Raw genomic sequence first — 573,770 nt, 5'->3', positions numbered from 1 at the left:
ATCTTAAACGAAAATTGAAATGATTTCGAAACACTTCCATCACTTTGGCTCGCTGCCAAAAACCGTTTCGCTCAAGCGTTCAGTTCAACCGACAAGAGCTTCCACACTCCCATCAACTACTATTGTTTTTCAGTGGAACAAATTGTTGAAATTGCTCCGACTATTAAATGCATTTCAAATTCATGAATTTTGCAATGAGTTGAAAAGTGCCATTTCGGCAGCATTACTAGTAGCATCACACCGCACGTCGCTAAAGGTACACGTACGTACCGCTCAGCACCTTCCGTTCCGGATGCAAATTACAGTTCCAATTCGGTCACATTGGTGCTTTTCACTGCGTGACGACACGTGCACATCCCCTCGAAACCTGGGAGAAATGAGCTAATCAAATTACATTTTACGACCGTACACACACTGCCGGCAATATGCTTGGCAAAACTGTCAAACGACCAAACACACGATACTATTGCATCGTACCGCAAAGCACCAGGGAAGGGTAATTATTTCGTCAAATCGTCATAAACCACCATCGAGGTGATTGCTTTGGAAGAACTAAGGAGCATAGTTTATTGTGATGGTTATCGTTTAAATGGATGCCACGAATGGTTTTTTGAACTTTGCATATTGATCGTAAACAAATACTGACGATAAAGCATATCTCATCAATTTGTGATCATCAAGCGGTAACTGAGTCGACGACGACGTCATCGGACGTAGTAAAAAAGGATAAAGTAAGTTAATCTCGACGATAAGCTATTTAATCTCGACTTCGTAAGCTATTTATTTCATGAGTGAGTCAAATGTCGCCGCATGAGTGTATTGACACTTCACGAGTTATTTATCTCAAGAGTTATATAACTCTTCCTCTTTCACAAATTTTATAAACATCGAAACAATAAATAATCTTTTCTTTATTTGATTGATGAACCCCTCCACCCACTTACGGTATACAATTATTGTACCGATTGGTGATGCGGAATCATGAATCCAGTCCAGAGTGGAATCTTAAATCCACTGCGACTCCATCTTCAAGATTTGAAAAAGGTTTCTTCTAGGTTTTCCGCAGCTTTTATTGGTTTGGAAAGCTCCGTTGCCATCGACGACATTATTTAAACACAACAAGAGATAGTTTTCCATAATTTAGTAACGCTGTTTTTCGCTGTTCTGTATCACTTTGTTGACAGCAGCAGTATGTTTTTAATGCTTATTTTTAAGTGATTGAAATGATTGAAAGAGATTGACCCATCACTAGTACCGATGCATAACTCTTGAAAGAAGTCAGTTGAAAAATTTCCTCATTGCGAAGACTCATTCAATCGGAGTCAATTCAGTTTTATATCTTCTACACTTCCTAAAATAGATTAAAATAGAAAGCCTTAATCTATGCTACTCGTTTATCATAATTTTATTCCTTACATGATTTTAAGACAATTAAGGGTGTATTTATGATTTATTGATTTTCGAATGATGAACCTTGAAATCTGTATCATTAGTTTAAATTAACGATTGACGAAATAATTAACCAAGCTAGTTAAAGAGTAAACATAACTTCTCTCTTTCGCCCGATAACTAATCACCTTCCTTTCGCCGTCACCCAAAAACCGATTGGCACTAATCTTTAAATGCCACAAGTGAAACACCCTTCTACCCAAAAACAGTAATTGTCTAATGGAATACCACATAATCACAACCACCAAATCGTGGTTGCCGAAAGCTACTTTAAAGGAAAAAGAACCCAAACCACTACGATTCGCACCACCGTTGTTACCGCTCTACAATCGAACCGTCACCATCATCGCCGGGTTACGGCTTTGAGCTGATTAATTTTCTCGAACTCAATTACCTGTAACGAGTTTAAACATTTCCATCACACGGTAATCACATTTACGGTCTGGCGAATAGTGTCACACATATCATCGACATCCCGTGCAGGAAGGGCGTTCGCTTTCTGCGCTTCCTGCGTGTCCCCGAAAAAGGCATCGGATCGACGACACAACTACGAAACCCATCCTTACCCACCAACAATACAACACACGCTCGCTTTACGTCTTTGGTGAACAACGAAATTTTCCACCATCGCCTGCGGGTGACAAAACAAATCCTTCGACCCGGTTTTCATTATTCCATTAAAACTTTCGACAGCACTATCGTGTGGGTCCGTGGGTTTTGTGGTTTTCCGGGTTTCGGTTGCTGGGAGGTTTTGGAAAGTGGATGGAAGTATTGCAAACACAGACGTTAACGTGCCAATTTTTTTTGTTTGCACCAGCTAGCTCACGACGAAGACAAGATGCTTGGACAGGTTAGTCCCGATCTATAATTATATTAACGGTCATCGAATTTTGCAAGGGTGAAAAGAATCCCCAATAAGGGATAAGGAAACGGAAAAGGGTTCTATGAGACCATCACAATCAATTGACAATCAATACGAAACTTTATGGAAAATACAGTATTTATCCGGCCAGTTTAGTGCTATACTCCAGCCCTAAACTTCTTTCTAAAAACCCATCTTCGGTGGCTTCAAGCAATCTTGTCTAAGCAGACTTTAACGTCCAAAGCCCGCTAATCCTATAAATTAATGAGTTCACAAACAAAAATAGAGACACTTTTAATGGAAATTTCAAAGCAACATAATCTACCTACAAAAATGGAACGCTCACAACGATCTTCACACAGAGTCTCCCATTTAAAGCGTCCTCTTATCTATCACGTCGTGGCTCGCGTAAAGCCTTATCCCTTCAGCCTCGCTGCACAATTCTTCCAATCGGGTTTTGTGGTCCATTCTGAGAACGGGGGGAAAACACTTCGTAAAGCACTAGGCAGTTCGGGACAATGATCCCAAGCGATCCCACGTGGGCTTGATTTATTAGCATTCCGAGAAATCTTCAACTCGTTTGTACGAGTCGGACTCCGGTGCTGGATGAGAGCAAAGCCAAGTTTGTATTTCATCTTCTAGGTGAGACTCTGGAACGAACATTCGGTCTCGTTCGATTACAACGACCATACATAGAGGGATGTCCCAAAAGGCAGATCCGTTCTAAAAGATGCAATAAGTTTAAAAATGTAAAATTTCCCTTTTAAAACATACATTCTAAAACACAGATTGCATACTTTAAGGCAAATTTTACAACTTTCTTTAAAAACGCCTGATAGTATACAATTCGTGTTACAAATTTCACTTGATATGGCGCTGCTAGAAGCTTAATTACTTCTTTTCGGGAAATTCGGCCACCTGGGTGTAGGTACACTTTTCCCGTAGTTCAATCCTTTACCCTTTTTCTTTGCCGGTAAACTACACTTTCTGAAGCTGCTTTTGTTCAGGTGAGCGATTTAAAACGTTGTCCACCAGGAAGAAGCACCGTTCGGGATCATGTTGACATCGCCAGCATAATGCCATTGACCACATGACATTTAGCCCGGACGTTTTTTTTTTACTTTCCGTGTGCAACTTCCGTTTCAGGTCCCAGTGTTTGCTTGGCTCTCTGGCCAAAAAGGAAATATAATACTAGCATTCTCTTACCCATCCAGTGCCAAAATGAAATGGACGTGAGGTCTTTTACGTACGGAATTTGGTAGAAACGGTCTCTGTATCCCCGGCATCGGATCGGTTTTATTCTGCCGTTCTTTTATTATTTCGGTACCGAACGATTGTGCTGGTACAAGAAGTGGTACCATCCGTAAGTTTTTTTTTTTTGGCAGGGAGGGCTACAGTCCGTGTGGAACTTTTCCCGATTGACCATCAGGATGGTTTGTTGTGGGTACTGTTAGGGGTGAGTAGATGTGGTGGTTAAACACATAATGCAACATTCGTTCTACGCTGTCTTGCTGGCTACAATGAAGTTGCTTCTCGCAACCAGGTTAACCGGCTTTCGTGCACGCCAGTCGACATCGAGGGATTTTGACATTTTCCGGTCAAAAGCGGATTTGGCTCTTCGCATTCGATTATGAGACGTACCCGCTTTCGAACTTTTGTTGACGCACAGATATAGGTGTGCAGCTCAATCTAACCTTTTTTTGGTATTCTTTTTCTACTTGCTCAATCTTCTCAAAAAGGAAAACAAAACCACAGAAGAAAAAAAAACACCCCAACAGGATGATACAGGGATTAAAGTCGTAAGAAACTTCACCTGTCAGCTCCAGTTCGAAAGGTCACCGGGACGAACTGTATGCGTGTGTGTATGTGTTTATACTGCAAATCATTTACTATCAATCATTTTGCCGGTATACCGAAGCATCGGAAACATATTTGAAATGAAGCCGCCGTGTTCCTGACAGTGTTAAATAAAATGGGAAAACCGAACTCGTTAACTATCCCCAAGCCCATCAACTTCGACAGGTTCGCGCAAAATAAAAACAATAAAATGGACACCCTAGTTCCTATTAAATAAAAGCCACAAAACTACCACCGGCGGAAGAGTTCAACGTCAATATTGTCATTAATTTTGCACACACCGCTCCATTTCGCAGTTCATCTGTCCACAAATCGCGGTCCACGAAAACTTACAACCTCGCCAAGCGAACCAAGCGTTGTATTGGCGGCGATGGGGTGGAATCTGTCCGTTTGTTTACGTACAATCTCATCACGGAGTTCCCCCCGGAACCGGAACTAGCGGCCGGAACAACACAATCCTCTGTTGCGAATTTATTATCCTGCCAAACACGTGTGCTTCGTCATAAAATATTATACGGTGATAAACATTTTCTATTATCTCCTTTGTACCTTCTGCATCTCCTTCCTTCATGGACACCCGTATGCGTGCACAATTGCGTGCACCTGGCGAAATCGATCGGGTGTGAACTAAGCCATGAATACTGATTCATTTGCACTCTCACCGGCTTCAGCTGGGTAATGAAGTCGACAATAAGGGATCGTCGACGGGGATCGTTCCATTGCATGCGGTTGATCATCAAACATGTGTGTCAACATGTTGGGAATATGGTCCTGATGATATAGTTTTATGTGTGAACTCTACAGCCTGCCTTGTGTGTCCTGCCAGAGTGTGTGACACTATCATTAACGGTGCTGCAGAGAGAAAGCAAAAGAGGGCTGCTCCCGCTGTCGATACGAATTGAATGCATTTCATCGGAATGTATCTATGTCGACTTCCTGATCATTAGTGCACGCAGGGCACGTACGTAATTGCATTGGCACACTAACATGACACAACATTATACACCCACTCACCGCCCTTTGCCATTTGACATGCATTGCATAGTTTAGTTATTATTTACTGTGTACGTTCATTTGATGTGGTTGTGTAGGATAATCGTTCAAATATTTTTTTTTTTTTTTTGCTCGGTTAGAACGGCCTGGCCGTATCAAGACTTATTTTACCACGTAGCAGGATAGTCAGTCCATGCTACGGGGAGACGGTCCGGATGGGATTTGAACCCGGTCCCTGCCGTGTGGACGGGCGCCGTTTTTCACATGCACCACCGGGCCGCCCCTAATCGTTCAAATATTTCATATTTATTTATTTTTTTTCTGGAAATAATTTCTTCGTCAACAAAAGTTGTTGTTTATCGACGGGAAAAATAGTTTAATTTTTGGAAAAAAATACCCTCAAAATGTCTGAAGTAAGCACATCTGTTGGGATTCAATACACAATTCAACTGAGAGAAATCTTTGCAAGAGTACCATTACCCTCACACCAAAGAGCTTAACCGAAAGGGAACCGATCTACTAAAGAACAAAAATAGTTAACCAATAAAAATCGATTTTGTTGCTTTTTGGAAAACATAAAAACAGCATCTCTAGGTATACTTTACTCTTACAAGAAAACCCATTTATTTGAGCATTATCTTTTCGTTCCATTTGCTAACCACAATATGTTTGGTTTTTTATCCACACACACACACAAAAACCCACCAACTATGTCGACCACAATAGTACACCATATGTTATCCGGTCGAAAAGAAAACCGCCAGTCCAGTGCACCAGTTATAGCTACTATTTATGTTCTGATTAAGCACTGGCTAGCATCTTAATTTCTGCACGGTTGCAGCTGTAACTGCGATAAACGAAGCGACTCACCCGGCTTTATCGCCTTCGGTTTCGAGCATTTTATGCCTTTCTGATGCCTGTATTTGCGATCGTGAAGCGATCTACTCTCTAACATCAATGTCAACGCCATCATCACCATTACTCGCCATCGTCCTTTCACCCTCCCTCTAAACGATCCTGACTTTTCTTACACTCTGGTCGAAAGTAACTTTCGTTTTGTTTCAGGCAAAGTTGCTGCTGTGCCGCTTATCGAATGGAACATAAAAATTGGTGGGTAGGGCGGGAGGGTACCACATCGAATTTCTGCTTCAGATTTATGTTGCCCGATAAACGATGCCGATGTGGTGACGCACCATCGTAAGCGAGTTGAGTGACGTTTCAAATCCACACCCGCAAGGCCATGTCTTTGATGAATTTTGCCTCTAGCTATATACATTTACCCACCGTTTGGGTGTGGGGGAGCTTCTTCATGCAAGTATTCACAACAGACAGGGCAGTCACGCGTATGTGCAGATATGTTTTGGGATTTTATGCGAGCACACTCGAGTGCACGAGATAAAGCAAGTAAATCAAAGCGAGAGAAGAGAAAAAGGACGAAGGGAGGTTGGGTATAAAAATGGAGGAAAAAAAATCTCAACAGTCACAACGTTAGCATCAACCATCAACTTTGCACGGTGGTAACGCTACCGGTGACCTCTGGCAGAATCACTACTCTGTCGCTTTACGAGACAACATTTTGATTGAGCACACGAGAGCAAAAGCTCCTTCTAATCAGTCTGGTTTTGCACTCGATCTAACCATAATCCTTTATATGCTGCTTCGAATGTACAAAAAAAGGGCATCATGACATGACGTGTACACGATCGACAGCATATTTGAAAGTGGATTTAACATCACCATTTAATTCAAACAGATTAGTGTTTAAACCATCCTTTCTAACGATGGAAAGAAGCACTGGATAACACGAAATATCCGTAGTTATGAATATTAGGCATTTGCTATAGAGAGGGGGAAAAAACCATCATTCGATGGAGATGTATTTTTCAGTTTTCCCCGCGAAACTTTCTCGTGTAAATGCCACATGGTACACAGTTATAGTTATTTCCATTTCCGTTGAATTGCAAAAGAAGAGAGCACAAAAAAAACTGTACATCGTTTTGCAAACACATTTCCTTGCACATACCATGCTTATAGTGGATGCCGACAGCATTTTGACACTGCCAGTGCTACGGAGATGAACGCGACTCACACGGTACGACGTTTCGTAACGAGAATAGTGGGTCCATTATTTTCATGCGGAACCATGAAACGGTTCAATGTTTACAGCCAATTCTAGTGAACGAACCCAAGATACCCTGTGTTTTTTCCCCCGTGGGCTAAACTAACTGTTGCAATTTTGCGATAAAAAAATGCTAGCGCTTATTCAGTGGAAATTCACTATTCATATTCATATCAATGAAAATTCATGGAATTGATTTAAAAGATTATGAAACAATCATACTTTGACTGTTGGAAAAAAGTTTCTTTCCGTTCTTCGAAATAGTAAGACGCGTTGTACACGAAAATGGTTTGGTTCTTCTGTTTCATTGCAGTAAAAAGTTGTAAACCCTATGGAATGTTACACACAATTATAATGTTTAGTGTTTTGCTTTAAGTAATTTCATCAACACTCAATCAAAATGGCAAATGGCATTTGGTAATAAATTTTCCATTAGAACCATTTTTAAAAATAGTTAGACAAAATTTGTTACGAGCTCAGCATTGATTTTTAGCTCCCCTTGGGATACTATGGATAAATCCTTTCAAAAATCTAAAACCACACAAAACACTGTTCACTACCACTACCTCAAAGGATACTTTTTTTTTTTTTGGTTGCACCCCATTTTGCCCCGTTCCGAAACATTGGCACTTTTCTCGCATCCATTCCTGTTGCAATTCCAATCGAAACCCATTCCAAATTGAGTCGATTAGTATTCCAAATGAACATTTACCATTTTCCGTGAGTGGGCCTTTACCTTTGCTCTCTTTTTTCCCTTCTTTTTTCTTTCTTTCTCCATTCCATTCCGTCAATCGTTCAAAGCGCTACAAAACCCGTTAACCCCGAACGTTAGTTTTGCGCAGAACAGAAGGTCAGAATTGGTAAAATTTACTCCCTCTTCTCGGGTGGCCTGCTAAATGAACACATCTGCGATTGAAGTGAAATACTCGTCCTGGCAAAAGGTAAGGAGGAGGAAAACGTGGAGAAGGTGGGATAAAAGGAATGTGGAGGAAAGCTTCGACAGCGGTGAAAAAGATTGAACTTTGTATGTGCTTTTTTATTTGCAAAAACCCGGCTTGGAATAGTTGGGCTATGTAAATTAGAATCGCCCCGACGTAACGTACCGTAACGAGTTGCAGTTTTGAAATCCTTTATTGAATACATTTTCCATTTTCCCTCCAAAACCGTCTTCCTCCTACCCCCTTTTCGATCACATTCCTAGTCGCCTGCTCGATCGTTCGTTCGAGTTTGTGGAAATATTTGACACAAGATTTCATGCAAACGGGTGGAAAAAAAACCCACTTTAGCTCAACCTTAATTACAACCCATCGATTGTACAGGTGAAATAGGACATTTTGATTAGTAACATTGCAAACGGTTTAAAATTGGAGACCATTATCTGACTGGTGCAATCGGCTGTAACGATTATTTTAGCTGACACTTGTTCGCCAGTGGATCAATGTCTTTTGATTCCATCGTTGTACATTGCACTAAGCATACTTTAAAATATTGCGACAGAAATATTCTAGTTGTGCTACCTGAAGACGACATTGAAGCGTCTATTTCCTTACGAGTGTTAGGATGTCGATCAATAGATTGCATAACTTTAGGCGATCTGTATCAATGAGTTTTATAAATTGGTTCTTAAGGATAAGTACATTTTAGAAACATGTTCCTTTCAGTTTTTCCTCTAGAATTTCCTTTCTACAAACTTATGAAGGGTGTTCCACGTCGAGAATCGTGTTAAACGTTACTATGAAAGAGAAATGGAGCCAGCGTGGTAATTTCATTGGATTTACCGGTGAAATTCAAGGGCACGGAAACTGTACCTCATTGTCTCATCATCGATGACAATATCCATAAACAATAACCCCATTCAACGTTTGGGGCGACCCGGTGGTGCATGTGAAAAACGGCGCCCGTCCACACGGCAGGGACCGGGTTCAAATCCCATCCGGACCGTCTCCCCGTAGCATGGACTGACTATCCTGCTACGTGGTAAAATAAGTCTTGATACGGCCAGGCCGTTCTAACCGAGCAAAAAAAAAAAAAAAACCCATTCAACGTACTAAAATAAAAGGCACATTGAAAAATACTGAGCTGTTATGAATCAGGCACTGAGGAAGCTTTCCAAGGAATTAAAATCTGAGGAGGACATGAAGAAAATGTGAGTTGCTGTATTAAAGAGGTTGAAGCCATTTGTTGTACAAAACCTAATGAGGGAAGTTAGGGATAAGAAGCGAGCAGCTTTGATATTGAAATATACTAAAAGCTCACTACAAATTGTATTGTATAAATTGTATTGTATTGTCTGATAATTCGGAAAGAATTGGTTTACTAAAACAAATTTTTAAATATTTTTTCTACACCGTTTTTTTATATCAATAGATCAATTGTTATTCTTCGAATTTATCAAATGCAATATATTCCGAAACGTTTTGCTTGTTTTGCGATGTGTTGCTATAAAGTTGAAACCCGTCTGGCTGTACCATGATACCTCGCGTTGTTCAACTGATCCAAGCTCTTTTGTAACAATATAAAAAAAACACATTCAGCTGGTGAAAACAATTAGTTAAAAGGATTAAATGAATTTAAAAAAATACAAAGATGAGAATACAAAGTAAAAAGAAACGTATGCAGAAATATATGAAACACACAAATCCAATCAACTAAAGTGTAGTGGAACACATGAAGAGAAGCATATAGTTCATAAAGCCCATGAAGCAAATACAATGAAACAGACAATAAAATAAAACGTATTTTCACCTAATAATAAAGAATCATGTAAATTTTCAAGCATTCAAAACAATTGCAACCCGTCCGTATAATAATAACTCCACTTTTTCAACTCACTAGGCCACATTTTGCAACGGCATACCTTTTATCAGCCTATTTTCCACACCGTTATTTATTACAAAGCATGCCGTTGCAAAACTAATACAAATAGCTCATCATCATCACATCCTTTGCCACGTTCGTTTACCTTTCGTCCAAACGTAAGTCAGTTTTCAGCGCTCGCAATCCTATCCTTAGCCCTCCCCTTAGCATGGATCATAATTCATAGCGTTTTAGGCGTATTTCATAAATTAATCTACATCGTTTGTTATCTTTCCATCCAGATGCTTCTGGTGGCGGGACCGGTTCACACCATTTGTTGTCCGTCCGCAACCAACTCGGCTTTGACCACAGTTTCTGCCACTAGCACTAGAAGTGGCTGTGGTTATGGCAATCTACCCACGCTTGATGCGCTAACTCGCTGTGGCATAATGTTTCGTGTCGGGCAGGTTTAAAAATATACGCCAAATTAATAATAGCCAAACTGACTTTTATTTATGTGCTGTTTCATGAGCTTTTCAATTGTTTGAATACGTAATGCAATTAAAATGACTTGGCTAGATTTTCCGCGAACAGAAAAAAAAACATCAAAAACTTTAACCCTTATCTCGTGCATGCTGATTTAGCAGCTTCCAGCATCACTACTGCGGAGTGGTTTGATAATGTTTTGATTCGATTTTTACACTATGTAAATCACACATTCAAAATGTCCCTTTTCGTCGTATGTAAACCGCAAAACCCCTTTACGAGCAACAACAGCTTATAATTAAGTTTCTCTCATTTTCCCATTACTAGCAGCTATCGAAAGTATAACTTCTCGTCAACATACTACTGACTGTTGCCGCTCAACAAAACCACACTTCAATGTTTTCACAAACAGTTAATAACGTGTTACCGAACGTTGGAACGTTAGCGCACAGGTGAACACACAACCCCAGCTGATCATACCCGAGGACAGAAAGTTTCGTGCGAGTCAATCAGCAACAGTGCAAACAGTGGCGAAAACTTGCCTTAACATGGGTAAAGTTTGACGCGTTCGTATGAACAGCAAATTGTCACCCGAATAATTACCATATGCTCCTTCGTTACAGCACCGACCAGACTACTGCTGCCTTGCAGCACCCTTACCGGTGACGGGGGTGTCGTTACAGCAAATGGGAAGCTTTCGGCTGGCACGTTTGCACCGTGCTGCTAATACATGGCGGCGGTAGACGCCTCTGTATTGTGTCACCGGTTAAAAAGGTAACTTTTTGTATGATAAACTTTGCGAAAATAGTTATGCTTTCTATTGGGTACGGTTCGAGATGATTCGTGCTTGCTATGCGGTGCGGTGCAATATATGGAAAGCATACAGGTGCATATTGAACATTGAATATTTTATTGTGCGCAGAGGGTGATGATTGAAGTTTGATGGTGAATATTAGCAAGATACAAAAACAGTCGTGTTAATGTCGCCGGATGACATGCAGTAATGAAGTAATTTTGTCATACGGAATGCATACTTTTAGGCGTGCCTCACATAGCACTTAGAATATATGTATTTTGCTATTTTATCAAGCGGAAATTTCACACTGCTACAATTTCAAATATTTTTGATATCATTAAACAATGTTACGACTTTCGTAAATTACGCCAGGAATGTCATATTCAAATATATGTGAGTATTTAAAATAAATGTAAAGTGTAAAGCTGCAATATCTTTATGCTCTAGCACTACATTTTTTAAATTATTTAATGTGAAAGGAGAAAAAGGTTAAGGTAAGCAACTAAAGCATCTTTTACATTGATAACTTAAAAAATAACTAAATTCTGTAAATCGTTCATTTTCTCAATTCGCATTCGCATATTCAATCAAAAAGCTATCCTCTTTAATAACAGGCTTTTCTGTGAGAAACGAAATGGCTGCCAGCAATAATAATAAAATATTGCTTTCAAATTATATAACTTCTGGCGTTTTGTATTGTAGAGAGCAATTCGAAATGGGCGGCGTAATATATTTAAAATTTAATTTTTTTTTCTTAATATAAAGAAAATTTAAAATGTTTTCGGAATAAAAAAGAAACAGAAACAAATTAATTATCCTTCATACTATTACATAGAAAAAAATGATAACAGGCTTCACCTAAAGAAAACCAACAGCAACTCAACAATACACCATTGTTTCTATCATGTACGATGACAGCGAATGAAAAAAAAACTACATCCCAAAATCAAGTTTCACTTGTATCACATTCACCAAAAACGAATTGCATCAAATGCACAATGTAGCAACTCTTGTAGCCAGCATACGACACAGTTTTGCCGTGTACATCAAAACTCATTCAAACCCCTTTCTATGGTACAGCGTTTCCCATGTACCGGCCACAAAATGTCTCCCCCAAAAAAAATCCAAGATCGAAGCATAACGCCACAATATATTTATATACACACACACACACACACACGCCAATCAGGGCTGAATCACAGAGGGTACAAATTGATTTCCAATAGAACCACCATCAACAAACGGCAAAAGCCAAACGGGAAAGCGATACCCCCGAATTGATTCGTGAGCTCCAATGTTCGTGACGAACGTGAAGCTTTTTGGGCCGATTGTAGTTGATGCCCGGTGAAAAGTCCTTTCCGTCGGTTGCGCGGGAAAACATAGTAAAAAAAAATGCAACAATAGACGAACGTGCTGTGAATGCAAAAAAAAAACGATAACCAACCTTGCCCCAATTGGTGTTTGGAGAAACAACACATAAAATCCCTCCCCGCTCTGGTTTCGATTGTACAGTTTTTCCCTGCAACAGATGCCGATCTTCCCAATATCGTCTGATTTGTGGCAAATCCGGAAACATCGTACGTTTCGTTCGTTTGCTCGAAAAAGAAATTTAAATACTTTGTTTAACTAGTGGGAAAGTTTGTTACAATATCGAACCACCAGCCAAACTTTTACTGTAAGGCACAGAAAAAAATATTGACCATACTGCCTTCGTTCTCATTACGCCCGTTTGTGGTGCGCGCTTCAGTTTCGACTTTAATTTTCTCGAAACAGGTCAATTTTCGAGTCGCGTCGAACGAACAAAACAAAAAACGGACACGTCAACAAAATTCTCAACCTTCCTCGGATGAGCAGCTAATTAATGTGGCTGTCTTCACCATTACTGAGCAATTCAATCAATTCTCGAAGTTCGTTTAATTTCGCCTGTTTAAAATACGTGGTAAGAATAAATGATTGCACCTGAGAGTAAAATGGAAGCACGTAGAAAATTGAAGACTTTTGCTTTAAAAAATATGACTTACCTTGCCTAATTGTTTCTGATAAAAAAACAGACGGTCGGATGGAGTTAAATAAATGATGCTTTTTAACAATTCCACGTAAGTTAAATTCGAAATAAATGTTGATAGATATGAACTCGGAAAGCTATTATCTCTTCAGTAGGATTCAATCGTGCATAAAACATCATGGATGCTGGTGAAAACATGAAGATTATGCTGAACAGATACCCTAACATGAAAGCAAATGCCACATTCTAGTAAATAGAAAACAATTATAGAGAAATTCCACTTCGCTTCAGTTTTGTAAAAAAAGAGGTTTTTTCCCTCAAAACATCAGCTTTTTCCCTTGCAAGACAGGAAATAATATTTTCCTGTGGAATTACAATGGAACTACCGAACGTACCAAAATAATACCGATCACTGTCACAAACACGGTAGCAATCCACTTTGGAACTTGCATCCAAATTTCCTTCGCCTTTACGCAGACCGGACATGCTCAATTATTCAAACATCATCAGCAACCCGTAAAATCGTCGGAAATCTCCTTGCAAATGCGCTACCACACTCGCCGACTCGCCGAAACGCAAACAGTCAAGCTGATTAATTCATTTAACCCCAAACTGCCCGCACCTCCTCCTCCTCCTCCTCACACCGTACTGAAGTTGCCAAATTCATTTAAAACCCGTCGAGCCATTTCGATCCTGCTTTTACCGGGAACGGATCCGCCATGGAATGGTGCAACTTTACTCCCGTTACCTTGGCGAGATGCTGTACCCAGCCTTTTCGGTGGTAAGTAAAATTTGATTAGCCGAAATCGAAAGCAAAGCCAAAACGACACAAATTACCAAATCCCCACCGGAGTCCCCGGTCACGAAATTCAAATTCAAAGAAGGACTACGAACCCGGGGCAACGGATTATTCTCCGTCGGTACCGTTGAACGATAATGTCGTTGGGCCCCGTTTCGTTAGGGAGGAAGTTGGATGGAGTTTTGTTGCCTACCTGCACGTATCTGCAAATGGGTCCATTTATGTAAACTGGTTGAGATTTGAAACCGTATCGAGAATGTTTGGAAATTAATGTGTGCTTATCCGGTGGAAGAAATGAGTGGAAATGTTACGCAGTAAGCTTTTTAAAATTACACTATAATATAAGTTTCATTGGAAGACGGGTCCGGGAAGGGGTGGATGGCAATTTAATTTAATTTCTGGAATTCATTCATGCGTATATTTTTTATTGTATCTCATTTGTTTTATTTTTGCCGTAGTTCAAATGTCAGTCAATCTATCACTACCGATCAGAAATAATTTTACACGTTCAGAGAAATTTAATGTAGTTTAAACTCACGTTATTCTCCAAAATCTGAATCAAAGAATTAAATCTCTCCAATTATTTTGTAAAATACAAATTCATACGAAAACAGATAAAAATATTGTAAGGTTAATTTGTATGAATTGCATACTTTCAAGAGGTTATTGTTCTACAGTATGGCCAGGCCGTTCTACATGAATAAAAAAGAGGTATTTTATAGATAACGTATCAAACGTTCAAAAACAAATATTTAATTAAATGTTGACAATTCCAAGGACTATAAATATTTTAAAAAAATTAAAACATATGTTTTCCTTTTTTTTTTTGACACAATTCAACTTTCATCCGGCTCCAGTAGTTTGATAAATATTTATTTAGAAAACTATCATGATCAGCCGTAATTATAAATGCCGTTATTGCTTCAGTAGTTAATTAATTACTGGTTTATACTTTTTATCTATCTCCTCGTGCTGTATGTAATGAAATTAATGTTTTAAAACCCCTCGCACATTCACAGCCAGGCAATACTGATTTCATTTCTATTTAATGAATTTAATTTAAGAATTAAACCATGCATATTAATTCCTTTACACCACTGTTCATTTCAACAGTTCGTTCATATTAATAAAAACATCAACAGAAACTAATTAAATCTACTAATTGAAATTACAAATCTAAAAGCTTCCAATTTTGCACCCATATAAATGCTAGAATGCCTGTAATTCAATGTCCAAGCAACAGTGTTAAACTCATCTCACGCCGACAGTGGAGGATGGAGCCCTTTGGAGGCTCTCTCTAGGCGGAATAGCTATTGGGAGTGCTCCTATCAATACAAAACTACTGACCGAGAGAGGATAATTTACTTGAGCTTTTAGGCAAACTTTTGTTTTTGAGCCTAACACTATATTTTGCATCGCATTTGTATCCTCACAGATAGGATATCACTTTTTGTGCTCCAAAAAACAACGCTTGGAAATTTCGCCAGAGTAACCGGAAAACCAAGAGCTCTTTTTCACAACGTCCGATCGCTACTGATCACAATCTCTCCTTATCTCATGGGGCATTAGCTCGATCAGCTGGCAATGAACTTGTTAAAAAAGGGACCCCTTTCCAATACCGCAGATATTGGATGAGAAAGGATTTCTTCTGCTACCAACATTCATTCACATTTCCGTTTTTCGAGGCCCTCCTGACCGGACGGGCCACTGCACGTCGGCATGATCCGGATGGGCTTAGCATCATCATCATCCAATCACTTTCAGCAGTACATTGACGCATTAAGCAAATGAGTACGAAATTTACCCTTACCCGAAGGTGATTATTCCACAGAACAGAACACGGGGACAAATCCTGTTTTTAATCCCCTTAATCAGCTACCATTTCCAATCTCTGCTCATCTAGCGGGAGACTCGTAAAACATTTGTGTACCGTAAATTCGATGCATCGGGCCGGAAACTGCTCATTTATTTCGATTGTGGCTTCAATTTGCTACAACTTCCCCTAACACTCAAACCAGCCGTATCCACTACTAATTAACTCAAAATACTTATCACACCCGACCCGTGTTGGAAATTGTTTGACGAGAGTAATAATTAACATGTCCGGATGTGGTGCCACTTTTTTGTGTTTAATTTTTTTTCTGGAGTTTTTCCCCCTTCAACCGAATCCGATGACTGGCGCGTAATTTAAACTCGTGCGCAAAGTAACACTTTTCGGATGGCGGAAACCATGCAAATTTCTCCTACGAGTTTTTTCGAACTTTGTGCCGGATGTTCATCCAGCATCCAAAATTCCATCGGATATCGGACGCTTTACAACGACGTCATCGCTGCTGTGCAGAAGGATGAAAGCGCAACAAGACACCAAAACTGTCCACAACAAAAAACGCGAAAAAAAACTGGATGTACTATATGTGTAGCATCACTCTATTGCTGGACGAAGAGCACGGTCCACGGTGTCACTAGACCGTCGTCATAATTTCGCGTGCGTTAATTAATTTTCCTCGTTTACACTTCATTAAAAAATGGCTCAACGTACCGGGGGCCACGCGCCGTTGACCACGTATGCAAATTCGAAGCAATGCAAATAAAAGTCACACAAAAATGGTCGGCCACGCACGGTTTAATGTGGCGGCCGAAAAGCTGGACGTTCCGTCAAGCGAGCAAAGGGGCTTCCGGTTTGTTTGAACATCGATCTTGTCTGTCAGCGTTGCAAATGGATGTGTGTACTCTCTCGTATGTGACTAATGATATAAAACCATTCAACCTGAGGTTGAAATAATGGCACAAGCTTCGCAAGTATCTGTTTTTCCCTTCTCTCCTTATTTGATCCACATTCCATGCTTAATTTGAACAACGTATAGAGTGGGACAGAAACGAAACGAAACAGTAAGCACACTACCAAACATTGTACACATTCTCAATCATCGACAAACGGGAATGCAGTTATGGAAATGAGATCAGAAAAATGATTATTTATGAGGTAATTTGTTTGCTTTAATTGATCGCTTTATCTACTCCTTGTGACGGGATGTCGGAACTGCGAGAAATAAATTACACCCATCCTGGGCTGTCACATTACGTGTTCGTAACAACGCTTGGACCATTGAAAAAATAAAGCAACAGAAGCAACAAATTTTAAAATGAAAATTTTTAACTCTTTATTTTTAAATTAATATATATGTATATATATATTTTCTATTCATTTTTCCACTGTTTTCAATCCGACCAAAAAAACAAACAAACGATTTTTATACATCGTTTATTGTTGCCTTTTTTTACACATCTTTTTTTGTTAAGACTGACTGGTTAAAAAAAACAATCGAACTGTTTACGAATGCATGGTTTACAGGCTTCTCCTTTAAAAGTTCGCCACAAAGTATGCAATTTGCGCAGCATTCTTACTTTCTTACAGCTTTTTGGAACAACTCTTAGCATCGTTTTTTTATCGTAGTACAGCATGATTGCTATTTTTAAATTCCAAACAACGAAGATGTCTATCGAATCAACTGCCAACAAGGCTACAATTGCCGCACATACTACGGGCAGGACTGAGAAACACAAACATGCTTAAAGTGGAGCGAAACAAACAAAATCAAATACTGTAAATTCTGAATGTCGAAAAGACTTGTTAGTACCGACTTTATACGCTTTTAATATACATATCCCTTATACAATTCCTAAGATTATATACACGTACTTGACGGTGTAAGTTTAACGACTAGACTGTGTTTAATACGGTTTTTTATGCAACTAAATTCCATTTCATTTGTCTTCCTCGGCACCATATTGGTCAAACCATGGTTCATTTTTATCTCGTTTGGCAGTCCACTTGTTTTCTGCTTGTTGGTTGGATGTGTTTTGTAAAATTATTGCCTGCTGCATAAAAAAAAAACATCTGTCCCTCCGTTTGGTCGCATTTCCAATTCAATTCGGTTTGCATTGAATTAAACATGAAACTATTCGTTTGATGCATTGCAATAATAGCTTTGAACCGACACCGTTACCAAGCACACCTTTTTACTTGACTCGATGTTAAATTCTCAATTTGTTTTCGATCAATACATTTGTCTATGTTCAGTCCCACGGCTATAGCCAGTTCACTACGAGTAATTGGTTATACTGTTAAAGTTGCGGTTGATTACAATTTGTGTTGGTGCCCTTTTTTGTATCTAATAGTATTGACGCTCACGAATCTGATTATCCGACTTCGAAACGGTGCCTTCGATAACATGTGATTGCTAAAGTTTGCTTTGGGAGTAATATGTTTTGATATTTTTCTGCTTTTACCTTTACATCGGAATGCAAGTATGCAACTAAACAACTCTTTTGTGCACATTCGAATAGCTAGATAAGTAATCTTTAGTAATACTAATGTAATTGAGTAAAATTATATTATTCACATTTTTCCTGGAATGCTTCGTAATAGTTTTGCATTTGGTTTTTTAAATTAACGCAACATAAACTAAAGGTTAGTGTAATCTCATTAAAAATACATGACTTGTTTCGAATCAATTTAAGCTAACAGTATTTTAGTAAGATAAAAATATACAATACTCGGCAAATCGCAAGTATGCCAAATCTAGTTTTAGTACCACTGTTGCCGGTTATGATGTGCTGCCGTTACATTTAGCATAGACCCAAATAGACCGACAACAGTTGTGGGAGTGGCTGACGATTTAAAACACTATATTGCATATCTTTAGGCGTGCAAAGCCTTAACTCCCCACGATGGAGTCATATTGGAATGCACTAATATTGAGTTCACTCAACCTCTCCACACCAGAATCGTTCGAAGTAAAGGTAATTAAATAAATGCTAGCATTGCTGCCTTGTGCCACAACGATACCGACATTTTGTCTGCTGTTTTAGAACCATTTGCTTTTTTTGATTGATTAGAAAAATAAATCCCTACTTTACAAATCATCAGTTTATCACAGCCAATTTTATGGGTAACTCTACAGCGGACAACATCTGTACGTGATCAATTTTCTTTGCTTGCCTACAGCACCCTTGCTAATGGATATCGCGGTTAATATTAGAACCATTTGTTGCAATTCTTTGAAATTCCGTTTTCTTTCTCACTTCTATCAAACCAATCTAAAAATACGTCTGGGATGATGTCGTTGATTACAAGGGCCATATTTTAGCACATTAATTTTGTGAACCAACGCGTCCTGACAATGAATGACGAGCTCGAGCACAGAGAAGTATTGGTTTCGTCGACACTTATACCCACTACACCATGTAAGTTTTCACGTACTGCTAGGATTGGTTCGTGTCGCAAGCATTCGATCGTCGTCCCGAAATCGACGTAGAGGACGCTCCGGAACCGGGTGTAGCTGTAAGCATAGTACTACCCGATGATGAGCTGCGTCTATCTTTCGTCCCATGTACGGAAGAGCTTGTAGTAGCGCCACTGCCAACATAACCCGTCGGTGATTGTAGCGGTGAATCCACGTCGAGCACAATTTCCGGCGTGAAGCGCACCCGACTTTGGGAGGAAATTGAGGACGAATTGTCCTTTGCGCTCAGGTACGAACTATCATCGCTGGTGAGACTGTCGGGAGGGGTTGGATTGGTTGTGCTAGAAGTACCTCCATGTGTACCGTAACCATGCCCCGTACTGCCAGCTGCACCATACTTCGCTTGGGAGCTGGAAGGCGTTGTCTGCTGCTGATGCGTCGGATGAGAATGTGTGTACTTCTTCATGCTGGAGCGTAACTTCGTTTGGGGTCTTAAGTTGTTCGACAGCGTTCCACCACTATCACCATGATCCAACCCCAGCACCGTGTACGGACGCTCTTCCTGTTCGATACCGCTCATAAACTCACCGGACAGATGTCCACCATGGCTGCTTGGAGAGTAGTGTGCTTGCAGGCTCGACTGCCTTCGGAAGAAGTTCGGTACATTCTCGTACTGATGCATTCGACTCGTCGCTTGGAAGGCTACCGGAGGCTCATGAAGTTTGGATGTACTTGCCATCGACAAACGACCAGGCGTTGGAGTATCGTTACCGCCGCTTGATAGATACAGCTCACCAAACTTGTAAGTAGCATCGTCTAAAAGCTGTGTACTGATGTCATCTCCCTCCATGTGAAACCCTTGATTAACGTTACTACTGTGCATGGTACTGGAAATGTTCGAGTGTGTTCTACGATGACCCGTGGCACTGATGCCCATCGTTGGAACTCGAGTACCCGTGGCTCTCACACTTCCAGCATTCCCTGTGGATCCGTCGTACGCATAATCATGGTACGAGGCACTGTCATAATGGTGATCCTCATACACCGGTTCCCCACCGTACGATTTCGTTTCACGCTCGAACGCGAAATTAATCGCTGGACGATAAGGAAAGTAATGCGATCCTGTTCGTGGAGGATAAAGAATGCATAAAGCTTACCGCAACTTCACTGGAGTTAACATTGCTTACCAATGTAGCTACCCGTGGCAGCCCGATTATTTGTGTTAAAGATTGGATTATGCTGCATATACCCATCGTACTCGCCCGGAATGTAGAGACCGGCTCTACTTTCACGCTCTTCCGGCAGGTCTCCATAATCCATGAACGATGTGGCGCTAGACTTCCGACGAGGCGAAGGAGTCGGCGGTTGCGTACCGGCTCCCACACTAAAAGATGAGCTTGGTCCTGATGGGGTGTAGTTCGAACCGAGACCGCTCGTCGTTGACATTGTCGAAGGTAGATAATGTTGTGGTGAGTCGCTGTACTTCAACACACGCTCATCTTGCCGCGGGCTGGTCGATTGACTCGTTACCTTTCTATAAATATCAACAATACAGACAGCTTATATTACTAAATATATTCTCTTGGTACTTCGGGTACACTACTAACCGAGTCTGCTGTCTGACTGGTTCATGGAACGGTGTACTGTTTTGTGCATACAATCTGTCCTCTTGGGCTTGAGTCAGCTCCTCTTCGTACGCGTCCTGACTCAGCGCATTGTCCAAAGATTGTGCACTGGTTAGTGGTGGCATCGCCTCTAACCGATGCATACCTTCCAGATGCAGAGGATGAGAATCATGTACTGCCTGCAGTTGATGGTGATAAGGACTAGCGGGTTGTGAGTACGATTCGTACTGTTGTAACGGGCCAGGATGTAGCTTCGGATGTAACGGAGTAACGTTCGATACACGAACATCATACCCAGAAGCAACACCTGCCAACATTGAAGCCATGTTGTAAAGCACCAGCTCGATGATCGACGGTTTGGGCTTTCGTTGGCCCTCGGAAGCGTACAACGTTGGCATCGGAACGGTACTCGGCAGAGAACCGAATCGATTAAGACTAGAGCAGAGCGGCGTTACACTCAGTGTCGACATATCTGTACCGGGTCCGGCACCAAGGTTTGCCGTCGTAGCATACCACGCATCCTCGGTATCGTAATCTGCGTTTAAAATAAGGTGAGGTGTAGCACACCAAACGTTACTATACCGTGATACCCTAATACCCTAGTACCAAATGATGATAATGTCCGAAGACTTTAACGCTCCTTAACCCCGCTAACAACGATCAGACAACGAAGAATATTCTACAACAGGAATTACATGAAGAAATAATATGCTTCTTCCATCAGATTCAGCTTTATATCTAGTTCTAACCAAGCAGTAAGACTAATTTATGCAAAATATGACTTATATTACTTATCTGCAAACAAACACCAAGTAGTGCATAACGTAACCAAAATTTCCACTAATTACTAATTCATCAAATAAATTTCTTTCGAACAATTTCAGCAATACTATATATTTAATATTATTACAGTTACAGGAGCAATCAATCTAAATATGAAACAAATTATTCTAAAAGTATTGTCTAGAAACATTACAGTACTATTATTAGTATCCCAAAAATCCGAACTTTATTTACAGTTATTTAAAAAAAAGGAACAGTTTCACCAAACCCATCAAAATAGGTAAGCTAAGCTGCTAATTGAGAGAGAAAATGGAAGCTTTTCATTACTAACTAACTACCAGCATAAAAAAAGAAACACCAAGCAACGACAAAATAATTTCAAAACAATAAAAAAAAAACAAAAATAAACACTCAACGAGCAAAGAATAAAAAAACACAACCAAAAAACCATTCATTCATCGCTATGCATAAAACTTAGTTTTTATTTTTCCAAATAAAAATAATAATTATAATCATAAACTGTGATCATCTACAAATTGTGACACTTGCTTAAAAAGATTTTTTTTACGAAAATGACGCAATTTCGTTCATCGATAATAGACTACCATAGTACAATAAGACAATTTACTCCTAAAAATCCAGATACTTCAAGCTTACAATTTCATTGTATCACTTAAATGAAAACAGATAAAAATTAAAATCATTTTATTTTCCCTAACAAGGCAATGGTTTGTGTACGTATTGTGAGTATGAATGAGTGTATAAAGAGTGTCTTTATGAAAACAGCGATGATAGCGTTAATCGTCCTGTGTGGCTGCCTGCCGTTACTAGCAACCGTGACTATACAGAGCTCACGATTTCGATTAAGTTCTAGTTTTGTTTACATTCTAATGTACCTTTCAGTTTATTTATCTATCTTCTTACATTTTACCAATGGTTGCAATTATCGCGTTTGTCTTACACGTTAAGACACGTGCTTTAGTCGGGAAAAGCATGTTTTTTTTCGTTTCTCTGCCCATTTCAAATGTTTCCAACGATTTTGTGTATGAAAATTTTACACATGCCCACAATCGCATTAGCTATTTTGTCGCTACTGTTTTGTTTGCATTATAGTAAAAGCTTTTAACGAAGAAGAATGCTTGGCCCATCACCGGGAAGATTTTCCAGTTTTAAAGCTCTGTTAAACGACCAAGTTGTTTCGCTGTAACTCCATATAGCCCTTAATCCAATGCTTCAACCACCTCGTTTTCTGGTTAAAATTGATTAATGACAGTGACACGTTCTTAAAACTACAACAGGGTAAAATTGTTCGTTGTTGTGTCAGCAAACGGTACAGTTGACTTAACACCTTTCCCCTCGCGCAATTACGCCGCCAAAAAAGGTAAATGGATAGAGATGAAACTCTTCTCTTGGAGTTCATTTGTGTTATAGGAATGAATTTAGATTTTCGTATTAAATTTTATTGCACGCTTATACCATCTACGATTAGTATACGACAGCAGCATCCATCGAGAGCAAACCCTTCGAATCCTATTATATTACCGATGAATTAATAACACGCATTCACAATTCGTTTTGATGCTCCAACAGCTGTGTAGATTGCATTTAAATGAGTATCACAAGGACCAGTTATTAGTATAGAAAAAACATTGAACAGGTTTATCATAACGCACGGGATGACACAACATACAATGCCTATTTGTAATTGGCATAGATTTTCACTATTTTACATTCGTCAAAATAGCTTGATTGTGGAAAGCCCGATCCCATGTGCATTCTAAACTGTTTATCAAACGTTCTAAGTCCATTTAGTCTAGCAATTCAGACAGATCAAAGGGAATATCGGTAAGTCTGTTGCTAAATCTGACAAAACTAGTAAAACTACATACTTTGAGGCGAATGTAGCAAAAATAAGTAAAGAGACAAATTTGCATCTGAAAACGCCTAGAGTTATGCAATCAACGTACTTTCCATGCCCATAACCATCAGATGCAAACGACGTAAAAAGGCTTTATGAGATGGCATATCCGGGGTGGCAAATTTTTTTCTTTATGACACTTTGTCAGCGGTTTATTGGTCATTTTTTCATCATCAGCGGTCCATTGATATGTCAACAATATTCACGCAACCATTCAAATCGATCAGGCTAAAACTGAAATCATACAACACTAGTATAAAACCCTTTCTGTTGCAAGTCGAACTTAGTATAATGGATAAAATATCAATATTACATGTCAATAACTTTCGTCCGCTCCATCATATCGATCATGTTCATCAAAAAGAGATGAAAATGCAGTCCACGGTTTAAAATGTCCTCCCTAAAGGACGATCCCAAAGAGCATTCGGTAAAATATTAATCCTGAACAGGACTGAATATCCATCACACATGTTACAATTATTCTCCCTTAACTAGAGGTCACTCTTAAGCAATCGTTGTATACTTTGCTTAGCAGTTTCCTCTGCAGTAGGCAATCCTAATAGCGGTCTGCTTAGAGCTCAAACGCCTCGCACCACTACAGATCGTTAGGTTCGATTCCTATATCTGAGCCGAAATGCTGCATTGGCAGTAGTTTTCAACACCAAGAAACAAACAATCGTTCGTTTCATGCTCAGTTCTGCGAATCACTGGGACGACGGATCGTACCCAGATAGTTTTCGTTGCTCTGCACGATCAGATAGTTATCGGTGCGCCGAATCATGGCATATGGAGACTCATTCTCGACACCGCCCGTTTCGCCATCGATCAGCAGCAGCTGATCCTGTTCGGTTGTTGTGCTGCTGTTTACAGTTGTCGGTCGTCTCAGATAAATACTGTTTGTGTGGTGCACGAGCCGACGCGTCTTGTGAATCGCGTCGCTTCGATCCGTTGCGCCAGCTCTATTGCGCTTGAACGGTAGCAGATGACTTAATTTGAGTTTCTTCTTCGTACGACCAAGCTTCCGGCGGAAGCTTTCGTGTGAACGTCCCACATCGGTGGACGATTCTTCGCCCGAACCGTTAGAAAGTGGATTCGGGCATGGGGGCCACAACAGATTCGAACCTGCGATCGGTTCGTAGTCGGAACAGTGCACGTCCACATCGGATCGGAACGTAACGACCGAACTTTTGCGTGACGACGACATCTGCTCACCATGCGCATGAACAACTGAAGATCCTTCGTCACGCTCCGGATCACCCCTGTCAGTAGCATCGGCACCGACAATGCCCTCACTCCCACTCAGCTCTAAGTTACCGAACGATTCCTGCAGCTGTCCGACACTGCGGGTTTCGGCGGTGCTGACCGTGCTACTTCGACTCTCTCCCGCACTATCACCATCGGTAACGACGCCATTTGACTCCCGTGCACCGACCAGATAGTTTTCGCGCTTAAACTTGGATCGGTTCCAGTCCTGACCGGCCCAGTAGGACGTCAAATTGTCACTCGAACGCGAACCGGACATCCGGTAAGTGCTCATCGTGTCACACTGCGAACCGGCGGAGGAATGAGCATAGTCAAACTCATTCGGATCGCTTTCCTTACGCGAGAAAATGTTCTCTATGCTTTGTTGCAGCGTTTTATAGAACACGCGATCGTACTCTACCACGTCCTGCAGTGTACCCTTGGTGCCGTCGGACCGGCTGCGGCCGGACCAATCGTCACTGCCGTCATAGCTGGGAACTAGTACCGACGCCTCCGACTGAGCCCTACCATTATCCGTGTGAATATGATGGGGATGATGAGGATTACTATGTTGAAGATGATTACTTCTATTGCTACTACAGACACCGTTGTTGCTATCGACAGTACGGGGTACGGTGGTGTGGTAGTGTTGGAAGGTATTATGCATACGATTACGATTAATATTGCTATTATTATCATTACTAGAACAAGTAGTAGTAGTATTGGTACGGCTATAGTTACGGTTGGCTTCGATGGCGTTCAGCCCATCGTCGTGACTTTTACCTAGGATTTCGTGCCGCGACGAACTAGCGGACATCGCTGTTACTCGGGATTTGTCCAGATTCGGGGCACTCTTGCTGAACTGTTGCGGTCGGGCGCTCGGTCGCATCGTCGGCAAGTGGCTCCGCTCCCGCTGGTGCAGCGTCGATGGACCCCAGGTCTTACCCTTGATAGTATCGCCAGGAACTGCATCACGGTGTAGTGCAACGGTTGACAGTCATGCCATGATCAAACATTATTTCAAATGAGAATTTATTCGTCAGCAGCATTCGATTGGTACGCACCAAGCGAACAATGGTTAGGGTTAGTTGTTAGCATTGCACGCACATCGAACTAAAGCAATGTATCCATTCAATGGTTAGTAGAATTGCTCTTTGACGCAAAAAGCTGAAGGAGATAATGTTCCTTCAACTGCCATGAACACATCCGTAAGATACGGCGGATTAAGATCAAAATATTTTTTTTCAGAACAAGAACTTCTTGCATTAATTCACACGGTATGATGCATTTTTTTGCATTCAGCAAAAATGATTGATGTTATTTGAATTATTCGCGATCATTTTCAACTGCATTAACTTGAGACTGAAGACATTTTTTCTGGGATACAATAATCGCAGACAAAGATAAAAAAAAACAAATACTTTTCAAATACCTAATCTTATACACGCATCACACTTTTACCGCACATCAAGAAGGTAATCCGTATGCTAATCGGATAATCTTATCAACAATAATAGAAATCGACCAATGATTTCACATCGTATCTGCTGCTAACATAAACAAAAGGAATACTGATAAAAGCAACTAAAACTCGAAACGATACACACAAAAACGCACCTAAGACAAACTTAAGTAACGATAGTTTGCAAACTAAATCACGCATTTTGTATCAAACATGCAAATGAAGACGCGCTTGGCTACGGGGAAACGACACGCTTCCGTTATCGGTACAAGTCAATATTGTATTTTTATACACACGGCACAGCTGCTGTATATGTGTTGAAAAGAAATCAAAACTAAAGCGTATCTATGACGAAAGCGTCGTGAGTAGGCAAAAAACGGTGAATTAACCTAACTAATCTGGAACGCAAAGATAACAAACAAGATAGTTAAGAATCGAACTGGTGTGTATTTTTTGTTCATAGTTTCGTTCCATTCTTCTTTCAGCCAGAGTCAAAAAACGTTACTATTGGTTGAAACGATGTGAAAAAATAGCCCCATAAAGAGAGGGCTTATTAAATCGCGAGGAAAAAGCTTTGCAAGAAAATTGTAGTGGATATGAAAAAATAAATCTAAGAAAATCGTCGACTAGCAGTACATTTCTTGCCTTCTCTACGATTTCCAATTAATAGTATAGCAAACATACATACATTTAATGGGGCAGAGAAAGCAAGAATGTTTGCACTGCGGTTTTGTGAAAATAAAACAAATCTCGACAAGCTAAGGCAAAAGGAATGTTAGTTATTTGCAACGCAACATTATACATTTACTTACACACAATCGTCCGGAGCCGTGTCGCAGGAGATCCAGGTGGCGTATCTATGCGCTGGCGATTTTCATCACGTATGGCCGTATGCTGTATCGTGATAGTGTGACGAAAATCCGATGGCAACGAAATTTGTCCCGGCGCTTTTTTAATCAGCTAAAAATACAACGTCAACAAATGGGGAAACCGTTCATTATTTGTGTCCGCGACGTCCAACGTACGCAATATGAAGGCTTTACCTTGATTCTACTTTTGCTAAATTTCCCCTTGCGCTTCTTCGGGGTAGGAGTATTTTGATTGATAAGAATTTTTAGCTCGCGCCCTAACAGTTCGATTTCGCGGGCGTGCAACTCTTGCTCTCGTTTGGCTAAATTTTCTTCCTTACAGCGCTGCTCTTGCTGGACACGCGTCAGCTCTTCTTCCTTGCTGCGTAGTTCCTACGGGAAAAGTAATCAAATTTGAATTAGTACAAAACAGCAGAAAACTTCCCGGCAAAGCGTAGAATTCGAGCCGAGCAAAGAGTATTTGTAGAGAGGCATTCCATTAGAAAATGAGTAAATATTACACGAAATGTGGAGTTTTTTTTATCTACTAGAGGCAATAAATCAACGATAAATAAATCAATAAAGACGGGCAGACAAACTATGTACCAACACAAAATTTGAGCCTACTTATCTGCTTTGTTTGTATAGTATGCGCAAGCATAAACCGATATACCTATGTTAGCAGTGTAATAATGAGATTGTGACACACAGAAACATCGTTTACGTCAGTCTCTTTCACGAATCCTAAAAGTGTCGATCTTTCTTCAACAATGAAGCAACAGTTCACGCCGGTGAAGGGTAACACACAAATCCTTTGCATTTAGTTCAATCAAAAACACATAAACATAAACAAAGTATCAAACAAAACATAGTCATCTAGCCGAAGAAAAGCATCAAACGATCACTCGAAAAAAGCGTAAAACCATAATCATTGTGAGAGTCAACTATAAAAAAATATATACGCAGCAATGTCCGCAAAACGTCTTACCTCTTCGAAAGATTTAAATGCCTAAGCAGAAAGAAAGGCAGCAGAATGGAAGACATTAAATCAAAGTACAAGTAATACGCAATGATAGGAATCGAAAAGAAAAACGAAGAAAAGCGAAACGAGATTAGGTAAAATTAAAGATTCAATTACAGTATAGTCAATCAAATAGGGAAACTTCTAACAAAAAGTAATTCTCAAACTTAAACATACAACTTCGGCAATTGAATTATCAAACATACGTTGTAACATACTGATAAGAGAACCAATAAGGAGAATCGTAGATGAGTGAAACTAGCATTCTTACCTTTTCTTTTTTACGCAACTCTTGTAACACTTCCGCGATTTCCTTCTTCCAGCCATCTTGCATCGTATGGAATGATTCGTGGGGCGTTTGAGCAAAACCGGACCTTGCGATAATGTCAAGATCCTTTTCAATCTCCTTAAACGAAGGCCTCCGATGCGGATCGATTTCCCAGCAGGCTAAATGAGGTAAAAATACAAAACACATTACAACGATCGGCAAGTGAATTAAACGGAAACGAAGATACTGACATTTCATAAGTTTTCCCCAGGATTCTGGGCAGGTTTTTGGAATTGGTAAGGCGAGTGTATTTACCGCCACACCGTAGGCGACGGACAGCGAATCAAAGCCTTTGTAGGGAGTTTCCCCGGTGAGCAATTCCCACAGCAGCACGCCATAGCTCCACACGTCGGATGCTCTGTGAGAAGAGAAAACATAATCGGATGAGATGCAAGTCACAATGCCAACGCTCACTGTCACTTTACTTGGAGTATGTTCCCGATTTTATCACTTCCGGTGGCATCCAGGCAAATGTGCCTGCTGCAGACATTCGAGTAGTACGGTACGCTTCTCGGGCCAGCCCGAAATCCGTTATTTTGAGTGTTTTGTTGAGCAGATGGCCATGTTGAATCGATTCGCTAATAAGAACTGTAACAAAGAAATAACAACGTAACTAGCCGTTCGTTGGGCGAAGTGCGCATCCATTTGCTTACCATTGGAACTCTTCAAATCTCGATGAATGACGGAGATTGGAGCTTCGCAGTGCAAATACTTCATGCCGCGCGCAATCTGAATCGCCCAGTCCACCAGCACGTTGGGAGGAATTTTCCTTCCGGCCAGTATCTTGTTCAGCGAACCACCCCTCGCATACTCCATCACCAGGCAGAGTGTTTTCGGATCCAAACAAACACCCTTGAGGGACACTATGTTTGGGTGCTTTAACGACCAGAACAGCTTCGCCTCCTGCAGGACGTTCTGGCGGGCTACCTCGAACTCGTCTTCCTGCCGCGACGCTTTCACGGCGACCTCCTCCCCATTCAGAAAGGCACGATGAACCTTACTAAAGCCCCCAACACCAATCACCTCCTTCAGGTCCAACTCGTGGAATTGTATCTCGACGGGCTGAACCTTCAACACGGCCGGGTCTTCGTTTGTGACGAAGTTCGAGGGAAAGATTCCCACACGGTCCCCGATCTTGCCCGTCCACCAGCCTTCATCACCCGAGATGGAGCTGTCGGTGGACAGCACGTACACGATTTGACCTACCCGAAGCGACAACTCGTCGTCACCCTGCGCCTGGTAGTCGTAGCGGGCCGTCCACAGGGGCGACATGGTTACCCAGTCCTGTTGTTCCCGCTGGCTACTCGACTCAATCCCCGACCGTATCAACATTCTTTCGGCTCTATGCACATACTCCGCCACCGTTTTCAAAACAAAAGATTTTACATCGATCTCGTAGCGCCACTGCACAACGCTGTCGTGCCCCGAATATCACCACCGGTGGCCCTTACGCACTGTTGACGACACTGCACGCGTATTTGGTTCGTTTACCATGCAGAATGTATAAAATTTTTCATTTTACCCGAGAACAAATGCAACACTTGCAGACAATTTTCATGTTTTCAGCAACCATGTTTGACAGCGAAGCAGGGTTGCCAGAACGTACGATTTTTGTCAATCCGTGCCGATTCGATTGTTTTCGTATTTTCATTTTGCTCTCCCCGCGAAACATCGCTGTGGTCAAATAATAACACGAACTATCATTGCTGAAATACATGAAATTGGGTGGAAAAGCTACTTTCCCACAGTCATTGAACACTTCAATTTGTGGAGGATAAAAGCACTGGATAATAATAAACAGATTCCTGTTTACGTTCTCCGGCAGCACTGCTATGCTGCGGGCCGTCTGCTTATGTTGGTATCACGAACAACATGACATTTGGCACAACATAACACAGGGTGGCTCAACACATAAATGGTGAAATTTATGTTTTCTTTCCTCTCCAGCGCAACTTTTCATGTTGGTAATGAAATTGATTAAATCGTTGCGATTTAATGCTGTTCAGTTCTTGCTTCATTAAATTCCAACTCTAATAACCCACCACTATATTTTAGGGTGGATATGCTATGGCCCCAATCTGTGTTTGTGTATGTGGTTCATGCATACTTTCACACGTTGACAGGAGAACTTCCCAGCATCCAAGAATAGCAGCATCCCAGCGGTATCTCGCGTGTCCTGCAATGCAATGCCAAACAAGAGAACCATCCTGCGACGGCCGCTCTCGAGAGCTCCAAAGCACTGTGGAAAATCAACCAATATGGCTCTCTTTGGGGGCTGCACGGTCGAGGTATCATCACCCGTCCGCCGAGAGATTGTAGAGTATTGATCTGCTGAGCTTTCGGGCACAACATCCTTCGAGGTTGATAAGTTTTCTCGCGTTTGCCACCGTCGGGCGGAAAGGAAGTGTCGAAATAGATTTGGTCCCATCGGTTTTTTCTTTCAGTTCTGGTTTTTTGGTGAAGGTTAGCACAAATGTTCATACTATATTAAGGTTATAACGGTTAAACTACATCATTATACGCGGTATAGTGTGTATAAAGTTCACGCGATTCTAACAAGGTCAGCGGGGAGATCAAACTGGCATCAAACAGACTGGCAGCCACCAGACCCAGGCGATATCCGTTCCGTTTTGAAGTGATTCCTTACCAAACCCTTTAACGCGGAAACATCCCCTTTTGGATGAGTGGGAAAATGTTCGACATGGAACATTGTATCCCCTAAAAGGGGGTCCAGTATCCTTGCCCCTCTTCCGTTGTGTACGAATCGTGTGTTAACGTTAGGTGTTTCTCCATCTCGTATTAATTGCTAAGTTTAGAAGTAACTCGTTCAACTTCCACCTGAGAATCAATTAATACCAAGTGTGTCTCAGGAAGTGCGTCTACCATAGCCGTAGAAAATCGAAAGGAAAATCCCGCACAGCTTCCCATTTCCAACAAGTGCAAATCTTCATTCCAGCAAACAAAATCTTTCTCCTTCTGTGTATAGGTGCGTACAGGAGTGTGTTGGTGTTATCAGCAGTGTATGCGCGTGTGTGTGTGTATGTTCGTACGCGCTTAACCAGAGCGAGTGAGTGAAAATAGTACCGTGGAAAAGCTGAAAAGGGAGAAAAAAATATCCTATATCAGTGCAGTGGAAATGATTTGTTGATTTTGTGTTCCGCCTCATTTTCCGTCTTTTGCCAATGTTCGAATGCATTCCGGGAGATTGCATTTTACATCCATGTGAGAAAATCGATAAAGCATTCAAACCGACGAGCTGATACGGTGGCACATGCAAATCCCTTAACCAAGAATGCAACAAAGGACGACCACGCCAGCTGCTGGTCCACCGACCGCTTCATCCTCAGGAAAGGTAGGTGGTAAATACCGACGCAATTTTAACTGTACGTTCGTGATCTCACAAAGTTCACCCTTACTCCAGCCCGTAAGAAGAAATGGCTCACGTTTTACATCTGCTCGTAACTTACCTTTTCACGTTGTACACGCATAAACGCTGGTTGGCAATTCAACGCCATTCTCAACCTTTTATTTCCTTTCTTTTTTTTTTGGGGGGGTGGGCGGGAAACATCCAGCAAGTGGTAGAGCTCAATGGGTACGTGATAATTCTGGTCGAAAGTCGGGATGGCAAAATCAAACTTTACGGCAGCCCGGCCGACAAGGACAACCTGGAGGTGGCGGACGAGATATTGGACGTTAACGAGCGCAAGCTGGAAGATTCGCCCCGAGCGGAGGTTATCAAGCACATACACGAGGTAAGACCGGTGGTGGTGTCCTTCACATGTGGAGCATATCCACAGACCAGGAGGAGTACATTAATATTTCAAACTTCTACCCTTGCAGTGCATCCAGTCGTGCATGATAAAGCTGCGCGTCAAAAGGCGAAGTGATTCTCGTTTAGGTAAATTCTGATCTGGAAGAATTTATTTCTTACACGAAATATACTCAGTGTCGTATGGTGCTGCTGTGAAGAAGTTCCTTTGAAAGGAATCGAGCACGTTTCTGCATTTATTCATAAATTCAAATCTGCAGCTTACGCTAGCGTCTAACAGATGGCGCTCTAACTAAACGATCGTGGTCTTCGTTCAGTTTTCAATATTGCTTAAATTTAAATAGTTTTTTATTCTCTTATAAGCAATCATACATGCTACCGGTTTATTAATGTCTAAACTTTCATTCTTTTGCGTTCGTGGGAATGTAAAACATCATCCTGTTTTGGTATACATTTGTTTAAAAACAGTCAAATTTAGTATTACACATTTATACTAAAAATCCATACAAAAAAGTATGTTTCTTCACAACTCTGCACACACCGGAACCGTTCTACCTACCAGTTGAGATCGAACCACACGCAACAACACTATCAACAGTGGTGAAGCAAAAGAGACCAATATGAAAGGCACCGAGTGAAGAAGATAGATTGCGATGAAGCAGTATGTGGAGAAAAGGGGTTGACTCCACCTATACGCACATACGATTGGGGAGGCTTCCATACGTATGTACGTACGGCGAAAACGGGTTTTCGAGCATATCGCGCACCGTACTGGTGGTTGTGCGCCAACAACAGGTTTTCCACCACGCACACACGCGCCCGTGGATCCACACGATCACTGTTTGATCGTCATCCGCTGACCACCACCCCCCGGCCCGGTAGTATGGAAAAATGAACTAGCTTACACACTGTGTCCCGCGGGGGGGTTGGAAAAGGGAGGACACGGAATTGACCAACCTCCTTGCTGGTGGTGGTGGTGGGCTATTGGTAGAGTTCGGCACGGGGCAGCTAATGTTGCGACTCCACAAACATTTTCGAACGTCAAAATAGGCACAGAGCAAAGCGCAAACGGAAGGGGTGGTGCGGATTGGTACAGCAGCACTTGGTGGATGGCAGCGCGAGCGAGAGACAGAGCGAGAAAAGTGAGCTGAATGTAACACGGGGAACGCGAACGCGTAACCTCAGCGCACATACCGCTGCGCCAGTCCAGTCGCAACCGTAGTCGAATACCGTAGTGGACGACGTGTCGCCCTGTCGTAGTAAAGCGCCCCTTCGGCCATCCGGGGTAAAGGTCGCGCAAAAAGCCTTCCCGTGTTAACCTCGTCCAGGGTTTTTAACTAACGAAACTGATCCCGATCTCTACCAGTAAGCAACCGAATGTATCCTTTCCTTCCCTGATCGTGACCAAACGTGCTCAGAAACGTCCGTAATGTGTGATTCCTGTGTGTGGCAGTGTGGCGCTGTTATGAGGCAATTCTACCGTGCCATTTTAACGCGAAGTGTACAATCAACACGCAGTGCTACGTGCCTGTGCCTAATCCGGATGTTACGAATAGTTTAGCGTGCAATAGTTTGGTTGTTCTTTAGCAGAAATTCCCTGTGCAGCTAACAGCTCGCTGTAGAGCATGTTTGTCTCGATCATATGCCATTTTTATCACCTCAACATCTCCTCTGTGATAATTGTTCCAGTACACACAACTCCTATCAGAGTGAAACAGAAAAATAACGAGGGAAAGAGTGATCAAGCGCGAGAAAGAACAAACACCCCGTGCGATCTATTTGGGTCACCTGTTGGTTGACTTCCAACCGAGTGGCTCTAATCACTGAGAAAAGCAAGTCTCGAATACTAGTGACAGGCTATAAGTTCGTATGCAAATGCTTTCATTCCGGCTTAACTCATGAGTTTGACGTTGTCGAAAGTGTCGGACCAAACCACTGGGAGGTCTCAGCCAAACGAAAACGGCATTCTCCAGCAAGTGTAAACGCCACATCCATAAGCTGGAACTAGCAGTGAACCTCTAGCGGGAAATGGCCAGTTCGGGTTAGTCCGGCTAGCCATATCTTCTCGTAGTGATCTTGGAAGATCTTTTATGTCTATCCTATCCACCCCTTTCCGGTTGTTCGGTCTTTTACCTCTTACACACATCACCAACACTACGGGGTGAGATCTCGCACTCTCTCGCACCGTGTCGAGTCATCAATGTTGGGATCGATGTTGCTGTCTTCGTCGGTTTGCGGGTCAACTTGTAGTGCTTGCTGTAGTGTTGATGCTGCCATCATCTGTCCGTGCGGGAAGGAAAGAGCCAATCTTTTGCCCACCCAAGACAGAGAGGTGGCGAGATTGGGAGAGCCTCATCGATATTGGGGTCCGGTTGTATGGTGGCCAAAACGGGGTGGCTGTTTTGAAAAAGAAAAAAAAATTGTCGACGTCACATGTCGCTGTTAAAAACGGGGGGGCTAAGCTAGGGAAATGTGAAAATTCGTTCCACATATGGGAGAGTCGAATATGATTTGTCTACCACCAGTAGCATGTACCGACGATCACTGCTCGAATCGGAAGTCGTGCAGGAAGACTTCAACGATCCACAAAGCGGGGTATTGAGAAAAAAAAATCAGACAAGAAACGTTTGCACATACACAAAGTCGATGCGCATTCGCATCGCGGTGAGTCAGCAGGCAAAGAATGCTATTTTACGAAGCAGTGCAGATGTGTGGCACACATTTGCGACTCGTACTGGTAGGAATATCTTCTGCATGATTAATCCAAATCGCTTACTAGTGAGTGTGCAGTGTATCACGAGACCTCGGGCACTAACTAGTGCAGTGCATTTGCAAAACCGTTGCCGTTAGCATGCTGATATACGAAATCGTTCGATCGATCCTTGAGTTCCATTGAAAGTGTTTTTTTTTATCCTACTGTGCTTTTATGGTTAATTTTTTTTTAAATGCGTCTTCCAACTTCTTACAGAGCAGTGCAATTGCGAACGTGACGTGCCGTGAAACGTGTACAAAATTTATCATTACGTACCACATGAACCTCCCCCTCCATTCCAAGCAAAACAACAGCAACCCCCCAACAAAAAAAGGGTGGCTCAGTTTGAGTACCGATCAGTAGCACTTAATGTTTAACGACTGTGCGGTGCGCGGTGTGTACTTGTGCTTGTGTGTGTGTGCTTGCGGTTTTGTTATGATCATCAGCACGGGTTGCATGGAAAGTGAAAATGTTATGAAATAGATGAAATATTTTCAGCCACCCTCACCGTTTTCAATGCCGGTCTTGCAAGTTGTATGTTGAGAGCGCGCGTCTGCTCCAGTGGCATTTGTTTGTGTGTGTGTGCGTGCCCGTCCTAGTGTTTACGCTAGTGTGTCTACTAGTGAAAGGTGTCATTTAATTACGATCGTTCGATTTTATGCGTTTACCTTGCGCCCCGAAAAAGTGATGGCACCCGTGTAGTATCCGGCACTGGTCGATTAAATACAACCCCTACCGGTCTGGTTGCTACCTGTCTGATAGGTATGATAATTTAATCCCCCTCATTTTAACACCACTTTAGATGTATTAATTCGGAAAAAAGGAAGAAAAGGTTCTGCCTTTTTTTGGGAGAGGGGGGATTTTGAAGTTCGTGGATAATGATTACGTTAAGCTATTAACACAACTAACCACTCAATGTGTAGTGCGGTAGCTTTTACTTTTCGATTAACGATCACAATTGCTGTAAACGCTGATGAAGATACGAATCGCTTGATGCTTTAACGCATAACGATGTACTAACTTTGGAAGTACCTCACGAACTATTGAAACCACCAGCAACTCAATGCAACTCATCATCGCGCAACTTGCCTTAACCATCGTTCCACCAAGACTGTACAAATAGTTCGTTTTTGCAAAACTAACGCACAAACATTCAGGCACTACCTAACGCAAACTACACACTCTTGGGCTTATGGTTCTCGTGGCGACGTGGCTATAAACATGGCGGAAAAATTCGATTGCCAACATCCCAATCAGGCAAGATGTTAAACCCCTTTTCCCCGCTATTAATAGTACAAATTGTAGCGAAACAAGCTAAAAGGGACAACGTAAGAATGAGGTTAGATTGACCCGACCCCTGGTAAAGGATTGATCACAGAAATAGCCAAACGGTAAGGGATGGTTACTGTGGTGCGACGGATGATGGTTTAGTTGAACACAAATACGCCAAATAATCGATACAAACGATACGGTCACTGTCCCTCAGACGGTTAAGCCGATCGCCCAAAAAAAAATCACACACACACAAAATGTGACACCTTCTCTCTCGCCGGATGTCGTTAATTGGATTTCCCTACCACCCCCAAAAAACCATACACGTGGCAATCCGGTGACTACACCAAACAGAAACGAAATGCGTCGACCACGCGTATGCGTTTTACAGCTTGAGCTTAAGCTATAATCTGTGCCCCAAAAGCTTGTAAAGCAATACACAAACCCAATTGATGCTACACGATCGATAGTGCATTTTCCGCCGTTGTGGTAATGGGACCAGGGAAAATGGTAGGAAAGTTGGCTCGGAAGTGGATGTAATTTCTCGGCTTGTTTTACAACCGATGAACGGTTTACCTTGAAACATATAAATAAAATGTCCCCAATCAGGGCGACTTCGGGCTTGGGTAAGCGGGGATAGGGACAAACATTCATCAGCATTCGTAGCATCGGTTGAATGGACATATTACAAACCCACTGCACACACTACCCCTGTTGTACCTTCCCAATCTAGCGAGCTAGATAAAATGGCCACCAATGAGCCGTTGGGGTATTAAAATAGAACCGATCAGATGAGACGAGGAACAACCATCTGCTATTTGCCTTGTTGGGAACGCTTGAACGTTCCAATGTCCAGAACAAAGGCAAAAGCAGTCGAGTGGAATGTGTCACATATAAATCAGTTTCTCTCGACCCACATACACGAGAACGAACACGGTGGTGTCGCTTTGACATCACACGCAAAGAGGGGCGTCACGTATCATGTGTGCTAGATAACGGAGCGGCACCATACGACACTGATGATAAATACAGGGAAACCAAACCCGTGCACCTTCCGTGCATTCCGCACTATTCAGTCCCAAGATATATGATGGATTGACCAGTAGCAATATGTGTGTCTTTTGGTTTTGCCTCTTTCTACCTTTACCGACCGGTCAAACTCTAATGTCTAATGTGGCTAATAGCGGGTGAGCTGGGAAATGCCGTACAGGATGCGTTTGTCATCGCGGTCGAGCAGCAGGCCCGGGAGCGCCTCCAACGATTGTCCGCGCTCAAGCGGATTACACCGGTCGACATGTCACAGCTTTCGATCAAAGCAAGTATCCCATACCCTAGCCTCCGCCAGGCGGGGGGACAGCGTACACTGTTGTGCTCCGGTTGTAATCTGGTTGTCTTTTTGTGCTCTTGACTTCTTGTCGCAACTATTTCTCTCCCTTCCTCTCATGCAGCTCAATCAGCAAAGTCAAGCGAAAGGTGGCGCAACACAAGATTTAAGCTTCCTGAAGGAAGCTTCCCCAATCTACGTGACGTCCCTTTCAAGTAACAGTGTTACGGGTACCAACACCAGCACGACGGTGACGGCAGGTGTGAAGACTACTTTTACCGCTGGGGCCAACAACAACTTCAACAACAATACCATCAACAACAATAGCAGCAGTACGGGCGGTGTGCAGACGCAGCAGAATGCAACCAACAACAACAGCAACAACGGCACGAACCTCGTCAGCACTACCAACACTACCGGCAGTATCGCTAGGCAGCAACCGGGCATGCTGGTGAACGTCAGCACGGACGGTTCCGGTAGTGCCGGTGGATACGCGAACGTACGACAATCGCTCGGCCCAACGGGGACATCCACCGGTGGAGCGTTCAAGGGACCACAGCCTTCGATCGCACCCGATGGTCCGCAAATGGTGGGCCCGGGCCCGAACAACAATAACACTCTAGCACTTAGTGCGGCCACCGCGTCCGGGTCCGCTTACCACCTGCACCATAGTCTTGTAAATAACAACAACCTCACCAGCAATATTGGCAAGCCGCAGGGGCTTGACGCAACCGCCAACAGTTACTATAGTAATCTAACTAACACCTTCCTAGCGAACGGTCATGGTTCCAAGCGAGAGGTAAAAGGCCTAAGTACACACGCTCCATTTCCAGCCAACATCTTGATTTTCTTTAGCTACTGAGTACTAATGGGGAGGGAGAAAAAAAACTGGGATGGTAACAAGAAGGAGTAGTCCCGCTAGTAAAACTAACAAGCTAACTATACCTAAAATATATATACATACATTGAATGCCAGACTCATTTGACCTAATTTTTATCAAAATTGCAATTTTCTCTCCCAACGTATCAGCTGGCTACATTATCCGAGGGCGAACTCGAACCGCAGGACGAACCAGAGTACGAGTCGAGTGGTAACATATCGCGCGGTGGTACCGAAGTTCTGCTGGGAGATCAAAATCTTCGCCAGGAAAATCGGTAAGTTGCACTCTTGGGATCTGTTGTTTATCTGTTCCGGCTATATTTAGACGACTTCTTGGTTTGCTTGGTGTGATTGTTGCGCTACACCGTTATATCCTTATTGGTAGTGCTTTCAGTTGATTAACGTACTTTAGGGATTGGTCAAAATATTTTTAATGAACACTTTAGTTTTGAACCTTTTTTGTTTATTCGAACCTAGTTTATTGAACCAAATAAGAATTAATTGAAGGTAAATGTTGTGCAAACAATAGTGTTTAAATTTGTTTGTTTTCTCAATCTCCAATTGTCCAATGTTTCCAACGAACAAGAGTCTCAATATGAGCCAAAATATGCCAACAATTTGTTTTAAAATCTAAATAATGGACTTAACTATCCTAAAATAGAAATTCGATTATTTTTACACTACCCAAAAAATGTTCCATTTCTATTTGACGTCCATAAAAATTCCCCACTTATTAGTGTCAATTCCTATTTATACTGACAAACACATATTATTACGCCTAAAGAGTACAGCTCAAAATATCGCTTCTCCAGACAAATGCCATCTTAATTGTATGCATCAATCCTTGCAAACAATGCCCCTATAATCGTGAATTTTAATGCGAAATCCTTTTCCACGCCCGTCGTCATCCCATCAGCTCCTTGGGCTGAACCTTAACGATGTACTGAAGTTATTTGTATACTTCATTTCTCAGTCAGTCAGTTACGATTCCAATCCCTGCGGACCGTTGTGGGCTGTTGTCTTAAATGGAAATTTAGATGCGAACAACGCACGGCTATCGGCCTCGGTCGTTCCGTAGGCGTTTGCTGAAGATTCCATTGACCGACTTCCGACCCCTTCGGGAAGCCACCTTCGGTTTGTGTGAAGGATACAAAATGATTACTTCTTGCAGCATCCCAACATCCCGCGTGGAATTGACGTTGTATACATATTGTGGACCACGTCCAACAACAACGAAAAAAGATGCGTAAGGAGAGGGCAAGATGTACGAGGAAAACTATTTCCTTTCAATCGTCCTCCTTCGTTCTTTCTATTTCCGATCAACGACGTGTACGGGCCCCAACGGGTTATGTCCCAAATTAACTCACTCCATTGTGTCGATGCGGTAACCGCTGTGTGTGTGTGTCTGTTTGGGGTTTTTGGTGGATTATTTTGCGTGGGAATCGAATTCTTCTTGCATCCATGCCACGCTACGACGGAAGAGATGCCACGGCAGAAACACCCGTTGCCGGTAATTGTTTAGTCTGTAAAAGCAATGATCCACAACATCTTATTAAACGTCGTCCGGGCTCTTCGTCTTTCTCTCCCGGGGGGTGTGTAGAGTGTTGTGGGTTCGGGAAGAGACACGACACAACCCAAAAGGTGTCATTGGTTGCTTGAGGGAGTGTTGGAGAGGTTTGAAAGCAAGTCAACAACGGGCGAACCGGGAACGTACAAGGAAACAAACCTCTTCACTGAGGATGGATCACTTCACATACTTGACGTTGGTGCGGAACCGATTCATATGCGTTCGTCTCGAGTGCTCCTTCAGCCGGGCCCCGGGATCTCGAACACGTCATGATACAATCATCGGCATGCGGCTAGGTGCGGGCTAGGAGCAACTCGATCGTCAGCAGCCGACATTATTTGGATCGCACTCGGAGCGACGGTGCTCGGTTTGAGGCGCATCAATCATTTGCTGGGAAATAATCACTCACCTCTACTGTGTTGGGGGGGAGGATGCCATTTTTTCTCTCTTCTTCTTTACCCGTGCCTTTACCGAAGCACCAGCTCGACCGTAAAAAGCCGGCATCTTGGCGGAGTGACATTTTTAATGCGGTTCGCTTTTACGGGGAAACCATTCGCAAACAAATTCTCATCTAACCAAGCGTATCAAAGGCCTTTCCTGCTCCCCGGTTCCGTAATGTGTCCGGGAGTATGTGTGTATGTACACACGCCAAACTCGTACCATTCATGCGTTCGAAACGATGTTTGCCGTAGGTTATCTCTTATTCATATCGTCATTCCAGCGGTGGACTCGAGCGTCACTCGTTTGACGAATCTCACTACGGCACATACTACCTGTCGACTATTAATTCCGCTGCCATACCATGTCAGGCGACCCAATTTTGCAACCCGGACAAATTGAGTGGATGCATCACCTTTCCAGCACACCGAAAAAGGATGTATCCCAAAGAAACACACTTCGTTCACATACCATTGTGAACTCTTGCTTCGTGTGGTGGACATAGGTCGTAATTACTGTTCGGATGTTGAAAGAAACGTCCCCAAAAAAAGAAGAAACCTCAACAAACCTACACAGAATCTCGCAACTAACTGGTCACAAAACAGCATGTGTTTATTGCTGCCCGAAAACCCCATTAGACCCCAAGTAGACCTCATCTCAAGGTGGATTAGATGGCGATTTCTTTTCGGGTTCGCTCTGTCACACCGCACACCCCAACGTCCCGGCCGTCGTTTGTGATGGGTGTCGTTTGTTTGAATGTTTAATAGCCGCTGGAACAGATCCTAGGTGACTAAGGATAACGATAAGAGGCCTCACGAGTGAACCAGGTCGACCATGCAATGAGGATAAAATAAACATTATCCTTCCGTGCCTTTGAATCTAGGCAGCTAGTCACGGAATCCAGAGGATCCAGAATGGAATTGGGGTATCTAAATAGAAATACATTGCACGATCTCTCAGGAGACAGATAGCATAGTACAACGCATTGAATGAAATTGCAGGAGATGATTTCAGTACATAAAATATCTCTATTTCCACATATTTTTACGTCACTTATTGCACCAAAATCGTCACAATATGTTTTGTAACTTGACAATATATGATTCTTCCCCATCGGGACTCACAGCATCCTTCAGCTACCTTGACTTTAATAATAGTTGACTGCACATTTATAATTTCTCTTCGTCATGCCTATCTCTCTGTGGCCACCGTTGTGGCAAATATGTGAGTGTGTGTAAAAGTAAATCCATCATAACAGACGGTACCCGAGACCCGTGGTCCGTATACACAGGTGTGTGATGGTTGGGCATGGTTAGGCATGTTTGTGTGTGGGGCTTCCACGACCAAACGCCGGATGGCCGCTAAATGTGTGTGGCTAGAGATGGTAGCTAGATGAGCAAGAAAATTCGACCACGGACAAAGGGAGAATGGAAGAAAGTTGCCTTCTTTGCTTCCTTTTCACACACATACAAAGCTGACCAGGCTTGGCAAAGGTACAATTGTGTTACACGTAACGTACGTATGCTTCCGTTGGTGTTTGAATTTTTGAATTTGAAGGCTTGATTATAAGTAAACGATAGATGAAACTTAAGTAAATATACCATACGATGTTTACTTCAACTGTAAGTTCTCTTTATCCGTATTACCAGTGTACCTGTAAACTCCATTTAAAAGTCTAAAGATATCCACAACTCGCACAGGTGTTTATCATCTCGGACTGGAGGAACAAATAGCCAGGAATAAGCAAAAGAGTAATGAGGAAGTCAACAATTTTCTGTCCACCGGTCGTCTATCTTTAAGTTTCCTTTCCCAATTTGCATCACTTCCTGCTAAGAAAAAGTTCAACATTTGCACAAACAGACAAGAACCACAGGGCACAATTCTTACAACTATCAAATTATTAACGTTTTATACCCAATAAAACGACAAATTTTCTAACGAACACAGCAAGAACGTGTGTACCAAGTTTATGCCTCTAATATAACTTAGCGGATGATTTTACGGTCAGGTCACGGTGTTGCCGTCGTCTTCTGCATGGCTGTCTGTGCTTCCGATGAGGAAACGTCCCCCGAGTCCGGGGACCGTGGAAGGCTTCTCAACTTTGAAACGCACCCGTCATTTACCGGGCTCGCTCTATCCCAGTCACACTTGCACACTTGCCACATACCTGGTGCGGGTGTGAAGATGGCCAAGAAGATGGTTGGGCAGACGGTGCAGACAGGTGGACGGGCGGGGAAAAGCAGGCTCAGCAAACGCCCCGATTGCCCGTCGGAACACTGGAACACACACGCACACATCCAGCCACACAGACGTACGCTTTTTCTCGTCTTCTTCGTTTCGCATGCCTTCCGACCGAGCGGGTGTAGCGTTTCACCACGGCACCATGGCACTCATTCGTCGGCTTGGAACGAAAGTGAACGGTCGTCTGTGTGTATAACTGTAGGGAGAAAAGGCTCCGTATGCTAGGGTTAGTTTGATGAAGTTCGCGAACGTGTCTATGCATTCGAAGTCAGTTACTGGTCCCAACTTGCATCAACTCCATCGCCAGTGGTTCCCCTTTGCTTGTGACGAACGAACAGTGGTCAAGTGTCGCGAATCGTGCGAAACGATGGCGCGTGTTTGAAGTGGTGAAGTTTCGCTTTGCAAGTGAAGATTAGCTTCGGTCGGAGGACACTGTGTGTCTGCTAGGTAGTCGACCGTATGACAAGGGGTCATTGCACAACCGTGTGTGTTTCGCGCACCTTCGTCCATCGTGTCATTGGCGTCCACCGGTTGAAGATAGTGGCACCGTGCTAGAGTGTCCCGGTCGGTAATGTCCAGCAGCAACTAGCAAGTGAACAAGCTGCTGGACGCGGCACTATCCCAGACGCGCTTCCCATCTGACGTTCAAAGAGGACCAACTTAAAAGCGGGAAATAAATAAATAACCGCGAGTTGAAAGCCTGACGGTGTAATTACGAACCGCTGCAAATACCGGTAGTTGACCTGCTCCTTTTGCCCGTCGATTGGCAACCGGTTTGCAACACGGGTGCGGGCCTCCACAGCTCACCATATAGACGTGTGTAGCGGGCCACACATACGGTGGACGTTGGAATTTCGCTGCATTTCCGCTCCAGGTGTGCCTATCCCTGACCTGGGCACAACCGTGGAGAAACCGCAGCCAACGGTATTCGCGCGTTAGTTCCTGTGGCAACCAAACAGTGGACGGGTTGTTGGATCAATCAAATGCTGCTGCTGCCGTCGAGGGAAGGGTTCTCGATGCAAAATCGTAAACAAATCGTGTCCCCTACAAAACAAAAACATTAATTCGTACTCGATTCTCCCATTGCCCTTGGCTGTGACTGTGAACTAGTTTTAAATGCCATCCATCTTCCTATTGGTGTGCTGTTTAGGACTAGTGGCTTTGGCCGAGAACGACTGGAGAAAGTCTGCTGACTGGATGTGTGACCATCGTTCAAACGCAATTGGGGCTATTGATGAGATGAAGATCGGGTGACTTGGCGCGAAATTGGTCCATTTTTGTTTGACAGCCACGGTGAAAACGTTTGACATTGTGTGATCGTTTCCGTTCGAGTATATACTCTTAAGTGTGCGAAGGTGAATCCACTCACCGTACAAGATCGGAACGGATCGTCGTTCAATTGTTCGCTTTACGTTCGAGGTCTTCTGTTCGGAAAGAAATCAACCGCATGAAGCACGTCTCCGGTGTGATCAGTTCTTCCGCTACTACGGGCTACCACACACAGCCTTTAGTGAAACGGTCGCTCGGTTTGTGAATGTAAAAATTACCTTCTACACACCCTTGCGGGGGGCTTTGGTGAGCTGGAATTTTTAACCACAACCCTTCCTTTCTATCGGTCCCCTTTGAAATAGCCGTGTTTGTGTATATGTGTACGTGTGTCCATGTACGGCAAACCTAGGAATGCGTGAGGAAATTGGCCAACAAGAAGCAAATTGCACTAAACGGTCCGATTGGTAGGGGGTGGAAAAAAAGTGCAACGAATCGCAATCAAAACCTACCCGGACGAAGAAAGCGACCTGAAGTGAGTGCGTTTGTGTCTATTTGTGAGCTTGTGTCCGTACATGCAAAACGAATGTGCAATCATCATATTCGTGTTGCATATGCGATAAGTGCAACCGGAGACGACGGTTGTGGAAGAGTAGCAAAACAAAAATTATAATTATAACACAGCGAAGTGGTGAAACTGCACGCCGCATTTCAGTTGCCACTCGAAGATAGCAGAAGTGGAAGCAGATAAAAAAGACAAGTGAAACGAAAAAAGAAAGAGAGAACAGAAAAAAGCAAAATAGTCAAGCAGGCAAATTATCCTACATACAAACGCAGCAGGAACGGAATCGGAAAAGTGCATCCAGGCATCGCTTAATGCACGTCACTTGCGACGGTAACGACACAACACAACTACAGCACAGTGAGAAACGCATGCAAGTGTAACGCACACAAGTGTTTCAGCCTGCCGCATGTTCGACATCGTGTGACGTCTCTGCGAGCTTAGCCACAAGCAGCACAAAATGAGGATCCTCAAGCATTGGTAATTAACTGACGCTGTAGCGAATGAGTGATGCTACTTTTCACTCCAAATCACTTCCAAGACACACATCTAGCAAACAGTCTAATAGGCCGATCCTAACAAAGCGCCAAGATGACTTTATGATCATCGATCGATCCGTAAACGAGTTGAACCATTATCCCTTCCACTGGATGAAGCCCTTTACATCGTCGTACATACCTTGACAGCCATCTTGTGCCCTTTCTTCTTCATCTCCATTGTTATGGAGATGACTTGACTCGTATGAAGCGATCAAGGCTCCGAGGAGACTTTAGAATGCTACCGGTGCCTTGAAGCACAGAATTCTCCAGAGTGACTGCTTCTAGAGACGTACAGAAAGGTCTATGGAGCCACAATCACCCCGGATAAGCGTCGTAAATTAGCTTCTTAGGGTCTTCCAATTGTTGCTGGGTGTCTTTATTCTCCCCGTTCACCGGTCAGCGTATCGAGAAGGTGTCATCCACAGGAAAGGATTAAAACATTAGAAGAAAAGGGGAAAATATTCTAGGTTTATGTCGATCTACGGTTCTATGTAACTCTTTCTTTCCAAGAAGATACAGTTTGAAAAAAAAAACGAGAAATAGCGCTACAACGACAACATTCTTGAATTTGATAAAACTCAACGCATTAGGACGCCCATTTCTGGTTTCAAATCTACGTATTCTCTGCAGATATTAAACCATTAGACGTAACATACAAAGACCAAAGAGGTTGAAGAGCCAAATGCTAAAAAAGAAGTTTTGTATGGGTATCTTCTCTGTAATATTGACAACTGTAACAATCGTTCTCAGACGATCGCTACATACGAAGATCTTCGTTGCAGAAATAGAATGTTTCAGAACTTGTGTCTTAATTCTGCAGAAATCCCGATCTTCAATAGCTTATATAATTCGTAAAACTTTTAATCCCAAGATTTTAAATCTCAGGCCAGTTACATGCAATACACTGACCAGCCTTTGTACTCAGTCGCATCATACAAGAACACACCTTTCGTCATGCATTGCTAACAAAAAACCGAACGAAACTACGTCGTCCTTCATATCGGAATCCTACCGGGAATACCTTCGGTGCACTGTATGGAATGGAATGTCGAGGCACAGACACCGATCCTCTTAATGGGGGAGGTAAATATTATTCCCATGGGTTTTCGTCCCTTTTGTGTCTGCCAAAAAAAAAGGGGCGAATAGTACAGGTAACTCTATACGACTGCCATATTTGTTCCTTCAGCACTAGGATTAAAGATCCTGAAATCGGTAGAACAAACAAACACGCGCACAAGGGAAAGCATTCCGGTTGTTTTGAGTTTCCCGAGTCGACAAATCGATCATGTTGTGGAATTTTTTGTTGTTGTGAACAAAACCGGGGAAAGGAAGTTGCGCTCTCATACCACACAGTCCCAATTTCTTCTTACATCAGCGCAATGACGAGCGGTCTATGTATGCGTGTCGAATTGTGTTTTTTGTTGCCTTCGTATCCGTCCCCTCGAAGTCAACTGGGAGCGGTTTCCCGTGTCTCCGCTTTAAACTATCGTTGTCAGGTCTTCAAGAACTACAACAACAAAAACTGACTCACTGATTTAAGCCTATTACACGGGCACCACACAAACCTCGAGCGCCCATTATTGTCGATCGATTAATGATTGATCTCGGGACCGGAAGTACGTCCCAATCGTACCGCCCTCGAACGCACGCAAACACTTCGCTACGTTTGCCATTGTGGATATTACTCCCTCTCTTCTTACGTTTCTACCGCATCGAACGACACTCCTCATTGCGTGGTGACTTTTTCCCTCTAGCTGTTGGCAAGCTCCTCCAGTCAAACCCCGTCCTGCTGTTTGGCCGAATGAATGCAATCCACTCCCAGGGTCGGTTCATGGTGCCATGGACGATCGCGCGGATGAGCTCGTGTTCAAATTTCCGCGTGATCTCGCCACTTGAAAACGGATGACTGGAAAACACAAACGCTGCAACGATAGGAGGAAGTGTCCACGGTGCTGTTTCCCTCCATAACGCGAATGCGCGTGCTCTGCCACAGTTGCGCTTCCACCGATCGTCGCCATTTCTGGTTCGCATTCATCCGCGACCAAAACTCCACATCACGCATCATGATTGTGTTTGGTAAGGGGTGGAAATAAGGTTTCATTTTTTTTCTTTATATCTTGTTAATGTTTAACTTACTTCCGGTGCCCGGCGGGTGTGCACTCGACTTTTCATACGTACAGGGAGGGACCCAGTCAATTCTGACGGTGTCCACTAGTTACAACCTGCTCCAGTTAGCGAGACCTGCTGGCCATATTGGACAACCTGTCTCTGTGTGCTCCAAAATCTCGTCCATCGTTTCATTCACATGGGTGAAGGAAGTCGATAAATTATTTGTGAACCGTGAAATTAATTTCGTCCAACACCACCTCACTGCTCATCCATTCTCCGCACGGTGTGTGGCATTGGTATGGACTTCTTGGATGGCGCAAAGGCGCACAACGATCAACAATCGCAGATAACGCGCTACAATCATCAAAGTACATTCCGACCACTCGGACCAAACTGCCCACTGGATCTTAATCCTCCATCCGTTCCCCTTCCTTTCCACCGCCTCCCTTGGAGAACCCTCAAGATACCTTGCGGCATTCGCTACCGATCGTGCATGTCAAGCAGAACGGCAGACGATGAAGGTATTTCTTTATTATGGAAGACGTTCCGGAGCGAGTTGAATAACTTGAACACGATCTTCATTTTCTACCAGTTTGGGCCACAAAATTTGCAGCGACTCAACTGCATGATTACGGTAGAAAGAAAAAAGATTGCCTCCAAGTGACTATTACCGGGGGAATCTTAGTTTTGGGAAATTTTCGTCTCAACCTTTTGCTCAGAAAACCCACCGGCCATAAAACAATAAACAATCATAACACTGGCGAGATGTGTTCCCGTCCTTCTGGTAGCGGGTGGATCTTCCCACCGTGCAGAGAAAGATTAACAAACGAACGTTTGAAGTTCTAATGTCACTCTGGGATCTTTCCGCTACCAGATCGGTACGGGGATTGGGAAGAAACGAACACACTACATGTGCACCAGAGCGAGAAGGAATCCATGGACGGCCCTAAGGTCGAGAACGACATGGAGGAATAATTTAAGATTCCCACACCGTATCGTGCGGAACAGGTAACGCAGGAGACAGGTTCATTTCGTATTCCATGGGCTTTGCCACAGAAGGAGGCGCTCGCTCACTATACCTTTTCGCTCTTGGACGTACGTGTTTCCGTCCCGGGATCCGGACATGTGCGTGTGTTGGTGCGACTCCCTTTGTGTGTTGCACGGGGCCAGCTTACCCTTAGCGTAAGAACAGACAAGTTCTAAGTGCGTCTTGCGTCTGCTTTGCGCATCTATCCTCCCCTTTGTTAGCAGATCCTCTCTGGTGCGAGTAGATTGCCTCATTGACCAAGAATGCGGTTGTTATGTGGACTTGTACCGTGTGTTTTTTTCCCTTTTATGCTTCTTCCATCCCTCCGTAACTGTGCAAGTGTAGTGGAGTGAACAAATGTAGATCGAGCGGGAGCATATGATGGAACAGCATCGAGATAAAAAAAATGCTACAACATGCCGTTGAAGTTCCTTTTTCTTTTCGTTGACTCATAAAAAAACATATCGAAAATGGAAGGAGGAATGGAGTCATGCATACCTACAAAGACTACACACGGTTCTGTGCCGAAAGTAACAGAACTTTCATTCATCATTCGTACGATCGCATGATCATCCTTCCTATTTTTTTTCTCTGGTCATGTCTCCTGCTGTTGTTGTCCATTTTTTTTTACACACAGGAACTTGTGTAGATAAATATCCGTCTAACAAATGAATAAAGCTCTGTACATAGAATGTAGCTTCAAGGAATGTCTAAAAAAACGTCTTTATCGTTCTGAGAAGACATACAGGAGAAGTGCTTTTCCAATTTGGAGTTATTGTTATGTTTATGTGACTTCCAAAAATGTAGTCTGTAGACTTCCAAATGTGTGTAGTCCACACTAACTACGATCGTTCTGTATCTTTGACACAAAACTAACAAAAAACTGCCTTTTTCTGGCTCTTCCTGATCTCTTACAGGCCTCGCAGACGCAGTGGCTCCAGCATCGTGGTGCTGGGCGGTGATGACACCCTGAAGCCCTCCATACCTATTGATGACTATCAGGAGGACTTGGAAATGTACAATATGTTAGCGGCAAACCAGGACAATGGTATGTATCCAGTAATCACTCGTCGGAACAGCGAACGAAGGATCATCAATTCTAACGATTTGTTTTTTCTTCATTTTAGGACCACACCGGGAAATGGCTGTCGATGTACCTGAATCGTTCATAGCCAGAAACAAAACGCCTCCGCGCTATCCACCGCCACGCAGTACGACGGCGGTCACGGCTTCCGTAACACCTGCCACGCCCGCGTCCGCCCAGGTAAATCACGTTTCCAACGCAATGCCTCAGGTTGCGAAACACCACCACCAACAACAGCATCATCAACAGCAACATCATCACCACCACCACCATCATCATTCTCCACCTTCCCTGGGGCACCATCACCCGGCGAACGGTGGCGTGTCTCTCGAGCTGGAACCGCTCGATTCGTACAGTGATCGGCAGCTGTCCTCGCTGGACAGCAGCCAGGAGTACGTGAAGAAGGGCGGTTCCAGCAAGGGACCATCGTCGCTCGGTTCGGTAACGAGCGAGTTCGAACCGTCCCTCAACAATGGGTACGGTCCGCTACGAAAGCACACCACCAATGCCGGTGGTGATCTGCGCGACTCGCTCAGCACCAACCGCAGCACGTCGCCATCGTCGTCGGGTGATCTCGGACCGCCCGAGTACGATGTCGGGCCGCACCGGGAGCTGCCCGTCGACGTGCCGGACAGTTTTGTCGAGATCGTTAAGGGGCCACCGCGCTACCCGCCGCCCAAGCCCCTGATCATTAAAGACGCTATCAGAAAGAAAGAATCATGCTCATCCAGCGAATCCATTGATAAGCCCATACCGCAATCACAGTCGCCGGCGCGAAACGAGGTATAATTTTGTTTGTTTGTTTGTTGTTCCGTTTTCCACCATCCACTTCCTGCTAGATTTTTGGTTTCCCCCTTTTTTGCATTTACGAGTTAACTGTTGTTTATATTTATTTGCCACTAGTTTTCACGTAAACCGAACGTTATACACTCCCCACACAGATACACAAATTCACGCATGCACCTATCACGTTTCATATTCGATCACTCGATCTTATTCCACATCCAAAAGGTACAGTTTTGGACGTGGAGTTCGATATCACAGTTAACATTTAGATGCATCTTCATAGACACTTAGATTTGAGCCAACAAGTAATAATAGCTATAGCTTAAAGGAGTAGTTTAATAGTTAGAAATATGTATTGATTTGCTGTGAAGTATTGGAGTTTGTAGTAAACTTTTGATTTCTTATTATCTTTTAAAAAGTAGATTTTGAAATACTTTTGCAATAGCTTTACATTTTATTGTTTCCTCCAATTGGTACTCAATATTTAAACATATCCAAAACAGATAAGCTTCTTATTTTATTCCTTTTTCATTGATTAATTTATATGTTGTCCCACGTGTTTGCTCATTTTGCTTCAAAGTGTCTATTTTGTAATTTAATCACAATTAATTCAACAAAAAAAAAATATCGAAACACTCACAACACTATTACACCGCACAATGTCTTTTGTTTGTGTTTATGTCTTTGCCAAAAAGCAATCCTTCCAACTATCCTCGCAAAAGTTTCGCCCGGAACTCTTCAGAAGCGGATAATGCGATCTACATCATGAAATGTACTACTCTAAAGTGGAATCGCTCACTTACTTCTTCACCGCAAAAGAATCTGCGTAGATCGGTTTCATCATGAGAAAGGAATGTAGGAGATGTAAAGTAGTGAAATTTTTTTCCCCCTAATACGACTTTTGGTACAAAAAGTTCTTTCCAACTGTTCTGTCCCAACGGTGCAGTGTGATCGTGTACTTTTATTCTACCAGTTTTTAGTGTGGTGGCGCGTGCAGCACAATTATTTCAAATGTAGTGAAACATCTGATCATCACCCAAAAAAAAAATATCTTTGCACTAATGAGGGCTTAATCTTGATTTCAATTCATTCGTTTCTTCTCCCGTAGCTTAATGGTTCGACGAAACCGGTGCCACCGCCCCGGGATCATCTGCGGATAGAGAAGGACGGCCGGCTCACTAATCGCGCACCAGTACCAGCTCCACAAGTGCCAGATCGTAAGATTGTGCCGATCGCATCACAGCACCAGCATATCGGCCAGGTCCTGGAACCGACTCCGGATCAGTTAGATAGCATTAAGAAGTTCCAGGTGAGTGAAACCGTGCAGCAGAGGGAGAGAGAGAGAAATACTTTTTAGCACCACTTTTTTTTCATCTCACCGAACGTCGCCTACATTAGGGCGCGATCATTAGCATGGTGTCGTCAGTTAACAATAAAGCCATCACTCCCTTTTGGCTTTGTTTTTGAAACATAATCGAAAAATGGTCTATAGTGCCGTGCCCTACTAAACGCACCCCATATATCTCGGGGGTTAGAATTGACAAACAAAGTCGATCGCACGCACACCATCGCACAGGGTACGCACGCATATCCATTTACCTGATTCACCCTTTTCGGACAGGTGAAATTTGTTGTTTGGCGACCGGCAAATGGGGTGGGGGTGTAGATGCATCGTGCACCGGAACGATGCTGGTGTGCGTGACTTCTAGCATCGCGGCGTTCCCATGTCACCGATGCATACAATAAGCACCTGCATAATTCACCACCTTCCCTGTGTAAAATGAGAATGCAATCATCAAAACCCATTTCGGACCCAATGGGCGCCTGGGTCCCGCTTCCATTCACAAAACCATACGCAACTGGCAGACATAGCAAATGAAAAACACGCTGTTACATGTTTACATTGGAGTAATCGGAAGATTTAAGGTTCGTTGTTTCATCGCTTTTTTTTCGTTTAGTTCTTTTGTGATGGTTGCAGTTTTTTTTTTGTTACACCTTTCCAACTCTTCTCCCCATTTACAATGTTGTGTTTGAAATTGTTACTTTCATTATGTAGCAACAACACAACCTTTTTGCTTTTTTTTTGTTTTTGAAACATTGTTTTCTCTTTCAATTTTTTTTGTCGTATCTTTTGTCACAGGCACGCGTTTCCGGCATATTTTATTTTGTGTGTATTATTATTACATTACACTGTTACGGCAAAACAGCATCAACATCCCGGTGTGGTCGAAAGGGGATAAAATTAAAATTCAATTCCCCTTCCACCGCTGGGTGTTTGGTCAAATCCATTTTCGGGTCCACCGGGTTTCAGACGACACAATGCATCAAAACAAACCCCCGTAGGTTCATGTTTTTCATGTAGGGTTGTGTGCGTGTGGGAAGAGTTATGGTGTGGGGAAAACAAACGCACAGGCCAACCTTGCGTACGCGATGGAAATGCGCGACAGTATCATAACAACAGTGCTTGCGTAAAGACAAACGGTCACATGCGGGTACGCGGGAACTGGTTCGGTTTTGCGATAAATAAGAAGAAGAAGAAGAAGGAAAACAAATACACACACCAACACGCACATAACGCAAAAGCGATAGTCACGGAATGCGCAATCAATTTACGGTGGAAATGCGAGAAGCTCAAATCGGAAGCGAATTACCAGAAACGCTGAGTGCTCCAACCCTGTAAACCCGGGCGCGCCTCCTTCCATCAGATGATATCGGTGCCCCATCGCATGTTGTGTTTTACAGTTGGTCGATAAGAGATGGTGACTATAAAGTGTGTGTCTGTGGCTGATTCATGGTGGTTTGATTTTTATAAACGTTCCCACACAACGCTGACAAGTGGGAGGAGTTGGGAAGAATGTGATATCGGTTTACGATCGTAATCGGATTTTTAATTGTTTCCGATAAGCGCAAGAAAAGACTTCTAGAGCTTCAAGTGTGGTGTGGATGTGGTCGTTGTTTAAGGTCGCTATAGAGGTTGAGTTTGTCCAGCTCACGTCGCACCTGTCGTGGCAGAATTCTGGTGTACTCTAGAGTCATCCCGGAACTCTCGTTTTTTTTTCTTCTTAGTGTCTATAAGATTAAGTCGTTCAATTACACGCGCCACTGTGTCACGTCCACTATCGATCGTTTGAAAAAAAAGGGATAATTAAATTATCCACCGTGGCCACCTTGAAAGTGTTCCACCATCATCAGCTGGTATCTTCACAGCAACAACGGGTTCAGAATGTGATAAAAAGAAAACCTTTGCGCCAACAATGATTTGTAGTGCGGTGTACAAGAAATTTAAACGAAAAACGAGTCGAGACTTCGAGTGACAATTTGCGTACGATTCGTCGCGAGACTGTCGTTTGGCAGAAAGAAGTCACGACGGAAGGTGATGATGTAATTCTATTACCGGACACCGGTTTGTTGTTTCTATGATTCGCATTCGGCAGTCGGTTTTGCGTTAGTCCGGGTGCGAGAGTTGTTCGATGAAGACGAACCCGTACGGTGGTTGGTACGACGATCGTTCACATTTCGTCGCGTGTCAGTGTGTGGAAACATTTGTGTGACCTTCTTCTTTGGACTGGTTCTGGACACTTGGTAGACTTGGTTGGTTCTTTCACCCTTTTAGAACCCCCCGCGTCTAGCGTAGCCAGAGTCTGTTGCGTGCGTGTGTACTTTGAACGAATTTTGCAAACTGGCCTACAGTCGTCGGGATAATTGACTTTCTATTTCGACCACACTTTACCACGGTTCAATATGGCCGCCTGATCAGGTTGGATCCAAACACACGTTCCACCGCGAGCGCGTAGCGTCGCTGACGACAATCGGTTTTGCAACTTTCAAACCCACACACCGTCGTACCACCACCAGAGTTTGAACCGTCAAACCAGTTTGCTGGAGAAATTCCCCGATAAGGTCGCTCGTTCCCGAAACTATTCGCACCAGCGAATGGCTTCCTGTCCGCGTGCCGTGTTTCGATGCGTTGCGATATTTCAACCCCGAGCCGAGGACCGTTTTGTGTTTTGTGAGACGGTTTGTTGCGCACTATCTAACGCGAATGTGCAACGGTACAAGGTTGCTACACACGTTCTGACCTTGTCTCGGGCTAGTAGCTGCTCGTGAGCTTCGTACGCATTCGAAACGGTGGTGAACTCAGTGCTCTTTTTCAGACATCGCTAGTCTCCAGCCGATCGCGTAAAGCTCGATCGTGCTCGGTAGTGTGGTTTTAAGTGAAGTGAAACAACACGCTTGCATCTTTTTTCGATCGAAGATGATCGCCCGTGCTCATCAACAGTCCGGGGTCAAGGAAACGAATGGGGTTACCCTTGCGCCTGCTAGCACGATATACGCCCAAAGGCAGGCAAGTTTCATCCGCTACATTACGTGATGACTGTGTGATAATTGTGGACAACTCGAAGCCTTTCATTAAACGAACTCCTCCATTGCAAAAGACTAATCTTTTCTCACGTGTCTTTTTTATTCCAGGAGCAACTACGACGGCGAAGAGAGGACGAGGAACGGATAGCAGCACAGAATGACTTCCTGCGCAATAGTCTGCGTGGTTCGCAGCGGCTTCGTGCCCTGCAGGACAATCCGATCGAAAAACCACCGGTCGGTGTTGATAATGAAGCGTACGCAGATGACGAAGTGGTGGAGAAGATTATCGGTATGTCTTTGGCACAAAATGCCTCGCGCATCCAGGGACTCAACATTGAAACCATGTCTTTACCTTTACAGGGTATAGTGAGCTAGTGGCGGCATTGCAGCGACTGCAGGGACACCTGAACAAGCACGGTCTGGCGGCACTCGCTGGCAGAGTGACGGCAGCACAAAGTCTACTGCTTGGTCCCGGCATTGCCCGTGCACTGGCCGTCCGGACGGCTGTCCTGGAACGGAGGCGTCCCAAGGTACCCAACCCGATCTGCCCAAATGCTCAAGCGTTAGCTAAGGATGTAAGTAATTCGCCACGAGTTTTAGCTCTTAATCTTCGATTCTAATGGGAATTCTACATCTTCACTTCCCCAGTGCGTCGAATCCCTGGCACAATCCGGCTCGCCAACCGCAATAGAACTGTGTGATCTACTGTCCACGTACGAGATGGAGGGTTTACTGCTGGCACACGACAGAATCGCATCGACCACGGATCGTTCGCCGATTGCCTCGTACGGTGGTAGCCCGGTTACCGTCGCATTGCCATCGCTCAGCAACAACAACATCAACAATAACACCTTGACCAGTGCGGTGAAACCGGCCACTGTCATGCCATCAATTCCAAATAACGCTAGTTTAGTGAACAATAACAATAACAATATCGCTAAGGTAAGCTTCACTTCCTGTTGCCGTGCGAACCGAGTGTACAAACGTCCGCGTGCTTTTTTTTAATTTGCAGAGGGAACCAATGAGTGTGCCTCTCGGTGTGCTGCGTGACGGTAGCCAGGATCACATCAAAATCATCCAGATTGAAAAGTCGTCCGAACCGCTTGGTGCCACTATACGCAACGAGGGCGAAGCGGTCGTGATTGGACGTGTGGTGCGTGGCGGTGCCGCCGAAAAGTCTGGTCTCCTGCACGAAGGCGATGAAATTCTTGAGGTGAACGGTATCGAAATGCGTGGCAAATCGGTAAACGATGTGTGCGCTTTGCTCGGTTCGATGACCGGTACGCTTACGTTCCTGGTAGTGCCGGCCGGTGTGCCCCAGATCCTGCCCGGACTGGGGATGCGCGATCCACCGGTACTGCACGTACGGGCCCACTTCGATTACGATCCCGAGGATGATCTGTACATACCGTGCCGGGAGTTGGGCATTAGCTTCCAGAAAGGTGACGTACTGCACGTGATTTCCCGTGACGATCCCAACTGGTGGCAGGCGTACCGGGAAGGTGAAGAAGATCAAACGCTTGCCGGGTTGATACCGAGCCAATCGTTCCAGCATCAGCGCGAATCGATGAAGCTTGCCATCGCCGGTGAGGTGGGTTTGCGGACGCGCAAAGATATCAACGGTAAGGCGGGCGGTGGTTCAACGCTACTGTGCGCACGCAAGGGTCGCAAGAAGAAGAAGAAGGCAAGCAGTGAACATGGCTACCCATTGTACGCGACGGCAACAGCCGACGATCCTGATCCGGAGGAGATTCTAACGTACGAGGAGGTGGCACTGTACTATCCAAGAGCCTCCCATAAGCGACCGATCGTGTTAATCGGACCACCGAACATTGGGCGGCATGAGCTGCGGCAACGGCTAATGGCGGATTCGGAGCGATTTGCTGCTGCTATTCCTCGTAAGTTGATCCTCGCGGTGCATGTGTTCGCAAAAGGAACTATTGCTATTAATTAACATCTAAACTTCGCAGATACGTCACGAGCACAGCGGGAAGGAGAGGTACCGGGACAGGACTACCATTTCATCTCGCGACAACAGTTCGAATCGGACATTTTGGCCCGTAAGTTCGTCGAGCATGGTGAATATGAGAAGGCTTATTATGGTATGTATCTGTGGAGATCTCTTAACTAGTTCTTACGCATTCGGAGATGTAATTAATTCGCGAATTCTCATTTTAGGAACATCCCTCGAAGCTATCCGAGCCGTGGTTGCCAGTGGCAAAATATGTGTGCTAAATCTGCACCCCCAGAGCTTGAAGTTACTTCGTTCGTCCGATCTGAAACCGTACACCGTACTAGTGGCACCACCAAGTTTGGAAAAGTTGCGCCAAAAGCGGATACGAACTGGAGAACCTTACAAGGTCTGTATACGGAAATGTGAGTTTCAGACACTGGAGATCACTCTTTCTCTAATGCGCGTTTTTTTCGTATGTCCCTTTTCCGATGTAGGAAGAAGAATTAAAAGAGATCATAGCGACTGCACGCGACATGGAAGCCCGCTGGGGTCATCTGTTCGACATGATCATCATCAATAACGATACCGAGCGGGCTTATCATCAGCTGCTGGCAGAAATCAATTCACTGGAGCGGGAACCACAGTGGGTTCCGAGCAGTTGGCTGCACAACTAGTAACGTCCCGGTATCTGGACTACGTCTTTAGCTAGCTGGGCTAGCTGGCTGATGTTACGAGCAAGAACTTGTCCGTAAAGAACAACACTAGCGGACGGTGTGAAGTATTCTAAGCTAGAGAAGCACGCCGGAAAACGTTGAAAGTATTCGAAATTTAAGCAAAACGTTGAACAAAAGTGGAACAGACATCATAGGCCACCATATGTCGGTGTAGCCGGAGCGAAACACACCTAGATCTAGAGATGTGACCTATAACCACCCCCAACCCAGAAAAGAAAAAAACACTCAATAGATTCTTATACATAATGCATATAGATACATATACATGTATGGATAATACTATACTTTATCGAACTTGTTACGTTATTTTTTCACTGTGCGCTCGTAAATGCACATAAAAGCATACACTTACACAGGCACACATAAACGGTTCATATGCGAAGTTTTAAGCCCTTCGTTGGGACAAAAATACCCCGTTAACAATGTAGTACTACTTTTCATACTTTTGTTTTACTGTTTACCTAGGAACCAATTGTGTACGTGTACGTGGCAAATCGGAACAGGTCGGGGAAGTGAAAAAAAAACATAGAATCTACAATTGACCAGCAGCGTGGGGTTTTTTTTTGTGCGTGGTGGTTTGTTATACTTTAGTGATCTTTACTTATTTTTTCCTGCTTGGGACAGTATTTCCCCCGATCTTTCGTGGGTAATATGGCTGCCCTCCCCCTTTTTAATAGTAGTAATGTACGTTTTGTTTTAGAATAATGAATGTTTTATTTATCTAGAGTTTTATGTGGCAGTAGGTTATGCGTGCGGAGGAAGATGATCGAGCGCGAAATGTGTATGCGTATGTGTATGTGGCAGATATTGTGGTAGTCTTATGCGTTTAACGGAAGCGATAGGATATGTGCAGCAGGAATGCATTAAGAGCACGAGGAAACCCGAGTACACAATAAAAAAGCAATTTCTAAATGTCGTAACAATACTATCAGCGTAGTAGTGTGGTGGGAAATTGGGAATTAGAAAAAAACGGCCCCCCTTTTCCGATATAGTAGAAAACTCAAAAAAGAAAACCAATGTATTGTAGTTACGGAAATAAAAAAAAACAAAACCAACCCAACAGCAAAGGTACGTAGAGCATATTATATGGATGGAAAAGCTAAATGGTTTTGAGGGAAGTAATGCAAAAAAAAAAGAACAAACAAACAACCATACGGATAACTTAAATATAATCAGCAGCAAACAACCCGCCCACCCGCCCTTGGTGTCAGAGAAGTGGACGATTTAGGTACATGGATAGTGATTCAAAAAATTTACACGAAAACAAATCAAAATACTTATAAAGCTGCAGCCGCTGATGGGCTCGATTCCTAGGAACACTATTCAACGTGGGAACACCCTTCTTCTAGAGGCAGAACAAATAAATGCAATGAAAACGTGTGTAGTACCAAGCATAATGTGCATCTTAAGTAACTCTGTTTCAGCTTACTTTTCTGTGGCACCGATCGCCGGGAGGATCTGTCGGTTTTTGGAAAGAAGGAAACGCAGTGTGTCCATCCGGCAGTCCGACAAGAGGACATATAGCGTTTCAAAATTATAGGTTAGGCATTGAGATGAGTTTAACACATGATTCGTAACACATTCAGCTGGAGGGACTGTACGTGGGCAATGATTTACAAAAACAAAGAAGACAACCGTTTAAATGGTTCTTCCGCCCTAGCCTCCTGCAGCCATACAATTCGTCCAAGTCGAACACTTACAAGAATTGGTATCATAACACCAGAACCCTATTCGTCTTCTAGTGTGACCAGGTTGGATACACTTGTGTAACCATTGCGTCGCATCTCCAAACTGATCGTGATCGCATGTTTGGAGCACCGAGGAACCGTTTAAAAAGGGGGGATTTCTAACGGCGGCTACAGCTACTAAAGAAACCAAGATATCCCATACAAAATGTATTATGCGAACATACAAGTAAAGACTTACTAAACTAAAAACCAATGTATCTTAAGTATCATCAGTTCGTGGAACAGGAAGTAGACCAGAACATCTATTTTGAATGATAAGTATTTTTCTACGGTAGTGATCCAGTACTGGTGGCATTCGAAATTATGTTTGCCAAAGTGGTTTTACTTCATTTCCCACGTCTTTGCTATTTTGATAAGTAGTATTTTTTACAATACAATTCACATGCATCAGAAAGTTCGTACGAGATGGCCTGGTAGCTGTTCAGACAAATTGCATCCAATTCTACTCGTAGTTACGTACTGACGGATGATACTAGGTGAATAAACAACAAATCGTTTAAAAACAGCAATCTTTGTGGCGTTTACTAGTGTTATTTAACTATAGAAGGAAAAATGTTCATGCTAATTGTAAAATACAAAACCAACTTACTTTTTCGTCTAGCAGTGCAACCGCTTTGCTGATTTGGCCTGCAGTCGGCATTCCCGCAACACAGAGGACAGATCGTTTGTTGTTTAAGTAACTGAAGCAGTTTATTGCACATACACGGGGACTATTTCACGCTTTTTATTAGATTCAAGGCAATAAGCAATAATTGTGCGATTTCCACTGCTATCGGAGTGTATTCCTGAGTATCTTCATGAACCTGATCGTTCGATGTGTTCGTAAACTGCCAAACCGTTAATTTGCGGAGCGCAGTTTGATTGCTATCCAGATTCGTGCCCATACTGTTCATATAAATTTCACTTTCAAAGAGAATTAGAGCACCAACACAACGTATTAATCACAACTTCTAACTTGTCTGGTATGCGGGTAGATTATTTTCAATGTTTTGAAATAGAAAACAGAAACATCGTCGCCCAAATGACCCAAATTTATAAACGACTTCAAACGATCTGTCAACGTTGGCTGTCAGAATGACGTGTTGGAGTTGTTTGGCTGGCGTGCTGTCAAACGTGTCAACGCTCGAGGAAAAGAAGTGCGCCCCCTTCCAAACATCTGTAAACAAAGCAGTTTAGTGGAATACAAGTTAATTTTAACTAAAAAACCATTTCTAGTGCATAAATTGCAAACTTTTACAAAGGATTTTACGACTCCCCAATATGCCTCCAATAAAAACCGACGCAGATAGTGACGGGGATGGTGATTTGTCTGGGGCGGAATCGGAGCATTCTGGATCCAGCCAAGGACAGGACCATGATTCCAGTGCGGAGGAAGCGGACGAACCAGATTCGGACGATTCCTCCGAAATGTCCGAAGGCGAATGCGAACGGAGGCGTACCAATTGTCAGGATAATCTAAGTATGTAAACCACCATCAGACAGGGTTCGGGGTCGTTTGTACTACAGCCGCATCTCTTGTCTTTTGCAGCGAGCCTGGAAAAACAGTTTAGCATTCTGAAAGAACAATTGTACAAGGAGCGCATGGTTCAGGTCGACCATAAGCTGCAGCAAATTCGGGGTGGTCGGTTGCAGGACTACATTATACCTTTACAGCAACTGCAACACAATATGGACAGCCGTAAAGAGGTTGCAGAGGTTATGAAAAAATATCGTGTCAACAACATTAAGAACAAGTTCGAGTCGGAACTGCAAGCATGCTATCAACATTTTGAGGTAAGATAAAGACACTAACCATATCATGAATTATGAGATGTATTTATCAATAACCTTGTTTTCCATGCAGAGTGAACAAAATCTGGCCAATGATGTTATTTGCGACGAGCTGATGGAGAAGGTTCGTCGTTTGGAGGAGGATCGCCACAATGTGGACATCTCATGGGCGGATTGGGGTACCAACACACGAACGGCAAAGGTTAGAGGCCCGGGACGCAAGAAGGCCGTAACTGTGTCTGGACCGTACATTGTATACATGTTGCGCGAGGAGGAAATTCTCGAGGACTGGACATCGATTCGGAAAGCGCTGAAACGTTCGACCGCTGCCGCTACCTGATATTTAATACAGTAAGAATTTACTCAAGTGTATAGTTTACGCCATTCGTCGGATAGTACCGCTTCTGCCCCCCGTTTGGTTTCGAGTATCTCCCCTGTTGAGAAATCGCCAAGACTTACGTACGGATTTTGTGTGTAAATTCATTTCTAAATGCCGTTTCTTGTAACGACTTAATCTGAACCTATTCATAAGGCAAATATTAAACTTAAGATGCAAAATGGAACAAACGGACAGTTACTACTTTGAAACCACATCCCGAAACACTCTGACCAATCAAAATCGATTCATGCTCTCTAAGATGCATACTGTATTTAACATATGTACTAAATGCCCTTACATTCCTTTTTCTAGTAAGAACTTTTCAACGAAAGCTACATGATCGCCCTTTAGCTCAATCAGACCGCTCATTTCATTCACCCGCGTAATGATGGGACGGTCTAGCTGCTTTTCGATGAGATATCGCAATTCCGCCTCCAACTGCCAAATGTCACCCTCGACATGACGGATCGCTGTTATTCGACGCTGGCCACGGAACGCACGCCGTAAGTACACCGGTAGCATATGATTTTTCGTTCGCAGTACTACATACTTCAGCTCGGGTCGTGGATCAGCCGGTTTCCATCCCGATGGGTAGCTTTCCTTTGCTATTGGTTTTGGAACGGTCCGAGGAGCTAGTAATCGCTCGACATACTTCCATTCTGGTGGATTCCGTACTACTTCAACCTCGGGAAACTGCGCTACATCACCGACTGGTTCCGAGGACCGAAATGACGACCATCGCACGGAGGTAGGTGTTACATTCTACAAAGCAAAACGATACCATTGAAATGTTTTGGCCATCGACCGGAACTATTCCTTGCCTACCTGTAGTTGTTTTGGGAGATGGTTTATAGAATTTAGCGGTACAATTCGATTTATGCTTAATGTTTTGCTGTACAACATGCGAAGCGCCATGATTACGAAAACAAACTGTTTCTCGCCGCCACAGTATCGAACTGTCAAAGTGTTCTCGTGGGAAATTTTATTTTGACGTTTTTTTCAATCGCAGAATGACATTTATTCAAACAGTTCGTTAGGAATGGAGTGGGATAAATGAGTAACAATAAATTATAGGTGAGGGAGTTTTAAATTCTATACCACACTATCGAAATAGATAAATATCATGATACATTTTGTTTCACTAAATACGCTCAAATTGAACTTGTTGTTATATTCTCTTGAGAACAAATCATTTGCCCACCATAATAAGCGGGTTTTCTTCATTTTTGGGTGTGCGACCGTTGTTGGTTTACGTCTGGTATGCCTAACAGATGGCCATATATATCTGGAATTATCTACAGTCGATAATTGAGCTCTACGTCTAGTCGAGATTTGAACCCAGACCGGGCTCGATTGTTCTATCGACTCCACACCGTTCATTTGTTTTTATTTAACCACGTTTGTTCAACATAAGCATTTTCTTCTCCTAATTAGCTTTCACCCCCACTGGTGTAACTTGCACTCACCGAATGACTCGCCATTCTAACAAAGTCTCATAAATTAACAGGGAGTACAATATTTGCCAGTTAGCAATTTATCTTTCCAATAGATTTGACGCTAACCATCAGCACCATTGTCGGGTTGTCGTGGTTTCAATCTAATGCGGAACTTGGCAAGGAAACGAACAGCGCATTACTTTTTCTCCACCATTCGGCACGTTTTTCGCGGAAAGTTTGAGACGAAGTTTTCCACACCATCACACCGTAACCACCAACGATGATGGTCTTTTGCGCTTTCTTTGCATTGTGTCTTCATTCCTAAACAACTGGATTGTGTAGTGAAGATAAGCATTATGTACTGTCTGCACAAGATGTACCCAATAGGACAGCATGTGCTTGGAGCTTACGAGAAAAATAGCAGCAACAAAAATGGTCACATAAAACCAAGGAGCTTTTGTCCGTGAACAGCTAGAAGTGCATATCGAACAGATCTCCACCTTTTTTCCCTTTAACAAATAATATTTCCCAAAAGACAAAACTTTCCTTTCTGCACGGCCATTTCAAGGACACCGAATGGCCCAAAATATCTGTACATAATGTACGAGCCGGCAGCAAGCTCGCTCGGCTGGTTTTTTTCAAACTCTTGTCGAAACGGTTTCAGTACACGGCAACAAAACGAAACGAAAGCTTCGCTGCTGGTTCTATTTCCGAGGCCAACGAGGTGTATCGATTTTTATCGTAAATCGTCGTACGTTGCACACCAAACCTAAAGGGCCAGTCCTGACAGAAGACAGACAGCGGCCACCGTTTGCCCCGTTTCCCACCCGCTGGTTTGCCGGTGAACGTGCTGTCGTGAGGCAAATCCCTTTATGTATCAGTTATTTTATTATCTTCATCATTAATCAGTAAAAACGAGGATCGGTGACATGGAACCGTGGACGTGCTGGAGCTTCTAATGGAGCACAGCACATTAGGTGGAGTGTAATTGAAATCAATAGGCTTGCGTAGGCTGCGCAAACGTGGTCCATTCCTGACGCTCCAACTCTAATCAAATGTCGATTTCCGAGCGTCGGACGTCACTGGTTGCGAGAGACTGTGGTATATTGTGTTTTGTAGCTAGGCTTATCTAATTAAGACTCCCACGGTTTGTTTTCTTTCTGCGAGTTGATTGAACACCTTATCAGTAAATAGGACCGCTTTATAGTGGTTGTGTTGGAGCTGATGTTTCACTTGAACTGAGATCTATTTACGAGACACAATCTAAAAGTTCAAACAAGCAAATCGATAATGCTGACTAAGCACATCGATGAGAAATTCCATTCGATTGACGATGGCTATGGAGTGTGGTTGGAATTTAGACAAATTGTTAACATTTAACAATGCGTAATAATGGAACTATTTTATGCAAGAAATAATGATCTAGGGCTAGAGATGCTCATAATTAACACAAAGAGTTGAACAGGCGAGAAACCTGTAAGTTTTGTTAACGATGACAAAACTGGACATGAAAATGTAAGCCAATTTCATTCTAATTTATGTGCATCGAATATAATCTAAATTCCAACCGAGTTGATATTAGCATTCAAATCGAATCAAATTTAACCACCCAAATAAAAAAAAGGAGTCGCAATACAACGACGGTTGTGTACGTAATACACTTTTTTACGACTGCGTCACTCAATTGCGTTTTATGAACATACTTTTTCTTTCAACGGCGAAGGAAAACGCTCCATGATTCAGTAACTTGATCCGATATGTGGAGCTACAGCTAACCAAAATCACTGTGAAATCGATACACAGCAGTATCCAACTCTAAACCGCTCCATCAGCAGGGAAAATTGGCAAAAAAAAAAACAAAATAAAAGAAAAGCGATACACATCTGCTTTTTCCAGTAAAAAGTACTTTCCATGTGCCACTTGGCAATGGTGCTTTTTTACATCTTTATATGGGGGTTCTCTTTTTTGTCCATGGTGTACTAAATTACAGTGCATGACAATTTAAATAGTACTGAGCGATGGAACCGATAGCTTTTCGTTTAGTTTTTGTTTGCAAAATTCAAATTCGGTTGTTGAGATGAATCCTTAAAAAAGGGAATAAATACAGCATGATCTAGACATTCAATTCTCTTGTCTATACCTTTCTTACCAAAACGATACTTTTGAATGTGCTCAACGTAACTGAAATTAGTTCCAGTAGTGACCCCAAAAGATCAAGACACATGCGTATTCTTGCCTAACAAAGAATTTTTAAAGTTATTTTTGTCACCCACTTAAAGCAATCATTACCTACTTTCACAAATCTACTTAAAAGCTTGTTTAAATGTATTTAGGAACTGTTCCATCTTAGTGGGATTAAAAGTAGAATGACTTTTGAGCCTATTCTGTAGAGTCAAACACATTCTTATACGTAGTGCTTTAATGTAGTTTTATAATGAACGATCTCGTCTCGAGCTCAACATCTAAGAGACTTGTAAGTCACATAACTGCTATCCTGCCCAAGGTTTTGAAGAGAATTAATTTTAATGAATTGTTCAGAAGTTAGTCCTACCTAAGTTAGTAGTTCAGAAGAACTACTGTCTAAAGTTCGATTTAAAATCACTATTAAATAACTATTAAATAAATAAATAAATTAAATAAATTCACGAGGATTTTTCTTGCCTCTTATGGGTGTCGATCTTTCTTCGTAATGCGGTGGTAAATTTAAGATCTGAAATTATTCCATGGTACACGAGATCAAGTCCAGTATATTTTTATTGACGATCTCCTAGGTGTTGCATAGACATGATTAATTATTTGAACTAATACACACGCTTCATGTATTAAGGTATTTAAGAAAGCTTTTCATTCGTGTGTTACAAAGTTAGTAAAATTACAGCCGATTCCATTTTTACCAACTTATGCTTTCAAAGTGTCAAAGTGGTTATGGCAAAAAAAAAATCCATAACCTTATGTTTGTCATGCTTAAGGAATGATATTCGTGCCTAAAGCAATATTGTGTTTCTCTTTTTTTATTTCATCGACGGTCGTAAAGTGGAGTCCTTTGCCAGTAGTTCTACGTCACCCATAAAGACGCATCTGTCGCAAAGTTTTTAAAGTTTTTTATTCGATCTTCGCTTTCTTTATGGATTGACGAATGTAATACGGCAACGAATGGAAAGCACTACATATTGAATACGAATCTGGAGGTTGGAGAGACTAGCTTTTTAGTTTAACTCACGAAGAGTTAGATACAAAAGATTGCTTATCAAGTGGTACATAAATACCAGTTTGTACTAAGATTTTATTACATCAGTGAATTCAAGCTCAAAACAACATTTAATGAAATGTAATTGTAATATTAAAATTGCTTTCAAAAGTAATACGAAACAAAGATTATTACTCTTAACAAGACGACGCAACAAGGTCCTTTCCAATGGAACCAACGCGCATTCGTCTCTATCGGAACGAGTGGATAATTTATCTGTTGTTATCCCATCGAAACCGAACGCTGTCCTTTTCCCTTTATATTATTTGGAAAGTCTTCGACTCGCTTCCCTACTGCCCTCGCTGCGCAATATCCTTTAATTGCTTTCTTGTTGCTTCTATGTAGTAAATAAAGCCGATGCGTCCCGGTACGCACACGGGTTGTGCTTGGGGGAAAATCCCTTCAGGCGATATGCCAACGCCAATGCTTCTCTACCGGGAAAAAGGGATTCTACTCCTGCACAGCTTCAAACTGCGTCATTTGTAGCCCCTTTTTTGGCCAAAAGTAAAGCGTAAAACATAAACCTATTCGCTTATGTAAAGTGAATCGCAGCGCAGTACTGTACATAGGCTAGATCCACGCTAGACGGGACGAATGATTTTCTCGCACCCTTTTTTCACCGGGACAAACGCATCCACAGCTTGAAACGGGGTGTGTGGGTGGGTGGGTTTTGCAAGATCCCCTCATAATGTTTTGGGATAAATTTTATGCTAGGGTGTCATCGGGCGTCTGAACGCACAAACGCACACCTCACTCTTATGTCTCGATACGCTTTCGAATTGTGCCTTTCTGCCAACTGTCGGCCGAAGGAACGGTGGCGTTGAAAATGGGTAGAATTTGTGCCTCGTTCTCAAAGCATTGCACTCAAAGCATAGCCGGTACTGGAAGATGATTGTGTTTGGCCGATTTGAACATTTTCAAATATGAAAGTGTTCACATTTATGAGAATGCTTTCTCTCGTATGGCTTTGGTTTGAAGAGTTGCGGAAGCAGTTTCCACTTGAAATGTATAATGCAGCTTGTACATAAAGGGATGAATAAATTAAATTCATTATTTTTTCCCTTATTTTCACGCTTGTTTAATTTTAACCAACATATCACTCATGGTTTTAGACGAATTAATTAATGGTTTGTTGGGTCGTACTGCAGGATAATTAAATGCAAGAAAACCTCAACACCTTCTCTTGAAAGCTCTTCAAACAACAATTAAAACTATTCCATTGGTTTTCTTGCGTGAAAGTTTTGGGTCTTCGGTAATCGTTTATCTTTATCACCGAAAGAACCGCTATCGTTTAGTGGTTTAGCAAGCCATAAGGAAAATGTCTCCTTGTAAAAGAAACCCTCTGTGTAATGATTTTTGTGTTAATTTGATTTAAACATATTATTTTAACCTTCATCGATAGGGATAACATCGAAAAAAATATTCAAACACTAAACCCTACATAATTGTTAGTATTATTCCTGAAAGTGTTAATAATATTTTAATTTCAATTATCTCAAATGAGAGTTATTTTAAATATGAGATTGAAAAAAAACAAAAGGATTAATAATACTGTATTAAGACAACTTTTGAAATAAATATCCATTGAAAAAATGGGGGCGGCCCGGTGGAGTATGTGATGAACAGAGCCGGTCCACACGGCAGGACCCGGGATCAAATCCCATCCGGACCGTCCCCCCGTAGCAAGGACTGACTATCCTGACTATAAAACAAGTTTTTATAGGGCCAGGCCGTTCTAACCGAGCAAAAAAAAATGAAAATGTGAACAATGTGATTGAGAAAATAGAAAAAAAAATAAAAAATTGAAGCCTTGTGAGTCTCATATGTGGTACTTCTTAAAAAGTTGAGATTACTTAGAAAAGGGAAAGGAGTATTGAAAAGTTCGAGGAAACACAGGGCTAATACATCATATACTGCATGATCACAAGATCGATGCATTGAAATGCTTATGTTTCAAGGATATTTCAAGGATATCTAAGATATTACCAGTAGAACCCTTGGAGTATCGCTTTTCAGTGGCAGATATACTATTACGTCAACTGCTTTAGATTTTATTTTTTGGATAGGTACGTCAGTTTTAAACTCAAATCGGGCATGATATTGTTTCGTGCATTACAAAATACACGATTTAATCAATCCAAAAAACTCCCTAATCAAAAAGTACAGCAAATTTCAAGTCTTAAATAATTTTATTTGTTCCTTTATTGCTTTGAAATATTGGAACTTTGTTCGACTGTAAAATAGTTGCTTTTATATTATGCCAGAACTTGAGCTGTTTTTACTTGATTCGCTGTAATTTGTTAATAAATACTATTTTCAATGTTCCAGCTCACGAACATCATCAGACATAAAAAAAGAACCCCAGTAAAAAAGTATTCTACATTGTTGTGAATATTTTTTACCTTTTTGTACATATTTTCTAAACCGTAAGGTGCGTATGTTTCTCAAAATAATAACATAGACGATAGTAATCCGTAAATCTGCGCTTTGTTTTCCACTTGAACATCCTTTCGTACACCCCAACTCAATGAATTTCAACATTTCCCTTTCGTTTTCGCTTTACACCGTCAATATTATTGCTTTCGACCATTCAACTCCTTTTTCCTTCCTTCCCAAAAACATACTCACGAAAAAGTTTCTTCTCCAGCAATACTGCTTTCGATTAGATTCCTCCACATAAGTCGAAAGCATACGATAGACTTTGTGCGGGGTAGGTTTAATATGATTTTTGATGAATCAAGAAATCATCTTCAGCGATTGGGAAAGTTTTCCTGAGTGTATGTTTGAGTTTCTTTTTATTCTTCTTACCGATAAGCATCATTACTGAGCTCATCCTCAACATAGCGGATGCTTAAAACTGGCCTTGTGTCTCCCTTAAGATTCGATCTGAATTTCGATCGTCAGAAGTGATATGAAAGCAGCAGGAACCAAAAACCCTGACGAAACAAAACGACAACATTTACTTTTCTCGACGGTTTTGATCGGATCACTTGAAAAAGGTAAACACACGAGCCGGTGCCTAGACTTTCGGAAGCTGGAAAGCAATATGCACAGCATGAAAGCATCGAAAGGGAGGACATAGACCAGTAACAGATAGCGCACGCGGAACGACCATCTCAAACGATAGGGATCCAATGGGGAGGGGAGATTTCGGAAGTTTTGGAACTCTCTTTTCCACGCAATAATACGAACTGCAAACATTGATTGCCGACTTATCAGAGGACTGTTTATTTTTGTTCAGGTTTGCCGTTGTCGCAGCTTCCCCGCAGTGGAGAGTTTTGAATGTATTTTTTTCTTGCTGTTGTCACTGAAAACAATCTGCTCCAGTGTGGAAGGAATTGGTCTAGCAAGGGCAAAAAACTTCAAAAGAATCTGCTTGTAGATAATCAAGCAAATAGAAATTAGAGACGAAAAACCAACATGGAAGAGAAGTGGCCCAATTGAAATCACAATCGATTTATATCTTTTTCATTGTAAACTGATATTATTTTGTTAAGGATGTTTCGAAAAGCTTTGGCAGCAAATTGAAATGGTTTGTTAATTTTTAGACAAAAAAATGCAACCGATATTGGTGTGTTCTTTAAATTATAATTTATTGCTATAACGGTGAAGAGAGTCACTCAAGGAAGCCTTTATGTCTGTGTTTCAAATCCCATCGGGACCGTCCCCTCGTAGCAAGGGCTGACTATCCTTCTCCTTCTACATGGTAAAAGTAAGTCTAGTAAGCCAGAAATGGGTTGCATGACCTTAGAGGTCATTAAACCAAGAAGAAGAAGATTCGAAATATCTTCGAAAAAACAAGGCGATTCCGTGATTTCCAAAGATCGTGGATCGAATCATATCCAGATATTACAACTCAGCAAGGACCAATATGAGATCAAATTTGTTTAATCAGGAACTTGAGAGAGAACTGTTCAAACATAAAAAAACACTTTTAAAAGAATATGCAATTGACACTACGCTTATACACTTTTTGAATTTTAGAGCATAATTTATTTCCAAAAAGAATTTCTACTCAAAAATTCCAAATGCCTTTTTGTTCACTTACGTCTGTATGACAATGATTACGATCACAGTAATAAAATAGTTAAAAACACCTTCGATCAATGTCAACCGGCAAACTATCTTACCTTAGTCCAACTTACTTTGAACTCACGGTTCCAAATTCAACAATCTTACGCAGTAAAAGTGAAGACCGAAACAAAAAACATTTACCATTCAAACGATTTCTGTAGCTTCGCAACGTACATAAACACCCACAACCATGTATCCAATAAGTCACCCATGTATCATTTCACTTTACCAACGGATTCCTTTCCCAGGTGCTTTCACTTTCAACAGCCAAACAAACAAAAAATAGACCTCCACCATGGTGGAGACACGAAATACCTTTGATACAAAAAAAAACCTTCGCGCAATTTAAATTTATTGCCCCGTCGAGTATAAATTTACTCCCTCCGGACAACGGAACAAAGTCAAGCGGATCTAAAAAAAAACTCATCCACATACCCCTACGTGCTGGAAAAAAAATTGGTAGAGGAAAGCGATGGAGAGTAAAATGTCTGCCAGAGTTTGTGTACATTCTATTAGCTCGCTCAAGTGTGTCTGTTGGAAGCAAAAACCCGCAAGTGGTACGTGATGTAGAAGATGTGTAGTAGAACATACTGCAGTGTTCCTCAGTTAGGTTGTAATATGTTATCTCTTGATCTTAATTTAAGTATGAATCAAAAATTGTGTAAAGAACTTGAGCATTTTTAATTTATTTAAAAAGAAAATTAAAACTTATTACTTTTCTGCCAAAGTTTGTAAAATCTACACGTGGCAAGACATGTTCAGTTCCTGTTGTTTCCTAGTTTACGACTGATTTTATCAAATAATCCTACAAAATGGAAAGTTTGTTATAATAATCTTTCAAAATTCATACACAAAAAGTAGATAAAAGCATCAATATCAAATTGATGATCTTCAACGAAAACTTACGAACCTCTGAACTAAACTTGACAAAAATAGTAAAAATAAAGAGACCAATCTCATTCGCCAAAGAGAATAAAAAACATCAAAAGACACTTTTGAGAACAGGTAGAATGGAGGTAAAAGGTTTACAAAATATATGCTACAAGATGCGAACTACATGCTTCTGGTGAGCTTTCTTCACCAAAAAATATCCACCACCATGCCGGAACGGTGATCAACTTGGAACAATCCCAAAGAAAGTGAACCGGCAAAGCTTTTGTACACTTTAGCACAAACGTTCCAAAAAGCATGTTTATCAATGTACCCTGATCCCGATACCGTGCCAAGGACATTCACGAGATATGGCCGGGGGTTTTTTTTAGTCACCCTAGCATCAACGGACAACTCTTCCTGCCCTTGAACAGGTAAACAGGTCTGTTATGGAATGGCAAGAGCACAAAACCAAATCCTTGCAATTACGCCAACAGCACGCCACCGTTTTGCCACGGGATGGAGAAGATCCTTTGGACACGGTTTTGCATCGGCATGGTTGGATGGCATCATAAAATATTCTCTCCGCTATTCACTTTGGCACACCACCGATGGTGAAGCAAATGGCGCTCACGTTGAGGATCGGCCGAGTATTTCTGAGGGTTGGTTGATTTATCGCCACGGTTCTGTACCTCGGAAGCGACTGTTGGGATTCTCTATTGTCCAACAAAAAAAATTCTTCGTTGATGTACATCATATCACACAACGCGTGGGAGAGAGTGAGAGAGACAGAGGTGGTAAAAGTTCAACCTGACCAGCACGGCCCTGTTGTTTGCGTGGCTGGCTGTGGGTGAAGTTTTGCACATAATTCAGATGACTTCTGTGAACCTGTAATGGTAACGATGACAATATGTTAATTTCTCGGCAAACTTCCGGTTGATACGCATCTAGATGTGGAACCGCTCACGGGTGAGCAATGGCATCCAAGCGGTAGAATTCGGTGGAAGGTTTCACGTGGCCATAGAGCTGTTTGCATGGGGCTGATGTGGTTGATTTGACTCGTGATATTTCTTTTATTTTTTTTTTATTTTTTTTATTTGTCGCCCTACAGATCGCTCTGAAAGCGCCTGATGCAAATTGTTGGGAAGCTTCGATGAGTTATGTCTTTAGTTGAGACCACAATTAGGAGCCAATCGGCTTTTTGGGGGAGGCAGTGGTTCTTGAATGTAAATAAGAAGTAGAACTGGTGGGTAACAAGATTTAATTTTTATTACAACATTCTCTGTTTAATAATTAAGAAAAAATGGCTTTGTTTAATAATTATGACAATATTTCTTTTTTTCGTTTAATATTTTCTACAGTAAAAAGTAAATTTATTTCTCATCAAGGTTTGGTTTTTGTTTGTTAATGCATGCAAATTGCAATTTTGATCATTTTTAAATTGATGGATTCCAATGCGCTCTAAGCACAACACGAAAGGCTCGTTCTCTACTTTCTAATAAATACCTATCGCTAGCTGGGCTTCACATAACCATATAAAAGAGATGTGCCAAATGCCCAAAAGTCGTGCTCTAGTAAAAACACTAGCCCTAATTAGCATTTTCACTTCTGGCAAACTTCTGACTGACGATCGGTACACCGGTCAGTGAGTGCTGGATGGAATGCAAATTGTGCCATTAAAATTCTACCAGCGCCACGAATACTATCTGATTTTCCTTCATCTATTCAGCGCCTTCTGCCTTCTGGATAGCTAGAAGAGCAACAAATTAACTGGATTACTGTTGTTGACACAATGGCAGTATGTTGAAAGTTATGTCGTGCTTTAAACTAACAGAAACATCTGGCCGATCGCGGGTTGAACGGTGTAAGTGAAATGTTGGTACGAATGTTTCATGTCAGCCGTTTGGGGAATAATAATCTGTTGGGTTTTGAAATCATGCAATGTTTTTTTATTGGCCAGTAGCATATGAAAATGAGTCACGAAGAATATTGATTATTATTTAGAATTCGCTGATGGATATTATTTTGCAGATGGATTGGTTCTAAGCCTTTTAAATTTGGATCACCGTATGTACCAGAAACAGCATAATGCGCTTTTGTAACAAATAAATGATCCCCTCCCGGTCAGCAGTTTACAAATCAGTAATCTCCGGCGTATTTGTTTCAAAAATGTCATCAACCTTCCACAGCCTCGTGCATCGTCGTAGAGTTTTTGAGCTATCCGATTGATGTCAATTAGGTCCTTCAAATGTGGTTTCCGCCAGAAAATACTTTTGAAATAAGTACATCATCCGGTCACTCCTTTCAAAATTGGCCCCCTAGATGGTCATAGTGGGCCAATGCAAAATAATGCTCTCTAATTTTAGTTTGTCGACATCTTTAGTATTGGGGCCCTAACTATCATTCCGCTTAGGGTTTCCGAGAACCTTGATCCGGCACTGGTTGTGATAGGTTAACATTCGTACGTGTATTGTCCTATTTTTGTCCCGTTCTCTTGAACCTATAATAAATAATTACACCTTGAATGAAAATATAATTCTACATAACTTTAGGGAATTTAGGGAAGAGTTAAAATGATAGATATAACAAGAGTGTCTTAACCATCTAAAGCAGGATAAAAAACAATCATTATGGGTGAAGAGGGTATGACCACTGCTAAGGGCATCCCCGTGATCTCGTGATAAAGGGAGCCGGAAGGGACATAAAAAATGGATTAGAGAAGAGAACAGAAGCGTCAACAGAGGCCGTAATAAGCCTATCAATGAAATATACTTAACTCAAGTGACGACGATAACTGGAATGTTATCGATGTTTGGAATTGGAAAGCTGGAAAACCGTAGAAGAAAATCCCAAGCCCCTTTCGTTGCAGGGCTTCTAGACAAGTCCCACCAGGATCATCCCCCTGGAACAAGCATGATCTTAGAGGTCGTTGAGCCAAGAAGAAGAAACAGATTTCCAAAAATATCTTTACATGGGAGATAGAAAGTTCCAGGACCCGACCATTTTTAAGGCGAGGTTTCAAAACTATGCGATATGATGCAAATATCGGCTTTGTCACGCGAATCCAACGACGCGAATCCATCGACGCGAATCCAACGACGGCATTTTTAATCAACCAATTTCGTTCTTCAGAGAGCGATTACATTATCGCTATTTAGGCTTAATTTATTTAACATTTCTTGTTAAGATAATGGGTTTACAAATAATTACATAAACAGACTAAAGTAGTGCATGGATTAAATTTACTTTATTTTATTTGTTCGTGAGGATGATCTAGTTATTATTTTTATATTCTTGTACTAACATAAGAAACTTCAAAGACTTAATTATGCTTTCGTTAGATAGCTATTTCAGCTGATGCTATCAATTAAATAAACGGTTGTTCAAAATTTTCTATTCAACCGTTTTTAATTTAATTGAAATTGCTCCCCTTTTTCTGAACATAATTTCCACGATTTTCCCCCTTCATTGCCTCACCATCCCCTATCCGTAGACTTATTCATTCTGTGGGGAAAGCACTTGAAAAAATATGTCTCCTAACACCAGTCACGTTTGTAGCCGATGGCACCATTAAAAACAATCAATTCGAACGATATGCTTCTCCCGATTGTAACAAAGAATGTGAAGACGTTTCGAAAAACTCAAAAGCAGAACGATTTAAAAATGTCTTTTACTTCACTACACGCAGCGGAAAAAAAACCGAAGCTAAAGAATTTGTTTTGGTATAGATTTGCAGCGCTGCTTAAGCCTCTAGGTTTGCGGCAGTGGGGCCATAAAGCTGGTCCCGCCATCGGTCGGAAATGTCATCTAGCAAATGGAAATTGAAAAGCGAATCACACTGCCGGGCCGTAGCTCGGGCGAGTGCAAGCAGCATAAAAATGTAAATAAATTTTGACGGAACCATCCCCAAACCGGCCGGGGCAAGGTGTAGTGGCAGGTATTGGAGGCAACCATTTGCCAGCTACCGGCGAACCTAATGGTCAGCGAGAAAAGCTGGAAAGGTTCGTGAATTTCGGATGTCGGAAGATGGAGCAAAAAAGGAAATAAAAACAAGAAACCTACCCCAAAGCAACGAACAGTACGAGAAAAACGAGATAATATTATGCAAATTGCGTAGAATTGTCGGCTGAATGGAAGTCCATGCCAAAAAAAACCGGAGGAACCCTTAGCGCCTCGAGGGGTAAACAGGTTGAGTTGGGTCTGGAAAAGCGTCTTTGCATCCGTCGCGTAAGACGTTCAAGGACACACAGAAGAATGAAAAAAAACTTTAAGAAGAAATTTAAATCCAGCTATCTCACAGCGAACCAGCCCGTGTCCTTGGCCATGTCTGATGGTGTCAAAATCGAGTACGCTGTCCTGCGTCCCTACTCACTAGGAAGATGGAATTGGCGAGAAGTTGAGTTTTTATATCGGATCTTTTCTCCTGTTTGGGTTTGGGTCATTTTTTACTATACTTTTCCTTCTACACCGAATGGTCCAGAACGAGTACGAGACGGCATCACGAAATCTGGTAGCGACAGATAAAGCAAACCAAATCTTAATTGCTCATCTGGTACAGTAATTATAATTTTTTCCCAAAACTCTACCGCCACACTTGAAGGGCTATGGGTGCGATGAGAAGTAGAAAAAAAAACATTTTTAAGCTCAAGTGGCGTCAAGCTGATGATCGGCGGAAATTAGCGGTGACAGTGACAGCACCCAAGACCGATAACTGGCCGTAACAAATGGCAATCAAATGAAGCGAATGGCCGAAATGGTGATTACAACGATAGACTTGTTGTGGTACTTTTATTTTTAAATCGATTGTGTTTGCGGTTTTATTATTAATTGCATCTGTTTACATATAAGAACAGGAAATATATAATACATAGGGATGTTTTTCTTGTTTGATTTTACGTCCTTTGATGCATCATTAGATCACGAAATTCATCAAATTATTACTGAGGTATTGATTGTATCGGTGCTTTGTGATTGGAATCCTAGCATCATTTGCCCCATATACAAGAAGGTGGATAAGCTATAGGGCCATAATAGCATTAACGTCCATGTTGCAAACGCGACATATTATCATAGAACGAGCTTATGAGAACTTTAAGCAATCATAAGCAAGATAAAGCAGGCGCGATGCGTATAACATAAATAAACTAGGGAATGTGTTCAAGATAAACATATGAATTGCCAAGTTCAACGTAAGCTATTTACGTTCAGGCGATCATGCTCGCGCACCGGCGAGTCACAATCAAAGAATCGAACGGTGTAAAACGCTGAGGATGCATTACTAGTGGATCAACGCAACACACCCAAACAGGTGTTTAATGCTATCGTACGGAAATGATTCCATCTCGTTCTAATTCTTTCATCTTACTTTTACTTTTAAAAGTCAGCATCCATTGTTAGTATGTAAGCAGGAAAAAAAACTAATAAGCGCTCTCTTGCAATCAAAACCTCAAACGGGCGAGTTCGAAGCTCAACAAACCGTCTTATGTGCTGGCTAATCAGATATCCACGAAAGTCCACAGCTAGATACTTATTTTGGATAATCCAGAAAAAAAAGGCTAGTTGTCCTGATTCGAGTAATTCTGACAATCGCCGTTTTTCCGCAAGAGAAGTTTTCGATAATTAAAGTCCGTTTCGCGACGCTATACATACGCGACATACATAAGAGCTTCGAGTTTGACTATTATTCACGTAGTCAACTCAACGACGGCGGACCCCATAGTCCGACTTTGTTCCCGTCAACAACAGTCTACTCGCTAATACTACAAGATCGAAATCACCCACTGATCAAATCTTCAGCCGAAGCTAGCCAGTCTACTCTTTAACCTAGCGCTAGAGAAGGCCAATCTCCTCTCAGAGGGAATCTTCTATAAATCAATCCAGATTCTAGCACACTACCATACGTTGATCATATAGGCATCATTGGTGGCTCATCATCATTCTAGGCTCTGTTATTTGCCAGACACCTACCAAAGGTTCGAGAAGGCGGGAGAAATCCTCAGGTTGAAGATTCTTCTCCTTATGGCACTACGACCTCAAGAGATCTTGGCCTATCATTTCTGACTTTCCTTGACTTTAATTATCCGTGAAACGTAGGTACGGCCCGGATGGGAATAGATACCCTGTCCTGTCGTGTATAGACCAGCGCCGCTACTATATCTACTACGGGGCCATCGTCACCTTTCGGGTCTTGTTAACAAATCCTGACTTACGTCAAGGTACTGACTGACAAGGTTGATGTACAGACACGTAAAGTTCTTTACGTCGATCGTCGTCCACAAGGGCAGAAGAGGCGTATGCATAAACTGAAATGGAGCGATGGCGTTGATGCTTTCGCCAGAAAGGCCAGGATAATGATCGCGAGCGGATTAGCGGATTCCTGCAGTATGCAAAGACCGCGAAGCGATTGTTTTACGTATTGGTTGTTTATTGTACTTATTTTATCACATATTATAATTTATCCGATGCTAGTAAAATCCATTTCAGATTAGATTATATCTTTCACAACCTGCTTCTTACACAGAACTGCTGATTTGTCAGAAGAGGACGCCAACGAGATTAAAGTTTAATGAGCGAGTGCCGAGCGAGTTTAATGAGCCTTTTTATTGTTACAAAACTTGAAAAGAATGAATAATAATCTTCGAAAGCTCAACAATAATTACGACCATTTAGAGAACTTAGGATGAAAAATCACTTTGACTGGGAGATATTTCTTTCTCCTAAACGCGAAAAGTTACCTTATCCCGAGAGTATAATGGACAATATAGTTAGTTTAGACAAATCCAAGCAAATAAAACATATACGAAAATACCTACAAATACAGGAACCACAAAATATTTTAATTAACATGAATACCTTCTTCTTTTGTGGTCAAGCGGTTACGGATGGTAGTGACGAAGGTAGTGCGATACGGATAGGAATTGATACAAGTATCGGTCCTGTAAGACCGGCGACGCTACCAACTAATTCACCAACGGGCCACTCCAATAGGAATAAATATATTTAGATAAAAATGATAAATATGTGTACATATAAGATATAGAAATATCGCAAAAACACAATTGAGTTTGCCTCTAAGCACACATTTAAAAGTTTGTTTGTTTTATCACTTTCTACTCACCACTTGTGGGCTTTGTTAGCATTAGAAAGATCCCATCAAGAATGGTCTTAGTAACAAATTCATTTCAACCGCCGTAAGCCCACGTGTAAGCCACCGACCGCTCATTAAAAATGCAGCCTGTTTTCGGATCAACAGCTGCATAATTGTTTTGTCGGATCGCCCACTTGCTTGCCTCAGAACCGTTTTTCTACCCCACCGGTTGGGAAAGCTTTTTCACTGAACTTTTCGCCACCTCGCAAAAGCCAATGTACTTTAATAAATAGCTGGTTGATTATCTGCCTAATGGAGCTCGTTTTATTTCGCTCGAAACGGAGAGAGCAAAGAACTATTCGCATTCAATTTCAATACAATCGCCAAACTGGAGCAGTTGTTTCACTGCTGACTTTCCAACAGCCCCGACCAGCTTGGCGGGGTGAATTGACTGACAGCAGCTTGGCAGAATGGTTTGGTACGAATTTTGCCCATCGAAATGGCACCGTCAGCTGTCGCAACTTTGATGCTCGTGGTCAATTTGGGCTGAAAGCGGAGCTCCCCGGATGCTGACAAAACGACGATTGACTTCAATTGACCAAGACAAATGGATGGAATTTCGCCACCAAGTTGCCTCACGTTTCACCCGTTGGCCGGGAGGAGGGTGAAGTGTTTTATGGTGCTTTATTGTTGGAGATGAATTTTATGATTCGATCAGTTTTGGAAGAAGCTGTTGCTACTAGCTTCATTATGGACGATTGGTAGTCGTTTTCATTTCCCTTCGGAAACTGAAGCTGATTGTGGTGATATTGATTTTATTACGCGGCGAATGATATCCATGAACAATAAGTGTGTAAGTGAAGTGTCGGTAGCTTCAACTTTCACATCAGGAAATAAAAAAAGTCAATTATATATTTTAATTCAAACGATTATATTACGATTGTTGTGTTTCTTTCAACTCAGTAAATCATCAGTTATCGAGAGATCTATAAGGTGAACTTGATCTAACAAATGTTGTTTTTTTGTCGCCATTCTACTGGTTCCAGAGCTTTTCTTACAGTTAGTTCAGTCGTATTTCATGACGATCATCAAAATATAATATACGTACTACTGTGACGATCTTCAGTCCTAGCTGAAGCATAGTCAGGTGATAGAAAAAGTCATTAATAATATATCATAAAAGTAAGCTTTGTAACGTACTTACTTACTAAAACATTTTAGAAATTAAATCTCTTTATTATTCCTTTGGTTTCATCCTATCACAATAAACTAAATATTACCTAAGCTCTAAAGCACCCAAGAGACTTGTAACTAATTTCCAAACCGAACTAGGATTAATACGCTACCGACATTCATCACACTTTAAGACAATTTGCTATGCTTTTCCAGTAATCTTTCATCACCAAAGCATTCTTCCCGAGAGGTCCCAATCCATTGTAATCGTTTTCACCCCCAAAAAGGCAAACAGTTTTGCGTTTAGGTTTATTTACATAGTGGATTAGCTAAAGATATGAATATTCGAACCTTCCCGCCTGCCTGGAACTGTTCCGTCTCCATAAGCATCCCACATTCAATCGATTCCACATGTTGCATTTCATAATTCAAAGACAAATAGCTTTTTTGGGTTTTGCTCTTTGGCCAAACAACTTTGGCAAAATGTGAAGAGGATTGGAAGGTAACATTCAATATTGAAATTATGAGCTCATACTCGCGAACATGCCGAAAACATTGACGTTCGCTTGATGATGGTTTCTAGCAGCGCGTATGCGAAGATACGCACCCTTCGGTTAGTGAAATTGCTTCTTCTAGCTACACGGGTGCGAAAGTAGTTGAGTAGAATGTCTTATAAAGCTGTACCTAATCCATGTTCTAACACATGCTTCACACTTGCCCGCGTTGATCCGTTGGAAAATGCCAGCAGCATCGACGGAACTACCTCAATAAAAGTTTCCGGCTGGAGTTTATTTTACATCACTAGACCTTCGCGTTCCGTTCGCGTTATAGAAATGTGTGCCTTCACTGCTAACGTAGCCTGATAACTTCACCGACGGTCGTTAGACAGGTTCTCTTTCCATCTTAACATTGCCGGATAAGATGGATAGCTTCAATTATGTTACAATCCCGTACGACTCCACGGTTTCAAGTTCGCCAAATTCTCGTGACATGCCTTGAATACGTAATGTTGCCAAATTTTTGAACCCTCCAATTTCGCGCAATTCAGGGGGGTATTGGTGGGTGCTTTTGTATCTTCGAAAATCATTTATCCATTGCGTCATTGCTCATGCTGATGCATACGCGAACAAGGATGGAGACGCATTCTGATCTAGAAGATGGTAGCATCTAACAAACGAAATTAGCAGGAGAACTGTAGGTATTATTATCCAAATGTAGTTTTAGATGAAGAAATTATTTGAAAAGAAATTAAAGGGATTCAAGTAAATAAATTTCTTGATCTAATTCGTCAGGATATTCTAACATACCACGAAGTAAAAAAAGGTAGAGAATTTGGACCTATTGGCTGACATACGCCTCCTAATGATGATTGAGACAGTTCTTTACTATATTTTTTGGGCAAGGGTTTCACCCTATAGAACTGTTATAAAATCTCATCTGGAACGTTCCCTGTAGCAAGAACTAACTATCCAGCTGTGTGGAAAATCAAAAGGAGACTACCAGAAATAATTCGCAAATTCTTCGAGGTCGTTACGCCAAAAAGATATTGAGACAGATTGTAGTTAAGTTGCAAATTCGGGGTTTGCTGTGTACTCTTTTTTTGTTTCCCACAACAACTTTCATCTCCTTCTTCTTCTTCTTATTCTTCTTCTTCTTCTTCTTGGCGTTGCGTCCTCTGAGGCCATGCCGGCCATTTCTGGATTACGCGACTTATTTTAGCACGTAGCTGGATAGTCAATCGTTGCTACGGGGTTAAGGTCCAGATTAGATTTGATCCCCGATCCAGCCATGTGGACCAATTTTCATCTAAAGAGTCCGAAAATCATGAAGATATTGCACACAATATTTAGTTACCCTTGGTTGGAAACATTTTCGAATCGAAATGTCCAAACTTTAGACCAATGCATTTCCCAAAAACGAAAATCCATGATTCATTCCATAGCATAAATATTCAATGTTTCATGCATCAATACACTAAGATTATTGTAATGTTTATATGAAAAAAGACTTCAGTCAAAATTGGGTGAAAATCTTTCACATTCTTATCCGTAAAACGCATATAATTCCTCTCTCTTACGTCTCATTTGTCATGAAAATGAACTTAACATCTTGTAAAGAAATCCAGACTAACATTGTTTACAATTAATAACATATTTATAACAATGAGTTTTTTAGGCTTTCAATCTGCTTGCAAATCTTCTTGTAGAAGAATAAATTTAATAAAAAAAAATATGTAACAGCAAACAAACTCCGTAAATTAACCCCTTGTTTAGTGTCTTTTCCATATCCAATGAAGCTGTTCTTTCCTACTGACACTAACTGCTTTCGTTCGTCGCCATACATTCACTTTACGTAGGCAGCAGAATTTGTGCAATGTCCCCTACTTCCTCTCTTTCTCTCTTTGAACCCTATGAAAGTCCATAAACCTCCACAATGGAAAGAATGTGCAACATACTTGTCTGCCTTCAAAACAGTACCAGTAAGGAAGCTTAAGCAACGAACTACTTGCCTTTTTTTTGTTGCTCCGTTCACACTTTTCCTCCTTCATCGTACGAGACAGCACACAAACACAATTACCGCAATGCAGGAAAATACAGAAGGGAAAACACACTCACCCATTACGCACGTACACACCGTTAGGTGTCATTCCTTTGGTGGCATAAACGTCGAAGAGAGTTTCTTTTTTTCTTTCTAGCCTCTCGGTTCTTACTTTCTTAAGCCCACCGTAAATTTCCTTCCAAAGGAACCGAGTACGAGAGATAGTAAGGACGGGGGTCCTCTTTTTTTTGGGGGTTCATTCCTCTTTGGTCGTACTATTCGCTTCCTCCAGTTCCTACCTCATTTTTGGGTGTAATTTAAATTAATTTAATTAACTGTTATAAATATTTCAGCATACAGCCATTTGTGCACGTGCCTGCTCAACTCGGCTCGGTACACCGAAACTGGCCGCGTTCTACACTCGATGGGAGGGACAATCATCATCAAGGTGGTAGCATCAAAATCACAATACTCATTCCCCCGCCACGATCTGCACGGGTGGGAAAGGAAAGGGAACAAATATTTACCCAAACATTCGCCACATTCGCATATCTTTCCGGGTGACTCCTGTACGCGATTGTGTACATCTTTGCCGCTCGATTTGAAGTTTGGCAACAGCGTTTCCGGTCCCGGGGTTGGTCTGTGGTTCGCGTTTCAAGCCTTCCCACTCCTCCTTACAGCGATACTTTCATCAGATCGGTGTAGCCAGTTTAACCAAGCCGAGATTAAGTAATGAAAAGTTAATTTAAATAAAGCGACTAATTAGGAACAATCGTTACCGGTGGTTCAATAGGGAGCCAAGGAAAACGCAAAGGGCCACATCACCAACCAGGTACGTCTGCACTCTTATTGCCGTGAAAAAACCACGTGTAAATTTCCTAACTTTGTGAAGCACGTTTCTTTTTTTTTGTGTTCCACTGCTGTCCCCAGCTTCAAGAACACCCGCTGAAGGTTAAGCCATCTTTAAGACACCGTTAGAAGATGAAGGTGCGTTATCTGCACTGATCGCCAAGTTGTGCCAAATTGTGTTTGGAGAAGCTGGTGAAATAATCATTAAAATTTCAGAACATGATGAAATCAGCAATGCTTCTCATTTTCCGCCCGGTTTGGGTGACGCGACGTGACGATTTTAAGTCCGTACCATTCATTTCATCACCCAACAGATGCTCACTGGGTTGGGCACTACAGATGGCCATAAAAACTGCCGACTCGGCTCGCATCGCTGTCACCGGTGTTTGATGAATGGGTTTGAATATTATTAGCATCTTTTACGATTGCTTCTGTCAGATCTTTGTTTCCGGTGTCTCTTTTTAGATGTGCGATTTTTTGGCACAACCATCGTTTGTGAAAAACTTCCCTAATGATAGTGTGTAAGTTTCACCGAATCATACTCTAGAAGAAAAATGTTTTCCTTCCGGCATGTATGATTTGTTTAACGAACATCATAGGAAGTTAATTTTTCCTAGACATTGTTTACTTTTTATTTTGTGCTTATGCAAACCAACGTCTGAAGTTGAAGTTTGTCACAAGCAAATAATTAAATTTTCTTTGTGGTTTTTTGTGTGAAGATTTTTTATTAAAACAAAAACTGTTTATATTAAGTTTGAGGAGTTAAGCTGCACTTGTCAACTCAATTTGGTACACCAACTGGTTGTTCTGCAGCATTTCAAAGGACCCAGCTTCTTAGTTATTGTTTATGCTGTCTTCTGTTAGGGCTAGAATCTTTAAAAAAAAGGACTAAACAATGCACTAACGTTATTTCCAATCTCCAATTTACTATACGACAATTTCGATTCACCAAAAATTTTTGGAAAATTTTAACTTCTCTTGTAAACTTCTAAATTCTTTGTTCGCCGTCAGGCTTCCAGGGTGCTTGTTATGTTCTTATAAGATCGCCGTAGTACTCTTTATGACAGCAACGGTCCCATTAACTCAATGATACGTTACCGGCCCTTGAGATTATTTAATACAAATACAAGGACTGATGTCTCTTCCTCTTCTACGTAGGAAGTATCCGATCTAAATCTATTCAGATTTCATTCGAAGGGCTCGGTGGTGAACATGACAAACGGCGCCGGTTCCACACGACAGAACCGGGAATCAAATCTCATCCGGGCCGAACCCCGGTACGCAGGACTGACCATCCAACTGCGTGTAAATAAAAGCCAAGAAAAGCCAGAAATGGCCGGCAAGACGTTCGTCGTTAAATCACCCAATAAAAGCACATCTCTAGATGGCACTCGGCGGTTATAGCGTTAAATAAGTATGCAAATAGTTTACTTTCATATGTTTTATACAATGTTATCTTAATTTACTTAAAGAGGTCTGCCTAATGGAGCCCTTCCAACGATAATCAAAATGTTTTAAAAATGGCAAACACCAGAATGATAAATGTTTGCAATCATTGCAACTGACTGCAATAATCATGTATTTAAAAAAATAATACAAAATAATCCTACCTCTAGACGTGGATTTACAAAAATGTTAGCGTAATATTTTACCTTCTATAATAGCCAACCGTTACCCTACTGTCTCTCACATCAGCTCTACGCGAGTTTCCAAATGGTGCCAACAATTTGACCTTACCGGCCGTAACCTTGCTTATGCATAGATCATACAACCTGCCAGCAACCTATTTAACGTCCCATTGGAGACAGAAAAATATTCCACATCCAACAACAGCTGCTAGGTCGAAAGATAGTACCACGATGGTCGATCGTTCTCCTGTCGCTGGCTTATCCCGAGAAAACATATTCAACCGGAACAATGGCGGTACGGCAAACATGCATATTATTTTCGCTCATCTCATTCGTTCTGTGGAACATTTGGGTGGACAAGAAAAAAAAGAGAATAAAATAGAATATATGTCGCCTAGTTCGCATAGGCCGTAAGGGAAGTAAACGTAAAACCCTGATAAAGACGAAAGCCGACTGGAAGGTGAGCTACAGACGAAGAGAATATTATTTTTTCCACTTACCATATCCCATCACATGTGGATCGTATGCAAATGTAAGCTTATCCGAAGGAAAGGCCTCATAAAATTTCATCTTTTCGAGCATTCCAAACCGGTACGCGTCCTGCCAGCTACTTTCTCCGAAAATAATGTCACGGATGACCACCGGCGGCCACCATTTTCTTTGGCAGATCCTTTTGCTCGCTCACCTTCTACATGCAACTAAAGCGATGTAATAGCTTCGTTTTGTTTTGTGTCCAAAGTTAAATAAAGTTATCATAAACCCACATAAATTATCTCCGCTTGGTTGACTTTCAAATTCATTCGCCACTTGTTACGACTCACCCAGGCTGGATGAGGGTTAACTTTTCACACCCCAAGCTAGCCACTGGTTTTCGGACACGGTCATCGGTGGCCATCTAAGGTTTTTTTTTTGCTCTACCTCCCGTTTTCCACAACACCCCCCGATTCAATCGGGCTTGATTTGGGTGCCCAGTACGCAAACACTCCGGTTCTGATTTATAAGCGTCGGTCTCCGGGTGGCTTCGTGTAGCACAAAAAAAAGGTGTCGGATTGGCGATGTAATGGGCATCCTTGGGTAAGCCAAACATGGTCACTGTAATGGTCACATTATACGTGATTTGCGTGGATGAAATCTTCGGATGGTAGGAGACACACACGGTACACCTTCCCGGACCGGAGAACGTACGGTAAAGTCAACTCTATTTGTCTAGGACCGGGACATGTGCTGGACGTGAGTTTTTAGTATCCACCTGTCTTGGTTATCTCGATGACCCATGATTGTTCCGTTCGAGATGGACGGCTTGGGTCGTCGGTAAGTCCCGGGACTTCTTTAACCTTTGGAGCTGGAGCTGAAGCGTAGCGAAACGGTTGGATAAATCGCGCCCAAGCGATGACCCTTTGGATTTGCTCGTTAAACACTCACAGGTTCCGGTTGCGTTTTGTGTAGGTTGCGTGATCGGAAATTGATTTCGACGAAATGATTTCCTTGTGTGCTGAAACAGCTTCAAGATCAATTTATGTGCAAAGCGAATCCCGAATCGAAATCCGTTGTACATATGCTTGAAGTGAAGTTAACGTTCCAAGAAATACATTTCTACTATTTACAATTGTTAATCATTTCTTAAAGAAAATTCTTCGTTAAATTTCGGTTATAAACAGTAAATAGTAGTCAAACAAATCATCTAATTTACCGCATCAGCTTCGAAAGCTATCTCCCCTAAAATAGAGTCATTCGAAACGAAACTCCCGGCGTCCAGCTTCCAGGGCCGGAAGTATCGAGTCAACGTAAAAATTATCCCCAATCCCATCGTCAACCCTTTTTTTCGCTAACCCTGTCTCGGTTGGCCCGGAAGCACGAAAAAGGGCTGCTGCGTATCCAGCAGCACTTTTAATTGAGTTTTCCCGGGCAAGGTCAGGAAATTTTAATTATTTGCTTCGTTTGCCGGTGTCGATCTCTCGTGCTTGCGTACTCTCCCGTCTGTCTTCCCTGTGCTGCAAGATCTTTCACCGGAAACGGGAAGTGAATTAACTCGAAAGACACGGCTTGGCCAGTGTCGGAAACAGGTGGTGTAGGTGACACTGGAGCTGAAGTTTTCAAATTGTTTTTATTTGCCACTTCTTCGTTTTCTTACTCGTTTCTTTTTGGAAGGAAAATGTGGCAGTATTGACCGTCGGGATGTGTTCGGTCCGTTCCATATTCGAGAACCTGTTGAAACTTTTTTTTATCTTTCGCACAGTGAAGGTGAACGGCAAGATACTGGTGAAGATTCTTTTAATTAGAGTTTTCATCTATTTCTTGGCTAGCAACGATGCTTCGAGATGTCTATTTTGTTGGATGGGAAAAAAAGTCAACGAAGATTAAAAATCTCTAATAGATCACGTGCCATCACGGCTGACGTGGCATGATAGGGACGCAAATTGCTAAACCAAAACTTCATTAGTGGTGCATTCCGATCATGTAGCATCGTTTGTGCTTAATGGAAACAATTTAACATTTTCTAAGATCTTGTGTTTTGCAACGATACATTTTACGCATTCTTGACAGCGTTTGTGCTATACTTCGCACGTTTTAGCTTGAAGCTGCTATACTTCGAACGTTAACTCCATACTCTTACTTAATACATTCTTGTTGAAGAATAGAACGTTTGTATGTACTAACATACATCGACCATAAAGCGGCCTTCGACAGCATATCACCTGATATACTTTTGAAGAAATTTCAAAAGATTCCCCTTCCGAACTCTATCGTGAAGTGGCTGCATTCATACCTCTTTGATCGAATACAGCAAGTAAAGCACAGGGTATGCTTATTCAGCATCAGGTTCTCTGGCACCTTTGCAGTCCCTCAGGACTCCAGGAGACTAGCCATCGCGACGATACGGCGCAAATACACTCCTGGAAATAAATATAAGGACATCCTTTATCACACGAGTTACTGAACGACTATAGCACCAATTTATCTTTTCAAAATTTCTACCGAAAGCAGGCGTAAGAGAAACCTTTCAGTTCAAAACTTGAGTGTTTAATTAATTTCGTTTAAAAAATATAGCTAATTGCATTTCACTCCCTACGGAAATAACTCTAAGGATATGTATCGAATTATAGAACGAATACATAAGTGTTTGTATGATTTAAGATTGTTGATTTGAGGACAATAGTTCCCCAAAGCCGATCAAAATACCTGTGCATTGTAAGTGGTGCTTTAAACATTTTGTCATATTTTTAGCAGTCCTATTGTGCACAGACAATTTGACATCATTGTACGTTAATTACTAACTGCGCCAGCGAAAAAAGGTCAGACAAATACTTTCGGAGATATCTATCGCAGTATAGTCACTCCTGCGTACGGAGGTTTGGTACGGATGGGATTTGATACACGGTCCTGTCATGTAGAGCACGGAGTCAATTCCATCTCTATAGAGACAGACCACAGGGTCTTTGATATCATATCGCTGCATGGTTCAAACAATAAGGGTTGGAGAATCATAAAACGAAGAATTTCGCAGAGTTGTGTGATATCTGGTATAGTATGTGATCGACCCCATTTGGTAGCCGAATGAAAGAAGATTTTAGTCAAAAAAAATTCTTTGATTTTTTCCAACAAAACAGTTTCATCTTTTTTAAAAATAATTTCTCCATGACTGAAAGAAATCGATCATCCAATGGGGAAAAAATCCTTTTAACATAAATACAATTTGGAGATTGCGTACACCCCGTAGTTACGTGGCGATGCCCTGTAACCAGGCCGATTAACTTCTTCTTTTGTGGCACTACAACCCCAAGAGGTCTTGGCCTGCCATTACTGGCTTTCCTTTACTTTATTTACCCGAAGCAGGATAATCAGCCCTGGGTACGGTCCGGATGGGATTTGTGGACCGGGTCTGTCGTGTAGAGACCGGGGCCGCTACGACCTCTAATTTCCTAGAGGCAATTAACTAGTATAATTAAAATACTTTAATAAATGAAGCTCATTTCCTTTACAAATAGCAATGACCGTCCGCTTAGGCTCCAAAATCGCTTATAGCCTAAAGCCTTTATTCGAATACATCTTTGTCACTACCTCAAATCAACAGCGACACATCATCCCATGTATCCGAATACAGATGAAGCCATCTGTACTATCAAGGATTGTGTTTAAAACCTTCTTACTACCAATATGTTTAACACATCAGACCTTAACCAATTATCGGGAAAATGATTAAAAAAAGCTAAACCATCGTAATCTTCAAAGGAATCACTACCAAATCAAATAATTTCATTCGTTTGCTACACACTCCTTAACGAAACAAAACCCAACCTAGCGGGTTGCTCACGAATTTTACACCACCGCGAGTAACTACCCCTCGGACGGTCACCGATAGGGGAGCTAATACAACGGCACCAAACCGCGCAAATAAAGCAAGTCCAAAATCCTGTTTCCCCGAAGCAGCGAACATCAGCAACAGCAGCATACAACCATGCCACCCCACATCATAACGTGTCTTCTCGTGGCAGCTTCTCGGTTTTCTCTGTTCACCACTTGGCCGCTCGCCTCTGCGTGTGTGTGTGTGCGCGACCATCAATATGCACTGTCGCTGTGTTTGTGGCGAGCTTGTGCTCCGTGCTTACTGCGCAATTTGTTCTTCTTTGTGCAATGCTTGCAAATCTTGACGCGTTCACTGTTGCAGCCAGCTGCATTCGCTTTGGCACCTCTTCTGACGAGTACGCGGGGTGTAGAATGTGAAGCACAAGATCGCGTTCTTTTTTCTCGACCGACACAGCCGATCTGCAGGGATGTACAAAGCCGGCAATGAATGAGCACAATGTGGATGGTTTTCGCTTTTTTTCCACCTTGCACTGTACGGTCTGCATGGGGATGGTATAAAGGTTTGTGATGTGCATTTTGTACAATTGTTTGGTCACGCGAGACCGAGGATTCACCGGCGCAAATCTTTGCTGTGGTGGCAATCAGAAAATTTCCGTGATTCATACTGTTCACTCTTCACGATGGGATTGAGGTTTATATGACTAATAGTGGTTTGGATCTCTAATCGATGGTAATTGATTTCAAATGATCAAAGGATGAATTAAGACTTTTTTTAAACATTTTTCAGAGCTTTAAAATTTTATTCGATGATCTTTCTCATAGATTTGATACTAATTAGTGAGGACATAGGTTTGTTAAACCTTTTTCAAATCATAACAGTGATATATGACGTCATAAAGAAAGGTCCAAAGGATCAATTATCTCAAAAATACCCGACCGATCACAGCTACAATATTCAAAGCAAAAAGGCATATGAGATCATCATGAATTTCAACGGAATTCAATAATACATTGTAACCCTCAACATCGATTTCATATCGATGTTTTTGTGGCCATTATCAAAAAAATCAAAAAATCGAATAATTTTATTTTTGATTAAAATTTTATCATAACAATCACATAAAAATATATTCTTCTTCTACAATATTGTCCTTCCAAAAGTTTTTACACTATTTAAACTAAACTATTTAAACAACAATACAAAAAGTATAAACATATAAAAAATATAATGAAAAATAAAATAATTAAATGTTTAAATTACATATTTAAAGAGAAAAAACCGCCTACTAAACCAAGAATTGTTAAAATATAAAAAATAATATAACATTTAGGGACCGCACGGTGGTGTATGTGATAAACGGCGCCGGCCCACACGGCAGGACTGGGGATCAAATCCCACCCGGACCGTCTCCCCGTAGCATGGACTGACTATCTTGCTACGTGGTAAAATTTATCTTGATGTGGCCAGAGCGATCTTAAGAAGTAAAAAAAAAGAAAATATATAATATTTAGTTTATATAAAAAAAACATTACTGTAAACAGAAAAAAGCTTCAAATTAATATTAAAAAGTATAATAATAAAATCTTATAGACTTAAACAAAACAGACATGATTGAAAAGATTGAAAAGCCGTAGAAACGAAAGCGAAAATAAATAAATTAGCAATTATCCTAGATATTTTAGTAACGATTTATAACTATCGAATAAATAGTGTAGTTCAGGAATGACCAAATTTTGCTTCCAAAACGCTGGACTTTCGAGAGTTAATTCAAATAAAACATAATTAAGAAATGTCGTAAGTATTATTGTCCTTAATTTCCTCACCGTTACGTATTGAGATTTACATATTTTGAAGTAAATTTTTGCTTTTTCTATATATTCTAAAGCCCATTATACTAGTTAAGCATCATCGTTATCAAATGCTAAATCGTAATCAGCCTTAGGCTGATTAGGCAGCCGGAAATTCTCCAACATACAACATGCCGACAGTCACATTATTTCCGTAGGAGCACATTAGCTTCGAGCAGATTGTAGTAGCATAATTTATCATCCACACGTTTACAATGCGCTTTACGAAGATGCACCACACTCCGGCACAATCACACACACACGCACGGTGCACCCCTAAAGAAGCGATCGTGAATGCAGTGCCGTTTTGGAACGTCCGTTCGAAGAAAATCGAACGTAAAGGGAGCTTCCAATACATAGCGGACCTTTGCCCGGCCATAAGAGAGAGCTCCAGGAAGTGGAAGATGATCGTACGATGAGCGACAACACTGTGATAAATAGCTCGTGTACAAGGGTCGAACCTATGGAAATGCCAAGCGCATAACGTTGAGGGCTGGCTGGAGGGCTGCGAGAGTGCACGAGCATGTATCTGTATGTGTGTCTGTATGACGATTGAACATAAGGGATCTATCGCATCTAACACGAGCCAGCGGTTAAGAAGAGCGCGAAGGAATAGAGACAAGAAACGGTCGTCGTTGTAAGACGGTTTGCGAAGAGCGCACAGAAGGAGAACGACCAGAAGAATGAAGGAAAATGTCGAAGAACAAGTTTCCAGCTTTAAGGGCATCTTTCAACCCCCTTGTGAAAAGGCACACAGCATAGATGGCCCTTTCCGAACGCTGGTCGGATGAAGCAAGGTTTTGACATTTTCTTTACATCTTTAGAAATGTCGCACAGCAAAACTATCTCCATGTGGATTACAGTTACTCCTAAAACTAATTACAAAATAATACTACACTCAACATAAACTGCACACGTGAAAGAACGTGTGATGTTTGCAAAAACAAAACAAAAACGATAAAAAAAACTAAAACCTTTGGAAAGCCTTCCGTGTGACGCGATCACGATATGATCCCGTGACAAGGGCGTTTGTTTGTGAGCACCGTTTTTGGACGGTGGTTTCTTCGTCAGTAGTAAATTGCTTATCTGTATGTATAAAAGCGCGTTTCCGTCCTCTCCTATCATTCCCCTAAACCCATACATCGCTGCATGCGTCTTCCGCTGTCACTAGATTTTAAAGCCTATCATTCCGTCGATCTCGCTCCCTTTCGGATCTGTGGCTGTTTGGTGCGCTCTATCTTGCTCCCACATTTGCCGTTCGCTTACATTCCTACGCACCGTTTCCGCTGCTGCTCTGGAGGGTGGTGAATATTATGATCTTATTTATAACCTTTTTTTTGCTTACCCATCACCGATTGTCGTCTCGTTTGCAATCATGCAAAACAGCGACACTTGTTAAATGATTCCTACATGTGATTTTTGTACTGATTACGGTACATGTTTTAAAGCTGTAAAAGGGGAGAGTGAAGAAGGGATGAATTAGTAGCATTTTCACAAAATATAACATACGCTTCCTGTAGTAGTTATTGCCATATCAAACGCACGCATTACGATCGTTTGACGTTTGCAAAAAAAATTGGCTAACGCTCGTCCCTCGATCGCGTGGAGGACATTTTTCAATGAAACAAACGACTGATCGCAGGATTTTTTTTTGTAATTCTCTATATATGATCATCTTGTAATGGTAATGGTTCAGTTTGTTTCTATAAGGTACGGTCGGAAACGCTCCCTGTACCGCTTTTCCATTTCCTTTTTACCTGATCATGCCGTCGGTAGTACAAGCGAACACAAATTTTCCTTACCCGTTACCGCGGGAGTAAGCGTGAAAATTAACGACGATACCGATGGAGCTTGGAATGAAGGCGATAAAGAAAACAGACAAGAACCGGATCGGTCGTTGGTGTGCGTGTGCATACAAACGTACACCAACCCCTATGCGTTGGCCTGCGTTGTTACACAGTTTTGCGAAGCGAAACGATCGGCGTGAGCATGATCGTGAGATGTTGATAATCATTTCTACACCACTACCATTTATACAACCGAATTCCGTGCGTTTGTTAAGTGTTTTTATTGTGCTATGTATTACAAAATAATATGATTGAAATTTAATGCAAATGCAGCTTTTTATTATATCTTTCTCTGTTTTGTTTTTTGTAAAGAGATCATCTTAAGTAACAACTACAAAAAAGCAATTTCAAGCAACGAAAAAATATTGTTTTTTCTTTCCTTTACTTTAGCTATCAACAAAAATAGCTCGCCCTCGTGTCTTCGGAAAGACGCTGAGGACGCCTCGATGGTAACAACAAAAAAAAAACGGCGATATGCGGTGGCAAACTGATGACGCTTAGCCTGCTGCCCGGTTTTGGTTTTTGCCAGCGACTAGCTTCACTACATAAGCGCAGCAACGCCAAACGACCAAAACAACAACGACGGCAGGCGGCAGCACCGTATCTGTTCGCCTTATGTACAACACAACAGTTCAGCGCGCACACACACCGCCCCCCGGTCCGCTTCCGCTCGGCCTACAACCCTTCCGAGCCGTACGGTACGAACCACACTCCGGTATGCGGTGCTTATATACTTTCCACCCTTGTTTCGCAGTGCCTCTGCCTCTGCCGCTGAACGGTCCCATAAGCAACGGGGGCAAACGCTATTCGAACGCTGACGTTGAAGCTGACGTTTTGTTTCGGGTTTGGCTATACATAGGAGCCGCTGGTGTTGCACGCGTTGCTCTCGGTCGCCACGTTTCGCTCGCTCGCTTGCTCGAACGCGCGTTCTTTGCGTCTTTTCCTTGCGTCTACCCTCTGCGCTGTGTTTCCGTTTACGTGCGCCGTACCCCGCACCGTGCCACCGCCGCCCGGTGGTTCCGTTTCGATTGACCCTGACGCGCCCGTTCGCTTTTGCTGGGTTGCTTGTACGACGGTGTGTCTCGCTGGATTTTTATACAACGCAGCTCTTATAGACCGGGTACACGGTGTGTGAGCAAATTATAATACAAGCATGTTTTATTTTACTCAAAAAAAACACAACTCACCCATTCCGTCTCCATTTCGTGGCATGAGTTGACAGTTTTAAAGAGCAGGGGCAAATTCGTACTGGACACATTCGCATTGGGAGAAGATTTAAGACTTTCGACTGGTATGACGAATATTATTTCGGCACATGATTTTACAATGATTCATTTTTCTTTGACTCTATCCGCTTTGAATTGACAAGAAAATTTCAATTTCTAATAAAAAACCTTATTGGAAATTACTTCCAAGAAAGTATTTTCCGATTGTAGGAAAAATTTTAAAATCCACAAATTTTAAAAGAGGAACTCTACATCATCCCTCCAAACGAAACCCCTTTCTGAGTTGCAAAACGCCGGAGGGATGCATTTTTATTTTCCATCACCGATTTTTTTTTGCAAATCAATGCCTTCACAAAATGTGCAATACAAATAAATGCCTTGCATATCCTACAAATGGGATCGAACCCCTCCGATGTGGATGTATGGGTGCGCATTTTTCCTTACATTTTGCGCCCTATTTCTTAGGTAGGTTTGCCATTTTTGATGGATTTTTTTTGTAGTTGTTATATTGTTTGTTCTTTCATTTGTTCTTGTTTGTTTGGTTGAGCTATACTTTCTTTTACCTGCGTCCTATTTCCTGCGTCCTCTCTCTCTCGGAAATAGTCTCTCTCTTGTTGTTTTGTTTCAACGTTGTATTCTGTTGGTTTTCAATTGTATATTCTACCACACAATGCTTCTCTATACATACGAACTATTGTGTAGAATGTGTGTGAATTATTTCAGTTGAAAACACATTAATTCATAATTGTATTTAAATGTTTCCTAGTAAAAACGAATAGACTTTTGTTGAAGCTCTAACACAAAAACTGTGACCATTATATCATCCCTTCTGATGGCTTGCTGAATGGAACACAACCACTATCGTAAGCATGTAGATTTGAAAGGCGAAGAAGGAACTAAACTCCGCTGTAGTAGCCCTACTTCTATTTCGACAGCACCGGTATCATGGCACGAAGGCATTGAAGAAGTAGGGTGAAACAGCATGAAAGAAGCCGAATTCGTGTGGTTTATTGATTAGGGGTGGCAACAAAAACGGTTGGCAACAGCGCCAACCACTTACGGAGTACAGCTTTCGAAAGTTCCAATAGTTTTGCTTGAAGGTGCCACGATGAAGCTCTCAAACTTGTATCGTTACCGACCAAGATGATACAAAATTCGAAGAAATGTTTTCCCATTGCGTAAACATTTCAAATGAAATGCATTCATCGATTTTATACGCTCGTGGGAATGGAACATATACATATTAATGTAATTAGAAACAAGCTGTACAATTATTCAAACACAAACGACGTCCACTGTCAAAGCAAATGAAAACACTTTGACTAGAGCAAATTATGCTCCCTGTCAACGGAAATAAAAATACCTTGTGTGCATCGGACAAAAAACGAAACTACTGCAACCACGAACGTTGTGACGGATTTCCGTCTCCATGTTTGAGCCGTTGTACATAACAATAATGCCAACAATGTGCCTAACGCTTTTCCAGCTCGATTCGGGTTTCCACGTGAAGGTCGGGTGCTTTTTCCCGTACCGGAGAGCGAGAGACCCAACCACTTCCCTTCTCGAAGCTTACCGTTTTGGCGGCCATTCTTCCCTAACGCAGGCCTAGTCTAACGATCAATAACGGGTCCCTCTAAGCTCGACACGGCACTTCTCTCCATCCTATTCCAAAACCCCAGACCCTTCTGCCAATGGTTCTACCAGCGGTAAATACCAGCCGGTGGAAAACTTCCTCCTGCTTGCTTCTCACTATCACACCTCCCAAACCACCGTTTGACATATTGCCGAGCTCATTGTGATAGTAGAAAAGTGGAACATCAAAATGGGACAAGCTTTGGCCGGTTCTTTGCGTCTTTAGTCGCTTCGGGTCGTTTGATAGAGACCATGCTGTAGGGAGAGAGAAAAAATATACAAAAAACCTTCTAAAAAGTAGAACATACAGGCTTCATGAAGTTGGGGATATATAATTTATGTATAAGTAGCCACATAATGCAAAGAAAACTTGCCACTGAAAAAAAAATTGGAAGAACATCACACGTTGTGCTTTTTTTAAATGGTTAGCTTCAAACAATTTTTCATATTTTTGTAAGAGCTTTCAAAGGCATGTATTAATACATAGGATTATGATTTGACCTACCGAGAAAGTGATTCACAGTACATGATAATTTTTTTCTCAAGGTAGTAGTTTATTGTAAAGTATGCTGATTTGAATTTTACCACAACACTGTGATCGGTTAATGTTTAATGGTTAATTAACTGATATTTGAATTACTAAGGACTTACTTATCAGGTCTTGGCCTGCTGCAGGAGTCATCTAAACTGCTCACGGCCGAGTGCTACTACCTCCCAAACGATTCTACGATTTTCTGGCGAGCTCGTCAACGCCATCACTCCATCTTTTTCTTGAGCATATTACCTCTGTTCATGTGGACAACCTAAAAGGACTTTAGGAGCTAGGTGTCGAATGACATGACCAGTACACCAGAACCTGAAGAGTCCTATTCTCAGTAGAGTGATAGTGAGTTCATCGTACAACTCATAAAGCTTATCATTATAGCGGCGCCTCCATTGTCCTTCCACATATACGAGGCTAAAAATCGTTCTGAGCATCTTCCCATCGAAAGAGGCTAAGAGAGTTTCATCAATATTTTACTAAGTTCATGTCTCAGAGGCCGATTGTGAGTACTGGAGTATAGCTTCTATATAATTCCAGCCATACCGATCGTTGATGTCTGAATTAATACGTCTAACATCTCTTTTATGTTTGGTGAAGTTTTGTGTAGTCGAGATTTGAACATGAATTGGGCAAATCTAGGAAGTGTATTCAAATCTTATTTGGCCGATCAAATACCCAAAGTACCTGCTCATGGATCCTTAGTTTTTATTCTTTTTAAGTGGAATGGCGTTTTTGTTCCCATGATCCTCAACTTGTATATTGCATCTTCTATCATGGATCCTTTGTCCATCATCGGTTCATTTTTCGGTCGTTACATTTGATGATTGTTGTTGTTGAATTATTTTTTATGAGGCTTTTAATTTGCCTCTCGTTATTGTTATATGATTCTAAAGCAGTATTTAAATTCATAAAGTAAAAATAAATTAAATTGGACTATAAGGATTGATTTCCTTAAACAAATTAATAGCTATTCAATATCCTTGTCGTTGTAATGTGTGTCGTTGTGTAAAAATATCATCGATTTGTTCTTCAACCCCGTTTTTCCTTCTTTCATTTGTATACCCCATAGCTAAAATATGACCACACAACTAAATTAGGGGGAACTCTTTTTTCAGGCGATGTGTGTGAGTTACTTAAATGTCCCTAATTCTCAACCGCGCAATAATTCCTTGATCGTTGTGATTCAGTAGATCTGTGAAAGGTGCTGTCATTTATTTTACCTTTTTGAAATGTCAAATCAACGTTATGTGGCTGATACGACGTGTCTCAAGATGTTAAAATAGCTCTGATGTGACGCCCGCATTTTTAATTGCGATTCGAAAGGCGTTGCTTGGGTTTTTTCGCCATGGCTGATACAAGTTAACTGATAACGTTGTCTAAATTTCTCGGTGCGTAATAGGATAAAAAAAAGAAAAGAAGACAAAAGAAAACACAGTGCTAAATGAATCACAAACTGGCAAGAAACTCGTTTAAAAAATCTCAAAAAAGTCATTTTGTTACAATGAATATCGAATATGATTTGTATCAGCTTTATGGCAGAAGTGCTACACATACATAATCACTATGTTCTAGCTAGTTCTTTGACTCAGAAAAGAAAGAGAGAGATTACACACAGAAGTTTCGAATATTATCATGAAGCTGTGAGCTCAGTTCTAGGTAGTGCGCGAGGATCTTTGAATATTTACCATTAAACAATTACAGGTTGCAACGCTTTCTGGTACATTCGAGTATTAAGGGGTTTTCTCTGTAGATAAAATAATAAAAAATGCTCATTTGAAAATGGCTATGTTGGATGGTTAGCGAACGAAATTTTTATATTAAACCATTAACTTGCTATTAACATATAAAAAAGACCTATAACGAAAACGAAGACATAAAAATATTTTTGTTCTACAATATTTATCTCTATCAGTCATGCAGTCAGCCACATCTCAGTCTTGTTCGCACAGTATCAACGCATTCACATGGTTCAAATTAAAATATGCAATGACATTTTAATAGTCATATTAATGAAGTATATTAAAAACTTTTATTAGCAAACATTTATGACTGCCGTTAGTCATGTCATCATACTTGCCAAGGTCTTGCAAGTAAAAGCTTCATTCAAACGTAATGCAATAAAAACGTGTACACTCCAACGCGTGATATCCTCCTTCCGGGGGTTCCATTTTAAGCATCTTCGCCGTACATTTGCCACGCATTCGGAAGTGATATTCCACAGTCTAATGAACAAAAACATTTAAACGATTTTCCACTACGAAAAACGCATAACACACATAGAGACGAGGTTTGTTTCCGGCTCCTTTCAGGGCACATTTTGTACGTGCAATTATCCGATGTGTCGGCACATGTGTCAGGTGCAGATATGGTCGAATTTTCACCCCCCCCCCGAAAATCCCTACAGGTACATTTACCATTGGTAAAGTTTTCTTATTAAAGCTTCTATTTCCGCTTAATATTGATGAGCGAGAGTACGGGGATGCGTCTTATGTGGCGTACCTCATTCCAAACTGTCGAACTTTATGGCCACAAAGGGGAAAAGACGAGTTCCGCACTCTTGTCGTACCAGTTTAGTAACCAAGACCAAAGAAACGACTGTGAACAGTTCTGCACAAGAAAGACGAGATGGGGTTGGGCTGATAGTCGAATCTCCAAAGTTTGGTTTGGAGTGGATTTTCCATGCTCACCGCAAGTTCTTGTTGCATAGGCATTCTTCCAACTTGCCCAAGGTTATGTTTCCCGACTACGTAAACTACCTCAAGCGAATCGTCTTTGGGAGAGGAAAATCTCGAGTTCCATTATTTCAGTCGCAGTGTCTGTGCGTACCGTGGTCGAGAAACAATGCACGAAACGTTCACAGATTAGGGGAACCATTCTCGACACTGCTTCAATATTTCCAACGATACATGCGTCTGGATGTCTCAACATTATCCTGTATCTTCTTACTCGAGCGAGTGTTGAGCTGTCGTCGATTTGGAAGCTGCCCTTGAACCTGGTGCTTCCCTTTTTTCTAGATGGAGCTACCGCCTCCACGACAAAGTACTTCGACCCTGCAACATGTCAGAGAAGCGAAACGAACCACTGGAACGTGTTGCGCATCGATGGTACCAGCCGTAACCGTCGTTAACAAAAATATTTTCTGCACCAATTCGCACCCTCAGCTTGCACTGATTTCCGATTTCCGATTAATGTAGAATTCATTAATTTTACTCGCATTGTCGGCTTTTCCATCGTCTTCAGAGGGCGTTTCTTTTCTTTCAAACCAAGACAACCGAAACGGTGACATCGTAACGATAATCGATAAGACCAGCAATTGTAGAAATGGGTGGTGAGGGGGTGCGTGTGTTGGGTGGTAGGAAAAACGGAAGATAAAAACCGGAAACATTTGAACGGGCTTTTCTATCGAGAGCATCAAGGTAAAAACAGTGGATTAAATGTGTTAATTATGGACATTAAATAATTTTCTTTCAAGAGTCCGGAATATTTCCGGATAGTTTATATGCATAATTCAATATTCTTAATCCACATTATGCATCTTGTGTTTATATGGATTTTTATGGAATTACCATATTTTAAAATATAATAGACTGAACTGAAAAAATGCCCAAAAGCAATACTTGTCTTGCTCACTATGCCTCACCGTCTGCGATCAAGCTTCAACAGGGACAAAAACCAAACTGTCGTCTTTAATCCCGTCTCCACCTTCAAATACTCGTACAAGAACAAGAGAAGATTCAAAACGAAGTAGACAACAAAAAAATCCTACCACGATCCTGTACTTGAAACCACCTTTCGTAGAACAAAACCACCAGCACAGACACGGCTTTGGATGAGGAAACGAATAGACAACATCTCGCTTCTCCGCAAGGAAGGAAGGAAGAACACACAGAGAAAAAATAGATTCGACAACCGGGACTTATTGATTTTTATTGATCTGCCAGAAAATCCCCTCCGATTGCGTTCTGCGACATTAATTTCGATTATTGAATTTTCTTGTCGTACACTTTGAGACGAATTTCTCTGTTCGTACCATGGAGCAAAAAGGGGGGCTGATGTGGGATAAAATGAAGCTTTTCCTTCGCTTGCCATAGCATCCAATAATTAGTCGTAGTCATTTGAGTTTTACAACTTGACCGTTCCAGCGTGGGATGCTTCTTGCTTTTGAGGGAGGAGTGAGAACTTCATTGAAGAATTACTCCTTGTCCACGGAGCATGGATAATTTGAACTCGTTTAATCGGCAGGATCGGTGGCATCGGCAGATGATCGATGGCACGTACGTGAGTAACGATCGTGGGATGGTAAGGTAAATGGCCTCCTCGCTCTAACGGGTGGTGGAAGGAAATCGTAAAGACAGCGGATGTCGCCGGTTGTGAAATAATTAATTATTGCTGTACTTCCGGTTGTCATAATTGCATTATTCAGCAAAAATTGAACGTACTTTTATACCCATTTCTTGGAGTCAGGAGATAGGGATGGACATTTGGTTTATAATATTTCTATGAAAAAGGTTGGCATCAGTTTAAGATTAGAAGCATACAAGAGGGTGAGGTATACATACGATTACGAAACTTACGAAAAATGTATTCTTTTTTGTCGTTCATGATCATGACCACATGATCACAGACGACGAAGTATAGATCATATGCAGGAATATTAACTGTAAGCATTGCTGATTTCGGAACGACATTTTAAGACGAATTATTAAAAAATTGTTATGCTAAGAATTTGGAGGAACCAACATAAATTTATGTGCTGTGAAAAGTTTCACTTGCAAAAAGTAGCAAACCGATTTGATTCCGGAAAAAACACACATAAAGCAATATTATCTAGATGACCGAGAAGAGGTGACGTGGTGGAAAATACGGGGAATGTGTCTAACAAATGAAATGAGGTGCGTAGTACACGCAGCAAGAGATCTTAGCAACTAACTGCAGTATGGTACCTAGCGATCACTAAGGAAAGAGAGATAAGAAGGGAAGCAAAGGGAGCATAAAAATGTAATTAACTATAGTAACAACGGTGCATTAATATGATCGAACAAAAGAGAAGCAGAGAGAGAGAGAGGAATGGTTGCGACGAGTCTTAAGAGTTCTAAGGGCAAGCAACTGGCACCTAGACTCATAATAAGGCAAAATTAAATAAGATCCACAAAGCACTCTGCAAACAGCGAACCTGGTAAATGATCTCTGAACTCGCTCGATGCACCCGATGTGGAACTGGGCCAAGTAGGAGACACGGTTACTGACCAACACTACAGCTAAGACTTGATTGAACAGAACAAGGCTTTCAAATGCATCGAATTGAATAAGAATATAGAAGAATAGAACACGATTCTACACGAAAACGATCTATAGAAACACGATTGGCCGGGACATGTTCTAGTAGATATGAATAGAACAGCGAAGTACGGGAATGAATAAACGAAGACATCACACATCCTGGGACATATGATGCCGGAATAACTAGGCACACTTAGAGGAAAACCGATCGAGAACAATATTGATAAAATGAGGATAAACTTCTGTACATATAGAATATCCTCTTCATAAAACTCTCACAATGTAACATTATTTTTATAAGATTTGTGGAACAATTTTTTAGATAAAGAATTTAAGACTCTCATAGAACTTTTTTTATTGAGATAAAACTATTATCTTAAGCCACATTGTTAGTTCAATGAAACCGATCGACCATTGGGTTTGTGTTCAAATTTCAATGCAGTTGAATAACATTTTTTCAATGAAACAAGAGAACAAGCGGAAGATCAAAATCCACAGAAAAAAATCCACCTACCGGATAAGAATCTACACAGGTCAAGGAAGCAAAGCATTGAGCTAAAAAAATAAATAAAATAAGAACACTCGCCATAGCCACCCAAAGAAAACGGAAAAGATTTATTGCTCTCGAAACGGGATTGTGTTTGAGCTGGCAATATTTATGTTTGCCCCAAAACTCGATGCTCGCTCGAATTGGCTTTCTAATACGATTTTTGTACTCGTTTTTTTTCTTCTGTTTCATTCACAATTACTAACAGCAGCGTATACATTCCTGTGCGGATCGTTCGCTCTTTATCGTGATCCTTTTTCGACACTATCTTTGGTACTTTATTTTAGCTGGCTGGCTTTTCGTTTTAGTCTTTGCCTTCGTTGTGCCTTTATATCGCTGATTGATATTTTATTACTATCGATTAATCACAGCTTTAACATAAGGTAGGAAGCTGTTAGGGTGGTTAGTGTCTCAGCATCACTTTTTTTTTGTTTGTCCCTTTGCTTGTCATTTGGTTCAGACGATGGCGTCGTGTATGTGAGTGTGGTATATGTAGTACCTGTCAATGGCAACAATCGAACATGTCCACTACCATTCGGACATTTACTTGTTTATTTGGCATACGGTTGTTTGTCGATGAATTAGTACCTGTCAGTGTAAATGGTCATGTACTTGAGTGGACTCTCTTGAATTGAACATCCAGACTGTTGACCTTCGGTACTTTATATTAACCACAGAATGATCTTATAAATTGAGGTTGTTTAATATCTGTCCTCTGCACCTACCATCATCCAGAAGGAAACATTTGTAATCTAAATGTACCTGTGCTTAAAACAATAAAATCTAATGTAAGAATATATCACAGGTCCAATCAAACCACTCCCAGCATGTTATCATGTTGGGCTGAGCAAACACATTACAGCACTCCGAAAGCGAAATGGGGAACACTTGGGGACAAAAAGCAATGAATGTAATCGATTTTTTACATGTAACTTCTTCACCCAAGCACATGTTTCTTCAGGGCTTGTTTTGATAAATGTGATATATTTATTTGTGTCCAGTGTGAGCGGCAAAGAAAAGCACACCGAACACAAGCATCCGGTCCGTATCGGATCAACCGTATCCGGATCTCTTGGAATACTCATTCGTACCGATTTTGGGTGGGATTCAATCGAGAAGAGATTGCTCGAAAAAAGGTTAAGCTTCTAACAAAAAAAAGGTAGAAAAGGTGTTTTGGAGTGCAGATGGAAACATAGCTACTACATTAAGCGTACCGATATATCCTACCGGTCCGCATTTTGTTACGGGACGCTTCGATGTTCCATTCTTGCTCCTCTGGTAAGGGAAGCATTATGTTATGATGGGAGGGAGAAAAAGGGGTTTTTTGCGGATATAAATCGGTGGATATATTTTTATTATTTTAAGACCCACTCTTCATCCGACACATTTCCGACAGGCCCATTACATACAATCACATCACCCCCGTCTTTAGTGGCCTGAGGAGTGAAAACACAAAGTGGAAATGGAGAAACAAAATACCACCCAAGTCATCTCGCTGATCAACCGTGGGCCACCAAAGTTTCAAACTCATACGTTGCTCCACTGTTGAATCGGTAGACCGAATTTTTATGCGACCAGAATGGTACCATACATCCTGTATTGTGTCGTATGAACGACTACCGTTGTACGGTGGAAGAAATCCTTCAGCGACATGTGATTAGGAAACCCTTCATATGGTGCATTGTCGCACCATTGGACATGTCTGGCGAGGACACACAGACTACGAATATGGCAACAAAATGGGCGAAAGAAGTGGCTGCCTTCGTTTACTATTACACTTGACCAGCTGTGAAGCAATGCCGCGTTAGGGTGGGAAGCGGGGAGTGATTTTATTTGACCGCGACGTTTCGATGGAGACGCATGGTGGTGCACACATTCGATGGAGTTTGAACGAAAAGTATAATAACGATTGCGATAAATTTGGATTCTTTTTAGGTATTTGAGTGATTTTAATATTATATATAAGAAAACTTATTTAAAATCACTATAAAAGTTACCATTAATTAATAATCACAATAAGCATCAACGGTAGAATAATACAAATGGCAGAACAACGGTAGAATTATGCAAATGCATACAAAGACAGAACATAAAATGATTAAATTAATGTTTGATATTTACCTGAAACGTTGGGAATGATTTTTATTTATTTGATTTGTATAATATTTAATACAATACATTATTTTTCTAAAATGAATTTAAAATTGAATTGTATATTCGATTAATAATGGAAAAATTAGGAAAACTTCATTATATATTTATGACTTGTTATAGTTATGTAACTTTGCTCCTGGTTGATGATATGAAATGATAAAGAATATTTTGATAACAATGTATTTAATTTAGCTTTGCTTAACACAATTAATAATAATAATTGTAAGTAAAAAAAGTTCATGAGTTTTATATTTATCTAGATCAAGCCTAAAAGTGTTGTAATCAATTTAAATATATATGAGGCGGCCATTTTATGTCTATTGGGTGGTGTACAACAGGACCTGATATCAAATCCCACCCGGACCGTCCCCCCGTAGCAAGGACTGACTTTCCTGCTACGTTGTAAAATAAGTCTTGATACGGCCAGGCCGTTCTTAAGAAGCAAATAAATAAAAATTAAATAAATTTGATATATACTGTCAAATAAAATGTCAAATAAATAATCTTTTAATTATACAAAATATTTTTTCCTGCACTCATTACGACAGTTCATTATCTGTTTATTATTGATTATAATCTGACCAGTTTCACTAATTACCTATCACAAAAACTAAAATCCAACTGTATCGATAAGAAATAAATCATTCTTTTATATAGGTAGTCCTGGTTCAAATACACATAATTAGTCCAATCTGTAGGTTCAGGCAGCTTCGTTTAATGATTCCAAATTTGATGGAAAACTTTATCTTGCGTACGGAAGTAATGGCTAGTTGAGTCAGTCATTGGAACGAAGCCAAGTGTTCAGTTAATTACTTGATGAAATGTTACTAATTTCTCCCCTTCATGACTACAGTCTAAGGGAAAAACTTTTAGAAAATGCTACTAGTCGAGAAATTTTGATGTTGTTTTCCATTTCATAACTATGGAAGAAATTATCTAAAACCATCAATAATATGTATCGTAAATATGTCGATCATACATATTCGCACTATCATTACGCTCATCGAATACGATTCGCATCATCGCCCGAAAACCCACGCTAATGTAAAAAGTTTCAATCGTTTTTTTCAATTAATTTTTCACGTGATAACGACCCACTGCATCCATGGGTAAAAACCGGAAAGTTGCCCATTCTCTTAAAGGGGCGTTGAGTTGTAAATGAGATGCCTTTCGGCGGTGAGCTGCTCGTTAAAAGCTTCATTAGCTTCCGCTCTGCCGAAAGCTTTGGCAAAATGGATCGGGGAAAGATAAAGGGAGAGAAATATTGAACACAAACCAGCCGACCCGTGGCGACAAACGATGAGTGTAAAGTAAAGTCCTTGAACAAATCTTCAACCTGTCAGCCAGAACGATACTCGGAAGTGAAGGCCTCGTACTAGGCACCGCGAGTCGTAAAACTCGATTAAATTAACCTACGGCAAAATAAAGTTCCAAAAATGGGGGGGCTCAGCACCCATGCTTCCGTCACACTAGAAGAGGGGGTAGAAGTCGTCCAGTCGGAAATATCCTGCCGTTGAAACGGCGCCCGATCTCCTCCGCAGCTTGCACAACGGCAGATTGGAAATTACAATTAACAATTACGATTAATTGCAAAAGTTTTCGCGCTTCGCCCAGCATGTCCCAGCCGAAATAAATTCCCGTAAAAACAGCATAACAAATGCAACAGAAGGAAAGGCGAACAAGTAAAAATCCACTTTCTTTATCCGCTTCGAACCACTGTTCCATAAGGTTAGGAAAGCTAAAGAATCGTTCTTGCCAGACAAAAGAAATTACGGGTGTTGTAAAAAAGCAGCTTCTGGAAAGTGTATATTTTTAAAATTAATGTCCTACCGGTTTAGCACTTCATTTCCTTGAGTTTTCTTGCCCATTTTTAAAATGCAAAAGCAACGTAATCGGCAACAAAAAAACCACTGCTCCCGCTGCATTTTGTTTGAATTTCTTTCCTATTATTCTTTTCATGTTTTTACATTTTTATTTTTCTTCCAGCGTGTCGCAACTACTGGTGGACAATTTTTTGGGGAAGTTTTAAGCGAGACCTTCAATAATTGTTCCAAAAATCATTCAAACAGGCAACAATTATGATTTATGTGCCGTCCAGCGGTGCTAATATGCACGGGATAAGGTTTCTTCGCTAGCGGTGCTGGGGATGAAAATATAAGTAATCACTGTTTAATTTTTAAAAAGGAAAAGAAACAGTCTTACAGAAAAAAAGTTTCATGACTAATTACTAGCTACAGATAACAATAAATTATGACACATTTTTTGAAAGAAAAGGGGCAATGAACGAAGTACTTTGCTGTGATTAACGTTCTCGGAATTTGTGAACGTCTCATCGATTCGTTGACGTACAAAGTTATCATTAGTTATCTTTTAATTTTTGTTTTTTCTCAGTGTTATCTTAAGGGAAGATTATTTGACTAAGAGACGAGATTTCACACTACTATCAGTTACGATAACATCAAATACTGTAACCCCCCGTGACGAGTACATTTCCATGATCACAAAAACTTCTAGGAATCGATAAATATTTTAATTGATCTGCTAGATTTAATTCACACAATGTTAAACGCCTAATTATTGACAGCTTCCAACACATTTCTGCCTTTTCGTGATAAATGCCATAAGTTACTAATACATCTCCCGGTCCCGGTGATCGTCTATATTCTGTTGATGTTGAGATGTTGGTATCCTTTTACCATCCCTTCAGTACGGTTGTCATTTTGTACCATTTGTCTCACCACAAAACGGTCGGTTAGACCGTGTGGAAAATGGTTGTGTAATTGGTAGTTTGTAGCAGAGTAGTAAAAACGTGTCAAATTAATGTCTGCTTTGGTAGCGGATCCCAACCCAACACGGTCCCAGCTAGAGCTTCCTCTCTGCTGACGACATTTGGGATACAGAGATATTCTAACGTAGATCACTAACGTTTTCATCTCCGTATGTTAGCATACGGTTGAAAGAAAAATATGCCCAACGCATGCCATTTCCGACCCTCTACGTGTGTGTGTGTGATTCGTGACCGTCACTGATGGGGCCACTTCTCGTCCACGAAATATAGTTACCGTGCGGTGGACACCAAACCTCGGAGGAACACGGGGTTGCAAGCGGATACAGAGGACAGCGGTGTTAAAACCGACGTGACGTGCGTTTGATTCGCGTACGCTCTTAACATAGCACGCGCGGTCTCTGGTCGCAGGTTGGTGGTGTTTGTGCCGTACTTCATTTAGAACGGACATTCGTGTGTGCGGTAGTACAGTTTTGCGGGGTTCGCGCTCTCGCTCTCGTGTTGACGGTTTCTTGAAGCTGCCTACCGGGGTTATCGAGCTTACGTGGCACTTAACTCAACCACAACTGCGTGAGTATTTTTACAACAGTTTTTACAGCAACAAAACATCATCGCAAGGTTAATGCAAAAGGGGTTTTTCTTTACAATTTTGTATTTAGAGAAAGGATAGGGTGAACTGTTTCGACTAAAAATGAGATTAGAATGTAGACATACATGGAAGAAGAAAAAAATACACTTAAATCTGCAGGTTGGGCATGTTTGTGTGTGTAGGAATTTGCGACTCAACAATTATTGATATTTTTAGAATCGAAAGGTACTTTCACTAAATTAATGTCTCTGAATTGCCTTTATGTATTAGTCGCAACGTGGTGGTGCCTGGTACCAACAAAGGTCACATTTATGTTCTGCTCTGAATGATCGAATTGTTACAAAGTTTTCATTTTTATCAACAAATATCGATTTCACATTTATCCTTGAGCTCGCTGTGTCTCATTTTCGGCCCTTTTTTCTCTCTCTCTCACACACACGCGCACGCTAATATATGCCCTATACATCAATCTGTTTACGAACCATAACCGCATATAATAATATCGGACCATGGGTGAAATTGAACCCCTTTTGAACCATTCTATGGCTGCACGGTTATTTGTTAACCGCTTGCTTGTGCTTGTAGTTGTACTGTAATAGTACGTTCGAATGTACTAATTTCGTTTAAGTAGCTTAACAAGTTTGTGCTTCCCGTGTGTTACATTCCACAACTATCATTGCACGCGGTAATCGGAGCTTGCACCGAAACTCCGATACGTACCGATTTGTGCACAAATACACCACCGGCAGTGTGCGGTGGTACTGGACGCACCTAAATGACGGCCACGATCGGAAATGATAAGAAAGAACTTGCTCCCAGTGGCAACACCGCACAAGTGCTGTGCTGATGGGTAGAATAAGGGCGTACGTGCAGTGGACGAGCGTCACTCGCTCGGGAAATGGAGACGATGATAACGAACAGGCATCTACGTTGACAAGGTTTATTTTAACTCGCTGATGATTAAATCTTCATAAAAAAGCTTTGTTGAGTTTATTAGTTTTGTAAACTACTGTGAATAAACCCACAATTCGTGGAGCAAATACTTTCTGAGTTTATGGGATATAATAATTATTATGCTTTAATTATGAATGTTAGTTAGGTTTAATCTAGGTTTCATCATAATACGGTCCTTGTTTGCATCCTTCGTAAGGTCATGACACATTTGAAGCAATGCTAAATATTAGAATAAAAAAGAAGGATATACATTTTCTTTTTTGTGGTACCATTTCTGGCTTTCCTGTCCTTGTATATTACCATATCCATGTAAGCATACCTAAGTATTTGGAGTAGTCTTGTAAGGACCTATTGCATAGCAATGGGACCAACTTTTGGATGCTGCAGCATTCTTAGGCACTGCAAGCATCTCGTACTTCCACCAACTAATAATAGAACACCATTTAAAAAAATTTAACTTTTTTAGTAAATTTATGGTTGTATAACTAAGTAATGGTGTGATATGCTAAAACCATCGGCAATATCGGGTGAAACAATTGTCTATAGGTTTACTAACAATTTTCACTCAAGAATTTAACCCTGATAGATACGATACGAATTTACCCCAAAAAAATACGAACATTAATATTAAGACTATGTAAAATATTCGTGTGTTGCTATAGATGGTAATAGAGATTTAAGCTAGATTTTGGAACACTTGTTACTTTTAAGAGCTTTACAGTTAATCAATTTAATTAATAATCATCCATGTTTAAAGTAATTTTTAATAACTACCCATTATATAAAATATGATAAAAGGCAAAGGTCTATAGCAAGCGTATGCTGAGTGATAATGAGTGATGATCATACAGATAAACATATAAAAACATAGCTAATATATTTCAATAGTGAAACTATAATAGACAAAAAATTGTATTCCCGTTGTTCAAGAAAAGAAAAACCTTCATAGGTAAACTTTTCAAGCAGCAAAAATGTTAGAAGTTAATACCATTTACGGTTCGAATTAATGATGTTTCATATTTACTCATTTATTGAATATCTCAGTCTGCACTTTGTCTCCTTTTTTAAATCGAACTATTATAATTGGAATGAATTATATTGTATTTAATCTATTCTGATTAAGATTTTATATAATCACTGACAACCTTTAATTGAACGAATCTCGAACGATGATAGAATCCTTCCAATATTTAAATATCGTTTCTTCACTAGTGAAAGGCGTTTACATTCATACATTGATCGCCTTTTCTTTCTTAAGACCACAAGACAGGACTGCGTCAACTAGCCGCAAATTAAACATGAAATTATTATAATTTTTCATAATTTATTCCAAAATTCTTTCGTCACGCGGCTTAACAAAGTAATATCTTAACCTACATTTACAAACCTAACCTTAATTATACTATGATATGAAAATTCTAACCAATTATGGCGGTTTAATCTTGGTCCACATGTGCCTTGTTTCGAAACCCTTCTAACAAGAGGCCTATCCAGATGATATTAATTCGAAGGTGGAATCATAAATCGTGCGTCAGACTACCCGTTTGTAACTTAAATTACAACATTTATGTAATTCTCATAACATCTTAGAAACATTAAGTATTAATATTCATGTTTATTTGTTTAAACATAATCGTACTTCATCTTGAAATCATACTTCATCACCGGAAAATTGAGGATATTGATTAAAAATACTTGTAATTCCTACAACTCCGAATCCATTTGCAGACCAATAACTGTAGAGAGCAGAGAAAAAACCAAATTAAAAATATGCTAGAAACTACCCTCCATAAACCTGTTTTTTATCCATTTTAAATGTAAATTTCATAACGAAGGCAGTGAACTATACTAATGACTAACCACATGATATCGTTGTGCCATGTGTATAATCTCACATCAACGAGCCTGGTATGGTTGGGAGTTAATTTATACTTTTCCTATGACGACCAGCAACAAAAGTTCCTCAAATCCTCGACACCTAAGGTCGGCGCTTTTGTTTCCCAAAATTAGTCTAAATCCGATTACAGCTAAAAACTTTATCCTGCTGTTTCCGGCTTGTGAGTATAGTGAAGTTTGATCTTCATCCAAAAAGGGATGGTAATATGCTGCAAATTTTGTCCTATGTATTGTTTTATTTGACTAAAGTTTTGTGTATTATCGGATATTTCTTTATTGTCTTAATATAAGGCATATTTGACTAAATCCTTTTAGTAATGTATTTATACCTATATATATTTTACTGAATCCAGATTGTAGTTATTGAAGCTTAAAACAAATCAAATTTCTTCTCTGCTCTCCATCGCTTAAAGCCTCCGCAGCAAAAACTTCAAACAGCAGAACGTTCCACCGTTCCGTTTCTAGCAAATGCTGTTGGCGAGGGCGTAGAGTAGGTGTCTTGTTTATTGTATTATTGTTCTCCATGCCTTTCTACCATAGCCCAGCAACAGCTATGTTACAAGATTGAGTAGGAACACAAAACATAAAACAGGTTTTTCTATCGCGTTTGCTGAAATGCGCACAAACACCTTCTACTAAAGCATAGCACTTCCCAAATGGGGTCATTTTATTCGCCTCCAAGTAGCATATTTTTAGTGATTATTGCTGAAGGAAAGAGGAAGGCTAGTAAATGAGGTGATGCAATTGTCGTTGCTTTTGGTTGTAGCCAAATCCCAAAAACGATGGGTTAGCATGGGTTGCAACGCGAAAATAATTTCGAAAGTCTGTGGCGCAGTAGCGCAGAGGTCAGCGAAAGTCACCAGCCTCGATGCTCTCGGCGAGCGAGCGAGATCATGCATGCGTGCGGTGGACAGGAGAGTGAGCAATAATTGCAGCAAAGAGTGTTTGCTATGTACTAGAAAGAGCATAAGCAAGATCGTTTACTGAACGTGGCTTTGATGTTACGTGTACCTATGGAGAATGCATATCGATCATCCTTTGCTTGTTTTTTTTCTTCTTCTTTCGATTGATGCTGTAGATTAATATTTTAATTAGTGACAAATTTTAAAACATCTTGAAAATCGATGGGATCGTTTTAATATGTTGTTGTTTCTGAAGGGAATTTTAGGGACTGTGAATTTGAGCTACACGAGCCGCTTGTTTGATAGTATTTGTAAAATTATCATATCAACAATAATGTACCAATTTTAAGTGTTAACGCAGCTGAGCTATGGCATTGTGTTCAGTTTTTCAGTCCAATAGATTGTGGGTTATGGGTTCAAATCTAAGTTTCCAAACAATATTCTGAACTCACCGCTGACTAATCACGCTACATAACTAACACTAGTTTATTAAGTCACGCCTCAATTACCAATAAAACAAAAGGAATTTATTGTATTTTACAACTGTTTCGTTTTGTTCAAATGGATTAGTCCTTTGCTCCTTTCTTTTAATTGTTACTGAATCGAAAACAATTTATGATAAGATTTTTTTATGTTGACAAATTTCTTTATTATTTTATAACATTTCCCAGTCGTTAAAAAAAAAGAATTTCAGCTGTTTGGTAGCACAGTAGAAATCCCAAAATGTGAATCGGTCTTAAAATTAAAACTTTCTTCAATCTTTCACATGCTTTAGAACCAACTACATGCATAAATTTTCTTACCATACTTTATTTTTTATGTTTAATGATTGATATGGCTTAAATGATATAAGTGCTAAAAATTGAATTATTAGCATTGAAAATTGAATGTACTGTTTTTTTAATTGGGTTTTATATTATTTACGAAGCGCCAATTAACTCACTTTAAGCCATAAGTTAAACAGGAAAAAATTGTAAATTTTTATCTTTTTTAATTTTTAATGTAAAGGCCAATTAACATTTAATGAAACTGCATATAAAACAAACAATATTACATTGCCCATTATTAGACTTAAAAGGACTAAAGATAGTACACTTCCTGAATTATGTATTATAGTATAGTATAAATGCTAATATATCAGCTTTATATAAATGTTGGTTGTATGCCTATGTAAAAGTATTATAGAAAGAGATGTTGTTAACAAAATGAAATTTAGCAAAACCCCATTTCCCCGTTCGAAAAAGGATTCGCCAAATTCAACGCAACCATCGAAAAGCCGGCAAAAGGAAAACGTTCGTATTTTCGGGTGCAAATTTTGCTGTCCGCTTCGTGCAGTTGTGGCGGTGGTGGCAGCCTTCGACAGCTGGATCGGCGGCACCATACCAAAAAAAAAACAACCCTACGAAAGGGTCACAACGCATACATGCACAAAAGGAAGCTCACCGTACGTACGCGTGTGCCCGTGTAGTTGTGCAGGGCTGTGGTGCGTTTGGTGCGCTGTGTTGCGAAAGGTTCAGGATGGAAATGGCGCCGGGGAAGCTTGGTGTGGTTGTGTATGCGGCAGGAATTTGATTTTCACCGGGCGCGCGCTGGATTGGGTTTTTTGGAAAACAAGGAAAGGTTTTGTTCGGGTTGGGGTGGATGGTCGTTGTCAGTAAGGGTAAGATGCTTCAGGCTTTTTTTTATTGTTTTTGTGTTGATTTTTTGCTAAAGCCATAATATTGCAAGAGCGCAAAAGAACAAAAAAGTTACAGCGGCCAACGTACGAGTACGGTGTTTTTTTTCCGCGCACGAGTGTATGCGTGCGGAAGCAACAACCGGTCGCGTTGTGTCTGGCAGTGTGTGCGTGTGTATGTTTGTGTGTGTGCTTGCGTGCTCTCGGGATTTTCCTGATGCTGTTGCTGAGCGGAGCGAAAACAGAATCGCACAGTGCCCGCATGTACGGTAGTGTGTGTGTGTACATTCACCGATGATCCACCGAATGCACGAGAGCACGAAGGGCGGTGAGAAAGAGCGTGCGAGAGCGAGCGAGAAAATTGCACGCGAGAGCATCATATGTTGGCGAACGTGAGAGACTGCACACGCACGTCAACACAAACAGAACGATTACTCGGAAAACAGCTTTGGCGTAGTGTTGACGCTTTCGGATACGCGCCTGCCAAAAACTCCGGAGCGAGTGTGTTTTGCTGCATCAAAGGTGCTCCATCATCAGCGTGTACGAAGCAACAAATCTCACCCCATACCATCATCCCCCACCCCCCATTGCTGTGAGCGCACGCACGCTGGTGGAGCGCGCGCTCGGATGCACGGCAAAAGCAACCAGTAGACCACGGCCAAATGGATACGCGACTGTCACCTACGTTTTGAGCCGGTGCCTATGTGTAACCGCGTAAGTTTGTGTGCGCGTGTGTGCGTGTGTGTGCGTTTGTGCACACATCAGTGAAGGAGGTGCTTAGTGCGTGTTCTGAAGCCTCCGATATCGCCATTCCTGGTGAAACCGGTCACGAATTTGTACAAAGCCTTCACGATGGAGCTCTATAGTTCTATAGAGATCGTGCGTGCGTGAGCAAATTGTTCAGGGTGAAGGGAGGTTTTTTTTGGGGCAGATGGAGGGAGTGAAAAGAAATTCCCTTTTTTTAACAGTTGCTTTGATTGTTTTTTTTTTTGCTGTTAATGTACAAATACACAGGGAAGTATGTAGGTAAAGGGAAGCTCGCTCGTTCGCTACCCACACGGTTACTTCGATTGGTGGTGTGGAGTCTTGCAGCGATCGCTACGTCACAGTGAAGTGCGTTGTTGTTGGCACCGTTTGGCATTTATCTGCTTTCCGATTTTACAGCGAAAGTAAGCAAAAGGCTCCGAACCAAGTGCAGCACAGCCACGGCACAATCGTGCAATCGTGCGTGAAGAACAACGATGGGGCCACACAGTGAATGTGCAGTTGGCTGCTCCATCATTTTCATACGCCGGGCAAAAAGGGAAAATTGCATCGCAAGGTGTTGTTTACGCAGTGTGCGTGTAGCGTCAAAAGTCAACCAAAACACACTGCCAGCCGAATGTCCTTACTGTGCTGATTGTTGAGGAGCTAGGTTTTTCGGCTGGTTGGGGAAAATTCGTACCATTTCCCCCACTGCACACGGTTCGGGAATGGTTCGGCTTTGCCGCAAGTGTTCGTGCTGGTCGTGTTTTCGCCTCGAGTTTTCGCTCGCAGGCTACGGTCGGTTCCGTTTCCTGTTCCGAGTGACAGCTTTTTCGCCCTCTATTCTGTCGTGTTGTGTGTGTGTTTTTTTTTGTTACCTACCCTTGTGCCATCTCTTTTTCGCGCACGCGTTCTAGTATGTGTAGCGATATTGGTCGCGTTGTGAGTGATTACTAAGAGTGTTTTAAGTATAGTGCCAAACGATTAGTAAAATATATCGAGGATTACTTGTGGGCGTAAAAATATTTTATTATTTACTAAAAAAAGTGTATATATTGCTGCAAAAGCAATAATATTAAAATAAATAATACTATAAAAAGTGTAATTTTATTGCATATCCGTTTACTACTTTTCTAACGTGCACTGTTTGCACCGTCACGAGAAAGAGAAAGTGCGAGAAGAAGTGAAACAGTTCGCAACACAGCAATCGAAACGAAAGGGAGCGGGAGCGGGAGAGAGTGAGTGAGAGAACCTTTCGTAGTATATACGAACGAGTGTCGTGTTGTACATAGCACAAGCTGATGGTGCGGATCGTGGAATTTTGTATTGTGCCGGGTCAAGTGTGTTTTGCGGTGAAACGTAATGGTGGATCAGTGAAAACGAAGGCCGGGCCTATGTACTGGAATCATCATCGTACCATCGTTATACATAAAGCATAATTTTGTTTCTATTTTATTCACAGGATTTTACAGCAAATCAACGTTCTAATGTTAAAGGAATTCTCTAAATCAAAATCCAAACCGTAAGAGTAAAAGACATTTAGTGTAAGTGTAAAGAGGAAAAGTGTTTATAAAAACGAATTAGCAGTATCCATATAAAGTTGATTTGGTTTAACAAAATTGAAAACGTCTGTTCTATAAACACTGGAAGGATTAACTAGTTGGGTGCTTCCCAAATGGTGGCTAAGAAAAGCTCTTTAGCTTGCTATGACAACAACATTCGGGGAATACAAACCCCCAAGGATTACACACAAAGTGACAAAATATAGTACTTTGTAAGACTGGTCATTGCTGGTAAGTTATTTGACAACTTTATTCTTTAACACAAGAACTACTGCGCTAGTCATTTTGACTTTGAATTACATTTATTTTTGAGGTTTAAAATTTTTTCCGTAAATATATTCACGCTTTAATCTGAAATTAAAAACTATAACAGCTTTAAAAAATTTTGTATAAAGTATTCACCACTAAAAAATCCCTTAGAACGCATGATAGTACTTGGGTTAATTAATGGTTTTATGTTTCTTATTTTACATATTTTATTCCTTTCCTCTTCCTTGTCATCCATTAAACAATTTGCACATATGAATGAATTAGTATCCCTTTCTTGGAGACTACTTTTCTGTCCCTTTATTTCTAATTTACTATTTCCCGTTTTCCGATCCTCCGTGTTGATAGTAGTTCGACATTTTATAGTTTCTATTATTTACCTGTAAATGTTTCATGCCACACTCAACACGCACGTGCCGGTTGCATAGATTTCTCCTAATGTCGCTTTTCAAACACAACGGCAAACGAAACCAAGAAACCACCCCGGTACCGTGTGCTTGCGCTAGTGTGTAAGTGAATACTAAAAACAAAAAAAAGAAGGTAACTGCAACTGTTGTGTGTTTCGGTACCTTATTTATTTGCCATCCATCTGTATGCGTTCCGTCCGCTTTGCTACATTCGCCGGGTTTGGGAACCACAGTTGGTTTAATACATAAGTGTGGAGCGTTTTTTCTTTCTTTCTATTTCGTTTTGATAAACCATTTCAGTGGCACGATCCAAGGCTACGGGTAGTTGGTTTCGATACTTGACTTTGGTGGGTTTTTAAGCACGTACGATATATATACACTATACAGTAGGTTAGTGTCTAACGCCGTACCGCGATGAAGAAAGATAACGATGATGACGGTAGCGATTGGAGCTTTCAAAGGTGAACTTTCGTGGTGTGGAGTTTATATGAAAGCTTTTTTTTAGATTTTGATATTATACAACTGATATCTTTTACATTAGCTTATAATAAACTTGTTCTTTCTGGAGTATTTTTTGGGGTAATTAAAAGCATATAAATTGGTCCTTTTTATACTCGTCCTTAATTCTTTCCTTTCATGATATTTTCATCAAAAAAGATTCCCTACCCATGTTGCGGATGCACCACTATTGGCATAAGTAATCAGATTTACCGAGCAACTGTTGTTTACCGCCAATTAGTAATGTAAATACGATCCTGTCCGGGCTCCTCATCTGTCGACGAAGCGACGAAGCTAAAAGCACCACATCGTTACATAGGGAACTTCTCGAAAAAGGGAAAAAAAAATTCAGAGAAAAATCTCCTAAAACCTGTGTTGTTAATTTGTTCATTTCGGGGGCAAATGTGAAACACGGTCCAAAATCGATATCTTGAGGCCATGGAAAAACAAAACTGCCAGAAAAATGTGGAAGAGTGGTTCTGCAGTGAGTGTGTGTTTTCCACACATACACACACACGGACCAGTTTTTGCCATGTCAACCGGCTCATGAACATGTTTTGGGAGGAAAAACATTTTTCCCCTTCTTTCGGGGTTTTTGTTGTTGTTGTTGTTATTGTTTGCTGGCTTGAGCCTCAATGGCATCAGACAAACATAATTAAAATGTTGCTTTTGTTTTAAAATTTTAACCACAAAAAATGAGCATTAAGTTTATTACAAACTCCCTATGGGCGTTCGTATCATTCACTCTTTTTCGGGGATTTAGTTTGTTGATGGAACCAGGTTTAGAGGGAGCAAAAAGGCTGCTATTTTAGCAGGAGAAGCTTATTTGCTGTCGGATATTTGCTTCTGAAACGTTTTAAATGGAAGAGTTAAGTGTAACCCAAAAAATGCACCCCATCATCATCGTTGGAAAATGCTTTTGTGCGTCTCCATCGCGTTATGCTGTAGACAAACTGTTATCACTACAAAAAAGTGGCATAATATATTCATACAATGAATTGAGGAATGTTTCTCCTAAAATTGCGCTTTTTGCGACAATACTTTTCTTGTTTTCTTTCACTTTTATTCTTTTAAATGGTTCGCATTCTCTCTCTCTATCTATCTCTCTCTCTCTCTCTTTCTCTCTCTCTCTATCTTGTTGGTTAAATGACCCTTAATGTCATGCCGGCTATATCTATAAGACTTTATTTATTTGTTTTATTTGATTTAATTGTACCACGTAGTCGGATAGCCAGTCTTTGCTACAGGGAGACGGTCCATATGGGATTTGATACCCGGTCCTGCCGTGTGGACGGGTTTATCACATACACCACCGAGCCGCGCCCCCATTATGTTTTGTAAATTATGTGCAACATATATCCATTGTATTTATATATTTAAGCGTTATATAAACGTGGATTGGGAATAATCAGCTTTAGTCAGGTTTGCTTTCCTCATAAATTGATAATTTAAATAAATTTACTTACATTTCAAACATATACATGTCTGCCTAAAGAATTTGGCATCACTTTCGTTAAGTAAAGAACAGACTGATCGCGTTAAGTAAACACAGTACGTTTACAGTGTTGAGTTGAACTCCCGTCAGCCCTGCTAACTTTGACAACTCCAATAGTAGCCAATAGAAAACCATAAAAAAATCAGTAAACTACTCTTAATGAAAGTCTTAACATATTTTAAACTCCTTTTGTTCTAAACGGACATTATTTAAGTCAGCTACGTAGGAGTTTGCTTCTGCTCCCCTTTCGAATGTTCGTTTATGGAGGCGCAAAACCCAGGGACAAGTTATGCGCTTTATACTCATCCTCTAACGTTTGAGGCAAACCGATCGATGATTCCACCCCTGGTGAAATTGGTTCGAGAGTTCTAACGTCAGCCCCCGTGGATTAAGCGGTAACCGATGGTAGTACATAAATTTTAAATTATCGACACCTGTTGGGGATGTGTTGTCTTCCGCTGTGTGGTATCCCACGCACGCGAATCCTGTCCGCAAATGAGGCGAAGAATTTCCACAACTCTCTGGTTCGCGTGTGTCGTTCGGTGAGGAGCGTTCGGCGCGTATTTCTTCAAGACGATTGGTGCTGAATTGTAACTGAATCAAACAGGAAGGCAACGATGTGGTTTGAGCTAAATGAGTTTTTAAACAACTTCTCGGGTTGGATTATGGATGGATGTTTCACATTGCTATTTGAATGAGATTTCATTTGGCAAATCGGATAATGGGGTCCAATGTTTGTAGTGGGAGAGATAATGCGCATTCAATTAACACTGTGGAAGGAAGCTTAAAGAAACTTAATTTAAGAAAAGCGTTTGCAATTCAATTGATAATCTTGTAACAATGAAGATTTAAGACAAACAATAGAATATTAGTTATTTACTAAAGTAAAGATTAGTTATTTAATTACATTTTATTACATTTATATACATTCCATTTAAAAGTAATGTTCCTTAAAAACAACCAGAAACAAGCAATGTTTCATCCCTCAGATTGAAAACCGGTAAAATGCCTCATCTGTGCTTGTGCCTGCGCTTTCGTTCGTTATCATTTTAACAATTTAAGCACATCCAATATTTCATATTTCACCAATCATTAATCATTTCAATCACCGAAACAAGGCTGCGTACGTACCTGTTTTCCGGGCATGGGAAAAATGGAAGGTGATTATGCAGCAGAACGCTTCGATAAGAGAAAGCTTTCGATCCTCCTAACCGGGACGTCATGATTTTCCATCAGGCACTACTGAACGTGCCTTTCGGGGCCGTTTTTCCTAACGGTCGCGCTACAATCACTTCTTCGATGCTCAACAAGCTTTTCCTTGCTGTGTAGAAAAAAAAAACACAGGTTGAAAGGTATTCCCTGATCCTTTCTCCTCTGTGATTCACCTGCCCAACGTCAATCAGTTCAAAGATGATTAATGCTTCTTTACTCCTGCCATCATGTTTTCCATCGATGGAGCTCTGGAAGTGCGCAAAACTGGAGAGAAAAAAAAGCATTAAAAAAATGGAAAACCAATGATCCTTTCTCTGCAAAACGAACGGCTACGTATCGGCACGTAACGCCTGAACAAACAACCAAAGCCCGGTATTACAAGGAGCACAATTTAGCTTAAAACAAAAGGTTAGTCATATGGCAGGAGTCGTACACTAGAGAGGATTATTTCGTTATGTTTTTTTTAAAGAAACATTAATTTAGAATGATTGATACCGATGCTTCTCGTTGTGAAGGATTTCAAACGAAAAGATACTTTTGGGAATGAGTTTCTTTTAAAATTACATTCCATTCTTTGGAATAACCTTCGCAAATACATGAAGGATTAATGGAAATGCGTGTCGGGTTTCTGTTAAAAAATAAGATTCAAAAGGAAGTTATCGAATTCAACATTCGCTTTCAGTTTCACTTCATCTTCAAAAGCAGGAAAAAACCCCTTTTTCCAACTAGCGATTGAAAGTGAAAGCGAGTGCGTTAAATAGGATTACTTTTTCCTCGAGCCAGTTCCGCTTTTATTCTAGCTCTCGATTCTTTAAACATCGGATCAGTGAGGAAGCTGGAAAGTGGACTCCCAGACGGATACCCTTTGGAAGTAAAACAAAAGATAAAAACCTCTGGCAAAGAGCGAACATTCTCGTCGCGCAGTCTGAACAGATAGAAACAAAATTTTCCCGCCTGATGATGGTAGGAACCGAACGAAAGTAAGCGTCTTTCGAGTCCTTCGCAGGACATTTTCACAGGACGTGAGCGAAGTTGTTTGCCTAGCTTAGCTCTGGCGTAACGCTGAAGGCACGTTTTTAGCCGCAGAAACTCGGCAAAGGACTCTTCGTCTTCGAATGCAGTATCGTTTGCCCGCTTTCTAGTGTAGACGTTCGAACGATTTCAGTGCTCGGCAAATTCCTTCCCTTTTTTGGTGGATATACGGGGTGAAAGAGTTTTGTTTACACTTTTAACTATGGATGGCTCCTTAATCTTTCTTGCGAAGCTTTGAAATCCCGTTTTGGTAAAGGTGAAGTTTTACACTATTTTCCTTTTTTTACGTACGTCGTGCCTTTTCTTCTGCGCTTTGCGTTTATCGAGTGATGCTAAATAAAGGTGCAACTTTAATATTTTCCTCAAAATCGCTAAGAGTTTTGTATGGATTTTAGATATTAGCAGCTATAGTGTAATTTATCTTTTAAATTACCAGATAATTTATTGTTGTTAATTGCGTCCTATTTATTATTTCATATTTTTATGTCGTTTCAGTTTTTTTTTTGTTTGCTTTCATGTTTCCTATTCTTCGTTGCACTATTGTCTTCTTTCTCCGTTATCTCCTAATTAACTATTTAATCCTAAAAACTTTTAGTTTTTGTATAATATTCTTTTTTTATAACTTATTTTTATTCATAGTATTTATTTATTTGCTATTTGTTATCTATACATTTTTCTCACGAATTCTTTCCTAATTCATTGCCTTCAGTTATAGCTTGAGTCAAATTAGATTTAAGCTCCTACTAATGGAGTCTATGATACCTTTCCTTTTCTTTTCTTTTTTGTTCAAATGTTTGACAGATACCTTCTTAAAAATTGACCTTCCTTACTTATCATAGACTTTAATACAAAATTGGTTTGAGAATGTTTTAAAATAGTAAATTCGAATAAAGTTTTCTGTTATTATTCAGTTTTATTTTTCACTTTTATTCAATATTCAATTATCTTTTATATTCATCACATCGTTAAGAACCATTAAAATTCCGTTTTTCCATCATAGGACAGGAACACCCTACATATTGTGCTTGCCGTTGATGACGGTCATCAGCTTTTTCTTGTTTCTTTTTGTGTTTCCTAGCAGGGACTAACTTTGTTTGGTCCACCATTTCGTCTTCTGCTATTTTTTTTGTTATGTCTCCTGCATTTTGGGTAGGGTGTTTCGACTAAATCGACCATGAATTACCTGTTTATTTTCCATCTTTATTAAAAAGTTTCCAGTCCTCCAGGCGCGTAAAGAACGACCGTACCAAGGGGTGTATTGTCCCAAATCATCTTATCCTCCGTAACGCACACCGATGCTAATGGGCCAGCTTCCGTGGTATTTTAATTTTTTTTTTATTTTGGGAGCCTTTTTGTTGCAGAGGAAAAAAAAATTTCCTCCTTCGGTTGGGGTAGTACCTGTTGAATTAACAAATTGAAAAATGTTATCAAATATTTGCCCAAAACCCACAGTAGCACACCAGTCCTGCTTTCTTTGCATTATTGGAAGTGGGTGTGGGTGGCACATTAAAAAAAAGAAACCCACGAATCGAATTATGGGCTTATCGAGCACATTTTAGGATGTGAGCGTTGCCTCGATTGGGTGTGAAAACGACTCTCGAGCGGAAGAATAAAGCTACACCAAGGAAAAGCGAAAAACAGTGGAAAAACTTTCCCGCGCGTAGAACAATCAACTGGCCGCGATCGAACGAAACCGATGGAAATCAATCAATTTAATGGCATTCGAAACATTTACTCTCGCGTCTTGAATGTTATCGATGCTGCTTCGTGGAAGCAAAAAAAGTCCCTCACTCACATAAGTTGCGTGAAGCCGAAGGGATATACGCAACGGAAAAGGGCCGTGAATGGGGCACCCGTATGGGAGGGGTTGGGTGGAGTCTGTTGGTTTTCCGGCTTTAGAGCGAATGTTTTCTTCTGCTCAATTTCTCTTCCACCGACATGTCTTGAGATAATGGGATCCTTTGCATTGGTTGGAATGTGTTGGAGTTTTTTTATTTACGCCAACATTCAAGTTCATTGTTTTCTTTCTCTTGTGCTTTTGGTTTAGGACATGCTTTAAAAGGGGGGCCAAGAGAACATCCCGGACACACCGGAAAAGTCAACGAAACGGAACAGATAAAGTATCCCCACCGTTTGACTTTTCCGTGGGGGGTTTTTTTTATTTTACACTGCGTCACTTCCTTGATCACTTTTTCTTTGGAAAACATTGCTGGTGGATGGTTATAAGAGATGTAAATTGCGTGAGAAGAATTTGCCATCTTTCTACACGGTGAATGACAGGGCGACCACCACCAACTCTGGTCGTTCCTTATTACTATTCCACCCCTAGTAGGTACAAAAGAACAAAACAGGAAAAAATACTCCGAAAAAAAATTCTGCTCCTCCATCCATCCGTTATTGACGGAGCGGAGTTATTCACGATCACGATGTTGTTGATTTTATTTATTTAACAATCTATTTCAATTTATTCGAATTTTGGCTCCTTCTTTTTTCACTTCCTTTTCTCCCTTTACTCACTCGATCACACTTTTCTTCTTCCGTACAACGTGTCGAATGGTATCGTTGAAAGGTTTACTTCTGTGGTGATTTTCTTTCAGAAGTGTTTATTTGCTCGTGTGGAAGGAAGCGAGGGCTGTGTCATAAATTTGCGTAGCCCCACGGTTGTACGCACTAATCGAAAACAAAAAAGCGTATGCTAAAGTATGCGTGCAAGATTTGCCACCCTTTGTCTCATGCTCGATGCTCGAATTGTGAGTGAAGTAATGGATATTGGAAGAAGGTCGATGATAAGAGCAGATGGTTGTGGTTTTTTTTGTACGGTTACGGTTCGAGGAATTTTGAATTGTCGTGTTTGAAACATTATCTTTGACGAGTACACACGTTCCTAATTGCCTCAAAGTGATAGTGTTGAGTTAGGTGATGGAAAATCGAATCTTTCTACTAACGTATATAATGTTTTTCCAATTTATTTATGTTTTGTCTAAACGTTTGCGTTCTTAAATATTAAATAAAATATTGAAAATTCGCGTCAAGTGAATTTTTAAAGTCATTTTTCGCTGGCTTTTGACAATTCTATTGTGAAAAATAAATGTATTTGGTTCTCGTTTTGATAAAGCTCGGTGAGTTGTAGAATGTTTTTACCACTCTACAAATAAGACTCGCCATGCTCCATAATAGGCTGGTCATGACATTAGAATGTCACCAGACGACCCAACCCGTACAATTTCTGTGAGGCTGCCCAGACAGACTTAAGCACGGAGAAGGCATTTAAGGCTCAAATTTATATGAATAATTATTGGAGGCGTTTCGAGGGCAAACCTTGATTAACGATTGGCAGAGGATGGCGCTGAAGCGTAAACGACTAAAAGGATTCCTTCAGCTTGATAAGACTTTCTTCTTCTGCTCATGGTCTGCTTATGGTCGAGCATGATAAGACCTTAAAGGAACAGGACATGTCCCGATGTCTCGTCCGTCACCAAACATGCTGGGCACCTCGGTGACTTGGGGTGATGAGATCTATTTAGATAGCTCCTGAAGTAGCCATGAATGGATAGGAATTGCGTTACAAAGAAGTTTACTTCTCCGTGCTTCCTTCCTACCTATGTTGCAATGTGTCCAGTGTGTCGCATTCACTCTGGTACGAACATCCCCCGTAACTGCTGGTCGAAAACATTCATTTTCTTCCACCAGCATTAGGCATATTGGCATCATGCCGGATATCACAGATAGTCCTGGAGCCACGGATCACTCGTATGAGCAGCAGTCTGTGCGTTCGTATCATCATGATCTGGTTGGACTTTAAACTCAAAACATGAGCCCAGACCGGTGCGCCGTATCTCAACTGTGATGTAGAGACATTGGACTGGACCCGTCTTGTACTGCTGCTCGACCCACCAATGTTGGGCATACTTGATGCCAGTTTGTTCGCAGTGTTTGGTGCCTTGCTACATGCGTACTTAAGGTGTTCCACAAACTTCAACCGATCATCGATGATAACGCCCAGATACTTCAGATACCGAACAGACCTTAGGGTTTCTGTGCCTATAATGATCTCTGCTTTCTGGACCTCCTTGTGGCTCCTGTTGAGTATAAACTCAGTTTTAGCGTGTGCTATTTCCAGCTTTACTCCTCGCATCCATACTTCCTCCTGACAGATCCACCTGAACGCTTCTGTTGCTGGGTGTCATTCTCTTAACGTAACCAACCCAACACGGCTAAGTAAAGCAAATGACATTTTCAGAGACTTCTTCATTGTCCTTTGTATTTGAAGTATTGAACTTGAAGTATTTCGCCTGTTTTTGAAAGTTTTTGAATCAAATAGCAGAGACAAAAAGGTATTAAAACTTGCTATTACTGAATTTTATTTACAATTGCTCATGATTTCTTCACATAAATCGTAAAACAGATCCTCTCACCGGTAGCTGATGAAAAGCTTTAAAAATTATGGAAAAGATTCTCCATTCTCACAACTCCTTGTTTAATTATGTACAAAGTATCAATTCCCAAAAATATATCCCAAACAGTTGACACCCAAAAACGACACTGCAGACAGTCGTCACCTTGATGGCAAGAAAGGAACTCTATTGGCAAAACCTTAACTACCGCACATACCTCGGTCGATCGTAAACCACCACCATCACCACCGCACATATAATCACGAAACATTCCTAACCACCGTGCACGTGCAAGAAGCATCCTTCGCTTTTCCCATGTTCGGCAAGGGTCTGATAAAAAGGCGTAAAATACATTTTATCTCCGACAGCATCAGAGCGATGGAGAGGTGTGTCGTCTACATCATCCTGTCCTTTAATCCTTTTCTCCCTTCCGGCAACATTGGGACGCGAAACCGTACCGCCGTGCGTATATGTGGGATCGATCGTTTCCGTTTCTCGGCTGGGAAACTGTCGCGCCCGGATTCCGTTCCGTCCCGGAATAGGGCGGGGGTTACTCAAGGTCGTGCGGAAAAACGGAAAGTTCAAACCGACGCACCGATAGCATCGTCATTCGCACACTCACTCCACCTTTCATTTATCCGAAGCGAAAGTGGCGACAAAAACCCTTTCTAGCTCTTGCTAAATTTCCATGATAAAGCTTTTGCAAAAGGATTCGAATGCCCGGACAGACGTGTTAGGGAGGGCTTACGTGGAGGCACAACATTCGCTCGGCACCGTGGGTAATTTCATTCCTTCACATAAGCTCCATCATAATGGGAAGAGTTTGAGGCACTATAGTGCTAAGTAAAATCACATTACATTACGCTGCTTTTGGTATGGTGTGGGTGATGGGGGCATTGTCGTAGCAGAAATGGGGTTGTGGTACCAAATTCCATCGTTAATGGTAATGACCCGATAAAGAGCTCTGTACACACACACACACCCACCCGCCGGTAAACGCTGCAGTGAAGCCACCATACCGGAAAGCAGTTATGGTTTAGCGCTTACTATTGATTGAATTCTCGAGAGCTGCTAACTTTTTGGGCAAAAGTTTTCGGAAAATGGGGGAAAACTCATCATCAGCTTCTTCTTAGTTCTAATTCCCCATGGTCCCATGGTGTTGCATACGAAAGAAAGTATATCTAATCCAACCAAAACTGCTCACAAATGAGGGCTTTTCCCGGGGTTTTGTTTTCTTTTGGCCAGCTCCAGCTGGAAGTAGGAAGAAAGGGCGCTTATTTATGAGCAATTTGAATTGCTCTACAGTCGATTGTATGTTCCGAAGGATTGCAGTGCTATTTCGCTTACAGTAAAATTCGTTGTCACCGTTGGATGTTTAGGTAGAATTTTAATGTTTGAGGAGCTTAGAAATAGAATCATAGCTCCCAGGCCGAGGTCCATTCCGACCTTTAGCAACACGATAGATACAGCAACAGCGCAACATCCGCCCCGATGTCTTTAGGGCAGAAACTATCAAAAGGATCGCTTCCGAATGAGAGCAACCCATAACAGGTTGTCCAATTGTGTGCGTGCGTTGCCTTTGAACAGGAGTGTGACGTTCATAAATCATTACCCATTCCAAGGCACAATGAAAATGTCCACCGAGATGCGATCTCCTCTAACACCCCGGAGACCTTCTGGTCGAATATTGTCGCCAACATGGAACGGCCAAAAAGGGTGTCTATTGTGTGGTCACACTGCAAACCAGTCAAAAGAGCGACAATCAAGCGATAGAAAATGGTGGTTTGGTTTGCTTCAAATTTGACCATGAATTTGTTGCTTACCGAAACTCTCAGTTCCAATGAAATTTGGTCCTTTTTGAACCATGGATTCATGTACAGAAACGAAAAGTTTCTCGCCATGCGGTTGGTAATAATCATAAAACTAATTTCTCGACTCTTTTGTCTCGACTCCTGGGGATGAAAAAGAAAGTGAATATCTCACTCCAGCATCCCCACCAAATGTAAGGATTGAAAAAAGGGGGAAATATATCACCCATGGTTTTGGTATTTTTGTTTTATAAATTACAACTTTTGAAGTGCACCATGTGATTGCGAAACCCGTGATGGGTAGAAAGAAGAAGCAAAACAAAAAACTTGTTCATGAATATATGTGCACATTTTGAGGAAAAATCGTCTAGCGAAGGAGAACACTCGCAAAAAAAGGAAAGGAAAACACGTTTGAGGCGAGATGTTTTAAGTTAAAAAAATATGTTCTTTTCGTATTTTTGAAATTCGGATACGATTCGTTGAGAACCAATTTTTTTTTACTTTCCTCATTTTCCATTCGCGTTGCAAATGTGATGGAACGAATACATGCAAACGCACCATGTTGTAACTTTGAACTAGTTATATATTTGTTAGAGACGTAAGGCAATCAAATAACGGAATGTAACCATCCGTACTTTTGCCTAAAGGTACGTTGTTTGAAATGGAAAAAAGTTCACCAACTTGTGACGTTTCGTTTGAAGGCGAATTGAATGTCCTTACGAAAGCCCAGGAACAACGAAAAGCTCACAGGAAAGTCATAAATCAAACTCGTATTTTTGGCATGTTTGTATTTACGCATGTTTGCCACGGTATCGTTCTGTGTATATTTGCCATTTTTGACACTTTTGAGCAGTCGTCTCGTGATTGTTTTTATTTTATCTTTAATTTTTTTAAGCTTATGTAAAGGAAAAGTTTAGTTCAAGGTTATATATAGATGAATTATAAATTTCAATATTTAGTATTAATTTATTGTAATATGCATTAAGTTTTACCTTATTTAAAAAAACAATAATTGATTTGCGATGTGTAAAACTAAAATCCCATCCGGACCGTCCCCCCCGTAGCAAGGAGTGACTATCCGGCTACGTGGTAAAAATAAGTCTAGTAAGCCAGAAATGGCCGGCGTGACCTGTAAGGTCGTTAAAGCCAAGAAGAATAAAAATAAAATCATTTTCCATATATATAAAATATATTTGCAGTATTATATTTGTAAACTGTATGTTAAATAAGTTTTTTTACTTTAAAAATTAAGAGCGTATATTTCAATAATTGAACAAAAAATTTAAACTTTCTTGTTTTTGCATTTAATTAGGGCTTTGTCCTTCCTGAAAATAAAAGGAAATCAGTGTATAGTTAGGAAGGATGGTCCAGACTTTTAGTGTCCTGTTTCCAGTTTTGCAATATTTTCCTGACAAGGAAGCTGGGCGTTGATTAAAAAATTTTACAATCCATCACCTGGACATACATGTCCGGGTCAGCTTTTTGAATCCTTTTTGTTCCCTAACACACGAAAATCGATCGTCTTTGGGGCCAGTTTTTCCGGCTGTAAAGATGCCGGCAAGTGAAAGTCATTTTGTGGGCATGGACATTCATGCCTGATAGAACGTCAAAACACCGTACTACGGCATATCGTCATGTTACGCATAGCGTTTGATAAAAAAGGGGTTGAATTGTGATCGGTGTGAGGAAATCGAAAGGACAAAGCCGACCGACCAGTTACCCCGGCACGGGCACAACACAAAACATGATGCGAATCGTTCGTGTCCCCGACCTTGACCCTCTCGAGTGTGTTGCGGCTCCACTCGGAAACAACAACCTGCGTCTGGTCTGGTGTGAACGAAGGGCATCCTTTCCACTTGTGTCTCGGTGTTGTGATTTCCTCCCGTGCGTTTGGGATGCGACCGATACACGAACGGATACGACACGAAGCTGAAAGTGAGAGCGACAGCGGTTGGCGCGCGCATGTCTCTAGCGATGAGTTTACGATCCTTTGGTGCGTTTTCGTCCTTCGTCACCCACCTAGGTTTTGCAACCCGTTGCCATAGGAAAAAAACCCCAGGACCTTTACGTTCCCCTTGCCAATCGTACGCGGAGGAAACATGTATCCAAGACACGGGAAGGTGATGCATATCCTGGAGCGATTGTTGTGAGCGATTATGTACAACGTACCAATTTAAAAAAGGGGGAAAACAGTTTGGGGAAACAGTGCTCCTAGGTTCGGTTGCTTTGACGGTTGGTGGCAACCCTACGAAACTTAATCAAGTTCGCTCATCATTCTTTGAAGTGTGTGGTTTTAATAAAGTGATGCCTTTCGGGGTATAAAGGTATAAAGTTTGTTGGCAGTGTTTTATGCAAACGAAGGTTTAATTTGTTGTTCAAGCGAGTATATAATTTGATGTAATAATCGGTAAGAAGGATTGTGAAATATTTAAATAAAGAGTAAATAATAAAACTTAATCACTTGAAGCCCTTGATATTTTGAATATAATTGCAAGGCTTTGCTATTGATGTAAACAGTATTTATGTCAATTAAAGCACATAGTATCAAAATTTAAAATATATTTATCTCTGTATCAAAAAGCAAAAATTGGACAATCTCTGAATATATTGTTGATTAGGAATCACTTCATTTTTTTGTACAATTTTTTGTGATATTATTTTCTAATTATGTTTTAAAATTGAATACATTTCATTTAGCATTTCATATGCTTCATTTTGCTTTAAAAAAGTGACGTTGATTTTTATTGCCTTCTTACGCACCAAAAAATACTAACACATATGAAAAGAAAACCTTTTTGATGTTGTAAATTTGATAAAGCACCATACGCTGCTACAATTCATCTTCATTTGATGGCAATTTGATCCCAGAAGAATTGCTACAATCCAATCCAATTCATACTAAAACCCCACGCTAACTACATCCAACAATTGTGCTGCGATTTGTTGGCTGAAGGGAACTCATTCCAACCTGGCTACAAACCTTCCCTATTTTCCGGCGCAAGTGCAATCACAAATGTTTTCGTTTTTGGTGCAATTTATCTTCCCATGTGTACGATGTCCCAGCACCACAAATATGCCGGACGTGCGGGGGGTTGGTGTCACATCTGGTTTGCTGCCACAAAATGGTTTCCCCATTTTCACGTTGTGGAAACATCTCATCTGTATCATGGAATCGATTTTTTTTTTTGCTTTGCCTGGGGTAAGAATAATAAAAAAGCTTTCCCTTTTTTTGTTGTTGCAAACTTACCATTACGATGGTAAAAGTTTTTGGAGACATCTGTGGGTGCTTGTTTCGTATTAGTCGAAAAAACCAAATGAAAAGGACATCAATAAAAAACGGCATCATTTTGCCTTTTTGGTGTCTCTATAACAACAACAACCATGATGCGATCTTTATTTGCAGTCGTACAAAACATCCTTTATCCGTTATCTTAATTGATTCCATCTGGAATTGGAGCTTTCGCATACGGGGTAGAAAGAAGAGAAAAAAACCATTCCAACGGATAAAGTTATCCGTTTTTTTGGAGCGGCATGAAGTGATCCCTTGTTTTTAAATATGAAGTGTGTACAAGCGAATGTGTGAAAACCATACACGCTTTCCATCGTTAACACCCAATGCAAATATGGACTTTTCCGTACCCTGCCGCAAAAGTCAAGCTTTTGGGAAAACAAAGCAAATCTCCCGCCAACGTTACTCCCTTAAATCGTTTGTTCTACGTTAATTTGGAGCCGGTGTTGGAAAATGAGATTTTTAACAAAATAAAACCTTTAAAATAAACCTACAAAAGAGTAGAGGAAAGGGATGAGTATTATATATTTAGGAAAAATAATAGCAGCAACCAGTTTAATGCTACGTACTACTGCCATATACACGCATACGCTGGAGAAGGAAAAGGAGAGAAGCCATTCAAACATATTTGCACGCCGGCATTTCTGGCTGGCCACGAGCAATTTCTCCAATTTTATAAGGACACGAAGGGTGTCTGTGCGTCCTTTAAATGGGCGGGTAAAGCAAACCATTAAACCGTGCACACTTTTTCGCTTAAAGAAGCCATCTTTCAAGCGAAACATTTAACCACACAACGTTGAGTATTTGGTAGAGTAGGTAGAAAATAGCAGAGATAGCAAATTGACCAATTCCTCCCTGATGGACACATGCACACATGCAAAAGCAGTAGATGGATGGTTAGTGTTTAATTTGCACCCCGTTGTTTACCCTTTGGTTTGAACACACGGGACACAGGAATTCTCGGACGCACGCTCATTAACCGTAAAACGCGTTTGGTTAATTTGAAAGCAATGAAATTCAAATTTTTGGACACACGACCACGAAAAGGCGCATAACATTAGCTCTGGGCAAAGGCAAACAAAATTACAAAACGGAAGAGAGAAGAAGGAATCAAGACCAGCTTTTCATCCCTTTTTTCCTCTTGATGTTGCGATAAACAAATGTCTGCAAAAAAAATTAAACGTTGGTGGCAGTCTATGGTTACAATTTCCCCGCCTTTATTCTGGAGTTTTCTCTGAGCAATGAATATCTAGAATCTCTGGAAGTTTTTAATAAACGACAATAGTGTGTTCCCGACTTTGCACAGCGATTGCACTTTTCAATGCTTTGCTGTGAAAAAGAGAATCGGTATGGGAGGAACAGTATGGCAAATTTTAAAACATTGTTCTCAGTTACCACTTCCGGATGCCTGTGAGGGTTGGCCGGACTGGTCCTGAGGGAGCAACTCGCAAAAACCCCAACGCAAACAGACTAATATTTACCGAGTCTTTGGCTGCTATCTGGTAGCATCGTATCTGCACTGTATTTCCCACTGTTTACAGTACTGCTGGACAGGAAATCTTTGTTGTTGCTTCAGTTTCAAGGATTTTAAGGTATATTAGTATCATCGATGGTCAATTTGGTTAAAGAAAAACCATCTTCCGTAGCTGTTCCGTACGAAAAGAACATTCGTGTTTGGGATAAAACTCTTCTCCACAATATTCTACTGCCTGATGTTTCCGGAAGTTTCGATACTTCCGGTGGTTGGGTGTTTGGGTGGTTGGGTGTTTAAGGTTTCAGCTTTTCCTCCTAGTTACGGTGAGGTTTGCCTTTTTCTATGTTAAACAAACATTTCGTTGAAACATTGTCTTCCTTCCAAACTGATTCTTATGTTGATTTTTTGCTGACAGTGGACAATGGACACACAGTGGACAAACTTTTCCAAGCAAAGATGTCGACTATGTCTGCCTTTTCTAATCCTTCTCAATGTGTGTGTGTTGAACATTTGCCATTTCAACGTTTTATCCCTTCCGTTTGAAGAACTCTTGCGATGTGCAGTTTTGAACCTAAATTGGCTCGATGTGATCGTGTGTTTTTGTGTATTGCTGGTTGTAAGGGAAATTGCTACTTCCGCTCTAATCGTTCGTTTTACACGCGTATGAGGATGGGAAGGAGAAACCATAATGGTTCGTTTGAAAAAGTTGCTTATTTAGGTTGAATTAAAGATTCATTTTGTTGACCAAACCGAGTGAAAATAAATTTAAATTATTATTACCAATATTATTTCCTATGTTGGTGAATATGAATAACACTTAATGGGAAAAATAAAATATAGTAAATACAACAGACAATGTTTCATGAAAACTGTATCATCCAGCTAATAATTCTACATACAAATTAAGGCTCATTTTTTAAAATAATCTTTAACAAATGCAGTAAATAATGTAAAGAAGCTTTAACATTTTTTTAAACAAATTTAGCTAATTAAATTTCTTATTTTTCCTTTAAAACAAAACAATATTTTATTATTCAAATGTATTAAGAGATGTTTCTTGTTTGTCCCTTTTTGTGAACATTCTTTTTTCGAGGCAATATTTTGCCTCAAATCGGCAGTATATTTTAAAAGCTTTCACAAAAGGCTGCTTCTGGTTAGTGCCGCAATTGAACGTGTTTGACGTGCTTTTTCGCACTCCCCCTATATTAAAACCGTTTGTAAGTGTTTGTGCGAGTTCGGAAGCAAAAGAAGAAGGGTACCAGTAGCAAGTTTTTGGTGGCGAGAAGTGTAAAACACAGCAAAAATACACACACTTAGTAAAATGGTTGAAAAGATTATGCTACAAATTTTATTGTTTTTTTTTCGATAAGCGAGAATATAAATTTCGTTTTGTGTTGCAAACAGATTCCTTGCCTTTATGAGGTGTTTGCCTCGCAATGTTGTGATTAATAGTTCCCTCCCTCAGGGGGTGGGGGAGCCCTGAATGTATGCTTAACCCTCTTTCGTACATTGCTTAAAGTTGAAAGCACCAGGCGGCAGCATACATGGCGCGAGACGCCATTCCGCTGAGCGAACACACAAGGGAAGCACCCGAGAGTGAGCAGATTTTTTAAAACATAAAGCATGCGCAACGCATCAGTGTGAGTAAGGTACGCAGGCGAAGAAACATATGCGGAACACAGCCGGAACCAGCAGCCCAGCACCCGTGGTAAAAGCAAAGAATTTGGTTGATAAGCGTACTTTCAGCGTAGCTCGAAAGACCCTGCCAAACGTGTATGGGTGTGTGTGTGTGTGTATGGGCAATGTGTCGCTTTGCTGGTAGTTGTGAATCCCTGTCCGGCACGTCGCGAAAGAGGAAAATTCGGCGAGCTGATGGAACCGCATGAAAAACCAGCTTGGAAAAGCGCCCTCATACCGCTAAGGAATGGAACCGAGTTTGCGGTATGTAAAGAGGCGAGAGAAAGAGAACAATCAGAGAGAGATACATTTTTTAGAGAGCAAAAAGTAAGAAAAACGCCTTGATACGCTGCAAAATGTTGGTAAAAGTAGAAGATCAGAACAAAGGGAGATCGTGAAGCGGATTCGGATTCGCAGCATATAGTACGAGACGAAGAAAATTCACAGCATTAACGTGTTGGTGGTGGTGATGAGACTGTACAGTAGTGTGCGTGCTATCGTTTTATGCTCCGCCACAGTGCACGTAGAAGGAAGATGGGAAGAAGAAATTACCAAGAACAGATGGGAAAAAGCTATATTTTGTACCGTGTGGATCTGGGCGCGTCAGGCTTTGTATGCGTGAGATCGCAAGTAGAGCCGAGTGGAAGAGAGCACTCGTGTCGTGTGAGAGAACGAAAAATGCCATACATAAGTAAGCTGCGCCGGAACGAGGCAGCGAAAATAAAAAAAAAACATCGGCGTATTGACAGTTTTTCTGTGACACTGACAGCACGCGCGGGAAAGAAAGAGCAGACAATATATTTTCTCAATGTTAAGCTTCATCTCATTTGGTGGCTTTTTGCGAAGTGTGCGTGAGAGTGGGTGTGTGCTCGTGTGTGTGTGTGTGCGCACACGGTTGCTGTCGGACACGGCAGGGCGGTGTAGCAGAGAGTGAAGAGCACAGCGAGAGAGAGAAGCTGTTGCTGTACGCGCACGGGCTGCTGTGCTGGGATAGAAGAGCAGGTTCAATTCTCAGTCAATAGCAAACGCTCGTCCGCACCGCTAGTGTGAGCGCGCACGCGGTGATATGCGCGCGTGTGTGTTTGTGTGCATGTATGTGCGATTCGCGTTTTATGTTTTTATCTTCGCTACGCCACCGGTCAGCACCACCACCTACCCCCTTCCGATGGTACGCACAGAATCACTGGCAGGCGAGATTATTGTGTGAGGCCCTTCGTCGTGATTCGTGGTGTATGGTGTGTGCGTATACAGTGAGAAAAAGGCAGCGCAGCAAAGTGACAGCATCGGGCACGGTGAGAAGTTTTGAAGTTTGTGCTATCCTTAATCGTCCCTTTTGCGCACCCTTTAGATTGTATTTTTTTTTTGCGCGAATTAGTGAAATGGTCGAAAAGTTTGTTGCGTTTGTGAAACTTTTTCGGGACTGGGTTCGCGTTGTTGTTATTGTTGTTGTTGCCCTTGGGATTGATTCGATTGAATGCGAATAAGCCCATCGCGCCGGGGTTATAAACGCAAATGCGCACTCCATCATCATCATCGTCATCGTACATCGATTACGTTATCCTGCGAGACACAGTAGGGTTGGAGTTTACGAGCGCAAAACTATTGCTTATTAGATTTAGCCTGAAGGCATGCTTATTTTATTGGCCAATTTCATGCCAGAACGACTTATTCGTGGAATATTATTTTTTGTGTTCCACCTTTTACCCTTACTTCAGAATTAATAGCAGCAACAGTACGTGCTAGATATGAAATGTTTTTGCCCTTTGCAGATCAATTTTCGCGATCGCTCATTAGTGTGTATGCGTGTGTTTGTGTGTTGATTTCGTGGCTGCGCATCATTAATGTGTGCGTACGCGTAAACGGGGCGCAAGTACTACGCGTGAAGAAGAGCTTAATCGCAAATCATAGTTTTGTCACCTTGATTATTATGCTTTTGGGAGCCTGTGGACGAATAAACCGAAAAGGTAGAAGGAAAAATTGACTTGTTCGGCATCGCATCGTTCGAAGAGATTTCTTTTAGCCCGAATTTTAAGGGTTAATGTTTAATGTTACTTTTATGCTCGTGAAGCTTTTTGCAGAATTTTAGCTTTGCAGTGCCAACTCGATACAAAAAAAAACAATGTGTACAGAGGAACGGTTGGGATGCGTTTGTGCTAAAAAGCTTTTAGCTTTCTTTAAACATGTTCGTGTTTATGGTTTTTCACTTTGTTCGCTCAAGGAAAATGCAACGAGCGCCAACTTTTTTCCCCCCATTAAACACCCCTATCGGCGTCCGCCATCGACGAAGAACACGATCGTCAGTCGATCATCTTTGTGTGTGTGTGTGTGCTTTTCTTTTTAACTGGCTTAAGCGTACAGCGCAAGAAGTGTGTATAGTGTACAACATTGAGGGAAAAGCACTCAACCACCGAGTGCAGCTTTTCACCTGACTCAAATCCAAGCATTGGTGAGAGAGAATTAGAAACTTTCCTTCGTTCCTTCGCGCATTTGTGATTTATCATTCAATGCACTAATTATTCATTTAATTTCAATTACATTAGGGGGAAAAAGGAAACAAATACGATCATGTTAAATATTAATTAATATTAATATTAATTATTTACATGGATATTTTACATTTATATTAATAAAGTTTTTATTGGCATTTTACTCATCTTCTGTTTGGTATTTGTACTTTGTATTTTCAGGTAAAGCCCGTTTGGTTCCAGACGCCCCCGAGGTGCAACGCCTCTAATCCCCGCTTGCGGCGGGAATTGAACTAACCCCGCCACCCGGCACCGTCAATGGTGTGGCGCGTGTGGGGCCGGTCTCAGAACAACGGTATGGCATCCCGCGAGAAGAAGGCACGCTCGGTGACCGCAGACTCTCCCACACCTTCCCTTGGCAGTGCAAACAGTGGCAGCAACAGTAACATCAGTGCCCTTGCCACTACACCTAGCACCACAAACGCAGCAGTGCCTGGTAGAAGCGATTCCGCACCCACGACTCCTACGTCCACACGCAAAGGTGCGTCCGGAGCGGGAAATGTAAATCCTTCCAGTGCCGTCAGCAGTGACAACGTTAGCGGCAGTGGAAGCAGCAGCACATCCACCTCGAACACACGTGGTTCTTTGAGTCGATTGAAATCCAAACAACAGTTGCTGCAGCAGAACTTAGGCGACGAAACAACAGCAGACGATTCTGCGACGGGTGTCGCTGCCGGTGGGGCTGATTCCATCGTAACCACACCCTCCCGTACGACACGTGGTGGTGGTGGTGTGTCGCGTGAAGATTCCGCCGGTCGAGATTCACCGGCAGCATTCAACACGAAGGAAAAAGATGAACCGACACTATCGGTGAGTAGTGCGTCTAAGGACGTATCTAAATCGCCCGCGATCGGTGCTCGTCGTGCTACGGCCACATCTAAACCAGCAGCATCTGTTACTTCCGCGACTGATAAGCGCAAGAATCTTGTGGTAAACCTGAAACGAACAACCCTACTCAAGCGCAAGGGTAAAAAGATCATCGGGAAGCCAATGTTGGGCAGGAAGGCGGTTGCACGCCGGCAACTGGTGGTGGCAGCGAAATCAACCGGTACACGCGGTGCAGCTGCCATGGTTGTCAAAAAGGAAACCAACTCACCGACGAGTTCCACGGCCAAAGAGAAAGAGGAAGAAATGCCCAGCACGCCCAGCTTACGCAACGGAAAGCCACGCAATTCGGACAGTCCGGTGGCAAAGCGCAAGTCAACGGCAGTGCTGAAGCAGCAGGACAGTAGCAAATCGCTCGACAGTCTGACCGGTTCGATCAAGCTGGAACGAAGACGGTCCAGGTCGGTCTCGAAATGTTCGGACCTGACAGAGGACGGCGAACCGACCGGGGCAGACATTAAGCGGGAGCTTTTCGACAATGAATCGCGCAGCAAAATGTTAGACAAGATGGCTGAAGCGTTCAATGAGCGAAAAGCCGGTGGTGGTGGTGGTGGTTCATCACCAATTGTTGCCGGTTCGAAAGATGACAAAATGTCCGGTGGAACGTTACGGCGCAGTATGCGCCAACGGAAGAGTACTGCACGCGATAAGGAAGACTTTTTGTCACCCCGTGGAAAGGCGGGCAGTTCGTTGGATATTAAAATCGAACCGGCCGAATCGCTGGAATCGTTGTCCGCGGATGGAGAGTCGGAAGCTACTGTGACCGCTTCGGTGGCCGCTCCACTGACGATTGATACGACCGAGACGGAAGTTGCGATCGGTGCTGAACCGCTGCACAGTGATGGAACGGCCAGCAGTTTGGGTGGTGGAAGTGGTAGCAGTGTCAGTGCGTCCGGTGTTGGTACCGGTGGTGAGGAAGAGCTACCCGTGGGCAAGGATCCTTCGCTCAGTCCGGGTGAATTGGTGAGCGAGGGTGTGTCGGAGCAGAGCGTAAAGGAGTGCTACAGTGAGCCGGCCTTCCTGGAGAACAATTTGGGTATCGAGAAGGATCCAAAGTTGGGCGAAATCGTACAGGAACGCTTCCGGTGCGACAAGGTTAGTGACGATGTGGACACAAACGCTGATGAAGCGAAGAATGCTACGGGAATGGGCGCTACCGCTAGTGATAATGGTGATGGTGTTATGAAGATCGACGATCATGATGATTTCGTGTTTGAGGATACTGAATCCACTAGCAAAGAACAGGAAGTGATGGCGACCAATATGGTCAAACTGGTTGTAGAGGATGAGGAAATGGAAGCAGAAGAGCAAGATAAAGTAGACGGTCAGGTGATACGTAAAAACGATCAAGAAAATGAAGATCAGAAGCAAAAGGACATGGGTAAAAGTGATGCGCGTGTGGACGAACCGATGGAGAAGGAAAGTGTTGTGGTATCGGGTGATTTAGATCAGGTTACTAAGAACAGTGAACCAGAAAAAATGGACATTACCGAGCAGGAGGACGAGGTGGTAGAATGTGCAAAAGAATTGGATGATCTGGAAGAAATAACAGAGGTGACACAAAAGCAAGAAGATGTGCTGATAATTCTAGATGAAGCAACGGATACTATTGAAGATCCGCAGAAAAATGTCCAAACTCCCATCAAAGAATTGGTGGTAGAGGAAATAGGTGATGAAGATCGCGATCAAGCTTCCGCAGTTGCTCCCGATGCTGTTGACACATCTGGCAGTAACAAACAAATGGAAAAAGAAATAACTGAAAGCTCGCCCATTCCCGCTACAACTGTGTCGTGCAAAACGAATGGTGAAAGCAACGGCATTACTACCCCTGCTGGTAGTGGTCAATCGCGAGATCAATCAACACCCAATCAACAAACATCGCGAGCGGGACAGCAAAAACCGGCCGCGATCAGTGCGACAACTCCCAAAACAACAACGCCCGCTAGTGGCAAAGAGACAAAGCCGAAGGCACGCACTACGAAAGAGAAAACCAAGGAGGACGAAAAGACACGGGAGGAAAAGCTGCGACAGGAGAAGCTCCGGGTGGAGGAGAAGGTGCGCGAAGAGAAGCAACGTGCGGAGCGGCTCGAAGCCGAGAAGAGACTGAAGGTGGAACTGATGCAGCAAAAGCTGGCTGAAAATGGGCTTGATGTGGAAGCATCGCCGGCACCAACAACACTCAAGACTGGTACCGGCACTAAGAGTGGTGGCAGCAGTCCGGCAGCCGATAAAGAAACCCTGAAGACTGAACAAACGGCCGCCGCCACAATGACGACGGCACTCGGGGGATTAAATCTGCCCGCAATCACAATCGCCATCACGAAGAGGGACAGCAGTTCGGCGGACGAGAAAGAATCAACCACCAATGCACGGACGGCGGCATCGCAAAAGCCAAAATCCGAGCTAGAGATAGTGCCGATCAAGGGGGACGGATCGACATCGGCAACCGGTACACTACCGGCTGTGGGTCTTCTGTCGAAGGAGGAAAAACCAGCGAAGGAAGGTGGTGCCGCAGCTCCCTCGCTTGCCGATACGGCCGAGTCACGGTTGCGGATCATCTCGAAGAGCGAGAATGCGGCCGCCGCTGTTTCGGTGATGGAGCGCAAGGATAGCAACAAGTCACCGATCGCTACTACGTCCGCTTTGAGCATAATCAAAATTGAAACTAGCAATGGGTCACCGGTAACGGTCGGCAGTGGTTCTTCACCTTCTCCGCAACCACTGGCGACCGCAACCAGCAAAAAGGATGCTGCGGAGGAACGGAAAACGATCCTGCTGGACGAATCCGATGACGCGGCAAAACGAAAAGAATCCCACCTGAAGCACCTTGGGCTACTGACTATTCAGGCTGCATCCGAGGAAAAGCAACGCCGTGCCGAACAGAAGCCAACGACTTCGATGACCGATTCCTCACTACAGGACGGTGGTGCGACTGGAGGTGGATCCACCGGAACGGGAAGCGGTGCCGAAGGATGGTTGTCGTCCGGTACTAACCAATCCAGCACGGGTAGTGGCCGTTCTAGCGGTGGCAATAAATCATCCCGCAGCTCCAAGGACGAATACACCGTGTCGATGAAGACGGTCGTGAAAGGCAACGGTGGAGGTGGAGCACGCGGTGAGAAGCGTAAGCAGCAACGAATGCCGCTCAAGATGACGTTCCAGAAGGGTAAGGGTAAGGGTGCGTCCGGTAGCAGCGGAATAATGGGTCGTGACTCGTCGAATGGTTCCGGCACGTCTAGCAATGGTAGCGGGTACGCTACCGATACGGGCAACAACGGTGACAACACGTTCTATACGGCGCACATCAACGAGGTGAGCAAACATTCCTGAACTGGACCAAAAACGAGTATAAACGTAGAACAATCCCATCCTTTTTCGGTAGTGGTTTCTTGGGATAAAATGGTTAGGATTAGCGTTAATGGATGCCCATTTCTTCTACGAAAATGTCTTACCTTTGAAGAAACGAAGCGAAGATTTTGATGATTCTGGTGCGAATCTTCAGCGAAAGGCGTTGTTCCCTCGGAGCAACGAATCGATAACATCAAGCATTGTACACCTTGACATGCTTTCTAATCCTCCCCCATCGTTTTGCTTATTTTGGTTGCTTAAAGACAGGGACATACCTGTTGCGCTTATCCTACGCTTTGTGTTATTCGTTACGTAAAATTGATTTTTTTCTTTTCTCTCCCTCCCGAACCCACAGCTGGACCATCACTCGTCCAACTCATCCGATGGACATTCGCACCGTGAATCGGGTGCTGGCGGTGGTAGAAAGGCACACAGCCGTTCTCACACTACCGGTAAGTATCATCACTACGATTAGCAGGGCGTGTTAACATCTTTTTGGGGAGCTCACATTGAGCTCTTTTAGATGGTTTGTTAGGGTAGAATTTAATGATATCAGTTCTTTCAACATTCAACGAACGAGACAATTGATTCTTTTTTATTTTCGTAAACTATTCAAGTCTATTTAATATGTTTTATTGTTTTATTGTAAATGTAGATGTAAATGTAATGGCGGTAAAAGTGTTTGATAAGCCCTTTTAATACGTTCGAATCGATTTCCATTCGTTTTTCACACACATAGGAAAACTAAAATGTTTTTCAATACTAATAAATATCTCTCTTGTGCACTATGTTTTGTTACAAAAGGTTTAAAAGAACCAAATGCTCCGTTACTTTTTCTACGGAAACTCAAAACACAGATAAAGTCCCCTTGCACAATCCCACTAGGACATCGTGTGGTCAAATGTTTGGATAGGATTTGTCATTTATGCAACTACACTCACACCTACACTCAATCTGCATCAACAAGTCAGTCTTGTTCGGGGACGATAGAGAGAGAAAAAGAAAGGGAACCTTCTACAGAGTGTTCGTGTCTTGTTAGTTGAAATCACAATGGGACACACCCGGACTAGAGATCCATCGGATTAGAGCTTAAGTAGTAACGATGATGGGTGTTAGTGTGCTAGATTCTGCCACTATTCACCCTTCTAAAGCATTTAAGATCCTTGCCTAAATGCTTATTTATGAATGAAAGAGTATTAATTGAATGTTTTTTCACTGTAGATAATTTCTTCAGCTAAAAGGTGTGTGGAGGTCAATCATAAAAGAAAACTTTTTTTAATTTGTGATGAAAAGATATTACGTCTAATTAGACAAAAGACGGGATTGTGGGATTTTCATTTGCAACAGCATTAGAAGACTCTGAAAAAAGCGTATTAAATTTTGTCTCTTCGAAATGGAGGCGCATGGTGGTTCACCCGTGAGCAACAATTAAATGATAGTTTGGTTTGATATTGTGAAGAATTAACATTGAAATTCAAATTTCTTTATAATTGCATGCAATTTGTTTTTATAAAATGGAACGTTAAAAATAGATTAAAAAAATCATTAATAAACTTTAAATAGATATGGATCAAACACGTTTCAAATCACGTTGTATTGTAATCGTATAATCTTTAACTCCTGTATCATGCTAGTCTTTAAAACTAATTTCCCTTTAGAACGCTCATAAACTCCTAACGATATGGCTTTATTGAACAATCTGAAGCATGTCAATTAATTGCCCGTTTTTGCGCGAAGGCAGTGGATGGATGATGGGTTTTAACATTTTAAATTGACAATTGTTTAACTCCGGCTTTCAATTGGCTTACACGCGTAAAGAAGGACTATCAGCACACTCTCTTTTCCTCGCGAACAATCGCGAACGGTATGGATAGCGATAATAATTAAAATTGTTGTCATAAAACGATGACTCTCGTCGGGAATGTTGTAATGTAATTAAACCGTTGTTTTAGACTGCAGGCGAGGCACAAGACGGCAAACGTCGAAGAATCTGCCCTAAAAAAGATTGACAAACAAAAACGTACAACGAAAAAGGAGAGATAAAAAAAAACGAATGAAGCTATGGTCGCTAATTCCCATTTGCCAAGTGTGCGTTCAAGGGCAATGAAGAAGGGATATTGCTTTTTTACTTCTAAAGCGGCAAACCAGACGGTTTGGGGGGGTGATATCGAGAAGCTTTGACTGTTTGTATTATGATGAGCATTGATGATGGGCAGGCGAATGAAGGGGAGACCCGGTAACGTTTGCCAGCGATGTCGATGAAAGAAGAAGCGATTGGAAGATGTGGCCCGGAAAAGATGCTTCGTCCTGAGACAACAATCATCATTCGTTCCGCAAACCAAAAAACGGACGGACAAAGGGAGGGTGAGAATTTGTCGTCTGGTGTGTATCTCCACCCCCCAGGAGAGGTTTAAGTGTCGTTTGTTTTAGTGGGAAAATCGAAACGTGCTACTAACTCCGCCAGGTTCGTTGCAAAACAATCTTTTTTGGGGGAGGGAGAAAACAGACTGCGAAGTCGACATTGTTGATCGGATTTGTAAATCATCTCCCTTCAATGGAAAGGAAATTACTGCGAGGATCCTTGTTTTTTTCTTTCTTTGTTCAGTGTGCTATCGAAGCGCTTTGTTTCCTATCAAAATATTGAATTTATCGGATATTAAAAGCACTGACCTTTTCATTCGATTTCTGATCACCGCGCGCTCTGTCTCTCTTTCATCCAACGAGGTTCGCACTGCCTGATTGACGAGGGTAGATGGAGACGTATTTAAACATTTCACTAACAATGGTAAAATCTCGTAAAAGCAAGAAGCTGCCGGAAACGTTGCACCAACGGAAAGACGCCTGGAATTAATTTCTGCTCCAAAGGGAGGTAAATTCTAATGAGGGCAACGGTTTGCCATTTCGTTCATCGGGGGTTGTCCGTTCAAAGTAAATGTTGACGAAACGAAGGTGAGGGTCTTTTGGTTGAGAGTCGTTGCTGTAAGTGCGAATTTATGTATATTACTGAACCAAACTGCCGGTTTGTTGATTATTCTTGTAATGCTGCCTGACGACACCCTTGTCAACGTTTGATATTCCAATCCGGAAGGGAAACTGTGCGTGAAGGATATTTTTTTTATTTAGAAAATATAATTAGCTTCCTTCCTTTGGCCTTATTTGAATTGTTTTAATAGATTATTATTGTTCGAAATATGTGTTACATTTGTTTAACATTTTCCCCTTTTTTGTATCTCTTCTCTCAGACGGTGTGAACCTGACAGAAACGGTCGGTGAAACGGTGTCCTCGAAGGAAGTGATTCAGAAATCATTGGTCATCCCGGAGAAAGCGTCCTCCTTCAATGTGCACCCGGAGCGACTGTGCTGGGACCAGTGTTCCTACTGTGGTGGCAAGTTTGGTTTGTATGACACACCTTGCCACGTTGCCGCCATAAAGTGTACTGAGCGCCAGCAGAGAATTCTTCTCGGTAAGTAGTAGTAAATGTGTAAAAGTTTCATTTCTTTACATCATACGCTTTATGTCCGGCTACAGCTACCTTGCCGAAGATCACGCTTGACAGCTGCCTGTGTGATGCCTGCTACCGTCATGTCGATCGTAAAGCAAACTGTCCACCGCAGAAGAAGAAATCGACCACCGTATCACAGACGAGCAGCGGTACGGCCACCGGTGGTGCGCCCAACACCACCAGCCTGCCCACCAAATCGACCGTATCCCCGTTGGTACTTAAGGTGACAACTAACAAGGACGGTTCGGCAAGCATTGCCACCGAACAGCCGGCAACGCTGGACGATGGGTCGGCAGCGATGGGTGGAAAGGAGCGTGAAATCTGTGCCGTGCGGCAGTGTGCGTCACACGGCATACAATCGTTACGCCGCAAGTGGATGGTGAAGATGAAGCGCAAAATTAGCAAACAGTTGGACATCAATTTTGAGCAGGCGGCAAAGGCAACGACGGAACACATTCACATCTGTAGCAAGCACTACGAGCAGATTAGCCACCTGATGATCTGCGCCATGTGTACCAAACCGCTACAGCGAAACCATGTGTACCATTTGTTCAATGTAAGTATGAGTACAGAACACGCTTTGGTATCCTTTTCTCTCGTCAATAGAACACCGGAAATAAATGACTATAAATTTTGAGCCAACCGTGCAAGTCGTGAATGGTTCGGTTTGGGCGAATTGTAGACACTCGTCTCGACGTATTCGCAAAGAAAGCGGTGTGGTAACGCACCAGAAACCCCAACCGATGGCATCTCCCGTAGTGAAGTTGTCAGATTTAAGTTGTGCGAAGAATTTGTGGCATATAGAAAGGGGACACCCGGGACAACTTCGCAACGGAGAGGTGTCTTGCCAATATGCGGTTGGCGCGTTACGAAACAAGAACACACCGTAAACCATCATTATTGATGGCACCAAACCCATGTGCACCTTTTGCGCAATGAGTAGAACCATTCCCCCAAAGCGGAACATTCTTAAAACTCCCAAATTCTTCTTTGTGATATCTTATCCATTGTTCCTCCATTATTGTTCTCTTTCGCCGACAGAATGTGGTACAATTGGAACGCTTAATCCAGGAGCAGGGCATTTCAATGAGGCTGAGCAGTTCGGAGCTGGTCGTGTGTAAATTATGTAGATATTATGCTAATTTATTGATTAAGCCCCCGGATGCGAAAACAAAACGGGCCCAATTCGTGAAGGACTACAATCGAAGGTAAGTGTGCGGAATAAAAAGGGGGGAAATGGTACGACCGGTCATTAGCTTGTCGTTTCCGTTCAGGGGAAACGTGTTGTGTCGGTATGTGATGTGACTTGACACACTACTTTACACTACTAGTTGATCGTTGCCCTGGGAAACAGCATCCATGGGAGGGGATGGGAAGTGGGTGTATTTTTGTTTCAAACTCGAACCAAGTAGTTGGGAACGAGAAACGAATGCATCTTAGTAAGTTGTTCCGTTGCTCCGGACGACAAATGAACGACCGGGCGTCTCCATTGTGAGACGTTGCTTCTTTGTTGGTTGTGACAACTAGCAACACGCATTGTAACCAACTTCCTATAACTAATTTGTTTCCTTCTTCCTTGTGGGGGGCATTATCTTTAAAGATTGTACAACTATCGTCAGCGGATGGCGGAAGAGCAGGACGCGGAGGGACGAGGTGTTGAGCAGACGGTCGTTCCTTCACCCCGACAACGCCCATCCGTCCCAATGACGGACATAGTAATTTCGGACGGTGATGAAGAAGAGGACGAGGTGGAGGAAGACGAAGTGGAAGAGTGTCCCGCACCAACGCAGCAGCAACATCATCCAGAGGCACGGTACCAAACGTTTGGCAATCTGTTTTCCATCGGTGACAGTTCCGTTTCGCTAAGGCGGCGCGTAAGTAACAACCGCAAATCACCCGATGTAACCATCGTCGAGAACAATGTTGCAACGCAGATGGGTGAGCTGGATGAAATCAGTATCATACCGGCATCGAAATCACTGGCCGCCTTGAACCAACAGCAGCAACAACAATCGCAGGACGATAACATCGATATGACGAAAGTGCTCAAATCAAATCCAAACATTTCAATGCGCGAACTGTTCCCGGGCGAAGAGGAGCTCGGCGTACACGTGAACATTCCATTGAGTTCATCGTCCGTGCGTACACCGGAGGGTTGGACGAAGGTAACTTCCACCATACAGTACGATGATAGTACGCGCGCCCTGTGGGAAGAGTTGCAAAAACCGTACGGTAATCAGTCGAGCTTTTTGCGCCATTTGATCCTGTTGGAAAAATATTTCCGCAATGGTGATTTGGTGCTGTCGCCACAGGCGAAAAATAATGCCACTACCTACTCGGAAGCGGTACAGAATCGATTGCGCTCGTACGATAATATTCCGTCGTCTGTTCCGACGTCACCGCCAGCCTTAACCGCTTTGGCATCGGTCACGCCGAATGCAGCCGCCGATAAGACGAGCAAAATTTTCCAACAGTTTAGCAACGCTACCATTACCATTGTACCGGCAAGCAAGGTTCGTCCTAAGCCGGGTACGTCCTCTGCTCTCTCGGGTGGTTCAACTGCTGGCAATGTTCCGGACATTACGCCTGTATCACCACCGGCACCCGTTAGCTTGCTCAAATCGAACAATCTACATCTTACGAACAGCAGCAACGAACAGGGAACGAAAGCCAATCTCAAGCGGAAGCTATCGAACGAAAGTGGAAGATCTTCCGGTGGTAACGTTTCGTTCGGTGTTAGTATGGCATCCACCTCGCTCAGCAACAGTGGTTCGAGTGTGTCGAAGGTGGTAAAACTGGATGAAGTAGTACCCAAAGTATCTCTCTCATCCCCGCCCGAGCTTATCAGCATCAACTGTAAGCCGAGTGTAACCATCACCAGCATTCCGCCGGGACAGCCTGTATCTCAGGCACCATCACCAGCACCAACCACTCAGAAGCAGTTGTCGTTGTTGAACCAATCGCATCCATCGCTGCTGCAAACGGGTCCTATGCTTACGGCAAAGAAATCTCCTCCAGGTGTTGCTAGTACCAGCACCACCACCACCGCGTCAACTGGCGCCACATCCAACGCGACCGGTAATGCGACGCGAGAAATCATCCAGATGCCCGAACAGCTGACGGAAGCGGAACGCCGCGAATCGTCAACGCGTCCGTGGCGGCCCACCTTGCTACCGATCTCGCCCGGTGTGTCGGAAAGTTTAAAAACTGGCCCACTCTACCAAACAGCGGACGGTCGTTTGCTGCCAAAGTTGGTACAGGTCATGTCGGGCGGCAAACCATATCACATCTCAATCGAAGACTATAACCGCATGTGCATACTGCGACGGGAAAAGCTGCTCCAGCAGCAACACAACATGATACAGACAGCGAACAAACGTCAATCGCAACTGCCCCAGCCGAAGCAACCAGTCAACACCGTACCTCCGCCAGCACTGCGTTTAACAAACGCATCGCTGGAAAATTCTTTACTCAACAGCACTGTGGCCACAACCTCGGGCACCAGTGGCAATAGTGGTGGTGTTGGTGCGAAGGTAGTACAATTCCCCAACCAGCTTCTGGAACAGAACTCACTCATACCGATTTTTGGCGGTGGTGGAGGAACGGGCAAAATTGGGCCGGGCAATGGAAATGTACAGAAAACAAACAACAGCAGCCTCACGGTAACCATGACGCCAACGGTCAACAACAATAATCTTGCCAAGGGTACGACGGTCATCCCACCGGCAATGAAACCACTCTCCCTGCCCAACAGTACCACCGTATTCCCGATGATGTCCGCCAACACAATTTCCCTTCCACCTCTGTTTACGAGCACCGCTTCATCCACGCTATTTGCCGGTGTTGGCGGTCTGACAACCCAAACATCCTCATCGTCCATCAACAGCCGGCCTTCAACGGCGACGACATCCCTTGTGCTTTCGCAACCCAGCGCAGCCGCCGCCGCTGCAGCCGCAGCTGCCCATCTTAGCATGAGCAACTGCAACGTGACAGCGTTGAACCCGCTGGATCAGCTGCTCAAGGGTGGCAATCTGGTGACGCAGGCCCAACTGCAGGAATATGTCGCTGCCGCAACGGCAGCGAACGGGGGCTTGTTAGGTGCATCCTCACCGATGGACAATTCGCCAGACAAATTACTCTCAAAGATACCAAAATCGCTCACTGTGATACCGCAGCAGAAACAAAATCGAACAATGTCACGCGTTTCCTCGCATGAGGAACAAAACAGTGCCTAAATATGAAACAAATTAATGAGATGGGATCGTGTCTAACAGTAAGCAGTCAAACAAACAAACAAAACACACTGTAACAAACACAACCAATTTAGAAAACAAAAGCTTAATCACGAGTATATACACACACACATGAGGATCAGATGAAATTTATAAATTAAATCACATTAATATTTTAGAACGTTTGTAGCGAGGCCGGGAAATGATAGTGGATTACAAAACACACATTAAACACAACGCCTAACATAAAGTGGTTCGGTAGAACAGGAAAATTAGCGACCTCTGTAGCAACTCTATTACCTTGCAAACTGCCTAAACTTTGCCCAGAACTGAGGCAATGACCATGCACGCAAATATCTTGATTAACCCCGAGCGATATATCAACCGAATCTATGAAGCGATTGTAGAATTATTGAGGTAAATCGGCACGTTTAACAATCCTAGAGATTCGTTTAGAAGAGGACCATATTTGCACTGCACCGCATCGCTTAATGAATGATGTTTTTTTTTAAATCCATACTCCTCTAGTCATTAATGCCTTTTCTTCATACAGTTTCAATTTTCCTATCCGCTTAATCGCCTAACTTTCCGTTGGGTTATCATAATTGTGTGAGAGTGCGGCTGGTTCCATTTCCTATTAACAAGTTCGCTGTAAAGAAGTGTGCGTAAAAGTATGCGCGGCCTTTCACAGTAAATACGCTAGATAACATATCTTGAGATGAAGAAGAAGAAAACACTTATCCTTATCAATTAGGCATGTCAATAGATCACCACACCGGGAGAAAGAGGGATATAGAAAGCGGGTAATCGTGGTAGAAGTGATGGCAGTTGAACACTTGAACTTATTTTCTTTCACTGTTTGGCAGTTTTTGTTTTTCACCTCAGTTTCATGACATGAACACATGATTTGATATATGTACGGTTAAGACCTGTTTTCGCCATAAGATAAAGTATTTTCTAAAGGACTGAAATACTCTTTATCGCGGTCCCTATTGATTATGTCAGAACAGTTCGTCTGCACGAACTTATCTCTGTTAGATGATTGCATCTCCAATTTAACAATTTTTGATAGTTTTTTACTACGGAAAAGCATATAACAGGCTTATCCCATAGCACAAGAACTTGGTATTGAGTTGTATAAACTGTAATTTTAAATTATCGTTCTTGCCGACCTTTCTTCAAGAAACGTTATATTGCTATATAGTATGTGCTTCCTGTTGCAAAATCATTTTGCCAGACACAAACAAATAACAGAAAATATGTACAAGTGAAGATTCTGTCTAGACAAAGCTACAATTTAAAGCTTTCACATTGCCCTAATAGAAATGCCACAAGAAATTTGCAGACAACTACCCAGACTGAGATGTGGCTTGAATTCGTGTATACTTGCTTCTTAGCTTTGTTACCCTTTTCTTACTCATCCTTTATTTCTTCACAAGTCATATGTTGCCAGATATTAGAAGAAAAATGAGATAACAATCCATTATCTACAATTGATATCATTTGATCATCAATTTACTCCGATCATCAGCAAAACCCGGTTAATTAATTCCGTTCAACAACCAACAACTCGTCATAATGGCTTTTTCATCCAAATTGACACATGCTTACGTACCCCGGCTATCGATAGGACAACTCGCTAGCAATAACATTCCAATAGCAACACAGCAAATTGCGTTGTTGTGAGAATAACAGTTTAATCTTACCCCATTTGAATCAAGCACGTCTTTCTTAATACCTTGCGCGAAAGAAGGGATTTACATGCGGAGAGTTTTGTGAGTAAGGTGTGTACACATAATTTAATTTATTACTGTTTAGTGCAGGAGAGAATTGTGTACAGAATAAGGGTAAAAGAAAAAAAAAAACACACACATTGAAGACATTTGTAAAAAAGCAAAATATTTTTCTCACCTTCCACACACCACACGAGCCGAACGAGTGCAGTAAGCGTTAATGGATTGATTTGTATTATTACCACCGTAATCACATATAACTACCGAGTTTAAGTTTTGATAATACAGCGTAGAATTTATTGCTCACTTCTACTACACTGCCACTGTTGTCTAAACGTGCGCGGGATAGTAGTGAAGTTACACGGATTTGGTATAAAAGTTTGTTAGCGCAAAATTAAACATAACGTTTAGTTAGCGTAAGAATTTGAAAATAGTAAAATATGAACTCTATTTAGGCTTGTTTTTTGATCATTTTTTGAACACACACACACACACACACACACACACACACACACACACACGAAATCGAACAATCATCGTACGCGTATACGTGTAATTGGTCATACAATTGTTTGTATCATAGTTTCAACTCTAAGTTATCGGCCTTTAGTTCGTGTATGTGATCGCATACGAATAGTGCAGTATAGTGCAGAAAATATGCGAATAAAGATGAATAAAACATGCCCCGTACAGTTGCAGTATATCGCATGTAATGTTCAAAAAGTCATCGCGTGTTTTCTTTTTTTTTTAAAGTACGGCATTAAATTATGTACTGTGCGCATACATTAATAACCGTTTAATTTCATGCTTATTGTACGATCTCTTCCATAAATTTAGCAGCAGTAGCAGCAGAGAGAGAAAGAGAGTGTTTGTGCGTTTGCTATCGTTTTGTATTGTGTTAGTTACTGGAGTTAGGTCAAAAACACAAAAAACAATGAACCTAGAGTACACAAACTTTTGATTACATACTCACTTTATCGCTAGTGGACTGAACCCTCTCCCCTACCCTGCTCCTCCCTCCCAGACGCTAGAGGAAATGCAAATTATGCCAACTAAACGATTCCCCGTTTTTGTTGGATGTTGAACCAAACGGTACGTGGTTCGTACACATCGAACATTAGGCCTGGCAAAACTTACACAAACCACATTCTTAGCCATTAAGCAGCTTCCGATATAATGTTATACGCGAATGGGACAAAGTGTCCGAAGCCTAAGGAGCACATCCCTCAAGAGATTTGGTGTTTGTGTGTGCGCGATAAGACGGAAAAAAAACGGGACGCAAAGAATGCATATTTTTTACGAAAAGTTCTATCCATATATACATACATACATATATATCTATACATATACACAAAATGCTGAACTATAGCGTGTAGGAAAGAAGAAAAAAAAATCGCATACTTAGGAAGTATATTGCAAAAGAAAATGGTGGACGAAAGATGATTGAAATCCTAATGCATTCGCTCTACAGGTGCAGTGATTGGCGTGCATAAAAGGCATGAATTAGAATAAATAATTAACACAAGCAACAGTGCGAGTCATCAGTGCGCAAACACTTAGCACTATTCTGAAGCAAAATAAAGTTACACTAAGAAAAAGTACAAAAACAAAAACCGTACCTTATGTGTCGTTGTCTTTTTTTTATATCACATCATCCTCTAAATATTGTCGCTGTTTGGTTTTTATTCATAAAGTTTAATCTGATTAGTCGCTTATTATTACTTCTGCGCTGCCTCGGTAGCGCTCTCTTTCACTTTTCTTCCACTTGGTGTGGGATTTTATTGGAACGATTTATTTAAATGAACTCGCAACACTTTTCGCGAGTGGCCGTAGGTATTTGAGCAGCAGTCAGCGTCAGGAAGCGTTGTGGTACCATTTGTGGTGCTTGAAAAGTTTTTACTACCACACTTGGCATCCTTTTTTGGTAACATCTGGACCGAAGATACGGAGGTCGTTCTGTGTCGAAAGGAAATTGTGGACTTAAGATTGTGTGCTTGGGCAGGAAACATCTTCGAGGATGGGGAAAGATTAGAGCTCGTCAAATGATCGTTAGTATAGAGTTTATAGTCAATTGAGACATTTAGACAATATTATGTATGATGGGAGAGTACTGCCATCATGTTTTGGATCAATTTTAACAGCAGAATAATCAGACTTTATGCACGTTTTTATTGATGGATTCTTAATGAATATTGGAAAATATGTGTAAGAGTCATGCAATAACTGCGGTGGAGTTCTTTAACCTCAAAAGATACTATGATTGGAATTAATAGGACCAAAGTTCCTATGCTTGATTACTTGCCTAATCAGATAGCAATAATTCTAATAACTTATAACAGTCAACGCTCCATTGAAGTGTGTCTATCTGTTCTAGAGTTTTAGTACTTACGCGAAAAACTCGTTAGGCGTTTGGTTTTTCCCTTCCAATTTACACACCGAAACAGTACTCATACAAAGTGCATACAATTTCCGTGATGGTCAGTAACCGAAAATGTTCATAAGTTGTTAGAGGGATGAGTCTCCCATCTGTTTCACTTTTTCAATCTGTGAGGCACGTTGGTGATACGATAGAGGAAACCATTTCCTGGGACTTCCCTTATTACACCACCATATTGGGCTTGCTATTCATTGGCCACAAGGTTTTCCGAGATCGTCAACTTAGGTCAACTATTCCCTAACGTCACAAACTCATTAACGTTTGGTTCTTTACAATAAGAAAAGAGCACTTAAATTAAAATCAAAGTTTATCCCATGTTTCGACTTCGCCACCTAGCACAAAAAAGAGTTCCTGGATGTTCTACGAAATTTTACTTGTTAAAAGATTTATTGTCGTTACTGTTGCGCTTATTGAATCTTTTGAAAAGAGTCATTCACGTGAATCTTCAGTCAAAATCCATTCAAATCATGGGCCGAATCTCAAAATATTGATCAATTTTCGTAAATTCAAATGAATCCACAAAGATTAATGAATCCCAAATGATTTGCTGCTTATAAATTGAGGTTTGTGCGAAGGGTTGACCGCAGGAGTGGGGGAGGGGGTGGTGTACTTATTCCAAAACTGAGGACCAACAGGGGGAGGGACAACCACATAAATCATTGGGCTTTCCCGAAACTCTAAGGATTCATTGAATGACTCAGAGTCATTCATTCAGTTAAAAGATTTGTTCAGATTCATGAATCTAAATCTGATTCACCCAACACTAATTGTCGTTGCTTTTGGATTTGGCATTCGGCACGATGGAGTTGATAGTATATGGTGGGCATTTCAGAGTAGATCTTTATACAAGGAGAAAATGTTGATCATTCGTGAGATGCACACAGGCACAGAGGTCTCACGCGGTCGCGATTGCAGTATGACACCAGACGATACTTTTATGTCTAGGATATCCACTAAAATTCAGCCATGAGGACAGGACATGTTATGTGATATACTTATGTTAGGGCTAATTGAATTTTCAAGTTTAGTTTTCTCAATCTTCAATAGTACTTGTTCGGGCTTTTATTCTGAGAGATATACAAGTCTCCAAAACAAATACCCAAATCTAAACTCCAAAAAAGAAAGTAATTTAATGGTCAATTGAATAATTTTATTTGAAACACTGCGCAATCACAGTGATACAGCATTATACAAATATGAATTTATTTATTCGTGTGTTTCACCAACCTCACTTTCGAGTAATTGGTTTCGTCAAGTTGTAAAATTGTTTTATTCCTCTCTTATCCGGTGTGCAGTGTGAGTTTTTTTTAATGAATTTTTCGAGTGCTTAAACGATACTTTCCACAATGAATACGAAGCTGAGCATTAAAAATTAGCTATATACTCTTAAAAAATGGAGGCTAAATAGTGGTGTTTAGCTTAGCGATAATATTGACTGGAAGATTGGCTCCAGAGAGAGGACGATGTGGACGATGGAAGTTGCTGCTGTTGCTGTTGCTGTGGTGAAGACGTCTGATGTCCGTAGGGTGAGTAACCGGTGCGGGAAAGATGCTGTTGGGCAGCGGATTGCTGTGGAGCACCGATCGGCATGTGCAGGTGTTGCTGGTTGCTGCTGGAATGGCTGGTCGTGTACGAACCGGAGCTTCCATAACCGTAATAACCCTCGCCCAGATCTGTTTGGCGCATCATTCCGGTCCGTGGTGAATTAAGCTGTTCGCTGGAGTTTTTACGCTGCGCAGCTCCGCCGCTGGCATTCACCTTTTCCGACAGCATTTTGCTCATTGGCGACAGTTCCATCGGTTGAACCGGTACGGTTTGGTGGGTGGGTGGTATAACCAGCGGTTGCATCGATGACTGAGCGTTTGATATCGGGGGTGGCGGGGCAGGATTTGTTACGTGTCGGTGGTTAATGTGTGCCTGCAAGTCGCGCTGGGACAGGTAGGTACGCCGGCAGCCTGTATTTCCGTACCGTGTACCACCGTGCGTACACATGAAAACGGTGCCCAGACGGGTCTGTTCCACCCGGACCACTTTTTCCTTGCACCGGGGACATGCCTTCAAAGTATCGGAGCGAGCACATTGGAGACAGAATACATGTTTGCATGGTATCATCCGACCGTAGATTAGGATCGGATTGTCACACTGATCGCAGCAGTAGATCATCGGATTAAGCACTTTCTCACCGATCAGGTTGACCTTGTGGTTCCAGTTCAGGCGCACCATTGGTTCGGGCGGACCACGACTGATGGTGGTGAAAGTGGGCGCTTCCAGTTGTGAAATATCCGCTTCCATATCGATGATGAGTGGGGCACTGGTTGGTGCCGGAAGAATGCTTGTAGCCGGTAGTGGTTCGGGATCAAGTTCAGCCGCTACCGGGGGAACCGATGCTTGTGGTGCAACCGGTACCGAGTCCTTTACAGGTTCCTGCTCGACGCTGCGCCGTTTGCCGGAAGTGGGTACTGCTGTAGACGCTGGCTGCTTTTCCGACTGTGCGTTGTTTTCCTTTTCCGGTTCAGGAGAGGCGACCTCTTCCTCCTCGTCGGAAGAAATCACGCGGGTCGCTTTCTTTCCACGGCCACGACCACGACCGCGTCCACGTCCTCGGGTACCTCCACGTCCACGTCCGCGTCCCCGACCCGACCGCTTCGTTCCTCCATCATCCGAATCCATGGTGCTGCGGTGCAGTTAACACTGTAGTACCTGAAATTGTTCAAATTAGTTCGATTTCGAAAAGAACATAATACTTCATTACGTTTACCTAGAAGCAATTTAACTGTTGGCAACTTTTTCGCCCTTAAAATCGTCGTAAAAACTATCACCGCCAACACTGTTTACATGTTTACAACATAAGAATAAACAGATGGCGACGTAGCTGTCAACTCAAGGAATGAGGCGCTGGTCTATCAAGGAACAGATGGAGCTATTATTTTATGCTAATAACAAGAATTTAAAACGAAACAATGCTCTAAATTTGCTCTGATATGGCTGTTTACCTTGTTTGTATGATAAAGTAAAGAGAATTACACATTTTAAATAGTTCTTTGAAGATAAACATCATAAAGTAAATCGAGAAAATCGAATCCTCAACAGATGTTTCAAAACCATTAACAGTAGAGGATCTGTCAAAGTGAGCAGAACCAAAAGGTAAACAAAACAAATGGTGTTCTTTTTATTTTGAACAATATAAGCTAGCAAGTCGTGCTGCAAATTGTGTAGCAGCTTCGCCGTTTAGGGACTGTAAGTGGAACAAGTTAACTTACCCACTTGTGCGATCGTTAACATCTTCGCGTAGAAGCAAATTCTGCCCCAAAGTGAAGTTAGCTAATGTAACATTCCAAATCCCTTTCGCTTTTGTTGCAGATCCATTTACTATGTTTATAAATTTAGTTAGAGGAAGTGAAAGTAAACTCCATTCGCGTGCATTTCGTTCGCTTCACTTCCTCTCTACCAAAAATGGGTTCGAAAGGACGGCCAAAAACACGTTGCAAAGTGTTAGAAAACGATCGTGCATCGCCAGTAGCCGGTGTGGTGCTGAAAGATTTCGTAATCAACAGCTGATAGCCGGCAATCGGTGGCTAAGAACATCATGCTGCCTTAATGCAAGCAGTGGCAAAATAGACGCCGACAAAAATGTGACCTCGGAGCAGGTGGATGAGACAGTTACGAAACAATCGAAGCCGAAACTGCAATCGTCTGATGTGAAGCGGCTGCTGGGGTTTGCGAAATCCGAGCAATGGAACATAACAGGTTGATAAATGTGAACGCATTGTTGATAACTACGAAACACAAAGTTGATTACCTGCTTTATGTTTTCCTTCCCGTTCCAGGTGGCATTGGATGTTTGATAATTTCGTCCGCAATCACCATGTCGGTCCCGTTCGGGTTAGGCAAAATCCTTGACATCATCTACGCCAGCTCAGCTGAAACCGGCATGGCAAAGGAAAAGCTGGACCAGTTCTGTTTACTTCTCGGTGGCATCTTTCTGCTGGGTGGACTTGCGAATTTTGGCCGCGTATATCTGTTCAGCAATGCTTGTACGTAACTGTACGAATGTTTTATGTTAGTTCAGTTCTTACCTCAAGCGTCCGCTTACTTGCAGCTCTTCGAATAACGAAAAACATCCGTGCCAAGGTGTACAGTTCCATGCTGAATCAGGAGGCCGGTTGGTTCGATCGGAAAGGCACGGGTGAGCTGGTGAATCGGCTTTCCTCCGACACGTACCTGGTAGGCAACTCGCTCAGCATGAACCTTTCCGATGGGTTGCGATCGTCGGCAATGATTTTGGCCGGAACCGGAATGATGATTTACACCTCACCCCATCTTGCACTGGTGGGAATGTGTATCGTGCCTTGCGTTGCTGGTGGAGCGGTTGTTTACGGACGATATGTGCGTAACATTACTCGCGAGCTGATGGACAAGTACGCGGACATTATGAAGATTGGCGAGGAGCGTTTGGGCAATGTAAAAACGGTGAAAGTGTTCTGCAAGGAACGGTTCGAGAAGCAGCTATTTTCCGAACAACTGCTCGATGCTCTTAATATCGGATACCGGGAGACGAAAGCGCGGGCAACGTTTTATGGAATGGTAAGGAACTTATACTTGTAATGACTTTTTTATATTAACTAAAAGTGTGATTCTTTTTCTAATCTCACCAGACGGGTCTTTCGGGAAACATTATCATCTTATCGGTACTTTACTACGGTGGCACGATGGTAAACAATTCGGAAATGACGATAGGAGCATTAACGTCCTTTATACTGTACGCCGGCTACACTGCCATCTCGATAGGAGGGTTAAGCAATTTCTACACCGAACTTAATAAGGGTGTTGGTTCGGCAACCAGACTGTGGGAAATTATTGACCGGAAGTACACCATTCCGATTGAAGGTACGAAAGGTGGCTGGAGTTTGTAATGTAATGTAATGTGTAATTCGTTATTGTTAACGTTTTGTACTCGATAGGAGGGATAGAAGTAATTAAACCACCAGAAGGCCAGATTCAGTTCCGGGATGTAGTTTTCCATTATCCATCCCGACCGGATGCAGCCATCCTGAACGGCGTAAACTTGACAATCGAACCGGGCACTTCAACAGCCGTTGTAGGACGCAGTGGTTCTGGCAAATCTACCATCGCTTCGTTAATGTTAAGGTGAGTGTAATCTTTTCATTTTCCAATCAAAAACTGGTTATGTTTTTTTTTCAAATCCGATGCAATCGCATCCTCTTAATTGTACATTCGGTTTTTAGTAGAAAAATGCTTTTTGATCCTACCAAAAATATAACAGTAGATTGTACTCATACAAATCCTTATTTGAGGAGTAAATTCTTTTATATGTTCTTTGATTGTAAAGAGTAAACGTCACTAAACGCTTAGCAATTGTCGCGTTTGTAAACGCAATTCAGAAAAATTTTGCGAAACTCCATATAAAAAAAATTGCGAAAAGTCGTTATACGTTTTTATTTATACCAATTTATTTTTTAAAGTACGTACGTGTTGTATATAATTATTGTGAATGTAAATACTAGTTTTAAATCAGAAGAATGGCTGTTAATTGGAAAAATAATCTCATCTCGTGGACATTTCCCAAACAAAATTCTGTAAATTTGCCAATCTCCTAAGCCTAAGCTTTTTTTGGGAAATTTAGCAAAATTTATAAAGTGATGTATTTTAATGCGATTTTGTTGAAACAAGATTCTTTTCACTCAAATAATGCTTTAAATAAAAAAAAATAAAAAAAAATTAAAAAATTACTAAAATTTTTAAAAATTTCTAAGGCTATAGGCTTATCTTTTTTTTGGGAAATTAAACAAAATTTTAAAAATTGATTTATTTTAATGCGAATTGGTTGAAAATAAGTTTCTTTTCACTCAAATAATACTTTAAAAGAAAAAAGAAATTGGGAAATTAAGCAAAATTTTATAAATTGACTTATTTTAATGCGAAATGGTCGAAAATAAGTTTCTTTTCACTCAAAAAATGCTTTAAATAAAGAAAACAATAAACAATTATGAAAAAATAAAAAAATTCTAAAAATATGAAAATTTCATAAGGCTATATATATCCTTGCCTTTTTTTGAGTAATTTTGCCAAATTTTATAAATTGATTTATTTTAATGCTAATTGATTGAAATAAATTTCTTTTCACTCAAATTATGCTTTAAATAAAAAAAAAGAATAAAAAACTATGAAAAATAAAAAAAATATAAAAATTTGAAAATTTCCTAAAGCTATTATGTTCGTGCACTTTAGATGTTTCCGATACAGCTGCATGGTCATGACATCTTGTAGGGTCTTGATTTAACTTCTTGCTACAAGAAACAATTTATCATTTCTTCGTTATTTAAGACGTTCGTTGCTTGCAGTGTTGAAATCCTTAGTTTCTCTGGTCTCACCATGATATCTCGTAAGGTCCTAATTTAAGTTCTTGCTACAAGAAACCTTACAGGGTTTTTCTATTCAGTTTAGACTAGCCGCACACTTTTTCCTACGCACTTGATCATTAGCAAGTAGCATGTTTGTTTGCCTACCTGCGTTAAAAATCAAGTGCGCAGAGCAGGAAAAAGTGTGCGGCTAGTCTAAACTGAATAGAAAAACCCTGTATATCATTTCTTCGTTATTTAAGACGTTCGTTGTTTGCCGTGTTGAAATCTCTCGTTTGCCATTGCTCCCGGTGTCAGCAAATAGTGTTCCCATCTTGTCCGTAACTTGCCAGCAAACTTGTTAAAACATATTAAGAGTGCATCGCCATTAGTTATTTCAAAATTTGTATATAATTTTTTTTATTTTTCCACATTTTCCTTTAGGCTTTATGATCCGCAACAAGGATCAGTACGGTTAGATGGCACCGATCTGCGAGACTTGAACTCATCCTCACTACGTCGTCATATCGGTGCAGTTAATCAGGTAAATTCCACTCTCTCTCACTTCCCATCGCAACAAACGAACTAATAGATTAAACGTTTCTTTCTTGCCTCTTCAAAGGAACCGGTACTATTCAGTGGCAGCATTCGGGAAAACATTCTGTACGGTTTGAATATGGGAGAAAAAATATCCGAAAGTAGCTTTCAGCGTGTCGTGCGGGAAGCGCACGTAGACGAGTTTGTACGAAACTTCCCCGACGGTCTCAATACGCTCGTTGGACAACGGGGTGTCATGTTAAGCGGTGGTCAGAAGCAACGTGTAGCCATCGCACGTGCAATCATTCGGGTGAGTAGTGAGCAGTGAATGAACTTCTCTCGCTCACGATACATTTATTCCACTTATAATCCGCGTTGCAAACTCTTTCAAATAGAACCCAAAAATACTCATTCTCGATGAGGCAACTAGCGCACTGGATGCGGTATCGGAAGAATTGATACAGAACGCGCTGGAAAAGCTTACCAAAAACCGTACCGTACTAACGATCGCACATCGGCTCAGCACGATCCGCAATGCGACCAACATTGCTGTGCTGCAGGACGGTCAAATCGTGGAGCATGGCAATTACGCGGAACTGATCGCTACCGATGGAGGCGTGTTTAGGGAACTGGTACAAAGACAAACGTTTAGCTCCACTGCCGTTAGTTAGTAGGACACTTCTTTTTTTTCTTCCCATCGAATCGATAACGATATCGTTTACGATTAGATTGTTTATTTGCTACCTTTTTTGTTGTTGTTATTGTCTCTTTTTTTACACATTCTTTTCCAATGCACGCGTTGGTACGATGAAAGCGGGAGGGGGTCGGTTTTTTTGTTTATTATTTATTTACTTTGATTTTGTTCTATTTTTCACACAGTGTTTATAGGTATTTTCTGCTCATCATGTATTGAATCGTTAGATTATGCGAATAGTAACCCTGCTCCCACCTATCGTATCTATCGTGTGTCGGAAAACAAATGACACTATTAGTTAAATGGGGAAAGGTGAAAATGGAATAGTTAAAAAATTAAATTATAAAATTTAGTTTGAATACTCTCGCCATTACTGTCTTTGTCATCGTGCACGGCTACAGTCCTGCAAGAAAAGAGTTACATTCGACAAAACAAAAATTCTTTACAGGCAAACTTCATCGCGTTCATTTGGTAAGAATTTGCAAAGTTTTAGTATATTTTATATTGTAAAAAAACGGTCTCTTTCTTAAGGATACGCCTTCCTGTTTCAAGTGTACTTTTTTGCTTTGTGCTCTACCGTGCTCGAAGAAGTTTGCAGGAAACGATACGCTAAACACAATCTAAAACAACGTTTTAACGTCCTAAAACAAAAACATACATCACACACAGAAACCATGTGGCTTCATCGGTAAATGCCACCACACCTTAGTTACCCTATCAATCTAAACAGTCTGTGGAGAAAATAGTTGATAAATGATCTTCAACGATACACACCTCCTTACGGACGTCCCCCACCCTCGGGGGGTCATCCTCCTTCGAGCTAGATGGTATGAGATTTGTTTTTAAAAAGAAATAGTGGTCTGCCCTCCTTACTTGGTCGGGTAATATCGGGTCGCTTCATCATTCCCACACATTTCCTATGAGCAGTGCTCCAGTTTGAGCTGCCGCCGCAAGATCTTGCCAGATGCGTTCTTCGGAATACTGTCCAGGAAGGTGACACCTCCCTCGAGCCGCTTGTACACGGCCACTTTTTCTGCGATAAACTCCTTGAGTGCGTCTTCCGTTACCCGCGCGCCCGGTTTTGCCACGATAAATGCACGCGGTACTTCTCCGGCGACAGGATGCGGCATTCCGACAACCGCCGCATCGGCCACGGATTCGTGCGATCGCAACAGCTCCTCCAGCTCAGCCGGTGGCACCTGGAAGCCCTTCACCTTGATCAGTTCCTTCAACCGGTCGGTGATGTAGAACTGCAGATTGTCATCGTAGTGAGCAATATCACCCGTGCGCAACCAACCACCCTCGACGATCATTTCGTCCGTTGCCTTGCGATTGTTGTGGTAACCCTTCATCACTTGCGGACCACGCACCAGCAGCTCACCGGACAGGTTCGGTCCGAGCGCAGTGTTGGTGGGATCGTTCAAATCGACAATCTTTGCCTGGGTGCGTGGACACGGTGAGCCGACCGAGGCGTAGTTACGTGAACCAAGCGCACCCATCAACACAACCGGAGCAGTCTCGGTTAATCCGTAGCCCTGAATGAACTCTGCATTCGGTGCCCGTGCGGTAAAGCGTTCCGCATCTGGCGTTCCCATCGGTGCGGCTCCGGAGAACACATTCCGGATGGATTTCGTATGCTGTGGCTTAACGCCTTCATGGTGTCCGAGGAATATGACTGTGGAAAAAGGAAAACAATTTCACAGGTTATAAAAAGGCACAAAGCGAGCGGATATTTTCAGTCACACTCACTTATCGGTGGTACGAGATGCAATACCGTGCCCTTGTGTTCGGCAAGAGCATTAAGGAACGTGTCTGGTTTGAAGTTGGGCAAGGTTACCAGCTTGCAGCCCTGCTGCAGCTTCGAGATCATCGTCACCGTCAAGCCGTAGATGTGGAAGAACGGAAGCACACATGGCAGCACATCCTGGAAGGTGTCAGTGGTTGGCAGCACGACCGTACCAGTGCCAGCCTTCGCGCCAAGCATTTCACTGTTAGATACGACGTTAAGATGCGTCAACTCGACCCCTTTCGGTAGACCGGTAGTACCGGAGGAATACGGCAGGAAGACGATATCGTCCGCCGTGCGATCATGCTGGCGAAGCTCACTGTAGTGAATACCTGTTAGGATGACAAATTGCACGGTTAGACGTCTGGCACGGAAAGAAAACGGTATCTTACCTTTGGGATTAGCGAGCTCGTTAAAATCAATGGCACCGGCAGGCAGACTCTCATCGTTAGTGCATCGGATGCAGACGATCGGTATGTCACGCTTTGCCTGCTCTGCTGCCTCTTTTAATACTGCATAGTTGGAAGCCAGCCCGATCAGTATCTTTGCATCACTGTCCAGCAGCTGTCGGGAAATTTCCTCTGCAAGCAGCACAAGAACAAACGCCCAGTGGACATTGTACAAGGAGATTAGCAATCGGTTGTAAGGAACTGATCGATTGTTGACGACAGATGAATGTTATCTCTTTTCACGCATGTGGCAGCCTAAGAAACGCTGGCATATCACCGGCTGAATCACTAAACATTGAACTTCCCCACCCCAAAAAAAAAGAGGGAAAGGCCCTTATCGCGGGCAATTGGTATAATTTACAACTCATGTATGATTGCCCACAAGATCCTGGGAAACTGGACCAAATCGGAAAGCAATCGATACTGGTTCGTTGGCTCCATTTGGTTGGTTTGTAAACGCACATAAAATAGCGATAAGCAATGACTGGCCTATTTTCTGCACGATTGTGACAAGAAGGAAGTGATCCGTTCTGTTCGGAAAGCCTCCCCCACGCTTGATAAGCGAACAACATTCAATTAATGATCGATAACGCCGCAACAGTGGCGTACACACCGTGACTAATTGGCGCCTCGTTGTGTGAAAAATGGTTGGAGATGCTGCGATACGATTAAGGCTACAACCACACCGTTTTTGGGGGGTATGACAGTAGTAATCCTACGCGCTGCATGTGATTGATAAAGCCTAAGGTCCCCAGTCAATGGTACGGTACACGTCGAGCCTCATCGACACCGGTGTGACAACTCAGCTTGCCTCAGTACATCGTGTTCTACTTCTTGCTACTACGGTACAGATGAAGCTTTATCATTGAAGGATGGTTGTTTGGGCATACCTGCGGTGTAGATCGGATTTATGGTCGTTACCACCAAACCGGCCTCGATAGCACCGAACGTGACGAGCGGAAACTCTGGAATGTTGGGTAGACAAATGGCAAGCGTATTGCCGAATGTGAGATTCAGCTTTCGCTGCAATCGAATCGCAAGGGCCGCACAATGATCGCGCAGTGTGCCATAGGTGTAGCTACGTCCGGTTATGCCGCAAACCTGTGAATGAAGCATTGGGCACAGTAGAGTGTTAGCAATAATGTTTAAGGATCATGTCGAAGATAGATGAAGCGCTCTTGTTCGCTGATAAGTGCGCCAAACAAACGATTGCTTACGCAAAACTAGCTGTTTGGATGTAGAAATCAAGTCAATGGGTCAAGTGTTCTAGTCGTCAGTAGAAAAGTTTTGGAACCTCTCTGGAACATCACCAGATTGTTCTGACCAAAGAGAATCACTCTTACTGAATGATGCCGAATTCGCAATCAAAACTCCCCGATTGAGGGCCATTCATTTAACCTACTCGTTGGCATTTGGCGGGTTATTCCGGTTCGTACCGGAATGGTACTTCACTGATAACACGCTCGTTGTGCGTTGCGAATCCCCGCCGCACCGAAAAAAAGCAATCTCTTCTTCTGTCTCATGTCATATTTTGGACGAATTTGTGCGCTATCAAAAAGTATAAATTACTGCAGATAATGTTTCTCCACTGCTGGTGTGTGTCTGGCAGACAGCTTGCACTTTAGTCCCCTGTTTGCTGTCGCTTAACTATATTATGTATGAAGAAGAAACAACATCCCGAGTACAATCTGATAGCGCGTACACTTCTCGCGTTCGCATCATCTTCCCGCGCTCGGGTCAGACAAACTGATGAACCATTGGACACCCCGAGGGATGCAAATAAATTATCTCATAAAACAATTGGCTAACGACTTGACAGCTTCACCATCCCCGTCCGTGGGTGAGCCGGATCGTACTTTGAACCTGCTTTGATCAGGAATGGTGTACGGATGGTGTACGGATCGATGTGTTTTGCTTACCACGGCTTGCTTGTTGGTCCACTGGCTGAATCGATCCCACAAGTAATGGTCCAAGGTAACGTGCGGTACCGGAATGTTGTTGCCGTACAGTGAGTTCTGCTCGAACCCATTCTCCGGCGGGAAGATCGTATCCTCGAGATATTTCACCTGACGCTTGGTGCTCAGTAGCCGAACGCATTGCTGACTCCAGTAGCGCTGGTGTCGGCCAATCGAAGCCGTCACCCCAGGACACAGTCCAACTTGCGCCAAACGAATCAATGGTCCACCACGCATCATTTTGCCAGATGAGATATTTTGTCAGGTACTTCAGCAGATGAGATACTGTTCCAACCGGTGATGATCGAGCGTGTACACTCTTCCTTTTTTTTTGTACAACTATTTACGCTCACTTTTGTCAGATAAGAAGCTGATACGTTCGGTATCAAAAAGTTGCCAACTCACAGTACAAATGCGGGTCCAACGCGGGTTGTATCTCTTTTACGATATGACAGGACTGATGGCTTTGTTTCTCAAAACTGGAAGAACATTCGGTGGTAATTCTTGCCCGGACTCGCTGTGCCCTCTTGTTGTCTGATATGTGTGTTAAATATTGCGCTGCAGAAGATATGGGAAACATAAAAGAAAAATTAGAAAAATTATCGTTTAACTTTGCCACAAAATGGCGACCGAAAACGGAGCTTAAAGACAGTATTGTTTTCAACCTTATTAAGATACATTTTTAACCACACGGAACCAGTACACTCGACGAAACGAAACCAAGCAACATTTTAATCATTTAAAGCACGTAAATGCGTACGTTTGGTGTCCGTGCAAGTTTTTTTTCTGTCGCTTTGCTACGTTTTTGAATGCTGTTGCGTGTGTCACGTGTTGCTTTTGGCCACGTTTCAATGCATGAAACCTTCCAAAACAGTAGGAGAAAAATCGAATACACATTCAACCGATTTAAAGAGCATATTCAACCGTACGCTTAAGGGCTACGGGATTTCCCAGCGGGTCAGATAGAATGCTCTCCCGAAGCTAAATTTAGCCACCTCGGTGTGTTTACAAACAAACAGCTTCAATTATTCAAAATGGGAAAGTCACCACCCCGAAGCTGTGGCGCGAGACAAAAGGCGTACCAGAAAGGATGTGGCAAACAAAATCGTGTCTCTAGGAAAATGAGGTCAAGAAAAGGGATCTCGTTCGTAGGAGCGAGCAGGTTTAAGGTGCAGCCAGAAAGGACGATGATGTAGGACAGCTTCTTTTGACATATTTCTTAAACAGTTCGTACTAAATCGCATGCAACACCTTGTGGCTTATGTGGGCCCCCGTTCATCCGATCCGTACTACGCGCGGGCGGAATGTTTACTGAAAATGTTTACCCTAACCTTGGACCAGAGGTTCGTTGTTTTCTCTTCCAGCTAATATGCTCCTCAGGCGTTCAATTTTGGTTGACGTGGCGCGAAAACAACGTTCGTTGCTTGCCTATCATCCTGCAGTCTTGACAGTTTCAAGGGATGTATAGTTGGAGCACTCGGAAAAATATTGGGAAGGGTATGTGAAATGAATATTTGAATTTTTAAAACAACTGTTCTGGCACACCTCCACCCGAAAGGATTACACCGATTGTGGACATACTAGCCAATCTCATTTACGCTGATGATGTTTACCGGCACTTCATGGACTTCATGGTCATTTGGGGAAGGTTCTCTTTCTCCTTTTGATCGTGTACAGGGGATGGCTTGGGGCCGCGGGAGGGAGTTTTTTCTGTTTCATTCTCCCCCTTATATGGAAGGTTTCCCTCTGCAAGGTAAACAAACGTCCAGTTGGTTGTGGAATTCTATTACTCGTTTGCTGCCCAACTCGCTTTTGTTTTCGTTTTGTGAAGCAAAAGCTTTCCTAAATTATGACAGCCCAAAGCCACCGGAAATAAAAGCGCCAACGTTATCAATCTTCAACGCTCGCTTTCCATGCTTTCCACGTTCATTTCTAACAGTAAAAATTTAGTCGTCAAACAGAAGGAGGGAATACCTCTCAAAACCTTTTCAACCTTTGCCCTACAATCACAGCATCTCATTATCAAAGCTGTCAAGCGGCCACTACTTGCTCGAGAGTCCAACTCAAGTTAAAATGAAAAAAAAAGTGTCCACAGACAAGTACACTTGAAGTCGTGTTTGAAGTCTTCTTCAATCGACGACAAGACCACGGTAAAAGCACACATACCGAACGCAACAGGGTAATGACAATGATAAGACTCCACAAAGCCCGCAGACTCCCAGAAAAAGGATGAACGATCGCGATGGCGAAGAGTAACAAGAAAATACTTTAATTACCCTACATCCAATTACCGGGAAGCAGAATGGCGTTTCTGTTTGTTTGAGCTTGTTCTTTAAGCTTTGATGGTTTTTTTTTGCGCGAGCGCGCCTTTCCCTCGCACTAGAAGAATGTATCTTTTCGAACGTTTTTCTTCTGCACGTTAGGGGAGATTTTCTCATCATAAATTACAATAAAACGTGAGTGTCTGAAATGCAAAAAAAAGAGTGCTGATGGCACGTGCTTAATCGAGCGCGAACGGGAATAGTTTTCGATGAAATGGACACACTGTTGAAGAAGGGCCTCCCATTTGTGTGGTAATGAGCGCGATGAGATGTGCCCTGCATGCCATGCGATGTAAATACACGTCCGTTTGCTTTACTACACCTCTTCAAGGGTTGTATTCTCTCTATGGTATAAGGCAGCATCATTTTCTTCTCATTCTAAGTGTGTGTGTGTTCAGTTAGCTGTACCTTAGAATACTTTAAATGGTAGTGCAACTAGTGTGTAAGTGTGTTCTGAACAAAAATAGTGATGGGGAATTACACATTCTTTGTTGATTCATTGTGGACAGTAACAATTATTTTGTCTCATAAAAAACGCTCCTTCAATGGGTAGGAATTATGAGAATTGGTGATCGCTCAACCGAGAACTTATTGTTGAAGATTCATTTGATATATTGTAAATTAATTTACGAGGCCACGCAACCCGCTGTTCTTATATTGCTCTCGTCTTTAAGATTATTTCTAACATTTAGTTAGTAAAGGTAAAGACGTATTCCAGTGCTGATACTTGGAGTTATTCAAGTCATAGAGAATTATTCAACAGAGAGAAGGTTCTTCAAGGCATCAAACATATTTTGTGCCGATAACGATCAAAAGAAAGCCATGCATATACCAAACTATTTTGAATAATGTTGATCGAATTCATATCTTTCAATGAGTTCAATATCTTGTACACTCGAAATGAAATGTTCAAGAACGATCAATAGAATTACACCACCATCACACGCCATCCTCCAGTTCCAAGTGCAAAGTCCGATTGATCCAATAAAACACTGCCCACACCCACCAGCGTACGCCACTGGCAGTGACGGCGGCATCACCTTAAACATGGAGGAACACTATCAGTTTCTTATCGGACCCCGATCGTCTACGGGCGGTGTATAGGCCTATACGACTTCGCAATCAAATTAGATAAGGCTGTGAAGACGTATTGTTTCCACAAAAGGGAATTCGTTAAGTCCCCGAAGAAGTCGCTAATTTGACCAATGTTCCAAAAAAGACTCCTATGTAGAGTGTTCTGGAAGAAGTTTTGAAAAAAACTCAGTTCAGCTGACGGAAGTAGTTTAGCGATTAGCTGTGGTTATCATCTCAAAAAGCAATATTTGCGACCAACATTCTTATCACCGGCGAATGGAAATTGTTTTGCGTAGGGTAAATCAACACTAGGAAGAGTTCCTAAGGAAATTGGATTAGTTTGAAATGATTCTTACTGATCGTTTAACTACTTCTCGTAGTGTAGTTTACACCTAATTGGGTATATACCGGCATGTTGCCATCTACGCATCGCTTGAAATAAACAACATCAGCATGTTAGGAATGGGAAGAAATCCCGCTTCGTACGCGGTCCGTGTTATTAACCCTCTCGATCATTCTCTTTCATTCACCGGTTAGATTTGACACAGATTCGCGCGTGTGCCACGCACACAAACGCAAGCCGATTGACGCTTCCACATATCTTTTGAAAAAAATAAAATATGATTTTTTACCGGTTACAACCGGCTCTTGAAATGGGAAACCGCTCTGTAGCGTGTGGAGTTGACATAAAAACTTGAAAAGAAGGGGAAGCTGTACAGCCAACCTACCCAGTGTGTTGATCTGCGATGATCAAAGTCCAACGATTTTGTTTCTCTTTATGCATTTTTTTCCTTCCGCACGCAACCATTGACGGTGGTTGACGGTTATTTTCGGTTTGTTTTTTAAGTTTTTCATGTTCATCGCATGCAGTGGAAGCAACTGACTGATCATTCTGCTGATCATTCTGAACAGCAAACAGAATGCTTCATAAAAAAATGTTTTTCTTGGATTGATCTTTAACGTCGTTGGAAGGAATGTACGTTTAGTTGATGTAGTGTATTATTATTGTAAGGTAGTAAAGCGACGTAGTTTAGCACAACTCACTCGATAATTGCAATGCTAGACAAGCGCGGACAGACCTGTCCATTGTACAAGCAGCTCGTTCCGATTGGATGAGTTTTGACAGGGGATATGAAAAAAACTGGTTCCACTCGATTATGTGCAGCTTAACTTCCGTGTACAGATCGTCCTTCGCTTCCACGTTTCTTTGCTACAAAATGTCAACTAGGTAATATATTGCAGGATCCCCACACAAATGCATACTTTAGGAATGGAAATTGATAATTTATTGAAAGCAAGGAACGATCATTCTATCAAAAATAATACTGCACCCAAGGGTTAAATGTTATCGGGGGTGGCCTTCAAACGGCCTTTTGCCAGCGCTTTGCGATCAGATGAAACGTCATCATTGCCGGCGTGCAATTCACCGAACACGACGCCAGGCCATAAGTAATGTGAACAAGAGCACAGAACATACACTTTCGTTTCGTTCTGGTCGGCATTGGAAAGGAAAGCGAAACTCGTGCACAGTGAAATTTATTGGCCTTGTGACGACCTCAACACGGGATGTGTGCTAATTTTAGCCGGCCTATCAAGCGTTGATACTTGTATGCGGCACATACGCCTTCCCTGTCTGCACTGCAGAATCACCCGGAACGGAACCGTCTGCTCTGCCCTGTACAACAAAAAAGCATCTTCTCTCACGGCCGGTACTACGAAGAAGGGGTAGCGCAATTCAATGAACTCCGCGTGCGAAGCAGCCGATATGTGCAAGCGAGATGCGTTTGCTATCAGATTGGTGTAGGTCACGAATGTGCAAATGGGGATATCGACAAGCCAATCTTCGCAAAGCACCCAAACACAGGATGGGCATGTGGCGCAGCAGGAAAATCCAGCAGCGAGACACAACACACGGCCAAAAATCCGGTTACCCCAGATACACGATCACACATCACACTAGCTGTTGCGTACCTTATGCTTAAAACGATCACTTTACGTCCAGTGTACGAATGTCTGGAACCAACAAGGAACTGTCCTGAAGGTATCCTGTAGTAAGTGCACTTTTATATCACTAGAACTGGAAACAATAAAAACAGCTAAACCAAACCACGAAGCGCCGACAACTTAGTCCGACGATTGATCACTTGGGAAGTTTGTTGCGAATTGACGCGCTCTACAGCAGCGGCACGGTGTAAATATAATGTGTGGCCTGTTTGCTAAAGTGGCCGATACACGGGCGCAATGTTTGCACGCTGTTGTTTCGTTCAGCTTCACGGCATTGTTACGTTTCGATGTAAAATTTAGGTAAATTTTTATCGAAGATTGGACCGCCCGGTGGGTTATGTGGTAACGTCAACGATCATACACGACAGGATCGGGTGTCGAACCCCATCCAGTTCGTTCCCCAGACGCAGGACTGACTATCCTATAAAGGGTAAGTAAAATCAAGGAATGGTAGCAGTATCGGCCAAGACCTCTCTCGATGTTGTAGTAATACAAAATAGCCAGGAAAAAAAAATTACTCCGTGTGTAAAGATTTGAAAGTATGTTTGTTGATGTTCATTTGGAAAGAAATCAGAATCATCTCATTTTGTAGCAAAAGCACTCAAAGCTCAAAGTCATGAGAATTGTGAAGGAAGATTTTTTTTAAAACAACACTAATCGTCGTTAACATTTTGTTTGGCTAAAGTCTGAAACACGACCCCCCCCCCCCCCCACTCACGGGCACTCATTTGAGTGACTTTTTTTCGTGCAGGGTGGTTCGAAATCGGTTGCGTGTTTTTTAATTATGTTTCGAGACACAGACACCTGAGGGGGCTAAAGTCTGAAACACGACCCCCCCACTCACGGGCACTCATTTGAGTGACTTTTTTTCGTGCAGGGTGGTTCGAAATCGGTGCGTGTTTTTTTAATTATGTTTCGAGACACAGACACCTGAGGGCATGGCCGTCGAAGAAGAAAATGTAGCAATTGGTGCCATCTATCGACCACAGGTCAAAGATTGGCGATCCGTTGGAGCTTTCGCGAATAGCTCCGGCCACAGACATGGTAGCGATTAGTGGTGCATGGACGAAATCTAGCCACAAGTGCCATCTAGCCATGGCCAGAAGAAAGTTTGGCGATATCTTGGATACCGGCGGAGCTATGGGGCAAAGTTGGGCCAAAAATGAGGAAAATTTTACGGTTTCACAAACAGCGTATGGAACTTGGTTCCTCGATGAATAAATCACTTTTCACTATGCGAAAACCTCCTTACAATTTAATAGTAATTGTAAAAAAAATCAAATTCAGGCCACATTGCATAGTCTCCGAACCACCCTGTACGAAAAATTGACACGCAGATGAGTGACCGTGAGTGGGGGGGGGGGTCGTGTTTCAGACTTTAGCCTTTTGTTTTTGTTATTCATTTTTGTTATTCTGATGAAACTTACTTTTACGGGCAGCCCTAAAGGTGGTGCGTGTGATAAACGGCGCCCGACCACACGTCAGGACCGGGTTCAAATCCCATCCAGACCGTCCCCCCCGTAGCAAGGACTGAGTATCCGGCTACGTGGTAAAATAAATCTTGATACGGCCAGGCCGTTCTAACCGAGCAAAAAAACGAAAAGAAACTTACTTTTACAAAATCCATGTTGCTATCGTTTGCGAGCATCTGAATATGCGCTAAAGGGCTCTCTTGTGCTATGATCTTGCGTGCTCTCTTGATTACACCGATCGTCTGATGTAAGCTTAGCGCGAGTCAGAGGCTGCGCCAATAATTAAGAGCCACAAATACACGCACCTGTACCTACGAACATAATGTCTGGAACAACACATTTTCATTTGCATATTGTCTGAGCGTGATGCTTATGTTGTGCTGTATCTGTATTATACAAATATTTTATTGTAGAAAGTAAGTTTTATCAAGTTAAACACTTAATATTGCTTCAAATTTGGTCCAAATATGTAAGTTTATGAATGTGCGCAGACTCTTAGTGTGAATCTAGCTTATCTGCCGGCAACTGCACTTTTGGACAATTTACTTTGTTGAAGTCACATAAGAAAAAAGGAAATGATTGGTAAATTTATACAATTACAAATTGAAACACTATATACCATGTTGCGTTAAAATTTGTTTCACTTTTTAATTTATATAATATTCCTAATATTCAATACTACATAATGTTCATGACCTGTGCCAATTCCTATGCACATCACTGTATCAATCGCACACCTCCGTGAACGTGCATAACATTGCCTACATTTAGGGGTAAAACTTGTTGATAGAAATACACATCCGCATTGATTTTATGCTATTCCTTTTGAGTACATTCCTTCATACTTTCAGTTTTAAATCCATTTTCCCACGATGGGTCTAATTTTCACACAAAACATACACACGAGTTACCATTCCATTCTACGCCGTAACAGAACCTTCTATGCTCACCTTAATGATGCTAAAAAGCAACCCAAAAACCGGCACAACTCTATTCCTTGCAACGCAAACAAAATCCGACAACTTCACACGTTAAACTGTACTATTTGCAACAAACTGTATCAACCAATGGGCGCAGATAAAAAATATGTTTACATGCAACGCGAAGTGTGGCAAAAACCTTTCGTTCGTGACGCTTCTGTTGACAAACAGCGTGTTGGCAGTGTTTCTGTTCTGTTCGAAAGGAAAGGTACTTGACAATGGGTCCGGGTTTCCTTTTCTAACCTTTCCTCCAACGGAGGCACTACCGATGGCCAGGCTGGAAAGGAACACGTCGTTCGTCGCTGGAGAAAACGGACATGCGTATTGGGCGTCCTCGTGTAGTGTTTGCGTGCCGTGCGTCTCGAAGTGGTCGTGAGCAGGTAATAAGAAGCTTTACAACACCGACTGACACCGTTACATTGAGATTGCTAACAGCGATCATATTACTACAATTGATTATTGTTTTTTTTTGTCGCTCTGTTTGTGCGTAAGGACTCCATACGTGCTGTCTATTGTTGATTTTGTCAAAGTTCTTGTGTTGCAACGGTGTAACGATATACTGTTTTTAAATACATTACAAAGAATTTAAATATTTACAAAACACACACGCACGTTAGCAGGAGTTTCGTATCGTAAAAGGAATACATTTCTGTTATGCATTGGCAAACACAAGGAATAGAAGGTTGCAAAAACAAAGCAAAAAAAGAATTCTTTAAATGATTGATGACGCCTGGTAGAGTAGGTATTAACGGTTCTAATCACTTCATTTGTTTATCTTAAAACCAAAATTATCACTCAGATTATCAGATTACAGCTAAAATAACAATGTTTGTCTGAAAAGTCTCACTTTTCATTAGAGTTGTTTTTAATGTCCTCACAAAGAGTCGTTCAAATCATGCGTCCAATGCACAGATTGTGTTTTTGTCCATTTTTCTTGATGACGCACCTATATTATTCACATTTTAGAAAAATCATAGTTCAGTAAGAAATGCTCAGTTTTTAGAAAATATAGTTTCCGTTACAATTGTGTTTACTTTTACTTTACATAAAAATTAAACAAAGTAATATTGACTAAATATGAAGCCTATGACGGCATTTTGTGATGCATTTTGCATACTTTGAAAAATCCCATTTTTAAATACGCCTAAAAGTATGCAATTTGAAACTTTTTGAGTCAGCTAATGATTAACAATGGTAACAAGCTGATCTTACGGAATCACCCTATGTTGCATGGCACAACAGTAACGTAAGGGAAAAGACTTTTCACATCCGTGGAAATGAAAAGTTCCTATAACGTGGCATAGAATAAAAAAATTAAGAACATCGTACACAAACACACACAGAGAGCTTTCAACATGCGATACACTAAAGCCGAAACGCACTAACCCGCGTGTGCGCTTGCCCAGAGTGGATGCTCCGAAGGATGCGATAGCATTTGCGAAACGAAAGCGTGAGAGAGATAGTGAGAGACAGAGAGAAGGAGAAAGCAGGAAAAAACACTCACTAATCACCCCGTATCGGGAAGGACACAGTTCGGGCTGGTGGAGAGTCCCGCAGGATGTGGGTTCGGCATTCTGAAACGACCAAAACGGGGTTCGCGTTGTGCAGTCCCGAACGGAAGTCAGTCTACGTTGAGGGCGCAGTGAAGCTGGGTGCGAGAGAAAACTCTACCCCGTTCCGTTTTGGGGTTTTTGCTCGAACCGACTATAAGGTACACGAGGCGAGTGGCTGGTGGTATAACGGATAGTAGCAGCAGTGTGTGCTACAGTGAGTGCGTTTGTGTCCCGAAACCGAAAGTAGAAAAGCGCAAGGCATCTGGCAGAACCAGATTGTGCGGTTGATTGTGTCGTGTCCATCGTCTGCGATGCTGAAGACATAATCACATCCGGCGGAAGAAACATCGGGCCCTAATTAAAGCTGGTTTCAGTGCAGTGTCGTGCATGTGAAGATTGTTCATAATATTACCCTTAAAGCAAAAAAGGTAAAGGGAAATGTTTCGATTGTGTGTTGTGGTGGTGCGCTTTGTCTAGCAGTTGCTTTTGCTTGTGTTGGGTGGTGTCCTAGCTCCTGGTCAGCTACCGATATGCCACGGCAAAGAATGCCGAGAATGCCTTCGAAGGGCTTCTTTAACCTCTAACCTAGTTGCCGACGTGTCACAGTGAGCCAGAACGGTCATTTTGGGGGGTTGGCGAATGTGTGTCCACACGTCTGTGTCTGTGTGTTTAAAGCCACGTCTTGGGCCAAGTACTGCAAAGGAAACGTTAGCGGGTGGGTGTGTGTCCTTTGTGTGTTTCGGTCGCCTTCCGTCGCACTTGCAGTGGCAGGAAATAAGGAGGCGAAAGAAAAAAACTTTCGCTACGCGGTTTTTGCCAGACACACAGACACAATATCGGTTCGATCCTGACAGGCGGCGGTCAAGTTCCCTGGACGGGAATTTACAACCGCGAAGGCCGTGTATCAACGTGTGTGTGAGTGTGTATGTTTGTGTATTTGTCGCAAGTAAGTTCTGAAGGCAGGCAGAACGGCAATGACACCGTACCATACTAACCGCCCCAGAACCGGGTGAAACCCACCACCCTCCACTCCGGAACGAGTGTAACGATGATAAATGAAAGCAACAATGTGTGTGCGTGTACTAAGTGGCTATCGGGTGCGACTAAGCAGTGCGGTAGTGTTAGTGAGACCAAGCGCGTATACTAGCAAGTTACGCCACCGAAGTCATAGTGTACCGTACCGTGTGTCAGAGGCAAATCGTACCACCGGCGGATCTTTGGTTACATTCCAGTTACGTGTGGTATGCTGGCGGCTCAAGATGATGAGTGTCAAGTTCCCGTCTTTAGACGTTTTGCTGGTATTAAGTGGACCAGTCGGCCAGAAGACAAAAGAAGTGGCTTTCAAAAAAAAAACACTCACAGGCAACGCAATGTGATGACGAGTGGTGCCTGGAGTGTTTTCCAAGCCCCACCAGAAGCGCAAGATGGTGTGCCAATCTTCGCGAACGACCAAACATTTGCCTACCGAAATTACGATTTCTCTTTGTTCTTTGCCCCTATGTGAAAGCTGTCCCCGCTGACTACGGCAAGGCGTGAGTGAGTGCGTGAATGGTGAGAAGTGTGTGTGTGCCTTGTGCCTTCTCATTACGGCTCAAGGTGATTAGAGTCGGGTTGCCCGTGTGTTACCACCGGATTGCGTGGTGTGCTAGCGTGAAGGAAATGAATGCCTCGCGCAAGAATAGAGTTTCGTGATAAGGTCCTTAAAACAGAAGCAGGTCGAAAGGAACTGCACGGAGTAGTGGCTTTTTTTTTTGGTTCTGAAAGCTCCTTTTTGCTTCGTGTGTCTGCGTGATGATGACTTCCTTTCCGTTGCCGTCCCATCGAGTGCGTGTGCTGTGGTTAGGCTGTGTGCGTTCGCTCGTTAGAGTGTGTACGAGCGAAATAAGGCAGATAATCAGATTATAAGCAGCCTGAACGGTCTGAATCTTAATGCGGTTATAAAACGACGGGTACACGTTCACGGACAAAATGGCTGTACGTTGAAGGTGCTGGTTTTCTCTTCGGAACTTCACTGCTGAGTGGTTATTCCCACCAGCTACCCGGAGGAAACTCACCACCATGTACGATGGACGACGTTCACAGCTTTCCAACGCTGATTTTAAGATGGTTCTTAAATCGTTCGATGCACTATCGAGGGAAACGTGAAGAACTGTGGCCGTGTGCCGTTTACTGCAGCTTTAAACTTTCTTCATCTTTCTTTCTTTTTTCGTTGCTTCGTTCCATTTCGAGCGCCCTGAAAGCGCATTTACAAATGCCGTGCTTCCGACGTGCACAACAATATATCAAACACCCCCCGGGAAAGTGCTTTTATTTGTGAGCTTCCCACGTGTGTGTGTGTGTATATGTATATGGTTGAGATTTTATGGGCACGTCTTTATGTGTCGGCTACCCGAAAAGCGGATGAAAGTTATTGAGCTTTATTCTTGCTCGGTGGCACACTGAAACTGTCGTCCAAAAACGGCGCCCAACTCTACACCACCGTTTTTGGGCATGTGTGAACAAGTGCAGAACTAACACGCCGGACTCTGGTTTGGGACTGCAGAGAAGAAATCATTCGCTATGACAAAATTAAACTTTCATTCACCCTCCACTGTGACACGATCATACGGCGGTGTCTATCAATTATGAACCCACACGGTTGGTACGGTATCAGGCACCTTCGTACACCTCCGTCTCGTGAGATTTCATGTGTGCGAACGTTCATTTATTCGTTGTATAAAGTTCGTTTTTTGGGTCAAACGAAGTTGTATATTGGGTTGGGGAGAGTTTTTTTTATTTCGATAGGGAGGTCACAATCCCATTCACTAAGGTCTAGCGTTAGAACTGCAAAAAGGGGTCGTAGCACATTCTACAGCCATAGTACAGCGGAGGCATTCACATTCGCTGTTGGGTCTTTGGGCGACTAGCTGCATTCGCTTTTCATTGCAGTTACTAAATTTTGAATGGGTCATAATGGTTTTGATTGCCTTTGTGGATTAGTTTGCAGTCATTGCTTCATTTTTTCCCCACTAACTAACCAACTACAAGAAGTCACAAAGTAAACTCAGTCGATTTGGGTTTTGGGCTAGTACCCCTTGAAAAGCTGTCTTTAGTGAGGGTATTCCAATACACAACGGTTTCGTTCGGTTGCACCTGTCCACCAGTTATGTAAAGGGATGTGGTAGGTTTAGCAAACAAAACGCAAATTACGCTGCTCGTACGTAATCTTGTTTATAATTTATGAGTTTCATGGATGAGCAAAGCTCGTACGAGTCTGGAGCTAAAATGGAATAATATTAAAGATGAGCGTAAAAATTCACATTACGCTAGAATTTAAATTTTGTACTTTAAAGAAAATAATCGAAGGTCTTGAATATGCTGTGGTGGTTGAAGATTTTGAGGATTGGAGTCATTTTATGCGAATCATCCGAAAGCTACGATACCCGTTTCATGATCAGATTAAATGAAAAGTTATTAAACAAGCGTATATGGACGATATTGTTTGTATCAAGTCATTTCGCACGTTTCGTTTGGCAGATTGCATACCTCTAGGCGAGTTTTGTTTTATATAGTTCCACCGGAGTGACTGAATATGGTAACGGATCCTGTTTGACACGACAGAATCGATACAAAATCCCATCCAGACAACTATCCTCCCGCTAAAAGAACTCACTGTCTACGTAGAAGAAAATAACATGCCAGAAATGGCCCCTTAGCTCTTATAGGACGTTACACCAAAAAGAAAAGTTATACTACATTTTGTTACTTTTAAAATATGGACAACCCAACAACACACAAAAATGGCTAAATGGTTAATTTAGGGAAAATCTAGCTGGATACCGGTTAAAGGATTAATATTCAAAACAAAACCCCTGCAGGTATGCAATTTGTATTACTTCAGATTGTTGTTTGTTATAATTAAACTGAAATGCCTCAAGCTAAACAATTTGCATCACAAAATCATCTCGTCCGGTGGGACTGTTTATTTCATTCGCTTAAGGAAGTCCTTTGCAAGAATGCCAATCAAGCGATGATCGGAAACAAATTGATTCCATTCACTAGCTCAATAAATCCTCATCATTTACTATCACGAGAAGATCCAAAACATATTTGATTTGTTGGTTACCGCATCATTGGTGGGAATGACGATAAATCATCCAATAAACGAAATCTTCACAATGTACACGTGAACCACACGTTTCTTGCCTTTGCTGCCTCTTGCCAGTTGTCGTCCGACCATCGCCCACAGAATTGACCGTTGGGAAACAAAAAAGGGCAAACGACCACTGATCCCGGTTCAACATAATAGTTGTAATTACCGAAAACCATCCAAATCCAAGGCTGCCGTGGGCAAGCAGAATGATACCGGTCACGGCCCACGCTGTTTCTGGCTCTGGCTTAGCCGGGATAGTGCAGTCCGTTAAGTACATTACACTCTTGGCCTAAAGCTTACACACAGGTCGTTACAGGGTTGCTGGTATCCTTCCCATGGCGCGTGTGTCTGTGACATGGCAGGAACGGTAGGAAAGTAGCCTGTCCAGCTAAGGTTGCTACCTGGCGGGTGAATGTATGATGCTGGCACTGTTCGTACTCAGCCGACAGCATCAGCCATACCATGTCTTCGGTTTTTTTGGGGCGTTTCGTTTCTCCTCTCTGCTACACGCCCAGGGAATATAGAGAGTGCCCATTTTCCCTTCACGAGAAAACGTATTTTATGTAGCTCATTTTTCTATTATTCTTTGGCAGCTTGAAGTGGGCCGAAAATTATTTCGATCCCCCGTCAAACACATTCAACCACCTCGGGAAAGCGGTCAACATTTCTTTTGCCCTGTTGCAAAGTAGCTGGAAATGGGCACATAAAAAGAAAAGTACACATTTTGCGGCCACTGGTCTGGAATTCGTACCGTTGCGTTTTCCATTTGTTTTAGTGATGGGTTTTTTCTGAGAAAACGAACGAAAGCATAAGCATTGTACGATGTTTTTTAAAGCCCTTCCAAGTATTTTCCACCAAGGTGAGAAAGGAAAAAAAATCACAGTTTCTTCCCTACCGAAAAGAACTCGGAAAGGGAAGAAATGAAGACAAGCAGACACAAGTTTCTTGAAGCGCATTACTATAATTTGTCCTATCGGTCGGTGAACATCATGATACAAATATAATTACACACAATCAATCATGATGCCGGTTGTGTGCGGTCGTTCGGAAGGAATTATTTTCCCGCCATGTTCCAATTTGTTTCGCCGCTGCACTGTAGTGTGCGATTACGGGATACACGCGCGTACGTGGCACGGTCCATTGTGCGACCAAAGTATCCCCGTACTCCATCGACTACCGAAAGGACGTAGATCCGGTTACGCCTGGAATGTTTACCGGTCCTCTTCAAAGGCAACTAGCGAAACTGTGTAGTGAAAACAAATGGCAAAACAGAATGAAAAACCAACCCAAAAAAAAAATATATTAAGAAACCAGCACCCAACAGACAAAGCATAAACCCCCACTGGCTTAAGATACGTGTACGGGTGGTTTGAAACACTGGTGGAAAACTGGCCACGGTTGGGACGGTTTGGAGATGGAAGCAAGCGATACCCAAAGGGACCGGAGCACTCGAACTAATTTACAAGATACGAAAAAAGTTAAGTAATCTTATTTATTGCCATCCCTTGCAAACCACACGACACAATAACGTAGCGGGGGTTGGGGAAGGAAAATGGGAAACGTAGAGAAGGGACAGGGCGGGTTGTATCACGGTTCGAGTAAATTGCGCCGGACAAAGTCGAGGTCGGCTGGTGCAACTTTCGCCAACATAGAAATACGGGGGCGACAGCCTTGAACCAGCCACCGAAGCTTGAAGACACAAAATGCTGACGTAAACGAGCGATCAGTCTGTCGCCTTTTGCCGCCGACATAGAACATCAACCACCCAAACGGGCGTTTGAGATGCAAGAGATGGGAAATGAAAAAAGCGAAAAGAACGTACAGAAAGAACACGGAAGCAACGATAAAGCATACGATAATGAGACATACGGTGGGCAGATAGCGAGCTAAAGGATTAAAGCACTTCGATGCCTTCAATGGTACACCCGGAAGTGACCGGGAAGCTTCCCGGGAGCGTTGGCGATGGAAAGGGTAAACTAGTTACCGGATAAAAGTCAAGCGCAACGATTCGAGGATTCGAGCAAATAAATCAAGTAAGTGTCACAAAAAGGCCACCCCGTTAGAGATGAGCCGGAAACCGGGGCTGGGTGTAGCGTTTCCGGTGTACGAACTATATGGCACAAATAGACGATTGCTTTGGCCTGGCGGGCACGAACTTGTGCGCTTGTTTGATTGGCCCGTACCGTATCTGTGCTGGTTGTACTGTAGAAAATGGATTATGTGAGAAAATGCATCGACATTGAACGTGTAACATTGGATGGAGCTTGAGGGACATAAATTTAAAATAATGTCCTTAACCTACAGCGTACCGGCCGAGATGGGCACACCGTGGGTGTAGATTTATCGACGCGGTGCGCTAATTAAACGTGTTAAAAAAGAAATAATCTACTGTCGTAGGTTTTGCAGTGGATGGTTTAATCATAAAATAGTGTAGTTTCTACAGATGCAGGCAAACATTAGTAATGAGCTTTTAAAAAACAGTGTAGGAAGGATAAAATAGTAATTTAGTGTTACGTTTTGCATAACTTTAGGGGTTGTTTTTCATGCAGCTTGTCGTAGCGTCAGAATGTACATTGTTTAAATGCAGGCTATGGCTTTATACGATTTTCGTTACAACATTGTTAGTAACCTGAAGTCTTTTTTTTTGTTTGAAACCCACACCTTCATCACTCATAATTTTAAGCACAATCTTCTTCTTTTAAAAACAAAAACAACTTCTCACCGAACGCAGTTCATGTTAACCGCCAGTACACCACCTTGGTGGTAGATTGTTGCACATTACTCTCCACCGTGTTACTCTCGTACCTGAAGTGGTAACAGCCATTATGTGGCAGCTATTAATGTCCATTTTCATAAAACACACGCCGACGCCAGCGGTGCGCCTCAAACGTGTTTGCGGACGATGGCCAGCGATGCACTTTTCAACCCGAAGCTTATGGCACGGTTGGCTCGATGCCAGCTGCCATCTGCCACCGAACCGTGCATATGTGGCGAATCGGCACGATGACCGACCAAGGTATATATGATCGCGTTGTGATGGTATGGTGGAACGAATGGGAAGAGAGGGGAAATGGAGACGCAGGGGACGAGTATCTGGTGCGGTCATTAATTGTAGAAACGTCACACAGTTCGGTAGTCGGTGGGACTGGCTGCTTCTGTTGCTTTTAGCAACCTTTTAGCAGCTCTTCATTATATGACAGCGTGATAAATGTATCGAGCTAATACAAATGATTCAGCTTCCGATTGTCAAAATCTCAAAATGTCAATGTAGGAATAGGGGGAAAAAAACATGATTAAGTATTAGATTGTATGCTGGGCTGGATGCTGGATACAGGTTGAGTTATATAGCCATTTATAAAATCGCCTTAAAGTATATAATGCGCAACTCAAATTTACTTTCATAAAGCCGGTTAGAAACGTAGTGGTATAAAACTAGTAAGTGCATACTACTGAGCGCTCTAAATTTAGACAATTAAAGTAATTTATTATCTAAAAGATAATTAGACTGTTAGAATAGCATTTTGGTTTGAGCATTTTTTTATCAATTTCCAGAATACTCTCAACGAACTTAAATAGCTTTAATTAACACAAAAAAGTTGGCACAGTACATCTTGGCAGGCAAGTTGCAAATTTATTAGCAAACAATAAATCATTTACAAAGTTTTCTTTTAATTACTGCGAATGTAAACTCCGTTTAACAAACCTTTACAAGGCAAACCGACGTTAATTGATGTTTGTTCTCAAGTTTTCGCTACGACCCATGGTCGACCCTCAGGCAGTCTTTCCAATTAAAGCTGATCGATCGGAAACGTTCTTGGTTCCTTTTTCTTACCTTTTTGATAAAAAAAACTGCAAACAGTTGGTTCGAACTGTGTCTATAAATTTGAAACCCCAATTTGTTTTCGCTTGACTATCTTAGATGAGCCTGGAATAACAAATGGCCGTACCGGGGCCTATAAGATCCTTGTATCATACGCTCTCTCTCTCTCTCTCGTTCCTAGCGTTCTGATGAGCATGATTAAATGATTTCTCGTTTACCATTGGCTGCAAACGTACAGTAAAGGTTTTGAGTAGAAAACTTTGTTACTAGATATAACTGTCCGAGGGTCCTCGAACGTGGTTAATTCATTAATAAGCGTTTTTTGTCGACTCTTGCACACCCCCTCCCGATAAATGTTTCTCCAGATGATCGTGCGTCAAGGACATAAATAGGTGGCGTGCGTGATGCTCGACAAACAAGAAAAGAGGCTTGCGTGCAAAATTCCAATCCTGCAAAACTCGCTTGTCGATACGGATCTTACGGCCGGAACATTTCCGAGGAGCTCCACAGCGCCTGGTAATCGATAAGCATCAACGCAAAAGTTCCCCCTGGTGTTGATGGCTAGAAGTGCTTTCGTCGGAACGTCGCCCCATACCTTGACCTTTTCGAAACTGAGAAACACATAGGAGCTCGTCATGCTGCTGCAGGTCACAAACTCGGAAGGAAGGAATCAAGGCAAAGGGTAAACCTTAAATGAATAGAAGACGGGGGAGGAAGAAGTAGCAGAAAACTTTTAACCTCGAACAAGGGGGTGGTTAGAAATGAGTCTTGAGACCCAAGCGCACCTCTTTCGGGTCCGTGATCATGTTCGGTAGTATAGACACACCACACGAAACAGTTTCGAAACGAAATTCCCAATGACGTCAGTCACGTTGTTTCCCAAAACGCTTTGGTTTCCATTTGGGTTTGCTGCTTCTTCTTACTTGTAGCCAAGGATACACATCTTTCTCAATGTAGTGTTATGTTGTGTGAAGAAACAAGAGAGCAAAAAAAACCCGGCATCTCACAATAAAAGCATACAACCAAGTTCGGTCACCTTAAAGTAAAAAAAAGGCAAATAAAATGACGGCAAAAACGAAACGGCGAAAGTTTCACAGCGCGCGTTTGTTTTGTCATGAATTTAGCTCTGCCGTACCTCGCCCTATCATCCTTACGTTGTGCCACTTCCACGAAGGGGGTTTTCAGAAAAATGAGTTGTTTTTGCATGCAACACGCTTGTACCGTTCGCGACGCGTTATCAAAAAGAAAAGTTTGACAAACGTGTTTTCGTGGTTCTTTTGCTTAATCATTTGTACAAGGGTTTTTTTGTATGTGTACCCAGCGGAGTATGATTGTAGTATTTGTGGCATATCGGGCTGTACAAAAGTTTGGTCCCAAAGGACGACCTTTTCAAACGCGTGAAATAAGATGTTAACAAAATTTTAACAAGGTTGTTACGTTATACTTGTGGTTGCGTGTGATTTAAAGTGTTTTGTGCTGCAAATTGCGTACTTTGCAGCTTTTTTAACCAACATCACCAAAAACAGCGCCAAAATGTATGCAATTTGAATGACAAAATGATTATTTGAATTATAAAGAAAACATTTTGGCATCCGTTTTACAATGTTGCCACCTGGGGTTTTGCAAAATAAGAAAAAAAACGCATTTCGATTCTTTTTAATGCGAGCGTACGTTTCGAATGTGTGACTTTCTTTACATGGCCCACAGCATAAGCTCCATGCTATGGGGGTAAAAAAAACCCTCATTTGAGTTCCCATTTTTATGGTCATTACTTCACCCGATTTCGTGTGCGTGTGTGTGTGAGTTACGAAATGTAATTGAAATTTATTTCCCTTTTACTCTCGTTCCACCACCCGTTGGACTACTGCCCCGCTTGCCGTGGATGTTCTGTTTCCTGATTAACCCAAAAAAAAGGAACAACAGCCTGTCGCTGACTTTTATAATGTTCTTCTGTTCGAGACGAACTAGAAGAGACATTAGAAATGTGCGTGTCGGGTTGTCGTTGGTTCGCTGAACGGTAAAACTGACAGCTAACCCGATGATGATGGTGTTTTCTGTTGGCCTGTAGCTGACTGGGTAGGTTTTTTTTTTCGTTGTTGTCTATTTTCATTCGAAACGAACTTTTGGCCTTTGTGTTGTGTTTTGTTTTACACGACACAAAATTCCACAAAACCCTTACCATTCGTCGTGTCGTGTCGATCAGACCTGTACTGGAGAAGAATTAGTGGGTAAAGAAAAATGAATCGTAGAATGGGTTGCTTCCAAACCAATTTCGGTTTGTTTCGCAACGGTTCCCTTTAGCCGGTGGCAGACAGAATAAAAATGACAATGTCACCACGATCCATAATAAAATGGCTTCCAGTGTTGTGTGCGTTGCCGGTATCTTCTAACCCGGAGTCGTGCGAGAGTTTTGAGTGGAAAAAGTCAAGAGTGCACATATACACACGCCCACACGCGCTAAGAAAACACGAACAAACAAAGCTGTATCTCTTGCTGTGTGCTGAGCAGGCAGCTTTGGCCACATCTCCTGCACTTCTCGATCACCGTCAGCGCCACGGGTTTGGTGCCACGGAAAACCTACTGCGATGAATGACGTGAGTTTGCTTTGACCAATTCCACTCATCCACACACAACCTCCCGAAATAAAGACAAGTAGAAAAAAACAGATGGTATAATAAAAAGCACACAGTCAGGCGATGACGCTCACACGACACGAAGACGCTGATGAAACCCTTAAGCATAAGAAGGGAAAAAATCCACAACAAATTTATATGCGAAATGTTATCATTTTAGATCGGTTTTTTGTCATCGAGACAGGGAAACACTTCCGGCTGTGTTTGTGTGTGTGTTTTTTTATTTTCTTCTGTCTGAAAGATGAGCCCGCTGAGAGCTTACCTCACGCAAGTGTGCGTGCGCATAGCAATAAAAAATAGTAGTGCCATTACAAAAAACGGTTATTAGTAACAGCAAAACTCTTATTAGCTAACGGGCGCACCGAATAAAGGTAATGGTAGATAATATCCGTAAGGACACCGGCACACCAGAAACCAGAAACTTGCCAGAAAACTCATTTATGCCACGATTACATTTCCATTGCAACTAGACGGCTTTACAGCTGAGAACCGTGGTAGAAATTTTTTTTAGCAAAAACAAAACCAAAAAGTGATTAAACATGTTTGCGGTGTAATAATCGTGTGCAACATTAACTAAATTGCATGATATGTTAAATGAAAAATTCTATAGTCACGCGCCAAATAAGCTAAACCCGCCCAAGGTGCTATGGATGCGGGACGCTTTTCTCCATTATGGCTAACCTGAGGGTGGACGGGTGGAATATAGATAAATTTGCACAGGAAATTGACTTTAGCAAACGGCTTCCTGGACGTGTATGTGGAGTGCGTTGTTTTTTCTGTTGCAAATGTCTTCAAGCTTAGTTACACCGTGCAATTGTGTGAGCGACCAGGCGTCTCCATCGCGGTACCAAACACGAGGTACGGTACATAAAGGCATTTTCTTGAAAATATGAATGTTACCGTTGCACCATCTGGTACACAGCGAGAAGCAGATCATGGTTCTGGAGCGTAGAATCGATGTGTGTGTGTGGGTGTGGTGTGGTGTTAACATTAATTTCCTGATGCCGAGTAACGATAAATCCTTGCGGTGGTGATGCGACCACTGTATCTTACCCGCCACTGAAACTGTTCCCGGGCGATTTCATTTTACAGCCGAAGCTGTTACTTAAAGAAACCCATTCCGATGGGCATCCTAAGAACGAGAAGCTGGAAATTTGCCGTGATGGAAGGGAACAAAACAGCGAGAGAGTGAATTATTTATTCATTTATTATTTCGCGCCGACCAAAGAATCACGATCGGAACAAGAGAGAGAGAGAAAAAAAACACATCCTTCACCCGAAGAAGTTTTTAGCTTTCGGGGCAAAATAATGCGATATGAAAATGGATTGGTTTGGTGTCGTAAAAAGTGTGCTCGTGGTTCGTGGATGAGTGAAATTAATTACCGCACCCGGCAACGAACGATTGCGGCCAAGAAGCGGATGCACTCCAACGCTCCCTTTTTCACGACAGACATCGGTCGTTTTTATTACAAGATTACACTTTTCGGGGTGAGCAGTGCGTCCGGTGGGTATCGTTCGAAATTGGATTATGAATGATGGTAAAAGGGTGGTTTTAGGTTTTTTGGTAACCCGCACGACGGTTGGATGGTGGATTAAGAGATGGGAAAGCGCCAAGAAAGCGACACACCATCCATTGCGAAAGCGTGTAATGAATATAAAATGAGCTGCTTTGCTAATGCTTTCGAGGACACATTACGTTCGGTCATTGATCATATCACCGATGAACGACTAAATGACGACCCTTTCGTTCTCGGTGAAGAAAAAGAGATTTTTTTGTTTTTGGGTGTATTCTATAAATATCCAACCGTCTAGCAGTCAATCCCCAAAGGAGGAATTTAACTCTTCACCTAAGAAAGGGTTCCAAAATGAGGACTGTTTAAAGCCGTATAAAGGTGATAATTTGCTACCGGAAAGTGTCGTTATCCATCAAACGTAATAAACCAAAGCGATGGTTGTTACCACGATCAAATTGAGCGCTGATCACAATGCAATCTCATCTTGTTTATGGCATCGGGCTCTTTTCGGGGAAGTCGGTCAACCGTACACCGGCATTCTGCCTTCATTAGGGACAATGTATTGACCGTAATGTAGAGGAAGAAAAAAGAAAACCCTTGCTCCTTTTGTGTTGTGTTTTGGTGTACGGTTCCTTTCACATTCGGGTCCGACCAATAACACTTCCCTTTAATGTCGCACTGTTCGATTATGCACGCGGAACGAAACAAAAGGTCAACGTTTCTGCCTGTCATGCTCCCGGTCGATGGTTATTCTAGAGGAAAGGGATGAAGATAATGGAAGAGGATGAAGAGAGGGGGTGGGGGGTGTTCCGGTTCGATTTTGTAACCCATCTAAACCCCATTCCGAAGCACAATCAAGATAATCTGAATATCGATTTTAAGCCCCGCCATCCACTCACGAATAGTGAAGATTCGATCCGATGTGTGAGACGGTTTTTGTTTTCATTCTGTCACATGACTTTTATCGCATCGAATTGTTTTCAGCTCATCTTCTTTTCTTGATATTTTTTCTTTTATTTTGAAGTATTCTGCTCTTGCTTTTTTTTCTTATCCGTGCGGCTCACTAACAGCGCCACACACATTTGCTGCCGCCACAGCGCACAGGAAAGAGGGAGCGCACAAATTGATGGAGAATGAAATCATCCTATGATGCGACGCCCGATGACGACGCTGACTGAGAACGCATGACTATTTCATGCCGTACGAATGAACGGTTCGCACTTTTGGACGGGGGTGGGGGCGAGTCAGATTGAATGCAGACGCCCCTGCCGTAGGAAACATTCCGAACTGTGTACCGCCGTGGCGCCATTGTTGAACGTGAAAGATTTCCTGGATTTATCATTGGTAAATAGCCGGAAACCCGATTCTCGATCGTTGTCCGCCAGCCGGATAGTAAAGGGTGGAAATAGGACTAGGGGATGGGGTGAGGGTAGGAAGAAGGGTTAAGGAACAGGGAATCTATCATTATGTGCTCCGTGCATCTGATGGACCGACTGGCGACACCGACCCGGCGACAACGGTGGCGTCAAACGATTACCATGCGGTATAGAGTGTGTCGTGTCTCCGTAAGCTGGCAATTAATTTTGCAATTATAGCAAACTCTCATCGTCCTTGCGCACAGGCAAAGCTTAGTAGTGGCTGCACCGTGGGATGCCTTCCCGGCTAGCCGGAATCGGCAGGAAATCGGTTCGTTTGATTGGAAGTGATCGAATTGTGGTAGGTTTTGGTCGTGTGCGCTTTTCATCGCATCCCAATCTGGATGCATTGCAATACGAGCGGCACTTAAGAAGGGGATTAACATGTTTATCAATCCTTCGTACATCGGTGATTAATTCACTGATCTGACAATTAAGAATTCATGCGTATGTTCTCTGGTGCTCTGTTCTGGTGGAAGTTTTAATAGTTGTTCGGTTTTAATGTGCTTTTAAGCATTTTAATATTTAAATAAAATATTCATTAATATCAGTAAATTAATGTTATAAGTAGTTTAAGAATAAAAGCAATATATAAATCAAAACAGCATGCGCTCTACCATGGGATTTACCATGAATTAAGTGTGTATTTACCTCGGCTTCATCTACTTAATCTCTCAATCGCTTAATCTTCGTGTACAGCATTATTTACTACGGCTTCAAAAGAGGAAACTATACAAAACTTTTAACAACTTTATTCCATTTCTACACATTACGTGACACCTTGCCTTAAAGGCAACATTTGCGTTGCTCGCTTTAGTTTTCCGCAAGCTTAACTCAATCATGCTCCTTCAGGTACATCTCTTTCTATCAACCGAAGTATATATATTTAGATCAGCAACCAGCACCATGCGCTTTGAATAGCCCCACAGTACGGTGTACGCTTGGAGTACTGGTTTATAAATAACGTAACCCCTCTATTTATATCGCATCCTTTGCTGTACGGGAAGCGGGATCCATAACAACAGGGCAAGGATTCACTCATTCCGACCGCTTGATGATCTCATATATACCCTTGTTACACACAGACACTAGCGTGCTTGGTTGGTTTGATGAATAGAGGCGTGGATTTTATGCTCACGCTTGCACACTACCGGCGGGAGCATCTTGCAATGAGGGCCCTCCCGTTTGGGCTGAATAATTCAAAACGGTCGAAATTCTCGTTTTCTTTTTTTCGCCTTCCTTCCTCCCCCGTTTTACGATGAAACATTAGAATCAGTTCCAACACTTACTTCATTTCGAGGCTTACCATGAGCTTTAATGATAGTTGGGAAGCCGCGTGCCACACAGGAAAGGTGGCCATTAAGAGCTAGAAAGCTATCCTTATATTTTCTTCCTCTTTTTTCCAGGTTGGGAGGGAAATTATGAAACGGGAACATGGGATAAGGCAGCTTGGGCAATCTATTCAGGAGCAGTAAAACTTCAATTAAAGTGTATGTGCTGCCAGGTTTGGTGGTGCTAGTTAGTTTCACTCTCATTCGGTGCTATTGCTGTTCCAGAAGGAACCCCAACAGAGCATTTATGTGTATCCTCCCAACGTCCCTGGCACCCATCCACCACCGCGAGCGAGCAGCGTTCTTCAGGTGAAGGAGCAGAAATTTGCATAAATAAGCCTCAAGGAAAAATTTATGGCACACTGGGATGGATTTATGGATGCCTAGTGGTGTTTGTGGGGCTGTTAGAGGACGAAACACCAAAACAAAACCAACCAAAAAAAAAAAAGGTTATACACTCGCTTCCCGCGTGTAGGTATGCTTCTTAATAGCGAGCCACCAGGCGCAAAAGGGATTGCCCTGGTAAGTATTTGATTTTCAAATGACCGTGAGTTTACCCGCGGTAAGGTCGCCGCGTTACGGCTTTGGTCACGGGGCCAGGTCACGCGGAAGCCAGCAATGATTGTCCTTTTTTGTTGTGCGAGTGTGTGTGTGTGTTTGTATGTTGGCCTTAGTACACTCCTCCACACATGCGGCGCGGTGACCTCAATCAATCACATATGCGCCATATTAACGGTTTGCATGAGTCGGCCGAAGGTTGTTGGTTGGCCACCCCCCCACGGGGTAGGTTAGTGTGTCGCTACTGTATGATGTTGTCGAGGCGATAATTCCCGGAAGGTTCAATGGAACGACCTTCTCCATATGGGGAACGTTAGGGATTTTACAACTAAACTTTTGTGAAAAAGTGAACATACATAGAGTGTACGGTCGCACACAATGAATGTCAACGAGATTGCTGTTCCTTTTTCTGCTGAATGACACGGTGAATGTAAATTCAAATGAAGGACCTTCTAATTAGATGTCCGTTCCAGAAAAGCGTTCTGTACGGTGGAGCACCATTGAAAGCGTTCTCTGATTATTCAATGTTACAAAGTCTTTTACATACTGAAAGGAAGGCTTTGATGAATTGCTATTGGGTTAATAAAGGTGGTGTTTCAAAATGGTACCAAGGATCTAGGACTGGACGTGTACGAAACGAAGGTGAAAGTTGTTCTGCAACATTTTCGGAAGCATTTAATACTAGCCTTTTTAACGACACTAAAACTGAATAATTATTATTTCAAATAGCAATTTTAATTTTGTGTCTTTGGTTTATATAACAGAAAATTATGCAAAAAATGTTTTTAATATCAAAAGTCAATTCTAACAATTGTTAAAAAGCTATATTGCATACTTTTAGGCGTGAGATTGGAAATATGACTGATCGTGTGTTATGGCGCGAATATCGAATTAATGTGCTAAAGGACTAAATAATGATCCTTATATGTTAAATAACAATAAATAAATAGCTAATTATTGTGCTTACATAAAACGCATTAACCGTTTCTTTACAGTACCCTTAGTATTGCATACTTTCAGGCGTTGCGAATCTAAACTACAATGAATTATCATCGCATTTCCTTTTTTTCCATCTATAGGACAAAAAGCAATTCATATTAATAAGAGCAAAAAAAAAACAATATTTTCCCCTTTCACAGGAAAAATAGCTTTCAATGTATGAAATGAGATACAAAAACGAATTAACTACCAAGTGGTACGATTGGAGCTAAGATAGTGATGTAGTGCTTATGGTGCAAGTGTGTCCCTATCGCATTCCCCACAGTGAACGTGTTGCAGTGTTCATCGCGTGCATCCTGATTCCGATCGCATCGCCTCCCCTACCTTCAGCTCCATTACCCAGGCAGTGGATATCGATCAGTGAATGTAAATTCGATGCAAAAGTGCACCATACATCGTGCAGATATAAATTCAAGTGTGTAAGAAAAACCAGAGTGCCATGTGAGTGTGATTCTGTCTGTGTGACGGTGTTTGCGGAAGGTATGATTGCGGAATAATTGCACTACCGAAGGTGGGGCAGTCCGAACATGTACGCGTGGGTGAACGTCCTGTTCAGCAGCACCGCAAGTCTACCCGACATCGGTGGTGCCACCGAACCGACCAGATCGCGGAGTGTTCTCGGTGGATACGCGTGAGGCATATATGTGCTGTATATATGGGTGTATGTGCGTGTATGTGCTTTGAAGGAAAATTAAAATATAAGCAGAATTAACGGGCAGTGAAAAACGAAAGGAAACAAAAAAAAACGAACAACAAAATCCTTCAGGCTATTGCAATCGGCGAGTCAGTAAGGGTGAAGCAGTTCCTTTCAACAACGAAGTGTTTGATTGTGCTCAGCAGTGGTGGTGGTGGTGGAGACGACGGCAAGCTTCCTAAGTGGCGGGTGGCTGGTTGGGGGCTAGCTGTTTGGGGCAGTATGCTCATCCGCGGTTGGCCGTGGTGTGGGCACTGTTGATAAGAATCGATCGAAGTGAATCGAGTGCTCATCGTGTGCGATACGGTGTAACGGCAACATAGACACGCTGGCAACACTGCACCCCCGCTGACCGACGTCCCCCTGCCACGATGCCCGGTGGACGGCGGGGGCTCGTTGCTCCCCAGAACACGTTTCTGGAAAACATTATCCGGCGTTCGAACTCGCAGCGTAAGTACCGAGTGTAGCACGGCATTTGATTGTACACTTTTCCCACGGATTTTCCACCACCACAACCGCTGTAATGATATTCAGGGAAGGAAGGACGATTTTCCGCTTACTCTCTTGCTCTGTCCCCTCGTCACTACGTAACTAAAGAGCAGCGTTTCAATGAAAGCAGCAGCGGTAGCAACATTGGTCAATATGCTCGTCCTAAATAAATGGCCACACTCTGTGTTTGCGCGTGGAAAGGGAATCCCGATGGACACATAGAAAAAGAGAGAGAAAGGGAGAGAGTAGTGTTGAAGGCCACACAATGAAGAAAGGGTGAACGAACGAAGGTGTTGAGGGGAGGGAAGGGTGGAGGGAGTGAAATTCAACACACCGTACTCCATGGTTTTGTGGCCACCCGGACTGGCGACGAAAGCAACGCTTTTATGGCAGCTACTCTTTGCCTTTCGTCAGCTTTTCTTGACACCCATGGGTGAGGAAAAATCAAATCATTCGTCCACCAACCAACCCCAACCAACGGTAGTGGGACGAAGAAACACCCGAAATAATGGCCAAGTGGTGTGAAGCTGTACACTTTTTTCCGATAGTAAAGCGCATCGTTCGATTTCGAGCTTTCTTCGGTGCAGGGGAATTTCTGTTTTCTGTTCCACGTGTTTGTTTCTGTGTGTTGGTTGGTATGTTTGTTTAGGTGACGGATTGCCGTTAAGAAGCTGGTAGTAGGATTTCCTGCTGAGTTGGAACAAATGTTATGCCAACTCACACAAACATACACACACACACATGCCACACCAAAGCGGGGCGGGGGAAAAGTGTTGAAATTGGAGTAAAATTTTTGTGGAACATGATGCTCTAAAACTTATCGCTACTGTTGGTCGTAGGACATAGCTGTGAATTGTATAAATATTAAGACGAAGGAGTTGTTAGATTAAATTTTACATACTGTCTAATGGAATTCTTTTATTGTCCTGTCGATGGTCCTTTGCATTTGATAGCAAAACTAAGCAACAATTAATATTAAGCAATATTATTATTAATTCATATTAGCAAGAAGCTTGCACAATGTTTCCATACAAAATGCGCTAGCAAATTACAAACAGCAAATTACTTTCAGTCGTAACCGTAAGAGTCATTTTTAACGATGTTTTTGTTCTTTTTCTTGAAGACATGTCTTCAATGTCTTTGAAATGTACCATTAAAATATAGACTTATGTGTTTTGTCATAATTGTATTATGTTGGAGTCACTTGAAGAGCTTTTTATTCAATTAGAATATTTACTGCCAAAAAATACTGCCCGAATAAAATTTACTGCATACATTCAACCGTAACAAATTTAACAGTCAAGTCAACAGTCTCCTGTCTTCTTTGGAAACATTTACTCTTTATAGGATAGAAAATAAATCAAACTTTTTCATTACTAAACCTATGTATTGATTCATGTTTATTGTTTATATGGCGCATTATCACATACACAACTCTGCTCTCGACCGAATGCGATGAAATATTAATAATTGCAAGGAGCTTGTTAATATCGATGTCATTTATTATTGAAATTTTAAGCATCCAATCCAAACATTACAATTTTGCACTTAAAAATGAATAAACAGCTTCCATTAGTACCATCCACTAGCAACCAGAGCAGTTGTTATTACTATCAAAACGAACGGAAAGCAATTCTAAACCAGATGCTCTGGAATTCATACTGCCTGACAGGATGATAATTTCCCCGTTTGGAAAGCGGCTCATCACGGCACCAACGGGGGCGCGGTGGGCAATTCAACATTTTATGAACAATAGCTTTTCTGGAGGAGAAAGTCTGTTCTGTTTTTCGAATTGACTGTGGGTGTTGGATGTTTTTTTTTGTTGTATTATCCTTGTTCCGTACGGTTTTTGAAGCATTCCATCATCATTACAAATATCGAGCGTAGCACACTCCTGTTTTGCAGGGAGCTTTCGACGAGAGCAACGCTTCCAGCGTTGAAGTGGACGATCCCATCGGTTGAAGGATGCTTGTGTTGAATGTTTTTGCATAAATCAATCAACGTGAAGAATGTGTTCGCCTCGGTTCGGTACGGTTGATTTGGTATGCGGTGGGCAGTAGTGATAAGGAATTTGCAAACAATCAACTGACGAGGGCTCTTTACTGTGCCGTTGTTAGAGCTTGACAGCTGGAGCTTTATTAAATAAATGCAATGAAAATATGAGATCGTGAAGCGTTTTTGTGGAATGCGGGCGATGGAGGGAGTCCAATTGTTAAAAGAATGTTCTCGGGCTCGTGTAGCAAACTACAAGCAACTAAATAGTATAAAGATATACCATTAAAATTGTATCTCTAGAAAAGATAGATTCATGAAATTAACAAGATGTAATTACTACGGTGATTGCATACATTTAGGAGTTCCATCATTCATTCAGGTGCTCAATAGTTTGCTTAGTGTGAAATTTTTTAATCTATATAGTTTGTAGGCATTGTTAAAACATTCTGAGTTCCAGATGTTTGAGGTCCTTGATGAGTTCGTCCAAAAATACCAAGATAGTTCCCCATCATCTTGCTGGTTCTGATGTTACTGATCTCTGCGTTTGGTCCAATATCCTTTATTATTTTCTTTGTCTGTACTACTATCAACCACTTTGCTCTCCTAAGGCGTAACTCTCTTATTCCGAAACGGCATAGCTAAGTAAGATTCTGAAGTTAATTACAGTAAATCAGTTTAGCACATCTTGTCTATCTTCAATCTCTTACTCGGCACGTGTTTGTTTGTAACGTTGCAAAACTTTATCCAGAACATTCAAACCTAATCTAAACTGTTCCCACTATTTGCTTTCTTTTCAGCGGATAGCTCCTTTCTGTTGGCTAACGCTCAAATAGTTGATTTCCCCATCGTGTACTGCAATGAGGCCTTCTGTAAAATTAGCGGCTATAATCGTGCTGAAGTTATGCAAAAGTCATGCAGGTAAGACAACTCAGCTCAGCTGTGACCTGAGTCACAATGGGCCAAAGCACCATCGCAAAAGTTGAATGGCAGCGAGAAAGAAAGAAAGAGTGAAACATAGGAAGAACTAACGCAACATCCTTAAAATACCTGGCTAATGCCTAATACTTTCAGTAGTGTGTTCTATGCACTTTCCTCTTTCTCTCGTGTCCATTACTCTTGTGAGGTATTACACGGCTGCACCGTGTTCGTCCGATGTTTTGCCGGGCAACGGCTAAGTTACTCACGGACCGGAATCCGATTTACCACATATCTCATTCGCTGGGTTTCCGTTTGTATTATCACATTAGGTGCGGCTTCATGTACGGCGAGCTGACGGAGAAGGAGACGGTGGCCCGGGTGGAATACGCGCTGGAACACCAGCAGCACGACCAGTTCGAGGTGCTACTCTACAAGAAAAACAGTACGTATCAGCCTAACTCCGCTCTCCTATGCATTCCACGGCATCAATGGATCTTTGGCCGCAAGTACTGTGGCCCGCGACAATAGCCAAACATAGCCGCAGAGCTTAACTCTTGATCCAATTAAGTTCGGTTTTGATCGATATGCGCTGGAGTATTTGCGATGATTAATGAAGGCACCTCCTGCGTTCCATGGCTGTGCGGCTGGTTCGATGGGTTCAGGTGCGCCATCAACCTGCTGTGTCATGGTCGATGACTATTTAAAAAAAAACGCCTTCGAGGAACCCCGAATGTTCGAGTGCGTTTCCACCCAGAATCGATCGGTGTTTGGACGCCCGTTGTTCGCAATCTTGCCGTAGGAAATTGAATGCCGGCGTGCTGAGAGACGCGTGTCATTACCACCATTAGGCGTCAACGTCTAATGACCATTTTCGTCCTGCCACATGGTGTTGCGCCGTAGGGCAAGTTGGTAGGATCCGGCTATACTAATGCTCTTTACGTTTTTCGGTACTTCCGCATCACAGAAACACCACTATGGCTCCTGCTCCAGGTTGCTCCCATTCGCAACGAACGGGATTTGGTTGTGCTATTTTTGCTGACGTTTCGGGACATTACCGCCCTCAAGCAACCGATCGACAGCGAGGACACGAAAGGTGGTAAGTATTTACAACGTTCGGTGGGTAATGGGAAGCGAGGTTGAAGGGAAAGAAACCCAAAATGAAAGGGTAAAGGACGATTTGCTCCTCATTGGAACATTCGCCAATTCTGAGAACTTCTTTGAAATACGGAAAAATGAAAGAAAACACAAAACCATCATCCAAACAACATCATCCATCATGTGAAGCTCTCACGGCAATGTTGGAATGGATTGCAAGATTAGATAATGTATGTCTCCCGAACGGCGACGAAGCATCCCACAAGATGAGACAAAAAGCTGATAAAGTTTTTTTTTATTCTTCAAAATTTGCTCTACTTGCACACCAATTGTCAACTCGTTCGTGATAATGGTCACGATTCTTTTCGTGCACTGGCAGACATGACATTATCAGAAGGAAAGCATGAACAAATTATCATCGTTTCTAATTGGAGCAAAATTGATCAGTGGACGTACGAGAAAGGGGCCAATTCGTACTATTGTATACTTTGTGTTTTCTTTTATGTTTCATTAGGTTTTAATTGATCTTGTGTTGGAAAAAAAAACATTTCTTCCCTCTTTGTTACTTCCACTTATTTTTAATGGAACAAGCGCTGTTCGTAACTACTTTTACTTTTTACAAAAAAAAACAACTTTTCTCTTCCTGTGCTTCGCTTCGGTTATTCTATTCGATACTTTCTCTCTTTCTTCCTTTTCTTTGTACGCAAAAGCAGTTCTTGGTAAGTGTTGGATTTTTGGTTCGGCCCACATTTTTTGCCTTCTACCTTTCTACTTTGTTTTTCACTGTTTTGAGAGTTGATTATAATGTTCTCTCTTTTTTAAATATTTTTTTTTATTTACTGCTTGCTTAATCGCGCTATCTTTACTAAGATTGCTTTAGTATTGTGAAACAGTTTACATTGTGTTTACTGCCTTTCTCTTTCTCTTAGTATGTTCTTTTTTTATACCGCACTTACTACGCTGTGGAATAGTTTGTATAGAACTTTACAGCATTTCATGCTTTTTCCATACCACCACCAGCGAGCTTTAAATTCAATTTCAAAACAAACAACTATTTTCACACAACCCTGTAATTAAGTTTACAGCTGACGAACTACAAAAGTTTTCAATAATTTTAAGCAAAAACCCTTCCGGTTTTAATGCCTAAATAAAAAGCGTAACCTGACAAGGGAAAACAGCGATGTAAACCGGTAAAATCCCGCATCCCACAGGAATTGTAGGAAGTGAAATTTTTCCTGCCGTCACATTAAACATGGCATTAAATTAGCTCGGGCGAATAAATTAATTCCCGTCAACTGAGCGTCGTACCGAGCTACGCGCTTGACATTTGCACGGCACGATGTCGAACTGTTGGCAAAACTTTGCAAATAGGAAATTGGAGCTGAACCGTTTGGAACCATTCCGTACCGTACAGCTTCCGGGTGACTTTCTTCGGGTGGGTTTTTTGGTTAACTTTTGCCGGTAGAAAACTTACGCTTACATTACCGGGTGTTCACCGGGTGGTATTGATTGTTTGCCGGAACGGACCAAGAAGCTACACCGGTGGAGAAAAGGGTAAAGCTAAAACGTCATGCTTGACGAACGAACACCGGCTAAGAGGGTTGTGTTGAAAGAGACTTAGCAGCGATTAACTTAGTGTTAGCAAGATAAGTTTTAAACAATCGATGCGTTTAATTTTTGTTTTGCTACTTGCATATTGTGGACTTACATCGCTTGAAACATCTTTACTATCGTCGTTATGACGTGAGTTTCTTAATTACGCCGCTAAGAAAACATTCTCGAAACACACTAATTGTAGTAGAAGGTCTCTCTTTCTTTTTGTCATAAAGACAAGTAAGGTCATGCCGGCCATTTCCAGCTCATCAGACTTATTTGTACCATGAAACTGGATAGTCAGTCTTTCCAATAGGGGCGCTATTCGGTTGGGATTTGATACCAGGTTTTGCCCTGTAAAACCATCGCTAGATGACATACCTTGCACTTTACTGATTCTTGAAACATTTATTAGATGACCCATTCGTTAATAATTATTGCAACTATTACCATCCCAATAAATGAGGCAATTTGTTACTACACCAAAACGCCGGCAAGTATGCAATTGGCATGTTAAAATATCCCTTTTCCTATCCTGGGTTGAAACTTTCCTTCCGTTGAAAGAAATGGCAACACACCATTGACAATAAATAAATCGTCCCGAGTACTACAGTAACAAACTACTCGACCGACTCAAAAACAAAGCACACAAAACTTTGACTTATGCGCGTTTCGATGCCATTTTGAGAAGTTCCTTGCTCACCATAGAAGTAGGACCGAAACGCAAAAAAAAACATACACTCATAAACAATGTTATTTTCGTTGACTGTCAGTTTGTGAAGACGAAGAAAAATACGTTCTACCACTTCCATTCTTGTACGGTTTTGAGGAAAACGAAGGTTCCCATTTTTAGCACCACTAAAACGGAAATTGTGTAAGCTCGACGTTAAACGCTCGTGCTTTCGCTTTCACGTTTTGAGTGGCATTATTGTTTTTGGGTCGTACACAAAACGATCCGATTGTTGCACTGATCCGTGTAGGGCAGCAACAAGTTTCCGAACGAGGGGTAGCCGATCAAGCCAACTGTCAAGAAGTAACCGCGTGCGCGTATTGGCAATAAGTCAATATTTGATGGGTAGCCCCATTGTATATTGGTTCCCCACTGTGTTGATGATGTGTTTTGCTGCTTTAAAAAAACCTCCTCTGTGGGAGACTCGTGTGAGAATGGCACGTTGGGACTGATGTAGAATTGGTGTTGAATATGATTCTCGTTTCCATCACAGTGCAGACGCTTGCAGTTGCATGTACGAGGAAATTCCAGTTTGTGGAATGTGCAGCAACAAAATAAATCAGATTGTTTTGGCTGGCAGCTGACCAATTTATGCAACCGTGGGGTACGTTTTGTGTTCGCTTGCAATAAATAAACCGCGGATCCTTTGTGTAGCTTGTGAAAGGTGTACAGAAACCAAATCATCGAATAAATTCCGTCAAAAATGATTTGCAAACGCGATGAATAACTTTGTAAATGTAGACAAAACAAACATCTACATTAAGGAATGGGTAATTTTGTGATGCATTTTGCATCAATTTAGGCGTTTTCTCAGGCAACAACTAACGGTGTGGCTTATGCTATTCAGTTCCTATAACAAAACGCCTAACATTATGCAATGTAGATACAAAAGTTGTTTTTTTGAAACATATTATCCAAACCCCTACCAGCTGGGAACTATTTTCTTCCAACCATTTGTTGCATAATGTGCGCGATTGTGCAAACTAACGTAGCGTACAAATGAAAAGAGTACATTAAAAATGGATGAACAGTCGATTGGAATTCGTTCACACACAGTACAGATACACTGTTGCATTCGAACAACGTGACGTTTGTCAGGATTGCATAAGGAATTTCCCATCTACGCCATCATCAAAAGGAATTGGGCACAATTTTGAAGTGAGTTCCAACCAATGGAAATGGAACGGGGTGTTTTTTGTTGTTGTATCCTTTCCCTCCTTTTGGACCATATCCGAATGATTGGGTGGAAATGGAAATGATGCAACATGCTTCACCCTGAACCGCACACACACACAGACAAACCCCTTCAACACAAATAGCGTCGATGAAGAATCGAACCGCTAAAGCAAGGAGAGAAAAATCGTTAAGACCTTTCTTTCACCCGGAAGCTTGATTTCTTTGTTAATCAAATTTGAATAAGCAATTCTTGATTTTCAGCGCTCAGCGCTCGGTTCAACCGTTTGCACAGTGGAGCCAGTTTAGCTTGATGCTTGGAATTGCCATGATCAACAGGAAATTGTAACCTATCCAAATGTTCCCAACCCACCCTCTCCACTACTAAGGAGGGTTGTGAAGGTGTGGAGGTGATGAGGCGGAAGCAAAAAAGAAAAAAAAAACGTCCCCCCTGATTGTTGATGGCATAATAGCGGGCAACAAAATGGGTGGTGAATGGTGATTTGGGCTTTCGATGCTTGTGAAAAGTGCCAATGGAAAAGGTACCAATCATTCTTTCCGTTTCTGTTTTTGTGTGTGTGTGTGTGTGTGTGTGTCATACTTACTTGTTTGCTCCTTTTTGTTAGTGTGAATTGACAACGATTCTGCAAACAAAACGTCAAACCGAACGTCAAACGGTGAAACATCTTCAACCGGCCACAAGCGGCCCGTACGGAAGTGTGATAGTTTGGTAAAGGAAACCATTCATTCACTCGAACTTGAATCGTATAAATGGAACGTTATGGAATTATTGAAAGGTTGCGAACCCTGAACCTTTTTGTCCGCTGTTTTGAGGCGCACACCCCTAATAACAGGGCACATCTTTGGTACGAAACGCTTATGACAGACCCTAGAGGTCTTGAAGCAACGAAAAAAAGGGGGTGGGAGTGGATGGGGCAAGGGTGTGAAGGGAAGAATCACACCCGGAACGAGGTTACGATTGCTTGTTTCCGAGTGGCAGAAGTGAGTAAACCGAGTGACCAACCAAGCACGGCGAGGAAAACTAACCCCCTCCAATCACCCTTTTGCTTTAACGCGTTTAACCCTTTTATTTCTAGTGGAAAGCTTCTTTTTTTTGGCAACCATTTTGCTGTATTTTCGTTTGTCCGTGAATTCGAAACCATTTCTACCAGGGTCCTTGCGTGTGTGTACCGCTTAATGTGTGCTCGCGTACATTTTTAATGGAAGTGAAGATGATGAGCTTTCACCGTATGACCTTTCACATTTACCTACCGCTTTATGTTTATAGCGAAGTGGAAAACATTCTCCCCAGACCGGTGAGATGTTTGAATCAGGAACGATAATGTTTGAATACAATTACAGGATTATAAGATTATCTCTAAATGCGCAACATCATCGGACCAATGGAAGAGGCGAAATGGGTTTCTTTGAAATTTCTCGAATCGAACGAGTGGGGAGGGGGCGGGCAGGGGTACCATTAATACACATGAAGAACGATGGCTTCTTCGTGCCGCATTTGCCTTTTCTTTGGCCGATGGGTTTTCCTCCACACCCTCAACCCGGCACGTAGCGGTTTTAACGTTGGTGATTGAATTCAAATGAATTTTGATTTTCCACACGTAAACTGAAGACGGGAGTGGTTCCCTGGAACCACACACACACCGGATCTGGGTTTGCGGGTGATGAATAAACATAACGTCGTATAAACATTCGGAAAAGAGATAAACCCAAGCAGAAGATAACAAAAATAACACGTTAAAAGCAAGTCTTATATGTTTATCTTAAAGGATCCCGTATCGGCAAATCGTATCCCAATTCCATTTCATACGCGAAAAACAAAAACCCATTAATCTTATGCTCTTTTAATGATTTGTTGTTTTGGCTTTGCCAACATCGCAAACACTTACCGCACTTCTTCAGCATACAGTAATGGTTTTTGCTGGTCCGCTATTGATTTATGCGCTTGACATAAATTGTACAGTAAAATATCAATTTCACATCCGTGTGAACCGTTCCTTCACAATTGTGTGTTATTTATTACCTCGCAAGTCTTGTTTCAGATGAGATTTTACTGAACTGTAATGTATTTTGATTTTTTCTCTGTATCTCTTTTCGCTCCATACTGTCCATATGCTTCATTTACTCTCAGTAACGAATAGTATCATAAATTTATGGCCTTTACAATCACAATTAAGCTCATTATTGTATATTGGAAGTTCATTCGCTTTTTCCACCTACGGCTTTAAATTATTGCGTGATTTCAAACGCATTCCTACACTGCTATTCATTTTATGGAAACCGAAAGAAGACATCTGCCAAAAAGCACTCACTTTACACTGTTAAACATAAATGTTAACTTGTGCTTATTGGTTGAATAAAGGTAATTTGTTTATCAGATTGCATACTTTCGGGCGTTTCTCCACACATTTACATTTCGCTTGTAAAGAAACACAAAAAAAAACAATTTAAATCACACATTTGTAAGAGCTTTTTAAACAAAATTTGCTTCAGTATCAGGGCCAACATGCTGTAGAAATTTAATATAGAAATCCATCAAAGTTATAGGTCGCTTGTTGCATTTTACCCGTACTGAATTTTGCTTAGGTTTAAGATTCAGCTAATGTTTTGTTCACATTAACAAATGCTAAGCTGCTGAAGTATACTATCATTATTAAATAATGTTTTCCCTATGTCTTCTTCCGCTTAAAACACACACACACACATTCACCGTACAGGACTTTCCAAGTTCGCAAAGTTGGCTCGCTCCGTGACCAGAAGCCGTCAATTCAGTGCACACTTGCCTACGCTAAAGGATCCTACTAAGCAATCAAATCTAGCTCATGTAAGTACCTCCACTGTACGTGTACGTCACTAAAGCACAGGTTGAAGGTGAGATTCCCAGCTGTACGTTTGCTGTCGTCACGCGTTGTCGTCATCGCCATCCATCTAATTTCATATTAAAAGGCGTAGAAAAGGTCCCACGGAAATACTAAACTTTCATACGGTTAGCGGTGCGTACCAGCACCCCCCTTTGCTGGAATGATGGGTATAGCTTTGGAAAAATAAGCACCTCTCCCCGCCCGCACCAAGCTGACCGGATGTGCAGCACTACAGTTTTCGGGGTGCGGGGCAGCACCGATATGCCGACATTATTTATTCAGATGTTTGTTATCAGGGGCGCTTGGTTTATATTACAATTTTAATTTTAAATCATCCATTCCCTTTCCATTCGTGTTTGTTCGGTTCTTAGCGGGTAAGGTTGATTTGAAAGTTTGCAGGAAAAACAAAGCCACAACACTAAGGATCAGACGCCCTTGATAACGGGGGGTTTTTTTTGTAAGTTTTTTGTTGACTGTATCTGGTCAAGCGGTGTTGATGAAGAAGTTTCCATGCCCCACGGCGCACCCCTACTCAACCGTTCTCGAATCGAACTTTTCTCTAATCATCGTTGGTTTTTGGTTGTTTTTTTTTGGTTTGTTTTCTTGTTTGTTTTTATCTTTGCTTTCTACCACTATCGCAGATGATGTCATTAAGTGCCGATGTTATGCCACAGTATCGCCAGGAAGCGCCAAAAACGCCGCCGCATATACTACTGCATTATTGTGCATTCAAAGCAATCTGGGATTGGGTGATATTGTGTTTAACATTTTATACTGCAATTATGGTAAGTACTTACAACGGTAAGAAGATAGCTAGGATAGTAGAAAAATATAGCAAAAAAATAGTATTATTCACCAAGTACAAATTTAACTAAATGTCAAAACTCCAATAAATGTTCCTATTTGCGAACTAATGTCGAAATACATCAACTACATCAAGACCCTTATCACTTTAGAATAAACTGTTGAATACTTGACCGAAGTACAGGTGTCCTGGGAATTGAATACAGAGATCGTAATACATACATCCCTCACTGACAGGTACCATACAACGTAGCCTTCAAGAACAAGACGTCGGAGGATGTTTCACTGTTGGTAGTTGACTCGATAGTAGACGTAATATTTTTCATAGACATCGGTACGTATCATCGTCAGCTGACACACACCCATACCCACCTGTTAATGGCTTACTTCACTTTGGGTTTTTAGTGCTTAACTTTCACACGACGTTCGTCGGTCCGGGCGGTGAGGTCGTTAGTGACCCGAAGGTGATCCGCATGAACTACCTGAAGTCGTGGTTTATCATCGATCTGCTCAGCTGTCTCCCGTACGACGTGTTCAATGCGTTCGACCACGATGAAGATGTAAATTGACAGATTCCCATCTTTGCGGAATGACAATTCGACCCGTCACTGTGCATCGCTAGGTATCTCACACACGTTTCTTTTTCTCCCCAACCTGTCTTTCGCACCTCTACGTTCGCAGGGCATCGGATCGTTGTTCAGTGCGCTGAAGGTGGTGCGTCTGTTGCGGCTCGGACGAGTCGTGCGGAAGCTTGATCGATATCTGGAGTATGGTGCGGCCATGTTGATACTGTTGCTGTGCTTCTACATGCTGGTGGCCCACTGGCTGGCCTGCATCTGGTACTCGATTGGGCGTAGTGATGCTGACAATGGGGTAAGCGAGGGTAACAACGAAATGGAAAACAATTAACCCATCAACCGGCACCACCTGTGGCAATTCTCAGCTCCATTACCTTGGCAAAACCACTCCCAAAGCAGTACGCGACCACCGTGTGTGTGTGGGGCGGAAATTAGAAAATTAAAAATACTCCATCCTTCCTACCCGAACAACCACAAAACGGTTGTAGTTTTGCAATTGCATACCGACGGTTTCCGTCTGGTACGGGGTCTTCCTTTCATATGCACCCATGTACAACAATGGTGCAACGATGCATGGGAAAATCAAATCCCACACAAAAGCGGGGGCACAGGCCAATGTTCCGGGGGGCTCGTTCACTACCATTCGATCGCTAACATTTTACACATATTTGAACATGTAAAGCTAAATGCTCTCCCTCTCTCTCTCGCCTTCTTCCCGCAACAGGTACAGTACAGCTGGCTCTGGAAGCTGGCCAACGTTACCCAGAACCCGTACTCCTACATCTGGTCGAACGAGTCCAATGCACCGGAGCTGGTGAATGGTCCGTCGAGAAAAACGATGTATGTTACGGCGTTGTACTTCACCATGACATGTATGACATCGGTAAGCAAATTAAACTATTGATCCATCCAAAACCCGTGCTGTGCTGGGACATCCTACTGTCTGTCTATCAAAGCGTGCAAAACGGTCGGTTGTGAAGCCCGCATCCAGGAGGATAGGTTCTTGGGGAACGCATTACAGTGCTCCCACGATGCTTCCAACGTACATCATCACCTCGGTTGCACGGTTCCACAGAGCTGCGAGATAACCCTGGCCGTTGAGTGCCGTCGGTTTTGTATGCCAAATTGAATCGTGCACTCCCTCGGGCATATACGGGCCTCCTGTCATCTCATCGTCCACTGCGTCATTGTGTGTATTCTGGATCGGGTGGAAGTTTAACCAATTTGGTTTGCCTTCAGTCGGGCTGGGTTTTTTTACACCATTCTTGCGACGAGATCCTGTGTTCTATTTTCAGCAAACCGACGATGACTGTCCCGTGTGAAGAGTGGACACGAGTGGGCGATTAGTGGGCGCCACCAGGATCTAAAGTGTATGATTGACATCAGCAAGCGATAGGCTTAGGACATCGGACTATTGCTGCATGAATGACTCCGATAATATAATTCTAACTCGTGAACTTTTCTCTTCTCTTTTCCTATTCTTTATCTCCCGCTCACTCGCCTTGTCTCCCATCCTGACCGCTTTTAATGGCCGTTGGCTATCGATTACTGTCCAAAATTTGCCAAACATTCTACCGAACCTTGCATCACACACGCACTCCTTCTACCCTTACCCACCCAGGTCGGATTCGGAAACGTTGCTGCCGAGACGGACAACGAGAAGGTATTCACTATCTGCATGATGATAATTGCAGGTGCAGTGTTCTACGTTCCGTTGCCACGTCCTGTTGTTTGATTACTGTTTTCACCGTTTTGTCGTATGCCAAGGCCCACCATCGCCCATGTTATCTGTTGTTTATCCGAAGCTCAACTCGTTCGAGCTTTTTTTTTATGTGTGTGTGCGATTGTGTCCAGCGATGCTGCACAGCTTCTCCACAGTGTGGCTTGTCCCTGCGTAGATTATCTTTTAGTTATTTGTACCAAAAACACATAGGATTTCGCTTTTCCATTGGATTTGCTCTAAAACACAGCAAAAAAGTAGCCGACCGCTAACTACAAAAAAAAAACAGAAAATCTACTTCTACATAATTCCCACTACCTTTCCAGTTCTTTCACACCTTCAGCTTACCCTATGTCCTATGTTGGAGTCGGCTTACTTTCTGCTTTACTCGCGCTAAGCTAACGTTTTATCTACTGTAAAGCTCTTTTCGCCTCTGGTGTGAGCGTTGTATCGCTACGTGTTTCTGCAGTATTTTCATTTGCTTTTTTCGGTTTCATGTTCTTTTTTTTTAGTTTTCGTTATCTGTTCTATGTTATACGCTGAAGCAAGCGTTTTTTAATTTAATCTTCTTGCAATATAAACACTTGTTTTAAGTGTACTTTAAATCTTCCAAGCTTTTTCATATCTGTCATAAGCCAAAAAGAATAAGCCTACCAAAAACAAATCGTTTTAATGTTTATTTAGTTTTATGTTTTGTATTGCTTTCATTTTTATCGTTTCAATCATATGTGGTAATTTTCACTAGTTTTGTGTTTTTTCTTCACTTTCTTAAAAGTTTTAAAGCTTTATGTTTTCGGTTTTATAATTCACCTTTCGTTTAGTTCTCTACATCTATTTTTGTTATAGGTTCTTAAACTATTCTTATTTTGTTTTAATTTACAAAACTAGTCCTAGTTTCTATTCTTTACTTGTTAAATTTATCGTTAAGTAACTTCAACTTTCTTCATCTACTTCTTTGTTTCACCGTTAATACTCTAAAATTTTAAACTAGTTTTTTTTCATTTCGTGTTTTTCTAGTTCATTTTCTAAAATAAACTCTTTATGTTTCTTGTTTCACAAAATGACATTTTAAAGTGCTGTTTTAGTTTCTTTAAAATAAAACTTTATTCGATTGGCAGAGCAAAAGCAATATACCCTCACCGGTGCGCGTGAACTATTTTTTCTCACCACGTGTGTGTGTGTGTGCGTTCGCGCTGTGCGTGTCAAGTGCAAGTGTATCCATGTTAGCACACAGCCCGCTGCACATCGCATTAGCTTTAACTAGATAAAACAGGGAAAACCGAACCTTTAGTTTTTGCTAGAAATAACACACCTCTCTACTAACCATCAGCACACCACCGAATCATAAATTAAATGTACCAGCAACAGTCGTTCTGTTTCGTGCTCCCGTCACCTTTTGTGCGCCTTGTGACCTTTAAACTACGTGTCACGTGCACGCGTGTGTGTTTCTGTGTTTGCCAGAAAGCTTTCCTCTCGTTTTCTTATTTTATCTCCTGTACAACATAAAATTCTTTTTTATTCCACCCTCCCCGCGCGCTATCCATTGGGGAGGAAAAGATTTATTATGTTCATCTGGTCTTCCGCTGTGGCATTTAAAAGTTTCCATCTACCATGCGAAACCAATCCCGTATACGGAGTGTTCGAAATTTCAGGAACTTCCCCTTCATCACACAAGCCACATTCACTCCATCTCGCTGAAGACAATTTGTTGCCACAGTATATAATTTTAAAGGTTTTTAGTTTGTATTGGTGTGCGTGTGTATGTATATATACCCTCCCACGTCCGTTCGACGTTTCAACGGTCGATCCTTTCTCATACTGATTTTGGTCTCTTTTTTACCGTCACCGTGTGTGGCATACCCATTGCAATCCCCTTTTTCCAACCACCCCCTAACCCCATTCCAATGCACACAAAAAATAAAACCAATAGCTCTTCTGTACGCGACCATTTTCGGTCACGTTACCACCATCATCCAGCAAATGACATCGGCCACCGCAAAGTACCACGATATGCTGAACAACGTGCGGGAGTTCATGAAGCTGCACGAGGTACCGAAGGCCCTGAGCGAACGCGTTATGGACTATGTTGTATCAACATGGGCCATGACCAAAGGGCTGGACACGGACAAGGTAAGCAATTCTGGGGAATGGGGATGCTGCAAACGGATTGGGCTGACCCGATGATGGCCGGTTTTTGGTGGGTTTGCCGAGAAGCAGGGTGGGTGCATTTTCGATGAAAACCCATTACGTACGGGTTGGAAGACCCTTTTCGAGAAGGGGCCTTGGAATGGTTTTTGTCAACTTAACGGAACGTTACATCAGTACGAGTTTACCATCGAGTTATTAATCCCTTGCGAAGGCCAGCCGACAGTGTTCCCTCCGGTGATAGGATTTTATATTTATATGTCCGCTGCATGCAGTGTGTGTGTCCCATTACAAATTAAGTGTAAGGCATAATAAAAATGGTTTCTCGAAATATTATACCTGTTTGATAAGCGGAATGTACCCAGGTGACAAATCGTCAGCAAAGTCATAATAAGATTTAGATGAATTACATTATTTACAGTCCGGTTGAGTCTGCTGCATCTTATTCGCTTGTTTTCCCATTTATCTTACATTGTTATGCCTGAAAGTATGCTATACAATTGTTATGATAGCTTTTTAGAAAAAACGAAACGCAAAAAGTTATTTTCAATAGATTGCATACATTTAGGTGTTGCAAACTGATTATTGTAAACACATGTTCATGAAATCAACGTAAAGAAGAATGGATTTTCATTTTAAAGCCACCTGAATGGAGTACACACCTCAGGGCGGGAAAAGTCATTCAAAGATGTATAACATTTTCTCTGTACTAAATTACATTGATTTGGCCAACATTCGCCACACACTTCTTTACCCAGCACTGATCAAACAATGCTCCGGGCAAGTTTTCATCTCAAATTTCCACATTTCAAATTTGTTTATAAGCCAAACATTTTCGGTTGGTCGGCAGCAGCCTTCAGCTAACTCACCAACAATAGAAATAAAATATGCAACTCTGGTCGTACTCCAAACGTCCGACGTTACAATTGCCCTCCGGAGGTGGAGGAAGTACGCAAATATGCGCAACCCCACCGGCAGCAGCAACATCATCAACACCATCATCGCCGCATCGTTTCGGGGGATAAAATAAAGTTTGCTTCAGTATATAACCGTGGCCACTGATTTATGCAATGTTTGCTTATATTTCCTCCCATGTGATCACACGTACAAACCGTTGCACTGTACGGCGGCGGTTTTAGGTTCTAAACTATTGCCCAAAGGACATGAAGGCCGATATCTGCGTCCATCTGAACCGGAAGGTATTTAACGAGCATCCGGCATTTCGATTAGCATCCGATGGATGCCTCCGGGCCCTGGCGATGCACTTCTGCATGTCACACTCTGCGCCGGGTGAGTAGCAATGGCAGGATCGATCTGGACCACCTATTCGGTCGGATTGATTTTCATTTCCATCGTTTATTTCCTTTTCCGGGCGTATCTTCGCTCGCGTCAAACCCCATCGAGTGGTTGGTACGAAAATATGTAGATAAATAATACGATTGTGGTTTATATTATGCTTGGTGGTGTTTCTATTGCTTGCGCCTCTTCCATCACACGGTGGCTGCACAGGGGATCTGCTCTATCATACGGGCGAAAGCATCGACAGTCTGTGCTTTATCGTGACGGGCAGCCTGGAGGTGATACAGGACGACGAGGTGGTCGCCATACTGGGCAAGGGCGACGTGTTCGGCGACTCGTTCTGGAAGGATTCGGCTGTGGGGCAAAGTGCAGCTAATGTACGGGCGTTAACTTACTGTGATTTACATGCGATAAAACGAGACAAGCTGCTCGAAGTATTAGATTTTTATCAGGCTTTTGCTAATAGTTTTGCGAGGAATCTAGTTTTAACGTACAACCTAAGACATCGATTAATCTTTAGGTAAGTTGAACTAGCTGTTTACCTCGGTACTTCCAATCCAAATGCGGCCGGAACACCACAATACAATTCCTTCTTCATCTAAACAACCACAACAGGAAAGTAGCGGACGTTCGGCGTGAGAAAGAGCTAGCGGAGCGACGGAAGAACGAACCACAACTGGGCTCTAGTCAAGATCACCTGGTAAGAAAAATATTTTCAAAATTTAGACGAGCTCAGCAAAATGCACAAGGAACCAAGGACCAAACTGGTTCCGTTCAAAGCGACGTTGAGAAGGGCGACACAGATACAGACAAAGGAAAGGTGAATATTTTACACTAAAAACTCACTTTAAAAAAAAACGGTAAAAAAAGCTCCCAAAAACTTTACAACACTAAAAGCTCGTTTATCCTTAAGCGGAATAATTTAAACCTTTTGCAACCAAACATTCCATACTGAGGTGCATTTCTTGTGTACGGCACACTAAACACACACACACATCTTTTTATGGTGGTTTTTTGTTAGGCCGTGTAATCGTCGTGGTTTTGCTTGTGGCTGTCGTTTTCCACGTGGTAGTGATTAATCTTTCAATGGATGTAGCAAAACCTAATATACGTTATTTACATTGATTATCATGTTTCCATTTTAGTATCGATGTGTTTACCAAAAGTTCAGTTTGCTCCAAAAAGTGACAAGCAAGCTGTCAAAAGCGGCTTAATAGTCATATCTTATGCTTGTTAGTGTATAACTTTAGGCGTTTAAGCCGTGTGATGTAACTCTTGTCACTTTTAGCGCAGTTGTTTGCATTGAAATTTTATTTTAGGATGTTTCGGTGTTTAAGTAGATTGACTATGTTTAGTGCACTATTATTTTCTTGTTGTGAAAATCTTCTGTTGTTACCTTTAAGAACTGCTAAATGAATCATTAATCGGTGTTAGACGTATCCATAGGTTTAGATATACGAACTTTGATACTTTAACCTATATAACACACAACAGCTAACGTAAACAAATCGTAAAGAATGCTCAAACATGGCTATCACACAGAACACAACACACTACAAGCTTTAGTAACTGTATGGACTATCATTGACTGTGGTTTGCACGACTGCACGTGCTTCCTTGCCTGATGCATCTGATACGCGTGTGCAGATTAACTTCTTCGCTAAAACCCACAACGAAGAATAACATTTCAAATTCTCCGAAGCACAAACAGTTTTTCACTACCATTCCCTAGTGCATACTAAGTACAACCATACTACCATAGGTGTTGTGTACATTGTTCTAGCTGTTGCGCCTTATATCACAGTTGCGAATGTAGGCACCTTTACAGTCTCCGTATCCCTTGCCTTTCCTACCTGGTGACAACTGTCACGAGAACATTACAACAGCTACCTCGTGTACCTACTTGCAGTTGCCGGCCAAGCTGACGTTGACGGAGGACACGCGGGCTCTTACAACTGCTGTGCCGTCACCTTCACCATCACCCTCACCGTCGTCCGGACCACCGTCAGCCAAAGGTCCGCGTGCCAGCAAGTGGGGCCGGCTGTTGGGCAGCTCCAGTGTCGATTCGGCCAGCGACACCAGCACAAAGGTAGCCGTGTCTAGAAGTTTAAGTGCACGCGAAAGCTTACGTGAAAGTGCACAAGGTAGAGCGAGCTCGAGCTCGAGTAGTAATGGCGGTCAAGGCAACAAGGTAGCTCGTTTCGCGTGTGTCCTATGTGTTTGTGGGTGTTTGTGGGTATTGCATGCATGCACATAAACAACTCGCACTCGCAGTTCCTCACGCCTTATTCAATTTCTGGCGACAGATATGTAACGTGGTATTCTCTTCGCGCCGGCTCTTTCACAGATATTTCCCAAGACGCCAAAACTATCACCCGGACCGGGAGCAACGCTGGCACGGCAGGATACGATTGATGAGGGTGGTGAAGCGGACCATACGCCAGCTGCACGACCACCCGATCGACCCGTGGTGCACATGGAGCGTGAGGTGAAGGCTCCATCGCTGGAGCGACAACCGACGGAGCGGGACCGGCTGCTGGATACGGCCACAACGGAACGCGTCCGGGAACGGGAACGGGAGCGGGAACGGGAACGCGAACGCGAGCGGGAACGGGAACGCGAGCGGGAGCGACAGATGGAGCGCAATCTGTCCCTGGAGCGCGAGCGTCAGATCGAGATGGCACAGTCCCGATCGACGACCTCCGACACGTACGATACAGGGCTACGGGAGCAGCCGTCCACGCTCGCCCAGCGGGATCTCATTGCGACGGTCCTGGACATGAAGGTCGACGTGCGCCTGGAGATGCAGCGAATGGCACAGCGGATGAGTCGCATCGAGGAGCTGCTGAACGATCTGCTAAACCGCATCCAGATCGACTCGTCCGGCCAAAGCTCACCGGGCGATATGCCATCGGTAGTGGCGGCGCCCGGTCCCAGCACGTCCGGCGCAATCGTACCGACCGCGGCACCCAACCCGGGTGCCGGCCCGGGCGCACTAGGCCTTAGTCCGGCGACCGCCGCAGCGATCGGTCCCGGTGGTAACGGGCTTGGGCCGATCCTGTTACGCAAGCGGCGCTCCAAAAGCCGCAAGGCACCGGCTCCACCTAAACAGAGCCCGGAGCAGACCTGCCTGCTCGACAGTGAGCTCCCGTCTACTTCGGCTACGCGCAAGCGCGAGTTCCTCTAGCCCCGGATACTGCTGCGCCACCAGGCGGACTATCTGCCCGAGCAGTAGCACGCTCCATCCGGCGCTCCTGCACGCCGTGCGCTTCCTCTGCCTTTAGCACCGGCAATTCTGTCACGCGCGAAACGTTGATCTGAGTGATTGAGCGAAAGTGATCTACGTAGTAGCTACGCAACAATCAGAGTGGATCAGTATTTTCTCCCTTTTCTCCTTCGCATCCGTAGTTAGTACATTTACTTTCCCCGCTAGAGCGACACGAGAGCAATGGAGCTGTAGACGATGCGTCTTAGTTCACGACATTGTAAGCGCTATCAGCACAGACCGCACAGCGACAATCGAAGTACGAATCACACAGATGCCCATCTCTTCCTCCCTTGACAAATTTCCACCCCTCACACGTACTCGCCGTAAAGGACCGCTTGCCTTCTTTGCCACATTTCGTTCGGTAGTTTTCGGTCTCTTCGGTCCTTCGGTAGAATTGCCAAACGTGTACACATATCTATATTGTAGGATTGAGTTGAACGTTGAAAGTGGATTTGATGCAACTAGGTTTATGCTCACGATCGATGACGGCGTGCATAGGTACACGAGTAATTTCCTTCCTAGAAGTGCAAGCAAGAAAAGTACAGCAATGGTAGCAGTAGCAAGCAGAAGTAGTGCAAGCTAGTAGAAAGGCGAAGAAATGAAGGAATGTGTCTAAGTAGTTGGGTTTTGACAAGAGGGTAGCAATTGTAGAGTTTGTAGACTGTTGAGTGGATTACTTAATTGAAGAGAAGGCGATGGAGAAGGTAACTACTATTATCTATACACTCGCACCGACTTTTATCGGCTAGAATTTTTGATACACCATTTCTCTAGTTCCGTTTTCCTTTCGATGCCTTTCTTTTTTCCTGCCCTTTTTCTAACTATTTTTCACTTGTAAAATAATGCTGGTACGAATCAGATCTGCTCTTAAGGCGTGCAGCGTGAAGGATAGTTTCACTTGCCGCGCGTATCCACACACGCAGGACAGGAAATCGCAGAACCACCTGCCTATCTTTACTTAACAGAATGGCAATCATAGAATGAATGGAAGTGAAAAGGTACGATAAGGTAGCGCATATATATGCCCAGCGATGCCATTAGGTTTAGTGACACGAGTGACTTTTTACGGAACGGGTTAGCCGCAAGTTCTTTGAGCATCTGTATCTCAACTCACCTCTGCTGCAGCACGCACGCTGTTTACCTATGGTTTCCAAAGTCGACGTCCCTTGTCCGACGACCGTTTCGGTAGTAATTTCTATTGCCTATCACTACACTGTCGACTGTAGTATCGTTTTGCACCAGGACCCAACTAACCTTTGCGGATATGTGTCTCTGCGGGCAAAACTGTGGCATATTCGACCAGTGTCACACAAAGTCAAAATGGGCAAAGCTGGAAGACTGTTAATTTTACAAACGAAAGCACTTACCGTAACTACAACATGCTTTACCGATGGAGGCAAATGCACGCAGAAGCATCACCTCTGTCTACTTTATACAACTAACTAGCGAATGCGTCATGGCTAAAGTGTCATCTTTGTCATTTGTATCGTAGTAGATCACCGAATATAACGTCAGCGAAATGGTCACAGAAAAATCGGGGAATGGTCACCAAACCGGTGTAGACATATGGCTAGCAAGCAAACACGGTACCTTTTTTGGGGGGGAGCGACTTTATTGCAATCATTTTTATTAGATGCACACCTTTTCAATGCAACCAACGAAAAAAAACGTTGTAGGATGAAACACTCTCGACACATCGACACATCGGCCCATGTGATCGTATGTTTGTTACAAGCGTAGTCTATGTAATGTGTAAAGAAAGAACATGGTTTGAACAATCGTTAGCAAATGAAAACATTTAAAAAAATCACAGACACACTCCCAGACAAACAAATATTTACAGTTACGAGAGTGGAATTGATAGAGTTATTTCAGTTACGTATGGATGAAATTACAAAACGTGCGTTAGAACGTCATTATCATGTAGAGCTATCGAAGATATTAGACTGTTTGTGAAGCGATCGCACGCTGTGCAAAATATTTCTTTTAATTTTAATTTTAATTGTTCTGATGCTTCAAGCTAAAGATGCTCGAAGGTGTATAATTAATAATGTAGAGAATTAAGGAAAAATTTTACTTTCTTTCACTGTTATGATGCCGTAGAATGATTCATAGGAAACAAATTTTCTTGCATTTCTCATCGTGGAATGATTCATTTTTCATCCACCTTGAAGAAACGATAGTCAAACGCTATATTTAATCCTCTCTAGGCCCGTACTACTAGTAGCGACTGCAAAACGATTGGCTCGTGAATGATTGTGATGAAAATCTATTATTTCGGAACCGTTAGATAACTGCTCGTTTATTTCACTTAATCCTAAGAAGCTTTCGTCTTGTTATCGATAGTATAAGCATTATGCAAAAGAATTGTTTATGTAAAAACTAACGATGTCAAACAACGCACGACATGAGGAAGGTTTTGTCGTGCAGATTGCATACCGACAGGTGAATTCGATATCAGCACTTCTTTAAGGTTTTTTTTTTGCCATAAGATAAAATTGTTCTTTTTGTGAGTGCTTTTTTCGATTGTTTCATTTTCGAATATGTGGCCGAATTGTGGCAGCTTTATTGTGATTTCAAATCGAGCAGCTCCCAAAAACTTTACAAACCATTTCGTAATTCCATTTGCCTATTGACAGGCGTTTTTTTGCAGTGTAGTTTTTTTTTGCGATTTTCGCCTTGTGTCCATGGGCCCTTAAAGCGCAAGTCAATGCATTGCGTATATCATACTGCTTGCTAGCATAATCCATTACCTTTCGTTACTGCAGTAACAGTGTAGACACACCGTATTGATTGGTGCATTAAGACAAGGTGCATACCCGGTTGCATACAGCGTGTGGGCCGAGTACCAGTTAGTTTAAATATTGTACTAAAATACAACCAGCAACATTAGCATCATAAGAGGAAACACACTCCCTGTATAAATAGCAAAAAATTATAGAATCAAGAAATGCGAAAGAACAACATAACAATAAGCAACGCTAAGGCGGCAAATGTACTATAAAGGAGCGCGATTCCACTCAACTGGACGAATTTTATTATTCTCATTCACAAACACACACACACAGTAATCGCCTTATATAGCAAACGGAAGAGCAAATCCATACCAACAATTCGCATCGCATTGTAAAAAAAGGAACTCATTTAGTTATCGCACAGCAAAGGATGCTCTTTGCTTATGTTCTTACATTAACACACAATCACACACACACATATACATATATACCCATACAGACTCAACCTGCAGACCAACTTTTATAAAGCGATGTTGGGAGTAAGCTTAGGAAACAAAATGGGGCAAAACAACCATGCTTGGTAAGCGTATAATAAATCAAAACGATAATACTGTAGAACTGTAGCAATTTCAATACACGCCTTCTAAAACATGCATTAAACACAGACACGAACGTGCGCGCACGGTCGTGGCATTCTATTACAATAATGGCGCGAATGTAAACACGGGAGATAAAAAAAAACTATTCTTGTTGACGGGTAACTATACTTGAACGATGTTGATTGGGAAAGAAGCTATAAAATATCCTCTCTGTCCACTAGACCCCTGTTGTACACATACATACAAACGTTCCCAACTGGACGTCCTTTTTCCAACCATTTTCCACATGGAGTAGAAAGCAGCTGCTTGTGCTTGATGATATATACATATATACACTCATATTTATATACATACACGGTCACAAAACACATACAAAAAGGTAATGAAACTCTTATTAAAAAAAAAAAAACAAACAAACAAACAGAAGATATATCGCAATTATGCAACATACAAGACAAAACGAACAAATGAACAATGTTATGACGTAAATCGTACGCTCAATGCTCATAACCATAATCCGTCAAACAAACAAACAAAAAAAAAAAAGGAAAACTCGAACGAAAATGAAAAGACAGGCTAGGGCGCTATTGAAACAAATTAAAGAGTATTAAAAAATGGTAAAGAGGTATCATATAAAACAAAATAACAACAAAACATTCATCTTCTGAAACTGACAAATATACCGTGTAGTTAGAATGATAAAGTTGTTAAATGCATGAGAAAATGTGCGCATAAAAAAAACAGACAGAAACAGTTCGGCGAAACATAGCAAACCGAACAAACACATTGAATAAATCATAACGCAATAGTTGTTTGGTAAGAAAATTTCATTTGAAATCTTTAAGTTCGTTTAAATGTTTCCTCTGATATTGACGGGTTTTTTAGAGAAAAAATTTTCCCCCCACCCAAAAAACTTAATTCACGCAAACACAAGTAGTAAGCGCATTTCATCTTCAGCGTACATTTAAGTCATGCAGCAGTAGTGCAGGTTGTTGCGTTTTGTGTGAGTGGAGTAGTAGAATAATTCACCGGTTTAGTAGGGTTTTTGACATCCGTTTAATAGGTCTTTAGTCCACTTCTTGCACCGCGTCAGCTTGCACCGGTCAGATTGAATTCTTTCTTTCATTGCGCTTGCATTTGGTGCTGAGGATAAATTATATTAAGTAAAAGTATCATAACAAAAAACAAAAAAGTTCACACTGTGTTTCGTCGCTAGTGGTTGAGAGAAACGAAAAAGTAAGCACCGGGTTTACCGTGACGAACTGAGGAACTATGCTAATTTTCCGGATTAATCACACTGTGAACGATAGTAAAGAGAATACATTCCTTATTAAACTCCATTCGGAAATTAGCAGAAAGGCATTTAGGGTGACAAGAGGAAATGAGCGAAGTAAACAACTTGCTAACACTATTTGTAAATAGTTGCCGCATCGAAGAGATGAAACAACCGAACAGTAAACGATAATTGCTATAAACAAATGCACAACCCGATCATTTTATTTTGACAATCATTAATCTACGGGCACGGCATGGAGTAACCAGGGTGAGTACCTGTTTTGAGTAAGATTAAAATTAAATTACATCTTAAATACCTACCGTACAATCCTTCATCTACATCAGCTCAATGAATGAAACGCGATTGGCAATACCACACAAGTTCCGGCCGATCGCTACCTTCACGTATCCGCGATCACCGAACCGTGGTCCCCAGGAGTTTTTAACGATGTAGTACGGTACGGTTGCATTAAGCTCATAGCCCACGATCGCTACCGCGTGGTTAAGCAGCTCATAATCCGAATCGCAATGGTACTGTATTACGCCACCGAGATAATACTTCCACGAGATGGCATTTACCGCGGCTACGATCGGTCCCTTCGTTGCGAGATGACGCAACATAACATGTTCTTCGTTTTCAAAGCTGCAAGGCAAAAAGTGGAACCGTGAGTGATGATTTTGTTTAAAAACAGTTGCTAAAAAATTACTAAAATCTACTTCTTTTTTGGGAAAGTAAACGCAGGTCTTGACCTGTCACATTTATGGCTTTCCTTGTCTTTACTTACCGTATAACAACTATCTATCATATTTTTTTGGTAAATCTACCATCATCTCTTTCGTAATTATGTATTTTGGTGTCTAAAGGTTGGCAATCTTTAACTTTATCGTGGGCCAAACGGTCAAGAATGTTCCGTTTCACAAGGATTTTGAGTTAACCCAAGGAGACTTCAATGAATGGAAAGTTACGAAAAATCATATTCGCTTTACCAGATACTTATGCGGTAATCCGTATTATCCTTTATCTATTATCGCCTATGAAGTAGCATTCGTATCACTAAATTAAACACACTGACCGGTTAGATCCAATTGATTGGTTGAGCTTTGCTGGTTGGTATAGATCCTGCGTCGGTTGTAGAAAATATCAGAAGAATGGATTCAATTTCAATATCTAATAACCAATTCCGAGCGTTTCAAAAGAAAGGGATAGAGTACATTTATACAACATGATTCTGAATAGACTCCTAACAAAAAGATCTAGCTTACTTTTCTGATGCCAAGAGGCAATAAAAATGACCCTGATTACGCTTCCTGGCTTTCATGATTGCTTTTTTTATAAACTCCTTGTTACTTACCCTTGACAGGAGAATCGTTTCACTAAGGTCGCATTCGCAGCGGTATCATCGCGTCGTAATCCATCTACGATGGGCTTCTCTCCCGTACAGTTTCCATCCTGATCAACCATGTTGCGCTCGAGACATGATTCGGCCGCCCCAATCCGATAGCTCTCTTCTGCCAACCATTCCAACAACCGGCAGGTGTCTCCACCATCGCAACCATTATTCCCGTTCGCTGCGCACCGTACAACACGCTCATGGCACAGCTCGATCAGTTTGCGATCGTTTCGCTTGATCGTGGCTAGTGCCGCTATCGTGTCGACGACGCTGATCGCCCAGCAAGCTCCACAGCTTCCCTGGTTCTTGACCGTTGAAATGACTCCCTTTTCACGCCTGTGAACATTCACAACGACAACAACGAAAAACACATCAACAAATATGTTAAATCGACACATCAATGCTTCCTGTATACACAAAAACACACACGCACACACATACCAATCAACCGTTCGTGGTAGATTGTTCGGTATCAGAAGCTCACGACGTGCCCGGGAGAATATGATGTCGTTCTTCATCTCCGCACTGTGCGACTCAATCACATACTTCTGGTACGCTCTCGGTATGCTACCCGCACCGGTTGGTTCGTCCGGAAACAAATCGGCTAGCTGGCGGGCAATAAACTCACGATCAGTTAAATCGGCATATTGCGTAATGCCGTAGATCGCCGTATCATTCGCTTCCCGGCTCCACTCATTCAGCTGCTTAATTTTACTCAACGATGTACGAAAGATTTGAAACCGGTACGCGTACTCGCGCACATCACTCCGATAAGGTTTGTCGTACAGCCGAACAAAGACGTCAAACTTGCGCCGCGATTCGATCACCGCACTCGGTTTCGTGTTGAACGGGATCATCAGGAAGCAGAGCGTTACGATCAGTATGATCATGAGCATCTCGATCACTTCCGTCATTTTCTGGCAGTGGTTACGCGGCCGAACAGGAACTGTCTACGATCGCACTTGTACATACACTGAGCGTCGTCTTACAGCACGGCACGACCGATTCCGATCGATTGCCCGTTATCAGTGACACGACCACGCGTGACCCCGAGCTCGTTGTGTTTTCGCAAAAAAGAAGAGATTCGGTCCGTTGTCTTAAGACACTGCTACTACTTCGCACCATGTAGTAATGTTCGGTTTAGCGGTAGTTATTAGCATTGATTGGAAATGAAACGGAACGAAAATTTGGCGATGCTTTTCACCGAACCAGATTGGACGTAAACTGTTGACATGAAAATCGGATTTGATGATTATTATTCAACCCGAAAGCCAAAGGTTAGGGATGTGCTGAAACAAAATTCTAGTTTAAAACTCTGTACTGGACTGTAAGTCTGATACGAGACCTCTCAGTGAGTTTTTCTTTCTTCTTGATTAAATCATTTTTCACTAATGCGTCCCCCTGCTGTAATACGGTGGTAGGCTTATCAAGCTTTGTTATTTTTATTCCATGTTTGGAACATTCATTGATAATCTTTTTGCGTTTAAAATCCATTATTTCACATTCTTCTATCAGCTATACAGGCATGGCTCCGTACCCAAATGTTTCGTTCGGTCGTAAAATGTTACCTGCGTTGATTCGGTTGTGCTTATCATTAGTTTTTATTAGTTGTATTTTGATCTACACAAATAAACTCTCTCGCCAAATGGGGGTAATGAAAACGGAGGGAAGTGAATGTATATTTGCGTTTCTACTTGCATATGTCATTGCGCCTTACTTCTCTTTACACTTGATATTATCTTATCTGTGCGAAAATAGGATCCAGCTCCTGAATAGCTTATCATCTGGTGTATGGTTTGCTAAACTTCAGGTGCAATTAACTCTCCGCAATGAGATTACCACATGGTGAAATGGAGGGACGTTTTTGTTTGGATACATTCGTTCGCATAAGCTGCTGAGAGTGATCTCAGCTCGTTTCGGGGTGATTGTTGAGGAGAGGCGTCCTACGGAGGGTGCAGATTAGTGCATTGAACCGTTTCGAGTTGCAACGTGTGCCGGTGATCCCCAGGCCAGATTGAGTGCCTTCTGCATTTCGCCTGTCAATGGTGGTATCGATTGGCGTGGGATCAAGAATGTAGATAGATTAAACAGATCGAGAAACACTTTGTAACGATCACTGAAAAAGAAAACAAAATGATATATGATCAACTGTGATTGGACCCAACCTTCCAATAGTACCCGGATTTGGATGCTTCAATTACCTCAAGGTCGAACGTAGGTACTGATATCCGGAGGAACCACCGGTTCCGAGTTGCTGTGAGCCAATCATACGTTGCACCATAATCACATGATTGTCTGGTAAAATATTTGGATAGTTTTAACACAGATTCACTTGAAAAAGCACCAATCAATTTAATACTTACATCGCCACTTGGTGATCAGTGAATCGATGTCCATCAGCAACATTAGCAGCTGATGCGGCTGGCTGAAGCGCGGCTCATCACGGTAGAATGTAATCATAATAGCGCCCTGAAGTGCTTTATGGGTAAAGCGACGTTCACCTCGGGCCACCAGTGCATCGTGCACTTGTGCGTCAAAGATCGACTTGTACACCTCCCGACGTTTTCCAATGTCCATCAACCGGTACTCACGCACATGTTCGTGTTCTTCCGACTGTAAAAGAAAAAACCAATTGCCAAGTTACGCCAACGTAACGTCGCCATTCGAGAGGCACATCGCTAACTCACCATAGCACTTGCTTCCTGCTCAGTAAGCAACTGTTCGACACTCTCCTGGAATTTCCCCCAGAAGTTGAACCCATCCTGCTCGAGCCCTGGCGTTCGTTCGAGCCACTTTTGCACCAAATCGGCCAACGATGGTTCCGTTTCCGTCGTAGCAATTCGCACAATCGCACCCGGATCGCTGGCAAAGACTTCCGTGTACTTTTGGTTGTACTTTACGCGGTGCTCCGACTTTACACCGAGTTTGTTCTCTAGCAGACGGAACTGTAAGCTCTGGAAACCGGAAGCCGGCGACAGGTAGTCACGAAAGTCCATGAAGTCTAGCGGTGTCATCGTTTCGAGAATTGGAACTTGGTCGACGAGCAGCTTGAATGGTGATGAAGATAGATTAGTTTTTTGTTAAGATTTCGTGTCTATTTAAGTCATAATTGTAGTGTAAAGTCCAAACGTGATTAGAGAAGAGCTAATCTGCCACGAACCGGATTTTTTTTTCAAGTTTATGTTTATGTTTAGTCTAATTATACGTAACAACAAAAAAAGACAGACATTGCCAACTTTGTAGTCCACTATCTAAATCCTTGCGATGAGTCTTACTGAACTTAATCATTGTCGGCAATAGCCCATGCTTCAAAGTACAATTATTTCGCTTTATTCTTTGCAAGAAAAAAAGCCTAACCTCACTTCTACATTCTTCATTATCGCTTGCCGCAAGTTGGATCGGCATCCGGCGTATTACGCGTTATTCGAGGAACCGCATAAAAACACTACGGCAGCGTGCCAACACTCACATGGCTTCCTGACGATCACAACCGAAAGACCGCACAAGACACACCGTTGACCGTTGCAAATTAACTCCCAGTCAAGGGGCAGTGCAAACGGGGAAAAAAGGGGACCACCAGACAACAGCAGCATAAGCATAAAGCCACGTCAGAGAACCGAAGAAGTCATCGTATCATAACAAAACGGAACGTACGAACCCAAAACCCCAAACCTCGGACATGATTTCTTTTTCCGGACTGTTTCTGTCGCTGGTTGACCGATGTTGGACGGGTAATGTTTCGCTTGCGCCACGGTAGCATAATGTTGCCCAACTTGAAACAGTACAAAACAAACAAGCAAACCCCCGGGAGAAATCGTACAAGTGCTACCGAAGGTACTACGGTTCGGTTTGTATGCGATCCATCTTGGCTGGCGTTGCGCAAATTCGCACTTTGGCATAAAAACAAATGCTCATGATCGTACGCGGGAAGGTACGATTAGGTGTTGTCGATGTTCTGCCGCTTTGGTTAACACTAATCACTAGTCGGCGTTGTGTTTTGATGACTAGGGTTGTCCTTTTTTTGATCATTGGTTCAACTCCCTTGTATCTTGGCTTAAGCTGTAACAAGTCTCGAGTCTCGCTCGCACTTCTATTTCATGTTAATGGTTCAAGTTTTCCGGCAAAGGGATATCAATTTCATTGAGTGCATGATATATTTTTTTCTCGATAAAAGGCTTCATCGGCTCATTGGTTCGTTTGAATGGAAAACTTTCACAATAAATGTTGTAGCTTGTTTTATATCAAAAATCCTTATATAAATGTAGTAATGTCTCACTAACTCATTTATCTAACACTTAAGATACGCTTCCTCCGTCCGATGGCTTGTAAGGCTAAAGTATTTACAACTTTCTTTGTTCATGCAACAATGCTTACCTTCAGGATCATTACAATCCGATTGAGACGCTTCAGAATTTCCAAGGTGCGTGACTCCTCGATGTGCTCCGTACTAAAAAGATCCCGTATCGAATCCAGCTCGAAGATGATCTGCTTAAACCACAGCTCGTATGCTTCAATTGTACACAGATAAGACCAATCACCATGTAATCCTTACTTTTTGGGGCACATCCTCTTTCCCTTCTTACCTTGATGCGTCACTATAAATAGATGCTCATCGTGCACCGGTTTCTTGCCTTCGACGGACAACATACGCTGTGCGCTTAGTACCTTGTCCAGCATTAGGTACTCCCCGTAGAGCATACCTGCCTCCGAACCAAGATGATGTCCGCCCTGCACCGAATCCCTGCATATGTAGTCCGTAAAGCAAAAAAAAATAACAGAAAGCAACAAAACAAAGCTATTAACAACTTCTCGTTCGATCGTATCACGGTGAAGATTGAGACGCATTTTAAAAACGCGAATGCATGTGGCAATTCTAAGCATTTCTTCAGGTCGCATAAGGTCGCATTCGACAAACACACGTCTCTAATCGCAACACATCTCGTTTTATGGCCGATTCACTCGGAGACGGTACGGTGCTGTGATTATTATTGCACATTCAGGCGTAACTTACACAAAACCACTTCTCATTGGGCAGCTCATTGTGATGCTTGTTTTGCTAACACCTTTCACGTCACTAACGTTCGAAATCTGTCGTGATCACTTGCTGCTGCTGGTTCTTTCTCGAACCGTTCCGTTCGATAGTTCGAAGTCAACTAAAATGGTGCATGGTCGTGCTATACACGGTTAACTTGCTCGCTACGACCGCATGGCGCATCGTGTAAGAATGGAAGGTGATAAGGATTCGTCGAGGATTCTCGTCAATGGTGACGTCATCGTGAAACGAGCAGGGGACGCCTCGTCGTTCGTAATCGTAACGTGACCGATCGTACGCTCACTATGATAGGGATCTGCGTGTGCGAGATATGAGAACGTCGAGTGAAGCGAAACATATCCAACAACTCTCTACCCTGTATAATCACGTGTGGACACGATACTGCTATGGTGGCATGATAAATCTGCCCACCTTACGGGTGGTCTTGGGCTTATACTATAGCGGTGAACAAACGAGAAAATCACATACAGATAAGACCCTTTAACTCTGTAAATTATCATTAAATTCGCACGTAAATTTCAGTGATATGTACAAGCACACTTAAACGTACTTAGGGTATGTTAAGTGCAATGATTGAGCAAGCCGCTTAATATTAAATTTCGTTTCGTTGAGAATTATCGGAAATTTGCACTTAACGCATCCAAAACATGCGGCCCGCTTTATCGACCCGTAATTGAAAAGTGTTTGCGATGTCATTTCGAGTAGATAATTTTTTTTGGTCGGTATAGTCAAACCAGTACAAATGATTGCACTGTTTTTAACGACTACTTTGCGATGAGCATCATTATTCGAGGGGAAAGAAACGTATTTCAATAAATTCGCATTAAAATTCATCAATTTATAAATTTTGCAACATTTCCCCAAAAAAAGCTAAGGCTATGGCCATAGGAGATTGGCAAATTTATAGAATTTTTTTTTTATTATTTTTTTTATTTAAAGCATTATTTGAGTAAAAAGAAACGTATTTCAACAAATTTGCATTAAAATACATAAATTTATAAATTTTGCTATATTACTCAAAAAAAGCTAAGCTTATAGTCTTAGGAAATTTTCAAATTTTCAGAATATTTTTAATTTTTTTTAAATTTTTGATTCTTTTTTTATTTAAAGCATTATTTAAGTGAAATGAAACTTATTTTCAACCATTTCGCATTAAAATAAATAAATTTATAAAATTTTGCTAAATTTCCCAAAAAAAAAATCTGAGGCTATAGCCTTAGGAAATTTTCAAATTTTTAGAATTTTTTTATTTTTTTTATTCGTTATTCTTTTTTATTGAAAGGATTATTTAAGTGAAAAGAAACTCATTTCAAGCAACTCGCATTAAAATAAATTAATTTATAAAATTTTGCAAAATTACTCAAAAAAAGCCTCTGCTTGGGCTCCGTTACGTATGAAATGTTCTGCCGTCTTTCGGGGCCCCTCCAAGCAACGGGGCCATAGGCGGCCGCCTACTCCATCCAGCGTTAGATCCGCTACTGGCGGCCCGGAAGAAGCCAATGAAAATCATGCTGTTCTTCGATGACACTTTTGAGTCTACAAAGTAAGTCATTTTAGACTGGTTGATAATTAAGCATTTATAAATAACTTTTTCGGAGCTCAAGAAAGGTTTTCAACTTTCAATTTCGGGCTGTCCTTGACTTATTCACCCGTAGCAGGATAGTCATTCCTGCCGTGTAAAGACCGGCTTCATCTTTGAATCAAATACTGAAACCATAATGACAGTTTAAATTATTATTAATTTAGTTCATATTAATAACAAAATTATATTTTGTATCTAACGCAATGTATTTATTGAGGTTTGTTTGCTTTTGTACATTTTATTAACTTTATTCACTTTGTACTATATTATTTTATTAGTTAGACTACTTTTTATGCGGTCGAAAAAATGGTCTTAGTTAGTCATCGCAAAGTTTATTACTGTTGGTTATATTGGTTATTGATTACTATACAATCAGACAGTACCATACCTCAGAGAGAGAGAGAGAGAGTCATCAGAGCCATACACAATTTCTGAACAACGATGGATGATTCGGAGCTTAGATTGGAGTAATAGCGTGTCACAATCAAACACACTTCCGGAACATGAACTGCTCGTTGCTTTATGTTGTACTGATAAAACTGCACTGAAAATCTCACTATTTTCCACAAAGGCAGAACGGAGTTGTTACATTTACGTGCTATAGATCAAATATGCACCTCTTGCGTAACAATACAATAACAAAGAATTGATACGATGATTACCTACAGTAATACACACAACATGGCTTGGGAGATGAAACAACCCTCGTGACCATTTACAGCAGGTGTTACCGTTTCGATGGTGATTAGTTTTCAATTTAAAACAAACCTTATTAAATTTTCATTCATTTTAGTAGACAATTGGGCTGGCATTTGTGGTGGAGGGTATTGGGAAAATCTTATAAAATGAATAAGATTTTAAGGACACCTTTTGAGTGTTTTCTTGTCTTGCAGTAGAAGAACTTCTTTTCAACAACGCCCGATGGCTCGTTTGGTTCTGCACGAAGTGCGCTACGTGTTGATGGCGATGGTTTACATCTCGCGGTGTTTAGTAGAAAAGATACAAAATTCTATGGTCGATAAATTCATCTACTGGGTACTTACCCTTATTCCGATCGCCATGCTGTGTATTCCACAGGTAAATCCGTGGCTTCCGTAAACGCCGGAGGGTATGCAATTTGGATTGCATGTAGCACAGCATGCAGGGGCGAGCAACCTGTTTCGGAGTTTTGTTGCATTCGTTTTAGTATAGTTATAAAAAATTAATTAAAACTATATTTGTTAAGTGAATTTTCTTCAACGTTACAGTTTTCATATTTGCTCGTAGATACGAAAGATCTGGTTGAATTCGTCACAGTACTGGTGCCGTTTACGGAAATTGTGCTCACGAACTTGAAAATGGCTATTTGCAATATGAAAAGAGAAAAAATTATCAACCTCATCAATGAAATGCAGGTGGAATGGAACGAATGTAAGCTAGCAGTAGCTATTTTCCATTCTCGTTGCTTACCTTTGTAATCTCGTTGTAGATCAAAAGTCGGAACATCTTGAAATTCAGCGTTTGATTACATCCACAGCTAGAAAGACGCGCATTTTTGTCATCATCTACACGACTGCATTCGTGGTTATTGTACTGGAGTATGCATCAATGCCATTGTTTAAGTACACTTTTCTGAACGTATTTATGAAAAACCATTCCAACTATACCGTCACGATACCATACAAATCGAGGTAAGGTATTAAGAATGTTTAAAATCACACTTTTTTACATATGTTAACTTCATTACGCTTTTTTTTTATAAAGATTCTTTTACAGCACGGAAAGTACCACAAACTTCTCGCTGACCTATTTCTTCATAATGATCGCAGTCTACATTCTGGCGCTAACGCTCAGCGGTTTCGACAGTTTATTTGCAACACTTGCCATGCACATAACGACAATGTTTAAATTTATGAAAATACAAATCGATCAACTGGAACTGGATCTGCGTGCTGGGACGAACTCTACCGAGATGCACGCCAAGTTGAAGGGAATTATATTGAAGCACAAAACGAACCTTTCGTAAGTTCCGTTGTACTCAAAAGGAAAGGGAATGAAATTGTCTTTATATTCGTTCGTTCTTTATTCATTGTTTTAGTCTAATTGACCAGCTAGAGGATTGCTTCAGCTTCTATTTGATGGTGCAATTTCTAACCAGCTCGATCGTCGTTTGTGTTGTGCTGTACGAGCTAACGATTGTAAGTCCTTGATCGATTTCTGCACTTAGGAAACATAGTTAAATCGTGCAGTATACATTTTTACAGGTTTTCGGATGGAATGAAGATACTGTTAAAACGCTTACCTATTTACCCGGTGCTATACTGCAGCTGTATCTGTTCTGTTGGTACTCACAGAACATCACAGAAGAGGCAAGCATGGTATCCGACCATATTTACAACATTCCCTGGTATTTGAGCGATCGTGCACTGCAAAAAACGATCCTCACATTCATGGTTAAGGCACAGAAGCCTACGGGTGTAACGGCGTCCAAGTTTTACATGGTTACGTTACAAAGCTTTCAGCGGGTAAGTAAAGGATGATGCTATAGTACAAAAATTAAAGATTTATTCAAAAAAATTTTTTTTCAGATTACTAGCACCTCCTATTCCTACTTTACGTTACTTCAAACGATCAATCAGCAGTAGTTGTAGTAAAAAAAGAACAATAAGAAAACCATTTCACTCCCAAAAGTATGCAATCTGTAGTCAGTTTAGCATTATTTTCCTTTTTTCTAAGAATAAACTTTTGATTCACGACCTATGCTCTGGTCTAAAAATAAATCATTTGCATACCTACAGGATACCCACGATGCACAAAGACTCTTTTTTACCAAGTTGTTCTTATCGCTATATCATAATTTAATTAAGACACTTAGACCTAGCAATTAATACAAAATGCAACTAAAATATACATTTTTCATATTTTACATTTTGCGTTTATTTTGATATTGGTATATATAAATGTTTATCCCCTTCCCCAATCGAAGGGAAGGTAATGCTTTTACCGACCATTTTAAAAACGACTGCCGCAGACATGTTCGCCCATGCGCAGTGCGTGTGCAGAAGAGATGAACGCACGCCAATGACAAACGAAACGCCAATCAATACGCTATTGACATTAGCCCGAAAGGTAGAGGAAGGTTATCCTTAAAACAGTAGCCCGTGTAGCAGTAGCAACCATTTTCGCACCAAAACAAAGCGTCCTCCTTTTAGTGGGTGGGTGTTAGTGCACACAATTAGTATTAGACCGCATCGTAGTAACCGACACCGAAACAAAACAAGACAACGAAACCATGGCAGAAGGAACGTACGAATATGAGTGTATGCGGGCGGAACTTCTTGGGCTGGCCCATCCCAGTCGGGAAGAGTTTGAGGAAAAGATGAAGCTCAGACGGGAGACGGAAGTAGAGGAGCAGCTCACCGAGCAGTTGAAGGTAAGTCGTTCGGAATATTTCTTCTTTTACTGTGAGTACACCGCAAACCATTCCAGGAGGTGGACTTGCAAGAGGAGTCCGTGCAGGGCACTTCCGGGAAGATGGACGAGCTGAACAGCATTCTAACTGCGACGCAGCAAAAAATCAACAAGTTTAAAGTGGCATGCGGTAGTTTGACCAGCCTGCTCAAACTTCGTCCATCGACACCGAGCAACGAGCCGGCGGGTGGATCCGAAGGAAAGTCCATCAACGATGCACTTGACACGCTGGACACGATGAAGGATCTGAATGCTGCATCCGATGTGACAGTGACAAAAGCGGCAGCACAAGACCTCGGCATGAAAGTGACGTCCCAGATGGACAAGCTTGACTCACTGCTGTACAAAGCCGACAATGCGACGTACTCCATGAAGCATCAGACGGATCAGATGAAGAAGATTGCCAAGTAAGAACCCCGGTTCTAGCGTGTGCGCGATGGAACCATACAAACACCAACCGCTCGAATAATCTTTTCGGCTGGCAACGAACCGGAGCTGGAAGTGGACGCTTCCGCTCCTTCACGATACAGTACGCTTACAAATACGAAACAAACATGTGTGCAAATGTTATCAAAAAAAAAAAAAACTATCAAAACTATTCTATTGCGCCCCGTGTACATCGATACGCTCCGTTGGCAATCTTAGGTTAGGAACTCCTCGACGACTTGCGGGGAACGTACCTTCACTATACAATCGCTAGCTGCTTAGGTACTTTTGAGCTCTTGTTACGAGTAGGCCACTTTGTTCTTCCCGTTTTCTTCATTTTGCCCTCTATCCAACAGTTCCTACAAAAAAAAACTTCGAAAGGAATTGCCTCTTTATGCTTCAAAACGTTCGATGTTAGTTAAGTAAGGTGCGTTAGATGTTATACACTATGGAAAACATTTTCACGGCTAAAGCTTTCTGCTTTCTTTGCACTTTCTGCTCAAAACGGTCGATCTTCCACAAATTCAAAATTGTTAGCAAAAAACCACAGAATCACACACACAAACAAACAAATCATTGTCTTTACTCAAAACTGCTTAGATGCGATTAGCGCTGCCGGATTTGGCCATTTTTGCCGTGCGTCTTTGCCGGAACCGATTGTGATATATTATAGTTTGTACGTGTTATGTGTACATGTTCGATGTATTTTTAGTTCGATCATACGCCTCAAATGTGACAGCGCAAAACCAGATGCTTCCAGGTGGTGCGAGTTGTGCGAACCGTTTCCTGTTATCCTTCTATCTATCTGGCTTCGGATGGTGCGAACCGCGATCGCGGTAGAAGCGAACAATAGGGTTTACCGTTGGCGGGCAGGGAGATCTTAGTAAGCGTAAGAAATGTTAACCACCAGCAATAACAATATATGAACCTTACAATAATTTAACTGTGTATTAGAAATGATAAATAAAGGAAGGTACAATTATTCACGTATTGAAACTGAATCGCCAGAAGTGTATGTTCTATAGAAGACTATGAACGTTATCTGCTATTGGTGAAGATCATCAAGGATCGCCATCAAGGAATCATCAAGGAAGATCATCAAGGAGGAAGTTTCTGTGTTTCTTCCGTTCATTATATTGATCCATACAATTAGTGTTGGGTCAAGTAGCTCTTTTGCAAGAGCGGAGCGCACCGCTCTCGCTCTCTAAAGTGTGCGGTGCGCTTGTGGTAGCTCCTCATGGAGCGCTGCACACAGGAGCGATTCCTACGATACAGCTACCTCTTTTTCGCGTGGGCTGTGCGGGAGCACGCGCAATAAGATGAGCGAAGCGATTGAGGTACCTCTTTCGCTCTTGACCCAACACTACATACAATTCTCCCATTCAAATAGTAGAATGGTAATACGCGACTCAGCAACAACTTCGATCTGTGTTCAAATCTCATTTCGATTATATCTCTCGATTATATCGATTACGCCTTATGTCTGGCGATACCTGGCGGAAGACTTGAGCGAACTTTCAACTGGGACACAATACCTATTTTTTGGCTTGTAGATCTGTTCTCTAGTATATTGAAGATTTGGTCTAATTTTGGAACTGATGTGGTTGATCATATAACAATTCCTCAACAAAAGCTCCTCACCATTACCAAATGCCAGAAAACGGTTCCAACTGTGCCCAGGCAGCAAAATAAAGGAAGAAAAGAACAGGTCACAATTTCGAGTAATAGCATTCCTACTTTATTCGTCACCGTTTAAATTGCCGTCCTTGTTCACCATATACATACATACACATCTCCAATCTACAAAACGGCACAGTACACTAGAAATCATTCTTAATGTCGACAAACTTAATGAAAAAAAAACGACAACACCAAAATCCATACACTTCCGTCGCGGCCACGGTGCGTTGTGAAACATCGAATTTCGATAGAAGTTGGCCCCATTCGATAAGATAGTGTGACGGACCTGATGCGGGTTTGCCTCTGCAATTGCACACCAGAACACCGTGCTGACCGTGATTCACAACCGACTCCGTCCGACCGCTCGACGTCACTACATTACTGCCACCTCACATGTGTGGTCCACCGCCTCCACCTCTTTCACCTCCGCCACCACCGTACCAAACATTCTGATGATCCTTGCCGGCACGAATGTTTTGCAGGTGGCGTAATTCCTTCACTTTCGCATTCCGAAGATACCACAGATATATGCACACGATGACAGCTATCGCAAACAGCACGATAAAGATGATCCCGGTTACCATCCAGGCCGTTTCCGCATCGGTTCCGGCGAATGTACTAGCATCACTATTACGCTCCTGTGTGGTGTCTACGGCTTGGATAATGTTTCCATCGATGAGTGTGGGCAGCACTAGAGCTACGATCGCACACGCGCGTACCACAAGTTGATCAATTGGGTTGTGTTCCATCATTTGGTACCGTTACACTTGAACGACTCGACGAGCGAGTAGTGGATGACTCGCTGTGTCTTACTGACTGACTGTACCCGAACGGATAGAGGCCGAAAAAATGCGGCCAACGATACGACGTACGAACGCAAGGTAAGGATCACCGATTAATCCTTGCCTGGCTACATAGATGCAGCTGATAAGGTGATAAGGTAAGATAAGCCGGTCTACGGTTCTACCCTTACCGGTAGAATGTCAACGATTCCGGCTGTGGCGGTATTTTCGTGAGACCGTACTACACACATCACCTCATTATCGACACCTCATCCTCACGCTATCGGTGTACGCACTGCCGGGGACCAGGGGACCTGAAATCTGTGATGCCGGTACTGTACGATAAGGGGACAACGTGTTATCAGCCGTACGAAGGAAACATCGCGCATCGCATATCAGTCCGGTGTTGAGATTTCATTCCCACCAATCACTGATATGGTCAGGTATGGCGGTGATTGAAAGGTGAAGGAGACATCTTTTGTTTGGAGATGTGATTAATTTCGTTTCTTGACTAAATTGATTGAATGATTGATGAGTTGCAGGGGGTGGGTTCTGTGATTTGAAGACGTTGGTGTAAATTAGTAAAATGTCTGCAGTGCTACAAACAAAATTGGCCGTTAAATAGTTCATGAAGATATCATGACTTAGGTTTATAACCTTAATAAAGGGCCCGATAGTGACAGTAAACACTACCCTTAACCTATTTGTTGTTGCAAATTGTCACTCGAGTATCATATTAGCGGCTAATCCTAATGGATCTTCACCAAAACATTATCGTAGAATGGTACCGATGCTCTTGAAACACTATCAACGGGCTAAAGTACAGTTGTTATCTAACTGATGTCATTGATGCATTCAATACATTCCATGATGGCTTCAAAATACTTGCATGGATTAATTCTGTACAACGATTCTGTACAGCTTTAAAACACTTGTGCAATGGATCATTCAATCATAAACTGTCTACTATTGATGGCAGATAATTCAGTACTCTCGAGCATACTGTAGCTGTCCAGTAGAACACTGACCGAGTGATCGTCGGCGAAATCGTTTTGCTCTTGCCTGCCTGAAGCAACGTAAGCAATAAATCGCGTAAAACTATCAATCAAAGCACTAAACATCGAGTGGTGACAGTGAGCCGTACTCTCGATGGCCGATTTATAAAGACATCACTAGAAGCACATTCGCCGGATGGATTGTGTACCGCGCCGTACATCTTGATTGACATCTGGCAAAGACATATCACCACGGAAGGCTGTAGCTCGGCCAATAGCTTGTAGTGGCGCCAGCTAATTTTAAAACGAAGTGTGAAACCAAACAGGTCGGTTTTGTGGAAGTATGCTGCTCAAAGCGTTTATATCCGTATGGTGTGTGGTTGTGTTTTTGAGATGTGTTGTTAGTGTGTTGGATGATCCTGACGATTCTACCTCCTGTACGCAGATAGACTTCGACGAGGCAACACTCTCATCGCTGCAAAAGTGTGAATATGTGCAGGAGTTTATCGTGAAGCGTTACAATGAGTCGAATCACTTTAATCCGTATCGTCCGGAAGCTGTACACTACCTGTCGCACCGTTGGCAAGGCCTATCGTGTGGTGAAACGGTGAATACTTACTCGTTTAACGAAGAAACGGAGCTACGTATGGCGTACAATCTGGTGTTTGATAGTGGTGCTATGCTCGAGGTGCGTGTGTTCGACGAAGATCGATTGGATTCGGACAACAAACCGACACTGGTGGAGATTTGGCATAGGGTTACCACCACGGAAGGTTGGGGATTGTTTCGCGAGAAGCTCAACAAAACGGTGAAGAAAGCGAGGGTAATATGAAATTGAAGAACAACCTATAATGGCTTCCAGAACCATAAATCGTGTGGGTTACGATCTTTTTTATCCCTCCCTAGATTCAAATTGAAGCCAATATCAACGCGGGAAGTGATTTGGCGATAGAGTACTTGACCATATTTAACTACGAGGTGGAAACAGATGAGTGTAGCAATATTGATGAATTTTCCACGACTGTTCCTGTACCGTCATCTACCGAACCAGCAACAACCTCCACAACAACGATTGCTACGGAAACAACCACTCAACAACCTGTCACAACAACCCCGCTCGAGACAACGGTGACGACAACGGAAACATTTTCGTCTACTTCGTTATCAACCGTTGATACCGAAGCAACAGTTACTACTGAAATAGCATCAGAACAAACGACCGTAATGACTACCACCACTATCGCTAGCAGCACAACCGAACAATTAACAACGACCACCACCAATGCACCTCGGGATGACACTTCAATTCAAACGACCTCCAGCACATTACAACAATCGACCATCACGGAGACGGATAGCTCACAGTCGACAATGATCTTCACCACTACTGAAAAGGCTTCATTGATCGCCGATACACTAAGCACAAAGCAGTGGCTTTGGATGACATTGACAGCAGTGTTTGCAATACTGTTCCTGTTGGCGACCAGTGTTGCCATCTATCTGTGCCTTATAAACCGATACTTGGAGCGGATCACTGCTCATCTACTAGATGAAACCGATCGCTATCCATATAAGAAAACGTGATCACTGTTAAGCGTATCAGATGTATATACACGTGTTTTGATCTGATCTGAGTTTGGTTTTAAGCTAAGGAAGGAATAAAGAAAATTGTGTGTTTTAGTGTACTTAGATGTCATTCAACTATTATGTAACACTGGAAGACGGGAGGGGCTTACTGTCAGCGTTACGTTTTGTTACACAGAAGGCGAAGGTAGCATCTGCCAGAGATGAAAGCATATCCATTTCGTGGGTTATATTGTGATTTTATTTCTTAAAAACTTGTTGTATTTAGAACCTCAGCAATGTACATCGTCCACCGTGCTCGGTGGCTAAAGATATGCTTCCAACCATAAACACTATAAGGCACATTGAAAAGCAAAAAAAACGCATATAATAATCTACGTAACGTCTACATCTACGTGCGGGAGAGTATTTGTTGTTTGGGCTTCTATGCTTCGCTTGGGAACCTACGGTCTATCCTACTGACTCAGCTTCCGTCTTGCGTCTTTAGTACGGGTTAACTGCGGCTAACCCGACACGACCGCTGCTACGTGATACTGGCGGTGGTCGTGGCTCTGCATAACTGTGGCGATAACCCTTCACAAGGTTGGTCAAACTCTTTGCCGGCATCATTCGGCGTCCGGCGTGTCCAGAATCGCGATCCAATCCCGGGTAACGCTCTTCTGGCGATAGTTCCCGATAACCTCCCGGGCCCATTGATCCATTAACACCCGACCCGTTCAAGCTTCCGTTCGAACGTGGATGGCCCCTTGGGGGTAGTTGTTCCTCTTCCGAACTCCAACCATTGCTTTCGTGCGAACTGACGGCCGCTGGCTCAAGGGAGCCACGGCGTGGCGCAGGCACATGTTCCACCGTTCGCTTACTGTGCAGCAGCCGCTCGCGTTCCAAACGTTCCTGCTCGAGCCGTTCCTGTTCGTGACGTTCGCGTTCCATCTGCTGGAACTTTTCCTTCGCTGTCTGGAACCGATCCTTCGGTGAGATACGATGCATGGTGGATTCGGGCGAGCTGGTTCGTATCTCGACGGATTTCTTACGCGGTTCCGGTTTCCACGTGTCCGCCTGTGGCTGTGGTGGTGGTGGAGGTTGCGCATGCTTCGATTCTTCCCGATGATAACGCCGTCCGGCTGATGGCTCAACATCACCGTAACCGCCAGACATCTCCTGTCGCCAGCGTTCCTCGTACTTGTCTGCCATCTTGTAACTGCTACGCTTCGGAGTTTCCTCGTGACCGCCGAAGCGTCTTTCCTCGCGATATCCTTCCTCTTCCGGTCCGGACCGATACATCGGCCGTCTATCAACGCTATCGTGTGTATCCTCGGCATGACCGTACCTCATCCGATCGGTCTTGTGTGTCGGTGGTGAACGATGATATCCTTCGCGTTCTACCTTGAAATCCTGTCGCTCACCAAAGTGATCCTGAGCTGCATACTTTCCACGTCCCGACACCATTGGTGGAATACGTTCCGGGGAGTATTCGCGATAATCAGCACGATCTGCGTGCGTCACCTGAACCGGTCCCCGACGATCGTACTCCTTGCCGCGGTATTTATTGCTGCCATCGGTAGCTACCTCCCGATATTTCTGCCGATCGGTCAGATTATCGCGATAACGGTCACGCTCGTACTCCTCCTCAAAGTAACGTCTCGGGTCTGGCTGTGGTTTGCCATACTCAAACTCAACCTCTCCACGATGTTCTACCACTCGCTCATCGGTCCCAGCGTATCGGCCACCTCTTCGGCCACCGTCACGCTCATCAACGTACTTGTCCTCGATGGTGATTTTCTTCTTGCGCTCTTCCAACCCATACCCGTCCGCTGGTTTGTACGCGTTCCGGTAGCGTGGCGTATGGTTGGTGATGATCGGTTTCACCTCTTCCTCGCGCGAGTTAACCGATCCCTGCAGGCTGCGATCCTCCTCGCGGCTCGACGAACGCTGATGCCGTACACGGGTTGGTTCGTCACGTACATTCGGGTACAGGTACGTTGTCGGTGGCGGAGCATCACGGTACTTGCTCATGCGTGTCACCGGCTGATCGTCCAGATAGCGCTCCACCGGTCGGCCACCGGAATGGCGATTGGAATTACCATTCAGGGTCGGTTCTTGGTCATTCACCCATTCGTCCTCTGTTTGCGAAAGGAAAACAAAAACGCATAACGTCAGCAGGGAAGGAAAAAAATGGACAAACATATTCTTTCTTAACTATCTTCAACGGATTGGAAGCGAATGCCAAAAGGGCTCAAAAATATATTAGCAACAGCTGGATTGTAACTCCATTTTAGTTTCACGATCATACCATTTTAAATACACCGGTTTTCGTCCCCATCACCAAAGTTAATGAATTCCAAGCTTTGCGTGTACTTTGGCTGGTGATCGCTTGAGAAAACCATCTGCTAGTGGCGTTTTAATGCGATCAGTCTTTCGGTCTCATGCCTCCGCATAAGGAAAGATCGAATCACATCTGGACAAGCATCCAGCAATATCACCAGATTATCCGGCACACGTGTTGAACATAAATGTTAGATCATTAAGCAATGAAAGCGATCATTGTTTTTATCAATCGCACGTCCTTTTTTATACTTCAAACTAATAGTATTCGGTGAGATTACATTCCCAGATCCAGCATTTATAACTTGCTTATCGCCCTGCATCGATGTGCCATTGTACTTTTTATTGTACCACTAATCTCAGCTGCTGGGCAGATAAAAATTGCATCATTAGAAAGTATCTGCGAGCGGTGCATCTAACGAAAAAAAAAACCCATCATCCACTTCCAGCCAGGAATCGGCTAAACGGTTTGACACAAGGCGACCAGCTGACTCCGGCTGCCTTCCCGCTTGGCAACCTTGTCCCGCCTAATGGAAAGTAAACAAATTGATGTTGCACATCTCTCGCTCTCCCAAAAAAGAAAAACAAAAACCTTCGTACGCGCACGCCAATCCCGGCGACCGTGGGTAGTGAAAGTTCAAGCGACGTTAATCGCATGCTCACTCGCGCCGGTTTAACTTGTTTGGTCTGTATGCATATGTGATGCGTCCGGGACGGTGAAGATGCTACACCGAAGAAAGGTTTGGCAAGCCCGAGCGAATAAAAAATAATAGTAAAACAAGGAACAGCCACAACAACACAACAAAAAAAACCACATCGCTTTTCCATTTCTAATTAATTAACCCCGTGAGAAAGTGGCTTAACACGTTCGCTGCCACTAGCTTGATGTGCCTTCTTGCGTGTAATTCGCGCAATTACTCACGTTGCACCTGTGTGCAAACCCTTCCGCGCATAAATCAAACCACAAGTTTGCGCGCAAGTGCGAATGAACCCATCAACCCGACCCAGGGTTACTTACCGCTTGAGCTTTGCGGCTCGTGTCGTTCCGGGCTCGGGGCCAGATCCGACCCGATGCCGGAAGATCCACGGGATGATACGCCATGCTTTTGATTAACGCCCGTCGATGGTGTGATGGAGCCGGTCAGGCAACCGTTGCGGAACCTTCAATCAATGCAGAGGAGACGAACCGTTAGAGAACGTTGACAAAGGATTTAAAATGAAATGACTGAGCTACATACCGTCGTGCTGCTGCATCACTAGAACTGTGGACGGCTTCCTTCTTGTGGTCTGGTTCTTTTGTAGGCAGCAGCAATGGCACACCGCCACTTAGCTTCTCCCGCAGTTCGGCCGCCAGCGAATCGTACAGCTTCGACTGACTGATCAATGGCGAAACCGGACCAGACGTCGGTGAATGCTGCTGTTCCTCGGAACACTCCGACTCCCGGGTACTGGCCGTGCCCGTATCACTACCGTGCGACGAGTCCGGAAAGCGACGCGGTGATTCGAACCTGCGCGGCATCCTTTTGCGGCCACCGTCCATGATCGGAATTGCACCCGGGCCACCCGGTTGACCACCGTTGACACCGCACGGAGCACCGGTTAGCTGTGCCGCCAAACCGAGCCTGAAAGTGAAATGAGAATATTGTATTCGTTTTTTTTTCTCTCTCTCCTGTTTTTTGTTACATTCCATCGATACATGAAGGTGATTTGGTTGAGGACCGTCCTTTTTAGCGAACGGCGTCATTAACGTGAAATCCACTAGAGATTTTTTTTTCTTCTTCTTCCTCCGCCATATTGTTTGGATGCTTGTTTATTAAGCCTCGGGCAGTACTTAAACACCACAATGGGTTCGTCCCCGTGAGTTAAAACTTTTCGGGAGACAAAAATGTGAAAGTAAACAGCCGGTTGAGCTCGATCAAGTGTCAAAAACCGTACAATCGATGCTCCTCCAGTGCTGCTTACCATCTGCCAGCCCACCCCTGGTTTAATGAACAAGGTGGGAAACCTGTCAGAAACCCGGCCGCATATGTGAAATTTCACCATTCCGCCGGATATTTGGCGGGATGATTAATATTTTTCGCCCTGTTTGAGGGTGCGCTCTTTAGATAAGTACCGCCAGCACTCGAGACCGTTTGTGGACGGACGTGCCGTGCCGATGGGGATGCTGGCTGATGGCAGATTGGTTGGTCACGGTAATAAATTGATGAAGCTCATTCGATACGGAGACCAGCGGTGGAAGCACCATGGTTGACACCCGATGGGGTGTATGAAAACCATTCAATCGTAAGCTCGTAAGCTCTGGCCCGTGAGTCCGTGTACCATTCCTGCTGCTTTGACATATGGAATCGCCGGAATCGAAAGCTTGCGGACGAGCTGACTCACGGGTTCAATTTAGCAAACGAAGACACTTGTTTTTTTTTCTCCTCCTCATCGCGAGCGTGCGCGCGTTCGCACTCGTACGAAACAGTTCGTTACGGTACCATGGGAGATGGGGCAAGCGTATCAATACCGATGACATCTAGGCCAGCAGACAACATGGCGATGGTTTTCAATTTCCTAACCCGGCGCGCTAAGATTGAGAAACTATCCACAGCGCTTAAAACCAGCAGCAGCAGCAGCACCTGTTCTGCGTGTGTTCGATCGCGGTCGATCATCGCAGTCGCAACATAAATGTCCCGTCGTTCGACCTGATCCTCAAGCAGCCCGGTACCTGTTGACCTAAAAATCAGGCAACGCAACGCTGCGTGCCACCACTACCGGTGGCCAAGTTTTCAAACGCGTGCGATCGCTGGTGATCGCAGCAAGACAGATTCACTTTCCTTTCGATCTTATTATTTTTCTGTGCTTGCACCGGTTCGCCCGTTTTTGCACTCGCTGGGAAAAAGTTGAGCTGGTGCAACGGTCTGCAATAAATATGAAACTATATCGCAAAAAGAAAAGAACAACACAGGGATGTGGCGGAAATGGGACTAACTTTCCGTAAAGGAGGTACATTTACTCCCCCAGGTGGGGCGAGTTAAAAAAAAAGGAAAAGAAAAAGAAACAAGAACGAGTGAGAGTAGCAAAACACAGCAACAGCAACAACAAAAACAGTAATGAAAATGGAAAGTGATAGTTGATCAGGTTAGCGCTGAGCAAAAGCGCATTTACTTTTAATGCTGCTCCGCTGGAATGTTGCGATCGCATCTTGGTTTTTCGTTTTATTTCTTTTCTTTTACTTTCATAGCAACTGAATGGCCAGTGGGCAAATGTGATTGATAAAATCTTTCGTCAATGAATCGCGGCCACGGAATGTATGCTCGGAGTGATCGTGATCGGTGTAAGAGCGTGCAGCAAAAAAAAACCAAAACCCGCAAACGATTGCGGTCGTTATGTGTTTGTGCACAAGGACATTGCTGCTAAAACTATGCGGCCTACCGTCGTGCGTTCTGAAATATTTCGTTATGCAATTATTTATGGAGCACGCGGCGGTTCCGATGTCGGTCCGGCTGTCATTTTGTGACTGCGGGTCGCGTCAAACCGATTGAAATTCGTCCCATAATGGATACGCACATTCCATCCACGCACAGCACAGTTTCGATGCAATCGACCATCGAACAACAAAAAAAAAGGTGAGCCAACGGTTTGTGACCGAGTGTCCAATCAATGTGGCTCAATCGGATTAAGTGGGCTGTAAATATGTGGTTTAACAAGAGCGAAAAACGAGAGAGAGAGAAAAAAAACTAATTCTTAATAAAAAACCACCTCTAATTGCGACCCGAAAAGGAAAGACTTCAACGGGGAGTAAGACGACGAACGGATGAAATGAAAAATCTCCTTTCCTGTGTAACCGTCCTAGACAGTGTGGTCCGTTTTGCGTTACACGTAAACGCACGATCGCTTTAATACTGTCTATCACAATTCAAACGGCACGATGCAATCACATCCGTGTGCTGTTTGCTGCATGCGAAGAGAAGACTTTTATTGTACCGTCAATAAAGCGGCAGCGGGTGAACTTTCGATCGTGCCCAAACGCGGGTTCCATCTGCGAATTCGCAAGTATGTAGCTGATAGTTTGATTTACATTTTTATTTTTCCTCACCGCATTCCTTCCGCCCAACCTTACCGATATGTCCATTCGAGCGATTTGCAAAATGAAAAAAAAAACGTGAAAGAAAGTGAAACCCGGCTGAACTTTGTGCCGCCAGTGTGGATGGTGAAGTACGGTTAAGTTTAGCAGCAGTTGTTTGGCAACAGCTTTTGGAGGATTGATCCCAAACGCACACACATTACACGCACGTACGTTTTGTGGCACTGTTTGGCTGCGTGTGTGTGTGGAGGAGATACAGAGGAAACCAAATAAATTTCCGATTTAAGCAACGTTTAATTACGCGAGCCTTCACTTGGAATGAAAAGGAAGAGAAAGTGCCCCGGGGAATGATAGCAAATAGAAACAATTTTCACCATGAAATCGATACGATAATATTTAGCGAGCTTAATTTTTCATTTGCTGACCGGGTGCGCTGTGAAGCGGTGTGTAGAAATGTTGAATTTGTTAACAAATTCCATATATGCTAATGGAACACCGTCTACATTAACCCCTATCGAAAAGTGGAAAGTTTTTTTTTCGCGCTCCCATTTCTTTCCAGTAATCTTTCTTATAATTATTTCTCCAAATGTATTCTACAAAGTTCACACTGAAGTTATCGGGCATAAATCTTCATTACAGCGTGTTCCTTTCTTGATTCGGCATCGAACGCCATCCAAAACTGTCAAATCCCCTAGCCGTCGTGCGCCGTTCGCACGTGAAACAATCCCTCAAACAAACACTTTTCGGTGCAGGAAAGGCAATCCATTCACTTTAAAATCACATAACCAAAATCGCACCATAAACGTACCCAACGCTTTTGGGTAAAGGGAAAGAATAAGAGTTAAATCGCGGCTCACGATTTCCGATTTCCGAACGAACCCTTCCAAAAACCTTCCACATATGTTAGCGGTGAACAGAGTTTACATAGGAGGATCGTGCCATTGATCACGTGCTGGATCCGTCTGGCTATGATCGAGCGTGTTGTTATACAACCGCACCGAACAGTCAATTATTTCGTGAGGTTACGCCCTCTCAAAATGGTCCCATGAACTTGATGAGGGACTTCTATTTCAAACAAATGCCTAAAGTTCGTGCCTTGTAGCGAGCATTTTGTTTTTTTCCCCGCGAGAACAATACAAAGAGTCTTTTGATTTTGAACAAAACAATACCCAAAACTGTCGTGTTCTAACACACAGAGGTGCTGTTCTATTCTGACTTACAGCCCTATGCCCGGTGTGATTTGGTGGAGAGAATGCACTTTTCATTATTGGTAGGTATGTGGTATCACTTACACGAGCGCATCGCACTGTAACTGACCTCAATTGATGCAAAAAGGATTGGACACAATAGCAAGAGGACGTGCTATGACCATGCAGCTTCTTGCAGTGGCTAAAGTTGAGAAGGTTGAGAGTTCACAAAAACAAGAGCAGCAACGGTTTCTCAATCCATTGCACCACCTCCCCCTTCACAATAACGTAATTACAATCGCTGGGTCAGAAAACAGTAACAGACCCCGTCCTGCGGTGGAAGGCGCTTTGCGCTGAGAATGTGGTTGGAAAATTGTGTGTGCAGATAGGAAAGAAGTTAGGGAAAATGCAAGAAACATGAACACGAAACCCCTTTCGCAGTGCAGCATTTAATTCATCACCCGTTCGTTAAGGTTTTTCCACCGCGCCTAAAAGGTTTTTTTGGGGAGGACGTGAATTAAATGATTGCGTTTCTTTATCACCAGATAGAGGAGGTGAGTGACAGATATCATCGCTTCTATAATAATTCAATAATAATAATCTACCGCCTCGCTTGCGGTGGTTATTTTGTAATGAGATCATCTCGAGATACTTAATTCGGAGAAAAAGAGGAGAGAGAAAAAAAGCACACAAGCGACGAACCCCGATGTAGTGCAGCAAACCATTGTGAAGTTGTCGTTGCGGATGCTCATCATTTACACGCCCGTAGCATTTTTGACCAAGATTTTGCCCCCCAAAAAAAAACAGAGAAGAGTTTTATACAACGTTTTTCTTTAAAGTTTCCCTCGCTTTTGTAATTGGTTTTGAAGGCAATGCTGCTGTACCGTCCAAATCATCAGCCTGGGAAACTGGTGCAACTGCTTTAATTTGATCAAGATATGCTAATCATTTGGCACAGATAAGTATAGGGTCCTTTATGGAAGAAAACCCCCATTAGCTCTTGTCGGGTGCCGTTATTTCACATTTATACATTATCTTGTACGTCATTTGGGAAGCTAGTTTAGTTGATTGGTTTGAGAGGTAATAAGCGCCCTGTTTGGTCAATAGATTTTGCTACAAAACAATCGCCATTGCTTAACTGATAAGTTCGTGGCAGTCGGTCTTATTGTGACGGGTAATTTTTACTCCAAAAACACCCTCATAACCAAATCGTTGTGTTTTGATTGAAAATTAATTCGATTCTGCTTAATTCTGTCCCTAGTGCTACATATGAGGGGGGTTTTTTGCCAACGACGAAATCCATCTTCTCCATTATTGTTCCATTACAGTGATGATAAAAATGCGGTTAAAGAGATGTTGTAATGTACCTCTTAGTACATTGTTGTCAACCATTAGTGACTTTTGATTAATTTAATTGGAATTGCACCAATATTTTATACCGTGCAAGCTGTTAGAACGTTTTTCAGTAACGTTACAGCCATGAAGTAGTGCAGTAGCTGTTGATCGCAATAAAAGTTAGTGAGCAAGCATGAATTCCAAGTGGATAATTTTTGCATTTGTTTCTCTATCTTTGGTAAGTGTGTAATATATTCATATTGACAAATACATCCACACTGCCATTACAACTGCCATTCGACTTTAAACAATAGAGTTTAACATCGTACGGATTACCGGAAACTGAGGATGGGATAACGCCAAATTCAACCGATACGAAGCAATGGAGAGTATTTCAAATCAAAACTACGGCTAGTAGCGTAAGTAAGACTGGGACAACTACTACAAGAAAAATGGTATGTATCATGTTTGCATTTCACACCTTTCTGTGAGATTTTCATTGCTGCACTAATGACTCTAAATGTTCTTCTTACAAATCAACTGTAAGACTACTACTACAAAGCGTCCTCCCACCGGTACCACAAAGCGTTCTGGACAGGTATTTATGAAGTTGTTATATAATGGTTGTAGAACTTAAATCAATTCATTTCATACAAAACAGCTTATTGCCGGTTCTAGCACTAAAACACCTACAACTATCAAGCGTTCTGGACAGGTATATTAGCTATTCTATTGATCTTAACTGTTTCGAAGTTGGAAGTTCGAAACTTGATGAAATATTTTCTTTGTATATAAATTCCTTTGAAAAGCAAGCATTAGGTTCCGCTGGAAGAACATCGACGACAACGAAACGTTCAAGTACATTGGTAATTTTCATTAACATTTAAATTTTGTTTAAAGATCATTTTCAACATTAAGCTGATTACTGAATTGATTTTCTTAACAGAAAAATTCCAGCGGTCCAAATGGTAAATCATCGACGACGACAACCAAATCTATGCAGGTATGAAGTTTAAATTCTCGTGAGTCATATTTGTAAATAAATAATTTTAATTGCTATTCTTCGGTTTCGCAGCCACGCACTGTAAGTACGAATTGGTTCAGGATGATAGGATCAACACATTTCTACTTATGTTCAAATTTAATTGTCCCCTAATAGCTACCACCAGTGACAGCTCCATCAGGATACAAGGTGAGCCTTTTAGGTTTTTCCTTGCTATATTATTTATCTATGTTTTCATCCTCAGACATCTATGACGACAACAAAAGCGCGTGGCGTTCCAGAGGTACGTAATAATGTTGGGCAAGTTACATCTTAAAAATCCTGTTTGCTAACAGTGTTTCATGCTTTATAGAAAATAAAACAAGGAACTACGGTAAGTAAACGTTTTATGGTTTTCCTGGTCACACTCATAATATTGGCTAATGAACCTTAGACCCGCCGTGTATCAACGACCACAGCACGTATTGCCGTACACTCGACTTATCCGGTTCTTCTTCGCTCGGTATGGAGAAATAGTATTTCATGTATACAACATTCTAACATATAATTGTATTAAACCATGTATCCAATTGCAGCGACCACCTATCGCAGCGCTTATGTCATCGAATAATTTTTTTTACGGAACGCTACTGGCGGAACGAATGTTTTCCCCGTTCGGCATGTATCCGTCAAACACAGAGGCTAGTTCAAATAGTACAACGGACTCTAGCAACATGACCACCACCATGGATCCTGTAAGTTCTACCACAACCGTAACAGCGCTGACAACGATGCCAACGCTGAACAACACGACCACCAGCAATGATACCGTGGAGTACGAAGAACACGAGGAAGTATTGCCAACTCCGGCAGAATATGACTATCTGAACGAAAGTGACACTACCACACCTGCGGTAAGTGTACCGGTCACAGAGACCACGCATAATGTAACTTCGTCCATTGGTCCGAACATGATTCGGAAGCGTCGTAAAAAAGTCACATCGACCACCACACCAAACCCAAATCCGGGTGTGGTACGTATACGACTTCGAAGGAAAAAAACTACCATCGCTCCTGTCACCGATGTAACTACTGTAGACTGATTATATCGACGATAAAAACGCATGGGCAATTATGTTTTGGTATGGAACAAAAAAACCACACGATAATAAAATTAACCATGCAAATGAGGGGTAACAAGTGATCGTGCAGAAAGATTGGCCTTGTAACGCGAAGGACAAACTATGACCAAAAAGGTCCTTTTATTATTGATGACCATTAAATTAAAATAATGATATTCACGGTCAATTACCGCAGGTAAGCCATGCAAAATCACACTATCATGTATGGTGTCGATGTAATCTCATAGATGGCGCTGTAGTGATTTAACTCTCGTCAAACAAGATTCGTTCTTCCGGGGTGAAACATCATTTTTCGGGTGTACAATTCGCATTCACATTAAGGAAATTTTGCTTACGTCATTCGTGCAACATTTCTGCAAATCCATTTCAATCGTATATCAGTCACTTCAGATCGATCTACACCATGTGTTACGTACGACCGATACCCTCAAAAGGATTATTCCTATGGAGCAAGAATGGGCCCATGGTTAGCGTTGATTAGTTACGATTATGAACGAATCCCACCCAAGAATAGCCGTCCTCAATACCTCAATCCCGGGATCGGTTCAAGATCGATAAACGGTATTACGTAACTGGTGTCCCACTGTCAACAGAAGCCACCATCCGGAGCCATCCTCTCCTTGTAAAGCCAACGTCCGTCGGCAGCCATTCGATGCGCCCGTCTATTATGCAACAGTTGTCACCATCCGAAAACCTGCCGATCGGTGGTAAATGACGGACATTTTTCTAGATAAACTTGTCGCACCGGCAAATGTGTACTATCGATGCCCTATCGTCCGTAGCTGGATGATGTAACAACAGTCGGTCTGACCGACTTGGGCTCAGGCATCTTCTGCCCCATAGTCCACATAGTCGATCGATTAAAGGCGTAAGGGAGGGAAGAAAAGACCATTATTGCATTTGTCGCGTACTAACAGTGCTGTCACGAAAGTGTTGTCACCCTAAATCGGTCACATTCCTGGCTGGGTTGGGCTAGTACACACCAAGTGATTTGCGAAACTACGCGCCACCGTACCCGTTTAGTGAAAGTCGTCGGCCCCAGGGAACGGCCGACGTCGTTGGGAAACTGCTAATGGACTGTTTTACGGACACAGTCGGGCCCACTCCGGATCGGTAATTAGACAAAACTTCATCCAAAAACGGTAATTGCTGCACGTAAGAGTAGCAACAGATCACCAACAGATGCGTACCCCGGCAAAGCATCAAACGCCAAACGAACCACTCAACAGGTGGCAGTTAAAGTTGAAGACGAAAAAAAAACTCGACCCACCCGTACCCTACTCTGAGGCTTACAGAGGCTTGGCCGTTTATACGGACACACGCACCGTGTGGCTATATAATAGAGACGCTCGTCCCGCCGGTACAAGCATCGGAAAGACGTGCATAATGCAAACGCATGTAAAGCTTTGATCGGTTACTACCAATTGCATCGCAATTTCATAATCGTCCCCAAGCTTTACGGCCATTTTTGGGCGATCCATATCCATAAGACCGTAGCAAATGGTTCTCCGACTCAACGCCACATTTCTTTTCCACGTCGTGCGAGCTCACCAAAAACTCTGGCCCGGCACTCCCAAGCTGAGTGAAAGAAGCAATTCGCGATAGAAAAAGGGGGGAAAAATGAAACAAAAGCACACAGAAAATTAATCACAAATGGCCGTAAACGTCCAAAAAGGTTGGTTTCGCTGGAGCACTTCAGTAAAACGCGGTCAGAAATTGAACCTGCGTATCTTTCTAACTCGCGCCTTTAACTCCATCTCTGTTTCTCTGTCGTTCGTTCGAATTATAGCCCATTTCTAGATCTTGCAATTTCTCTAATTTTTGCACCACCCACCCTGCCCAAAACCTTCACCGAACCAGGCGTTTGAAGCGTGCGAACAACGTGCCGGCCACGGGGATTTTGATTGAAGCGTACACGCGGGCACTATCAACGATTAGCGTCCGACACTAATCCATACGTTTCACCGCTTTTAATTACACGTGAGATAATTTTTGCACCTGCCCTGCTGTGTGTCGCACTTTCTTTCGGTGAGGTGTGTGTGTGTGTGTGGATGCTGTTTTCTTTTAGTTTTCATTTTATATTTTCCACCCCAAAAAGTCGCTGTGGTTCGACACTGTGGGAAGCTTTTAGTTTAGCCTTTTCAGTTTCGACGCGTACCTGACGTGACGATATTTTACACCGGTATACGCACCATGTTTTTTTCTTCGTCTTTTCTTTTGGATTTGTCCAATTATTTGCGTCTTTTTTTTCGCATAAAACCACTTGCCGGGTGTTAGTGCGATGCTAATAGTGTTCCCGGCGCCGCTAGTGTAAGGACAGGGTTATGCAATCGTCGTTGCCGCTTAGCGTGGATTACGACTGTCTAGTGGTTTGGTAATTATACATTTTTCGGGAGCATTTGCGCTTTTTGGAGCAAACTGGCTAATTTCCAACGGCTATCAAACAGTGGCGAAATGTGGAACGATATACTCGTAACAAAGTTGCAATTTTTGCCACTGTTAGAACATACGCTTCAAGGGGCATATTTGTTGCATTGTTTTAAGCATTCGATCGTTTATGATGAAATGATTCTAGTGCGGGAAATTAATCCATCAGCAAGACAAGGTGTGAAGTGTATCGAGAGAAGCGTTTAGTGTTAATTTCCTAAACCGTTAGCTCACACTCGAACACCGATATTGAACCTATTATTATGAGGTAATATTTAAATTCCATGCCTTTCGAACATCTGCTTGAACTGGAGTTCCCTTAAGAACAATGAATCCGTTGGGATCGATGAGGAATTCAAGCTGACATGTAATAAGCATTTTACCTTTTACAAAGTACAAAACGGGGTTTTAAGTGCAATATGAATCGATTTAAGAGTATAAAAAAACACAAGTGATAACCCAATTCTTTAGCATTGGATAAATGTACCGGTTTTCGGAGTTGAAACTCATCTTGTGAGGCTGAATGTACATCACACATTGCACAATCGCGGTACGGCCATTGAAACCGGACACCAAACCCCCGATCTTCATGCCCGACGTACTGATCGAATCTGGATCAACTTTAAATAGCGATCAGTTCGTCCTCTAACGGCACTTTGGTCGGACATTCGTTACGCACGTCAGCCCAATAATACTGTTACTCCATGGTTTCCAGTGTTTTTCGCCTCTCAACAACAAATCAATCGCATTAGTACCGCGAGAGAGTGAGAAAATAGAAGAAAAAAAAACCCAAAACCAAATATTTTCAATCAAGGTATTAAACCAAGAAAGGAAAAACCATTTCCCCACCCTTTATAGTTGGGGATGAGATCGCTACCAAATCATTCCCTATGGTGCTCTTCTTCAATACCTTCTCGAATTTCCTTTTTTTTTCCTCTTTATTTATTTCGTACGTAAATGCAGAGTGTACAGAGCCGACTAGCGACAAACGACTTCAAGACTCCACACAGACTTACCGTGCTTCCAGTTCGGTGAATCGTTTCTGGTTTTCCGGTCTGTTGATCAGCACCTGCAGCTGATCGTGCAGGGCCTGTGCGGTAAGCTCCGAATCACATCGGTACGCATGAACGTGCAGCGGACATTTGGTGGCCGGATTGTACAGCAGCAACGTACAGGCAACAATGTCTTCCGTCTGCACCGAGCAAGTGATGGCTCCATGGGGTATAAAGTGTTTCGCCGAACCCTGGACGGAATGGACAATAAAGAAATCGCGTCAGTTAGAATCGCTGTGGTCACACTGTCATCGAGCTACCCTACCTGTACAATCTTCAATCCTTTGTGTGAAACCTGCAGCGTAACCTTCAGCGGTTCCTGTTCTTTTGATTTTTCCACCATGCGCGGTATCATCGGTAGTAGGCTGCGGGTGCCTCTCAGTGCCTTCGCTTCCTGGGCACCCAGGAACCAAACGTAATAGGACGCTTTCTGTACATCCTTGCGCAATCGGAGCGCCATCCTGTCTAGGTGGTAGGTGAAGTATGTCCTAGCTACGGGTGTGAAACGTCTAGCGCGTACCAATGATTTGCTTTACATTATCTGCGTACAATCTGTCAAAGAAAGAGAAGAAAAAGCACATTCGCGTAATTAGTTTCTGTGACGTAAACAATCTTAAAGTGTTTTGTTTTTGTTTTAGAAAGGGGTTTTAGGAGAAAATATGGTAAAAAAAGGTAATTATTGCACCAAAACCAGCACAACAAAAACTAGTCTACTTTCTGTTTCTAGATCAAATTAGTTTCAACGGGGTTTTTCTCAGCTATCTGGCTAAGCCATCCTAATTTATAAGGTATTGGTTATCTGTGTCAGTATGTCTCATTCTACCTGCCGTTTGCTTTTTTGTTGGCATATCTGACATAGTTTACTGATCACCATTGAACCAATTAAGATTTGGTGAATGAAGAGGTTGTTGTTTTAGTTTGTTTAGTACTTCGCTTCAATTGCAAAACGATGCGCTTTATGTTGAGCAAAAATGGTTTAATATTAGGTTTAAATTATCAGTTAAGGAATTTTGAATTTACTTCAAAGCATCTGATAAGTAATCTAAAAATCCACTTTGACGTAAATAGCCTACGGATGAACTACATTGCACTTAATGCGTTTATACTATGATGTTGAAAGTACTTAGCAATACATTATAAGTAAAGCTTTTTGTTTTGTTTAAGATCATTTATTCGAGCCTTGTTTAATGCTTATTAAAGACGTTCCACACATAACTACTCCACGATCTTTCGAAATCTTTCTGCATTACCCAGTACGATACACATCTACACCCACTTAACTAAAAACGAAAATCAACTACACCCCCTAATGAGGCCACAATCAGTTCAATCTTGCTAGTTAGCTATGTGCAGTACTGAATGCACACAGGCTTGCACCCTTTTGCATTCACAGCTCAATCGTCACACGATCACACGGGCGACCGAAAACAATTAGGTAAACCAGGTCCAGGTCACGCACCAAATCACTTCTCGTCACGGTTCCGGCAATTGTTTCCCGATCTTACCATCGCGCAAAAAAGGGAGCGCCATCCGCCAAGTGGCGCTTACAGACCTATCTAAATTTTGTCTTTGGTGAATTAAAACACTCCTTGGAGGGATCGTTTTTTCTTTCCTTCTGTAATTCACCAACTCGACAGCGGTTTGAAGGAATGGGAAGCAATAAAAAAGTCGACTGTGACCTTTATTACCCACCAGTACGGTGGCGAATTGTTCTCGCAGAACCGTGCCCATCGTGAAGTTCTTGTATTTCCCTGACAGCCTCAAGCCTGCCAACGATGTATGGAAGGTAATTTCCGCTACTCTAAAACCATGGGAGCACTTTGCTCTACAATGCGAAGAATTCGTTCCCAACCGTGTCCGATTCTTGTCGCGTGAATGTTCCGTATTTCTATTGTATCTTTCCAGCAGACCGACTTCTAAATCCCCATCCCTTACCACAGAAACATGCAGACTTCTACACACGAAACGTGAAGGCAAGTTGTTGGGGAGCAAAGAAAAAAAAAGCATTGCTCCACTCATTTGGTCGCAGCATCGGCCTAGCACGAGCCCCTGGACTGCCTTGAGTTTTGATCTTGATTTTTAGTCTCCTTCGCTTCTAATGATCGCTCCTTCTCGCGTCTCCATTCCAGCTGTGCACTTAGTACACTCACCCTCACCCACTTATCCACCCCGTTGCAAATGGCATCCAACTACGGTTTGAAGATCGCCACACCGGGCGCTTATTTCTTCGGCTGTGCACTTAATTACAGATATCAATCGGTGCAAAAAGAAAAATGCTCGGGATCACCGCGAAACGCAACAACAGCTTTCCTCATTGCTTTAATGCTGGCGGGCAACAAATCTAGCCACATAAATCTCATGCTCCAGTCCACAACCCGAGTGCAGCGGCACCGGGTTTTTGTTTTGTTTGTGTGACCACTGCCAAGAGTGCATAGATTTTCTTTATTGTTACGTTTTTTTAATCTTTCACTGGCATCGTATTGGAGGGAAGCAATCAGCAGAGCAACCGAACTCCCGGAACGCGGGTTCGGTCGCCCTCGCTTCACATTGGCACATGTGGAGGTGGATCACGCGGCCAACCTCTAAGTGGGAGGAAATGAATGTTGAGGAAAAATTATTGAAATATCTCATGATCACCTCTACCCGTCTATTAGACGCTGGTGGGCAATAATAGCCCACATACATACATGTACACACACACACACACACAAATGTATATAGGCACTCTCATAATAGCCGAAGGTATGCAAAGCATGAGAGAACGACAGTGAACCAGAGCGGGGTCAGAGGGTGGGCGCTTAACGGTGGAGCAAAAGTGTATGCTGCAATCGCTGCTCATATGTCAGATCGTGTGCACACGCGAAGCGCATTGTTCGTCAATCTACACATTTTTTCCATTGTAATGAACATTATTAAATACAACAAAAAAAAGATCCGTTCAAATGAATGCTTTACCAAAAAGGGTTATGATTGGAAAATCTGAAAAACTATCAAACGTACGGACGAAGGTAAAACATTAATGTGTTTCGTTGTTGATCTTTAAAATCGCCTTTATGCCCAGCTTCACACTTCACTTGGTCAGTTATTATTTTCGTGCTCGTGTACCGTGAAGGCCGTGGGAGCCTCAAATTGAACGCCAATCGAATCGAATTTGTGTCTCAAAATTCTCCTTCTGGGTTTGCTTGGTACGGCTTGGTCGGCCAACGATCAAGCTTCCAATTTTAAATCCAGCAGAATGGTTGCCTGTTATATTTTATTTTCTTTAAACATCATGATTAACATTCTCGGGGCGTTCGCTGTTTGAAATATGACTTATTCCGTATACGATTGGATGAGCTTGGGAATTGATGTAGGCTGCAGTATTCAAGTTGCAGGGGTTGATGTCAAATTCTGAGCTAATGCAGTCCACTGAAAGGGAGACTAATTTCCCTAAATAATTTGAAGGTTTCACAAATTAAACTACTACATCAATACTTTTCTTTTTAAATGCCTATCAAAATGATTTCTACGTTCGTTTTAGGAGTTTCGAATATTTCAACATCGAATCTACCTCTTCACCTAAAAGCATTTTCCCTCTTCAAATCCTCTCGCCGCAGTTCGAATCGAAACACTTGAATACCGCGAAACATCTCCCAAAATTGCCAGATTAATTCACTTTAATAACATAACAAAACGCAACCTTCGGATTGTTTCGCGAAAGGGTCCCAAGAATGTCCTCCCTCTCACCCCATCCAAAACGCTCCTCAAAAAACCGATTAAAACAACGCGGCTAAACGCCATCCACCCATTTATGGTTCATTTACCAGCAGCGATCGCGCTCAAACGTACGGCTCCATGCAGCCACGGACACACTCTCCCCCTGTCTCGAGAGGGAACCCCCACCTCCATTTACGTCCATTTTCCACCCAAGGTCTGTTCGCATTCTGTACCGCAAATCTTGCCGCTCGTTGCCGAGATCTACTCCAATCATCCGGCAAATTGCATACGCCAAACGCAGCGTGTATTCTGCATCGGTGGAATTCCGAAAACCGAAAAACCCTTCTGGCAATGAAATTATGTGCTCCCTTTCGCTGCCATCGTTACCACGCGTACGCACGAAACAGAAGAGTGGACGGTTTATGTGAGCGATAAAGAGAGGCTCTTACGCTACCTTGGCTACCTTCGGGGTTTTGCGGTGAAATAGCATTGTATTTTGCCACATTTGAGCTTCCAATAGAAAATGCTTTACAAATGGAGTTTACGTCCCTTTTTTTTAATGTGGACTGGTAGTAGTGATGGTGATGCTGCTATCGTTTTATTCCAAAACCAAAAACCACCATCACGTCATCGTGCGCTGCACGATGGTAATGATCATGATGGTGCTGATCGTTCTCACGATTTCAAACACTTTTCGCGAGTGGTAAACCCTCGGCCAGAATGGGATAGCATTATCACGCTTCGCCCGTTTCGTGTGTTAAAGAAAAGTATTTCTAACAAACACAACAAAGAAAACACCGCCACCAGGAACAAGAAGCGTAGACAATCCATAAAGGCCACCACGGGTACGCGCGCCATACAAAAAGAGCTGAAAAAAAAGCAACCAAGCGACGAACTCGACGAACTTTTTTCCGAACCTCCATCGGTGCTGGTGAAACACATCGAATCAATTCGTGCTGTCCACTTCCCATGCCACCGCATACCGAATCGACCGGAGCGTGTCACGTGAAGGCAATTTCAATAATCACATAAACCTTAATGAATGCTCACGGGATGGGGAATCATGCGCGTACTCGGAAGCTCGGACGCTCGGAATCGAAAACGTCATTATCAAACGGTGCAAATGTTTGTAGCAATCGTCAAACCTAGGGTTATTATATTTCATTTCAGCCAACACAAAACGATCAGCGGCTCGTGCACGAATTGTTTTTTGATGATCGCTTTACAGGCGCAAACAACGCAAAAGGTTGCCACCGCTAGAGCACGACACGTGATAGAGACATTACGTACGGTTGGGTCACTTATCACAAGTGTGCTAATTGTTGATCCAAACAACGGGTGGAACACCGCATAAAAACTTGCCTCGTTGATGGTCGAACAATGAAAAATATAACACACACAAAAAACATCTCCAAAATCGTGCGTGTACGTGAGAATATTTGTTTGGCTAAATGTTAGCGAGTCGTGTGGTTTCTCGGACTGAATGAAGTTTGTTTTATCGTCAACTTAAGTTTGTCTTGAATTTGGTTGTTTTTTGAGCTTTTCAGATAAATCATGTTTTGTGGCATGTATTTAGTAAGTCATAACCTGATTATCATTGAGTTATATTTTAGAGACACTGTCTCTCAAGATCTTCGATTTGATCTCCGTTCGGTTGAAACGGTCCAGGCCGGCCAAGCAATACCGTCGATAATATATGACTGATCTTTGAGGTTAAATTAAGATTGAATCATGCCTTTCAAGCGCATAAATGGGTTTTCTGGGCTGTGGGAAATTAAAGTTTCAGATAGTTAGTTTTTACACATGACATGATTAGCAATACAAGCTGTAGAGCATCAAGGCTAGAAGTGAACAGACCGTTCTGTGCCAATATTATAAAGAGAACAGTCCATAAAAATATAACTCGGGAAGATTTCGAGGAAAAGTAATCTGTTCTATAACTAAACACTGCATTATACAGTTGATGCACGAATGCTTAAATAAAGTAGATAAAGTAAAGCCTTTTGCAAACCTGATCTCATCTGCTGAACGGCTTTTTTGCACTTCTTCAGCTTGCATCAATATCAATCAAACGAACATCTTATAATGGCTTTCACCATTCAGCCCTCAACCTGTTGTACAAAGTGTGTAACAAAACCAAAGTTTTCGTTAGCTAAAAATAATCAACCAACTCTAAACAGCAAAACAAACGATCGTACTAATCATTGTATCCAAACACTCGAAAGTCATCGTTCACCCAAAAATTGAAATGGAATCCTTGAAATTTCCATTGCCCAACACCGAACGACCTTCCAACGCTGTGTGGGTTGCATGCTGTGGTGTGAAAATTTCATTCCACCGGTCCACACGATCTCTTGTGTTTCCTCCCTACATACCCTTTTGTTTGGTACGAAATAAAATCAATGCCCGGGCATCGGATGTGAGTATCGGATCGGAAAAGAAAATCTCATTAACCAACCGCGAAATAAATAAAACCTAATCAAATCCGCATCCGCACCTGGTGGTCTCCCGGGATCTGGCTCCGTTTTAGAGCGAGATGTAACACAATCTTTCAGCAAAAACAAACAAAAACTCCCGATCTGGTTTGTGCTCTTTTTTTTCTAATGTTTTCAATCAACAACCAAATAGGTTACTCGTCCAAGTGTGCATTCCGGCCCGTGGACCGAAAAATGAAGGGACGCTTATGTTTGATTGGGTCAACGATTCGAAGATGCCTCTGTTTCTCTTTACATTGTTGTTGGGTGGAAATAGGTATCTGGGGAGTATATAGAAGGGTGGTCGAAAGGGGGATGAAACACCAGAACCAACTTGAAACTTCCGTTAGCGGTTAGTTCGAGGTGGAAATTGGGGCTTTCCCAAAGTGGAAACAAACAAATCTCACAAACCAACGACGGAAGACCAGATAGAGAGAAGGAGAAAGAGAGAGAGAGAGAGAGAGAGAGAGAGAGAGAGAGAGTACGGTTTGGGAAAAAAGGGGTTCGTTGTAAGTGTGGGAAGGAAAGTGGCTGTTTCTATGTGAAACGGCGACACACATTCCATTCCCTTTGCATCGGTGCTTTATGACAACGGAGTGTTGTAAAAATACATTTGCTGACAAAACCTACGAAGTTCGATCCAACCCGATCGGCGGTGATGCTCGATAAGCTGTAAGTCAAAACCGTAATTAGCAATCTCGTATGTCCGGTGACCTTTAGCGATGGTTTGCCATTGCTAAAGCGCTTGCCTGACGCTCATCACGATCAACGATCAAGAGGGAGGCGATCGTTTGGAAGGTTTCTACGAATAAAATACGTTGAGTAAACGGCTTCGCTGCACTATCGATTCGGTGCCGATGATGACACTCGTCTTCGAGCGCTTAACACTACACGCGTTCCTTCGAGGTTAGGTAGGCCAAACGGGGTCAATCGTGGCTCAACGACCTACCCGCGGGTAGCTTGTGGGCGAGTGGCAAAATGAGAAAAAAACGAAAGTACAAGTAAAGTCCGAAGATGACACCATCTCAACCCGCTGTCGGTCGGAGATCTTGCAACAGTCGGTAGGGTCCGGTCGGTAAGTGGAATGTTTCGTGAAGCATGAAAACCATCGTCCCCATGCTCAGCCACCTGAAACCTCCACACTCATCACCCGTCAAAAGGCGATCTTCAATTGCGAGGGCCAGATTCTGAGCATCTTGAGCAATGGATCCGGCTCGCGGTGCAACAGCGTGGCTTTGGTCAGCACGGCGCGAAATGAAACCTGTCCTGTCTCAGGTGTATCGGGGCCGGTGTGCAAGTGCAAGTGAAGATCCAATTTGAGGAAATGATAATGATGATGGTTGACGTTGATGGGCCCGAAAGGTGTGTCTGCGTCTGTGCGTTCCCTCGCATTCGCATTCAACCACCATCACCCCTATTTATGCGGGGTGTTATTTGTGGGCTACGCTTGTGGCAGCTCGATTCTTTGCTTCGCATTCGCTCCCGGAGTTTTCCATAAAAGGGGGGGGACGAATAAAGGGCTGGAAAACGTGGCACCGTATCGGAGAATGAAAGTTGACAAGGTACGAACGAAATCAGGTGAAGCGAACTTCCACACTGCTTGGCCCGTTCCACACCAGAGCGCACACAGACACAGGCAAAAGGAAGGAGTGTGAAGCTTTTCGGGCAAAAGAGTCAACCGGCAGGAGAAAGTCCCAACCGCGGCAAACTGAGGGCGGGCAGTTTGGGATGTGGCGGAATGACCGGGAATGAAGGCCAGAAGCAGAAGCGTCGCCATTGGTTTGCTTCCGCAGCAGCCGGCAATATCCGCAAACGTTCCAACGTTCCAAACTTTCATCGACTCTCACTCCCGCGGCTACTCAACTGTTCGAGTGATCGAGTGATCGAGTGTTTTATTGACCGGAACCTGCGAGAAACCACCACCCGCCAAAACCCCATCCCCGTTCCAGGGCTTCTGGTTATCTTGTTTTTCTTTCGCACTTTTCTTCTTCTTCGTGCTTCGAGCGGACCTGAATGTCACATTGAAATTGTGTCGTCGTTTCTTCTCCAAGCCCAACCGACCAAGATAGCGCACACAACCATCAAGCACACCGTCATTATCATTGTGACATTGGAATTCCGTGCGAATGAATGTCAGCGGTGGCGTGTCTCGGGGTGTCTCCGGTGTCCAATGTCGATCCCGCTGCCGGACACGAACCGAACTGATCCGTATGCATATTTAATTCCCCCCTGCGAGGGGGAACTCTTTCGCTGTTCGTTTCCTACTCGACTCGTTCCCTGATCGTACTGCTAATGGTCTTTTCTTTTCTTTTTTTTTTCATCATCAACCATGACCTTTTTGGCGAAAATTATTCATCAGTTAATGTGTACGATGGTACCTTAACACATTAACAGCGGTTGGGAAGTAGACGTTAAAATGCAGCGAAAACAACAACAATAACGTATCATAATTTATTACTATTTGAGTTTGATAGAGAATCTGCTGGAGCTTGTTTACTGCACCAGCTCGAAAGGCTCATCGTTCTTTTATTAACTGCGTGTTCGGTTGTTTTTGCCTTTCGTGTCACCAGCGCCACAAAGCGAAGGTACACGAAAGCAAATCAAAGTGATCGTACAGCCTTTTCGAGTCGAAAGGTTCAAGTCGATCCGGTGGTGACTAATTACAAATTATGTTGAAACCCCTCGGCACAAGCAAAAAGGGCGTGAAGGTCCAGACATTTGGGTGCTTTCGCTCGCGCCCCGTACAAAGAGATTTGCCGGACTGGTCGAAATGAAAGAAACGAACCATGCTGAAGGTGCAAAACATAACAAACAGCAATAAAAAAAAAACAAATCATGTTTCGCGAATATAAAAACGCAACAGGCCCGACCCGATATACCTGTCGAGCTGTTTGGACAAGTTGTAGTTGTCGAACCAGTACTTCCAGTTTCCGCATGCGAAGTGCGTCGCTTTTTTTTTGCCTTTTGCTATTTGGTGTTGCTTCTGGTTTGGTGCGCTGGTGGTTAGGTACCACAAACGCTTGGCCCACAGCCTTTTGTGTTCGCTGCGTGAACCGGCGATGAAAGTGGACGCTGTTGTATGTTGTATTTTGCGATTGAAACACATTTTTTCTTTTCATTTTTTTGTTTGTTTGACGTCGATCATCAATAGTCGTACCAAATCGTTCGGTACGTGTTTCGTTCAATCAACTAACTACATCGGATCACTTCCTTCCCGGGGGCATCATACTGGGGACACACACACACACACACACGTACACAAACAAAGGCACATAAAATAGGTAACAAGCTGCCCCACACAAGCATCCGACATCGCACGGTCGGAAGGATGATCGTCCGTCAGGCCGGTTTTCGTACGTTCTTCGGCCCGGTTATGGAAACTCGTACTCCGGGAAAGAAAGCAAAACGTGCAGCTAGACCACCAACCCGTACTGCCCGTCAGCCCACGGTCAGCCCAACCGGAAAAACTTTGGCATGTTGCGGAAACCCACCCAAGCAAACAGGCGCGGCGAAAGAGAAAACCAAGCACAAACATACAACAAACCCAAAAAGAGCGGTGCAAAAAGTAAACACAAAAAAAAGGCCACGAACAAATGGAAAAATGATACGGAATACGAAAAGATTGTATTGAAAGTGAAAAAAAAAGAGAAACGATGCGAGTAAAAGTAATCGAAGTTGGGAAAACACGAGTGAAGAAAGCACTACAAACGCGAGGATCGCGAGTGATCGCGTGGATGACAGTGTACGGTCGTTCGGTCAAGCGGAATCGTAATGATGGTGGGTCACATAAACGCACACATACTTATTCGACGCGGTAGCACGGTACGGTGCTGGTGTGCCATAAAACGAATGAACCCGTAGTGCTGTGGAAACGAACTACCGCCCAGCTTAGTGAAGACCGAGACCATAAAGCAATAATAGTGCAATCTTCTTGTGCGGTGCGCTATTGCAAAAAAACAAAAACACAGAAGAAGCAAACGAAGGAAAACAAAACCAACCTTTCTGTGTAGGAAAACGTAAAACACATTAGCTTCCTTCAATTGGTAGCCCGAACATCTGGGCCGTAGCAGATGCGGTGGCAAAGTCGTTACAACTCAACACCGTGCGGAAAGTGTGACCTAAGGGAAAGAAAATCACATTCACCTAGCTGTAAAAGCGCAAGGAAAAACATGACTACTGTACAGAGGGAAGGAGAGAAGGGGGTGGAAGACGAAAAAAAAGAACGAAAACACACACTTTACAACACCTTATCTACACCGCCTATGTATGTGATGTGTATTGTTAAACCCATTTTCCCACCCATTTCCCAGGAAGGGGAAAATTTTCAACAACCACAACAGAAAAGCCCCCGCGCAACAAAAGCAAGGTTCAACCCGTAACGAGGTGTGTTGTCGCTTTTATTGGCACACTCTAAGCGAGCTTTTTCTTCTATCACGTTTTCTTCTACCCCGCTCTCGGGTGGTAAAAATTGCGCTATATCTTTTTCCAAACCACTGTCCCATCCCTGCATACGGTGGAGGGGAAAGGGAGGGTGTCCAATGGTACGTAGCGTAATGGGTTAATTTTATTTTATCATCCTGTGAAAGAAGGCCGGAAAAATTAGGTAAATCCAACCAGCAAACGGCCGACCGGAGGCGTGGAAAATTAAACCGGCGACAAGGTGCATCGCATCTGGGTGAGTGGGTGGTGGGTGATTAATTGTAAAAAAAAAAGAAATTTTCCTAAATTTATTACAAAAACCTTACTATTTGTGAGCAATCCAACACCAAACAGTTAAACCGAGAAGAAACCGTTTGTCGCTGAACGTCGCGTTGAAGTCTTTTGATGCTGAAGTCGATATGTGACGAAGTGGGCCACCGGGAACATTGGGATCGTTTTTAATTGACTTCCCAACTGTGACAGTTTTTGGATGAGATTTGCACATCGAGCGGATCGTTTTGCCAGTCGATCGTAAAATTGAGGCCACCGGAAGGTACCGTACCCAGCGTTATGACGAGACAGCCAGCGACGACGAACCATTAAGTGCGGTTTCTTTTGACACAAAACCGTTGTCTCCATAGAAGGAATGGAAGAGGGAGCGGATGATTAGAAAACTAGAGCGATGAGTACCCGCCTTTATGTACGTTTCCTCTTCATTGGTTCTGTTTGCCGGAAGTACAACTCTTTCTACAAACATTTCTATTTTAATGTGATTTATGACAATCTATTTTTTTTCTTATTTTCTTCTTCGTTATTCGATACATTTTCCAAACCGGATATTACTCATTTGGAACTTTTTGGTACAATTCCATTAGGCGATCACTATTATTCCCATCACTCACCCCCGGGGGGTGACGCAGATCTGTTGGAGAAATCTGTCACCAAATTCGTTCACACTTTCACGCTAAAATGCGCTGATCAACAGTGTGCGAAATCGGCACAATGTACCCAAAGGGGCCAACCCCAAACTAAAACGGGGGTGCCGAGGGGATGATCGAAATTGGCTGATCGACATCGCACAAAGTGACAATTATTTACTCAACAGCTTTTCACTAGGGTGGAAATTGCAGGAAAAAACAACTCCGTCTTACCTTAAAGTTACCATCAAAACGAGCGACCTCCTTTTTTTTGTTGTGTGAATGACTTAGGAACACAATACACCACAAAACCCTCGCTTCGTTGCTGTTTTGTTAGTTGTTTTTGTGTTCGGAAGTGAGTGCCAAAAAAAAAGAACGTTACCCAAACATGTGTTGCTGATCTTTCGTGAAGATTTCAGCAAACAATATCTTCTGGCGGTGTGCAAAACCGGGAATGTGTTTATTCTTTGAAGCTTGTTTTTTGCTTAAATTATATCCATACACACACACCCAGAGAGGGATCGTATGCAAGTGCGCAAAATACATTTTATTGCCCTTATTAGCACCTTCTTTCCCATTTGCTTTCGGAGTTCGTAATTCGAAATACCGTTGCAATTGCGTAGTTTAAGGCAGTTCTATTCTTTAAAAAAAACACCTCTCCAGTATGACAGGCATCGCATTCGAACCTTTCCCGGCAAATTACTGTTAGGGTGTAGATCTCTGTCGATATTTCTTTTTATTTCTTTCCAGCCCTTCTACATTTATTTCCCCCCCCTCCCCCCTTAACGCTCACTAATGATGGCGCAGTTGTGCAGTAATAAATGAACTCATCTGGCCTTATTCAAAACACACACAAACAGAAGAACTTTTGATGGACTGACGGCCAAACACAAAACACTGGGCACAATAAGCGAAGGAGAAAAAAATAACCACATTTGAGTTGAGAAAAGGTTCTATTCTTCTTTAATGATCCAGCAGCCGTTCAGCCAGCCAAATTCCTGGCTGAAAGTTCGCTTGCCAAAACTTGATTGCTCTTTCGTAGAGTGGGGAATGGATGGAAGTAGAAAAACAAAACATCACCACCACCACACACCATTGCAAACACAATGGTGAGGCAACTTATGAATGATTTATAAACTTTCGTTCTTTCTTCGTCTTGGTTGAGTTGAGTTTGCCTTAATTGGCAACTCAAACACATACACACACGAGCGATGGCTTAGCTAATCATACCCGACAACGTGGATGGATTTGAGAAGCAATGAGCAACCATTTTCCCCAGTATACCTTCTTCATGCTTTCCTCTTCGGTTTGGACCAACCGAAAGCTAACGACCGAGTTACCAGTGTTTAACTAAGAACACCGTTCAAGACTTTGTTTAATCAAGACAAGCGTTGCTGCAACGTTCTGGTGATGATGATGATGATGATGATGGTCCAAACATCGGGGCGTTGATGTCATAAGCGATGTGTATCCGGCATTTGTCGTGCTGACGATCAAATAAAATGTGTACATACATATGTATTAACGGCTCTGCCCAACCCACTTCGGGGTGCTTCTGCTAGTGCGGCGCGAAAGGTGGACATGGTTGCCTTGAAACGAAACGAAAACTTTACGTACAATTACGCCATAAATCAAATCAGCATACGCTTCGTTTGATTTCATTCTTCGGCTGGCAACAAACCATAACAACAGTGTGATACAATCGGTGGAAGAAAACAAAAACCAAACCTCACCAGACACCGAACCTACACCTGAAACCGTGTATGGAAAATCGTTTTACGCGTTGTTCGAAATATGTAACAACAAACGAACGAATAGTAAGCGAACCATGCTAATAATCCGCATCGATTCCGTACCGTTTCCGAGTCCAATCGCGCTGTTACATAACTTGCAGATCAGCCCAACACATGTTCTAGGCTTAAGTTAATTGATTTTGGTTGTACCTACTTTTTTTTCACCTTCACCAATTTGCCTTCCTATTCACATTTTTCTCATTTCCACTGGCTACGAAACTGGTGCGATTCATCCCGTTGTGCCGGGCACATCGATCAAGAGATCAAGCGCCACAGCTCTACATACACGTTTCGAAGGTGATCGCGGGGTCGTGCGGTGATCAAGACAAGGGATACGTCAGAGGAAGGGAACGTCCGAAGAGCAATTCTTGCACTCATCATTCTCATCTTTATCCACCCGTGCCGACCATCCAAAGTTCCGGGTTTTCGTTTCTTCCTTATTCCCTTTTTTCCCTCGCCTGACCGATCGTTGAAGTCTTTCGTTTCACACTCGCAAAGCGTGCAAAGGGTTAGCCTTTCTTTGTCGCACGCAGAACGCACATTCCAACCGACCGTGGTGTGGTCGAATTACGGCAACGGATCAAGCTGACATCACGACGTTATTCTTCAGCAGGGAAAAGAACAACGCAAAGCAAGCAAACGAAAGACAGTGCATGAAACACTGAAGAATGAGTTGGGCCGTACAAAAACGAACAAAAATAGTAAAGGAATGCGAAGAGCACAGGACAGGAAGAATTGTGTAAGATCAATTAAAGAGCAATCTAACGATTTATCCTCACAGAGGGTTTTTTAAGGGTGGGTGACTCGTAATCACACACACACACACATACACAAAAGCACTCTTTTTTATGTCTCTTCTCTTCTAAGGAAGTGCAAAGCGACAGGGGCTGAAGAAAACAGAAAATCGGTCCGGACGCCCGATTTCCTTAGCAACCCTTCCCAGTTAGGCTCGGTCGATGGGGAGAAAGCAAACCGTGTTTCGAAAATGGGCCGGGTTCATGCAATAATAACAGCGGTGTGGTCACAAAACTGGGTCTTTCTGGGTGACGACTAAACAAACGCTTTACAGTTACGAGACTACAGAGGAACGACGCTGGATGAAACTGGCTGTTAGGGGAATGTTAAGGGATAGGTACCGGGCAAGACAAGTGTGCCCCGGCCAGGGCAGCACACTGTTGGAACCGGAAAAAATGCCTGCTGGATATGAAGTCGGGGCCATCGACACCGTCCGGGTTTGATGGGGGTTTTTTTCGTAAAAGATCTTACCTAGGGCAAGCTAGCTGCTTAAAATTCCTCGATCGTTCGTTCTCTGTCGTTCGGGTTGTTGTTTGAAATCTCCCCGCTGTAGCTGCTGCGCCGTCGATCCGTCGAAGCTTCTTCTGTACGGGTAGCTTAAAATTCCGATCGCGACCACAGTGACGAACCTTCTTGGCTCACGGATCCCAGTCACGGCACCAAAGGATGGAAGGTAGAATGTCACAGCAAATGGCGCTTTCTGGCACGATTTAGAAACTATTGCTTTTGTTTGTGATTGTGTGTGTGTGTGTACCCGTGAGAGGAGGGGCAATTGGGGTGTTGTTAGCACTACACACGCCTTCACAAAACACCTCCCTATACTTCTAGGGGGAAGTGGGAAGAGATGAATTCTAACCTTCCTTCCTTCTCGTTACGATGTTGATTGCACACGATCTCCACGAACGACGAATGATTAGCGCGAAATGATGCAAAAATAAAACGCCAAACACAAACAATCAAACATCAAGCACATGCACTGCCGGAACGCGACTTGTGGTAAAATTCCAACCAAAATAATAACAACTCGGAGAAGAAACAAAAAAAACACAAACTCACTTCGGTACACAAAACACGCGCAACAACTCTTCAGCTGCGGGGGCTGGGCAATTGCACAATTCTTAAAACACCCCTTTTACCCCCTTTGCGGCCAAAGATGTCAACCGTTTGCGGGGAGCGGTTGACTTAAAACCCCGGGAATAGCACGGACCGGAGGTTGGTTTGGGAAGGAGTTGATAAAAGCGAACCGCCTGTTTTTGCTGTCTCCCGTGTTGATGTCCGCGATGCACTTGGCGCAACACGAGCAAAATTCTGCACTATGCAAATCCACCACTCATGTAAAAACAGGCACACAAACAGGGGTGCACACTTAACATACACACTGGCACAATAAACACCACCCTTTAGACAAGAATCCCGCTACGGACAAGGTGATGCGGTTTTGAATGCAGTTGCATATGCACATTCACCGTAATTCTTGCATACACACACACACACTCTATCGCTCTCTTTTTTCTCTTTCTCCCGTTGCCGATGCAACACCGAATGCACTTTATGTTTTGAGGTTGAATCTTTCGCGCACATACACACCTTCTGTTTGACCAATTTTTTCACTTCTCGGCGGGTGGCGGGTTTGCTCTTTAAAACTGTTTTATTCCCTTCACTTCTGGAGGTTCATTCAAACTGTTGCACAAAACCCGCTCAAAACACGCCACACGGTTGTACAAGGGTGAAGTGGAAACACTTTTGGACTTGGTGCTTGGATGAAACTTCGCTCGAACGCTCGAAACCTCGACACACTACCACACTGGTCGACGTTCGCTTGGAGTCTGGTGTCCGTAGTGTCTTGCTGACGGCGGTGGCGGCAACAGATCTTGGGAACGGCCTCGACGGCTGGCATTTTTTTTCCCTCCAAACTCTAGCGATCCGCGCTGGGGGATGAAACCGCATCTTGCCTTCTCTCTTTCGCGTACGATCATTGCCACCGTACAGTTGCTGACCTTACGATCGCTCTTTCTCAACACTCGGGCGCTCTCTCTCCCTCTCTCTGTTGCTCATTTTAAATGACTGTTGAGGATAAGCTCGTGTAGTATGCGTGACCGCATCTTAAGACATGTTTTATGACTCCGGTTGATGGCTCCGGGTGTTCGGGCGCTTTCGATGCTGACACATTCCACTGGGGAAGAGGGAGAAACAGGTTTACTGTGCTTTTGCTTCCCAACCCGGCACATTTCACGTATTCGAGCAGTATCACGCCGAAAAGGTATGGCAGCTTTAAGGCAGCCTGTTCGCTGCTTAAGAGCAGCAAGTGAAGAACTGCCGTTTTACTGCGACGATGAATGATTTGAGGTGATTGTTTTAAATGAAGAATATAGTAATACGATCATTTATGATGAAATCTGTGTAATTATATAGTTGTTTGTACAAATAGCTAATTTTATCGAAATTTGTATCGAACTTCTCTTGTTGCTCTTGCTTTATGAACTTCGAGAAGAGTTGTTGTATCTGTTCAATTCGGTAGAGTTTCACGAAAATCTTCATATATGCTAATTACATTGTTTAAGGAACTGGCATTTCTAGCTGCACTGTAATTATATGTCTCGCGATCGCATTGTGCTTAAAAGCACGAATGAAAGCTCACTGAATGAATTTCGCTTCATGCAGTATGTTCAACCGAATGCAACCGAACCGTGGCGGGCGGTTATGCAAGCGGACAAGCACCTGTCTCCCTTCCCATACTACATTTGCCTATTTCACAAAATCCAAACGTTCGTGTTTGCACGGTGTTTGCATGCCGAACCAGATGGAAGGAGAGCCGAACCGTCGTCATCGTCAGAAGTTTAGCCATCGTACGAGACGCTGAAGGCCTTTGGAAAGGTTCCCCACTGATCAGTTCCGAGACGCAACGCTTGCTCAACGGACTTGAGCGTCTATCCTTGATCTGCACAACTAGACACCTGCCAAGTGGCAGTAGAAGTTGTTTCACCACCTGCAAACATGTTCCGATCGTCGCTCGTGGTAAGTTTAGAGGAAGTGATCAATCTGTTCCGAATGCTGTGTGTTTGTGTGTGATATTCATCTGAACCCGTACACTATCGTGGTTTGTTAGGTTCTGGTGATAGTGCTGGCCGCAGATTTCTGCAATGCTGCCCGCCGTGATGCAGGAGCCCGCCTAAAGCCACAGATCGTAGTAGTGGAGGAGTATGAGGAGCATTTGACGACTCTGCCACCACCACCGAAACCGTACGCTTTCACTTACTCGGCCGGACGATCACCAGGACACGTCGACCGTACCCACAGTGAGGTGTCGGATGGAAGTGGCGTAGTGCGCGGTTCCTTCTCGTACGTCGATCCAAGAAATCAGGTTCGCACCGTCGAGTATACGGCCGATTCGCACGGGTTCTATCCGGTGCTGAGTCATCTTCCCAAAACCCCTCAACAGACGGAAGCGGTCGAACTGGCGCAACAAAAACATTATGCACTGTACGCCAAGATTGCGCAAGAGCATGCCAATGCGCACAGCGGACTGACGGTGGTGCGTGTAACCGGTTGCGCTTTTCCGAGAGCCCCACATTCAATCCTTTCCCTTTTGTTTGTGTTTGTTTTTGTTGCAGGAACCGAAACTGCCCAAGGACACGGTTGCCGTGGCGAAAGCGAAAGATCGCCATCTGTCACTGTACGAGAAGATTGCCCAGGAGCATGCACGCATCGCAGCGGAACAGGAAGCGCAACGGTTGGCCTTTGAAGCTACCTCGGTGAAATATGAGGAGGAGTGAGCGTGTAATACGAAGCACAGGAACACTTCCCAAACAGCTGATAATGAAACTAATCCTAAATCACTAAATTTCCCGCAATCGAAAGCGAACAAAATTCAAATGTAAATGTGATGATTCATCAATAAATCAATAAATTATAAGCAATCAATCGAAGTCGATCGAAATCGATCGTTGCCAGAGGAGATGAAACTGGTTTTGTTGGCAGTTGTTGTTGACTATCCGTTACCATTGCGTCATCAGATTTGTTTGCGAAAATATCAAACTACGCTGTTAGATATTTAATACGAACTTCAATAAAAATCCATGCTTCGAAGGTCGTCGCCTGTAAATGATCCAAACAACGGGTAGTTATAATGACATTTAGCTCACTATTGTTAGTGCTAATGGGAGAACATTTTACGTACAAATGGGTTTCGTTGCTACTCAAAGATTTGCATTCTAAAAGTGATGTTTAGTTCTATCAGAGACATTCATAATGTTGTTCCGTTTCGTAGTGGCTCTTATGGTATGTCTCCTCGATCGTCGATCGTAAGGTAAATCGAAACTGTTTTGAAGGTAATGTTGATTTCTTCCCACAGCTTCTCGACGTGTCCTTCGGACAGTATGAATATCCAAACTACGAGGAAAAAGCATCGGAGAACATACCGGACACTTATCCCAATCCAGATGTTGCTACCAACCCAGCACCCAACCCGGAACCACAATATCCCGACTACAGCTATGTAGAAACGGTCGTAACTACTACTACAACTACTACTACCACGCGGGCTCCAAGAACAAAACGACCCCAGGTGTTTCCTCCAACACCGACCATACGCCAAACGAGACGTCCAGTGAATAGAATAGTGCATTGGTACATTCTAAACGGTCAACTGTATCCAATTCGTACCGCCATCAGGCGCCGCTATCGAACAGGATCGCAGACTAATTGGGTACCACCGTACTATCGGAACGTGATGACGGGCTCACGTTCGACACAATCGAATGCACCCGAATGGGGACTAACGCAGCGTATCGGATACTGGTGGTAGATCTACGATCTTCTAACAATTTCCTAATGCTTACAATAGAGACGAAATAAACCATTTTCTCTCCAACATTCGGATTGTCCAGGAACTTCTAGTCCGGATATTGGTGATGCTACTTCACACACGCACACATGATTGAGTGTCCTTTATTATCCCAGCAGATAGTTTAGCAACGTCGAAGTTGCGCATACATTGCACGCGTTAGTGTTGCCGGTAGTCGGCGGCGGATTGAGACTCGACCCGTACCACGTCTGAAAGACGTTGTTGGCCCCACGTACGTCCGACGAAGGCATGTCATAATACGAAACAGTGTCCGTATATCCGTCAGGATCACTGTAATCATCGTATCCATAACCGTCCTCCTCGTAATAGTACTGCGGATCTGTTTCGTAGTAATCTAACTCACGGTTTGAATTACCGCCGGGTCGCAATGTCACGGTGGCCGGATTCCTCTTTCGTGCCGTGACCGTTTCCTCGACGCGCACAACTACCCTGGGGCGTGTTTGCGATAAGCCGGAGATGGATTCCGGATATAGACGATTCAGCATTGACGCAAGCCCGGTAAGGTAATTCAGGTCGGGCCCATTTCCTGCCTGGTTGAAGCCAGCGTTGGAAGGTACCTGGGTGGCGATGGCATTCGCGTACGGTGGCATATTGTACCAACGGCATGCCATACCGGTGGCAGCATTCTGCGTGTCCCGGTAGAGATTAAAAATGGGTAAAAAGGCATTCCCTTGTGCTGAGATCTGGGCAGCAGGGAGTTGGGAATAGTAATAGTATTTATTCAAATATTAATATATGTACACCACTCATACATTACCAGCAGTATTAGAAGTACGGTAGCACGTCCAAAGATCATCCTTATCGCTTCACCAAACAATTGACTATAAACTCGAACATCAAGAGACTTCGTAACTTACTAACAGGACGTGAAATTGAGGTGATAATCGGTTTAAATTAATCATTCAACAATTTATTGGACATTAACGTGTTAATCCATCATTAACCTTCAACGCTAGCAAAAGAATTCTTGCTAAAAAATCCCCGCTATTTAACTTGTCTACCAATGAAGCCTTTCATTAATTAAATTCATATTAATCTGACTCAGTATGAACATTTGGCAGACAAAAAAAACTTTAAATTGTTTATTAAGTAGTTGTCTAGCCAAAACAAAATTATAAAATAAACACCGTTCCTTAGTTTGTTAGTAAAACTATAACATATTAACATACTTCATGTGGCGTATAATGGTTTTATAATAAACTTGTTTACAGCATTGTAACGAGTTCGAGCTAACCTTTAAAAAGGCACAACAACCTTTTGAACTGTCCGTTCTGTTGTATGATTTCAAGATGGATGAAATCCGAGCAGCCTACTTAGTCGTGTTGCTAGTGTCCGTTTCATTCGGTGTACAAAACGTGCTCGCGGAAGAATCTGAATATGAATACTACTACGAAGAAGGTACTTTAAGTGATGGAGGTTTAGTAAGTTTCATTGGTGGTGATTTAAATATAAACGTGTTTTTCTTTGTTTTTGTTATCCGATTTTACTACAGTAAACGCTACTCAAAAAACGGTGGATTCTTCGTCGACCACAGTCGAGACGACTACTGTAACTTTAATACCGCAAGTAGAAACAACTTCGATAATACCGAGGCCATCCTTTTTGGAATTACCGCGTACCGAAGTACCGGTAGACACCGAAGTAGCGTATACGGACAATTCAAGTGAATTTACTTCGGTTATTAATGTAGAGGATTCTACGGATGATATTATGAGGCGTAATCAATGGGCTACTACATCAGTAGGTGAAAATAAACCCATAGCTACAACTGATGTACGACGAACTGATCACACATTAACACAAATGAATGGTACTCGTCCAACTAAGTACACTTCCATTTTCTACAAAAGTACCGCCAAGCGTAAGTACATCACAGCTGCACACCTTCGAATCGATGGTAACATTTTGTTTTACAGCAAAACCCAATAAGCAACCGGAAATAGTACTTAACATCTACACTGGCATGTATGGAATGCATTCGCGGGGAAAAAACCGACCCAGCGGAAACCTGGGTGGGCGCAATAATAATTTCTGGCCACGTGCTCAACCTGCTATGCAGGGATGGTATGGTATGTACGGGATGTACAATCGTAGACCGATGCAATCCTTCATGCCCAGACAGAACCCACCTGTATACCGGGGCCGTGGACCACAGAATGATTATGATGATGGATATAGTAATTCCTTCACCTATCACACGGCAACGAAACCACGGCGAAACAAACAGCAAAACCGTGGCACAGCAATTGACGAACAGGCAAGCCAGGCGCTATTCAATTTTCTCCTGCAAGCACTCGGACAGTATACGGGTTCTTCTTCCGCTCGTTCACAACCGCAAGGACAGCAAGGATCTCGCAGAAGACAGTGAGAGATAAAAACAATTATATTGTAAACACTGAACGATTTGTAACCCTACAATATAAATCAAGTGAAATGTTTCAAACCACGTGGCCAATTGCGTAAACGATATATTATGTTACGTTACGATTTGTGTTCAGCTCTTCAACAATGTGTTTAAATTCTTTTTTTTATTTAAAGCATTATTTGAATGAAAAGAAACGAATTTCAACAAATTTGCATTAAAATAAGCAATTTATAAATTTTGCTTAATTTCCCAAAAAACAAGCTAAAGCCTTAGGAAATTATCAAACTTTCAGATTTTCTTAATTTTTTTCGTTTTTTAATTCTTTTTTCATTTAAAGCATTATTCGAGTGAAAAGAAACATATTATTAACCAATTCGCATTAAAATAAATCAATTTTTAAAATTTTGCTTAATTTCCCAAAAAAGCTAAGGCTATACACATATAGCCTTAGGAAATTTTCAAATTTTTAAAATGGTTTTTATTACTTATTCTTTTTTCATCTATATCACATTTATAAATTTTGCTACATTGCTTTAAAAATGAGGAAAATTTTACATTTTCTCAAACAGGGTAAGGAACTTGGTTCCTCGAATAACTTCTGGCACACACATCTGAGGGCATGGCCGTCCAAGAAGAAAATGAGGAAGATTTTACATTTTCTCAAACAGGGTAAGGAACTTGGTTCCTCGCATAACTTCTGGCACAGACATCTAAGGGCATAGCTGTCCAAGAAGAAAATGTAGCCATTGGTGCCATCTATCGACCACAGGTTAAAGATTGGCGATCCGTTGGATACCGACCGAGTTATAGGCAAAATTTTGCGCAAAAATGAGGAAAGTTTGACATTTTCTCAAACAGGGTAAGGAACTTGGTTCCTCGAATAACTTCTGGCACAGAGATCTGAGGGCATGGCCGTCCAAGAGGAAAATGTAGCCATTGGTGCCATCTATCGACCACAGGTTAAAGATTGGCGACCCGTAGGATACCGACCGAGTTATAGGCAAAACTTGGCGCAAAAATGAACCTTATGAAATTTTCAAATTTTTATAATTTTTTAATTTTTTTATAATTTTTCATTCTTTTTTTTGTTTAAAACAGTATTTGAGTGAAAAAAAACTTCTTGCAACCAATTGGCATTCAAATAAATCAATTTAATTTTTTTGCTAAATTTCCCGAAAAAACGTAAGGGGTTAGCCTTATAAAATTTTCGAATTGTAAAATTTTTGTAAATTTTTTTCTGATTTTTTATACTTTATTTAACTTAAAGCATTATTTGAGTGAAAAGAAACTTATTGCAACAAATTCGCATTAAAATATATCACATTTATAAATTTTGCTACATTGCTTCAAAATGAGGAAAATTTTACATTTTCTCAAACAGGGTGTGGAACTTGGTTCCTCGAATAACTTCTGGCACAGACATCTGAGGGCATGGCTGTCGAAGAAGAAAATGTAGCCATTGGTGCCATCTATCGACCACAGGTTAAAGATTGGCGATCCGTTGAAAACCGACCGAGTTATAGGCAAAACTTGGTTCAAAAATGAGGAAAATTTTACATTTTCTCAAACAGGACAAGGAACTTGGTTCCTCCAATAACTTCTGGCACAGACATCTGAGGGCATGGCCGTCCAAGAAGAAAATGTAGCCATTGGTGCCATCTATCGACCACAGGTTAAAGATTGGCAATCCGTTGGATACCGTCCGAGTTATAGGCAAAACTTGGTGCAAAAATAAGCCTTATGAAATTTTAAAATTTTTATAATTTTTTAATCTATATATATAAAATTCTCGTGTCGCGGTGTTAGTGTGCAAACTCTTCTTAAACGGTTGAACCGATTTGTATGAAATTTTCGCTGAAATTTTATTTAATAAAACGTAAAATGAGTGATAAGTATATAAAAAGCAAGTGTGTGAATAATTGAAAAATGCTGTTTAGGGATTTTCGGCTCGGTGGTACATGTGGAATCGGCGCCTTACACGGAAGTTTATTAGTATTAAATCCCGAAAGTATTAAATCCCAATCGTCAAGGAAAACCAGAAATACCTCCTGAAGTGCCAAAAAAAGAGTAGAAGTGCCACAACAGAAGCAGAAGAAATTGCTTTGATTGGGAATATCTTGAGGATTGATAATGGCAATAATTTAAGAATTTTTTATTAATCAACGATGTCTAATCGCCACTCTAATAATACCACACGAATCAAGATTGAACACTCAAAATGTTTGCTTTAATTACAAAAGGCATGTTTAAGGGCAAAGCTAGGTTTGACGGGTAAGCTAGTCAATTTATAAAATTTTATTTAATTTCCCAAAAATAAAAGCTAAGGCCTTAGGAAATTTTCAAATTTGAGATTTTTTTTATTCTTTATTCTTTTTTTTTGTTTAAAGCATTGTTTGAGTGAAAAGGATCTTGTTGAGGCGCCGGGGTTGCCTCAAGAGGGGGAGGAGGAATTTGGTTTCCCTTTGGAGCAGGAAGAGAAACACCTTTTCTAACTTTAAACTAGGAACTTTATTTTCACCTTATTGACCGTTTGCCGGGTCGGATTGGAACTGTTACAGGGTCGGTTTGAACTCTTGCCGGTTCGTTGTGAACTGTAACCGATTCGATTTGGAACTGATCTGTAGCCGGTTCGATATGGAACTCATACCGGTTTGATTGGAACTGATCGTTACGAGGATCTAATCGCCCTTTTATAGTTGCCAAAATGTTTATTTAGATCCTTCCAGAAAGATTTAGAAAGATCTATCCATCCAGAAGATAAATCCAGAAAACTCTGGATTTAAAAAGGTTGGCGCATCATTGCGCGCGCGATGATTACTTTGCGTACTAATCATCGGTCAGGGTTCATCCTGCGTTCGGGTCAGAGTTCATCCTGCGTTCGGGTCGGGGTTCATCCTGCGTTCGGGATTGTTCGTGCGCGTCGGTGGTGTGACTATGCAGTAGGTGTGGTTTCTAAAGCCTTCACACACACTCTCGCGCCCGGTGTCTCGTGTGTTGAGTGTGTTGGTGTGTTGGTGTCGAACAGATCTTATTTCGTGTTTTTTGGGCAAATTCTCTTATTTTATACCCTCAATAGCTAAAATATTGCATTGTATTGGCATGATCAGTCTTGGATACCTTATGGTCTTGAAGCGGCTAATTAACATCTATTTGTACAATCATGCCATCATCCGTAGCAGATCTGCCACGTTGATGTTATTAGCCAATGTTCTGCTATCCAGCTCGCACATAAAATATTTGATTTCGATCGAACTAATCGCCAGGCCAGTCAATTTTTGTGATCTCGCATATCAATCAAGATTGATAAACTGGATTCTACGATATATCTCGTCATACTGTAATCAACAATCAATTACGTGTTATAATAGAAAAAATAACAAATTACGAAATTTAATAAGGAAGACGATAGAACAGCAGCTTTGCTTTTTTTATTTAGGTAGAACGGCATGGGATTAACAGCAGCTATGCTTAATTTCGAACAAAATTACAAACAGCAAAACACGCGACGCAGCATCACACCGTCCTGCCATAATACGACAGTACTGAACCTGCTATAGTAGACGTACGTTTCAGTTGACAGCTAACGCCATAAACACCGCATCAGCTAGAGCGGGAAGGCGTGCAAAGTGCGAGCGGGCCAGAGTATTCGCAGTGGCAGGAAAAAGAAGAAATCCTCTCAACAGATCGCTACGACCGTGTGTTTTGTCGTCTGTTGTCCGTCGATTAAAGCACGCAGTTGGTTCTCAGTGAAACGAAGCATGGCGGCACGATTGATAAAGAAAATTGTAAGGAAAACCCATGTGACATACTGTACTCAAGTGTGAACCTATCCGACCTTCTCCGTCCCTACACCTTTACCCGTTGCGGGGGTTTTTATTGCTGTTACTGCTGCTGTTGCAAAACTGCTGCCGGTTCTATCGTCGTCATCGTGCTGTGGAAACCTTTCCACCCTCTCGTGTGTGAAAAACAGTGTGCGACGAGAGACAAGTATCCCCTCTCATACTCACCCTTCGCGAGGCAGGCGAAAAAAACGGTTGCGCAAAGAACCCCAACAAGCTTGCCCCGTAATGCGAGGGGGGACAATAATAGCAAAATCTTTCGAAAACATGTTCTGTTTCTGGCAACTGGAATTCTAACGCATTACTCACATAAAACAACACACACGTCCTCGTTTTTGTTGTGCTTTTTTAGTTGGATGGCGAATTTGGAACGCTGCTGGCGAAATTTTCCACCCAACTGAAGGACAATTGGGTCAAGATTTACATAACCTCCTCCACTTCATCCACGGCAAATACTAAGCGAACCGAACCAATAGTTCAAGTAAATAACTATGTTTACCGCAATTACTAATTTACCAGGGGGTGGGTGGGAAGGGACTCCACACATACACGCACATTTTCCTGTATCCGGTGTGCTTCATCCGGGATTAGATGCCGCCGTATTTCCGGTATTCCGAATGGGGTTAGAGAAGCAAACGGAAAGGATAATTACTGGTTCTGTAATGATCTTCGGTAAAGTGAAGGCCACTAGTGTACTAGTAGTAGTAGTAGTAGTAGTAACAGCAGCCCAACTAAATCTTCATAAAACCAGTTTTATCCGCGATCCGCCTTATAAGCGTTACGTAACGGAATACTTTACGTTGACAAAATTTTCTTCTACCGTTGTATTTTTTTCGTTTCATTCATCGTTCACCGCACTAGACGGTCGCTCCGTTCGGTGCGCGTTCGTTTGCATCTGGCTCGCGCAAAGTGACACTGATTCCCGGCGATGGAATTGGGCCCGAAATTTCCGCCGCCGTGCAGAAAATCTTTTCCGTTGCAAATGTACCAATTGAGTGGGAAACGGTCGACGTTACACCGGTGCGGGTAAGTAAACGTGTGACCAAACACAGGAATCTAATCGGCCTACACGCGTTATTAAGCTCGTATTTATTTCGGTATTTCGTAGAATCCCGATGGCAAGTTTGGCATTCCTCAGGGTGCTATCGATTCGGTGAACCGCAACAAGGTTGGCCTGAAGGGACCGCTGATGACGCCGGTCGGAAAGGGACATCGGTCGCTTAATCTGGCCCTGCGCAAAGAGTTCAACCTGTACGCGAACGTGCGTCCGTGCCGAAGCCTCGAGGGTTACAAGACGCTGTACGACAACGTGGACGTGGTGACGATCCGTGAGAACACCGAGGGTGAGTACTCCGGCATTGAGCACGAGATTGTGGATGGTGTGGTGCAGAGTATTAAGCTCATCACGGAGGAAGCCTCGAACCGTGTGGCGGAGTATGCATTCAAATATGCCAAAGATAACAACCGCAAGAAGGTGACGGTCGTACACAAGGCGAACATTATGCGTATGTCGGACGGTTTGTTCCTGCGTTGCTGTCGCGATATGGCCCAGAAGTATCCGGAGATTAAGTTCGAGGAACGGTACCTTGACACCGTCTGTCTGAACATGGTGCAGGATCCGAGAAAGTACGATGTGTTGGTAAGTGAATCTCAGTGTCGTAATCGTAATGAAAATCATTTTCAAACAATCTAACGTTTTCCTCCGTGTATCCTCCTTAATGGCTGCCAGGTAATGCCCAACCTGTACGGTGATATTCTGTCTGATATGTGTGCCGGTCTGGTCGGTGGTCTCGGTCTCACCCCGTCCGGCAACATGGGTCTGAACGGTGCGCTGTTCGAATCGGTTCACGGTACCGCACCGGATATTGCTGGTAAGGATCTGGCCAACCCCACTGCCCTGCTACTGTCGGCGGTCATGATGCTGCGACACATGGAATTGAACCAGCACGCGGACAAGATCCAGGGCGCCTGCTTCGAGACGATTAAGGAAGCAAAATGGCTAACCGGTGATCTGGGCGGTAAGGCCAAATGTTCCGAGTACACCAACGCCATCTGTGACAGAATCAAGTAAAAGGAGCGTCCCCGTGGTATGTTGGGCGAGAAGTGGGAAGGTTTTACGTGCAAGACAACGGCGACAAACTCCATTTCCTGCCATCGCCTAACCGTAAGCATGCTACTGGTAGCACGCACCCTTTATAAAACGCCATAATGGAAGTGACCGAAAGAGTAATAGTGGCTGTTTCTAGTGAATTACGATGCAAGGGCAGAACGAGAAGGAAAAGCACTAACTAGCGAACTATTTATTTGTAATTTTAAAAAGCAAACAAAATCCTACACAACCACCCATCGGTCCCGACGCACAGACGTGAGCGTTAGCGTGCGGTTCTTTCCCAGCGACAACCAAACAAAACATAAACCGACATTGGCTTCTTAAGATGGGAACCAGTATTAGGATGCATAACTAACCATCAAACGTCCAAAGACCGACGAAGTATCGAACATTGTAACGACATCCGAGCCTCCCTCAAAGAAAAACTGGAACGCATACACAACCTCACCACCATCCGCCTTGTTTTCCCAGCTCCTTTCGTTTTGCGCCAACAGACAATAATCAGTGCAGCGTGGCCAATCGTCCTCTGCCGATGCGCTAGGAACGAACGGTGTTGGAAAAGGATAGCAACGATGCAGTGTAGAGATGGAGTTTTCGTTTAACGTTTTTTTTTCTCTGTTAATTAGTCATTAGCCAGGCGAAATAGTGTTTAGTAGATGGATGGAACTAGGAAAAACTGAATGGCGCAAATCAAAGATCTACCGCCCCATGCGAATGATTGAATGCATTACAACTAAAGCCTCCCCGGAAGGGACTCAAAGCCATGTTAGTCAAAACACAAAGCCACCAATAGGAAAGAGAAAACGCCTGTCGACGGGATGTAGGATGCAGGAAAAGAAAACAACCGAACTTCACCAAAAATGGAAATAAAATTGTCTCAAAATTCGTTGATTCAAACAAACCCCTTTTAAGGTCGATCTAATTGAAGGAAAGAACCGTTCATCAGTGAAAGCTGCAGAGAACCGATCATCAGTAGCGTACCTTTTTTTTTGTTCTTTTTATTATCCGTAGCATGTTATATAGGTTGGTTCTAAATAATCAAATATGTGTATATATTTTTCGATTCATATTAAAATGCGTCCGTGAAGAAGAACAGTTTAAGCAGCACGCGTCATCTTCCGCTGACGATTCTCCCTTTAACTCTCGTTTTCTGCAACCCCCTGAACGGAGGTGGAGCTTAATGCTTTATCGAACAATTTATCATGTATGGAACACAATTTATCAGCAGGAATACAATGGGTACTAAAATTCGAGTATTAAAGTAAACAAATCATGGGGATATTGAGGATCCTTGAACAACCAAAAACATAAAGGATTGTACCGATCCGAATGCTCCACACTTCAAGATTAATGGCTACTTACTATGCAAGCGTTAATCTGGCGCATGCTGAGCTGAGCTCTCCGCTTCTGAGCGTGGTAAGTAGCAGTGAATCTTGCCGTAAAAAAAAAACATTAAATTTTGTAAATTTACTTCGTTGTCTAGCAAACATAGCGAATAAAAACACAGAGAGCACATTACACCATCGCGCTAATCGTCACCCGCTGCTTCCACAGGAATGTGACGCAGCAGATATCAAAGGGTTGGCAAAATGTTATGTATAAAATAGTTTTTTTTGGTTTCAATTGTATGCGAATGAGATTTGTCTGCATTTGTCCTACCACTGCACCACATATACCGTGTCTTACACTTCTCGGACTTTTCTCACGGCTTCATTAATCGATTATTTATGTACGCGGCGGCGTTCGCCTTCCGTTTACCATGCTTTTCTACCTTAAAGTTAAACTTCTGGTTTGATTTAGCGTTGTCTCTAGATCTATCCCTGGATTGTTATTAATGTTCTTACTCATTAATCTACGCAAACAATTAAAAAAACTCATTACGACAAAAGGAAAGAAAGAACGAACACGATTGTGCGCGAAAGATTTGTCTTTTCATTTTGTTTTACACCGATTGGCGTTAGGTCGGGTGTTTTAAGCCTTTCGCTAAGACTGTATAGCGAGATATTTTCTGTTTTAAATTTGGAAAGCAAAATGGAACAAGGGACATCAACCAAGACTCGCAGCACAATCGTCAGTCGCTTGTCACTAGAACAAACATATTCGCTTGTTATTTTGCGTAACGCTTTTATGCGTAGGCCTAGGTTGGAATCTTCAAATCTTGGTGTATTAAAATGACCGTTTCGCACAGCACAATGCAGCATCCGACGAGATTATTAAAAAAATAGAATAAAAAAAGGATAGTTACGTGAATCACTATTATCTACTACTCTTACACGCACAGCAACTGACGAAATTAATCTTGTATAAAACCCTTTTCGACGAGACTAGTTTGTAAATGGATACCAGTTCACAGTGTTACTTTACTTCAACCGTGCAGCAAGCACCGGTCACGGAATATTGAAGAAGGAAAACATCATCACGTTCTAATGCAAAATTATGCGCAATTCTTTCTACGTTCCGTACATGTTAAACTGGTTGCTATTTTTATGGATCATTAATTAACGTTTCGTTTACCTACAGGCGTAAGTTGCTTCTGTTTTGCTGGTTGGTATCTTGTGTAGTGTTTATATAAATGTTGATTTAAATCGCACCCGATTACACCTTGTTGCACTAATGTGAGGAAGAAAAAATCAGTCGTTCCGAAAGGAGGGAGGGCTTTTTTTCTTCTTGGTTGATAGATTAAATAAGGAGCCTAAAATCAAAAAAGGAATTGATTCCGAACGAAGGTCGGTAATTTGTTTTACATGAGTCATTTTACCATTACTGGGGTTCTATCACTAAACAGAATATTTCATAGCGAATATCTGGTTGCAGAGCTTAGCGATCACATAATGAACTTTTTCCACTCAATGATGCAAAACTCGCTAATCAACTATACCGCTGATTACCATTTTTTTTAGATTGTTCAAATAGATCCCAAAGGTAGTGTGGGAAGATTTCAGACAGATTACATACCAATATGATGGTAGTAACATTTCACAACAGATGTTACAATGAGTGGATCGAAATCCCTGTACCATTGAACAGACAACCTTCTGTTGCTGCTTGCTGTTTCAGTCGTCTTTAAGCCTAAAGTCAAATTCTCCTGAGTATACGGTAATCAATTCACTTACATTGGGACACATAGACGTGCGTGTACAAGAGAAAGAGAGACAGACAAAAAAGCACATTCTAACACACCTCAGGTCTTTACATCTGCCGGGACACCAAGGCAAAAGGTAATGGGTGATAGTAGCATATAGCGGGAAAAATGTTTGCCTCAGAAGATATAGAAATTGTGCGAATTTACCAAAACTATCCTTCATCGGTTCGGTTGTTCCATTCTAACGCCTGCATTCCACAAAGGTACAAAACAACCTCTCTTCCGACGAGACTAACAAAACCCTGCATCCATTTCACAGATGACGGATGCATTGGCAGAAAGACTGACTCGTTGCTTGTTGGGGCATGTTTCGTGTGTTCAGGGCTGAACTGATTAGCTGATCATTTCGCGATACTTCAGCTTGTGTTTCGAGAGCATCTCCGTCACGGTGACGAGCTTCTTCAGTGCGTTGTTTGTCTTGCTCATAGCTTGCAGCTCCGGCAGATACGACACACAGATGTGGTGCAGTGTGGCGAGCTCACGGCCTAAAAGTACAACGAAAAAACAATTAAATAAAAGAATCTTTTCGTCTTTTCGTCGACACAACGTGGTACTGGACTTACCTGCATCGGAGCTGGACAGGGTGCAGGAATTGTTTTGTTCCTGCATGCAACCGGGAGGTGGATTAGGATCCGTAACGGATGACAGCTGGTCGAGAAATACAATCATGCGTTCCTTATTCTTTAAGATGAACGGATTAACCACTTCCATGTACGGTTCCTGGAGAAAAGTAACGAAACAGTTGTTAGAAAATATCATTTCCCAAAACACATTATTTTAAAAAAGTGTTCTCACTTTGCCACCGAATTCAACGAGATTAGCCAGATTTTGTAAACATTTCGCGACCATGATCAGCGACCTGGTCGCCATTTGGTGTGGCGTTTCATTGACTAGACCGAATTGACGAGGATTGAGCAGGGCGGGACAGAGCAGCCGCAAAAAGATGAATCCGGACACGACGCGCGTTCGCACCAGACGTTCGTTCGGTGAGGGCCACTTGGCCACGACCGCTTTCTGCAAACAGTTGCAGATGTACCGTACCGTCCGGGGGCACGCGTCCGGCGAGGTGAAGATCGACTGTGTCACCTGATCGAGAATCATTAGCAAAAATTCCGCATTCGAGCACGCATCATCGTTGACGTCCATCTTCGTTGGATTCAGTTCGGCCGACTGTTTGCTGTCCAGTATCCGCTGCACCGTATCGGATACGGCCGACTGTAGGAAGAGCGTACATTCGGCACGCATGTACAGATCCATCAGTGTCGTTGCTAGCGATGCCCCACGGAACAGGGTGGAGGTTTCATTTTCGCGTGCCACCTCCGCCTGGCAAAGGATTCGCAGCAGCTCCGTTTCACGCTTTTCGTGCCGGAACACCTTCAACAGTGACGTGGCAAGCGGGATGCGATCGTTGTGACATATCTCCGATAGAGCGCGGACTGCGTTCAGTTCCGATTCGACAAGCAGTTGCTGCAGCGGACTGTATTCCTCGCACGGCATGACAAGATCGTCCAGGTAGCGTATACGCAACCGAATCGAACCCCACTCACCCATCGGTGTCATGCCGTTGAGCGGGAACCATTCCTCCGTTTCCTGCCCATTCTTGAGACTGCACAGATCGACGGTCAGTTCTGCCACTTCCGAATCCTTGCCACGTTTGCCACGACTGAGCACGGTTATTGTAACCGTAACTACATCGGGCGGAACATCGCTGAAGGGAGCAAAAAAATTGGAATACATTTTTAATTCATGCCCTCTGCACACATCCAGTGCAAACACTTACTCCAGGACGAATTCCTCTTCCCATACGGGATCGGGTGCTGTCTTAACACGCGTCTTGCCCACTTTCACCTGGTTGAGCGAGACAACACAGTACGGGTGTGGTACCAGCTTAAACGGCAAACGATGCGCTTCCAGAATCTGTAGATTCAGACAGCGAAGTTCGCGCAGCCGCGGAACCTTTGATTGTGCCTTGCTTAGCTGCGACACGCAGTGCGATTTCAGTGCCGATATCCACTCAACGTAGCACTCCTGATTGTTGGCACAGAGATAGGTGATGGTAGCGAGACACGGAAGCGCCCGTTCCACTATCTGGAAGCAGTGTTGTCGCTCCCAAAATGATTCATGGCACTGCGGAACGACAAAATAAATTATAAGTTTCATAGGACTTCGACGGTCACTTTATTTTTGCTTACCTGATACAAATAAGCGCACGAAAGATCGATCAAACCCTTCGGCTTTGTTTTCTTCGGATTGTCGTAGAAGCACAGGTGCGTTTCGGAACCCTCCACAAGCAGGGCGAAGAACAGCTGCTTCCATTTGGCCGTTTTGTCCGATTTCTTCAACAAATAGCCATGATGCTTGATGCCCTTGGTCTTTTTCAGCATGTTCTGATCGCGACACTCGCGCAACGTTGCATAAATCTTTTCCGCCGCGCTGGCCAAATTTGTCGGAGGATGGTACTCCGGTTGGCTGCCATTAATGACCGGGTGCATCAGCGTGTGCCCCTCTACGATTTGCTCCTTCCGGTACCGATTAATTACCGCATCGAGACACTCGAACGTACGACCACCCATCAGGTACCGTACACCTTTCTTCTCGATACGGAACCGCTGGATCTGATTGTTGATGTGAAAGAAGAGCGAGTAATCACCCGGTGAATTATCGCTCGGACGCACCAGAAAGCTACCCGGTCCGGCCTTCACCAACATATCGACTGCCTCGTTCTTGGTGCACGTTGGGTGGAACCATGGAAACACGGTATTTGGATCGATGGCGGGATCAAGATCCTCTACCAGCTCGCGAAAGATCATACCCTGTTCGCCGGTTCTGTGTGCCGTCACCCACAACCACCCGTCACCCATGTCGTTGTGCACGAAGAAGATATCACCCTTCTGGAACGTCAGCTCATCCGTATCGGGCATCTTGGTGTACGGCAGGATGGCCACAACGCGCTTCTTATCGTTGACTGGTTCCGGCGGTGGTACGGGCTGCACGAGCCGTTCCCGTTTGAGCAAATCGCTACACGAGGTGTAGTAACCGACTAGATCACTAAGCGAGAAAAACTGCCGACCACCGATGTAAAAGTCACCGCACACTGCCGTAATGCGGAAATGATTGATACCGGTGCGTCCGAGGTAGCTCAGCACGTACGATCCCGGTTTGCGGTCACTTTCGCGAACTACGTTTGTGCGTTAGGAAGAAACACGACCGAAAAAGAATTATTGATCTCGAGCACTTCGATATACTGTTGCTAAACGAGCTTACCCAAATAACTGCCCAGTTTGGTGGTCGATTTCAGTCGCTGCTCAGCACTGTATCGATCGAGTCGCCCATGATACCATTCACTCTCCGGTGGAGCAGTAATGGCCGGACGGTCGAATGCACCTGTGCAACCCAACGAAACGCAAAAAAAAGAATCAAGATTGGGAGAAAAAACAGCAAATACCGAAAAAAGAAAGTTAACTGAGCGCTAATCATGCTTCACATACCGTTCAGCGTTGCTGGACCATCGAACTCGTCCTGATCCAGTTCCTGGGCAATATCGGCCAGATCAATGCCACCACCGTCTTCTGAACCAGTGGACGGTGAACCGAGCTTATCACGATGGAAACCACCACCGAGCGCTCCACCGCTACTACTTAACCGCATCATGTCACCCATGCTTTTTCGTTGTGCGTATTCAACGTTGTTTACTCCCTCTGTTCTCACGCTGTTTCCCTTCTGCTCCTTTCTGCTTCAATCAAACTTTCAGTACACAAATTCGTACGCAATCGTTTTCTCACACGTTTCCTTTGTTTGCACCGCCTCAGCAAGCGCAACGGAACGCAGCAACAGTAGCAGCTAGTGCATTACACTGGTGCACAGCACACGATGACGATTTTGCAACGGCACTGCAACTGGAAAGAAAAGAAGAGCAACAAACCACATAGAAATAGGATAAAGAAGGTGCAGGTCTGCGGTACTAAAACATAGTCGGCAGGAGATCGTTTTGATGCGTGTCGCCCTTTTTCGCGGAACAAACTGCTCCGCAGGGGGTGTGTACCAGTGTGGGCAAGAGTAGAAAGAGGCAAGGCAAAACAAAATACAAAGCATATTTGGAAAGGCTACTATAGCTAGCCCCTTGGGTAATGCACACGCACGTCGCGACACACATGTGAAAAACACATAAGTTCTTCTTGCCTCGGTGCTGTATTGGGCAAATGGAAATGGATATGTTTTTCCCCCTCCGCACACCTGCCCATGATTTCTTCCGCATCGACTGCGTGCTGATAAAAGGAAAAGAATGGACAGCCGCTGTTGTATTTGATAATATTTCAATCACTCACAGTCACTACTCCCATCCAAAAGGACGACCGATTAGCAGCGACACTCTACGCTAACACTACGGCATGCTATACCATTGTATGCGAACGGTACGGCGATACGGTTTTCACACCAGTTTTCCACGATTTCAGTCACTTTTTCGGCCAATTTTCACTATGATTAACTCAACTTTTCCTCCCGTGCGATAGTGATGATTAATCCATCGAGGAGAGCGAGAAATTGAACACAAGAAAAGAAGAAAAAACCTTTCATCTCGGGAGAAAATCTGCTGCGCTCTCTTTCTCTCGCGATTGTTTACATGCGTGTTGATGGTATCCGGTTGATTACTTTACCAGACGATTGCAAAAATCAAGTGGATAAACAGCTGGAAAATTATTTCCAATTTCTTTTGCATTAGTTTGCATTTTCCTAATCTGATATTAGGAGTTATCCATGCAGTATCAGTGATAGTTATTACGCCAAAATCCAAACGGAAAGTGATAGATAAATAATCTGCGCTATTCACAGAGAGCTCCATTTGTGCCGTATTCGGTTCAGTTTTAAATTCATATTGGTTCGCGGTTGAAAACAAAATATAACATTCTTTCTTGTCCTTGCCGTTTCAAAACCGACCGGTCGAGTTACTCTTCTTATCACACACCAACTGAAGCAGAACAATACTTTCAAATTATCAACACATCTAATTTATTACACTCAAAATAGCGCTACTAAGCTAATGTATGTTATGTACAGGACAAAGTGGTTTAACTCAAACTAGATTTTACAAATTTAAAATAACAGTCCCCACAAGAAGGGGATTTTAGCACAGCGAAGCAAGCCGCAGTACGCCGTACTATTTCGTACTATGTTCTTCATTTACATGCTGAAAGATTCACCACACCCGCACGTACCCTTAATGTTGGGATTATTAAATACAAATTCCGATGAGAGCTCCGTTTCGACATAATCCATCTCCGTGCCTAAAACGAAAAATGATGCAATAGTAAATTTGCTCGTATCACACAAATGTTGCATCGACTACCTAAAAGAGATAATTGTGCTTTCTTGTCGATAAGCACTTTCACACCATCCTGTATGACTTCTTCATCCATTTTGTCTGAAAGTAAATAAACGTTGGAAAAATTAGTACGACTACCGTTCACTCGCGGGAAATGTCATGCATCGCAGCATGACTATCATATGCGGTTTGTTTTGGTTTTATGTAATCAACACCAAATGCGGGCAATGGTGATTTCGCACATAAAACACACTACGAACCTTTTGTTGAAGCGTAATCCAGCGTGTAGGACAATCCATTACATCCTCGTTGTCGTACACCAACCTTTAGGCCAATCTAAAAGCGGAAAAATAAAACAAAACTTACTGCACAGCACGATAAAGGGATCTTTGTTTGTTTTACTTACGAATTCATTTTTGCCTTCTAACAATTGCTTTATCCTGTTCACTGCTGCCGGTGTCTGTTCCATTTTGAAGAAAAATAATATAATTTACAATGAAACACTAGGCCTGATGTGTCCAAACCAGATAAAATGGATCGATAAAACTTACCAGAGATAGTGCTGCTCTCATAGGAAGCAGCTTCCGATGCTTTACAGCACGTACTGTGGCTGTTGCCACTATTTTTGATGCCATTTGCTACAGAAATTTACTGTGGTTGTCACGAAAGAACGTTTTCCCTACAAGAATTGAGATGCAATTGGGATGTTATTCGTGTTTTGAACACAATTTCACAACTATTTTCCTCCCTACCGCACGTACACACCACGATTTTGAAATATCGAATGCAACTTTTTGACAATCGCTTTTGACAGCTGATTCTTGTTTATTATTTTTGTTGCGCAAATTGTGTGCGTTTTTTCACGGTTTTGCATCAATCTTTTTAAATAAAATTTCCCTTTCAAATTCTTATCTATAGCATAAGACTGGAATCCTTTCAAAACGTGTAATGCCAGAGGATATTATTGGGAAAGCCTTCGAAATTTCCATTGATAATTTTGAAAATCTGTTGTTTGCCTCCTTCAAAAAGAGAGACAGCTAAACAATAACAAAGCGCCTCTCACTCTTTCTCTCTCGCTCACAAAACGAGCGATCTGTCATTCTGCGAAGAGCGAGATTGTTTTGCTAACCCCGAGAATCATCCGAACCGTATATAAAAGGCAACAAGATGTTCATTGATGCTTGATTTTCATCTGAGGACGATCTATTCCCGTCGCAAAAACGCGGTGCAAACAGTTTCACGGTGCTCGTGCGTGAATCCGCGAACAATAGCGCGAGAAAATCAGTGTTTTTTCCGACTTCACCCACCCGATCGCCGATATGGGACAGGATGATGAGGATACCGCCTTCAGCGAGAAGATTATCAACGAGATCGATGCCGTTTTCATGCGCGATCCGGATTTGTAAGTATTCCGCTATCCCGGGTGTCCTCATTGACCCGTGAATTCCGTAGTTCTTTTCGGTAGGCGAAAAGAACAACGCCAACCTGGCTGGGAAGAGCATCCGCGATGCGAGAAGAGATCGTGCCTTTCGTTGCAAGATGATTACGGAAAGTGGAGCATCGCTGTAGCCGTACATGATCAACGGCATTGATCGCGTGCAAGAGGTCAAATAAATTAAGCGAAGAATTAAAAGAAAGGAACGCAGTTGGTTCGAGCGATATTTGCGCGTGATTTCGAATGCTTTCCGGGACACTGGCAGCTTTTCCACTATTTGAAAGCACTCCAACGAGATCGTGGTGTGTCCTTGCAGAGTTTGGGTTTGGATTTTTCCCCCCAACCAAAGTTCCCCATCGTTTATCGCACGAAAGGTGTCTTGGCCTTGAAAGGCCACAAAACAAAAGCACAAAGAGCGAGTACAGTGCTGATAGGTGGTTCTGCAAAACGATCTGTTTGCGCGCTCGTGGTACAACAGCACGATTGTCGCACGGGCGTACATTTGATTGAAAGTAATTCCGCATAATTGGTGGCAGCAATTTATTTTGATTAAGATGAAACTCCAGCCCCTTTCGGGGCTCGTAGCCATGTGCCCTGTTCGTAAATAACTCTCCCTTTCATTTCCATCGCGTATTGTAATGTATTGCTCTTTTCCATTTTTTTCTTGCTATCTTTGTAGAGTTGGATTTGAAATCATACCGATGCCACTGAATCAAAACAAGTCCCCGGTAATCCATGTGGAGCATAACCTCGGATTGCAATCGTGGTGCATCGAGTGTGTGTACACCTATGCGCATCGTTTGATTTTGCAATACCGTAACGAGTGGCTGTCATCGAATGCACTTCCGGTTGGCTGCGGGTCAGTCGCTTGGAATGTGTCGGACAAGGGCAAACTCAGTGGTGGAGGAGCAAGTGGTCTGGGGCCCGCTAATAATGCTAGTAATGGTGCAAATGTTCCGATCATTAAGTACCTAAATTGTGCAATACTGATCAACCCGGATGTGGCCACTTTTTGGAATTTGCGACGGCAGCTGTTTGCAAAGAATCGCTTGGACATCGCAAAAGAATTCCATTTCTCAACCCTCGTTCTTAGCAAAAAACCCAAATCGAATGAAGCTTTCGCATACAGACGATGGTTGTACCTGTTTCAAAGTGAGTAACCGTGGCCACCAGCATGTGGAAAATAGCATCCACCAATGTGACGCACGTAGGCTAATTGTCACACATCTTCTCTTCTTTCAGGTTCCGATGCCATCGATTGGGCGTTCGAGATAAGCTTGTGTGAAAAATGTGCGGACAAGAGCAATACCAACTATCACGCCTGGTGCCACCGGCAGTGGGTGCTCATGAAAGCGCCCAATCTCCTCAAGTACGAGGTGTACAAGACGGAAAAGTTTATTCGCAAACACATCCACGACTACAGCTGCTACAACCATCGGCAGTTTGTGCTGACGCAGATGTTCGAAATGTGCTACTACGATGAGGAAGACGACGGTTCCGAAGACATTGCGGAACAACCAACCGGGGACGGTTTACCGGCTGGACGTAGTCGCAAGTATAATGCTCTCTGCGCACTGATCGAAACTCTCACCGGTGGCACGGCACCGTCACCCACCGACGATATCACGGTGAACAATCTCCTTCGCTACCTGCTACCTGCCATTACCAAAGAGCACGAACTGAATCAGCTCCGTGTGCGAACCTTCCTGTACTGTTTGAATCTGGCCGCACACGATCTGCGTCTGTGCAGCGAGCTGAGCACCCTGTACAGTGTTTCCCAAGCGCTCGAAAACCATCGTAAGTTTATGGTTAAGTTTCTCATCGACCGGCTACGGGTTGGGTCCGGCTGGCTTTTAAACACATCGGCCGCCATCTACGCCAACCCGGGCGGATGCCAACAACCACTGTCGAAAGTAACGCGGCTCGATGCAGATGCGAGCGAGTTTCTGCAAGCGCTGAAAGCGAACGAACTCCGCCGAACACACGATGATCCCCGGCACGGCCAATGGTGCAAATTGTTTCTCGGTATCACACCGGAGCAATAAGCGGGTTTTCCGCTGCTGCTGTTGCTGGTGGGAACCGTGCAAGGAAAGCAAATCGAATTCGCTTCGTTCTTGTTCCTAGTCAGTGCTGCTTTTTTCCGCTATCATAAAACCGAGCCTGCTGATACCCTCATATCCATGCCGGTTCTTCGTTATCCTTGCCCTCCTCAATTGCATATGTATGTATGTGTGATAACGATGTTAAGTTTTCGATGAGAGTTTATGAGGATTTGTTTTAATTTCTACTGCAAAAGAAGACAACGTTCTTGTTAAAATCCCTTTTGCCCAATCAAAACTTTGAACTGTTGGACAGTTTTTTGCAGCGCGCTGAGTTGTCGTCGCTTCACCCTTCATCCACGTTTATCGACGCTGCTCATACGCACAAGGCTCGATTTCGTCAAACCGTAGTGAATTTTACCACCTTAACAATCAATAAATCAAATGATTTTTCAAGTATAACAAATTAATGTTTTTTTTTTTATTTTAGTTTTTTTAATTCATGTTTTTCCCTTGTTTTAAAACTGTGCAATAAAACAACTTGCCTAACCGCTACGTAAGCTCTCTCATTCCACATGTTCTCTTTCGTCCGTCCGCTCTCTCGCTCTCAAAAACAAAATGTGCAACAGTGTTTGCGCGTGTGTGCGTGTTGCACAAGAGATCAAGCAGTTTTTCCGAGGTATCGCACGTACATCGGATGTTGTCTGTCAAAGTTTCTGTTGTGACAGAGTGTAAAATCGAAAATTTTCAATGAAAATATGTACCCCCATGTGTGTGTCCATCCGCCGGTAACGTGCCAAAGTCCTTTCTGGCCGCTGACGTAAGGACGTAAAAGGGGGTCGGGACCATTTCCGTTTTGAGTGTGAAAATAGAAAAAGCAACAAACAGCACATACAGCCGTCCGTGCCCCCCGTGGTAGATGTCTCTGTTCGGATGGGGAGAGGGTGAAGTTTGGTGTACGGAAAACAGGGTGTAGGTTTGCAATCGCCGCGGTTGATTTGCCGATTTGCATAGAAAAGTGCTGCAGTAAGTATTTATCGCTTTGCGAAAAGGACGCCGTAAATAAAAGTGACGCGAACGTGGCACACAGTGGTGGATGGGGTTTAGTAACTTTCCTTCGCGAAGGGAGACGTGTTTAGTGTTTGTGATGTTTTTCTTTTATCATTTTCTTACGCGTAGATTCGCGTTACCATGGTAACTGCAACTGTAATTACTAATGAAAAGTTTGTGAAAATAGGGTTGGTTTTTCATAGCCGCACTAGTAGTGCGTAGTATTGAGCACATTCCTCCTCCCAAAAACCAAAAATTGTTTGTTTTTGCAACCTTCAGTAAAGCTGTTGTTTACGCGTACACTGTTACCAGCAAAAACACTCACTCACACCAGCACAGTTAGTGGGGTGAGTTGGGCGAGGAGGTATCCCAAGCAAAAAGTTTCGACTTGTCAAGAGCAAATGACAGAACGTCTCCCTCTAAAAAATATTCCGTGCCTGCTCGCACTGACACTGAGCAAAAGTCGGTCAGAAAGCTCGAGTCGTGTCTGATGATTTTTCTCTTGCCGTTCGCTTCTCTTGCGTTATGCCCTCTTGCTCGTACTCACGCTCGTTCTACCGTCGATACAAAAGTGTACAATCCGCGCGGTTGTCAGACTGCTCCAAACACCAACAACACCAACAAATGCATTGGTTTACAACAACAAATCGAAGCTATCCGAGTTGTTCGCGGGATCGTATACAGAATCGCTGATGAATCGCTGTACATTTGTTTTCCTAATTTTAATCATTATTATTAACATAATTATTAGTTCATATTATGAGAGGCGAATGCACCAAGACATCATACAAAAATAAAACAACAGCTCATGCTCATGTGTCCAAGCTGTTGCTGTTTTCTACCACGATTTTGTTATGAGCTGATAGACGTTTTGGGCGATGGAATCCGATTTGATTATAGGACCGTGAAATAAAGAACCACCAAAGTACTAGTTCGTCATATGCTCACACTGCAGAATTATCCCAACATTTGTATCATGCGTATACGTCGTATCATATGCATGGAAGCATATGCATGGTGATCCCAATGATTCAAACGATATTTTATCTTAAGGAATGTATGCATGACTTGTCGTTCAGACCCATCGTCAAATGATCAACGGATGAAATAATGCGCAAACTATGTGTGACAAGACGTTCTGACGAACGTTGTGGAATAATAGTCATAATAGACTGAATAATAAAAATAAAACAACTTTGGAATTGATTGTTAATTGTAATAATAACACACAGCTATGATGTGTTAACGTAGCTATGTTTATGTTTCATAGCATATTTTTGAACACGTTACAGCTTTCTTCGTGTTGTGAAAGATAAATAGCTGTATCAGTTTAATATGTCTAATAATTCTATTTGCATTTCTCTTAATACAAATCGATTGCGTGGCTGGTGTTCCACGAAGCATTCTTCTAATGCTTGTCTTTGCCGGCAAGAGTTGCTGATCACAACATTTCATTTGCCATCGATCCTTTCATTCAATTGCTCATTGCATTGGATTGCATTGCACCAGCTAAGCCCGTGAGCCAAACTGTTTCTGTAGGATGCGACCGTAGCGACACTTCCTGGAAAACTAATATTAAGTGCAAAACATATCACAACACAGTTGAACGTATCATGGAACACATGGAACACTCTCTAGCGTTCTCTTCTTACCAGCAATCGATGCCGTTCGAAAGATGCTCAGGCACTTTAAATAAAAGGCGCGTGTAGAAATTGAAACGCAATGAAACATTTAACAGTGCACTGTACATGAATGTACTTCGCGACATCTGTAATGATCCTATTCGGTATCAAGCAAGAGCCAAGAATATGTACGATTGATAATGTTCTGGTATGGCTTTGCATATTAGATGTCACGAAAGCCTACGAAAAAAGGAATGTTTATTTTAACAACAAACCCATACATAATTCAACAAATATCATTGTAAAATCCTCAAAATAAAGCTACGTAAAAACGGTCCGTGTGCGAGGATCACCATTCTATGTTGAAAAATAAAAACACTCGTACAAAATACACCAACCTAAAAATCATTATTGCTCAGATCAGTGCACAACATTTTGATGCATCGCGCACGAACCATCACCAACAATAGAACCATAACAGAACAGCTGATAGTATTTCGTTCGAGGCACTGCACGTAGAACAAAACCTGGTCCGTATCAATCCTTTTGGCGCCAAATTGTTGGTACCATCGGTTCGCGGACGCTTGAAACACCACGGTAAATTGCCTCCAAATGTAAGTCTGGGATCGATTCCCGATATTTCCTACCATTATTACTATCTTTGCAGAAAACACACATGGGCGAGCTGGCAATATCACTCCAGTATATGACTATCATACTTACCCTTGCGCACATCGCGCGAGGATACCCTAACCATGAAATAATAGTACGGTCTAAATCCTATACCACTAGTCAAAACGAAACAAACCGACAAGCCACAGGCAGAACGAACGAACGAACGCGATGCAAGACACACCAGCGCAGAACAGAACTCGCGAATCGAACAAATACTAGAATTAGCAGGAGCAAGCAAGAGAAAAAAAAGACGGTCGATCGCCACACATAAAAAAAATAATGTGGCAACGGCTGTGACAAGCTTTTTTGCTTTAATTTTGAAATTGAGCTTTTTGCTAGACATCCGCACGATGACAGCAAAAATCCTGCAGTCCTCCTGCTGTTTGTACGAGACTGACTGATTGTCGGAACAAATAGCGGAAAACGTTTCGGTATACGAAACATAGGTCGAAATTTATGCCGAAGTTCATTCAAAACGTCCGATTGGGTATGTTGTCTGTCAACGCAAAGAAAATCGACCGCTATAACATGAGCTGTGTAGAGTTAACCCTTAAAGCGAATGATTACATCATAGCAGTGCGCTATGGGTGTGAAAGAGATGATAGCGGGCAGGGAAAAACAACCCCAATTATAGTCCTTGAGCTGCCTTGCATAAATCGTTCGATTCTGTAACAACAACAAAAAACATCATTTAGTTCCTCTTGGGCATACGGTTGCAAAAAGGTTGTTTTCGATTATGGTTCGATTTACGACTTTATTTTCCAACCAGAGAAGCACACACAAATTTTGCACATTCACACAACTACACACATAACCGCGTACACATTCCGTAGCAAATGTTGGATAGAAGAACGAATGGCACACATGCGTGTTGTGGTACGCCGGTAAGGAAAAAATACATTTCCACCGTTCGACAATATATCCTTTTCCCGAAACCGAGAGAAGAACCGAGTTTTTGGGGTGGAAAATCGCTTACTTAAAGAGAGAGAGAGAGAGAGAGAGAGAGAGAAGGAAAGAGAGCGAACAGGATGATCATGAAACCATTTGCCAGTCCAGGATACGACGGTGCTGTGGATGGGTGCTAGTGGATAAAATTCACAGTCTTCCACCTGCATTTCTGGAGGTGTGTTGTAGGTAGCGCGCTTTGGTGAAGAACACATTTTCCAGCGTCGGTGTAAATCAGTCGTGGGTCCCCGGGTACAACCCCACAAGTCCTTGAAAGTTGACGAAACACCTTCACAGAGTGTCAAACCATTGCAGACAAAAGAGATCCAACGTTTGTGGGGTTTTGGTTGCAAACTGAGCCATTACCACCATCACTGTTACGGATGAGAACCGGGTCCAAGGGCCCCCTTCCGCCACACTCTGCAAAGCGTTGTCAATCGTTCGATGGTAGTGTGATCGATAACCTGTGCGGATACTAAGTGCTGCCATGCCATGTGTACCAGCTGCATTACAAACGTTACAATGAACTGTCCGGCACCACCCGTCCGTAGTTTGCCCGTGCGAAGGCGGAACATTACCGGGCATTGAGGCGTGGTGGTGTGGTAGGCGATCGTTTTAGCCGGAACGAGTCGCTAGTGGCATTGGGGTCGGTAGTAGTGGCCAGCAGTAGTGATGTGATTGCCGGATGCGAGACCGGTTCTTCGGATCCTTTACGTTTTCTTTTCCTGCTGACTCGGAATATACCAACGGTTCGGGGGAAAAATGCTGCGGAAAAATCGTAGCCTGGCCGATCTGAAGGGGTATGTGTGTGTGTGTCCGTGTGTCTATATGAGCGTCTGTGCCTGCTTCTTCTTTCTTTTTTTTCCTCCTCTTCATCTACTGCTTCTCAGTTTATCACCATGCCTTCAAATCATCTCTCAAAATGGGCTACACAGGCTCTTACAGCTTCACTGGAGAATTTTGCTCCTGCTGCTCACAGAGCACCAGGACCATGGTTGTCATCCTGACAGTTGCCAGTGTTCTCCGTAGTAGCCCTCCCCCACCTTCCCCCATTAGTTTGCCCTTCACCTCTGGCCCCATTCCCTCTCCGATATGGCTTTAAGCATAATGTTCATATTTTGTTACATAATTGGAGTACACATTTATTTCATTGATTTTCCACACCTGCCACAACCCACCCCCACGAATTGGCCCCCAAAAGAGATTGTCGGGTTATTTTATGAAGCACAAACCCGTACGCATTAAAAGCTCTCCCCCACACCTCTTGAATGTAGGCAATCCAATGTTTCGACGCTTGATTTGATAATCTTTTTTTGGATTCTGGTGAGTATTTCCATTATTCCCTAGTACCGCGAAGTGTACATGCACGCCCACCCCTATCAAATCCTGGTTTTCCTTGCGTTATTTGGCGTCTAGTGTGAAGCTGATGTGTCAAAATCTGGTGCCGATTATGCTGACACACGCGAGAGAAGCATCACTTCCCAATGTTTCGCTGAGCCGTACAAGAGAGGATGCAATAACACTTTCCAATGTTAATAACGCCTGTCTGACTCCTAAACAAACCAATAAATGGCGATGTTGAAAAAAAAAATCACTCCGAACTCCATCACGTTACATTCAAAATTCGTGTTATAGTAGGAAAAAATATTTTTAAGTTTTTCGGATAAAAACATCCCAAAAGATTATTAAGGCATGATAACCTTCCAAACCCTTCCACCTACATCATTAGATAGTCACGATCGCACATTCACATACACAGCGACCATATAACCCATGCGAAGTTCCTTCGAAGGGTAGATTTTAGTGCTAGAAACTGCAACAACAAAAACACCCCCAGAACACACTACTCCACCGTCCTGAGAAAACAGAAGTGGAGAAGTGGAGGTTGGCTTACCCCTTTTACCGTTTTCACTCCCCTCCCACTGCTCGTTCCAGATCGCCCCGCAAGGGCTTAGCGAAAACGTTCCATGCCAAGGGCGGAATTGTTGCAGCCGAATGTGCTCGCCTGGACATTGAAGGGTAAGTTGCTGCCCACTGCCTTTCTGCCAATTTCTTTCTTGATGTTTTTTGTCGAAAGAGGGGGGGAAGAAAAACCCTCCCCGTTTTAGTAACGAATCGCTTGTTGCCAAAGAACACAAGAACTGCATGTTTGTACTGCCGAATAATTGTGTAACAAAGTCCAAAACAAAAAACCTGTTTTCTTTTCCATTATCTTGTCGTGCGCTGTTATAGAATAGAAAGTATCGAGCTAGGAGCTATTTTATTATGCAAATACTTTTAAAAAAACATCTCATCTGACACACAACACACAGACGACACGCGCACACACACAAACAACGAAATGTGTGGTAGTTGTGTATAAATGTTTTTTTGCATGAACTGATAATGTACATCTTAAGCTGCAAATCGAACACATTGATTATATTTCTTCTCTGCAAATTCTTCATCTGCACACACACATCTGTCTCTCATCCAGCGGTCCATTCATCTTGTCGTATTGTTTATCCAATTTCCTTCTTTGATTTTTCTTTTACTTCTCATCGAATAAGTTTTCTTTTAGCACTTTTAATATTTAACATTTATTTCACATATTTCACTCAACGAAACGATCAATACAAAAAAGGGGAGGAACATTGGAACGAGAAATATAAAAACAAAAATACTGTCAAGTGATGTCGTACTCGAACAGTCGAATTATGAAGTTTTGTAGTCGAACAATCTGTAAAACTCCTGTAAAAGGTTTGATTATTGATGAGAACTTCTATATCTATTAATTTTATGGGAAGAATGCAACTTTTCAATGAAAAAAAGGTATAAAATCACCAATTAAAACCAAAACCTCAAGATAAGCTTATTAAGCCAATATACAGCCAATGCAAAGCTTAATAGCAAAAGCACAAAAAGAAAAAAATCTTCAACCATTTGTTTTCACTGACAGATAAACAGATCGAAGAAGGCACAGAAGTGATTTTAAATTCCGTGTCAATAATACTGCAATCGTCCCTGCAGGTGACCTTCGGCCTGCAATTTGAACGTTAGCCAAAAACTACAAACGCCTTTAAAAGCAAAAAAGAATCCAAATCCCGCATTTTGATGGTGTACTTGTGTTTCTCGTTGCGGATCATGAATATTGAATTCTCTAACTTTCGTGCCCAAAAAGGTAAAAAAACAACAACATGGAAATCTCTTCTGCCTCACCGATGGGGTCCACACCAGAGCTGATTCTGAAGCAATAATCCTTTTACCTTTTCCTACATACATTGTATATTCGCAATCTCGTTTTGGAAAATAATCACTCGCTAAGGGTCTGAGATTTTTATTGATTCTAAAAATACGAGGAAAAAGAAACAAATTGATCAACCTGTTGACCAAGTGGGCTGAAACACACCATGTGTGTTACCCACTGCTCCATTGATAAGATAGGCGGATTGTGCGTTTTTTTTTCACTTTATAACTACGGAACAGGTGTTTCTGGAGCACTTTTTTTTATTGCCTCCTGATGGTAACGAACCAAATGGTCACGTCTAAGCGAATCGAACGTCAAAGTGTGTGGTTTTTTTTTATTTGCAGATCAAAACACCTGCACCTAATTTATTACGATTGACGACACACGTTGCGTGGGCAGTCTGTGCAGTTCATTTCACGCATCCTGACACGAATTTCCTGGCCGGTTGCGTACACAAATCAAGTAAAAGCTGAAGATTAAATTTCGTGCGTTTATTTCCCCGTTTAAAAAAAATCGTGATCAAGTGTTTGTTGATCTTCTCCACTTGTGGTAATGAGCGGAATAATTAACAGCGACACTGTGCGAGTATTTTTGTGCGAAAGAAAGCCAGTTATGCGCCCGTGTGTGACAACCTTCACCCGGCACTTTGGCCCCGATCAGCAAAACCCGGAGCCCGACATTTTAATCACAATGTGTGTGACATTTGTGCGAGGAGTCGTAAGACTCTTTTCGCTTGTTTTCGGCGACACAATGGAAGTGATGCTGGCAGCCATTATGCAGCGACAGGAGGGTTTGTTAATGAAGGGTGTTTCTTCTTTAAGATCCAAGCAACCTACATTAGCAAAATGGCGCTGTCGGTTCAGTGAACAAGTGCAAATGTAGTAGGTGCCGCGTGCTGTTTGCGACGATAATTAGCAAAGCTTAAATAACGATGATTATTAATCGGCTGTATCGCTTATCTTGCACAACTTGCTATCGGTTGGGTGGATCGGTTCGGGGTCGGTTGTTTTGAGGGTAGGTAGCAATGATTGCCCTGCCATTGCAAGCAGACAAACACCATCAAAACTACACGGTACTGAAACACGGTCTGGAAAGGCACTTTTTACGTGGGGGGTAGTTGAAAGGGCGGTTGTTTTGGGGGGTTGCTATTTGTTAAGCATTAGACGCATGTGTACGCGTACACTGGATGTTGTTACACATACCTTCTCACTACCGGTTGCTTTTGTTTGGTTGCGTGAGAAAGAGAGTAAAGAAAGAGAGCACTATTTTTCAACAAACAAGGGGGTGATTTACTCTCTTCCTGTCAGTGCGAATGTGCGAAACTTTCAAAGAGATTAACCCTCACAGAAGAAAGAAGGGGTAAGTTTAAAAAGAGGATGTTTTTGTTTTTTGGTTGTTTTTGTTTGGTACAAACATAAATGGACATTAAACAAATTCTCTTCGAAAAAGATTATTTACACATGATCGTTTTCGGTAAGTTGCACAACTTTTTCCCGTTTTCTATTTAATTGAAGTCTCATAATCCAAAGAAAGCACCTCAACATAAAACTGCGAACGATCAGCTCATTCTCTCGCTCTCTCTCTCTCTCACTCTCTTCCAATCCGGTCTCAACCGCAACGCACACTACGATGTGTGATCCAACAAAACCTTTATCCCCCAAAGCGGAGTCTCCCGACCCAACCAACCAACCCAATCTTTTCGTTCAAGCGGCGTAAGTAACGTACGTGGCCAATCTGCACAAAACCACCAGAACCACCAGTGTTGAGGGCAGGCAAATTACAGTTTGGTAAATATTTACAACTCGTACTTCACATCGCCCGACGAGGGGTTGAAATGAAGAATACAAGAAGCACATCCGTCTTCGCTGGCGCGCGCTTACATACGAACAGGCAACCAAAAAAAAAAAATCCCCAATCGGACACTGACGTGAATCCATTCCTCGGATCCAACAAGCGCCACCAAAGTGTGTGGCAAATTTTTCCTTGCCTTTATTCACGCATTGATCGTCGCAGTTGTTGGAGGGTTTTTCGCAAGTTGCTCACCAATCTTTGTGAGCTTGTAGCGAGGAAAAAGTCATTCTCTCGCGTGATCGCGTTTTTCCCGATTAGATCTTTGGCACAGAACGCACAGAAAGGGTTCGCGTGGTGCAGTGTTCAGGTATTCAGCATCCCGTATTTCTCTCCACGGAGCACGGAATGATCGCTAATAAAGTGTCACGTGTATTTGTGTATGTGTGTGTGCGTGTAAAGAGTGGATCATTGTTTTACCAGCATATGATCGTGAACGCGGATCACTCTTGCGATGGATTAGCGCTTGACAAGTACACCTTCAACCTTAACGGAGTGGTGCCACAAACGTTCAAGTGGATGGTTTTGGTTTCTTGTGTGGAATAATTTGTGTGTGCTAAAACGGTGCGAAAGTTTCATCCAGTGCGTGTTGTCGTTTGCAAAACCGGTGCTCGGGACAGTGTTGATTAGTTAGTTGAATCGGCGCTCCTTTTTCATTTTGCCACAGCTTAAAACACTTGCCCAACAAACGAGGCTGATTTTTATCAACTCTCACTAATGAATGGGGGTACACCTTGTATCGAGGGTTGGAGAAATGGGAAGCTTCGCAAGTGACGCAATTGCGACGAATTGCTAATTAACACGCACACGCTGCGCTGTTTTAATATGTCGCGCAGGTTTGCTTCAAACAGTGCTTTGTGCTGTTGTGTTTTCATTTTTCCGCATGTGTTGTCGGTGTGTTTTGTGGTCAAAAAATGCGCTCCTATAAATATGGTTCCGGTAGGTTTGCAAAAAAAAAGAAAAAGAAAACGCAAAGGAAAAATGATGTTTATCGACTTCGTTTGTGTGCGTTTTTTTTTTGCAAATCTAATCTTTTTGAACGCAACGCCTCGGTGTCAGAGCATTAAACATCACATCGGAATCGCAAAAACAGAAAGAAAAACGTGCCTTATTTTTAGCATTGCCGTTGTAGTGCCCATCAGGCAGCACAGTTCAGGCATGCCTTACGGTGAAGCAAAGAAGCGAAAGAGTGGAAGAACATACAAACATTAATATCATTTTCATGCGCAACGTGTTGGACGTGGAGGCTTGGACGACGTGGTGATTTTTGGGGTGGAATACGTTAATGTGGAGCAGCATCCCCCAACCACTGCGCGAGAGAGAGAGGGTGTGAGGGTGTAGTTTGCAGTTTCCACACACACGCACGCACACACGCACACCACGTTCGAAAAAGAGGAGTTTTTTTTGCGTTATTCGATGTACAGAGAAAGTGGTTAAGAAATGAGCCTCCCGTACGCGAAGATGGTGGAGAAATGAAGTAGCTGTGCCATTTTTATGTCGCTCCGGATGCTGTTTGTGAATCGTCATTCAGGTCGTGCTGGTCTCCGTGGAAAGTGTGCATGGTTGAACGTGCATGGTTGGGGCTTGTGGCACCGTAAGCTTATTCAACGTGACAATTTTTGTGCAGTGTTGTGCTTCTTTACAGTGCCTATAGCCGTGTTTCGAAATACATTTCTAGTGGCTATCTTAGGAGTTTTTTTTTTGTATTGCTATAGCTTATCAGATCTCTTCAAGTATCTCTTGTGATTTTTATCACCTTTTTTTGGGCGATTAACTCAGTAACTTTCTGATGACGTTACTAGCTTGTTAGAATTCGATTAAGAATAGGTTAGTTTAGGAAAGGTTTCATATCTTCAACACACAAGTGGTTGCTTGTGCCTAGCCTGCAACTGTTTTAAACAGACACAATGACTTCAGTGATGAATACGAAATATAAGTGAACAAGTGTGGATACAAGTGTTTTGTTAAGCTTGACAAATAAAACAACGTTTTTTACAAAAAAAGGTCTAAAAAAGTAATTGCATACGGATACAGGCATCGCAAGCTAAAACAAAGACGAAATTCTATGGAAAGTTGAAAACACACTTGCGTTGAAGTTATTGCAGGCTCTAGAACAAGTGCAATATAGAAGCTAAATTACGTTGACACGATATTTTGGCAAGCTGATCAAAGATGTTTATTCATCAGCATCTTTCGCCACGTTGTACAGGAGAATAGTCAAATCTTCATGGTACAGACTGTTGAAAAAGGCTTTTGAGAAGTTTTATATTTCCAGAGTTCCTATTCCCGAATGTTCGTCAGTTAAGATAACCATTATTTCGGGGCTCCAAAGTACTCACTTAAGGCTATTCCTTGAGAGCTGGGCTGAGAACTTACCCTGACATTTCTCTGGCTTTCCTAGACTTTAAATATCCGCAGCGAAATAGTTTGTCAGTCCTATGAACAGTAGTGATGGGTAAATCTTCAATTTTCCTGGAGTCGGAGTAATACGGCTCCGAGACATGCCGGAGGTGGGTTTATTTAACTCAGACAATAACCGAACTTGAATCCGCAGTTTATATCGGGGATTATTCCGGAGTATTCCAGTACCAACTCCGGAGTAATTCGGAGTCAATTCCGGAGTTATTACTCCGGAGTTACTCCGGATTAATCACGAGTAATTGCTCCGGAGTATTCTCCGGTTTTCATACGTCGGAGTTGGAGTGGATTCATGAATTCATGATTCGTGGATTCATGAATCCACTCCGAAGTTCCCACCACTAATGTACAGAGATACGGTTTCGATGGGATTTCATACCCGTTCCAGTCGTGTAGTACTGGTGTCGTTACCAAATACACCTCCATAGCCGTGTTGCTAATACATGCTAAATCTATTAGGATCATTATAATTTTTCACTGTAACGATCGTACAGCAATTAATCACAGCAGTCGCAAAATGCCGTCTGGTTTGATTTACTGACCAGATCCGCATCATTAGTCCAGCGTTGTGGATGATAATTATGAAAGACATTTTATTTCCCCACCTTAAATAAAGAGGAGCAAAAAATAGCATCCTACCAGCGTTGGGATTACCGCCTTGGAAACTCCAATGATACACACACACACACACACTTACACCCTTTGTCCACTGCCTTGGGTAATAGGGTTTGCGGTGCTGCTGTTATGACTCCATGTCATATATCTATAATTGTTGTAACTCCATTTAATTGCTAGACAACCGTCCGCCCAAAGGCTTGTTTTGTGTGCTGACGCTTGATACAGGTTTTAGCCTCCCCCAAAAGGTGCAAGTCGTACCAAAAACCGGATGCAACAATCATCCGTATCAGCGTATACAGCGTATGTGTGCTTGATTGGCAACCATCGTCGTGTGCGGATGTGTATTGGGTTAGCGTATGACCATTTTCTTGTGCACGAAAGAAACAAACAGAGTAAAAAGGGTGATAAAAAGTCCGCAATGATTAAAACAAGCAACATGCCCTTACCGGCATAAGCCGCGGTTAATTCACATTCACTAACACACGGAACTAGCTGGTGTTGGTGGTAGTACGCAACACGATCAGCTGACAAGCAAACTGACGTGTATCCGATTTTCCCAATTAGCGAACGACTAACAGCAGCAAGCGCAGCAGAACCGTGCGTTATCAACGATCACCGTTGTGGATACGAGATTGGGTTGGAGGAAAAGTTTCGCTTGTTTATATACTTGAAGAAAAAAATGCATGTGATACAGAGTAGTTGATGAAGAATTCAAACGATTTAATTACGGTAATATATTACGTGGAAAATATTTGTCTGGCATTTATGCTTCAGGTTGAATCATAATAGTTTAAACACGTAATTTTGATGGATTGATTGAACTTAAAATCAAATCCAGTACAATATTTGAGTTACGAACTATTTGAGTACGATCTAACGTTAAGTACACTTTTGATATTATTACATCAATGATTCACCCGCAAATTCTTTTTAATTGCAATAGAATTTCTTTCGTGAATCATTTCTATTGAATATCTACCGAAAACAACACGTCCTGCTGTGTGATATTTAAGGTTGTGATATTTAAGGCGTTGTATACATTAATAGCTGCTAAAAGAACGCAAACATTATGATCGTCACTAGCGATCATTCCTCTTCGCTTGATGCGTGTAATTTATCGTCGTAACAACACTCGTCCCGTCTGCAAATACCAATAAATGACGTAGATCTGCGTCATTTTCGTTGGTACGGCCAAAACTTAATGTCTCAGTTTACGTTGGATTAATTTCGTGTAGCTTTAGTTTAGTATGCCTGCTGTCTCCCGCCCGAAACGTTCCGTGTGCTGAAGCGCTGAAATGGTTTTAATGAACTGAACTGAATGCAACTAGAAAGGTGTTGTGTGGTAAAGTGTTGAATGCGCGCGCGCGCACGTGTTTGTGTGTTTGGTTTAAGAATCTGCGAACTGAAACATCCCAATGCCGGCCGCTGCGGCGATGGTTTCGATGTCGAGCGAACCGTCATACTACGACGGACCGAAAAAAAGTTCCGGCAAATTTCTGACCCACTTTGCGCGCCGATTGCGCATCGGCAAAGGTTCGAAATCGAAACCGTCCGCCAGTGTGAACGGACTGATAGAGATGGACTCGGAGGAGGATCGACACGGTGGCGATACGGAAGAGATTGTGATACTGCGCCATGCACCGGACGAGATACTGACCGGTGGTAGTTCCGGTGCCGAATCGTCCACGATGGTGTTGGTGGTACCGGCTGCGGCCGTTGTGACAGCACCATCCTTCAAGCGGGGCCACTCGTTCCGCCAGAGCCTGAGCTATCTGCTCAAGCGCAACCGGCCAAAGCTGACGGAACGGTCCTGCACCAGTGATAGCGACGTGGTACACGAACTGGACGAAGATACGGCCAATGTACGCACGTCCAAACGGCCCGTGCTGGATGCCTTCCTGCCGGAGCAAATACCCGCCAAACGACACAGCACCGGTGACATCTTTAACGAGGATCTGGACGCTAATATACGTGCCCAGGGGTTAGCTGCGACCGGTGGACGGCATCGGCGCGTACATTCGGATACTACCAGTTACGGACATACGGACAAGACGAGTTCCAAGGCTGGACAACACAAGTGAGTGCTTCAATGCTTATCTTTCTACCGATGTGCTTCTTCCCCATAACCCGCTTTTCGTGTACGTCCCCGCCGGCGGTGTCCCACGAGAACTGTCTGTTTCACTTGTGCCCTTCGAGGCAGGATTGTAGTTATGTGATGACCTTTGTTGTTTAGTTTTTTTGCATAATACCCTTTTGCAGTTGTCACCGAGAGGCAATTGAACGAAGGAGCAATGTTTCACTTAAACCTACTTAGTGACGCTCGGAAGCAGCCTCTTTACCAGTGATTTGACAATCGTGAGGTAGCGAAGCGAAAGACAGTCGGTGGCAATGGGTCTTTCCGCTCGTAACGCCCACCATATTGGTGGCGATTGACAGAGTCGCCAGCAGCCGTCTGGCATGTGGCGTTCCAGTTCCAAATGGCGAATCTTTCGTGTTCCGTTGCCTGTCGCATTCTAACCCACTAACTGTTCTCTACCCAGCACCGCCTTTATCGCTTTGACCTTTACCTTTAGATCTTGCGGATGCCAGCGTCATCAATCTTGTTGTACACTGCGAATATAAACGAAGTTCTCACTTGTGACGTGCGGCCACGACTTGCCGAGTTCCGTGTTCATTGGACGCCCTTTTATAACATTATTAGAATAGAGCTAATGAAAGCTTTATTTATTCCATTTCGAAACACTTTCATTCACAACATTGTCATTAATCATTTAACCTTTTTTTTAGTTTAATCTTTATATTGTGCGTAGATTACAACGTAAAACTCGTGTATATATTAGTAGTTGTTTGAATGTTTTTGATATTTCACATTTTTTCACATAAGTAGTGTAGTGTAGAAGTAACTAATTAGAGCATAAAAAATTAACCAATAACTTGGGGAGCAATTAATTAATATGGAAACCTTTCTACCTCACACAAAGTGAAATGGAAATGAGATCAACAACTGTGAGCTACGAGGGCCTAGGTAGCGATTCTTGCGAGGGAGTGCTTATAAAAATAGACTTCTAATGGATTAGACGGGTGGGAGAGTTATCGAGAGCATAACGAGTATGCTTAAGGGCAAGCATACGAAACCGGGACCTAGGTTGGTCGTCGTACCTATGCCACACCTCATCCTCGCCGCAAAAAAACATAATGGATGAATAAGCAAAAGAACTTCGTTGCCCACTTTCCAGGTCAAGGTCAGCCGGGTACGGTCGGTAGGTGATTGATATTGGATTTTTTGTTTGATCTCTCCCTGCTTCTTTGCCGTACGCCCACATTTAGGGGGATTTGGTGAGTGTGTGTATGTTGATGTTTTTTTACTCGAAATATGTTTCACTTTTTACATTCCCAATGGCGGTGTTTTTGGTTCATTACCACAGGAGGCAAACTTTAACCTTTCGTATCTCGAAACAATAGCGTCCTCAGGGTTATAGATGAAAAAAGATTCTGAAGTATGGTATGAACATTAAAAAATTTATTCCAATGAAGCTTGAAGTTAATGAGTTTCGAATCATTTTTGAAACTTTGAAAGGAGTTACCTTTAGGTAGTAATATTCCGATATTTTTCCCAATCACGAGTCTCATATGGCAGGCAATTTTACAACTGTCATATCTTAGTTTGAACGATCTACTAAGCTATTGGGATATTTAAAACGATCAGTACAACAACTGTATTACTTTCTTGACGGTTCGTTAAGAGTTAAAAAAGCAATTTCGCACCTGTAAACCAGTTCTAAAGAAACGTGTTCACGCTTTGTTCCATTTCGGGACAGGTGCATACGTCATCTGTATTCAACTCTCTTGTTCTCTTCTTTACGTTCAGCCACCGTTAAGCAACGAAGCACCGAAATGTCGGAAAGGGCAAAGCATATGTACGCGCTTATATGTGTTACAGGCGCGATTGTTCCGGCCATTCGCACTTCCATCGGTTTTCCTTTCTTGGTTCCACTTCAGTGCCAACGGTTTCAACCTTCCCCCCCAGTAACGTACCGAGATAGTGGCCCATTACAATCTACCAAAAAGTGATGATCGTTTTCTGTTACTTTTTCCAACCGTTAGCAAGCAAGCAGGTCTTCTAACGGATGTTTCTATACTCGCAACGACAGAACACATTGGAATAATTCAATTTTAGTAGCCAAAACAAAAACAAAACAAAATGGTAAAAGAAAACACGGAACAAGCTGACAAGATCGTCATCGAATCAACTCGACGCGAAGAAGAATTGATAACGGCAGTAAATTATATTTTTAATCTCAGTAAACGTTAAGAGCAAAAAAATGCTGTTTTGCAAAATGAAGAAAAAAAAATCGTCTGCCACTGTCCGACATCTGGTAACGAGGTCAAATGTGTAAAAAAGTCGTTGTCCTGTGCGTGTTTGCGATGAAGTCGAGCAATCGAGAAAAGATCGTGCTAACGGATGAACGTGGTCCAGCCGGACGATTGCTTTCTAGATCGGGGGCAAAAACGCGTTTTGTGTTTCGCCTGGGGAACGAAAAAATGCCAAATTTCCGGCTGTGCACAAATATTGGCATAGCTCTTTTCATCGTCATTTCAATGGTGTTGAAAACAAAAATCGATTAACAAACCATCATGCGAAGTTCCCCTTTTCACCGTGCCGTTATTCCGTTAATAGCCTTTTTAACGTCTCTTTTCCACCTAATTTGGCGATTTTTTGGTTTTGTGTTTGTGTGGAGTTCGCTTCGAGCAACACTGACTGAACGCAGAAAACGCAGGTGTTTGGATGATTTTTAATGTTTATTTCCGTTTAAATGCTTTAGTTGAATTATATTGCTTTAAAGCAATCAATAAATGTACTAATGAGATTACACTTTAATTTGCGGGGAAATTGATAAGGCTGACACGTGTTAATGGCTTTATCATTAACAATCCAAAATAAACTAATTTTAAAGGCAGCAAAATTAAAAGCTGAATTGACAGTGATCTGTTCCCATTTTGTATACACTAAGAGGGGCGTTTGTATACTACCACATCCATCGATCGTACGACGATCCTCCCGTACGATCCACCCTGTGCATGATGAAGGGTGCTGTTGTCCGTTAAAGTCGTTAGTTTTTTTTGTCATTTCGCGAACATATTTTCCTCGCAACCTATCAAACATACCACGATCTGTACGAGAGGTCGGCGTGTGAATGTATGTGTAGTTCATCCATCCCGATCGGAATTAAACTTTTATTTACCTTTTCACACACCACAACCGACGGAAGGAACATGGTGCAAAGGGTGGAAAACCCACTTGTGCTGACTTCATTGATGTAGGTTTTTCTTTTTTGTTCAACCCTCTACCCCTACATCTGTCCCCTTGTCATGTGCTGAGAGAGAGACACACACACACAAAATATAGGGATGAAACCCGAGCAATGAGTATGAGCATGTGTGCGGGAAGAGACAATGGGAAAGCGCAGATAATGAGAGAAAACGCACAGAAGAATGCGCGAAAGCACACGGCCAGAACGGTACTACTACCATGGCTGTTGTGCTGGTGCACGGTATAACCGTGCACAACTACTATTATCACTACCCTATACTGCTACATTACCCATTGTCCATTGCCACTAGCCGGGTAGGTTAGGCACGCCGGAAAGATCGCGGACCGCCATTGTTAAGCGTACCGTCCGGCCGGTCGTTTGCATTCGCTTTCCGGTTCTCGTACAGATTACGCGCACGTTTTGACGACGGTTTTTGGTGTTGATTGATGTTGGTTTCCGTAACCGGTTAAAGTTAGTGTTTAATTTTGAGGAAGAAACAAGCAAAGTTCCGCGATAAAGGAACCACGATAAATCAGATTACTGATGACATTTTCGTGATATTGAGCGATGCTAAATATTGAGTAGTGACTTTTGACACATAGTGTGTTACGGTGTTCGATCCTAATATCATTTTAATATTATTGAGCGTATCAGTCGTATGCGTAAAAGCAATCAAAATGCGAAAAAAAAACAATACACAGTCAGCAAATTTCCATAAAAATAAAGTGCTATTCTTAAATTCGGATCAGATGAGAGAATACCTGAGTTGCGAATTGAAAATGTGCAGTGAAGTGATGGGAAAAGTGTCTTAAAACTTTTTTTTTCGGGGCAATACAATCAGAGCAAATGCAAATCGAAAGTAGATAGAGGGTGAAGGCTAAAGATGGTTACATCTCTGATCCCAGAAATGCATTGTGCAATCGTGACATAACCCTCCATCGATGTATTGTGGGAACTCTGATAAGCGTTTCCATATTCCTCATTCCCCATCGTGGAAATTGAATGTTATGCTACTGAGCTCTAGCACCTCATCATCATCCTGTTACGTTAGCTCAATATCAATATTTTAAACTTGATTTTTGTGTTATTTTTCTGACATACAACTGACAGTTAAGTACACGAAAACAAAAAAAAACACACACACAACCTCTGCAAAATTTGCACACGTGCAAATACGCCAATACGGCCTTGGTGTAAGCTGTTTTAAAAACATTTTGATTGAAAACACCAAACCAATAACTCTGGTTGGGCATTTTCCATCGTACGAAGCGATGGTGTTGAACAAACGATGTGGTTCCTGCTTCCTATTCAGCACGATTATTGAATGGTGGAGTAGAGTTTTTAGTTTGCCTTATGTTTTTTTTTTTGTTGTTCGCTCCACCATCTCACCATCATCGGTCGGTACCATCGATTTCATAATACGCCATGGTTGGATGGTCGCCATGTTGCTGCAATGTGCATCCAATGTTTACGGAGGTTTGCACAAATGCGTTTGCCTATCGCAAGTTTTCGGCCCGTACCCGGGTTTTGCAGGAAACAGGGTAAAATGATGAACGACAAGTGTCGATTGAAACGCCGGCTTGTGTCGGCCGGTGGCCGGTCATCGGCACCAACTAGTCGCCAGCATGGCGTCAATACCACAGTGATGACGATTAAATGTAAAGCAAGCGAAAAAAAACAACCAATAGCCCAACACACGGAAAAGGTCCCATTTGTTGGTGGTTCAACGCAAAATATATGTACACCGAGCCACTGAGTGGAGGTCGATAATGGGAAGGAGGTTATCACAAAACCAGGCATCTTTATACCGCTGTTTCATACACTCTTTGAAGTCTACGATGGTGCGTATTTGTTTCGGAAATGAAGCTGGGAAGGAACCAAATTGCAAAGCCCTTCCGTCCTAAACAGTAGAATATTGCCACGTTGAGGTTGTGCCATGTTGATATGGTAACAGTGGCACGCTCTCAGAAGATAAATTCTCCAGATAACAGAGTTTGTTTCTTTACGATGGCAGATCGTTCTAATGAAGAGGTGACCTATTTATCTTTAATTACACATCCGATGCAAGGTCGTGAACTAGAATGTTGAATCTTCCAAATAAACTGCAACGTTGGACCATAGGTCTGGGAAGCTATCTGTATCATTCCCGAGACCGTAAGCAGGTCCACCGTGCGCCATCATCCCAGACTGATAAGAAACGGAAATTGCTCTTGTTCTATCGCCCAACAGCCATCAACAGCGTGTGGTGGCTAGTGAGTGTACGCCTCTGCATGCAAACACGTCGATATAATGATATCAACGCTGGTACAGCAGGTCACAGGCGTTCGGGTTTTTGGCCATAAAACACCTTGACACCTGGCACTTTTGTGCTTATCACAAACCCATCTGTTGACGATCGCTGCATGAGCGTTATTCTTACGTAAATCCGGCAGGAGGCATTGTTTGCTTCTGTTCTGTGCAGTTTCTACCACACAGTTGGTGAGCTGGTTGTTTGACGGAGGACAATGTGACAATGTTTTGACATGCATGACAGATAGTAGGGGTCGTTACGACGTCTGTGTCAATAGTAGTATATTCCACTACGTGTTGAATTATAATATTGCCGCTGTAGCATTAGAACAACTTCAACTAGGTACCTTTCTTTTTTTTGGTTTGTAAAAGTTCTTCCTTTCGCGGTTTCGATCCTTGATAGCCAAAGAAAGCCGAACGGTTTGATGGAAACAGGTTGGGTGCTTAATTATTCAACGTAAGCGTTTCATAATTCATGGTACCTGCCATTTCGGTGGTTGTACCACTTGGAAAGGCGTGGGAACAGTTGCCGTTTGGGTTTGGAGCTGTTCAAGAGCATCAGGAATCGTCGGCGCGGGGAGAAAACCGACAAAAACAAAACAGTTAAACAGTCCCCTTGGGACACCATTCTGTACAACATTTTCACCGTTTGACACTAGGAATTGGTCGAAATAGCAAACATCAACAAGTAACCAACATAGGACCGAGCCATAACGGTCGCGGTATCGTGCTATCGGGACATTCCGAATCTTGTTGTAGTGGAACGTGAACAAATCGTAAATATTCCGCTTGCTACTCTTCATTTGACCGGTTTTAGATTCTTGGCGGGTTGTAGATGAGCGAAAAATATGTGTATGTGGAACCGAAACCGGATGATCGATCGTTAGTGTATTCAGTGTTTTTCGCTTATCGTCGATAGTAGTAACCGTTGACGGTGTTTTTTTTTTGGTGTAGGAAACGACAACTCACCCAAGGGAGGTGTTCAAGAAGCAAGCGAACGGACATACACTGGGCCATGTAAAACGTTGGTTTGAATGGTGATGTTGAGTGGCTAGTGGAAAACACCTAAAAACACGCTACAGCTCTTTGCAACAGATTGTGTTGTGTGTCTGTTGCCCAGAGTGTGTTTGATCAAAGCCGGGATCATGTTGTGTTTTGTGCAAGGTATCGCTAGTATGAATCACGGCGGTAATAGCAGCAACTCTTCGATGGTACGCAGCAACAGTAAACTCGGTTCGTCCGAGGCATCGTCCACGTCATCGGCATCTTCTTCGTCGCCGGCTGGAAAGCGTTTGTACAAAGCACGCCGCATTATGCTCCGCAAGTCCAGGTACCGAGATGACATGATATATGTGGCATTCATACAGAAGCCGTTCTATTTAGTTATATTGTGGGAAACGAAATGTATAAATTTGGATTATTCTTTAGCTCATCAGAAAAAAAAACCTCCAATTATGCTATATGCCGGCGCATTAACTCCTCGGGGCCATTGAGAAGTTAACATGACAGATATCGGTACAAGGTGTTATGGTGCAAAAATAGTAACGCTCAAGGAGTTCAAATTTCGTCATCAAAAAAGATAATTAACGACCCTCACTCTCCTTCTCTCTCTTTGACTAAAGTACTACGTACCATGACTCGATTGGCGAGGGTTTTTGCTGGCTCCCTCCATTTTGCACTGGCTTCTGTCACCTGTGACACACACACGGGAGGGCAGCTGCTAGACCGGCGTGCTCTAGTTTCACCAATATACACGTGGCAGATCGGGCCCAGTAAGAAGGATAGCATGGGTGGGTTATAATCCTATTACACGGCCTGTATTTGATGCTTCCGACGCTGGTCCGACGTAGCAGCTCGTGCATGGAGCTATTTTTAAGAATGTAGTATCCACCACCTTGACGATGCGTAATGCTCATGGTGTACCTCATTTGGTACGCTGGTCTATCGATTATACTCTTCCCATTCCTGAGGTACCTAGCCCTGTTTGGTAACTCACACCGATATCGGACAGTTCATTGTCGCGTCCCGTTTTGCTAATGTCGGTCTAGGTTATACTTTACGAAACCATCTTCCTACGGTTACGATGTGCGTTAATATGCGCAAAGGAAGAGGAAGAGTTGGGCCACTCAAAAGTTATATATTCGATGTAGTTCGTGTAGCAAACGGGTAACGCCACATGTTATGGAAGGGACGTTTTGCATGCATACATCATCCTTTACCCGTATAGTAATTAGCTTGTGCTTGATTGTTTATGTGTTCTAGTTGTACGTTATACAATATGTACATGTTTTCTTTCTCTTTTTGTAATACATATCAGTTTTGCATAAACTATCGCACCATTTTGACACAGAGTTTCGTTTTTGTTTTCTCTTTTTTCCCCCGCACAGATCCGCCAACAGCGTTGGACTGGGGACGCGTCCACTACCACTGTCCTCCACGATAGAACCTCTCAGCAGTGTGGAAACCCCCGGTGGACAACCGGAGGGTGCGGCCCACCTGAATGTACTCTCACGCAGCCCTAGTCATTCGACAGCGAAGAGCGATCCTAAGTAAGTAACGGTTGCATACCTTCAGGGGTGTTAATTTAGTATGCGTGGCTTAAGTAAATTGGGTAGTATTAGAGCAGGGATGACTCACTGGCCGAATTTCTCCCAAGTAACAAACGGTTTCCAAGTGTTATCTGTTTGATTTAAGGTGTGAATCATTCAATGCGATAAACGCATGTTTGTAACGCACCAATCGACTTATGACTAATGGCGTACGATAATACTGCGCACGAGTCATAAACTGTATGGTACGGGTATCTTTCTGTATGCAGAACTGTTAAATGAAATTTAATAAAACTATTTAATTATTATTGATAATGTATCTCGTCAAATTTCCCTTCCTGTCCAATCTTGAAACCTGGTGGCGAGTAATAGCGTGTCTAAACCCCGAGTCGTCGCTTATCAGTCATTGGTGTCACCTGTGTGCTTCACCAACTCGCCAGGTGTGCAACCCGCAAGACACACCTTTTCTATCTCGTTTCATTACGTATCAACGTATGCAAAAAAAAAGCACACAAAGGTTCTCTCTATCTCTCGAGCAGCAGGAAGAAAGGATTACGAGGATGTCTCACGTAAAACCAGCAACCGGAAAACATGCTTCGCGATTGGTTGGTTGCAAATTTCCACGTTCCACGTGAGCAATAACCTGATAGCTTATCGCTATTTTTCCTTTCGCCCTGTATAATCCCAACGAAGGCACGAGACCTGTTCATGACGGCCAGGTGTGGACTGTTTTCACAAAATGCTGCAGCTTCTGATCGTATCAAAACACTCCCCAATATAGTGTATCGATAGGAAGAAGGAAGGTGGGACATTGCGTTTGTTTTTATCTCAAAATAAAGGCAGGTGATGTGCCGCTAACGCGCGCAGGGTTTGTTACGTTTGCACCGCAATTAAGCCGGGTATGCCCATCTTGGGTACAAACCACCGGTGTGCTGTCCTTATCGCGCAGAAAAGAAGGTGTTGTGGCCGTCCGCGTATCGTTGGCGAATAGAAATAAAATACTTCCGCACGCAGCAGTGGGTCAGTTCGGGAATAGAAACGCAAGGAAAAATGTGATGATTTAGCAAATATGAACCGATCGCATATGATTTCTATTTTTCGTTTTGAGCAATGCCACAAAACTGTCGACTAATGGCCGAAAAAATAGGGGGTTGGATAGGGATTTGGTTTTATTGCGCTTACACCCATCATATCGTCCCGGGTTTACGATGGGGCGAAAAAAAAACAAAATTCTACTTCGATTATTGGTACTATAGGTCGGAGGATGAACTAACCATCTACACATACGCACACCCGCTTTCGTTCCTGCACCGCAGAGGATGCGATGCGATAGTGGCATCGTATTGATAAGATAATCCTTATCAAAAAGCGAGAGGGAAAGATGCGTACTATGGTTGGGCTGCCGGGTGCCGTTGTTTTTTTTTGTGGATTGCGATAGGAATCGAACTTTCTTAGCTAGACTTCTAGCGCTCAAACTGCAAGATGACAGTTCAGTTCTCAAGTGGCATCAGGATCAGTCGGTAGCGTCGCGTGTTTGGCTCAAACAGAAATTGCCACAATCGCACGGTTTCATTCAACTCGTGATCGTGTGACGTGTGAAAGCGATCAGGCTATATCCTATTTACAGCCACCGCCATTGTTTCGCATCCGTAAATGCAAAGTTGTGCCGCAGCGTTTAGAAATAGTGGTTGGTTATTGTTTATAAACAGTGCGATCTGTCATTGTGCAGACGTGTGATCGTGTGTGTGTTTGCTATTGTTTTTAATCGCAGCAGCACGAGAGTAGACAAAAATGCTCTATGCGCATCGTGTGATCGTTTTCTGAAATTAAACATGCCCCGAGCAAGATATCTACCGAGCAGACCGACAATGGCCTTTAGTTATGTGGTTGGCCGTGCCCCACCACCATCACTGACCGTGTTTGCGTGATATTTAGGGCCGGCATTATGCGCTCACAAATCGATTGCCGAGACCGCGCGGACTTAATTGACACCGAAGTGCGTACTCAGCCGACGGTGTCGAGACACCAAGAAGTGCATGTTGAACAATTGCCGCCAGCATGAATTCAAGTTTAATGCGTTGACGAACGGCAAAACGGTATCATTTTTCCCCTAGTTTTATCTTGATGTGTGCTCGCGTGTGTTCCTATGTGTATGTGGAGCTAGTTTTCGGTGGTTATCAGTGAAATAAGTTAAACATTTGTCAGCTTGTTAACAAAATCAAGCCCTTTATAAAACATTCTTCCGATTGCAATACTTTTTCCTCCCGAGCAGTCCAACAGCAGGAAGTGGCACGGGCACGTTTCACACCGCACAAAACGTCAAGACGAGATGAAATACTTCTTTTCCTTCGTTTGCTCGTGCGTTGCCTTCTTTGGTTTTTGTGTGCCATGTTTGTTGTTGTTTGGTTGCTCCAATTCTGAACCGATGACGACGGGGCCTTCGTTGAAGGCACACACTTGTTGTTGATTGAAATCGCTTCCAACCGACACACACGTTTTGGTACGAGAGCGCATCACGACGATTAGACGCCGACGAGAAATTGACATTTCTTTCATCGCAGTGAATGGAAAATTGACTTGGCCGCGAAAAGGTTTCGTTTGTTGATTTTGTTATCGTGGTGTTGCAGCTACTGCCGGCATTGCACTTGCGTCTGGAACCGCTAGTGGATATTAATCGTTTGAAGTGTGTGCATTTGTGTTGCTGAACGTGTGTCGTTTATCGTCGTGCTGTTGGGTGCAATGCAATGATAAGCTGTAAACTGTGATCTCGAGCGTTTTGATACAGATCAAAAGGAGCTTAGAAGAGATAGAATTTTCCATATTGAAGTGTGGATATTGAGTGTGGAGTGGTGAAACATACAGAGCATTGAACGTGTTGTACAGGGATCGTTGTCAGAGTACGGATTCTTAACTCTGTTCCAAGATGCCTTTAACTCCAGCCTTTTCGACACCGAACATCGCTACCAATGATGATTCGGAAGGGTCCGGTGTTCGGTTGCGCAAGCACAGCGCACTCTATCGGTAGGTTACAAGTTACAATTAAGAACAATCGAACTATGACAAGTTAAATATTTCTTTTGATATATTTGTGTACAACAAATACTTGTTTTTTAATGATCACGATACCATTCTATCGTTGATCATTATCAAATACCACAATTTCGCCAGGGGTTAGATAAGAAAGGCGCGAAGAAGTAGTAATCTCTACTGCAATTGCGGATCTGTAGTATACTGCACTAGTATTGACTTAATAAAGTGGGATAATTCTGCCGGTGTCGGTATCTACATGACAGGATCTGGTATCAAGTCCAATAAGGACCGTACTCCATTTACGCAGAACTGACTATCTTCCTGCGGCTAATTAAAAATCAAGGAATGCCAGAAATTGTAGCTCAAAATCTTGTGGTTTTTGTGTCACAAAAGAAGAAGAATTCTGCGAATAACCTGAACGAGTTCACTCAAGAGACACCTTGTCATTTTTTTGAATCAGGATTTGAACTCAATCATCAACCAATACTGCTATTGGCTCAAGAGAGTCAGCCGTCCTTCAGGTCCTTTTAGACTTCAGATTTCAGGAAGGTCCTTTCAGACTCCAAATGTTGGTAGTGTGTAACAAAGCGGATTCTAGTGCCACAGTACTGCCCCTCCCATGAAGTAATATCGCGAGGCCATTCCGTGGGAGGGTACAAAGAGGCCAAGGAGTCTTTTTTTTACTGAGTGGGAATCTTTTGAAGATTTCAAACTCCTTGTAAAAAAAGACTCCATTTCTGGTGTCTGAAGGATAAATAGTTGGAACAATGTATAAATATTTTTAAATTAAAGCTACATTAATATTGCAATAGAAGCATGAAGTGTCAGTTACATTCATGCCCGGATATGATGAACATCACTGAAACAATGAATCCATTAGCCCATTAACAATTAAATTCGAATCACCTAGTTCGTGTTGGGCGCCAAATGCAACGTTTCTTTTATTGTAACATTCGTGAAGCAAAGGAGACCATCCACGTCCGGGGTAATAAAATGGTGCATAAACAATAGCGTTAATAGCGCGGGCGAGACATCATCAATCATGTGAATCATGTCGAAATCATCGTAGAAGAAGAAGGTGTGTCGCTTTCATTTATCCGCAAAGTTTCGGTGATTAGGTTAAACATCCATCTCCTTAAACACGGTAAGCTTCTATTAAACGCTAAACGCTGCATGTTTATTTGCTTTAGTTTCCCCTTTTTGCTTTTACTGTTTTACACCTGACGAAGACATTCTTTTTTGTTGGGTGGTTAAACTCAGACTAACCATCGTAAAAACCAAAAAGAAATCTTTATGCTCATCTGTGATGTCATAGCTTTAAAGCTGTCGATTGCACCCCGATTCTTTATCATTTGGAACGTCGAAACGTTCGCCATAATCGGCTTATTGGATCATTGTGGAGTGCGTATATTACTGTGCCGTACACTCGGAATTGAATGTAATGATACTTTTGCGTAAATTGTTCCCAAGTCAAACCAAATCTCGAGAGGGTAACTTAAGTGGAATTGAGAAGATGTTTTTTTTTCTAAAAAAAAAATATAGTTACAGACTTATTTTTAATGCATGGACAAATCAACCTATGTAACCTTGAAATAGAAAAAAAAACATACATATTTTAATGAAAAACAAAACCTCACCTAAATTTGTTTCGTGTGAGCTTAAAAAATTAATTAAGTTCAATTTGTGGTCAGACACGCGATAATCCGCAAAAGAGGTAGAATTTTTTCAATTCGCACCCGGTCACGATGTTGGGGCATTCGGGGGGAACACCTTTATCAGTTAGTTTATATTTTAGCAGGAATGTTAATACCACACTAATGCTGATAGTGGATATCAGTGGATAAGCGAAGTTGAGAAGATGAAGTTTTCATTTTTTTTTTTTTGATAAGCAGTATATAGAAGGTACGCTTGTAATTACTGTTGTATAATCGATTCGGGCATACGTTTCACTAACGTAGTTATGCGATTATTAAGGTTGTAAAATGTTTCGAGGAAAAATTAATGCATGCTCCCCCCGTTTGCAGCTCTTTAGCAGTTGCTTAAACAAACGATAAATAAAAACCGCCTCCGACGCGTTAAAAGTGGACCAATTTGACCATTAAATCTGTTATGGTTTCACTAGAACTTGTTATGCACGCAAAGTGAAGGAAAATGGTCATAGCTGGTAACTAGTAAACCAGCGGGAAAATAGACGTCCAACCCCGGCACCCCTGCAGCTACTAATCAGATGCAAATGGAATGTAAATTGAATTAGTACATCTTGTTACGATGTTGTATCTTGACACCTTTCGCAGGAACACACACGTGTGGCACTATGCCGTCCGCACCGTGTGTCCGGTATCGAATAGAAACAGCTGTTCTTGATTGGCATTCCCAATCGGTCTGATGATGATGATGATGATGCTACTGCAGGCCGTATGCATCCTTTCTCATCGATAAATAATGGACGGTGCATGGTCTGGATGGTCTGTTCCGCATCGATTGTAATATTATTCGCTCGTTGATCTTGACCTTCGTCGCGTGTGCGGTGTCGGAAGTCAATAAGGGCGTACATATCGGTACAATGCAATCCCTCCAAGGTCGTTAGATAGGGTGAGGGTGATTGGAAAGCGGGAAAGGAAGAGAATGAATGCATTTTACTGTTTCTAATTGGTGTTTTTGTTGTGTTTTTTTCCTCCTATTAACAGATCGCTCAAATCGCTATCACCGTCGGCACGGTCGTCCACGATACGCAGCTCTAGTCCACATCCACTGAAATCGTTCAGCAGCACGCGGGACACCGTCGACAAGCCGGAAAAGCACCACAAGAAGAAGGAGGGTGGTATATCATGGGAGCAGAAAAAGTTTGCCCAACATTTCGCACAGGTGCCGGACGATGAGGTCGTGCTGGATTGTAAGTTTGTGAGCCATTACTTCTTGATCCACGTGAAAAGATCGATCGCTAAGTATCATTGCTTGTTACAGATTTTTCCTGCGCTCTTGTTGGCGACATCCTCCTGCAGGGTTATCTTTACATTACGCAGAACTATTTCGCCTTCTACTCGAACGTGTTTGGCTATGTAACGAAGGTAAACATCGTACCGATGATGGGCAACACTGATATGAAGCAAAATGATAAAATAAATCTCCTTAATCTTCTCAGCTACTCATCCCGACCGTTTCCGTGCTGGACATATCGCGTGAGAAGACGGCCTACATGTTCCCGAATGCGGTCGGTGTGAAGACACGCGACGATCGGCACGTGTTCGGAAGCTTTCTAAGCCGGGAAGCCGCCTACTATCTGATGTGCAGCGTGTGGGAAAGGGCAACAACGCCAATGAGCGACTCGTTGGGCAGTATCCAGCATAGCCGGCTGGCACCGTTGCACGCGGAAGGTTCGGAAGGTTCGTTGGATGAGGACAGCAGTTGCTACGATGGTAACGAAAGTTCGTTCCACGGGAAGGACGAAATGCCCGATCTGCTCGACTCGGGAGACTCTCACGAGAAGCAGTTGAATATGACCGAAGGTGGCGGTACGAACCATTCGTCCGATGGTGAGTTTGTTTGAATGTGTTTAATGGTTTGAGACATTTTAATTCTTCATCATCGCTCCTTTTCGCAGATTCCACCGTGCTGCAAAAACAGAAGAAACTTAAAAAGGAACTGCTGCTCAAATCGCCCGCAATCGTGAAAAGTCCGGCCATTCTCAAGGTGGCGGTTGCGGCCGGTGCACTGGAAGGGTTGAAGGGTGATAAAACGATACCGATGCTGGCGGGTGGTTTGATCGGTGATGGGATGGGCGGTGGTGGTACTGCCCGTGGTGTTTACGGTGACGGTGCCGGCCGTAGCAAACTGTCCCTTATTAAGCAAAAGCTCCGGCACATCCTTCCCTCCGATTTTGGTATTATACACATAGGATTAATATTGGCTGTCCTGCTGGCTCTGTTTTCCTGCTTTCTGGCGTACAAGATTCACGCTTTACAGGCCCGTCTAGCCGCGCCACCCATTCGATTGGTAAGCTTGGATTGTTTTTCTGCCCCCCCCCCCCCCCACGTGTAAGATCTGCTCATCTAGAAAGATGCTTCTCTATATTTTCAGGGTGACGATACTGACTTTTATCTCGATGTACTCCGGTGGCAGAAGCGATTGCACAGCAAGAGCAAGGAGGAAGCTCAGATCGTACTAAACTCGAACCTGGAGCAGATCATTAAGGTGCGCAAAAGTTTGGAAACGCTCTCACTGTTGATCCAGGACTCGGCGACGGAAGGTAGCGGAGCGGACGAACATGGGTTACTGGGCGCAATGATTGCGGACGGTGCCAGCAGCGTGCTCGAAGACAGTGGTAGTTTAAATCAACAGTACTTCCACGAGGACGCTACATAGCAAGCTTTATGAGTAGGGTAGGCGGATAACGTTCGGCATGAATGCTCCCGATAGCAGACAGCACATGGAACCTTACGTGTAAGAAACCCATCAATGAGAGAATAGAGAGAGACAGAGACAGCAACAGACAAACGTGGATCGGGGAGATAAGTTGCCGGCAACGAGGAAGAAAAGACCACAAGTCTTTGGGAAATGTTAGGTGTTTTGGTGGGAAGATATGAAATGCGTCGCTGTGGGCGCATGTGTGATTTTGTACCTTTAGCAGAACGTGTTTCGTTGTTGATCTTTAATTTATTATTAACTTTTTTTTCGTGACGTTTAGTTTGATAACTAATTTAATAGAAACAAAATAGATACAACCTAGTGAGAAGCGCACTAGCTGAGGTGAGAAAGTGTAGTGCGGGGCGGTATAGTTCACTCAGAAGATGCATTTAACGCAGCAGGGTTTTGCTGAGATGATAAGCCACGGTATCTACGAGTGATTTGTATTTGTTTTAATAGTTAAAAATCCGTAAAACTAGTTCGATTATGATGATGATGATGATGATGATGATGTGTGTATGTCATCGTTTGTTGGTCGTTGACCATCAAAAGTAGTAGCTTTTTTATATACAGTACATATGCGGGTTGCGGGACAACACTCTACAGAACAGAAATGCCAAAAAACCGCCACCGCCACGATCATGCTTTTCTTCCCCGTTTTTTCCACCCCCCGAAAGGACACCAACTGTGTGGGCCGCCGCTTGAAGTTAGTTCCTTCAAACAGGCAAACTAATAGCAATATAATAGAACGGTTAAAGCAAACATTCACCGAACGAGGGCCGATATGATGGAAGATGTAAGGGAAACATTGTCAAGTCAAGTAGTATCCATATTAGCCTACAGGAATAGAACTAAAAACAACAATAACCTCCCAACCGCGACGAAAAGCGTGCGGAAAACAAATTCTTGTTTCGTTTGCTTTTGCTACCCATCTTAAAAAGGAAGATAAACCCGCCCGCCGCCTAACGGAACCGTTTTTTTAGGGGCCCGCTAATGTATTTTTGTACGCGACTAAGCGCAATCAGCGTGTGCACGGTTCCGCTTGCCTTTCGGTTCTTTCTTTTAGTTTTGTTTTTGAAACCATTTATCTCGATATAGCAGTTTGCTGACAAAATAAAAAAGAAAACCGCGTCGATTAGATTTACATACAAAAACGGTAGAACAAACGTAAATGTAGAAAGTGTAGGCGAAAGTTTAACGAAACGTTTGCTCAACAAATGAAGGGTAGCAACAGGATGAATAGCGGTTTTTTGGAGAGAGTTTACAACCATTTTGCTTGCGAATGTTTTGTGTTTCTCTCGTACCCTACTTACGCTTCATTGTGTTGTAAATAATTCGGTTTTCTTTTTATTGACTGTCTCCGATCATGTAATTCGTCATCTATTGGTGCCATAGCTTATCGTTTGGTTTTCCTCATTAGCTCAATTGGATGAACGAAATGGAAGGATGCGAGGATGTGTAGCGCGTGTAGGGTTTTTAAATTAATAACACTAGACAAAACAAAAAAACTTTCAGTTTCGAGCGATCTTTCGGGGTCCCTTCACTGTCTGCAATAAATTAGGTACATTGTGGTGTGATCTTACGTGCGGAAACGTCCTCGTACGTGTATGAATGTGCAATCGAATTGCATTTCTGTGGACATTACTATCGCAAACAGGCAGGCATATGCAGCAGTAGAAGCAGAGCTTCATATCAATTATCGCAAAATGGTCACGACACGGTGGGAACTCGTCAAAACACAAGCACATGGCGCACAATAATATTTCGAATGGGAACAGGGTACTAGCTGCTCGGCTAGACGAGTCGTTGCGTTCTATCAGTAAGACCAAAACGGGACATGGGCTAAGCCCGCTATAGCGAGATAGGAGAGGTAAAGCAAGTGAAGAGACTTAAGGCCTGGGAAGTGATCAATTAAGCAAAACAAAATGGATTGGGAAGTTAAGAAAGATGAACCGTACTAGAAAACAAATGTCTGTGATATGTATGCAAACGTACATGAAGGAATGGAAAAGGGGAAACCTGAACGGAACGGAAGAGAGGGGCCACTTCTATTCTGCAAGGAATTAACAACAATGGCAGTGACAACAGTGAGGCGACTAGGAAAGAACATAAGCAATGTAGCAAAGGAAATGGGCGCAAATCACAGAACAAACGAACGACAGTGCAAAGGAACACCGCCAACAGTTTATGTTTCAACTAAATCGGGTTTTTTTCTGTTTTTGTATTCCCTGCCCCCTCATATTGCTATCCCCACGCTTATTCCCTTGCTTTTGGAGACTTTGTTGGTTAGAGGTGTTAAGAGAGCAAGAAAACATACAGGTGGTGTTAGAGAACACCAACGTTCGTTTTTGACTTATTTCGATTTTATTTTTGTTGACGGTATGTTACGATGTAGAAATTAAAGACATACGAAAGCAAATAAAACCGTATCTTGAACTATGAAAAGCACATCAACATGTAGCTGCTTTGATGGAGAGTAAATGGAAAGAAATTTGTCCCTGTTCTATTGAAGGAGTACAGCTTGGATTTTTGGGAGTTTGACGTGGTAATTGCAGTATCCGAAATATTACAATCTAGCAATTTGATCCCACGATGATCATTGCATCTTTCTCGAAGACTGACAAGATCCACTTGTCTATCGACGAGACTCTAAACTTTGCTGTATGTCTAGACGCAACCTAGGACGTCAAGCATGTGATGTTTCTAAAATTTTTCCTCTTCGGAAATTATTGCCAAAAGAAGTAACTCATCTCAGAAAATTTTTCCATATCGTTTGTAGAAACTGGTCCAGATCATGCGAATATAAAATCTCAAAGCTTTCCTCCCGTCTCTAGGGCAGTGGCAGGCTGCTTGGAGGCCCTTAGCAGAATGGATGTTGAGACCACAAAACTAAAGAAGGTAACAAGATCGACAAACTTCAATGAGGACGGTTTTTTTTTTGCATCCACTTCACTGTGCCCGAGCCGTCCGGGGTTAACTTATGGAAGAACTGACCGAGAGGCATTCTCAAATTCTTTCATTTTCGGGCGGCCCCTATCCGCCACTGGCAAATCGAGTCTCAATAGTCGTTAATTATATTATTTGTTTGTTAAATTAATGATCACTTAAGTGTATCGGTTATGAAACACTTTGGTCATACCGCTCATCACCATCACAAAACCGTTTTAACCGGTGTCTAATTATTAAACAAATGCAGGTTCCAATTGCATTAATGCCGCTTGTCACTAATCATCTGTGTGTGTGTTCCCCACGTAAAACCCGCATTTTTACACAGTGTTAACGAGAAATGAAGTTCCGATAAAGTTTTCCCGATTGCAACATTTCTGGAAGCAACTTAAGTAGTCGCAAGTAAATCCCATTGCCTGACGGGAAAAAAATTGCATCAATGGCCGATGTTTCATTTCCACTTCCAACAAGATATGCTTATCATAACGAGTAGTAGTGTAGTCACTCGGTTTGTGAATATTATAATTACAAAACGAAGGTCCCACTTTCGCCAGCATTCAAGTCTACCGTTTGTTGTCGCAGAGTTAGATAAGGGTTGAAATAAAAAAAATAAAACACAATGCGTACCTTTGTATATGTGCATCCTCCAACAGCCTCGCGAGTGGTAGTGGCCAGATAAAAGCAGACGACCGAACACAGCAGCACAGCATCTCGCTGCAGGCATCTCACGAGTTTTCACCTACCTTTTTTTTGTTGTTTTGCTAAAGAGCTCATCCAATCTCACCACTCTGCACGGCGGTGACAAAAGACAATTTCACTCGCGGCAACGTTGGTCAGTTTCTCTTTTGGCGTTCCGCGTGTCCATCGAAGGAAGAACACGTTCGGGAGTAATTTCACTTTCGTTTGAATTCACTGTGCGACGATGACTGATCGTGTGTTGACGGTTGCGTGTTGTTTACTGCCGGTGTTGCTGAGTGTGCTTGGCGTTCTGCCCAGTTTGGGAACTGCACTTTCAAGAACAGGATCTTCCGAAGTTACTGAGGATATTTACAAACACGATTGGGAACCTTCGTCTGCTGTGGAATTACGAGCCGTGTTACGCTGTAAGTTCGTTGAATTGTGAAATATTCACTTTCTGGCAAAACTGTCTTCACTGAGGCAAAGATTAAAACAGGTTTTGTGGCATGACTAATACACTCACTACACTTTGCGTCTCCATCCGATAGCACTGGCCAAAACGAAGGAAAACGACGATATTCATGCGGAAGGCAAGCAGCTTCCTTCCTTCTCAGCGGCTCCATTCGGTTCTGCCAATCCATGCAAATGTCTCCACGGAATCTGTAGCTGCTGTTTAGGTAAGAACGAATATCATCCAGTGCCCTATATTTCACTTTTCACTGCTCCACGCATTTTCCTCTCACAGGTGTTTTCAGCATGAATGGGTGTGCTAATCTAACCTACATTCCGGAGGACTTTGCCTTTGAGTTTCGCATGATTTTCAACAATCGCGTACTGACGAAGAATCGCATCAGCGGCAAGAACCCGAAACCGATCTGCGTACATCCGCCCCGGTTTGACTTCATCGAAGTGTGTGCTAACTTCTACGATGTTTACTTTGTCGGACGCAACATGCACGTGTGCATGGAGATGAACGGTAACTTTGAGGGTTATGAGCTGTTTTCTAGGTAAAGCCATTCTTAAGGAAAGGATCCGGGGAGGATATGCGGATTTGATACGAAGTCTTTTTTTTTTGTTTCGCAGATCGTTCAATTGCTTGCGGATAGGTGACAAGGGTGTGAAAGTGATGAAGCCAGGTGAAACGGTCGGAGGATCGATCAATCCATCGCTTGAGGCAGAGATCGATGCCGGTGACGATATTGAAGATTACGATGAAGCTGTCGTATGAACTGTTGTTTCGTTTGAAAAATAAATTTTCGTTAAAGCATAAGATGCTCGTTTTGTTGTTAAATTACAAAAAAAGCATTTAAAAGTGATTTATATTTAGCCGCCGAAACTTGTTTATCCGGCGCAGAGCTCTTGCAAAAATCTTGCACCCAGTAGGCCGCCAGCGCTGTCAATGCAATGACAGCTGTTCGGTGTAAATGTAAACAAACGTTCAAATAAACATCAACACGCTACCAACAAATACCGGCTCGCACCTATTGCTTATACAACGCGATACGATGAGTATTTTTCTCGGCAGTTTTAGGTCACACTGTGAAAGGATATTAAGTACAAAAAGTTTACAGCTATGTTCGGCAACGTTTGGCAAACTGCACTACACTACCAAAGTTAAATGTGAGCTCGATTCGACCACCGAAAAGGAAATCATCGAGCATGGATTAAAGCCACGCAAACATCGTGGACGGATCAAATGTAACAACACGGCTGTAGTGCCGGAAATACATGATGCGATCGTCAAGTGTGTTAAAGACTATCCCGTCAAGAGTCTCATTGCGGACGGACAACGTTTGAACAATTGTGTTCGATCGCGCAAATGGTACCCGATCGATACAACAACCAACCGCGGCACGAACAGAACCAGCGACCGGATGCCTTCCAGTGCCCGTCGACAGAGTTCAACCGTGTTTGACATGCACGACGAGTACAGCTGTCTTACACAGTTGATCGGACGCGCGGATGCTGAATATGCCGTACTGAAGCGCATCTTTACCGAAATCAAACAACGCGATCCTGAACTGAAGCCTCGAAGCTTTCTCGACTTTGGCGCAGGTGTCGGAACCGGTACGTGGGCTGTGACAGATTTCTGGCGGGAACACCTGTTTGAGATTCTTTCGGTGGATAAATCGCGCCATATGAACGATCTTGCTGAGCTGGTGTTGCGCCAGGGCGATCCCAACAAAGCAACGATGGTGCGGAATGTGTTCTACAGACAGTTTCTACCGGCCAACCCGGAACGGAAATATGATATTGTGTTGAGTTCATTCGCGCTCTTTGATCAACCATCCCGCCGGCGACTGTATGAACTAGCGGACCAGCTGTACAATACGTTCGATAAGTATTTGATTTTGGTCGAGCAAGGTTCGAACGCGGGCTTCCAGCTGTTGGAAGGTATTCGTAACCACATTCGTCGCAATCATGATACGGACGAGAAACATCTATTTGCGCCGGTAAATCGTTGGATGAAGATTCAACTCGTTGTTCCATTCCACTTGAATACAACTTCCCATTTTGCTTCCAGTGTCCCCACTCGATGTCCTGCCCACGTATAATGAAAGACGACGGTACGCCCTGCAACTTCGAGGCCACCTACACGCGCAGTTTTCCATCCTCCGATGGACATCAGTATGGGAGCATACTTTACTCATACCTGGTATATCGAAAAGGTCCCCCGGATAGTGCTCAAGCGTTTCCACGTCTGGTACGACCGACGGCTGTTCGTTCGAAGCATTGCGTCTGTCACGTATGTGCCTCGGATGGCAAGTTGCGTGACGTTGCTTTTACGACGTCGAAACATGGCCAGTAAGTGTTGGGAAGCATAGAGTTTATGGTGAGTTTTCACGGTTCTCATATTCTGTTTGTATCTTCGTAGAATTGTGCACCGATGTGCCAAGGCTAGTCGATGGGGTGATCTACTCCCGATGCAGATCCAGTGGCTGAATAACACCGAAGACGACAAACCAGATGAAGAGACCTGAATCGCCCTGCTTTGCAGTAGAAATGTGAATAGGACATAAATAAAAAAAAAGTCATTTATAATCGAACAAATTCATATGTTGACTGTTGGATGGATTGAAATTTAGCAAAACAGTCGTGAGCATTTAAAATCCACTATCAAGATCAAGGATGTAGCTAATGGGTAGTCCCCATAAGAGGTATCGAAATCGAAATGGTCTCTATAACAGAAGCATTTAAATAGCTCCCTTGTATTGATCTTCCATGAACCTAAATAGAAAATGTCTATTATCGCGATAAGTTTCTAACAACGAAGCTTTAAAGCCTTGGTCTTGTGCTCAGCTCTACAGAGAGACCCAAGTTACTTGCACTTCCCGGACACAACCACTCTGAATCCACATTCTTTCAAACGATTACGGAAAAGAAAGTCGATTCCCGCGTCGTGCATTTTTGTGTAGATTGATTTGTTTGTTTATTATATCTTTCAAACAACTTGCGCGCGCGCGTGTATGATGTATGTAAGTGTGTACAGTGTTATTAATCAATTTCTAATATTCTGTATTAACGCGCTCATTTATATGCTTTCGCAAGCAGGTTGTAATCGTTTGCTCAAATGTATTCAAACTCCAGGTCACAAGTCGTACGCACACTGCAACTGCGGCCAATATGTCATAACTTAACCTGGTATGTATGTATGTATGTTGTGTGCCTTTCAATAGTAACACCCATCGTTTGCTTACCTACATATGACTTAAAAGGAAACGCTGTATGCAGATCTTCCTCCCTAAGTTCGGTACCATCGGCGCACCAGGACTGCACGGCGGGTGCGAACCACCGTTGGCAGCCAGATGCATCAGACACCGGAGACAAACAAACGGGTAGGGGGCCTGCTGCAACAGCAGTATGTTGATACCCTTGTTGCCCAAAAACTATTAACTTAACCACTGGAGCGAGAGACGCGAGACGTTGTACGCTATCGAGAATGGACTGCGGCGGACCCTTTCTCGTTCGTGTCTTTTCGTGTTAAAACACCCTTCTTTCCTACAACTCCCACCTAATATGCGCACTAAAATTCGAGACCATCGCTCTCTGCAGCGTAACTAAACCGATACAAACCAAGGGAAGGAATCGTAAAATAGGAATACTTATCCGATATAGCTGATAATCGAGATGATGTTTCTTCAATAATGTACAAGCCTGCTTTGATTATCCTGTGGTTCTACACCAACAACACGTGTTGCACACTACTCTCTCTGTCTCTCTCTTGGCAAACACTGTTTATCTCTGCTACTGTGATTTTTTTGTTTTGTTTTCATACTTTATCTATCTTTACATGCGTATCTAAAATGGTGATCCTCTACTCCTTTTGTGGAGGTGGATGATCGCGTCTGGTTTTTTTTGTTGTTGTTTTGCTAGTCCTACCGTAAACCCTACATTCCTAACAATACGGGGTGTGTATGTGCATTTGAATTAGATACGCTTGACGGAGAGCAGTACAAACGGACCAGCCGGGCCAGTTGACTAACGTAGAAGGCGCGCCTATGTGAGGGTGAAATAAAATATCGAGCTTACTAGGTAGATGTGGATACGTACTCAACATAATTCAATATATAGTGGAGGTTTCATTATCACCTCGCATCACAACATAATATGCAATACACAAACAAACATTAAAAACCCACCGCCGAGTGCATACATACACATATAGATGGCAAACACAAATTTGTTTCATAATGACGGTTGTTTTTGTTTTAAGATCTGAGGGTAAGGCGCGTAAGATCTGCTTCATGTTCGTGCCCGTTCCTAAAAAAAAAACACCTTCGTGTTTTCTATTTTGCACAGCCTCAAAAGCGAAACTTTCCTTGCGATAAAACTCCCCTGCTTAGCGCCTCATCGGAGGCAGATAGGCCGAGTAGGATGAGTACATGGAGTTCTGTTGCGCACGTTGTATGGCGCTCGGATCCTGATACTGGGACTGCATGTTCATCACACCCATCTGTACCGGGCCGAGTTGGGCTGAATTTTGGATGAAACCAGCGGCCGGATTGCCAATGTAGCCACCGGTTCCCGGTGACTGGCCGGCCGTCGTCATCCGGTACCCGTTCAGCGAACCGTACGGCGACATCAGATTGGTGCTGATCGCCACATTCGGGCTAACGCTGTTCGAACGATTGGCCGCTGCTGCCATGTGCTGGATTTGGGCGGACGATGCGGCCGCCGCATTGCGCCGGGCAGCACCGGCAACGGCCGCTGCTGCGACGGCATTTTGTGCGATCGTCGGCATGTTCATGTTGCCCGTATAGTATTTGTGATAGTTGATCGTGGACATTTGTGCCGAATGGATCGACACCGGTGGGGTGGATATGTTTCGGACAACGTTTTGTGCCGCCACCATATGTCCACCGGCACCACCGCCGGCTGCTGGATTGGCATTGCTGGCACCGGTCGCTCCACTCCCACCCGGCGGTCCACCATGGGGATGGGGGGCGTGATGAGCGGATGGTGGTGGCGTGACGGGAGAGTTACAGATGTCCACATTCGTCGTTAGTTGCTGCAGCTTGGAGAGGCAAGATATTTGCGGACCTTGCTGCTGGAGCTGCTGGCCGGTCCCACCGGGCGGACCACCTTGGCAGGACTGTGGTTCGAGCTGTGGGGTCGGTGTTGGTGTTGGCGTTGGTGCGGGTGTTGGCGCCTGCGGGATCGGTGTGTGGGAGCCGGGGTGTGTAACGCCACCGGACTGTTGCTGTTGCTGCACGTAAAAGTTGTTGGCCGACGAGACGGCACACGACGAAACGGGCGATGCACCGAGACGCTGCTGCGGACTATGCAAGCTGGCCGGTGTGTGGTTGTTGGACATTCGGTGCTGGATCACGCTACCGTACGACGTTGGTGATTGCGGATAGGGTGGCGCTTGACCGGTCAGTGCCAGCTGAGCGCCCAGGTAACCGCTGCTGGCCGCAGCCTGATGCATGTTCTGACCGTGTGCCTGATGGTTCAGCGACTGTCCCGTGATTGTACCGTACGTTTGGTGCATCTGCTGCTGAAGCGCTAGCTGTTGCTGATGTTGTTGCTGTTGCTGCTGCTGCTGATTCAAGGAAGCTGCCTGCATTGCTGCCTGTTGCTGTTGCTGCTGCTGCTGTTGGTGTTGCTGCTGCTGTTGATGATGGCCGGGGCTTACGATCGGTTGTATCACATTGCTAACCATGGGTGGTGTGGTGCGACTCTGGTGTCGTGCCTGTTGTGCGCCCGGTGTCGGCGTATTGCGACTTACTTTCGGTGTGGACGCTCGTTGTGACCGACCCGCTGTACCACTGTTTCCACCATGCCCTATCTGCTGCTGCTGAGCGAGATGTTGCTGCGATGGATGTTGCTGCTTACCGCGACTGCTGCCTCCGTTTCCGGAGCCACCTCCACTAGCGCCACCACTACCGCCACTATTGTTGGCTATTATTGTCATCTGCTGCGGTGGATGCTGCGGACTCGTTTCCGGCACGTGCGTATGCATCGCCATGTGCATTTGTGACTGATGCTGCTGCAGCTGCTGCTGCTGCTGATGCACGGAACAGTCCGAATATGGTCCTCCGATTGTGCCACCGTGCTGTGATACTACGCTGGGCGGTCGGATTGCATCGGCTGAGTTCTGGGAGGTAACATCGCTCGCTATACTAGCCGGCGATTCCAATCCCAGCTGACTTACGTCTATCTCGCACTGACCGTACTGGTGCAAACTCTGCACCGAGTTCGACGTCGTCGATTCTGGCGTGTACACACCGATGGAATGTTCACCGCCCGCACCCGGTGTACCCTGCTGCTTCAGGTCGGGCTGTGCACCGGCCGTTGCCCCACCATCACCATGCAGATCGGTTTCGCCCGGGAAACCGCCCGGCTTCTGTCCCGTAGCATTACCCATCAGGTGCATCGTTTGCTGCTGTACCGAAGCGTGACACGATGCGGCCGGATCGGTCACGGTGGGTGAAGACTTTGCTGCACCGGCAACCATGCACGAGGAATCGTTAAGCTTCGCGTCATTTTTGCCCTTCGGGATCGATTTGTGCTGCTGTTGCGCGTGCTGTGAATGTTGTTGCTGCTGTTGATGTTGGTGTTGCTGATGGTGCTGCTGTTGATGTTGATGATGTTGATGCTGCTGTTGATGTTGCTGCTGCTGCTGTTGCTGTTGTTGGTGATGTTGTTGAGCAAGTTGATGCGGATGCTGTACGATCTGTGCTGAGGACAGATGATGATATTGGTTCGCTTTCGCACACAGCAATCCCGTGTCGTACTGTGACGGGCACAGTTGCTGTTGTTGCTGCTGATGCTGTTGTTGCTGTTGCTGCTGTTGCGAGGAATGTTGCGCTAGATGATGAACGTCCGCAGCGTTGTTACCCTTAAACTTGCTACCATCATCGGTTGCAGCAGCGTTCGAGTTGGATTTAGAAGATGATTTCCCATGTTTCGTTCCGCCCGAGGACGATGATGAGGTCGACTCAAGCGTACTGCCGCTGCCGGAATTGGTGCCCTTGCGGTCCGACTTGACGTTATTCCGTTCCTTCGGCTGGTAGGCAGGCGTTGATGGTGCTTGCGCAACTTGTTGATACTGTTGCTCCTGGTGCTGGAACGAAGGATATAGGTTGGAGGGAAAGCTTCCGTACGCCATGGTGGTGGCTAGATCGAGATGGAACTTGTTCGGTGACTTTTGACTGCTCGTGTCCAGATGCGTAAGATTGTAGCTCTGGTAGTAAGGATCCAGCGGCCAGTACTGGGAAGTAGCGTAACTCGGTAGCTGATTAATACCGGGAAACTGGGACGTCATCTTGTTTAAGTCGATAGTCGTCTTCGGATCATGCATCGAATGCTTGGACGGATGTTTGTCCGTTCGGCACGACGATGCATTGTTCATTCCCATCAGTGTGCTGCTACCACTGGCACTCGTCGGTCCCATCCCAGGACCGGCAGACATCATCATACTTCCGCCGTGAACATTTCCTGTCACTCCAACGGACGGTGCCGAGCTGGCAGGTATGTTGTTTGCTGCTAGACCAGCAGAACCCATGCCACCGACACCCTGCATTGAAGATCCAGCAACTCCCGCACCGTCCATCAACAAGGGCGACATGTTCGATGATGATTTCGCGCTCATGTGATAATGCTGTTGGGCCGATTGCTGCTGCTGATGGTGCTGCTGTTGATGCGGATGTTGATGAGGATTCTGCTGATGTTGTGGCGGATGTTGCTGCGTGTGCTGCTGCGGATGCTGCTGCTGATGCTGTTGTGGCTGCTGTTGATGTAGCGGATGACTGTCCGGCTGCACTACTTTGCAGTGATTACTGATTGCGGTGTTGCTGTTAGCACCTGGATTACTATTACTGCCGTACGTCGCTACCGCATTTTGCTTCATCGCTTCCTTACGTGCACTTGCTTCCGCGCGCTTGGAAGCTGCGGTTACGGGTGCAACGGTGTTCATCGTTGTACTCGCGGACGATGAAGGATGCTCTCCCTTAGTGCCACTCGTACCCGACGAAGAACTGGTAGACGAGCTGGAACCGGAACGTTTTCCGACCTGCGGCAGTTGTTCGCTTGCAGAGGACGACGATGAGTTACTACGGCTCGTCTTACCTCCAATCTGGCCACCTTCTTCCGGTATGCTTACTGGAGCAGCTACGATATTAGTGTTGATAGCAGACGAACTACTTCCAGCAGTGTATTTATCTTTCGCTCGTTTTGATTCCACCTTCGATTCCGGCCCGTATCCTACCACCGCATTTGCATCTGTTGTACTTCGCTTTCCACCATCCGCTAATGATTGGTGCAGCTGTGTGGCAGAAGCGCTTGTTACAACTGCCGTTGCACAGGAAGTAGCCGTGCTGACGACGTAACTGTCAGAACCCTTGCTGACGCTGCCGCTGTGCGAGGATACCATTTTAAACGATTCGTTTTTTACACCCTTTGACGAGGCTGTGGACACAGACGCTACCGTTGAAGAGATTGCAGCATTAGGGGGTGATTTTGTTGGTGATTTTTCCTTCTTAACATCTGCACCAGAAACACATGCTGCGTCCTGTGCCATCGTTGTTCCGGCTAAGGAAACAGGTACATTTGCACTGCTGCCAATCGCGGCCTGTGCCACGTTAGCTATCTTCGCATTGGTCACCTCATCCGTCTGCTTAATAACAGACTGATCCGATTTTTCGTTTCCAATTGCCAATGGTTTCGTTGCTTGCTGTTGGGATGTGTCACTCGAGTTGTCCATCGTTTTCATGAACTTTTTCTTGTGCATTGCCAGCTCATGCATCGTCGGTGCAGCAGTGCTGCTGCTAGTGGTATTATTCCCTGCCGGTACGATTGCCGATGTTTGTTGAATTATTCCCGAATCATTACTACCACCACCGGTAACGTCTTTGCCGTTGCTCTCCTTAACAGTACCACCAGACGTACTGCAATCTTCCCTTGGCCGGATAACTTCGGTTGTTTTTGTAGCGTCTGTAGCCGAATCTTCCTTCGCTTTACTTTCACCCGTGCTAGAGATACTGTCCACAATTACTTTCGGGCGATTACGGAGCGGTTCCGTGTGCTGTTGCTGTTGACTGTGATGATGTTTATCGTAGTTTTCATTTATCTTCAACACGCTGGCCGTATTGTTAGCACTACTTCCAGCACGATCTACGGATGATCGGTTTGTACTGTTGTCGGCATCGTTTGTAACCTTTTGCTTGGGGGAACACTGAGCACCATTCGACTGACCATCCACTATCGTTGTCGTGCCCGTCCCGACGGTCTTCTTCTCAGGAGTTACACACGGTCCGGAAGCGTTACCACCATCACCACCACCACCACCACCGGAACCTTGGCTGCCGACTATCTTCGACGGCTCAACGGTATCCGACACTCCCGACTGCGTCGGCGTTGCATCATTTGTTGTGAGACAGTTTTTTGATTCGGTTATCACAGAGATTTTCTCGTTGATCTCTACTCCATTCACTAGCGGTGCCTCGCTTATAACGCTACTGCTTTGTGACGTTACCTTTGAAGTATCATTTTTCCCCTGGTCAGGAGATGCTTTCGGGGCGGTTCGTACGTAAGGCTCTTTATTTGCCACCGATCGGTTGGTATCCTTTTTCTCCGGTGTAACTGGTGCGGATGAAGGTGCCTGCAGAATGACTCCTTCCTTCTGTTCAGCCTTAATGGTGACATTTTCCTTACTCTGCTGTATGGCACCGGCTGCCAATCCGGTCGGTCTACTAATCACGCTGCTACCTTCCACAGATACTCGGTTCGTCTGTGGACTGGATTCTACCTTCACCGTATTCTCTTTGGAACTGGAAGCAGCCACTGCATTTGCAGCTTCCGCAGGTTGTGTCGAACTGTTTGGGCTTGTACTGGTGCTTGTACTTTCTGACGCTTTTGGCAAAGCTACCGTACTTTCTTGTGCGGTTTGTTGAGTGCTGCTATCATTGTTGGCTGGCTTCGTGTACGATGATATCGCGGACGTAGTCGTAGTTGTTCTATTGGGAACAACCTCCGTATTTTCGTCCTTCACACGTCGCTCGTTTATTGTCTTACTCTTTGAACCTTCAATTTTCGATGCCTTTCCGTTCGGGCTTAACGAATGATCGCGTGGTGCAGCACGTGGTGACACTTTCGGTAGCGTTGTACCATTGTTTACGGTGGTCGCAGCAAGCGATGTGGTTTTAGTGGGAGATTTCTTCGAAATGGTTGGTGCTATTGTTGCTGGTGCACTACGAGTTTCCTCCTCCATTTCATCGTCTGCTTCACCCGATGAATAATCCTCACTTGCATCCGCTACGGGTACGATCATCTTCTTGCCTTGCCGTTTCTTATGGCTACGCCCAGCGCCTGATGTAGGGGAAGTTTTATGGCGTAACTTATTACCGTTCGCACTGTTGGCATTAACGCTTGCTGCAGTTGCTTCCTTCTTCGTGGGAGAAGCCGCAACGGACGATGAGGACGATGAGCAAGGTAACGCATAGGGCGCTGCTTCAGGAACTGTGTGATGTTGTTTTTGCCTCACCGTTCCGGCGGTTGAGGAGCTTCGAAATGGTTTCGTTTTCTCTACAGCCGGTTGCTGTATCGTTTCGGTCTGTTCTTCGCTTTCGATTGTGTTAGCCGGACTACTGGCTAAGCGTTTGGAGTTTCGCATTCCGGTACCGCCCGCCCGTTTGGCAATCCCAGCGACTACCGGTGACGATACTTGTTCAGGCTCGTCGATCAGCGGCGTGTCTCTAGCATTCGAAACGTTGCTGTTGCGACCGAACACACCACCATTTACTGTATCTCCATCGCGTGCCGGCTGTTTGATGGATTTCGTTCTTGATTCACTCACAGGTCTTGATCGTTCCGAATCAACTTCCTGCTCGGAATCGGAAAGCCTTATATTTAAACGCTTTCTTCGTAAACCACTAACCCTGCCCGATATGGGCGAGGCGTCCTTCACCAGATTGCTGTAAGCGGGCGTTTTTTCCTCTACGGTCTCTTCCGAATCCAACCTACGTCGCTTGCGTAACCTTTCGAACGTGTTGACACTTCCCGTTTTGATAGCCTCTTTCTCCTGCACTGCCCGACCTCTTTTTCGTCCAGCAATCCCGGTAGTCATGTTGCGTGAAGTAAGGGCAGCGACCACAGTTTCATCTTCATCCGTGTTTTCTTCCAGTTTCAGTGCATGCGATCTGTTACGGGTACCGCCTGTAACTACGTCGCTAGTGACACGCGGAGTAACAGTGTCCGAAGCCACTGGTGAGAGCTCTCTTCCACGCTTTTTTCTTCTACCAGATTCTCCCTTTCGATGTGGCAGCTGTTGCGAGGCTGCACTATCACCCCTCAGCGTAACATTTCGTGATGCTTTGTTTTGCTCCTTCTCGTGGTCCGATTCTTCTTCCAGTTTTGGACTGACGGTACTAATGCGGCTAGCGGCAGGCTCAGTATCAGCGGTCGTTTCGATCACATCCATTGGAATGTTACTACCATCAAGCTCGGAAAATGATGCCGTACTAGACAGAAACAGTGGCGTCCATCGAAGACATTCCTTCTCAATGGCAAGGCGTGCCCTGGAACGTACCATGCGCTCGTGCTGCTTATCTACCTGCCGCCAATCGATGCATATGAGTGGCTGGTACACTTTAAAGCCACCACCGCGATCGATCTTGCGGTACTTGATGAAGGATAACAGCTGCAGTGCAAGCACAATATCCGGTATAACCATGCCAGTTTCCTGTGAGATTTGCTGTATCGAGAAGGGTACCCGTGATCGGGAACTGGCACCATCGGTCTCCTCCGAACGACACCGGTATGCATGCAGATAGTTCAGCACGGTCGATTTCCAGTACGCGTAATAGGACACCCGGCCAAGATCGGAAAGCGGTTTTTCCGGCGTACCCGGTTGACCTTCTTCGCGGCTGAGCAGGTAACTGAAATCGATCAGAAACCGACCGTACCCTTGGCGCTGGTACTGTGGCATCGTCATAATGCATGACACGTTGTACTTCTGCTGACAGTGCTTTTCCTTCGAGAAATACCCCACCAAGTGGTAGCCCTTGCGATCGTACCGCGTCAGCACGTAAAACAGAAACGGTTCCACGTCATAGTAGAGTGTTTTGTGGTCCAGGAACAGTTTCGCCAGCAGGCACAGATTCTGACAGTAGATTTTGTTCGCATTTCCATCCACCTCGAACACGGACACACCATCGTGGCGATAGATCTCCGTACCGGGCGGATTGCGCCAGGAACATTTGTCCTGATGCCGTTGCAGTACCGCCTTACTCTTGGTGTACTTTAGGCAGAACTCACACAAAAACAGCTTCGGCAGTCTAGCGAAAGGAAGGAACACACGAAACACCTTAGTAAATGTCATTCAATCGTATTGCCATATCGTTTTGCCTTACCTGGCATATTCCTGCGGGAAGGGACTTGAATACCACGTTTCGATTTCATACTTCCCAAATTCTATCGCTGCCGGACAACGATCCTGCGCTGCCATCAGTTTCGATGGCGATTGCTGGAGAATACTTTTCGCGGTCTGGTGATTGGGACGATCGGGTGAGAAATGCCGACCACGTTCACTGTTGTTATTGTTATATTTGCTAGCTGTCTTCGATACACCCACGACAATCTTGGTCGACTGCTCGCGAACGTGCTTGTACAGTTCGGCGTCCTGCTGGGTCACGCCTTCTGGGAGGGTTTGTTTTTCTACGAGACAAATATAATTCATTATTACACCTCAAAACAATGCAGTTTTTCACGGCAGCTGCTTACCTATAGCATCTTCATTGGTTGAATCGTATGGATTTTTGTAAGGTACTGGTAGACTGATAACTTCTGTACTCCCCTTTGGATCTTTTTCGCCAGTGAGTAATCTGTTGAAGGGAAAGAACGATTTAATTGAACATATCTTTCAAAATACTAGATGATTTCAGTTATGCACACCTTTTTCGCTTCTTTTCACCCGTTAGTGGTCGCATTATGCTGGACTTTCTATCACTGTCCCTGGATTGATTTAAGCAATCAGAGCACCTAAAAGATAAATAAACACATCTAGTACAATGTTCTCGATCGCACTTAAAGCAACAATTACCTCCAAGCGGTTTTGCATTTCTTTATCTCCGACAGTGGCGGATTAAGACAGGAAAGGTGAAAATGTTTCTTACAACTCCAACAGTCCAGCAAACAAACACCTTTCACACCGTCCTCGTCGTCGTCCTGATTTGCGCAGGCATCGCACACCTTGCACTCTTCACAGTGCCAAATGTTGCCCTTTTCCAGCAAGCGCGACAGCGTCACCGTTCTGCTGCTGTGCCCATTTCCGGTTGCACAGCTGTCGTGCAGCCCTGCTCCACAACTGCTACAGCTGGTAAGTGCTTCACACTCCTCGTCGGACGCGTTACCGTCCGCCTCCTGGCATACCACACAAATGCTACCGTCGGAGGAGCGCTAAGAGAAGGGAAGAAAAACAAAACATTAAACCAATGTCGTGTGTCTGCAGGTGAGCACGGTCCGAGCCTTTTAGCACTTACATCTAAATGCTTGCTGCCACGCTTTTTGGGCGAGGTCGATTTGCGTTTGGTGATGGGTTTGAACACTGGACCCGGTTTGAACAGCCGACCTTCCTGCATTATCGTGTCCTCGCCGAGGGCGATCCGGATCGCGTTGCGGATGACACTCTTGTAGTCAGTGTCGGTCGCTATGCGAAGGTTGTTCGTCTGCTGTACATAGTTTTCGATCGATTTCTGTGACGACCCATCGAACTCGCCCAGATCACGGACCGCTTTCGCCACCAACCGGGACAGGTTGCTGTCGTTCGTAACTTCGATGACGCGCCGCTGCGTGGAGGTGGGCGCTTTGTACGAATGTAAGCCCTTGTTGTACACCTTCAGCACCGAACCGGCCTCGACTGCTTCCTCTAGCTTTTCCGCCACAATGTCCTCGTGGAACTTGTGATGACTGCCGATGGCCTGGCAGATGCGCTGTATGCTAGGACGCTGCTTCTGGAACCGGATGCGCCGTATCGCCTCCAGGATCCACTCTTTCCACACTTGCGGACTCACGTCATTGGGATTTTCACGCATTTTCTTCGTTTGTTATTACTGCACACGATGCGGCGGTGATAAAGTATGTGAAGATAACAACAACAACAACAAAATTACTTTAGCTATTTGCGCCGAAATAACGCCAGCAAAGCAGGTGCATCTAAAGAATTAATGAATCATTGTAAACATTGCCCCTAAGAACGTATACACACGCACGCACACATTCACATATATACACACACACATATGTACACTTTCGTTCGCTGCAATGACACACGCACACATGGACACACTCTTGAAAGGTGTCTTCGTCGAAAAGCAATCCCAAAAATCTAAATCGTAAAAATATAATGTTTGGCAAAAACAGCAAAAGGGAAGCGCTAACCCTAAACCGGCAGCACCAGACGGGAAGTGCAAAGAATCACCAACACCACCGTGCCCAAAAACCCGTCGTCGCTGATCGGTCGTCTCGCTGTACACACGCGAATTTTTGCCTTTACCATCGCGCAAAAACGCGCACGGCCAATTACCGCCGCTCGCAAAAATAGATTCTCACCGTGGACGGGCAGGATGACGATGATGACGATGATGATGATTATTACCGATGGCACAGCAGCACCATAGGGGCAGCATAAACACGTATTAAACCGTGACCACCGATCTTCTCGCACGGTTAGTATGCTAATCCTTCTGCCGATCGGACACACACTTTCCGGAATTTGCAGCACCGCACGGCGGCCATTTTGATTGTCTTTCTTTAAAAACAAATTGTTTTAATTACACTTTTTTACCGTCCCATGTCCCACTGGTTCCGACTTGGATGAAATTTTTGGACATATTACGGAACACAACACACTAACCTTTTCCAGCTTCAACGCTATCGCACGGGAGCGTACGCGTGTGCGTGTGCGTAATGCCACACACACCGTACAACAGCGCAGCAAGCAAAGCAACACTAGCCACTGCTCTCTTCTGGCGTATTTACGCGCTTGGACCAGAGACGCAGCGGAAGCGCTTGTAAGCAAGTTCCGCTCCGGCCCCTTCGCTACGTTGCTTTGCAAAATATATACCTTCTGCACGTACAGGATTAGCCACAAATCTTCACACTCGGAACAGAACGCATCCAGAAGAACGGCGTTTGCGTTGTCACATCACTTGGTAACCGGGTCAGGGGTGCACTCTTGAATATTTATATACATGTTCATCACTTTCTCGCGCCCATTCTGGCTGGCTTTTTTCAACCGTACGAGGGAGAGGGAAGAAGGTGCGAAAGGATTCCGACGGATTTTGATGCGAAAAAAATGGCCAGATGACGCGGTTCGATTTCCGTTTCCGATGGCAAGCAGCGTTGCGTTCTTGTTTCTTCTCTGTTCACTAGCGCGCGATGCGTCACTGCCTCTACCCGCTTGGGGCAACTTTCAAAATCCTTGATAAAATGGCCAATTTCTTCTCTCGTTTGCACAAAGTAAAATGAAAATAGGGTGCGTGCTGCATACTCTGACTTCGAAGAACTTCAGCTGCCAGGCTGGTCGGTTTATAGCTGGTGGTTGAACGTTTCATCCCTGGTTGGTAGCAGCAGCGGAAAAACGTTGTGAAAGATAAATTTAAACTCACCGTGCTTGATTTCCATCACTTGCATGCGTTGTACTGAAATCATTTTGCAACGTTTTCCTCCAATTTGTTAACATTCCAAACGACAAAGCTTAATAAATTGATTGTACAGCTAATTTATCCCGTGAAATGGCCCAAAACCATCGAAAACGTACCCAAACCCATCTCACGTTCCTGTAGCGTAAAAATCGTTTTTTAAATGATAAATATGCTCTTCATTCACCTGATACACGCTGCTGCTTTATTGTTGCTATTGTGTTTGCAGATTTTATCGTGAAAATTCACCACAATCGTTCAACTTCAAAACCACCCAAAATAATGCGCACTCGTAGCCACTGCAAGCATCTCTCAACTTACCAGTATACTCGTACTTTTTGACATTACCGCACTTGAAATGGGCTGTCAAACATGGATAATAAACGGGTTTGTTGGTGTGGAAAGTTTGTTTTGTCTGTTGATTTGCTAACGCTGCTCAAGTGTCGTAAGTGTTTTTGGGTAATTATAAATGAACAATTTCTCCCAGGTGGTGAATATTAAACAGTTTAGGTGCGACCAGTCGATAGAAAGTGTGAACCGAGCCATTTCGACCGTTGCGTAGCGTATGTACGGGCTAAAGGCATGCTTATCTGGTTGCGTATGACGTCAGTTCTAAAAATACAACAGTTTCGACATCAAGCGGATGGCATGCTCGCTGTACGCTGGATGGATAGCTTCACTCAACGGCTTAGCACAGCGTAGGGACATTGCATGATTCCGAAGACATGAGCGTGAATCGGTGGATCAAACGTTTCTGGCTGGAAGTGTGTGCGTTTGTGCTGTAAACTCTGTGAATCGATTTCGTTTCGATTGTTGTTAAAATAGTACGCGACAATGCTCAGTGGGAAAGTCGTCCACTAGTCTGGCGGGAGTGTAGAGCGATTAGTGTTTTTTTTTTGTTTTTGTGCAACAACAGTTCATGTGTGTTCCTCCTACCCTTGCTCATCCTTGAACTGCGGCGACATCGTTGGAGCTTACCGCGCCACCCATCCCATCTCCTGTGCTAGCACCCACAACAACGAAACAGCATTTTGGTGTTGTTTGATATCGATTTTTCCGCTAGTACTGTTGCTGGTTAACCTTACACCACCTGGACAAGGTTAAAAGGGTGATGCACAGTTGTTTGAAAAGTACGTAACGTCGTCGAGAAGTCGCCTTTTGGCCATATGTTGCATGCTAAGCGCCCCACTGCTCCCAAAGACCCGCTGACAGCGACGCACTCAGATTTATGTTTGTGCGGTGCGACAAAGGGAACAAAAAAAGTTCAATTCTATCTTGTAAATGAAAGGTTTGGCCTTCTGCGTCCACAGACAACCAGTGGACTGGAAAGTTGTGCCTTTCACGTTAATCGGTGTAAAAGTGGCGCGCAAAATACAAAACTGAAAGATAATACGCACTACAGCAAGGTAAGGCAGCGCAGTAGAATAGAAGTCAACGGTTTCTCAAGCGCGCGTAAGACTCTGCCGGATAATCTCGTAATGATCTAATGCTGTACGATGACGCGGTCCGCTGACGAAGCCTCTCCTCTCCGAAGCGATGGTGATCAATCGTCTGGTCGTTGTTGAGGTGACTCGAGGCGATTGTTCCTTGCCGCTTACTCCAACGGCGAAACTGCTGCCGAACGAGCGCACCGTCGGATCGTGTTATGGCACGTTCTCTACGGATGAGTCAGACCGTTCCCGCGGTGACTGCTAAATGCCGTTTCACGAATATTTTGAATTTAATCAACCGATTCCATCATGCACGATCATACACAGCGTCTGTTCGTTGCCGTGTGTGAACGGGATCGAACATTTATGTTTGCTTTTTTTCACCGTTGAAACGCATCGCATACCCGTCACCTGCGTAATGTTTCTCTCTTTTTCTCTCGGTCGCTAACACGCGATCGTACCTCGCGCATACACACACTCATGTTCACCCACGCCCGCGGTTGTTGTTTACGCGACCTCCAGTGAATCACTTCCGGGCAGCGTGCGCAGCCAGACGCAATCAGCGACGAAGCAGGAAACCGAAACAAATAGCCTGAGTGGTTATTTGGGGGCGCGATGATCCGCAAACGAATAGGGGCAAATGATTTATTGGCATGGGCCCGTACGGTTTCTTCTACTACTGGATCAGCATCAACATGTTTTTTTTTCTCCCTCTCTTGCCTTATCGTTTTTGCAGCAATCTCCACGGTCATGATGCGCCCCAGCACGCTGGATATAAAAACAAGCTATCACGATGGATGCTACACGTTCATGAGGTGAGGATTTAACTTCAACCGACCAATTGTTTGAGAACTGCCCTGTAACAAGGCGGAAAGAAAGTGTGACGAAGTACAGACTGATTTACGACCGTTAATCCTACCGATAAGACTGATTACCCTACGCGACTCGTTGCTTATTATTATAGGCACACTTTGTAAATAATTTAACCGAAATGGAAAGATACGGAGAAAAGCGAAAGCGAAACACGTTGCAGTCCGAATTGTGATTTATCTTTTATCCTTATTTATTTATTTATTTATTTATTCATTTATTTCAACCTCAGGGACACTTACAGATGCTGGAAGACACGGATGGAATCGGCAGAAAGTTCCTACATCATTGAGCTGTTTGCCGATCTGCAGCAGTCCCTGTCGAGAAAGCAAGGTAAACACATTACTCGAATAACGGTCATGATCAGTAACGATCAGGATAATAACTAAAATGTTTGCTGGGAAATAGCGGGATTTATATCATCAGTTATGTTTTCTAGGTGAATTTGAATAGTTTAATTCAAAAAGTTTACAATTTTAAATACATGCAGACATTTCTAAATTATCGTTAGTCAAATGCTGCATTTCACATGCATAGTACTTGGTGTTGCAAAGTGTTGCCTAAGGCTTTTGAATAAATTTTGGTAACTAAATTTGAATGTTGTTATCTCTAAATTCATTTTGTGACCATCTGATCTGAGAGATCCGATTATGCTGATAAAAATGTATCTTATGGCTACTCTAATGAATCGTCGACATTGACATTCTGCCCTATAAAACCCTGTATTGCTACTTATCCTTTCCCGCTGTGCACCATCCAATCATCTTCTATTTATGTCCGTTAATATACTGATCGTACAACGTACGTATTGCAGCTTCAAATCCATGCATTACGATCGGTGGATCATTTGCCTTTTTGCGTTTGTTTGTCTGTTTTTTTTCCTTCTTCTTCTCAATATCGTTTTAATCCACATTCCTTTGCCACCCACGTAATTTCTTAAATTAAAAGAACTCTTTCTTTATCTCGTTTCATCCTCAATGCAAATAAACCGCCGTTCTCTGCGGCTTCAGTTCGCGATATTGTGTTTACTATGAAGAATGTCACACGAGCTCCCGCCATGACAACGCGTGCAAACAGCTTGAAAGCGGCCACCACAACACTATCGCCAACATCACAACCGCAAACTCACCAGCAGCAGCAACAAAATCACTCACCATCCATGCCACAGTGCCGGACATCTAATCAGGAACGACCACCGGTTGGCGAACAGTTAACATTCGGTGAATTTACTGCGATAGCATCCTGTACGAAATGTTTTGGGTAGTTGGCCTCCTTTTTTGCACCACTGGACACTGTTTGGTCCACCAAGGCTAGAACAGCATCTACTAACTAGTTTTACTTTCCTTCTCGAATCGAATTCCATCCCATATCCTGCACCGCACGAATGCGAATTGCTTTCTAGCCGACAGTCGTCGTTTCATGCAATGCGGGCGCGCAACGGAGAGGAGCTGGGCAGCGTGTTGGCGAATCACGGTTCGGCAAAGGAAACGGAACCATCGGCTGGTCCGGAAGTGTTTCTCGGTGGTTCATGCAATCCGACTACCTGGCGAGCGGACGTCGCCATTCCGGCACTCGACAGGCTAGGCATTTCGTTTTATAATCCAGTACGTATTATTAGCAACTCAGCTGGGGAGCGGTTTGTAAATGTTTTTTTTATTCATGCTCCAATCTATCTTCCAGCAAGTATCCCACTGGACACCAGATCTGATCGAACTTGAGCACCGCGCCAAGGAAAAGGCGAAGGTACTATTTTTCGTGCTCGACTCGCAGACCCGCTCCACTGCTGGAGCAATCGAGGTGGCACATATAGCTGGGCAGAACTCGAAATATTTATTGCTTGTGCTACTGCCGTACTCCAGCAGACAGAAAATTCTCAATGAAACCCTATCGGAAGAGTAAGTGGTTGATGCGCAGTGGGAACGGCGATTTTATTTTTTCCTGATGTAATGCTAATAAAATACCTCTTTTTCGTCCTCCAGCGAGTATATGGATCTCATGAGTAATCAACTTATACTAAGGCAACTAGTGCTGCGCCGTGGCCTGCCAGTTTTGGACAGTATTCCCACGGCGTTGGAGCAGATCAAGGAAGTGCTACTTGGCAACTGTTGCCCACAACCACCAGTGAATCTAGCATCGCGATTAATGTATGTATAATGCTTACCTACTGTACATTGTATTGTACATTTCCTTTGTGTCAGCTTAATCTAAAAACCTTTCATTGGCTTCAGCTCTCTGCGACGAACGTTTGAGCGAGTTGCGGCGGATATAACGGAAGCGGCCCGAATTAATCTGAAGCAGTGTCAGCAAGCACTTTGCAGTTTAGGTTATCCGGAAAATGTGAGCACCATGGGCAACATTCAAAACATTCTGCTTTGTTACGAAGAGGTGGCGGGGCTCGACGTGCAAACGGAGCTCATAAGACGGGGCGATACCGAACATGTACTTATCAGCTTCGAGGAGTTTTGTATCATTGACGCTTGCGTCTCGATATTGATGCTGGATTTCTATGAACATAACTGCACGTCACCAATCAAAGGCACTAACCTTCAGCAACCTCCAGTGTATCTAACGGATCTGCAAGGTACAGCATTCTCGATTAGGAATTTATCAACATTCGGCAATAGTAATGTTTGTTTCACTTTTTCGTACACTAGCATGGAACCATACAAATCCGGAACTATCACCGTTCGAGAATGGCTCCTCCAAGAGCCCTCGGACATTTGTCTTGCCGAGAAATGGTGAGGAAACAGTGGCTACACCCAATGGAACAACCGATCCGAGGGTGGCTGGACCACTGAGCAGTAGAAGTAGTAGTGGCAGTGAAATCTGCCGTACCCTATCCGTCGATGCTGACCCAGGCGAGGGACCGAAGCTGTCACCCTTGTTTACCGGTGGTTGCCTCCCGGCAGCGATCGACGAACCACGTGCATTTACTTTTGATGGCGATCCCTTCGACGATGACGAACCGCTACTGGGGCGGATTGAAGCCCGGGACGTCTATCTCGGGGGAAGCTGTTGGATGAAGACAAGCTGGCGGCAAAGGTGGGCCTTCCCGATGCTGAAGCGTCACAATCTCAGCTACTACGTGTCGGCCCTACACGAAGGGTTTTGTTGCGGCAAGACGGAACCGGCGCCTGGCGGCGATGCGAGCGGTTTGCAGCAGTTTGACCCGCAAAGCACCCTGCGCTATGATGCCGCCATGCTTGATGCTTGCCGTATCGTCATATTTGCAATTACAAATGAAACACGATCTTTAGCACCCATGACAATGGCCGCGCACTACATCGGTCTAGGTTACAACGTTGTGCTGTGCGTGCAAATGCTATCCTCGAACGAAACTTCATCGAACGGCCACAAACCAATAGTGAGTAGTGCCGGAATTGGGGGAAAAGCCAACAGTGGTTCAATTTACGTACTTTTATTCACCCCTTTACAGCTATCCTCCTCCGCCATCAAAGACTATAACCGCGGGCGGGCCTATTTGATTGATCTGGCCAAACGGCACGGCATTCCAGTGTACGAGGGCTTGGAGGAAACGTTCGACAGCGTTATCAACCGGTTAAGAAACTGTACTGTAAGATACTCAACCTAGCAACATCAAACCCGTACCCGCTTTATTGTGATTTAGCGTTTATTTTATTGCCCTTTTTTTAACAAACCCAACAAATGAAGAGAAGTTTAAACTAATTATACACACAGAACACACAGAAGAAAAAAAAAACCCCCAACACGAACCGTTGATGAGTAAGAAAATAACATAATTTAATAATTCTCAAGCACACACACGTTCACATTCGCTAAAACTTGGTTTCCATTTGCCGGATTTGAAGGAAAGAAAACATGCTACCATATGGTGCCGGGTCGCTCTTTTCACCAGACGCAGGAAGAAAGCGCAACCGTTCTGAAGTTCACGAATGCATGCGTTCCTGTGGGCGTGAGAACGACGTGACACTTGACATAGGTAAGGTCACGTTGCGTTACATTTCTATTTTGACGACACTTTTTACTGAAACACTCCACCAATAACAAGACCGTGTCTTGAAGGGTCAGATTGAGTGTGGTATACGCCCGGTTCCGAACCATTGGGGATGGTCATGGTGATGGCGAGTTTGTCACCGATCCGTGCACGTGCTGCACCGAGAATAGATTCACGAATAGTTCGACAACGATAGTTGGTAGTGATGAATGGTTTACGTACCCAAGAGGCTCTAGAATGTGGGTCAGACGGTTTCTACTCTGTACATCCACTGCAAACCGTTAATGAGCAACCCGATCGCGATGTAAACGAAACTGCTGCAAGCACATCGTATGTTTCGGAACACTGGACAAAACCATCGTTACCGGGCAGGTAAGTAAATTTCTTTTAAAAACATTTATTGCATTACTTTTGGGGCTGTATTTATGTAGACCCATAGATATTAATTAGACATTAACGACCTATAAAGTAATCGGGACAACTATTATGTTAGCAATCTTAACTTAATTCGTGGCGATTTGGTATGGATGGCGCTACTCATTTGTTCGTTATTTCACTTTCACAATGTATAAGCATATTTGTTGTAATCGATAGATTTATTTTATTGCCACCAAGGTAATGATCGATTATGAATTATCTACTACCAGCAGCCTAAAATCAACTGCTCCAGATCAGTAGATCCTTCAGCTTTAATCGCCATATGGCACTGATTCGTTGATGCACTGCCACGAAATAAAATTAAGAAATATGCACCAACAATGTAAATCCTCACCGTATACACCTCTAGAGGGATCGATCATAGGTTTTACATGCGTACATTTTAGCGTTCTATCCCTACTCCCATCTAGGCACTATTTTTAAAGTATACGTTATTGTCGGATCTGGTCTAGAAGCGTCTAAAAATAGTTTGCTAGGGAAAAGTTCACGAAAACGACTTCGCACCAGGGCAGAGTGTTGGTCGTATCCACCAGACCAGACACTGCGCTGTCGTTCCTAGTTAAGCGCCGCGTTCCGTCCACACGATAGTACGATCAAGATTAAACTAAACTCTATTCCTCCCCAAGAAAAAAAATCGGTGGAAATCCGCCAGTGTTTTGTTCCGAAACGTACGGCTAACATGTACACTCCACCGTTTAGTGTAAGGCACGAACCGAAACGTAACCGTATAATAGTGTAAGCAAATAGTGAGAAAAAAGTGCTCCACTGTGGCAATTTCCCAACGAGCTATCCCATAAATCCCCAAAAAGAATAGAATTGTTATTGGATCTCCAGAAGAAAATTGTATTGCAAGCAAAGTGAGAAAAGGGCAAAGAGTTTTGTGCGCGTTTCAAATTTTGCTGATCTGAGTTCGTCCGATTTCGTAATGTGAAGTGTGGTCGAAGAAGGTGGCTGGTGATCGCAATAAAGAAGCGCTGTTACGGAACCGATCGTTCTGCCAAAGTGTGCAATAGGGATCAGATTGAAGCAATCTCAAGTGGAGTACTCGCTCACGCATTGAAATCTGTAAACGAAAACAACAAAAAAAAAAGATTTGTGCGTGTGTATATGCGCAGTGAGTTGTTTGTGAAGATTTTCTTCCAACGGTACTACCTGCGGAAAGGACGCCACAACTCTTGGAGGGAAAAGTGCCTTGGGGGCAGGTATATCAAGAATAGCAGCAGTCCCGCAACATGGGGAGTAACTGCTGCAAAGGCGAAGCAGGCACTCAGGTGTACAAAGGCAATGGCACGGAAATATCGATCGGTCCTCGTCGACGGAAAAGGTAAGCGAATGCGTCTAGTGTGGGACAGTTTATCAATGGAACGAAAGCTGCAGATCTCGCTGACGTGTATACCCCTCGCGTACGGATCACAATGATCACGAACTCATGGCCGAACTTGCCATTTGTTTGATGTTCTGTACTGACCTGCAATGTCACAGAGGTATCATCGTAAACGATTATAAATAGCAGCATCACCAACACCGATCGTTGGTCTCAGTGTCCCTCGGTTTCGTGTGCCGTTCGATCGCTGCGATGCGACGAGGGTGACGACTGTTGATGGCGCTGCCCTGCCTTGTTGCACATAGTCACAATCAGTCACAATATAAACAGTGTGACCTTCGTGTAAGGCATGCCTTGCACAGGATGAGGCAATCGATGTATCGAAAGGAAAAACGGTGACAGGGTTACTTTCCTTCCAACATGTCCTCTTGCAAAGAACCGATGTACAATCAGTTAAAGCATTTTTGCTACAGCGCAAATAGGTATGCCGAAGGTCCAAAAGCATAATCCCTTGTGCTAATTATTGTTATATTTTAAGCATTCGAGCTCACGGGGCTGCAACAGCTGGTGTGCGCTCGTATGCTCTCCGAACCATGCCAAATGGTATGCCGAGTCGTGCATCCATCATGGTTGATTCCATCCCCGGACATGTGCTCCGTTGTCTCAGTTAGTTCTATAACCGTTCTTGGTCTTTGCCATTCATAAGCGTCTTGTACAACTTTCAACTCACTTTTCCACATTGTCAGACTCACGTATGGAGTAGCGAGACAATACTCCGGAATAAGTCTTGTCATTCCGTTATGCATTACCGACTACCCCGGACATGTGCAACGCTCCAAATGGGATGTGCTTCCTTAATGCTTGTGATCACTATAACTATGCCCAAGCAGCACTCTATTTCTGGTCCATCGTTTGACACGGTCACGATGGAACGCTTCCCAGCACGTCCATCCGTGCAAGGTTAGGCGACGAGGTTACCACGGACACCCACATACGCGTATTACTTAATATACACACGCGCTCCTAGTTTCGTCGCCGATATGAAGATGTTATGGGGAATATTTTCGACACTTAGCAGACTGATCAAGTTCACAGTGACGGCGGTCAACACGTCATCGGTGGCCGATTATAAATATAGCATTATCGTACGGGTGTGTACGCGCTTCCAATGGATAACGGTGGCCGTACAAATTAGATGGAACGCAAGCACATCTGTTGCGCGTAATGTACGCAATGCTGTCACGGGAAGCAAATAGCTAAACTATTGCGCGTAGATGACGTGAACGATAGTAGACTAACGCGGGACATGGTTATGATAAAGCACTAAAGAGAAAGAAAGTACAAACCTCAAATTATTAGTCCTTTTCCGTACAAATAAGCTGCGTCATACTGTAAATCAGCAAAACTTGTTGATAGAATGCCTACCCCAGTTAGCTAATTAAAAGGGTGCTCATCAACGCGTGTGGTACTGAAAGAAGGTCTGCTGATCTCATACTCATTTACTCTAATACTTTGCTGATGACGCCGTACCGAACATTTTCTCTGGCGTAATGTTTCCGTTAATGCATTACATAATAATTCCCTCGTACGCAACATACCGACGAGAAAATGTTTAAAAATTGCACCAAATTGATGGCGAGTTTTTGATATCATAAATGCACTTTCTTCCAGCCCCGTTTATGTGGAGATGATGCGTGAGGAAACATTCCAAGGTATGGATGGTGGTGAATTTGCGCCGATCGTGTCTTTCCTGTACTAACGATCACTTTTGCTCTGTTACAGTGGATGAAACGCCACACTATGGAGCACCATTTTTCCTAAGGAAGCTTAGCGACTATACGGTGCTAGTAGGTACGAAGGCGAAACTATCGGTGCACATTTCGAACACTAGCGACGTGAAGGTAAGATACAAATGAAGATGATGCATAGTAAGAACGACGCAATGCTTAACCGATGCACTTATGGTCTCGCTTCTTGCAGGTTACGTGGTATAAAGATGATGTGCCGCTCGTCGAGTGTGAGCGATACGTTTGCACGAGCAAGGGGCAGCTGCATTCGGTCGATATTGCTACCGTTCTACCCGAGGATAATGCCAAATGGTCCTGCCAGGCGGAAAGTTTGCTTGGAAAATGCGTGTGCAGTGGTCAGCTTACAGTGAGAGGTATGAATAGAAGCGTGCGTGTTGCCGCGTTTACAAAATCACACACTTCACCTTCGCCCTTTCAGTGCCAGAAACTTACAAAGCGCCGGAATTCGTCGACGAACTGCGCGCTATCCTCACCAGCCAGGGAACCATCTCGCTCGAATGCAAAGTGATCGGTTATCCGACGCCGGAACTTCGGTGGTTTAAGGATTCGAAGGAGATAAAAGCGGGCGACATGTTCGGGCTAACTATCAACGGTGGTGATTTGGCATCGCTCGGTGTGTACACCTGTGTTGCCACGAATTGTGTTGGCAAAAGCAGTTCCAGCTCGAAAGTACGAGTACAGGAGCAGGACACAACGACGAAAGAAAAAACGATTGATAAGTACGTAATGGATGTTGTGGTTGTACGAAATGATGATTAAACAATTGCTCTCTCTATGGTTTGGTTTACAGAATTTCACCGGTTTTTATCGAAGAACTCGAGAAAATCAAGGGCAAAATCGGCGATCGATTGGAGCTGCGTTGTAAAAGTAAGCTGCAGCTAGTGAAATGAGCTTCATGCGAAATGATACTAATTGCTTCTCCAATATTCTTCTTAGTCAATCTATCTGCAGCTCCGTTGAACGTTCGATGGTACAATCAAAATGGCCTGATCGAAGCGAACGAAAAGTATTCTATATTCGACGACGGTTTGGGTTGCTTTCTTGTCGATATCAATGCTGCGGAACTGTGCGATGCCGGTGAATGGAAATGTGTCATCACGTGCAAAGACGGTTTAATTGGCATTACAACTAATGTCGTGGAGCTGGACGGTAATGTTTGCTCTAGCTGCATCTTTGCGGAATGAAAGACGATATGCTTACGAAAGTTTTTTTTGTTTGTATTCTTCAGTACCCAGAAACTATCGTGCTCCTCGTTTTATGGAAGGATTGAAAGCAGTCCTGACAGAAGAAGGACTCGTTTCTTTCGAGTGTAAGGTGATAGGCTTTCCAACGCCTATTCTACGTTGGTATAAAGACGGCAGGGAGTTAAAACCGGGCGATGTGTACCACTTGACTGGCGTGAACTCGCTTGGATCGTATTGCTGCGTGGCTAGAAACAGCCTGGGAGAAGCATCGAGCACGACTTTCCTTTCGGTGAATGATATTAAAGCACAGCTGAACGAGGAAGAATGGCTGAACTTGCTACAGGTAAACCAAGCGCCGGTGTTTAAGACAGGTCTGATCAGCCGAGATGTAAGCATCGCCGAACCGTTTAGATTATCAGTCGTGGTGAGCTCTGTATCGAAGCCTACGGTCAACTGGTACAAAGATGATCTGGTAGTGGAAAGTTCGGATAACTATAAACTATCCTCCGACGAAAGTACATATACTTACAACATCGACGTGGTCGTTGCACAGCTGGACGATCAAGGAGAGTGGAAATGTGTGGCAACCAACGAGTTCGGACAGGCAGGAACGTCTTGTTTCGTGAAGCTTATCATACCGAAACATTACCGCAAGCCGAAATTCTTGGAAAACTTAAAAGCGGTAATGCTGCGCGATGGCACGGTTAATCTTGAGTGTAAGGTCATCGGTGTTCCACAGCCGGTGCTAAAGTGGTACAAGGATGGTACAGAGCTGAAACCGGGAGACATTCATCGCATTATTACTGGCCAGGACGGTAAATGCTGTTTGGGAACGTACACTTGTGAGGCGGTTAACTGTATGGGATCGGTTAGTAGTACGGCTTCACTCCACGGTTACGACGGTATCGCCGATGAAGGTCCATTACCTCCAGAGGGTGCTGCTCCACTCGTTAAGGATGCATCACTGTCCACAATACACGAGGAACGAACGTCACAAATGTTCGATACGGCCGTATCGTACGAGAGTGCGGCGAGCAATGGACGTGGGGAAATATCGTTCACTTTCGATGGAAAGGAGGTATCGGTGTCGTTATACGAAACACCGGAGCTGACCAACGACGAGGCGTTGCAGATAGTGCAAATGTTCGCCGATCAATTGCATCAGAATATTAACGAAAACGAAAATGTCACCAGCCTGCCATCGTTACGATTCGTGAAGGAAACTTCTACCTCCGGGCAGTTGGTAATGGAAGCCCTTGTTATAGATGTGCCGGTTGTGGAGGATAATAACGTGTTCGAGGATGATCGCCGTACGGACTTTGATATCGATGAAATGCACGACGAAAATACGTTCACTTTCGAAAGTGGTATTGCTTCATCGAAGGTTCGCACGCATCGCCAAAGTAGCAATGAACAGGATGATTTCCGCAGTATAACACCATCCGATCATTCGGACCTGGAGCAAGATGTTATGTTGAGTATCCTGAGCAGAGACAGCTTGCCAGTGCTAACGAGTCCGGGAAAAACCGTGGACGTTGCGGCAGGTGATGATACAGCGGAACGGCTGCAATCGTTGGTAGAGACGGTCATCTTTCATCTTGCATCGATTCGCGAAGAAGTGAGAAGCCAGACGGATCTTGCCATCACAGTAAATTTCAGAGAACGGAGTGAAAAGATTCTAGCAGACATCCTGTATCCAGTGCAGCAAATGCACAAGCATTTGACCGGCCCTGTGGTGTTGGAAAATTTGCTAGCTCCGTTGGAACATCTGGCACGGGGGTTGAGCGTGGTGGAAAAATGTGTTCAAATCGGTGGATATAGCCGCACGTTTGTCTACCGCACTAGCGTTTGCATTGTGGAAGGATGCGGCAAACAGATATTAAACTGTCTCGCTGATATGCGCATACTGGCTGGCCAGCAACTTGATGCAGATTTTGTCACGCAACAAAAGATCTACATGGCACTGCTGGAAGTGCAGACAAGCATTGAATCTGCGCTGGAGAGCATACAGTCACAACGCATCCTTCAGGATGCCGATTCCGTCGCGGCTATGCAGGATTTAACGAGCATCGTTACAAATCGTTCCATCTTCGAAGACATCGACTTCATTCTGAAGGCTGACGAACCTATCGGTGGGCTGCAGATCAAAAACCTGCAAATAACAGTGTTGGAATTCGAAAAGTCCCTTGCCACTATACTTACGATCGTTTCTCAGTCTGAAAATTGTAACGTACGATCGGAAATTGCAAGGTTTGGGTTGACGGAGGTTTTACTAGAATTAAAAAACAAAACAGAAGTATTGCTAGTGCAGAGTACAGAGCAGCGACAGCAAAGGATAGTTACAGACGAGATGAAACCGGCCGTTACCGAACTGAACAGCTTGGTAGAGATGGTGGAGGTAAATGAATCATACGCAGAGGTGATCAATTGTCTCAACGATATGTTTGTGCCTTTGGAGGAAATGAAAACGGCTTTGTCAAAATTGTCAAATGAAGTGCGCCATGTACCCGAAAAGGAGTACAGTAGCAATCAAGCACTTGAGCAACAGATTGAAGAATTTTATGAACTGATCGTACATCTTAAAGAGGAAATACAACGAACGAGCAAAGAATACACGCAGAATACGGATGTATTTGTGCGGCTAGAAGATTGTCTCAATCGTCTATTCTGCATTCATACCGCAGATTCGATTGATGATGAGGAATGCGCAAGAATGGAGATAGTGCTGATACAGCTATTGATGAATCATCTAACAAAGATCGAATTATCTTTGCAAGAGAAAACTGAGCAAGAAATGCTTTCCTACATGGCGACAGCTTTCTTGAATGTGCATGATAATTTACAACACTTTAGCTATATGCGCTCAAACAGTAAATATGAAAAGATACGACAAGATATACTGCAACACGCAAGAAAAATGGTATTTTACCTGATCGAAAAGGAGTCCTCCGTTATCTCAACTGAGGAGCGACGCAAGGCTATTTTTGAAATAGCTCTCTTTTCGATCCACAGCGACTCAACACGCATGAAAGATGGATTGGGAACGAATTTCTCGGAAATATTGGGTGATTCTGATGGTTTACACAATCTATTAGAGTGCTTACACGAATTTGAAGAATGTGCAGCATCATCTTTGAAGACCCATGAGCAGTCCAGTTTTTCTGATAATGCATCAGCATTTGAGTCTTTGCTAAAATTTGCAACTACTATGCGTCAATGTTGTGATATTTTGGACGAACAAATACTAAGCAATTCTTACGATTCTAACAAGGTCATCACTTCGTTGGAACGGCTTTATGGTGCAGCAGATAATTATTGTAATAGTAACAAAAACAATATGGCTCATTTGTGTCAAACTTTGTGCGACGAATTGAGTTTGGTGATAATGTTGTGGAAAAGACGGCAAACTAAAAGTACTGATGTCAGCGAAACTATATCAACTGCTACCCTTGATTCAATTAAAACAAGCGTAATCGAAATCAGAAAAACAATCGAAACTAAATCGCCTACACTGGATGTGGAACTACCGCTCAATGCTCTAGAATACACGATCAACGAGCTCGTGGGTCAGCCCATGCAGATGCAAAGCATCGAGCTGGTGAATGCCATCGCGTCACCGATCGCAAAGGTGACCGAGACGTTGAAGAACATCGATCTACAATCAGCTCATGTAGAGCCGACGGTAGTATTGGAGGATTGTCTGCTCCAAATGTGCGAGTCATTTGAAAAGGCACAGTCCGAGCATACTCTGGAACAGGCCAAGGAAAGCACTGCTCATAGCAAGCTGCTCGAGACTGTTACTCATGTACAGCACGACATTCGTGAGAGTATCCAGCTGGAGAAGGACACCCGAGCAAAGGCATTGCAGATGCAACAAGGGGCTTTGGAATCACTGAAGCAATCGTTGTCTGATGTCCAACAACTCATCAAGACGGAGATTGTGGTGAAAGATGTTTCGAAGCCGTTGTTCGCTTTGGAGAGTACGATCAACGAGCTCGTGGGTCAGCCCATGCAGATGCAAAGCATCGAGCTGGTGAATGCCATCGCGTCACCGATCGCAAAGGTGACCGAGACGTTGAAGAACATCGATCTACAATCAGCTCATGTAGAGCCGACGGTAGTGTTGGAGGATTGTCTGCTCCAAATGTGCGAGTCATTTGAAAAGGCACAGTCCGAGCATACTCTGGAACAGGCCAAGGAAAGCACTGCTCATAGCAAGCTGCTCGAGACTGTTACTCATGTACAGCACGACATTCGTGAGAGTATCCAGCTGGAGAAGGACACCCGAGCAAAGGCATTGCAGATGCAACAAGGGGCTTTGGAATCACTGAAGCAATCGTTGTCTGATGTCCAACAACTCATCAAGACGGAGATTGTGGTGAAAGATGTTTCGAAGCCGTTGTTCGCTTTGGAGAGTACGATCAACGAGCTCGTGGGTCAGCCCATGCAGATGCAAAGCATCGAGCTAGTGAATGCCATTGCTTCACCGATCGCAAAGGTGACCGAGACGTTGAAGAACATCGATCTACAATCAGCTCATGTAGAGCCGACGGTAGTATTGGAGGATTGTCTGCTTCAAATGTGCGAGTCATTTGAAAAGGCACAGTCCGAGCATACTCTGGAACAGGCCAAGGAAAGCACTGCTCATAGCAAGTTGCTCGAGACTGTTACTCATGTACAGCACGACATTCGTGAGAGTATCCAGCTGGAGAAGGACATCCGAGCAAAGGCATTACAGATGCAACAAGGGGCTTTGGAATCACTGAAGCAATCGTTGTCTGATGTCCAACAACTCATCAAGACGGAGATTGTGGTGAAAGATGTTTCGAAGCCGTTGTTCGCTTTGGAGAGTACGATCAACGAGCTCGTGGGTCAGCCCATGCAGATGCAAAGCATCGAGCTGGTGAATGCCATCGCGTCACCGATCGCAAAGGTGACCGAGACGTTGAAGAACATCGATCTACAATCAGCTCATGTAGAGCCGACGGTAGTATTGGAGGATTGTCTGCTCCAAATGTGCGAGTCATTTGAAAAGGCACAGTCCGAGCATACTCTGGAACAGGCCAAGGAAAGCACTGCTCATAGCAAGCTGCTCGAGACTGTTACTCATGTACAGCACGACATTCGTGAGAGTATCCAGCTGGAGAAGGACACCCGAGCAAAGGCATTGCAGATGCAACAAGGGGCTTTGGAATCACTGAAGCAATCGTTGTCTGATGTCCAACAACTCATCAAGACGGAGATTGTGGTGAAAGATGTTTCGAAGCCGTTGTTCGCTTTGGAGAGTACGATCAACGAGCTCGTGGGTCAGCCCATGCAGATGCAAAGCATCGAGCTGGTGAATGCCATCGCGTCACCGATCGCAAAGGTGACCGAGACGTTGAAGAACATCGATCTACAATCAGCTCATGTAGAGCCGACGGTAGTATTGGAGGATTGTCTGCTCCAAATGTGCGAGTCATTTGAAAAGGCACAATCCGAGCATACTCTGGAACAGGCCAAGGAAAGCACTGCTCATAGCAAGCTGCTCGAGACTGTTACTCATGTACAGCACGACATTCGTGAGAGTATCCAGCTGGAGAAGGACACCCGAGCAAAGGCATTGCAGATGCAACAAGGGGCTTTGGAATCCCTGAAGCAATCGTTGTCTGATGTCCAACAACTCATCAAGACGGAGATTGTGGTGAAAGATGTTTCGAAGCCGTTGTTCGCTTTGGAGAGTACGATCAACGAGCTCGTGGGTCAGCCCATGCAGATGCAAAGCATCGAGCTGGTGAATGCCATCGCTTCACCGATCGCAAAGGTGACCGAGACGTTGAAGAACATCGATCTACAATCAGCTCATGTAGAGCCGACGGTAGTATTGGAGGATTGTCTGCTCCAAATGTGCGAGTCATTTGAAAAGGCACAATCCGAGCATACTCTGGAACAGGCCAAGGAAAGCACTGCTTATAGCAAGCTGCTCGAGACGATTACTCATGTACAGCACGACATTCGTGAGAGTATCCAGCTGGAGAAGGACACCCGAGCAAAGGCATTGCAGATGCAACAAGGGGCTTTGGAATCACTGAAGCAATCGTTGTCTGATGTCCAACAACTCATCAAGACGGAGATTGTGGTGAAAGATGTTTCGAAGCCGTTGTTCGCTTTGGAGAGTACGATCAACGAGCTCGTGGGTCAGCCCATGCAGATGCAAAGCATCGAGCTGGTGAATGCCATCGCGTCACCGATCGCAAAGGTGACCGAGACGTTGAAGAACATCGATCTACAATCAGCTCATGTAGAGCCAACGGTAGTATTGGAGGATTGTCTGCTCCAAATGTGCGAGTCATTTGAAAAGGCACAATCCGAGCATACTCTGGAACAGGCCAAGGAAAGCACTGCTCATAGCAAGCTGCTCGAGACTGTTACTCATGTACAGCACGACATTCGTGAGAGTATCCAGCTGGAGAAGGACACCCGAGCAAAGGCATTGCAGATGCAACAAGGGGCTTTGGAATCCCTGAAGCAATCGTTGTCTGATGTCCAACAACTCATCAAGACGGAGATTGTGGTGAAAGATGTTTCGAAGCCGTTGTTCGCTTTGGAGAGTACGATCAACGAGCTCGTGGGTCAGCCCATGCAGATGCAAAGCATCGAGCTGGTGAATGCCATCGCTTCACCGATCGCAAAGGTGACCGAGACGTTGAAGAACATCGATCTACAATCAGCTCATGTAGAGCCGACGGTAGTATTGGAGGATTGTCTGCTCCAAATGTGCGAGTCATTTGAAAAGGCACAATCCGAGCATACTCTGGAACAGGCCAAGGAAAGCACTGCTCATAGCAAGCTGCTCGAGACGATTACTCATGTACAGCACGACATTCGTGAGAGTATCCAGCTGGAGAAGGACACCCGAGCAAAGGCATTGCAGATGCAACAAGGGGCTTTGGAATCACTGAAGCAATCGTTGTCTGATGTCCAACAACTCATCAAGACGGAGATTGTGGTGAAAGATGTTTCGAAGCCGTTGTTCGCTTTGGAGAGTACGATCAACGAGCTCGTGGGTCAGCCCATGCAGATGCAAAGCATCGAGCTGGTGAATGCCATCGCGTCACCGATCGCAAAGGTGACCGAGACGTTGAAGAACATCGATCTACAATCAGCTCATGTAGAGCCGACGGTAGTATTGGAGGATTGTCTGCTCCAAATGTGCGAGTCATTTGAAAAGGCACAATCCGAGCATACTCTGGAACAGGCCAAGGAAAGCACTGCTCATAGCAAGCTGCTCGAGACTGTTACTCATGTACAGCACGACATTCGTGAGAGTATCCAGCTGGAGAAGGACACCCGAGCAAAGGCATTGCAGATGCAACAAGGGGCTTTGGAATCACTGAAGCAATCGTTGTCTGATGTCCAACAACTCATCAAGACGGAGATTGTGGTGAAAGATGTTTCGAAGCCGTTGTTCGCTTTGGAGAGTACGATCAACGAGCTCGTGGGTCAGCCCATGCAGATGCAAAGCATCGAGCTGGTGAATGCCATCGCGTCACCGATCGCAAAGGTGACCGAGACGTTGAAGAACATCGATCTACAATCAGCTCATGTAGAGCCGACGGTAGTGTTGGAGGATTGTCTGCTCCAAATGTGCGAGTCATTTGAAAAGGCACAGTCCGAGCATACTCTGGAACAGGCCAAGGAAAGCACTGCTCATAGCAAGCTGCTCGAGACTGTTACTCATGTACAGCACGACATTCGTGAGAGTATCCAGCTGGAGAAGGACATCCGAGCAAAGGCATTACAGATGCAACAAGGGGCTTTGGAATCACTGAAGCAATCGTTGTCTGATGTCCAACAACTCATCAAGACGGAGATTGTGGTGAAAGATGTTTCGAAGCCGTTGTTCGCTTTGGAGAGTACGATCAACGAGCTCGTGGGTCAGCCCATGCAGATGCAAAGCATCGAGCTGGTGAATGCCATCGCGTCACCGATCGCAAAGGTGACCGAGACGTTGAAGAACATCGATCTACAATCAGCTCATGTAGAGCCGACGGTAGTATTGGAGGATTGTCTGCTCCAAATGTGCGAGTCATTTGAAAAGGCACAGTCCGAGCATACTCTGGAACAGGCCAAGGAAAGCACTGCTCATAGCAAGCTGCTCGAGACTGTTACTCATGTACAGCACGACATTCGTGAGAGTATCCAGCTGGAGAAGGACATCCGAGCAAAGGCATTACAGATGCAACAAGGGGCTTTGGAATCACTGAAGCAATCGTTGTCTGATGTCCAACAACTCATCAAGACGGAGATTGTGGTGAAAGATGTTTCGAAGCCGTTGTTCGCTTTGGAGAGTACGATCAACGAGCTCGTGGGTCAGCCCATGCAGATGCAAAGCATCGAGCTGGTGAATGCCATCGCGTCACCGATCGCAAAGGTGACCGAGACGTTGAAGAACATCGATCTACAATCAGCTCATGTAGAGCCGACGGTAGTATTGGAGGATTGTCTGCTCCAAATGTGCGAGTCATTTGAAAAGGCACAGTCCGAGCATACTCTGGAACAGGCCAAGGAAAGCACTGCTCATAGCAAGCTGCTCGAGACTGTTACTCATGTACAGCACGACATTCGTGAGAGTATCCAGCTGGAGAAGGACACCCGAGCAAAGGCATTGCAGATGCAACAAGGGGCTTTGGAATCACTGAAGCAATCGTTGTCTGATGTCCAACAACTCATCAAGACGGAAATTGTGGTGAAAGATGTTTCGAAGCCGTTGTTCGCTTTGGAGAGTACGATCAACGAACTGGTGGGTCAGCCCATGCAGATGCAAAGCATCGAGCTGGTGAATGCCATCGCGTCACCGATCGCAAAGGTGACCGAGACGTTGAAGAACATCGATCTACAATCAGCTCATGTAGAGTCGACGGTAGTGTTGGAGGATTGTCTGCTCCAAATGTGCGAGTCATTTGAAAAGGCACAGTCCGAGCATACTCTGGAACAGGCCAAGGAAAGCACTGCTCATAGCAAGCTGCTCGAGACTGTTACTCATGTACAGCACGACATTCGTGAGAGTATCCAGCTGGAGAAGGACATCCGAGCAAAGGCATTGCAGAAGCAACAAGGGGCTCTGGCATCACTGAAGCAATCGTTGTCTGATGTCCAACAACTCATCAAGACGGAGATTGTGGTGAAAGATATTTCCAAGCCGTTGTTCGCTTTGGAGAGTACGATCAACGAGCTCGTGGGTCAGCCCATGCAGATGCAAAGCATCAAGCTAGTGAATGCCATTGCTTCACCGATCGCGAAGGTGACCGAGACATTGAAGAACATCGATCTACAATCAGCTCATGTAGAGCCGACGGTAGTGTTGGAGGATTGTCTGCTCCAAATGTGCGAGTCATTTGAAAAGGCACAATCCGAGCATACTCTGGAACAGGCCAAGGAAAGCACTGCTCATAGCAAGCTGCTCGAGACTGTTACTCATGTACAGCACGACATTCGTGAGAGTATCCAGCTGGAGAAGGACACCCGAGCAAAGGCATTGCAGATGCAACAAGGGGCTCTGGCATCACTGAAGCAATCGTTGTCTGATGTCCAACAACTCATCAAGACGGAGATTGTGGTGAAAGATGTTTCGAAGCCGTTGTTCGCTTTGGAGAGTACGATCAACGAGCTCGTGGGTCAGCCCATGCAGATGCAAAGCATCGAGCTAGTGAATGCCATTGCTTCACCGATCGCAAAGGTGACCGAGACATTGAAGAACATCGATCTACAATCGGCTCATGTAGAGCCGACGGTAGTGTTGGAGGATTGTCTGCTCCAAATGTGCGAGTCATTTGAAAAGGCACAGGCCGAGCATACTCTGGAACAGGCCAAGGAAAGCACTGCTCATAGCAAGCTGCTCGAGACGATTACTCATGTACAGCACGACATTCGTGAGAGTATTCAGCTAGAGAAGAATGCTAGGGAATACCATGATTTTAAATCATTAAAATCAATTGATGCAGAACAAATGAAATTATATGATAAAACATTGAATCAGGCCGAAGCAGCTTTTATCCACGTAGTAGAGGAAGATACCATGAGAAAAATTGATAAGGAGGAAGCTAACAAAAGTCAAGATGAGGAAGATACCAAGAACAAACAGGCAAGAGGAAAAGTGAAGAAAGAAAAGGATGAAGAAGTGGTTGTAAAGAAAAAGGCTGATGAAGAAGCTAAGAAGAAACACGAAAACGAAGAAACTAAACAAAAGGAAGAGGAGGAATCCAAGAGGAAGAAGATGGAAGAAGAATCTAAAAAGATGCAACATGAGGAAGAAGCGAAGAGCAAGCAGACCCAAGAAGAACCTAAGAAGAAGCAACAAGAGGAAGAAGCTAAGAGAAAGCAAGAGGAAGAAGAATCTAAGAAGAAACAGGTAGAAGAAGAAGCGAAGCAGAAAAAGACCGAAGAAGAAACCAAGAAGAAGGCAGAGGAAGAAGCGAAGAAGAAACAAGAAGAGAAAGAGGCTATGGAAAAGGAGGAGGAAGAAGCAAAGAAAAGAAAGATGAAAGAAGAAACTAAAAAGGAACGGGAAGAGGTAGAAGCTAAGAATAAAAAGGCGGAGGAAGAAGCTAGGAAGAAGCAGGCAGATGAAGAAGCAAAGAAGAAACAGGCAGAAGAAGAAGCTAAGAAGAAGCAACAAGAGCAAGAAGCTGAGAAGAAGAAGGCAGATGAAGAAGCCAAGAAGAAGCAGGCAGAGGAAGAGGCTAAGAAGAAGCAGGCAGAGGAAGAAGTTAAGAAGAAGCAACAAGAGGAAGAAGCTAAGAAGAAACAACAACAAGAAGAAACTAAGAAGAAGCAACAAGAGGAAGAAACTAAGAAGAAGCAGGCAGAAGAAGAAGCTAAAAAGAAACAACAAGAGCAAGAAGCTGAAAAGAAGAAGGCAGAGGAAGAAGCCAAGAAGAAGCAGGCAGAGGAAGAAGCTGAGAAGAAGAAGGCTGATGAAGAAGCGAAGAAGAAGCAGGCAGAGGAAGAAGCTAAGAAGAAGAAGGCGGAGGAAGAAGCTAAGAAAAAGCAGGCAGAAGAAGAAACTATGAAGAAACAACAAGAGGACGAAGCTAAGAAGAAGCAGGCAGAAGAAGAAGCTAAAAAGAAACAACAAGAACGAGAAGCTGAAAAGAAGAAGGCAGATGAAGAAGCCAAGAAGAAGCAGGCAGAGGAAGAAGCTGAGAAGAAGAAGGCAGATGAAGAAGCGAAGAAGAAGCAGGCAGAAGAAGAAGCTAAGAAAAAGCAAGCAGAAGAAGAAGCTAAGAAGAAACAACAAGAGCAAGAAGCGAAGAAGAAGCAGGCAGAAGAAGAAGCTAAAAAGAAACAAAAAGAGCAAGAAGCTGAGAAGAAGAAGGCAGATGAAGAAGCCAAGAAGAAGGCAGAGGAAGAAGCTAAGAAGAAGCAACAAGTGGAAGAAGCTGGGAAGAAACAACAAGAGGAGGAAGCTAAGAAGAAGCAAGCCGAGGAAGAAGCTAAGAAGAAACAGATAGAAGAAGAAACGAAGAAAAAGAAGGCCGAAGAAGAGACCAAGAGGAAGGCTGAGGAAGAAGCTAAAAAGAAACAACAGGAAGAAGAAACGAAGAAGAAAAAGGCCGAAGAAGAGACCAAGAAGAAGGCTGAGGAAGAAGCTAAAAAGAAACAACAGGAAGAAGAAGCTAAGAAAAAGCAGGAAGAAGGAGCGAAGAAAAAGCAGGAGGAAGAAGCTAAGAAAAAGCAGGAGGAAGAAGCTAAGAAAAAACAAGAGGAAGAAGCGAAGAAGAGAAAGATGGAAGAAGAAACTAAAAAGAAACGGGAAGAGGAAGAAGTTAAGAAAAAGAAGGCGGAGGAAGAAGCTAAGAAGAAGCAGGCAGAAGAAGAAGCTAAGAAGAAACAACAAGAGCAAGAAGCTAAGAAGAAGCAAGCAGAAGAAGAAGCTAAGAAGAAGCAGGCAGAGGAAGAAGTTAGGAAGAAGCAGGCAGATGTAGAAGCCAAAAAGAAGCAGGCAGAGCAAGAAGCTGAGAAGAAGAAGGCAGATGAAGAAGCGAAGAAGAAGCAGGCAGAGGAAGAGGCTAAGAAGAAGAAGGCAGATGAAGAAGCCAAGAAGAAACAGGCAGAGGAAGAAGCTAAGAAGAAACAACAAGTGGAAGAAGCTAGGAAGAAACAACAAGAGGACGAAGCTAAGAAGAAGCAAGCCGAGGAAGAAGCTAAGAAGAAACAGATAGAAGAAGAAACGAAGAAAAAGAAGGCCGAAGAAGAGACCAAGAGGAAGGCTGAGGAAGAAGCTAAAAATAAACAACAGGAGGAAGAAACGAAGAAGAAAAAGGCCGAAGAAGAGACCAAGAAGAAGGCTGAGGAAGAAGCTAAAAAGAAACAACAGGAAGAAGAAGCTAAGAAAAAGCAGGAAGAAGGAGCGAAGAAAAAGCAGGAGGAAGAAGCTAAGAAAAAGAAGGCGGAGGAAGAAGCTAAGAAGAAGCAGGCAGAAGAAGAAGCTAAGAAGAAACAACAAGAGCAAGAAGCTAAGAAGAAGCAGGCAGAAGAAGAAGCTAAGAAGAAGCAGACAGAGGAAGAAGCTAGGAAGAAGCAGGCAGATGAAGAAGCCAAAAAGAAGCAGGCAGAGCAAGAAGCTGAGAAGAAGAAGGCAGATGATGAAGCGAAGAAGAAGCAGGCAGAGGAAGAGGCTAAGAAGAAGAAGGCAGATGAAGAAGCCAAGAAGAAACAGGCAGAGGAAGAAGCTAAGAAGAAACAACAAGCGGAAGAAGCTAGGAAGAAACAACAAGAGGACGAAGCTAGGAAGAAGCAAGCCGAGGAAGAAGCTAAGAAGAAACAGATAGAAGAAGAAACGAAGAAAAAGAAGGCCGAAGAAGAGACCAAGAGGAAGGCTGAGGAAGAAGCTAAAAAGAAACAACAGGAGGAAGAAACGAAGAAGAAAAAGGCCGAAGAAGAGACCAAGAAGAAGGCTGAGGAAGAAGCTAAAAAGAAACAACAGGAAGAAGTAGCTAAGAAAAAGCAGGAAGAAGAAGCGAAGAAAAAGCAGGAGGAAGAAGCTAAGAAAAAGCAAGAGAAAGAAGCTAAGAAAAAACAAGAGGAAGAAGCGAAGAAGAGAAAGATGGAAGAAGAAACTAAAAAGAAATGGGAAGAGGAAGAAGCTAAGAAAAAGAAGGCGGAGGAAGAAGCTAAGAAGAAGCAGGCAGAAGAAGAAGCTAAGAAGAAACAACAAGAGCAAGAAGCTAAGAAGAAGCAGGCAGAAGAAGAAGCTAAGAAGAAGCAGGCAGAGGAAGAAGCTAGGAAGAAGCAGGCAGATGAAGAAGCCAAGAAGAAGCAGGCAGAGCAAGAGGCTGAGAAGAAGAAGGCAGATGAAGAAGAATCTAAGAAGAAGAAAGCGGAGGAAGAAGCTAAGAAAAAACAGGAAGAGGAAGAAGCGAAGAGTAAGAAAGCAGAAAACGAAGCTAAGAAGAAGAAGGCGGAGGAAGAAGCTAAGAAAAAGGAGCAGGAAGAAGCCAAGAAGAAGGATTTGGCAGAGGCTAAGAAGAAACAGGAAGAGGAAGAAATTAAGAACAAGCAGGCGGAGGAAGAAGCTAAAAAGAAACGGGTAGAAGAAGAAATGAAGAAGAAAAAAGAAGAGGCCAAAAAGAAGGCAGAGGAAGAAGCCAAGAAGAAGCAACAGGAGGAAGAATCTAAGAAAAAGAAGGAAAATGAAACCAAGAGGAAAAAGTTGGAAGAAGAAGCTAAAAAGAAACAGGAAGAGGAAGAAGCGAAGAGAAAGAAATCCGAAGAAGAAGCTAAGAAAAAGCAGGCAGAGGAGGAAGCTAAGAAAAAACAAGAAGAGGAAGAAGTGAAGAGAATGAAAACAGAGGAAGAAACCAGCAAAAAGAAGAAGAAAGAGGCACAAAAGAAACAGGAAGAGCTACAAGGTAAACAGCGGAAGGAAGAGGAAGAAGTCAAGGAAAAGAAAGAGAAGCGTATTGTGAGAAAGAAATTGGAAGAAGAAGAAATGAAAAACGTCGTGAAGGACATTACAAAAGAAGAAGACAAACAAATGTACGAGGTAGAAAATGTTGTGGATCTAAACGCAATCAGTTCGCAATCATCAAAATCTTTGCGGGAAGGGACAATGCTTAGTGACGCATTCAACAATCGGAATGCAAAATTGATTGTAAAAATCCAAACCCTGTTCGACAATTTCCATCAAATGTTGTTAGAAATCAAGCGTATGTTTCTGACCAATAATGCAGGTAAAAACTTGTCCGGTGAGCTAAGGAACGTGAAGCTTAGTATCATGACCTCCGAGGACCTAGAGTTTTGTGACGTTGAAATACCCCTTATGAAGCTTTTCCACACTCCGATCGCCAAATTTATTGACACATTATCTCGAATCGATCTGTACTCGGAGCAACCCGAGACTTGGAAAGCATTAGAAGACGGTGTTCTGCAATTGCTTGAATCGTTTGTACAGCTGCAGCAAAGAAGCGAGCATCTCCAAGGAACAGAATGGAGAACAGTTTATACGCTCTATAAAACCATAACGGTACTTTTGACTGAAACTAGACAATGCATTTATCAGAGACGTTCTACGCAAGCGGAAACTGAGCTTGCATTGAGCAAAACAAATGTGGAGCTGCAACTGTTGCAAAAGGATCTCGAATATATTCGGTTGAACTCAGTCGATCGTGTAGATCTTGCATCCAAAACCGTTGAATCATACTTCGCTTTAGTTTGTAACACATTAACCCTGTTGCACCCATCTGTAGAGGCCACTATGAAGAAGCCGTCGTACTCGACCTGTGTAAACATTTTGCTACAGCTTACTATTCCTGTACACGATCTGGTAAAGGATTTGCCTTCGGGCACGAGCTGGACTGCGGGATGTGTAACTCCGGCACTGAAGCATAATTTGAGACAGTTGTATCGCATCGTTTCATTAATGTCCCAGCAACATATCACCCGAATACGCAACGAGCGTGAAGTTTCAATCGTGGAGGAGATAAGGCGACATCTGTTGAGTTTAGATAGGGTTTTAAAGGCACTGCTTGATCTTCACAGTAAAGTCGAAATGCAAAAGGAGCTTCTGGAAACAATCCGTAGAAATTTGATTACATTGAAAAGTGTAATGATGCAGGTTAGGACGGATTACTGTATACAGGTTCTAGTGGAGAAAGACGACAAGTTGCTGTCAGCGTTCGAAATGGTGGTTGAAAAATTGACGATCAATCCATTGCAGCTAGACTCCGTGGAGTATCTGCGATTGCTAGCAGAATCGCTCGAGAAGTACTGTGACATTATGCGTAGACTTAGTAACAATGTAACGATTTCCGATTGGTTGTTGCGTTATCAGCTACAGTTGCTTAAAATTTTCGACACTATAGAATTTTGTCTCAGCGAGGAACAGTTTATAGTGATAGGTAGCAAGGAGAAATACACACGTACCAGCACACAGGATGCGATTCATGCAGTTAAGCAGATGATAACGCACTATAAGATCACTAGCAGTCAGCAAATGCGCCGTGAGCAAGCATCGGAACCAACACACATCAAGGTTATTGCGGCTCGGCAGGGGCTCACAGAGACGCCAGAGCCTATCCCTCGAAGTGTTCAGGAAAGAAGTCCTAGGCGTACTCTGGATGGTAGACAACAGCGCGCAGACACTGTTCGGCGTCATGCCACCAGAAGTCCGCTCGGCTTGCGGGACGATCCTCCGCGCAGCTCGTCCAGATGTAGCTTGGGAGCTCTCCCGTCCAAACGCGGACCATCGTTTGCGGTGTACCTGAAGAACGTATTCATCGAACGAGACCACAGTTTCAAACTGCTCTGTGTGGTACTGGATTCCGAAATCGACGTACGGTGGACGAAAGATGGTACCGATATCACCCAAACTGGACGCTACCGTATGGTGCAGAAGAACGGGCTCATTACACTGCAGGTGGACCATGCCGAGTACGAGGATACGGGCGTGTATGCGTGCCATGTTTTCAACAACTACGGCCAATCGTTCAACAAATGCAACGTCGAAGTGTATGATACCAGCGATGATATCATCTGCTCGTCATTCAGCATACCGCACAAAATGGGTACGTTCGTTTTTCTTCTATTTTTAGCAGTGGTTGATTTGGTCAATGATGGTATCTACTGCACGACAGCTTCTTTCGGATGTACGCCGCGCGAAGAACTCTCTGTGCAATGGATACTAATTTTATCGATCACATCGTGTCTGCCAATATTGACAAATTAGTATTTTTGGCGTTCGTTTGCTTGTCGTTTCGGAACAAAGCAAACATGGCATGCGAGAAATGACGATGAGGGGACAATGTTTAGCGTTTATTACAACCGACAACTAGTCACGAAAATATCCTTACACATGATACGAAAACAGTACGTATATAGCTTTGAGTTGGTGTTTATGGTGGTAGGATTTTTATTGGTACAAGAGATGATCATCTAAAGTTATCCTGTTTTTCGTATCACTTGGCTTGCTAGTTGCGATTCTACTTGACAGAAGATGTTTGTTGTATAGTAAACGTATTTAAATCATTCAAAGCTATTACATCGCTATTACAAAGATATTACATCGTATCAAATTATCGCGCCAAGAAACTGTGCAGACGTGTGAAAGTCATTGAACAAATCAACTTATTTTATAAACTACTAACATCAACTGGAATAGTCTCACTGGTTATCCCGAATTTTATATTTTTTAGTGTTATTTATTTATTTCTTCTCCATAAGCTACAAAGAAGCAGACTGACTATCTAGTAAAATGGTAATGGTAAAATGGGAGTGTGCTTTTACTTTAGTAGTAAACTCTTAAGACACTGTGTTATCATCAATTTTGGGTTTAAAACAGATAGATGAACTGTTTTATATCCGGATGTGACTATATAATACATTTATTGATCCTGTCTTTCATACTACTCTCTGGACATGGACTCTGTTTTAAAACGATAAAGTCCTCTACATTCCTTGTTCGAGACAAAGGTGCTCAGAAGGTGTTCGTATTGGAGGAAGTAAAATTAATTTTTTACAAATTGTGCCGTCATCTGCATATTAAAATATACTTACTAATACTAATATTACTTACTTACATGTAGATTTTTCTTCTTAACTGATTTTTCACTAATCAGTACGGAGTATGGAGCGGTGTACACGATCTTGCACGATTTAAACCTCTAACGAACGAGATCCTGAAACATTTGCCCTAGACGAGCATCTGAGAACAATTGGAACATCTGAGCGGCTCGACTGCAAACAATTAACATAAAATTTCATTTTCAGGCAATTGCATAGGGCTCTATGTGAATCCTTTAAATTCCTTTATTAAATCACTTAGTGAGCTTCGTAATAATAGTCACGCATTTGGCATTAATCCATCGTACTAAAGAATGCTTAGATGTAAAGCTGATGCTGATGATGTAAAGCTTGCTTTGGGCATTGCATCCAAAAATATCTCGTAGTAATTTTGATCCGTTGTCACTGAAGATCAACCCAACACGCAGAGAAAACGCTTCGGCTGACCGGTGACGTGTTATTACGCTTCTTCGTCAAAGAACAAAGAAATGCCACAAAGGGCGCTATAGAACTGCATGCCAGAAAAAAACCCGATATAGTCCTACATCGTTATTGATGAAATCGAGAAACGAAACGTTATTTAAACCCATTTCAAGCCATACGATCCGTTAAACATGAGGTACGCCATCTTGCACGATGTTGATCCCAGGTTGTCGAATGGTGGATAGTGCGTGTTGTGCTATGTACGCACCGAACCTGCCGCACACTACACTGTCTGTGTCATTGAATCAATGAGTATTGACCTACTAAATATAGCGGTCTCCTTTGGCTGGGAAAATGGGCTGTTCAACCTCCCTTTCAGATCTATTGGGCTATAAATATAGTAGCATAACAGCCAGCGCATCGTCAAACTATGTCACAGCCAGCGTAGGTGGTGGCGTGAGTAATTAGGCTATTGTGTCACTTAATAGCGAGCGTACTCGTGATCAATGTTGATCGATCAGTAGCACACAGTAGCCGATCAAAATGTCTAACTTTCAGCTCGGTATTATCGAACGTTCGGTCAAAACTCGTACAAACCGATCGGATGTGACATAGTTGCGCCGCAGGTATCCGATTTGCAACAATAGCACGCAATAGCACGATTTTAGGCCTCGCACAAACATTGTTCTACACCGGTGTACGATTTGTAACCGATTGGTAACCGTACCGAGAAAGTTGCAAGAAAATTGAACTGCCCTGCATTTTGTGAAGTGCGCTTCACTTCTCCGACAGCTTTCGCCTGTACAGTGTGTCGTCACGGTCTCGCTGTGGTCCGAGGTTGGCTATAACGTTGCTAGTGGATCAGATTTTAGTTCATTCAAGGGTTTTTTCTGCTGTTTTATCTGGGCGCTGGGCCTGGAAGTAGTGCACAATCTTCTAATATCTGTCAAATTTCCTTTCCATACTCGCCAGATTCCAGACCGGAAAGTGACCTGGTTTTAGGTGTTTGGTGTAGTGCCGATCGATCGTAAGCGATCAGGACATCGCTGATCGCCTGTAGGGTGTATCGATTGTGCGTGTGCGCCAGTGCGAGTGTATGTTGTGGAACGCCCAGCACTGCTACACGCTCTGGTGGTAAAGTGGGTAAGGGTGATCTTGGGGCCAGTGTGTAAGTGATCGTTCCGTGCTAGTACAGCTAGTCCAGCCCATTCGCAAACATGACTGGTAGACGGGAGCGAAGGTCACGTTCGAAAAAGAACCAGCCGGAGGAACCGGTCCAGGTGGAGGTAACACCGGCCGAACCGACGATGCTGGATCTTCTCAAGATTCCTGGCCGTGGGGATTCGCCGCGTGATTTCCGCAGCCTTCATCGTGAAAAATCTCCGTTCGAAATCGGTGAAAGACCGGATGTGCAGGTCGCGTCGCAGAAAGCCATCATCGACAAGGCGCTCGTGATGGATATCTCGGGTGGTGTGACGAACGTGGACGAGTACATCTCGTTGTTCTTCACCGACTCGTGTTCACTGGATCCGGCCAGCTGTGGTGACATATCGACCGTTAAGGTGGTCGTCGTCGAGGAGGAAATGGCCGAAACCGAACCACCGAAACCGGCCGAGGAGCACTCCAAAACCGAGGCGGAGGCAGCCGCCGAGCTGGCCCGCATACAGGAGGAGGAAGAAGGTAAGTCTGCAAAGGAACCGACGCCACCGCCACCGCCACCACCAGAGCCAGAACCAGAGCCAGAGCCAGAACCGGTGGAGGAGGAGGAAGAGGAGGAAGAGGAAGAAGAGGAGGAACCCGAACCCGAACCGCCTCGTGCACCGACGCCCCCTCCACCGAAAGACCCGACACCCGAGCCGGAACCGATAAAGCCACCGCCCGAGCCCGAATATGACTCAGACGTAGAGCTGATACCAGTGAAGGAAGAGTTCGATCCGTCGGTGTGGAAGAGCATCGACAGTCTCGAACAGCAGCTGCAGCAGCAGGCCGAGGCAGAAGCGAAGCCCAGTGCCCAAGTGAAATCATCCCGTGAGGCGTCCCGCCGAGAATCGACACAAGAGATGACGGAACGGGAGCGTGACCTGGAATGGCAGCGGCAGCGCCAGATGATGCGACCACCATTGGTCATCTCGCATCTGAAGTCGCGGGCTGCTCCGAAGGGCTCGACGGTGAAGCTAACCTGTACCATCTCCGGTCCGGGCATTACGGTACGCTGGCTCAAGAATGGCAATCCGATCGAGAAGAGCAGCAAGCATACCTTCAAGGTTAGCGAGGGTCTGCTCAGCCTCGAGATCAAGGACATCGACTCGGTCGATGCGGGCGAATACTGCTGCATGATCAAGAACAAGAACGGTGAAACGTCCACCAGCACCACGTTAACGGTGTATGAAAATTACGAAACCAAACCTACGCCACCGACGTTCATCTCCATCAAAGGTAACCAAATGCTAGTAGGCTAGTAGCCTGTGTACACTTGTGTTTATGATCTCGGCTCCAGTGCTCGCGCCAGGATGTAGTTCCTTTCCTAGTCATGTTCGGAGCGGAAGTGTGCCCGAGGCGGGCTCACTCTTTGTGTATGTGTGTTTGAATGTGTAACTGCGCTTCCGTGTAGGTCGCTGTGCCCTGTTCTGTAGCGTACTTCGTCCGTTGCATCAGTCAATCAACCGAAGCTATCACTAAAGCTGTGTTTGTGTCTTTGTTCGTGATAGTCGATTGGCGGTGGATTCTAATTCGATGTATTGTATTATTTTACTAATACATTAAGATGATGTTTCACTAGAGGACAAGCAGGCACCTGCGGTAGTGGCCAGTGAAGGGCAGCAGGTAGAGGTAGAAGCTGGTGCCGCTGCTCCTGCCGAGCAGCAACCAGCTGCAGCTGCGGGGGATGCTCCTGCCACCGAAACTGTATCAAGCGACGCAGCACTTCCTCCTTCCGGTGCTCCTCAACCTACATCTCCTCAACCTCAAGAACCGTCCGTCGCAGAAGCACCTGCAGCGGCAGCTAGTACTGCAGAGGAACAACCAGCTGAAGGTGCGGGCGAAGAAGGCGAGACACCCGTAGTACCATCTGAAGCTGGTGGCCATGCAAAGCACAGACGCTTGGCACCGGAGAAGTCTCCATCGCCACCACCGATCGGTGGAGATATGGCACGCTACTATCACAAGAAGATTCTGCACCAGCGCGACAAGCTGCAGTGGTCGGTGCACCTTACCAACCGGGCCATCGTGGCCGGCCATCGGCTGAAGCTGATGTGCTGTGCTACGGGATTTGATCCGACGCTGGAATGGTTTAAGGATGGACAGCCGGTCGAGTATGACGATCACATCGTCGATATGAATGACATGCACCGTGGGGCTTACGGCTGTCTATGGGTAAACGATGTCACCGTGAAGGATGCGGGCGAGTACAAGTGCAAGGCGAAGAACGAGATAGAGGAAATCGAAACCGTGTGCAAGTTGACGGTTGTTGAGCCTGTAACAACCGTGCAAACCTTTGCACCGACGTTCGTGCGCATGGTTCGAGGTAGGTAACAAAGACAACTAAATCTAAACGTGGACGAGCTAAGTTTAGAACTGCTTGTACTATTCTTGGTGTGACCACAACGTTCGAAGACCGTAAAGTTACTCGCTCATTTGCAAGACCTGATTAAACTGATTGCCATTAATGATTAAACTTATGATGTTAAACTCATGAATTGTTCAGATGAAATTTTGGCAATCTCCATATAACAAGAGACTCATTCATAATGCTTTTGCTGGTAAATCTTGCAAGTGATCGTGTTAACTAAGTGCTTACTGGGAGGTAACCCTGGTGATCACAATGTAAGAAGACTATAAAATTTTTCTAAAACTAACAACAGACACTTGCATAAAACACATTCCCAACAAATGGCGAATCTTTGAAAATGACACGAATTGGAGATCTTGAGATGCTCCATATAACAAAAGATGTGTCCGTCAGATTTTGTTTAAGTACTTAACGATTAACAGAACGTCATGACAGATTACATATACGGGCCGATGTACTAAGAACTCTTTAACGTGTGTCCCATCAGTTTGGTCTGCTTGCTAATATATTTACCCTTATATCCCTTTAGAAAACTACGACCCGTACAGCAACATACTGACGGTAGAGTTTGTTATCCGTGCCAATCCAACGCCGACCCTTACGTGGTACAAAGGCATCATTAAGCTGGGTGTCTACCCCGACAGCCATATGCGCATCTCGCAGCACTTTGACGAAACGGCGGAACATACGATCGCATCACTCGTGTTTTACGATCCCTCGTACACGGACAATGGCGAGTACATTTTAATCGCATCAAACAGCGTCGGAGAGGCCACGTGCAAACACATGCTAGACTTCTGCAGCAAGGAGCAGTACTTTGAATGGCTTGCCAAGAAACGTCCCGGATGGTTTAAGGCGGAATCGTACATACCGGTTGAACCGACACCCAACTTTGGTGCCGATGAAGATGCCGATGAAGAAGGCGAAGAAGAGGGCGAGGAAGAAGAGGAAGTAGAAGGTGAGGAAGGCGAGGGTCCAAAAGAACCGAAAGTAAAGCGGGCTCCCAAGCTTCCCGACGTGAAGGAGTTGCCGGAGGAGGAAAAGAAGGCTGAAGCAGAAGCTGAAGCTCAAGCCGAACGATCCGTTCAAATTGTGGTCCCGGAAACGGACCCGACTGCATCCAAATCCAAAGAGGCGGAATCCGAACCAGAAACAATGTACAAGCGCCGAAAGTCGCGTACGCAAGTAGCGCTGGAAGAGTTTGAACGGCGCAAGAAGTTCGATTTCGTGTCGCACATGGCTAATGTGCGTGTAGAACCGGGCAAGACGATACGTTTAATCGCGTATGTCAAATGTCCGGAAGAGGTAACATCCTACTGGAAGAAGGATGGCCGTGTGCTCGGCAATGGGTTGCGACTCACCTACACCACCATGCGTTGTGGAACGTGTGTGATGGAGATTGAGAAGTGCAAGTATCGGGACGCCGCCAACTATACCTGTGTCGCCAAATGTCCGACGTATGGAGAGATCGAGCAAAGCTGCACGGTATCAGTTGTTGAGAAAACGGAAATCAAGGGTGAGGCACCGGTCTTTACCCGTCCAATGCAAGGTACGCGTGCGAAAACATTTGTTAGATGGATTGCAATGATCGTCGTGACCTCGGGAAGTTGTAGCAGCATTCGCAACAGTCAAGATTGTCCCTGGAACGCTTATGCGAACGTTTGCGGACGTTCCTGATTTTTTATCCTTACAGAAAAGTACGACCCGATACAGGACGAACTGACACTCGAGTGTTGTGTCCGGGGCGATCCTGATCCAGAGACGGTGTGGATTGTGCATGGAGTATTTATGCGCCACAACACCGGTGGTCGGCTGTACTTCCGGAAGTACCCGGACGGTCGCCAGCAGCTTAAGATTTTTCAACCTTCGAAAGAGGACAGCGGGCGGTACGTGTGCCGAGCGAAGAACAGTGTCGATAAGACGGACATGGTGTACTATCTGAACTACAAGAACAGCGACGAGGATGTGCTGAAGGTGTTCGAGGATGAGTTGCACAAAAAGTCAGAAAAGCCCATCCTTAGCCGTCATCTGCGCCCGAAGGATTGTGATTACAATCCGGAGGATGAGGCCCTGATCAAGTGGTCCGAGTCGCGCAGTCAGCATGGGAAGGATTATGATTATCGGTACAAGCTGCACTTCGTCACGCAGCTGCAGGATAAGACAGTGCCGGAGGGCTCGAATCTTAAGTTTACGTGCTACGTCGATGGAAAGTTCCCGCTGTTCATGTGGTACAAGGATGAAATACCGCTCGTACAGGGTCGCAAGTACCGCCAGAAGACGCGCCGCGACGGCAAGGTTACGCTCGAGATAGTGAACGTGACGACGGAGGACGCCGGCACTTACAAGCTCGAAGCGCGTAATTACGCCGGTAGCATTGAGTCGAAGTCGGTGGTTAGTGTTTATGAAAATCCGTACACCAAATTCGTTCCCCCAATCTTTGCAAGCAACATCCTAGGTAATGAGCGTGCTGACGATACAGCACCACCGTCGAATAATGGCCCGGCAGCACCCGGGGCTGCTTAAGCTGTTTGTCAATTGATACTATAATTTGCTTACTACTACACAGTTCGCTACTAAACGTTTAATCTAATCCTATGTTTATATCTGTCAACTGTCACTACCTGACGGTCTGTATCGGATCGTACACTATACAGCGTGAAACAAATGATACTATCGGGAAAGAAGGCTTTCCATTTCTGCAGCAACATAACCAGTGAGACTACTATTCTATTACCACTAAGATCATCGGCCAAAGTCAGGCTGGATAACTTCTAGGCTTGTGTATGTGTGTGTGTATATGTGTCTTACCATCTTTCGAATATTTTGAATTCTCAGAGTACCAGCAGGCTAGTACAAATCACTACACAGACAAACCGTGTGCTACTAATAGCGCTGTCAGTGCATACACCAGCACCCATCAGCGAGCTTCCTCACGATCGTCGGCGAGTGTCGGTTACGATCACACCAAAGTCAAAGACTACTACAGAAGACATCAACATACCGCCACCGATCAGCATGTGTACAGCCGCGATACCAGGCAAACGGCCTTCGAGCACCGTCGGCCATTGCGTGCGTCGAGCACCTATCACAGCGCGTACTATTATGGCTCGACCCAGGGGCTTGGCCACTCGAGCCATCTTGGCGAGTCGGCGAGTCGTGATGTAACAAGCACTTCAGACATCGCGAGCCAGCGACAGAGACGCAGCTACTATCATGAGCGGTTGACGACCGGAACGCGCCACGATAGAACGGCACGAGATGTACGGAAATCGCCGAACGTTCCGGAACAGGCGCAAAGTTTGTCGGTGGAGCGAACCGAATGGCGGACGCGCGATTGGGCTCGCATCAAGCGTACCAGTCCAGTGGTAGTGTGTGAGGTGGAGGATGATACCAGTAGCGGCAAACACTCGATTGGCAGGGGCAGTAGTGTCGCGCAAGGTAAGAACCGTAACTGTTTGTTAATCAGCTTAGTAACTACACCAAAGGAATGGAGGGAATAACGTTGGAAGCATTCACTTGAACGTTGTAAGAATAAGGGCAAACATGTAAACATTGTAAGGAGGCTTCAATGAAACTGAAAGGGGTTCTGAACTGTTATGTAATCGGATAAATGAAACGTAAAACAAATAACTCACAGTTGTATTGTTTACCACACAAAGTAATGGTGCAGACTTATACGAGGCACGCTGTTAGGGTTTTTTTATCTAACAGACTGACACTTCTTGGGACGAGTATTCAATCACAATTACCACAGATATTGAAATCAACGGTTGTGGGATCGAACAATTTATTTTAGAATAATTCACCAGTTCGAATATTACCTCATTTCCAATGCCGTCCATTGAAATTGAAGAACAATAAAAGCTAATAGTAATCTCTATATCTTTCCAACAGCCACTACCAGCGTTACCGAATCTACTTCATCCCGCGAAGAGTCTAAATCGTTGCGGACCTCCGACCGTACCTCACAGCTGCAGCTATCCACGTCTGACGTCCACATGTCCGAATCGGATCGAACGGGCAGCAAACGGTCACAAACCTACCCGTACCATTATCGGATGGATACGTTCGCCACAACACAGCGCGTCGAAAGTTTCTCCTCGCTGGAAATGTACCAACCGATCGTACAAACTGTGCTGCGCGATCGGCTTGTAAAGCGTGGTTCGAACCTAATTCTTGTCTGCTCATTCTGGGGCATAAACTGTGAGATCGAATGGGTACACAACTATACGAAAATTAACAACGGTGCAAAGTATCGCATCTCGCGCCACCAGGGCATGAGTATACTGGAGATCTACGACATTACGCATCAGGAAGCGGGCATGTACAAGTGCGTGGTGCGGAACGATTGCGGTGAAGACGTTACCAACTGCTGTATTCTGGTGCTGGACCACATACGGTTGTCGTCGACAAAGCAAACGAGACCCGATCGCCATACGTTGACGAGACGTTACTGAGGATCGCTGATCGATGGACTTAGTGTTTAGATTGTTTAGTTTGTAATTTTGTGTCCCATGTTGTCCAGTGCCATTGCGCTCACACTCCATCGAATGTTTGTGTGTTTGTGTTGGTAACTTTCATCGTTTTATGTTCCCACCATTTACGTCCCTTTCTTCGTCGATCGTTTAGTGTGTTTGTAACTATGTGTGCTCTACATGACTACGGCAAGAACTGGAGGTGTCGAGGCACGGGGCCAACCGGAAAATGGGCCTCACCTTGCTAATACGTTTTGCGTGTGCAAAATTTCCCTTTCCCAATTCCTACTCTACTAGAAACCTACTCGCTACACTCGGACGAGATCGTACTGGAGTGCCGAGTTCGTGGCACGCCGCGACCGAACATTGCCTGGATCAAGGACGGCGAGTACATTATCCCGGGCGACAAGTACGAACAGTACGATCATGCGGACGGCACCTGCAAGCTGATCGTGACGAGCCCGAGCGAGGATGACTCCGGCACGTACACGTGCGAGGCGGAAAGTGGTGGCTGCAGTGACGCCATCAGCCACAATGTACAGTTCGTCAGCAAGGAGAAGGTGCTGATGGAACGCACGCACAGTGTGTACCATCGGAATCCGAACCTACCACACTTCTATCAGGGACTGGCCGATTACTCCATCCCGTCCGGTGGTAACATCTGCTTGGTGGTCGAGGTACAGGGTAACTGTGAGGTGCAGTGGTTCCGTGACCGCTATCCGGTTACCGGCAAACCACCGAAGGTTCGCACGTACAGTGACGGTACGGGCATCTTTGCACTGTGCATTACGGCTGCCACGATGGATGCGTCCGGTCGGTACGTGTGCCGTGCGACGAACGCGTTCGGCAAGGCGGAATCCTCCTCGAATGTGGACATCATTAACCCGAACGCGATCAAGGGCGCGAAGCCACCGATCTTCATGTCCCGACCGCAGCCGGAAATCAAGATCAGACAGGGTGATTCGCTTTCGATGGCTTTCAAAATTATCGGTGACCCGAAACCAAAGAGTAAGTGTCGTGAGCCCAGTGCGGGGAATCTATGCAAATCACTAATGATCGTATTCTATTTTCTGTTACATCGTTCGCTGCTAACACAGTTCAATGGATGAAGGGTACGAAAGATTTGACCAACTCACCGCGTACGATCAAGGAAGTGCACAACGACTACATTCGATTCTCGATCAAGGAAGCGGTCGTAGCGGACGAGGGTGCCTACTTTATTGTGGCAAGAAATCGACACGGCATTGATCGTTCGTTTACTAAAGTATCGGTACGTAAAACGAATGGAAGTGATATCGTACTTTGGCAGGATTAACATGTTTATCTAACTTTCAGATCAAACCACCGAGGGGCTACAAGAAGCACCTGGAAGACGATCTAGATCGGGATGCACCCGATAAGGGAAGAAAATAAATAAATATTAAAAAAAAACATGCAAAGCACAGCGCTGAAACTTTACACTTGTAGGTAAGTCTTTGTACAGCGGGATATTCCTTGCCGTATTTCATCCTGTTAATTACAATGTGCTAATCGTTTAGAATCAGATTGAGAAGTAGAAGATAGACTGATGTTGCTGTATATCATGCCCTAACTGTAATCGTTTTTATTTTCTTTCCATTTTAGTTTCATTTGGAATGTTACATTGTGTTTTGAAGGATGCTTTTGCTTTAACGGAGCGAACTAGTGTGTTTTAGAGCAGCTAAGTTATCATTATATCATCGTCCATTCTGCATCAGCAGTACACCCAAATAGGGCATCGAAATAGTAATGTTTTTTTTTGTTTGTATATGTGTACGTACACAACGCAGTCCGTCATCGGCGCGTGGATGATTCGAGTGAAAGCATTGCAAGAATATAATTACCTTGAATAAGTTTTTCTTTCCCATCCCATGCCCCGAATCACTCCCTTCCCTTTTAGTAAGAGAGAAGTTTTTGAGTTTATATATGAATAAAAATAAACGATTTTAAAAGAACTTATCACGTCACGATGGAGGCGGATCACGATCACGACGATCACGTTTCTCAACAAATGAAGCGCGTCCGAACGAGCGCAAGCGCCATCTAGCGCATGCTAGCGGTAGCAAAATCGCATCTGATTCTCTTTAGCCAGTTTATTAACAGTAAACCTTAAATTACTTACAAAACTTAAACTATTAGCTGCAATATGCTACAAACTAGTTTCAATGCTTGTCTGAAGAAAGCACTTCAGTTTTGGCCTGCTGTGTATGTGTGTGGGTGTATGTTTTTTTTTGTTTCGTGTGTTGTACCCACTACCATAAGCTTTCCCTCAGCTCATTGGAAATGCGGTACGCGGAGGAATACGCGGACGAGAGCGTTAGTGATACCTTCGTAATGGCAACGAGCAGCAGAATGCCACCGAACGCAAGCAGACTGTGTTTTACCACCTGATCGCCGAACGGTAGAATCTTCAGATAGAAAATGAAGCGGGATAGCAGCGTCTTCGGCAGTCCTGGCATCATCTGATGTGAAAGCATGAAAGTAGAAAAGAAGGGAAAAAGAACAAGAAAACGAAACAACTTTAATGACGTCACTGTTTGTGGGGGGGTGCTAGCGGGTTTTACTCCCAATTCCGTTACGATACGACAATTGCTGCACAAGAGAGACACATCGATGGATCGCTGATGAGGAAGAAGATGCGCATGAATGCAAATGTGAATGATCAAGAAGATGGTAAACGATGAGTAAATTATGTGAATGCTCTTCGAAAAAATAGTCAAGAAGAGCAGCAAGGTACGCGCAGTTTTGTGCGCAACGGATGAAGATGTCCTCTGTGCGTGTCGGTGTGTGTATGATTGTGCTTTTGATCAGTCAAAGATTTACATTCTCCATGTCAAGCCGGCATCGATGGAACGAGATGAATGGCCGCGGGACCGGCCGTTGGTTAGATATGATATTGCATAGTATTACTGAGCATGCAGCGCCACCCGGAAGCATTTTTTGTATGCATTTGGTTTGCGGCTAGGATGCTGATAAAGGTGGGAATCGCAGTAAACTTACAATTTCGAACCAGAGTGTCGGTACGACGAGGTTGGAGAACTTCTCACAGTGTGCCATACTGCTCAGATCGTTAAGCACCATGTTGATCTGGAACTTGACCGAAAGCTCCAGCGGAAGTCCCGACACCTGTGGTGATAACAAACAATCGTGAGTATTTCTGAGAAATTTTACGCTATTGTCATTTCTTACCGGGTTGATCATAAAATGGCTCCGATGCAATTTTGGATCCGGTCGGGAACCGTTCACATGTGACAACACTTTGGGATCTGCATCAAGGAAGTGTGGATAGCTTAGAGCGATCGGAAATCCGTAGTAGCAGCTAGTTACATCGATCAATCCACGGGGTAAACAAGTGCCTATTGAAAATGAAGGACGAAACATATTAATGCTCTGGAAATCTCACAAAACACTTCAGAACTTTACCTTGCCGACAGTAACACTTATTGCGCCGATCAAATTCTCCATTATCGAGTGCGTTATCTTCAAAAACGAATTTGGTTGCCTTTAGACCATCCACGTCATAATCTGTCCCATTTTGAATCTGAAGAAAGAATGATACTTTCAATTAATTGAACGATACTTTTAAGCTAGAATTTATCCTTTCATCACATATTTAACTCACCAGGACCTGTGCCCGGCACATGCTTTTCCGAAAAAACAGCAACTTATCGTCGGGTTCGATGAAACTCTTAAATTTGGTACCATCGGATGCGTTCCGAATGTTACTGCAGTGCGTTCCATTCCATTGGGCTAGGTCCGGTGATCCGAGATAGGTATCGTACAGTCCCGACACGCTTGCTGATGTTTCACCGGTGAAGAATGTTTCAAAATCATCGTCGAAATCATACATCTGGAGTAAGCAAAGAGAGAGAGAGTGATAGTCGAATGGATAAGCCATCATCTCAGAACCCTCACACTTGCTGCGGGTTGCTTCACTTACCCGATCGATCAAGCCCACTTTGTCGAACGATATCCAGTTGGGAAGAAAAGTATAACCGAGAGTGGTTAGAGTGGTTGGATAGCCGTACATAAACTCTTTAGCCGTCTGACGTTCCAGCGGTTGCACCTTAGTTTGCCGTATAAGCAAATTGATTGGCCATCGGAGAAAATACGGTTGTTTGGCGGCTACATGTGCTATACTCTAGATCGGTGAATGGATAAGGAAGTTTGAGGGGAGGAAGGAAAAGTAAGAAAGGCACACGGAGGGAGCGAGGATTGGAAAATTGGAAGAACAGACTTGTTGGTTTGACAAACGCTTGAACTTGCTACAACAAAGCTTTCACTCACCAACACCGTCATCGCCACCACCACCGACAAGTAATTAGTTGAAACGATGTATTAGAAAATCTTACAGGCATAATAAGAAATATAGGATTGTAGTCCTTCATTCAGGGGGCGGCCCGATGGTGCATGTGATAAACGGCGCCAGTCCACACCGGCCGGACCGGGTTCAAATCCCATTCGGACCGTCCCCCCGTAGCAAGGACTGACTATCCGGCTACGTGATAAAAATAAGTCTAGTAAGCCAAAAATGGCCGGCGTGATCTTGTAAGGTCGTTAAAAAGCTAAGAAGAAGAAGAAGAAGAAGAAATCCTTCATTCTGTTTGTTTTCCTTTTTTGAGGTGTTTTAGAATAACTACGATTAAGGATTAAATCTACACATTCGAACAGTACTCTGATTTCCGAGTAATTTAAATTTCATTTATTTTAGCTCTTTTGATAAGACGAAAAATATTTTATTATTATTCAAATATTACCGCGTTTGATGATATTACGATTGTAAAGTTATTCTTGATCAGTTTCTTAATTCTAGTAATTCTACACTATTAATCACATACAAACAGCTAGAAACTTATTGCAATAGAGAAATGTTCCGTTCACTTACCAGCAGTGCAATGTTTGGCATCATAAATACATCATCCTCACGCAAATTGCCCGACAAACCCTTCTGAAAGATCAACGGATGATGCGGACGCGTTGAAAGCGTTCCATTCTCATTGAACGTAATGTTGTCGTGCGACATCAGCTCTCTAGAAGTAAACAGTATATGTTTTCGCCGATGTTTGCTTTTTATTTCCTTCTTTCATTGCTTCCGCATCCTTGAAACTCACCTGTAAACGTAGGGGCCAACTTCCTCGATCTGCATCTTTTCGGCCCGGCCCGCCATAAAGTCTTCCGCGTTGGTAACGTTGAAAAGGTAGATCTTGATGTACAGATCGACTGGCGGTGTGCGCCACAGGTTGAATATTTCCGACCCTTCTTGGAAGATTAATTTCTGCATGGCAAACAAAGGGAAAGGGACAAACAAACCGGTTAGTTAGGTGTCTTCTGTTTTATTTTTGTAAAGGACATTTTATCCCGCTATAACGGAGCCCGGGAACAACAATCAGATCAATGTATAACGCCGTCTTTCGGTGAACTCGTTTGGGTTATTTGTGTCGTTTTAAATTGCACAGTGCATGGGTAAATGCCGCTGCACAAGAGTGCGCTAACTGCAGTTCGTTCACCACCGTTCCGGCGAGTTGGACGGTGGCGTTTTTATTCGTAATTCGGCTTTCAAGGTCAAGGTTTAGTCCGAAAGTAATCACCGAGTGGGCGCTGAATTGAACGATTTTTATTTCATTCATCGAAAAAAAAACTACGACAAGAAATGCAGGTTGCATGAGGTGCTTGAGGTTCAGGAATTTGCCTTCATTTTCCCTCCCGCGAAGATGTAAAAGCTTTCGTTTGCCATATTAATATTGCGTAAAATAAAATAAATAAAGCTGGAGCAAATTGATTGTACTTCATTACGAATGCAGATTCCACCATGCGCAGACATGAGAAGCATGTTAAAAGTACTTCTTTTTTTTTTTCAAATCCAACTCTTTAATATTCATCCGACAGTACGAAATGTAAAACAACATGTAATGTGCGCTTGATAATGTACGGTTTTAGTTTAATCGAGATTACTTACCCATTTAAATACTAGCAAATAGGGATCAAGGATGTGTACGAGTGCCCCGCAGATGATGAACATGAAGCCGGCAGCCATAAGCATAAACGTTCCTGGAATAAGGAGGTACATAATTTCCATTAGAGTTCTGTGAAACGTTGATAGCTTAAAAAAATTGACATAAATTAAATTTACCCAAAGTTACGCGAAAAACAAAAAAAATCCTAAAATCCATAAAATCATTCTTCATTATGTCAAGCACATCTTCGTTAATTTCTCTTATTACCTACAATTAACCATGAATTCCATAAGATTCTTTAACGACAAATAATCCAGTATGAGATTCAAAATTGTCAAATTCAAATTAAAAAAAAAACTCATTCAATGGATGGATAATAATTTAAACCACACAGCAAAGAGGGTTTGTCTCATTTCTCCTGTTGATGTCTATCGAATCAAGACCGTGTTTTAAATCTCATGCGGACCATTTTCAGAAATGACTATCCTGTCGCTGCTAAATAAAGTTCAAGGATAGTAAGAAATCGTAATCCATATAACCTATTGAGATTTTAGTGCCACAAAAGATGAAGAAGTAGGTGTCTTTCGAATTTTAATAACTTGCCTGAATAATGTTTTATCGTTTATCATATTATATTTCTTCAACTAAATTGTATTAAAATGTAAGTACTAGATCGTGCCTTCTATTCACAAGGATGATTATGGAGGATGTTGCTATGAGTAACCTACGCTTTACCGTGTAGATTCGCTAAACTATTCAAGGAAAAACAAGAAGTCATATAATTGTAAAATAATTACAGTTAATTTAATTTTTATTTGTTGCTTCATAACTGTCCACGCCTTAATGATGCCACAGTGCAGCATTAGCAACAAATTAGACACTGCGTTTAAATTAATAAAAACACAGCGCTTGATGATAGCAAAATGCACTCACCCCAAGTTCGCAAAGTAATCTAACGGAACGTGACTGTGGGAATTAAAATCGCTTTCATCCTTCTGTCCATTCCTAAAGCCCGTTTGCATCATAATGCTTTCAGATGAATCCTTAAAGTATGCTCACACCCAGCAATTATTCGGTATTAAAACGTGTCCGAGCACGATGGTCAAACCGAAAACACGAAGTGCCACGTGAACTTCCGGGAAATAAGTCAGCCCACACGCGGAGTTGCCTTTGGTGTGATTTATCCGCTAATAATCGATGGACACGATTGATTACGTTGCTTTTTCTCTGGGCCATTCTATCGCAGTTTGGGTAGATTTACTCACTTAACCCCACACTTTGTACGAGCTCTTGTATCGATTGTTGACCCGTAACACGTTGCTCGAATGAATGATTCCAACCGATGGGTACTTGGCAGGGAAAGGATTGTAATGTAATTGGCAAAGGGCTCAATACATCACTGAGACTACCGCAACTGGTACGAACGGTGGAAGGCAATCGTTAATAGAAGGGCTATAGTTCAATCGTACCGGGTGGGATCGGCTCGAACAGGCATGAAGAATGAGTTGTTAATGGTATGTTTTTTTGCACTAATCAACAAATTACTGTTTGTTAGAGCGAGGTACTTTGCACTCTACCATTCGCAATAAGCTTTCCTTAACGACGTTACTGGAATAATTCTACCAGTATGACGTTTTCGATTATGCACTGCAATTCTCGATTATCTGTTCAATCTCACCCCATTGGGAACTGTTTGCAGGCATTAGCTGTGTATCCTAGCGCTTCTAAGGATCGATTAGGAAGTCACGAGGATTAACCACTAGCGGTAATCGTCCGGGAATTATCCGCATATCCGCCTCAAAGCGGGTCAAAACAAAAGCAGATAAGCATAGTTCACATGGCCAATTAAATAGCCATCGGTTATGCCTGTCATCGTTAACCGACCAAAGCAAAAACGTGTTGATGACATGTGCGCCCAGAGACAGCTGCGCACACTTTCCTGCGAACGCGGTTGCGACCAGTGATTAATTTCGGCGTGCTCAACCGTATCATTGATGAGTTTCCGATTTACCGTGAAAAAAGGAATCGACCATAAACATAAATGTTTAAGCATATCAAGTAACGCTTCACTGATCCTATCCGGCATGTGAGCGGTTGCGATTATGGCGCGTTTAGCAGGGCGACGCCATGTAACCAAAACAAAAAAAATGTATGTTTCCTCGAGGAGAACAAAATGCTTCATCGCCGGGTAATAAAGCCGAAGGTTATTTTGGTCTCGAATCGATGAAAATATATGTATGTGCGTTCAATTTTTTTTTGTGATAAAAAAAATCGAAATCGTTTGCTTAAAGAATGGTATGAAATATTTAAAGCACTTTTGAACAAGCAAACAAAAAATGTAAAAGTTCAAGGCAATCCTGGCGAACTGCACGATGTAACCTAGTTTCGCTTTACACACCTCTCGCAATGCTGTCTTCATTTGGAAAATGCGCGTAATTACCTTACCGAAAATAACGCTTTACTGAAAAGAAGAAAACATCAACCCTTAAGGTAATGATTGGAAATTCTAAATGTCATGTCCTTGGGGCCTTTGCGAGTAACGGCAGTTAAACCTCAAATAAAAAAAAAGCTTCAGCCACACCTCACATCTTTACCACATCAATCACCAACCCAATATCGGATCGTACGGAACAGGATCGAAGCGAAATGGTACACGTGAGCCGTCGTGGCCCGTAGGCATTCATCAGCGAAAATTACCATCTCGGAGGATCGACGGGCGACGAGATTCATAAAATAATTACACCCGGAGTTGTGATTTATAATCGGGAGCTCAACCCCCCACATGCCCGCGCTTCAGTGGTCACTTTGGGGGTCGTACACAACATACTGGCCGGTGCGTTTGTGTGTGCTTTGTCAATTTGCATTCGAACGACATCCTCTCGGCAACGGAACGTTACGATGCTGCTGCTGGTTGTCGTTATCGATATTCATATCGTCCGATACTGGTTTCGGAGTGGGTGCATTGTTTACAGTAAGCCATCTTGTTTTATTCGACACCTACGACGCTGTATTTGCATACACCCCGCTTCGTTAGTGATGTGTGAAGCTCTTCTTCACACGACGGGTGGCCACCACGGGATGATGACACGGGTGTGACTAAGGAAATGTGATTCTCGGTTTTATGCGTTTCACTTTCTTTACATTGAAGTGGCTTGTTGTAATTGGATAAGAATTCTAATGAGACACTAAAGTGTTGATGAAGATCGTGTTTAAAATTGACCATTTCACAGCTCATTAATTACGTTACCGTGAACCGGGGATTATCCGTGCTTGCCAGGACGCAATCATGGTCGGTTAAATGAATAACACGGTTAACAGGTACATCTTCTTTTGTTAAACGATATTAACGGGTATCAAATCCCATCCGGACTGAACCACCGTACGTAGTACTGACTATCCTGTTACGGCTAAATAAAGTCCAGGAAAGACAGTAATGGCAGGAAGAGACCTCTTGAGCTATTAGTGCTACAAAAGAAGAAGTTAATTTACTAGGAGTGAGGGTTGTCCAAGCCCATGAAACTGTTCTTTGGTATTTCTTTCCGAGCTGCACTGATGATACGGCATATAGCAATTTTATTGTTGATGTATTAGTTTTTATGTGCCATACAGATGATTTGACACAACCATAATGCCTCTAGGAACGAATAATATCATTCCTCTGAGATATCTGAAATATGATATCTTCCCTTACTGAGTGATCCATTGCTTCGTCAGCGCTTTTCTACGACGATCGGGTGATTCTTCAACATTCAATTGAATTACACAAAATAAAGGTGTAATTTGAGATAGTTATCCTGATCGCTCCTGGGTCGACGTACAATTCTGTATTGTTATACAAAAACTGAGAAACAAAATGCATTCCTAAATACCTTATACAGAAATAAAAAACCTTAAAAGAATAAGGTTTAGGTTTGACAACCCTGTTTTAAGTAAATACTTTGATAATTAATGGAAACTGTGTGTATTGTTTCCACAAAATATTGAGCACAGTCACATTTCGTATGGTATTTCAATAAAATACCTGTTTGCTACTGTTATGTCCAAAACATTATCAACTAAAGCAATTACTCCATTTTTTAATTAAATAAAACACACATCATGTTGAGCACGGTTGCATACATGCACCCGATAGTAAACAAACACTAAACTCCAATCTACTGCATACGCAGCAAACCGAGCGTTCGACCTTGGGCTTCTCCGTCTGCATTACTTCCCTTCTTCCCTCTCTGTCTCTTCACCAACATACGATCGTTCGGAAAATCTATGCTTATCGGCTAAGAAGCCAGATGCTTCGCATGAACATTCCAAGAAGGTCTCCTCGGCAAGTACTCGCGATCGCATGGGGAGGCTCGAAACCGGACTGTTCGGAGTGTGCCGTGTGTGTGTGTGTGTGTGTAGTTCTTTGCGCTCCATTGGTTAGACACACACACGTGTACACATTCACGGCAGGCGTTTGAAGCTACCCACAAGAGACACTTCGTATGTTGCAAGGTTGCACGGATTGGGGCTTCTGTGTGGTGCATCGGGCACAGCCACGAATGCGTCTGCTGGCGCACTTGGGTGCGGGTCTCGCGATCCGCTATCGTTACCAGCCATGTGGAAATCATAATTGAAAGTGCACTTTCCTGCCAGCCAGCCTGTTTGCATTGTCTGACACGGTAAGGTAGGTCCGTGTGTGCGTTTTTTTCCTCTCAAAATGGTCAGTTCTTCCGTTAGACATTTAACCTCTTAATTTTTTTTGCTGTTAATTCTTTGCTTCTTGTTTTCTAGTTCCAGCAGATGTTCGCACTGCAAACAAAGCGATCGAAACACTCGAACGAAATGGAAATTAAACACTGTTGCGCGGAGGTCTTAACAGCTCCTTAGGTCCGAAGGATGAAACCCTTTGAATAGTGGTATCAAGTTGGAAATTGGATTTTTTTTTTTTGCTGTTTTGTTTGTTAATTTCGTACAGCAGAAGGACATGAAGAAGTGCTGGTGTACATCACTCATCCCTTTTTGCGATCCACACCCCTTATCGGGATGATCTGTCATCGTTTGGTGTGGCACTAGCAACCGCAAACGACACTGAGCTGTCACCGGGAATGACAAGGAAAATGGCCACATCATGATATATAAAGGTCGAAAGCAATGCGTTCAATGCACAATTAATTCCCCACGAGCATGGTCGATCGTACAGGACGTACAGGCGTGCTGACACGATGGCCACAGCAAACCCCGCTTGGAGAATTTGTGACCATGAACGCAATAACAATAAAACAATCACGATGGCCGGCAGGTTGGTGTGCGGCAAGATACAAAACAAAAATTAACTGGAAACTACCCGCACAGCGAAGAAACAGGTACTCCTTGACCCTGGTCGGAGGACACGGCGGCAGGACGATCGACAATATCGACGTTCCAGAGTGTTCTTTTGGCCGTGCGGTGGTGTGATCTTACCCTGATCTTGCTTCTTGGGATAAAGTTCGTTCAAGGGGGGGGGGAGGTTTTTTTTGCTACGCGCATTATGACCGACTCGTTGCGCTACTGCGTCATACGGCGGTGAACTCATTAGTGGAATCCGAGCGCTCGAGCGCACACAGCGAGAAGAGAAACAGATCCTGGAGGTGAATTTATCGTGTCGCGATGCAAACCGAGGCCGGTCGCATCGTTGGCATTATCAAACCTCGAGGGAGAGCGAGAATGAGCAATTAACATTTGCATTCACCCGGTGCCGGCGGATGGACCACGGCTGGACCGACTCACCGATAGACGTCATTGCAAAAATTTTCCATTTCCAGTAACGGGCTAATCCGAATGTGATTTAATTTTGATGGAACATCAAACTCATCACACACACGCTGACCCCGTTCGTTTGCAAACCCGTTACGTAATTGTGCATCCCGGCATTGCATAAACGTGTGTTGTCTTGTTCGCCGTCCCAATCCCAATCGTACCGCTTCCTCAACAACAACAACAACAACAATATCGCCCTCCTTCACCCTGCCCGGTAGCTAGGGTGTCGACCTACACCCTCCGACATCAATTAAAGTGGAGAACTTTCCCGACTGCAGCCGACTGTACCGAAAGCCCCCCTAGAAATCTGCTGCGTCGTTCTCGCTTTCCGACGACATTGGCCATCGGCATCGCCGGCAAAAAAAAACTACCCAGTCGCTGACCAGCTCGACCGTACGGGTGGGGTTTGGTAGAGGCGTGATGATAATTATTGGTAGACATTTTTGTCCCCCGCCGCACGCAAAACGAAGCGCTACGGATAGAAGGGTGGCTCTCCCTTTTCAGCCCTTTGACCGAGGTGCGAACCGCACGATACGCGCCGGGGAAACGGTTGAGTCAGCCAGGGTCTAGCCAAACGGTAACAGGATATGCTAATGGTTGCGGTAATGCAGGCCCATTACGCCCTTTCGCTGCGTGCGTATCAGGTGTGTAGGGTGCAACCGTTCTTGGCGACCATTCAAGGGTTAAAATCATTAGCCTCGAGTTAAGCGCTACCGTTATCCGATGTCCTAGCCGGTAGGAGCGGTACGGATTGTTTGTATTACACCGCACAACAACGCGAGAATGTGTATTAGCGTTAACTTGTTTACACATTTTTACATTGTTAACGTCGCAATATTTATTTAAAAAGGAAATAGTTTACATTTGAACCTAGGATTAACGTTTGTTAGCTGCTAAGAACGATACGTTTATCAACTCGGCTGTTTGACCCATTCGTTGCGCTGTCACTAATTAAGCGATATGTGTTCTTTGCTGTTGCCAGAGAATGGAAGATCACAGAGATCTCTACCAGTGTTACGTGTACTGCCTGCGGTGCCTTTCTACTAAATGCCCCGTAGGAGATTATGAAATGTAATTGTACCGTTTTCGCAAAAATGAAAATCATTCTCTATGTGCATTTTATCTACAATCAAGATTGTATAACACTTCAAACCTATCAATTACCCCTTAGAAAACGGTTAGGCCCTTAGCCAGAACCTAGCAGCATCAAGCAAACAGATGTTTTTATTTTTGCAATTTAACAAAATGGAACATTTTTCCATTAAGGCAAAACCTTATTGAATGCCAATAGCGTGAGCTTATGTACGGGCCGTAAACATAATGATCTGTAATTCCAAATCGCTTCCTAATATCAATCACTGCAAAATAGCTCCAAGAACGAGTAGTGCACGCGGTATACTTATCCCGTGATCATGGCCATACCGCCCGGTATGATCATGGGATTGAACATTTGAATTGATGGTGTAGCCGTCGCTGTCCATCAAATACTGGTTTGCTTGTTTGCAGCGGTGGCATAAATCGCCTTCTTGCTGTCCCGCCCGGGAGCAAAACGGAGTCTTAATTTCCCGTGTACCAAGTGTGACCAGGCCGGTCGGGTTCGCGTATCGAATAATGGTTGCGCGTTGTTCGAAAGTATTACAAAACGTGCGATCGTGGAGACTCGTTTGTGTGTACCTGAGCGGGTTAAAATTAGCTATTCTTCGCAACGTGACACGAGCCCAGGCAAGAGGAATATCTTGTCATCCAAGATTGTTTACACACACCCACACACACACACACACACACACACGCAGGCCCGTAGATGTACCGTGAATGGTGTAAAATAATGATCGTCCGAGGATCAGGCCCCGGTCCGATCATGCATATAATTCAATATTCTTACTACCACTTGATGTCGCTGCTGTCCCCAGCAATTAAACGATATCAAGCGCTATCTCGATTGTAAACTGGACACGTCCACACACAGGCACATGGTGGCCTGTGACACAATACGCAAAAAAGGCGTTGAGGTTGAGGCAGAACGCGCAAAGAATGCACTCGGAATGAAATGGTCGCGTGACAAAGGGTGAATCGGAAAGGGAGGAATGATGCGGCCGAAGGTAAGAGTCGTTCGTGTTTGCGTATGCGTCGAATGCGGAAATAATTGTAACCTCCTCAATCGTCGCAATACGACAGATAACAGCAGTGTACTGCAAAAGGTTTTAGTTCTTTTGCTCCATCTTGGTATCCTGGTCATAGCCACCAGTGAGTAGTGCTGTGAAAAATGTTTGTCGTGTTTCTGGGAATCCAATTCTGGGTTCTGGGCTGGGCTGTCCTCTGATAAAACCGGCCCGGACTGCGCCGTGGCGCGTTCTGTCACACTAAATACCAGGGCGCGTGTCAAGATGTCGGTATTACACTACCCAGTGTTGCGCCAACACTGTGTCGGTGGTACAGGTTTTTCCTTTTCCCCCCTTTTTCCCGTATCCCTTTTTCCCACTCGGCTTCGAGCGGCTCATGGTTTCGTACATTCTAGTCTTTCCACCCCGCTCCGTAGGTATCGCGATCGCATGAAAAACGGAGGGCAGAAGAAAAAAAAACGATCGCTAGGCACACAAAATTTGGACACGGATCGGATCGGGTGATCGGGTAGCGATGGGTTTACACTTGTTGCCCTTCGATGCGAGCGCATGATTGCAACATCCAACCTGCTACCTTTGCGCACCATCTGTGCGGATTCCGTCTCCGTTCTTGGTCGTGCAAAAAACCAGCTCGGAATCGGCTTATTTTTCCAGTTAGCATCGCAAACATGATGATGTCCCTTTCTGCTCTGTGTGCGTCTCCTCGCATTTCGCTCTCTGTCTCTCAATTGGGCACGCGAGTGTGGTATTTCTTCTGTGTGCACATTTCTGGCTGTGTGTGGAGGGGAGGGGGGAGGCGGTCTGGTCTTAGCCACTCTCGCTTTCCGTTGCATATATCCCTTTCGACGGGTTGTTTTTTTGGCTGCAAACTATGCACCAGCATCATCGGATCTGCCGCGCAGAACGCACTCCGACTATGGTTCGTTGGCCCGGTTCGAATGTATCACACGCGACTATTTAATTTTTCCCGCTGTTTTTTACACCATTGACTTTGGGTACACCACGCCAGTAAGGACCGACGAACAGTACCCTCCCATTTTCACCTCTACAGCATTCATTCAAACAAAATACTTACGGTTTGGTTGGCGCGTATGTCGGCCATGTTTCGGTTGGTGGAAGAAGTAGTCGAGCAGTGAAAATTCGCTCCGCATGCGACGCCGGAATGGTCCAAGGCTTACCGAACGCCTTCGCTGTGGCGTACCGGAACTTCCGGCCGATGACGAGCAACAATCGCCACTGCTTCCCCCCAAACTGCTCCCATTACCCCCGGCACAGCTAGGACCGCCGCCAAAAATGGTTTGATACTGGCTTCCGAACAAGCTCACAAAGTCACGCATTATTGTTGTGTTAGAGTTTTTTGTTGTTGTTGTTGGGTGCCACAAACACTCACCCCTTGATGCGCACACAAATCACTAGTAAGTCGGGATGGTTTTTCTCACACACTTCCTTTTTTTCACAGCACAGAACCCCCTTCTTAAGATTGTTTCCTTTTACTCCCTACCCCCTAAATGTTTGCTTCTTTGGGTAGAACTCACTGCACGTAAGAATAAAACCCACCGAAACCCAAAAAGTACGTTAAGCAACGAAACGAAAAGAGACAAACAATTCACACACAGCAAAAAGCTTTCACAACGCACTTTTGTATGCACTCAACCTTTATCCTTGCTCGAAAAACGATAAATCTGCCATATAAATACTGGCGGAAACAGCGCACTTAATCACAATGTAGTGATCACACCACTCTGACTCAGGCCGATATGTTTGACACGAAGGATTCAAGCGCATAAACGTAAAAGACTGCAATTTGTATGATAAGTAACTTTTGGTTGCTTTGCTTCCTTGGTAGAATTGACGCAGGAGCGTTAAGCACTCGTGTCCGTTGTGATGAGCGCGCGGTAGTAGACTGTGCGAGTGTTCAGGCGCAGGCTTCTTTGTAGTGCACTTGCACCGTGCGTTAAGTAACCTCCCGTCTTGGCACCCTTCGCGTGCGCCTCCTCGCCCGTCCCAGCCCCCTCTCCTCCGCCCGTGTGTGACGCTGCATCGTCATTTGCAAGCTGCAGCCGTCGGCCACCACCGGATGGATCGTCCGCATAGTGGAACCTGCTGGAACTCGAATCGAGTGCCACGCTCGATCGTACTCGCGAATGAGACGACCGATCGGGTACGGTACGCTGGATGGAAAAGGATAGCCTTTTTGGGGCAGGGTTGGTGCAAGGCGGGTAGGTAGGAGAAGAGTGAACCATTGCGAAAACCAGTTGATATTGCGATGGCTAGACGCACTAAAGCCTAGAGTCGGACTGGGTGGACAGTTTGCACACTCGTGAGTGCTGCTGCAATGCGGTACACTGGGCTAAGCATCGGATGCATTTATCACACACGCATCCATCACACTCGTGTACGATGCACCACAGCCAGTTTGGTAGGGGTTTTGCGTGTTGGATGCTGTAGAAGTTCTACGTGGACTTGTCTTGCGAATCGTGCACGCACAGTAATGTTCCTTGTGGTTTGTGACACTGTGCGTGCATCAAGTGGTAGAGAAGAGTTCGAAAGGTCTGTCAAGCAAAAAAAAAGTCAATGAACACCCGCACACACTGGTCCAGTGTCAACTTGTCTGGCGAACGGTTTTTATGCTTCCTCTCTAGGACATACGGACGACATTAACGCGAGTGAGGGAGGAGTAGCTGTGAAGCGAGGGGTAAAATGTCGATCACTCGGTTGCATACTATTTCTACCACAGCAATCACGCGTGTGACACTCGTTCCATTATTATGCACGCACGCGGGTAAGCAGTATCGGATTCCTCATCGGACGATTGATGTGTTTTACTTATAGTGGCTAGGACTCTCCATTAGCGATTAGACGAAATTAATAATGCCCCCGTGAGGGTCACCAGGGAACTCGGCGGTGTGTGGTGAGTGCAATTAGTCTGGGGTCGAGGTCACTCGTCAGGGGTCAGGTCGACCGTTACTCGGACGGACACCCCGGATATATTGGGTGGTCGAGTGGTCTTATAATTCAGGAGCCGGTGACTGTTCTTCCTTTCCTGCTAGATCGACCCACCCACACATTGACCGTTTTGGGAAACCCCTTTTGGCAGGATGATGATGATGATGGTGACAGGAGAAAGAAGCAAATGAGAAGTTCCAGGAGTGGGGCCATTAACCGCACTTGAATTCGAACTCCACTCCATTGCCATTGCCTCCGCACTGCGTAAGTGTACACTCAACCGCTTGTCAGTGTTAGTATGCATGCGTAGTGCGTGTATGTGGGTTAGTCGTTCTTGCGGTCATCTAAGTCATTGGTCCCCAACCTATGGTCCGCGGACCACTTGTGGTCCGTGGCTTAAGTAGAAGTGGTCCGCGGAAGAAATTTTCGGTCGTTGGACCGATCATTTTAATACATATTGTTTACCATTTCAAGCGTTTTTACATGACGAAATCGTTCTACACCCCTCGATGTGTCAGATTGCGGACAATTACATTTTTTGCTAATGTTTTATTTCAAAAAATCCGTTCTTAGAGTCTCATGTGGGCCGCGATATACTTATGTCGAACAAAAAGTGGTCCGCGGTACTAAAAAGGTTGGGGAGCACTGATCTAAGTGAACGAGCAGTTAGTAGCAGCTCGTTTCGCTAATTGCGCGTAGCACAGTGTCCCCCAATGTCACCAAAAGGCTTGTATGTGTGTGTGTGTGTTTGTATCATTCAAGCCATGTTTGCCATGTTGGAAGCGTTAGTAGTAGAACTTTACCGTGTGGTGCATTGTACTATACTCAATTAAATAAAATGCGTCTCGTCGAGCACTTATCTTATTCTACTGCACTACGTTCCCTCCCTCCCTTACCTCTCACCACCCCACATCCACGATCGCTTTAAACGATCGCTTGCACGTTAGGAATGCATCCGACATCCTCCCGACCCGTTTGTGGCTGTAGAATAAAAAAGAAAAAAAAAACACGAGCACGATTACAAAACACACCGTGCGCGACCTTCGTACGCAACAGTGACTCAGGGGAATCCCTCCGAATGTCGCTCAACCGTGGCGCTTCCGTGAACATCGTGAAATGGAAAATCACTCACCGTCGATCGCTTACAAAGCGCACAGTACTTTTCCACCGGAGAGTGTCTTCCTCATCTCGTACCCGTGACTAATTGGTTTCGCTCGGAAAGAAAAGCCACCGGGCAGGGAGAAAGAACGCGATACATCGAGCTGTGCTGTCCCGATCACGATCGCTGGCGAGCATACCGTTGATAGAAAGACGCCCTTAATTCCCTTTTTCGCCCAGCTCACGTGTAGTAAAATGCGGCTTTCCCTGGTAACCTGTCACCCTTATTAATTGATTACAAATGTAGCGTCAGTCAGTGCACCGAACCGCAAATACGAGTCGGGATACGGGTTTGTGTGCATCGAGAATGCAATAAATAACGATCCGTTATGGTATAAATATTAATGATGACTCATTCGTCGGTTCTCGGTGTTTGATTCTCACGTGCCTGCTAACCACCTTAGGTGACAGGTTCTTACTAAAGACGTCAAACGAAACGTAGGAAAATACAAACTTCTGCCAGCTTGTAGCGACCCATTGTAATTGGACCACGTAGTAGAGGATCCTTTAGAGAGATTTAGAAAACAGGTTTCATTTTCATGGTAAGAATGACAAACGCTACCAGTGAATGAGATACTGGAGAATGCATCTAGACCGGTGTTTCGTAAAGCTTATTGTAGGGGTGTATAGAGTCTATATGGAATCCGGATGTAGCAGGTTAAAATTTTATTAGCATCCTTGGTAGATGAATCAATAAACTGATGGGGGATGTAATGTTTTTGTACAATGTTTCAATTGCGACTGCTATAAAATATGTTCCTACTCCGAATAGGTTAAAATTTCAAGTAAAAAAAAAAATACTTCAAAGACGCAAACTCGAATGAAAAAGAAAAACGAATGAAACAGCGATATTTTTTCAACATCCGGAAGTGGAAGAATATTCAGAACAGACAATCAATGACAGAAGAATATCTCAAGACAAGATATCTCCATAAGAAAAACGGTAAATACTTCCCTTCACATAATACTTTATTGATCTACTTAACGACAGGTGTTTCACCCTACAGCACTCGACTCTGCTCCCATCCGTATGGGATTCCATTTCCCATCCAGCTCCGGCGGCAGAACAGAGTTCAAGGGCCACTTCAAGCTCAAGCCCTTCAAATTGTTGCGTTTCCCGCCATTCGCGTGCTTGAAAGCTTCCCAACCGTCATTCAAAACAGTCATTCATACTTTCGCTACCGAGGTGTGTGTGTGTGTGGCCGCCATCGTTTATTTCGCTTTCTGTGTTTTGTTCGTTTCGCGGGCTTTTGCGTACGAGCTCACCCCTCGCCATCACCCCCCCCAAAAGAAGCTTGCAACGCGGGTGGGAGAATAAAGCACCAAGCCCTCTGCATCGAAAGCTTTCGTCAGTTAATACCGTAGTGGCCGCTTGAAGGTACCGTTAAGCTCGTACGGGAATTAGTTTCCTTCAAGGGTTTTTTTTTGTGTACAGGGTTGCGCGGAAGCTTTTAAGCGTACGCGAAAGCTTTCAAGAGCTTGCACGAAACAAATGATGTTTGTAACCGTTGGTGGGAATTAATTTTGTCTTCTGGTCTGCACGATGATTTCATGTTCGGTGTGTCAGAGTTGCATGGTAAATAAATTGCCTCATCGAATAAACATTAGGCGTAGGAGACGGAATAAAATAAAAACCACCCGTTGCAATCCTCAAACAGTGTGGATTGAGAAATGAAAACATATTTTGACGAAATATGAAACTGAAGAATCATACAACGTTTATATTTGTAATTATATTGCATAATTTAAAATAACATGGTAATGCTGTTTTGCATCAATTTGATTAGAGTAACTTTTGTATTCTTAAAGCTTTTTTTATTGTTGTATTTTTTATACAATTTTATCACTTTGTTGAACAAGAAGGGTGAGATAATTAAGGGAAGAAAACAAAAAAAACCAAGGAAAGCATTTTTATGACAGTGACAATAGGCAACCTGACTCAACGGTTGTGCATCGGATCGGTCAATAAAATGCATTTTATTTCCCTCCCAGTTGAGATCATCAATCGGGTGCATCCGTTAGTGTCAGTGTAACAAACTAGTGGCCAGTAGCGTTCGTTTTCTGTAGCACAGGTCAGCCATGTAAGCTGTAGGGCGTGTATTGCTGTACCATTGCCATCGCACTGTAGGGTGAAATTTAACACATGGTTACACTAATGCTGATGTGTTAATTTGAACCTCCCGATTCCCGCTCGATTAGGCAATGTTTAACGGTAGTCTTTATGCTCAATTGGTACGTTTTTGCTTGGCCCGTCCGGGAAAAGGGGTATGTTTCGTTCTTGGCACAGTTTTGATTAGGAACAAAGTGTCTTTTAGAAAGCTGGAAGGCCACCATATTCGGTACGGTAAGCCAAACATCCGGTAATTTCACAATTGGTATTAATACTTTTCGGGAATATAGGTTCCATGCCTTACGAACGGTATGTGTGGCATACGGGCGGATTATTTTTTACATTAACGATAACACGGAGCTAATGGAAACAGTTTCAGTAATTTGAAATGAAAATTTGAATGCTCGTATTCGGTTAATTTGTGTTTCTCTTGTGCAACCCCTCCTCTGCTAGAACCGACACACCGTGAAGAAATAATCGAATCCCACAGGATAGGATTCACGTCTTCCACACCGGTTGATCAATCCCGAGATGCTGATGACAATTATCACCCTTAGCGAATGGCGCGACATGCGGCAAATATTCGAAATACGGGCCGTTCATTTGCATTCAGTCGAGTCACCGACGCGTGTGTGGAATCAGGTGGTCCAACCAACACGGACCGGTATTCCAGCACCACCCCGCGAAGGTATTTGGATCTCGGGTGAAAACACAAAAACCAATGAGAAAAAGAAGAAGAAAAAAAAAACAGACAAATTCCATCCCTACATCTCACCGCAGGTGAAGGTGAAACGGGAGACAAATATTTTTAGTGACTGTTTGATTCGGAATCGATTCCGAGTACAAAAGACTACAACGCCCCGGTACGATTGAAAAGCGACGAACCCTTGGTGCTGTTTGCGCACGGAACGTGGGAAGCTTTTCGATTTTTTTGCATCTAATGAAAGAACTGATCAAACAGCGAAGGATTAAGAAATGAGAATGATTTTTATCTTCAAAAGGATGCATTTCTTCGGTTCCTGTAATATGATGCTCCACAAAAAGAAAACAGAATGTGCCATGTTTATCTTTTTTAATTGAGCAAGGCAATTCGGTGGAAGAGCCTTTGCTCGTCCCTTTGCGTTTCGGTTGCTTATCCTTCGTTCCCATGGCATATGCGAGTGTTTGTACCTGTTACAGTGGTAAACGAATGTGGTAAAGAAACGACCAGAAAACTACCACACGGACAGAATGTTTAAGGGTGCGTTTCAGATGTACGATCGTTTCTCCGGGACGCAAAGTCAACGCCAACCAACGGGTCTCAGGTGTTTGCGAGAGTACATTTCTTTTCTCTTTCATTCAACGTTTCATCCCGTCTGGTTTTTCATCTCTCCCTCCCCACCCCCGATTCTCCCTTTTCCGCCGAACTTAAGCAAGGCAGGTGGCAAAGCTTTTAAGGTGTGGATTCGAAGTTGGTGTAGCTCAGGATGGTTGCATTCGTTGTACTCTCCAAGGGGTACGGGTTTTCTCAATTTCCTACTTTCCAGACCGCGAACCGTTTTAATGCTGGTGGGCTACGGTTTGCACCAATACCAAAAGCCGAGCGAGAGAGCGAGCGAGCGTGAACCCAGAGCCCCCGGGGAACGAGCGAATGAAGAATTTCTTCTGGGGCCTACGTCGACGGTCTTCAATACGTAGCAGACAGTGGAACCAGCAAGGTGTCCGCTCCGAGTAGTCGTCCGAGGCGTCTGTTTGCTGGCGTTCGTACGCTGAAGCAGAGGAAGGTGAGAGAGACGAGGCCGAGTTTGGCCTGGATACGGTGTGGAAACGAGTGTGGAGCGACCAGCTAGCCTAGCCCGCGCTGCATTGCAGTACGGCCAACGCATAAGAAACGGGGGGAAAAAAGGGGGATTGAACGTATTCCTACCGTCTAACGTCTTGCGATCGTTCCACTACAAAAAAGTGCCCAAGTGTGTTTTTTGTTTTTTTGGAAGAGTTACGAGTAAAAGTGACCCCAGTGTGAACTAACGCGCGCGCTTTATTACTGTGTTGTTACTGTTACTGTTAGTTAGTTTGTTGTTCGAAAGTTTAGTTTTGTTCTCCGTTCTTTGGTAGTGATCATCGTGTTTTGCGGCTGTGGTTTTGTAGATCGTTTTTAAACGTGTTCGACAAACGGTTGTTGTGTCCCCGTTTGCTGGTACCCGCCCAGCACCATTTATACATCTTGGAAGAAAGCTTCTTTGAAATTAAGCAAAGCAAAAAAGAAAAAAAAATAGTCAGTGAAAATCAGCATCCCAGTGTGAGGATCGGTCGGTTTGTGTGCGCGCGCAACACGCAAGGGGTGTTGCACCCCTTCTAGCATAGCCACCACCCGCTACCACCGCCATCTTCTTCTACCGCTCAGTGCCCAGCAAATCCCGTACCAAAAACCAGTAGTGAATGTGGATGTGAAATCGCGAAGGAAGAACCGCGAGAGCGAGAAGGAGTCAACAAGCGCGAGAGAGAGAGAGAGAGAGAGAGCAAAAACTGGGGACGTAGACAATTTCTAAGGTATTCATTTCACATTTCTCAGCGTCAGCGGTATTACGGCGGGTGATGCGATGATCGGAGGAAGGTGGAATGCGGCAAGGGATATGGCACTACTACAAGCTAACCAAGCAGATACAACAGAGAAAAAAACGGGCACGGCCAACCCAGCAGTCAGACACGCAGCATCACACCGCCGTGAAGCCCAACCGAACTTAAAAGCTTACGATCTTTAGGCTTCTTTCGTTTGAAATCTGACTTCACGCGAGTGTGTGTTAGTGAGTCAGGTTCCGTTTCTTTGGCTCTCGCACACAGCTTCAAGAAGCACTTCAACATATCTCCCTTAACCGTCTCTGGCCGTCTCTGCATGTGTATGTGTGGCTGCAGACGGGAGAAGAAACCACCAAGAAGAGGTGAAAGGAAAAAAAACATGATTTTTTTTTCGATCTTGCTCACGCTCACGCCTGAGATTGAAAATCTCGCACGGTCTCGCTCGCACCCCCCCGAAACACCCTGCCGAAGGGGGTGCACGATGCTGCTGGTGTGGTAGAAAGGAATTTACAGTTTGTGAAATGCGTGGAACTGCGGGATAAGTTGCTTGACCCATTTTTTGGAAAAATATTTGATGAGTTGGCTAATCGGCAACGCTGCGACTCGGGGCCTCACACCTTTTTTACGTGGGCTTTGGTGCGCACTTGTCGCACGTCTGTTGCGAAATTCGTCTTCACAAGACGCTGCCCATTCCGGTGGTGTATTGATTGCTTTTTCTGTTTGCTCAATTGATTTGTACCATTAGAATTAAGCGTTCATTTCTCAGGTGGCTACACACGGCGATCTGGGTTTTTGGAGAAATTTTATTTGCCTGTGTGCCACAAGCAAAAGTTTCATACCACCAATTCGTAAACGAGACCCGTACGCGAACGATCCGTACGATCTTGTTTGTACACGGCGACCAAATACGAGACCTTTTCTTTATTAATTAAAAAACATCAATCAGCTCTCACTACATCATGTCGCATTTGTCACTATGAAGCCCCGTGTCGAAGAGATGGAAAGGAAAAGAAAACCCTTCTCCCTTTTATACTGAAGATGTATCGAGGGAACCGCGCACCGCACACGGCAAATAAATATTACGATCGTCTGTCACAAGCGCGCTGTTCACGGAAAGTTACCTTCCCTTAAACTTCATTTCGCTCCCTTTTCCGCACCCGTTATTTTGAGCAAAACAACTGCTGTTTTTTTGAAAAGACCGAACTGCCCCTATGAAAGCCCGGAGCGGACGGGTGGAGCTTTTCCCTTTTCGCGATTCAAAGGTATGTGAAAAGGCTCAGGGGGCCCTCGAAAATCTCGTCCCCAAGGTGCACTTTGGAATGTGCCACACGTTCGCACGTCGCCCCCTCCCCTTCTCAGCCCTCCCTACCCCCACCCAAAAGCTGGTTGTAATGTCCACTTGGAACCAGTCGCGCATATGACGATCGCATTGGGCAGCCTTCTTGATGGAGAGTGATCAATCCCTTTGGTGTTCACGGCGCTCAGGTGACGATGACTCTTCAACAGCGCGCTTTGGATGGCCTTTGGAACCCCCATGCTCGATTGCTTCACCCTTCAACCTCATCAGCACACCTGCCCACCCATCCCGCACCCCTGTGAGATGCCCTGCGAGGGGTGAGATTTTGCGCACTTGGCGGGCGGAACATAGTAAAGACAACAAAATAAAGCATACCTTTTTTTTGTTGTTATAAGGAAGGTTAAGAAAGGGGATGGGGAGGACGGGGGGATATGCACGATGCAGGAGAGGAAAAGAGCAATGAATGCCTCGTTTGCCTTTTTCTCTCCTTCATTCATCATGATCCCCTGCACGTACCATGATCGTCCAAGCCACCAGTTTGGATTGGAAAGTTTCGGTGTCGATGAGCTCTTGTCGTCGTCCCGAACCGGGCTCTGGTTGGGGAAAGAGTGTGCATGTGTGTGACTGTGTGTACGAACGGGTATCGATTGGTTTGTGATGATCGATGTCCAATGAAACCGACAGCACTACTTGGATCATACAGCGAACGAAAGTGAAGTGCGAATTGTACGCTTTGGCAGTACTGGCGAAATAACACCCCGTCCGGAACCCGATCGCCCCGTAGCGATTAAGGGCGAATGCAACGTAAAGGCACATTACCCAAAAAAAAAACAATACAAGATCACTCTCCATCGGTACACAACGGGAAAACTGGGAAGAAAAATAAAAACCGTTCAAACCGTTGTTTTGCCAACTCGAATCGATTCATTTCGTAGCTGGTGGGTTTTTCGTTTTCCTATTTTTTTTTCATTTCATTTACTCCGTGAGAGAGTGATCGTATTGTGTGGTTAACTAGCCACCCCAAAATCGAAAACCATACAATCGTAACGGAGAGTGCAAGTGTGTATGGAATTAGTTCTTCCCTTATTCCTCAGTTCCCTTTTTTCTTAGTTCTTCCTACACACGTATACCCACACCCACAAATGTACGTTACCTATTGGGCTAGATCGGATTGAAGCCGATTGATCGGTTTCGGGTAAATATAGTAGACATTACGGTTCCTCACCTAAACACCAACCAACCGGGTGTTACCAGATTGAAAACAAAGGTTTTTTTCCTTTCCTGCCTAATTTTGGAAGAGCTTCAGGCAAACGGAAACTAGACCACGAGGCCATCCCATGTAAGGTGGCGAAGGCAGAAGAATTTTAACATTCGCGAATGCAAAATGAGTAAACGAAGTGGTGAAATTGCTTTTACTTCCTATCGGGGAAGGGGGAGGAGGTCGCAGTTACAAGTGACAGAAGGGTGGAAGCAGTGATAATTTTGGATGATGGTGAAATGTTTCCCAAAAACCAATATAAACAATACTTCTAGTGGGAAATTTAAATATTTGCGTGACACATACCTAAAAACCGAGCACTTCAACCTAATTCGAAGAACTCCAGCTAGAAATCAATGTAGGGGTGCTGGATTTGGGAAAGAAATTCATCCATATTGAGGTGTACACCAATACCGTTTTCAATTGTTCCCTACCTCCCTTTTTTGCCCGGTGTATTGTTTCCGGCGCACAATTGCAATCTTTCTCGATATCGATAAATGGTGTCACCGGAAGCAGCAATGTGGATTTTAATAAGTGAAAATTTGGAATGAAAATTGACAAACATACTTTCCAGTTCCCAGTGGTTTAAATATGTTTCATTCTGCATTACAAAAAGACATGCTTGCAACCCGGTGTACCGCTTTCTGTGTAGCGCCAGCATGAAAGTCTTTTGAATGCAACAAGCGACGAACCCCTCTCTTTCGTCGTGAAAACGATTTTTTTTATTTCTTCATAATTTTATTTCGGATTTGTCACTGCCCAAGAGGGTGGACAAAAATTATGATTCATAACAATCGGTTCACTATTTCGTGCGCATTGGAAAAATACAATTATGTGACCTGCTTCACGGTTTTGTGGGAGCCACAACCAACCAGTACCAAACCGCGACGAAATCGTTTTTCCACCTGACCAAACCAAACTTTTTTGATGAATTTTTCATCATCCCAACCAGGCGGGCGGGCGTATTAATGAAACGCTGTGATCATGTTGCGCACCCCGGTAAGGTGAAAAGCGACGTGAAGAGGTTTAATTTTCCCTTTCGGTTGTGGTGTTTTGTATCGAATCAATATTCCCGAAACCGCACACCCGAGGGGGTGGAAAGTTTTTGTTTGATACAGCCGTGCAAAGTACTTGATCGGTTTCCCCTTCCCGTGCTCCATGCCATAATACGTGTCCGCGATCCGTAATGGGTGATTTGGGCGGTTGGGATATCCGCAATGGCAAATTGCAGTTTTGACCAAACCGCCAGCCCGGATGTCGAACCTAAAACCATAGGGTTAGCATTAGCATTCCACACCCCGCTGCCAACCTTTCGCACGTTCACATACACGCACACACACAAGCACACGTATGTATGTGGACATGGTGGACAAATTAAACCATTCATAAATCATCGAGACCCTTTTCCTGCTTGGTACGATGCAGCCCGCGTTCATAAATGGGTACCCTCGCTTTAGTGTACAGTGTCACGTCATAAAAGTCAGATCTACCGACAGGTAGATCGAAAGATCGAGGGATTCACAGTACCTTCGTCATCCGGTCCCGGGTGATAGTTTGCACATGGCTGACCTGTACCGGTAGGAATGTCGTAGAAAGCAACCGAAAACGCCGTTGATTCATCCAAGATGGTAGGATGCGGAAGAGATACGATAATGATGTGTACGATGTGTTTGCCTGCTTGTTCTCTCAGAACGGGTCTTTGGGCATTATCCAGCCGATCCGTTACAGTCGCTTAACGGCAGATTAAAGATCTTCCAGTGACGATAAACAATTAGAAGCCACAATTCATCTGCCACCGTTAGGTGATCTTTTCCGTGTGCCGTTTCAATCACGCTTTGCAAGCAATCGTTCCAAAAACGGAACCTGATGTCATGCATGCTGGACGGCGCAGCAAACTTAAGAGCGCCTAAAGACAAAGAATGCCTCCCCACATGCGTGGCAAATGTCTCAACAACCTGCCTAACCTTCCGTACCGTTTTAAAGGGTGCGTAATTTGTTGCAAAACCAATCTCGCTGCCGACCGCTTCGACTTCGATGTGTTCAATCTTGCACGAGAGTGAATGTTTACATCAAGGCCACAAGATGGTAAGTGGTACCAACACAATCATCTTGCAGCCCAATGGCAAACAGCAGCAGCAGCAGCAGCAGCAGTAGAACGATCCGTTCAGACCTCATTCAGCTGCGTTCGTCATCGTAGAAACGATTTCTCGAATCGTGAATGTCTTGCCGCACCTTTTTCCCGTTTTTTTTGTCCCTTAATGCTTCTCGTGTGTTTCCATGTTTCGAAAGCGCATTCTTACTGTTTTGCTGCTTGTTAGACATTTTGTTTTAGTTGTTTTTTTTCTTCTCATTTTGTTTTTGTGCTTTAGTGTGTGTGCGTTGCTGTGTTCTGGTGACCAAGAATCAAGGTTAACGCGTTAATATTTAGAGCCGGCCGAACCAATGCGAGAATTATAGCAACAGGTTTTCGGTGGTAGACTTAATAAGCTTCCAGAATCCGGTACGCATTCGTGGGCTGGCTAGAATGCAGTTGCTGAAGAATGGTAGATGCTAAGCATACATTTTCGAAATGCTTCATCAGTGTGAGTGAGCGGCTAGCGTCTGGTAAGATGTTAGATAGATGGCCAAAGACGTTAGTTAAAAGACCTACGCTAAGAATGCTGATCGTTCAACCAAACGATCGAGACCGTGTCGGGTAGAAGAAACAAAGCAACCCCAAAACAGGGAAGGAAAATGCAACTGGACAGATAAAAGTACAAACAAAAAAAAAAACACACACGCGAACAAATTAAACCAAACCAAGCTTTACAAGTCTATTCCAGTTTCCAGCCATGCTGGAAGCGGCTGGAAAATAAAGCATTTCTACATCGAATGCAATAATACATGCTCCAGTGCAGCTCGGGGTAGCTGTGGGTTGGAGGAACCATCTTGGGGGAATCTGGTTTTTTAATGTTAAATAATACTCCATATACACTGTGTGTGCCGACACAGCTGACAGAACCGTTGCTTTTCGGTCGCGGTCGGGAAAAATAGATCACGCGAGGAAAACCCGACCGAAATGGAAGGGAAAAAAAGGAGACCCCAACACAGGGAGCTCCACCGAACGGTGCGGTGTGATGGACCGGTTTATTGCCGCTTGGAGTGTGCGCTTGGTTCGCGCACACTCCACGTCACCAACGTGGACGGAGACGTGCTACGAATCTGTTGCGGCAAGCTTCGCTTCGCAACACTAATTCACTGGATACACATATTCACACACACACACACAAAGGAAGGTACCAGCAAGTTGTGGAGGGAATTTTCTTCATCTTTTTGGGTGAAATAAAAATTAGATCACTTCTGCTAACGAGTGTTGCCTTGAAATGGGCGGCCACACGGCCGCATGACATGAGCGCTGAATGTTTTCCGTTAATCGCAACCCGTTGCGAGCCCATAGCGCGAGAACTACTGGGTGGGTCTCACTTCCGTGGACATTTCGAAGAAGGTTCTAGGCTTCTAATCACCATAGCTGGTAGCATACAATGGTTTCCTGACTGCATTTAAAGTTGAACCTCCATCTGGCTGGTAATCGCGAGGCGGCCGTTATCAATAACATTCTTCCGTAATTGTTGTCCCTCGTTGGGGCCGAGTGACCGGTTCCGGGCAAGGTAAATTATGCACCGAGAGTGTTTGTTCGTATGATGACGGTCAGGCAGAACAAATGTGCAAGGGGATGACCCACAATCGATGCGGATGTAAGGAGGACACATTAGTAGGTGTCTTCTGGCAGGGTATGATCATTACCCTGGGATCTCTCGGATGTAGGGCGAATACAGACGCTTTCTTTGGTTCCGGTGTATACGCTTTCTGCAAGATATCAGCTGTCAAAGGAGTAATATTTCATGCATACGATCTTCTCACCCATTAGAAGTGCTTCTTGTCCAGTATCCGTGTCCATGCTATTTTACTCCATACTAACATACATTCACCCGTGTCAGGGATAAGTGATCGTTTGTAAAAGTGCGTAAATATGAAACCGACTTTTCTTTATAATGGAAATTCCATCATTTTTTGTGTCTTGTTACGATCTTAATCCCTAAAAATGTCTTTTATATTAGCTTCACAATGTTTGGTTTACGTTTCAAGCTTATCGGATCTTTGGAGCACAACGAAAAAAACTTTTCTTTGCCTTTCTAAAATACCTCCCAGTAATTTAATATCAAATAATTTGCTTTTCTCAGTCTACGTACACCACCACCACCAATACGGTAACACACTCCTGCACTAAGTGTTATCAATTGACAATTGAGCCGTACCCGATACTCGCTCAATGTAACCAAGTTTCAAGGCTTCCGAATGGCGGTTACCTCGATCGCCTTCAATCAAGATCACTGCTCGTGAGTGGAAGCTGAAGCTTGGAAACAACAGCAACAAAAAATTCCCCCAACAATGCTTATAATAATAACAGCCCCATATGCGCTTCCTTCGTATCGATCGAGCGGCAGCCCGTGCAGTGCTGCACCATGCGGCCATGTAAACAAATCAGTGCCCTCCATTGGCCTCGAAAGACCAGTAAAGAAGGCATACCTTGGGAGGGAGAGAGAAAAAAAGGTGTTTTTCGCGCGGAAGGAAAGTGTGTTTCAGCGCCAGCAATGAGATCAGCACCGACACTTTGATGTTTCAGTCCGGAAAAACAGCACCGTGTGTGTGTGGCTGTGTGTAGGTGTGTATGTGTGGAAAATACCAGTGGAAAAAAAGCACCACGCACATACTAGGCGCTTTTAGCTGTTAGTGATCCAATTTGCTTTATGATTGCATTACATCGATCGGGCCAATTCGATTGCCGGGATTGAGTACAACCGAACCGTGGGTGGTGGGGTAAGGTGTGCCGCAAACACATTCGCGGCAGATGCAAAAACGAAATGGAGGCCAAAAAGAAAGCTTCGGAAGGAAACGTTTGCGTCTGAAGCCTGGACTGGCCAGCCACTGACCAACATAATCCCGCATCCGTAGTGAACTGAAACGGCCTCGAACACAATTCGCCTCCTTCCAATACTCCTTCTCCTCGTCGCCCCTATTCAGCTGCACCTTGCGGGTGTGAAATGATGATACGGCGTTACTGTTTTGCCACACAAAATGTTTTAAACACAAACTTCTGTCCGTCTGTCGGTGAAATGATGAACAGACGAACCATTCGCAGTTGGGTGATGATCAAGGGAGAGAGAAAAAAAAAACCCCCAAGAAACAACAAATTTAGCACTAAAGCTTAGTCACTCATGAGAAAATTATAGAGCCCACGGAAAGATGGTATAATAAATCTCCTGCTGGCCTCTCTAGTTTTCCACAATTTTCCCCCGCAGCCTTTTTGGCGGTTAAGTAAGCGATGCGCGTTTTATTGTGATCTATGAGTCCCCCTATTTGTATGCTTTTCGAAACAGATTTAGGCTTCTCATCACGGGTATAAAAACCGAACTGACCAGAAGCAGTGCTTTGATTTGCACTAACCCGAACAATGGTCGATTTGTAGCTGACGATCATCGGTTTTTCGGGGCCAAATAATTAACCTAGAAATTAACACCACCGCGTACACAGCCACTATGGCACGCAGCAGATCAATGGCGGGTGGTGTGGCCTTTGGCCTGTCCTGGGACTATTATTCGATGAGGTAAAATATTGTCACGATTTTTGCAGTTCGACTCGACCGATGGAGAAAGTTTTGTGTGGGGAGGTTTTTTTGTTGTTGTTGTTGTTATTTTTATTGTTGGACATGTGGCTCTCTCGTGGCTAAGAGATAAACACGGCAATGGAACGTTTCGTCAATAACAAACTTCACGAAAGTCAATGCGTTCACCATGCTCGTCGGTATGCGCAACAATTCTGCAACAATCGTCCAGAAATATTTGACCCAGAAACCGTCCGTGGGACGCTGAGATGGTCGCGTTTGCGTACGGCTTGCTGTCCGACAAGCCACGACCATTAAACATGGCCAGTTCGTCCCGAAAGCAACTGTGACACAATTATTATCAATAGTTTGCGTTCTGTCAAGGAAGTGGACGGCAAAACACGGCGTAACAAGTGGCCGCTTGTGGAGCGTGTGCCATAGGGGTACGTCATCGTACGGTTCACTAACCTCAAACAGTGACACTGTTCGTGCGGGTAAACGGTTTACCACGCCTAGCTGTATACACCGCGTTCGCTACCGTGTCCACCATGTGCGGCGAACATCGTGTGTTTAATTTGGCAATCAAATAAACCTGCCCGAGCAAAAGCAAGAAAAGAAAAACCAATCAAATCTCTATCTACATTATCCATTATCGATGGAATTTTTGTGGAAGCCACTTTTGGAAGCGACTCAATATCCCCCCCCCCCCCGGTCAGGTAGCTTTTGGAGGGATGCTTTGGCAAATAATAAGCATTATTTCACATCCAATAATGTAAAGCACGCACATACAAATCCACCTTCCAGCGTCTAACACACATCGGTATCTTAGGGGCAAACCCTTTTATTCTCGTTTTTTTTTTGGTCCTGGTTCGATGGCCTAAGAAAGTACCCCAAGAGTCCCGGTGTAACCCCGTTAGCTTTTCGCGACTCGTATGGAATAAATTATTGTCGCACTTTCGTGCAGGTTAGCTCATGCCCGTTGCTCATTGCCGTTTGGTATGCTGCCACAACGCCACTCCGATGTTCTCGTTCCGTAAAAGCGCTAGCAGCAATAGCAATAGGGAGGAAAAAAAAACGAGTGACAGAACCACCTTAACCACCCGCATCGGGTTTCTTTCTGCGTTCTCTCTTTCTCTTTCGACAGTCACAAAACTACAAACATGTACACGTTCCCTAAATGTTGGACCCTGCTGCTGATAGTCGTAGCCGTAACGGGAATATCCGCTGAGGTAAGGTGTCGTCCCCGTATACTGCGCCGGGTACATTGTAGTTGCGCTTGTAGTGCGATAAACGTAGAGCTCTGTTTTCTTATAACCGCATTTGCATTTTTCATGTGTCTGCCTATCACGGCGCTGTACGTCTATGGTTCGTTCCCGATACGCGCTCCTCCAACACAGGATGTACTTACCTGCCCAAATGGTAAGTAGCAATAACCCCCCGCAACCGGGCTGCGGCGATGTTCTTGGCGAACAAACTTCAAGCTTTTCCCTCCTTTCCGTTCTGGTTCTTTTGCTGCAGGTTGGAAATTACGGGGACTACACTGTTACAAGTACTTCAACGTGAAACACTCGTGGGAAAAGTCGGCGACACTATGCAAAAGGTAGGTTTCGGTCAACATCTCGCGATCGACAAGATCATCCATTCGAACAAACACGATCCATTTTGCGAAATCCCCAACAGGTACGGGTCCGAGTTGGTGACGGTTGATTCGTACGACGAAAACAACGCCACGTACAGCATTGCGACCAGCAGTGAGTACCGCACACGCAACAATGTGAAGTACTGGCTCGGATTCGCCTCGCTGGATGATCTGCGAACAAACACGCTCGAGTCTACGTCGGGCGATCTGTTTTCGCAGTACTCCGGCTTTTGGGCAATTAATGAACCGAACCCGATCGCAGGTGAATGCGTGTCAGCAAACCTTGGTGCCACCGAGCAAAACTGGGAACTTCGGTCCTGCGAAACATTGCTACCCTTCATGTGTAAGGCCCGTGCCTGTCCACAGCAATCGTTCCACTGCTCGAACGGTGCGTGCATTAACCAGGCGTACAAGTGCGACGGAAACGATGACTGTGGAGACGGTAGTGATGAGCTGGACTGTAGTGCGAACTGTAACATCTACATGGCGTCGGGTGGTGATGTGATCGAGTCACCGAATTTCCCGCAGAAGTATACTTCGCTGAAGTCCTGCAAGTGGACACTCGAGGGCCCACAGGGCAGCAACATTATTCTGCAGTTCCAGGAGTTCGATACGGAGAAGAACTTTGACACGGTGCAGATACTGGTCGGCAGTCGGACGGAGGATACGGCCGTGTCACTAGCAACGCTCTCCGGTAAAAGTGATGTGCCGAACCGTACGTTCATTACCGCGTCCAACTTCATGATCATCAAGTTCACGTCTGACGGTAGCGTGGAGAAGAAGGGTTTCCGGGCGACGTGGAAAACGGAACCACAAACGTGCGGTGGTGTGTTGCAGGCCAGCAAGCAGGAACAGTATCTGAAGAGTCCAGGATTCCCCCAGGCTTACCCGGGTGGCATTGAGTGTTTGTACGTGATAAGCGCACGGAAAGGTTATACCGTTTCGCTCGATGTACAGGAGCTAGATCTTAACGCGGACAGTGACTTCCTGCTGATCCGCGATGGCGAGAGTGCACACGACAAGCCGATCGCTAAGCTAACCGGTACGATCGAATCGAAACCGAGCCGTGTTATCATTTCCACCGGGAACAAGCTGTATCTGTACTTTAGCACCTCGCTGGCACAACCGGCTAAAGGATTTAACATACGCTACGTTGAAGGTTGTACTGCGGTAGTCAATGCTGCCAATGGGACAGTTACTTCACCTGCGTACAATCTCTCTCCATATCCGAACAATCAGGAGTGTTACTTTGTGATCAAGAACCCATCCGGCAAACCATTATCGATGCGTTTCGTCGACTTTGACGTACATCGGTCAGATTTGGTGCAAGTGTTCGATGGTCCGTCTACTTCAGGCGTGCGGTTACACGCAGGAAACGGTTTTACGGACAGTAACGCACCGAAGATCACGTTGACCGCTTCGTCCGGAAAGATGCTGCTGAAGTTCATTACCGATGCGCTATACAATGGAAAAGGGTAAGTTTTTTTGGGTTCTTTTGATAAGAGAAATTTGACCTATTCTAATGGTCCGTTTTTTGTTTTGGCTCACCTTCAGTTGGTCAGCTGAATTCTCTGCTGATTGTCCTGAGCTGAAGCCGGGCATTGGTGCGATTGCTAGCAGTCGCGATACTGCGTTCGGTACGGTGATCAACTTTACCTGCCCCGTTGGACAGGAGTTCGCGACGGGTAAGAATCGTATTACGACCGTGTGCCAGAATGGAGGCAACTGGAGTATTAGCTACATTCCCGACTGTCAAGGTAAGTTTCGCTAGAACTCCCAGCACAACCGATGCGCGCATGGATCGATCGGAAGGCTAATGAGCACCATCTATTTATTAATTACACGCAGAGGTTTATTGTGGACCGGTGCCACAAATCGACAATGGATTCTCGTTCAAGACCACCAATGTTACGTACCGGGGCATTGCCACTTACCAGTGTTATGCTGGGTTTGCTTTTGCATCCGGTATTGCGACGGAAACAATTTCCTGTCTGGCTGACGGTACATGGGAACGGCAACCGGCTTGCATGGCATCGCAGTGTCCACCATTGCCGGAGGTAGCACACGCTAACGTGACGGTACTGAACGGTGGTGGACGTAGCTATGGTACAATCATCAGCTACGAATGTATTCCCGGATATGTCCGCACGGGACGTCCCATCTTGATATGCATGTCCAACGGGCAGTGGAGCAGCCCAGTTCCGAGCTGTTCTCGCAAGCAGTGCTACAAGTATGTTCTACATTTCTAGAATGAAACAACCTCTATTCTAATCGTGGTTTGAATTGTACTTCTCATTTGCAACTAACTCTTTAGGATCCCAGAAATACAGAACGGGTACGTGGTGGACAAGACGCGCGAGTACTACTACGGCGATGAGGCACGTGTCCAGTGCTACAAGGGCTACCGTTTGATTGGCTCACACACTGTCAAGTGCAACGAGCAGCAAGACTTCTCTAATGTTCCGGTCTGTGAAGGTAGGTGAAGAAATGGCCGAACTGGTCGGAAGGGTCACTAATACTCGCCTTACCATTTTCTTCGCAGATATTGACGAATGTCAAACGTCACAGTGTGATGCGTCATCGACCGAGTGTATGAATGCGGCCGGTTCGTTCCATTGCAAGTGTAAGACGGGTTACACCTCGTCCATGGAATGCCGACCCGTGGTCGATCTGGGTCTCTCGAACGGTGGTATATCCGATGACAGCGTAACGGTGTCATCGACAGCAAGTGGCTACGAAAAAGGCGTAAGTACCCTATTTGTGTTGACACGCGTTGATTCATAGCCGGGCCATTTCTCTCGTGAAGAAGTATTGACCTGGCCTGTTTAAGCGCACCGTACCATTCGTTGGCATTGATCTTTAGCTGTCGTCTAGCGTTCCTTTCACTTTGCTTCTCAACGGTACGATTGTGTCTATTTTCTGATGTCTGCGTAGGCCGAGAAAACCGGAATTCATCCGCCTCTGATTGTTCTGGTTTCTGAAAGTGGCAAAAGCTCACCCTAACCCAATGATTCTTTCCCTTTCCTTTTGCATGTAGATGATTCGTCTTAACTCGGTGGGCTGGTGTGGGAATGGGAAGGAGCGAGGATCAAACTGGGTAATAATCGATCTAAAAGCTCCGACCATTGTGCGTGGTTTCCGGACAATGTCCGTACAGCGTATGGACGGTGCATTGGCATTTACCTCAGCGATACGGCTCGAATACTCGGATGACATATCCGATGTGTTCAAGGACTACGCCAACCCGGACGGTACGGCGGTAGAGTTCCGCATACTGGAACCGACGCTTTCGATACTGAACCTCCCGATGCCGATCGAGGCACGGTACATCAAGTTCAAGATACAAGACTTTGTCGTAGCACCGTGCATCAAGCTGGAGATAATGGGCTGCACACGTTTGGACTGTTTGGATGTGAACGAGTGCGCCAAGGACAATGGTGGATGCAACCAGAAGTGCGTTAACTCGCCCGGCTCGTACAAGTGTGCCTGTAACTTTGGCTACGAACTGTTCCGCCAGAATGGAACCGAAGGGTAGGTGTACCAGGCGCGATTAAGTAATCCCAAAATAGGGCACTCATTGTTTACGATCCTATCGCAATTCGCAGATTCTTCGTCGAACGACACGAAACGGGTGAACAGGATGGGGATGTGTACCAGCGCAACAAGACGTGTGTGCGCAAGATGTGCCCAGCGCTGTCCGATCCGGAAAATGGTAAGCTGCTGAGCAGCGAGATTCAGCACCACTTTGGCGATGTTGTGCGATTCCACTGCAACTTTGGATACGTCCTGTCGGGCAGTTCGTCGTTGGCGTGCATGTCGAATGGTAACTGGAACGCCTCCATGCCAAAATGTTTGAGTAAGTATCTCATTTTCTTTCGCCTACGCAATAAGAATGTTCGTTCACTAACAAAGGCGATCTTTGTCCGTTCTCTTCATGATCAGGTGCCAAGTGTGTTTCGTTACCGGACGATGAGAAGGAAGGATTGTTCGTGAAGCGCGGTGACCAGAATGACATTTTGGTTCCGTTTAATGAGAATGTTACCCTCGAGTGTACAACGTCTGGAAAGCAGATTGGCAGAACGGCCATTTCCACCTTCCGGCAGTGTGTGTTTGATCCACAACCGGGCTATCCGGACTATTGGCTATCGGGTGTTTTACCGACCTGTTCCCGAGCGGACTGTGGTGTACCGATGCCAACGGCCGGTGCCGAGTATGGCCAGTATGCCGACACCAAGTACATGAGCTCGTTCTTCTTCGGTTGTCAGAACACCTTCAAGCTGGCCGGTCAAACGACCATGAACGATAATGTTGTGCGCTGTCAAGCGAACGGCGTGTGGGACTTTGGTGATCTTCGCTGCGAAGGACCTGTGTGTGTAGATCCGGGTCGCCCGAACGATGGATTCCAGGTGGCAAACAGCTACGAACAGAGCTCGGAAGTTTTGTTCGGATGCTCGCGCGCTGGCTACATCCTGATCAATCCACGTCCGATCACGTGCGTAAAGCAACCGGAATGCAAAACAATCAAACCGATCGGTATCTCATCCGGGCTCATCCCGGACAGTGCAATCAATGCGACTTCGGAGCGACCGAACTACGAGGCGAAGAATGTACGTCTGAACTCGGTGACTGGATGGTGCGGCAAGCAGGAAACGTTCACTTACGTTAGTGTCGATCTGGGCAAGGTTTATCGTGTGAAGGCCCTGCTGGTGAAGGGTGTCGTAACGAACGATATCGTAGGCCGCCCGACAGAGATTCGGTTCTTCTACAAACAGTCTGAAAAGGAAGACTATGTCGTGTACTTCCCGAACTTTAACCTGACAAAGCGTGATCCGGGTAACTACGGTGAGCTGGCTATGATCACGTTGCCCAAGTACGTTCAGGCACGCTTCGTTATTCTCGGCATCGTAAGTTACATGGATAATCCGTGCCTGAAGTTTGAGCTGATGGGATGCGAAGAACCGGCGACCGATCCGCTGCTCGGCTACGACTATGGGTATTCGCCGTGCGTTGACAATGAGCCACCAATCTTCCAAAACTGCCCACAGCAACCGATTCTCGTTAAGCGTGGTCCGAACGGAGAAGTTCTGCCACTGAACTTCACCGAACCGACAGCACTCGACAACTCGGGCTCGATCGCACGGTTGGAGGTGAAACCGCCACATTTCAAAACGACCAGCTACGTGCTGGACAACACAGTCGTAAAGTACATCGCCTACGATTACGACGGCAATGTGGCGATCTGCGAGATCAACATCACGGTACCGGACATAACGCCACCACTGCTCGATTGTCCGCAGAGTTTCGTCATTGAGCTCGGTGAGAAGCAGGCAAACTACTACGTCAACTTCAACGACACGATCAAACGCGTGAAAGCGTCGGACAGTTCCGGGGACGTACGGATTGAGTATGTGCCCGAGTCTGCATCGATACCGCTCGGTGGATTCCGCAACGTAACTGTCGTGGCAACGGATAAGTACAACAACAAGGCCACCTGTAACTTCCAGGTATCGGTACAACCAACGCAGTGCGTCGATTGGGACCTGCAAGCGCCGGGTAATGGGGAAATCAAATGCACCACACAGGAATCGGGTGGTGTCGAGTGTGAAGCAACCTGCAATCCAGGCTTCCGGTTTACGGACGCGGACAAGAAGAAGGTGTTCATGTGCAAGAAGGGCCGCTTCTGGAAACCGTCGTCCGTCGTACCGGATTGCGTGTCGGAGAATACGCAACGTGCAGACTACCAGGTGGTGGCAACTACGACCTACCGGGCGAATGGTGTCGTGTCGGAACAATGTCTACCACAGTACCAGGAACAGACGGCGAAACATTTTGCCAGCTTGAGCAGTGTGCTATCGCAGCGCTGTTCGGCCGTCTACGTTAATATGAACGTTACCATCCTGAAATCGGTTCCACGACTTCTCGAGGAAAACGTTGTGCAGATGGACTTCATTCTACTGATTGATCCGGCAGTGAAGCAACCTCAGCTGTACGATCTATGCGGTTCCACGTTGAACCTGATCTTCGACCTAAGTGTGCCGTACGCAAGTGCCGCCATTGAACCACTTTCGAATGTGAAATCGATCGGAAACGAGTGTCCACCGTTGCGTGCACTGAAGAGCGCCATCTCGCGAGGATTCACGTGCGGCGTTGGAGAGGTGTTGAACATGGACACGAACGACGTACCACGGTGTTTGCACTGTCCTGCGGGTACATATGCTGGCGAAAACCAGAAAACATGCTCGCCTTGCTCCAAGGGTTTCTATCAGCATCGCGAACGGCAAGGTTCGTGTCTGAAGTGTCCTGTTGGTACATACACGAAGGAGGACGGTTCGAAGGCGGTACAGGACTGTGTGCCAATCTGTGGCTATGGAACGTACTCACCGACCGGTCTGGTGCCTTGTTTGGAGTGTCCGCGCAACTCGTTCTCGGCGACCCCACCGCTCGGTGGCTTCCGGGACTGTCAGGCTTGTCCGAGCGGTACGTTCACCTATCAACCGGCGGCTCAGAGTGAGAGTGACTGTCGACGCAAGTGTCCGGCCGGTACGTACTCGCACACCGGTCTTGCACCATGTTCACCCTGCCCGAAGAACTACTACCAGAAGTCGGAGGGAGCCACTAGCTGTAGCGAGTGTCCTTCGGGACGCCGCACGGATACGATCGGCTCGCTAACGGCCGATGATTGTAAACCGATCATGTGCAACGAAAACTCCTGCCAGCATGGTGGATTGTGTGTGCCACTCGGACACGATATTCACTGCTTCTGTCCGGCCGGATTCTCGGGCACACGCTGTGAGGTCGATATCGACGAGTGTGCCTCCCAGCCGTGCTACAATGGCGGAACGTGTAAGGATTTGCCGCAAGGTTATGAGTGCCGTTGTGCCCGCGGTTACACCGGTATCAACTGTCAGGAGGCGAAGAGCGACTGTGATGCGGATCCGTGTCCGGCGCGTGCCATGTGCAAGGATGAACCCGGGTTCGGGAACTATACCTGCATGTGCCGTAGTGGGTACACCGGTGACAACTGTGACATTACGATCGATCCGTGTACGGCGGGTGAAAACCCGTGCGGTAATGGAGCCACCTGTATTGCACTGCAGCAGGGTCGGTTCCGGTGTGAGTGTACACCGGGCTGGGAGGGTCATCTGTGCAGCATCAATACGGACGACTGTGCGGAGAAGCCGTGTCTGCTGGGCGCAAACTGTACGGATCTGGTGAACGATTTTAGCTGCACCTGTCCGCCAGGATTTGCCGGGAAGCGGTGCCAGGAGAAGATTAACCTTTGCCTGTCGGAACCCTGCAACCATGGTATGTGTGTCGATCGGTACTTCTACCACGAGTGCGTGTGCAATCCGGGCTGGGAAGGTGCTGCCTGCGACGTCAATGTGGACGAGTGTGATAGCAGCCCGTGCGAGAATGGTGGCGTCTGTACGGATATGATCAACGACTATCAGTGTAGCTGTGCCGATGGATATACAGGCAAGAACTGCCAGCATACGGTTGATGATTGTGAAAGTGCACCGTGCCAGAATGGTGGAACGTGCGTCGATCGGTTGGATGGATTCTCGTGCCAATGCCGGCCAGGATATGTTGGGGTGCAGTGCGAGACGGATCGTAACGAGTGTCTTAGCGATCCGTGCAATCCGATCGGTACGGAGAAGTGCATGGATAGGGAGAACACGTTCGAGTGTGTCTGCCGCCAAGGCTTCGATGGTAAGGTGTGTGACAACGACATCGACGATTGTGAGTATGCACCATGCCAGAATGGTGGCACCTGTTTGGATCGTGTCGGTGGTTTCGAGTGCCAATGTCCGGCGGGATGGACGGGTGAGCGTTGCAACGTCCAGGTGACGGCCTGTGACGTTGAACGACCGTGCAAGAACGATGCTCAGTGTATCGATCTGTTCGAGGACTTCTTCTGTGTGTGTCCGAGTGGCACGGATGGTAAGAAGTGTGAGACTGCGCCAGACCGATGCATCGGACAGCCGTGTATGCATGAGGGCCAGTGCAAGGACTACGGGTCGGGACTGAACTGTTCTTGCTCGATGGATTTCACCGGTGTTGGATGCCAGTACGAGTTCGATGCATGTGAAGCGGGCACTTGTCAGAATGGAGCGACCTGTGTCGATCGTGGCAGTGGATATCAGTGTATCTGTCCGCCTGGATATACGGGGCGAAACTGCGAGCATGATCAGGTGGATTGTAAGGACAACTCCTGCCCACCGGGTGCTGTTTGCATCGATCTGAACAACGACTTCTACTGCCAGTGTCCGTTCAATCTGACTGGAGACGATTGTCGCAAATGTAAGTGAAGGGTGAAGATCATCTTGTAGATTTTGGATGAGTGAAGAATTAACCTGTTTTTTTCCTTCATCCCAAATACAGCGGTCCAGATTGATTACGATCTATACTTTAGCGACCCATACCATTCGTCTGCCTCGCAAGTGGTTCCGTTCTATACGAGTGCGTCGGACAGCTTAACGCTGGCCATGTGGGTGCAGTTCGCTCAGAAGGATGATACGGGCATCTTCATAACGCTGTATTCTGCCAAGTATGTGCCCAGACACTTTTGCATTCTTGCTGCAACATTAGAATAACTCACGTCCTTTCTCCTTCGCAGTGCACCAAATGTGATCACCAAGCGTAGGACAATGTTGCAGGCCCACTCGAGCGGTGTGCAGGTATCGTTCTTCGAAGATCTCCAGGATGTGTTCCTACCGTTCAAAGAGTACAGTACCATCAATGACGGTCAGTGGCATCATATCGCTGTCGTTTGGAATGGCAAAACGGGACAGCTTATGCTCATTACCGAGGGCTTCATTGCCAGCAAAGCTGAGTATGGTGTAAACCGAGTACTTCCCAATTAGTAAGTTTGCAAAAAAAACATTAACGAAAGTGTCGGAAAGCTTAACGCGTAATATTTGTTCGAACTCTCTTTAGCTGCTGGCCTGTGCTTGGTGCACCACTGATGGATGGCAACCGGAAGGAAGCGTACAGTGATCTTGGCTTCCAGGGTAAACTGACGAAGGTTCAAATCTGGAGCCGAGCGCTGGACGTAACGAACGAGATCCAGAAGCAGGTGCGTGATTGTCGTAGCGAACCGGTACTGTACAAGAACCTCATCCTGAACTGGGCGGGCTACGAACAAACGCTTGGTGGCGTTCAACGATCCGTACCGTCGACCTGTGGCCAGAAGAAGTGCAAACCGGGCTATGCCGGTGCTAACTGTCAGCAGCTGCAGGTAGATCGCGAAGCACCGCAAGTTGAGTACTGTCCAACGGATCTGTGGGTCGTGGCAAAGAATGGTTCAACCGTGGTCAACTGGGAGGAACCTCGGTTCACCGACAATATTGGCATTTCGAAGATTGTCGAACGCAATGGACACCGGTCGGGTGAAACGTTGCTGTGGGGAATTTACGATGTAATGTATCTGGCGTACGATGCCGCCGGTAACACCGCGTCCTGCGCATTTAAGGTGACAATCGTGGCCGAATTCTGTCCCGCATTGGCCGATCCGCTTGGAGGTTCTCAGAGCTGCAAGGATTGGGGTGCCGGTGGTCAATTTAAGGTGTGTGAGATTGCGTGCAATCCGGGCATGAAGTTCTCGCAAATTGTGCCACGGTTCTATACGTGCGGTTCGGAAGGATTCTGGCGCCCGACCATGCAACCGAATGTGCCGCTGGTGTATCCGTCCTGTTCACCGACCAAACCGGCCCAGCGGCTTATTCGCATCCAGATGCAGTTCCCTTCGGACGTGCTGTGCAATGAAGCTGGACAGGGTGTGTTGAGACAGCGCATTAAGAATGCAATCAATGCACTGAACCGTGACTGGAACTTGTGCTCGTACTCGATGGAAGGATCGCGCGAATGTCGCAATGTAGAGATCGACGTAAGGTGCGATCGTAACAGACATCCGAACATTGTCAAGCGACAGACGGTGCTGCAGATCTCGCCAAATCCTGAGAGCGCTTACGCCATTAATGCTACCATTCCGATCAAGAGGTAAGGTGATAGTGGATGAAGCTTGCTAACTTGCAGAAGCTCAACTTAATTTGTCTTTCTTTTCCCACAGTGAAATTGTGAGCAACTCCAATGGCCAGCGTTTGAATACGTTGAACCTGCTGGAGAAGCTTATTCTGGAAGATAATCAGTTTGCGGTACAGGACATTCTGCCGAACACGTTCGGCGACGCGTCTTCACTTAATCTCGTAACGGAGTACGCCTGCCCACAGGGTCAGGTAGTGGTCGAGCCGGACTGTGTGCCGTGTGCGGTCGGTACGTTCTACAACGTGTCGAGCAAAACGTGTCTGCCATGTCCGGAGGGATCCTATCAGCCCGAGATAGGTCAGCTGCAGTGCAAGAGCTGTCCAAAGATCGCTGGACGAACGGGTGTAACGGCACTGGTTGGCGCTAGATCAGCCGTCGAATGCAAAGGTAAGTGGGCTGATACACCAGTTTTTTTCCAGTTCTTAAATAAAACGAGTTATCTTTTCGTGTCCCTTCAGAACGATGTGCTGCCGGTAAGTATTTGGATTCGGTTACCGGACTTTGCCAACCATGCGGCTATGGTTACTATCAACCGAACGAAGGTTCGTTCACGTGTGAGATCTGCGGTTTGGGACAAACGACCCGTACACCGGAAGCCACCAGCAAGAGCGAATGTCGCGATGAATGTAACTCCGGCATGCAGCTTGGTCTGGAGGGCAAATGTGAGCCATGTCCACGTGGTACGTACCGCAAGCAGGGAGTACATCCCTCGTGCCTCTCATGTCCCAATGGACGTACGACGGCTAAGCTTGGATCTTCCAATGTCGAAGAGTGCTCGTTACCTATCTGCTCGCCTGGAACGTATCTGAATGGTACGCTGAACGTGTGCGTAGAGTGTCGCAAGGGCTTCTATCAGTCGGAGCACCAGCAGACATCTTGCATCCCATGTCCACCGAATCATACCACTAGAAGTACCGCAGCGGTAAGTGTTTATGGTGAGCGAGATAGAAACCTTCATGAACTGAAGATGATTTTTTCTTTCTAGAACAACAAAAATGAATGCATTAACCCGTGTGAGGATGTGTCGGATGGTTCACCGCGTTGCGATCCGAACGCGTTCTGCATACTGATACCGGAAACGTCCGACTTCAAGTGCGAATGTAAGCCAGGCTTCAATGGTACTGGAATGGAATGTTCGGGTAAGGATAAGCTTCCAAACGCACATGCGGCTGTTAGGTAGCTGGGCAATGTTATTATTTTTCAATACACCACCTACAGACATGTGTAACGGCTTCTGCGAGAACTCTGGTCATTGTGTGAAGGACGCCAAGGGTCTACCATCGTGTCGATGCAAGGGATCGTTCACGGGCACCAAGTGTACCGAGCGGTCCGAGTTTGCTTACATTGCCGGTGGCGTTGCAGCTACCGTCATCTTCATAATACTCATCGTTCTACTGATCTGGATGATCTGTGCGCGGTAAGTATTGCTTCCTTTGGCAAGGAATATTCCAAGGATTCGAAATGATGGTATCTGTTTCTTTTTCTATTGCAGAGCCAATCGCAAGCGAGATCCGAAAAAGATCATCTCACCAGCTGCGGATCAGACGGGATCGCAGGTTAACTTCTATTACGGAGCGCACACGCCATATGCCGAAAGTATTGCTCCATCGCATCACAGCACGTACGCACACTATTATGACGACGAGGAGGACGGTTGGGAGATGCCCAACTTCTACAATGAAACGTATCTTAAAGATGGTAAGCATTGGACGGGTTTCTTTCACTTTTGGATCTCTCTTAACTGAATTACTCCTTCTTATATCCGCACTTTAGATCAATTCATCGGAGTTCAAGGTGCCAACGGAAAGCTTAATTCGTTGGCTCGATCTAATGCATCGTTGTACGGTACGAAGGACGATCTGTACGATCGGCTAAAACGTCACGCTTATACCGGTAAAAAAGGTAATGCAAGCAACACTTATGGAGCGCGGTAAACTTCCACTGATTGACTAAGCGAAATTGTGTTCTATTCGTTTTTATTCCAGACAAAAGTGACACGGACAGTGAGGAGCATTAGGCATCGTTGTTAATTTAAGCATTAGCTCATATTAAAATCCCTTCGAAATACTCTTGTATAAAACAATATTAAGTAGAACAAGACGCATGCAAACGAACAAGAAGAAGACGAAAAACAACCACAATCACGCGGGAACACAACCTTTTCATTGAATAAATTGTATGTTTTAAATTACGACTTTTAAACCAAGTTGTGCATTTTCTGTAGCCGGTTTTTGCTCATCCGAAAATGATTTATTTTCACCGTGATTCGTTAAATGTAATTAGCACGCGGCTAGTGTTGGGTCAAGAGCGAAAGAGGTACCTCAATCGCTCCGCTCATCTTATTGTGCGCGCTCCCGCACAGCTCACGGGAAAAAGAGGTAGCTCCGTACGGAGCGCTACACACAGGAGCGATTTTGCGATGCGTTCCCAGCAGCGAAGTTTCGCACCACAAGGAGCGCTCCACGCAGGAGCGATACCTGCGATACACCTACCTCTTCTTTCTGTGAGCTGTGTGGGAGCGCGCACAATAAGTTGACCGAAGCGATCGAAATACAAAATCGCTCTTGACCCACTAGCTATAGCCTTAGGAAATTTTCAAATTTTTATAAATTTTTTCATTTTTCTGTGGGCATGGCCGTCCAAGAAGAAAATGTAGTCATTGGTACCATATATCGACCACAGGTTAAAGATTGGCGATCCGTTGGATAGGGACCGAGTTATAGGCAAAACTTGGTGCAAAAATGAGCCTTATGAAATTTTCATATTTATAGATTTTTACATTTTTTTATTATTTTTTACTCTTTTTTTCGTTTAAAGCATTATTTGAGTGAAAAGAAACTCATTGCAACCAATTGGCATTAAAATAAATCAATTTAATTTTTTTGCAAAAATTCTCAAAAAATGGCAAGGGGTAAGCCTTATGAAATTTTCGAGTTGAAATTTTTTTTTTAATTTTTTTCTCATTTTTTATTCTTTTTTTAATTTAAAGCATTATTTGAGTGAAAAGAAACTTATTGCAAACAAATTCGCATTAAAATATATCACATTTATAAATTTTGCTACATTAGTGAAAAATGAGAAAAATTTTACATTTTCTCAAACAGGGTAAGGAACTTGGTTCCTCGAATAACTTCTGGCACAGACATCTGAGGGCACGGCTGTCCAAGAAAAAAATGTAGCCATTGGTGCCATCTATCGACCACAGGTTAAAGATTGGCGATCCGTTGGATACCGACCGAGTTATAGGCAAAACTTGATGCAAAAATGAAGAAAATCTTACATTTTCTCAAACAGGATAAGGAACTTGGTTCCTCGAATAACTTCTGGCACAGACATCTGAGGGCATGGCCGTCCAAGAAGAAAATATAGCCGTTGGGGCCATCTATCGACCACAGGTTAAAGATTGGCGATTCGTTGGATAACGACCGAGTTATAGGCAAAAGTTGGTGCAAAAATAAGGAAAATTTTACGATTTCACAAACAGGGTAAGGAACTTGGTTCCTCGAATAACTTCTGGCACAGTCATCTGAGGGCATGGCCGTCCGAAATGGTAAATGTAGCCATTGGTGCCATATATCGACCACAGGTTAAAGATTTACGATCCGTTGGATACCGACCGAGTTATAGACAAAACTTGGTGCAAAAATGAGCCTTATGAAGTTTTCAAATTTATAGATTTTTACATTTTTTATTACTTTTTACCCTTTTTTCGTTTAAAGCATTATTTGAGTGAAAAGAAACTCATTGCAACCAATTGGCATTAAAATAAATCAATTTAATTTTCTTGCAAAATTTCTCAAAAAAATGGCAAGGGGTAAGCCTTATGAAATTTTCAAGTTGAAAATTTTTTTAAATTTTTTTCTCATTTCTTATTCTTTTTTTAATTTAAAGCATTATTTGAGTGAAAAGAAACTTATTGCAAACAAATTCGCATTAAAATATATCACATTTATAAATTTTGCTACATTGGTGAAAAATGAGGAAAATTTTACATTTTCTCAAACAGGATAAGGAACTTGGTTCCTCGAATAACTTCTGGCACAGTCATCTGAGGGCATGGCCGTCCAAGAAGAAAATGTAGCCGTTGGTGCCATCTATCGACCACAGGTTAAAGATTGGCGATTCGTTGAAAAGAGACCGAGTTATAGTCAAAACTTGGTGCAAAAATAAGGAAAATTTTACGATTTCACAAACAGGGTAAGGAACTTGGTTCCTCGAATAACTTCTGGCACAGTCATCTGAGGGCATGGCCGTCCAAGAAGAAAATGTAGCCGTTGGTGCCATCTATCGATCACAGCCATCTATCTGGCACAGTAAGGAACTTGGTTCCCCGAATAACTTCTGGCACAGACATCTGAGGGCATGGCTGTCCAAGAAGAAAATGTAGCCATTGGTGCCATCTATCGACCACAGGTTAAAGTTTGGCGATCCGTTGGATACCGACCGAGTTATAGGCAAAAGTTGGTGCAAAAATGAAGAAAATTTTACATTTTCTCAAACAGGATATGAAACTTGGTTCCTTGAATAACTTCTGGCACAAACATCTGAGGGCATGGCTGTCCAAGAAGAAAATGTAGCCATTGGTGCCATCTATCGACCACAGGTTAAAGATTGGCGATTCGTTGGATAACGACCGAGTTATAGGCAAAAGTTGGTGCAAAAATGAGGAAAATTTTACATTTTCTCAAACAGGGTAAGGAACTTGGTTCCCCGAATAACTTCTGGCACAGACATCTGAGGGCATGGCTGTCCAAGAAGAAAATGTAGCCATTGGTGCCATCTATTGACCACAGGTTAAAGATTGGCGATTCGTTGGATACCGACCGAGTTATAGGCAAAAGTTGGTGCAAAAATGAGGAAAATTTTACATTTTCTCAAACAGGGTAAGGAACTTGGTTCCCCGAATAACTTCTGGCACAGACATCTGAGGGCATGGCTGTCCAAGAAGAAAATGTAGCCATTGGTGCCATCTATTGACCACAGGTTAAAGATTGGCGATTCTTTGGATAGGGACCGAGTTATAAGCAAAATTTCGTGCAAAAATGAGGAAAATTTTCATTTTTTTTTAATTTTTTTATTTTTTTTATAATTTTTCACTCTTTTTTTCATTTCAAGCATTATTAAAGTGAAAAGAAATTCATTGCAACCCATTGGCATTAAAATAAAACAAGTTAATTTTTTTGCAAAATTTCCCAAAAAAATCGTAAGGGGTAAGCCTCATGAAATTTTCGGGTGGAAAATTTTTTTGAAATTTTTTTCTGATTTTTTATTCTTTTTTTAATTTAAAGCACTATTTAAGTGAAAAGAAACTTATTGCAACAAATTCCCATCAAAATATATCACATTTAAAATTTTTGCTACATTGGTGCAGAAATGAGGAAAATTTTACATTTTCTCAAACAGGGTAAGGAACTTGGTTCCCCGAATAACTTCTGGCACAGACATCTGAGGGCATGGCTGTCCAAGAAGAAAATGTAGCCATTGGTGCCATCTATCGACCACAGGTTAAAGATTGGCGATCCGTTGGATACCGACCGAGTTATAGGCAAAAGTTGGTGCAAAAATGAAGAAAATTTTACATTTTCTCAAACAGGATATGAAACTTGGTTCCTTGAATAACTTCTGGCACAGACATCTGAGGGCATGGCTGTCCAAGAAGAAAATGTAGCCATTGGTGCTATCTATCGACCACAGGTTAAAGATTGGCGATTCGTTGGATAGGGACCGAGTTATAGGCAAAAGTTGGTGCAAAAATGAGGAAAATTTTCATTTTTTTTAAATTTTTTTATTTTTTTTATAATTTTTCACTCTTTTTTTCATTTTAAGAATTATTTGAGTGAAAAGAAATTCATTGCAACCCATTGGCATTAAAATAAAACAATTTAATTTTTTTGCAAAATTTCCCAAAAAAATCGTAAGGGGTAAGCCTTATGAAATTTTCGAGTGGAAAATTTTTTTGAATTTTTTTTCTGATTTTTTATCCTTTTTTTAATTTAAAGCACTATTTAAGTGAAAAGAAACTTATTGCAACAAATTCCCATCAAAATATATCACATTTAAAATTTTTGCTACAATGGTGCAAAAATGAAGAAAATTTTACATTTTCTCAAACAGGGTAAGGAACTTGGTTCCCCGAATAACTTCTGGCACAGATATCTGAGGGCATGGCTGTCCAAGAAGAAAATGTAGCCATTGGTGCCATCTCTCGACCACAGGTTAAAGTTTGGCGATTCGTTGGATAGGGACCGAGTTATAGGCAAAAGTTGGTGCAAAAATGAGGAAAATTTTACATTTTCTCAAACAGGATATGAAACTTGGTTCCTTGAATAACTTCTGGCACAGACATCTGAGGGCATGGCTGTCCAAGAAGAAAATGTAGCCATTGGTGCCATCTATCGACCACAGGTTAAAGTTTGGCGATCCGTTGGATACCGACCGAGTTATAGGCAAAATTTGGTTCAAAAATGAGGAAAATTTTCATTTTTTTTAAATTTTTTGATTTTTTTATTATTTTTCACTCTTTTTTTTATTTCAAGCATTATTAGAGTGAAAAGAAACTCATTGCAACCCATTAGCATTAAAATAAATCAATTTAAGTTTTTTGCAAAATTTCCCAAAAAAATCGTAAGGGGTAAGCCTTATGAAATTTTCAAGTGGAAAATTTTTTTGAAATTTTTTCTGATTTTTTATTCTTTTTTTCATTTAAAGCACTATTCAAGTGAAAAGAAACTTATTGCAACAAATTCCCAACAAAGTATATCACATTTAAAATTTTTGCTACATTGGTGCAAAAATGAAGAAAATTTTACATTTTCTCAAACAGGGTAAGGAACTTGGTTCCCCGAATAACTTCTGGCACAGACATCTGAGGGCATGGCTGTCCAAGAAGAAAATGTAGCCATTGGTGCCATCTATCGACCACAGGTTAAAGATTGGCGATTCGTTGGATAGGGACCGAGTTATAGGCAAAACTTGGTGCAAAAATGAGGAAAATTTTACATTTTCTCAAACAGGGTAAGGAACTTGGTTCCCCGAATAACTTCTGGCACAGACATCTGAGGGCATGGCTGTCCAAGAAGAAAATGTAGCCATTGGTGCTATCTATCGACCACAGGTTAAAGATTGGCGATTCGTTGGATAACGACCGAGTTATAGGCAAAATTTGGTGCAAAAATGAGGAAAATTTTCATTTTTTTAAATTTTTTTATTTTTTTTATAATTTTTCACTCTTTTTTTCATTTCAAGAATTATTAGAGTGAAAAGAAATTCATTGCAACCCATTGGCATTTAAATAAAACAATTTAATTTTTTTGCAAAATTTCGCAAAAAAATCGTAAGGGGTAAGCCTTATGAAATTTTCGAGTGGAAAATTTTTTTGAATTTTTTTTCTGATTTTTTATTCTTTTTTTAATTTAAAGCACTATTTAAGTGAAAAGAAACTTATTGCAACAAATTCCCATCAAAATATATCACATTTAAAATTTTTGCTACATTGGTGCAAAAATGAAGAAAATTTTACATTTTCTCAAACAGGGTAAGGAACTTGGTTCCCCGAATAACGTCTGGCACAGACATCTGAGGGCATGGCTGTCCAAGAAGAAAATGTAGCCATTGGTGCCATCTATCGACCACAGGTTAAAGATTGGCGATTCGTTGGATAGGGACCGAGTTATAGGCAAAAGTTGGTGCAAAAATGAGGAAAATTTTACATTTTCCCAAACAGGATATGGAACTTGGTTCCTTGAATAACTTCTGGCACAGACATCTGAGGGCATGGCTGTCCAAGAAGAAAATGTAGCCATTGGTGCCATCTATCGACCACAGGTTAAAATTTGGCGATCCGTTGGATACCGACCAAGTTATAGGCAAAAGTTGGTGCAAAAATGAAGAAAATTTTACATTTTCTCAAACAGGATATGGAACTTGGTTCCTTGAATAACTTCTGGCACAGACATCTGAGGGCATGGCTGTCGAAGAAGAAAATGTAGCCATTGCTGCCATCTATCGACCACAGGTTAAAGATTGGCGATCCGTTGGATACAGACCAAGTTATAGGCAAAATTTGGTGCAAAAATGAGGAAAATTTTCATTTTTTTTTAATTTTATGATTTTTTTTTATTATTTTTCACTCTTTTTTTTATTTCAAGCATTATTAGAGTGGAAAGAAACTCATTGCAACCCATTGGCATTAAAATAAAACAATTTAATTTTTTTTGCTAAATTTCCCAAAAAAATCGTAAGGGGTGAGCCTTATGAAATTTTCGAGTGGAAAATTTTTTTGAAATTTTTTTCTGATTTTTTATTCTTTTTTTAATTTAAAGCACTATTTAAGTGAAAAGAAACTTATTGCAACAAATTTCATTAAAATATACCACATTTTTCAATTTTGCTACATTGGTGCAAAAATGAGGAAAATTTTACATTTTCTCAAACAGGGTAAGAAACTTGGTTCCCCGAATAACTTCTGGCACAGACATCTGAGGGCATGGCTGTACAAGAAGAAAATGTATCCATTGGTGCCATCTATCGACCACAGGTTAAAAATTGGCGATCCGTTGGATACCGACCGAGTTATAGACAAAAGTTGGTGCAAAAATGAAGAAAATTTTACATTTTCTCAAACAGGATATGAAACTTGGTTCCTTGAATAACTTCTGGCACAGACATCTGAGGGCATGGCCGTCCAAGAAGAAAATGTAGCCATAAATTCCATCTATCGACCACAGGTTAAAGATATGCGATTCGTTGGATAACGACCGAGTTATAGGCAAAATTTGGTGCAAAAATGAGGAAAATTTTCATTTTTTTTAAATTTTTTTATTTTTTTTATAATTTTTCACTCTTTTTTTCATTTCAAGCATTATTAGAGTGAAAAGAAATTCATTGCAACCCATTGGCATTAAAATAAAACAATTTAATTTTTTTGCAAAATATCCCAAAAAAATCGTAAGGGGTAAGCCATATGAAATTTTCGAGTGGAAAATTATTTTGAATTTTTTTTCTGATTTTTTATCCTTTTTTTAATTTAAAGCACTATTTAAGTGAAAAGAAACTTATTGCAACAAATTCCCATCAAAATTTAACACATTTAAAATTTTTGCTACATTGGTGCAAAAATGAGGAAAATTTTACATTTTCTCAAACAGGGTAAGGAACTTGGTTCCCCGAATAACTTCTGGCACAGACATCTGAGGGCATGGCTGTCCAAGAAGAAAATGTAGCCATTGGTGCCATCTATCGACCACAGGTTAAAGTTTGGCGATTCGTTGGATAGGGACCGAGTTATAAGCAAAAGTTGGTGCAAAAATGAGGAAAATTTTACATTTTCTCAAACAGGGTAAGGAACTTGGTTCCCCGAATAACTTCTGGCACAGACATCTGAGGGCATGGCTGTCCAAGAAGAAAATGTAGCCATTGGTGCCATCTATCGACCACAGGTTAAAGTTTGGCGATCCGTTGGATACCGACCAAGTTATAGGCAAAAGTTGGGGCAAAAATGAAGAAAATTTTACATTTTCTCAAACAGGATATGAAACTTGGTTCCTTGAATAACTTCTGGCACAGACATCTGAGGGCATGGCTGTCCAAGAAGAAAATGTAGCCATTGGTGCCATCTATCGACCACAGGTTAAAGATTGGCGATTCGTTGGATAGGAACCGAGTTATAGGCAAAAGTTGGTGCAAAAATGAGGAATTGGTGCCATCTATCGACCACAGGTTAAAGATTGGCGATTCGTTGGATAACGACCGAGTTATAGGCAAAATTTGGTGCAAAAATGAGGAAAATTTTCATTTTTTTAAATTCTTTTATTTTTTTTATAATTTTTCACTCTTTTTTTCATTTCAAGCATTATTAGAGTGAAAAGAAATTCATTGCAACCCATTGGTATTAAAATAAAACAATTTAATTTTTTTTGCAAAATTTCCCAATAAAATCGTAAGGGGTAAGCCTTATGAAATTTTCGAGTAGAAAATTTTTTTGAAATTTTTTTCTGATTTTTTATTCTTTTTTTAATTTAAAGCACTATTTAAATGAAAAGAAACTTATTGCAACAAATTCTCATCAAAATATATCACATTTAAAATTTTTGCTACATTGGTGCAAACATGAGGAAAATTTTACATTTTCTCAAACAGGGTAAGGAACTTGGTTCCCCGAATAACTTCTGGCACAGACATCTAAGGGCATGGCTGTCCAAGAAGAAAATGTAGCCATTGGTGCCATCTATCGACCACAGGTTAAAGTTTGGCGATCCGTTGGATACCGACCGAGTTATAGGCAAAAGTTGGTGCAAAAATGAAGAAAATTTTACATTTTCTCAAACAGGATATGGAACTTGGTTCCTTGAATAACTTCTGGCACAGACATCTGAGGGCATGGCTGTCCAAGAAGAAAATGTAGCCATTGGTGCCATCTATCGACCACAGGTTAAAGTTTGGCGATCCGTTGGATACCGACCGAGTTATAGGCAAAAGTTGGTGCAAAAATTTTACATTTTCTCAAACAGGATATGGAACTTGGTTCCTTGAATAACTTCTGGCACAGACATCTGAGGGCATGGCTGTCCAAGAAGAAAATGTAGCCATTGGTGCCATCTATCGACCACAGGTTAAAGTTTGGCGATCCGTTGGATACCGACCAAGTTATAGGCAAAATTTCGTGCAAAAATGAGGAAAATTTTAATTTTTTTTTTTAATTTTTTGATTTTTTTTATTATTTTTCACTCTTTTTTTTATTTCAAGCATTATTAGAGTGGAAAGAAACTCATTGCAACCCATTGGCATTAAAATAAAACAATTTAATTTTTTTTGCAAAATTTCCCAAAAAAAATCGTAAGGGGTAAGCCTTATGAAATTTTCGAGTGGAAAATTTTTTTGAAATTTTTTTCTGATTTTTTATCCTTTTTTTAATTTAAAGCACTATTTAAGTGAAAAGAAACTTATTGCAACAAATTCCCATCAAAATATAACACATTTAAAATTTTTGCTACATTTGTGCAAAAATGAGGAAAATTTTACATTTTCTCAAACAGGGTAAGGAACATGGTTCCTCGAATAACTTCTGGCACAAACATCTGAGGGCATGGCTGTCCAAGAAGAAAATGTAGCCATTGGTGCCATCTATCGACCACAGGTTAAAGATTGGCGATTCGTTGGATAACGACCGAGTTATAGGCAAAATTTGGTGCAAAAATGAAGAAAATTTTACATTTTCTCAAACAGGATATGAAACTTGGTTCCTTGAATAACTTCTGGCACAGACATCTGAGGGCATGGCTGTCCAAGAAGAAAATGTAGCCATTGGTGCCATCTATCGACCACAGGGTAAAGATTGGCGATTTGTTGGATAGGGACAGAGTTATAAGCAAAAGTTGGTGCAAAAATGAGGAAAATTTTACATTTTCTCAAACAGGGTAAGGAACTTGGTTCCCCGAATAACTTCTGGCACAGACATCTGAGGGCATGGCTGTCCAAGAAGAAAATGTAGCCATTGGTGCCATCTATCAACCACAGGTTAAAGTTTGGCGATTCGTTGGATAGGGACCGAGTTATAAGCAAAAGTTGGTGCAAAAATGAGGAAAATTTTACATTTTCTCAAACAGGGTAAGGAACTTGGTTCCCCGAATAACTTCTGGCACAGACATCTGAGGGCATGGCTGTCCAAGAAGAAAATGTAGCCATTGGTGCCATCTATCAACCACAGGTTAAAGTTTGGCGATTCGTTGGATAGGGACCGAGTTATAAGCAAAAGTTGGTGCAAAAATGAGGAAAATTTTACATTTTCTCAAACAGGGTAAGGAACTTGGTTCCCCGAATAACTTCTGGCACAGACATCTGAGGGCATGGCTGTCCAAGAAGAAAATGTAGCCATTGGTGCCATCTATTGACCACAGGTTAAAGATTGGCGATTCGTTGGATAACGAACGAGTTATAGGCAAAAGTTGGTGCAGAAATGAGCCTTTTTAAATTATTATAATTTTTGAATTTTTTTAATAATTTTTTATTCTGCTTTTTTTAAAGCAATATTTGAGTGAAAAGAAACTTTTTTTAACCAATTGGCAGTAAAATAAATCAATTTAATTTTTTTTGCGAAATTACTCAAAAAAGTTAAGGGCCTTAAGAAATTTTCGAATTTTTAGATTTTTTAATTTTTTTTATTTTTTACTTTTTTTTATTTTAAGCATTATTTGAGTGAAAAGAATTTTATTTCAACCAATTTATAAATTTTTGCATAATTACTCAAAAAAGGCAGGGTTATAGCCTAATGAAATTTTCAATTTTGTAGAATTTTTTTATTTTTTTTTATCTTTTTCTACTTAAACCATTATTTGAGTGAACTTAATCAATTTATAAAATTTACTAAAACCCCAAAAAAAGGTAAGGTTTGAGGCTTATGAAATTCTCATTTTTTTATTTTTTTTAAATTTTTTTATTTTTTTTAATTCTTCGGGGCAGCTCGGTAGTGCATGTGATAAACGGCGCCGGTCCACACGGCAGGACCGGGTTCAAATCCCATCCGTACCATCCCCCGTAGCAAAGACTGACTATCCGGCTACGTGGTAAAATAAGGCTAGTAAGCCAGAAATGGCTGGCGTAACCTGTAAGGTCGTTAAATGCCAAGAAAAAGAAGAATGACTCTCAACCGATACTATTGTTGAATTTGTATTTGTTTTCCTCCCAACTAGCAATTTCAACATACCTTCTCGTTCTGTCTTATGAACAAACAAACCTGCCAAAGCGAGAAAGCATGTTGGTTTGGCTGGTTGGGCTTGTAATTGCCTGCAAAATTGAGCTATGCTGGCCGCCATTACGGAAAATTGTCATGGCGTCAAGTTGCGCTTCTAATGTCGATTTTTCGCTGAAAATACACGTATAGCGACTTTTCGCAATTTTTTTGCATTTAGTTACGGGGTAACTTGGTTTAGGTAAAAGCACGTGTTCGGTAGCTCAGCTCGTTCAAATGCACTTTGAGCTACTTTTTCTTGACTATGGGCCCATTGGTATAGTTCATCATCCAAAGTCGGTCATTTATCACGCTTCTTGGAAATAGTTTTTCAAAAAAAAAATTTAAACAAAAAAATGAAAATTTAGTTGTATAAGCTGCGACACACATGTAGAATGGAAGAAAACTTGGAGAAAACTATGAAATTTTATTATTTCTCATGATGTTCGACACACTGTGCTAGTGTAGAAATCGAAAAATCTTCGAAAGTCCTCAACCAGTAGATGTAACCAAATGTCAAAATATGTAAACAAATCAGCAGCAAACATTTCTTTGTGCCGCGAGTTAGATAAAGTGTAAATTTCTCTCTTTATTTCTCTCGTTTCCATGTTTTTGCTGTATAAACCGAAGAAAAACACAATTTAGCATTCACTTTAAATGCAAAGCAAAGCTGCGGCCACATTCGGTTAGTGTAATACGTGGTACAGCAGATTTCTGAACTACGAGAATAAGTACCGGCCCTAGCCATGGATATGCTGATAGCGAACGTCGACACTTGGACGTTCAAGATCGAGAAGGATTTAAATGAACAATATGGAGCCCTTGCACTTCCATTTCCCGGGATGGACAGTAAGTTGAGCTGCTTTTTCCGCTCGCAAAGTGTCTAACGATGTTTCCTTGCACGTTTGTTACAGAATCCACAGCAGCCGTCTGTTTGTTTTTCAACGCATCCGATGGGACGGAATGTAAAAAGGGAAACTCCTGCCCATTCCGACACATCCGCGGCGATAGAACCATCGTGTGTAAGCACTGGTTGCGCGGTCTATGTAAAAAGGGCGACCAGTGTGAGTTTCTGCACGAGTACGACATGACCAAAATGCCGGAATGTTACTTCTACTCGCGCTTTAATGCCTGCCACAACAAGGAGTGCCCTTTCCTGCACATCGATCCGGAGAGCAAAATCAAAGATTGTCCCTGGTATGATCGAGGGTTCTGTCGGCATGGTCCCAACTGTCGGCACCGGCATGTGCGGCGCGTCCTGTGCAATAACTACCTGGCCGGCTTCTGTCCGGATGGACCGGAGTGCAAGTATATGCATCCACGGTTTGAGCTACCTCCACCGCCAGAGATTAAGGATCAAACACCGAAGCGTCCCACGACCTGCCATTACTGTGGGGAAGTGGGCCACAAAGCGTCCTACTGTCCGAAAATGCCACAAGAGGTGAGTAAAGGCAGACCGGCACGGAAAAACTGAGACAGAATGGGATGTAAATGATTGTGTGCTTTTCCTTTCCTTTTCCTTACACAGCAACGGGAAGCGACACAACGTATGGAGGATGCCAAGTATCGTGCTCTTGGGTACTACAAACATCGAATACATCAAGAATCCACAAACACTGCGACGGGAGCAGCCGGTGGAGAGGAAGGAAACTTCGTGCCGCAGAAACCTCCGCCACGTCCAATAGAAGAAATTACGTACGTAAGCACATCGTTGTATGTAAACGTGCAATTAATCTCTTTCATTTCTGCAGGTGTTTCAAGTGTGGCATTAAGGGCCATTACGCCAACAAGTGCACGAAGGGTCCGTTGGCATTTCTCTCCAACAATGTACAAAGAAAGTAAGCTACCGGTCGTCATTTTCCGTCCATTTCGGCGGATGTTTCCTTTCATTTCTTTTTTATTTGTCCTAATAAGTTGTATAAAACGAATCGAAGTGAATAAAAAAATGTTTGTCTTCGCAAAAAAATACAAAGCAGCTAATTTGTAAGTAAAACAGAACTTTAAACAGAGTCCACCCTTGGTGTTCGTTTATGGAGGATAAGACTAAAGGAAGGATTTACGGTTGCTAGGCAACTACCCTAATGTTACCCGAAAAGGTACGTGGACCAGCATCACCACTAGCAGCAATGCAGAGTACGTGTTTGTGTGTGTTATTGTTCATCAGTAGAAAGGCACCATCTAGAGAGCGACATCGCTATAGTCTGCCAGCCCTTTCATACTTGTCCGCATCTTGCAACGTGTACGCCGGAAGGTACGTCACTTCCCCACTGTCCGTTTCAACCTTCAGGTGAGGATTTGGAACTGTATTCGTTCGATCGCCAATCGAAGTGTAGCTAAAAAGAACCGGAAAACGCAGCTGTTAATTAATTTGTCGTGTATTACTCACCGTTATAAAACCACCGGCCATTTACCCTCTATCGTACAGCGTACAGTACGGTACGTTATGTTCCCGAATGTAGCTCCAGATGTCTTCACACGTCCATTCTAGCAGTGGATTGATTCGCATCAGCGGTGGCCATCCGGCATCCGTTTCCTGTAACGAATTGTACATCGCCAAGATTACGCAATCGCCACCGGTAAAATACGAATCTCAACACACCGGAATCCTACCTGAAACGATGCTAACCGCTCACAGTAAGGATCGGACCGCCGTGACCCCATTATGCAGGCCTTTAGCTGTGGGTCGTCCTGACAGATAAGTTCGAGAGCCGCCTTAATTCCACCGTCAACGGTTGATATGGTGATACCGTAGTGTTGCCGGCACTGCTCCACAAACTCTTCGATCTCACTGAAAGGTTTTGGTGGACGAACGTAGATACATTTGATCTGTTTCGCATCCTTTAGGTTTGAACTGTGGATTAAGTCTAACAGCACCGTACAGTCCTTTCCACCGTTGAACGATATGAATACTTCCGAGGCGCGGAAGCTGCTCAGTGCTTGTGCGATTATCTGCAAAGTGGAAATAATGAATGAAATGAAGCAGTTTTTGATACACTTCCTAGTCCTGGATTAAGTAACAAAGACACTCTTGCCGTTTGGGTACTTTCTGCTTACACTAAGTGAGTCTTTTAGCTTATCCATGGTAATAAATTCGGTTATCCTGTCGTTGTTTATCTGGCTCTCAACAGTCGGTTTTCATGATTCGCTTTGCTGTCAGCGACAAATCACTATGGGCTATCAATCGGTCATAGTGTATATTACTACAGTGTATGTCAATACACCGTATGAATGAATAAAAAATAGAAAAAAATCTTTTTAATCGATTTTTTACTCGATTTGTGATTACGGCAGATTCTCCGATGAGGGAAATAATTTAATCTGATAGCGCTGCTTATAGATTTTTTAAATTAATTTTGAGCTATAGTTAGCTCTATCTACATGTGAAACATGTAACGCTAGCGCCATCTACATGTCAAACATGTAGCGCTAGCGCCATCAGCTTGATGCTAGCTGTACTAAAATTATGCAAACATTTTCAAAACAACGATTCTCATAAAACAACCCTTTTTGAAAACGTGTTCACGGACGGAGACTTCAACGAATGGAAAGATACGAAACAAATATTTTGCTTTCTGGCAAACATCTGTCCTGCATGTGATATTCATGTAATAATAAAATTCTTATAATTTTACTTGTTTCCATGTTCATATATTTTTATTTTATCCCAACATATAATAATACTTCAGAAAGAAATGATTACTCAAACTTAAACTTACGCATTATGGTACACTTTTGCTTCAGATTATTTGCTATTATTCGTCAATTTATTTTAGATACCTTTGCCTGTCCTAGCGCGTGTAAACCTGCTTTCTGTGGCGGTTGTAATGTTTTTTTTTGTTCCTTTTCTTTGTCTATCTATATGTAAACAAGAGCGTTTACCATCAAACAGAGACTGTAGTTAGCAAGCAAAAGAATAAAACAAAACCATTATTCACTGCAGAACAGTTTCTCTTTAACACTGGCGAAAAAAACGAACTGAATAAATAGAATAAGTCTGATGGGGTTTGTTTCCATTTTCTGTGAAAAAAAACTCTAACAAAGGGACACTTTGTTCTAAATGTTCCCCTTATCGGGCAGATAATGTTCACACTGTTTTAACACGTTGTTTTTCTTTTCTTACGCTCTTCTTGAACGTTTCTCGAATATCTCGCGTTTAGTGGATGATTTTGCTATTTTGTTACACGATTACAATTAGATGGTCTATTATTTTTTCGGTGCCTGCCGCACACAGTTCAGCATTCACACGCTTCAGCTTTTTCTCCTCCACTTTTTTTAAAGGTTGCTTTCTAACTGAGCCTACACTAAGATTAAATTAATTTACTTGTCGCAATAGTTTCTTTTCCCGTTAGTATCACATTTGTTTTCACTTTCACCATTTGTTGCCTTGTTCATTACTTTTATCCATTTTCCATTCCTTGCTTTGAGTACTTTTTTCCGTATGAGAGAGAAAGAGAGCGCGCGCGATATACTCTCTGTCGTGCTATAATGACTGCATTTGCATTATGTTTGATTTTTTTCTCAGTATCGGTTCATCTACGATTCAGCTTTAATCTTTCTGTTTTGCGTACACTAAGAAAAGCTTCTTTTTTTACACACGAGCTAAAAGAAAGCGCCCGGAGAAAAGTCAGAATGTTGTATTGTGTGTGTGTGTGTGTTTAAAATTTCTCCTTCTGGTTGGGAATCTTCTTTTCTTTTTCCCATCCCCGCCATCGTCGTACTGAAATCATCAGAAACCATTTCTTAAAACAACACTCTTTCTTTCGTGTTGTATACGCATTTTGCCATCACTCACAAGGCGTACCGCCGTGCACTGTATTACTGGAGTGAAACATTTAATGCTTTCCCTTTGTTTGCTGCTGTTCCTTGTTGTGGGGTTTTTGCTTAACATTAACGATACTAGGTTGATTTGTTTCACAACGTCACAATGGCAAGATAAGTTTTGAAGGATGCTTCACCCCGTTATTAGTGTATGTTAGTGGTGTTTCCTTTGGCTGTTGCCTGTAGATCCTTTTTTTTTTCTTTTTTTTCATTAACAGTTGTTCTTGTTCGGTTCGATTTAAATAAATTAAAACATTAGTTGTGATGCATTTCTTGCTCCGCGATCGATGATGTATGTATGTGGTGGTGTTGTAGTTATGAAAAATGGAAGCTGTACGGTAGCAAAGCTTCATACCGCTGCATGTTTCCGTGTTGTGTTGTAGTTGTTCCCTAACTGAAAATGTGCTCTTTCGTTGCCTCAAAAAACACATACAAACGTGTGTAAATGGGGAGATTACAGACGATTAACTTTGATCAGCCTATAAAGACAATATGTTGTCCCTGCAGTTATTACAATTACAGTGTTATTGTTACTATTGGTTTGTACACACAAATGCCGCGCCTGGATCGCGTTTTTACACCGCATGAAAGCTAATGAATTACTACACTCGATGCTATTATGTGATAGTTTGATTTTCGCTAATATTGTTGTTGTTGAGCCATTCCTAAAGGAGCAAATCGCATTTGCGCACAAGATCCGTGAGATAAACGACATCGATACAATTAGGTTCCCAGTGGTTGGGTTGTTAAAAATGCATCCGCTCACTGTTTCGTCTTTTGTCGTGTGTTTGTTTGTTAGTATGTGAGTTGGTTTTCAATTTTAAAACGTTTCAAGATGCTTAAAAGATGTGCTTCGGCGGCGAAATTGCGATAGACAACCGTTGCGCACTAGCAACATGGTAAAAACGCTGATATGGCCATTTTTTCCGTTTGTGTTTTGTTTCAAATTTTGAATAAGCGAAAACGACACACACTAACAGACCTAGCATACCGTAATGACTTGTTCACTGTGTGCAATTGAGGGAAGTTGAATGCATCACTGTTGGGAGCAACACTGGTACGAGCCAGGAAACTGGATGCCGCTTTTCCCATAAAACGTTTAAAACATTTTCCTAACTCTACGGTTTCAATATAAATACTTACACGTCTAGTTTTACACACCGAAACACCGAAAAAAAACGTACGTACAGTACGAGCCTATATCATATACAATTACACGTATGTTACAAATAATGGTTAGAGAACAAACGACAACGCGGCGCATGACTCGTAACCGTTGTAAGTCTTATGAAGTAGTAGAGCAAACGTATCTACAAATTATTCTTAATATACTAAATACACAAAAAACACATACTACATACACTGGCTAGCGATGACACAAGGGCGGTACTGCATCTTCATTGCTCGGGGCAATATCCTCATTGATCATCTACTGCTGAGAATGCACCCTTTTAACTATGATTTCCTCTGGCACGAAGCGTGTACATTTGCAACATACATTTACACATCGATGCGTTTTTGTTTTGCTATGGCTAATAATAACTGGATACGAGATGTGAAATAACACGGTTCTGTGTATGAACTGGCGTACGAGATCAGCTACCAGCTACCATATCTCGAACTACCATTTAACTTCCGATCTTTCTGCTTTATCTACAAATTTACACAAACGTTACCACTTGCACATGTGCTTGCTCGATCCGTTCACGGCTTAATACATGGCTGTCCCTTCTTTTCAACGCCTCACACCGGTGCTGCTACTGGACGTTAGTTGAGATACTTGCGGCACTTTTTCGAACCACACGAGCAGGGAATTTTTACATCCTCGAACGGAAATTTGTAGTCGTACGTTAGCTCCTCACCCTGCACGATACGACGCAGTGCAAAGATGATGATGTGTTTGTGGCCAAGAATATCGACGACTTTCGAGTAACAGTTGGGCTGTGAAGTAGAGAAAGAAATGGTTGCAAATTTGTTAGTTGGTACGTAACAGGACGTTTGATCGTTTCGTAAGATCCCTTACCTCACACGAGTGATTGATGAAACGGGCTGCATTGCCGCGCATCGTTGCATCGACGACAAAGTTTTCATCAATCTTGAACATGTAACATCCAATACCACGACTATCGTAGTACCGTTCCCGCTTATCGGTTAGTGTCGAGCGGATCAGCTCACCGGCATACTCGATCACCATTTCACCTAAAAGAGACAACAAGATACACATTAATTCCAAATGATTCTTACGGGATTCTCTTAAATGCTCGTAAAGCACGTTTACACCTACCTGCTTCAATGTCACGGTTACAGAACAGTCCGCGACCATGTATGTGCGATCGATAGACGCCGACCGATTCCTTGGACGATTCCTTCAGCGTTCTGTAGCGCATTGCCATCGGCAAATTACTGCCACTGCCACGTCTGCAAGCAAAACCAGATAAAATTTTCACTCTAATGTTTGAAGTCCAGAAAGCCTCACTGCACAACACAACTTACCGTGGAATGATCGTATCGTCGATGTTCTGTGCAACGATCGGCATCGGTTGTTTGCGATGTCTAGACGCCAGCCAGCTGAACATGTCATATTCCGAGCGCGAACTGTACGGCTCACACCGTGCCGTGCCGTGTGGGTTCTCCTGCAGATCATCGAAATAATCCGCATACTCTGATGACGCGTGTGACGTAAAGCCTCCGTTCATGCAATTCCCAGCAGCACCACCGCCAATACCGGTACCACCCAAGCCAGTTTGCTTCTTGTGATAGAGTGGACTGTACTGTGTACACTTCTCAACACCCGGCAACTGTTCGAGCAGATACCGGATAGCGTTCGTCTTCAGACCGAGCATCTGTACACCGGCCATTTCCTTCAGTTGGCCTTCGGGCAACGCCGTTAGACCGTGTGCGCGCCGTGCGATCTGTACCGCCTCGAACAGCTTGTCCCAGATTTCTGAGATAGAGGTCGACTTGTAGGTGAATCCATCCTGCGACTGTATTTCGTACAGCAGCTTGGGGCTGGTGGAACGTGGAATGGACTGTGTCTTGGGTATGGTTGCCGCTGGTGATGGCTGTACGGTGTACTGCTGCAACTCCTCATCCAGCTGCAGCTGTTGATGGTGCTCTGTTGGCGATGGTTGCGACAGTGGAGACGGTTCCGGTTGACGAATCTTGCCGAAAAGTACACTCTCCGCATCACCATTGTGCAGCAGGGAGTTATCCACATCCAGATCGTGTCCGTTTCCACCAAAGTTTGATCGTTCCGTGTTGCGGAAGCAAACACTCGCATCCGATTCCTTCTTTTCGTCAAACATGGAACTGGCGATCGTTAGCAGCGATTGCTGATTGGCTAGATTTTCCGAAGATTGCATTTCTTCAAGTGTCATCATTGGCATGGTACTAGCGGCGGTCGTAAGTGACGGAGATGTTGCAGCCGAATGGTACTCCTCATTCAACTCGGCCACTAACCGTTCCGTCTCCGCAGCACAATCGGCTACCGTTTCGAGCGTGCGATGATGCTGCTGATGGTGTTGCTGCTGTCGTTGCTCCGCTTGCAGATCCTTCGACTGTCTCAGATTCTCGAACGCATCCATCTGCATCTCACCGGCACGGTGATGCATTTCCGCCTCCTGATTCGTCTGCTGCTCGAGATTATCGAGTATTTCGGAAATTTTATCCTTTATCTCCGGCGAGTCCGATTCTCCATCGTTCATGCTTGGCGAGGCGGCACCACTACTACTGCCAGCTCCACTGTCCCCACACATCGATGTGTCATGTCCTTCGGCAAGCATTTCTTGCGTTTCCGCTTCGAGTGAATGTTTCAGCTCATCGATCCGTTGCGTTTCCGTGTCCCGATCGTCCTCGATCGAGTCGTGCGACATCAGCGTAGGCTGAGGTGATTGCATCGGATCGGTTGTGCGAACCGGCGACGTAAGAATTGGTTTAATTTCGATCTGTGCCGCCATCGTTAGTGGGGTGTTCTGCTGATGATCGAGTGGACCACCGCCGAGCGGAATCAGTGTCCCATTGCCATCGAAGCTGAGACTGAACTGGAAGCTTGGAGTTATCGATTGGTTCGATTGTAGCTGTTGCTGCTGTTGATCTTCTAGCTCCATCATCATGGTGGATTGTTCCGCAGCTACTGGGGAAGGTGACGGTTCCTGTTGGTGCGATGAAGGCGGCAATGGGGACGGTGTACAGCTTCCGTTCGTAGTTGTCGGTGTCATCATAGCCGAAGTAAGTGGCGTTATTTCAATTGGTTTGATCTCGATCTCGAGCCGATTGTTGGTCTTGTTCGATGCTAGCAACTTTTCATTGCTCGCCATTTTCATCCGGTCCACATCGTTTGGCGATGAGCTGGGTGTGGATACGCCGTATGGCGATGACACCTGATGGTTGTTTGAAATGATGGAAAATTCGTCCAACTTTTCGGAACACTGCTGTTGAAGCATCTTCAGCGGTGGCGGTGGTGGCGTTTGAGACACTTCCGAGTTCTTCTGCTGCATCACCGAAGCCTGCATTGGCAGAACTCGATTGGTTGGTCGGTTCTGTACGGTGGATGAGTTACTGTTCTGGTTGTTATTTTGATTAGTTTGCTGTTGTATCGGATTGACCACGTTGGTCGGTATGTTGGAGTAGAGTGGCATCGGATATGGAGCTGTTGGAAGCGTTATGCTCGCCGGCTGAGATGGTGTGATCGTTATCGTGGATGCCGGCATCGATACCGGAACTGGTCCACCGGCGTTAGGCCCACCAGGGTTAGCAAGCGATAGCGTAATTTGTCCCGCACTGGATGTCTTTTTGGAAAGTGGCACCTTGCCGCCTTGAGTAATCGTGATTGGTTGCGATTGCAGCTGCTGCTGTTGCTGCTGTGGAAGGCCAGCCAACTGTTGTTGTGCTGTGGACACGCTCATTAACTGCTGGTACGGTTGTTGCTGTCCTGGGAGTTGTTGTGCCGGTTGTTGCGATGTGGCGTAACTAATCATCTGGGCTTGACTATGATTCATTGGTAGCATCGCTTTCTGCTTCTTCATATGCGTTCCCGGCGCATTCACGTGTCCTGGCTTCTTGAGCGTTGCACCGGTTGGCTGGATTATCATCATTGGGCCATTGTTGAGGTTTATACCATTTGGTACAGGTGTCACACTGGTGGACGATACTACTGGGGTTTGCAGCTGCGGAGCCAATTTCTCGATCACCATCGATGGTTGCTTGATGGCGCTAACCGTTAGCTGGTTAGTCGCGATCGTTTGCAATCCATTCGCATTAACGTTCGGTTTGATCGGTACCAGCTGCGATGAGTTGTTTACCGAAGCGATATTGTTGCTGGTCGGAATGAGGGTGATGCTGTTCGGTAGTAACTGCTGCTGTGGCACTGGTTGCGCAGCGATCATCAGCGATTGCGGTTGGGGCTGTGACAGCTGGTAGATCGATGTTGGCGGTGTTGTCGATGGTGATGGCGAAAGAAGTGAAGCGGAAGTTTTCTGTTTCACTGGCTTTGCGACAATCTTCGGTTTGGTGTAGTTGGTCGTTTTTGTTATTGGTTTGATAACGTTCGAAACCTTGGTCGAGGTCGTTAGGGCTGTAGCCGTCGTGTAGACGGACGAAGAAACGATCGACTGGAAGCCGGCGGCCGATTTATGCTGCTGGGATGCTGACACCATACCCGCGCTGGTTGTTATCTGTTCGGTACCGCTACTCAACATCTTCATGGCCGTGTTGGGCATAACCTTGTTCACCAGTTGCGGTTGCGCCTTCGGTATGATGGTTTTCATCGTCGGCTTCAACGGTGTGACGATCGAGGTCGTAGAGCTTGAAGAACTGGTGGCGATGGTGTTTGTACTCGGCTGTATACTGATTCCAGATGGTGAGGATGTTTCTATTTTCCAAAGTTGCTGTTGCTGCTGCTGGTGCTGATGCTGATGCTGTTGTTGCTGGATCGATCCCATCGGCTGGTGTGTCTGTTGAATAGTAGCCGGAAGATTCCCCGACGTGGAGGAAACTACTGCCGTCGGTTGGAGTGGTGCCTGCTGGAAGATGGTTTGTCCACCATTCCCGCCGACACTCGTGGACGTTTGGATCTGTACAGGTGTCGGTGTCTGCGACACGACGGACGCGCTAGACGTTCCAATCTGCATCGGCTGACCGGTAGCGTCGTTGTTCAACACCACGTACCCTGTGGGCATTTCGACAATCGGTTCAATCTTGCTAGCCGCAAACACTTGCGTTGTAGTAGCGGAAAAGCTTGAATTCTGACTCAACACACCTTGCATCGCTGTGGCGGATACGAACTGCTGCGAGGACATCACGGTGTTCTGCACGATCGTCTCCAGTCCGTAATACATCGAGGGGCTGGTTAGATACATGCAGCCCGAAGCCGGATCCGTTACCATCATCTCGAGCGTTGGTTGAGCGGAGGCGGTTGCTGCTGCCGTCGCACCCAGTACCATCTGTTCCGTCGCCATCATGCCACACTGGATGGTGGCCGCTTGCGGTTGCACGATCGTACCAATGACCTGCGGCTGGGTAGCAATCTGTAATGCACCAGCCGGAATGAGCGAGTAGCCACCGGTACCGTTCGGGATGAGAATGTTGTTAGCCGTAGCAGCGGCTAACGTTCCCGCATCCGCTCCTGTGGTGGCCATAGCGAATCCGTTCTGCGTGAGCATGTTTGCCGGTGCTAGCTGATACTGCACCGGGCTGTGTGTCGCCGTCAGTGTACCTTGATCGGATAGGTACGAAATTTGATTGCCTCCGACTTGCTGTACAAGAATGGGCTGATTTGCGGGTGATTGCGTCTGGAAGATGATATTACCAGGTGTTTGCTGTGGTGCGGCAGGAGTTGCTGCCGATCGGATCAACGGATAGGAAGCGTTGATCAGTTGTATTTGTTGCTGCTGTTGCTGTTGCGTCTGAGGTGCACCAATCGTCTGCAGTTGACCAGCGGACTGACCACCGATCATTGTCGTTGTTGGATGAAGTGTCATAGTTTGCTCTTGCTGCTGATGATGATGCTGCTGCTGTTTGGTTTTCATCTGCACCGATGTCTTCGACACACCGTTCGATGTGATTGTGCGTTTCGTTTTAAGTGAACCTTGCTGCTGGTGCTGTTGCTGATGTGGATGCTTTGTGATCACCTTCTTAGGTGATGCGGTGGTATACACAATCTTTTTCGCGGTCGGTTGCATTGCCATCGATTGAGTGCCCCCAGCGCTTTGCAGAATCGTTTGTTGCTGCTGTGGAGCGGCAATCGTCATCAGCTGCGGTTGACCGTTCGGGCCAATCGAGATGATTTGTGGTTGTTGCGAGAATACACCACCAAGGGCTTGGGCCGTGCTGAGTGTTGTTGTTGTCATTGGACCCGTACCCGAGGCTAGACTGTGCGGAAGTGTGATTGACGATGCGGTAGGTGCGGGTTGAATAAAGCGTTGCTTGTTCTGCACAAACTGCTGCGAACTGTTGTCCTGCAGCACTTGCTGTTGTTGCTGTTGGGATTGCTGCTGGTAGGTAGCATTCGAAAATTGATTCGTTGTAGCGAAGATTTGGCCCTGCCCGTTTGGCGTAGAGATGATCATGTTGCCGCCCAGATTCTGCAACCCAACGGAACCCGCTTGTAGTGTTCCCTGGATGGGGATTTGCTGTGCACCCGTGGCTGAAGTCTGAATGGGAATGCCGTTCGATGAGAGTTGATTGATCGTGATCGGCATCGACGTCGGCAGGTTGGACAGTATCGCTTGGTTACCGTTCAGATTGATCGTCTGCCCGGTCTGCAATACTGAGATGGTTTGGGGATGACCAGTCGGCTGTGATGAGGTCGTAATATAGCCCGTCGTGTTACCGTAGATGTCGGTCGTAATCGTTTGGGGTTGGGATGTTGTTTGGGGAAGGATGAAGGTATTTCCGGCGGTGCCTGCTATCTGACCGGTGATGATTTGCTGTTGCTGCTGTTGTTGTTGCTGTTGCTGTTCGGGGCTCAACAAACGAGGCGATCGAGTTTCCGATTCCGATTCACTGGTGGAAAGCACTTCGCACGAGCTAAGATGTCGTTGGTATGATTCCTGGTTCCGATACGTTGCCTGACAGCGATCACACTTTACCGGTGCTTCGATCATTGAGCGGGACGAGTAGATCTTCATCTCTCCTACTGTACCATCGAGACAGATATCATCCACACCATCCAGCTGCGATATTTTAAGCTTCTCGAATACATTGCCATTATCCGACGCACCATCAACCATAGTGGAAGATTTTTTCACCGATGACCAGGAATATTCCTCTTGCACCGACTTTCGGCGTTCCTGCATAACAACATTTGTACTTGCGGTTGTTGTTGCCAGCGTTGTTGTCGTTGTGGTAGTAGTCGTAGTTATTGGCCCACCGAAAGTAATATCTTCCTTGATTCGTCCCAGCGAAAGTACATCCGAAAGTTTTATATTATTTTTAGCAATTTTGCGACGTTTCGCCACGACTGCTGCAGTCGATTCGAGCTGCTTTGTGCTCCAGGAAAAGCTTCCCGATCGTTGACCGCGTGGTTGCTGTTGTCCAACCGCTGCAATTGCTTCGAGAATATCAGATTTGCTTCTTTTCAGTTCCCGATGATGCATAACGTTTGTCGCATTGGTGGAGGTCGGTTTCGCCATTCCGGATAGTAGTGCGTCCTCTACACCGGGAGTACCAATCGTTTTGGCCCAGCTGTCATTACTCAACTCTGATCCAACTCCACCACCGATTGCCTCGTGCAGACTATCCATATCGTCCACATCCATACCGGAATGTTCTTCGGGTTTGGACGAATGGCCGCTAATGGTCGTCGTTGTGCCAGATGAAGAACAAGAAGCTCCCGCACCATTACCGTGTACCTGTATCATTCCCGGATCCTTTAAGATGTCCACATTGAACGTGGCGTCGGTTTTTAAGTCCATTGCGAGCAGATCTTCGTAGGTCATCAGCTTAGGCAGAATGTCCAGCATCGAAATACCATCGAGAATGTCGTGTGGAAGATCTTCAAAAATTGCATCCTTTATTTCCGGCGGCAAGAGATCGTTCGTATTCTGTGGCTCCTCGTCGTTCGTATCTTCTCCAGTGTTACAAACTGAATTCGATTCACACAGCGATTGAAGTTGCTGCTGCAGTTGATGTTGCTGCTTCGACACTCCTCGATCCCTAAGTGATGAGGAACCTAGCAACTGTGCTGTGGTCGTGGTGGTCATCGTCGTGGCGGTCGAAGACATTGAAGCTAGCAAATGCTGCTGCATAGCGTCATTCTGCAGTGGATCGACATCTTCCTCTTCCTGGTTGTCCGTATACTGCAGGCTGGTATGCCAGCGGGCAATCTGTGTGAGACCCCACTGCACGCTACTACTGTTCGACGAATGATCAACGGTGAAATTCTTGCCAAGATCGGTGCCGTAGCCGTAGTTGTTGCTCTGGATCGATGTTTTGATTCGATACGATACGATCTTCCAAGGCTCTTTGGCTGACCAGTACAGTCGCGTACATTCAAAGTCCGTCGGAATGAGTACGTCCGCATGATCACTGAAGGTCGGTACCACGTGTCCTAGACGGCGTACATTCAACGATCCAATCATGAACTGTACCCGATTCGGTTCCACGTATCGCTTCTTTCGTCGATCTAGCTCAACGTACACGGAACGGGCAATCTCAAAGTTGCGTTCTTCGGGACATCGCTTTTTCTTCGCCTCTCCTGCATGAGCCGTACAGTACACCGTCTTGTCCAGCATAAACACACATCCGATACGTCTCGCACAAGGGAAGTGATAGTGCTCACCGCAGTTTTTCACATTGCATCCAACAGTGGCACCTTTCACACCACAATGGCAACACTTGATAAGACGGCCGCGCGATGCAGCTGAATGGACGTTCTGCAGTGAACCATCGATTTCCTCGAATACTTCCGCTGACCAAAGGGCACAGTTGGTGTGTACCCAGTTGTTTTGGCCACAGTAAAGCAACCGCGACTCGTGCAGGGTCATTCCTTCGCCCTGCTGCTTGCACAGCATGCAGATACGGGTATCTAACAGCTCTTCTTCTGTCTCGTGAAAGTAATCCGTTAACTCTTCGAGAGGAATGTCAATCTGCGGTACCTTCTGGTCCAGTGTTGCACCGAGCCCTTCGAAAGAGTTTCCAGCAACATTGTTCGATCCATGTTGAAAACCCCCACGACCATTCATACCGCCAGACCCTGTCGATGAGTGGTATCGATCAAGTCCAGACGATTGATCGGCCTCACCGCACATCGCCTCCTCGAGCGCATCTGTGCAAGCTTTAGTTTCGTTCTGGAACCATGGGAATGTTTCACTCAAAAACTCTTTGTACGCCACCGTTAGCTCCTCAGACCCAACCATGTGCAATAGGGTGTTCATATCATAGTGAAAGTCCTGCAGTGAATAGTACTCGTTTGCGTTGATTTTCTGCTTAATGTCGACCAAACTGATGTCTCCACCGGTTGGTGAACCTTTGCCCGGAGTTATACGAGCAGCGCAGTAGCATTTGTTGAAACTATTTCCACCGCCTGCTACCGGAACTACGGCGTAACCTGCGCCTGTGTTGCTATTACCACTGCTACTACCACAGCTATTTTCACTACTAAAGTCGTAGATCGAGTCCTCGTCCAGTTTCGGTTTTTTCGATGCCGATCCTACTGCAGATGAAGAGAAACTCGATGTGTCCACTCCGCCCGAAAATGCTCCTCCAAAGAAAGAAATGTTCTTCCCGTTCGTGATCGAACCGACAGCAGCACCACAAGTGCAGTTGGGTGATTTTTTCCTTGGACTCAGCTTGAGAAGAGCACAGGCCTGTCGGCTTTTACTCAGCAGTTTTACCACGCTCAGCAGACCGGCCTTAAACTCTGCCGCCACTGCATCACGCCATAGATGGGCAGTGCTGTCACCATGCTTGGCGCACTTTTTGCAGATGAATTCGATGTTCTCCGGCAACACGCTGAGCATGTTGTACTGTTCGTCCGTTAGACCTTCGCACCGTGCGTGTACCCACCGACGGCAGTCGCCGCACTCCATCATCTTCAAATCAAAGTCGTTATCCTCGTAGCACTTCTGGCACAGTGGACAGTAGTTGCCTTTTTGCCGTAACCGAAAGCACGGTGTGCACATCGGTAGATTGCCGATGAACTTCGTAACGTTCGTTGTACCACAGCTTTTGCATCGTAAGCAACCGGCACAAATTAGTGGCCGATCGGCACCGTGTAAACGCTTGCTCGTACCGAGACAGGTAGTATGATAGTGCTTGGCACACTTTTGACACTTCACCTTGGCGCCTGTGGCCATGTTGCAGCTGAAACATACCGTACACCGTGGACACATCCAGTTAAATCTGGCAATCAGTAGCTGCTCCTGTTGCTGCTGTGGTGATGCGCCGAGTGTAACGTCCAGCAAACTCATGTTGCCCGTATCATCCAATCCCGTGCCTGTGCCCGTTCGTAGATTATACTCGTCCTTAACGCAGTATTGATGATAAGGTTCACAGCAACACACACAGAATAGCATACTTTCGAGGCCTGCACTGCCGCACAAGAAGCAAAGCGCCCGAACCGGCATCGTTTCTGACAGGATCAATCCGAACCCTGTTCGACTAACCTCGGCTGGATCGTAATTTTCCCAAAAATCTATCGAAATCATTGGGATATCGTTTAGTGTGCGAATGTTCGAGAATGATCCCATTGCTCCAGTTAATCCAGCGTTAGTTGATAATGCCGAATTACGATTGCCGAGAGCGACCAACGACGAGGAAACTTGTGATTGCTGTTGCTTTCGACCGCTGATGTTAGACGGACCCTTGCTCATGGAACCATGGCCGAACTGTCTCGATGCTTGGGGACGGAAGGAACTGGTAGTCTTCCGAGTTGCAGGTTTGTCTATATTGTCCTCCTGCTTTTTCACTGGTGCTGAAGTAGGTATAGCCACTGATAACGGTTTTACTTGTTCCTCCTTTACAGGAATTACATCTGTTACCGTGGAAATTGGAACATTCGCCTTAAAGTCAGTTGCTTTTCTTTCTTCCTGACACTGATCTTCCTTTTCATCGTCCACGTCTGGAAGTTTGTCTTCGTCAATCACCAACTCTTTCTCCGTCGATCCACTAGTATCTGGATCGCATCTATCGCTCTTTGTGGGTGTTTCACGTGCTTCATTTGTATCTTCATCTGGTGTTGCTGGTGGAGATAGTGCAACCACCGGATCGATACAGTCGCTGCAGTCCTGCTTAACGCTCGACTTTGCTGCACGTCGCTCCCTGTCCATAAGTGGAAGATCTTCGGCTGGTTCAGCCGCACTATCACTGGGTGGAGTTTCGATGTTTTCTAGCGCTCCTCCACTCGGTGATCCATCCGAACCATCCTCCGGGAAGGTTGCTAGTGGCTGTCCAAGCACGATTGATGCACTTCGACAGACATGCTTCACACGAGGTCCCTTTAGATCGATACGTTGCCGTTTGTCTGTCGCTGTCTGATTTGTTCCGGCCGTCGTTAGAGAACCAGCACCGGGAGTTGTTGCTGGTTGGGACAAATTTGCACCAGTAGAAGCAACCGGATTTTCGACTTTCGGTTCTACTGTGGCTGTCGCTTCGGCTGGATGATGACTACTGGTCGCTTCCGATTTACTTCTTGTTCGCGGTGGCTTAACAGGACTGACATCCTGCTCCTCTTTGATGTCCTTCCGTGCACTAGCGGTAGTAGAAACCGAAGATGAATCTTCGACCTTCACCGCATCTTTCTCTTTCCGTGGTTCGCTTGATAGAAAAATGTCTTCCTTGCTAGCTAGAGGACTCTTGCCACCGGACGAACTTGCTCCTGATGAGCTGCTTGGGCTTGCCGCCATGATGCTGTTACGCTCACTACCGCCAAGATTCAGTTTTATCTGCGGCACACTTCCGAACGTGCTGTTGTTTTGCGAGAGTGGGTTAATGTGGAGCGCCAGGAATGGATTAAACGACTTGTTGAAACCCTCCGCTAAGCTGCCAGGTTTCTTATCACCACTGGTCCACAGGATACGTGAAGTACCGTTCGTTGGTCCGTGCTCTGCAATACTGTTCGCGAATAAATTTCCCTCAGAGGAAGGATCTTTCTTCAGCGTACCGGTGCATCCCGATGTCCCATTAACCGGAGGCTCGAAAGTTCGCATCGTTAACGGTAACGTTTGACCCAAACGAATCTTCAGCACGGGTGGTAACTGAAAACTACCAAGACACTTGCGCAACCAACACGCGTGACAGCGTTCCTTGAAGACGTGCCTTGTTTTGACCGTTTCCGGACGCATTAGTAGTGAGGGTGGTGTGATCAAACATTTGCCCTCATTTTTACACTTGAGCATCGTTACTTCCGCCCCTGCGCCAGGTTGGCTGGGACTGATCATGCTTCCCGTTGCTAGCTTTTTCACCATCTTTGAGATGAACTTGCGACACACATCACAGCAACTTACACCATACTTTTTCGTCGGTTGCGCGTAGTACCGCGAGTTTACCGGAATGCTGCAGATACAGCATGCGGCGGCGGTGGCGGACGAATTGCTCGTGCCTGTTTGCACTGCAGACGAAGCGTTTCCAACACCGAGCGCCGCCGAGAATAGCTTCGAGGCGTCGAGCTTTGCTTTCGCTTTCAGATGCATCGCAAACAGTCCTTCGGGCGTTCCGCTGCTTGTTCCAAGTGTTGCACCGGCAGCCGGTCCTGACGCTGATGCCGACACCGAATTAGGAGTGCTAGATGGCACGGGCTGTGAGTTGGAGTTGATGGATGTAATACTGCTTAATACTGCCCCATTGATGCCTCCAATACCATTGCCGGCGTTGTTGAGCAGCGAGGTGGCGAACTGTAGCCTAGGCTGGCGGAGAATGCCTTTGCCAAAGATTGAGGCAGCTGCCGCGAGATTCGTTGTGCTGGTCGTCGAAGAGCCGAGCGTGGACGATGCGATCGCCGGAGAGAGCTGCGATGGTTTAACAAGCTTCGAACTTGCGCTCTTGGTGCCCGGCACTAGTGGACCGTCCGTATGTGATGTCTTTGCGAATGGATTAATACTGATGGGCGTCATTAACGGACGGTCACCTGGCGGACTGCCTTCGGGTCGCAGATCGAGGTTGGGATGATGAGCTTTAGTAGAAAACAAAAGGTATGATTAACATTTTTAGTGGTTGAAGTTTGCAGAACATTGCTATAGCTTACCTATGGTTGAAGTCTTTTCGGACGACCCGGTCGATCCCGTCGATTCATCGCTTTTCTTTTTGTCCTTCTTCCTTCTCGTATCATCACAACTGACTGACGAATCGCCTTCGTTTCCTGTTGCAGCGGTGATCGTTGGTTCTACTGCCGAATCGCTACCACTTCCCAACACTCCAAAACCGGTAGCGGTGGAATTCGAAGCAGCTCCTGCACCGTTCACGGCGTTACCCGTGCCAGCGGCCGCAGCGGCAGCAGCAATTGCAGCGGCTGCTGCTAAATTTTTGTTTTTCTTCTTAATCTCCAACTCAAACTCATCCAGGAACCGTTTGTTCGGTTTTATCACACGACTAGAATGAACGCTCCGCTTGGGGAGAATGAATCGCTTGTCGCCAAACTGTGTGCCACCGCTTTCGAGGTTACGGCCCGCCATATCACCATCCGTGGTAACAGGTGCCGATTGAACAGACTCACTTGCCGCACCAAACGATACGCCAGCTTTCGCACCTTCCGACGCTTTGAGCCCAAAGCCAAGCCCCCCGACAGAGCCACTGTTTCGATCGACCGGGCTTACCCCGGGCGAAGCTTTGCTGCTTGATTTCAGCACTATCTCTGTCAGTCGGGAGGGTCGTACGAGACACTCCATCGTTTTGCTCCCACCGAATACGCCGGCTGACGTGGATGCGGCGGCACTCGCGGCAGCTGCGGCTGCTGCCGCCGCAACCGCTCGCTGCAGACGCTTCTTCATCTTCCGATTAAAGCTCTTTTTCAACCGGATCGGTCGGGCGAGACATTCCTTCTTGATAATCGATGGCAGCGGAACCGTGTCCGGGTTGTACACCTTCTTCACAATGTTCTCGTCCGTAGTCTCGAGCGTGGTGTGAAACGTGACACTTTTCTTCTTCGCCGGTGCGGCATTGCTGCCGGCCGTAGCAGGTGCAGCCGGGTTCGGTGGTTTCGAACCCATTAGTATCGTCGCGCTTGCCACAGCCCCATCGGAACTTCCGGCACCGTCAACAACGGTTGCAGATTGTTCCATCGATGCTTCCGACTTTGGGACGCGCACGGTTGTAACGTTGCCGGCGGTACTGGGATTACTGTTTGCGCTTTCACTGCTCGCAGCACTGGGCGTAGTGCTTTGCTCGCAGGACGGTGACTGCTGACGGCTGATTCGACCGGATGCCACACCGGGAGGACATCGTCGGGCCAGCGCCGACGTGAGGGTGGATGGTTTCATTTCGAAACCATTTCCGGTGGTTGGCAGCTTCTCGCTTCGTACGCTGCTAGTGCTTTGCATCGTCGGTTGCTGCTGCTGCGTTGACTGCTGTTGGCCGTTTCCGACGACTGACCTAACCTCACTCGTGCCGCTAATGGTGACCGGCGTTGATGTGGTTGCCGCCATCGATGATACAGTGGACGTTGCTGTCGCGGTGGTACTGCTTGCGGTTGACTCATCCCCCGTTTCTACCCCACCGGCGACCGCCATCTCCTGCTCCTCACTGTCCTCCTCTTCTTCATCGTCATCCTCCTCGTCGTCATCTTCCTCCTCATCGTCATCGTCATCATCGTCCTCTTCTTCGTCATCGTCTTCCTCTTCGTCGTCCTCGTTCTCATCGTTGTTGTGGTCATCGTTATCATCTCCACCGTTTTCGGTCTCGTTGTTCTCGCTGGCGCCATCCTGAAATTACCACACAGGAAAACCACAAAGAAACATTAACTTATGAACGCAACCAATGCAACAGTATTTGCATCGACAAAAGAAAGCGATTATTGAGCATGCTGACTTCGCCGGCAAGCATAAATAGTGCGCACAGGAGCATTGTAGAACGGCAAGAGATAGGAGAAGTTTTGTTTCGTTTCAAGTGTCCCCGAAATGGCAAAGACTCTAAACACATTTCTAAAATACACAACCACTATAAGATTGCGGTTAAACGAAAGTGTACACTTTGTAATGCGACCAGCTAAAAAGACGCTTCCGTCCATCCTGGCTGACTCTACCTACAGCGCTTTTGCTACAGCTGTTGACAAAAGAGCTAACGAGACGATCGCTCAAAATTTGAACTAACATTTACAAAACCATATCCTACAGCATGATGGGCTAAAGTCTACGCTGCCAGGAACGAGATATTGCCCCCCGCCATAGACTATCCCAGTCCCTTTTTCCGGTGCTTTTGCGCTTTTTATCGCATTTCACTTTAACAACATTTGTGTGTACTTTTACAATTTTTATCCTCTTCCATGTGCTGCGTGGCTCATCCCTGTGGAAAACTGTACTATTCCCAACAAAGTACACTCATTCGAAACCATTCTCCCTTTCCAGTGTGATTTTTTTTTGCAGCCCCCTGGAAGCTAGGGCAAAATTCCCTCCAACATCATTTGCAAACATTTGCTTTTTGTCCATATCGATCCCGTCCACAGTGAGCTCAACGAAGTGTCTTGGATGCACCTCTCGCTGTTGCATACTTCCTAACTGACTGGTGAAAAGAATCACCCTCCGGGGGTTTGTAATAAAACCGAACGCTGAGTTGCTGTCTCCTTAAGAAAACGGCCCAAGAGCTCATGGATCGGGGGACGCGGAAAAGGCGCGGATGTGTTCTAGGTATATGTGCAAAAACTTGTTCTGCATTCTTTATGCTGATTAAATATCACTCACGCATCGGGGAAGTCGGGGGGGGTAGAAACCGAGCAGCCGAACGGCAGCAAGAAGCTCGAACAGGACGGTGGCCATGCAGAACGAAGTGCATTGGTAAATGAACTAAACGTAACCAGTCCAGTGTGTATGCAGTGGATGCAGCCCACATTCAATCCACCTAATGACTTGAACATTAAAGAAGTAGCGATGAAGCTCGAACGGATCGGAGTTGTACGATCAATCTTGTGGAATGTGTTATAATTAATACAAATCAAATGAAGATAACGACGCACTGAATTCTTTACAAATGCGTTCCATTTCAAAGCTATTCATCTGTTGCGGTAACGCCTTTGGTGAAGGTATAGGAATAATGCAGTGGTGAAGAGTTGGAGGTAGCAAAAAAATAGCTGTGAGCTCACAGATAATTGAGCAAATTTTCTTTTCGCGCAGGTTCTCGGTTTCGCTATTTCATCAAGATCTGGTGCCAAGATGATAAATTGAGCAAACCGATACCATTCGACCAGTATGCGACTAGCGCGTTTGGTTAAAAATGACGGAAGGGCACCAACGAGCGCATGGACAGCTTGAAGACTACACGCTAATAAAATAATCATAACCAAACCCAAGTTTAACCTTCGTGCAATCGTGTTTTTTTTTTTGCAAACCTTGTGTCCGAGAGTTCTCCAACAGCCCGAAAAAAACACATCCTTTTCATCGGTTGCGCTTGCATATAAAGACTTCAACCGTTCGGTCGGTTCTTTGCCGCACGCATTCATCATATCAGCGGGCCCCGGTGGCACGTAAGGACGATAAAATGATGATATTTTATTTTTAATGCACCCTTGAATGCATCCACAGACGGTCCTGTTTCTCTCTCTCTCGCCTTCTATACCCTGTCACTGAATTGACACGGAAAGACCTCGTGTACGCGACCGCCGAATGCGAAAGACACCTTTTCAAGAATCAAGCCAAGAAATCGTCCATTGGTAAAAGGGTGGACGCTTTTTATTTTATTTTTTTTAGTTTTTTGCTGCATTTTGATCACCCGTCATTGTTTGGGATGGCAATGGTAGAATGGGCCCTCGTCGCAAACATGGCAAACAGTGCCAGCAAAACGGCAACGATACACATCGAACGGAGAGAGACTGCTTCAAAGTCAAAATCGTTACCAATGACAGGCACCACCTCGCTATCCACCCATAGGCACTATCATCCATCGTCCCCATATCCCTTGCCGCTTTGTTCTTGTTCTTCGCCCTTGTTTCGATCGCAATTTTGTGTTGGAAGTGTCTTGGAGATCATGGTAGTTGAAGGGTAAGTACACACGATCGGCCTTCTTTCGTATGCGTGTACTGTACACCTTTCTCCCGCAATCGCCCGCTTTCATGCGGCATACATGCGGCCATGTTCTCGACATTCTTTTCTCGCGAACCCTTCAAGTGATGCACTCTTGATCAAAAGCTGCAATTGCGTGTTTATTTTATACTTATTGAAAAGTGCATCGAAGGCCGGATATGTTTTGTACAATGTTACTGTTAAGGATTCAACAATCCCAAGTGTGCAAATAGAGAAGTTAACATAAAAAGCAAATAAATGAATAAAGAAGACTTAAAGAAGAAGTAAACCTTAAAGAGAGTAAATTTAATTTACACGCACAATTTTTAAGACATAACCACTCCTATCATCGTTGTTTTTGACAATTGTATTTTTTTAACAATTGTTAATGATTTGTCTTGAACCTTTAATTATCCTTAAACATTCTTTCGTATTGTTGATCATTATTTAAATAAAAAAATAATTTGTTTACCTAACAATTTTGCGTTGATGTTTCATTTTTTTTCAAACGATTTTTTTTTACATTTGTAGTAAAATTGTAATTAAAACATTTTTACCAACTATTAGCTGTATTATTTATTTTAAACCGCAAAATTCATAATTTTAGTAGTTTTTGATATGACATGGCGATTAATTTTTACAAATTGATATCTTATTTTTGTTTTTTTTTGTACGAGAGAAAAATACACACACGCACCTAATTGAGGGTTAACTGATCGGGATGAATAAAGATACCTATACCAGAAGGGCAAAGTTGCACTCTCTTACATTTCCTCCACGGCATGATTGTCCTTCATCCTTCCCCTCCCACTTGGATGGTGATCTTCACTCTCTTGCTGTTTTTCTTCTTCTGCTAAATCCAACTCCCATGGAATGTCAAATGGTGCAAAAACGAGTTTTCCTGCTAGGTCCACTAGGTCCTCCCCCCAAATTCCTCGTGCACACCCCTTCGACGCCACGAATCGGCATGATCGATCGCGGGCTTTTCAAAAAAATAAAGGCAAAAAAATACTTCACTTCACAAAGAAAAGTACGCTCACCACAAATGAAACCGAACCCCCTTAGAATAGCGTACACAAAAGCGTAGAGAGTGTGCATTTGGTTTGGTTTCTGGCTCCCATGATGGAAAACGTGTCATTTGCCATCGAGAGAATATGGAAAGCATCGAACGGCTGTATATTATGCTGCCGAATGCTCTACCTCTCGGGTGGAGAAATTGTGGTGGCGCATAATGCCACCATCATCAGCACTTTACATATCGGTTTGGTAAGTACATATTTATTCTACTTAAACGCTGGTTAAGCTTTGGCTGTGGCTTTAGTGAGATGCGAGCGTCTCGGAAAACAGACTGCGTTCTGGTAAATCGAGAATGTTTTTGGTGGGTGATCTCAACCATTTCACAGATATTTGGTTGCACGTAAAAAAAAATTATCATTTTTCTCTCACTACAACACAAAATTATAACTTTTATAGCTAAGTTGTCCTCTAGCACCTTTGGATTTTTTTGCCTTTCTTTTCTAAAACTGAGTAACAAACCCCCACTGGGAAAACGCACTTAAACATATCATTTTTTCCTTTATTTATTTGTCCACACCACAAAAGGGTCATGTACGTCTCGGTCCCGGGTGCGGTTTCGTCAAGGTAACTTGCGCAAGAAATAATGTGCATGCTTCAACCATCAACCGGAGAGGTCACCTCGTTTAATGATGGGGTTACATTTCCTTCGGAGCCGTCGGGTAATCTCGATAAGCGCTTCTTGCAATTGAACACAGAACAGCAACAAAAAATAATGGGCGAAAAATATGCACACTACACGCATTGCAGGTTGAAATTGATGCGCGTGTTATGAACGAAAGGAAGAGAGGAAAAAAATAATATCACACGTAAACTAGTAATTATATTCGCTAGTCGATTTGAAGGGTCGAAGGGTCTCAGGTGAAGTATGTATGGTTCTTTCTAAATGATCGGCAATCATCAAAAGCATCAACAACTCGAGCCAGCACTTGAAGGTAAAAAAAATGTCATGCATAACCGCTTTTGCATGTTTCGTGTGCATTTCCGCTATGTTGGAAAGTTTCCTTTTATTACTCACTTCCCAAATTGTGTTCTTTGGAGTTTTTTTGCTGTTGTTGTGTTTAATTAATAACCCAAGTCACATTAAATGTAGCTGCAGTATAAGGTTTCCCTCCGTCCCGTCGGTTGGCACCGTTAAAACAAACATTATGCACTTGCACACGCCACTGCGTGTGAATATGTTGCAGTTGAAAATATTCTTTTACTCTTTACCTCCTTCCTTTGCTTCCCCTTTCTCCTTATGGTGGCAGTAACATGTACATTGAGGTAAAAGAAAATGTAACACAGAAACGCACCAAAAAAGAACGCAAGGTGCATAATGGGATGCATAATAATGAAGCAAAAAAAAAGATAAAACCTCCTCCACTCTCATCAGCAGCACGAGGAGAAGTAAAACAAAAACCTATAAAAGGTTACCCAAACAAATGGCAAACAGCAAAAGGGCTGTCAACAAACAGGGCAAACGAAGAGGCAACTGCCAAGTGACAAACAAACACAGCCCAAAAACCAGTGTGTGTGGGAATGGAGGTTGGTTGACAACATGAAAAGTTTATATTTTTTTGCATTTTTGCACTCCATTTGCATGATATGGGTTGTACACCATTCGACGCCTCATTCAACCGCCGTTTGTGAGAGTAAATAATGCAAGTACACGCATGACAAAATGTGCCGCTCTAACCTTATCACGGGTATTATGTGTTGTTGACACTGTTCGCACAAATGATCAATATTGTAGCCACAATGATACATGTATGTGTAAGTTTTATTACAAAAAAAATTAATAAAAAATGTAACCATTTATTTTCTCCAAATACCAATTGCGTTTATTGCGCTTTTCGATTGATGGATGCAATTCGGTAAGGATGATTCATACAGATGTCAAATGCACACGGAACTTCTTTACGCGATCGATAATTTAACTTCATCAGACAATGGATTTTGCACTCAACATAATTTATGCGTTGACAGGGCACTGACACATACACACACGTTAAATACAATAAATTATTAATAATGATTATTTTCCTTCACAAGCGCGTTTTTTGGCGTGTATGCACGTGTGCATTGGTTGCATCCATTAAACAAAACAAAAAAAAAGCACACATGCCCCATGACACTGATGTGTCGCGCGTCGCGTCATTAACCGGTCGGTTTGGGGAATGGTTCGTAATGAAGCTTTAATTATTCCTGAGACAATAAATGTTTGCAACTCAACAACCGTCAACCGAAAAGGGGGAAGACAAAATTATGCAGCAGTTTTGCGCTTTTTTTTAACGTACTGCCGATGACAGCTCGTCTGTTTGTAGTCTTTTCTTAAGCCAAAATCAAACCAATAAAAAAAGAGTACTCAACCTTCCATTCCCTTCACACATCACAATGGCGAATGGGGGAACTAAAAAAGGTGAAATTGGATAAATAAATCCAGCAAACCGCAGCAACACCTCCAACCGGTGGGGTATGCTAATAATTGCATACTAATTAGCATTCAATTTTCCACCGATTCACACAAACACGAGCAATTTCATATGGAAAGCAAGAAATGTAACAGAACAAAAAAAAAGGCAACCTTATGCAAATATCAACGCACACCTTCTGTGTTGGTCAGATAATGCCCGGGTTTGGTGTATTATTCATTTATGTGTGTATGGGTTATAATGCCACTAAACGTTTCAGCGTGGGAGGAATGCTAATTTGAATGAAGAAAGAAATAATGCTTTAACAGAAGTCGATCCGTGAGTGTTTGATGAGAGCAACATTTATGAATGATTTATTTAAATGTACAACTAGAATATATCAACGAGTAAGACATTAAGGCGTTTAAGACTTTTCGAGGTAAGAAATAAATGTACATCGTAATTGGAACATGGATTTTCCACATAAAAGAAGAAAGCATATCAAGTTAAATAATCAAGCGCATAATTAACCTTTGACCAAAGCTTTTATAGGCCATTTTAAATCTGTATATCTGAATTAGACTAATAGCTCAGTTGGATTAGCCACGGTTATCGCAACTTGCTTGTTTAAGAGTTCAAATCTCTAATGAGAATCTTTCACTATCTCCATCATTTGTCTCTAATTTCATTGAGTGCCAATCATAAATAGTTCCACACATGAAAAAATGCCGGTAAAAGAAGGTAATAAACACCCGGGTATGTCGATTATTAATAGTTTGATGTTTAACCAAGAAGTGTAAAAATTTACACACTATTTACATACGCATTTTCCTATCACACGAACACATACACGCACGTAAAGAAAGATGCGCTCAAAAAGTGCTGTACGTACGAAGCATCGTTGTTGTATTACAGGGTTTATCAGGTCAATATGGCATCTGAAAGGCATAGTTCGCCGGCCAGAACATGTATTTCGTTTCCTAGCAAGTATTTCATTTGCCTCAACATGAAAATCCTGTTGCCCAATATGATTTTAGAGATTATTGCTTTAGCTTTTTCACCGGGATTGTTGCCTGCTCCTGCTCGTTATTTGTATCATATTTTCTAATTTATTTTTAATGCTTTTTTATAGTTTTTTAAATAAAATCATATCATTTAATAAACGGGGCTTTACGCTGTTGTGCCATTTGAAGCAGAATTTGTTAGATTCATTAAATTATGAGAAGTTTTATCACGAACATTTCGAAAACATGCATGTGTATGTGTAGCATGTGTCAAACCTATTCCGAGCAAAATGTAAACAAACAAAAATTTAGCATGGTACTTTTTATTCCAGCAATTATATATTTCGAATAGATGAACGGAAGAAGTATAATTGCATTGCAAAAAATAGTTTATTAGTTCTTTTACACTCCGTACACAATATCAAACCGTTTTATTGCATTCTACGCTATTACGGGATTGTTAAACCTGGCACTTACATATGTTTTCGAAATGTTCGTAATAAAACTTCTCATAATTTAATGAATCTAACAAATTCTGCTTCAAATGGCACAACAGCGTAAAGCTGTGCCCTTACCCTTTATTAAATGATATGATTTGATTAAAAAAAGCTATAAAAAAGCATTAAAAATAAATTAGAAAATATGATACAAATAACGAGCAGGAGCAGGCAACAATCCCGGTGAAAAAGCTAAAGCAATAATCTCTAAAATCATATTGGGCAACAGGATTTTCATGTTGAGGCAAATGAAATACTTGCTAGGAAACGAAATACATGTTCTGGCCGGCGAACTATGCCTTTCAGATGCCATATTGACCTGATAAACCCTGTATCACCTTCCTCTCGGTATATTGTGTGGCGCAGCGAACATGTGCCGCAAAGGAAATATCCTCTTCTCCGACCCATCTCTCTCCATCGATCGGTTAATTCTTGGCGCAACCATTATATAGGACCGGTTCATTTTCAAACGGAGCAGCACCATTACCCTACCATCGTTACTTCATCACCTTTGAGCGCACGTGAATTCTTGGTTCGCATTTTATTCGAGCGACATTCGACATTTTCCTTTTCCTTTTTGCACTTGCGTTGCTACCCGCGTTTTTTTCACCCCATCACCTCCACGTCGGTTCATCCAGTTGCACAAAGAATGCACTCTTTGAAAGGTGTACTCGTTGTTGGTGTATAAAATAAGTAAGAAGGGAAGAGGACTATGTTTTCACAAAGCTGCAAGAGCTTGATTGGATAATGATTCTGTTACGTTCTTCCCGCGGATGGCCACCGTTTGGCCTTCTTCCGTAAAGGAATGAAAGGGCTTTTGGGGCTTGGATGGTTGTTGAGACTACAAGACCAGTTTAAGCTTTTGCGTGGTACGCGCATTTAACCTGCTTCGGTACAATTCCAGGGATAAAATAATCGACGTTTCCAAAAGGAAGAGAGAAAGGTTATGCAATGCAGTGTTTTTTTCCTTTTTAATAAAGAAGAGAGCGCGTCCTTATGTGTACGTGTGCGTTTGGTCAGTTACTCGTTTTTGAACACTATATTTTTGGTTCGAATTTTGCCGTTAACCTTTTTTTTTCAACGCACCATTACTTTCATCTGCTGGTAAAGAAGAAGCGCTCAATTGTTTTTCTTTATCCAGAGAGAACCAATTTTTGTTACGGAAATGAACGATCAGCAAAGAAGGAAACCAATATTATTTCATGTTTCACAATTAAGGCAGCTGTCAATAAGGGATTTAATTAATCCTTCTGCCGGTGTTGGCCGGTGTACATGAAATGACATAAACTGATTAATGTGAAACACTGCACCATGAAACAGGTTGGAGAATTGCTGTTTTTTCCCTCTTTTTCTCTCCCCAAACGAATCGATACAGCAACGAGCCTGTGTGTATGTGTGCACGTGCAAAAGCAGCAACCAGAAATTTGTTTTAATTTTAGAATTGATTTTACGTCAATCTCCGTCCACATTATTGCACTGATTGCACCGAGGAATGGATAAAAAAAAGGAAAAAAAGAAAAAAAGAGCATGGAAAAATTGTGCATCCAACTCAATCATCATCAACAAAATTGCGTACAGTAAAATTCCTTCCGAAACGTAATAAAACCCCGTTTATTTGATTATCCCTCAATGCAGAATCCTTTACTGTCTGGTTTATCCGGCAGATAATGATATTAAGCGAAAAGCATTTGCCCACCCAAAATGGATTATAAAACTTTATTGCATTTTCTTGCGGCCAGTTGGCAATTGGCATTCCAGAACAGCTCTACACAACCAATATCAACTATTAAAACATAAACTCTAAACCGTACCCAACTTGTACAGTCATGGAACGACGGGCCACGGTGTATGTCTTATTTTTCATCCCTCTTTTCATTGGCGCATTATGCCACCGTCATGGCGCTGCTGCAACCATTGCATCGATGCATTTCTGATCGCTCCCGAAAACGGGTTTTCTTATCCACTCGAAGTGGTGGGAGGGTGGTGGTTATTTTATTGGTGCGTGTACGTAATGTGTGCGTGTTCTGCTTCCTCTCGGCGCATGGAATGGTGAGTGTGGTTGTTGCATGGCCACACACAAAAACCCCACGACAACCACGTGAGGGTAGAGCATAATTGCTGGATTTATTTCTCTTCCAGTGCGCCCCATTTGCACCGTATTTCGGCGGGAAAATGGAGAATAAGTGCCACAGAAAGTAAAATAAAAAAATTGTTTGGTTATTTTTTTCAATTATCCAGAACCATCTTCGCACACGCATGGCTTCAGTTGGGGAAAAAATACTTTAAAAAAACATCATTTTCACCGATATTATTCTATTGGTTTATTCATTTATTCTCGTCGATACTATGTTAGTTTCGTTGTAGTTGGTTCGATGGATGCATTTACATTTTTAAATAAGCAATAAAATCATCGCTTCGTGGTGTAGAATAACTGAAACCCAAAAATTGTCATTTGACATGACAAAAAAAAACATCATTTTTTGACACTTTAAATAAAAAGCTTAAAATAATTGAAATTGTTCATGTTTCAATAAACTTTTTTTTTTTTTTTTTAAAACAACTATAGCAGCGACATAACAGTTGTAATTGAAGTGCTTCTTCAATTCCTGCAATTTAGAACGGTTTTGGGCCCAAAAGATTAATTGACGTTAATTTTTACAACCGAAAATAATATCCTCACACAGCAGCAAGAAATGAAATGGTATGTTAATGCCCATTCTGGCTGTCCATAATCGTTCTCCCAAAAAAGGGAAAATTCGAAAGCCACCTCAAAAAGACATTCAAAAGACACACGGAGCAAAACCCGTTGACGTATCCGCGTCTATCGTTCGTTGGATACATACATGCGGTAAGAATCGTTTGAGCAATAAGACACAAAAAATGAACAACCACAAAGACAGAAAAAAGGATGATAAAACGTATCCCACATGCAACTCACGCGCGCTGCCAAAACGCTGGATGGACGCGTGAAAGATGCGAAAACTTTTCGATTGCCCGAAAAAGGAAATCAACCAAACCAGTCGAACATGCATCAACGGGGTGTGGTTTTTTTTTTCTTCACTCGTTTCGCTATGTTTTTGAAATGCATCCGATAAACGTACGAGTTATGGGTAAAGAAACGGTCGGTCAAAAAAAAACATCATTCTTTAAAACTTGTTCCATGTTCTGTTCTTTCCCATTTTCCCATTTTGTCATTCCTCCCCACATCGCACTGCAATTGGCAGAACTTTTTCGGTAAGGAATGTTGCGACCTGACGATAAGTGTAGTGATGGAAGTGAAGAGAAAGTGGTACGCATCAGAACACCACACCTGCAACGAACCACTCAATGGCAAACGTTTGACACGCATGCATGCACTCACATCACATGCTGAGTATGCACCATTTTGGACAGGCATAAAAGAAAAAATAAACTAAAATTGCACCAAAGCATCGTCCCCGGCGGTCGGTTAAGTGTGGTACGCATTTGTCCAGCGATGACGCGACTTTTATCAATTTATGTTAAGCACAGTTACCGTCTTTTATTTTTATTGAACGTTTTTTTGAGTTTTTTTTTTGAGTGCCATTCTTATTGATTGCGTTTCCCGCGTTGAGTACACACACAGATATTCGATGGTAACTTGTTTCGCAGAGAAGGTTATAAAGGCACTCAACAACAAAAATCACAGGATTCATTTTGTCACATTCAAAAACATGAACCCGTTTGTGGTTTTTCTGGCCATAAAAATTTAACTCTTATCCTGTTTGAAAAAAGAGTAAAATAAAAAAGTAAACACATGCACCGCTGCAACTCCCGTACATGGCAAGAATGCATAATAATCGTTATAATCAACCCTCATTGCACAAAACCAAAAACCAAAAAAAAAACATCAGTTTATTATTACTGCTCACTGCACCGAAAGCGAACCAAAAAAAAAATATACATATATTCCGGTTTAATAGTTTTCTTTAAAAAAGGGCAAAAATAATCACGCAACTCTCAACACATGCCTCATGTTTTCGACGCCTTGAAACGGCTTGCAAAATTGTGTGCGTGTGCGTGAGTTTTGTATGCGGGAGATACAAAACCCAAGTCCCAGTTGTGCCCTGTCGACATCATCGCAATATGCACCCACGGGACGAGTGCAGCAGCATATATGCAGGCACGACAACAAGCGATGCATGATGCAATTGCTGTAAGGATGGGGTGGCGCGAAAGTTAAAGCTTCCGATGCACGCTGGGACAAGGAGTGGAATATTTTGTCAAAAAAAAATTGAGGATAAATTAATTTACAGATATTAAACGAAGAACGAATTAAAATAAATCTTTTTATATTCTATTACAGATTAACTGGTTTCCGGTATATTCATGATGTACATATTTAGTAGTGACACCGGTCTTTATACGAAAAGACTAGGTATCAAATCCCATCCGGACCGTCGCATCGTAGAAGCGCTGCAGAACTGCCTATCCTGCTATCGGTAAATAAACTCAAGGAAAGGTAGAAATTGCAGGGCCAAGATCTCTCTTGAGGTTATAGTGTCACAACAGAAATGCAGCGGTACACAGGGTTTCAACTACTTCGCAGTATTGACCTGCTGCAGTAGTCTTGAGCAGGAGACTTCAACGACAGGTTAAGCGCTGTAGTCATTCATTATTCTGACCAGTCTAGAGAAGGCACCATTGCTATTTGCGCTATTGAAGCTTTTTCTGTCTATGTGGAAATCTAAAAATTCAGTACGGAGTTGGTCGTCCAGTATCAATCTAATGACCTAACCGACCCATCGGAGTATTGCGAAGCTCATAAGCTGTACAATGGGGAATATTAATGGAGCTCGTAATTGTAAAAGATCCTTCATTTTCGTCAATTTTGAAGAAAGAAAATGTCCTATAGGTGTGTATAAGAACTGGAACTATATAGGGTCTATATAGGCACGTGTTTTGAGTGAGGAATTTACCTCACAATGTTGAATGAACGGCTAGAAGTCGCATGATTACGCAGTTCTGAGTACAAATTTGGTTGTGCTTTAACCGAAGACAAGTACTCTCTCTACGCCATCCTGTGTAGATCGCGATCTGGTATCAACTTCGTGCAAATAACAATTAAAAAAGTATTTCACACCAAAATTATCAGATCAGACATCGATAGATTCTAAACTCTTGAAGAAAGTTGTCCTTTTGTTGATACTGCGTTGTCCCACCGTGCATAAAAGAACCAGACCCTGCCAGTTCTTCACCTTTGGGCGCCTCCCGTTACAACAATGTGTTCTTTTCGGTTTCCCTCAGTTTTCCCTTTTCACTGCACGCACAGGAAGCGGCCATTCTCACGCAACGTGGTACAACACATTTGTATCGGAACGAGAGAGTTTTATTTTTGCAAAAATATCATCAAAAATCATTCCCATCTTCGCACCATCGCGACGGGCGAGGGGTTCCTGAGCAGGATGAAGTGAAGGGTATGAAGGTAGAACCGGCTTCCCAGGGTCGGGTTAAAGTGAAGAATGGAGCGTTGCATAAGCGCAGTAAAGAAAAGAAAGAAAAGTGCATATGCACACACACACCCACGGTGGTGGTAAGGAGGGAAAAATATGCTTTTCGAAACGATGAAATGTCCGCGATCGGTGGGAAGGATCTACAGTGAGAGAACGAACCAGAGAGCATGAAATGTTGGAAGGCGCGAAATTGAAACACACAATGAAGCTGTGAAAGAATATTACAATACTTCTTGCTGGCAGTTGGTCTCTGCACCAAACCGGATATTCGAGAAGAGCTGCATCGGATGCACCAGACGATGGAAGGTGAATGCAACGCAGTGCCCACATCCAACATCGACTCGAGCAGGGATAAATTAAGTGTTCAATTGCATGCACACACACGTTTCTCTCTTTCTCTCTCTCCCTCTTCGTTTTTTTCGCTGGAAAGAATAAGGAAACATCCCTCTCTCGAGGGAGCCCTTGTAACGCAAGGTGTAATTTTTGCCATCACTAATGAGTTGGACGCCTTTGTGGCGTAGCATGACGATCGATGGAACCACAGTGTCACTGCTTTTATGATGGTGTGCCCAAAAATGTTTCTTTAAAATAAAAACCATTATCGAACAAATGCGATTTGGGAAACGGTGACCATTGGTAATTGGCCATGCACACGGCCCTTGGTAGATCATATTGTAAAAAAAACGAGAATTTAGTTGTGAAAAGAAATGGAATAATAAGTAAAAAAGGGAAAATGTGCACATTTATGCAATATGTTTTAATACAATATACGAACAAAACGTGCTGTCAGGGTAAATTAAATTTTATTACGCACGATAATGGTGTCAGAGTTGCCATTTCCGTGTCTCCGAGTTTAATTAAAGTACACCAAAAACACCCCCATTTTCAAAGGGATTATTGGTAAGTTCAATGCATTCGAAAGCGCACATTATTCGCCACATTATTTGCTTAACCACTTTCCGGTGAGCTTTCCGTTCTGTTTTTGATCGTTCGATACATCCGGACGGTATTGGAAATTGTATTAAAAACTGCAATCCGTTAAATTTCCCTTTCCAAGGGTCTAGAGCACGCAAATAAAACCATGGAAATGTTTTACATTTCCAGTGGCACTATTAATATTAATCCAACCAAATAACACCACCGTCCAAAAATTATGAAATATAAACGATGCTTCCTACCCACGCTTCACCTCAGTAAAACCCAACCGCGTGGCTGTGTAGCAAATTGGGATTTTATACACAAAGGGGTAGAACATTATGGTCACTCACACCAGACAGGTGGTATGCAAATGCCAAATTTTGCAAAAGCCTGACGGGTGACTGATGTGGACAAATATGAAATCAGTTTATTAGTGGAAATTATTCACGTCCAGCACAGCAAACATCAGAGAGACATACGGTCATCAGTCCCGGAAAATGGAAGTCATCATTTCAGCTGACTGATACACCCGGCAACCCTCGGTCACCACATTAATCCTTTGGTGCCCGTGTGTGGACTTCTCTATTCAAAACACTGCGGTTGCGGTTGTGAATGATGACGCGTGCGTTAAGTAAGTGCAGCGTTATGTCCACGTGCCATGCCACCGGACGATACGCACCCCCATCCCTCTGCCTGCCATGCATTCCCACGCGTGTACCAAATGGAACGTAAAAGGATTTGGTTAGCCATAGTAGGATGGATTCCATTTCCTCTATCACTCTCCCTCTCTCACACACTTTCGATAGAACCATTTCGGAAAATTGGTGGTAACTGAGGGTTGTGTACACATGAAAGAACACCGTATCGAAAGTATCAAAATTGAAATATTGATTTATTTAAACGTGACCTGCGGAAACGCATTTTATACCCCATTGCACAGGGGGGTGGGTTGTGTGTGTGTGTGTGTTGCCAGCGGAATGAGGGTTCTCTTTTTTTTCTTTAAGCCCGTGTTTTATGGGAAACGCTGGACAGGACTAGAGCGCATGGGGTAGGCTAGCGGAAGGAAAGTGCATTTCCTCATCAAGTCAACAATCCGGTGCAAATCAATTTTCCACACAAAAACCGCACAGTGCTGTGCTAGGCGTCTGTTTTACTGGATGAGTAGACAAAGGTGAACAACAGTGACCAACAAGTTAAGTGTAGATAAATATTACATTCATGATATTTAAAAAAATAAATATTGTAAAAAAATAACGTTAAAAGTTCATTGTAATACTTCATTTATTGAACAACAATTCAAAAAAAAGTTTGTAAATAAATTTCTAAATTTCCTACCGCAAAAGAGAATATTTTGAGGCTAGGGTATGTAAGTCCGGTGTGACGTTATAAAAGTTATCTATTATGATATTTCGAATTTTAAAATGGCAAACCTGTTTATTCGCAGCGAAAAACTGTTATTTACGGCTAATATTATATGATGAGTTTAAGTGAATTTGTCTATATACAAAAATCACTTAAAAACAGTGTTCCTTTACGCCAAGAATTAACTCGATTCACTACTTTTTATTTCCAAAAAAAATATGGACAAGCAATTGTTTAGAGCACACTGTTCCCACAACCCTTATCAACACAGAATCTCTTTTTACGCGACGACAAGCTTGATTGTTAAATTTGAACAGGAAGAGTTAGTAATTTGAAATTGATTACAACAAAACGATCGTACATAGCTTCTAATGGATATTATTAACTTATGACCAAGTGGTGATTTCTTAGGACTAAATAAGTTAATATAAATTTCGTTGCAAAAAGGGTACCACATGTCCGTGTTCAATTTCAGTTTACATTTCATACCACAAAGTAAAGACATATATTACAGCTCTTGTTTACTTTGGACAATGCAACCCTAGGGCGGAAACAAAGTTTAACATTATTAGTTACGATTGTCAACAATTCTCCACCTAATGGCCCGCTCGTTCATTGTACGCAAACGTATCCAAACGGATTGATGGTAATAAAAATCAGTACAGGAAATCCATTAAAGCTTACGCTCGCCCCAAAAAAAACCCGTGGTGCCTAATTCGATATATTTAAGGAAATTCGCAACGGTTCAACAAACGCCGGAAGATGCACCACCAGACTAATGTGATAGAGAAAGAAGCGAAGAAAAGATGTGGAAATAGTTTACGTCGCACGATGTGACCGTTTGAGAAGAAAAGATCGACCAACGATCCGCCACACATCACACATGAACGGGTTTTATAGTCCACCTTCCGACACGTGCGCTTCCCGTTTTGATGCTAGACGTTTTATGGACCATGTTTTTTTTTTGCTATTGCGTGGTTTTAATAAGAGGGTTTGCTGCTGTATCCGTTTTAGGGACGAATTCAACTGTCCGTACCGCCGTAGACACAAAACGCCGGAAAAGAACATTTACATATCGTTCCGATTTTTTGGGGGTTCTCTTGTCTGTTTTGTAACCTTCCACCCTGTATAGGAAAACAAACGACAACAAAAAAAGGATACACAATACACAGCGAGCAGGTTTCGCTAGATGAAAAGAAAAGTTAAACCAACGCAGAAACAACCAGATAGAAACAGATAAATACCGTGAGGTGAATCATGACCAAATGGCTAAAGTCACACACACCCACCGGAAAATCCGGAAGCTAAATATTTTCTAGGAAGCAAAACTCTTTTGCGCATTTCAAATGGATAAATAGAAGAAGAAAAAAAGAGAACAGCATAGAACGGAAGATGGAATTACAATTATTTAGCGTACCAACCGGAGAAAACAACACCGGAAGTTTCGTATTTTTACCGATTTCATGGATAAAAAACTTTCCCAGGTTTGGATGAATTTTCTCCACCTACAGCATGGCGTTTGGATGCTGAGAAGGGATGGAAAAGAATTCTATTTCCCAGTTTGTATTTCTCGTTCGTTTTTTTTTCTATTGCCAAAGCAAGACACTAATAGACACAAACACACACGATAAAGGAAAGAGGGTTGAAAACACAGAATGAGACAAACTTTTTCCCAACAACCATGTGTATGTGCCTTTTTGTTTTTTTGTACATTATCAGTTTGCCCAAACTACCGCACAGCTTCACTCAAAAGTTGGTTGAAAGGTATTTTTCTACTAAAATAAATACCCGAAAAAAAGAAACAAGCTGCCATAAAAGAGCTGAAGACAAAAAAAAGGAAAACCTTTTTACATCAAACTTTAAAGGGCATTTATTTTTTATTTGTTTAATTACGGCTCGATGCTTGGAATAAATGATTTTCTTAAAATGGTTATAAAAATGTTAGTTGAAAAAAGGGTTTGAAAATTGATAAAATTTAATATTAGTCACATTAAAGCTGGGTTTATTGGGGATTAAAAGTTTGTTTTTGGGAAAAACTAAAAAGAGATGAAAAGTTTGCAAATTGTATTGTCCATTTCACTAGCCGCGTGTTTTATGTTCCACCCTAAAGTATCCGTTTATGGTGCTTTATCTTTCTTCACACATAAAAATCGATTAGAAATTTGAGCGGTCTATAAACACGTCAAACACTCATTATGAAAATCAAAAAAGCCACCACATACATATATCACGACAACTAAAATAAAACAAATGACGGAACCTGCTGATATGAATGACATTAAAGAAGAAGCAAACGAATGCAGTTTAGCGGCAGAAGCGAAGCGATAAGAATTAATTTGATTTATTGAAAGAGTTTTTTTTGCACGAAGCATGCTAATATTATGGATTTGGTTTTTCCTTTCCCTTGTCTTCCACTCAATTGATCGGTACGGACATTTCGATGGAGCTATATAATTTTCTCCTCCATCCATAAACATACACAACTAACCACCCGTTGTTGTATCTGGCACGCATCGGTATGTTAATGTTTTTGGTTTTCTTTTTGTAATGATTATCAATTCAGTGTAATCGCGTAGTGTGTGTCTGTGCTCTAATGGGAAAGTGCTAAGCAAACATTGCAATATTCAGTATGACACTGGACTGGGGTGACTTTGCGAGCCGATGGCCTTCCACGACTGTCACTTAATGACATGTTAATATCATGTCATCGTCGATGTTTATCGGTCATTTGTATGCAGACGTAGGGGGGCTGCTATCCCTCTTCCCAAAACGCCATGGTCAAATGGCTAATCGAGCCACCCACCACGGGGTGGAATGATTATGTCACAATCGCTTATGTATGCAGCAACATTAACATGGAAAAAAGATTCTTTATTTCCTTTTCCTCGGGCGTGAGTAAACGGGCATCTTAACAGCGTTGAAAACTCGTCTCGGATCGGTTTCATTTATTTCGCCCGTAATCAATAATCTTTACCAATATTTACATACTCCCTCCTTCACTCACTCATACACTGGGGGAGACAAAAAAAAACATTATTTCCACTCATTGTTTTAGGGGTTGGTCACCCTCCATCCCTCACAGGACGATGTTTTTTTCTCCCCGATTTCAGAACTAAAATACCAATTGGCCGGAAAATCGGTACCAGAGGGGGTGCGCGGCTACGAGAGCATGGATTTGTTGGGGGCTTTGTGGTCATTTACTGGTTTTTTGTTGATCGTTGTACATTTATTTTAAGCAGTAAAAGTGCACTTGTTTTTTTTACTAGTACACTCTAACCACACCAGTGCGGTTGTGTGGTACTGCTGCCGATGCTTAAAACAGCATAAGTGGCACAGGAAACACCAGTAGGGCAGAGCATTGGGTACCCGCACGGATTAAGTGAGTGACTCGTTTTTGGCGAGACGGAAGCCGTTTTATCTTTAGTGGAAAATCCCGGTAGAGGCATTTCCGTTATTAGTGGAAATGGTGGATTATCCTGGGTGGATGTCCTTCGGTGCGACTAGTCCGGTAGTGCAGACACCGAGCAGGCTTTGTGGTTGCAAAACGCATCTGTCCCATGCGCGTCCGGTACACGTGACACATTCGGTAGCACAGCAACAAGATCAGTTAAATGGCAAAACCTCGAAACCAAAAAACATCAATTTGATAAAGAGTAAACAAAAACCAAAATACACGACCACTCGGGAACTAACCGTTCCCGAGGTCAATATATTGAAACAGCATCAAGAGGAAACAACACAGAAAAAAGCCCGAAAAATGTATCCCTTGCGAAAAGGGAAGAACGAAAAAATAAGCTGAACAAAAAGCTGGAAGTAGTTTTTATGCAGTTGGTTCGGGCATTTAAATAATTTCACAAACCCGTAGAAAGATAAGACATACACATACGAAAAAAACCACCCCGGAAAATACGATGAAAAATGATGAAAATATTTTACCAATTCGATGGTTTTTGTTTTCCACCGTTCCATTCACGGAACTATCCCGGGGCTGATCAAACAGAAAGAGGAAAATGAGAATTTTCCACACATTGATCGGTTTCATTTTTGTGTCGAGTTTTTTTCCTTCTGCTGTATGCTTTATTTCGTTTTTCTTTTCTTTTTCGAGGAATTTATATGGTTTTCGTTACTGTTGTTTCATACACGGAAGGGCCACCCCTTGACGTATCAACCAGGCGCCAGAAAAACGACACCAATAAATCGGGTTTACTCTCCATCCCGTAAACCATTGACCACTTTCGATGGTTTTTGGTGGGTTTTTTGTTTTTTTTTTTGTTTCACGCGCACGTTAAAAGTGTGTCCGAACTGGGCGAAAGCTTCCGAACATAAAAGTAGCCCCATTGGCGGCAAAACGAGATTAGGGTGAATGAATGAATGTAGAAGTGCCCGATTACACCAAATGACGCAATCTTTCTCAGGGTCGTTACGCGCTTAGAACCCTTCGAGGGCAAAAAACTTTTTGAATTGGGTACCCCCCCGCCCCCTTGAGGGGAGGACCCTCACACACATTACACTTGTTCTTGGGGTTTTTTTGAATTTTTTTTGTGTGTGGTTATTCTCTTGTTTGCTCTTGTCTGTCTATCGCTCAAGATACTTAAGACACGGTAAGAAACAGTGCAAGTGTATTATGGAACGAAGCAGACGGATAGAAAGTTCCACCGTTGATCGTTTTTCATCGTTACACGAGAGGTCTCTCGCGTAATGGGACAGCTTGCTTACTCGGTGAAAACAATAGGGAGCAATTTTCACCTTCTTCCGATCGTCACCGCAGCCCACCACCAAGGGATCATCGAGTGCCGTGTGGAGCGGACCGATAACAAATTGGCTAGCACACTACAAACCCCGGCGAAGGATTATTTTTCGGTCGTTCCATGTCCTTACCGGTGGTTCGAGAGCGTATCTCAATCCAGCCCACTCTCCCTGGGTCTGCTCTTCGGTAGCAGGGTGTACGTAATGCCGAGAGATGTTAGAATAAATTGGACAGTAAAGCTCACAGTGTGTGAGTAAGTGTGCCAGCTACCAGCCACAATGGCGCGCTGTAGATGGCTACCAGCGGGTAAACAGAAGAATCGTGCTTAATGAAGCATCATCAGCGTTTTTCCGCTGCAGCATTTAGCCTTTATTTTACGATGTTTGGCTTTGGAAAATTAACTTCGGTTAGCAGGGATGCTTTGTTCTTGCCGATGTCGGCGCGCTCCGTACAGCAAAGTGCAATGTACGAGATGCGCACGGAGCGTTGGCGTTTTTTTGCTACTATTTTATGACAAGTACAGCTCTCAAGTATTAATATTGAATCCTTCAGTTTACAGGAGGATACACACTAAGAGGATAATCGACGAAGGAATAGAAGGGATCGGAAAGGGTGACAATGTGCTTAAAGAGTCACACCATAAGTAAAGTTGAATCTAGAGCATTGGACCAAGGTGATTCGCATGGTGAAAACATTACCGTTTAAGAATATTTGTCATAAAATTGCATAACTTTAGGCGATTAATGATACTTAGTGATTACTTAGCGCCTGTAGGGTATGCAACTATCTGAACAAAATACCTTAACAAACTAACGTACACGAGCAAATACGTTCAGTTCAGTTAATAATGTTTTTCATTTAAAGAGTCATTTTAAGCATGATTTTCATGATTTTAGAAAATTGAAGACACGACCATGGGTATAAGACAAATATTCGTTTTGTTTTGCGTTTATCTTGACAAGTTCTTGCTTAAGTAATAAAAAATACGGGACACTTTTTTTAAATTTTAACACTACTCTTAATGAAAAATTATCTCTTTTTTATTGTACAATAATACGGTTGGTAGAACGCAACCTTAATGAAACGTTCATCAGAGCGTGATGCCCAAAAATGATTCACCACAAAACAAGTAGACCCATTAATTTGCCCCACAAGCACTCTCGAAACATCAAAATACAACAACAAAAACCAACAAAAGCTCATTACATTTGAGCAGCACCATGTGACCATACATTCTACGCTAATTAACTGTCCGCACTGTCGAAGCCAGTGTTCCTAACAACGTCAACGTTCATCTCCTACGCGTTTTGCTCGGCAAAATGGCTCACACTACCGGTTCTCCCGTCAACCCGGTTACAGTGTTCCCAGCTGCGAAATACTTTTTTTTGCTCCACCAATTTTGATCTCATGCACCACACCGAGTCGGTCTCACATTCTGCTCACACCTTTTCCCCCTTTTTTCTACAGCCCACCCGTACCGAAGTGGTTAAATAATTTGTTAAACAAGCAATTTTGCGCATATTCAACCGCAACACTCAACCATAGAGTGGTGGACATCCTTCGACGCTTGAGTGTTTCGAGAGTTTTTCGAGTGAAAGAGGGATGGAATTTGAAAAGTTTGGCACCCGTGTGTATGTGTGCTTGCCCTGCCGCGTACGTAAAGCAAGAAGACCTCAATCGCGACCAAACTGCGGCATGGACCGAGTTTTGGAGATGAAACAAAGCTACATGTAACAGAGGAACAATATTCGGACAGCAGACTGGTAGGGAGTTGGGTGATCTGTTTTCTTGCTTCCAAAAACCTCTTTTGTCTGTGTGTAAAATCAGACAAGCGACGACAAAGATAGTGGCGTCGAGAAGTAACCAAAAAAAAACTTGTCAGAAATATGCGTAGGAGGGATGCGTCTCGCAATAATGGGGGAAATTTACTTTCCGGCAGCTTGCACCATAACTTACGTCCAATAACCTCTCGGAAAGGTGAACCCTTTTCTGGTCGGACGAAAAGCTGTTAACCCATAAATGAAGTTTTTTTTCTTCCAAATCCATGAACAGCTATGCTCGAATGATATCGTTCCGATGTTTTTCGATTTTACATGACACCATTTTTTTTTCTTTTATCACTTTCCAAAACCCCTCGCCTTCCCACTGACGTCAATGGATGGACAGACGCACATACACGTCGGTGTGACATTTGGTTGACCTTTCATTCGTTGCGTCCGTTTTTTTGCATACTTTTCACGTTTCGGTGTGTCACCCACCCCATCCTGGAGCGTGTACAGCTCCCTTTTTCCCCACCAAGAATGCATCCTGTGTTTTCATAAAACTAAGTTATTTCTCAACAAACAAAAAAAACCCCACTCACACACGAAGGAAAGCATCATGGAGCATTTGTAAGGAGGTGGTCGTAGCTGTTCGGATGCTGCTTTATGATTTTTTTGTTTTGTTATTCTTGTAGCAACTTTTCACTTTACCCTTTGTGCGGGGGTTAATTGAAGGGCAGTAGCCGTGTGGTGAAGAAGCAAAAGGTACATAAAATCCGAAAAACAAAAAACCCGATCCAACACCAACCAACCCAGAAGGACAGCGACCGCACCACACAAGCATTGTGGTGGTTGCCATGAAGGTATGTGGAGGGAGACCGGAGGATCGTCATATATTTTCCACTCCTTGACAATTTAACCTCCCCTCCGCCGCACGGTACCCTGTCTGATCCTTTTGCACCATCCTACCATTTCATCATTGTCTCGTATTTAGCATGGTCCAATGCATATGACCTCCATCCATGCTAGGCTCCACCACAACGAAAAGCATGAAAGCATAAAGGATTGCTTCTGCAAATTGATTTTTGCTCCACGGTTCACCTGAACCTTTTGTCCGCCCTCGAGGAGAGAGAGAGAGAGAGAGAGAGAGAGAGAGAAAGAGAGATCTCTTTCGAGGAAAGAGAGAGAGAAAAAGGCAGCGGAGATAGGGTAGAAGGAAAAACTGATGAAATCGTATGACTCCCGGGAGAGTACACGACACCGATCGATTATGATGAAAATTTTACCCGTAACCAGAATTTTCTCCACTCGATGAGAAATTTTAATGACGCCAAGTGGGTATGCAAACATGCTACATTTTTGACTAATTTTATCGTTTCCATAAAGCAGTATAATTGCTTCCCTTGCTCAGCGATTCTTTACGGATCAGTGAAACGAGAAGAAAGTATGTGGCGAGAAAAAAGGAAAAAAAACACACCTCAAACCCCACGACCAAAGGGTTTGGGGGGGATGGTGCGCATAACATTTATTAAATTGTTTAAGCTAGCCAATCGCTCAAACAAGGCTCTTGTGCACGAAAGCAGCCCTTATGGCAGTGTGCAAGACGATATTGGAAGCCTTCATTTCCCATGGTTCACTAACGAGCTGCTCGGAAACGCTGCAACACCGTCTAGGTTAAGAGCCGTTACCCTACTAAGTATAGGTAGCAGTGAGACGATAAAAAAAACGTGGCCCCTTCCTCGTCACCGTTTGCGACCGAACGGTGATCCTTGGGGACGCCACCACCGTTGGCCTTGGATAGCGGCCTGAACAACTCGACCGGGGCAGCGCAGCGCTAAAGATAGTTGGCGAAACTATCTCCTCGACAGCAAACCTTAATGCAAAGGATAAAGCATAGGAGACGGGAGCATAAATTGAAGCCGGCAGCATGGCAGCCAGTGTTGTTCCGAACATTACCACGGAAACCCGAAGTGTACTCGAGGATCACGCGCGCGCGTGCAACAGCAGAAAAAGAAAGATCAAACGCGAATCAGTGAACGTTGCTGTTAAGAAGCTATGGGAGAAGATATGAGTGAGGTACATATATAAAATAACGCTTCAGAATTTGCTCGGTAGAAAAGAGAGGTACAAAAAAAACGTACCTTCACAAACACACAATCTCAGCATAGTGTCTGGACCAAAGTTGTACCACACTACGTGGCCATGGGTTTAGGGTGGGCAAACTTCTTTACTTGATTGGCATTTAAAACAAAGAGCACGATAATGTTCGATTAATTTTGCGATCGGACGGGACCTCGGAACGAGCAGCTTGATTGGAAGGCGTTTTGCAAGTCGTGCCAAGGTTTCTACATACACCGGGCAAAGAGTCACCTAGAAGGCTGGAGTATCAAGGACGTTTGTAGACGAGAAAAATGGAAAACTTACGGGAGAAGGGAGAAGCAACTCAAGCGTAAAGAATTTATTTTTCATTAGACCCTTTAAGTGCACGGTAAAAAGGTAATAAAAGTCATAACATCATACATTTGAACCGTGTCAGAGAAACACTCACAGCTCATTACACTCAACATTCTAGCAAAGTTGATAAGGTGGAGCATATGGCAAATAGCGCATCAGGTAGGCTTTAGATTATCATACGAAATCTTGTAGTTCGAATCTTAACCGGACAAAAAAAATAATTTGGTTTCTCTTGGGATGAATGCTGATTTTGTGTGAGTTCTTTAAGGGTTAATTTCTCCAAACATACACTAGACGAACTTTATCCTGCATCATCTCCAGTACGTCTCATATGAGTTCGCATATTTTATCCTTTCTTTGCTTGTCTTTCAGAATGCGGGAGTGAGAAAGACTTTTGATATAAATGTTAAAACTTTTCAACAGCACGGCATTGATGCAATCAATTATCTTCCCACACCCACACATGTGCATCCTTTGGCCATTCTCCGTAGAAAGGATGTGCTACAAACCATCGCTGAAGCGCTATAACACTGTTAAAATCTCTTCATGCTTTCATGGTTGTTTTGTGCAATAAGAGCATAAAAGAATGTTAAAAGCATCTGCAACCATCATAAGAAGCTTTTTGAATTTTAGCGGTATTTATGTGCAAAAAAACAGCATTTATTAAATTCTAAACAAATGGAAAAAATAATCACCAACGGATATTTTTCTTTTCAGTATTTTTTTTTTCTTTTCAGTTGCTTTTTGCTGTTGGGAAATTTTATTAATTTTCCTTTGTTTTCTCACACGAGATAGTTACGATGAAAAATTGTTTTCCAATTGCTTTTAGCGCAGTTAAGAGTGATTTTCTTTTTTGTTATGTTTGGTGTTTACTTTTTTCCATATGAAGGTTAGTTCTTATGCAAAACCATAAGCTTTCAATAATACCACAGAACCCTTCCCCGGGGGACAAGGAAGCCATTCGACAGGTATTGAAGGTATGTGTTCAAGGATTCTCGCTAGCACCCGGAAAAGGGTATTGCCACCCTCACCATTTCCCTTTGTTGTAAAAAAACAAAAAGCGAAAGGTTAAAAGTAGTCGAAACTACGTAGTATGGAGAAGAAACAAAAAATGGAATTGCAAACTACTGCACCAAACACGAGGTGGTAGTTGTTGGCGTATGAAAAAAAAACAGCAACAACTCCTAGGTGATGGTGGTTTGGATTCATTTCATGCAAAAGTTGCACTTTTGTAAAATTCACTTCACAACCGTGGAAGGTCGTTTCGCTTACGTTTTTTTACTGTTTCGCCCCTTCTCCGGTGCAGACATTTGGGAGGGTGCGCTCACCCCCACCAAAAAGGACGCTCGGGGTTTTGGAAAATTTTTGAGTGCGGTCGTCCGCGTCCGTAACTACGAACAAAACTGTCAACGAACTAGCAACGAGCAGCATAATACCTAACGAGGTGCCACATAGCACCCAGAATGGACTCGGGACATCCCTCCCCGGGGGCAAAAAAGGGATGAAAAGGAACGCTAGCAACCCCATGACACTCTAGTTACACTTGGGACGTGTAGTGGGTATTGCATTTTGTGGGATTTAATTTAATTTTTTGAACCGTAAAACACACTCTTGCACGTTTCTAGTCGAAGGATCGTGTGCGTCTAGCGAATGTACACCGGAGGGGAACAAAGTCCTTTCCTGAGCGGTCATTTATATCGCTTCACCATCAGTACGGTAGTGTTTGCTATGTTTCTTCGCTGGAAAGTAGTGTGAAATTTCGATCCCTGCTATCTACCTACCCACCACTAGTCAAACTAATAGCAGATAAATGTGGTCCCCAAAGGACACGGTCACGGTGGTCCCATCAGGTGATTGTTTTTTTCCCACCCTCTTTAGGAAAGATTGTTTTTCCAGCTGCTTTCCGGTGCTTACCGTTCAACCGTAGTTTTTCAGTTTGTTTAAGAACTTTTCCTTTTTTCTTATGCCTTCCTGGGGAGCGCGTTCCAAAAGAGCTTAGTTCACAACATAAGTTTTCCTTTGCGTTAGTACATTACTTCCAGACAAAGGAGAACTCGTAAGAGCTATCAACAAACGAACTGACATTATTTTCGCTGTTCTCCTTTTTTTATCAACATTCTTATCCTACCTTACGAGCGGTACTGTAGATCGTATGACATTTCCGATACTTTGTTCTTCGATCATTAAGATTTCCGTAGCCTTTTATCAAACCGGCGCGGTGTAGGATGGAAGTGGATTTATTTTATTTCCTCTCCACGCTTTAGAACCGATACCGTAAACAAGTGACCAAACGACCAGAAAAAAATAGGTGTTAACCACTTAAAAGAACATTTCTTGTCCATATCCCGCGCGCTAAACACAATCAATCAAGCCTTTCATCGGCCACAGATAAAGCCATTACAAAACACATCATCACCTTCGGACAAACAAGACAGTAACAAACGGAGCGACCCACAAGCGAGGATTTTCGGAGCATTGAAAACATGTGAAGCTTTTTGTTGCTCTTTTCGCGTCTCATGGTCTCTCTAGTGTCTATGTTTGTTTAATGTAGGTGATTTGCATGTTGAGTGTTATGTGTGTGTGTTTTTTTTTTTGTTATATATGTATGATGATTCTCCCTTACTTAGTTGTTTCTATATGCAAATGAAGCCGGACCGAAACTAATTCTATTCCGTTTGAACTATCCGCAATGGAGCACATTAAAGTGCTTTTCTACGTACTACCATAATCATCTGTCTTGGCTGTGTGTGTGTGCTGTTTTACATTTTCATGTCTGTCTTTGAGCAGTTTTGATATTCTTCACCTTCGTGTTTGCTTTTGATACACTTTTGGTTCCAACTCACAATCGTTTGTTATCCAACCTGACCGTGGTTGATTTTAATGTTAGTTCCATTTTAATATCTTACACCGTTCCGCTGTTTTCCCTCTGTCAAAGAAAAAAAAACGGAATGACATGCATAGAACCTACTAGCGGACAAAATTGAAGCTGATAAAAATCACACATCCGGATAAGTGACGTGGAAAACACGCACACATGGGAATGCTTCAATGCGTACCAAAACTCAAGGTGCACATTATCGCGTCTTTGCCATCAGCAGCATGTAGTGTTTTTTTTTGCAAATTTATAGGCAAGATTTTTCCCACACAACGTTTTTCCGCACACACACACACATACATTCACATGATTTGTTTAAGAGAAGGAAAAACAAAAACAAATGCAGAAAGCAAAAAAAAATGCAAAACAAATCGCTGCTGTTGCTGCTGATACGATCATCTCACGTTTTGTTTGCTAATTACACAGTTGCGATTTTACAAGCGACGGAGTTTTCAATTATGGCAGAAATTTTCTTTCCCTACTGCTTGTTGCTGTTTTTTGTTACTGATTGAGGTGAATCAGTAAAATCAGTTTAATGTGTTTTATTCTTTTATATTATTCTTCAAAACAAGACAAAGAAAGTGTTATGAATAATAAAAAAATAAGCAACTGATAATTACGTTTTCTCTGGACTTATCTAGAAAATTCTATAATGGTAGAATTAAGATTTTCATTTTTTGTGAAATATTTCAATGAAACATTTCGTCAATTGAACGAAGTGAAATCAAAGCGGAAAAATTTTCAATTAAAAAATAACTTTATTTTACTGGGGGGGTTCGGTGGAGTATGCACAAACGGTGCCGGTTCCAGATGACAGGACCGAGTATCAAATCCCATCCGGACCGTTCCCCCGTAGAAAGGACTGACTATTCGGAGTGATAAAAATAAGTCTAGTAAGCCAGAAATGGCCGGCGTGACCTCAGAGCTCGTTAAAGCTCAAAAGAAGAATGTAACAAATGCATCAAATTGTCTTTTACGTCTGATCTACAATTATAAGAATTTAAAATAAAAAATGAAAAAAAAACATAATTTAAGCAATCTCTATTACTTACAACCTCTTTAAGCGGTTTAGCGATGATAAAAAATTCTAAGCAGCAGAAAATAATCAACTAAGTTTCATTTGCCAACCACATTTACCCCTTCGATCTCACACCTTGAAGAACTACCCCGATAGAAATGAACCTCCGTAAAGATGCACCTTTCCCTTTGAGATAGTTAATATGACATTAGCATTCATTACACACGCCGGTGTTGGGTACCAACCATCAAACGTCGCGTACATCATTTAAACTACCGTGCCACATTAATGGAAGTAATAATAGCAATACAGAAGAAGCAAAAAAAACGCAATTAGCACGCCCGTTACCGCAGTCCTGATTGATATCAAATCTGATGCCACCCATAACGATACACGAGTATATCGTAAAAGCGCAACATCTCTACCCGGCGGTGGCTCACCAATATCTACGCCTAGACCACTATCGGAAGCCGTAATTTACGATCGTCCCCGACCTCTTTGGGGCTCGAACGTTGTGCTGCTATGTGTGCGCTATTATATTTTACGCGTCGTCGCATCCAATCAGCGTTGATTAACGGGCCCACACTATCCCAAAGCTAAGCAAAGCTGCTCATTGCACACTGCAACAAACAAGAGCACTGTGTGTGCATTCGGCGTTGCCTGATTGCAACGTATTGCAACGTATTGCAGCTGCATTCGCTATTTTTACTTCACCCAACTGTCACCCCTTTGTTTGACAGGGATTTGCTTGAGGTTGTTTTTTTTTTATTATTACACTCATCATTACATCATCACGTTGATAATTATCAATATGATTGGTGTTGGGGTGTTGGAATGCATAACAACTTCAATACAGCATCGTATGATGAAATACAACCTACAATCTGATCTGTGTTGGGAATGAAATAATCTAAAACAACCACATCTAGTCTTTCCTCTTTCTTTGTTAAACATCCCCTTTGACAAGCAGAGATGATTTAAAAGCTTTCTATCGTTTTATAAAATCCATTCTACTGGTATAAAAAAAGAATAAAGCTTGATTCATGCAAACATCAAAATCCCACTCGAAAAGTTCGCCGTTTTAGGGTTTTCCTTTTCCTTTGCTCTCCGCTTGCAATCAACTTTTCCGTACACGTTTACGGCTGTTGTTCGCTCTTTTGTTATTTTATGCTTTGTTTACCACCTCGAAAAGCTTAAAAACAGTATTCTTTTTTTTTGCTCTAATCATGTCGCAACGATAAAGAACCTTTGAAATGTTTTGTTCTCCTCAAAAAAGGTTGATGCTGCTACCACTTCAAGGATTTTTTGATCTTTTGATCTGTTTTTATTTATTGTGTGTGTGTCTTCCCGTTTGCTCTTCAACGGCTTCTGCCATGTGTCTCTTTCCCTGTGTATACGTTGCGATGTCTCCGTGGTAGATGAAATAGACGGATTAGTCGCAAATAATGTATCGTTAAGCTTCCGCTGGTTTCGCGTTGTTACGCTTTTCAGGTGCGCGCAAGTGTGTGCTTGTTCGCTGCCATATTGTTTGGCGAGTTTTGTTGTTGTTGTATTATAGCCTCTCAGCCAGTAGTAGGCGCTGTTATATGTTGCGTTTAGATTACATTTTCACCTCGTGTCCATAGGCCAGAGCGCGCGTGAACGTGAGAAACGTGGCAAGCGAACGCGGGGTAGAACATAAAACGGAACAAAACGCTAAATCCAGTTCGCTGCATAGCATAACGAGCTAGAAGAAGAAGGAAAAAAAATTCGCGAAGCAGAAAAGCTAGCTCACAAAGGTCAACGATCGAATTCGCGATCGTAAGATTCGGAGATTTTGCGTTGCGGAAATGTTCTTCCCGTGTGTTTTGTGGAATGGAGCACTTTCGTTTTGTTCTTCTCGAGAGCTTTCCGTGTGATGGTTTTAATCTTCGCGGGATGGCCTTCTGTTTTGGATTAATTGTTTAATAAATTCATCTCCTGGCTGTTAAAGCTAACAGAACATATTGAATTTTTATATCGTAAATTAAATGTCAAACAATTAATTTAAAAAAAAACATAAAAATTCAGGTTTTCTATCTGTTAAGAAGAATTTTCTTAACTTTTGGCAATATAATTTGTAAAATATTTATTCCATAACAAAAGAGAAACCTAAACATTGCCTAATCAAGACATTGTACATCGTTCGAACGTGCCAACGATTGGCTCACGGTTGAGTGAATAGTTGAACTTCAAACAAATGACAGCTTTGACATGGTTTTCCGCAGGCAAGACTTCAGACACACGCACACACCCGTGTCTATAGCATAACGTTTAAACAGTGGACAAGATTTTACCCTTTCATGTAACCTGCGCCTTATCTTTCACCTCCCCCACCCATCAATTCCACCCATCTCGCCCGCCCCCCCACCCCCCCTATGCATCTTTGGTTCGCATTTGTGCTACTTGTGCTACACTCCGCGACTTCTATTCCGCTGCCTTGGGAGATTGGTGGCAGTGATCGGGGCCGTTTCTACACACCCCCTTTTTCACTTGCCCACCGTTTGCCAATGACGATGATGACGGTGATGGTGTGTTTAAATCCATTCCCACCAACACCATTCGGGTGGGTGGGGGAGTGGGGAGGCACGCCACCGTGCGACACGTGAGCGTACGAGAGGACGGCCATCAACGACCAGCACCAAAGACGTTGCGCGCCGTCTCAGACTGACAGAAAGACATTGGAAGCGGTCAATGAACTTCTAAGCGCAACCGTTACAACTCCACTGCGTAAGGGTGGAAGCGCCACCCTCAACCCTCTACCCACACACCTCGAACGTATTTGTTACTACTGCATTGGCCCACAACCAGTCTACGAAGTTCGCATCGTGTTCGACAAAACCGGAGCAATGTATGTGTGGGGGGTGTACCGTATAATAATCGCCGATCGTCAATGGACGCGTTAAACTATTGCTTACTGAATCTCACATTGAATCGCGCACAGCGTGACCATTCCAGCGGTCCTAAACTTCTTGACAACATGGAAGGTGTGGGGAGATCAACAAGCGAAATAAAAAACCAATCCACATCAGTAAACCGTCAAACGTCAGGTTCTTTTGCTGTTTTTTTTTGTTCCTGAAGTAAGCTTGATCTCGGGCGGGACAGCGTTTGACAGCTCTTTGCTTAAGCTTAAACACACTTGTCACACACTCTGTGCATAGAAGGCGCTACAGCCAGACCTCCATTTGTTTTTTTTCCCAGCCTAACGAAACGTACATTTGCCACACATATGTATTTTCCTTCCAACACACATTTATACTACTTCTTTCCTGTCTCTTTGTTTCACATTATGCTGAGTGATTGGGAGCTACTGTGTTTTCCCGCCCCGTTTGTGGTAGCTACTGTTACACCCTTCTACAACCGGGTGGGTGAGTCATTCAGGCTACTTTCGAAGAGATTTGTTCACAGCATCGACTCACTCAATAAAATCAATTAAATCGAAGCTTTATATCGCCTTGCCATATTTGTACATCGTTAAAACCAGTATGTAGGGTGTATGAGGTGTGATTTTATTGTGGGGCTATGGGTGTGCATTTAATATGGCAATGTAATCAGCGTTTTAGACAAAAAAATCGATGCATCAGAATATTTATCACTAATTTGGCATATGATAATACAAAGTTTGAATTCTAGGCTAGAATCCAGTAATTGTAATGATAGGAATGCTACTTTATACAAGATTACTAAATCAACTGCTTCGTTTGTCTTAAATATTGACAATTTCGCTATGCACAGTGAAACACCCTGTAACACAAGATTAATGCGTAATCCATCAAAACATGAAACCGATCTCTGAGTGGGAATTAATTCACAATGACAAATAATTGAATAATACCCTACAAACATCGCGCGAGATGTTTGACTAGATGTACCATCGCGCACTGTTGCCACATTTCTTTTGTACGTGTGCGATTAATTCCACCTTCCAACGATGCCAATTTCTCTTTCAAGTTACGATCAATCGTTCGCTTCATTTTGTGGGTCGATAGGCCAGCCAGCCCAGGTCTGCCATGTAGCTTTGAAGGGTTTGAAGCAAACGAAACAAAAAAAGCACAAACTGCAATAAGCTTCCCATTTTCCAGCTCACTCGGTCTCAACTTGAAGCGCATTCGTCGTTCGCCACGGGTTCGATTCAATCGCGTTTCAGATTCGCGTTGTTCGATAGCGCCACACCACCATCACCCGGCGATCCGTACGCCGGGGAAGGTTAAAAGTGTAAAATACTAACTTACTAACGTTTGCCCCATTCCTTTCCTTCACGCTTCTGGCGTACGAAGCGTACCGAATGGATGGCGTAAAGTGATCACTCGTTGTAGTTTCGACAGACGGAAAAGCATCCGAACGCTATGCGAACTGAAAGTATCACCACCAGGCAATCCATAGGGTGCGGTGGTGGCAACGTGTGGCAGGAGGAGTAGGTGGGTAGGGAAAGGGTACAAAAGCGGAGTATGATTTCCTCCTTTCGAAAAGTGTTTCGAAATGCTGCATGAAACGTAGTCAAGTCCCGGGTTTGGGAGTGGACATAGCGGCGCGACCCAGGAGTTCGAAGCGAACACTCTGGTCGCGCAACGTGACAGATAATGGAAGAATCGATCAAAGGAGAGTTGGTGGCCCTTTAGTTTTTGTTGTTTTTTTTTTAACTGCCATTTGCAGTTGCATCAGTGTGCAACAATAGGTTTGTGTCTATGTGCCCTTTTAGTTGTGGTGCTTTGTTCCGAAACGAGATGCCACATTTTTGCCATAAAACGATTTCGACAGGGCCATAGGGCCTCCAAAAAGGAAAGAAAAGTAAAAGGTAAATTCGTTCGTAAAAAAACGCAATCTTTATTAGGGGAGCAGGTTGAATCATAACTGACAGAATTCGTCCACTAGCTTTCGCTGGGTTCCATTTTCTACGGAATAACTAGATGCAAACGTCGCTTGCAAAATCCTTTTTTTAAGAAATTAAATTGCGGCTTGGGATGGTGCGTTTTATAAAAAAAAAGCAGCGTTACTATGTGTACGTCCGGATGCGCTCCCAGTGCAAACAAACCCAGGTTGACAGCCGAAATTGAACCTCATATCTCGGCACAAATACAAAATTGGAATTCAAAACTTCATCAACATCCTCGCCAGTGGCATTAGTGCGTCCATTTTGTACGCCATAGTTCACCATATGTCGGAAACAACGACGTCGAACGGTGAAGCCAGTTTTAACATTGCTCTTATACGACGAAAAGGGATGATTGTAGCAATCGCTTTTTCATTTACAGTACATCATGCTACAGGGAATGATTTTTTTTTGTTTTTGTTTTGTATCGTCATCCAGAAGTTGAAATGTAGTATTTATTTTACCAAATCCCATTAGGATCGCTGGGAGCGATTTTATTGCTTTTCAACTTTTATGAAATTTTTATGAATTATAAATTGAGATCGAGTGTTTTTTTTTGCATCACCCACGGCGTCCAAACAGATTTTGAATCAACGAAAGACAAGATAACATCTTTCGCCAATGCGAGAATAAAAAATACAGTTGGCAATTTATTACAATCACGTAGTTAATTACAAAAACTGTATCTCTAGACACGTCAAACCCGATTGAACGTTATATGCTGTGTACCTACCCCATACTACCGTATGTGATGGAATGTGGAATTAAACTTGCACTCAGGATTCATCGTACATGCGTCAAAAGATGCGAAACTCACCTAAAACGAAAAGAGACAACGAAAAAAAAGCGATTAAAATATTTTATTACATTTGCATACCTTCGTTCGTCGATCGACACAGTGCCACGGGAGTGTATGCGGGCAAACGCGATGGAAAAGAAATTATTGTGTCATTAATATTTCATTTACTTGCGCACCGGCCATTAAATGCACGATCTATAGCTAATATTGCATAATCCCGATCGGCGAGACAACGTGGATTTTCATATCCGCCACACGATTATTAATGCTGCCATTAATCATTCCCTGTGTGCGGTGGCAACGTGATCCATCGTTTGGAGCCGGGTTTGAATTTATTTGCATTAGAAATCGTACAAATTAGTCGACCTGCAATAAAAACGTGTCGATGAGAGGTCAATCCGTGGTTCATCACACCTACTGGAAATTTTATACTGCAAGTCACGATTTGCGAATATTTATTGCGTTTGATTTTTCCCCCCTCTTCAATGTTGATTGCTGGCTAATTTTGCAATAAAACGCAGGAACACAGGAAAATAACAAAACGATTAAAATGAAACTGGAGTTTTGAAGTTACGGCGTAATTTCTGGAGCAATTGAAACTCTTTGATCATTCGTCAGACAGCTTTCGAAGTGTCCCAAACGTTCTTGGAGCATCAGAAAAGCAACACTGACATCTGCCAAAGCAGATCAAAAATTGATGGAGCAATGAAAAACATTCTCTTGATGTCGTTCAAATTTATAACTTAATGGATCCATGATGTAGAGTCTAAAGTTACTCTTCGATCCTCAAAAGATTGGATGATAGATGTCTGACATTCTTGAGGATTCCCACTTACTGTGAATGTTTTGTTATACAAAACCGAAACACTCACATATGTCACCAAAGACGAAATTAGCATTCTCGATCTCTCATTTTCGGAGTAGAGTTGATTGCCGAACATAACGCTCACCAGACCCCAGCTTACCTTAGTTCGTTCTCACTGGGCACGGCGCCATCGACGCCATCATTAGCTAAAACCGCAAAGAGTTCATTTCATCAAGGACGCGCGCACCCCACAACAGCAACTGAAAAGCGGATGCGAATGGAACAACCATCATACACACACGCAAGCACGTGTGTTAGTGTTGGCAGAAATTTGTTTCTGCCTGAGGTTGTTTATAGTTTATGGTATCACACACCCCTGTGTTTTCCCCTCTCCACACATTCCCCAAAACCTGGCAATTCTTGAAGGGAGGGTGCGGCATCTGTCACGGAGCGGCCATCGACTGAAACCAATGATCGTTAGTGTTGTTGGCGGTGCTTTATAGATTAGCCGCCAATGGGGCTCACAGCAGCCAGAGTCATTTAGATATTAATTTTCAGCGTTTTCTTTTCTCACTGCTATTTACATTCACCCTGAGGGCAAATGATTTCGAAAAAAAGACGAAGATGCGCGGTTTCGTTCTTGGGAGGGCGCTCACGTTGGGACCGCTTTTGGATTACAATAAACTTCATCCGGCTTTCGAATCGATCGGTTGTCGGTAGGGAACTGAAAAAAATGGAACGATCCTATGTATTCGTGTGAAAATATTCAGTTTTTAATTCGTATAGACATCGGTGTGGTCTTTCGATGAAACATTCATCAAGTAAGGCAACCTTCGACAAAGCGAAGGATTAGGCTATGTGTACGGTGCTATAGAAAATTAACAATTCTTCTTTAACCATTGATCGTACTTTGCTGTCAAACATCGGACTAAATCGGACGACTTTTGATGGTAAACTTTCACAACTGTGAACCCGAATCGTGTATCACACCAGCGCCAAAAAAAAGCCCACCGAGAGAAAGGTATCGCCGTCAACAGTCGGGGCAGAAAAATGCCTAGACACAAAACTCCCGAAACAACGAAACCCCTCAAATGCTGTGATCCGTCATCCAACCAATCGTGATAAGTCGTGGGGCATGATTAATTGACAGCGCGAGAAAAGCCACCGCACCGCCGACAGGTCGCTGTCAGCAGTGTTCCGGTGTGTGGTGAGGCAACCATCAAAGACGATCACTTTTGACGGTCAACATTTGAGGAGGGTGATAAGTTCTCGGGCAAGATTGTACAATATCTCGGACAAAGACAAAACGCCGCAATCCCAGGAAACGGGGGGCGCGAAAGGACATTCTGCGTTTATCGCGCACACACACACTCGAAACGCGCCGTAAACTGACGACACATTTCTACTGTCAAATTGAATGGTAAATGGGATTCCATCCGTCAAAAAGGTGACGTTTATTTTGTTTGTACCGTGCCTTGAGTGGATGAGAGGTGTTGGGGAACAACAGCACGTACAGACGACAAAATACTCCTTTCGCTTTCAATCATCCCCTACACCAGGGTTAACGCAATTTGTATTCTGCACTTAGCTCGCCCCATTCAACCAATTACCATAATTAACACCTACACACAATATGGCGGAAAATGCATTGCACCGGAGTGCTAATTTACAACAGCTCGGTTAGTTTTATGTCTTCACACAATCTCGAGCATTTATGTTGATGGTTGGAGCAGGATTTTTAGGGGAAGTCGAGAAGGGGAATGGAAAGGGTGGAATTTAATGATAATGAAAGGATAGTTGATTTTTTTTGTTCAAGGTGGAAAAACAATTAAACCTACACATGGTCGTAGAGTACTGCACGGGAGGTTTAACCATTTTAACGACCATAATGCACCACCGGATCAACCAGCATAGTGCACTGTTGCAGCAGCAGCTGCTGGAGCTAGGTTAAGGTGCAGCACCGTGTCTTACGCAATGGTAGCTTAAATATATACGCACACACGGCCGAGTATGGTTTCTTCCCCACCCAAAATCGGTGTGGTTTTATGTGTGTGTATGTAAACGTAGAATTGGTTAAGTTTAGACATGCCACACATATCTTTTACCTGTCCACTATATTTCTACCAGATCGAGTGGGAAAATGTGGGTCAAACACGGTCACCAGTGTGTTGACGGGTGTGCATAAAATTGTCTCCTAATGTTACCCGCTGACTAATTGACCATTTGATATCCCCCCACCTGCCGGTAGTGAAGTGACATATCCATCTAGCGAAAGTGAATGTGCGACTTATTGGCTGCTGATTAAGGCTGCGAATGTTGATTGAACCTTGATTTTCAAATGCTATTGTTCTATAAATGATATGGTTTAAGTTCAATTATAAATTACATTTATTTTTTATTTCTGTTTACGGCTTGCGATAATGCGCCTAAGGCTTGTGACAGTGCTCAGTCGTACACGATTTTTTCAAAATTTTGTATGGGATTTGACAGATAAAATGGGATGACAATTTTGGCTGCTGTCAAATTCCATACAAAATTTAAAAAAAAAATCGTGTACGATTGAGCACGGCCACCAGCCTTTGGCGCATTATCAGCATCAAATGGCTGAACTGTGTTTGTTGAAATAAACCTTTAACGAATTAAAATATTCCATTGACAGTTAAAACTGAACCTGAAAACCCTGCATTGCGCTCTTGACAAATTTGCACTATTTTTGACAAAATAAAATGATCAACCGATCAACATGTCTATTGTGGTTTATTCTTCTCTAGTTATGCAGTTATTCCTCCCTTTTAACCATAAAACCAAAAGTTAAATAAAAGCCCTCAAAAAATAATTAACACGCTGGGTAAAATTGTTTAAGCTGTGCATCGGAGGAATTTCAAGCGATATTGCCACCGATTTTATCAAAGGTAACCCATCATCTCTCGCTCTTTGTTTTGTTTTCACGGTTGAAGAGGCCAATTTTACACGTGGTTGCATCGGTTAACGGCCACACTTACAGTACGGTACGTTTCGGTGTTGGGTTGTGTGGTTTTGCACGGTACCATTATTACAACATCCGATGCCGGTACATTCGTGGTTAGACCATTATCCACAAAACCTGTCCACAGCGGTCCGGAAAAAGGCTAACGGTAACACTCTAATAAAAACCCGATTTTTCGATCCCTTTTGTCCACCCATCAAATGGGCGGAGGAATACACTGTTTCCTGCATTCGAGAGTATTGGGTAAGATTTTTTAACGGTTTAATATGGAAAGTCATTCTATGATTTGAAGATACTGTGCCAATAAGGAATGATGTTGCTGTCTCTCAACATAACAAGAGAGAGAGAGAGAGAGAGAGAGAGAGATGAAAATCTTTTTTCAACCCCCCAAATCTGAACCATAACATTGTTTACATTCTTTTGAAACCTTCCCATCAACTCCGGCGCATAATTCCCAAGAGATGATGATCATTTACCAAACAGTATTCAATGTATAACATTGTAACACTCTCATCGAACTAACGACAAGATAATTAAACAAGCACATGTGTGTGCAAACAGCGTTAATTACTTCAGTGTGTGCTTCCAAGCATTCAATAAATTAAATTGACCTTCGGATCAATCAGCACCTTCGACGAACGAAGAGGATTCCCTTACAGAGGTTAACCTTTTTCTTCAATCCCGTTCACTTGCTTTGAAATTAATTGCCGTATAAGCATTCTCAACACCCATATTTAGTAGTTCGGTTTGTATTTAATTCATTCGCCCCGAATAAAAGCCGCGCTTACTCGCTTTCCCGGTGCCGATCAAGAAGATCCCGCGTGTCATGGGGTACTCCCATAAAAAAGGTGCCTCATAAAACGTGCAAATCATCACCAACATCAAGAATGCTACAGCGCGTTTGGTGGTAGAAGCGCAAAGAATCACACAACACACACACGCGCGCGCACACACTGTTTTACACTTGACGCAATAAAAACAGAGATTGTCAAAAAAAAGGACGGACTATCACATCACAGCTTGCTTTGAAAACGAAAACTGTACAAACGTATGAAGCAACAAACCGGGCTAATAAAAACGCCCGGTACACGGTTCGTTTGGGAGATTGTTTATTCGTTTACTTTATCATCATTCTTTTATGTTTGTTCCATGATGTATTGTTATGGTATTTGTTGCCAGATTGCTGTTACCATTATTTCCACTTCTTTTATTTTCTGCATGATGCATATTTTAAAACAACAAAAAAAAAACGAAGATAAACACCGTTCACGAAATGAAATAAAAATGCAAATGATAAATAAAGCATATACTAAAAGGAAAATAGATAAATAACGATTTAACTATAACAGTATGTGCAAAACAATAAATTGAGTTATATAGAATGAAAAGTCCATCAATCATCGCACAATGGTAAGCATGCAAAACGTTTTGCCCGTACAAAATGCCACCATTCCGTTTTATACATTTCATTTGCTTCTACTTTGTTTGCACTTTTTTATATTTTTCCATCCATAAATTGATGGCCAATATAATAGTGTGTCAATAATCTTCCGGTCTCGCAACGCAACACAGACACAAGGTGCATTTTTATGACGCAAAAATCCACGCTCGGTTTTACGATTTTAGGCTGCCGGCTTTATGTCATTTTCTGGAGTCACGATGATGGCGTTTCGCACCAACGGGACCACCCGACCAGACCGGTGATGTAAAACCGGCGCAGGACGAAAAACATTGACGCGAAACGCTGGGTCGGGTCGGGATAATTTGACCATCGCGACAAGCAGAAGGATCATATTCATTGCATAGGGTAATAAAATCGGTAGCCGCGGTTTGGTTTCCGTAAACCGGTGATCCCATTCACCGATCACCATTTAGAGGGTGCTTTTTATGTGTTTTTACGGGGTATGTTTATTTACGATTCTCATTATAGTGGGATGCGTAAGACGATTGTTATGTCTTTAAGGAAATATTTCTTCAGTGTTAAAAATGATAAATAAAACATAGCGCCATTATGATCGAAAACAAGGACAGACAAGGAAATTTCGTGTAGCGATTTTAGCTAGAATTTATATTTTGATTTTTTTAAATTCAAACAAAGAACTGTATATTTTTATACAATGTTTATGACATTATGAAAACAATTAAGTCAGTACTTTAAGTTGTGCAAAGTTCCAGAATCAACAATTTAAAACGTTTCATGCAGAGTGTGTTAATTGTTTTGTTACGCACTGTATATTTTAGCAGTCTTCATTAAATTTAAGTACCAGAATACCTAACTAAACATGAATGTTAGAATGTCATCGTTACACACTAGACGTCGCATTAGGTTGATAATAAAATTAATCTTTGTATTCAACACCAAAACAAAAACATAACTAGAAACATACCCAACATGTGCTAATAAATAACAAATTGCTGCACACACTCTCAAATGGCTGATTTGTTTTTCTTCCACGGCTACAAATGGCCGACAAATGGCAAGAAGAAGAAAAAAACCTAGCGCAACGTACACCGACCGACGAGTGTGTCGTGATCATTCGTTTCGCTGTCGAATTTAAAAGATCGCTTCAACAAGTGTATTGTGAAGTTCGTTACAAGCGCTCAATTGAAGTGGTTTGGCACAAGGGTAATGGTTTTTATTATTTTTATGCCATTTTTTTCTCTCCTTCGCCTGAATCTCGACCACGTTAAAACGAGCTTCATTTTCTGCTCATTCTGACCCTATTATAAGCTGATGGTGGAATGACAGCACGGCAAACGCAGTCCACATAAATCATTTTGCGAATGAGACCCCATGCACTGTTTTTATTGATTAAGGATAATATTTTTTTTACGACACTCGTAAAAAAAAATACGCAGCTACTACGACAGAAGCGCTTGAGTTGACCTTCACTGTGGTAATGAGACGCATGTGTGTTTGACGTTCGTCTTCCATCATGCCATGATGATTGTGGATCGTTACACGATCGTTACAATATTTTTGAGGTTAAGTATTTTTGTCTCTGTTGTTGTTGGAGTTTTCCTGCTTTTCTTATTCGTTTTTTTCTTAAATTTAATTTTGTTTATTAGAGTTGTTTTCTCATTCTTGTAGTTCTTCACTTTTTTTTCGCTTAAAAGTTGTTGCGAGATAATATTGTGTCATTTTTCTTCCAAAAACCGTCTCGATCCCAATTGTGGAGGGCTCCGTGTGTTCACCGAACCAGTGCACACCAGTGCGCGAATGGTGCGTCGTCGTTGTTGCCTTTCCAAAGTCGCTTCCTATAATTCACCGATCGTTTACATATGCCACGTTTCGATCGTCGTTCTCAACTCGTCCCACTGTCGTCGGTTTGTTTCTACCATCCCCGAACCACCCCAACCCAACCATTTTGGGCTATAGCCGGGTAGGGGAGCACGTTGGTCGCCATTTTGAATTAATAATAATCGTTTCATCTCAAGGTTAATCACCGCCCGATCGCGTGTGTGTGTGTGCGTGCGTGGATTGGTAAGGTGAGAAACGAAGGAGAAGCAAAAATCTTCACATACACAGTCCGGTACGAACAGCGAAAAAAACCAGCTTCTTCTAGAGCTGGTCAAATCGAAAGGAATCGTTGTCGCTCGGGTTTGGACTGCGTCGATCATCGCGCGCGCGTTTTGTTGCGTGTGGATATAGTGTTTCCGAAACCTTTCCACCTTCACCGTTTGTCATCTATAACCTCCTTTTTAAAAACCTCCTCCATCGTGATGTTTGAATGCTTTTTTGTTTTGTTTTCAGTCTGTCTCCTCTCGCAGACCGAAGCGTGCGAACGATATGCATACACAAATATGCAAATTGCAGCACCGGAGACTTGGCGCGTTGTTTGGTGCTTGACGCGTAAGTAAAACACACACACGCACGAGCGCACTCTTGCACGCAAATGATCAAGAGATGTGAAGCACGCGAAACATGAGACGTGTAATCTAATACAACACCGACAGATTATGTTAATAATTGGACGAATTTAATACGTATTTGTGGACATTAATACGGGACACCCCAAGAAAAACCTCCTCCAAACATATCTGGTTACACGTACTTGACGAGACGCGCATCTAAACTTTGCTCCAAAACTCACTTTAAACATCTCACGCGCTTCGAAAAGCTTCCTCATACAGGCTCCTTTATCTGAGTTTGCTTGCACTGTCTCATTAGCAGTAGAATATCGTTTTGCGGGCATGCGACCACAGAGAGCCGTGTGTGAGTTTGATTCTTCCGCCCCAAAAAAGAAGTTTGTCTGGAGGGACAAATAAAACAAAAAAAAAGAAGCTAATCGTGTCTTTCATTTATTTGCTGGTAAATGATCATGCTTCGTCGGTGTATCACCATATCACGCACACAATCGTCCGTCGAAAAAGCCAACAAAGAAACGTGTATCGAAATACAGCAACAGCAACAAAAAAGGTGCCAAAGCGAATCAATGTCTTATGATCATAATCTGGCGAGACCGCGGAACCACGTAAACGTCTCCAACTTCGCTCCCTACGACCCATCTTAAACAAATCCACCAGTCAACCATTTTTATCTCGCAACCCCCCATTTTCCCAACCACCTTTTCCTCCCTTTTATCATCGTTTTTTTTGCGCCATTTGCGTGACACGAGCAGGCAAACATTCGTTTATTTTTTAAACCGACCGATTCCATTGCGCATTAGCATATACTGCTGTGGTGGCCCCCGTTGTGTGTGCGTTGGTATTTGTCAATATCAATTAAATCAATATACGGCGCACAGGCCCAACGGGTTCGCGCGATCATCATCAACGCGATTGTACGGAGTTTGTAAAACGTTTGCCTTTTGCAGTGGAAGGCAGAGAGGGGAAGGATAAGGCATCAAATTATTAATTTTAATTCCATCATTCTCCGTTTTGCGGTACAAGCTGAACAAACCAGAAGCAACGGTGGATATTAATCTCTTTGACAATTTAAAAAAAGGGATAAAACACTGGACGGAGGTGTTGGGAACGATCATTAAAAGATGTATCTTATGAATATTTAAACTAACAGGTTGGATGAAATAAATATCGTAAAGCGTTTTTTTATTATTATGCTACATCAAGTTTAAGGTCGCTACTAATTGTATCAGGCAGCTATTAAGCAGAAGAAGGGAGGGAAAAAAACTCCAATGATACTTATAACTGATTAATTGAATACAAAGTTAAAAGCCTTTTCAAAATGATTAGAGATAGTATATTTTGTTAGCTTTTTAGGATTAGCTATTAGACCAATCTAAATGCACGCTACGCCTAAATGTATGCAAATGAACCATTTCATCACATCGTAAATGTGATAATAAGCAATGAGCTCGTCAAGCTGATGGCTTGGTACAGTTGTTTTTTTTTCTTCCTCTTCTAGTAACTTATCAATTTAATTATTCCCTCGATGCTGTGCCATCTCCAGGGAACAGGACACGACTTGAAATTGCAAACGTTCGTAGCGAGTAGATTGAACAAAATAAGATGAAAAAAAAACAAGACATACCGGCACACTTGACAGCTGCAGTTAGTGGATGATTAGAGCATCTGTACCACAGGTGACGGATGACTTGAATTGAGTGATGAGACCCTCATGCGCGTTTGCTCTTGTCCCTTGCCTTCACAGTGGAACGGTTCTGAACGAATCCGGTTGTCCGGTTTGGCGGTGAGTGGGTGGTACGATAATGGTGTACATACTGCGCATTAGTCTCCGGTATTGCAGCAAACTGCTGCGAGCTTCTAAACTGCGGTCGGCAATGTGACGATGCTAATGGAGTAAGAGTGAAACATCGCTCCTACTACCCCCTCTCCGGGGGTGGAGGTCTCTTCCTTCCTTTCGCATTCCCCGTTCCCAGCATTCGCTTTGAATTTGAGAAATGGCACTAACTTTGCACACATTCGTTCTGGTTGCGGAGGCGGTGTCCGATCTAGGCCCTCGGAGCAAATGTCACTCAACCGAGAGAGCATATCGTGAAGGGGAACGAAACTAAGAAGACGTGGAAGGTCAAATTCGTGTCCATCAGTTTGCTTTCACATCTCACACATTATCTTCTGTTTTTTTTCTCTAACTCTAATGACGATTTAATGAAATAAGTCTTTTTTTGCTGCTTGGATTTTTGTAACAAACATTGTTTGTGTTGCGATAATTGCGTCAATATGTCGACTTCCTCCAGAAGTAATATTCCCATAACAAACTGAAGCTGAACATAAAAAAAGAATACGATAAATAACATTTGTAGTAACACCTTTCCTCTTTCCATCAGGAAACCCTTATTGTTTTCCAGTAAAGACAACCATTTTACGATGGTCAATATATTTTATTGTGCTTGTTTATTGGATTCGGTTGTGTCTTTCTTACTCTATACTTTTCTTAGCATTTCGGCTTGTAATATCGTTAAAAAGGATTTGAACCATAAAACTATTATATTGCTTCAAGGTTGCAAGCATAACATAAAAATATTACGGTTGATATTTAAGCATATCTTCACTTCTTTTATCGCAACACATTTGTTGTAGGATAAGACAAAAAAACCTAATGCACAGAACAAAACGTAACTTTAATCATTCCACACAAGATATAAACATTAATTGGAAATAACGTTGAACAAAAAAAATGCTGCCGTGGGGTTTCTTTTTATTGTTTTCGCCGTCGATAAAACGGTCAAAATTGTTATTACGAACGATGACCAAAAACAACAAAAAAGCACATAAATTGTTTTGTGTCACTGTGTGTCCTTCGTGAAGCACACACTTACCACACACACACGCACAAAAAAAATAAACCTTCCACCCATTGAGACAATGTCATCGAATGACATTATTCATGCACAGAAGAGATAAGCCTCACCTTATAATCGTATGCAAATTATAACCTTCAAAACAGAACACTTCGAGCCACACTAATCCAAAGCTGAAGAAGAAGACGTAACAGACAAATAAAGCATCTCAAAACGCCAAAATACATCGAAAAGAAGGTCGCTTGTGTAACACGTCTGGTGGAGAGGAAACAACAAAAAAAAAGCCCCAAAAAGACACAATCGCTCTAAAACAAAAGTTTAATAAAAATCGCGTCAAGTCCTAAAAAACTAAATGCAGAATTTTATAATTGTGTGGTGTTCGACGGAGGGGGTCCCCAACCATCAGTGCACTTCAGAACGGAAATCGGATTGTGCGAGCAAATCCGAAGTGAAGGAAACGGCGATTTGCGAAATAGCCGCAGATTAATCAAGAGTGTGTGACAGGCGGGCAGGTTTTTCTGTATGAACAAGAACGAAAACATTATTTAGACCGTTCACACCCGGGCGTATTTGCACATCGGAATGTGTCAATTATTTTAGCAACATTCCTTTCACTGAAAACAGCAACACCGAAGCAGCAGTGATCGTGTTTGTGTGGTGTTTAATGGTTTAAGAGTTAATTTTAATCTTCTTTGACAGATGGAAGTTTGTTCATTCAGCAAAACCCGGCGCATTGGTGGAGATACGCTTAAACAAAAATCTTAGAACCACCTCCTCATTGACAAACCCTACCAACAACGGTTTGAGGTGATTTAGAGCTCGTAACACCATTAACTATAGCATCGTTTTCATAGACTACCATGCCGCCATTATCACACGGGGGGCAAGAAGTGTATATAGCCATTCAAGATGGCTAATAATGCGTCTCGTATTCGTCTCTTCCACCTACACCTCCTTTGGAGTCCCTCTCCCCCGTTCGCTTCACAACACACACACACAATGGTGGCCAGTTGTATATTTTATTTTTCTTTTCTTTTTCCTCTACCAGAACGGAAAGGCACGATGTTTTAGCGCCAAGAACTCAATCTCGATACACCGAGCCGGGTTTGACCTTGAACCAGTAGCTTCAATGTTGGGGGCGGCAGTATTGGGGATGGGTAAGGAAAGACAGGGTGCTGATGAAGGGTAGAGAACAAGGCAGTATTTATATACAACACAGACAAACTCTTGTTTTTTCTCATGCAGAAACAAAAGCTCTCCCCACCCACCCGCCTTCTTTAACCCCCAAACCAAATCTTTATCCCAACCAACCTTCACCCTTCAACAATCCCATCAACATTTGCAAGTGTTTATTCCAACACACACACACACGCGATGGGGCGATGAAATCGCGTCAAAATGTCAAACGAAACGTGCGTCAATTATTATTATCTTCCATTGTTTGAGGGGGGGAAAACACGAACTGCGTGTGATGAGTTTCGCGTACGTGTGACATACAGTGAAGGGAGACCTGGAAAGAGTAAGCTATTGCCATAAAAGGTAGTGTCAGTTTTTTCTCTGTGTGGGAGGGAATAGTATCACCTCAACTGAAGCAAGACTTATTTTGCTGTAAACCAATCGAATGTAAAGCGACTAGATAGATACATTCACTTTGCAATTCTGTTAAGATTTAAAATTGTTATTTGTGCGTTTGCCTTTTGATATCATTTTCCAAATATGCAACTCTTTTAATATGTTATTATATGAGCGGAATTGTTGGTCCAACAGCTCCTAATAAATAAGTTCATAATCCGTCATACTATATATGACAGCTCAAACTAAATAACGCTTAGCTCATAATATAAAACGTTAACCTGGTCCCACCGAATAAACTTCTTGGTTACTTAGTAGGTTCTTTTTATTTTAATCCATCACAATCGATCAGCACTTACCCCTCAGTAAACAAAGCCACAAAAGGAATTTAGTTATGCATCATTTTAAAATATAAAGCTCTTTTAATATGTTGCTATACTATATAATATGTTATATAGTCACACAACTCCTAATAAATAGGGTCATAATTCGTCAAAAGCTCATAATATAGAACGCTAACTTGATCCCACCGAATGAATTTCATCCTTGCTTAGTAAATTATTTTTTTAATCCATCAAAATTGATCAACACTTACTACTGTGATCTCCTCAGTAAAACAAAACCACCAATGGAACTTAGTTACGCACCTAATACATCAAATCATTCTCCATTCCCATTCACTTCATCGTGTATGACGTGTGTAACGACCCCATGTCTCTTCCCAACCAGTTTTATCTGCCTGTTCAATAGTTCGCTCATCTGCGAAACATTCGCTTCAATCCAAAACAGATAAAATCTTCTACCGGATACTTTGGTCTGTACTGTCCCCGTTTCGTGCCCGCCTGATGAATGCGCCATTTTGTGGAGCGGTAACAGGGAGGAACAGAAAAAAGTGCCATAAAACTTCTCGCTTCGTACGGCACACAACCAGGGCACAATTACGCTACATCGTAGAAACGGGTGATGACGTTATCGGCGCTAAATCATCATCGTCAGCATCTTGATTTGTGGGGTAAGTTCCACTGGCTACCGCTACTAAATATCTTGAATACATCCAAAAACACAGCAACGGTGTGCAATTTTCCACCCAAACCCCATCCGCCAGCCGGGGGGGCGGACAAATTTATGCCCGATACTGGATCTCTGTCGTGTGGAAAATCATCAGCGTCATCCGGTCGCAATGATGATGATGGGCACACTAGTACGTGATGGTGATATTTTCGCCTGAAACGACCAGTTCACAGCACTCGGAATGGAAGAAAAATTGGTAGTATTTTTGAAAAGCACTTTATTGCTCGTTCTGCCTTCATCAAGCTCATCGTGCTTTTTGATCGTAAAATGTACCATAATAATCACCAACGAGCAATTTAAAGCACGTCGAATGGGGAGCTTGGGGGTTGTAAAAAATATGAATTCTCCCCCTCCTGTTTCCGTACCGTACGCCGGAGATAAAGCGGCTCGAGATCGCTGAAATAGATCATTCGCCATCAATAGTAATGATATGATTACGATCAGTTACTATATCAACGCGCCACCGTCAGCTTGCGTGCGAGATGAGCGTTACAACACTCTATCAATGTATACACCTGCATCTACAAGCGAGCGAGCGAGATCAAGGGCAAATGTAACACCTACCGAAACGTTTGAAAAAATAAAATTAAATCAAACATCTTCTATTTATCTTTGCCGTAACCGCAACAAAACACATCACCCACAAACACCACCGTATGGCTGTAATGCGTGTTGCAGGAGCAAGAAAGCGGCCAGAACAATGCGTAAAGTTGTTACAACAAACATCCGGCTACCTTTCCTTCAGCATCAACCCCCCAACCTCCCCTCCCCCAACCCTGCCAAACACCGTATTTTGGAACCGTTGAAACTTTGTCCATTAAGTGGTTGTACAATAATCGTAAAATGGTCGCGAAACGTCTCTTTTTCTGTACAGCTATAAAAAAGGTAAACGCACACGTTTGTATTTTTGGGGTGTGTTTTTTATTTTTATGCGAATAAAATGGCACCGGAACGTTTCTCGGAATGTTTGTCTGTACAGGTGCCTTTACATTTCACACACCGATACAAAATCGTGCTTGTTTTTTTTCTCTAAATAATACATCGAGTGTTAAAAAATGCTCTTGAAATGGGGATAATATTTTAAGCCGATTCTCAACAAATCGTTAGTAAAAGCCACAATAAAAACAACGCGCAATGATTCGCACCAAACATGCTTCGGTGATATTTTTTTGATGATGGTCCAAATATATCCTCGGTCGGCGGAAGAAGGGAAGCGGCCTGAGGACGAGTGGTGTGATATAATTATCTCACTCTTCATAAATGTGGTGCAAAATTTGAGCACGAAAGTGCTATAAAAGAGAAGTATCATGGGATACACAAATGGGCTGGTTTTGGGGCTTGTGATTTTTGGCTTGTGATGACGCAGCACAGCCTGTGACTAATTCGAACGTGAATAAGAGACAATTTATTTATGCCAACAATATCTACCACTAAGCTACTGTTGTTCGGAAACAATCGGATGACTGATGAAAATTGGCTAATTATTAAGGTTTTTTTTTCCTAAATAAAATACATCCACTCATGGGATCTAATTAAATTTACGTTATTTAAATTCTATTGCTTAATCGTAGAAGCGATCGTTTTTATTTTTTTGTTGTCACTCTTCTTCTCACTTGAATTCAAGCCAATAATTTAATCACATTATGAAATGGACCACAAATCACACACACACATTAAAAAAACACCCCAAAATCAATCTCGTTTGGTTTGAACCCTCATCAGCGTCGCTTTATGAAATAAATTCCACACCATGTACCCGATCATCACCAAATCGATCTCGTTGTACTCTTAAATGTATGTTATTCTCTCAATTGCTTAAATTAATTCACCTCTAACAACCGTACCGAATCCGTTTCCTGTTAATGCTCGCTTAATTCCTGCTTGCACACATTATTCCAAAACCAAATCCTGCTGATTCTGCTATAAACAACAGGGAGAGAAGAAACAAAAAATGAAAAATACAGACACACACACGTATCAAATTGTGTTTTATTGCAGTTGCAAATTGCAAACTCATCATACGGAGCAGCATTTGGCAAACGTATAGCTCGCGCATCATCATCTCGTAATGGGGCAGTCAGTGGTGGATTTCACCCCCAAATGAAATATGGCCTCCCTTAGTAAGATATCGATAGAGTGAATAACAGAGAGTGAGAGTGTGAGAGAGACGGAGAGAAGCTGTAATGATCCAAGGGCAAACAACTAATGACAGATTAGCGCAAGCGAAAATAATAACAGGGTAAGTAGTGTACAAGGTGGGATTTTTAACATACACAATCGCACACTAATGCTCGTGTGGAGGGCGTCTTTGCTAGAGAAGTACACACCCTTACAAGACACGATTCGATTCGTCCTTGTAGACATCCTTCCCGTTATCTTTCAGCACAGGGTAAAGGAGTCGATCATAAAATGCTTCACGTTAAATGAGACATTCAACACATTCAGCAACATTCCTTCCATTTCCACCGTTATGCACAAACACACCAAAGGCGCACCAACTGGGTACCATAAAACTATTAAGCTCTATATACAAATATATAGCGCCTCATAAACAAAACACACGCACAGAATGGAATAAGGGACAAACGGTCGTTCCACACCTTCCAACACGATCATGGAAGAAACTACATTCCGCACATTCTTAGCAGCTCGTAATGCACACCACTAATTGCCACGTTATCCGTGAAAGAATCCTTTTTCCCGACGGCATTCGTTGTGTTAGTGTGTCGTAGTAAATGTTAAAGTGTAACCGCCGAAGAAAAAAAAAGGAACGAGGCAAACCATGCCGAAGAAACCATAAATATTGATGCTTTTATGATGGGGCACGTATTATGTTTTCCATTCGTGCCCTTTGGAGGGTATCGGTTACCCTCTTACCACCCGTGTAACCAAATGTGTTGGGCGTAAAGAGTCACTAAAGCACTTCATCAAGCGAGGTTTGAGTTTCCTGTCGCTTATCCTGCACGATGGATGCGGATCATAAAACCGATTTTATCATCGATGGTTGATGCTTCTTTAACCATTTGGCTAATGCAGTTCATTTGAATGCAATAAAATGCATCTACAGGGAGGAAAATTTTAACCAACGAAAATCGAAGGAAATCAACAAAATGGAATAAAACAATAGTTTTTTTCGTGAGCACTTTTATGATACATTTTAAGGGTGTTTGGGGCAGGAAAAAAAATCTTGTTAACAAAAAAACACGTAAAAAGCGATGACTTTTACGATCGGTGTGAATCGAGACGTTTGCAAAGCGAACAAACTAACAAGCTAATAAGCGAACAAACAAATAAACAAACAATGCTGCAAACGCGACGAGCCACAACCACAATGCCAATATAAGCCAATCAAACAAACCGGAGAATCGTTTCAAGCGACCCAAAGCCACCGGCAATGGGAAAAGAAAACAAAAACTCACTATAATGTGCGTATCGTGGTTTCCGATTTTTCACTTCCACCCACCCCGGGAATCTTCGATTTGTTGTGTATCTTTTGCTGGCAGATGAAGGTTTCGAGCTTTGCTTGGACTGATTGATTGGATGGGGCAGACAGCCGCAGACAGCCGACATTAGTGGTGAAGCAGAGGAGGAGTAAGCATTTGATTCAATTGTATACCAGTCTCCACAATTATCGCCGGCACAAATATAACCCAAACCTCGACCCTTTGTGTGTGAATGCTGAAGTAATCGAGCAAATGCGCTAATTGCGCGAAGCACAATTTATGCAAAAAAACAACCACTAAACCCGGCATGTGAGTGAGAAGAGATACGATACCAGGCGGATTACTTTACACGCTACACGATGATGATGATGATGATGCTTGTAGTACTGCGGTTCGACCCTTCGTGTGTTGGGAGCGATTGAGGACGAGTGAATGAAAAGTTTTTGGTAGATTTATGAATAAAAAAGTGAATTAAAGTGAGTGAAAATTTGACAGTGTTGAGACACTTCATCTATAAAAAAATCTCTATGAAACAATCGAAAAGCGGACCGCAAACTTGATTTTCCATCAAATCATAATACCACTACTGTCATTAATGTCATTTCAAATGTTTGACAGCTGTCAAGATCTCAAAATAGTGTTTTGCTTTGTTAATCTTATACGATGAGTCATTCATTAGTCAACTCTCAAGAGATTCACGAACCTCTAAAGATTCTTAAAGAGTTATGAATCTTCATAAACTCATTCATTGATTGAACTTGCTTTAAAGATTGATTCCGGTTCAGGAATCAGAACGAAATGCATTCGACACTAGTTCAAACAAATTCATATCAATTATTGACCACCTTTCAAATGCCAATAGACAACAAAATTTGTTTTTCGAATAACTTCCTTATTTTCTGTTTAAATTGCCGAACGCTTATCAATTCTGAACCTGAACACCTCACACTATTGACAACAGTATTACCCATCAATCCAAACGCGTATAGTGAATGGACATGTGAAGAACCGAACGGATTTCCATCTGACTTGATCCGCACGGTGGGGGCGCCGTGTGCGCGCCTGATCCGCCCGCCTGATTACTGAGAAATTGAAAACGTACTTGGCACACATCCGTCAGCACAAAATAAACATGGCGCCTCGGGTAGGCAATCCGGGGGGTGTGTTTGTGTGTGTGGTGATTGCGCAACCATCGCCATCACTTATCCCCTTTTTAAATTGATGATCCGCTCTTAAACCATCACTCCCTTACGTCTACTCTACGGTGAACTTCCGAAGCGGCAACCTGTGTCGTCAGGTTTGTCCAAATACCAATGACAGCTATTTTGACATTTGGTGCACTTTTCAAAAAGGAAGAATTTTCAAAAAGCACGCGATACACTACGCAAAACCATTGCAATTAGCAAACGCAAATAAAATTAAATAAATAAAAGTTTTGACGTAAATTTTGAACGAAACGATTATTTCACGAGGATTACTATCACTTTACTGCACTTAGTGCGGTCGTGCGGTTGCGGTTGTGCGCGACTTACGGTTTTGAAAAGCCCGCTACTTTACGCAAACTGGGGACACATTGCCAGGTCGTACGCTTGTGCTTTCAATTATTCCATTTACGATCACCATGTACACAAGGGGACATTCGTTGTGCGTGCATTGAAAGCGTGGCAAAATGCAAAACTCGACTGTTAATAGGATTTCTACCGCCTGGGAAAGGTGTTGGAAGGTTTTTGACGAAAAGCCTTAAAACCCACACACACACACAAGTTTTCACTCCGTTTCGACACATACGACCAATTCCACACAAAAAAAACATACATTCCTCGATGACATGAGTAATGGGTACCGCACATGAAGCGGGATTTGTGATTTTCGATTGTGTTGGTGTTTGGTTTTGTTTTTCTTTCCCTTTTTTTAAGCGGAAAAGCGGAAAATTCGGCCTAGTGGTTTGAGAAGACATTCCACTCATCCGGACAAAAACCGCTACGTTTCGGTTTTCACGTTTTCTACACTGCTGCTGTTCAATTCGCAATGCGTGTCCTCCCAGCATGTGTCATCGTGCTTTTTACCCCCTTTGTGTGAGGGAAGTAAAACGATGGTAATGTGTAATGGAAACACATTAGCGCGACGTGATAATCCGGCAATGATGCACTTTACGGGTTGGATTCCATGTTCTGCTGCGGGGCCAACCCCAAAAACAGGAGAGCTTTAGTGCATTTAAATCAAACGGCTTATCATTTGTGCGAGTGTAATTAACATAATTTTATACATTAAATTGAAAAGGATCCTTTTCAGCACGCTAGACACAAAACAATGTTGTCTTTTTTGCATAAAATTCCACTAAAGAACCGGTTTTCGATTCGCAACATACAAAGGAGGGAAATGGATTCACATAAAATAGCAATCAGGAAAATTACTCCCTGCTTATCGACGAAGGGAATATGGTTAAGTTTCTGTTTTTATTCTGCCACAATATCTCGACCATTTGATCATCCGTTTGAGTTCATTCGTGACGGAGCAATGAAAAGTCAGGCACACGATTTTCCTTACATTTTTCTCCAGTAAGTGTATCAATTTCTGGAGTTTTTTTATCAGTTTCTGAATGGCTTTTTCTGGTGCTTCTGTTGGATATTCCAATAAATCAGGATGCAAAGAAGATACTTTCGAAAAAGAAATGGAACTGCATTGCGTTTGTGAACATTCTACGCAGATAACCCTCAATCAAAGAGCTAGAAAAGATTAATGTTTTTGAAAAAGGTATCCACAAACAGTAAATAGTATTCCAAGGAATTTCCTTTTTCCACATCGTATGTTTTCCTTTCTTCTTTTTGAAAGGGATAACAAGCATAAAAGGAACATTCTAAATGCACCAGCATCAAACTAAATTAAGGTTTAACCAAGAAATACCCTTTTTTTGCTCCTACTTCAAGCATTGTAACTAACTGGAAAATCACCCCCAAAGAAACCACCAATACAGCTGTCGGTTACAATTTTTGATGTGCTATTTTCACTCCCCCCTTTTTTGCTGTTGCATTCTTACAACAAGCAAAGAGGAAATGTAAATCGACTAAATTGAATTCCAAACTTATCGTTGGTGGAAAAGCAAAATAGAAAAAGATGTCCTCAGTCAGCTACTGTCAATATCAACATCAATCGTTAAATTTTTCCACAAAACCGTCACGAAAAGGAAGGCAAAACCAAACAAAAAACACTATCACTACAACGGGTGAATGGGCTTGTGGGTGAGGAAAATCGAATAGCAAAAACACAAAAATTATATAAAAAAAAACCATTTGACTGGCCAGCAAGTATCCGTTTCCACTTCCTTTAAAATACATTTCAATGACATTCGCGTTAGGGCAAAAAAACTTCTTTTAAATGGCTTCAAACTGTACAGAAAGTAATCTGTTTGAAGGAATAGAAAAGTGAAAAGAAAGCAGACAGCAAAAAAAACTCCCCCACACAGATGGTTCCCGATTTAATTTCATCTAACCTTCTATTTGATCAATAAACCGAAAAGAAAATTGTGAATCACTTGGGGACCCTTCTCGTTTCGGTCACTTTGCTCAAACATTTCTACATTTCCGTTTTTTTTGTCCCTTTCCGAAATGTGCTTCTTTCAGCTTAGAACATCCTCCTGCCCACTTCATCCACTAGGGACCAGTATTTGTCGAAAGGTGATTTTTTATTTGAGGTTTCCCGATTTCTCTGCTAGAGAAGTTGACTCTCTCTCCAGATTTTCTGGGGGAAATTTTTGGTCAATATTTCTCCAAAACTGTTCCATGTCCACTGGACAGAAAAAAAGAATCAGAGAATCATCGTCCGGAATAAATTGTATTCGTTTTTCCTTTTCCTTCCATTTCAGATGGAGCAAATTTGATTGAAACACAATTTGGAATTTTGGGAGTCGATATAAAGTCGAAAAAGGTAAGATATAGATGTTTTTTTCTGCTTCTTCTAAGGAATGTTTCGTGTTTTTTGGTGGATGAAAAGTCATACACTCACACGCACACAGTAGCACTGGTGGCTGTCATCAACTTGGTATAGCGTTTCTATTTTTTGTTCACCTTCATCTGATTGCTTCTCAAATATTCTCTTTATCGGTTTCGTCCTTTCCGAAATACATTCCCAAACTTGTGTACTGTTGATCGAAATCGAATGATGTTCCAATACATGATTGCTGTAAAGATAAAGGGTCTCGGGAACTGGGAACTTTGATACATCCTTTCAGTGATATTAAATGTAGCGTCACTTTGGTGGAAGGAAACCAAAAACCTCTTTTTCAACCCCATCAACAAGATATCCTTTTTTATCCCTGAAAGTGTCACACAATTCCCAAAAGTGTTTCCCGATTTCTGTGGAAAGTCCAATTTTCCGGCCTGTTCAACCTAAACGGTGCTGTAAGGTGAGATAAGGCGTTCACCAGTACAGTCGATGATAGTCGATACACTCACAAAATTTGTGTGAAAATCCTGGAGTCTCTTGTCGTTTTGAAGTAGTTTTTTATTCGGTAGATACTCTTCGCTAGTTTTGTCCTAAATTTTTTACTTTTTTCCCCCAAATACGCTCACTTTTTTGGTCAACGTTAAAAAAGGATCCCATCATAAGCCATCGTCACGCCTCAGAATGCACCTGGAATTGATACTGATACGAAATCGATTTTTCATCCCTCTCTCTGTCTCTCAACAACAGCAAAAAACAAAATCCTTATCCAAAATCTTCTGACCCGGTCTGTGAAGGGTTTATGATTTTCTCGCTATGATTCCATCGTCTATAGGCGCCACTTCAAGCCACGGGTTGCCCAGGGAAGGTTTTTTTTATCGCGTTTACACGCGTTCCATCAATCTCCGAGACCTTTTTCACAGTACTGGCGCTTGACGTGGAGTTGCAGAAATAGATTCGAACCGTACGAACACACAAGGGTGCCGAACTTCCCTTAAACGAAAAAAAACGCAAAAAGACGCGCCGTCAAGCGGGTAGGAAACGGGTTCTGAGTGAGCAGTTATATAGTGGCTAGGAAAAGCTAACACGAGAACACGTTTCGACACAGGGATCGATCAGCTTACAGAAAGGGCAGAAAGGAAGCAACATAAAACATATCCTTCTCAATGTCGCTGTTACCATCACTGTTATTGACGGGCGTCGGAGAAGTGGGTTTCCACTGACAACTTCATATTGGAGGACAAAAAAAAGCCAAGGTGAAAAGCGTGGAAAACGAGAAAAAGGCTTATTTTCCAATAACGCTTGCCACCAGAATATGGTTGAAACAGGAACAATCACAAAAAAACCGTCCCGTTCCTATGGATTGCTTCATTCTGCACGTTAAAACATTTTATTATTCCACTATCGAACGCATATTTCTAAATAATAAATTTGATTGGTTGTGTTTTTTTTCGTTTCTGTCCACCATTTGTACAGAGTACTATCCCCTCTTCGTAGTCAAAATGGAACATGATGATGATGGCGCGATTGAAGGAATCCCGTCAATAACAAGGGAAAAAAGGACATAAATTTTTCAAAAAACAAATTAGCATGCAGTCTAGTCCGGAACCATGGTGCGGAGGAAGGAGGGTCTCAATTTCCATTTTTCCTAGGTTTGTGTTTTAAAACCAAAAAAAAACTTGATTTATTTATTTAACAAACAGTGTGATACGGTTCAACCCTTTCGACACCGGTTGTGGCGTGCATGTCAATCAGGATATTTGTGAGTTTGGCGGAGTGTGTGTGTGCGTGTTGCTTGAAAGGGGTTTTTTGTTGCTCTTTTGTAAGTAACCATTTTAAACACCCTTTACCGTCCTCTACAAGGCTTACAAATCTAAAACAATTCTTTCAGCTAGGTTTCCTTTTTCCTCAAATCCGATGATAGATTTACGCTTTAACAAATCCATCAATTTCCGTTTAACCATTTACTTTTTCGAGGTTAGATTTAGCTGTCAAAAGATAAACATATCAACCCGAAACAAAACACTTATCCGTCCAATAATCCCCCCGAGAGCGGGGAAAGTCTTTTTTTTCTACTGGTTAAAAATCTTGATCCACTACAGCCGATACGATCCCGACGAAACTCGATGCGAAGGATTAAAATATTACATCTATTAGGCTATTATTTGTGTGCTTCCGTTTTAACTACGATCGCGATAAACGTATCATGGAAAGGAAACATTAACGCACACACACATACACACACAGTTGGCAAAAGGGGGTCCCTCCGACCGTCTCTTGTGGCAACAAAATGACCTTCGATTTTCATGCTATCTGAACATTAACAACCCTCTCTCTCTCTTCTTTTTCGGTGTGTGTCGTTGGTAGTGACTAGTTTTTCCTACTCGTCATTCGTCACATACACAAAAAAATGGGGTGACGAAAATTACGCATGACTAATAATAGCGACGGGAATATATCTCGATTCACCCCCTGTCGGTACGGGGAAGGGTAAAGGGAGGAACTAACTCCCGTACGCACACACACACACACGCACAGAAAATTAAGACCAGGGACACATTAGGGAACACCATTAAATACTAGGCGTCGTTTGCAGAGAAACCGGTGGTTTATTTCTGGGCCATTCCACTGAACCATTCCATCTCGGGGAATTGACACGGTACGACATAACGCAGTAAAAACACACACAAGAAGAAAAAACTCCACCCCGTCCTCGCTCACTAAATACGCTTCACACCGAACGAATAAATCTGATGTATGAAGCGGCTTTCCAAGACGCTACATTTCTTCTAGATCCCCCTCCCACCGCCCCCTGGGGGTGGTTGGAAACACGGGGGGCGAGCGCGCATAATGTCTAAGAGGAAGTGCCCTTTTTATCGTCTTGCAAAAGGGAATCTAAAGATTGGTCCTCTAGAGAGAAGCACGGCAAAACCGGAGACAGACAGTTCAAGGATGTGGTGTGCTGTCACGCATAAAGCCACATGTGTGTGTGTACCCAGTTCTGGTAGTTACATCGAGAACAAAGTAGACACATCTGGTTTCTGAATGCCGGGGTTGAACCGGAGAGTCAACGAGAACACTCAACACGACACGGGTCCGGTAAAGTCGTTTGCTGGCACTTCTTCGCCTGTTAAACCACCACGGCGGCGGGACAGAGGGATGGAAAATAGGAGGTAAAGGGAAATCCCTTCTCCAGTAGCGGTAGTGTCCCCGTCACCGTCAGGGGTTTGCCGTAACGATAGTAGCAGCATACGCAACACAAGGAAGGAAGGTTTCGTCGTTTGTGCTCGTAAAAGTATCTTTGCGTATGGCCTTCGGGTGTGCATATTCCAGGGTTTACTCTCGCTCTCCAAAAACCCTTCCCATCTTCACCACATATTCTGGGGGAGTAAGAAGCTGTGTGTATGTGATCAATGGTGAGGTTTAAGATTAAGATTATATTTTTATGCGCTTCCTGTCTTTATTGTCCTCTTCGTGGCCTTGTGTGAACGGTGTGTGAAGTTGTTTTGGAAGGGATGCGTGCGTATTTCGCATACGCACACACAACACTAGAGCACCCAGGGTTTCCACGGTTAGTGTTTGGCAGCACAGAGCAGACGGTAGTACCCGTGAAGGTGAAAACTTCTGCCGGTGATGACTCATTCACTGTGTGACATTGTCTGTCCGAAAAAGGGGTTTATCGTTTGTACGGTAAGCGGCTTGAAATTGATTATACGGGAATGGGGAATATTTTTTACCTTAAGTTTTGTTTAGGGTAAATGAAAGGGGTGAGTAATTTTTGTGCAACATAGAAGACAGTAGAAAGACATTCGCACGCAGGGGAAATATCAAACATGGCGTAATTAATTTAAATATTAATTACCACTTCCGACATGATACGGAAATAATACGAGTGTCTTGCCATTGACGAAATATATACGCATTTGATATATTTTATGGCATAGAAAATTAATACAGTGGGGCGCCGATTATCCGGATACCTTTTATCCAGTTGTCCCATTATCCGTGCAGCTCGAAAATGACAGTTCCAAAGGCGAATTGACATATTAACTGCAAACCGGTGATGGCAAGAAATAAAAGCCTTAATAGGGAATGATACTTTGAAAATTTGCACCTAAGAAAATTTGCATCTAGTTTTAGACAAAATAAAGTCCACCCATTACACATTAAACACTAATATTTATCAATAAACAGAGTTGTGTCCATTATCCGTGATATTCGTTTATTCGGCAAAGACTGAGTCCCGATGAGCACGAATAATCGGCGTTCCGCTGTATATTCAACTTTGTATATTGTAGAAAGAAACAATGCTGCTTATCGATTTAATTAAAATATATGTCAAATTTTAAGTGTTAAATCAAATAATTTTTTTTAATAAAAAAAATTTGAACTCTTTAAAGATGGTATATTGACAATGCGTTTTTTGTACTTATGTATTTTTTATTGTAAAAAAAAGTCAAACGTAATGAAATTCACAATCCACTTGAAATGACACTAATGACATCAGACGTCAAAAGGACAAGACAAACAACAAATGAAACCTGCTAACAGGATCGATTGTCTACTTTGCATAAACACCTCACTTCCGTAAGTACTAGCAGAAGCATTTGGTGCTTGTATGTTTTGGTACGAAAACGCGTGCGTTTTTCTCCAGACGAAAACCGGGGAAGAAAATCATTCTCGTTGTAAAATTATTATAATATATTTCCCGGGTCACGCTTTGCTTCTCCACAAAAGTGACAGAATTTTGATCGACAGTGTTTAAATTACGACTGTATCAATTCGAGGGCTGAAACTGTACGGAGAAGAGCAGAAACAGCGACAGAACGTGATGAATAAATTCTGGAACTTTTCGTTTCCCCCACAAAGTGTTTCTGTAGCCGAAAGTATGAGATTTCAAAATCAAAAGCACAATCGTACACGTCAGTGTGGCACGACAAATCATCAACATTTCGAAGAGGGAACGAAAAATCGCTCCTTGGTAAAAATCGATACATTTCATTCCGAGGTTCTTTTTACTCTATTCTAATTCTGTTTCTTTTCTTCCATGGAAAGATGTTACCGGAACGATAATAGTAATTTCATGCAGATTTCATTTAAAAAAAAAACATTCACCATCAAAACCCATCATCGAGTGCCACGCGTACGGGAAACTATAGTGTCGAAACGGAATCGGAGAAACATTGACCGCGGGTTGGACGAGTTAGTTGTCTAACGTTACCAGAGGTTACCCTACAATAAAATCATTTATATTCCCGTGACATGAATTATGCTTAAATCTTTCATGTTCCGAGGCAAATCAACATAAATTCGTACCATCCGGAACAGTTTCCACAGCACCGAACAGTAGTCAGAAGGTTGTGTGTGGTCTGCCTCTATGTCAACAAGCGGCAAAACGCAAGGAAGAAAACAAAAAGGACAACCAAATGGTGAGAGGATCGGTTCTCCAATAGACGCTAGCCGGTTTCTCGTTTGCATGCATAATTTTTGGCAACGCGGGAAACGGAACCGAAGCGTCATAGTAGTACCCGATTTGCTTGCTCCGTGTCTTGCCACACTTTATGTTCCGCAAACATAATCGATTCGAAAGCGAAAGATGGTGGCGCACGATGATTGCATTATTTATTTGCCACATTTATTATGCGTCTCCCAAACTGCGTGTTGGCCGTGTGCAAGCGGACAAGTGGTAGTGCCCAGATTTGGCCAAATTAGATTTAATACAGCCGCAGCAAATTCACCGGAATGTAGAATGGTTTTATGAAAAGTCGACGCTTGGCACAGAGGCCAGGGGAACTTGTTTTGGAAAAGCCACTCAGCTCCGTACGCTTGAGGGCGAAGATGATGTTGATTCTAGAGGGCAAAAGGGAATGAATGAATTTGGGTGGTTGAAAAACAATTTCCCGGCCCTTAAAAGCGTTTTTTCCCCTTAGCTTTATGTTCTGCTCGCATTAAAAAGACGCACGTAGATACACCGTACCTTAATCCGAGATGCTAAACAAGCCAATCGCTACGCAGAAGCTAAATGATAATTGAAAGCTTATGAATTTTCGTGCAAAAGGGAAAATGTTATGCTACGAAAACAGAAGGCGCTTGGTAGAAACTTTTCCCCCGGGTTCGGCTTTCGATACGTTTGGCGTAAGTCTAAGTAGCTCGAAAGGTTACATTAAGCAAGTGTTGCCAATCTGTCAGCTCATTACCAGTAGACAAACTTCATCGAAAGACCCTTCGGCAGATGAATGATGCTATGGTAACAAATGAATGCTTTTTAGCAGATTGTATGTGTATGCGTGTGGTGTGAGAGGGATATAAATGCAAAGTTTTTCACAAACTTCAAAAAGTGACTCGGTAAGGGATAATAATCCTTGAACCCGAGAGATGATAAATAACGTCTGGCTCAGGCTCCGACTTGTGGGTTATCTCAACCCCTTAAGCACCCGTTGCCAACGAAACACATGCGAATGAATTTAATCAACGAGCTGCTAACAGCTCGCTTCCATTCATTAAGCATTGCACATGTTTCATGACTTCTTTGTGAGTGATAATTGAATGATTTGAGTAATTATATGATCTCCCTACTTTCCCACCCATCCACCGCGTCTTGCTTTTTGGTTTAAAAAGTTCGTATGAAAATATGCTACAAAGTTCACGTTGAATGTTTATAATCAAACTACACTTTATCTATTTATCATAACTCGTCCGTCTACATTTTTTGGGTTGTGGGGGGATTCGTTTCTATTACCCTAAATACTGTCAATTTCCGTGATGATGCTTCGTGCTCAGACTGCACGAAATTTTATTTCAACCCCACTCACACACACCCACAGAGATAGAAACATGCACCCTTTCATGCTTTGATTAAGCATCATGAGGCAAAGTGTACTCCAGAAAACCGACCTTCTCCCAAATAGTACGTGACTTCCATACGAAAATAAAACGAAAATTGACATCAAAAGCGAAGTTCGTTTTCGATGTTGGCGGTGGAGGGAAAGGCACAAATTTGCCCATTCAATCGGTGGATCCCGTCTTCATCATCATTGCTGCTCACGATCGATCGTCCAGTGGATGAAAATGATCTAAAATCCGTTTTCCCTTTTTTTTTTGGAATTCCGTATTTTAAAAAGGGAGAGTGATGACGAATGATAGAAATGGTTCTTTAAGGGGGTTTGTGTTATAAAAATAAGCGAGGAGAACCATTAGCTTTTAGCTTCCAAACCCATCCGAGGAGAAGTGTAAACCGTTGGCAAATGGCAGCATAAATGATCAAAAAAAAATCTGTATCAAGTTTGAATGAATTTTCGTTTTTCTCCCCCCGACTAAAACGCATAAGGATTCAGTTTGTTGACCTCTTTTAACAGTGTGTGTTCCGCACTGTGGTTGTTTTGACTTCATTTTTCTTTTTTTCATTGACATACGAAAAAAGGATACGGCATGCAGGATAAGGGGACCAGGTAGCTAATCTTAGCAGGATGACAAACAAGTTTTACCGCGCCCCGGGGCTTGTTGGTCATTGACGTTTCGGAATCCTTATGGTACTAAGAAACTCCTCGAAAGATTGTATACTCACACCTTTTTTGTGCCCTTTGTGGACGTGCGATTGTTTGTTCTTTTTTTTACTTACGGTGTGCCGAAGCTGTTCATCCAAACCATTCTAGGGCTTACCTAAAAGAAGAGAGGGAAAAAACAGGAAAATATCATTAAAAAAATTGTTCGAAAAGGATTAGAAATATGCTGTACGAAATCTTCAACAAATGCTTTTGTTTGAGAGCATTACGGCTTAAGGATTATAATTTTTTTTAAAGGATCAAGGCCAGAGCTTGGTACATTAAAGGTTGTAAATAATAAAAAAATTTTTACATTTATACATCATCTAAAAAAAGATCTAAAATTGAATGCTACTTCATTCTTTCGACTTTGCTTCTCATACACTCTCATATCAGCACTAAGAACAAGTACAGAATCCAAATATCTAAACCGACATCTTAGCAAAAAATTGCAGAACAGTTTCCGCAGTTCCTGAATGTCTTTTCCAGCTTTGCAACTTCCCCTCACGCCAGCATTAGCTCAGAACTCAAAACATACATCGCCGGAAAAAAAGGATACAAAACTGCAAATCCTTCCAGACATTTGCGGAAAACCAATACCAACTTCCAACGACCACAGATGGCATCAGCATTCGTTTTCCCATTTTCCTTTTTGTGAAACACAAAATGAACTCTATGGTGAGTGATTTGGAGTAGAAAAGAAGCAGCAGCAACAACGAAAAAAAAACAACCAAAACAAGTTGCTGCACAGCTTACCGGACATGCTTCCTGTGGGGCGCCAGGATTTTCCTGGCGGGTGGACTGTGACTTCTCGCACTCTCTCACTCTCTCTCTGTCTCTTTAGTGCATCACAATTGCGTTGTACTCGAGAAGTCGATAACTCTTTGGTTAGCCATTGTGTTTGCCAACGATTTAGGGCTGGCTATTCGCTTGTCCGGGAGCACGTTTGGCTCCTTCCGCCATATTATGAATTACTGGACAGCTTCTACCGAACCAAAAAAAAGTCCGATTTCCCACGGACGCACAGTTTCCAGAGCCATTTAAGGAAGCCGGAGAGACGTGTTGAAGCATTTCACTGATTTCTAGGACATCACTGGGAAATCCTTTCTTTACGGTCACTCTACTCCACGCTACTAGCAATCAAGATGAAAACGATGAGGTAAGCGCGTTCCCTGCATTTCTCTCGTCGTCTTCCTCGACAGCATAGCGAGAGCGAAAGAAAATACCAAGATATTAGAACATGCCATTTGACTTTGGGTTTTCTCCTCCAAAAAGGAGACCTCAAATCCGATTGCTTGCGGTGGTTGAATTTCGGATTGTAAGAATCCTTTTTTTCACTTGCTTTTTTTGCCGATTTTTGCAGCATACGATGGGGATGGGAAAGAAACAAATTGCCCACTCGGTAGAGTGTTGGTTAGGCGTGGCAAGGCAAAATAGAAGAAAAGTAGCCCCCCGGAAAAGCTGGAAAAAGTAATTGAAACGGAAAGGATATCCATCCAGCTGGAACCAACTAATGCAAACCAACGTCAGTGGAGGAAGAGTGGAGAGGGAGAAGACGAAAGGGGGGAAAACGAATTTCGGACAATCCGTTTTGGGTGAGAAAGATAAATATGCGAAAGAAATCCGTTTCTTGTACGGCATGTCCTTAATCTTGAGTCAGTAACACAAGAATTACAGGGTTTCTCGAGCCATTTTTAGTATGACCACTTTAATAGGAATCATGCCATTAGATGAAATTGATCTTAATTTTGTGGAAGTTTGGTTTGGTTTGATATTTTGAACTTCTTCTTGGCTTAACGACCTTACAGGTCACGCCGGCCATTTCTGGCTTACTAGACTTATGTTTACCACGTAGCCGGATAGTCAGTCCTCGCTACGGGGGAACGGTCCGGATGGGATTTGAACCCGGTCCGGCCGTGTGGACGGGCGCCGTTTATCACATGCACCACCGGACCGCCCCGATATTTTGAACTATAAAATATTAAACAACTGCCTCATCAATTTGCACTTTTAAAACACATGGACAACCCCGCAATTGAGTAAATTTTCCGTCTCTTCTCTTAAAGTGTTTTTTTTATCCAGTGCTGTAACAGACAGATTTTATAATTTTCTTGAGGGGATCAATTTCTTCTACCGTGCTATAAAGTAGTACCTTTTTCGCCACGTACCAGTACCAAAACCAGAAAAAAGGAAGTGAAGTAGACTTATCCTTCGGAATAGAAATGGAAACTGTGTACGTTCTTCACGCACTACAATTACGTTCGCCTAAGTTCACGAGAAAGCACTCAACAAATCCTTCACCTTCAGCGAAACACTCCTTCATCACACCATTTTAGACCACAAGGAATGTTTTGCTTTGGGAGGGAAAAGAAACGTTCATCACCATAGTGGAAAACCGGGCTTTTCTTCTCACTGCCGAACGACGGTGTTTTGTGTGTGTTTTCATCCTAACCGACAATCCCAAGTCTCAAGAAAATGGAGGCAGTCAAAATCCATTATACAAACACACACACACACAAACTAGAACGCAAACATGGCCAAATTTAAGCCATTTTAAGGCCTAGTAGTGCAAAAACCTTTTACCATCTTCACCTCACTTCGCCACTTTGCAACGAAATTTCAGGTGTCAATTAGTTCGCCGGTTTCGCTGTGACTACGAAAGAACCGAATGATACCGCAGCGGAACGTTTCAGGCCAAAAATTTACATAATCATCGATCTACGCGGATTTGCCAAGTGGCGCACAAAAAACCGTTTTTGCACTTGAAGAATGAGAAGTTAGTGCCGAACCAGTCCCCGCCAATGTCACTGCTCGGTCGGTTGAATGTCATTTTCCGTGGATTAAATTCCTCATTTGCTTGTGGTGCGTATTTCCAACGAAGACAAAAGGCTGCTGAAATGTAATCGGGGATAATCTTCCTCTCAATTTACGATGAACAGCAGTTGGAAGGCGACTGTCAGCTCGCACAAACACAAAAAAAACGGATCATTACGTGTGTTATGTTTTCCTTCGGTATTATCGCCTATTTTGGAAAAGATATTTAAATGTATCCCGCTCCTTTGCGAAGCTAGTAATCCTCTTTCTTTGTTATCTTTGTTGCTTAAGTTTATTTATCCCTCCTCCTTCTTTGTCTACAAGAAGGAGTTTATGGTGTACCGCTCATCATTTTATGTCTGTGGCTGTTGTCATTCCTAACGAACTCTCTTTCATTTCATACTTTGAATAGAAACTCTTATCACGTTGGACAATTTTAATTACGAACCTCAACAACAACACCCGCAACTGGAGGCTGTAAGGATAGTCGACTCGCAACCAGAAAGAACCTAAGCTAGATGAGACAGCACTCGGCAGGGTAGTGAAGTGGCCACAAGCGGGTTCATCTCTTTCGTCTACTTCCACGGCACGGCAAATGAAACAAAGAATTGCAACTGTTTTCCATACTCTGGGATCTCTCTAGATCGACATCTCATGTCTGGATGATATTGTTTTGTGTTTCCTTTTTCCCTTTTTTCCCGCCTTCCCAAAACGCATCCATCACAGCGTCGGGGTGACTACCATTTTAATTTTTCCGACCGTTTTTTTTTTCCTCCACCCGACCATTCGACCGGCAATGTGTGTATCATTGAGGTTTTCGTTTCATCACTACCACACACAGTTTAAAATCTCATCCTGCTAACACCCACCAACAATAGCGCAGAGACACGACAGGGGGAGAGCAACCCCCTGTTGCATCCCACACACCCCGTTTTTGGTTTTCACGTTCCTTCTGGCTCCCTCTGTCGATCATTTTCTACGTTCCGGTATGCGATTTTTCGCTCCGGTTCGCTGACAAAGACAAACAATCATGAAGACGAAACGAACGAAACGCTTCTTCCGGTTACCCGTGTGCGCATCAAGCACCGTTTAGCTACTTCGCACTTCGTGGTTCGTTGTCCATCATGGAGAAAAGGGATTTGCTTTTGTTTTCTTTTCGGCTGGTTCGTTTCATTCTCTACGCGATACATATTATTTCTGCACAAGAAAACCGCGAGAGCACATCGCTTCACTTGCGCGGCAGACAAACATAGCCAACGGAACAGTTTCCACAGGGTTTGTGTTGCTTGGAAAATTCGAATGATTTTGAGTTTTCCACCTGTCTGCGTTGGGCATGTTTTATGTTTGCTTGCGTTACCATCAGCGACGAATTGATCATTAGTGGGATGGAGTGTAATAAAAACCGAAACGCATATTGCTACTAGCGAATATCTATGAAACGTTTCTCACTTCACCCAGCAAAACATATTCTCTTCTACATGGAAGATCAAACATTTGGTTATGATTCACAACAAAAAAAAAAAACCAACCAACGTTAAAAAAGAAAAGAAATCACAACACAACAAACAAATGCTTGTTGCAAAACAAAAACACATAAATTGCAAAACAAAATTGCCAGACAAAAACTCAAACACCTGAAAAACGGCGGCAACTGCTAAAAACCATTCAAACAAGCACCTATATGGTTTTGGGTGCTTGGTTTTTATTTCCCATTCCTTGGTCGCTTTTTACGGTAAACTTCTACATTTTAAACATTTTACCTTCCCGTTTTCTCCTCTTTTTTTTTGCAGTCCGCCATCCACCACCAAACGCATTTTAACGATGGCGCATTTCGGCCTTCTGGTTGCTGGATTTTTATTGTTACTCTAACAGGGTCCGTGTGCGATAATAGCTGTGTGCGGACCACCCGCACACCCGGGGACACTAAAAAAACGCAGGCGCAATCGTCGTAAATTAAAAGAAAACAAGCGAAAAAATTTGAACGCGCAAACGGCGACTGACTGACCCCCGGCAAAAGGTAGAAGAGCGGTCGTAAGTTACCTTCTTCACGCGGGCAAAAGTGAAACCTTCCGTTCTGGGCGAATTAGTGCTAAAACGACTATTGGTAGAAAATTGAGAGAAGTTCCAGTCGAAATGGAATTGGAAGGACGCAAAAATGGGGGTGGGAAGGGCGATGGGGGTGAGTTTGTAGCCTTTTGTTTTATGGTCATCTTGTACTCGAACCATTTCAACGGACCCTTGGGCAACTAAAACCTCCAACAAGGGCGGGGGGTGGATTGTTCTTAATTGATGGATGGGTGAAATGTGTTTGTGCGTTTGCGTTGCCTCGGTTTTGTTTTCAAGCGTAAATGATTTATTACCAAGTTACCTGTTCCGTTCACTTAAGCGCTGCTTTTGGTAAATTAAATATCAACATATTTTACCTACAGATTAGCGGATTAGTGGAAACGGGTTTTTGCGGTGGTAAGAGAACCGGTGAAACAATAGCAATATGCTTCCATAGGAAATTGTCGGCAAATTTGGCAGAAAGAGTTTCAAAAACTTGACAAACTTTTAAAGTGAATGGTAAGGAGCGATTAACTGCATAAATATGTTTTTATTTGGCTTTTAATACATATAAATCGTTGTATTAAGTCAAAGAAAACCCAAAATGGCAGGCCAATACCTCTCTTGAGGTTGTAGTGGCACATAAGAAGAACATGCCATTTATTTGTCATTTAAGGCCGTTTAAATGTCATGTGCTCCTATCGTCTAAGAAACCCTGCATAGTATAGTACCCTGTACTATAAACATATACAATTAATACACAAATAAAATTCCAATTTCAACTGCCACATATTTCATCTGAAACGGCAAAGTCTTAATTTAAAATAAATATTTTACATAATCAAATGGTGCATTTGGAATATCAACTGATGCACTTGCCGACACAGTCCCTTTCAAACGTCATGTTTTCAATATGGAATTTCAATACAAGAAAATGAAAAAAAATCAACTTCTAACAGAACAGTTTTCCATACAAAACATGTCCCCACAAAAAGCTCAAGTAGACTATTTTGGCGTCCATTCGTTATTAGCTTTTTCAACCACAGACCAGACCTCACGCAACCGCATGTTTACTTCTGTACCGTACGGGTACAACACATTTGAAAGCGATCCTGGGCCACATGTGCACAGGACGACATCATTCGACTCTAATGAAGCGTGACGCTTGTTGGCGGAGGAATTGTGAACCGTATCCTTCTGGTGGTTCCCGCGAGAGTCCATCTCTAACATCAACGTGCCAGAGTTGCCCAAACACAGCCCAATTATGACCGCCCAGAGCATTTTATCGTTCGATGCGAAACAAATCCTGCCGCGATTCGTCCCCGCTTGACCCGCTCGGTGACGTTAGTTCCCTTTCGTACACGCGAAGTTGTGTGCCAAAGTCAGCGAAAATGCAATCATAAGCCGTGCACGTGCACGATCTTCCACCGTAACAACCTCGAATGTCAAACAGGAACCGGGAACCGTTTGGCGTTTCCAAATCGTTAAGTCTGCCGACAACCAGACTGTGTATCACATACACATGGTTGTGCCTTGGAATGGGTTTTTTTTTCGATCCCGGGTTCACTTGAAACACACGAAACCGATAACTGCAGTGTAGTTGCGTATTTTATTTCCTTTTTTTTCACCCCCATGTATGAAGGTATATTGTACATACACATTTAACTTTTGAGGTAGGATGGAAAAATCGCTCTCACCGAGGTCGAAAGCAGAAACGACCGACGGTCTTACTGGTCAACCACAATGTTATGGTGCATTTTCCCACTCAACGAAATCAAAATTCGTGTCCTTAAAAGTGGGAGAAACATGAACACCATAGGCACGAAGATATCCGTAGCAAAAGGGGGGACGACCATTACTCACCTCACAAGCAGTGAGTGCTACGAACAGAAGTCAACTAGGAAACATTCAACTACATCCATTTTCTTACATCCGTTTTTCCGAAAGAAAATTCGCCTCTTTCCCCTGTTTTTTTCGCTTCTATTCTAGGTGGAAAGGTAAATGTTTGAGTAAATAAAAGACCCCAATTAAGGGTCCCTCGCGGGTGGCACCTTTTCCGCACCGAAGAAAATCACTCAGCAAAAGGGTCCCACAAGAGCAAGAGGACTTTCGATCACGACACCAGTAATTTAAAGGTATCGTTTAATTTCTTGGTCTTACTTCCCGGACACGCACACACCCGACCCGCTAAACCCCACAAATGGGCCTCAATTATGCACCATAACTTCGTAATGTCCCCACCCTTCTTGTGAGAGGTTCCGGTCTCACTCGTTCATCTACTCGAACGTAGTATCGGTTTATTACTTTTACCTACGAAGAATTATCCACAAATTGCCCAGAACGGGTCAGACCGGCGGAACAAAATGGCGAGGTACAAATAATAATCATGATTGAATTTTAAAAAGGACTTTTAAAAAGGACCCACCCCATAACAACCTCGATAGATCGTAGTGCTTACGGAAAGTTATAAACTTTATAAAATCCAAATCACTGAAAGGACGCTCGCAACGTGTTTGAAAGTTATTTAATGTTTCGGTTGCATAATCCTCAAACCACCGGGATGCACTTCCACTTAGTCAGAAGATTTTTAGTCATTATGCTACACAATCACGCTATTATGTACAATAAAGGGCACAAAGATGAGGTTAATGTACAGATAAGGGGAGAAGCCAAGAAGGAAGCAAAGCGCTCATCTAAATGGGACGCTACTGTTTCACTAAATATACACTTTTCCCGTGTTCTTAACTGTTCCGAGGAGGGCCAAACACAAGCTTGTTTCATTTCGCTAGACGAAGCTTAATACACCCAAAAAACTTTCGCTTCGGTTGAACCGTAGGTTTGGTTCAACGCGGAGAGGTCCTTGTTGGTGTCACTTTTTAATTAACTCTTCTATCTTTTTTCCCATTTTTGCTGAAGGTAATAATTTATTCAGGCATTACTTTTTTTTTGTTTGTTTCGGTAAGGTATAAAATTCCTCTTTATGGTGACATTCAACCGTACTGACCGGGACATATTAGTGAACGGGTGCTACTACAAAGGATACATGATCTCATTCGGTGTTGTTTGGGCAATAAACTCCTCGATTCGATACGGTTGATAGCGTCTGCAGGAAAAACTTTTCCATTCGATTTCGAAGCGAAATATTTATCTTCTGCAGTGCTAGGATACATTCGGTAGTCACACAAGAACGGTAAATCAATACTTCAGGCACTGGAATTCTCCTTCCTCTCGGACGGCGAAACACGATCAATATCCTAATTTTAGGATGAACACCCTTTCTGAAGATGTCTGTATTTGTCTGCCATGCCTGGAGTGGGATTGAGGGCGGAGGGAGCATAAATGTGCTCCCCACAACCAACTTCAACTTCAAGCTCCAAAGTTTTCGGGGGAAACACTCACCATCGCATCCATTTCTCGCATCCTTACCGGCTTGCGACCTAAGTTCGCTCATTAATTTAATCTCGGTAAAAGCAACGAAAACCACCATATACAGTCAACGGAGGTGGTTTTGATTCGCTGTTCTGCCAATGTGCGCCACAAAACACACGCGCGCGCGCTACCTTATTCTAACGCAAACAAATCTTTAATGATGTCCCTACCTTCAGTACCGGCGGGGGGAGGGAAAAAGGGTTGAATATCTCCGGATGTGAGGGGGTGGTGAATTAATTCACCAAACCTTACCATATCGCAAACGCCTGACATTTGGCTACCGAGAGGTTCGAGATGGCATCCGGAAAATTCGGTATTCACGCAAATTGCTTTCCCGTTTTTGCCAAGGGTCGTTTCATTATCCGCACACGGAAAGCGGGGGATGGTTCAGTACAGTAGATGAAGCGATACTATTGCCACCTTTCTATACGCGAATAGTGAATAATCGAGTGTGTTAAGTTGTCACTTAACGTCACACATGCGAGAGCGCTTGGTTTCGCGATCAAATCAAGCGTACGGACAGAAAAGCATTATTACTCGAAGATTGATCAACAACCTGTGTTTGGCAGATGTTCTTCACTCATACGCACAGCAGTCTCTTAACCATCCTGGAAATGATATTAATTACACGAACGGGCATAATTTCCCGTTTGCCATTTCTCATCCATCTCTTACATAAATTCGCCTTCCATGCTGCGTGTGGCGCATTTGCGTACGGTTGAAGTTAAATTCGTTAATTATGTACAGCACACGAAGCATGTTAATGAAATTCGCAAAAACCACACCAAACCGCGATGTGGACCGCGACCAAATATCCATCGACCGATGCGAAGATGATAAAGCCACGCAATGATGAGTGGTCGCGTCTGGCAAATCTGGAACCTAGCTTTAACCTCTCCCACATCATCGTCTATGTCTGTCTGTTTTTGGTGGCGTTACGTTTTGATTGTACCATTCCTAGAAAGCTTCTACAGCATTCTTCACAGCACCGGTTTGACGTGCGCCGAGAAATTGCATCTTCGCAACTCAACTCCATCAGGTGGAACCCGGCGAGCTGAGATGAAGATAAAGCGAAACGAAATTACATAAAGATGTCATTGAACTGGTGAAGCTTCACTTGTGAGCGCTGGTTTCAGCCAAACTTGAGATATGGTCAACAGCCCTTGGTGGGTATGGAGTCGCCCCCTTGTGGCGCTGCCACCCACTCATAAGCGATTTAATTAATTTGCAAACAAAGCAACCGTGTCGTTGAAACGATTGTCTACGGGGGCAAACACCCACACACACACACAGCCGAGTGACGATAAAGATGCAAACAGACACAAGGATTCTAAATCGAATTAATCCGATCTGAGACAGCAGACTCAGAAGACGAAGGATCCAACTCGATGGAGTCGTAGCGGGTGGCGTTTACTTAGTGTTTTCTTTTCTCCGTTTTGTTTGTCCTCTTTACAGGACATCAGGAAAAAGGGCAATTATATTATTCCATTGTTGAGGTAAATGGCCATTTGGCGTTCATTGCCCATTAGGCGGCATCCTTCCGTTCATCGTTACCATTCGATAATGGGCTGAAAGACCACACCGATACACGTCTAATGGTGGTTTGGGGATTTCTTTTCGCCAAATGTACTTGCGTACTAAAACGAAATTATAGATTCAATTACATTATCGTTTGGTTTTGTAATGGGGTTCGTTGATATAGTTCCTTCCTGTCACAGCTTGAAATAGCAAACAATAACAAATGTCTTCAAAATTGCAGGGGTTTTCGTTCGATTAGATCAATACAATTTTTAGTTCAATAAAGGCAATTTTTACGACCACGGGAGTCGAGACTACATACAACTTATATAGTTCCAGTAATCACATACAATTCTACATGGTGAAAACTAATGAAAGTTGTCTTTGAGAGGAAGAAGGATTCTTGAGAGGAAGAGGAAATAAAGAAGGATTTTTAATCTCACTTTTGCGGAAGGATATTGGATGAGCCATTACATTGACGAGCTTCATGAGTTCCTTCAAAGCATTCGACTTGTCAGCTCAGGTGGACAAAGTGATAGACTCAGGTTAAGATGGAGTGGTAAAGTTGTTGGGTCACCCAGAGGGGCTGTCATATTGAATAACTGAAGGGTAAATTATAAATTTTGCCGGACTCGGATCGGTCCGATTCCGCCGCCAGCTGGAGTCGGAGTAGGAATGACTCGGAGGAATGAAGTGAGCTAAGGGCGGGAGAGGGGAAGGTGGGTAGATCGACTCCTGTTGAATCTGGTCCAGTGCGATCAACTCCGACTCGATCGGATTCAGGTGCACCCATCGGGACTCATCTGGAATTGATCGGAACCATTCGGACTCAGCGGGACTCGATCGAACTCGGACTCGACCGGAATCACCGGAGTTCGAATCAATTTTTCATACGCGGAGTCGGAGTGGATCCACGATTCCACTCCGGATTACACATCACTGTATTGAATTTACACACGATCGACCATGACGGAAAACAATATTTTGACAACTCTAACAATTATGTAAGCTTATTCAACATATATATTTTTTATATATTGACAGAACATTCTAGTGAGAATTATGTCGAACAATTCTTTTTAACATTATGTACTGGATTATTAGAAATATACTCATCCCGTAAACTGCCAGTACGATCTTAACTCACACTAGATCAGATTAGATCTGTCAATTGTGGTGTATTATGCCGTTAGAACTCAAAACTGGTAATATATTAATTACGTGGAAATATAATATATCAAACCCCTGCAAAGAGAGCATGAAAAGATTCTTAATAATATTAATCGAACCTATATGCTTCGCCCGGTATCGTTAGTGTCCTTAAATGTTGAGTGCACGACGAACCGAAATGGATTCAATTTTCCGCCTTGCTAAAAGCGATAAAGCTACTCGGATGCGCTAATCCCACCTCAGCAGCTTAATTCTGAACAGTTTCAATCATTTTGTTCCTCACGGCAATGAGCCATATCCTGGCAGGGGATGCTTTTTTACTCTCACAGCTTTTTTACCATTGCCTTCAATCACTTCAATACTGACAATCTCTCCTTTTTATCGTAATCACGCATATAATCGGGTTTTCCGGATACCGGAGATTTTCAAACGGAACAGCACAAAAAAACGCACCGAAGGAAAGGGAAAAATCAATTCGCCCCAGGATGGATATCAAATTGAAGCAAGGTTGGAGTGAGAATCGATTAGAGGTAACAAGAAAATTTTCAACAGTTTGATCGATCTTTGAATAGTTGAGTTCTTTATTATCCTTGTTATACAGTGGCGACAGCAAAAAGAGGAAAAAAAATCTTTAAGATGATATGAGTCACGAAGCATTTCTGGGACATACGTTCGTTAAAATGGATTATAAATCAACTGTCAGCTGTCATTAGGGAAACTTCCGTAGCCTCTCCACGACATGATGGATGGATGAAGCTATGATGGCGGCTTTATGAAGCATCCTTACTGTTACGTACTAATAAAGCACCCACCCAAGGGGAGAAAGTATGTGGGCATCCCACGTTTTAAATTCGAAGAAGCAATAAATCCCTATCGCAAAGGGTTTTAAAGCTACAATTTACCAATAGAAACGCTGTAATTCGTCGTGAAACAGTCGCACCCTTCACCGCTTAACATCTGTATAAATCACGTGCAACCTTACTACGATAATCATCAGACACACACACACGTATAATGGTGCGGTTTTGGCACGATCATAAAAGCCAAACGGGATAAATAACATTTTTCTGCTCCTTTTTTTTGTTGGCCACAACACACCATAACGCGGTGGGGGTCAGGACAGGAGACTTCGCCATTCGTTTTCGCCAAAACATGTGTGGCGTGGGAGTATAAATCCGTTCACCTTCCTCTCTGTTCGAAAGGAATAGAAATGCAATACGAAGCAAAGAAGCAAAAAAAGAAACGTGGAAGCCATTTGGAAGTGTTGCACTCGCAAAGCATGACGCTCGATCGACTCGAGAGCAAACCGTTGGAATGTGGCAAACGGGATTTACACAACGCCGGGATACTGCAGCAGAAAGTGCACCGATGGTGAATTGGGAATTGGTTCGATGTTAGACCCGGTTTATATAGATCAAGGAAAAGCGTACCCTGAACTGGCTACTAGTGGGAAGTGGAATAGCAAAACGGATCACTATCGGAAAAAGGGGGGAGAGCGAAAAAGTGGGGATGAATTTTCCTTCCTGCTTTCTTTCCATGTTAAAACTCGTTTTGCTTTGACATGGTGGTGAGTCGTCTACATCCCCCCTCGGTGGTGTGTGGATAACCAATTCAACCCGAAGCGGGGAAAATGTCGGAAAATGATGGCAACACAAGAACACCGGTTTTGAGCGGATGTGCTCAATCTCTCCGGAGCATCAAGGTGATAATCGGCAAGCAGAGATCTAATAAATTACACTTCCCATGGTTCACTGTTTCGATTATGAACTGCTCATCAGTTTAGTCTTTTTCTTCCCCAAAATACATTTACCAAAGTTTGCTTAAATTTCAAATTTTCTTCATCGATCACATAAAGAGAAGGTTAAAATGATACATTGAAGTAACAGACGTTGAATAGTAAACGGCACAAACGTTCCAATTTCTGAAGTTGAGAACGGAGCCTGTATCTGTGTGCAGAGATTAGGGGTTCGATTTGATCCGATATTCAAGTCGATTAAGGCGTCTGCTTTTCCAACGTTTCCATTTTTCTGCCCGATCAAATCATCCCCCCGCATTTTCCACTTCCTGCCCAGACTCCCGACAGGGTCAGACATGGCCAAAAAAAAGCCATTCGAAATCAGAAGATTCAACGCGTTGTTGCTATGGTTCGGTAATTGACCGAGAAGAGAGATTACGTGTTCAACGACGTTTTGTGAAACAGAACCCAACATAAAAAAATGCAGAAAAAAGTCAAGTATTTTTCTCCGATCCGAGATGAACCATTTAATGAGAGGAAACGAGATTAAATGATCAATCGTTTGGAAGCTAAGAAAAAAAAGAAACCATAAAATGTACTAAGAGTGGAAAAAAAATCCCAAAACTGGTATGCCCAGTTGCCAACAGAACATCAAATCAAAGTCGAACACAAAGTGTGTTTGGTCTATTTGAAAATGAAAATAAACGTAACCGCAACGGGTTGTGACGACCACGGGCCAATGGGTGGCAAAAACCGAACGGCAACGGCGGGGGTTCTCCAAGGGCGTAAGACTTCAAAAAATGACGATGATCTCATTTATTTGCGCGCTTGTTGCGCCAGGTAAATAGAAATTTTCAACACTTTTACATGCAAAAAAAAGGAAAAAAAACTCAGAAGCTACCAATTGGGAAAAAAGGACCATCGGAATGCAAGCAAACGAACGCACGGGTAGTTTATTTTTATGTTTATTTACCTTAACCCCTCGGTGCCCTCAACACAGTACAATGTTCAATGTTCGAGTATTTGGAGTGTGTTCCAAAATGGTCTTCGTTCAAAGGTGTGCGCTAGACCGGGCACATTTTTTTTGAAAATTTGTTTTTAAATAATCAAATAAAAATTTAATCCAATAAAATAAATACATTTTCATTGCATAAATTCGTATGCTTCTCAAGGAAGAAAAAAATTGTTTTCTTCGTTTCATTCTTCAATGTATTTAGCTTCAATTATTTCATTCAAAAAAAAAAGCTAAAGTCTAATAACGCTTCCACCACCAACAGGTGTTGGATGTTGGTAGTACGCGGATTGAAATCAAAACAGCAAATTAAATCTTCACCACCAATCCGGAACAAAAATAGCACCAAATGCCGTTAACAAGATCATCTGCCGGCAATTTGTGTGCCTTTTTTATGTGCTTCAAATCAACACATACGCGGGTATGGACAAAAGCGAAAGATCATCCAATTAGAGGCTCACAATGGCGCCACCATCGTTACTCCATATATATTTGCGTAGCGAAGCCATCGAGAAGTTGATTGATCTCGCGCTTTTACACTCGAACAAGACTAATAATAGAGTGGTGAAGAGTCCAAAAAAACCACGAGTTCTCGATAGCCCGTCAGCTATAATTGCCATTATTTTCTGCTTCCGTTTGTTGGGGGATGGAATGTATGGAACAAAAGAAGAGGGAGGATTTACGGATGTTTTTTCCATTAAATATTTGTTATAAAATAATTTTTCATCAAACACATTTGACAGTTCTTGCAGCGTGCGTGTCAAAAGCATCAAGTATTGCATGCTCCAGGGGCGGTGGGAGAGAAAATCGATCAAGTTTTTCCGCCCTATCTAAGATCGAAAAGAGTGAGAGTTTCGCCTCACCAAGAGAGCAAAGGAGAGCCTTTCACGATAGCGCCAGGCATGGGCGTATGAGTTCAGCAACTGCATCACCACACACAGCTGTCAAACAACATCATCGCACAAGGTGAAAACTCGAGCGAAAATCAATGCGTAATAGAACACTTCCCCCTTCCCATCGAATTTCCCAAAACTCCTGCCGTACTATCGAACACGGTCGGGAAAAAAAGCAGAGACAGTACGAGAACGGTTTATTTGCCACACAAACCACACACCAAAAAAGCCAAAAATTCGCAATCCAAAACGCTCATCACCATTTCCACCGGGAAAGATCAGAGTGTTCTTCGCTCGCCAAAAACGTTGTGCCACAGCGTGTAGTGAAACGTGTCGACGGCGACGTTTGATGAACTAATACGCGCGCACAATTCAATATTCACACAACCACCAAACAAGGGATGCATTTCCTTCGACAGGCTGATGATGATGCTTTGGAAATTGGAAAATTGGAAATCAAAGCGCACAGAGCCTTGCTGCGCTGCATGCATGAGGGTGGGATTTGGGTTGTGTTCGCCACGTTGTTGACGCGATAGCAAAGCCGTACGCCACCGTTTCTAACTACTTTTCCCGAAGCACTTTTACCAACTTTTAGCCATGCGTTCAACCGTCATGCAAAGCTTAATGAAGCATTCAGTTTCTCGCACTCGCACAATTGATTGACGAGGGATGACGAACATAGAGGTTCTCTCGCAATAAAGGAGGAGAATGAAAAAAAATGGTTCACTTATGTTGAGTGAAAATGGTGCAACCGTGCTGGAAGGAATTGTTCCTCGAACTGTGCTGAAATTGATTCGATGCCGCGGTAAGGGGTGTAAGCAACACAAACTAATTGCCACCACTATTTATTCACTTTTCATTGGCATGATGAAAAATCGGACCAACAATTGGGTATTGTTTCGAATGTTTTTCCCCCCGATATATCCGTGTTTCTATTCCGCAATTCGTACGATAGTGAACGATTTAACAAATCCTTTTGTACGGATCAATTCCCCTAAGTGTGTAAATGTCCACAGGAGTCAGCAACTTGACGTGAAGTTACTTTCCGGTTTTGCGGACTTATCGCCCAAAAACCGGATATGGTTGTTATTAGCGTAAGGTTTGGGGGAGAATAAAATCAATTAATTCATTGCGTAGCTCATTGCAATTGGTACTTCATTTATTGTTTCCCCCTTAGATCAGGAAACAATTCGATTTGAATCGAGCGTACCACAATGAAGGGTAATACAATGCCCTGGTTTGTGATAATATTTTTCAATTTTATTTTGAAGTTAAAAGTAGTTAACTTCACGGGGTTAATGCTGTTAATTCTCCACTTTGGGGGAATGGGAATGGGAATATATCCCATTTTATACTTTCTTTTTTTGGGCCCGGTGGTGTATGTGATAAACGGAACCAGTCCACGCGGCAGGACCTGGGATCAAATCCCATCCGAACCGTCGCACCGTAGCAAGGACTGGCTATCCGACTACGCGATAAATTTAGTCTCTTAAGCCAGAAATAGCCGGTGTGACCTTAGAGGTCGTTAAAGCCAACAAGAGAGAGAACATCGACTTTCAAATCTAACCGAAAAGCCAACTACACCGGCGATCAATTCTCGACTGGATTATTCCTTTCATACGTTGGATTTAGATGAGAAATGAGACAATTAATGAGATAAAATAAAATGTAATAAACTTCAATATTTCAATCGTATTTTTATGTATCTGTTTCATGTACTGCTTCTTGGAAAACCCTTCAATATAGCCAAAAAAACATCCAAATTCTCTACTCCCCAGCATACAAAAAAATAAGGTACAATATCATTCCATATTCCCTTCCAGAATGTGTTGAAAATTAATTTACAAACTTTATCAACAACTGAAAGGTTAAAATATGTTCCTCTACTGATAAGCACGCGACACTAGATCCACCTTACCATAACCGAAAACAGTTCCCGCGGCCGTTTTCGATAGAAATTCCGTATGCGAATAAATAATCGAGATAACGAGCATAATGCACACAACCGACGCTTTTCCTTATTGTGTGAATTGCACAACGGAACTAAATCCCACTCCCTTAGGTACCAATAGTAACAGTACGGTGGAGAGATTATCGTTTTTGAACAGCATCGCACAACACCAACAGTATTGCCATGGGTCCCATGACTGTTTCACATGTCCTCGCATTTACCCAAACTTTACCCAAAAATATCAGATGCCCCACACAGGGTAGAACTTGTGTCCCATCGTACGGATACTGGCGCAGTCATTATATGCTTTTTCACCAGTTTTCCACATCGGAAACACCCTTGGGGGAGGGGGAAAAATAATTCCCACCTTCAATGGTACGCTTCTACTTTCCTAAGCTGCAAGTGATTCTGCATCATCTGATCAGATCAACGTGTTTTGCGATAACATTTTCGGGTGCTATTTTACACCATCCAACAAAAAAAGGCCCAAAAACACCGCACACTTTCGGAATGATATTTTGCCAACAACTTTCAACGAGTCATTTTGCGATAACTGTGCAATATTCGGCAGATTCCGATTTTCGGGCGCTCGGTCATGCCTAGGATCATGCCCATTTATGGACGGTGGAAAAGAAAGTGTTTTGATAGGGCAAGGGAGAGAACGAGAGAGAGAGCAAGCGGATCACTATTGTTCGTACGAGTGGGAAATTCTGAACGCACTTCGATCGTCCCCCATGTAGCTCGATACGATGTGTGAATACATCGTTCATGTCAATTCGACATGCAATTACTACGGCAAACTCTCATACTGCCGCGCACGGAGGAATAGAGACCTAGATTGAGGCCGTATTCTGTGGTCGTGGAAAAAGGGCCGGGAAACTGTAGCATTTGATTAAATCGTTTCCATCTCCAGCAAATCCCGACAGACGAAAGGTTGTATTATTTCGTCTGTAGACGTTGTTGGCGCGCACAAGCGGTTTATGAGAATAATTGAATTGCGTCCCACATTGTGCGGCTTTTTCCCCAATGTCCTTTCGTTCATCGCCACGCTACAATGAAAGTGTGAGTTAAGGAAATCGATTCGGGAATCGCTTTGCTCAGTCGATTATGCTCGTTCTCTCCTTACCCATTCATCCAGATGTCCTTGAGAAGAAGAAAAAAAGAACCATAAACACACCGAGAAACATACACGTGTGCAAGCGGAACGAAAACCCATTAGACGAAGGGTGACACTACCGCGTGCTACCTTTGGGAAGTCGACGGAAGTCTTCCAATTTACCAGAAATGATCCAACACAATTTCCATTCCATTGTTATCCGGGTGGAGGGTTTTTTTCACCCTTCTTCCCACCCCTATGGCGGTGAATGCAATTAGATCCTTGTTCCGGGGGGCACGCCACAAACAATTACGATGGTCGTTCTGGACGGAATGCTACCCAGAAATACATGAAAAGCTGTTCCCGTTCTCGTAAAAATGTTATTCTTTCACTTTGGCTTCCCGCACAAACTCCCCTTTTTGGAAAGCAATTAAGCTTCCCAGGTCGGTAAATCCCTACAACCCTTCGTAGATTATAATAATAACATTTCTAATTTGATAACCACAAACAAATGGCGATACAAACGGAAAACTGAGGAAGCCGAAATGTTCGATACACAATGGAGGCAATTTTTGGATGGGAACAAAAGACGAAGAAAGAAAGGTGACGGGTGGGAAAAATGCTCCACAACTTTATCGATTTTACAATCAAAAGAATGTCGCCCTCTGGGGGAAAAAGGGTTTAAAGTACTTTCAGCTGGGCGAAAAAATGTCACGATTATGGCATATTTATTTTTATTTATTTCGTCTGGAAGAAGGTAAGGAAAAACTGCATCTTGAAAATTATTAACTTTTTTTAATTTAAATTTATAAAAATACTTTTTTTAAATGTGAAGTTCTTTTTCTACTTTTTTTAAAATCATTTTAAAAATTTAATTGTAGTTAAAACTTAAAAATAATTCTAATTCCAACTTAATCCGGGAAACCCTGTAAAAAAACAGAATTGTCTTTTCATTTATGATTACGTCAATACAGCAAAACCCGGATAGACCTTTGGAGGATCAGTAAAATTCGTTTTTCGCATACTTTGTTTCCTCTCTTTTTTTCCTGCGCGGTGCCTATTCATTTGGAAGCAAAATTTTAGCATGCAATCAATATGTGAAAGTTTGATCGTACCAACGAACCATAACACAAGACCACACTCTGCTCCCTGAAAAGCAATTAGCAATTATTCTTCGAATGCATCCCCAAAAAACCCGTTCGTGTGTATTCATTCTTGGTTTGGTAGTTTTTCCTTCCTACCCCCACGTAGGACAGAAAATCGTAGAGCATGGCATTGAGGACATAGTTTTCAATTCGACATTTGCATGCAATCAACCGCACAACACCCAAAATCTGCACTGCAATCGGTCTCGGGCGAAAGATACATTTTCCGTGTCCTTTTTCCAGTGTATGAAAATGGGAGAATAAAAAAAACGAAGTTGAAAACACCGAAATACTAGAGAGAGAGCATTTCCACACACTCTCTCTCTTTCTCTCTCGAATTGTGCTAAATTGTTTTTCGATCGAAACCCAAGGGGAATTTTGCACCGGAATTGGATAGATGTCAAATTTTGGGACCCTTTTTTGTTGCTTTGTTACAAGTGCAAGGGCTTCTTGAGCAAACTAATAAAGCCATTTTTTTCAACGAGCTACCCGCAGGAAATATATACACACAACACTGGGGAGCCCGAAATTGTTCAATCGCCACACGACGAATGTGTGGCATATACGAAGCAACGGCCTGTGCATTCCTCCCTACGTTTTTGTTCGTCACGCCAATGTTTGTCCTTGTTTTCGAATTTGTTTCACTTGTACGAGATTCTTGTTTTAACTGGTAACATTGTGTGTTTTTTTAATCGTTTTTCTTTCTTATTTGTGAAAAAACTGCAACCAAACTAAAACCTCAGCCAGTGCAGACAACGAAAGGAATGTTTGTTTTACTAATGCCATTGGCAACGGTAAACGATGCATGCATGCGTTTTAACGTACATTCGTTGGTTTCCCCAACCCTTTAAAAGCGTTTTTTTTTCATTTGTCCAACACAAAAAAGGTCAAAATAGTCAATGCAACGTACACGGTTGTTTGTTATCCATAAAATGCAACCGATTTGTGGCAATCTGAGCTTTTCCACTTCTGTTTGTTCGATTTGTATGCTCCGTTTAGTGTGCGCTTTTGCTTGTTTTTTACTGTGCGCGACAATTTAATGCATCTCCACTGTGACGCATGTACAATCCATCTAATGCAAGCAATTGGAAAAAAGGGTAGGGGAAAACACGCGGAAAATGCAAAATAAGTCACGTGCTAGCAGTATGGACACACACACGCAAAACATGACGTCAGAGTGTCAATTAGAGTTTTTATCGTCTTTTTTATGGAAGTTTTAAATGTTGTCCACTAAGACTTGGAGACTGGTTTTTCCAACCACATAAAAAAGGATCTACACTATTCAGATAAAAATTTAATTTTTATCTGCAGTCCGATTCGTTCACAGCAAATTCACAACAATTGGATACAGTGTTTAGTGAGTCATAGTTGGCAAACATTAGATTGTTAAATGTCATGATCCGGATACTAAGCTTAACTGAAAGGAAAATTGATTGAGCTTTCCATCACATCAAACATCATCGCTAGTGTTGAGAGAATTTGATTCAGATTCAAAAAAGCAGAATAAATCTTTAAACAGAAGGAATGTCTCTGAATCTCTGTTCTGAAGACTAATGTATCCTCAAAGATTCGAAGTTCCTTACGCAAGACTGAATATCTCACTGTACTTCAAAATCTCTTGAGGTTGTAGTGCGGCAAAGGAAAAGGTTTCAAGAAAACAAAATTCAACTCAATCTATCTTCACCTGTCGAATGTTTGCAGTACTTGGTTAATGTTTTCTTCTGTTGTGGAACAGCAAGAGGTCTTAGCTTGCCATTTAAGGTCTTGTTTGAGTTTGTTTATCCATAGCTCTAAATATAGGATAGTCGAAGTAAAGAATCTATGAATCTATGAGGATTTATGATTCGTTAGGGAGTCGACTTATGATTTGAATGACTCCTGAAGATTTATGAAGATCCTGAAGATTTATGAAAATTGCTGAAGATCCTGAAGATAATTTCATAAGATTCATTCAAACACAACACTAATCAATACACACATTAAAAACTCACAAATAGCAATCGAGATTTCAGTGAGAACTTTACACTTCATAAAACGATCACAAACCTTGATCGTGGCGTTAAAATAAACAGTGATAAAATACCAACAAACCCTTTATTTCCAAACCTTCCCTACCATGCGGTCACAAAAAAAAACATTTCCCAAGGTTATCGAGATCACACCAGGCACAAACCCTGCCAGCGCCAGCCATTTATTGCGCATCCCGAATAAAAAGGTTGCTCCACTACGGTGTGTGCGTAGCCGGGAACAAAACAGTTCCTACGGCGTCTATTCTGCCTGGAAAAATCGGATTTTTCATCACCCATCATCATCATCACCTCAGCACCTCTCTACATGCACACGGGCTAGTAGTCATCTCGTTCCCAGTGTGTGTGTGTGTGCGTAAATTAACTCTCCCACAAAACACACACACACACCGGTGAAAACTTATGTGGAGACATAATTTTTGGGGTTTTTGGTTTGCTCTCTTTGCGATGTTTGTGGGGGTGTCGATTATCAGTGCGATGGATTTGTGCTCTTTTCTGTACCAGCGCGAAGAAAACACCACCAATTTAGTTGTTAAAAGAAAAGCGTATGCTAACACGGATCAACCGTGGAAAATATGGTTTCTCTCTCTCTCCCAAAAACCCATACACACTTATAGTTACAGTTTAATTCTCACCGTTTTCGCGTGTTTGTGGCTACACACGGAATAGATAGTGAGGGTGAACGACCCGGGGGAGAAGCCGATAGGCGGGGGTGGAAAATGTACCACCCAATAAGGGGTGGTGACCCATTGGCCAGAGAGTGACACGACGTTAAAAAGGGCAACATTCTAGAACGTGGTACATCACCACTTCGAGCTCATTTACCTTTCTGGTTCGAAAAACCCGGTTGTTATGCTCCGGCTTCAGGACGAGAGCAGATTCTTCTACGCATTAATGTGTGACAAGTGGGCAAATTTCCATTTTTGTTCTTGTGTATGTAACATAATTTCGTAGGTGGATGTACACCGTTTTTTTTTGGTTGCGCCCATGCATACGCTTTGCGTCACTTTATGCGGAAAGGCACAGACTTTATGACGCTGTTATTATTTTTCGCGCTGTTATCGTTATCTACTACCAAACAAGCCCTTCCATATCTTGGGTGTTTTTTTTGCCAAACAAAGAAAAAAAACAACCAACCCAATACAAATGTTTGGTGGTGGTGTGGCATCGTTTCATAAATCCCCTCTGCTTTGGCCTGTTGTTGGCTTGTTGCTTGTTACAGTGTTTAAATAGTAATAAAAAATTCATTTATCTTGTTAGGATATGTTTATCGTCTTTTTTTTTCGTCTCGCTCCAAAAAAATAAAACACCCCATGCAGTTTTGAAGAATGAAATATAGCACCTCGCATACGGAAAAGTAAAAAATTGTTCGTATCAAATTGCTCCCATCTTTACATGCTTCCTGCTCTATCACACTTTCCCATCTCAGTCTCACCCCGATTTTAATATTCATCTAAGCTACTCGGTATCATTTATTGCTCCTATTTTTTATTTTTTTTCGGTTACATTTACTCTCCTTTATGCTCTCTCCATGCTGCAAAACATGACGGGCTTGGAGAACTCTTTCACCTTTACTGCAGTTTTTTTTTCTTTTCCAAAAGATTATGCTCACCAGGACACATAATGGAGTTGGGTGGGGGAGCATAAGGATAACGGGATGACAACGACATTCCTGCGGTTTGGTCATGCAGACGATGCCGGTGACCACGACACAACGTTCTCAAACTGCAATTTGATCGCGACACTGTGTCGCTCTCGCAGAAAAAAAAGGAAAGGAAAAAGGATACTTTATTAAGGCTATAAGCATTACATGGAGCTTACTGGAACGATATTGAGTGAATGAAATTGAATACTTGCAAGGCACTTCGATGTGGATGTAGTTTTTTTTTTTCTATTTTCACCGACCGCTGCAAGGGTTGAAGGTATGGAAGTTTCGCAAATGAACAGAATTTTATCGTCTGCTTTAATTGTATAATAAAATAAGCTGATCCAGCAAAACGGGAAAGATGCATAGATGGTTGCCACCATTACGATCATGCATTATTTTTTATCATGCACATGGGTTTGGTGCTTTCTCCATCTCTTTAATTTACTGATGGCCAATAAGCTTAACGTGGTAGTAAGATATATCATTTCGATAGTTTAAAAAGATAATCAAATCGATAAATGTTGTTGCGCTATAAGCAACACAAAGAAATAATGGAATGAAAAGGATAATCGAGTAGCGGGCGGTGGGATTTATCGCAGGTTTTCTACTATGCGCTACAGACACGAAAAAGACCACTTATTACATTCTTATCGATGAAGATCAATGGAAAATGTTGCGTTAATTGATGCAAAAACTATTTTTAGGAATTATTTGGTATATATAATTAGAACTGTAGGATGGAAGTGGATTTTTTTTAAATCTTTGTTTAATTACGTGCGTCGGATCTCCTCGCTTCATAGTGTTGTACATTAAATTTTTTTTTTATTTTCTAACCCAGATTTTATTTCAATAACCACATGTTACCTACAAACCACTTCACTTGGACCACCGTCTAATCTGACTTCGTGCCGATTTGTTGTTGTTTTTGGTAAACCGCGTGCATTTCGCTCTCTCTCTCTCTCCCGCTCTCTTTCCCTTTTCGTTTGTAACTTTTTGGGAGAATCAAATGACATGCCGTCATGCCCTTTAAAAAAGCGTCAGACAAGGGAAAAGGGAAACCCACCCCCCCTTCCGAAATACCCCCGCCGGTGGGGAGAGGAAATGGATGATGACGATGGTTGACACTGGAGAGTTGTTTTTGTTGTGAAAGAAAAGCAACACACAACACACACCACGCGCGGTTTTCTCAATGCGCACTCGCAGACGTTGTTCCGTTTCATTTGCGCACCCGGGTCCCGCCGTTCGCTCACGACGTCTTAAGGGGTCGTGGGTTTTGCTGCAAAGTATGGAGACCGCTTACTTACTAAGCTTTCTTTTCTACGCGAGCACTGTCCGGAAGCAGTAGAGAACAGAAGGGATGAAACGGGTGCTGGGGTAGGGTTTGGAAGGAGAGTTGTTGAGGGCGAGAGTTGTTGAGGGCGATTGCTATAGTAGTACCCACTTGAACAGGGAGGAGGGGGCGGGGGGGAGGGGATGTTACACCAAAAAACACACACACATTTATACCGAGAGTTGAACGTGTAAATCCAACAACAACAACAACGCAACAGAAACGATTTTACGAAGACGAAAAGAGAGTTTACATCGCATCCCCTCGCACAGCACTCACCCCTAACTTTGCTAAAAAGGGAAGATGGGCCTGTGTTTGTGTCGGTGTCTGTTAGTAAGTGCTGATGATGGCAATGATGATGATATCATCAACCCGCACTCGCAAAGCAGTTGAGAAGCGCGCTCGCTCTCTCGCTCTCTCTCTCTATTTCAATCGCAAATGCAACCACCCCTCTTGCATCCCTTGAAGCAAAAAAGGTACACGCGCGTACATGTCCACCCCACCAAAAACCCCACTGTGTTTTCCACTGTTGCCATTGTTGCCCCCCCGTCACAAAACACCACAAACTCAATCTCTTTATGTTGCTTGTTTGGGTGTTAGCGCATATTATTTTGCTCTTTATCGTTCTCGCTCTCTCTCTCTCTCTCTCTCTCTCTTCTGATGCTTCCGTCGCGGTTTGTTATAAAAATTGATCCGAAACGAAAACGCGTCGAGTTGCGATGCAGAAAACACGATGTAACCGACCACTACTACACCCTCCACCCCAAGGGGACGGGTGTTACCCGGGGGTGGGTGGGAATAGGAAGTGGGCAGGGAGTTGAGGGAAGGTTGTTCAAACGGAGCACTAAACGCACCTGGTCAATACGTGTGTGCGTGTGTGTGGTGGGGTGGTTTTCTTCTGTTTGCGTAGCAATATGAATGAGCGCACTCACTTTTTCGGGGCGGCTGAGCGGCGGCGCTTTTCGCTTTGTATGTTTTTGTTTGAAAGAGCAAAATTTTCACCTCGCCACTCAGTCGTGTGAATTGATTTCGCTGACTTATGCACACACACACACACACACACCGAACTAACATATTTCATCTTTATGTGGATAATTTATTTATTGGACTAGGGGTTTTATGCACCTTAATAGATAGTGTTAATTTATTGACCATTGGTGGTTCGCCTTGGAGACTAAAATCTATCTCATTTCATACAAAAATTACAAACTTTTTAAGGGTGAGAAAAAAAGATTTTTATTTACACAAAAAAAAAATCAGTATCAAAATCTAAAAATCATGAAAATTAATCAGCTAAAAAAGTTTAATTGATGTTTAGTATGTCAAACACATTCATCTTCTCGTCTCGCTGCTAAAATTTGCATACACGTTCACCAAACTTGATCCGCACAATAGAGCCTTACACATACACGCACGCGCGTATCATGAAGGCCATCCGGTGGTTGCTGTTGTTCTATATCTGTGTGTGTGTACGAGTGTCAATATACGTTGGTAACACAGGCAGCAGCATCGATTAATAAATAGCTTTTCCATCCGTTTCGCCGATTTCGCATGTGGTGCAAGAATAAAGAACTCAACGGTTTTAGAACAAAATTAACCACCCCACCGGGGACACATACGCACACAAATGCAGAACTAGTTCACACCGGGAGGGGGAGGGGGGGGGGGGGGGGTTGAAAACTCGCCCATCGGACTATAGTATAAATGGTGGCGTTTTTTTCTCGATTTGCACCTGGACACCTTCGGGGTGGTTTTTCCCCCTTCTCAAAGGGACCGCGCGTGTGTCCCGTGATTTCCCGTCTGCAGTTCACAACATGCGCTATCATCGTCCTGTTTTTTTGCAATTTTGCCAGAATTGAAACACACACACACATACAAACAGCTTCAAAATATGTGGTGGCGCTTGTCAGCTGGATAAGAAACCAAGGCACCGCTAAGGAAAGAATGGTTTTCCGCTTTTATTCTGCTTTTCTTTTTTTTTAACAAGATCGATCAAAAAACCCGCCAGCGGCATACTTAATAATGGATTACATTTATATAGCACACACACAAGCGTGCGAACGATTTGCTGTTTGAGTGTGTTTGCTTTAAAAAAAAACGGAAAAGCACAAGAAAGTGCCACTTAATTCGATTCCGGTGGGGCGATTATGTTCTTGTTAAAATTAGTTTAATGACCATAAAGCATAACACGGTGGAAACCCCGAGAAGGAAGGGGGAGTCGCGATCGATTACCGCACCGAAGGTTCGCGGACAACAACGCAGAGGCGACTTTTTATCACTTAGCGCCACACAGACACACACCACACATTTAACGGGCCGGCACACCACAAATTGCTACCAATAAAGGTTGGCTTCATTGAATGCCATATATCGATTATTTACACCGCGTTTCGCGCGTGTAAATGCCCCTTTGCTCGGTTAAATAAAGTAAGTAGAGACATGTTTCACATCTTACCATAAACCGTTTTACAATGTGCAGGGAAAATGTACTATGCAAACCAAAGAAAAGCATTTAATAAATTTAACCGCCTTTTTGGCACTACAAAGCAGCGTTTGCAGGAGAAGCAACAGAAAAAAACATACAACCCTACATTTTGTATTCCAAATACTTTTTTAAAACCAACTTTGCCCATCAAACATGACCATTCGGAAGAACCGTTTTTTTAGTGTGTCTAGGGGAATTCCCCTTTTTCTTTCTCAGCTGTTCCCAGCAAATGCATGCACGGGAATTGCCCGGAATGCAACGTTCCAGCCCCTACTAACATAATCGAAACGCAGAGCATATGTGCGCGTGTGATGCATTTTCCATCATTCCTTTTTCTTGATCGCTCGCTTCTCATCTTTAGTTTTCTTCTCTTCTTCGGTTGCATTTCGCCCTGCTGTTTGGCATTTACAGACACAACATTATATACGATTAGTTTCTTTTCCTTGTTTTATTTTTTTTTTTCGTTCCTTTTTTTCGTTTGGACCGGTTCTGAATCATACTTACTTGCTCCGACCCTATGCCGGGCATTGGAAGGTGCCAGCAGTGTTCCAGACCGGAAAAAGTTAGAAACGGTCGCTTCTCAAGCACACACACACACACAGAGAAGGACGTACGCATACTTGAGCTATACATTTTTAAATACGAAACGTGCGTTTCCGACACGTCGGCTCGATGGGACATACGTAAAACGGTTGAAAAAGGGAAGAAAGAAAGTGTCCCGGGGAACGAAACGGGATCATGAAATGCAACATTCGAGAAGGGCAAAGGTAACGACAACTAATTGAGCTCAAACCTTTTTTGCATAGGCTTGTGGATGTGTTGTAGTGTTTTAAAACATTAAATAAAAAAGCCACGCTACCCTTAAACGAATGAAAAGACACATTTTGCTTTCACTTCCGACTCGGTTTAAACTACCTTCGAACAGCGTAGACACGGCAATCAAGAATGCGATCTGGAGGCCACGGATCTGGAGACAGATGGTTAGAACTCTGTTATTATCCACCCTCCTTCTTTTTCTCTCGCTCTTCCCCCTTTTTCTTTTGGGAAGCCACCCAGGTGAGATGGATCACTTCCTTTTCTGCGTGTTCCTCCGTGTAACGAATATTCCCTTCGGATGGATCAAAATCGATCGACTGATGATGATCGCGACTTCCAGATTACAGCAGCTGATTGCTTCTTCCGGGCTATAAGCACGGAGGGAAGGTAAAAATTCAATCGAAACGGTGCACGATAATTTGGGAAGGCTTTTTCATGTTGGTGGGTTGTAATGAGCGCAAATGAATATTTGATTATAGCAAACTCGGCTAATGCTAGAGTTCAGAGTTAATAATCACTCAATGCTGCAACCAATGTTTGCCGATAGCTTAGTGAGTGAGATGGACAGAGGAGAGAGAGAAAGAGAGCGAGAGAGTAAGAAAAAGAGAGCGTACAACATTACACAGCATCCCAGTAGGCCAAATTTTTGCTCAAATTTACAGTCGAGTCTCGCATAATCAATGTTAAACGAATTTTAATGCCTTAAAATAAATGCATTAAGGAAAAATATACACTCAAAAAACTTGAAAAAGGACATCTTTGAGATTTTAAAAACAATAACTATTTACGTTTCCATAGGGCCTTTTACGGAACATCGTGAAGAGCACTGAGCACTTTGTGGTACCGGATTTTGCGTCAAAAAACCATCGTAATGCAGACAATTAAAAATATTTTGGAAGAAGATACAGTGGAACGCCGATTATCCGTGCTCATCGGGACTTAGCCCTTGCCGGATAAGCGAATATTACGGATAATAGGCACAACTTTTTTCATTGATAAATATTAGTGTTAACTGTGTAATGGGTAGATTTTTTTTATAAAGCTAGATGTTAATGTTCTTATTTACACTTTGCAAAATAAATTTCTTCTTTTTTCAAATTTGAGCAAATTATATAATTCCCTATTGAAGCTTTTATTTCTTGCCATCATCGGTTTTGCATTTCATATGTCAATTCTCCTTCGGAACTGTCATTTCTGAGCTGTACGGATAATGGTACAGCTCGATAAAAGGTACCCGGATAATCGGCGCTCCACTGTAATTAAGTCGAGTATTTGAAATAAAAAAAACAATAAAAAATTTAAAAAAACAATCTTTGATTAAAAAAAATTGTCAGTGTTTTACGTAAAAATAAAACCCAAGACAAATCAATTAGAAAATCAAAGGTAACGACAACTACTTTAAAATATCTGGTGAAAACATTGAGTGAATCCGGTGTCCAAAAAATGTTGATAATTTGTCTAGGATAGGAATTTTTTACTTCAAAAAAAGTGAAATGATTGAAACAAAAATTGCCACAAACTGACTGTATATTTCCCCTTGAGTAGATAATTTTCAGTTAAATAGTTGTCTTTACTCTTCATTCCTGTTCACTCCAAGCTGAAACGATATTTCTAATATTGAACAGGAGAAAAAAGCTCACTTTACTTTTATGCAAATTTATGGTCCATTTCAACCATTCTTTCCCCCGTTGCATTATTTTCCAAAAGCATAATTAAATAGGTCAATGAATCGCACCAGTTACGTAAGTGTTTACAACTACACGGCTCCAGTAGTCACATCTGTCAAATAGTTTAAATAAAACGAACCTTTGATACTGCAGCTCCTGCTGTATGTTTATCAGCGCCATTTCTTCTTCCATTCCCATTCTCTACCGTCGTCGTTGACTGTGAGGACACTGGTGTACCAGCAGCAGAATTGTTGCTGCTACCATTGCTTGTCACTGTAGCTTTCGAACCTTTCGTTCCAGCTCCGGTCACAGATGATGCTGCGTGTTGCTGCTGCTGCTGCTGCTCTTTACGCTGAGCGAACGTGGAAAGTTTCTCGCTCGTTCGCATAGATACCGTTGCTGAGGAAGCGGACGTAGAAGGCGACGACGTACCCACTGTGCTGGCAGCAGCGGCAGCAGCTGATGCATTATTGCCTGCTCCTTGCTGCTGCTGCTGTTGTGCCTGTTGGCCGTTGTTCTCCTGATTGTCCTCATCGCTCAACGTGAGTCCGGTAGGCGACAGGACCGAGACGCGCTTCTTGTTCACCAAACGCGACGGTTTGCCGGGAAACTTGGACTTTCCCATGGTCGTCGGACTTGTCGGCTGCGGGCTGGAGGACGGCTGCGTTCGGGCGCGAATTTTCTGCACATTCCTCTTCGCTGCCACCACCGCCAGGGGCGGACCGTGGGGTTGCCGTGCTGCTGCAATGTGATGATGGTAGTGTAACGCGTGTATTTACTTTTTTTCCGAAAAGAACCAACACTAAGTATATGGTGTGAAGTTGATCAACTTTTACGCACTCTGCACGACACGCACTATTGTGCATATGTCGAATATACGCGCACAGCACTATGCCACAGAAACACGCGTACAATATAAAAACACACACACACACGCACACAAACACACGTATGTGATCGGACCGATCAACAACGGCACAGAGATGACACGGTTTTATTTTTAATACGACAGCAATAGCAGCAACATTTAGCGCAATGGCACATGGCTGACGACAAACGATTAACCTCTCTAGAGAGCACGTACACAAACAGAAACACGCACACGCATCAACTATCGCACCTCGTTTGCTTCACGCGCGCGTACGCACACACACATGCATACGCATCATTGCCTGCAGAAGCACCGTGTGAGGAGGAGGTTTTCCAATTTTTGCGCTCACTAATTTGTTGTGTGGAACAATTTATACATATATTCCTTATCTACGGACAGATTGTGTGACGAACGGATCGGAATGACATACAATAAAAAAAAGGTCGGCTGGCTGGCTGGTTGGTGCTGCTTTGTGTACACTTTTTGAAAATTAGATCTACGCTCTTCTGCTCTTTGGCGCAGCTGCTCTCTTTCTCTCGCTTGCGCTCTTTGCTTTTGCTCCCTTCCATCAAACACTACACATCACCGGGCAATAGATGCACACACAGTGCCCTTTTATTTCACGCATTTGCGCACACATACACGTACGCACACATTCACAAACGCACTCACACACACACACGGGCGCGCTTTCATTCAATGCACACTGGGATTACAACACTGGATTTTGCAGCTTCTGCTCTAATCTGCTCAGCTGCTGCTTTGCTCCCGGTTGTTGTTTTTCTTTTCTTTTCTTCACCGATTTTGACTGACACCGCACACTATCTTTCTCCTTTTTTTGCCCCCACACAGAAAAGCAGGCAACGGATTAGAACAATAGATTGGACACGCACACAGAAATATCTTTAGCCCCGTAGTAATTGGTACGGATTGCTGATGCTGCCCGCTGGTGGTCGCCGCATCGCCGTACGTGGGTGTTTTGATAGCACGCACTTTCACACATCGTAATTATAAACACGAAACACATACGCACATTGACCGTGAATGGAACAGTGTAGAATTGGTGCTTTTATTTTTGCTTTTTTCCCTACACGTTCACTGCTGCTTTCCAATGGCACGCTACTGCTGCTGCTGCTGCGTACTCTCTTGTCGTGACTTGTTTGTCTTGTGCGACTGAAAACGCGCAAATAGCCTGCGAATAGGTGAGCGAGCGGCTCTCTGCGTTTATATCAACATTTTTCTCATTTTCGTTGTCAGTTTGACATGGCTGTCAAAGTGAGCGAAGGGCTGCTTGTGTCATCGACTTTTCGCGGACACCATTTTGAATCGAAATTATCATGGCAGTACGATTGGATTTGAAAGCAAAATTTATAACTTGGAGATCAATTTAGAAGATATTAAAATGTTCCATCCTACATAAGAGAAATCCTGACCAAATAAAGACTTCTATTGATTTAACTAGATCTTTTTAATTTTTTCAATATTTGGTCTTTAATATTCCAATGGATACGCCAGCACTTGAAGACCTGTGTCCAGATAAGGCAAGCTTTTATTCACTTATGTTTTTGTTTGCATTATTAAATTGTGCTGCTACAAAAATAAATTTAATTTGCTTGGATATCAAAACAGCGCAAAAATTCTACACTGCTTGCCAAAAATAACTCGCTGCTCGCTCGTTCGAAACTTTTCTATACATCTTGTGCTAGTTGGGTATGCAATGTTGACATTTCTCTGACCGGATAGAAAAATAAAATCTATTGTTTACTTTTGTAGCAAGGAAAACTTTCTGCGTGAAATTAAAAATTGTACTCGTTATTCTACATTTACTAGTTACTCGCTGTGAGTCTTGTAATCAAATACTGTGTGTTACTGTTGCTGTAAGTTTATGTGTTACTTTTTCTCATCAAAGACTCTTAAGATAATTTTGCGATGACCTCACCGATTTCTAACGGTACAACATTTTCTTCCTTCTAGCTATTCGATTTATCAGCAATATGGAAGCTTTGGATGTGATTGAGAAGCGGATTGACAACCTTAACCAGTTGCTCGGTCCATTGCCAACCGATGAAAGCCAAGCAGAAAACTTAACAGAAGCCATCCTGTCCGCCGCATCGTTCCTCCCATCCGCAAGCACCGGTCATCTAGCCGATGGTGCGGCCCGTGGTGCAATTCTGGAATCGTTTAAGCGTAAGGATGAACTGGAAGCATACCTGGATCCGGCATACTTGGAGGAAAAGCAGGACATCAAGGCAAAGGAAATGTACATCAACACGATAGCGAACGATCTTGCGGGTACGTTCGAAACGCTACAGAAGATTAAATCACTCGAACCTACGTTGGGAGCGGAGTATTTTCGCAACCTGCCCGACGTTAGTGAGCAACTGAAAACCATGACTACGACGGTAGGTGAGCAGAAGCAGGCAAATGAACTGCTTGAGGAAAGTCTCGTCATTGCGATGCAACGCTACAGCGAGATTCAGAGTGGAATTAAGGATTCGCTCAAAGCCATGACCGATCGGTTGGATCAGTTGGAAGATCGTCTAGCGCAGAAGAAAAAGCAAGATAAAGATATTTAAGTATAAAAGCACATCAATGGGGCGTAAAAAGTTTGTACACTTAACTTTGCTCGAGAAAGTGTATCTGATCGCTTGTACGCCATTGTAAAAGAACGATTATTCCTAACCGCTTAACATATTATTCAATCAAGAAGAGCATATTTAACTGATACTTAACAGCAATCGTGTACATCATTCATTTCTTGCGACAAGATGTGTGATACAGTATTCGTTGGAACTTATCAAAACCTATTATGTAGATTTAGTACATTTTTATTGGTGATCATTTAACAGTTTATCGCCTTCAGTCGTTTTTGGAGTGTAATAATGTTGTCTGTCGTGACTCCTTTTGATTTTGTCTTTAGTTTGCAATCGGAACACTTGCCTGTGAATCGTATAGAGGATTAACAACAAATAACATTTAACCCTTAATAGCTTTCCCGGCGAAGTGAGAACGAAAAAAATAACTTTGGCGAAAAAAGTGACTCATTAAGTTACTGATCTTTTGTACACCAGCACGCCGGGGGGTGGGTGCGGTGAAATAATACTTCCTTTTTGTATGAATCAAATGAATGTGTTCGCTACGAATGACAAATGATCGCGAAGAAAAAAAAATGGATTAATACTTATGATCTTTAGCCAATTGCGGTATGGATGGGGTGGTGATTTAAACATTAAATGACTATATCACATTTTACACATGCGATGCGTAATAACCGCGCAACGTTTTACGTTTAGGAGCTCTTCACTCTTCGTGCTCGTCCAGCTCGTGTCCGAACTGGTGCTGTTCGTACTCGTGAGCGCCGTAGTGCTCTTGGCCAATGTGTTCCGAACCGGCATGGCCCAGATCGTATCCGTGTCCTCCGTGCAGTTTGCTCTCGAACTCGCTATGATTCTCCAGCGTAAGTCCATGGCCATGATGCTGTTCCGTTTCGGGGTGAACGATCTGGATGGAAAAGGAAACGGTTGATTAGAAGATATTTAAAATTTACACTACACAAAATCATTGGATTCCTAGAATCGTAAGTTTATGTACACACCTTCAGGTTATGCTTGAGGCCCGAAATTTCCACCGGATGCTTCAGGAATTGCTGATCCTCCTTCTTAACGTACACCGGGACGGCATGGAAGTGGTGGAACTTGAAGCTCTGGTGTGACGTCGCATGTTTATGCTCGATGTTGTGATGATGCTCCGTTTCCGACACATCGTCATCGTCATGATGGTGGATCAAACCAGCATAGCACACTCCCACGAACAGCGTCACGAAGATCTGCGAAGATACACGGACAATTAAAACCCAAGGCACATTTCTTTATCCCGAATTTTGCACAGCACAACACAAAGCGCACACTACTCACAATCGATTTGAACATTTTGAAACGTCTCACGTTGGCTTGAAGCACACTAACCGGAAACGGAAACTTGCACAGTGAACGAGTTCTTAACGAACAACAGACGACGAGGGATCACGGATCACAAACAAACAAAAACGGGCGCTCGAAACACGTTAACCGTCTGTACGCGAACGGGTTGCGATGGTTTGTGATGTCTTCGGTGACTACCGTTAAGGGGCTTTATAGTAGTTTGCCCCTCCTAACCAGCGGTTCGGTATTTGCCTGATCCATGCACCATCACCGGTGGTGATGGAAAACCGCTCCAAACGGGCGAAAGCGAAAGTGAATGCGATGAAAATGAGATCTCCGCTCTGGAAATGGTTTGCACTCGGTTTCGGTTGCGGGAATTCGCCCGTTGGAAGAAGAGGGTCTTCTTGGAGAATAATAGTTAATACACCTGATATGTTAGATTTAAGTTTTTCCAATTTTAGCCTACACAAAACACTCCAAATAATAATCGTGCCTCACACTTCACAGTTACCTAATGTGGGAAAACTGGTGAAAAATGATCTTACTTACTAGGAAATTACCGTACTTACAGCAAGAAGAAGAAAAAAAAAACCTATCAAATTACGTCGCAACAAACAAAATGAGTCTAATTGTCGTACGACCAATGAGCCAACTAGTACCCCTTCTTGGAGATCCTCAAGGTAATGAGATCATGTTTTTGATGTATCAGTTTTACCTGGTCCAATTATGCCTTGTCCAGTACAGCGCAAACATGATCTCTGTTAAAGTTACTCTACCGAAAAAAAAACAACAACATCTACAAATTATTAGACCAATTTCAACATCCCAAATATGACACAATGGCGCCCGGACGACTTTGGTTTTACTTTCGGTTTCGTTTCGTACATGTTTTGACTACATCGATCTTACGCAAAGAGCCATAACACATCATCCCGCACGATGTAACCAAAACAATACTTTAGCCCTACCGTATCAGCTGGCTCCCTTCCCTTTCCGCCCCGTTGTCGGTATCAAACCAACCAGCCCAATTTAACCACTAAATTGATTTCTCATGATCAAGCTTAACAATTTCCACGCTTCGGATAGTAATGGGGACCGCTGTTGGCGGACAACGAGACAGTTCAGCGTCTTCAGCGAATTGATGTCCCGCGTAGTGAAGCGAAACGCACCGAAAGGGTCGCCCTGCAGCGAAAGCCCATTTCTCTTGATCGCTGTAGTTTCCATCATCACATGTTTGTCGAACTTGTCTAATGGCCATCTTAGGCTGCACCGCGAGCTTCAGTGACTGCAGGGTGATGATAAGCCGCTGGCATCATGGTCATCGGTCCATCTTCAATATAACCTGTAGTGGATCGACAGATATGGCTACTTTCTTCTGCAGCTCGACAGGTTCCTCGGCTTAGTTACCATCCACGGAATGCAACTCTTCTCAAAAGCAAAGAAGTTTTGGAATTCCCCATTGTTAAAGAACCTCAGTTTATAAATGCTAAGGGCGAGAAAACTTAATACTCTAGAATTTGTTTACGATATTATCCGATCGCAACTAATACGTAATGCTTGTTTAAGCACTCACCCCAAAAACCCCGTAAACGTATGCTCCACTCACAACGAACGAGGAAATGTTCAAGCTCTTCCGATTTACCTCCTGATCTTGTCTGGATATCGTGTCATAAAGTGTACCTCGGAGAAGTACGGAACGCAAATTGATCGTATACCGATCGCAAATAAACCGGTTCGGTATTAAATTTCCGATGTTTGTTTGAAGGAAGTGCTGCGTAAAGTTTCGCACACTTTGTTCGGTTCCTGTTTCGCGGCTGTTAGTCTCCGTGTTGGAAGCATCATCGCGATCACCGACTGTGATCGTTTTGCAGTTCTAATAGGGTATTGCAAATTGAATGAACCATGAATGCTGGTGAGGCGTGTGGCGTCGTAATGAAAGATAAGTTGCTAATAGCCGGAAATATCTCATCTCTTATGATGGTCGATTAATCGTTTATCCTGCAAAGCTTTGAAAAACAGCATTTTTTTTAATTAATAAAACGAAATCTATTTCTTTTTGCAAGGGATTTTCACTTCTCCAACACCGGTGCGTTCTCACAATATCGACGATCAAGATGGCGCATAACAATGCACGACTTTAGACGTCGCAAAATAATTGATATCGAGTGTGCGGAGAAGGTTTCATGCAATTTTTCCTCCATCCACCACCGAACCGGACCGATCAGCTGCAATCATAATCGATGTGCCAATTTTGAGTGATGAAAATAAGCAGTCTTCAGATCTATGGCACCTCCATGTTCCCGCGCGAAAATCGTGCGATCGTGATGCGCACTGTTGTTAATCGCAACCAGCCAACAAACGAAAAAAAAAACAGAGCTGCAACGGTTTATGATGACGACTTCGTAGACGATTTGCCATTTTCCCGATACCGTTCCCATGTCCCGTACATTACAGTTGGGAGCATGCAGCTAGACAAAAGAATCACGTAATGGACGCGATCGGGGTTTTTGTGTGATCACCGATATGGATGTGTAGTATGTGAGCCACGAATTAGGTGGTCCCACTAATGGCGATGGGAGATTTCATACATTTCGCTGTAATAAAACCATAAATGAAGGTGCCAGGTGCGCAGCAGAAGAAATGGTTCTCCTGCAGTTAAATCCCCATACGTCACTCGCAGGAACCGATGGTGAACGACGAAAGGGGAAAAAACGATTTGCGTAACAGCTAAAGAGTAAAAACCGGTGCAGACGAAGAACGCGTTTGGGGGGATTTCTTTCACTTGCAGTTCCTTTTGTTTTGCGTGTGAGATGGCGGACCGTAGGTGGGCGAAACAGTTCAAAGAGTCGCACTACTAAAAAGGGGAACAGCTAAACTGACAGAATAAAAGGGAGCTTTGGAAGATGAAATTGATAGTGCGTCCGAGATGGCTTCACAGTAGCATCGATGAGTATCAGGAGATGTGAATCAAGTAACTCGATCTGTCATTCAATTGATCTTACAAAAGCTCTGTTCCTTGTTTGAGGTTCATTGCTAACTAACCATGTTTAGGTCTTCGTCACAGATGTAATTACTAATGCTCTCGCCAACATTTGAATTTCTACTTCTAGCTCCATTAGCATCACACTAATATAATGCAGGAGACCTGTGCAAGACCTATGAGAGTGCATTTGTAACCAGTCAGCTAGGCATGCTCTTGCTTGGCTCAGTTGAGCGTTTTTCCAAACGCTTGGTTTTATAATTTTATAGTCCTACGTTGCATAAATGGTAGGTGCCACAAGAGCATATTACATCGATGCTCACCCACCAAACGGAGGTCGGCTACACTGATCCGGTTGCATTATGATGTTTTCTGAGGATTATGTGGATTTGGGACGATTTCATGCTACGGACATACCAATGGGTTGTGGCAAATCGGATAATCGTCAGGTTTGTCGAGAGCGTTGCCTCAACAAACCTAAAGCTTGAGGTTAGGAAGTCGTCCATGGTTTATCGGTTTAGCACACTGGCCGCTAATAATTAAGTGATGCATTTACATTTTTCACGTTATGCACAATTTAATGATCCCAGGCTTATAAAGAATGCATCGAACTGCATCGTACGCTAGACAGCAGCTTTTGCGAAAGGGGAGCTTAAAAGGGGGCGTCTTTTCCACACGGCTTGTAAATGCAGCCATCCAACGGGTGGTAGCAAATTCATGCAATTTATTATGCACAGCTAAATTTAATTGTTTCATTTTTTTTTCGTTTGCTGCTTCTTACCTCCCAGAAAGTAAATCGAAGGGCCAGTTGCCTAGTGGCCACGCAATGTTTAATAATAACAGTATCGCGTGAAGCACGTTCAACCGCGAACCAAGTTCGATTTAGTAGACAAAAAAAAATGAAAGGACAAACCTTTTCCACCTGTTTCGGGGCGATAAGCCGAGCTCCTTAGCGCTTTAGAATGTGCGTGGCTTTCTTGGCCCTATCTTGATGGAGCAGCGAGTTCCCAAATGCATTAGCCGACAGCAGCATCATGTGCATAATTATAGCTTTTGTTTCCATGTTTGAGTTCGTTACTGCTTGCATTAATTTCGTTTGTTTTATTACATTGTATATTGTTAACATTGAATTAGTTTTGTTTTTTTTATGTCTCATTTAGTAATGTTTGCATTTTGTTCTTCATTTCTCTATTGTTTTTTTTATTAGTTTTGGTTTGAATAATAATTTTTTCACGCCTTTTGTTTTCTTCCATTGTTCTTATAAAGGTTTTATTCTTTCTTATTTGTTATTCATTTATTATTCTTTTAATGAAAAAAAAAAGTATTTTCAACTCAAATCGCAAAGGATCACATCAGTTACTAAACTTAATCCCCAGCATTGCGCAACATCTTGGCGTCCAATTAAAAGTACACATTAAAACACTAAACAAACAATGTCATTTCGCATGCACCAGTGCCTCGACCGTTATTAATTAAGAGGAAGCCCCTCTGCACGAATGTATGCAGGCACTAAAATGCGGCAACTGCGGCATGCTTCATACACACATTTCTCCCGTGAATCGTCTTGCCTTCGTGGTTGGGGCTGCTTTTTTACGGAAAACGGCATTTATCGATCCGATCCGCAGCAGCAGCCGGAAGTCGGAAGCTTAACGTGTCGTGTGTGGCACAGAAGCGGCTTGAACCGCACAAACTGCAGTGCAAAACAGGGTAACGGGCGCTAGCAGAAACGAAAAATTGGTTCCGTGCAGGCTGGAAACCAAAAAAAACCCCCGGTAATGATGTCTGCAGGTCGTGGAGAGAGAAAAAAAAGGTCAACAAATTGATCGTTGCTCGTTTATGGCGACGCTGCACAATTCTGCACAATTGAGAGCGTGCGCACGGTCGCGTTTGCACACGCGGGCGGTCCATGTGGCTGCGCAGGCAGAAAAGGATTACGCAATGAAATGTCAAGTTCAATGATCGTCCAAGCGTGACTTGGCGTAGGTCTGGCGCGATGCGTTTGAGAACGCTTGGCTTTACCGGGTGGTGCAAGTTTGTTGCTGTACGTGTGACGATCGTTGGACGAAAGTGAAAAGCTGTGGTGGGCTAAGTGAGCTTCCCAATGCAGGAAGTAAACGGTTTACCTCTCGATCTCTAGACACGAGTGTAGACGTGTACACTAGTAAACGGCCAGCGGGATTAGTGTAGGAGGTCAGTGCGGTTGTTCGTAGGTAGCAGATGACAAGAAGGTTGACATGGAAAAATAATCATCGTTGACAGGTACACCGGGAATGCATCTCAATGAATATGGCAGCGAAAGGGAGCGACATAATTTATGTTGGTCAGGTCCGAAAACTAGCCGGGAAAGAAAGTATCACCCCGTATGTTGTGGGAACGTGGTGAATTTTGCTAAACCTGTTACATCCATTGGCGGTGGCTGTTTGCACATTTATCGCACGTGCATACATGCGCGTTGCAGTGCATGAAAATAAAGTAATAATCAAAAGAAATTAACTATTCCATAACGAATTAATACGACACGATACGTGCACGATAGAAGTGTGTTTTTTTTTATTTATTTGTAAATAATTGATAATTATCATATCGAGGCGACTTTCAGCTTGAAGCTCCTAGGGTTGTTATGATTTTATCTTCTCTCGCCTGAAAACAATAAAATGATCATCTTAAGCAAAACAAAAAAGAAAAACAAACAAACAACACATCACGTTTCCAAATGCAAACTCGACGAAATCTCGTAAGCTTTTTAAATTGTTTCATCGAAATTAAGGCCAAACCTCAGGCCTGATCTCAGTGAAATTAAGGAATGACAAAATTGTGTCATCAATAGCTTATTTTGTTTGTAGCTATCACATCCGGTTTCGATTCGTAATCTGCCAATTTTATGCTACGGGGCATACAGTAACGTTACACATCGAAGCTGATCCGAAATTGGAGCGGAAAACCGATCAGCCCTCGGGATGTATTGCTCACGAAGGGGTTGCACAGCTTGCGATACAGCCTTTTTGGCGACTTTGGCTTTATTATTGTCTTTCATAATTCCTTCTCGCCCTAGCACACGATGCACCACCGTCAGTGTTTAATCCTGTCCGTATTGCGTAACAGCACAGGAAACGCGTTTCTCCCGTTTGCTGTCCCATTGGATGCTGGTACGGTGACTTTCATTTCATGTTTTCTAGTGTGCACTGCTTGTATGCATTTTTTTGCTCTGGTTTGCATTCAAATAGATGTATTGAAATTATTGTTTTTATTTTACTTCCTATTTGTATAACATATGCTAATTGCAAAAAAATATCAACCGAATGGTACTTTATCAAAATGGAAGTAGAATCAGCTTTCCTTTTTTTGGGAAGTTGTGTGATCAATATTAGTTTAATGCTTAAAAGGTTCGTAATATTATATTACAAGGGTAGAAAATAAATTTTAAAATCCTAAAAATGCTTCATATCGCTTTACCCTATTATGATCTAAAACCGGGCACTCACCAGCGTACAACTCTAATGAACGTTGCAGAAAGCTTTCCAAAGCTCCGCGCATGAAAGCTCATACTTTGTGTTATTCAGTTTGGGTGCAGCAAAAAGTGTTGTTAGTTTCCAAATCATTCATATACTCGGCGAATAAGTCTCGTTGCCCTTGTTCTTTAGTAGATCTTGGTCATCAGAAGATCATTATTCTTTTTGATTTTGATTTTGTAACAAAACTCCCGACCATATTGGAATGAAACAAATTTAAAAAAAAATAATTTGTTTGTTGTCGTATGAAATAATTAAAAAGTATATAAAAACAAACAAATTTAAGATGCTTTTGAACGATTAAACTAGAAAATCCCAAATGTTTACTATAGCCCTTGAAAGATCACTATTGGTTGCATACATTGCATGCCGTCAGGCGCATAAAATAGTAACACTACCCGATAGCGAAAAGGGATGTAACGCGTATATTTTGGATCTTTCCCTTAATTCATAAATGCTTTTTTTTAATCTTTTTGGATCTTTTCCTCAGTTCTTTTTCTTTTTTTTGAATTAATTTAAAATTTAATCATAATGCAAACACCACTTTGGTGATCATTTCGTGGAGTTACAGCCGTGATATCGTTCATTAGCCTCACATAATCTACTGATGATTTGCATGAAACTGGCACAATACCAACCATTTACGGTTGATTTGCTCTAGTTAATAAACCTTTCCGACCAGAGCTGACCATAATTGATTAATAAATGCAAATGTTCCACGATAAGCCTGAATGGAACCAACACACTGAACTAACGACGGCGCACAGACGATTAACTTGTAACGTTCGCACGGTAAAGCATACATCAATGAGAGCAAAAAAAAAATACATCGCTGTATGTTCCGGTAGTAAAAACAACAATACGAGTAAAGTCCACCACGAGTAAAGGCACTACGAACAGTGAAAATAAACCGATACACATCGCAAGGTGCAGATCGTGGTTAAAACCATCTCACTAGGAATATTAATCACATGCCACACGCGCCTCCTATAATGTCCAGAGGAAGAAAGCGTAGTAAACGATCGTGCAACATGTTGGATGGGGAGGAGGGGTAGAAAAATACGAAACTCCTCTAATAACAAGCGCAAAAACGAATGCATAAACTAACAGTCTGGACACACAAAGCCACACCGCGATCATACCTTATTTTGTTATCGTATATGTAGCTCGCGACTAGCGCGATTTCAAACACGGGAAGGTCCAACGGATCGCTTTCGTCGGAATATTTTGGGCAAGCGAATAAGAGGAAATTGTATCTCTTATTTTCCCTTTTTGTGGTAAAGGCGTTAATTGTGCAGATGTGTTGTAGGTCAGGGGCGACGTGTCTTGAGATTGTAGATACAAAATCTGAGATGTTTCACTTTCATACTACGAAGGAATCAACGATCAAGAGGTTAAGTTTTGTTTTTTAAAGGAGAGAAAAGTATTAAAGAATTCAAGTTCACCACGCAGCCCTGACCATGCACATACGCTGACAATCACTTGTAAGATTAAAGTTTACTGTCATATCACACGCTTCGCTTCGCTGGAACGCTTATTTGGACATTCCGCCACGTTAACCCTACGGCACTAATTATATGCTTTCACTTGCATGGAAAACAAAATTCACTGCCACAAATATTATCATATCAAATCAAAGATATTAAAGTCGGTGTGGATCAAATATATCGTACTTTTATTTATCTACGGACTAACTACTATAATGAGTTACAGAGTTATAACTGCTACTACATACCAGACAGTCGCAATGGTGAGGAAACATAACTTAAGAACTGTAATAAATTAATTCACTATTCTACGTAAAAGATGAAATCATAAAGAGGATAAAAACAGTGCACAGAAACAAGCGTCTTTGCAATGGAGCATTCGCACGGTTCGTACTACAAGTCGTTTGATTGAAGATGTGTTACCTTGTTCGACGAATCGTGTCTCTAAATACTTTCATTTCATCGTATTTGTTACGACTAAAACCCAGCGCCATACTGACTACACCACTTATTGTATTAGCTCGAAGATGGTTTGCCACTAAACTTACCAGCCTTAGCCCTCTGCGGGGAATCTTTCTTTGGATATTCTACGGGACAGGTGTTGGGTGATCTTCAACCCTTGACAATCGGTGGCGGTGGCCGCAGATTTGTATCGATCTTGACCGCTTTTGAGGGTCCATTGGTGGGTTTGACTGTGGTCGGCTTCCAATCGCTGGTAGCCACTTTTTTGCTCATGATCGGGTTCTGTTTCAACAAACCCTGGAATAGTTGCCCGTTCGGATTGAGATACAGCTCTGGGTTAAATTCTCGATTCGGACGTATGAATTGCTGCTGTTGCTGTTGTTGTTGCTGTTGCTGCTGTTGCTGCTGCTGCTGTTGATGCTGTTGATGCTGCTGAGCAAAGTGCTGCTGTTGCTGCTGTAGCTGTTGTTGGAACTGTTGCTGCATCTGCTGATGGTGATGGTGGTTCTGTACGGCCATGGGACGACTATTACCAACGATAACATTTTGGTTCTGAATACCATTACCATGGTTCAGATTGTTATTTCCATTGCCATGATTAAAGTGGTTAACGTTTATTTGATTTGGTGCTCTGGGTGATTCTGCCCAAGCAGCATAGTTCATCGATCCGCTTGTGGTAGCATCTCCCACATTTGTGGATGTGCCCTTGGGTTTAACATTCTTTGGGAACTTGATCTTGAAGTTGCTCGCATCGAAATTGGCGTTATATTTATAGTTGTTAACTTCCGATGGAGGATGCTGATACGTTGGTATGTGCGAAGAGAACACCTGCGTTGGACTAGCCATCGTTGGAAGAGACATCCAGTTAGAACCCTTCAGCTTAAGACTCGGCTCTTTGTGCGAAATTTGTTGGCTCTGTTGCTGTTGCTGTTCGGCTTGGGCCTGTGCGAGACCTCCCAACATGTACCTGGAATACAGGGAAACAAGAACAACAACAAAAATGGGAATGAATTTCCCGTCCCTTAAGTGATCTTAACTTTCTGGATATCTTACCTTAGGGTGTTTATATCTATATTGTAGGGATTAGTAATCGGGATCCCGTTGATGATCTGGATCGGCGCATCTAGTGCCTCCGGTGCAATCTTATTGTCATCCTCACCGGCATGAATGCCCTTGCCATGTCCCATACCCCCATTACCGAAGCTTATCGAAGCACCCACGTTGGCGGATCCTGCCTTAATGGAACCATAATTGTTGGACGCGTGATCCAGGTATGATCCTTTCAAATTTGTCCGCAACCCTTGAAGGCCTGCTCCTTCTTTGGCGTTAAGCATCGAGTTGATATCGTGATGTGATTGCTGATTGAAATGCAACTTAGTTTTGGGAGATGCTCCACCGTTGACACTGTCATAGCCCTTCGGAGATGTACCGTGATCCAGTGTGGAACCGTGCAGATACGATTGTCCCACATCGATTGCGGAAAGGTCTGGCTTTACCAGTTGTTTGTTCCCCTTTACGGTAAGGTCCACGTTGCTGCTGAGCGTGTCCTGCAAGCTCTCGATTGCTACCTTCAGCGGCTTGCCTGCTGTGTAAGTATTTTTTCCGAGCTTGACGTTCTGTGACGCTGCCGTCGGTTTGTACGTCGACGAACTCGGAACAGATTTCATCGGTTTGTAATGGCTTGGGCTAGGAGGGACATTAGCACGCACCGCTCCATTGAGTTGAAACTTCTGCTTGGGACCTGCGTTTAGCAGTGCTGCAAGATCGATCTCTTCGAACGCTTTATGCGTGTCGTCGGAGTCACGGGAAGCAATCTGTGGTAGACGACCTTCCTCCTGCAGCTGGCGCATATATCTCAAGACCGCATTCTGGACGTGCCGCATGTACTCCTGCTTGGTGATTTCCAGCGGTCGAGTGTGTTTCGAATCTGGATCGACAACCTTCAGCGTGGTTTCACTACCGGCAGCCATACTGTCGCGCAACGGCCTCTGGTACGAAGGATGGGCAATGTTTGGCCGATAGTTGAACTTACCGTAGTTCGGACTCACATAGTGATGCTGTATATCATCATCCGATTCCTCGATTGTCTCCTCGTGATGGTAGTTATAATGCTCGTGTGTTACCTCCGGTTCTTCCGACTCCTTCTCGCTGTAGTGATAGTGAATTTCCTGCTTCGGTACAGCCGGTGTCGGAGGTGGTTGAGGAATGTGTGGCCGCGTTGGTTTTTTCTCCTTATCCTCAATGTGATACAGCACAAAGTACTGATGTTTCTTGGACGGCTCGGCACTCATGTCCATATCCTGAGCCGGCGATCCTTGTGGCTCACGTACTGGTACAGGTCCGGGACCTAGCTTTAGCATCATGCCCGGTCCCGGCATACGGCCGCCCATTCCCTGGCCTGGCATAAACACAGCGTTCTTCTTGGAAGCTTTCGTTGGATCCTCCTCCAGATCGATCGCCTCGTTAGTGTAGTAGAATTCATCATCTCCACCGGGTAGTTCACTCTTCTTGTCCATCTGCGGCTGTACACCAATCATTGGCTCAAAACCACCCTCTAGATGATCATCGGACGAGCGGTGTGTGGATTTGTAGATCGTTACCGTTTTAATTGGTTTGTGAGGAACTTTGGGAAATACGAGTGGCTTCAGCTTTTTCTTGTCTCGCACGATGTATTCAATGGGTTCGTGGAATTTGGAGGCTGGCTTGGGTGCGTCCTTCATGAGTGCTTTGAGTGCAGCGTCGGATGCTGATCCCAGATAGAACTCACCGTCCGCTACCGTGTGCAAACTGTCCCAGTTGTACTTCATTGCAAAGTCTTCCGCCAACTTGGTGGAATAGTTACTACTCAGAAAGGCCCCTTCGTCCGATGTGATGCGGAACTCTTGCGGAATCTTGGACGGATCGTCACCAAGCTTGATCTCGGTTCCGTTGGAAAGTACATAATATGTTGTCACCTCAGGATCAGTATAATACTCCGTCTTGGTAGCCTCACTAGGAGACACTTTCAGTCCAATTGAAGTGGTAAGGTTTTGTATCGGTTTCCCTGACACAGTACCATAGTTTGCTTCCGATGTGGACGGTTTCATGAAGATCGTAGTACTGAGCGTTTTGAACGGTTGTTCTGACGGGTGGATGGTAGAGTAAGCCTTGGGTTCCTGGAACTTTGAGAACGATTTGGGAGTTTCCTTCATGTGCGGGAACTCGTACAAAGTGTCAGATGATGGTGCTGCCGATGGACTTACTGCACTGTACTTGGTGTATGGTGTTGGAGATGCAGAAAACATCTTCGGGTATTCTTGCGAAACACCCGCACTGAAGGATTCCGGAGTAGACGAGGGTACGTAGCTGGAGAAAGTTTCCGATACTGCAGCATGTCCCTGTTTAAAGCTGTACGGTGTACCTGTTTCCGATTGTACCTCACCAGGCATCTTGGCAGGTATGTACTTCGGGAAGCTGGCCGGCGAGGATGAAATCTTTTGGAATCCGTGTCCAGCGCTGGACACTTCCGGTGTGGGACTTGGACGGTATTTGTAAGGATCGTACGAAGGTTTCTCGCGCTGAGAACTTGTGGACTGTAGCGTAGGATAACTTGTCACCTTCGAGTAACTGGGGGCTGGTGAAGGCTTTGGCAAGTCGGCATACTTATGCTTGGCTGGTCGTGCCGTCGCCAACTTCAAAAAGTCCGGTGACACTTCCGACAGATGTTTGTCGGAGTGTTCGTAGTGTTTGGATCCGTGGTACGTTACGGTGCTCGTTTCCGGCTGCTTCTTTGGTGGATCTACGTGATGTGATTTGGGTGGATGATAAATGTACGTTTCCTTCAACTGCACGGCCGGATTAGGATCACGTTCGTAGTTTACCGTCGATGGTTTGAACGTATCGACATGATGTGGCTTGTGGGGATTGTAGCGATACGGTTCCTCGGAAGGAACAAGTTCCGGTTCCATCTGAACTTGCGTGATAGTTTCAATGGGTCGGTAGCTCTTGGACGGATAGAACTGTGGTTCCTCGGTTGGTTGAGCTTTTTCTTTCTTCGCTGGACGTGGAGTTTCGTAACCATGATGATGATGGTGATGATGTTGATGTTCCTGCTCAAGCTGTTGATGGTACTGATGTTGCTGCTGTTGATGCTGCTGCTGCTGTTGCTGCTGTTGTTGTTGCTGTTTAAGGAAATTTTCCTCAACTTCCTTCTCGTACTTTACGTGTGGGTTAGAAACCTCCGGAACGAAATGCTTCTTCTCCTGATGATACTTTGGCGTATGATCTTCCTCCACCTCGAAACCCTTTGTAGGACGATATCGGCCTAATTCTACCGGAGCTGCTGGTTGTTTTGGTTTGGGTGCTTTTCCAAGGTACTCCCGATGTTCGTCTTCACGCGGATGCTTCGGATGCTTAGCGTGATACGGCTCGGACGGAGGTCTCACTTTATGGACGGTCAGAATTGAACTACTGCTTTGGGAGTCTGCGTTCGGTGTGAACTTGTGGAATTCCTGGTAGCTACTCCCGGATTCATGATGCGTGGCGTAGCTACTTCCGAAGGACGACTCGTCCGGTCGGACAGCCTGCACAAACACGCTGGAGGCAGCTGTGTCCTGCTGCTTGATAGGTGCTACCTTTCCTGGCGTCGGTAGGTGAACCGTTTTCGACACGGTCTCCTGCTTTGGTGGCAATTTCATTTCCTTCGGCCGGTATCCCATCGTAGGTCTCGGTTCTGGCTGTTCATGATCAATTGCTACGTACGGTGTAACGGTGTGAACCAACATTGGCTTAGTGGTTTGTGGTTTTATGTGCTTCGGACGATATGTGGGCATAGCTGATGGTACAGATGGTGGACCCATAGTGGTCGATGGTTTCGTCGGAACAGGTTTGTTATGGTAGATCACGTGCGGTTCTGATGCTTCCCGCTCCGGTGCCCTGCTCGGTCCAAAGTGATCATACTTGACCGTGGTGAACTCGACGAACGAGCTTGCCGGCATCGGTGTAGTACCTTTCGGACCGTTCTGCATGTACTGCTTGCGCAGTCGCAGTGCCTCATGCACGAAGTCTTGCGGAGTTTGGTCGTCCGCTGGACCACGGTCAGATACACGATCGGTTGCCCTGTCATCGTGGATGATTACTTCGTCCTCCGGAGAGATGTTGATCACGTACTGGGATTCCTTACCATTTTCTGGTGACGGAATGGGGACAGTTAGGAAGGGTTTGCCCTATGATATTGGAGACGGCTCTTCAAGAAATCATCTACTCACCAGTAGTTTTGGCGATGATGCGATTCGATGTCCAGGGTGAAATCGCAGAAGCAGATGCTATTTGATCAACATAGTAAACCTGTTCTGACCGGTTGTCCTCGTGTCGTCGATTTTTCTTCTTATGCTTTCCATTTTCACCGCTGGCCGCGCATATTAGCACCTATCAGGATGTGGTTCCACGTTATCGTAAGAATTACACGTTCCAAATTCCAAATTACATCACATCGCCAACACAATTTGACGATTGTAATTAAAGAAACGAAAAAAGTAAACAACGAACCACTTATTAGTGATATTAACTTTGATCATATTACACTACAAATCTCCTTTTTTAATAAATAATAATGTTTGCTAGAGCAACAATTATAAAAAATTCTGTATATTATTTATAATGTACTATTTTTCACTTGTATTAAAGTCTTTAGTTCACATATATCCTTGTTCAATCACTGCACACCTCTCACTCTTAGCTTTATTTCTATAACTCCTTGTCCCACGACTTCACTTTCGGCACACTAATTCCCTATTTAAATTCCAACGTTCTTTTCGAAAGTACACCCCCATCAATTGTTTGTACTGATAACTTACGGCAAGGCTTATCAACAGCAGTGCACGTGCGTGGATCCTCATCGTGACGCGCCACGGTTGCCTAGTTGATACTGACTGTGCGCCAACCGTAGCCGTGCGCGTTTTATATAAACTCTTCGAATCGCCGTTGCGCCCAACCCCTAGGATTCGCATTTTTAAAAATCGGCAACCAACCTGAAGGCCACTGGCTTCGCGTTTCTTTCCTTCCGTCTAGCAATACTCTCGCTCGCTCACTCACTCACACGGCGCACAATTTCCCGGGAAAATCAGCGAAAAAGAAATCGCCCCTTACACATCGGTGCAAACTTTAACGCCAGACTGAGCCCGAGAAGAAAAGTCTTTGGCATCTCGAGCGTTTGTTAGCACCCCATTTGCCGAGCTGCCTACTCCACCGTGCGGATCGCTCTGCATAGTCTTACAAACTAATCCACTTGCGTTTATTTTTCCGCTGCCCTTGCCACCACCACCCCCGGAGGGATTTTCCTTTCAGATGGAAAACCCTTCAGTAGGTGGTGTTTTTTCTCTTCTCTCCTTTCTTGCTCGCCACATCACACGGCAGACGGACGTTGGCGTCGGTCAGGATTAACAATCTCGGGGCATGCGACTCAGACGGTGTGTTTTGTTGTGTGTGAGTTTCGATGTGTGGATAAAGATTTATCGCCCATGCAATAGGGCAATGCTACCGGTGCACGTTGATCGTGTGTTTTGAGGTTGTTGAATCGTTTTTTCTGTGCCCATACCAATAAAGCACTAATTCCTCGTCCTCCCCTCCGGGAATGTCCTGCAGGGGTGCGAGACCCAGTTGCTTTGCCAAGGGCTTAATTTAGATGAGCTAATGATGGCATTAAGCTGGTCCGATAGTAAGTCATTGTAGCAAAGCAGCTTATTAGCTAGATTGCAAAATATGAATAAGTATTAATACACAATCGTTTGGGTACTCAATCGATCACAAGCCACTCAGCTAATAGTACATAGAAAATGTCATGCGGCGTATGTTAGTTATCCCCAATATTATACCGAAATTCTATTAAATACCATTTAAAATAATATAATCTTCGATAATCTTCTCAATTGTAAAACTCCGAATAATCAATTGTTATAAACACAGAAAGTTACTTTTATTTTTAACAGGATATTTCTAATTATTTTTTCGTAAACTGATATATTGTATACTCATTCCGAGATTTTATGAACTCTTTTCCACCAAATTCACTTAGCTACAGCTCATAAATTACGCAATTGCCCATTTCCAATCTTTCGATGTTCAATCGATGCGCTTAGCCTGTTCCAAGCCGGTACACAACATAGTTAAGCATTATTATCGATGCGGCCATCTATCTCTTGATTAGTGCGGCACCTAATGATCATGCATTGTGCCGCCAATCTCGCCGAACCAATCGTTCGGAAATAGAAGCGCACGTTTTCAAAATCATATCAATAAGATAGGGAGCCTCACTAAAAGGGATCTTTGGGTTGGTCCTACAAAAGTTGCTACTTTCTGATAAAAAAAATCGATTTTTACTTTTATGCATCACATACACGATCCCTTTGCAGATGGAGTTTCAAGCGATTGGTCTATTAAATGTAAAACTGACAAAGAAAGTGCATTGGCATTGGTCGCGTGATGCACTTTAGTAGCGTGTATGCGTGTATTCCTTCTATACGCTGTCATGCAATGTACCACCACAACGAAATTAACTATTTTCAAGTGCAAAATGCATTCTAATCCTGCTGATAAAAGATTTTTTTGGTGCTTTTCTTCAATGTTAAATGTTCGACGACTCCTACAATTTATCGAATAATATTTTCATTGTTATATACTACATACTTCATACTTCAATGCGACACAATTAGTTATACCAATAACATGTACAAATGATTCATTAAAATATCTATTTGTAACAATATTATTAATTCATTCGTTAACACATTTTCTAATGGCTCAATCAATATATTCATCAAACAACTTCGTTTTATGAAGATCAGTTTGTGAACAAAAAACGGTCAGCCACGATCAATAATTAAATCATGTTCGTCGATGTAATGAGCTAATAGGTTGTGTTTCTTTAAAATAACTAACTCTTCGAACAAACAACAAACAGTATGTAAGATGCTTCCCTAGCCGGACTTTATTTTGTACTCCTTTTTTCCAGCATGCCGAATAGTTTTTCCTTTTTACAGCTACGGCTGGCCACGGCTGCAAGGTTAGTGAACGTGTTGGTTTCGATTTTTAGCGAATCATTCGCACAGGTATGGTGTTTCACTTTCACGTGGAAAATGGCTGGACTTTGCGTGATGCATATATTTGCGAAACAATAATTTCAATCATTTTAATGGAACGCATTTAGTTTGTCGAACGAATTATGGAACCGACGTTCGTGTTTGCTTAAAGTGTTGCATTTGATTGCAACTAAATTGATGCATAAAGGAAACTGTACATTTCAAAAGTATAAAGAAATAGAAACTAAATGATCACCAAACTATCTCCATTCTTTCAAATCCTTTAAAACATTACAGGTACATATAAAAGAGCAAAACAAATTCCCTTAATGAATCGTATTGTTTTACAATAAACAGTGAAAGATGTTTTAAACTATAAAAGTGATATTTAATTTTAATGAGGGCGTTCAGGTATGTTTCCCAATAACAGTTACGTTTTATGCAAAAAAAAAGTTTATTGTTCTAAATATAAGCAAATGAACTAAGTCCGATTTTCATATTTTAAAATGAAACAAAATGTATATATTACATTAATTGTTTTTTAATTTATTTAATAACTGGTATGTTTGATCATTTACAATTCAATAGATACAGTGTTTTGTTTTCTCCTCCTATTTACTCTGGTCTTTCAATCTATTTTCATATTTGTTCATCTGATAAAGTGTTGTTGCCCTTTGATGTTTGCATCTGCCATGATTGATTTGCAGCAAATATTACGAAGCACCTGACTGCTTTTCCAAAAAGGAGGCCAGTCTATTCATTTGTGGCGTAATATCAGGACAACTATGTCGTGCAAATTGCATGACTTTAGGCGCTTTATTCTCTACCCATGCGTTTCATCCATCTTCATCGCGCGCTTACGAAACGATCTACCGATAAACGACTAATAATTTAAATATAAAAACAATAATCCTTTGAATACTCCTTGGTCGGAAAGCGAAAAAGCGAGAGGACAACAAAAGCTGTCCGCTAATTTAACAGCGGCATTGCGAAGGAAATAAAGAATTCACTAGAACTTCACTAATTCGGCTAACAGCTAACAACTACACGCGACCTAAGCGACCATCCTCGGACTCGGACTAGTGGGATTTGCGGTGACGGTCATCATCCCGGCATCATCTGCCGGCGTAGTGCGACTCTTCTTCTTCATGCGCTGCACCATCTTGTTCACCTTTCGGAACTCCTCCTCTGTGTAGGGTGCGGGAGAACCGACTGCATCCCGCTTGCTGGATGCCTTTGCACTACCCGATCCATTACTTCTCGATCGACTGCCACCGGCCGTCATGCGAGATCCCCGAGAGCCCGATCCGTGATGGCCGGAGGTGTGTGCGTGGTAGTTGTACAGTCGCTTGGGTTTCTGTGTGATCGCCACCACCTGCTCGGTATTGTAGTGCGGCGATGCTGTTTCACTCCGGTCCGTCGTTACCTGGGGACCTGCCGATTCCACAAACGACTTGTCCTCGAAGTAGGAAGCTTGCGATGGATACACTTCTTGCAGTATGTACTGTTGCTGCTGGTGATGTTGTTGATGCTGGGCGACTTCCTCTTGCTGCTGCTGATGGTGATGGTAGTGATCGTGCGGTAAGGCTTCTTGCTGCAGTTCCGTCTTTAGCGAGGGGCTTTTGTAAACAACGCGCGTATGTTTGTGACTCGGGTAGTTCTCGACCAGCTTAGGCTCGGGAAGGTACTCCTCTTCCTGTTGTGGTCGATGGTGGTGATGATACTCGGCAAAGTTTGGATACTTCTGGGGAGGTTGATGACGATGGTGCTGTTGCTGCTGGTGATAGTGTTCTTCATGGGAATGGTGAGCGGCTTCCGGCAGTGGAGTGACAAAGTTGACCGATGGTTTCTCGTAGACGTACTGTGTTTCGTGATCGTCTCCGTGTGCACTGGGTTGCTGTGCAACGTACTGGTACTGGATCTGCTGATGCTCCGGTGCTTGAGCTTGTTCATGAACTTGCGCGTGCTGCTGATGTTCCGGATGATACGTTTGATAGTGGTAGGCTGGCTCCGGTTGAGCCGTACTGTGGAACGTTACATGCGTTGGAGTGACGGTCGTTTTACGGTGCTTCGTTGGACGTGGAGAAGGACTCTTCGGTGTACCATAGTATTGCTCCGGCAACGGTACGTAGGTATTTTGATGAGTACGAATCATGGGAACGTATGCTATTTCCGTTGGGTACACTGGATCCGGTTGACTGTATTTCGTTTTAGTGTGATGTTCATGGTGCTGTTGCACCTCGTGTTGCTGTTGCTGCTGCTGCTGCTGATGGTGGTGATAATGGGCCTGCACTTCCTGCTCTTGTACGTAGTGCTGTTGATGCTGAAGCTGCTGCTGATGGTGGTGGTGCTGTTGATATTGCTGTTGCTGTTGATATTCCTGTTCCTCCAGTTCTTTGTACAGCTGAGCTGCACGTATCTCGATATATTGCTGCAACAGAGCCTGCAAATGTGCGGCATACTTCGAAGGACCAGGGATTTTAAGCACAATTACAGGTGTATCGTCTTCTTGGTGATACAGCTGCTTCGGTTGCTGTGCTGACTGATGTTGATAGTACTGTTGCTGCTCCTGTGAGTATTGCTGTGTCGGATATGCCTGATATACTTCTTCGATCGGTTTTAGCTCGTAGCTGTGCGATGGCGTTATCTCAATATCGGTCACCGTTTCGTGCGTACTGTGTGTCGATCGGACCGGCGGAATGTCATGCTGCGAGTATGGGTAGATCATGTATTTCGGCTTGGAAAAATGATACCCCGTATCGGCCTGATTGCTGTAGTGACCGTATCTGGAAGGATAACGTATTATTAAGTAAACTTCACGATTCCTTACAAGATATTACATCAGAAAAACTTACCCCAGATCACCGTCAATCGTACGCTTAATATTCTTGCCGTCCGTGGCATTGCTGCGTTCCACCTTGATGCGAATCTTGTTACCGTGCTCACGGAACTGTCGGTCCAGCTCCTTAATGAAGTCTACATCGGCCGGTGGCAGGGCGGTGAACTCTTCGATGATGGATTTGGGCGTTTTGGTCGGCTTCAGCGAGTGAGCTTTCTTGGTGGGCCTTTTCTCGAGTTTCTTCTCACCGGAAGCAAGTGCCACTGACACTAGAAGCAACTAAGTGGAACGAGAAAAAAAATAACTCGGTTCATTAAAAAAAATCAACTAAAATAACGAAGTTAAAGCCAAATTTCTACTTTTTTAAAGTAAGTTAATAAAATATCTTTAATTTTGTAAATAACACATATTTCGTCGTTCAAACTTCGCTTAAAACTACAACAAATCTCAACTCGGATCTCTCTTCAGGTGTTGAATCCCTCTCGTATATTCACGTCATGTTGAGCATAATTTAGTAAACAATATACGAACATTTATCTTTGCATGTTACAGCCATATTAGCCAACCTAGTGGGCAACTCTCAAAAACCACTTTTTGGGGGAATCAATATTCATTTACTTTCACACCCATTTCCTGCGCGGCACGTTATCGTGCGCTTTAAATCGGCACTCATTTACCGAATACCGCCTAAAACGAGCAGTGAAATTGCTTTACCAAACTGCATTGGAAACAAAAGCACACTGCCCGATCACTTCCTGCGTGATAAAAGGTGTATCGCAAAAGTGCAAAAGGCTACCACCCTTCACCACCACCACCAAGCCCACCTCCCTAACCGATTATGCTACTGTGCGTAATGGCCACATACTATGTGCTTTAAATACACCATTTTCGAGTGTTATAACAAACGCAACCACTTTCCTAGCTACGCCAATTTTCGTGTGCCAAACTATATCCTTCCCATTCGTGTCTTTTACTGGTAGACTTCCTCACGATCACGCGTGCGTGATCCGCATCGGCATCGGTACCGTGAGCCGTGATGCCGTGAGCAATACAAATCGCAAACTAGAGCAATTATCGGATTCACCGAAACGAGCTTTTAATCGTTGCGCTCTCGTTTTTACTGCAGAATCGCGCACACACTCACGCATATATCGTGATTATGCGAGTTTTGCATTCGGTGATGTTGGTTTCAGCGGTTTGTTTCAGATCGGGTCAAAAGCAGGATTGACAGTGCCTTAAAAAAGAAGGCTGGTATACCATGCATGCCCGGCTAGTCTACATTATGTAAATAAGCTCTAATGTTACCGACATATACCTGGGGTAGGGAGCATCGACACTGAACGTGCTATTGATGAGTGATTACTTAATCGAACCCAATCAAGAAGGGCACAGCTTTTAAACCGCTCCTAGGTTGGTTAGCAGCAGCGCCGTACGCTTCTATCGAAGAACAACTTTCATCTTATGCTGGAAGGCAACACAACAAAAAATGGAATCTTTTCTTTTACCAGCAAGCACTTTCTAAGGGTGGGTCCGAAACACCCTCTTTACCTTCCCATAAAAGTACAGTGTTCCAGACTTTTTCTCCTTGTAATCCATTCTACCGACACTTTTGACCGTACTTGCCCGATTGTGTAACCCAACCTGGCAAATGGTACAGAACTGTTAACGGGTGGAGAAATTTTCAGGAGGCGTGAAAATTTCACCCCCGTCTTTCTTAGCAAAAGACCTGTTTCGGGGAGACCTTCGGCTACGTTAGGTCACAATGGGACATACCGTGCGGACCAAAAAGGTTTGCAGAAAAAAAAGTTGCCCAACAGGAAGTGGATCGTACCGATTGCCTGCATGCTCGGAGAGCCTTTCGAAGCCGGTTTTTCCACCAGCGGTAGTCCCCTTTAAGCGGGGAACCGTGTTCGGCTTCACAGTGTTAGAGACGTTTCTAAATTATCTTTTTTTTAAATTTTCGCATATAATAAACTTGCCCGGTATCGGATCGAGAAGTTGAAAGTTGTCCAATTGATGTTTGGCGCATCTTCTCTGGAGTGTTTGTCGTTTGTTTTTTTTTTGTTGCTTTCCTCTGCTCCACGTGGGACGGTTTGGAGAAATATTTATTTTCTCCCTTCTCTTGAATTTTCATCTGGTGTTGCACAACCGTGTACAACTTGTTTGGTGTTTACGTGCGTGTTTCGCACATCTAAAACCAACGGGCAGGTCACAGGCGAGGATCATCTTTTCGCGTCTTATTTTGCAATGTTCGATTGATTATGGCTGTCCATTGGAAGCTCTTATATGAGTTGCATTTTTTTGTTTTATTTTACTGCGCTCCCTCCCCCCTTACAGATCCGTCTTATGCCATAATTTCGCTAACTTCAATTGACTCATGTACCGGCAGATCGGGTAAGAATTTTTATATTAATGCCAAATCGGCACACAACTGAAGGACTCGCAATCGAGCGAGGCTCAATTAAGGACAAGGTCATCACCGAACTTCAAGGTACAGGTGAAACAAGCTATAACAGCGGCGCACATCGAGCACTAATTGTAGCACGTGGACCGCTGGACAGCGAAGAAAGTAGCAGACGAGTGGAACAGGAGACATGCGATCATCTAATTAGTTGTCGGATGGCATGGTGCGGCTCGTTTAAGTAGCTGCTCAACGCCTAAAAGGTAGTAACGAGCTCTTAATTCACTCGTACCTGTGTGTGTTTTTTTACTCATCGTAAAAGTAAATGCGATATCTGCCTAATAAGTTAAGTTGTCTTTTTTAATGAGCATGCGATTTAATTGTACTGAGCAAAGTACGTTTTGATGCCTTTAATAATCCGTAATAATGTTTTGTTAGTATGTTAGATTATTAATTGATATTTGAATTGAGTGAAATGTTTTTTTTTTTTTTGCTCGGTTAGAACGGCCTGGCCGTATCAAGACTTATTTTACCACGTAGCAGGATAGTCAGTCCATGCTACGGGGAGACGGTCCGGATGGGATTTGAACCCGGTCCCTGCCGTGTAGACGGGCGCCGTTTTTCACATGCACCACCGGGCCGCCCCGAAATGTTTTTTTTTTTAATGAAAATTATGTTTTAGTTTTCAGTATTCACTGCAGCATTAAGAAAATTTCACAATTTAAAGATTTTTACCTAAAGTCTCATGAAATAATTTTTATGTATATTTTATAACTTTCTTCTTTGGATTTTACACTCTTTTTGTTTTTTTAGATATATCTTCCACACATGATAAGTCAGGTCATTGTGCTAACGCATGGTTCCATCACTAAAAAACCGAATGAAACAACAACAACCGAGAGTATTTCGAGTACAGTGGAAGGTTCAAAAGAGTTAAGAAATATAATTGATCGTCTAATTAGCCCTACCAGCTCACTCTCTCTCCTCTGTTTCGTGTGTAAGTAAAAGGAACACACCGACCATAGAAACCAACCGAAAAAAACACAAACCACTGCCAACGTCTTCCAGCAAAGCAACTTCGCCGCAAAGCATCGTACCAAATGTCTTCCGCCTGCGCAAAAGTGATCCGATATGAATGACGCGCCACAGTGAACGAGTGACTGACTGACCCCGCGAAATTACGCAGCCACCCGGGTGCAACCAGCTCGCGCAAACGTTTCACAAGAGGCGGCCAGGACGGGCTACAGTCATCAGATTCGCGCTTACGGCAGTTCGCGATTTAATTGTTTTCTTTCGTACACGTTCCATTCCTCTCTCTTTCTACCGCCCCCTTTATGCTAACAAAATATCGAAACATTAAAAAAAAATCTTCAACAACACACAAGTACACACTCGAACTCGTAGTGAAAACAAAACCGAACCAACAAAATAAAAAAAACCGAAACAAATATGAAATAAAAAAACATCACGGAACGTCTCGGAAAAGCTGTCATTTGCGATCGGTGCAAGATTTTCACGGTGCGATCGTATTTGTGTATCTATTTTTTATTATTATTAGCGCTGCTTGGCGGGGTCTTAAATGATCTGATGGTTGCGTGTACTTTTGTTTTTTTTTTTTGGGCAGTTAAAGTATGGCCTAAAGCTTCGCACCCGGGCCGCCCGCCACCACCATGTGGCACAACATGACGCGCGGTTGCGCATCATCTGGCTGGCCGTTGGCGGTGTACAAATGTACAAAGAGTTTCCACCCGCGGCGACTGGGTCAAACCATCACGATGAAGCAAACTGCGCCAATGAAGATAATGAAAATAAAAAAAAACAGTATGCAAAGCGGCAAAGCACCTTGCTGGGAAGAAAATGGTGAATTGTACATTTTTCTCTGCAGTGCAAAAAAAAGGAAATTTAAAAAAACCAAATTGGAAATTTGCGAAAATAAAAATCCGTTGAAATTGTGATGGAAGTGTTGCACATTTGGTAATGTAAAGAATCCGCAATTTAATTCCTAATTCGAAACATCTATCGTTGTCTGGACTTTATCATATTTAAAATTGTATTTTCCGTTTAACTGTTGAAATTTGTTAAAATGTTTAAAGTTTACAGAGCCTAAAAGTATGCAATTCATTGCTTTTAGGAAGCAGTTTCTTAATCTACGCATTTTTAGGACACATCATTTTGGAAAATGTGAAAAAAATACTAAGAAAAGCCAAAACATATGACAAAAGTGTTAAAAATAGTAAAAACGTTATTAACCAGCGAAAATATCACCTTAAAAAGGTATATTTGCCAACTCCTACCAGGTATTGCATTTCTATTAATATTATTACGATATTCATACATTTCTCTTCTCTCAATGCACTCCATCACCTCAACAACTTTGCTCCTTTTGACTTGGGCTTGCATTAAATGATCATTAGCAGCAAACGGCCACTGTACTGCTAATCGATACAGGAAGCACATCCTCACTGTGCCAGATGGTTTGTCTCAAAACGAAACCGGTAATCGATCGATTAGAAACACGGCAGAAGATCTCTTCAGCTTCTTCAGACGAAGCTTCGCTCGTTCGGGCGCTCGCAAAGACGCAAAAAGAAAAGCACATAAAGTCCATCCAACTACCCTTACCTTCGAATCGAACAGATAGGATCAGTATTGTTGCACGGAGCTGATTGCAATTACGCAATCCGGCACGATGAGCGCAAGTGTGATGCGCACAATGTTGCTCCCATGTTGCTTCATGCCGAATGTTCATGCGCCTGACGGTGGACGGTTGTTTCCGTTATGCATGACACCAACTGATGGTTTGGGAGGAGGGAAAAACAGCCACCCGCCCGGTATGCCCATCCAAGAGTGTGGCCATGTGAGATGGTTTCTTTTTATCATTCAAATATCTCCCCTAAAGAAAGCGCACAAATGGGAAACGATGGGCTCGATAACGGGTGATGCTTATGAATAGCAAAACGTTTTCGTGCCATGTATACGGAGGCACGATCGATCGTCGACAAAAGAAAAATCGTCCAATTATGGCAGGTCGCCGCGACAACGCTGAAATGCTCACTTCAAACACGTCAATGGACCGTACAATGGATGACAGCACCGGAGGAAAAGAATAACGTTAAGTGACTTTTTTCGGGGAGCTCTATTATTCAACCTTCTTTTGTGCTTTATTCAAATGTAATCGGATGATATTAATGCGCTAACACAATTGTATCCTGCGGTGTGATAAAGCTTTGTGGAATTACGCGCTTGAGATTGTGATTTAGAAAAAAAGTATTTGCTTATGTAACTTTCACAAGGAAATTTTATGTAATTTAAAATGAATTGATGTTTTCCTTTAAATTTAATTAAATTAATGAATATTATTACAATTTCTATCAATTTTTATTAAACGTATCATACGAAATTTTATTAAATTTTAATACGTTTTCTTAAGACTATTTTATAAAAAATCTCAAGTGTTTATTTGTATTCTAATTTGTATTATCTCAACATGGTTTCTTAAGGAAGGTCATTGTCGTCTTAATTTTATTATCGTCTTGTGACATCTTTTGTCAGAATACAACAAGAACCGCATTTTTAGAGTGGAATTGTGAAATAATTAAATAATCCACACTTCACTAATTACTTATTGTGTTGTTTAGTAACGTTCTTTTTCATCTTTCCCACACGGTTTACAGTCTAGTCTGTCACCATGATTAACTGTCTAGATTGGCGAATGGACAACAAAGAAATTATTTCTTGTGCAACAACAGCAGCAAACAGTTTTTAAAAACACATTCCATGTTCTCATAACAGTTTTGTATGTTTTTGTTTTCAAGCTAAAACCTGTGCATCTTCACCATTATAAACAGTTTAACACCTAACATTGGTGAATATCATTTTAAACGATCTTAAACTCGAACCCTGAACTCGTACCTCAAGGTGACGTTAAAGGAAATGGAAAATTTATTAATACCCCATTCTGGTCAAGAAATTAACAGCAAAGCTCGGAACATAAATGCAAGTAATTTTTGATCAATTGAGAAACCATTAGAAGCGTTTAATTTAAAATTTCCGCTAGAAATGGATTTAAAAAGCTTAAAATGAACACCTCGAACAAAGGTTCTCAGAATTTTAAAATGGAAGTAGTGAATTAGAGCATATAAACGAAGAAGATCGTGTACACTAAGAGAGAATAGTGTACAGCAAATATGTCACAGAGTAGAACAAAATTAAATCACCTTCTCTAACGCTATATCAAACTTATAAGGAAATAAATAAAATAATTTCTACCTACCACGATTTGCCACCGCATGTTGTACGATTTGTTCGTATCACGTTCGTTTAGAATTCGTCACAACTTTCCTGCTTTCCACTGTACAAACAACGAACGTGTTCTAACTCCACTTCAAGCGTTCGTGCACGGCTGTTGCGTTCTGTACTGCACGCACCGGAACTGCACAGTAACCGTTGAAATGGCGCCTTGAACACTCACAAGCTGGTACGGCTTACTACGGCAGAATTGTAAGCATGCAACACCAACCTTACACAGCTTTTCCGGCACTTGTAACGTTTTATTTGTTATTTTCTTTCCTTCCCTCGTCACGGACCGTAAAGCGTGAAACGTAAACAACGCAGCAACTGAACTGTTTCGTACTATTTTTTGCACACGTATTTCGTTGATGATCGATTCACCGTGATAGTAGTAGCAAATTTTGTTTTCTTTTAAAACGTAATCAAAATCCACATTTTTGCAAACACTTTTGGGGACAAAGTACTAACTCTGCGACTCACTTCTGCCCGCACAGGAAAAGCACCAACGCACGCACTCACGTGATCAGCAGTTCTGTAGAGTATGCCGGAGAGCATACGATGCGCACGCACTTACGCTTCGACCGCTCGGTTGTGTCTAAACGAATTGCGCGCCGTTTGGCACGGTTTTCATAGCGTTCACCTCCCGCGACGCGTGGTGGAGAAGCCTTCTTGGGGCGTGCGAACGTTGGAAAGGGTTAGTGGTGTTGCCTTTCGCCGCAGCCACAGCCAGAGTTTCGGGCCGGACTTCATGGCGGGGAGTTTGAACGTTTCCTCTGCCTGTTAACTTTTTCCTGGCGCCTGCGGGACTCGGAAGGGGAACTCGATGCTGCAAAGATGGTACCATTTACAAAAAAAAAAAAACCCCAGTACCCCAGTCGGTATGGTTGTGTGTAGGCTTTTTTTTATGGTTCGCTCCCTTCTTTACGACACGGTAGCGTATCTCACCGAGCGGGAAGATGAGTTCGTTTCGGTTCGTCACTTGGTAGAAAATTAGTCACGCCATACACGTGAAGTGTCGATTGTGAAGCTGATGTGTTTCTTCACAAATCGTCGTCGAAGTTGCCGACTTGCAGGCAGTGAATGGTGTTGTACTATTCTGGATCAGTCGCAGCTACTGATCGTTTGATAGTAAGATTAATGAATTCGACTCAACACATTACGACACACGTCGCTTGTGTCGTGTTAACATATTAGCATTGATATTAAACTCACCGTGTAATTCGTTGTAGATACTTCTTCTTGGCGTAATGACATATTAGGTCATATGTGCAAATTCTGGTTTTTTTTAACTTATTTTTACCACGTAGCTGGATAATTAGTTCTGATTACAATCACACTATTCAGAAGATACTAACGATTGTGGGAGTAAATTGCATTACTTATATCATAGATTACTACAAATACAATAAGAGACACAAAGACACATTGCCAAGATTTTTACGCTCCAATTACCTTGAGGTTAACTAACGTCTCGAGTAAGTGTAAATAGGGTGCGGTACATATATTTGTTCACAACTCATGTAGCTCTAAGTGTATCCTTTATCTCCTCATGTTATCCTTGATTCTACATTAATGAGAACACTAGCGTCTTTAATTTGAAATAATGCTACCTTAGGATGTCACTGCCTAAACTGTGACAAGAATTCCTTGTAGGAATCAATGCTTATAGTAAATAAATAAAATAAATAAGGAGTTCAGCCAACAAGAGTTCACCGCATGCCCTAATGCCTGTATAAAAGGACTTGGATTGGAGAAACTTAAAGCCGTTGTATTAATTATTGACATTTAAATTTGAAACACTCTAGAATTCTACTAAACAACCAATCTATCTACAAAATTATAGAACTGACCCTTTCGATATATGATACAAAATTTATATAGTTAAAAGATCATATAAACTTATTGTATAAAAAAGGTAAATAACTTCTCAACACAGATTTGGTTTTTTTAAAAACATATTTTATATTTTTCATTCAACAACAAATCACTTAATAATTGGATAAAACACGCTGCTTCCTACCCTAGCACACATTATATACCTCCCTAATTCTATGGCAGTCTTTATTTACAAAATGCAACGCATCCTAACTTCGCATTTCCTAGGAACTAGAACTATCCTCTTCTTCCTCCGAACTGTTTTCCGACTCCCACCGGGTATCGGTCCTCTTCAGGATTCGCTTACTTCTGTCCGCTTTACGCTCGAACAAATCGTTCGACCCTCCGTCGCTCGTATCGTACGATCTCATCAGCGTTTCATCCGATCCATCACTATCTGTCTGTTGCCTTCGATAAGAAACTTCCCGCAATCTGGAATCTTTCTGCGCTTTCACATACACGTTCGCTGTCGCTTGGTTGAACAAGACGTCATCTCCCGGTAGGTCGGCAATGTTGAATGTATCGCGCTTGTTACTGGCTGCCGGTGTAGTCGGATGCTCATTCGAGTCGGTATCCGAATCGGTTGTACCGAACTTTCGTCGGAAGTTGTACCGTTGCGTTTCCTTGTACGGTTTCGGTGTGGTACGATGTCGCTTTTCATTGGAATCCAGCGCGGGAAGGTTGTGTTTGCCACTGGCCAAAATTTTTGCTGTCCGCTGTGTAACGGTGTTAGTGTCCGGATAGATGATATCGGGTTCTTCTAATGGAAGCTCTTCTTCTAGACTTTCGTAATCATACTTACGCATAACGCGACCCATGCTGTGTCTTCTTGGCGGTCTGGTATCTGGCTCATATTCAACCGAGGGCACTTCAATCAATTCTTTAAGAGGATGATGGTTTCTCAGTATGGTAGGTTTTTCCTGGGAGTAGAACAATGGTTTCCGCTTCGGTGTGCCCTGTCTTCCATTCGGATGGTTAGCGCGTCGATCACCCGTAAGAACTTTGACTGGATGTTGTGACTTTGGCAGAGGAATCGCATGCTGGGCACGTGCCTTGCCTTTCTCTGGTTGGCTATCAGCGTTGCGCAATAGCACACGATACTTGATCTCTTCGTTATCGGGTGTTTTGAGGATATTGAAAAATGAAGGCTCTTTCGTTTGTGATCCTCTGGCCATAAGCATGGGTGGAGTGGTTTTGTAGACATGAGGAAGCTTAACGTTATCGCGTTTCGTATCTTTTTTAGTTACCCTTTCATTGTAATGACTTCTAGTAGATAAAGTTTGACGTTCTTCATCTTCCTCGTCACTCGTTTTGTCACCAGACAAAACCTTTCTTACCTTCCTATCAGTATCATCGTCCACAGTTGAGTTTTCGTATGCATTTTCCAGAAACTCAGGCTCTACACGAATTTCCGAATCATTACATACCTTCATTAGTATGTAACCGATCTTCGTATTGTTAAATATGTTCACCACAAATGGTACCGATCCCAACTGATCCGTGTTTTCCCACAGATTAAGAGATGGCAGGTGAGTACCAGTGCCTATTGTAAGATTTAATCGTACCATATCATTTTCCACTTTCCTGTGATGATCTACTGAATTCCGGTACGGTACCGATGATTCTTTGTACCGCTCCGCTGGATTAGTTTCATGTCGATAAACTCCACTTCCGGCCGCAATTTGATCGACAAGCTCATCAAGCTCATCGTGTTCGGACGAATTCTTCCGCAGGACATTTTCGATCGCTTCCTGGAGCAGCAGCGGAAACCACTTCTTCCCAATCTCGCGCGAATCGTGCGGCGTTTCCAAAACACGGTTGCTGGCAGTCGACATAGTCGACATACTTAACGTTGTGGATGAAGTTGTTGTTGGTGTGCTCGGTGTAGACACTGTATAAGTACTTTTTTCAACAGGCTCCGGTACACTCATACGTTCAAACTTTCGTTTGGTAGCTTTCTTTTTAGAATTCGTGGTCAGCAAAGACTGTAGCTGCTTAACAATATCATCCGTTAGAGGCACCGTCGAAAGAGGTGTTAACACTCGGGGATTCGTTACGGTCGGATGTGAACGATAATTTCTCTTGAAGTTGTACGTTTCTGGCACTTGTGGTCGTCGTACCATCGGTACCACTTCATCCGAATCGTAATCCTCCAGACTGAGTATGTGAGGGCTACCCAAACCATACTGAGCGTACACACAGTGCGGGAAATAATGAGTTGCACTGAGGATCACAACGAACGCCTGAAGGATCCCGCTGCCCTTCATCTTGAACGCTTCTACTGGACCTGACAAAAGCGCTCAAGCCCTCCTGTGTCAACTTTTCACGTGCACTTTCAGCTCGCTATCTGCAAAGTTTATGGGGAATGTAACATACACTCACTAAACTTAAATATGCGTTCCGACTCGATCATGTACGCGTTCCGGCATGGAGCTGTACCGGACCGGGCACGTACAGCTGTTTGGATGTTTGGCAGAGTACGGCGTTAACGTCTTTCCTGCTGGCTTTCGACATGTCCGTTAGTTTAACCAACAAGAATGAACCGCTCCGTATGCGTATTAAGCACTGTGGCGTCTTGTTTTTTTGTGACTATTGTTGACTTAAACCAGCATTACATTTCTTCTTCACTTGGTTACGACTCATCTCGAGACCCTGAACCTGGCAGGTGTGGTAACATGTCAGCAACGTGTTTCAAAACACGTCTTTAATTTACGTAAAATCTTGCCATGGTTATAAAAAAGAGGTAACAGTTCCACTATTCTCAGTGATTATGAGGAAGTCCAGGAAGTACATCATATGTCTCAAGTTTCTGTGGAGAAAGGTTTAAGAAGTTGTCCAATTTCTGCGTTCTTTATAGATGCTTGAATAAAAATGGTCTTAAAAAATACTACAATCATACAAAATAACTCCATACGATGGGAATTTTTTTTAGACGATTAAGTTTGGAAAATAAGTCGACGATGACCTTTACTATAATTGGCCTAGTGATGACTCCTTCAACCGGGATCATCGTACCAATAACGTAGGTAAATCTAGCACCCCAAATAAATACGCAACCTGCACGCGCAACTTCGTGCGAAATGCATCATGCAAAAGCTCCCGAATCCTTCACGTAACGCCGGAATCACGCTGACCGATCGACGGATGTGTTCGGGCCCTGATGTGCGTGAAACAGTTGCTGCCAGCCACGCACGCACCGTGTTCGATTTCAATTTCGTGGGACATCTTATTAATTCCTTCACGCTTAAGTGCTGCTTCACGTGTACCACCACCGAAGTACCGAGCGAATCGTTGGCCTTACCTGCTTGTCTCATCATTTGTTGGCCTAATTTAGTTGTCGACTCCGTCACCGTACCGAACCACCAGCCACGTTTCCATTCCCTTTGTTTTTTTTCTCTCTGTTGTTTCGTTGGGAACGGGGAGGTTCTTT

At 43.2% G+C, this 573,770-nt stretch overlaps 39 protein-coding genes across 75 annotated transcripts; 22 read left to right on the top strand and 17 right to left on the bottom strand.

The window, feature by feature from the left end:
* Positions 1-17,361: 17,361 nt before the first annotated feature.
* LOC125760504 (mitogen-activated protein kinase kinase kinase 10) lies at positions 17,362-30,479 on the bottom strand. Of its 3 annotated transcripts, XM_049420689.1 has the most exons (11): positions 29,289-30,479; positions 29,061-29,223; positions 28,827-28,993; positions 28,579-28,754; positions 28,275-28,295; positions 27,482-27,679; positions 27,251-27,398; positions 25,760-25,942; positions 21,016-21,568; positions 20,596-20,942; positions 17,362-20,530 (listed from the first exon to the last, which is right to left on the bottom strand). In XM_049420689.1, the coding sequence occupies exons 1-11, from the start codon at positions 29,965-29,967 to the stop codon at positions 19,428-19,430; spliced, it is 3,738 nt and encodes a 1,245-aa protein (XP_049276646.1). In that variant the 5' UTR covers positions 29,968-30,479; the 3' UTR covers positions 17,362-19,427. The 3 variants fall into 3 exon arrangements, with proteins under 3 accessions (XP_049276646.1, XP_049276648.1, XP_049276647.1); XM_049420691.1 differs by lacking the exon at positions 25,760-25,942; XM_049420690.1 differs by lacking the exon at positions 28,275-28,295 and having other exon boundaries at positions 29,289-30,473.
* A 475-nt stretch (positions 30,480-30,954) lies between these two features.
* Positions 30,955-59,558, top strand: LOC125760500 (protein PALS1). Of its 10 annotated transcripts, none has more exons than XM_049420679.1 (17): positions 30,955-31,098; positions 31,622-31,987; positions 32,208-32,387; positions 32,476-32,533; positions 37,613-37,743; positions 37,877-38,551; positions 38,783-38,907; positions 49,299-49,429; positions 49,509-50,248; positions 51,360-51,560; positions 54,722-54,902; positions 54,974-55,188; positions 55,262-55,555; positions 55,626-56,511; positions 56,584-56,715; positions 56,792-56,973; positions 57,062-59,558. In XM_049420679.1, the coding sequence occupies exons 2-17, from the start codon at positions 31,928-31,930 to the stop codon at positions 57,239-57,241; spliced, it is 4,371 nt and encodes a 1,456-aa protein (XP_049276636.1). In that variant the 5' UTR covers positions 30,955-31,098; positions 31,622-31,927; the 3' UTR covers positions 57,242-59,558. The 10 variants fall into 10 exon arrangements, with proteins under 10 accessions (XP_049276636.1, XP_049276635.1, XP_049276637.1 ...); XM_049420678.1 differs by having other exon boundaries at positions 31,592-31,987; XM_049420680.1 differs by having other exon boundaries at positions 30,968-30,995.
* A 623-nt stretch (positions 59,559-60,181) lies between these two features.
* LOC125760530 (breast cancer metastasis-suppressor 1-like protein) lies at positions 60,182-61,386 on the top strand. Its single transcript, XM_049420729.1, has 3 exons — positions 60,182-60,508; positions 60,578-60,822; positions 60,893-61,386. The coding sequence occupies exons 1-3, from the start codon at positions 60,310-60,312 to the stop codon at positions 61,157-61,159; spliced, it is 711 nt and encodes a 236-aa protein (XP_049276686.1). The 5' UTR covers positions 60,182-60,309; the 3' UTR covers positions 61,160-61,386.
* A 52-nt stretch (positions 61,387-61,438) lies between these two features.
* Positions 61,439-62,160, bottom strand: LOC125760531 (probable 39S ribosomal protein L49, mitochondrial). Its single transcript, XM_049420730.1, has 2 exons — positions 62,024-62,160; positions 61,439-61,960 (listed from the first exon to the last, which is right to left on the bottom strand). Exons 1-2 carry the CDS (start codon positions 62,111-62,113, stop codon positions 61,493-61,495), a joined length of 558 nt encoding a protein of 185 aa, XP_049276687.1. The 5' UTR covers positions 62,114-62,160; the 3' UTR covers positions 61,439-61,492.
* Positions 62,161-106,657: 44,497 nt separating this feature from the next.
* LOC125760495 (uncharacterized) lies at positions 106,658-149,982 on the top strand. Of its 6 annotated transcripts, none has more exons than XM_049420663.1 (8): positions 106,658-106,838; positions 114,491-114,821; positions 134,831-138,865; positions 139,257-139,353; positions 142,144-142,365; positions 142,431-142,960; positions 143,446-143,612; positions 144,005-149,982. In XM_049420663.1, exons 3-8 carry the CDS (start codon positions 134,927-134,929, stop codon positions 146,637-146,639), a joined length of 7,590 nt encoding a protein of 2,529 aa, XP_049276620.1. In that variant the 5' UTR covers positions 106,658-106,838; positions 114,491-114,821; positions 134,831-134,926; the 3' UTR covers positions 146,640-149,982. The 6 variants fall into 6 exon arrangements, with proteins under 6 accessions (XP_049276620.1, XP_049276617.1, XP_049276618.1 ...); XM_049420660.1 differs by lacking the exon at positions 106,658-106,838 and adding an exon at positions 112,718-112,806; XM_049420661.1 differs by lacking the exon at positions 106,658-106,838 and adding an exon at positions 112,718-112,824.
* A 1,952-nt stretch (positions 149,983-151,934) lies between these two features.
* On the bottom strand, positions 151,935-153,508 carry LOC125775204 (E3 ubiquitin-protein ligase Hakai-like). Its single transcript, XM_049445756.1, has one exon. The coding sequence runs from the start codon at positions 153,474-153,476 to the stop codon at positions 152,226-152,228; it is 1,251 nt and encodes a 416-aa protein (XP_049301713.1). The 5' UTR covers positions 153,477-153,508; the 3' UTR covers positions 151,935-152,225.
* Positions 153,509-153,968: 460 nt separating this feature from the next.
* Positions 153,969-158,762, top strand: LOC125765889 (ATP-binding cassette sub-family B member 10, mitochondrial). The gene is made up of 9 exons (XM_049431387.1): positions 153,969-154,043; positions 154,167-154,553; positions 154,634-154,840; positions 154,906-155,390; positions 155,462-155,693; positions 155,768-155,954; positions 157,610-157,709; positions 157,788-158,012; positions 158,098-158,762. Exons 2-9 carry the CDS (start codon positions 154,178-154,180, stop codon positions 158,371-158,373), a joined length of 2,088 nt encoding a protein of 695 aa, XP_049287344.1. The 5' UTR covers positions 153,969-154,043; positions 154,167-154,177; the 3' UTR covers positions 158,374-158,762.
* A 97-nt stretch (positions 158,763-158,859) lies between these two features.
* Positions 158,860-170,656, bottom strand: LOC125765890 (uncharacterized). 2 transcript variants are annotated; one of them, XM_049431389.1, is made up of 6 exons: positions 170,408-170,656; positions 162,551-163,144; positions 161,522-161,732; positions 160,575-160,763; positions 160,146-160,514; positions 158,860-160,071 (listed from the first exon to the last, which is right to left on the bottom strand). In XM_049431389.1, exons 2-6 carry the CDS (start codon positions 162,824-162,826, stop codon positions 159,314-159,316), a joined length of 1,803 nt encoding a protein of 600 aa, XP_049287346.1. In that variant the 5' UTR covers positions 162,827-163,144; positions 170,408-170,656; the 3' UTR covers positions 158,860-159,313. The 2 variants fall into 2 exon arrangements, with proteins under 2 accessions (XP_049287346.1, XP_049287345.1); XM_049431388.1 differs by lacking the exon at positions 170,408-170,656 and adding an exon at positions 167,953-168,139.
* A 1,368-nt stretch (positions 170,657-172,024) lies between these two features.
* On the top strand, positions 172,025-213,658 carry LOC125764838 (potassium voltage-gated channel protein eag). Of its 4 annotated transcripts, none has more exons than XM_049429460.1 (18): positions 172,025-172,418; positions 188,533-189,536; positions 192,368-192,488; positions 192,818-192,930; positions 193,453-193,584; positions 199,815-199,921; positions 200,600-200,743; positions 201,000-201,096; positions 201,168-201,322; positions 201,444-201,635; positions 202,065-202,223; positions 202,962-203,034; positions 204,991-205,190; positions 206,345-206,495; positions 206,715-207,024; positions 207,120-207,324; positions 208,414-208,593; positions 208,852-213,658. In XM_049429460.1, exons 2-18 carry the CDS (start codon positions 189,458-189,460, stop codon positions 209,689-209,691), a joined length of 3,258 nt encoding a protein of 1,085 aa, XP_049285417.1. In that variant the 5' UTR covers positions 172,025-172,418; positions 188,533-189,457; the 3' UTR covers positions 209,692-213,658. The 4 variants fall into 4 exon arrangements, with proteins under 4 accessions (XP_049285417.1, XP_049285414.1, XP_049285415.1 ...); XM_049429457.1 differs by having other exon boundaries at positions 208,414-208,695; XM_049429458.1 differs by having other exon boundaries at positions 172,043-172,148; positions 208,414-208,695.
* Positions 213,659-213,971: 313 nt separating this feature from the next.
* LOC125764840 (cathepsin O-like) lies at positions 213,972-217,059 on the bottom strand. The gene is made up of 3 exons (XM_049429463.1): positions 216,214-217,059; positions 215,734-216,108; positions 213,972-215,024 (listed from the first exon to the last, which is right to left on the bottom strand). Exons 1-3 carry the CDS (start codon positions 216,684-216,686, stop codon positions 214,718-214,720), a joined length of 1,155 nt encoding a protein of 384 aa, XP_049285420.1. The 5' UTR covers positions 216,687-217,059; the 3' UTR covers positions 213,972-214,717.
* A 290-nt stretch (positions 217,060-217,349) lies between these two features.
* On the bottom strand, positions 217,350-220,948 carry LOC125764839 (tryptophan 2,3-dioxygenase). The gene is made up of 7 exons (XM_049429461.1): positions 220,784-220,948; positions 220,356-220,513; positions 220,147-220,280; positions 218,460-218,819; positions 218,136-218,385; positions 217,974-218,067; positions 217,350-217,888 (listed from the first exon to the last, which is right to left on the bottom strand). The coding sequence occupies exons 1-7, from the start codon at positions 220,810-220,812 to the stop codon at positions 217,732-217,734; spliced, it is 1,182 nt and encodes a 393-aa protein (XP_049285418.1). The 5' UTR covers positions 220,813-220,948; the 3' UTR covers positions 217,350-217,731.
* Positions 220,949-222,827: 1,879 nt separating this feature from the next.
* On the top strand, positions 222,828-225,666 carry LOC125774741 (odorant receptor 13a-like). The gene is made up of 5 exons (XM_049444917.1): positions 222,828-224,077; positions 224,151-224,408; positions 224,485-224,584; positions 224,651-224,911; positions 224,975-225,666. The coding sequence occupies exons 1-5, from the start codon at positions 223,995-223,997 to the stop codon at positions 225,029-225,031; spliced, it is 759 nt and encodes a 252-aa protein (XP_049300874.1). The 5' UTR covers positions 222,828-223,994; the 3' UTR covers positions 225,032-225,666.
* LOC125774743 (uncharacterized) lies at positions 225,497-227,284 on the top strand. The gene is made up of 2 exons (XM_049444918.1): positions 225,497-225,819; positions 225,876-227,284. Exons 1-2 carry the CDS (start codon positions 225,679-225,681, stop codon positions 226,266-226,268), a joined length of 534 nt encoding a protein of 177 aa, XP_049300875.1. The 5' UTR covers positions 225,497-225,678; the 3' UTR covers positions 226,269-227,284.
* A 2,619-nt stretch (positions 227,285-229,903) lies between these two features.
* On the top strand, positions 229,904-231,425 carry LOC125774712 (uncharacterized). The gene is made up of 2 exons (XM_049444883.1): positions 229,904-230,563; positions 230,647-231,425. The coding sequence occupies exons 1-2, from the start codon at positions 230,084-230,086 to the stop codon at positions 231,322-231,324; spliced, it is 1,158 nt and encodes a 385-aa protein (XP_049300840.1). The 5' UTR covers positions 229,904-230,083; the 3' UTR covers positions 231,325-231,425.
* Positions 231,426-231,542: 117 nt separating this feature from the next.
* On the bottom strand, positions 231,543-261,786 carry LOC125774679 (uncharacterized). Its single transcript, XM_049444834.1, has 6 exons — positions 260,406-261,786; positions 246,106-246,392; positions 245,805-246,031; positions 234,885-235,268; positions 234,665-234,807; positions 231,543-233,444 (listed from the first exon to the last, which is right to left on the bottom strand). The coding sequence occupies exons 2-6, from the start codon at positions 246,298-246,300 to the stop codon at positions 231,808-231,810; spliced, it is 2,586 nt and encodes an 861-aa protein (XP_049300791.1). The 5' UTR covers positions 246,301-246,392; positions 260,406-261,786; the 3' UTR covers positions 231,543-231,807.
* Positions 261,787-262,760: 974 nt separating this feature from the next.
* On the top strand, positions 262,761-263,855 carry LOC125774727 (larval cuticle protein A3A). Its single transcript, XM_049444901.1, has 3 exons — positions 262,761-262,949; positions 263,041-263,466; positions 263,546-263,855. Exons 1-3 carry the CDS (start codon positions 262,929-262,931, stop codon positions 263,705-263,707), a joined length of 609 nt encoding a protein of 202 aa, XP_049300858.1. The 5' UTR covers positions 262,761-262,928; the 3' UTR covers positions 263,708-263,855.
* A 117-nt stretch (positions 263,856-263,972) lies between these two features.
* Positions 263,973-264,745, top strand: LOC125774733 (uncharacterized). Its single transcript, XM_049444907.1, has 2 exons — positions 263,973-264,212; positions 264,286-264,745. The coding sequence occupies exons 1-2, from the start codon at positions 264,183-264,185 to the stop codon at positions 264,736-264,738; spliced, it is 483 nt and encodes a 160-aa protein (XP_049300864.1). The 5' UTR covers positions 263,973-264,182; the 3' UTR covers positions 264,739-264,745.
* Positions 264,746-264,884: 139 nt separating this feature from the next.
* LOC125774725 (uncharacterized) lies at positions 264,885-265,675 on the bottom strand. The gene is made up of 2 exons (XM_049444899.1): positions 265,556-265,675; positions 264,885-265,481 (listed from the first exon to the last, which is right to left on the bottom strand). The coding sequence occupies exons 1-2, from the start codon at positions 265,592-265,594 to the stop codon at positions 264,885-264,887; spliced, it is 636 nt and encodes a 211-aa protein (XP_049300856.1). The 5' UTR covers positions 265,595-265,675.
* A 113-nt stretch (positions 265,676-265,788) lies between these two features.
* On the top strand, positions 265,789-267,254 carry LOC125774718 (uncharacterized). Its single transcript, XM_049444890.1, has 3 exons — positions 265,789-266,196; positions 266,291-266,659; positions 266,715-267,254. The coding sequence occupies exons 1-3, from the start codon at positions 266,088-266,090 to the stop codon at positions 267,164-267,166; spliced, it is 930 nt and encodes a 309-aa protein (XP_049300847.1). The 5' UTR covers positions 265,789-266,087; the 3' UTR covers positions 267,167-267,254.
* A 3,555-nt stretch (positions 267,255-270,809) lies between these two features.
* LOC125774716 (probable isocitrate dehydrogenase [NAD] subunit alpha, mitochondrial) lies at positions 270,810-274,013 on the top strand. Its single transcript, XM_049444888.1, has 4 exons — positions 270,810-270,948; positions 271,864-272,028; positions 272,111-272,641; positions 272,732-274,013. Exons 1-4 carry the CDS (start codon positions 270,922-270,924, stop codon positions 273,071-273,073), a joined length of 1,065 nt encoding a protein of 354 aa, XP_049300845.1. The 5' UTR covers positions 270,810-270,921; the 3' UTR covers positions 273,074-274,013.
* A 68-nt stretch (positions 274,014-274,081) lies between these two features.
* LOC125774675 (ras GTPase-activating protein 1) lies at positions 274,082-318,714 on the bottom strand. 3 transcript variants are annotated; one of them, XM_049444830.1, is made up of 8 exons: positions 318,608-318,714; positions 279,743-280,150; positions 279,519-279,638; positions 278,447-279,432; positions 278,035-278,381; positions 277,050-277,962; positions 276,818-276,974; positions 274,082-276,739 (listed from the first exon to the last, which is right to left on the bottom strand). In XM_049444830.1, the coding sequence occupies exons 2-8, from the start codon at positions 279,912-279,914 to the stop codon at positions 276,588-276,590; spliced, it is 2,847 nt and encodes a 948-aa protein (XP_049300787.1). In that variant the 5' UTR covers positions 279,915-280,150; positions 318,608-318,714; the 3' UTR covers positions 274,082-276,587. The 3 variants fall into 3 exon arrangements, with proteins under 3 accessions (XP_049300787.1, XP_049300786.1, XP_049300785.1); XM_049444829.1 differs by lacking the exon at positions 318,608-318,714 and adding an exon at positions 280,580-280,838 and having other exon boundaries at positions 279,743-280,144; XM_049444828.1 differs by lacking the exon at positions 318,608-318,714 and adding an exon at positions 280,580-280,834.
* Positions 281,238-282,393, bottom strand: LOC125774735 (iron-sulfur cluster assembly 1 homolog, mitochondrial). Its single transcript, XM_049444909.1, has 6 exons — positions 282,327-282,393; positions 282,126-282,253; positions 281,981-282,034; positions 281,835-281,910; positions 281,599-281,673; positions 281,238-281,536 (listed from the first exon to the last, which is right to left on the bottom strand). The coding sequence occupies exons 2-6, from the start codon at positions 282,207-282,209 to the stop codon at positions 281,433-281,435; spliced, it is 393 nt and encodes a 130-aa protein (XP_049300866.1). The 5' UTR covers positions 282,210-282,253; positions 282,327-282,393; the 3' UTR covers positions 281,238-281,432.
* LOC125774705 (protein prenyltransferase alpha subunit repeat-containing protein 1) lies at positions 282,665-285,514 on the top strand. Its single transcript, XM_049444875.1, has 3 exons — positions 282,665-282,976; positions 283,689-284,161; positions 284,252-285,514. Exons 1-3 carry the CDS (start codon positions 282,894-282,896, stop codon positions 285,052-285,054), a joined length of 1,359 nt encoding a protein of 452 aa, XP_049300832.1. The 5' UTR covers positions 282,665-282,893; the 3' UTR covers positions 285,055-285,514.
* Positions 285,748-317,484, top strand: LOC125774682 (GRAM domain-containing protein 2B-like). Of its 11 annotated transcripts, XM_049444848.1 has the most exons (9): positions 285,748-286,074; positions 291,276-291,359; positions 298,686-299,527; positions 307,439-307,600; positions 313,318-313,523; positions 313,595-313,698; positions 313,773-314,163; positions 314,232-314,623; positions 314,708-317,484. In XM_049444848.1, exons 3-9 carry the CDS (start codon positions 298,866-298,868, stop codon positions 314,990-314,992), a joined length of 2,202 nt encoding a protein of 733 aa, XP_049300805.1. In that variant the 5' UTR covers positions 285,748-286,074; positions 291,276-291,359; positions 298,686-298,865; the 3' UTR covers positions 314,993-317,484. The 11 variants fall into 11 exon arrangements, with proteins under 11 accessions (XP_049300805.1, XP_049300806.1, XP_049300808.1 ...); XM_049444849.1 differs by lacking the exon at positions 291,276-291,359; XM_049444851.1 differs by lacking the exons at positions 285,748-286,074; positions 298,686-299,527 and adding an exon at positions 289,091-290,140.
* Positions 318,699-320,017, top strand: LOC125774723 (uncharacterized). Its single transcript, XM_049444897.1, has 4 exons — positions 318,699-319,083; positions 319,207-319,335; positions 319,404-319,665; positions 319,742-320,017. Exons 1-4 carry the CDS (start codon positions 318,903-318,905, stop codon positions 319,884-319,886), a joined length of 717 nt encoding a protein of 238 aa, XP_049300854.1. The 5' UTR covers positions 318,699-318,902; the 3' UTR covers positions 319,887-320,017.
* A 25-nt stretch (positions 320,018-320,042) lies between these two features.
* Positions 320,043-321,709, top strand: LOC125774706 (methyltransferase-like protein 17, mitochondrial). The gene is made up of 3 exons (XM_049444876.1): positions 320,043-321,111; positions 321,183-321,463; positions 321,534-321,709. The coding sequence occupies exons 1-3, from the start codon at positions 320,164-320,166 to the stop codon at positions 321,637-321,639; spliced, it is 1,335 nt and encodes a 444-aa protein (XP_049300833.1). The 5' UTR covers positions 320,043-320,163; the 3' UTR covers positions 321,640-321,709.
* A 350-nt stretch (positions 321,710-322,059) lies between these two features.
* Positions 322,060-334,699, bottom strand: LOC125774668 (serine-rich adhesin for platelets-like). 3 transcript variants are annotated; one of them, XM_049444808.1, is made up of 7 exons: positions 333,707-334,699; positions 332,638-333,207; positions 332,199-332,554; positions 332,051-332,137; positions 331,880-331,980; positions 331,510-331,813; positions 322,060-331,434 (listed from the first exon to the last, which is right to left on the bottom strand). In XM_049444808.1, the coding sequence occupies exons 2-7, from the start codon at positions 333,187-333,189 to the stop codon at positions 323,499-323,501; spliced, it is 9,336 nt and encodes a 3,111-aa protein (XP_049300765.1). In that variant the 5' UTR covers positions 333,190-333,207; positions 333,707-334,699; the 3' UTR covers positions 322,060-323,498. The 3 variants fall into 3 exon arrangements, with proteins under 3 accessions (XP_049300765.1, XP_049300764.1, XP_049300766.1); XM_049444807.1 differs by having other exon boundaries at positions 334,011-334,699; XM_049444809.1 differs by having other exon boundaries at positions 334,221-334,699.
* Positions 334,700-335,129: 430 nt separating this feature from the next.
* Positions 335,130-340,900, top strand: LOC125774681 (uncharacterized). 3 transcript variants are annotated; one of them, XM_049444838.1, is made up of 10 exons: positions 335,130-335,242; positions 336,964-337,042; positions 337,330-337,430; positions 338,108-338,357; positions 338,500-338,701; positions 338,778-338,992; positions 339,077-339,241; positions 339,326-339,678; positions 339,752-340,461; positions 340,534-340,900. In XM_049444838.1, exons 1-10 carry the CDS (start codon positions 335,170-335,172, stop codon positions 340,687-340,689), a joined length of 2,304 nt encoding a protein of 767 aa, XP_049300795.1. In that variant the 5' UTR covers positions 335,130-335,169; the 3' UTR covers positions 340,690-340,900. The 3 variants fall into 3 exon arrangements, with proteins under 3 accessions (XP_049300795.1, XP_049300796.1, XP_049300797.1); XM_049444839.1 differs by lacking the exon at positions 335,130-335,242 and adding an exon at positions 335,373-335,927; XM_049444840.1 differs by lacking the exons at positions 335,130-335,242; positions 336,964-337,042; positions 337,330-337,430 and having other exon boundaries at positions 338,216-338,357; positions 338,507-338,701.
* A 1,148-nt stretch (positions 340,901-342,048) lies between these two features.
* Positions 342,049-373,306, top strand: LOC125765630 (uncharacterized). Its single transcript, XM_049430965.1, has 20 exons — positions 342,049-342,835; positions 344,507-344,547; positions 344,618-344,736; positions 344,816-344,996; positions 345,062-345,362; positions 345,434-345,510; positions 345,580-345,792; positions 345,872-349,890; positions 351,631-352,065; positions 352,501-352,935; positions 355,546-361,873; positions 363,130-363,137; positions 364,490-365,726; positions 366,055-366,813; positions 367,388-368,407; positions 368,552-369,313; positions 371,631-372,341; positions 372,431-372,603; positions 372,669-372,800; positions 372,957-373,306. The coding sequence occupies exons 1-19, from the start codon at positions 342,744-342,746 to the stop codon at positions 372,744-372,746; spliced, it is 16,989 nt and encodes a 5,662-aa protein (XP_049286922.1). The 5' UTR covers positions 342,049-342,743; the 3' UTR covers positions 372,747-372,800; positions 372,957-373,306.
* LOC125774737 (uncharacterized) lies at positions 369,320-371,624 on the top strand. The gene is made up of 2 exons (XM_049444910.1): positions 369,320-370,296; positions 370,753-371,624. Exons 1-2 carry the CDS (start codon positions 369,642-369,644, stop codon positions 371,313-371,315), a joined length of 1,218 nt encoding a protein of 405 aa, XP_049300867.1. The 5' UTR covers positions 369,320-369,641; the 3' UTR covers positions 371,316-371,624.
* Positions 373,307-373,429: 123 nt separating the features above from the next.
* Positions 373,430-387,095, bottom strand: LOC125774692 (scavenger receptor class B member 1). Its single transcript, XM_049444859.1, has 10 exons — positions 386,276-387,095; positions 377,308-377,399; positions 376,463-376,626; positions 376,237-376,381; positions 375,292-375,492; positions 374,974-375,201; positions 374,775-374,892; positions 374,541-374,707; positions 374,352-374,477; positions 373,430-373,813 (listed from the first exon to the last, which is right to left on the bottom strand). Exons 1-10 carry the CDS (start codon positions 386,535-386,537, stop codon positions 373,604-373,606), a joined length of 1,713 nt encoding a protein of 570 aa, XP_049300816.1. The 5' UTR covers positions 386,538-387,095; the 3' UTR covers positions 373,430-373,603.
* Positions 387,096-392,584: 5,489 nt separating this feature from the next.
* LOC125774667 (sushi, von Willebrand factor type A, EGF and pentraxin domain-containing protein 1) lies at positions 392,585-416,051 on the top strand. The gene is made up of 22 exons (XM_049444806.1): positions 392,585-393,943; positions 403,311-403,395; positions 403,564-403,585; positions 403,685-403,766; positions 403,847-405,280; positions 405,360-405,562; positions 405,654-406,035; positions 406,120-406,280; positions 406,348-406,550; positions 406,843-407,336; positions 407,411-407,661; positions 407,748-412,106; positions 412,188-412,353; positions 412,423-412,668; positions 412,743-413,804; positions 413,875-414,236; positions 414,308-414,771; positions 414,835-414,988; positions 415,068-415,266; positions 415,342-415,547; positions 415,623-415,751; positions 415,835-416,051. The coding sequence occupies exons 2-22, from the start codon at positions 403,327-403,329 to the stop codon at positions 415,864-415,866; spliced, it is 10,680 nt and encodes a 3,559-aa protein (XP_049300763.1). The 5' UTR covers positions 392,585-393,943; positions 403,311-403,326; the 3' UTR covers positions 415,867-416,051.
* Positions 416,052-427,083: 11,032 nt separating this feature from the next.
* LOC125774720 (cleavage and polyadenylation specificity factor subunit 4) lies at positions 427,084-428,465 on the top strand. Its single transcript, XM_049444892.1, has 4 exons — positions 427,084-427,422; positions 427,488-428,014; positions 428,102-428,268; positions 428,325-428,465. The coding sequence occupies exons 1-4, from the start codon at positions 427,320-427,322 to the stop codon at positions 428,413-428,415; spliced, it is 888 nt and encodes a 295-aa protein (XP_049300849.1). The 5' UTR covers positions 427,084-427,319; the 3' UTR covers positions 428,416-428,465.
* LOC125774726 (FAD synthase-like) lies at positions 428,427-429,761 on the bottom strand. Its single transcript, XM_049444900.1, has 4 exons — positions 429,628-429,761; positions 429,184-429,522; positions 428,985-429,106; positions 428,427-428,906 (listed from the first exon to the last, which is right to left on the bottom strand). Exons 1-4 carry the CDS (start codon positions 429,652-429,654, stop codon positions 428,768-428,770), a joined length of 627 nt encoding a protein of 208 aa, XP_049300857.1. The 5' UTR covers positions 429,655-429,761; the 3' UTR covers positions 428,427-428,767.
* Positions 429,762-430,199: 438 nt separating this feature from the next.
* LOC125774666 (histone-lysine N-methyltransferase trithorax) lies at positions 430,200-539,835 on the bottom strand. Its single transcript, XM_049444805.1, has 6 exons — positions 537,795-539,835; positions 445,571-447,242; positions 433,885-445,498; positions 433,676-433,809; positions 433,415-433,590; positions 430,200-433,332 (listed from the first exon to the last, which is right to left on the bottom strand). The coding sequence occupies exons 1-6, from the start codon at positions 538,278-538,280 to the stop codon at positions 433,159-433,161; spliced, it is 14,256 nt and encodes a 4,751-aa protein (XP_049300762.1). The 5' UTR covers positions 538,281-539,835; the 3' UTR covers positions 430,200-433,158.
* A 412-nt stretch (positions 539,836-540,247) lies between these two features.
* On the top strand, positions 540,248-541,653 carry LOC125774730 (uncharacterized). Its single transcript, XM_049444903.1, has 2 exons — positions 540,248-540,403; positions 540,501-541,653. Exon 2 carries the CDS (start codon positions 540,521-540,523, stop codon positions 541,100-541,102), a length of 582 nt encoding a protein of 193 aa, XP_049300860.1. The 5' UTR covers positions 540,248-540,403; positions 540,501-540,520; the 3' UTR covers positions 541,103-541,653.
* Positions 541,341-542,645, bottom strand: LOC125774734 (histidine-rich glycoprotein). The gene is made up of 3 exons (XM_049444908.1): positions 542,441-542,645; positions 542,122-542,352; positions 541,341-542,027 (listed from the first exon to the last, which is right to left on the bottom strand). Exons 1-3 carry the CDS (start codon positions 542,453-542,455, stop codon positions 541,827-541,829), a joined length of 447 nt encoding a protein of 148 aa, XP_049300865.1. The 5' UTR covers positions 542,456-542,645; the 3' UTR covers positions 541,341-541,826.
* Positions 542,646-550,490: 7,845 nt separating this feature from the next.
* On the bottom strand, positions 550,491-557,667 carry LOC125774672 (uncharacterized). The gene is made up of 4 exons (XM_049444823.1): positions 556,719-557,667; positions 556,131-556,290; positions 551,938-556,051; positions 550,491-551,851 (listed from the first exon to the last, which is right to left on the bottom strand). The coding sequence occupies exons 1-4, from the start codon at positions 556,869-556,871 to the stop codon at positions 551,035-551,037; spliced, it is 5,244 nt and encodes a 1,747-aa protein (XP_049300780.1). The 5' UTR covers positions 556,872-557,667; the 3' UTR covers positions 550,491-551,034.
* A 1,805-nt stretch (positions 557,668-559,472) lies between these two features.
* LOC125774686 (putative mediator of RNA polymerase II transcription subunit 26) lies at positions 559,473-569,064 on the bottom strand. The gene is made up of 3 exons (XM_049444853.1): positions 568,449-569,064; positions 561,794-562,056; positions 559,473-561,724 (listed from the first exon to the last, which is right to left on the bottom strand). The coding sequence occupies exons 1-3, from the start codon at positions 568,464-568,466 to the stop codon at positions 559,993-559,995; spliced, it is 2,013 nt and encodes a 670-aa protein (XP_049300810.1). The 5' UTR covers positions 568,467-569,064; the 3' UTR covers positions 559,473-559,992.
* Between the last annotated feature and the right edge of the window lie 4,706 nt (positions 569,065-573,770).

This window comes from Anopheles funestus, chromosome 2RL (genome assembly GCF_943734845.2).
Source record: "Anopheles funestus chromosome 2RL, idAnoFuneDA-416_04, whole genome shotgun sequence".
Classification (NCBI taxonomy): domain Eukaryota; kingdom Metazoa; phylum Arthropoda; class Insecta; order Diptera; family Culicidae; genus Anopheles; species Anopheles funestus.
Note: the sequence above shows the minus strand (reverse complement) of the source record. Positions and strands in the feature narration are given on the sequence as shown.

Coding starts and splice junctions, on each gene's coding strand:
- LOC125774716 (XM_049444888.1), top strand. CDS start 270,922: ATGGCGGCACGATTGATAAAGAAAATT. Junction 270,949..271,863: donor CACGATTGATAAAGAAAATT/GTAAGGAAAACC, acceptor TCACCGCACTAG/ACGGTCGCTCCGTTCGGTGC. Junction 272,029..272,110: donor TCGACGTTACACCGGTGCGG/GTAAGTAAACGT, acceptor GGTATTTCGTAG/AATCCCGATGGCAAGTTTGG.
- LOC125774726 (XM_049444900.1), bottom strand. CDS start 429,654: ATGGATAAGCTAAAAGACTCACTTAGT. Junction 429,523..429,627: donor AGCTAAAAGACTCACTTAGT/GTAAGCAGAAAG, acceptor TCCACTTTGCAG/ATAATCGCACAAGCACTGAG. Junction 429,107..429,183: donor AGCGGTTAGCATCGTTTCAG/GTAGGATTCCGG, acceptor AATTCGTTACAG/GAAACGGATGCCGGATGGCC.
- LOC125774706 (XM_049444876.1), top strand. CDS start 320,164: ATGAGTATTTTTCTCGGCAGTTTTAGGTCACACTGTGAAAGGATATTA. Junction 321,112..321,182: donor AGAAACATCTATTTGCGCCG/GTAAATCGTTGG, acceptor TTTTGCTTCCAG/TGTCCCCACTCGATGTCCTG. Junction 321,464..321,533: donor ACGACGTCGAAACATGGCCA/GTAAGTGTTGGG, acceptor GTATCTTCGTAG/AATTGTGCACCGATGTGCCA.
- LOC125774682 (XM_049444849.1), top strand. CDS start 298,866: ATGCCGGCCGCTGCGGCGATGGTTTCGATGTCGAGCGAACCGTCATAC. Junction 313,699..313,772: donor TGTTTGGCTATGTAACGAAG/GTAAACATCGTA, acceptor TAATCTTCTCAG/CTACTCATCCCGACCGTTTC. Junction 314,624..314,707: donor CCGCGCCACCCATTCGATTG/GTAAGCTTGGAT, acceptor CTATATTTTCAG/GGTGACGATACTGACTTTTA.
- LOC125774668 (XM_049444808.1), bottom strand. CDS start 333,189: ATGCGTGAAAATCCCAATGACGTGAGTCCGCAAGTGTGGAAAGAGTGG. Junction 332,555..332,637: donor GTGGCAGCAAGCATTTAGAT/GTAAGTGCTAAA, acceptor CCCTTCTCTTAG/CGCTCCTCCGACGGTAGCAT. Junction 331,981..332,050: donor GGTGAAAAGAAGCGAAAAAG/GTGTGCATAACT, acceptor TCCCTTCAACAG/ATTACTCACTGGCGAAAAAG.
- LOC125765889 (XM_049431387.1), top strand. CDS start 154,178: ATGTTTATAAATTTAGTTAGAGGAAGTGAAAGTAAACTCCATTCGCGT. Junction 154,841..154,905: donor ATATCTGTTCAGCAATGCTT/GTACGTAACTGT, acceptor GCTTACTTGCAG/CTCTTCGAATAACGAAAAAC. Junction 158,013..158,097: donor TCGCACGTGCAATCATTCGG/GTGAGTAGTGAG, acceptor TCTTTCAAATAG/AACCCAAAAATACTCATTCT.
- LOC125760530 (XM_049420729.1), top strand. CDS start 60,310: ATGCCTCCAATAAAAACCGACGCAGATAGTGACGGGGATGGTGATTTG. Junction 60,509..60,577: donor CAATTGTCAGGATAATCTAA/GTATGTAAACCA, acceptor TGTCTTTTGCAG/CGAGCCTGGAAAAACAGTTT. Junction 60,823..60,892: donor CATGCTATCAACATTTTGAG/GTAAGATAAAGA, acceptor TTTTCCATGCAG/AGTGAACAAAATCTGGCCAA.
- LOC125774718 (XM_049444890.1), top strand. CDS start 266,088: ATGGATGAAATCCGAGCAGCCTACTTAGTCGTGTTGCTAGTGTCCGTT. Junction 266,197..266,290: donor TGAATACTACTACGAAGAAG/GTACTTTAAGTG, acceptor ATTTTACTACAG/TAAACGCTACTCAAAAAACG. Junction 266,660..266,714: donor CTACAAAAGTACCGCCAAGC/GTAAGTACATCA, acceptor TTTGTTTTACAG/CAAAACCCAATAAGCAACCG.
- LOC125774672 (XM_049444823.1), bottom strand. CDS start 556,871: ATGCGAATCCTAGGGGTTGGGCGCAACGGCGATTCGAAGAGTTTATAT. Junction 556,052..556,130: donor CATCATCGCCAAAACTACTG/GTGAGTAGATGA, acceptor TTCCGTCACCAG/AAAATGGTAAGGAATCCCAG. Junction 551,852..551,937: donor ATAGATATAAACACCCTAAG/GTAAGATATCCA, acceptor CCTGTATTCCAG/GTACATGTTGGGAGGTCTCG.
- LOC125774720 (XM_049444892.1), top strand. CDS start 427,320: ATGGATATGCTGATAGCGAACGTCGACACTTGGACGTTCAAGATCGAG. Junction 428,015..428,101: donor GTCCGAAAATGCCACAAGAG/GTGAGTAAAGGC, acceptor TTCCTTACACAG/CAACGGGAAGCGACACAACG. Junction 428,269..428,324: donor CGTCCAATAGAAGAAATTAC/GTACGTAAGCAC, acceptor TCATTTCTGCAG/GTGTTTCAAGTGTGGCATTA.
- LOC125774692 (XM_049444859.1), bottom strand. CDS start 386,537: ATGCGTGACTTTGTGAGCTTGTTCGGAAGCCAGTATCAAACCATTTTT. Junction 375,493..376,236: donor TGCCAAACATTGCACTGCTG/GTAAGTGAACGG, acceptor TCACCGATCTAG/AGTATAGCACATGTAGCCGC. Junction 374,893..374,973: donor TGTGCCGGGCACAGGTCCTG/GTGAGTTAAATA, acceptor TTCTTTCTTCAG/ATTCAAAATGGGACAGATTA.
- LOC125765890 (XM_049431389.1), bottom strand. CDS start 162,826: ATGATGCGTGGTGGACCATTGATTCGTTTGGCGCAAGTTGGACTGTGT. Junction 161,733..162,550: donor GGACCAACAAGCAAGCCGTG/GTAAGCAAAACA, acceptor CTTCATTCACAG/GTTTGCGGCATAACCGGACG. Junction 160,515..160,574: donor CGAGCTCGCTAATCCCAAAG/GTAAGATACCGT, acceptor TCATCCTAACAG/GTATTCACTACAGTGAGCTT.
- LOC125760495 (XM_049420663.1), top strand. CDS start 134,927: ATGGTGTGGCGCGTGTGGGGCCGGTCTCAGAACAACGGTATGGCATCC. Junction 142,366..142,430: donor CCAGCAGAGAATTCTTCTCG/GTAAGTAGTAGT, acceptor GTCCGGCTACAG/CTACCTTGCCGAAGATCACG. Junction 143,613..144,004: donor GTGAAGGACTACAATCGAAG/GTAAGTGTGCGG, acceptor TTATCTTTAAAG/ATTGTACAACTATCGTCAGC.
- LOC125774743 (XM_049444918.1), top strand. CDS start 225,679: ATGGCAGAAGGAACGTACGAATATGAGTGTATGCGGGCGGAACTTCTT. Junction 225,820..225,875: donor AGCTCACCGAGCAGTTGAAG/GTAAGTCGTTCG, acceptor AAACCATTCCAG/GAGGTGGACTTGCAAGAGGA.
- LOC125764838 (XM_049429457.1), top strand. CDS start 189,458: ATGCCCGGTGGACGGCGGGGGCTCGTTGCTCCCCAGAACACGTTTCTG. Junction 202,224..202,961: donor CCATGACATGTATGACATCG/GTAAGCAAATTA, acceptor TTACCCACCCAG/GTCGGATTCGGAAACGTTGC. Junction 208,696..208,851: donor ATGGCGGTCAAGGCAACAAG/GTAGCTCGTTTC, acceptor GCTCTTTCACAG/ATATTTCCCAAGACGCCAAA.
- LOC125774727 (XM_049444901.1), top strand. CDS start 262,929: ATGTTCCGATCGTCGCTCGTG. Junction 262,950..263,040: donor TGTTCCGATCGTCGCTCGTG/GTAAGTTTAGAG, acceptor GTGGTTTGTTAG/GTTCTGGTGATAGTGCTGGC. Junction 263,467..263,545: donor CGCACAGCGGACTGACGGTG/GTGCGTGTAACC, acceptor TTTTTGTTGCAG/GAACCGAAACTGCCCAAGGA.
- LOC125775204 (XM_049445756.1), bottom strand. CDS start 153,476: ATGGATTCGGATGATGGAGGAACGAAGCGGTCGGGTCGGGGACGCGGA.
- LOC125774741 (XM_049444917.1), top strand. CDS start 223,995: ATGCCATTGTTTAAGTACACTTTTCTGAACGTATTTATGAAAAACCAT. Junction 224,078..224,150: donor ACGATACCATACAAATCGAG/GTAAGGTATTAA, acceptor TTTTTTATAAAG/ATTCTTTTACAGCACGGAAA. Junction 224,409..224,484: donor AAGCACAAAACGAACCTTTC/GTAAGTTCCGTT, acceptor TCATTGTTTTAG/TCTAATTGACCAGCTAGAGG.
- LOC125774733 (XM_049444907.1), top strand. CDS start 264,183: ATGTTGTTCCGTTTCGTAGTGGCTCTTATG. Junction 264,213..264,285: donor GTTTCGTAGTGGCTCTTATG/GTATGTCTCCTC, acceptor TTCTTCCCACAG/CTTCTCGACGTGTCCTTCGG.
- LOC125774723 (XM_049444897.1), top strand. CDS start 318,903: ATGACTGATCGTGTGTTGACGGTTGCGTGTTGTTTACTGCCGGTGTTG. Junction 319,084..319,206: donor ATTACGAGCCGTGTTACGCT/GTAAGTTCGTTG, acceptor TCCATCCGATAG/CACTGGCCAAAACGAAGGAA. Junction 319,666..319,741: donor GGTTATGAGCTGTTTTCTAG/GTAAAGCCATTC, acceptor TTTGTTTCGCAG/ATCGTTCAATTGCTTGCGGA.
- LOC125774737 (XM_049444910.1), top strand. CDS start 369,642: ATGTGTGTGTGTATATGTGTCTTACCATCTTTCGAATATTTTGAATTC. Junction 370,297..370,752: donor GGGCAGTAGTGTCGCGCAAG/GTAAGAACCGTA, acceptor TCTTTCCAACAG/CCACTACCAGCGTTACCGAA.
- LOC125774730 (XM_049444903.1), top strand. CDS start 540,521: ATGGAAGCTTTGGATGTGATTGAGAAGCGGATTGACAACCTTAACCAG.
- LOC125774666 (XM_049444805.1), bottom strand. CDS start 538,280: ATGGGAAAGTCCAAGTTTCCCGGCAAACCGTCGCGTTTGGTGAACAAG. Junction 447,243..537,794: donor CAGGAGCTGCAGTATCAAAG/GTTCGTTTTATT, acceptor TGGTAATTTCAG/GATGGCGCCAGCGAGAACAA. Junction 445,499..445,570: donor CGAAAAGACTTCAACCATAG/GTAAGCTATAGC, acceptor TTTCTACTAAAG/CTCATCATCCCAACCTCGAT.
- LOC125774667 (XM_049444806.1), top strand. CDS start 403,327: ATGTACACGTTCCCTAAATGTTGGACCCTGCTGCTGATAGTCGTAGCC. Junction 403,767..403,846: donor TCGGCGACACTATGCAAAAG/GTAGGTTTCGGT, acceptor AATCCCCAACAG/GTACGGGTCCGAGTTGGTGA. Junction 407,662..407,747: donor CTCCATGCCAAAATGTTTGA/GTAAGTATCTCA, acceptor CTTCATGATCAG/GTGCCAAGTGTGTTTCGTTA.
- LOC125774679 (XM_049444834.1), bottom strand. CDS start 246,300: ATGGCGCTCCGATTGCGCAAGGATGTACAGAAAGCGTCCTATTACGTT. Junction 246,032..246,105: donor AAGGATTGAAGATTGTACAG/GTAGGGTAGCTC, acceptor CATTCCGTCCAG/GGTTCGGCGAAACACTTTAT. Junction 233,445..234,664: donor CGAGCCGCAAAGCTCAAGCG/GTAAGTAACCCT, acceptor TTTCGCAAACAG/AGGACGAATGGGTGAATGAC.
- LOC125760531 (XM_049420730.1), bottom strand. CDS start 62,113: ATGGCGCTTCGCATGTTGTACAGCAAAACATTAAGCATAAATCGAATT. Junction 61,961..62,023: donor ATCTCCCAAAACAACTACAG/GTAGGCAAGGAA, acceptor TTTGCTTTGTAG/AATGTAACACCTACCTCCGT.
- LOC125774705 (XM_049444875.1), top strand. CDS start 282,894: ATGGGACAGGATGATGAGGATACCGCCTTCAGCGAGAAGATTATCAAC. Junction 282,977..283,688: donor TTCATGCGCGATCCGGATTT/GTAAGTATTCCG, acceptor CTATCTTTGTAG/AGTTGGATTTGAAATCATAC. Junction 284,162..284,251: donor ATGGTTGTACCTGTTTCAAA/GTGAGTAACCGT, acceptor CTCTTCTTTCAG/GTTCCGATGCCATCGATTGG.
- LOC125774712 (XM_049444883.1), top strand. CDS start 230,084: ATGCTGCTCAAAGCGTTTATATCCGTATGGTGTGTGGTTGTGTTTTTG. Junction 230,564..230,646: donor AAACGGTGAAGAAAGCGAGG/GTAATATGAAAT, acceptor ATCCCTCCCTAG/ATTCAAATTGAAGCCAATAT.
- LOC125774681 (XM_049444838.1), top strand. CDS start 335,170: ATGGATAATAAACGGGTTTGTTGGTGTGGAAAGTTTGTTTTGTCTGTT. Junction 339,242..339,325: donor AATCTAGCATCGCGATTAAT/GTATGTATAATG, acceptor CATTGGCTTCAG/CTCTCTGCGACGAACGTTTG. Junction 339,679..339,751: donor GTATCTAACGGATCTGCAAG/GTACAGCATTCT, acceptor TTCGTACACTAG/CATGGAACCATACAAATCCG.
- LOC125760504 (XM_049420689.1), bottom strand. CDS start 29,967: ATGTTGATACGGTCGGGGATTGAGTCGAGTAGCCAGCGGGAACAACAG. Junction 28,755..28,826: donor CTGGGGAAAACTTATGAAAT/GTCAGTATCTTC, acceptor TACCTCATTTAG/CCTGCTGGGAAATCGATCCG. Junction 27,680..28,274: donor CATTTAAATCTTTCGAAGAG/GTAAGACGTTTT, acceptor CTTTTCCCGTAG/GAACTACGCAGCAAGGAAGA.
- LOC125760500 (XM_049420679.1), top strand. CDS start 31,928: ATGCAACAAAGGACGACCACGCCAGCTGCTGGTCCACCGACCGCTTCA. Junction 49,430..49,508: donor AGCGGCAAACCAGGACAATG/GTATGTATCCAG, acceptor TCTTCATTTTAG/GACCACACCGGGAAATGGCT. Junction 55,189..55,261: donor CTCAAGCGTTAGCTAAGGAT/GTAAGTAATTCG, acceptor TCACTTCCCCAG/TGCGTCGAATCCCTGGCACA.
- LOC125774675 (XM_049444830.1), bottom strand. CDS start 279,914: ATGGGTGACATGATGCGGTTAAGTAGTAGCGGTGGAGCGCTCGGTGGT. Junction 278,382..278,446: donor CGTGCGCTTATTTGTATCAG/GTAAGCAAAAAT, acceptor GTCGTTCCGCAG/TGCCATGAATCATTTTGGGA. Junction 276,740..276,817: donor CCTGTCCAGCTCCGATGCAG/GTAAGTCCAGTA, acceptor TTGTACTTTTAG/GCCGTGAGCTCGCCACACTG.
- LOC125774735 (XM_049444909.1), bottom strand. CDS start 282,209: ATGGCATCAAAAATAGTGGCAACAGCCACAGTACGTGCTGTAAAGCAT. Junction 281,911..281,980: donor TAGAAGGCAAAAATGAATTC/GTAAGTAAAACA, acceptor TTCCGCTTTTAG/ATTGGCCTAAAGGTTGGTGT. Junction 281,537..281,598: donor AGCACAATTATCTCTTTTAG/GTAGTCGATGCA, acceptor TTTTCGTTTTAG/GCACGGAGATGGATTATGTC.
- LOC125764839 (XM_049429461.1), bottom strand. CDS start 220,812: ATGAGCTGCCCAATGAGAAGTGGTTTTGT. Junction 220,514..220,783: donor CCAATGAGAAGTGGTTTTGT/GTAAGTTACGCC, acceptor CTACATATGCAG/GGATTCGGTGCAGGGCGGAC. Junction 220,281..220,355: donor ATTTATAGTGACGCATCAAG/GTAAGAAGGGAA, acceptor GTACAATTGAAG/CATACGAGCTGTGGTTTAAG.
- LOC125774686 (XM_049444853.1), bottom strand. Junction 561,725..561,793: donor ACGATTGACGGTGATCTGGG/GTAAGTTTTTCT, acceptor TTATCCTTCCAG/ATACGGTCACTACAGCAATC.
- LOC125764840 (XM_049429463.1), bottom strand. CDS start 216,686: ATGACGGAAGTGATCGAGATGCTCATGATCATACTGATCGTAACGCTC. Junction 216,109..216,213: donor CTACCACGAACGGTTGATTG/GTATGTGTGTGC, acceptor GAATGTTCACAG/GCGTGAAAAGGGAGTCATTT. Junction 215,025..215,733: donor AAACGATTCTCCTGTCAAGG/GTAAGTAACAAG, acceptor TTTGCCTTGCAG/CTTTGAAAACGAAGAACATG.
- LOC125774725 (XM_049444899.1), bottom strand. CDS start 265,594: ATGATCTTTGGACGTGCTACCGTACTTCTAATACTGCTG. Junction 265,482..265,555: donor CCGTACTTCTAATACTGCTG/GTAATGTATGAG, acceptor CCTGCTGCCCAG/ATCTCAGCACAAGGGAATGC.
- LOC125774734 (XM_049444908.1), bottom strand. Junction 542,028..542,121: donor GCCTCAAGCATAACCTGAAG/GTGTGTACATAA, acceptor TTTTCCATCCAG/ATCGTTCACCCCGAAACGGA.
- LOC125765630 (XM_049430965.1), top strand. CDS start 342,744: ATGGGGAGTAACTGCTGCAAAGGCGAAGCAGGCACTCAGGTGTACAAA. Junction 372,342..372,430: donor CGGTGACCCGAAACCAAAGA/GTAAGTGTCGTG, acceptor CTGCTAACACAG/TTCAATGGATGAAGGGTACG. Junction 372,604..372,668: donor GTTCGTTTACTAAAGTATCG/GTACGTAAAACG, acceptor TCTAACTTTCAG/ATCAAACCACCGAGGGGCTA.